The sequence below is a fragment of the Pleurodeles waltl genome, chromosome 11 (assembly GCF_031143425.1).
Source record: "Pleurodeles waltl isolate 20211129_DDA chromosome 11, aPleWal1.hap1.20221129, whole genome shotgun sequence".
Taxonomy (NCBI): domain Eukaryota; kingdom Metazoa; phylum Chordata; class Amphibia; order Caudata; family Salamandridae; genus Pleurodeles; species Pleurodeles waltl.
In genome coordinates, this window is record NC_090450.1 from 316722502 (window position 1) to 317299217 (window position 576716).

General features: G+C 46.2%; 1 protein-coding gene across 2 annotated transcripts; it reads left to right on the plus strand.

Annotated features, from left to right (window-relative positions):
• Nucleotides 1-30812: 30812 nt before the first annotated feature.
• On the plus strand, nt 30813-392688 carry LOC138265662 (kyphoscoliosis peptidase-like). 2 transcript variants are annotated; one of them, XM_069213572.1, is made up of 11 exons: nt 30813-31163; nt 97847-97912; nt 106903-106968; nt 165160-165300; nt 166682-166759; nt 169967-170049; nt 195605-195713; nt 263780-263897; nt 301320-301508; nt 302807-302997; nt 389370-392687. In XM_069213572.1, exons 1-11 carry the CDS (start codon nt 31028-31030, stop codon nt 391796-391798), a joined length of 3606 nt encoding a protein of 1201 aa, XP_069069673.1. In that variant the 5' UTR covers nt 30813-31027; the 3' UTR covers nt 391799-392687. The 2 variants fall into 2 exon arrangements, with proteins under 2 accessions (XP_069069673.1, XP_069069674.1); XM_069213573.1 differs by lacking the exon at nt 106903-106968 and having other exon boundaries at nt 389370-392688.
• The last annotated feature ends 184028 nt before the right edge of the window (nt 392689-576716 follow it).

Here is a 576716-nt window from a genome sequence, read left to right on the forward strand (position 1 = left end):
ACCCATTCTGGCGCCAATAATGCAGGTATTCATTAAAGGACTGGACACAATAATATGAATCACAAACAATCAGCATAGCCTGTGCAGGATCCGTGTGCACTAGTGCCATCAGCAGAGCCTTTAGCTCTGCCAACTGTGCTGTGCAATCCCCTAAGGTTTGCGTAAAGGTATGTAGAGGACAAAATGTATCGCCCTCCATATAGCCACTTAGGACTGCGCAAGCAGCAGAATATTGGTGTTTTCTGCCAATCGCGGGTTGTGCTGAGCCATCGCTGTACATGACTCTATGATATTGTTCAATAGGCAATGTATTTGCTGGAACTGGGTACTCTATTTCGTACTGTAAAAATTCTTGAGTTTGTAATTTTGGGTAAAAAATGTAGTCTACATCAGTGGCTGTCGAAGACGTAGCCCATTGTATCCAACGTGGATGTAATGCTTTTGAGTCCCGAACGCTGGCTTGTGTGACAGCCTCTAGGGCTGGGATGAGAGAAACGACAATGATGCTTTTTCCTTGGGAAAGAGGTCTTTCTTTAATGACCGCCATCTGTACAGCAGTGAGAATTTTCTCAGTAGGAGCAAAGAGTTGTTCTGCCGCTGAATATAATGATGTGATTTGTATGCAATCAGGACTGTCTCACCCTCATTAAATTTCACATAGGTGAAACTGATGGCACCAGCTATTACTCTGATGATCAAATGTATTTTTTTGTCCCTCGTATGTAAGTGTTGTGCTGCAAGCATGTCTGTTTGCAAATCTCAAAGAATTTGTGTGTGTTCAATTGTCCAGAATTTACTTGAAAAATCAGGACGTATCAGATCATATAAAGGTTTTATGCGTGTAGCATAATCTGGAATGTAAGTTCTGCCAAACATTTAGGAAACCCAATAGAGATTGGAGTTTTTTAATTGTATTTGGTGGTTGTAACTGTGCGCATTTTTCTACGAATTGTGGCGCTAGGCTCTTTTCTTCACTTGATAGCTCATATCCCAAAAACAGGACGTTAAGGAAGGCGATTATTTTTTTTTTAAATTGAATTTGTAGCCAAATTCAGCAAATCCTACCACAATGTGGGCTACCCGTCTTAGATGTTGTAGTAGTTCATCATCCGTAAAATAGATATCATCTACATAGGACAATGCTTCAGGGTCAATCTCATGCAAAATTGCAGTCACACGAGCTGCAAACAGTCCTGGACTGTTCTTATACCCAGAGGTAAACAACAGAATTTTTTCTGGGAGCCTAGTGCGCTGAAACTTGTTAAGTATCTACTCTCAGGTGCTATATTCTGCCAGAAAAAAACATTGGAAATGTCCAGTGTTGTTTCGTATTTTTTACGCGTTATATTGTTCATTAGTGCTGTGCTACATGAGTTTTGTATAGCATAAGTGCGTGTATGACTGTTTAAGTGTCTGTAGTCTAAGACTATTCTATATGAATGGTCTGGTTTAGCTACTGGGAATAATGAATTATTCATTGGGGAGACACAGGGTTAAATTACACCCTGGTACTCTAATTGTGTTAGTATTTCTCTCACAGCTGCTTTTGCTTTGTGTTTTATGGGATACTGAGGTTGGGGTTGAGGTTCATTTTTAATTGGAATTACACGGTAGGGGGATTCTTTATCCCATCCTACGTGATTCCGGTATAACGCAGGAACCTGTGCCAAAGCCCAATCAATGGCATAGGATTCAGCGAGTTCCTCTGGAACCACGGGCGAGAAGGAAGGTTTAATCACGTCTTCTCCATATGGGCAGGTACGGACAAATTCAGGTGGCTAATCTTGTTCGGCCAGTAAAACATCATATATGTTTACTACGCAATCCCAAAAGATTGCGTCTATTATGTGCTCAATGTCTCCTTCTAACTGTAGCGTTACTTTATACACCCTATCAGGCGTGGAGACATGCATCCTTGCAGTTTCCACTTGTATAAAGTCATCAGTTGCTTTCACCTCCAGATGCTCTCGAAGATTCCGGGGAACTATTGTGACCTCTGCTGTGCTGTCTAGCAGTGCTAGAGCCCACTTCTTGTTCTTCAGGAGGACCCTCTTCCTGAGTGGCATGTCGAACTGTGACTGCTGCCACTTTTTTTCTTTTAATTGTGGTTTTTGTTGGGCAGGTTTCTCTTCCTTTTTAACAGAAACCTCTGAAGAGCGTTGTGATTCCTGTCTCGGTTTCACATACTCTGTCCTTCACTCTGATCACCCACCTCTCTCATTTCGTTTTTCCGATGAGTCCTGAAAGGAACGAGATTGGCTTGTATCAGTATTTTGATATCTATCAGGCGTTTTTATATTATCTCTATTTCTGAGATTATATCTGTTCTGTGGGGTCTCCAACCGCGGAGATTCTCCCCTCTCTTTTTTAGGAGTTTGTTGTTTTTTATCCCAGCGTTTCTTATTACCCTCAGGAGCCTGCTTGGGAAAATATTTAGTTGATTTGCCCTGAAACTGTGATTTAGATGGTCTGGCCCCCAAACTGTCTTGACCTATGCTAGAATAAGTCTGTGCGGTTATTTTAGGCAGCACGCTTTCCTGATCCTGTGGCGGAATGTCACGGAGCTGCATGCGCACTGCAAGTGAGACTGCTTCCCCCTTAAGAATATTAAAAAGAATGAGGAATCTGTGGCAAAATTGCCAATCAATTGCATCCCCAAATCTAGGGCCAGGGCAGCCCCGTACTCATCTTGAATTTGTTTCAACACTTCTGGTAAGTTGGCAAGTGTTGGTGTACCGTACGCGGTTATATAGAGCGCAGCAAATACCGTGCCCCAGGTATTACAGTTACCTACTGTAGGGACCATCCAAAAAGGCAAGCACATCAGTAATATTCTATGTTTATGCTGAGGTCGCGTATGGGGAAATACTGCCTCCAGCGCATTCATTTTTTGTGCTAAGCAAAACTGAGTTTCCTCCCATTTGGCGGGTACTTTACCCATGATCGCATGTACAGTCGCAGGGTTTATACCTGGTGTTACTGCATGTGGATGTGCTGGAGCAGCACGTGCTGGGTTTGTATTTAATGTTTACAATGCAAATTGAATTAATCGTCTACCTATCGCTGTTAATTCTATATATGAGCAATGAACCTCAGCTACCGCTAAATTTGCAACTGCAGGATGTGGTGTATAGGTGGCCAATAAAGGCCAGGTAGGACCAACGTTACTTAAAGGACCTAACCTTACTGGTAAAATTGTGTGGGGTAGGGCACCATCAAACCAATTGTTATGTTCTTGATAAGATAAAGGTATTTCTAAGTATGTGTATGCTCTGTATTGTCCAGGCGCATTTGCAGGTGTATAATGATGAAATATATTTGTGTCCCATCAACTGCTGGAAAAGTGACCCAAGAATAAAAAAGTTCTGTTCTATAAGCTGCATGGGCATCCACCCCAAATGTGACTGGACCCCCCTGGGGCATTAAGCCATTTGCTAATAGATGTGTAGTTAGAGGTTGTCTCTTTTTAACCACTATCTGTACCTGCTGTGGATTCGCCATTATAGTCCAGCTGTAAGTTCAGAAAAGGCACACCAGATGGGTTTTCCCTTTTAAAGTTCAAGCTTGAACAACCTCCAGCTTCAGATAGGATAACATATGTAGCTGGGGTGGAAATCCTCAGTACCACGGACGTTTCCTTATACGGTATTGATGTGTCATTATATAGATTGAGACACAGATATCCTGGAGGACCCGAAAATTAGAGCCTGACCAAACGTTGGCGGTGCCATGTCGCGTAGGCTCTCATTATTATAATGAGACTGCTGGATTTTGAGTGGCAGGATCGCCCGTGGTGTGGGAGACTTAGTCTAACCGACTGCTGGTGACCCCTGTCGCTCCAATCCGGGTTTGCTCCGGCTAACTAGCAGTGTCTCATCTCTACCCAAGGATAGGGATGACAGGGCAGCCGAGCGCATGACATATTTGGCTTCTCAGGGAAGTCGTGGTCACTCAGGTCTCATCCGGTTCTCTCATTTACAATTCAGTCTCATATATAAATGACAAACAGAAGCAGTATATGTTTGAATAATGAGTTTAATAAAATGACTGCATCTTAGATAGCAAGGCGTGAGCTGCAATAACCAGGACGACACAATATGACAGTATTAAAATTGAGGCGAGAAGAGTGAAGCAGAAAAACAACACTATCATATTGTCACTATTGTCAATGGACTAATCCCTACCTAGTCTAGGATATAGCACAGCATGTTAAGCTCTAAGTCTGCCCTTCAGGTTCCCCTGGGAAGACATTAACCCCCATACCTGAGCAAAGTCCTGCAGTCCGCGTTAGCATCTGTAGCGAAGCATTCAGCAATCAGCATACAGTTGTGGTTCCCTGGCTGGAATCTTCCTCTAATGTGTAAGGGACAATGAAGTGTTTTTATAATAACACAGCTGATATTCTGAGAAAGTGTCCCTACGTAAAGATGTGTATTTTCCACGACTGTTGGAGACTAAACTTCTAACATGTTCACCGGCAATGTTCTGTGCTGTATGTGAGAAAGTAGCCTCTTTCTAGCCTTGTTACCCCCACTTTTGGCCTGTTTGTGAGTGTATGTCAGGGTGTTTTCACTGTCTCACTGGTATCCTGCTAGCCAGGGCCCAGTGCTCATAGTGAAAACCCTATGTTTTCAGTATGTTTGTTATGTGTCACTGGGACCCTGCTAGCCAGGACCCCAGTGCTCATAAGTTTGTGGCATATATGTATGTGTTCCCTGTGTGATGCCTAACTGTCTCACTAAGGCTCTGCTAACCAGAACCTCAGTGGTTATGCTCTCTCTGTACAAATTGTCACTAACAGGCTAGTGACCAATTTTACCAATTTACATTGGCTTACTGGAACACCCTTATAATTCCCTAGTATATGGTACTGAGGTACCCAGGGTATTGGGGTTCCAGGAGATCCCTATGGGCTGCAGCATTTCTTTTGCCACCCATAGGGAGCTCTGACAATTCTTACACAGGCCTGCCACTGCAGCCTGAGTGAAATAACGTCCACGTTATTTCACAGCCATTTTACACTGCACTTAAGTAACTTATAAGTCACCTATATGTCTAACCTTTACCTGGTAAAGGTTAGGTGCAAAGTTACTTAGTGTGAGGGCATCCTGGCACTAGCCAAGGTGCCCCCACATTGTTCAGGGCCAATTCCCCGGACTTTGTGAGTGCGGGGACACCATTACACGCGTGCACTACATATAGGTCACTACCTATATGTAGCTTCACAATGGTAACCCCGAATATGGCCATGTAATATGTCTATGATCATGGAATTGCCCCCTCTATACCATCCTGGCATAGTTGGCACAATCCCATGATCCCAGTGGTCTGTAGCACAGACCCTGGTACTGCCAAACTGCCTTTCCCGGGGTTTCACTGCAGCTGCTGCTGCTGCCAACCCCTCAGACAGGCTTCTGCCCTCCTGGGGTCCAGCCAGGCCTGGCCCAGGATGGCAGAACAAAGGACTTCCTCTGAGAGAGGGTGTTACACCCTCTCCCTCTGGAAAATGGTGTGAAGGCAGGGGAGGAGTAGCCTCCCACAGCCTCTGGAAATGCTTTCATGGGCCCATTTGGTGCCCATTTCTGCATAAGCCAGTCTACACCGGTTCAGGGACCCCTTAGCCCTGCTCTGGCACGAAACTGGACAAAGGAAAGGGGAGTGACCACTCCCCTGACCTGCACCTCCCCTGGGAGGTGTCCAGAGCTCCTCCAGTGTGCTCCAGACCTCTGCCATCTTGGAAACAGAGGTGCTGATGGCACACTGGACTGCTCTGAGTGGCCAGTGCCACCAGGTGACGTCAGAGACTCCTTCTGATAGGCTCCTTCAGGTGTTGCTAGCCTATCCTCTCTCCTAGGTAGCCAAACCCTCTTTTCTGGCTATTTAGGGTCTCTGTCTCTTGGGATTCCTTAAATAACGAATGCAAGAGCTCATCCGAGTTCCTCTGCATCTCTCTCTTCACCTTCTGCCAAGGAATCGACTGCTGACCGCGCTGGAAGCCTGCAAAACTGCAACATAGTAGCAAAGACGACTACTGCAACTCTGTAACGCTGATCCTGCCGCCTTCTCGACTGTTTTCCTGGTGGTGCATGCTTTGGGGGTAGTCTGCCTCCTCTCTGCACTAGAAGCTCCGAAGAAATCCCCCGTGGGTCGACGGAATCGCCCCCCTGCAACCGCAGGCACCAAAGAGCTGCATCATCGGTACCTTCGGTCTCCTCTCAGCACGATGAGCGAGGTCCCTTGAATCCAGCAACTCTGTCCAAGTGACTTTCACAGTCCAGTGACTCTTCAGTCCAAGTTTGGTGGAGGTAAGTCCTTGCCTCCCCACGCCAGACTGCATTGCTGGGAACCGCGACTTTTGCAGCTACTCCAGCCTCTGTGCACTTCCGGCGGAAATCCTTTGTGCACAGTCCAGCCTGGGTCCACGGCACTCTAACCTGCATTGCACGACCTCCTAAGTTGTTCTCCGGCGATGTGGGACTCCTTTGTGCGACTTCGGGTGAGCACCATTTCATGCATCCTCGTAGTGCCTGTTTCTGGCACTTCTGCGGGTGCTGCCTGCTGCTGAGAGGGCTTCTTGTCTTGCTCGACGCCCTCTCTGTCCCCTGACGCAATTGGCGACATCCTGGTCCCTCCCGGGCCACAGCAGCATCCAAAAACCCTTACCATACGATTTGCAGCTAGCAAGGCTTGTTGGTGGTATTTCGGCGGGAAAACACTTCTGCACTACTCTCCACGGCGTGAGGGATCCATCCTCCAAAGCGGAAGTCTCTAGCCCTTGTCGTTCCTGCAGAAACCTAAGCTTCTACTGTCCAGTAGCAGCTTCTTTGCACCCACAGCAGGCATATCCTGGGCATCTGCCCATCTCCGACTTGCTTGTGACTTTTGGACTTGGTCCCCTTGTTCCACAGGTACCCACGACTGGAAATCCATTGTTGTTGCATTGTTGGTTTGTGTCTTTCCTGCAGAATTCCCCTATCACAACTTCTATGTCCTTTGGGGAACTTTAGTGCACTGTGCACTCACTTTTCAGGGTCTTGGGGTGGGCTATTTTTCTAACCCTTACTATTTTCTAATAGTCCCAGCGACCCTCTACAAGGTCACATAGGTTTGGGGCCCATTCGTGGTTCGCATTCCACTTTTGGAGTATATGGTTTGGGTTGCCCCTATCCCTATGTGCCTCCATTGCATCCTATTGTAACTATACATTGTTTGCACTGTTTTCTAATACTATTACTGCATATTTTGGTATTGTGTACATATATCTTGTGTATATTTGCTATCCTCATACTGAGGGTACTCACTGAGATACTTTTGGCATATTGTCATAAAAATAAAGTACCTTTATTTTTAGTATATCTGTGTATTGTGTTTTCTTATGATATTGTGCATGACACTTGTGGTACTGTAGAAGCTTCACTCGTCTCCTAGTTCAGCCTAAGCTGCTCTGCTAAGCTACCATTATCTATCAGCCTATGCTGCTAGACACCCTATACACTAATAAGGGATAACTGGGCCTGGTGCAAGGTGCAAGTACCCCTAGGTACTCACTACAAGCCAGTCCAGCCTCCTACACTGTAGCCTTGGAGAAAGCACAGAGTGATCAAGAATGTCTTGTTTGAGAACAGACTGCTGGCCTAGGCAAAAACAGTTGGATAGACAGAAATGAAACAAGACCGTAAAAATGATTATTGTAACAATAGTAAGACGAAGTTGAATGAAATATATCTAGGTTAAAGTACACAGCGGGCCTAGTGTGTTAAAATAACGTGCATGGAGCTATTACTAAATAGGCTACACAACACTAGAACAAGGGATGACATTAGGAAGCGGTGGAATGACCTACGGGGGAAGGTGCGTTCCATAGCAGCAAGACACCAAATAGCTATACAGAGGACTGGCGGTGGACCCCCACCTCCTCCCCCACAACTAACAACATGGGAGGAGCAAGTCTTGGCAATCATGCATCCTGAGGGCCTGGCAGGAGTAGGAGGAGAATTGGACTCTGGTAAGTCAAATCTCTATTACTATCAACCCCCCTATCTGCATGCATCACACACCCGACCCGTACCCTCACTCCCATTACTTCACCACCTCTCACACACCCCACCATCACAACCCACCCATCCCAATACCAAGCCCTGCATGCAACACCAATGCGTGGACGCTCATCACAGACCTGCATGGACACCTATCACTAAAGCATGCACACTAGAGGCAAACAGCTAGCCACCCAAATAACAAATCACACAAGGCAAAGCTGCCAGGGCAATAACAACCACTGAGTGCAACACACCCATGCACAAGATGTCACACGCAGAAACAATAACACTGCATTTACATCCCCACAGGTCCCCCGGCCAACGTCACTGCAGAGGAGGTGCAAGCAACATCCAGTCCCCCCCCTCCCAGAAGAGGCCCACAATGATTACAGCAGCTCTGGACGCCTGGATCTGGATGACCAACCTGGCCCATCAGGGATCTCCGGACAGTCGGTTACCCAAGCACAGTCCCCCATACCACCACAGAGCCTCCCCCTCAGTGAACACCAGCACTGTACCCACCCAGCGGTCCCATACCTCTGTCCCCAGGACACGTCAATCAGCAGTGTGTCCACCACTACAGGGATCCCAGGCCACCCCACAAACACAGGATGATCAGGGACCTGGGGGTCAGTGACAGTGGGCAAACGGTTCAGGGGACAGAGCCACAGGACAACAGGGAAGCTGGGAGGACTGCTGTGCAAAAGAGGGAGGACAGGCCCAGGGAACTGACTCTCCAGGAGGCACTCACCGTGATCCAGGGAGCATATCAACATTCCCAGCAGAGGATTGGCCAGATACTGGACAAGATGCAGGAGAACCAGCGGCTGCAGGAGGGACAGTACCTGGGGATCAGGGAGGACTTGAAGGACATCAACACCACCCTGGTCACCATTGCAGGGGTGCTGCCAGACATGGCCAACACTATGAGGGAGGCAGTGGCACACCACCAGGCCCCTGACACTAACCAGAACACTGAACAGCCCTCCACCTCTGCTGTAGCTAGTGGACAGGAGGCCCTGCCACAGGACCAACAAGCCACCAGCACCCCTCCCCCTGCAGGATGAGAACCACCCCGCAAATATTCCCTGCGATCCAGGCAGAAGCCAGATACTAATGCCAAGACCCTCGCCAAGAAATAAGCCTCTCCTGAATGTCACCCTTATCTCCCACCCTGTCACCATGTCCACCTTGAACTTCATTGCTCCCCTTCCTGTGCCCCCTTGAACAATGCACCTGTGATCCACATAGACTGGACTCTATCCTGGACTTACCTCCACCATCAACCCAGCCCATTGCACATCCCCCTCTACTTACTAGCACTTACATAAACACCCTTTGAAAAACTACAAGTATGGAGTAAGCCAAATGGTTTAACTATGTATGTGTTTAACAAGGTTTAAACACTGCAATTCAACTGTACAGTAATGTGTACATTGGAATGACCTGTGGTTGGCTGCAGTCATCACACCAGTAGAGATAGTGGGGCACAAATATCTGCAAATAGAGATGCCAAAGGGTACAGTGAGTGGCAATAGAAGTGGGGGGAAAATCAGCCTGCCAGTGACAATGTCAAACACAAAACTGTCAATTAAAAGTAAAGTTACAATGTCTTACCTGTGTGTCATTGGAAGTATTGACAAATTATTGCACTTCTGTTGCCTCATCCTCATTCTCTGCCTCCTCATCTTCACTGTCCACAGGATCCACTGCTGCCACATGCCCATCTCCAGCCTTATCCTCCTGCAGAAAAGGCACCTGGCGACGTAAGGCAAGGTTGTGCAACATACAGCATGCCACAATGATCTGGCAGACCTTCTTGGGTGAGTAGCACAAGGAACCATCTGACTGATACCTTTTCCTATGTGTATTTCTCTGCAGGTCAGCACCCATCAGAAAAAGGGTATATGGTGTGCCAGCGCCAAGGACGTTCGGACCCTGGGGGTCTCCTGCAGGCGGAGCACCCACTGTCGCAAACGGTGGGAGGACCTGAGACGCTGGGCACGGAAGACAGCAGAGGCCCAGCTGGGGATGGCCTCCCAATGAGGAAGGGATGTCAGTCGAATCCTGACCCCTCTGATGGCCCACATACTGGCGGTGGCCTATCCGGAGATGGATGGGCGCTTGGGGGCATAACAGCAGCCACAAGGGGGTGAGTACAGTGCCCCAATATACTACTGGCGCATGGTGGGGTGATTTCCGGGTGGGGGATGTGGGCCTGTGGGTGCCCCTAGGCCAGGCCGGATATTGCAGGGTAGGTCCCATGTTGGGCAGGGTCTGATGTAACCTTCCTACAACCAAGCTAGTAGGCATCCACTCCTGGGCAGGGGTCTTTGGGACTCAGGTATGCTGCAATTGGTGCCAGGTGTCCCTGTCCATGGGCTGGTGACTAGCATTGTGACTGGCAATGCAGTGCCTAGTGCGTAGGGCTGTTCCCTGTGTGTGTGTGTGGTGTGTGTGTCTTGTATGCCAATGGTGGTGTTGTTGGCCCCATTAACCAAGTGTATCCTTTGTCTCTTTCCCCCCTTTTTGTTTTGTCACCCTGTCCTTCTGTGCATTAGCATCATCTGGCGGAGGAGCTGAGGCATCGGTGACGGAGGGAGCTGCATCCCACAGGACCCAGGAGGCCTAATCCACAGACGGTGAGGGCACCAGTGGAACGGAGGGCAAGGGGAGCACCACAGCGGAGACTGGAGGGGACAGTTCGGACAGTGATACCTCCTCCGATGGAAGCTTTTTGGTGGTGGCGGACACCGCTGTCCCCACCCCAACTACAGGTACAGCCACCACCGCCCCGTACCAGCACCGCCCTCCCAGCAGCCCCTCAGCGTGTTTCCCGTGCCCGCTCACCCAGGAGGGTGGGCATCTCCTTCGCATCAGGCACCTCAGGCCCTGCTCCAATTAGCCCTGCTGCCCTGAGTGAGGAGGCCATTGACCTCCTACAATCCATCTCTGTTGGGCAATCAACCATTGTGAATGCAGTCCAGGGGCTGGCAGCCCAAATGCAACAGGCAAATGCATTCCTGGAGGGCATTCACACTGGCATGGCGCCCCAACAGAGATCAATCCAGGCTCTGGCCTCCTCTCAGATGGCAGCCATTGTCCCTGGTTCTAGCCTCCCCCCTCCAACTTCCTCTACCCAGTTCCATTCTCCTCAACCCCAAATGATCCCAAGCACACAGGCAGACCCTATCATTACCTCCCCGTCCTTCACGTCGGGCCAGGGTGGTCAGAACCCAGGTGAGCACCTCAGCTACCCAATCCACGGTCACAGTAGTGTCAACAGCTACTCCAGGTGGGAGAGGATACTGGGCACCAGGCAGCCACACTGAAAGAGTGCCTGCACCAGGTGCTGCAAGGAAGGCCAAGGAGGCACCCCAAGCTGGCTCAAGGAAGGGCAAGGAGGTACCCCCAGCTGTCTCAAGGAAGGGCAAGGATGCACCCCCAGCTGCTTCAAGGAAGGGTAAGGAGGCACCCCCAGCTTCTACAGGGAAGGACAAGGAGCAATCCCCGGCTGCTGACAGGAAGGGCAAGGGGCCTGCACCAGCAGGCAGGAAGGACAGGAGGCCTGGTGCTGGGACTCATTCGGGCCCCCATCACCAACCATGGTGGTTCAACCGTCTGAGGCCGCAAGGGAAGGGCTGGCGCCACCCCCACCACTACCAGCACCGCCACCAGCAGCAACAGCCCCAGTGGGCAGCCGTCTGAGGCTGCAGGGGAAGGGTTGGAGCCTTCCCCACCACTGCCAGCACTGCCACCAGGGGCAGCTGCCCCAGTGGGCAGCCATCAGAGGCTGCAGGGGATGGGCTGGAGCCTCCCCCCACCACTGTCAGCACCGCCATCAGAGCCACTGCCACCACTGAGCAGCTGTCACTGCCGGCAGACAGTGTGTAGTCCTGCATCCATGGGCTGTTGTGCTGCCTGGCCCCTGCAAATCCTGTGGGTCTGACACCCAGGTGAAAGACTGTGACCTTGCACTCCCCAAGATCTGCATCACATGGCACAATGCCCCATCCAGAATCAGTGGAGAAGCCATCTGCTCACCCCATCCTTCACAGGATGAAGCACACTGGGCACAATGCCCCCTCTAGAACCAGTAGAGAAGCCATCCACTCACCCCATCCTTCCCAGGATGAAGTTCACTGGGCACAATGCCCCCTCCAGAACCAGTGGAGAAGCCATCCGCTAACCCCATCCTTCCCAAGATGAAGCACGCTAGACACAATGCCCCCTCCAGAACCAGTGGAGAAGCCATCCACTAAAGAGACAGTGGTCTTGCACTCCCCAGGACCAAGCAGTGGGCAAACCACCCACTTGAGAGACTGTGGCCTTGCACTCCCCAGGACCAAGCAGTGGGTAAACCACCCACTTGAGAGACTGTGGCCTTGCACTCCCCAGGACAGCTCACAGGGCATGTTGCCCCCTCCAGGACCAGTGGCGTTGTACCATCTTCCGGCTGAGGTGCCCCCGTTTACCGTCCCCCTGAGGCGCCTGGCTATTTTCGACCTGATGCCCCTGCAGTGTTCTCTCCGTGTTGTTGCAGGAATGAGGTGGGGCCTTGGCCTAGGTATTGTGGCCCTGTGGCCCACAGACATTGAGGACTGGGCAGTGTCCCTACATTTGTGAATATGTACATAGGTTTGGATTTTGATGCACTTATTCATAGTATTTTATCATATTACACTCACTTTCTTCAAATCATTTTGTCCTCGCATTATACCTGAAGGGTACGGGGTGTGCATGTTAAGTTGCTGCATCTGGTTATGTGTATGGTGTTGGGGGTGTGTGTGTTGTGTGTGTGTGGCACTCTCTTTTTCCTCCCCCCCTTGTGTGCTAGGCGGAAGTACTCACTGTGGCCGTCTTCCCCCTGGCTGTTGGCAGTTACCGCTGTGGTGCTTGTTTATTCCGCCCTGGCGGTCGGTGTGTTAAAGTGGCTGTCTGTCTAAGCAGTTTCCGCCGTCATCATGATTCTATTTTTGTTACCTCTGGCCTGTTGGCAGTATTACCGCCGCTTTCTCACCGACCGCCAGGGTTGTAATGAGGGCCCATATGCTGGAAGTGCTAATAAGTGATTACAAGATGGTGTATTACGAGAGACATTTGAACTTTTTGTAGCGATTTTGAACATTTGCAAGCAGAGAAAAGCTCGATGAAACTTCTAGAAGATCAAGAATGTTGTAAATAAGTGAAAAAGACTGTGAAAGAGACAATTTCTTATTTTGTTTTTGCTCACTTAAGGAAAAAAAGGTTTTTTTGAAAGCTGCTTTATATTTTTGATCTTTGTTTTTGATTTTTAATTCTTGAATTTAATATCTTGGTCTGACTCTAGACATGCCATGAGTCCTGATCAAGGTAAATGTAGTAAATGTAAGTATGTGTGTGTAGGATTAGCAATAGTATGTGTGATTGTGATAATTCTCTTGATTGCTGGTTTGAGTGTGTCTGTGGAAGACAAAGTTAAGAGCACAATTACACCCGTGTTGTAAGAGTCACATACAAAATGAGATCCCCTGTATGAAGATGAGAGATTGCTTCATCTTGACTCAAAAGGAGATTTGTCTTCATATGTATACTACAGGTTACTGTATGAATACATTGAAACTATGGATGTATGTGATTGTTGTGTGTGCACACAGATCCCTTCATCAGTGCAGGAAGGAATCATATCTCACAGCTACCCCTGAACGTATGGTAACACGTGCTGTCTTTTACTAATCCACTTGTATAACCAAGAGTATATACAATACGTCTACTCCAATGTAGACTTCAGGCCTCATTTTAGAGGCCCTAGTGGCACACTGTGCCACCGGAGAGTCATTTTTTTTTACAGCGTGCCAGCCCATATTTACAAGTCTACACAAAGCACTTTAAGTGGCTTTTCATGGCCTTGTAAATATGGACCCATGTCACACATAACTCTGCAAGTCTGGAAACACGTCAGATTCCTAAGCCACCTCAGAGGTGGCGCAAGAGTGACGCAATGGGGAGAAATATCTTTATTTTTCCCTTTTTTATCCTCTTTCTATGTGTGCTGCATTTTGCATTACACATAGAAAGAGGAAAACACCTCTTGTGATTGTTTTTGTGCAGGAAACTATCTCTTCCTGAACAAACACAATCATCCACACAACAGAGGCACCCTTGCACCATCTTATAGATATGGCGCATTTCTGCCTTTTCCCAGTGGCACAGGGTGGCGCAGCAAGGTACTTGCTGCGCCACCCTGCACCACGGACCTCGTAATTGAGGCCCTTAGTGTTCTCATTTGTGCCTATTAACCAGCATCTGAGTAGTATGGCTAAAGCGAAAAACAGAAACAGTATGAGAGGTTTCTTTGAACCCACCCTAACTTTTGGTACTGCATAGGTACACAAGAATAATTTATCCTGCGTTCTAACAGAAGTTGGGAAGGAGTTCATTAATCAAGTGGATGACTGGAGAAAAGCAATAAAAACAAAATAGAAAAAGGAGCACTTTTACCGAATTGGTAGAAGGAAGCTACCCACCTTGCAGGTAGTTATACACAAGGGTGCTTAGCTTTAGACTGGCAACATGTAGGGAACCTATGTACGTATAGGCCGCAGTCAAAAAACTGATACAAAATTTGTATGGACTAGTGAAGGTAGACATGTGTTTTTGTTTAGCAGTGTTTGCTGTACCAGGTGTTTATTTCATTTGTGGGAAAAATGCCTATTTCAAACTGCCAAAAGGCTGGTACTGTACATGTTATTTAGGGGTAGATTTTCCAAAAATCTACCATGTGGAAATTTTTGACAAACCAGTCTGGAAGGAGAGATCAAATTCCAGAACAAGGAGAGGAGCTACTGCAGCAGCGATTACAGGTGATATATTTGGCAGTATCATGTCATCATTTGGTGTGATCTTGAATGATATCAAGATTAAAAAGTTGTTAACAACAGTGGACAAGATGTTTTCTGATCATGCTGGAGCAATGTTGCTCATGGATACGGAAATGGTTGCTGTGAGATCAATGGTTTTGTGGAATCGTCTTGTGTTAGAAAAGGAAAGGAAAGGCGGACTCTATAAAGTTTTACAGGTGCAACATTATTGCACATATATACCGGACAATAGTAAAGAGATCAGAAAGTTTATCTCTAACATCACACATTTGAAAAATGACCTGAAAGATCTATCTTCATCAGTTGATGTAAAGAGTTCTTCTAGGAGAACATCTATGAGGGTCATTCTGACCCTGGCGGCCGGTGGCCGCCAGGACCACCGACCACGGGAGCACCGCCGACAGGCTGGCGGTGCTCCAATGAGCATTCTGACCGCGGCGGTTCAGCCGCGGTCAGAAGCGGAAAGTCAGCGGTCTCCCGCTGACTTTCCGCTGCTCATTGGAATCCTCCATGGCTGCGGAGCGCGCTCCGCAGCCATGAGGATTCTGACCCCCCCTACCGCCATCCAGTTCATGGCGGGAAAGCCGCCATGAACAGGATGGCGGTAGGGGGGGTCGCGGGGCCCCTGGGGGCCCCTGCCGTGCCCATGCCAATGGCATGGGCACGGCAGGGGCCCCCGTAAGAGGGCCCCAACATGTATTTCACTGTCTGCCTTGCAGACAGTGAAATACGCGACGGGTGCAGTAGCACCCGTCGCACCTTCCCACTCCGCCGGCTCGATTACGAGCCGGCATCCTCGTGGGAAGGTCGTTTTCCCCTGGGCTGGCGGGCGGTTTAACTGGAACCGCCCGCCAGCCCAGGGGAAAACTCGTAATACCCGCCGCGGTCTTTTGACCGTGGCGCGGTAATTTGGAGGGCGGGATCCTGGCGGGCGGCCTCCGCCGCCCGCCAGGGTCATAATGAGGCCCTATGTCTGTTAAAATGCAGGATTCTGTACTCGGATAAGTTACATTTTATTTGTAGGAATTTTTTTTTTTTTATTATAAGGGGAAGAAGTGTTCGTTTTAGCTAGTGTCTGTAAAGCTCATAACTTACGAAGTGTTGGAATGCAATGTATTGCCATGTAATGTGATTCTAAGAAGCATTGCTTGCCTACCAGTCATGTACATTTAAGTTTAATAAAGAAGATACACTTTCTCTACCTATGTTTTGATTGAGCTTCTTTTCAGAGGACCCACTTCATATCCCTGTGGTGGTGAAGTCTTTTTTTACTCTAGATAAATGAATCAAATGCACCCTAAATGTATCACAATACAGAGAGCTCCCTAGCAACTAGTTGTAAAGCTTATAGCTTTTAAGCCAATTTATTTGAAAACTGTTCAGTAAAATGCAAAATGAGGCACCATCTATTCTGGATTCTTCTGTGGAAGGGTGAGTAAAAGCACTACCACATGGTCATTCTTTAGACAGGATGCATTAGTCAGAGATCTTTAACTGGCATGTTTTGGTAGGATATCTGTGTAAAGAATACCATGACAAGAGCTCTTCATTATCCGAGATGTTGCCATCAAAAGATAAGTACACTCTTTTGCATGACGTGGATACACATAAAGAAGTACTCCTTTTATCGTGAGCGACTACTGTTTTTTTTTGTTTTTTTTGTTTATTCAGTCTAAGATTAGACCATTAAAAAGCATAAAATCGAACCATACATACAAAGAGAAACAGAGATCATAACCATCACGAAGGAGAAAAAAGAAAAAAAAAAGACAAATACAATTAATACACTCCTTGTCCAACAGACCAAATGTTAAATAATACTCCTTAGTTGATGGCTCCTAGCTTATTGGATACCATTTACCAAGACAGTTTAAAAGAGAAACAGATAGTATACTCAATCTTTTCTGATGTTACCTATAAAAACTGTTCTAATGCAAATTGTACATAAAAAGTGGTTCGTAATACTTCGTAAAATATTTCATGCTTGCAAGAATTAAAAATCAAACATTTAAAAGGGTACCATAGAATTGACTCCATTTCTTGAATAAATTATTCATGGGAATTGAATCTTGCCATTTGCAAAGTGCTATATGCTATGATACTATGAATCAGTTAAATGAGAAAACCCAATAAAAAACACAGACAAGGATAAAATCTAATGTCATAGGTAAACCAACACAAATAATCGTATTTGAGTTCCCTAATCATCTAAAATCCTCGTCCACTTGCTGCTGGACCTCTCTTCAGCCAGTAGACTAGGGTCTAAAATAGTCCTGCTACGAATTGTCCATGCTGCTGACAGATATTTGGAAACAGAGCTTACTATCAACGTGGAAGTATCATATTTGCATAATCTGTAGGCACTGATTCGATCATGCAATAGCAACACCTTGCACAAGGGGATAATCCACTTTCCTCTAGGACATTTATACAAGGGGCAGAAAAATAAAACATGCTCAGGAGTTTCCTTACATAAGTGGCAGTTTATGCATTTATCAGACATGGGACTGTTGGTCGACCAACGGGCCGTGTAGCTATTAACTGCTAATATTCCATATCTGAACTGAAGGAATAAGGCTCGGGCACGTGCTGGTATGGGGAGATCCAGGAAATTCTCGGGCCGGGGTTCGTGTTTGACCAGCAGGAATTCTGCTGTCAGCCGACCTGGCCCATTACAATGAAAATACTCATAGTAAATTTTTCCCCAATATGGCTCTTTGATCAACAATCTAGCGTTAGCAGGGATCATCTCAGGATTCTCCCAATAATGGGGGAAGCCCAGCTTAACCCAGGCTGATTTCATCTCCCTCAACCAACAAACTTTTTACCATCCCTGGGAAGGTGGTATAAGGTCTTTGATTGCTGTCCTGAAGGGCTCAAGTTCTTCCGTTTTCCATAATCGAACCCAATATAGAAGTGGCCTTAAGCTTGTTGTGTCTTTAATGCTATTTATACCCAGGTCTAATCTTAGGGGAATCATCGGTGTGCCCTTCCCTAGCCTAGATATGTATCTGAAAAAATTGTTTTCTTTGGTTTGGAGGGTATCCAATTGTCGGTATGAACCCCAGAGTTCCGCTCCGTACAGGGCAGCAGCACGGATTTGGACTTTCTAGATTTCGGAAATAGGGATCAGAGGGGGGCTTACTACGGTATTAGCCTTTCGTTCTAGCACTCCACCTCTTTGGCTGATAATAAGTGCCCCTTTTCTTATGGCTGCATCCCAGCTGCCCTTGTCCGATAATCTAATGCCCAGATAATCACACTCCGTAACCCTCTCCAAAAGGACTGAATCCATAACTATATTTGCTTTTATCTTCTTATTCGGGGTGCTATATATCATAAGTTTTGTTTTCTTGGCATTGATATCCAGCCCGTAATCTCTGTAAAATACACAAAACTGATTAACCAGATTTTGAATTCCCATGGATGTTTTGGCCAGCAGGATAGTTTCATCCGCATAAAGCAGGCATGGCACTTTATTCCCGGCCAACTTAGGGGAGTCATTGGTACGGTTTGCTAGATAATTAATGCAATTGTTTATATATAGGAGGAAAAGGGTAGGGGCTAGGACACAATCCTGTCTGACTCCTCTTTCAATGGCGACTGGATCTGTTAAATCGCCATCCTTGCCACTCCTGATTTGTGCGTAGGTGTTCTCGTGTAGTCGGACCATCATTTTCAGAAGACCATTGGGGATGCCCATATCGGCTAATGTCAGCCATAGCTGGTTCCTGGGGACCAGATCAAATGCGGCTCTGAGGTCAATGAAGACCACATACAGGTTACCCCCTCCTACTTCCACAGTCTTCCATTTGATTGTTAGGAATCTTAAGACTTGATCTATGGTACTAACTGCTGACCTGAACCCTGCTTGTAAGTTAGAGATGGCATTGGTTTCTAGAATCCATTCTTCGAGATGAAACAGGACTTGCTTTGCAAAAAAAATTTGAAAATTGTCAAGTAAGGAAATTGGGCGATAATTGGCAGGGTCAGAGGGGCTGCCTTTTTTAAAAATACGAACTATCTCCGCTCCCTTCCAGGACCTTGGGACAGGTGCTCCTGCAGCAACTACATTAGAAACCAAGTTCAGGTATGGGGCCCATATATCCGGACTTGTCTTGTACAGGTCACCTGGGATTTTATCAAGGCCCGGGGCCTTTCCCCATTTTAGTGAAACAATCGCAGCCTTGGTTTCTGCCAGGGTGAATTTGATTGGGGAGGCCTCAAAGGTCATAATATGGTTCAGTTTCCCAGTAGTAACATCTGTAAGCCCTGAATATAATCGGCCAAAGTGATCTGTCCACTCTACGGGGAGTATTGAGGCACCAGGCAGACGGCTAGGTTCCCCACTGGCGTCGGCCACCAGTTTCCAGAATCTCGAAGTATCATTAACTTTTGCAGACTCCAGAAGGGAAGCCCATCTAGACTCATCCCAACTCCTACGGGTCCTGCTAAGTTCTTGTTTATAATCTTTCCTTGCTTGCCTTATATACTCTGTCTGGCCCGCTCTTAGAGCTCTGAGTAGTTTGTGCTGTGCTGTGCTTCCCTGCATGCGGCACTAAACCACCTTGCATTACACTTCTTTTTTGCTTTACTAGCAATCTCTTTGGTGAAAAGGTGTTTTAAAGAATTAAATAATTGTGTATGGGCTGCTATAAGCCCTTCACCATCTTCTAAAAGCAGGGACATGCGCTCCATTTGGTCAGCCAACAGGCTATACAAAGATGTCATAGAACCTAAGTCAGTGTTCACAAATTCCCATTTGACATTTCGTCTATTATTTGTCAGTGCAAGCTGTTGTTCGTAAATCTTAGGACAAGAGGCTTCAAGTAGAGGTAATAGACCCCTAACCGATAAGATCAGTGGCTCATGATCACTTTCCTCATGTTCTAAAATCTTCATATCAGCCATATGACCCACAACCGAATGTCAAGCAGAATATAATCTATCTGGATCTTCTGGGCTCCACGCCTGAATGTAGGATGAAGATCAACATCCGAGCGGGAACGACCGTTACAGGCCCGAAGACCATGTGCCAGTGTAATGTCCACAACTTGGTGTGTTAATCTGTTCATTCTCGGTCTTTTGCTTGACACCAATTTAGGGATACCCCAATATGCGTCCTCTTCTTTATATAGTTCCTGGGCCAGCGAGTAGGGCTCAAAGGTAACATTAAAATCCCCTGCAATAAGAATAAAGTGGGAGGAGGTTTTGCAGGAAAGAAAACTGTCCAAAATAGTCAAAGCGTCTGACTCATATTTGCTGCCCAAACTCCTATTGTAGATGTTAATTATTAGGAGCGGTTTCTCCTTAAGGGATGGTATTGTTAAACCCGTCAGATCAGGACAGCCCATATCTCCTGCTTTAACCCGACATTTGAGGGAGCAGCTGAGCCATTTGAGCAGCCCACCTGAAGGTCTCCCGGAGGTCACCTTGAATGCTGGGACCCAATAGCTTTTGAAACCAATTCTATATTTGGGCTCCAATGCCCACGTTTCTTGAAAAAGGCATATTTTGTGTTCATCTATAAATTTGCCCCATTCAGGGATACCCATTTTGTTCTCCAGCCCTGCGATGTTCCAGCTAAGAACTGTGTCTAAACCGTCTGTTCTACCTTGGAAAGTTTTAGCCGTTAAGTACCCTCTAGCAGATGAAGTGCCATGGGGAGATTTGGTACCCCTTTTAATCATAGCTAGACTAGCCTCGGTTAGATTTTCCGCTACATTATCACCCGAAGTGTTACTCGCCCCACTTAGATCGGGCCTGGCATGGTCGGTTCAGGTACCCGGACAGGTGGGGTAGACCCACGATTGTTGGAACCTATTGATTCCGGGGCTGGGTTGCTCTCATGAGCCTCACCCTCCTTGCTAGCTCCCCAAGTACAGATCTCCCTACTCTGACCACAAAGGGAAGGAGGAAGGCTATTTTCCATCCTGGAGAATTCTGTCTGGGCTGGTGAAAGGATTAGTATGGGGCCTCTGATATCTACAATAAAAGTCTGATCAGCCTCAGGACTACCTATTCCTATTCCTTGTGTTCCAATAGTTCTGGTTACAAGATAATTCTTATCCCACTGTTCCTTTTACCATGCCATGAAAATACTACAAGTGGCAAAAGATAAATAGTTGTATGGCATGGGCATCTTGCCAGCATCATACACAGAAGACCGCATTCCAGCTCTCCATGTATAGATCCATATAGCATGTCAGGATTGGGCCCCTTGGCTCTCCTGATTGCTTGATTTTAACATTAGAGTGCTGGAATACATGCAATGTCTCTCCTGTGTGTAGCTTTAATCATTACATTTTCCTGCCTGAAACCCTGAACTGCTCTCCTTCCCCCCTCACTGAAAAAACATTGAAATGCTAAGTATGTTTGAATGGTTTTGAATTCACAGGCAGTATATGGCGTAGGAAGGATTCTTCAGGTTTACCTAACCTTGACCAAGACAGTTTCAACATCCAACATGTTAGCCTGTGACAAGAGAAAGGCAACATTACGAAGACTGTGGCCAGGGGTATGACCTAGTCTATACACCTACAACAAAGAGATGGTCTGTCGTCCCATCTCTTGCATCCTCCTTCCTGTTCTGCTTGGGAAGCAACTGTCTAGCAACACACCTAGGGCCAGATGTAGCAAACATTTGCGAGTCGCAAATGGCCCGAATCGCTATTTGCGACCTCGCAAATTCCGAAATGGGATGCAAAAATCCCATTTCCAAAGTGCAAATAGCGATGCGAGCCATTACCGACTCGCAAAATTTGTGACCTGATTTTGCGACCCGCAAATAGGAAGTCGCAAACCATATGCAAAAGCCAGTGGCAAATTGCGACTAGTCGCAAAAAGCCCATTTTGCACATCCAGATTACCACTGATTCAGAGCAGGTGGTAACCAGAACCAAAGTATAAAAGGAGACCCAGAAGGCATCTGGGTGACTCAAAATGGCTGAACTGTACGTGATAGCATGGAGGAGGAGAGTCCAGGCCACCCAGCAGAGGAGGAGGAGGCAGAGACAGGAGAGGATATACCGAACCAGGCAGACACTATTTCAACAAACTGAGGAGGAGATATATGACAAATATAGTCTGAGCAGTGCAGCAATTTTAGAATTAATTGAACTACTTAATCCTCAACTTGAACGACAGACAATGCGTGGCAGCGCCATCCCTACACATGTGCAAGTGCTATGCTCACTTCACCTCTTGGACTCGGGTAGCTATCAGGGGGTGATTGCTGTGGCAGGTGGAGTATCCCAAAGTTCACTCTCACGATTCTTCAGATCATTCCTAGATGCCATACTCACACACATGTCCAGATATATATACCTACCCACCCAGGAATGAGGCAGAAATTAACAGCACCAAGTTGGACTTCTACAGAATTGCCAACTTCCCCCATGTTATAGGGTGTGTGGACGGGACACATATACAAATCTGCCCTCCTGCAAATCTGGAATATGTGTTCTGCAATAGGAAATGTACTCACTCTCTCAACATCCAGGTGGTATGTGATGCACATAATGTCATTACTGACATTGTAGCTAAATTTCCAGGGAGTACACATGACTCATACATATTCAGGCACAGTGGGATACACCAATGTCTAGAACGTGGGGAGTTTGGAGACAGATATCTATTAGGTATCGCTGACTACACCCTGAAGCCTTACATACAGGTCACTGTGGAAACCATTCATGCCCTGCTAAAATTGCTTATTTTTGTCAAACAGGTGACAGTGCATATGCCCTGAGACCATGGATACTTACCCCGTACTTAACACCTGGCAATGGGAACGAGAGACGATATAACAGTGCACATCGGCGGACCAGAACTGTCATTGAGAGGACCTTTGGATTGTTAAAGGCAAGATTCAGGTGCCTCCACAAAAGTGGAGGTGCACTCCAGTATACCTCAGAAACAGCATGCAAGATTTTCACCGCCTGTGCAATCCTACACAACATTGCCACCAGACGTGGCCTACATCTCACCCCTGACAGCCTGGCGATAGAAGCATCGCAAATGAAGGCAGACAGAGACGGAACCACATTGCAACCCAATACTTTGCAAGGTACGTGGCAACTGTCACCACACTCACTAATGTCAGACACACATAGCCCAGTTGTGTAGTGAAACAAACAAAATCTTTTTATTACTAAACTATATGGAAAAAAATAGTGCTGTATATAACAGTCTGTAATTGTCCAATTGCTATGAAGACACATTATAAATCATGTGCCTCATGTACAGTGCTGTCTGGTGGCTCACACCCTCCTCCTAGAGCGGCCACCATGGCTCATCCCTGGGGAGTCCCCTGAACCCTGCCGTGCACTACCACTCCGTAGCACACAGGACTCACTGGCAGACACACTACTGATGGTTGACCCCTCCTCGCTGTCCTGAGGGGTCTCCCCTGTGCCACTTGCAGCCTGCCTACTTTCCAAAATGTCCACAGCATGGCTGATGCGGCCAAGTCCTCGCGCCACATCGCCAGCAAAGTGCCCAAGTTCCACCTGTAGGCTGACTGTCCGTCTTGAGAGGCCTGTAGTATTGGTGGCTAGACGCCCAATTGATGCAGGCAGGTGGTCAAAACGTGCCGCTGTGTTGCGCTCCCTGCACCTTGCATGTCCTCTGTCTGCCACTAGTTCCGTCACCAGATGTCTGATGGCCTGTGTCAAATCCCCCAAATGTTCATTCATTGTGTTGAACTGACTGTTCATATTCGCCAGCCCATGTGTTATGCTGCTCTGCATCCTATTGAGGGTTCTTGTGATGGTCCTTAATTGTCTATTTTGCAGGCGCTGACCATGGATGAGGGATGCCTCCAAGCCCGCGAAGACTGCTTCCCCTACCTCCTCCTGGGGTGCCGACTGAACTCTGCGCCGGCGTCTGTGCATTCTTCCAGCTGCTGGCTCTGATTGCCTCTCTGTGGGGCTGGGCCCTGGGGCTGTGTCAGCTGCCCCCATGTCCTGTGGTTGTTCCTCTATAGACCCTGGTGGTGTCCTGCTGGGCCCAGCAATTTCACCAGCAGCCTCCTGCAGTGTCTCTGGCCCATGTTCCCCTCCCTGCCTGTTGTCGCTGCTGGGGGTGTCTTTTGGGAGACACAGACACGGAGGATGAGGAGCAAGAGCCACCACACCGACAGCCTGGCGATAGAAGCATCGCAAATGAAGGCAGACAGAGACAGAACCACATTGCAACCCAATACTTTGCAAGGTACGTGGCAACTGTCACCACACTCACTAATGTCAGACACACATAGCCCAGTTGTGTAGTGAAACAAACAAAATCTTTTTATTACTAAACTAAATGGAAAAAAATAGTGCTGTATATAACAGTCTGTAATTGTCCAATTGCTATGAAGACACATTATAAATCATGTGCCTCATGTACAGTGCTGTCTGGTGGCTCACACCCTCCTCCTAGAGCGGCCACCATGGCTCATCCCTGGGGAGTCCCCTGAACCCTGCCGTGCACTACCACTCCGTAGCACACAGGACTCACTGGCAGACACACTACTGATGGTTGACCCCTCCTCGCTGTCCTGAGGGGTCTCCCCTGTGCCACTTGCAGCCTGCCTACTTTCCAAAATGTCCACAGCATGGCTGATGCGGCCAAGTCCTCGCGCCACATCGCCAGCAAAGTGCCCAAGTTCCACCTGTAGGCTGACTGTCCGTCTTGAGAGGCCTGTAGTATTGGTGGCTAGATGCCCAATTGTTGCAGGCAGGTGGTCAAAACGTGCCGCTGTGTTGCGCTCCCTGCACCTTGCATGTCCTCTGTCTGCCACTAGTTCCGTCACCAGATGTCTGATGGCCTGTGTCAAATCCCCCAAATGTTCATTCATTGTGTTGAACTGACTGTTCATATTCGCCAGCCCATGTGTTATGCTGCTCTGCATCCTATTGAGGGTTCTTGTGATGGTCCTTAATTGTCTATTTTGCAGGCGCTGACCATGGATGAGGGATGCCTCCAAGCCCGCAAAGACTGCTTCCCCTACCTCCTCCTGGGGTGCCGACTGAACTCTGCGCCGGCGTCTGTGCATTCTTCCAGCTGCTGGCTCTGATTTCCTCTCTGTGATGCTGGGTCCTGGGGTTGTGTCAGCTGCCCCCATGTCCTGTGGTTGTTCCTCTATGGACCCTCGTGGTGTCCTGCTGGGCCCAGCAATTTCACCAGTAGGCTCCAGCAGTGTCTCTGGCCCATGTTCCCCTCCCTGCCTGTTGTCGCTGCTGGGGGTGTCTTTTGGGAGACACAGACACGGAGGATGAGGAGCAAGAGCCACCACACCGACAGCCTGGCGATAGAAGCATCGCAAATGAAGGCAGACAGAGACGGAACCACATTGCAACCCAATACTTTGCAAGGTACGTGGCAACTGTCACCACACTCACTAATGTCAGACACACATAGCCCAGTTGTGTAGTGAAACAAACAAAATCTTTTTATTACTAAACTATATGGAAAAAAATAGTGCTGTATATAACAGTCTGTAATTGTCCAATTGCTATGAAGACACATTATAAATCATGTGCCTCATGTACAGTGCTGTCTGGTGGCTCACACCCTCCTCCTAGAGCGGCCACCATGGCTCATCCCTGGGGAGTCCCCTGCTGCCAACCCCTCAGACAGGTTTCTGCCCTCCTGGAGTCCAGGCAGCCCTGGCCCAGGAAGGCAGAACAAAGGATTTCCTCTGAGAGAGTAACACCCTCTCCCTTTGGAAATAGGTGTGAAGGCTGGGGAGGAGTAGCCTCCCCCAGCCTCTGGAAATGCTTTGATGGGCACAGATGCTGCCCATCTCTGCATAAGCCAGTCTACACCAGTCTAGGGATCCCCCAGCCCTGCTCTGGCGCGATACTGGAAAAAGGAAAGGGGAGTGACCACTCCCCTGACCTGCACCTCCCAGGGGAGGTGCCCAGAACTCCTCCAGTGTGCCCCAGACCTCTGCCATCTTGGAAACAGAGGTGTTGCTGGCACACTGGACTACTCTGAGTGGCCAGTGCCATCAGGTGACATCAGATACTCCTTCTGATAGGCTCTTACCTTTCTTACTAGCCTATCCTCCTTCCTAGGTAGCCAAACCTCCTTTTCTGGTTATTTAGGGTCTCTGCTTTGGGGAATTCTTCAGATACCGAATGCAAGAGCTCACCAGAGTTCCTCTGCATCTTCTGCTTCACCTTCTGCCAAAGGATCGACCGCTGACTGCTCAGGACGCCTGCAAAACCGCAACAAAGTAGCAAAGACAACTACTGCAACCTTGTATCGCTTCATCCTGCCGGCTTTCTCGCCTGTTTCCTGGTGGTGCATGCTCTGGGGTAGCCTGCCTCCTTTCTGCACCAGGAGCTCTGAAGACATCTCCAGTGGGTCGACGGAATCTTCCCCCTGCAACCGCAGGCAACAAAAGACTACAACACCGGTCCTCTGGGTCCCCTCTCAGCATGACGAGCGTGGTCCCTGGAACTCAGCAACTCTGTCCAAGTGACTCCCACAGTCCAGTGACTCTTCAGTCCAAGTTTGGTGGAAGTAAGTCCTTGCCTCCCCACGCTAGACTGCATTGCTGGGTACCGTGTGATTTGCAGCTGCTCCGGCTCCTGTGCACTCTTCCAGGATTTCCTTCGTGCACAGCCAAGCCTGGGTCCCCGACACTCTAACCTGCAGTGCACAACCTTCTGAGTTGTCCTCCGGCGTCGTGGGACTCCCTTTTGTGACTTTGCATGGACTCCGGTTCACTCCTCTTCTAAGTGCCTGTTCTGGTACTTCTGCGGGTGCTGCCTGCTTCTGTGAGGGCTCCCTGACTTGCTGGGAGCCCCTCTGTCTCCTCATCCAAGTGGTGACATCCTGGTCCCTCCTGGGCCACAGCAGCATCCAGAAACCCTAACTGTGACCCTTGCAGCTAACAAGGCTTGTTTGTGGTCTTTCTGTGTGGGAACACCTCTGCAAGCTTCTTCACGACGTGGGACATCCATCCTCCAAAGGGGAAGTTCATAGTCCTCTTCGTTCTTGCAAAACACCAAGCTTCTCCCATCCAGTGGCAGCTTCCTGGCACCCTCAGCTGGCATTTCCTGGGCATCTGCCCACTCTTGACACTGTCGCGACTCTTGGACTTGGTCCCCTTGTCTTACAGGTACTCAGGTCCAGAAATCCACTGTTGTTGCATTGCTGGTGTTGGTTTTCCTTGCAGAATCCCCCTATCACAACTTCTGTGCTCTCTGGGGGTTGTAGGTGCATTTTACACCTACCTTATAGGGTCTTGGGGTGGGCTATTTTTCTAACCCTCACTGTTTTCTTACAGTCCCAGCGACACTCTACAAGCTCACATAGGTTTGGGGTCCATTCGTGGTTCGCATTCCACTTTTGGAGTATATGGTTTATTTGCCCCTATACCTATGTGCTCCTATTGCAATCTATTGTAACTTTACATTGCTTGCATTACTTCCTTTTGCTATTACTGCATATTTTTGGTATTGTGTACATATATCTTGTGTATATTTGTCATCCTCATACTGAGGGTACTCACTGAGATACTTTTGGCATATTGTCATAAAAATAAAGTACCTTTATTTTTAGTATATCTGTGTATTGTGTTTTCTTATGATATTGTGCATATGACACCAGTGGTTTAGTAGGAGCTTTGCATGTCTCCTAGTTCAGCCTAAGCTGCTCTGCTATAGCTACCTTCTATCAGCCTAAGCTGCTAGAAACACCTCTTCTACACTAATAAGGGATAACTGGACCTGGCACAAGGTGTAAGTACCCCTGGTACCCACTACAAGCCAGGCCAGCCTCCTACAGTGCCCCCCCCAGAGGGGCTGAGGACAGGGCCAATAGTGCCTGCCTGATGTCTGGCAAGATGGTGCAGGGCCCCTGTGTATCCGCTGAAGGTCGTCCCTGCAGTTCGGCTGAGCACCCTACCAAGGGGGGTTGACATTGGTTTGAGTCGAAGGACCCCCTGAACACCCATTCCACGGGCGGGTGGTTGAGATATTTTAATAAGCACAGCGGAGCTAGGAGCATCAGACACACCAGGGGGAGTAGGTTGCTGTATAGACTCAATAACCTTCTCCACAGGAAGGTCATAGGGATGCTTCCGAGTCCTACTCCTGACTGGTGGGAAAGCAGAACGGGGAGGCACATGAGACCGTCTAGGGCTGTCAACTACGACCATGGCTTCTTCCCTTCCAGACTCTGAGCCAGAGATCTCGGAACTTCCCTCACCCAACTTAGCCAACACTAATTTCAGCAATTGGGACAATTCAGGGTCCTTGCCTTTTCTCTTGCCTACCTGGCTTTTTCCAAAAGCCATGACCCAACAAGCTGACTGTAATATCCTGAAAAAGTCTTGAATCAAAAAAAACCTGAGGTAAGCAAAATATGCATACACAACCAGAAAATAGCACAGGAACTGTCCCCCCAATGCCCACACTTACCCCGCAATTCCCTGATCCACATTTCTAGGACCCAGATGGAGTCAACATTGATAGAAGATGGTGGAAAAAAGGACCTGGATAGCCTCACCAAGGCCAGGACGGCGGTCAGGGATAGCGCTACCAGCGCTACAATGAGATGTGGAAGTACCAAGGCATTAACTAGAGAGAATTTAAAGTAGGGGAATGACTACAGACCAAACTGGAATAGACCAACGCTAATGGTGTGCTCCGGTATAAGAAAGCCCTTGAGGGGTGAATGTGACCCAGGATCATACTCCAAACCGGTTAGCTAGCATGACTCCGGGGTCCTCCCTACTGTATTAGGTGGCACCGCTTGCCTACTGCTAGCGGTGCATGATTAAAGGAGAAAAAACCTCGGGCCAAAACAAAGCTTATTCCCTTACCACAGGGCACCAGAGGGGAAACAATTGGTGGAGTGGCGCAAAGCCAAACCGCCAAATTAACATACCGGCCGCCATGGCGGTAATGAATGCCAGGCTGAAGACTACAGTATCCAGCCGTCACTAGGCCGCGCCTGCCATTTTGACGCCGCCCACGGCCATGGTTTCCGTGGGTTCTGTACCGCCACGAAAACCATGGTGGTAGGCACTATCAGTGCCAGGAATTCCTTCCCTGGCAATGATAGGGGTCTCCCCCGCCCCCTCCCCTTCCCTAGAATCCTCCGCTACCCTCCCCCTCCTGACCCCCAACATATACACACATACATGCACATACATTCACACCCATACACACACGCATTCCCACATTCATACACACTCACAGCAACACTCACTAACATACATCCAGGCACACACGCAATCACACTACACAACATGCATGTACACACACACCCATTCTTGCACACATGCATGCACGCATTCAAACACAGTCACACACACCCCCACACATACACAACACCCCCCACACCCCTCTCCTGTTAGAGAACCCAACTTACCTGCTTGCAGGGGGTCCTCCGGCAGGAGATGGGCCGCAGCGCTGCTGCCAGCAGCAGAGTCCACCAGCAAAACACCGCCAAGCTGTATCATGGCTCATGATACGGTCGGTGGCGTTTTGCTGGCGTGGCGCTGCTGCTGGCAGCAGCACCTCGCTGGCGGAATTCCGGCTACGGTCATAATTCGGTGGACTGTCTGTAGCCACGGCGACAGTATGTTGGCGGCCATCTCCGTGCCGTTAGGCGGCATTTTCTGCCAATCTTATAATGAGGGCCCAAATCTCTAATTGGCTAAAGCACTCCTATTCCATCAAAACTCATATAGTTGACGTCACTACCAGTAACTCTCTATGGCCTGCCCATGGTTGTGAATAGTAACTTATAATTAGACATTCATCTCTTGGTCCAAGCATCAGGGTGACCTTGGTTCACTCTCACATCCTAGGAATCCGGAGAGGAGTTTTCTTCACAACTACTCCTTAACATTTCCCATCCTTGGCAGGCTGTCTTCCCCTACCCCTTTATCTACAATACGTTTTTCATTAACTGGAGGCTTTTGCAGACGCTCCTGCAAATAAAAAATATGCTGCTAGAGCAAAACTTCCCCATTGAAGATTAAACACAGAAAAACATTTCAGGCCTTGACTCCAGCCAACCCAACACAGATACATGGTTATATGTGCATTTCATATAAGTACTATAAATGGGGACTAACTAAAGAAATGTCAATTAACTAGATTATCACACTATTCATACATTGAATTATGTGCATACATGTAGTTTGCATATGATCGTTCTACATTTCGGCTTATAAGTATACCTCATCTCACCACTTTTGACTCTTGTTATTTGCATGAACACATTTAAGCACACAATATTATGCATATCATTGAGTACATTTAATTTCCCCTTCTGGAACATAATGGCACAGCCAAGTTATGCTCTCTCAGTTAGAAATATTCAATATGGAACGTTTGTGTGGAACATTGAAGCTCAAACTTACAAAATCCACAGGCCATAGAAAAAAACACTTGTTAGAAAACAGAGATTTCAGAAATAGAAATGAACGCGATCAAACAGGGAGAATCTTAACAGAACATATCACATAATGCAAAGTTAGTGAGAGGATGAATAACTCGTGACTGCGCTGGAGTCCGGTCCACTCATAAATGTGTCAAAGTGTAAATTCCTTAAATCTCTGGCCTCAGGCAGGATAATAGAATTGATAACTACGTTCCAAGTACTTCAGACCCGGTATGAAACATTGCAATTTCCGTACAGGCACTCCACATTTGGGCTAACATTGGAAGAAAGGGAGAGAAACCTCAAAGTGAGCAGAGCCCGAAATAAGCTACTTATGGAACCATAAACTGCTTTCACTAGTAGGCATGTTTCCTCAGGGCTTCGTTTACATGGCTCTCGGCAGCCGCTTAAGCGATTTGCAGCGTAGAACAGGTGTGCCATCAGCATGCCTCGTGCTCTATGCCAAGCCCTTAAGATCCCTGAGAGGAAATCCCCACCGAGGCTTCACTTATCTCTGTAACTGAAATGCCAGCCGCCAGCACCCATCTTTCCGCAGGGAAGCCTGTGATCTGGCAGCCTGGGTCCAAACTGCTGCTCTTGGCTGTCAGCTCCCGAGAGGAGGGGTGCAGGGGCTCGACTTGGTAGTGAGCGAGGCAGACCCTCTGCAGACCTCTGCGATAGCCGTGCACTCTACAGTCTGCCTCGCAGCGCCAGTGTGACGGCCTTGAGGGAAGCATGGAGGTCACAGGCGAGGTTCAGGCATTAACCTTTGATTGGTACCTAACGGTTGGCGCCGATGGAAATAGGAAGGCGGGGCACGAGGTGCACACGGTTGGCATCACTGCAACCTCCACTTCACGCCAAGTCCATGGTAAGAAGCCTAGCAACACCTGTCGGTGCGCCGTGCTACTGTGTTCGAGGGTTGTTGGGCACAGGGCTTGAAGTGGGATGAAAAAAGGGGTTTCGTGGCCATAGTGGTCGGAATCGGAAGGGCACAACGGGCCCATACTGTTATGATTTATGAAACACCGTTCCACTATTTTTTTATAAGACAACCGCCCAGGTTAATTCCAACAGTTTAAATGTTTGAGCTCCAGTGTCATTCAGTGAGTCTCCTGTGCTGTGAAACCAAAGTGGACAGGGAAGTAAACAGGCCTTCCTGCCAGGGCGCCTGCTTGCCTGAAAGAAATGCAAATGTGCACTAGGAGTTAGTCAGCAAAAGTAAGGGAGGCTCTTAAGCTGGCACTGGGTTTCATTGACCCAATCACTCAAAGCTTAGTGATGACAAAGACTTATTCTTTTGGAACGATAGTGCAAAGAGTGGACAACCAAGCTGTGAAGTGCTAACTTGGTGACTTTGAAATAGCTCTGACATTGTGGGAGCATTATGTGCAGCCTAAAACGTTTTGCCACTTATTAATGTCTTTATCAGCACTGCATCACTTACATCAGAGTGTTAATTAAAGGTGGCAGTGGGACTGATCATGACCATGAACAGAGTAGATCTGAGTATTTGCAAAGTGAGCAGCAGTTTTATCATTGACCTGGCAATTAAATGTGGTTATTATCTATTGCTGTGATGGAGTCTGGACTTTATCCGTTATGTGATGTCACAGCATTCATAGATCTGGGCAATGAAGTGTGTGCTTTTAATTGTAATTGTATTATATCGCACTTACTACACCTGGAAATGTTGAAGGGATAGTCATGTAAAAAAATTGCACAATTTTATCTTAAATATTTTGCACATTTTGTAGCAGCTTATCTTATACTGTATGCAATGCACATCTACAATAATGAACTATATATTCACAGTGCTTTCTGTCACAGGCTGTGACCTTGTAGCACTAAAAATACACGTGCCTTTTTTCTCCACTGCACCAACCAAGACTTAATTTTGTGGCTCTCTGGTTACAAACAGACTTCTGCAGTGCATGAACTAATAGAGGTTTCATAACATACTATAGTGCATTTCCCAATTAGTAACAACTTTTTTTATTTTTTATTTAGCTGAATCTTATTTGATATGTAGCTACTTGACAATGAGAGACAAAAAAACGTACAGACTATTTTATTTTTTGAGCCACACTTTTGACCCCGCTCCCATTCTCACTGACCCCTCCCCCACTGCAGAATCACATTTCCCATACTTTTTTAGTGCACCTCGACCACTGAGTGGGATGTATAATTATGGATGTGACTGAAACATGTATACTAAAATCCCCATAGTGTACAACTCTAGCCGCACATTTATGTTGAATCGCACTGCCACCAACCACAACTCAGTTGTGGCCCATAATAAACACCTGGATGCAACTTACTTCAAAGCTTGTACTAATCAAAACCAATAGCGATACAAAAAAATTACAGAAGATTCTGGAAAAAGTAAACATTATCAGGGGAAGTAAAATGAAGGATAGCATGTGAAAGACAGACAGGAACGTCATGGATTAGTGTATTTAACACTAGATTTAAGAACATGAATATATGGTCCAAGAGGGACCCATTTCAATGTCTATTTTTGATTACTACCAGGTCTAAGACCCAGAGGGACCTGGCCTACTTCAAACCCTGGTTTGGCAGGATGCCTAGAATTGCATTTAATGCTGCTGCCTTTTCAACAGTGAAACATTGTGCTTTCGAAGAATTTATGACAGAACTGATACTGCTGCATATAAATAACTAGGGGCCATATGTACGAACACTTTTTCCCATTGACACAGAATGGGTAAAAACCTTTGCTACATCTGGCCCTAGGTGATTTAATTGTCTTTCCTTGTAACTAAAGTGACTTACTGATTCCATTTCCATTTCACCGCACAATAGGTCATCAGTCTTGCTGTTTTCTTTGACAACGTAATGTATTTTGGGCCCTGTAGTTTCGGTTAGCCTCTATTGTCCCAAAAAGCCTAACCCACTTCATAGCCATGGTTCGTAAGCGAAACCCCATGATTGTAATCACAGTGTCATGGTATGATTGTGAGGTGGCCAACTTGAACAAGAAATGTCAAGCTTACTGTAAGTTAGAAGATATAGTAAGAGTACAGTCTTTCATTAAGTAGCATATGTAATATATTGACTTTTTTCAGTTACTGGTTGTTATAATGTGTTGGTGCAGGTCTTTTTTAAGACCACGCCAGCTCTGAGTTTTCCTAGGGAACGAGACTCCTGCAATATTCCAGTGCGCCCTATTTGTTCTTCTAAATAAAGTCTGCAAAAACACCCCATGTTAAGAGGCAGCATACGAGGGCTCAGCAGTCTCCCATGCCCTGAACACTCCCCATTCAATTCTGTCTAGCAAACAATCATTAGATCTGGCTTGACAGTGCAGCTGCCAGTTACTTGTTGCTACCAATTGTTTAAAACAGGGCTCTACAACCTTTTGTGCAATAAGGGGATATTTATGCTCACTGGAAATCATCATAAGCTACTAATATGAATCCAACCAAGCAAAAGCTTTTAATTTAAGAAGCTGGGCAGAACACAGGCGATCTACTTACAAATAGCAGGAGAGTTACCAGTAGCCCACAAGCTACTTGTCGGGGAAGCCTGTTTTAAAATCTTCATAGAGTGGACTTTGGCATTGCCTGGAGGTGTATTTCTCTCAACTCACATTATTGACTGTGTGGTGTATCATGCCATTTCTTATGGAATGCTTCCAAAGTCTATGGGACAGTTTTCCACAGAATTATCACACAAATGCATTATCTGGTAGATACATAGTATGTGGAAAGTAGTCATTTTCTGTTTTTTGTTTCCTCTTTGCACCAAGCTTTAAAAAAAAGTTTTTTAGTCGGTATTAAATATAAATACAAGATAGGTAGGCTTCTTACTTGTGGCAAAGCTTGTTTTATCCTTCATGGGTAGTTCTCCAGCTGTTATTGCCTATATTCTTTTTCTTAGGTTGAGTGCAACTATACAGCGGATGTCAAGAAATTATTATGGGTGCATTTAATATATTTAGGGCTAGATGTATCAAAGCTTTTTGCATTCACAAACGGTGCGAATCTCAAAATTTGACCATTTGCGAATGCAAAAATGCCTTTCAAGATTTATGAAAGGCATTCGCAGTGCAATTTTAAAGAATTGCTAAAATAGCGATTCCCTAAAATTGCGACTCCATTTAGGGAATCGCCAATTGCGATTCTCTAAATAGGAAATCGCAAACAGGAAATTCCTATTTGCGATTTGCAAAGCACATGTATCATGCATTTCCTAAGTGCGAATTGGGCATTTAGGAAATTCAATTACCACCAAATCCAATTTGGTGGTAACTATGTGCAATTTTTAAAATGCATTAAAAATGCATTTTTAAACATGACATGTAGCACACACATGCCCCTATGGCATGTGTCTGCTTTATGTGTCCACTGATATTTATATGTGGTGCATCAAAGGTGGCCTCAGGCCCCCAGCACCCTGGGATTTGCATTACCTAATTTGCGAATTCCTAGAAGGAATTCGCAAATTCCGAAATGCAAAACCATTCATACCAATGGGCCCACAGGCCCATAGGGATGAATGGAGTCCCATTCCCTACTTGTGATTCGGTAATAGCGATTGCGACTTTTAAGAAATCGCTCTTACTGAATTGCAATTTTCATACATCCCATTTTGCATTTCTTAACTAGTGAGTTCTTGAAAATCGCTATTTAGGAAATGCAAACCAGGATAATGATACATCTAGCCCTAAAAGTACAAGTGTGAACTATAGGTGTAAGCTACACATTTAAGCTATTAAAAGCTGCAAATGGCAAATTCACCAGTGTCAGAGCATGTTACACCACTAATGATATAGAAATGGTAACATTTCACCATTGAGCAGCCTAGACCTAATACTGATCAGTATGTGGAACTGAATGAGCTATAAGTATCATTAGAACATTAGAATGTTGAGAAATCTGTTGCAGACAATGGAGTAGCTCCGGGCTTATAATGACTGGTATAAACTCCAGCATTCCAATTTATGATTTTCTGTTTTTTCCTTTTTCACAGAACACTGTACCCTCAGTGAGTGAAATGTTCTACTAGCATTTCATCTCTTCTGAGGCCCTATCCCTCGTTCTAAGCCCTGGCCTGCACCTCCAGCCTATAACTCAGGTTTTCGGCATTTAGCAATCAGTATGACTCTCAAGAGCAGGCTATAATTTTATATTAAGCTTTCTTAGAGCAAACATATAATCAGTATAACCAGTGGTGTGCAAACATTTGTTGGAAACAAGTGTGCTTCAGAAGTCTCAAACTCACACACATGTGATAGTGCTGCCAACCCAAGTGTAAATTTAAAGGTAACCTGTTAATAATGTTTTTTATTGGGACCAGTTGGGTTTGTGGGCATAGGAAAGCATGTACAGTAGTAGAATATAGACATTCTGCAGCATTGTAGCTTGCTGCTAAAGTCTATACTGATTTATAAAATCCCTGACCCTGAAATATAGGCCCAAGCTGCAGGCAAGAGGGTATAACAAGGAACTGAGCCTTTAAGAATATGTATAGACTGAGGCAGAAGGGCTATAATATTGTTAGAACATTCCACCCACTGAAGGTAAAGTGCTCTAAATTAAAAATGGAGAAACAGAAAAACAGCAAACAAGCTTTGGAATATGTTTGCAGAACACATCCCACCCATAATTGGCACGAACCACTCGATTGCCTTCCATGGTGCTCTCAATATTCTAATGTTCTAATTGTGGTTACACATAAATAGCAACTAAAACCGCTGGATACAAATACTAACTTCCAGGATGCATCTGGAAACAACTTACATTTTCTCTAGAGCTCCAATATTACTTTTCCTAAAACCGACATAGCTTTTATTTTTAATTATCACTGAACCCAACTCAAACCATTTGTTAATGGCCAACTCGAATATCACTTCAGTTTGTATGTCAGAAGGTGCTTTGACAAGCATAGTGATGTATGCTTTTTAGCGTAAGAGGTCTCACTTAGGTTGGAAGCTCATAATCAGAAAATGTATTTCCAGTGCTTAATTTGAGCCGGTGGTTGCCATTGAAGGCCATCAGCACTCATTTCCGGGGACTGGCGCTCATTTTTCCTGATCAGACATTTCCCAAAAGCAAGAAATGGAAGAACAAAAGTATAAGAAGGAGGAAAAGAAAGATGGAAAACCAATCTCAAAAGTAGAAAGAAGGGACCTGCAAAGTGTGAGGTAACAGGAAGTGGGCGTCTAGTAGTGGATTAAAGAGGCAAGAGGTGGACTGAAGACTATGCAGCCTTAGTATTTAACAGGAGCATTTAATAGTGCTGTCTGAAAGTTTCTGAGCACAGCACTGGGCACTGGCACACAATCTTTTACAAATTAATCATTGGGTATGTCCCTGTAATACAAGAGATATGACTGTGTGATAGTCATCACTTAGTAGATGTGTCTTTGGTGTCAAAGATGATTCATTGTAATAATGAGTTACAACAAGGCTCCAAGTGATGTGTTGATGTTTGTCTAAGATGTCATGTGACCTTGCCTGAAACATGCAGTTAGCAGATGGTGCTTGTGGTTTAATGTCACTGGGATGCCTAGGCCAAAATTTATGAAGCCTATGTATTGTCCTTCGGCCAAGCAAAGACAACACAGAGGCTTCATTAATAGGTACAAAACCATGCAAGGTCTGATTTACATGGCCTTTTCATGGCTTTGTGAAGAAATGTAACACAATGAAGCTGCTTGCACTGCATTACATTACATTTCACCTTTAGAGGCGTTCCATGGATGGAACATGGGCATTCCCATGCATTCACACTTGGATTTAGCTGTTTTCCCAGATTTACAAAAAATGTAAACCTGGGACTACTCAAAACGCTACTTATTTATTTAAAACGCTAGGTATTTATTTCTCCTTGTTATTTCCTCTTTCCATGTGTGCTGCATTTTGCAGCACACATAAAAAGAGGAAAATGCCCCTAAGGATTGATTTTCTTCAGGAAGATAGATGGCGCTTCCTGCTCAAAAACAATCCTGTGTTTAACACATGCACTCTTGTGATATGGTGCAAGGGTGATTACATTGGTTCTAGACTGCACACTGTGAGCCAGTACAAGGAAATTATCCATATCTTTGTAAAAATGGAGCATTTCTGCCCGCTCCCTTTCATAAAACACAACACAGAGGATCAGCTTTGCTTGTTGACCTGCGTTGCATAAAAGTTTAATAAATGTGTCCCCTTGTTTCTAATTCTGGGACATTCTGTAATTATTCATTTACTTAAATAGTTCACTAGTGTGATGTCACCACTGTAAACTAAATGCATTCTGGGAGCTACCGTCTTGCTTCACAATGAAACCAATAGAAGTGAATAACATTTGTTAGAAAAAGAAAAACTGATGTCCAAAGTCTCTGTACGAGGACCTGAACCCTTAGATCCTAGTTCCGAACAATGTCTGTTATTGTAAAAAAAAAAAAAAAAAAAAAAAAACACTTAATTTACATTTTAAAAGTGCAGCAATGGATAATTATTTGATGAGTGTCATTTAAAATCTGTTGTAAACCAGTTCTTCTCAATATTATAAGATAAAGGATGCAGAATGATTGTACAGATCTCCAACTTCAAGTTTTCATTCTCACTTAAGTATCCTAATAGTATTTAAATAAATAAAAAATTATAGGCGTTGTAGAAGTTGTCCTTTCCAGGGCCAGTACCAACTCTCAAGAATGGCTTAAGACATAAATATTTCATCAAACGTTAGTCAGTTTGAGTTCAAACTGTGCAGAGCAGTGTCTCGAACTGTATGCTGTGTAAGAAGGCCAGTAGAACAGCCATGCTTTGAAGTGCAGTGTAACTTATTATACTGTTTTTCATAGTACATCACCTATATTCTAAAATAAGTTAATTTACTCAGTTGTGTTCTAGGAATGGTTGGGTAATTTCCACCCAGGTCAGAAGGGAAGTTGTGCTGTGTAAAATTTGCATGTGTTAAAATACAACAAGTAAATACAACTGCCACTTTTTAGGTTCAAGCCTACCAGACAGCATAACTGTCTGGTTTGCTAATGACATCTTGGGGATATTTGGAAAGCTCCAAGGGGAATGCATTCTGACCATTGCTTACAATTGGCTTTGTGGTTTGTAACTCACATTTGCTTGCTTTCTAGTTGCTGGCTCTTTTTGTTTTAGGCTGTCTAGCTTGAGTTTGTTCCTTCTGTTGGCCAAACCCTAGTATTCTTCCACCAGTGCTCAGTTGTTGTAAATGGGCCTTTAAATCTTGTTCTTATCTTGTCACCTTTGCTGTGCATTTAAAGACAGAGGTCAAATGTCAGGCTCGTCTTCCAGTGAGCCAGGTGTTCACTTTTCTTGATCTGACTTCAAAAAGGATTTATGTGACAATCATGATGGCTATTGGGGGTGTGGTTGAGAAAGGTTGTACAATGTTATTTTTTTTGCTAGCACACAACAACATTTAAATGTCTGTAAATTAACTGTAAAGGTATTTCACAATATCAGAATTAGAAAAGCACAATTGAAGCACATTGGTAATTCTGAATTGTGGTGGAAATAAATATTTTAATACAATCAAACTGACTCAATGTACTATGTGATGACATTTCCACACATTATATTTTGTGCTCTGTATACGTTTATCAGTAAAATTGTGTATCTGTGCAAATATAATGGTCATTTCAAGGGGGAGGAGCCAAAATGGTGGCCAGGACGGACGTCTGAGCGAGTGCTCCATCCAGGGCCCACCTGTTAATATCCTTTCAGGGCGCCCCCCGGGCTCCTATAATCGCGCTGGGAGAGGCGGACCGCCCCCAGAGCGCCGGGGTGTCCAGCGGGGACTTAGCGCTGGTCGCGGGTAGGCGGCGGAACCGGCACCCGACCGCGAGCGCGAGGCAGTGGGGCGGGTGCCATTGTGCGGCCGTGGCCGCGAGGCTGCAGAGTGGCGGTGCCGAGCCGGCTGCATCGGACGCGCTGTAGCTGGGAGGCGCACCCCGGGCCTGTTGCATAGCCCCGTTGACTGGGGGCCTGGGCGCGCTGGGGGCTGGAGGCACGGGCTTCTGCCCGTGGATTGACGCCCGAGGAGGCCTGGATGCGGCGCTAGGCGCTCCTGTTTTAAATAAAGACGCCGGCACGCCAGGATTTCGTGGACGCTCCATAAAGATCCAAAGGAGCAATAAACAAGCCAGCAGCCAGACAGGGCTGCCTGAAGGTAGAAGACCCACGCTGAGGAGTTCGTCCGGTGGAGGAGCCCAGGCAAGGGGCTCAGACTACCACTCTGCACTAAAGAGGTGAGGGGGTGAGCCATCGGGCGAGTTATTGTTTAAGCGGGGGGGAGCCACTGTTAACTCCCCCCCAGCCCACCCCCCTTCTTCACACTCTTTCGGCTGCTGATGCGCGGCCGCAAAATGGCGCTGGAAGCCACCTGGAACAAGGGACTACCATAGGACCGACGACCATAGCTTAGGCACAACTGCCAACCCCCTATAAGGCTGACTTCCCCGGAGGAGGGTTCGCGCCAAGGACGGAGGTCACCCACCTGGGCCCACAAGTCATAACGCCACAAAGTGTGTACAGCGGCTATAAGAGCATCCTAGTGACCATAAAGGGGCACCCTGAACCCGCCCGGAAGTCAAACATTTGCTTTTTCCTTGGAGGATCGCCTGGCCCCGCCTCCCGTCTCCCCCCCCACACAACAATATTCCACTAGCCTACCCCTAATCAGTCACAATGGCTGGCAGGGCTAAGTCTTCCAGGAACTTGGACCGAAGCACTCTCGGAACAACACCCAATGACCAGCAGACAAATTTGTCCCTACAGTTCCTGGAGAACACCCTCACGACACACTCAGCGCAATTTGAGAAAGTCCTACAGGCGATCATGGACACTAAGGCCCTCATTACAACTTTGACGGGCGGCGGAGGCCGCCCGCCAAAGTTGCGCCGCAGGAATACCGCACCGCGGTCTGAAGACCGCGGCCGGCATTCTGAGTTTCCCGCTGGGCAGGCGGGCGGCCGCCTTAAGGCCGCCCGCCAGCCCAGCGGGAAACAACCTTCCCACGAGGACGCCGGCTCGGAATCGAGCCGGCGGAGTGGGAAGGTGCGACGGGTGCTACTGCACCCGTCGCGTATTTCACTGTCTGCTATGCAGACAGTGAAATACAAGCGGGGCCCTCTTACGGGGGCCCCTGCAGTGCCCATGCCATTGGCATGGGCACTGCAGGGGCCCCCAGGGGCCCCGCGACACCCCCTACCGCCATCCTGTTCCTGGCGGGCGAACCGCCAGGAACAGGATGGCGGTAGGGGGTGTCAGAATCCCCAAGGCGGCGCAGCATGCTGCGCCGCCTTGGAGGATTCTGACGGGCAGCGGAAAACCGGCAGGAGACCGCCGGTTTTCCTGCACTGACCGCGGCCAAAGCGCCGCGGTCAGAATGCCCTAAGGGGCACCGCCAGGCTGTCGGCGGTGCTCCCGCCAACCGCGAGCCTGGCGGTCACAGACCGCCAGGCTCGTAATGAGGGCCTAAGTCCTCATTGGAAAATAGGATAGACGCAGTCTCACAAGACTTGAATCTCCTATGAATGGACCATCGCAGCCTAGTGGAAAGAGTGAAAACCACTGAGGAAGGGCTGTCCGAGTTAACCCCCATGGCTCAAGAAAGCCGAAAGCAAATTCAGCGGATGGACGCAGAATTGAAAGTGCTCTGGAGGAGATCGGAGAATATGGAGGGCAGAGCGCGTCGCAATAATGTGCGTTTTCTAGGGTTCCCGGAAACCATGCGACAACCCAATGCGGAAATCGCTCTGGAACAATGGCTTATTAAAGAGGTACTAAATGGAACCCGATCCAAGTTTTTCTCTGTAGAGCGGGCGTATAGGGTACCGGGCAGACCCCCGGCCCCAGGCCAGCCACCAAGACCTTTAATTGCCAGATTTCTTAACTTCAGGGATCGAGACGCAATATTACAACAGTTCCACAACAAAGGCCCTTACAAATATGAGGATTCGACTATTAATGCCCACCCTGACTTCACATAGGAGGTGCAGAACCAACGAAACTCATTTGTCAAAATTAAAGTACGCCTGTGGGAACACAATATAAAGTACGCCTTGCTATTCCCTGCGAAACTAAGGGTGATATCGGAGAACCGCACACATATCTTCACCAGACCTGAGGACGCTTGGACCTGGCTTCATGCCAAGGGCCTTGCACGCCTAAGCGAGGACACGGAAGGGGATGCGGATTGGCAAACATCTACCTCGAGAAAGCGGACCAAGAGGCGCGCAAGAGGCCAACCTGACGTCCTTCAAGTAGCAGAAGGAAAAACAAGAGTACTGAAAGAGACTCCCTTACTCATGCAGAGCAATTTCGCGCTGGCTAGGAAGATACACGAGATGGACTCGGAATCGGACACAGCCAGCTCCGTATCTACAATAACGGGGGAGCTAGGGGGGCCGAAGATCACCCCCAGAGCAGCGGACGAACTTTAACCGAACTCTCTCACTCCTATGGTCCGATCCCACTAATATAAGCAGTTAAATGGAGATACAGGGGACTCCGAGGAGGTGACAGGGTCGGAGGCGAATACACCACCATCAGAGAGTATCCTTGGTGCAAATGCACAATTAATCATGGCTGGGCGGGTTGGGGGGGCGATGGGTGGGGGGCCGGGGGCGGCGTATGCAGCGCACGGAGCACCGGGGGCGCCCGAATAGCATTGGCGGACTCAGTCTGCGGAAAGATGTGTGCCCTGCAAAAGAGCCACATCTGGAAGTTATGATCAATCCGCCATCGAAATCCAACCGGATACGGGTCTGTTTGCACTTTTATAGTTTTGGTAGTTGCGCACTAGTTGGTAGGGGGGGTTGGGGTTCCAATTGGGGGGGCTGGGGTTAGTAGTTTAGTAAATTCACACACGCCGGAATCACTCAAACCACAGTAGAAAGTACTGTACATACCCCATCTAACACATAGCTATACCAATGGGGCAATGACCAAACGGGCAAAAATCAGGGACCGGGACTCAAGCGCAATAGGACCCCCTAAATACGCTACTGGCGACTCGCGGGAGGAATAATGTAGATCAGTTTACCATAGTGACATGGAATGTGAGGGGACTGGGGGCACCGAGTAAACGGTCTAGAGTACAGGCACGCCTCAGGCGTATGGGAGCACACATTGCCATCCTGCAAGAAACACACATAGTAGAGGTGGATCTAAGGGAGCTGCGCGCGAGATGGGGCGGCCAGATTATAGGCACTACATACTCGGCCTTCGCGAGGGGGGTGCTGATCTGGATCGCAGCTGGGGTCCCATTTTCCCTGTCAGCACACAAAATAGACCCAGGAGGAAGATACGTGATAGTAGAAGGCCGACTGGATGGCAGACAGCTGGCAGTAGTCGGAGTATACGCTCCAAACACCGGGATCGCAGGATTTCTGGGCTCTCTCACACCTACACTATTAACAAACCCTATGGCTCCGGCCCTCTGGGGTGGAAACTTCAATAGCACCCCAAGTGCAACGCAAGATAGATCTCACGCTCCAACGAGAGCGGGGGCAAATAGGAAAACCCCAACCCCACTGCAGGAATGGGCAGGCGCCATGAGACTACACGATCTATGGCGCCTTGGGCACCCGCACCAGAGGGAATACTCATTCTACTCAGTCCCACACAAAACTCACACTAGAATAGACATAATATGGGGCACTCGGAAGCTGGGAGCATTGCTTGGCGAGTCAGAGTACTTAGTGAAAACACTGTCCGATCATGCACCACTGAGAGTAACATTGAACTGGAGCAGGACGCGTCAGGTGGTACCTACTTGGCGCTTGCAGGTGGAAGCATTGCGTGACCAAGAATTTGCAGATACACTGAAATCCACACTAAATCAGTACTGGGAGGCAAATGCTATGTCAGCAACGACGCGTGCTATTGAGTGGGATGCACACAAGGTAGTGATTCGGGGTTTATGCTTATCCTCCACGTGGGGAGTAAGACGCACTCTACAGACGGAAATTAGCAAACTAGAAAAGGAGCTCAAGGCGGCGGAGACTGCGGTAGCACGAGGAGAAATCCCCCACGCAGTCCTAAAAGAAAGGCGCACAAAATACAACAACGTGGACAGCAGACTCTGCTACCATGACTATAATTACCATTTAATGCGCCTGCAGACAGAAGGAGACAGGTCGAGTAGAATGCTGGCATGGTTGTTGCGCGAGGATAGACAGCAGTCCCCAATAGGGGCCATCCGAACTGACGCACAAGGCATGGTCACCACACAGGTAGAGATAAATGGAACGTTTAAAGAATATTACTCAAATTTATACACCAAACGCACCTCATGCACACCCACGCAACTTAAGTCTTTTCTCAACGATTCCCTCCTACCACAGATCGCACAGACCGGGAAACAATAGAAGCCCCCCTAACAATGGGGGAAATAGAATTAGCTCTAGCACAGATGCCAAGGAATAAAGCACCTGGATTAGATGGCCTTCCAGTAGAGTATTACACTTCATACTTGGCCTGCCTAGGACCTCATCTCCTGAAGGTGTTCGAAGAAGCGTGGACTAATGAATGTCTACCCACATCACAGAGAGAAGCAATGATAGTGGTGCTCCCTAAACAGGGCCGCGACCCCACAGATGTTAAATCCTATAGACCACTGTCACTCCTAAACTTAGATTGCAGAATACTGGGCAAAATTCTGGCAAATAGACTAGCCCCTATCATGCACACCATAATACATGTCGATCAAAACGGCTTTATACCAGGGCGCAACACCTTTTTAAATATACGCAGATTACTGTGTATAATGGGTGACACCCCCCCAGACGCACACGAAGAAATGGTAATCTCGCTGGATATCGAAAAGGCGTTTGATACGTTAGAATGGGACTATCTGTTCTCCACAATTAACCGTTTAGGGTTAGGCCCCAACTACATACGCTGGGTCCGGACATTGTATTCTGGCCCAAAAGCCAGGCTGAAGATGGGGGGGTGATCTCCGACAGTTTCTCGATATCTAGGGGCACGAGACAGGGATGCCCGCTTTCCCCGCTACTGTTTGCAATAGCAATGGAGCCATTAGCGGCAAGATTGCACTCCATGGAACAAAGCTGGGGTATAGTCAGGGGAGGGGTCCATCATACAATCTCACTGTATGCAGACAATGCATTAATATATATCCGGAAAGGCCAAGTGCTTGTCCCATCAGTAATATCCCTCTTTGCTGAATTTGGTGCACTGTCGGGATTGGTGGTGAATTGGGAAAAGTCGTGTGCGTTCCCGCTTGTAAAGCGGACACTCGAAAGACAAGGTACTCTTTCACTGGGGCACCTGAAATGGTGCTTTGCAACGTTTAAGTACCTCAGAATAAACATATACCACAACACAGAGGATCTCAGAGATGGGAACCTGGGCAGAGCGCTGGCCCCTATAAAAGGCTTGCTGCAATTCTGGAATAAACTGCCGCTCTCTCCGCCGGGGAAGGTGGCAATCGCGAATATGCTGATCTTGCCCAGGCTGTTACACTACTTCGCGGCTTTGCGGATCACTCTCCCCAAAAGCTTCTTCGGCAACTTGAACACAGCGCTCCTGCACCTCATCTGGGGCGGAAGCAGAGCCCGGGTGGCACTGGCCATGCTGCAGCGACCGGTAGACATGGGCGGTTTGGGGGCTCCTAATTTTGAATGCTATTATGCAGCTGCACAGTTACAGTGGGTTCAGAATTGGATCCACAGACCGGCCCTGGCGGAAGCCGCGCAGCTGAGGACCTGGCTAAAAGGAACCCCCCTGTTAGCGTGGCTGTCATCTAGGCACTCTAAGGTAGATATTGCTGTCCCGTTGTTGGCAGTGGCGCATGCCTGCTGGATCAAATACGTGAAGGGCGGGAGCTTTAACCTCCCCTATACCCCATACATACCACTGAAACACCTAGCGGGCGTGAATGGGGTGCGCATGCAGGTAATGGCGGTGTGGACAGAAGCAGGGATGCAAACAGTGGGCGACTGTTTTGAGGACGGTAAGCTAATGTCATTCGAAGCCTTACAGGCTCTATCCGACATAAATCCTGGTCAATTCTTGACATATCACGCCATATGCCACGCAATTAAAGAAGCATGGGAGACGGGCACCACAGAACCAGAATCTTCTCCTGTAATTCACCACATATTACAATGCGATGCCCAATCAAAAATAATATCAAACCTATACAAAATCCTGAATAAAACCCCCGAGCCGCACGCAGAGAAAGCCAGGGAGAGATGGAACGCCGTTCTCCCTGTCCGGATCGCACTTACCGAGTGGCGGAGTGCTCTGCAACATGTCCGTGGAGTGTCAAGGAATCCCAGATTCAGGTACACCCAGTTTAATTACACGCATCAAACATACTCATCACCTGCTAGAATAAAATGCATGTTCCCAGATTCCGACCCGGTTTGCCCTAGATGTAAAGCGCCTTTAGCACACTTTTCTCACATGGTTTGGGAGTGTCCTAACATACAAAAAGCTTGGATGGAGGTGGTTCAGGAGATCTCTGAACTAACGGGGCTGGCACTGACGGCAGAACCCAAATCCTGCCTGCTGGGGCTCAGGTCAAGATCTAAAAAACAAAGACACTTGCACAAATTTGCAGATCTAGCCTGCTTAATGTACAAAAGATTAATAGCTATGCACTGGAAGGCATCCAGAGAACCCGTCCGGAAATCTTAGAGCACCCTAACATTACGCTGGGCCCGTACTGAATACCGGGTAATAAAGAAGCTGGCACGGGAGGGACAACAGCACACAGGGTGCACTGCCTGGGAAACACTGATAGCCAAACTCGAGGCAAAAAATTATGATAAACCCCCATGAACCGGGGAAGGTACGGTCCAAATAACCAGCTCACATTCCTTAGTACACCCAACTCAACGCGCAGTACTCCAGCATTGTTCGGGCTTACACACTTCATCACAAACACACTGCCAGTTCTCTGACCCGCTGGCATATGCACAATAATAATACATAGAGCCAACACCTATTCCCCGTTAGCATGTATGCTGGTAGGGCGCACAGATAGCTTATAATAGGTGATGGGCAAAACAGCTTTAACAGTAAGAGGGCCCGCTTCAATCATGCACGCGAAACCCCTTAGCAGCTACTGTGCAGACACTAAAGTATTCTGCTAATACAGTATATAAAGATACTGAAGGATAAATAGTGATCCGAGACGTGTTTTATGTGTGTGGTTTGGGGTTATTAGATGTTTTCTTTCAAGTAGTTAAGTGGTATCCTGTGGACGTTAAATGTAATGCATGTAATGTGTTCTGGATATATAAAATTAATTAAAAAAATTTTAAAAAAAAATTAAAAATGGTCATTTCAATTGAAGATATGTTTCTGTAATGGCAGTCCACTACCATAACATGCATACCTCATTTTATCCCACTCCACTCTAATCTGTGTCACTCCATGAAACTGCCATCTACTCGGAACCACTCCACCATGCTACTTCACTCTATGCTTCTCTACACTCTACACCAGTCTACTCTATGCTAATACACTCTACTGTGCACTACTCTACTACGCTGAATTATTCATCACTGCACTCTACACCACTCCACACCCCTCCACTCTATGCCACTCTACTCTGCAACCCTGCACGCTACGCCACTGCACTCTATGCCAATGTACTCTACTCTGCACCACTCCAGTCAACACCAATGCACTCTATGCCAATCCACTCTTTGCAACTCTAATCTACTCTGCTCTCTGCACCACCCTACTCTATGCCACTGTACTCTTCTATGCACCATTCCGTTCTACTTTGAAACATCCTACTCTATGCCACTGAACTCAGCGCCACTGCACTCTGCACCACTCCATGCTTCTCTGCGCCACTCCACTCTCCGTCACTTTACTGAACTATTCGACATTCTACTGTGCAAAACTGCACTCTCTGCCACTGAACTCTACACCAGTCTACTCTATGTAACTGCACTCTGTGCCACTGCACTCTACTCTGCACCACTCTACTACACACCACTCTACGCCAATGGACTATATCCCACTAGACTCTGTGTCGCTCCACTCTGTGCTACTGTACTCTGCCCTGCAATCCTCTACTCTTCTGTGCACCACTCCATTCCATGTCATTTCACCCTACACCACTCTACTCTGCAACACTGCACTCTCCGCCACTAAACTCTATGCTGCTCTTCACTGCACCACTGCACTTTATACCACTGGACTCTACTCTGTACAACTCTTCTCTAGGCCACTCCATGGCAAAATACTGTACACCACTACATTCTACGCCACTTAACTCTGCATCACTCCACTGTACACCACGGCACTCTATGCCAATCCTCTCTAAGCCACTCTAATCTAGCTGCACCATTGTACTCTACCACACTGCACTCCACGCCAATGCTCTCCATACCACTGTACTCTATGCCACTGTAATCTATTCTGAAACTAGCTACACTATGCCACTGCACTCTACGCCACTCTATTCCACTCTGCGGCATTCAACTCTTTGTCACTGAAATCTACCCAGCTGCACTCCACTCCACATCACTCTATTCTATGCCACTGGACTCTATGCCACAGCACTCAATACCTATGCATTCTACACCACTTTACCAAAAAAACAAAATACTCAATGCAACTTCAATCTATGCCAATCTACTCTGCACCACTGCACAATACACCAATATACTGTACTCTGCAACACGCTACACTACTCTACTCTACACCATTGCACTCTTAATCACTTTACGTTGCAGCACGCTACCCACTGCGCTATACATCAATGTACTCTACACCTCTCGACTCTGCACTACTGCACTCTACAACACTCTGCATAGCAGCACTGCACTCTCTGCCACTCTACTCTGCATCACTTTACTCTGCACCACTGCACTCTATGCCACTGCACTCTACGCCAATGTACTCTACTCTGTACCACTCCAGTCTACACCAGTGCACTCTATGCCAATCCACTCTTTGCAACTCTAATCTACTCTGTTCTCTGCACCACCCTACTCTATGTCACTGTATTCTTCTATGCACCATTCCATTCTACTCTGAAACATCCTATTTTATGCCACTGAACTCAGCGCCACTGCACTCTGCACCACTCCATGTTTCTCTGCGCCACTCCACTCTCCGTCACTTTACTGAACTATTCGAGATTCTACTGTGCAAAACTACACTCTCTGCCACTGAACTCTACACCAGTCTACTCTATGTAACTGCACTCTGTGCCACTGCACTCTACTCTGCACCACTCTACTACACACCACTCTATGCCAATAAACTCTATCCCACTAGACTCTGTGTCGCTCCACTCTATGCTACTGTACTCTGCCCTGCAATCCTCTACTCTTCTGTGCTCCACTCCATTCCATGTCATTTCACCCTACACCACTCTACTCTGCAACACTGCACTCTCCCCCACTGAACTCTGTGCTGCTCTTCTCTGCACCTCCGCACTTTATACCACTGCACTCTACTCTGTACAACTCTTCTCTAGGCCACTCCATGGCAAAATACTGTACACCACTACATTCTACGCCACTTAACTCTGCATCACTCCACTGTACACCACGGCACTCTATGCCAATCCTCTCTAAGCCACTCTAATCTAGCTGCACCATTGTACTCTACCACACTGCACTCCACGCAATGCTCTCCATACCACTGTACTCTATGCCACTGTAATCTATTCTGAAACAAGCTGCACTATGCCACTGCACTCTACGCCACTCTATTCAACTCTGCGGCATTCAACTCTTTGTCACTGAAATCTACCCAGCTGCACTCCACTCCACATCACTCTATTCTATGCCACTGGACTCTATGCCACAGCGCTCAATACCTATGCATTCTACACCACTTTACCAAAAAAACAAAATACTCAATGCAACTTCAATCTATGCCAATCTACTCTGCACCACTGCACAATACACCAATATACTGTGCTCTGCAACACGCTACACTACTCTACTCTACACCATTGCACTCTTAATCACTTTACATTGCAGCACGCTACCCACTGCGCTATACATCAATGTACTCTACACCTCTCAACTCTGCACTACTGCACTCTACAACACTCTGCATAGCAGCACTGCACTCTCTGCCACTCTACTCTGCATCACTTTACTCTGCACCACTGCACTCTATGCCAATGCACTCTACTCTGTACACTCTACTGCACTCTGTGCCAATGCACTCTACACCAATACACTTTACATCACTCTACTCTACACCATTGCACTCTAAATCACTTTACCCTGCAGCACGCTACCCACTGCTCTCTACATCAATGTACTCTACACCTCTCTACTCTGCACTACTGCACTCCCCACCACTCTACTCTGCATCACTTTACTCTGCATCACTGTACTCTATGCCACTGCACTCTACTCTGTACCATTCTACTGCACTCTGTGCCAATAAACTCTACACCAATACACTTCACCCCACTCCACTCTATGCAATTACACTTTATGTCACCACACTACACTATTCTAATCTACTGTTCACCACTGCACTCTATGATGCTACACTATGCCACTTCACTCTACCCTTCTCTTCTCTGCTCTGCACCACACTACTCTATAACAGTGCACTCTACTCTACTCTACTCTGCTCCACTCTACTCTATGCCACTCTACTCTTTGACACTGTTCTCTGTGACACTGCACTCTGCAACACTGCACTCTATGCCAATGCACTCTATGCCACTACTATATGCCACTTCACTCCACCCAGCACCACTTTACTCTACCTTGCACCACTCCACTCTGTGCTACTTCACTCTACTCTGAAACAATCTACTCTATGCCACTATGTTCCAGTGTGTGCACTTCACTCTATTTCACTCTACTCTACTCTGCACCACTCTACACCTCTGCTCTCTATGCCACTACTCTATACTACTACACTGTACCCTACATCAACCCACTATACCCTGCACCACTCTACTCTGAAACAACCTATCGAGGCCACTGCACTCTACACCACTCTAGTCCACTCTGCACCACTCTACTCTATGGCACTGTGCTCTACGCGACTCTACTCTAAACCATTGCACTCTACCCCAATGCACTCAACAACACTTTACCCGTAAACAATGCACTCTATGCCAACTGCTCTGTATCACTGCTCTCTATGCCACTTTACTCTATTCTGTTCTTCTCTACACCACCACACTCTAAGCCACTGCATGCTACACCATCCTACATCATTCTGCTCTACATCACTGCACTCTACACCACTATATTCTTTTCTGCACCACTGTACTCTACACCACTGCTCTTTGCACCATTCTACTCTGCACCACTCTGATTTCCACCACTGAACTCTACACCACTGCACTCTACTCTGCAAGACTGCACTCTGCACCACTGAACTCTACACCCCTCTACCCTGCACCACTGCACACAGTGCCACTGCATGCAACACCACTGCACTCTACACCATTGTGCTCTACATCACTGCACTCTTCACCACTTTATTCTTTGATTCCTCAGAACTGTACTCTGCACCACCCTACTCTATGCCACTGCACTCAATGCCACTGCATTCTATGCCTCTGCACTGTACTCTGCACCACTCAACTGCACACCACTCTGCTGCACGCTACATCAATGTGCTCTACACCACTACACTCTGCATCACTCTACTCCACTTTAATCTATTCTGCATCACTACACTCCATGCCAGTGCACATCACACCACTCTACTCTACACCATTGTACTCTGCTCCACTCTAAGTTACACCTTTGCACTCTATCCTGACAAATTCCACTTTACTCTGTACAACCCCACTCTACCCTGCACCACTCTACTCTACATCACTTCACTCTACTCTGAAACAATCTACTCTATGCCACTGCACTCTAGGCAACTGCAATCTACTCTGCACCACTCTGCTCTATGCAACTGCACTATACGCCACTCTACACCACATTTCTCAAAACCAATGCACTCTGCCCCACTGTATTCTATGCCAATTCACTCTGCACCACTGTCCTTTACGTCACGTCACTCTAAGCCACTGTACTCCACTTTACAACACTCCACTGTATGACACTTCACTCCACCATAGTCCACTCTATGATGCTCTACTCCATTAAACTCTGCTTCACTCTATGACACTCTATTCCACTCTATGCCACTCCACTCTACAACACTCTACTCCAGTCTATGCTACTCTGCAATAATACTCCACTCTATGGCGCTCTATGTAACTCCATCTATGCCACTTTACTCCACTCTATTCTACAACACACTACTCAAGTCAAGAATATCTTTATCTGCTACATTTCTGTAGCATAAAAGCAAGAAAAACACAGTGCAGACAAGCAAATAAATAACAATTCATCCAAACGATTATAAAAGAACAACTGCACAAAAATCATAAAACAAACTACAAGTGGATTCACATTATTGCACGTTTTCCTAATTTAACTGTTTGCCATATAAAAGAGGCCACAGAACAACATATGAAAGGACTATGTGGCTGTTGTAAAAACAACAGAACAGGTCTGCATTAGCTAAACTTAAAATATTTAAAAAGTGGCATTAAAAAATTCTTCTAGGTGTCTTCTAAAAAGAGCAGAGAAACATAATGTGCAGAGTGGACTGAATAGACTTCCATTGCATGGTCAGGGGTTCAAGTCCTTTAAAGTGCACCTTTTAGCTGGAAATCCCACCAAGATTGGTAATAAATTAAAACGGAATCTGCTGTCTGTTAAGGATAAACGAAAGGTAATGTTGAAGGCCCTCGTAGATGTGAGCCAGATCATATGTGCACACGGTTTGTTTGTGATGATCTAAGTGTGCTCTCTCCAGTCATTTCATTTACTGAGTTAAATAAAAATTGCATGGCATCTTTCACTGACTGCACTCCACATTTCAAGAACCATAGTTTTAACAAACTTCGACGGTTATTATACAATGCAGGGCACACAGAAAGGACATGTTCTGTTGTTTGTTCCAAAACCATACAGAGGTTACACAATCTGAATTCTGGGGCCACGTCCAACCATACACCTGTAATAACATTTAATGCAGAATGTTGAATCGAAACAATAAAAAAAGACGAATACCATGCTCCAGGTTCCACTTTAAGTATAGTTGGTGATACGCCCTTGAGCATGTAGAAACAATTACCTCCATCTTCCTTTTTTCCCCTACAGTTAAGCATATCTAGATCCCTTGAAGTAATTATAATGGTGTGTTTTAAAAAGACCTTTAGTGCTGGGTGAGACACTGCCATAAACTCACCTTATTTAAGTGAAAGTGCTGCAGTGTTTTATTAAAGGTCTTAAGAAAATAGTTAATAGCCCTACATTGGTCAAATGCTTCTAAACAAAGTAGAATTCTAAACGGATTCATAATACTAAGCAAAAGACTGCTGCCCCACTGAAGGACAGGACCTAGCCCATTAACATAGATAATTGGGGTCCCCATTTCGTAACAAAAGGCTTCAAGTGGTGCAAGGTTAATCATGTTACAAATTTCACTAAGTGTTTTCCCTTCTATTCTATGGAGAAAGCTCCAAAATGTAATGCCCATTATTTCAATAGCCCAAAGTAAGGTTGAGGGAATTTTTACATTAAACTCATACACAACAGTAAATGAATGAGGTGTCTTCGGCCTACCGTCCTATAATGTGTTAAAAGTGCGCTAATCTGTACCATTACTTTCTCAGAGAAATACAATGTGTGTTCTTTCACATAAAGGTTAGAAGAGAGTATTGTTCCCAAATATGGATGTGAGCCAACACATTCCAGGTCCTATGTGCCTAATAGCCACTTATATTTTTTCAAATTTCTTCTTCCCTCAGCACAAAAAAATCATCACTTTACTGTTATTGATATTCATTTTTAAATAATGACTATCAGCAGACTTCTGCAGGCAATCCACACGTCTGTGAAGTCCCCATGGAAGTTAGGTCCAAGATGACAATCTCATCCACAGAGAGCAATGAGGCTATATTTCAGTGACCCAACTTTGAGGCACACTCACCCGCTGCAGCCAGAGTCAATGGTAAATCAAAAATATAGAGGGGAAATTATAAAAAGGTTTACAGGCAGCCTTGTTTAAGACCGTTATTCGTCTGTGTTTTAGGAATCCACAGTCGCCCGCAAGCAGTATATGGCACCCTGTAAAGGAATAAAGTGCAATAATAAGGTTAAGCAGATGATCAGGAATTTTCACATTTCTAAGCTTTCGCCAGAGTAGGGCAGTTTATATGGTTGAAAGTCACAGAGAAATCAGTAAATGTGGCATAAACTGGCATATTCTGTGACACCACATATTTCTCCAATATCAATTGGAGGGATGTAATATTACATAGAGTAGAACTTTTAAATTTGAAACTAGCCTGGTCCAATCGTATGATGTAATCAGTGTTTGTCCACTCTTGGAGATGTACTAGTAGAGGTTTTAGCACGCATTATCCCTACTGCATAAAGGAGTGCTGGTTGCCTGTAACTATTAGGAAGGGCAGTAGAGGCCTTCTTATGTAGCGGTAAGATTATATTACCCCTCCAGGGCAATGGAATTGAATTAAACCAATAGCAGTAATTAAAAAAGGGCAGACAAATAATCTGACCTAAAATCTGCTTCAGTTTTATAAAGCTATCGGAATTTGGTCCTGGCCCCCAGCTCCTGAGGGTATTGTATTATGTATAATCTTTTATCTGGGCCGTAAAGGAATTTACTAACTCTCCTTCTTCAGAGGGGATACTCATAGGGGCACGGGTAGATCCTCATCAGCTGGATGGTTCACTGCGCAAAGATTCAAACTATACACAGACCACTCACTACTTGGGTTTGGGCTAATTTTGGGCCTAATGCTACTACCAATTGATGTGCTAACTACGTGCCAGAACCATCTGGCATCTTGAGTTGCATGGGCTTCTACTAAATCTATCCAGGAGCCCGTAGAGGGAGAACGTTTTCAGCCACCAAGACCTGTACGTACACCTTTCTCGAAGGAAAACACCTATATTGTGTCCTATTGCCATTAAGTTGTAAAGTATTTATGAAAATATCGTTTAGCTTTCCTTTTTTAGAAGTCCAATGTACATTCCCATTCACTGCGTTAAGGTGCTTTGTGTCGCCGTTCAAATTCCAGGGCAAAGACTCTTCCGGGGCTAACTTGATGTTATGAGAGATTATTTTATGACCGGTCCATGGAGAGTATAGTATCACAAGCTTAGTTAGCAACGTGAACATGAGGGAAGAAGTAGGATTGTAATCAATTGAATAGGTCTCCATACCACTCTAGTATGTGAAATGGGCAGGTATATCATTGGGCAATCTTCCGTTTACAATTATGCAACCATTATCTGTACATGCACTTAAGAGACGCTTACTTCTCTTATCAGCTATACACGAGAGGGGGAGAAGGAGACTCAGTATATTTAAAACTTCCTCCTAATCCGTATCTGCAAACAGGCTAACAGAATGATTGGTAATTTTAGCATTGAAGTCCCTCACAATTAGGAAATTACCAATATTTTCTTCTTCTACAATTTGAGAAATAAAAAGAACTAGGTACAGAATCATAGGTAGGGCGGGCTGGGAGATAAAGATAAACAAGTAAATTCTGTACTGATTTTGAGCCCTCCATTTCCCTAAAACTAAATACTGAAAATTGTAGAAGGCTCAACGTGTGACTAAAGGATTTGTATGACCAAGTATAATCTGTGCTAAGAAGAATAGCAATATATCCACTGGCATGGCGTTTCTTTACTGTTTCAACAGGACAACTAATAACATAGTGATTTGCAAAGTCAGAAGGCTTCACACAACAGGTCTCCTGAAGAGAGATAATATCTATGCACAGAGAAGCCAGAGAACTAAGCTTATGAGATTTGGTGGAGCATGCAGCTAAATTCCATGACAAAACTTTAAAACCCTTGCTAAAACAATTAGGACTGTCTGCGGCTAAATGTGTGTTTGTAATTGAGATCCCCGGCTAGCCAGTTCCACTTAGACATCTCATGCTTGGTGAAATCACCAGCACCCTGGAAGGTTACTATTCTCCCTTTTGGCCCAACTGTAATATGTGTTGATTTAGTGTTATTTAATAGAACCTCCATTTAGTCTTGCCAGAGGAGCACCAATCTCATTACCCTTAATTATATCAAGACTAGACAAACACTATCTGGATAGAAAGGGAAAACATCTATGCGTCCACTAAAGAGGCAATTCAATTTTTCTAAAATCAAATGTACAATTGCCTTGGAATTGAAAGACAGCCTACATCTCTTCTCATTTGCAAAGTTCAATAACTGCCCAGAAAAAAATATTGTTATTCCTTATCATCCTTAGAGGACCTATATCAGACAAACATTTTATTAACAGAGAACGATTCAAACAAACAATGTAAACATCAAATAAAACAATAAAGCCATGGGTCAGGTATCATGGGTGACTCCTCCATTTCTAAAACTCCACAAAATTAATTGAGGGAGTCTGGTCACTAAGATGATGGAGTGACATATTCAGACAGAAATAAGCAACCATTGGGTCCAAGGCCTTAATATCCTGCTTTCGCCCTGGTGAGAGAGTTCCTCCTTCCAACTGTGTGAAGTGGTAATCAGTGATGGATTGAAAAGGAGATAGAGAACTGCCCAGGGCCTTAGTAGCCTCTTCCTGTGTAGAGGTCTAAGGAGCCATCACCAATGGGGGAAGGATTGATATCAGCCAAAAGGACTTATGGGAACTACAGGATCATCTATGTGATCAACCTGTAGAGGTGCATCAAGATCAAATCTTACTTTCCTTGGTCACTTTTTACAGATCCTGCAACGTTTCCGCTTGACGCTTTTCTTATTACCTGTTGCTGTCAAACTATTTTCAGATATTGTATTAGTGTGGAAAGGTCCTGCTCTTTCTTCTGCTTAAAAACAGGAAAGGAAGCTCAGGGAGTACTTAGAGAGGGACTGCTGGAGATCCCAACAAAATTATCAGGGAGCTTGAATAAGTCTTTGAGAAAAACAGAGTCCTCCTCACTTTCACATGTGTGTACATAAGGAAGGGGAACCTTCCTTTGGAGCTTAAATAGTATCCGTCTGGGTATGCCGTCTGGGATGCCGATTTCTTTAAAGTTTCTTAAACATACTTCAGGGCTTTTCTCACCAGAGCGGTTGTGCACTCTAGTCGGAAAAAATATAAGAATTACAGAGAAAATATCATGTAAATTCTGAAGATCTAGATAAGTGTGGTGCTGAAGACGAGAGATTACTCACACTGCTACACAAGAGATTACTCACACTGCTACAGAATAAAGACATTTGCATTTTATTGTCTGGGAAACATGCAGTAGTCAAGGTTGGAGTCAACACCATGGGGACTGTGGGCAAAAGATTGTCCGGGGGTGGCAAAGCAGGAGGCATAATGTCTGACAAAGAATCATCCAGGACTATGGGAGCTATTGTGGTGGACAAATCCATTGTTTTTCTTACCAGAACGTCTTCCTTTAATATTTGCTAGATGGAAGACTGGGTGGAAATTTGTAAATTATAAGATTCTACTATGCTTGGAGCACTATTACTTTCAGGCGCAGCCTGGTAATGGACTGAGAGAGTTAAAAAAAATAAGCAGCGAGAGAGGAGAACCCCTTCAGTGCTCCAATGTGATTGGATTTATTCCTAAAGGGGTTTCGACATAGTGTTATGGCACGTTCGAATAGAGATTAGCCTCCGTCACCTCAATTCTTTTGCAATTATTCTCATTAGGGTTGGGGGAATCGCAGGCTCTACCGAAACCATAAAGGACTTGAAAATTAGTAAAAAAATATCGCTATCATATGTGCACTGAGTCACAAAGTGCCCCCTCCTTGATTGCAGAAATGAGGTTGATGTTGCCCTCCCCTACTAACCAACGACCCCTGAACTGCACCTACTAGGACATCTACCAACTTCAAAGCCACCAGGCTGAACGAGGCACAACTAGGTTGTCATGGGGATTGCTTTGTTACAGCCAACCACCCAGCCAACCTCCATCCAGGTGGGAGACCAACAGACGTGGTTTTGCACAAGCGCATCTCAACGTCAGCATTGAAGGAAACTACTAGGTGTAGGCAAAGAGAAAGAGAAAAAAATGTTAGATCATCTGGTGCAGCGGGCAGTCAAACACCTTAACAGGTGACAGCCCTCCACTGACAGAGGCCCACAGAGGCCAAAGGGGGCCAAATGCGACCAACCAAGAGAGAATACAGGCACTGGCACTAGTGCTTGCTTCGGCTGGCATACAGGCTCCTCAAACGAGCACAAGCCACACCAGCCTAATGCCGGCTGCCTTTGCACTACACAAGGAGCCTGCAGCCTATTGCTTATCGCCACACCTTGCCTTGTTTCGCCGTGCACACCTCCTGAAGGCTCCTATCTCCCTCTCCCTTGGTTGACTGTTATCAGGAGGAGGGAAGCAAAGCTTCGACTATGATCTCCCAGTGTTGCCTGTGCCACCCACAGCTCACTCAGCAGCTCTCTCTGCCCATTCCACTTCACGCAAAGCTTAATGCAAGCTCCTCTCCTCTTCCTCCTCTGGAAATGCTTCACTCATTACTCAGAACTCTCAAGCTACTCTACTTCCTGTGTTGGTGTTTTTCGGTCCAGTTTCTATGCCACACCACATCACTCCATAACGTTCAACTCTATGACACTCCACTCTGCTCTTCTTAACCCCACTAACTCTTAGCCATGCTGAACAGCAGCCACGCTGATAGTACATAATGACTAAAACATACTAACAAAGTCAATAGCTCTTGCTTTAGCAGGATCAGTTGGCTGTGCCAATGCTTGTTAGTCTTAGCCAACCTAGAAGAGGGCTCTTTTGTTAGATAGTTAATTTTTCTTCGACCAGTTAGGTAAGTGAAGCTCGACAGGCCCACTCTTTCCCAGCTTTGATGGCCTTTACTAAATTTTTACAGTTACAAAGAGGTATTTGTCAACTGGTACAGCCCGATCCCAGCTGTTACCAGTAAAATGAGCAGAACACTGTGCAAGTGTGTTTTCATCCTTCAGAGGAATCAAATGCTTCACAGAGGTCGACAGACCTTTTGACCTAGAAAGATGTGTAGTGAACCATAGACAATTACCTCAACACCACCCCAATATTTTAGAAATCATGACCAATGTGACCACGGAAGCAAAGCTCCAATCAGGAATATAGTTCAAAGCTTTATTACAAACACAAGCTTAGAGTTATGTAGTCTATGAGGAAAACCAAGTTGTAGAGATACATAATCACCAAGTGTTGGCAAAGGCGACAAAAAAGTTCAATGGAACCAACGTTAATAGAACTAAACAATTAAGAATAATAATACAGAAGTTGACAAAAATGTCTGAGACACAGAAATAACGCAATGATCAGATTTCACAATCATTTAGTCAATTCAAATTTAATAAAGTCAATAATCATTGGCTGGGCACATGTTAACCCTATGGCTCAACAAATTAGGGACATACATGTTTTTCAGCAACACATGAGGGCAAATTTGAAAATACAAAAAGGGACAAAAATAATCTGGAAAATAGAACAACTAGGGACACTAACTAAAATAAAAATAAAGTAAGCATCAGCATAGTTGAGAGTCTAACCTAAAAGGGCATTTCAAGGGGCTAACGGCAGAGAGGAAGATACCTCTCCAAGGGATACAGCATTCAGGGAATTCTCATCAGCAAAGAATTTGGATCAGCAGCAAAGTTCAGTCAGAAGTAACATCAGGAAAGATCAGAGAGAGAGAGAGACAGAGAGAGACTAAAACTTTTAAAGTCCATCCCTAATATAAAACACATAAATCAAATTGTTTTGTCAGTTCAATGTCATCATGTCACATAAAAGGAGTATAATCCAATCAAAATGTCAATACAACTTCAGTTTGCAACAATCCAACGATTTTCCAGGTCTGTCATAGAACATCTTTTTCTGTGTGACTCCAAACGATTTGATACAAAAGTATGCCTTTGCTACAGTTCACTTGGTTTCCAGGTTTTTACAGTGGGATCATCTCAGTTCTGTGTAAATGCAAAGAGTTTGAAACACAAGTATCTCAAGGACAACCCACACAGTTCTTCTACAGTTGAACAATGGGCATTTACAAATGGGACTTTGCTTCTCGTAAGAAAGAATCTGAAAGAAAACTTCATGTTAGGAAAAATAATTCTCACAAAACACATATCCGTGTGAAACTCATTTTCAATCAATTTAAATATTATACCAGAAGAATCTTGCTACTTGTTAACTCATACAAAAAATTCTCGAATGAAGACGGAAATCAGCTGTCTTGAATCTTTCAAAAAAGCTCCACTGAATCCAGTGCCAACACATTTGTGAAAAATGTGTTTTTAATGTTTTGGAAGCTGCATCAGCATATAATGGTGAATCATTTTTATAATAATACTTTAGGAAAATAAACAAAGAGTGACAGTTGAAAACAGTTATCCTCAAGTCAGAAAAGAGATGCAACACCATAAAGCAATAAGGAAATCACTTATAGTTCTGCGAACTTTGGTATATCTCACAAAGCCAGCCTCTTATTAAGTTATAACGTATGCTTGTCAATAAATTGATTGATAATTTAAAACATAATCAAAGAGGTCTTGTCTGATTAACGTGTCAACGGCGTTTTGACCCTCATGCTGGATACTAGGGTCTCATCAGGACAAATAAATGACCTTGGAACTGTCAAGGAAAAGACCATCAGTAAGGAGTGTGCTAAAATGTATAGAAACAAAAAGAGGTATATTATTTAAAATATAATATACATACCAGTGAAAAGTTGAATTATTAAAGCCTCAGCTTGATGTTGAAGATTGGTATCTGGAAAAAAGGGAAGCACAATCCAGTGAATAAGCTCATATTAAAAATATTATTTGTGGGAGCAAGTTATATTAAAGGGATAACTTATCACTATCTGACCCAGAATGGTGCTTTTGTCACCTAAAAAAAAAAAAGCATTCACAAGCCTGTGAAAAATAAATGAATGACAGCTTGAGGGATGAAAATAATCTTTTTTACCTTAATATAAGAGCTGGGTAAACTGGCAGCATCTTCCCACATTGGGAAACGCTGTATTTTCTCAATTCTGAAGTCTGGATAGAAGGGAAAGACAGACCTGACTCTCCTTCTATAAGTAGCCACAGACAAGGACGCCCATGTATGTATTCACTACCATTATGAGCTGCTCTGCCCATTGGTTAATATGGGGGAACGTTTTATAACTAATTCTGGTTGCAATAGTGGATTGCAGTAGAGCAGCCTCATAATGTTTATTTTCATTAGATCCAAAAGACAAACCCCTTCCATTGGTAAAGGTGGGTTTGTCTGTAATACCTTGAAAATGCCACTTCTAGAAAGTGGGCATTTCGTGTGTCTTTTTAATTCAAGCTTCATTCCATTGAGACATTGAGAGCTGGGTGAAAACACATCGGTGCCTTCCCCAGTGACAGCCAAAAAACATACGCAACTGGAATGACAAACCTCTGCCTGGCTGGATAGATTGGAGGGAGAGGTTCTGACACTTGGCTTCTCAGAGCCAAATCATGGCACCAATAAAGGGAATGATCTGCATTCCACTGCCCCATGGCAGACAGAAATTAGATTTAGGGGAGAATTCTGTGGATCAAAGAGGTTCCCTTTGAACCACCCCCAACCTCAAAGGCACACTTGAATATAACTAGAAGTACCCCACAGCAATTTAAAGATACACTTGCAGGAACGCAGGACTGAGTCCCCGAACTGCATGGTGTGCACTGTCAGAGGAATCTGTGGCGCTTAGGACTATTTACTGTCCTGTGAATGGATCGCACACCCTTCCTGCATTGTAGCTGGCCTGGGCACACTGCTTGCTGTTGTGTGACCCTCTGAAGGGAGCGTACCTGGAGCTGTGCCGCATTGTACCTTGTGCAGTACCACCGAACCGATGTCTGTTTGTGTGACCGGATTAGTCTAGTGCTGCTCAAGTCATTGCGCGCCATACGTTGTGCCTCATTCCAGGGAGGTACGGAACAAGAACTAATTGTGTGTTCAGAATTGCCTGGGGCAACTCAAGTCATTGCACACCAGGCATGGCGTCTCATTACCAGGAGGTCTGTAGTGGTACCTTTCGTGTGCAAGAAGGATTTTTCTCAAGTCTATGCACACAAGACATTGAGCCTCATTCCATGGAGCACCGGATTAGTAACTTTACGTGTGCAAGGAGGATTGTCTGGTGCAACTCAAGTTGACGCGCACCAGACGTTGTGCCTCATTCCAGAAAGGCACTCCATTGGTAACTTTTCATGTGCAAACAGGATATCTGATGCGACTCAAGTCATTGTGCACCAGACGTTGTGCCTTATTCCAGGGAGGTACAGCATTGGTGACCTTTCATGTACGAGTGGAATTGTCTGGTGCGACGCAAGTCATAACACACCAAATGTTCGTCCTCATCTCAGGGAGGCCACGCATTGAGCACTTGCAGCACGTGCATTCAGAAGTGTCTTCTGCAACTTAGCTCATCGCGCACTAGACCTTGTTTCCATACCGGGAGGGCATGGAATTTGCTAAACATGGGGTAGCCCGCCTCATTGTGCCTGAGACGTGCTGCCTCCTGTCCTGGGAGGTGCCAGATTTGTAGCTATCTGTGGAGTGTCTGGCTTGGCTGGGCACCACTGTGAACAGCGTGTCCTAAGGCGACTATCCCCCTGTGCTTTGCAGACCAGGGCCCATGCCGAAAGACCGGTATGGAGACCTCTGAGTGGACTTCCTGAGTGGGGACCAAACCTCTATGCCCACTGTTGCCTGATCCACCATTTTCTTTTTCTTCTCCTTTACCTTTGCCCCGGGATCCAGACTAAGGGGGTGATTCCGACCTTGGCGGTAAAAACTACCAGGGCCGGGGACCGCGGGAGCACCGCCAACAGGCTGGCGGTGCTCCTTTTGGCATTCTGACCGCGGCGGTACAGCCGCGGCCAGAAACGGAAAGTCGGCGGTGTACCGCCGACTTTCCGCTGCCCAGGGGAATCCTGCGCCGCCATGGGGATTCTGACCCCCTCACCGCCATCCTGTTCCTGGCGGTTTCGACCGCCAGGAACAGGATGGCGGTGAGGGGTGTCGTGAGCCCCTGGGGGCCCCTGCAGTGCCCATGCCAATGGCATGGGCACTGCAGGGGCCCCCGTAAGAGGGCCCCACTTTGAATTTCAGTGTCTGCTTAGCAGACACTGAAATTCGCGACGGGTGCTACTGCACCCGTCGCACCCCTTCCACTCCGCCGGCTCCATTCAGAGCCGGCTTCCTCGTGGAAGGGTGTTTCCCACTGGGCTGGCGGGCGGCCTTTTGGCGGTCGCCCGCCAGCCCAGTGGGAAACCCAGAATGACCGCCGCGGTCTTTTGACCGCGGTACGGTCTTCTGGCGGTTCCCGCTTGGCGGGCGGCGGACCACTGGCCACAAATGGCCTAATATCCAGGGAAAGGATGCTTCTCTTCCATCTCTGAAGGGGTAGGAATTGGTTGGAGGGTGGAAGAAGGTAAGGGTCCAAGAGGCTTCTGCAAACTCATTTACCCCTCACCTGCCAATTACTGCATTAGGGTGCTGGAAGCAAGTGTTTGCGAGTGCGTGTATGCTAGCGTGACTGATACCCGTGGCACCACGTAGCATTGAGTGTGGGAGCTGATGTCTTGGTTTGATTTAAATGCGCTACAGCATTTCAGTGCACATTGTTTACAATAGCTTTTGGCATTGATGTTTACTGGTGCGATCTAGACCACGGAGCTATTTCAAAAGTGCCATAGTTCTCTGTATGTAGACATTGCTGCTATCGTTGGGTACAGTAATGCCTCCTACGACTACTTCATATTGACTTGGGGTGATCGCCAGGATGGGTCTCTTGCTCCCAACACGGTGGTACCACATGTGGGTGCGGGAAGGGAAATAATTTTTTTTCTCATGTGTCCACACAGGGGAGGGGGGAGGGAAAAGAGAGTGACACACACGCAACACCCCCACCCCCACACTCACCCACGACAACACACACACTAATACAGCATGATACATTACAGTTACACCCCCAAACTCCCCACCCCGGGAAAAATGCAAGGACAAAAGGAAATGAGTGTAACCATTGTAATATATCAAAATCCAGGACGCAAAAATATATATATAAACACTATAAACAAAATATACACCAAGAATAGTAGTCCAGGTAGTGCTCCATTGAAGTCCGTGGAACACTGGACCCACACGGTATGGGCGAGGCCCACACTCAATCTCCGAAATGAAACAGAGAGAACACTGCAGGGGCATCAGGTAGCAATATAACAGGCACCTCAGGGGGAAGGGAACGGGGGGGCACCTCAGCCGGTTGAGTGCACAACGCCAAATCCACGAGGGGGCCACATGCCCACTGTTCCATCCTGGGGAGTGCAAAGCCACAGTCTCTCAAGTCTCTACAGTGGGTGGTTTGCCCACTGTTCAGTCCTGGGGAGTGCAAAGCCACAGTTTCTCAAGTCTCTACAGTGGGTGGATTGCCCACTGTTCCATCCTGGGGAGTGCAAAGCCACAGTCTCTCAAGTCTCTACAGTGGGTGGTTTGCCCACTGTTCCATCCTGGGGAGTGCAAAGCCACAGTCTCTCAAGTCTCTACAGTGGGTGGTTTGCACACTGTTCAATCCTGGGGAGTGCAAAGCCACAGTCTCTCAAGTCTCTACAGTGGGTGGTTTGCCCACTGTTTAATCCTGGGGAGTGCAAAGCCACATTCTCTCAAGTGGATAACAGTCTCCACTGGTTCTGGAGGGGGCTTTGTGCCCAGAGTGCTTCATCCTGCCAAGGACAGAGGTAGTGGATGTTTGTCTCCACTGGTTCTGGAGGGGGCATTGTGCCCAGAGTGCTTCATCCTGCCAAGGACAGAGGTGGTGGATGTAAATCTCCACTGGTTCTGGAGGGGGCTTTGTGACCAGAGTGCTTCATTCTGCCAAGGACAGAGGTAGTGGATGTTTGTCTCCACTGGTTCTGGAGGGGGCATTGTGCCCAGAGTGCTTCATCCTGCCAAGGACAGAGGTAGTGGATGTAAATCTCCACTGGTTCTGGAGGGGGCTTTGTGCCCAGAGTGCTTCATCCTGCTCATGATGGACTCAGTAGCGTCTGTGCCCTTGGCGCGCATGGGCCATCAGTGCTTGTTGCGGTGGTGTCATTGGCAGTGGTGCTTGTGGCGGCGGTGCCCTGTTCATCGGTGCTTGTGGGGGCGGTGGCCTGTTCAGCGGTGCTTGTGGCGGCGGTGCCCTATTCATCGGTGCTTGTGGCGGCGGTGCCCTGTTCAGCGGTGCTTGTTGCGGCGGTGCCCTGTTCAGCCATGCTTGTGGCGGCGGTGCCCTGTTCAGTGGTGCTTGTGGCGGAGGGGTCCTTTGCAGTGACTCAGCTGCTGGCGGTCCTGCCTGGCCCAGCAGGGCTGGTGCTGGCAGTCCTTCATGGCCGAGCGGGGCTGGTGCTGGCGGTCCTTCATGGCCCAGCGGGGCTGGTGCTGGGGGTCCCTAATGGCCCAGCGGGGCTGGTGCTGGCGGTCCTTCATGGCCCAGCAGGGCTGGTGCTGGCCTCCTGGGCAGCTGGGCGGGTGGCGGTGGCCTCCTGGGCAGCAGGGATGATGGCGGTGGCCTCCTGGGCAGCAGGGCTGGTGCTGGCGGTGGCCTCCTGGGCAGCGGGGATGATGGCGGTGGCCTCCTGGGCAGCGGGGATGATGGCGGTGGCCTCCTGGGCAGTTGGGCGGGTGGCGGTGGCCTCCTGGGCAGCGGGGATGTTGCCGGTGGCCTCCTGGGCAGCAGGGCTGGTGCTGGTGGTGGCCTCCTGGGCAGCTGGGCGGGTGGCGGTGGCCTCCTGGGCAGCGGGATGATGGCAGTGGCCTCCTGGGCAGCAGGGCTGGTGCTGGCGGTGGCCTCCTGGGCAGCGGGGATGATGGCGGTCTTCTCCACCGTGCTGCTCTTCCCAAACTTGCTGACTTTCTTGTGGGCCTTACCCCACCTTGGAAGGTGTCACAGCTGACTCCACACTCCCACCTGTACCCCTAGGAGCGGCTTTGGTGGCTGTAGTCTTCCCCCTCTCCCGCCGGGCACTGGCCAACTTTTGATGCTTGACAGGTGGGGGACTGTCCGTGCTGTGGATCCGTGCCACACTGGCTGCCCTGGTGGCCAGTGCACTCCAGATTCCGGTGACTACAGGCACCACTGGTCCCGGAGATGTTGTGGCAGAGGTGCTAGGTTGGGACCTGGAGAGTTGGGCCCTAGGAGACACACATGGTGGGGGAGGTGAGGGAAAGTGGTCAAGGTTGGACAAGAAAGGTTTCTTGGGAACACTGGGACAGGTAGCTGGAGGGGGTTTGGGAGTGGAGGAAGAGATTGTGGTTGTAGGAGGTGTTTGTTTGGTGACGTTGGGTGAAGGTGTATGCGCTGGAGGTTGTCGTGAGGTGGATGGCTGTTGGGTGGGTGTGTGCCTGCTTTGTGTATCTTGGGAGGTGGCGTCACAGACACACTGGGAGAGGACACAAGGGACGTGTGAATGGCAGTGGGGGTGGTGACTGCACGTGAGCGGGGTGTGGTGGTGTGTGTGCTGGTGATGGAAGTAGTGGCTGTAGATGTAGTGCATCCAAGTGTGAGTGGACACGAGACTGGGAGGGAGGAGGGAGACGAGGAGGAGGGGGACACAGTGGAGGCAGTGGATGTTGGTGTGTCTGCATGTGTGTGATGCTTGCGTGAGTGCCTGTGGGATGTGTGGTGCTTATGTTTGCCAGAGCTTCCCTTGTGTGTTGAGGTGTGTGCATGCTGGTCTGAATGTGTGCTTGGGATAGGCTGAGGTAGAGGGGATTGGGTCTGGGTGGAGGAAGTTGGAGGGGGGAGGCTAGAGACAGGGACAATGGCTGCCATCAGTGCTGAGGCCAGAGTCTGAAAAGCTCACTGAAGGGCCGCCTGACCAGAATGAATGCCCTCCAGGAATGCATTTGTTTGTTGCAACTGCCTTTCTACACCCTGAATGGCATTCAAAATGGTAGACTGCCAAACAGTGAGGGATCTGAGGAGGTCAATGGCCTCCTCACTGAGGGTAGCAGGGGTGACTGGGGCAGGGGCTGAGGTGCCTGGGGCGAAGGTGATGCCCACCCTCATGGGTGAGCGGGAACGTGGCAAAGGCTGAGGGGCTGCTGGGAGGGCGGTTCTGGTAGGGGGGTGGCGGCTGTACCTGTAGATGAGGGGGCACAGATGTTGCCGCCACCACAAGGGAGCTCCCATCATAGGACGAGTCCGTGTCACTGGTGTCAGCTCCTGTCCCCGCTGTGGAGCTCCCCTCGCCCTCCGTCCCACTGGTGAACTCCGAGTCCGTTGTCTCGCCCTCCAGGGCCATGTGGGATGCAGCTCCCTCCTGCTCCGGTGCCATTGCTCCTCCGCCTGTTGATGCTAATGCACACAAGAACAGGGAGACCCCAAAAAGGGGGGACAGAAGAAAGACATGTTGAGTGCATGCATTACCGCTACCGTTGGCGGACACGACAGACACAGAAGCCCCCTGCACTACACTGCGTACTTGGGCTCCACTGTTCAATCCCTGGGACATGGCCTACAAGGCTATGGCCGACATCTGCACACATGGATCACACAGGAGCCTGACTAGGTGAACTTGGCACTGTACACAGGTGGGGTGGGGTGGGGTGCCACAGGGTCTGCCTGTAAAAGGGGACTTAACTAGCACACTCGCCCTGGCCTAGGGAAACCCACAGCCCACCTCCCCCACCCAGACACCTCCTCTGCGCGCAAAATCAGCAGAATGAGAGTGTACTCACCCCCTTGTGGCTGCTGTGATGCCCTCAAGTGCCCATCCAACTCTGGGTACGCCACCGCCAGGATCCTGGACATCAGGGGGGTCATGGTGTGACGGGCACCCCTCCCACGTTGGGAGGCCATCCCCAGCTGGGCCTCCGCCGTCTTCGTGCTCCAGCGGCGAATGTCCTCCCATCTTTTACAGCAGTGGGTGCTCCGTCTGTGGTGGATCCCCACGGTCCAGACTTCCTTGGCGATGGCACGCCAAATTTCCTTTTTCTGGTGAGCGCTGACCTACATGAATTGTACAGGGGGAAAAGAAAAGTTATTACCAACTGCACCATCACAGTCATTGGCCCCCATCACTACCCTTGCCATGTGGCATAAGCATTCACCGTCGTTTCATGCATGCCTCAATCTCCCCCCCCCATCTTTCATCCACCCCACTCCACACAGGCATAGCCCATACAGCATGCTCCCAGTGTACTTACCTGTTTGTCTGGAGGACCGTAGAGTAGCGTTTACTGGGGGAGGACCCCATCCACGAGTTTCTCCAACTCCTCCGATGTGAAGGCAGGGGCCCTTTCCCCAGACGCATGAGCCATTGTGTCTTCCAGACCAAGATCACAGCAGCACTTGCAGTGTAGGTCCTCTCCTGTCGAAGATCGGGTATTGAGTGATTGAACAGATAGAAAATGGCAGTCACGTCCACGGCGGTGCGTACCGTCACCGCCGGCGTACATCGTCATTGGCTCCTGGGACCCATAGGGTCCAATGTTAACCAATGCAGAATTGCGCCACGGTCTTCGACCACCTACCGCGACGGTGTACAACGCCAGCGCATTTACATCACATCCCTTTGTCCCACTTTACAGGTCAGGCAGCCGCCATTTCAGGGGCCCACATGGCTTAATTTTTAACTGGGTCACACATACTTAGGCATTGCCTCAACACTCATACAGGCCAAATTTCGAATTATGATTTGTGTTCTGTGTAAGCTGTGGGTACGTACCTCTGAGTTGGTTGGCTCTGTGCTCGATATTGTCCTTCCTAGGCACCGTCCGCTGGGACATGTGAGGAGATGGCGGCATTCTTCCGGTGTACAGACCGCTGGTGGACCTGTCGACAATGGAGGAAAGACATGTGATAATCACCTACAGGCTTGATCGTGCCACAATCCAGGAACTGTCTGCCCAGTTGAAGCCAGACCTGATGTCAGCTATCTGCCATCCCACAGGAATTCCCCCTCAAGTGCAGGTGCTGTCATTACTCCATTTCCTTGCAAGTGTGTCATTTCAAACAACAGTGGCCATAGCATCAGGGATGTCCCAGCCTATATTTTCCAACTGGTTGTGTAGAGTGTTGTCTGCCCTGCTGAAACACATGCGGAGCTACATCGTTTTCCCTCAGGTGGAGGATTTGCCTACAGTGAAAGATGACTTCTATGCCATGGGACATATCCCCAACATCATAGGTGCCATTGATGGGACACATGTGGCTTTGGTACCCCCCGCAGGAGTGAACAGGTGTACAGAAACCAGAAGAGTTATCATTCCATGAATGTGCAGATGGTGTGTTTGGCCGACCAGTACATCTCGCAGGTGAATGCCAAATTCCCTGGCTCAGTGCATGACGCTTACATCCTGCGGAATAGCAGCATCCCTTATGTGATGGGTCAACTCCAGAGGCACCATGTGTGGCTATTAGGTGAGCACCTGGAAGCAAGTCAGTGGGAATGGTTGTCTGGGGATAGCCCTACAGGTTAGTGTGTGTCTAACAGTTGTCTATCACCATTTTTAGGTGACTCTGGTTACCCCAACCTGTCATGGCTACTGACCCCAGTGAGGAATCCCAGGACAAGGGCAGAGGAACGCTACAATGAGGCCCATGGGCGAACTCGGCAGATAATAGAGCAGACCTTCGGCCTCCTGAAGGCCAGGTTCAGGTGCCTCCATATGACAGGTGGTTCCCTATTCTACCCACCAAAGAAGGTGTGCCAGATCATCGTGGCCTGCTGTATGCTTCACAACTTAGCTTTGCGACAACAGGTGCCTTTTCTGCAGGAGGATGGTCCAGATGGCGGTGTTGTTGCAGCTGTGGAGACTATGGACAGTGAAGACGAGGAAGCAGAAGAAGTGGACATCGACAACAGGAACTCTGTGATCCTGCAATACTTCCCGTAAGACACAGGTAAGAATACAAACCAGCCTACTACATGTACTTTAACACTACTACCTCTCTACTGTCTGTCGTTTTCATCCAGTGTATGGTCACTGAGTTGTCACTTTCCCTTACGATTTCACAGATGTGTGTCCCACTGTGTGACATCTGCTGTGTTTCCTCATGGACTAAAGCTGTGTCACATAGGTATGTTGACATTACATTTGAAAGAGCATTTTGACACTGTAATTGCTAATACACTATTTTTAAATCACAGACTGACTCCAGATTGTTTTGTGCTTCAAGGGTGTTTATTTAAGTGCTCAATATTGGAGGGGGTTGTAAAATGGTGAGGGGTGATGGTGGAGGAATGTCCATGGCAGAGTCCAGTCTATTAGTCTCACAGGTGCATTGCCCAAATGAGCATAGGAAGTGGAGCTGGGGCAGTTTGAGGATGGACAGGGTGACAAAGTGGGACAGAAGGATGACATCCAGGGTGGTCTCATTTCTTGGCAGGGGTCTTGGCATCATTCTCTGTCTTTGTCCTGGATCTCAGGGACCGTTTGCGGGGTGGTTCTCCCTCTGCAGGGGGTGGGGTGCTGGTGTGGTGGTCCTGCAACGGGGCATCCTGTCCACTAGCGCCGGCGGAGGTGGTGGGCAGTTCATCGTACAGGCTAGTGTCAGGGGCCCCTTGTTGTGCCACAGCATCCCTCCTGGTGTTGAGTACTTCCTTCAGCACCCCTACAATGGTGACCAGGGTGGAATTGATGGATCTGAGTTCCTCCCTGAAGCCCAAATACTGTTCCTCCTGCAGGCGCTGGGTCTCCTGAAACTTGGCCAGTACCATTGCCATCGTCTCCTAGGAGTGGTGGTAGGCTCCCATGATGTTAGAGAGGGCCTTGTGGAGAGTGGGTTCCTTTGGCCTGTCCTCCCCCTGTCGCACAGCAGCCCTCAAAGTTCCCCTGTATCCCTGGGCCTCTGTCCCCTGAACCGTGTGCCCACTACCACTGCCCCCAGGTCCCTGTTGTTGTTGGGGTGGTGGGTTAGCCTGGGTTGCCTGTAGTGGTGGACACACTGATGATTGACGTGTCCTGGGGACAGAGGGATGGGCCCGCTGGGTGGGTGCTGTGCTGGTGTTTCCAGAGGGGGGAAGCTCTGTGGTGGCCTGTGACTGTGTTGGGGGAACCGACTGTCCTGAGGTCCCCGATGGGCCAAGCTGGTCATCTAGAACCAGTTGGACAGAGCTGCTGTCATCACTGTGGGCTTCTTCTGTTGGTGGTGTGGACATGTGTGGACCCTCCTGTCCGGTGACGTTGGGTAGGGGTCCTGAAGGGGTATAAACGGTTGTTTATTACATCTGTGCGTGCCATGGTGTGCAATAGGTGGCTGACCGTGTACCCCAGTGCTTGCATTCCTGTGTGGGGCCTTGTGTGATGGTGGTTTAGGGGGATCTATGGGTATGTGCAGTGGCCATGCATTGGTGATGGGTGTCCATGCTTTGTTGTTGCATGCAGGGCTTGGTGTTGGGATGTGTGGTTTGTGATATTGGGACATTTGTGAGGCGTGGAGTGATGGGGGTGAGGGCGAGGGTTGGGGTATGTGATAGCATGGGGATGTAATAGTTAAGATTTGACTTACCAGAGTCCATTCCTCCATCTACTCCTGTGAGGCCCTCAGGATGCAGAATCGCCAAGACTTGCTCCTCTCATGTTGTTAGTTGTGGGGGAGGAGGTGGGGCTCAGCCGCCAGTGCGCTGAACCGCAAGGTGGTGTCTTGACACCACGGAATGCACCTTCCCTCGTAGGTCGTTCCACCTCTTCCTGATGTCATCCTGATTTCTTGGGTGCCGTCCCACTGCGTTGACCCTGTCCACTATTCTTCACCATTGCTCCATCTTCCTAGCTATGGAGGTGTGCTGCACCTGTGATCCGAATAGCTGTGGCTCTACCCGGACGATTTCCTCCACCATGACCCTGAGCTCCTCCTCCGAGAACCTGGGTTGTCTTTGCTGTGCCATGGGGTGGTGTGGGTGATGTGTGGGGTGGGGTTTGTAGTGATAAGTGGGGTGATATTTAGTGGTGTGTTGTGTGAGGTGCGTGGAAGTTCTGTATGTGATGGTATTGTGTGCCTGTGGATGCTTGGTAGTTGTTTGTGGTGTCTCTCTCTGGCCTTCTCTCAGTGATTCTGATCATAGGGGTTTGTGGGTGATGTGGATGTGTGTTTTATATTGTAATGGGTGTGTGGGAGTGGTGTGTGTATGTGTATCAGGTGTGTGTATTTAGAATTGTCCAATGTTGTTGTGCTTTGTAAATGTGTGTGTATTTTGAGCGCGGCAGTGTGTACCGCCAATGGAATACCGCGGTTGAAAGACCGCCGCGTGGGTTCATGTGTCGTGATAGTGTGGGCGTATTTCTGTTGGCGTGACGGTGGAGGTTTTGTTTTCACCAGTTTATCACTGACCTTTGGTGTGGCGGACTTGTGTGGGTGTCTGAATTTTGGCGGATTCCGAGCCTTGGGTCATAATAGCTGTGGCGGATTTCTGCAGCCACAGCGGTGTGTTGGCGGTCTTCTGCACGGCGGTAAGCGGCTTTTACCGCCAATGTTGTAATGAGGGCCCAAGTCTTAAGTGCAGCCACAATAGCATACACACTGATATAAATGAGATAAATGAGATATAAATTCTTTGTTAGATATTTTTAAAACCAGCCCAGCAATAGTCCAAAAAATGATTGTAATATTGGAGACACTAAAGCTAAAGTCACAATGAAGCTGAGGTTGAAAGCACGCTAGAACAACATTGCTGTGGAAGTCAGCATGCAGGGAACCCGGCTGGGCCTGCTGTGGTATGGATTGTCAGACCTCTTCTGAAGAATTTCACAAAAAGTAAACTCTAATAAACAGGGGCACTAAATTACAGGTTGTGAATCATGAATCATGGAGGATAATAGTATGACAAACAGCTGGCTAAGAAGCAGGTGCTATGTAAAAGAAACCTAGAGGCAAAACATGAACACTTCTATTTCTCACTTCTGAGTTAAACTGGGTAGCAGGTAGAGTTCTAACAAAAGCAGCCTTGCTAAAATAAATAGCTACACAATCCCTTTAAAATGTTTTCCGTGAGGACCAAATCCACAAAACTATTCTCAGTGAGAGAATATATGATGATTTGTTGGTGTTAAAGTTAAAAAAAATTGATAGCCAATTAATTACTTTATTTTCTAACAGTGACCCCCTCCTCTCTCTTGTATGCTCAAAGTGGAAACATTGGCTAAAATAACAATGCGAGGACAGGCCGCCGGTGAAAGACTTAGGCCCTCATTATGACATTGACGGGAAATGCTACTTACCGCCATGCTGACGGCCGCCCACATACCACCACGGTGGCGGGTATCCATTCTCCATATTATGACACACACACACCAATCTGACAGAATACTGCCATACACACAAACCTGCCAGCCCAAAGGTCAGTGGTAAAGTGTTGCTACCAACACCCATACAGTTACGCCAACAAAACAATGCCTATCACATTATGACCCACGGATCACCATGGTGGACATTCAATGACAGTAAACAACTGGTGGTACATTCCACCGTGCTCAGAATGGACACCCACAAACAAAACAACACTACATTGGCCAATACTAAAAACACACACCTGACATTCATACACACACCACACCCACACCACTATAAAACACACACCCACATTACCCACAACCCTTTGCCAACACCAAAAGACTGCAAGCAATAGCCATTGACATCACAGAGACAACTACACACACAGCACTTACACCCATACATCCCTCACACACCCCACATCCCACACCCCACAACATTACTCAACATACTCTCACCAACACACAACATACAACACCCATGGCCCCACAAAGGCACCCCCATTTCACTGAGGAGCAGTTGAGGGTCATGGGGGAGTAAATTGTCAGCCACAGCAGTTTGGAGCACAGGCACAGCAGATTTCCATTGCCTGGAAGATGGAACTATGCCGGAGAATTATGGACAGGGTGAACACCCTGGGACAGCACCCAATAACACAGGACGATATCAGGAAGAGGTGGAATGACCTACGGGGAAGGTACGTTTCATAGCAGCATGCACCAGCTCGCCATACAGATGACTGGCGGTGAACCCCCACCTCCTCCCCCACAGCTCACAACATGGGAGGAGCAAGTCTTGGCATTACTGCATCCTGAGAGACTCGCTGGAGTAGCTGGAGGACTGGACTGGACTGGTAAGTCAACATTTACTACCTATCACCCCCCCATACCTGCATGCCATCTCACACCCTCAACCTCATTCCCATCACCCCACTCCATCCCACGCACTGCACCTACACATATGACTAATCCCAATGCCAACCCCTGCATGCTATACCAATGGATGGACAACCCTCCCAGTCCTGCGTGGACACCCATCGCCAAAGCATGCACAGCATAGGGAAACTAACTATCCCACAATACATCACCATATACAAACAAAAGGTGGCAGGGCAACAGCAACCATAGAGGGGAAGCCAGGGATATACAATATGTCATACACATGAAGCATAATACATCACTTACATCTAATCATGTACCCCAGCCAATGTCAGTAGAGAGGAGGTGCCACAACTACCCAGTCCCCCAACAGAAGATGCCCCCAGTGACGACAGTAACTCTGGACTTCAAGATCTGGATGACCTACCTGGCCCATCAGGGACCACTGGACAGCCGCCGGTCACCCAAGCCCACTCACAGACCACCACAGAGCCTCCCCCATCAGGATCTAACACCACAGCACCCACCCAGCGTCCCCACACCTCTGTCCCCAGACACGTCAATCAGCAGTGTGCCCACCTGTACAGGGACCCAAGGCCACACCTCACCCACAACAATCAGGCGCCTGGGGTCAGTGGCAGTGGGCACACCATTTAGGGGACAGAGGCACAGGCCAACATGGAATACTGGGAAGACTGCTGTGCACCAGGGGGAGGACAGGAGCAGGGAACTGACCCTCCAGGAGGTGCTCTCCAAGATCCTGGGAGCCTACCAACATTCCCAGGACACGATGGGCCAGATCCTAGACAACGTGCAGGAGAACAGGCGACTGCAGGAGGGACAGTGTCAGGGGATCATGGAGGAATTTCAGGCCAATAATACCACCCTGATCTCCATAGCAGGGGTGCTAGCAGACATGGCCACATCATGAGGAAGGCAACAGCACACTAGAGTGCCCCTACCACTAGCCACTCTATTGACCAGCCCTCCAGTTCTGCAGCCGCTAGTGGGCAGGAGGCCCTGCCACAGGACCCACAGGCCACCAGCACCTCACCCCCTGGAGAAGGTGAACCACCCTGCAAACATACCCTGCGACCCTGACAGAAGACAGAGACAGTTGCCAAGACCACAGCCAGGAAATGAGACTCTCCTGAATGTCTCCTTTGTGTCCCACACTGTCACCTTGTCCAATTTGAACTGCTGTTGCTCCCCTTCCTATGGCCCATTGGACACTGGACCTATGCTACACACAGACTGGAACAATACCCTGGACTTTCCTCCATCATCACCCCATTCCATTGCACTTTACCCTCAATTTCTTAGCACTACAATAAATACCCTTGGACACAACTCGACTACTTGTAAGTCATGTGTTGAAAATGTGTATTCATGGAAACAGTTTTATCCATTGCAAATGTACTGTACATTGTGAGAGCATATAAATAATGACCTGTAGCTGGCTGTAGTCATCACATCAGTACACAGCTGTTATATCACCAACATCTGCAAAATGACAAACCATAGGTGACAGTAAGTAGAGGTAAAAGGAAGTGAATGCCATCATGCCACAGCCACACAGAATACACCAATAGTCATAGAAATGTTAAGTTGCACTGTCTCACCTGTGTGTCATTGGAAGTACTGACGGATAACTGGTGTTCTGCTGTCTTCATCCTCATCCTCAGCCTCTTCATCCTCACTGTCATCAGGGTCTACTGCTGCCACAGGGGCATCTCCAGCCTCCTCCTCCAGCAGAAAAGGTACATGCTGTCTGAGGACCAAGTTGTGCAACATGCAGCATGCCACTACTATCTGGCAGACCTTCTCAGGTGAGTAGCACAGGGATCCACCTGTCAGATGGCAGCACCTGAACCTGGCCTGCAGGAGGCCGAAGGTCCTCTCGATCCATATGGTTCACCCATGTGCTTCATTATAACGTTCCTCAGCCCCTGTCCTGGCATTCCTCACAGGGGTCAGCAGCCACAAAAGGTTTGGGTAGCCAGAGTCACCTGCAAGTATTGAGGGACCACATTTAGCCTCACACAATCCTATGGGGTTAATACCACAAGGCAAACACTAAATATAGTGGGTGGGGATCAAGGCTCACCTATTAGCCACACCCTGTGCCTCTGTAGTTGGGCCATCACCTTTGGGATGCTGCTATTCCTCAGAACAAAGGCATCATGCACCGACCCAGGATACTTAGCATTGATGTGGGAGGTGTACTGGTCCGGTAGGCACATCACTTGCACATTAATTGAGTGGAAACTCTTACGACTCCTGAACAGCTGCTCATTCTGGCGGGGGGACAAACGCAATATGTGTCCCCTCAATCGCCTCAATAATACTTGGGATATGTCCCATTGCATAGAATCTGGCCTTCACAGTGGCCAAATCTTCCACCTGGGGAAAGCTATGTAGCTGCACATGTGTTTTACCAAGGCAGGCAAAACTCTTACCAGCAAGATTGAAAACATTGGCTGTGACATTCCTGCTGCCAAGCCCACCTTCCCTTGGAAAGAACCAGTTGCCAGGAAATGGAGCACTGATAGAACTTGCACAAGAGAGGGGATCCCAGTGGGATGACGGATAGCTGAAATCAGGTCAGGCTCCAACTGGGCACACAGATCTGTGATTGTGGCCCTGTCCAGTCTATAGGTGAGTATTATGTGCCTGTCCTCCAATGTCTGTACACAGGAGTATGTCTCCACCTCCTATTCATCTGCAGTGGTATATATCTACGGGACATAAGAGTGAGTAGGGTGTCACAATTGGAACAACAAAACCACAACTGCAGGCCACAGGGTGCACTTATGTATTGGGACAGTGTAAATGGCGAAGTATGTGCCAATCTAATCTGTGATGCAGTAATTATCGATAAGCCTGTTCCCCCCCTTAAATGGCGACCGCCTGTACTGTATGGAGGGACAGGTAGAAGTGAGGTAATTCCGATGACATTGGCCGTCATGGCGGAAAGCGGTCTTGCACCGCCATGCAATTCCTCATTGGATAATATGGGGCTCTATGTAGTACGGTGGCCAGTGGGGATCTACGCCGACAGTGACTGTGTACACCGCCACGGATGTGACCGCCATTTTCTATCCAATTCCCTACTTGTTTCCTGACCTTTAACAGAAGAATACGTACACTGCGTGTGCTGCTGTGACCTGTGTCTGGAACCTACCATGGCCGTGTGACCTAGGATAGGGCCCCAGCCTTCACTTCGGAGGAGTTGGAGTGACTGGTGAATGGGGTCCTACCCCATTAAGGACAGCTTTATGGGCCACCAGAACAGGTGAGTATATTTTGGGCACGATGCATGTGGGAAGGATGCATGGAGATGTGTGTGCAAGCATCGCGTAAGGGGGGTGGGGGCGGGGGGGATGTCTACTGGCGGTATACATGGTGTGCGCTGGGCTATGTCTATGCCAATGGTGATGGAAACGGGTATGGTGGACCATTTGTGTGACAGGCAAGACTGTTTGTCTAATGATATTTTCCTGTCTGCATTGCATCTGCAGGTCAGTGCCCATCATAAGAAGGGAATATGGTGTGCCATCGCCAATGGCGTGCGGACCCTGGGGGTCTATGGCAGGCAGAGCACCCACTGTCAGAAACGGTGGGAGGACCTGAAACGCGTGGCTCGGAAGACCACCAAGGCCCAGCAGGGCATGGCCTCCCAATGAGGAAGGAGTGCCCGTCAGACCCTGCCCCCCCGTGATGGCCCGTATACTGGTGGTGACCTACCCTGAGCTGGATGGGCGCTTGAGGGCATCACAGCAGCCACAAGGGGGTGAGTACAGTGGGTATCATTACATATTTTGGCTGGTGGGGTGGTAGCCAGGTGGTGGACGCATGTTAGTGGGTGCCCCTAAGGCCGTGCCAGACATTGCAGCATGGTTCAACTGAAGAGTAATGGGTGTATGGCAAATAAGGTAACCTAGCTTGTTAGCAATCCATTTCAGTCAGGGCATCGTGGGTCCGAGGAGTGCTGCAGTTGGCAGTGGGTGGTGCTCATCTTGCCTTAGTGACTAGCCATATCACTGGTAGTGCAATGCATAGTGCTTAGGCCTGTTCCCTGTGTGTGACGGTGATGTGCATGTCAACTGTGGTGTTGGTGCAGTCATTGACCCAGTGTATCCTTTGTCTGCCCCCCCTTTCTTGTTTTGTCATCCTTTCCTTGTGTGCATTAGCATCATCTGCATGATCCCCAGCATGCATCCCACAGGACCCAGGAGGCAGAGTCCACCAACGCCAAGGGAACCAGTGAGACAGAGGGCGAGGGGAGCACCATGGCGGAGACAGGAGGAGACAACACAGACTCAGATACCTCCTCCGATGGAAGCTCCCTGGTGGTGGTGGACACCTCTGTGACCACCCCAGCTACAGGTACAGCCGCCACCCCGTACTTGCACCGCCCTCCCAGTAGCCCCTCAGCGAGTTGCCCGTACCTGCTCACCCAGGAGGGTGGGCATCTCCTTCACCCCAGCCACCTCTGGCCCTGCCCCAGATAGCCCTGCTGCCCTGAGTGAGGAGGCTATTGACCTCCTGAGATCCATCTCTGTAGGGCAATCAACCACTGTGAATGCCATCCAGGGGCTGGCATCCCAGATGCAGCAATGCAATGTATTCCTGGAGGCATTCACAGTGGTTTGGCAGCCCAACAGAGATTGATTCAGGCTCTGGCCTCCTCTCTGATGGCAGCCATTGTCCCTGTTTCTACCGAACCCCCTTCAACTACCATTTCCCAGTCCCATTCCCCTCAACCCCAACCCATCCCAGGCACAGATACTGAGGAGCATGCACACAAGACAACACACAAGAGTGGCACAGGCAGACACAAGCACCACACTTCATCCCACAAACACTCACGCAAACAGCAGACACAACCACATCCACTGCCTCCACTGTCTCCCCCTCCTCCGCCTCCTCTACCTTCTTCCTTAGTCACGCCCACACTCACACCTGCATGCACTACATCAACATCCACCACCAGCATCACCCAACCAAGTAGCACACACCTCACTAGCAGACACCTCCACAACATCCATCCACTTGTCCCCTGTGTCCTCTCCCACCGTGTCTGTCCACCCCTCCTAAAGGACACAAACGCAAGCACTTAGACACCCGACAGCCTCCACCTCACACATGCACACTGCCCCTGCACCTGCACTCAAGTCTAGCAGACGTACACCTCCAACAACCACTCCCTCAACCTCCACTCCCATCCCTCCTCCTGTCCCACCGTCCCAAAGAAGCTTTTATTTGCACAACTTGACCTCTTCCCTCCCCTCCCCGTCCGTCCTGCCCATAGAACCAGGGTGCCAACCAGCCAGCACAGCACCTCAGCCAAACAGTCCAAGGGGATGTAGGAGGTACTTCCTAGTCATGGAGGCAGGACTGTGAGGGATTCCACTGCAACATCCAGTAAGGGGAAGGAGCCCACAATACCTACAGCCAGGAAGAGGAAGGAGCACACAACACAAACAGCAAGGAAGAGGAAGGAACCCACAACACAAACAGCCAGGAAGTGGAAGGTAGCCGCACCTCCTGCCATGGAGGGAATGAAGCCCTCAACTCCATCAGAGGCTGGGAGGGTGAAACCACTACTGCCACCACCACCACCTGTGGTCACAGAGCCCTCACAGCCAGCAAAGGTAGGCCAGGAGGCACCATCACCTGTTGCCCCAGAGCAGCCCTCCCCACCAACTGAGGCAGTGCAGCTATCACCGCCAGCAGAGGCAGGTCAGGAGGCACCATCACCTGTTGCCGCAGAGCAGCCATCCCCACCAGATGAGGCAGTGCAGCTATCACCGCCAGCGGAGACAATGCAGCCATCACCACCAGCGGAAGATATGTAGGCCACCCTCCAGGGACTGCTGCAAAAGGGGCCCCCTCCAGAACAACTGGGCATGTTCCGCAGCTCAGAGACTGTGACCTTGGACTCTCCAGCAATGGGACATGGGCATCGAGCCCCCTCCAGAGCCAGTGGGGAAGTTCCCATATTCAGCTGAGGGGCCTTCCCCATCCCCCTGAGGTGCTTGCTATGCTAATACATTTTATGTAATCCGTACTCCGGTCCTTCTGTTATTCTGCTGTGTGTTGTGTGCCATTGTTTTTCGTGTGCAGCTGGTTGTGTGTATGGTGTGTGTGTGTGTGTGTCAGGTATGTGTCCTGCGTGTGTGCGTCACTCTCATTTTCCTCCCTCCCTCCCTTGTGTGCTAGGCAGCTGTACTCACCGTCGTCGTCTACATCTGCGTTGGAGTTCCAGGTGGAGCATAACGTAGAAGATCATCGGGAAGACTTGCAGTTTGGGTCGCATGGCGGTGTTGTTCTTCCCTGTGTCTCTGATGGTGAGTCCTTTCTCTTCTGAGCTCAATTTCTGCCAGGCTTTTGATGGCGTTGGTACCGCCCCGGAAAAGGTGGCGGATTTGTGTGTTTTAATATGGTGGGCGGTACTTTGTCTTCCCCTGGCTGTTGATGGCTACCGCCAAGGTGAGTGTTGTTTCTGCCCTGTCGGTTGGTGTGGTACATTGGTCGTCTATGGGAGTTATCACCGCCATGGTCATAATTTGGCGGTACTTACCGCCAGCCTGTTGGCGGTATTACTGCCACTTTATCACTCATCGCCAGGGTCATAATGAAGATCTCAATGTTGAGAGCAGTCATGGATAAGATGTCACATCGACAACCAGGATTCATTTGCGTCCGGGCTCTGTGACTGTGGTTATGTGGCATGAGAAACAACTCCACTCGCCGAGTTGGACGAACCGATTTTAGCCAAAGAAGAGTGCTCCCCTCGAGACAAGTAGCATAAGGTGTCCGCTGAGTCTTTAGGTCAATGGACCACCCAAGGGAAAGTGGGGGATGTAGGTGATTGAGGATGGCAAGAGTCATTAATCGATCCCTTCATCTCTGGTTTTCAGTAACTCCGCAATACAGTCCAGCCAATCATGGAAGGCCTTTAAGTGTTAAGGAATCAAAAGGTCAAATTTCACAGAAAAAGATTCTTGGAAGATGGAATCTTGCCAAGAATGAGTAGATAAATCCTCTAATTTGCTAATTCCCTTATCACAGACTCTCCCTTTTTTTCAGTTGTGCTACAGACTCTGAGATAAGAGAATCAACAAATATGCTTGAGGTCAAATCCCTGACAAAACTGCTGCCCCCTCCCTGAGACACCTAGACTAGGCCTGCTAGAGGACAGGTGTCAGTGGATGATGCACAAACCAGAGGATCACCATCAAATGAAAGTCTTCTTTCAGCCTGAGTAGTTTCTTTACTGATAACCCCAACTTCACACAAATGAAAGCTACTCATGGTTGAAGTTTTGTACACTGTATTGTAGCCTGTTGCTTTCTTATTCCCAATCTTCCCAAATTGTAAGGTGACACAGAAAAGAGGGTAGATCCAGCATAGACTCTTCTGAGCTCTGATGGGTTCAGGCAGGCCAGCTTTTAACTTGGCTTCTTCCAGCACAGCCTTTTCTGTGTAGAGGCGAATTATGCAGTTCTATAAGCATGCTAGGGTCCACCTCCACCAGGGCTCCTCCTTCGTGCACAAAGGGACTCTTGATTTTATAGTCTTACCCAGATGAAGGAAATGGGGCTGAGCTAGGGCCATCCTCCACCAAAGCTCCTACTTTGTGCAGAAAGGGTCTCTGTAGCCCTGTCCAGACCCACTAGCAGCCATCTCGAATCCCAAAAATGGGGAATAATGCTGTACTACAAGCACGCTGGGGCCATTTCCACCACAACTCCTCCTTCATACAGAAAGGGTCTCTGGGCTCTCTAATCCTGCCCAGACCCACTAGCAGCTGCCTTGCCTCCCACCCCACAGGGAATTATGCTGTGCTATACGGGTGCTAGCATCCACCTCCACCAGGGCTCCTCCTTCATGCAGAAAGGGTCTTTTATGCCCACACTGAATCTCAGCTTTATTTTGTAGGTCCATAAGAAAGGAAGGTTATGGAATAAAGTTACCTAAACAAAAAATTAGTGGAGTAAGAGGGAAGAAAAAACTATTGGAAAAGAGGATATGAAGATAAAGGAGTACACAGCTATGTATCTGCCACAACCCATAGGAAGATTGTGGGACGAAGGTGGCCAAGGTTCCACAGTGGTCTCTCCTCCACAATAAACATCAACTCAAGGGCAAATGTACACAAGATATTTTCTTCTAGATCTATTATCACTCAAGACCATTTTGCAGTTCACTTAAGACAGCACAGGAGGTGACACCATCATACTTCCTCCACACTGGTATACATTCACTATCATTTGTCACAGTGGGCTTTGTCAAGTGAAGTATCTTCAGTTGTAAGCCCTTAGCTAATTCTTGTTGGAGTGGCTTTTCCAAAAAACAGCTCACGATCTGGCTGTTTTTGAATGGCAACATTATGCATAGAATTGTCTATCAATAACACCTGGATACCAAAGCACATGCAGATTTATTTGACTTTGACTTCACTCCTCTCTTACTTGAGAGAAGTCTCGGAAATAATAGACTAAGCTGGGGTCTAGGGCTTGCCTCTACTTCACTCTGCCTCCAGTATTCAATCACTATGTCTTCACACCCTGAGATAGGAATGGCAGTTGGAACCTGCTGGAGAAAATAATTTATCCAGCAAAATCAATCAGTTCCTGCAAGATGTTCTGTCAGAGGTATCTCAAACTCATCTTTCATCCAAGTGGGCAAGAAGTAGCCCAGACATAACCCTTCTTTGTCTACCAGGATTCCAAAAAACCTGAAGTCCCTGGCTCTGATAGCATTCTCTAAATTCTTAAGACGTTTATCCTAAAATCTTTACACCTCTAATTTGCATGTCTCTTCTTTCTCATAGAACTTCATTTATTTTGTCAAAGAGAGCTTACCTAGTCATCTCCAGTTGTGATACCCTGCCCTCCATTGTCAAGACAGACCTCATCAGGGCATAAAACCTGGAATTCAGGAATAAGATATCTCAGTCTGTATCTCGGCCTGTCCTCTGAAGCACTTCAGCCATGTTAGATATAAGTTTTAATAGACCCGGACTGTATCAAACACAGACTGAGTTCTGCACTTCACCTTCTCACTGCTTTCTGTGGGCCTCTTGAGTGTGATACTTTTTTCTCCCTGCTTTTGTTGTCTTTCAAAGCGCCGCTTGGGTTGCACCTCTTTGGAAGTTATTAGCCACTGAATTAAGTTTAGGAAGTGTAGCCTCAGCACCACTCCAAAGTGGCCACTATCTGTGTTTGTACAACCTGAGGTGCATGCTGGGAAGGTTTCCATCCCCACTCTGCACTTCACATTCCAGTCTGCAGGTAAAAGGTAATTACCATAGCAAAAACAGCCACACATTCCTACTGGGCCTTGAACTGGCATCGCACCAGTTGTGCCTCTGGGCCACTGTGCCCACTCTTCTGTTGAGGTGCCCTATACATGCAAATTGTCCTATCCTAGCTCACTTTTAGTAAAACCGCAGCACTGCTTGAAGTTGGAATGTTACCCAGTCAAATCTCAGACTATAATCATTAATCCTATCGTTTTCAGCCTAACACCGTTTGTACATGAGAAACTGGTGGAGAATTACAGTAGTAGGCAGTCGGCACACACAAAGGTAGAAACTTGTCCAAAACCTCCCGGGAGTCGATGTTCTATGTATAGCTATTGTAAACACTGCTGACCTGATTCACAAAGGTAAACTTAGACCAAAAGTGCACATTTACACAAAAAGTCTACATTTAGATCTAAAGTCTAACTTTACTAGTTGTAAAGTTAGACCTTTGGTCTAAACTTAGACTTTTGGTGTAAGTTTACATTGGTGAATGAGGTCCTGTGTATAGTGGTATTAGCTGTAGTCCTGCTCTCAGGGGCTCACATGTATCCACTATTCAGCATCTGGCTACAGCCAGCTCTACCATTCCATACCAAAGATAAAGAGTCCCAGCATATTGTAGATGTTTACATTGAGCTATAGAAAATATCATTTTGTGGGTGACACAGCTACAGACACTTTCTGCTTCACATTTGAGCATGAATGGAAAAATTGTGCCACCATGTGCCTGCTGTCTGTGTTGCAGGCAAGCCAGTGGTGCTGGCTTTGTCAGTGCTTGTTAAATTCATTAATATCAGACCTCTCATTGAGATACAAGCTTGCTTTCGAGAGATGTGCGCGAAATTGTCAATTTTTATGGCATCATTTGGTTTCCAACCAATAAGACCTGAGCTTTAATCCTGCACCTTATACCACTTGATAACATTACCGCACATGTACAGATAAACATATGCTATATTAACAAGCTTTGGCAAATCCAGTAGGTTTAGCTTTAATGTGCTAACACATGCAAACAAAGGGCTTGATTACGACCTTGATGGAGGGGATTACTCTGTCACAAAAGTAACAGACATCCCACCTGCCGTATTACAAGTTACATTATATCCTATGGAACTTGTAACATGGCGGATGGGACATCCGTCATGTTTGTGAAGGAGCAAACCCCTCCGCCAAGGTCGTAATCAGGCCCAAATGCTTGTAGAAGGCTATATGCATGCGGTAGTGCTTTAATGTCAGGCCTATTGGTTTTGAAAATGCTACGAATCCTGAGTGTCACAAAAGATTTAGGCCCTCATTCTGACCCTGGCGGTCTTTGACCGCCAGGGCGGAGGACCGCGGGAGCACCGCCGACAAGCCGGCGGTGCTTCAATGGGGATTCCGACCGCGGCGGTAAAGCCGCGGTCGGACCGGCACCACTGGCGGGGTCCCGCCAGTGTACCGCGGCCCCATTGAATCCTCCGCGGCGGCGCAGCTTGCTGCACCGCCGCGGGGATTCTGACCCCCCCTACCGCCATCCAGATCCCGGCGGTCGGACCGCCGAGATCCGGATGGCGGTAGGGGGGGTCGCGGGGCCCCTGGGGGCCCCTGCAGTGCCCATGCCACTGGCATGGGCATTGCAGGGGCCCCCGTAAGAGGGCCCCTACATGTATTTCACTGTGTGCTGCGCAGACAGTGAAATACGCGACGGGTGCAACTGCACCCGTCGCACAGCTTCCACTCCGCCGGCTCGATTCCGAGCCGGCTTCATCGTGGAAGCCTCTTTCCCGCTGGGCTGGCTGGCGGTCTGAAGGAGACCGCCCGCCAGCCCAGCGGAAAAGTCAGAATTACCGCCGCGGTCTTTCGACCGCGGAACGGTAACCTGACGGCGGGACTTTGGCGGGCGGCCTCCGCCGCCCGCCAAGGTCAGAATGAGGGCCTTAGTGTCAGAAGCGAAATGATCTTTTGCCATTTGATCATCCCCTATCCTTTTCACCTACAACGAGGCCTTTTAGGTCAATGTTTTGCAATTGAGAAAATATAGTAGCCATTCCTGATGGCTCCATTGGATGCCTTCCTATAATGTTCTTAATACACCAGTAACCCTGGCTGACTTTTTCAGAGAAAGTGTGGTGCAGGAGCATCCCTTCCTAAGAAAAAATTCCAAGGCTGAACTAGGAAACATGCAAAGCTCTTGCAATATCACTATAGTCACACAGTACATATACACAATAAAAGACAATACTTAGTGTTACCAAAAATAAAGATACTTTATTTTAGTGACACAAGGCCAAAAATATCTTAGAGGCAATACTCCTTCTGAAGGTAAGTATTATACACAATCTATACACTAGTAACCAAACTCAGGTAAGTAAACAGTCATAGAATAGTGCAAACAGTAGAAAATACAATAGAATGCAATGGGCCTAGGGGCAACACAAACCATATACTAAGAAAATGGGATGTGAATCACAAATTCCCCCCTAGGCAAGAGTAGTGTGTAGAGGGGCGCTGGGATTGTAAGAAAACACCAAAGGTAAGTAAAGTACCCCACCCCAGAGCACAGGAAAGTAGGAGTAAAGTACTGCAAGTTTTCTCAAGACACACTACAAGTCGTGATAAGAGATAGTGCAAGAACCAAGCAAGACTGCAATCAACAACCGGTAGATTCCTGGACCTGAAGACCTGTGAAGAGGGAAGACCAAGTCCAGAAGTTGCAGAAGATTCTAGGAAGGACAGGAGACCCTGCCAACATAGAAGATGGTGCAAAAGTGAATTCTCAGTTTAGAAGAAAAGTACAGAAGAGCTCCAGAGAAGATGGCTGCGGGTTCCTGCATGGTGCAGGAGATGTCCCACGTCGAGTTGTTGGATGCTGGCTGTTTGCTTTGCTGGATTCCGCCAACAAGCCTTGGTTCACGCAAGTTTGCGTCAAAGTGGCTCAGCCTGGACCCAGGAGGGACCTGGAGGACTCAACTTGGACTGAAAAGACAGAGGGGACTCTCAGAAATGTAGAGAGCCCAGAGAAGACCAGGCAGCACCCACGGGAGTCCCAGGACATGGGGACAAAGAAGATGCAAAGTGCAGTCATTGCAGCACAACAAAGGAAGGTCCCACACCGCCAGAGAACAACTCAGCGAGTTGTGCATCGCAGGATGGAGTGCTGGGGACCTTGGCTACACTGTGCATGAAGGATTTCTCGAAGAAGTGCACAGCATCCCAAGGAGCTGGAGATGACACGGTGCACAGAGATACTGTCACAGCACGGGGAGGCAAGGTCTTACCTCCACCAAATTTGGGCAGCTGGACCTTAGGAAAGTCTGGGTCACGTTGGGCCACCACCTGTGTTCCAGGGAGCATGCTCATCATCAGGAGAGGAGTCCCAGAGAACCGGTTTTCATTGCAGAAGGGTGCCGGCAGAAGCAGGGAAGTGACTCCGTCACTCCACGGGAGATTCCTTCAGCTCTTCTGGTGCGGGATGAAGAAGGCAGTCCTCAGAGCGTGCACACCTTGGAAACTGTTGCAAATGCTGACTGGAGCTGAAGTTGGAGGTCACAGGAGTCCTGGATACTTTGTTGCTGTTACATCGCTTACTGGAGCAGTCTGCGGTTGATCCGACGGTCAGAAGCTGAAGCAGAGGATGCAGAGGATTCCTGGAGGAGTCTTGCAAGCTGAATCTGCGGAAACACCCAGAGGAGAGACTCCAAATAGCCCTGAGAGGGGGATTGGTTACCTACCCAGGTATGCACCTATCAGAAAGGGTCTCTAACGTCACCTGCTGGCACTGGCCACTCACATGTCTCCAGAGTGTCCCCACACCTTGGAATCCAAGATGGCTAATGCCAGGGACACACTGGAGGAGTTCTGGGCACTACCCCTAGGATGGTGATGGACAGGGGAGTGGTCACTCCCCTTTCCTTTGTCCTGTGTCATGCCAGAGCAGGGACTGAGAGTCCCTGAACGGGTGTAGACTGGCTTATGCAAGGAGGACACCATCTGTGCCCTCCAAAGCATTTCCAGAGGCTCTGGGAGGCTACCCCTCCCAAGCCTGTAACACCTATGTCCAAAGAGAGAGGGTGTAACACCCTCCTCCCAAAGGAAATACATTGATCTGCCTTCCTGGGATTGAGCTGCTTAGTCCCCAGGAGGGCAGACACCTGTCTGTGAGGTGACAGCAGCTGGGGCTGCAGTGGAAACCTCAGAGAGCTGGTTTGGCAGTACTGGAGGTCCATGGTGGAGCCCACAGGATGCACGGGATTGCCCCCCCCCCCATTACCAAATTTGGAAATGGGGGACAATTCCTTAATATTAGACACCTCACAAGGCCATATTCGGAGTTACCATTGTGAAGCTACATATATGTATTGACATATATGTAGTGTACGCATGTAATGGTATCCCCACACTCACAAAGTCCAGGGAATTGGCCCTGGACAGCGTGAGGGCACCTTTGCTAGTGCAAGGGTGCCCTCACACTTAGTAACCTTGCACCTAGCCTTCAGTAAATGAAGGTTAGACATGTAGGTGTCTTATAAGTTACTTACTTGCAGTGAAAATGGATGTGAAATAGTGTTGTCACTATTTCACTCATGCTGCAGTGGCAGTCCTGAATAAAGGTTTGTCTGAGCTCCTTATGGGTGGCAATGGAAATGCTGCAGCCCATAAGGATCTCATGGAACCCCAATGCCCTGGGTACCTAGGTACCATATACTAGGGACGTATAAGGGGGGATCCAGTGTGCCAATCTGAATTGGAATATGGAGTCACTAAACTATAGTGACAAATTTGGTAACCAGAGAGAGCATAAGCACTGGAGTTCTGGTTAGCAGAACTCAGGTGACACAGTCAAGCATACTGACAACACATATAGGCCACAAACTATGAGCACTGGGGTCCTGACTAGCAGGATCCCAGTGAGACAGTAAAAACACACTGACGAACAGGGAGAAATTGGGGGTAGCATGCCAAGGAAGATGTTACTTTCCTACACCACTTAAATGTGGAGGCATATGCTTTGCATAACAAAACTAAACACAGCAGGGGTGTCCATCATGAAAAGGTATTGAAAATAGTCTGTGTTTCTCTTAAAGTTCAATCATAGCTGCCGCATGTAAAACCAACATATTGGCCATATTGAAATGGTAAAACAATGAAACACCATTGGCAACAGAATTCCATAATAGTTTCCTCATTTGCTGATTTAGAAGAAATGGCCACGTGGGATGCGGTGCACTTCAGATGAAATGAGTGGCAAGCAAGCGACCTGTTAGCATTGCTAGGAGAGTTGTAGAATATTCTTAAGAAACTTTAAAATAAAAAGACATGAACCAAAGAAATGAAAGGGGAGCTACTAAACGTGAAAATACAAAATGAAAGGACCGGCCAACCAACCCTGACACACACTCATTTTCAGGTGGATGTACACACCTGATCAGAAAAAGCCATCATTCAGAAGCCAAAAGGGCCAATGACTGAGCAGACTGAACCACTCCCATGCATTTCGCTGTCATAGATGGAGACTGTGAATAATGTTCAGACAGAACAATGGAAGAAGAGAGTGGACTCAAGGGCCTGCTATGTATTTATATGGATATGTATTTGTATGTGGATATATGTATTATTTAACGATTTATTTATTTCAAGATCCTAGCAGACACCTAAGAAGAGAATCTAGCAAGAATTATTAGAGTAGAAATCTTCTCCCTCTACAGCTTATCTGAGGCAGTAAGCAACACAAAAATCAATCCCTAGGAAGGTAACCTTCCCGTTAGTGTTAATACAGAGAAATAACAACCCACTTCTAAATGCCTATTGATTTTAACATATGCTATTTATAACCAATATGTCTGACTTAATGAGCTTATCATAACTTTTCCTAATAAATTAATCAGACTTATGGCAACTGAAATATGTTTTTCTATTGAACCAGTTAGGTCAGTAGTCTAAGAGGGCTTGACAAGGATTCTGGCATTGAACATCTTCTATACCAATGGCTTATCAGTGGGGGTAATCAGAACCAAAACCCTTGCCTGCAACAGTAATCGGTCAGATTGCATGTACCAAATACTCATACGCATACTGTAGGCTTTAGTACTAAGTAATAACAATCAACCCCTAAATGCCTATTGACTTTAACATATGCTTTCACAAAGAATAGGTCAGCCCTACTGTCTTTACGGTAGCATCTCATTGTAAACAATTAGTCCTAAATCCTTCATCTTTGGCTTGTCACTGTAACCAACTCAGACCTACTGTGTTGGCTCATAAACTTTCCAACCAGGTAACCATCAAGTATACTACATTACCGTTACAAATATGTAAAAATACACTTGTCAAATTAGTTTAAAATCCCTACTAATAAAGCCTAATAACGATTACCATAGTGCAAATTGTCTATCCCCATGGCATGTTTGGGTGGTTCACAAACAACAACAACCCTTGCATACTACAGTAATTGGCAACATTCCATGGAACAAAGTATTCACCTACAGGCTTTAGCTTACCGTAGTAACTGTCCACCCAAAAAGCCTATCGCCTTCAACACATGCTTTTCACAATAAGTAAGGCCTACGTGCTTTGATATAATATTTCATTAGAAATAGATCACACTTAAGGAATCTGAAGTAACTTTTCCCACTAAACTAATAAGGCTTTTAACCTTTAGCAATAGATCGACACTATACACAACCCAGGACTACTGAAGAGCAAGATCGCACAAGCTGACAAACTTCAGGCATACACTTAAACAGTTACAAATATGTTCACAATTACAGTTGGCAAAACAATATACAATCCGCAAGTTGTAAAGCAAAAAAGAAAAGCATATTGAGGAACATAAGGTCCTTGTATGATGTTTAATAAAGAAGGATAGTAAAGATAAAAAAAGACCGACTGTAGTTCAAGAACTATAGGAGCCAATGAGCTAAATTTGTATAAATTATCAGCAGTGCACTTCAGAATAGGATCCGTGACACCAGTAGTACTGAGTGATTGAAAAAGCATATGCTCATTTCAGTCTTAAAAATCTGCAACAAGGTCAATGAGTCATAGTTAGGCCATGATGGGATTATTTTCTTGTAAGGCATTTAGGGGCCACATGTATGAATATTAGATTTTGTGACTCGCAAATTGCGACTCGCAAAACCTGATGTACAACCGTGTCAATGCACTGTTTACGATTCCCAATGGGGTCGCAAATGACCTACTTCATAAATATTCATGAGGTATGTCGCAATTTGCGACCCCATTGGGAATGGCCACCCTCACAAGTATGGTGGCCTGCTGGGGACAGCATACCACCATGGCTGTGACTGCTTTTAAATAAAGCGTTTTTTTTTTTTTTTTTACTGCAGCCCGATTTCCTTTAAGGAAAACGGGATGCATTTAAAAAAAGAAAATTAAAAGTTTTCTATTCATTTTTCAGAGCAAGCAGTGGTCCATAGGTCCACTGCCTGCCTTGAAAAAATATTTTCGCTACCATTCACAAAGGGAAAGGGGTCCCATGGGACCCCTTCCCGTTTGCGAATGGGTTAGCACCAATTTCAAATTGGTGCTAACTGCAATTGTTTTGTGACTGCATTCACGGTCACAAAACAATGCTACACCGCCCCTTCCTAACTGCCACTTGCAAACCTATTTTGCGATTCGGTAAATAGATTAACGAATCGCAAAATAGGGACTCTACATACCAAAATGTTTTTTTCCTGTTGCAAACGGCCCGATCGATTCTGCTTAACAGAAAATGGTACGTATGTACATCTGGCCCTTAGTAATGGAGATGTGTGGCACAAATGAATTTCAGATTAAACAGGAGATAAAAAGTACAAATTAACAGTACGTGAGAGGTGGTATGTACCAATGCTTATTAAAAAAGGGAGAATGTCTTTCAACATTATGTGTAGAGATCAAAAATGTATTGCAAAATATATAAGTAGACCAAATGTTTCTATGCTGTTGGGACAGTATAATAGATTAATTATGTATGAATTAGTTGCAGGATTGGTTTATCACAGTTAAGAAGAAATGATGTCATGTCTACACTTGCAAATGTGTATTTTACCCAAGATGCTCTATTTAAAAATGTACAAGAGGAATTGAAGACCATAATTCATGGTCCATAGGTGCTTGATTAACCAACAATCCTACATCAGGATCCAGTTACTCATATGCATGTCCATATATAAATATTCCAAATATGCATGTTTTCACATTTTTCCCAGTAGTTGACCTGCAATCTAAAATTTTTAATCTCACACTGAGGCTATTCCATAGCATTATGGGGGTCATTATAACCTTGGCGGGCGGCTGAAGCTGCCCGCCAAGGTTGGACTGCCACGCACCCGCCAATGCGGCCGCACTCCCGCCGCGGCCATAATGGGATCCCCGCTGGGCCGGCGGGCGGAAATCTGGTTTCCGCCCACTGGCCCAGCGGGGACCTCGGCCGCAACACACGAGCCAGCTCCAAATGGAGCCGGCGGTGTTGTGGCTGTGCGTCGGGTGCACTTGCACCCGTCGCGCTTTTCACTGTCTGCGCAACAGACAGTGAAAAGCTGCACGTGGCAGGGGGCCCCTGCACTGCCCATGCCAGTGGCCCGCGACTCCCCTTTCCGCCAGCCTTTTCATGGCGGTTCAAACCGCCATGAAAACGCTGGCGGGAGGGGGACTCGTAATCCCCTGGGTGACTCCCGCCAGGACAAAGGTGGCGGAAAAACGCCGGTACCGGCAGCACGACCGCAGTGGAATCCCCTCTGGAAGCACTGCCAGCTTGTTGGCGGTGCTTCTTCCAAAACAGCCCTGGCAGTCAAAGACCGCCAGAGTTGTAATGACCCCCCTATGTCTTTTAACCAAGGAATCTGCCTCATAAAGTCCTTTTGTTTACCTTGTAATGTCATAAATAATGCTCTCACTTGGTCCTAAATCTCTACCCAGCCCCCCCTTTGCACCTTCCTTAGAACTGAGAGGATTGCCATAATCCTTACCCTTTACTGGACAATGTTAGAAATTAGGTTAGTTGTGCAGGATGTGAGGCCTGTGCAAGTAGTAGGTTCACAATTGTCTCCTTAATGGGAACATCTGCACACCATTGTAGCATTTAAGTCTCTTAGGGTAGCAAAGCAGAGCCAACTCATGGGATGTGGTTGGCTAGTAATCACCATTTGCTGGCATGCAACACTAGCACTCAATAAATCATTGTCCAGTCAGTACTTTTTCTTTGAAAAAGAAAAAGTACAGTCTTAGACCTGACAGCCTTAGGGTGGTTTTCTCTCAACTTTTTGCCAGCCTTCCTCCATTTTTCTTATCTAATTTGATCTGGTTTTAGGACTCTGTGCACTTTACCACTGCTGACCAGTGCTAAGGTTCTTGTGCTCTCGCCCCTAAATATGGTAACATTGGCTCATACCCAATTGACATATTTAATCTACCTATAAGTCCCTAGAAAAGTGCACTAGATGTGCCCAGGGCCTGTAAATCAAATTCTACTAGTGAGCCTGCAGCATTCATTGAGCCACTCACATAAGTAACCACTCGACCATGTCTCAGGTCTGCCATTGCCAGGCCTGTGTGTGCAGTTTCACTGCCACTTCAACTTGCCATTTACAACTATATGCCAAACCTTAAATTCCCTTTTCTTTACACATAAGCCACCTCTAAGGTAGGCCCTAGGTAACCCATAGGGCAGGGCACTATGTAAGTTAAAGGCAGGATATGTTCTTATATGTTTTACATGTCCTGATAGTGAAAAAAAGCCAAAAGCAGTTTTTAACTACTGTGTAGCATGTTCCTCTCATAGGCCAGCATTGGAAATTCCCTTCTATGCTTGTCATGAGTGGTATGTCAGGAATGGTAGTGAGGAATCCTACTACCTAGTGAAGTTGGATTCTACATTACTATTTCAGAAATGCCACTTTTAAAAAGTAGGCATTTCTCTGCACTTACTGCTATCTGTGCCCTACAGTCTGTCTCCCCATCTATTTCTGGTTTGTGCTGGTAGACAGATGTCCTTGTGCATTCCACCCAGACACCCAGACAGCCATAAACACAGGACACTCAGCTGCATCTGAATTGATCTGCATACTGATGGGTCCTCCTAAGCAGGAAGGGTGGAGGGGTTCTCTCTTACACTTCAAAGGCTAGCCGGCTGTCCTCACGCAAGGACTGATAACCTCTCACAAGGCTCCTGGCAGACACGGCTGGGGAACTTGTGCACTTCAAAACCACGCTTTGAAGTTTCCTCCACTTCAAAGACACTTTTGGGTATATATACTCGGTCTGTGATCCCACCAAATTGACACTTCTGGACCAACATCTGGACTTTCTCAGTGGGGCTGCCTGGTTGCCCAAACGACTCATCTGGACTGCTTTGCTGGAAGGTCTGCTGGCCTGCTTGTTGTCCTGCTGCCTGGTAACTGCTGACCCCTGACTTGCTGAAAGGACTCTGCCTTCCTCCTCAAGTGCTCTGAGGTCTCAGGGCTATCAAAGACTTCAACAAAGAGAAGAAAATCCAGTGTGTCATAAAATCGATGCAACGCCTGCAAAATTTGACGTAATGCCTGCCGAATCGACACATCATCTGCCTTGCGGCAAAAAAAAACACTGCATCACCTGCCGGATTGACGTAGCACCTGTTGCCTCTTCTCAGTGCGTTCTGGATTTTCCACGCATCGTCCCTGGGCCTCAAAATATCCCAACATCGCAGTGAGGAAGCAAGGCTACACTCCAGGAAACCAACACATTACCTTACAGCGTGGAAAGAAACAATGCATCGCCTTTGCCGCGCCAGAAAAACTGACTCATCGCTTTACTTTTTGACACATTTACGGCCCCTCTGCACCGGTATTTTCGACTCTTCCCAGGTACTGTGTGGTAAAAAGATACAATCACTGATTCTTAAGAATTGATGCTCATCTAAACCTTTAAAAATTGATATCTTGACTTGTGGAAATTATGGAGCAAGCCTATTGGCCTTGTCATAGGGTCACCCAATTTGAAGATCAATAATCACATGTTAAAAAAATCACAATGTCCATAGACTCAGGCAAAAAGTACTTAAAATACAAACGGTATTGTTTATACAACCATTTCAATATTTATCCAAAATTATCATAAGCAATATATTTTCAAAAAATCATGAAATAGAATAAAGCCATAGAACCCACTTCTACAGGTCCCTGCAGTCAAGAGCTAATGAGCAGAAGTTCAACTCAAGAGCGCTTGAAAATGAGTTGAGTTTGTATAGGTTAGGACAAGTTTTGCAAATACTTGTGGGAGTGGCATGCTGCACTCCCTGCACCTCCTCACAATCTGCAACTGTTTGGGGTATCTTTTCTCAGAGTGGGCCACCAGAAGCAGCAACAACACTTGTAAATTAGTCCCTGAAGTGCATTATAGGACTTTCCTTACTGAGAGCATGAATTTATCAGAGCGGTTCATTTTCATTCAAGGGCGTTGCACCACACCCTTTCCTTTTGTGTTTTTGTCTGGCTCTAGGTTCTAGGATTACAGTACAGTAGGGGTTTCAGGAGGAACCGCAAGCCCTCCATGACCCAGACTACTCCCCGCATACGGCTTGTGCTGAGCGGGACCCAGAGAACATCTCCTTTTCTGCTCCTGCCATGCAGGAGCTCTTCCCTTGGGCTTCTTTCATCTGGATCCCAGGAATGAGGTCCTGGGATCCTCCCTCTGTCTTCAGGGCCTGGTGATATGATTACTGGCCCACTCTAGACGTCCATTGGACCGAAGGATAGGCTAACCCGGGCACAGTCTGGGAAGGGGGCCTAATGCATGCCTCCTATGTGGGGAAAATGAACAATTTAAAGCAAAGTGTTAGACTGACACACAGGCTTTAGCCCATTTTGTGAGTGTTCGAGGGAAAGGTGCCAGAGCCCACACACTCCGTTTTCTGATTATAGCCAAAGATCACAATCTCTGAATTGGCATAACTTGTGCCTAGTTGGGCAGATTTAAACAATCCTGGGCTCACTTTACTCGTAGTGGCGTAGTGGAGTACTTTCAGCAGGCTACCTGGACTCAAAAAGGAGACACTATGTGAGGAGTTGGTTTTACTGGCTCCCTGTGTCAGTCTTGTGCTCTTCCTGCCCTCCTTAGGCCATCTTGCATGGCAACCTGGGTAGCAGTGAAGTCCAAGTCTTCCCACAACTGGTCCTCAGGGAATGTAAGCTGGTAACGTCATTGGCCCTAGAGAGACCCATCTGGGCCAGAAGTCAGCTGCGGGCACGGTCCTTATTCCAACTTTATAGGGCATCCAGGGGCTTCCTTCCAGTTCGAAAGTCTGACTCACCTTCATATTCTGGGATTCTACTTTTATGTCCAGTGCAAGCCTGTGGAAGGGGACACCCCTTTGTCCGTTCTCATCTGTTCCTCCTTTTCCCCTTGGGTTGGCTCCATCCTGGCTAGTGAAATAAAGCCATGGTGGTCTAGTGCCAGGTTCCTTTATGTGTGCTGGGGCAGGTTCTTTTGAAGTTTAATCAGGGCAGGGCATGTCTCCTCCCAAGATATCCTTTCAGGAAGTCCCCCTGCCCTCTACACCCAGGTCCTTTTGTTCATTGTCTGGTTCTACTACACCTTTCCCAGTGGAAGAACCATCACCAGCACAGGCAGCTGAGCTGTTACAGAAAGACCCCAGAAACTCTAAGCAAGGAAACATCAACTTTCTAAAGCGGCATTTCCAAAATATTAATTTACTATTTTTGAGGATTGTAAATTACAATTAAAATCAGTGAAAAAGTTTCTTTAGCTGCTACTGATCAGAAATTAGCATTTAATAAATATAACATTGTAGCCCAATGATCCCCTATAGCAGCAGCTAGCCTTGATACAGCAAACACTGTTTCTGGGGATATTTCACTGTAAGTACACTTTCAACATTAATTCCTACATGTCCTACTTTGACATATCATGCACTGTGTCTTTAAGGGCAATAAGGCCTACAGATGGGTGCCTGATTAAAATTTCAAAGGAACAACAATGGCCCTTATCCATCCTTCTTCTTACAGTAAGTATCAAGCATGGTGACGCCTATTCTTGAGCCTGCCAACAACAGTCATTTTTAGGAGGTATTGAAGGCCAACCAGCAAGCCGCCAATCACAAGTGAATGTTTTCCTAGATCCTGCCCATGTGAATTTACCCTAACATTATCACTCAGATGAAGTGTTTTGTCAGTATGCACTATAACCCCACCAACAAGCTAGTAGCAGATCACTTGTGGGTGGGTGGAGGGGGTTGACATTGATTTTAAAAAGCACCAGCGAGAAATGGAATCCCTTATGCACTCTACATCTAAATCTCACTGGGAAATTGTCATACCATCACTAATTACTTTGCCGTATAGCTCATGCAAAAGCTTTAAACCACCCCAGGCATACCTCAGATAAACACTGCATAGCAATGGGTATTTCAAGTAATACAAATAGCTATGTCCTGCTTGAGCCACCTACTACAGACCTAATTTTTGCAGTAAACCATTGCACATACTGTATTATCACTGTTTATATAATATGTGGGATATTTGGACTCTTTTAATTTTTTATTTCCCTTCATCTAATGCTGACGCCAGCGCAGCCATTGCTTTTTTGGATCATGGCACACTGAAACAGAAAGTTAAGTCAAGGAGAGGACAAAAATAGCATGTCATAAATGATAGGAAGCAGTTTGCCAAAAGGAGGATTCATATTTAAAGGTTTGATCTGAAACAGTTCCTGAAAAATAAATGTGTGCTTCCATTTGTCATGTCTCTTTTAATGAGAAGAATGTTTAAAAATCTTTGGATGCTTTTTCAAATGTGGCTATTTAGGAAGGCTCTGTTCGCTTGCCAAGATAAATGATTCTTTCTATTTAATCCATCTGTTCCACACAGTAAGACAAGTCTTCTTCCCAGCTCTGTACACGTTGCCTCACCTCTGTACATGACCTCCAAGAGGCCTAAATTGTTATATTGATCAATCATAAGCACAAATGAAAATGTCTTAAATTGACTAAATGTTTTTTAGCTTCTTAGAATTATGAACTGGAAATTACAGACTTATATCAACCCCTTCCTGTGTGTACCTAAAAAAAGATTTGATGCTCCACATTAAACCCAAACCTCTGACCTTCTTCCAGACTTGGGGGTTAAATCCTGTGAAATTAGAAATGCATTACTTCTTATTATGTTTCTGATGGTCTGAGTGTGCCAGCAAAATATGCCAGCCTTGGCATCAGGTCATTTCTGGATACTGACCTACTGGGCAGTAATGTCTGTTAGCTTGGCCTAACAACCCAACACATCCTCTATCTGTCTTAGACAGTAATCACCAGGATGCACTCTCATTCTTGTGAATACTAATCACACCTAGTGGCTTCATGCACATGCTGAACAACCGTTAAGACAATACAGTCACACATCACTCCATGGGACTATTAAGTGTAGAAAATGTTCAATCTCCCTATCCTCTCATGAAAAATATACATACCTTAGGAAAGTTGCAAAGATTCCAGTGGTTTGCTCCACCTTGTCCAATGTTGTTAAGATGCTACAATGGCCTAATCTCCATCATTAATCTGTTTTTTTCATTTGCCCTTATACAGCCTATAATCTCTTACATAGTTGTTGATTACCTAATGTCATCTGTGATCTCAAGCCCGCTCAGTGATTGAAAAGCTATGCCTTTAGAGACTGAATATAAGTGTGTCTCTTATATTCAATGTTTCTCAATCACTCATTTCTTTTAGCTTACATCTGCTGTTCTCACCTCTACCCATCTATGTCTAATATAAATAACCACCCAAAACAACTCTTCTGTCTAGGTATTGCTTAACACTATTGTCAATCTTTAGAGGGATTGCTATGATCAGCTTTGGACTCAGATATTTGATTAGCTTTCCCAACAATATTTTGAGGAATAAAAGTTTGTCATAAATATCCTGGCACTTGAGAAAAATATGGGATGATAGAACAGTATTTCAAAGTCAGGTAGTACTGACCCCAGTTTGTAGTGACGTAGTAGTTTAAAAGGAAAATGTGACATATTGGTCAGCATTTATTGACTGAGAAAAAAGAAAATACCCTCTCATCCCTCTCTTTTTCTCAACAGGTACAGTCATTCAATCCCTGCAATTATCTGGTTCACAAGAGATCACCAACTTCAACAACAACCATGGTATGTGTACTAGCCTTTTCAGTGGAATATCTAATGAGACAAGCACATATCAATGTAATAGGAATGAGGAGCTCCTTTGAATCTGAGAAGTGCAGTCTTTAAGTAGAAAAACCGGAGATGTCTTTCAAGCACTATTTACAGACCCATACGTTTGGATGGGAACAAGAATGGGAGGTAGGGGAGTGTGTGGCAGTTACTGATGGGAGTAGAAATGCTAAGACTGCACTTCTTGTGTTTCTGGGCCTTTTACACTACATTTGATAATATTAACCTTGACATATTCCTGGAAAGACTGATGTCTGTAGGGTGTTTAGATAGAAATACCTAATGATGGTTTGCATCCTTTTTAAAAAAAGAGGTTCTTGCAGGTCAAATTGGAAGATTTCTTGGCTTCTTATTTGAGGGATATGGGTCCCTAAGACTCAATGATTTTTCCTATCTTGTTCCTTGTAAATGTAAAACCTCCATCATGACATATTGAAGTTTCTTGGGTCAAGGCCCAAGTTACAACTATATGACGTTGGGAGATACACATATCAACATCTCCCAAAAAAGCCAAAAGTCTTGAAGTGTCTTTGAACCCTAGCTTATCTTGTAAGAACATGCCACCTGTATGACTAAGAACTGTGTTTTCTTTTTCTGTATTATGTAAAAATCACATTCATTTTGGAAGAAATAGAGAGACATCCTATTGTGATGCAAGTATTGACTCCCATTTAGACAATTGCAACTAACACTTTCTAGGGTGCATAACAAGATAATTGCCAGATAGTGCAACATCTAAAATTATGCAGTAAAAGGATTGGCTTGAGTTTCCGGCTATGCAAACACCCCCCTTATCTTGCAAACACTGAAGTCCCTTTGCTCAACTAATTGAATTCAGTACATTAACTATGAACTATTTAGCCTTGATTCAAGAGTTCCCAGATCACTGAAAGTGTTGCTTTTAGAGGCACTTCCCCACTCAGGAACTAAGATCAAATGATTTTCATATGTTTTCATATGCTTTTCATATATTTTCTTTACCTAAGTTTCAGAGCAGTAATTTGGAAGGAAATTATTTCAAATAGTGGTATGTTAAGTGGGGGCCCAACTTCTAGTAAAGGTGAAAAGTACCCAAGATAATAGATGCTTAAAACAAAAATAGAAAACTATTTTGTGAGGTTGTGAACAAATATGGTTAAAGGACCTGGATCTCGCTTACCATTCCCACAGCAAGGAGAGTACCTTAGACTTTCCCATACATTTTCTGCAGTGCTTAAGTTGCGGAGCTCAGTATCTGAAGACGTAGGTTCTAATTTGACATCTCTGAATTGCTAAACAAATGATGCATCTATAGGAAAAACACTTTAATTCCCTGTGCCGCAAATTGTAAACATGCATAAGAGAAGTATAGAAAGTGTAAAGCTAAACGTAAAGCATGGTGTTTAGTACTCTAAATTACACATTCACATGCTTGTTTCTGTAATCTGGTCTCATCTGGACCCAACTCACCATACTGTTCCTGCTACACTACAAAATCTTCTAGGTAGGGTGCTTTGCTATGTCTTGGAGATAGGTCTGTACTATGCCAATTATCTAATAAAACACAGGCATGATAAACTAATCTTGATCGTTTTGAAATATGATCCTCTTGATGTCTTTGAGATTTAGCCTAGCCCCTTTTACATTGAGAGGGCCATATTAGATCTCCAAAGTCCAGTACCACTAAATGAGTATTATTGTGGATAATTAGGTCTCTTTGTCATATTCCAACATACAATGTAATTCAGACCGCACATCCTATCCCTCTTGGAGCCTGCTGTATCATAAATGACATGACACCTCCTCTCTCCTCTACACAGCTGAATCATTCAAGTAAATGTCTTTAGTTTCATGCCGGTCTCTCCCGAATAAGGAGTGCATTATGCCTATATTTTTATTTATTGCTCAGTGGTGAGCCATGCTTCTCCTTTTATATACACACCTGGATCCACCATTGGTCTCCCTCCCCTATGTAAATCAACTACTAACCACTATTACAAGACTCTTACCAGGTGTGTACAAGACTTGCATACTGCACTTTGTGTTTGCCCTCATGCATAACCCAGTAGTGGCTAACTTTAGCTTTCCTCTTCTATTTATTTTGCTCAGGTGTGGCCTAGCAAGTAGCCACAATCTGCTGCCTATTTCCTGTATACAACAATAGGACTCTGACTAAGTAATTTATCTTTTTAACACCAGGAGAACCATCACTCTCTTCTATACCCTTTGAGGGTGCACAGTCATAATCCATATATTACCCAATGAGTACAACTTGTTTTATCACTCTCCTGGCAATGTACCCCCAATTGACTCTATGCTCAAGTGGAAAAATCTCTGTGTGGTCACAGATCTGAAATCCAGCAGGGTAATCTCACTGTTGAATCTTAAAAATGGGATAACAAAATGTAGGTACTAAAAATGATAATGACTGGATTGAAGAAAATTCAGTTTGGGGTGTGCAGTATGTAAACGATAAAATAATTAAATGAAACATCACCATTCATTTCTGAATGAAACAGATTGAATGTGCTGGGTGCATTCTCATCGCAGAAGGACCATCACAAATGTAATTGGGAAACAACGTTTCCTTGCTACCTCTTACTCTTCATCAGGCCCTCAGCATGGATCTTTCTTTAAAGTGCCTCTTAGGTATTAATAGAATGCGGCAAAAACATTCATAGGCTTCAAAAGTAATTATAGTCTTTAGTCTCTGAAATAAATCAAGAGGGTTTTAAGAATTTGAAATATATTTATTATAAGCATCAATTAGTAATAAAACTTTAATAATCAATAAAGTCCTACAGAAAGATGTATGAAGTGTGTCCAAAATCTGACCCTATTCTGCCCATCCCGACTTAAAGAGTGAATGGACATTTATCGAAGCAAACTACCATAGTCAGTTCAGTCTGGGAACGTTTCACAAATAGATTAGAAAGTATTCTCTTTCCTGCTCTAACACATTTTCCCACATTTACCAGCTCCAACTGCTGTCGTTCTACTCTGTAACATTTTATCAAGTCCTCTCAGTTCCAGTACAGTACTAAAGTCCACTCTGCAACGGCATGAATAACTCTCATACTCAAATAACTCAAGAGCCAGGCAGCTTACACAGTGAAGGCGGTAGCCGATATTGGTGTCTCAGGGGTCGGGGAACATCAGCTTTGTGGTGTCTGCTCTCATACTGTACTCTGGTAAAATCTCTTTTTTTTCTCTCTAATAATACTACCACACCACCAAATACCAATATTATTTCTAATTATCCCCAACTTTCCCTCCGACAGCTTTTATACATTCTCAGTTGTAACAATCATTAACATTTGTAGACATTTTCTTGAAAGTTTGCAGACTTGTACAATAAAGTCTGTGATAGAAGGAATGGTTTGATACATGCATCTCCTTTCCCATACGCTCTTAGGTTTTGCATGAACAATATTACATGCATAAGTATAATTTTATGTCAAGAACGGAGGCTCATATTATGCTTCTCTTACTTGCTTTAATTTTAATAGCAGCAGTCAAGAAACTACAACTCCCAAAAGGCTTAGAATAAAGAAGCCAATGGGAGCGAAAAACGTAAGTAAAACTGCACCAATCAGAACAATGGAAGCTACGTATCCACTAAGCTTGACTGCGACCAGCCCTCTTTCTTGATGCGAGAAGGCTAGTAATTAGGAGAAAACAACGGTAAAATGGCCAAGACTATGGCAACTGCTAGAGACAAAGAACAAAAGTCCTGGATCAGATCCAAACATAAACGAAGTGACGAAGATATCCGGTAGGGAGTAACGGAACTGCATCAGAGAGGATCCGGCCGTCCATACGATATGTTGCTGCTTGACAAAACCACCTTCTGATCAGGTAGAGGTTTGAGTTGGAGTGGAGATTGCTGCAGGGAGGGAAAAAACAAGAGAAAAATCAGAAGCATCTCCTTGTTGAGGCGGGATAATACTCGCCTCCGTGTCTTTAATAAAATTAAGACTTTCCGTCATAAATTACTAGGAAAATCTACATTTTATGTCAAGAACGGAGGCTCATATTATGCTATTTTAAAGCATATTAATCACTATTGATGTAGCAGTATGAACTGGTTTACAATAAAACGTCCTGAAAACATTATCATTGGACCAATCAGCAGATCTCAGAATGTCCTCTAGCCTGGATCCAACCCAAAAGGCCTTGGAAGCCATGGCCCCTCTAGCTGAGTGAGCTCGAAAAATGGAGGTATCAATACCCGCTAGGGACATTACCCAACGAACCCATCTGACTAGAGTCGCAGCAGACATGGGATTGTGTGGTTTTTGGAAAGAAATTAACAACTGGGAAACAGAGGACTTTCTGAGATTAGCTGTACGTTCTTCGTAACACTTGAGACATTGTCCTACACATAGCTTGGGTTGATCAGGAAAATATGGGTAAAAAACTGTGCGTAAATTAGTTTTAGTACGTTTCGTAATGGAAAATAGTACCCCCGTAGGGGCAAACTGTCGGGAAGTAATGTCAAGTGCTCTAACATCTGATAAACGCTTGATGGACACTAAACAAAGCAGCATAGTAAGTTTCGCTGAAAGCATTTTTAAAGATAGGTCAGAATTATCCTGCCAAGAGAGAAACAAATTCAAAACAACATTTACATCCCATAACTTTGAATATTTAGGTAGTGGAGGAATTGAAAATTTTACTCCCTTTAACAGCCGGCAAAGAAGAGGGTGTTCACCCACCGGTTTTCCGTTGACATCGGTGTGATGCATGGAAATAGCAGACCTATATAAATTAATTGTCCTATAAGACTTACCTTCGCTAGCTTGTGCAGCCAGAAAGTTAATTACAATTTATATCTGTTGAAACGGGATCGAGGTCCCTTGCCATGCACCAGCTAGACCAAAGAGACCAGGCGGAAGAATATGCTTTCCTGGAGCCGGGAGCCCAGGCTTTATTGATGAAGTCAGTAGCTTCGTCCGAAATTGGGATGGTAGATGGGGAAGGCCCGATACCTTCCAGCCTGAAAGGATGAGTGTCTTGTTGAGAACCAAGGGATGAGGATTCCCTAATGGGTCTAGGAGAAGGGAGGGAAAGGAGGGGAGCGGAAAGGGAAAATCGATTGCCAATTCCAAGAGAGGAGGAAACCAAATTTGAGATTGCCAAAATGGTACCACCAAGACCAGGGTTGCCTTCTTACGTCTGACCTGGGCCAGAACTCTGGAGATCATAATAAAAGGAGGGAAAGCATAGTTGACTGTCTGTGACCAATCCTGCAGAAACGCATCGGAGGCCAAAGCCGAAGGATCCGGACGCCAACTGAAAAAGTGGGGAAGTTGGGCGTTGAGGCGAGAGGCGAAAAGGTCGATACTGAAGGGGCCCCATTTGTGGAGGATAGACTGGAAGACTGAGGGGTGAAGTCTCCAATTGCTGTAATCTCTGAGGAAATGAGAATGCCAGTCCGCTGTTTGGTTGAGGGAGCCGGGGAGATATTCTGCTGTGAGGGAAATCCCGTTGTCTAAACAATATTCCCAGAGGCTTTTTGGCAGGTCTGCTAACGGCTTCGATCTGGTTCCTCCTAGATGGTTTATGTATCGGACAGCCGAAACATTGTCCATGCGGAGGAGGATGGTACACTGAACCCTGCCTTTTGCCGGACTCTTTATTGCAAAGGAACCTGCAAGCATCTCTAAATAGTTGATGTGCAATCTGGACTCCGTTAGTGACCATGTACCGCCAGTCGAGATTGGTCCACAACGGGCGCCCCAACCCGTCAGGCTTGCATCGGACTCTAACACAAGATCTGGGGCTGACGGAAAGATGGTTCTGCCATTCCAGGCGTCTAAATGGTCTATCCACCACTGGATCTCTGGGTGAGATTCTTGATCTAGAAAAATCAGGTTCGAATAGGCCAGACCTTTTCTGAGGTGACGGATTTTTAATCTTTGAAGGGCTCGATAGTGCAAAGGGCCGGGGAATATGGCCTGAATCGAAGAGGACAAGAGGCCCACAATCCTGGCCAGAGATCTCAGAGAGATTTGGGTTTTTCGAAGTGTTCTCAGGATTTCCAATTTGATGGAATTTACTTTTTGTAAGGGAAGGTGAAGGGAGGACGAAGAGGAGTCTATTTCGAATCCCAGGAACTGAATTCTTTGAGAAGGGACCATGCTTGATTTTTCTTCGTTGACAAGGAAACCCAATTGGGAGAGAAGAGAACAAGTTAATTGTAGATGGGAAAGAAGGGTCTCGCAATTCTGATGCAAGATAAGGATGTCGTCGAGATAAATCAGCAGTCTGATGCCCAAAGCTCTGAGATGCGCCGCTATTGGCTTCATCAGCTTTGTGAAGCACCATGGTGCTGACGACAGACCGAACGGAAGGGAAGAAAACTGGTAAGTTTGCCCGAGCCAATGAAACTGAAGATACTTTCGGTGGTCCCGATGAATGGGAACTGAAAGGTACGCATCCTGAAGGTCTAGACGTACCATGAAGTCTAGAGGGAGGAGTATATCCCGTAAATGGAGAATTGTTTCCATCTTGAAATGTCGGTATATGACAAACTGGTTGAAAAACTTTAAGTTTAAGACTGGCCTGAAATTTTTGTTTTTCTTTTGAACCAAGAATAGTGAACTGAGGAACCCGGAGGGATCTGGCGTCGAAATTTGAATGGCGTTCTTGGAAAGGAGAGAATTCACTTCTTCTGAGATGAGAAGAGACATTTCTTTTGAAAAGATCAGCGGCGGGGGAGGATAAACTTGGTGAGGTTGGGAATAGAATTCTATTTGGTATCCCTGAACGGTATTCAGAACCCATGGATCGGAAGTTAAAGAGCGCAATTTTTGAATGAAGTAACTTAGCCTTCCCCCCACTGGAGGAAGGCCAGAGGTAAGGCTTACCTTGAGTTTTGTTGGCTCTGAAACCGCGTTGTCCACGGCCCCTGTAGCCCCTGCCTCTCTGAGGGTAAAACTGGGGCTTGTAGGCTTGATATCCGTAATTTGAGTATGTGTATGAGGAGCCTCTGATTCCTTGAGGATGAGTGAAACGGCTGGTAGAGCGGCCCCTGGCGAAAACCCGTTGGTTAAACACCTTTTTAATATTCTGCTGTGCCTTGTCAATTGAGGAAAAAGTAGCTACGAACTTTCCAAGGTCTTTAACAAATGAGTCCCCGAAGAGATGACTCTCGGCTTTCACTCCAGGATCCATGGAAGCCAGATTGGATAGTTTGGGATCCAATTTAAGTTGCAGCCCCTTCCTTCTTTCATGAGTGATGGCCGCGTTGGCGTTGCCTAACAAGCAAAATGCCCTTTGGGTCCAGAGGGAAGGTTCGGAAGGGTCGATGTCGGTATCGTCTGTTTAGGCTGCTTCTGCCAAGTCCAAAATGCGAGCCAACGGACCCACTAAATCTAGTAGCTTATCCTGGCAATTTGACCAGGCCTTGTCTACCCCTTTGCGGGGGTCTTTGCCAAATTTAGAGAAAAAAGTCAAGAGAGATTCGTCAATCACAGGGGTTGTGGTAATGCTAGAAGAGAGGGAAGGTCTGGGGCATTCTGATCTCAGTTTAGCTCTCGTTTGCTTATCCAGGGGAAGCCTTAACCTGGACGCTATGTATTGACCCACATGGGCTGCGGGAGTCCGCTTCGTGGAGTTAGGATGATGGAGATAGGAAGGATCAAACATGTGGTTACCGTCTGAGTCTAGGACAATTTTTGCGGAAAAAGGGGTAGAAACTTCCAATTTAGGCTTTTTAGGAGGGGAAGCCTGAGAGAGCGAGCCCCACACATCGGAATCATCATCCAAATCATCCATATCGGCGACATCATCGTCGGTATCAGAAATATGTGAAATTACAACTTGTTTTGGCGCTGCCAAAGTATTTTTTGTTTTAGACTTACGTTTACCAGATACTTTATCAGAATTCCCCTCCTGAGAAGGAGGCCCGGGAGGCATTTCATCCTCAGTCATGGGTGAAGAGAGTTCACCAGTCAGCAAAGCGCCATCTTTTTGTCGTGACAAATCCTTGTTTTTTCTCTTTCTGCTATCCCCCGCAGAATGGGCCATGAAGGATTTGAAGACCATGTTCTGAACAGAACTCTCAATGTTCTTTGACATCTTAGTCATAGTGGCTGACACAGCCTTTGTCACAGCCTCATTAATAAAGGCTCCAAAATCTTTATTGCCTGAAATTTCAGAAAAGGGAATTTGACCTTCCATAATAGTTAATAACCACCAGGGGGCGAAAGGATAGGACAAAATATATAGCAGGCAAGGAAAAAACCTGAAAGGAAACAGTTAATACTGTAGGCAGGCTGAAAAAAATCAATAAACACGCTTCTTTATTCTAAGCCTTTTGGGAGTTGTAGTTTCTTGACTGCTGCTATTAAAATTAAAGCAAGTAAGAGAAGCATAATATGAGCCTCCGTGTCTTTAATAAAATTAAGACTTTCCGTCATAAATTACTAGGAAAATCTACATTTTTGATACCCTTCATAATGTGAGCTCATTCATACAAATCATTTGTAATTTCCAATGCATGTCAGTACATTCCAAGCAGGTTAGTAAGTGAAGAGGATATAATTAATACTATAGTTTAGTACCATGTTTCGTTGCATCTTAAAAGTCAAAGAAAGATTATGAAAGAAACATTAAACTTCAAGAATTTGCCAACCTAACCAGTTTGGCAATTCAAGGTACAAGGGATTTGTAAAGTTCAGAGCATGCTTTTAAACAGTGAAAGCTTTAGTAGTTTTCAACCTAACAACTCTGTCACTCTTTAGTAATAATTATTAGGTTTTAATTTTTCTCTTGGGAGCCTCAGCAAATGCAAATTATAGGTAAAAGTCTTTCTGGGTTAAGCCGTGTTCGCTTCCCGCAGAGAGTGGCAAACGAGAGGTGTATTAACAGCAGTTGTGAAATACCAGATTGGGCATGATTCCTCTTTATGGTAACCCATTTGTTTCCTTGATCTCTGTAAAACTCTCTTTTCTATCTAGTGAAAGCAACTGAACAACAGCTACCCTCAAGGCACCGAGTGATCCCTAACTACAACTACAATCGAGGTATGTCATGATGTACTTCCGACATTCTTTAAAACCTCTAACAATCTGTTGTCTGTTCCAGGATGTGATGCAATTGACTACTATCATAATACAAGCAGAAAGTATCTGAGGTACACTTTGGAATCAGTGTACATGTAGTGAATAAAGTATTTTAGAGCCTTGTTTTTTATATTTAGCACAATAAGTAGCCAGTAACTGTGCGCCTTCCCCTTCATGGACATGTAGCTCATAACCTTATGCCTTCCCTTTCGATGTCATGTACAGTCCAAAACATATCCGATACGGCAAAAAATAGTTTGAACTGGTAATGTTAAAGAGCTATCTTGTTTTTCTCCCCTTAGGTCCTGTTTCTAAACGGGGGCAAAGTGTGAGCTATTTATCATACCTGTTAAATACCAAAGCTGTATTCTTTTCTGAATGCAATAAACACCTATCCAGAGTTTTCCTCTGCAAATTGAGAAATTACATACAAAATTTGTTTTTCCCACAACATTCTGCATGTATCAGAATTTACAATATATTTTCGCCCTATTTAATTTTTGCTGGTTTGACAAGGAAGGTTTGTTGTGTGTGGTAAACTCACTGCATTACCAGAATTTACCCCCACCCCATAAACAGGGTGTTGAACCTGGCCCTTTTTACAGGATCGTCCCTAAACATTTTGCCTTCCTCCTCCTATTGTTTCTGACCCTTTTTATTGACACTGGGACTCTGGGCGCTCTACCACTGCTGATCACTGATAAAGTGTATGTGTTCTCCCTTCTGAACTTGGTATGATTGGCTTACACCTGATTGGCATATTTAATTTACATGTAAGTCCCTTGTACAGTGGTATCCTAACACCCAGGGCCTGTAAATGTAATGCTACTAGTGGGCCTGCAGCGCAGCTTGCACCCACAAAAGTAGCCTTTCAAACCTGTCTCAGGCCTCTTACCTTAGGGCCTGCGTGCGCAGTTTACTGCCACAGGGACCAGGCATCTAAATTGACTTGCCAGGCCTGGAACTCCGCTTTTATTATATATAAGTCACCCCTAAGGTAGACCTTAGATATCCCTATGCTGCTTACTGGTCTAAGTGGATTTTTTATTACTATTATAGAAATGCCACGTCTAGAAATTGGGCATTTCTCTGTTCTTATGACTCTGGTTTTTTGCAGCTTGAATCCAATCCACGTCTGGGGCAGAGTGACAGCTGGGCTTTGTGCATACCTTTCAGAGAGCCTGTACACAGGGAGGGTGGAGGTGTCACAGTGGTGCATCTGCATATTGAATGGTCTGACTAGACTGAGAAAGGTAGACGGGGCCACACCTGCTTTGTAAAGGATGTGCCCTGGCCTCACACAAAGGGCTTGTTTACCCCCCACTGATGTCTGGAGCCTGTGCTTTAGGAGAGAGGGGACACTCCTAGAACCAGTTGGGACTGGTTAGAACCTCTTCTACCCCTTTTGTGGAGGCTGTGCAAAATGATTATAAGTAGAAGGGGGTCTCACCCACATTTTTTAGCTCTTTTGGACCTGCGACTGAATCTCTGTCTGAGGAGCTACTGGACTGGGGAAGCATCCGGAACAACGAGTCCTGAACAACAAAGTCATGGAAAACGAAAGAGGAACAATGCTTTCGTTTTCCACGACTTCCTTGTTCAGGGCCTTAACCACGCATGTGCTGAACCACGTACATACGTGGTTAAAGCACAGAAGAAGGATGTCATCGCGGTCAAGGAGGAGGTAAGTTGTGCTGTGACTGGGGCTGTTTTTTGGGGGTGGAGTGGGTGGCTGGGGGTGATTAAAGTTTAGGGGTTTGGGTTCAGGTTTTTGGGGTGGGGGGTTGGGGTGCTTTAGGTATAAGGGGCGGGTGGGGAATCAGAGTATTTTTAGTTTTTGGGGGTGGGGGCTCGGGGTGATTAAGGTTCAGGGGTGGGGAGGGGGGTCAGGGTTTAGGTTTTAGGGGTGGGGTGGGGCGTTGGGGTGCTTTAGGTTTTAGGCGAGGGGGGTTGGGTTGCGGTAATTTTGGGGATTGGGGGTCGCGGTAATTTTTGGGGGTGGGGGGCCAAGGGGGACGCATGCTGGAACCATGCATGCCGTTCACTAATGCCTTTACCAGGAATTCTATTACAACGAAAAATTGTTGTTAAGGCATTCGTGGTAAAGGCATTAGTGGTAACAACAAGGTCGTTGTTCCGACCTCGTTGTTCAGGCATGGGTGGTTCAAGCACTCGTTGTTCCGAGATATAACCACTCGACTGCACCAAGGACTCATCTGGACTACCCTTCTGCTTGTTGCCCTCCTGCCTGGCCTCTGCTCAGTGACCCAAAGGACTCATCAGGATTGCTTTTCTTTTCGTGCCCTGCTACCAGTGCTCTCTGACCCGGACTTCCCTCTGGCTCGGCTGGATTGCCAGGAGCAACCGCCACCCCAGCCCTGCTGTGCTTCTTAACAGAGCCTGAAGAGCTCTCTGTGCCTCCCTGGCTGTGGACAGCATTTTAGGGGCTTCGGAGCATGAGTGGAGCGCTCCTCGCTTCATGTTCCTCAGCACATGAAGGGCGCTGTTATCGTCAGTGCAACCCGGAGGAGTACTGTAGTGTCCTGAGGTGAAGCACCTCCAACTTTGCTGGCATCCCACTCTGCCATTGGGATTGGGTCAGTTTCACCGCCCAGGCCCGGGTGAACAACCTGCAACTGTCCCCTCTGCCAGGGGAGCCTCTTTGCGTGGTGAATGACGCCGGAGCACCAGAAGGAGCCAAGCTCCTCTGAGCCTCTGCACCGCCCACCTGTGGCCAGCAGTCCCTTTTCCTTTTTGTGCCTGGGGAAGCCCAAGGAGGGCTTCCCCACCATCCCCCTGCACTAAGGCTGGTACAGCACTTGGGCTGTTCCATGGGGGTGTTTAGTGTGGGTGGCTGCTGGTGTTCTCCCACCCACGCGGGGAACCCAAAAAGATCTCCCTGCAGCATCAAGGGAAGTGGGTGCTCCCTTACCCCACCACCAGAGGAGTCACCTACCTTCGGGGGCATTTTGGCTGTATCAGTTAGATGCTGGAGGGGACGGAAACCTCGTCTGAGGCCCTCTTACTGCAAGTGGGGGATACCACAATTTCTCTACTAGAAGAGCAGGAGCTCCAGGATCGGGATGGGTGTGTCCCTGTCTGCCTCATAATATCAGCACAGTCGCACTACAACCTTCACTTAAAAGGTATTATATACGTGATGTACCAAGTTTAATAACACTGATTTGATTAGCCCTGCTGATGATGATATTGTGTGGGTTCCGTGCCTGACACATGCCGGAAGGGAATGTTTTATTGCATGTGCATACATGATAGTGTCTTGGCCCTCCTGCTAACATGTTAACCCTGACTGGTGCATTTCTAGTAATAATGGTGACTTGCCATTTTTGGGAATGTTATTCATGATTATGTCTTGCCGTCTCTGATAACCTGTTATGCTCTGGAAGTTGAGATCCTCCCAAGAATTTGAAATGTTAAAGATACATTCAGCGTTCAAGAAAACTGCTTCACCGCCAGTTGTCTGCAACCCAAAAGCGATTAGTGTGGTTTCCCAGCTCTAGCACCAATCATCACAAACTTCATCAGCACATCACTCTCTATTAGGCTAACCACACACAAAGTGGCACCTGTGAGTATCACATTCTTCTTAAGAAACAAAAGCAGATGCAGAGATATTATCTCATTTAAAATCCATATTGTATGTGGCAGTGGCTGTGTACAGAAATTCTCAAAGACCCTGTGTTCCACGAGTCATTGGAATCCATTATCCAAGACTATTTTTCAGAGAACAACCGGACCACCTCCTCGCCCCTAATGTAGTGTAATGCATTTAGGTGGTGCTCAGAAGCCATTGCTTGGCGGCCACGAAAGGGATTCAGGTGCCACTGCTGACAAAAATCTCTGTCCAGGAATACCTGCTTGACTAATTGGAGAGAGGGAGCCCTTGTAACCCTGCCGACGGTCAGCAGGTACTGGAGGCAAAGAAGAAGCTGTTGGAACTCCTGGAAAGTTGAGAGGATTTGATTAGCACCATTATCTCACAAAAGGCCACAGCATACAAGATAAGTTGGGCCAATTTTAGCTTGGCTTGCTGATCCTTCCAACGGCCACTAGAAAATGTTGTCTCTTGTTAGCGCCAATAGGACTTGGGTCTATACCCACGCAAACTTCAATGTAGAATTTCGGGACTACTATGCCCAACTCCACAAAGCCACTCCTGGACCTGAGCTCCTGGCATTGCATACGTATGTCATCAATGCTTACACAGCAAGAGTAGGGCAGGAGATAGCAACAGAAAGGGATGCCACTTATCCCTGGTGTTTTTGCCTTGGCGGTTGAACCACTTGCCCTCTCACTCTGGCAGGGCACCTCATTACGGAGTCTCATGAGAGATACTAGAGCACTTTCTGCCTCATCTACAAGGAAATGGCGCAGCGCGGTGCTGCAAGCAATCTGGCTGTGCTGAGCTGCATCATTTCCAAAACGCATGGATGCACCATATTTGAAAGAATACGGTGCATCCCTGTGTTTCCCCCTGCACCAGCGCTAAATTAGCTGCCTAGCACCAACGCAGCCACCCTTGCGCCATGGTGTAAGGATGGCTGCATAGCGGGGAAGATTATTTTTGTGCAGGAAGGGGCACCTTCCTGCACAAAAGTAATCTTTAATTACAATTTGCTCCTTCTGTGTGTGCTGCAGGATGCAGCACACCTAGAAAGAGCAAAGAATGAGTAGAAATTAAAGTATTCCTCCTGGTTGTGCCACTCTCATGCCTCCCCTGGGAAGGCGTACATTTTTGATGTTGCCTCAGGTTTACATTTTCTCATAAATCTGAGGCAGTGTCAAAAGCAATATGTGTTGTGTAGGTACATCCACAGCAACACCCATTGCACGCCCCTTAGCCGATATAAACTGCTTTGGGCGGCCCATATCTACAAGGCCGCGATAAGCCAGGAAAATGTTCTTAATTCCATTTTGTAGGTATGGTGCACTGCACAGCGCCACCGGAGCATCCAAAAAGTGACACTCCAGTGGCGCTAGGGCATCGTAAATGAGGCTCTTTATATGCATGCAGATGACATCCTGCTCTATTTTCAGGGAGAGCCCTTGTATATGGATGGTGCAATAGAAGTGCTCACAGAGGTCGACGCTATGTTAAGGCTGGTGGTAAATTTGGACCAAATCACATGTATACCCCATTCATGAGTCTGACAGTAAAACAGAACCACTAGACATAGCGGAAAGCTAACATTGGGTACCTCACACAGTTTCCGCTATTTAGGAGTGCGGCTATATTGTTTGGAAACTCAATCTTTAAAAGTTAATCTATGAGTGATGATTGCTTCACTCTACTATCAGTTATGGGTCGTGCCGCACTGGTCAAGATGGTGATGCTGTCCTGACTTTTGTATTTTTTCTCTCCTACCCGGTCTGGGTGCCCATCATATATTTCGGGAAATAAACAACTTGTTATTGTTCCTACTTTGTGGCATGCGGTGCCATAGAAAATCCCTGACCAATTTTTGACTCCCTACACCAGAGGATGGTCTGGTGGTCCACGATTGTGGGCTATATCATTTGGCTGCACAATTGATTTGGTGATGAAATGGAAAGTACCACTTTAAGGGTTCCTTCATGAGGACAATGCAGGCCTGCCTACACATGCCACATGGTTGCAGATAATTCTCAACTAGTCATGTAAAACACAGGGCGCTGTGTCCCATATTCTGATTCACATGCTGAAGTGTGTCTAGTTTAGAGCGTTATAGAGAGCACATGTTAAATGCACCTATAGTAGGGACCTTCTGTTATCCGCTGTATCTGTCATAAACTCTAAATGGAATTGGAGAGGACTGCAGGATTGGGAAGCGGCTGGTCTCGCAACCCTCAAAGACTTCTTCGAGAACAAGATGATTAGACCACTCCAGACTCTACTCGATGCATTTGAATCTCCCCCAACATTTGTAACCTATGGGGATACAAGGGCTAGGGTACAGGCATGTTGGTGTGTGGGGGCAGACAGCCCCCCCCCAACCCAGGCATCCTACAGATCATGTGCATCACATCTGTTACAATTAAAGCCATTCCCTTAGTGTATTAAGTGCTTCTCTGACAATCCAAATATAAATTGGGTCCCTCCGAGGCAGGTGGGTGACTGATAGCAATCTTCCAATTTCAGTCTGGGATTGGAACACTATTTTGGAGAAAAAAAACCTGCATGTTAAGGAATGCTAGGTTTAAGGTCAGCCAATATTATTTCCTTCACAGTGTGCACCTTACGCCTCAGCCAATAAATTTGATGTTCCCAGGGGCACAAGCATCTTCAAGTACTGGGAAACGAATGTTAGATACATTGCTAGGGCTACGGGCTATTACATTCTCAAAATGCCAGCCTATTGCTTGCTTAGCCTTTTCTCTGGGGCCAAAGCAAAAGCAATATCATCTACATTTATTGACCTGGCATAAACTTTCGGTCGTTACCTAGCTGCAATCACCTGGAAGGATCAGCCCTTCAACCGTGGAGCGCTGAAGTATTGAAGTGGGCAGACTGCGAGGAGTTGGCCCCTCCGAAGGGAGATGTTGCAGAACTTGGTGCCAGTAGAACATACACAGGCATGGAGTTCAATATTGTGGGTCTGACTCAGTGTTGATGGTATGGGGAGAATTGTCACATGTAAATGAAAGCACTTAGTACAACCTGTGTGTTGTGTGTATGTTTGAGTCAGGACTAAGTTGAACATGCTGCATTGTGTGAGGCGAATACACCAACTACTTGCCAACGGGACATGTGTGGATTGGAGCCAGAGACAAAGCTACACAGACAGAGCGAACATATTTGGTTAACACAATCTGTGTGTTGGCTAGCAAGCAGTTACTCAAGCTTGCAAGCATGAAGTGAAACAGGCATCATGCAGTCAATGTTAAAGGTTATTTGAGTCACATCACAGGTGGCTGGTCTAGCCATGGATAGTAGCAACACACAACATTGCTGTGACAAGCAAATAATGCAAATGTGAGTGCATAAGTGCAGGCATCATTGTGTGAGTTACAAATCCTTGAATTAGGAAGAATGCTTTAACAACAACATCCCTCCAATGCATGTTTCATGACCTACCCACACAGAGCAACTGTATGTGAATACCTGTGTTGAGCTGTGTATCCATTCATCTCCAAATTGCAATGTACACTGCTCAACGATGTTTGTAGATAGGTCATGTGATTCCATGGCCAACCTCAAAGGTTCCTGTCAATTGATAGATCACCTAGTCACACATGTTGCCAAACACGGCTATCAAAGCCAAAGGCATACACTTAATATTACCTGAGCATAAACGCTAACTCCTACAAATTAAATCATGTTGTAGACTTGTATGTAGAAAACAATGATATGTAGTGAAATCTTAAAACTTTCTCTGACTAAAGGTACTTAGCCTACAAAACCTTACTATTCTAATGTAATCTACACTACCCTATCCTAAATACTATCTAAAACTACCTTGACTTAATCTACCCTACTGTACACATATAACACAAAATGATAAACATCAACGTGCCACCACCCTTAAAACAGATATTCAGAGACAACAGAAGCTTTATCTATATATCAACTACATACACATATAGGCCCTCATTACAACATTGGTGGTAAATCCCGCGTACTGCCGTGCAGAAGACTGCCAACACACCGCTGCGGCGGCGGAATTCCGCTACAGCTATTACAACCCACAGCTCGGAATCTGCCAAAATCTAGGCATCCACACAAGTCTGCCACACCAAAGGTCAGTGATAAACTGGCGATAACAAAACCAACACCGTCACGCCAACAGGAATACGCCCACACTATCACGACCCACGAACCCACCCCGGCGGTCTTTCAACTGTGGTATTCCATTGGCGGTACATACCGCCGCGCTCAAAATACACACACATTTACAAAACACAACCACATTGGACAATTCAAACTACACACACCTGATACACATACACACACCACTCCCACACACCCAATACAATATAAAACACACACCCACATCACCCCAAACCCTTACGACCAGAATTGCGATAGAAGGCCAGAGAGAGACACCACCATCAACAAACCAGCATCCACAGACACACAACACCATCACTCACACAATATTCATGCACCTCACACAACACACACAAACATATCCCCTCACACATCACAACATTCACCACCTCACACATCACCCACACCACCCCATGGCACCGCAAAGACACCCCAGGTTCTCTGAGGAGGAGCTCAGGGTCATGGTGGAGGAAATAATCAGGGTAGAGCCACAGCTATTCGGATCACAGGTGCAGCACACCTCCATAGCTAGGAAGATGGAGCTATGGCACAGAATCGTAGACAGGGTCAACGCAGTGGGACAGCATCCAAGAACTAGGGATGACATCAGGAAGAGGTGGAACGACCTATGGAGGAAGGTGCGTTCCGTGGTCTCAGGACACCAGATTGCAGTTCAGAGGACTGGCGGCGGACCCCCACCTCTTCACCCACAACTAACAACATGAGAGGAGCAGGTCTTGGCTATACTGCATCCTGAGGGCCTCGCAGGAGTAGCAGGAAGAATGGACTCTGGTGAGTCAAATCTTTACTACCATGTCCCCCACCCTACCTGCATGCTATCACATACCCCCACCCTCACCCTCACCCCCATCACTCCAACATCTCACATGTGTCCCACTATCACAAACCACCCATCCCAACACCTAGCCCTGCATGCAACAACAAAGCATGGACACCCATCACCAAAGCATGTCCACTACAGATACCCACACAGACCCCAAAACAATTATCACACAAGGTCCTACACAAGAATGTAAGCACTGGGGTACAGGGTCACCCACCCATTGCACATGATGGCACACACAGATGCAATAATCATGCCTTTACACCCCTGTAGGACCCCTATCCAACGTCACCGGATAGGAGGTTCCAGACATGTCCACTCCCCCCACAGAAGAGGCCCATAGTGTTGACAGCAGCTCTGTCCAACTGGATCTAGATGCCCAGCCCGTCCCATCTGGGACCTCAGGAGAGTCAGTTCCCCACACACTGGCACAGGCCACCACAGAGCCTCCCCCCTTAGGAAACACCAGCACAGCACCCACCCAGCGGGCCCATACCTCTGTCCCAAGGACACGTCAAGCAGCAGTGTGTCCACCACTACAGGGAACCCAGGCAAACCCACAAACCCAAGAAAAGCAGGGACCTGGGGGCAGTGGCAGTGGGCACACGGTTCAGGGGACAGAGGAACAGGAAAACTGGGGAACTGGGAGGACTGTTGTGTGACAGGGGGAGGACAGGCCCAGGGGACCCACTCTCCACGAGGCCCTCTCCAACATCATGGGAGCGTACCATAATTCCCAGGAGACGATGGCAACGGTACTGGCCAAGTTTCAGGAGACCCAGCGGCTGCAGGAGGAACAGTATTTGGGGATCAGGGAGGAACTCAATTTCATCAACACCACCCTGGTCACCATTGTAGTGGTGCTGAAGGACCTTGTGAACACCAGGAGGGACACTGTGGCACAACAAGGGGCCCCTGACACTAGCCTGGACAATGAACTGCCCACCAAGTCCGCCGGCGCTAGTGGACAGGAGGCACCGCCACAGGACCACAACACCAGCACCCCACCCCCTGCAGATGGAGAACCACCCACAAACAGTCCCTGAGATCCAGGACAAAGACAGAGAACAATGCCAAGACCCGCACCAAGAAATGAGACCACCCTGAATGTCATCCTTCTGTCCCACGTCTTCACCCTGTCCATCCTTAAACTTCCCTAGCTCCACTTCCTATGCCCTTTTGTACAATGCACCTGTGAGACAAATAACTGGACTCTGCCATGGACATTCCTCCACCATCACCCCTGACCATTTTACAACCCCCTCCACTATTTTGCACTTAAATAAACACCCTTGAATCACAAAACAATCTGGAGTCAGTCTGTGCTCTCACAAATGTGTATTTGCAATAAATGAGGGAAATAGCAGTGTCCATTTATATTGCCAACATACCTATGTCACACAGCTCTATTCCATGAGGAAACATAGCAGAGGTCACACAGTGGGACCCACATCTGTGAAATCGAAAGGGAAAGTGACAAATCAGGGTCCATACACTGGGTTAAAGTGACAGATAGAAGAGAGGTAGAACAAGTGTATCAGATGTAGGAGGCAGTGATGTCTTCTTACCTGTGTCTCACTGGAAGTATTGATGGATCACGGTGTTTCCATTGTCTATGTCCTCTTCTTCTGCCTCCTCTTCTTCACTGTCCACAGGCTCCACAGCTGCCACAACACCTCCTTCAGGACCATCCTCCTGCAGAAAAGGCACCTGTCGTTGCAAAGCCAAATTGTGCAGCATACAGCAGGCCACGATGATCTGGCACACCTTCTTTGGTGAGTAGTACAGAGAACCACCTGTCATATGGAGGCACCGGAACATGGCCTTCAGGAGGCCGAAGGTTCTTTCTATAATCCTCCTAGTTCGCCCATGTGCCTCATTGTAGCGTTTCTCTGCCCTTGTCCTGGGGTTTCTCACTGGGGTCAGTAGCCATGACAGGTTGGGGTACCCAGAGTCACCCGCAAATGTCAAGGGACAACTGTTAGACACACACTAACCCTTAGGGAAAACCCCAGACCCAGACAACTATTCACAGGGTATAGGTTCCTTGTCCTCACCTATTAGCCACACACGGTGCCTCTGGAGTTGCCCCATCACATAAGGGATTCTGCTATTCCTCAGAATGTAAGCCTCATGCACTGAGACAGGAAACTTGGCGTTCACATGGGAGATGTACTGGTCGGCCAAACACACCATCTGCACATTCATTGAATGGTAGCTCTTCCGGTTTCTGTTCACTCCTGCGGGGAAGGGGTACCAAGGCCACATGTGTCCCATCAATGGCACCTATGATGTTAGGGATATGTCCCAGGGCATAGAAGTCACCTTTCACTGTAGGCAAATCCTCCACCTGAGGGAAAACGGTGTAGCTGCGCATGTGTTTCAGCAGGGCAGACAACACTCTGGACAACACGTTTGAGAACAGAGGCTGGGACATCCCTGATGCTATGACCACTGCAGTTTGAAAAGACCCACTTGCCAGGAAATAGAGTACTGACAGGACCTGCACTAGAGGGGGGATTCCTGTGGGATGGCGGATAGCTGACATCAGGCCTTTTCCTCCAACTGGGCACACAGTTCCTGGATTGTGGCACGATCAAGTCTGCAGGTGACTATTACAAGTCTCTCTTCCATTGTCGACAGGTCCACCAGCGGTCTGTACACCGGAGGATGCCGCCATCTCCTCACCTGCCCCAGGGGATGTGCCCTATGGACGAGAACAGCGAGCACAGAGTCAGCCAACAATGAGGTAGTAAAAAAAAAATGTATTGCACACATTTGTCAATCCGCTATGTGCCTGTCTCTGTGTGTATGCATCCCTAGATATGTGACGCATTGAAAAATAATGCCATGTGGCCCCCTGAAATGGCGGCTGCCTGACCTGTAATGTGGGACAAGGGGATATGAGGTAACTGCGCTGGCGTTGTACACTGTCGCGGTAGGCAGTCGAAGAACGCGGCGCAATCCGACATTGGTTAACATTGGGCCCTATGGGTCCCAGGAGCCAATGACGATGTACGCCGGCGGTGACGGTATGCACCACCACGGTCGTGACCGCCATTTTCACTCTGTTCACTCACTTGATACCTGACCTTCAACAGGAGAGGACCTACACTGCAAGTGCTGCTGAGACCTGAGTCTGGAAGCGACGATGGCTCATGTATCTGGGGAAAGGCCCCCTGCCTTCACTTCGGAGGAGTTGGAAAAGTTAGTGGATGGGGTCCTCCCCCAGTACACGCTACTCTACGGTCCTCCAGACAAACAGGTGAGTACACCGTGAGCATGCTGTATGTGCAATGCCTGTTTGGAGTGGTGTGGATGGAAGATATGGGGGGGAATGAGGTCTGCATGAGTGGACGGTGAGTGTATGTGCATCAGGGCAAGGGTGGGAACGTGGGCCAATGACTGTGACGGTCACTAACGGTTAAAGATTATCCTTTTCCCCTATACTATTCCTCTAGGTCAGCGCCCACCAGAAGAAGGATATTTGGGGGCCACCACAGATGGAGCACCTAGGAAAAGATGGGAGGACATTCGCTGCTGGAGCAAGAAGGCGGCAGAGGCACAGCTGGGGATGGCCTCCCAATGTGGGAGAGGTGCCCGTCGCACCATGACCCCCCTGATGTTCTGGATCCTGGCGGTGGCGTATCCGGAGTTGGATGGGCGCTTGAGGGCATCACAGCAGCCACAAGGGGGTGAGTACACTCTCATTCAGCTGACTCTGCGCGCATTAGGAGATGTCTGGTTGGGGGAGGTGGGCAGTGGGTTCCCCTAGGCCAGGGCGAGCTTTGTAGGCAAGGACCCTTTGTGAGGCAGGCTATGTGGCAACCCAACCCCGCCAGTGGTAAGAGCCATCTACACCTAGTCAGGCTCCTGTGACCTCCATGTGTGCAGCAATTGAGCATAGGCCTTGTACCCCATGTCCCTGTGATTAATTAGGGAACTCTAAGTGCATGGTGTAGTGCAGAGGGCTGCTGTGTCTGTAGTGTCCGCCAACGGTAGCGGTATTGCATGCACTGAACATGTCTTTCTTCTTTCTTTCCACCCCTTTTTGTGGTCTCCCTGTTCTTGTGTGCATTAGCATCATCACACGGAGGAGCAGTGCCACCGGAGCAGGAGGGAGCTGCATCCCACATGTGAAATCACCAGTGGGACGGAGGGCGAGGGGAGCTCCACGGCGGGGACAGGAGCAAAGACCAGCGACACCGACTCCCCCTGTGATGGGAGCTCCCTTGCGGTGGCCGGCCCCTCTGTGCCCACCGCATCAACAGGTACAGCCGCCACCCCCCTGACCAGCACCGCCCTCCCTGCAGCCCCTCAGCATGTATCCTTTGGCCGCTCACCAAGGAGAGTGGGCATCTCCTTCGCCCCAGGCACCTCAGGCCCTGTCCCAGTCAGCCCTGCTGCCCTCAGTGAGGAGGCCATTGACCTCCTGAGATCCCTCACTGTTGGGCAGTCTACCATACCATTCTGAATGCCTTCCAGGGTGGAGAGAGGCAGTTGCATCAAACAAATGCATACCTGGAGGGCATTCATTCTGGCCGGGCAGCCCAACAGAGAGCATTTCAGGCTCTGGCGTCAGCACTGATGGTAGCCATTGTCCCTGCATCCAGCCTCACCCCTCCAACTTCCTCCACCCAGACCCAATCCCCTGTACCTCAGCCTATCCCAAGCGCACCATCAAACCAGCAGGCACACACCTCAACACACAAGGGTGGCTCAGGCAAACACAAGCACCACACATCCCACAGGCACTCACACAAGCATCATACCCATGCACACATACCAACATCCACTGCCTCCACTGTGTCCCCCTCCTCCACGTTTCCCTCCTCCCTCCCAGTCTCATCTCCACTAACACCTGCATACACTACATCCTCAGCCACTACCTCCATCACCAGCACGCCCATCACCACACACCGCTCACATGCAATCACCACCCCCACTACCATTCATACATCCCCTGTGTCCTCTCCCAGTGTGTCTGTGAGCCCTCCTCCCAAAGTACACAAATGCAGCCACACACCCACCAAACAGCCATCCAACTCTCAACAGCCTCCAGCCCATGCACCTTCACCCAAAGTCACCAAACAAACACCTCCTACAACCACTACCTCTTCCTCCACTCCCATACCCTTCCATCCACCCATCTCAGTGTGTCTAAAAACTTTTCCTATCAAATGTTGACCTCTTCCCTACACCTCCCCCCCGTCCGTCCCCTAGGGCCCGCCTTTCCAGGTCCCAACCCAGCACCTCAGCCACCACATCACAGAGCACAGTGGTGCCAGCAATAACGGGATTTTGGAGTGCGCCAAGCAACAGGGCTGCCAGTGTCCCAAGGAGCGAGGGCAAGGACATTCTGCCACCTCAAAAACAGAAAAAGTTGCCCACATCCTGGAGGGAGAAGGCCAAAACACCTGCTACCAGGGCTCAGTCAAGACAAAAATTGAAAGTGGCAAGACAGTTGCGCCACATTCCACGGTGGGGAAGGGCCTGAAAATCAAAGGCAGGTCCACGTCGACGCCAACCTGCACGGCGGACAAGACCGCCACCGGCACCACCACCTGTACCGCCGCTACTGACAGCACCCCAGAAACTGAGCCCTTCACCAGCACCACCGTCAGTGAGCCTGCACCCAGCACCACCGCTACTGACACCGCCGCCAGCACCGCAGTCAGTGAGCCCGCCACCAGCACCGCCCCTACTGACACCGCCGCCAACACTGCTGTCAGTGAGCTCGCCACCAGCACCGCCGCTACTGACACCGCCGCAAGCACCGCCAGCGGCCCCGCAACATCCTGAGCCAGTGGCACCACCGCAAACATGGCTCCCATCACCAGCGGTCAGTCAGACGAGGCTGGTGGCCAGGAGCAAGGGCAGCTTGCATGTTGCACCACCGTCAGTGGAGTGTCACATCCACTACCGGAGTCCTTGGCAGGATGAAGCACTCTGGGCACAAAGCCCCCTCCAGAACCAGTGGAGAAAGGCATCCACTACCTCAGTCCTTGGCAGGGTGAAGCACTCTGGGCACAAAGCCCCCTCCAGAACCAGTGGGGAATCACATCCACTACCTCAGTCCTTGGCAGGATGAAGCACTCTGGGCACAAAGCCCCCTCCAGAACCAGTAGAGAAAGGCATTCACTACCTCAGTCCTTGGCAGGATGAAGCACTCTGGGCACAAAGACCCCTCCAGAACCAGTGGAGAAAGGCATCCACTACCTCAGTCCTTGGCAGGATGAAGCACTCTGGGCACAAAGCCCCCTCCAGAACCAGTGGAGAAAGGCATCCACTTGTGATACTGTGGCTTTGCAATCCCCAGGAGGAAGCAGTGGGCAACCCACCCACTGGAGAGACTTGAGAGACTGTGGCTTTGCACTCCCCAGGATAAAGCAGTGGGCAACCCACCCACTGGAGAGACTTGAGAGACTGTGGCTTTGCACTCCCCAGGATAAAGCAGTGGGCAACCCACCCGCTGGAGAGACTTGAGAGACTGTGGCTTTGCACTCCCCAGGATAAGGCAGTGGGCAACCCACCTACTGGAGAGACTTGTGAGACTGTGGCTTTGCACTCCCCAGGATACATCAATGGGCATGGAGCCCCCTCGTGGAGCTGGCGTTAGGCACTCATCCGGCTGAGGTGCCCTCCTTCCCTTCCCCCTGAGGTGCCTGTTTCATTTCAATCTGATGCCCCAGCAGTGTTCTCTCCGTTTCAAGTCTGGTATCTAGTGTGGGCTTCGCCCATGCATTTTGGGCCCAGTTGTCCACGGACTATGAATGGTGCACTACCCGGACTTGATTGGTTGGTTTACATAATTGTTTATACTGTATATAAAGTTTTTACTCATTTCCTTTAGTCCTTGCGTTCTTCCAGGGGGGTGGGGGGTGTAAATGTAATGTTGTAGCATGTATTGGTGTGTATGTTGTTGTGGGTGAGGGTGGCGGTGGGGGTGTTGCATGTTGCGTGTGTTTGTGTGACTCTCTTTTCCGTCCCCCTTCCCTGTGTTGTAGGTGCAGTACTCACCCTGGTCAACGCCGCCGTCGTTCGTGCTCCTGGTAGAGGAGCAGGAATTCTATTGCAGGGAGTATTTGGAGTTCAGGCTCCATGGCGTCCGGGTTCCTCGTGGGTTGTGTAGAGGTGAGTGTTTTCCCTTCCAAGTCCTGATTCCGCCATGTTTTTATTCGCGCTGAATCCGCACCGGAAAAGGTGGCGGATTGGCCTCTCATAATAGTGTGGGTGGTACATTGTCTTCCGCCTGTCTGTTGACGGTGACCGCCGCTGTGTTTGTTTGTACCGCCGTGGCGGTTGGAGTGTTAAAGTGGCTGTCTATGTTGGCGGTTTCCGCCATGGTCGTGATTCCATTTTTTTTTACCACCGGCCTATTGGCGGTCTTACCACCGCTTTAACACCGACCGCCAGGGTTGTAATGAGGCCCATAGTCCTAACCAAATATATATATTTTTATTAATGTTTTTAACATTACTACACATCAACCCTAACCCACAAAAAAGCAAAATACAGTAAACCCCTAACATTGTACCCACCTGTTCTAAAACCTATAAGCTACTGTACCTAAACTATTTTACAACAACTAACTTGAACTAAGCTGTAAAAACATCGCATATTAAAAAAAACTATATACAAGGGGAAGGGCAGAAAGTGTCCTTGTGGCTCATTGGGGGCGTGATTTTCTCTCTACAGCCTGCTTATTCTCATTGAGCAGCCAAATTACACTGTACATCTTATACTCAAGCCTTGCCACTCTGAATTTAAGGTCTGAGATGTCCCTCCACATATCCTGCTCATAGGTGCCCATCTGTTCTGTGTGCAGTGTTTGGTGTACGTGTGGTCATGTGTGGTTGCCGATGAATGTGCTGGCAACCGGTTCTGCAGAACCACCCTGATCTGCTCCACCTGCTTTGCCTTTGGTAGACCTGTCCACTGTAGGGGGGTTTCCTGCAGGAAGACTCCTGCCGGGTGTCTCCACCTCCTCATGTTTTTTACCCATTGCCCGATATGCTTTGCTGACAAGCCAGATGTGGTGGTATTTTCCTCATGGATAAGATGCTGCCTCTTCTGTTCTAGGGTCATGTTGTCTGTTTAATCAGGAAGTAAAACTGTCATACAAAGGGTAACTAGTAACTGGTACAATAATCATGATATGTTAATTCTATCTTTAAACATCACATGTTGCACTTCACATACCCCAAAATGATCTCAAAGGTCAAAGTGAGCATACATCTGCTTAATATCTGTCATCTCCTAATTTACTACGGCCAAAGCATCAAGGCTTAGCAAATGTTTCTCAATGCAAATGCACTATTTATACACATCTAGGTATGACCAGGTAATTCATGAGTATGCTTAAGAACAATGCTGTTTGCACTCATGGTTATGTATACATTTCATGCCTTAGTGATCATTAGTGTCACTTCTGCACCCTGCAATGGCCGTGATTCCATTGGTATTAGCCAAAGTAAGATGAGCACATCTGCAAAGTGCATGTATTGTGTCACAACATAGCGTGACTGATTTGGTAAGGACACATATCTGGACACATTGCTACCTAGACTGAACATGTGCCAGGTAGTAGATGTAAGAGTGGATAGCTCACTCACATCACACAGAGATGTGTGAAACATCTCCTATATGAACTCCTGTATGTCCATGGGACACCATGCCATGGCTCTTTACATACTCCCAATGTAATGACATGTGTCCCACTACACAGCTTAGTGTCTGTGCCTACGTGTCAAATATTAATGTCACCTTGCCGCACACTAGCACACAGCACATCCATTTGATGGGTGGGTGCATGCATGCCTTACATCTCATCTGCACAGGTATCTTGTGATGTAAATAGCTATTGCTGTCTAAAGTGTAATCCTGTTTTGATACATTTTGGAGACTATTGTGACCAGAACATTCTGAAGATGGATTGGGAACTGGCATGTTGATACTGTGCAGACATCCCTTCGTTCTAACACACCTTGTCACATCTGTGAAGAGGGCAGGGGATAGGAATGATGATGTATCCACCAAAGAGTATGGTGCATTACACAACATGAGTGAGCCCTTCCAATGGATTACTGTGTGTGGAATGTTTACATCTCTCCTTGCTACACTTAGGTGCTTCTTCACAAGCACCACAGTCCCGGCAAAACCTCACTTTTTGTGAGGGTCATGTGACTCCCACAGCAAGGCCATATTTCCAAGACCACATGAAGCCACCCTGCATGGCCTGTCATTACCTTGTAAGTATGGCACATATGCCCTCATTACAACCCTGGTAGTCGGTGATAAAATGGCGGTAATACCGCCAACAGGCTGGTGGTAACTACCGCCAAATTATGACCATGGTGGTGACAACTCTGATAGACAGCCACTTTACCACACCGACCACCAGGGCGGATACAACAGCCACCACGGAGGTAGCTGCCTACAGCCAGGCTGAAGACAATGTTCCGCCCACCACATTAAGACATATCAATCCGCCACCTTTTCCGGGGCGGTACCAACGACATCAAAAGCCTGGCGGAAGCACATCACAGAAGGGAAACGACTCACCTCTGGAGACACAGGGAAGAACCACACCGTCATGGAGCATGTACTTCAAATATTCCCTAGGATATTCTACGTCCTGCTCCACCACGACACCAACACCGGCGAAGACGACCACAGTGAGTACAGCCGCCTAACATACAAGGGAGGGGTGAGGAAAACAAGAGTAACACACACAACACACACGCAACACATACCTCCTACCCCCAACACCATACACACAATCAGCTGCAGTAATAAAACATATTTACCCCATACCCCTGAGGAATAATGCAAGGACTACAGGAATGTGATAAGGTGACTGAAATAATAACAACGCAGTAGAAATACGAAAAGTCAATCTCATGGTATATACATATGTACAGTTCAAGGGACACTGCCCAGTCCTCTTTGTGCGTAGGCCACCGGCCAAAGTCCAAGGCCCCACTTGTCACCTGCACCAACATGGAGAGAACACTGCAGGGTCATCAGTTGGAAAATAGCCAGGCACCTCACGGAGAAGGGGGATGGGGGCACCTCAGCTGGCAGATGAAACAAAACCACTGGTTCTGGAGGGGGCAATATGCCCTGTGCTTGGTCCTGGGGAGTGCAAGACCAGTCTCTCAACTGGGTGACTTGCCCACATGCTCTGGAGGGGGCAACATGCCCTGTGTTTGGTCCTGGGGAGTGCAAGGCCACAGTCTCTCAAGTTGGTGACTTGCCCACTGGTTCTGGAAGGGACATCATGCCCTGTGCTCTTGGTCCTGGGGAGGCTGGGGTTGGTGGGTGACAATGGCTACCATCAGAGAGGAGGCCAGAGCCTGGCTTGATCTCTGTTGGGCTGCCAAGCAAGTGTGAATGCCCTCCAGAAATGCATTTGTCTGTTGCATTTGGGCTTCCAGCCCCTGGATGGCCTTCACAATGGTTGACTGCCCAACAGACATGGATCTCAGGAGGTCAATAGCCTCCTCACTCAGGGCAGCAGAGCTAACTGGGGCAGGGCCTGAGGTGCCTGGGGCAAAGGAGATACCCACCCTCCTGGGTGGCAGGCACGAGAAACTCGATGAGGGGCTGCTGGGATGTACCAGAGAGCTTCCATCGGAGGAGGTATCTGTGTCAGACTGTCCCCTCCAATCTCCGCCGTGATGCTCCCCTTGCCCTCCGTCCCACTGGTGCCCTCAGCGTCATTGGACTCTTGGAACTGTGGGATGCAGCTCCCTCCATGGCCGGTGCCTCTGCTCCTCTGCCAGATGATGCTAATGCACATAAGGACAGGGCGACAAAACAAACAAGCATTTACAATGCAACTGGTCTCGCGTTTGCTCATGTTAGAGCTGATAGCGTTGTAAACTCCTAACCCGACTTTTCACCTATCGGCAAAAGTGCACTTATGTACGTAACCCGAAAAAGTGCAATTAACTATGTAAAGCGCTCGACTTCTGCCAAGCGAAATCGCGCTAGTAAATTAGAGCAAAAGTAGTCCACGACCCAGATGGGAAACAGCGAGCCGCGCATGTTTTCAGTACTTGGTCGCTGCGCTCGAGGAGGGCTCACCACCGGAAAAGGCATGACGTATGCATGCCTTCGACTAATGAAAGCAAGCAGATTCTAACAGGCAAGCCCACGATCCAATGGAAGACACTGACGTGACATCGACAGGGCTCCGAGCCCTTTTCTAAACACTAAAGCGTCTCGCTGCGATACGCATGCGCGAGCGCATGCAACGCAGGCTCGACCCTAAAAGGGGGGGAGACAAAGGATACACTTTGTCAATGGCTGCACCAACACCACCGTTGGCGTACACACCACCCTCACACACAGGGAACAGCTCTACACACTATGTAATGCACTACCTGTGATAATGCTAGCCACCAAGGCATGGGGAGAGGCACATGCCACCAAATGCAGCACACCTTGGACCCAGACAGCCCTGACCAGTTGTGGATTCCTACAAGCTAGGTAGCAGGATTATCACTTCAGAACCCTGCCCAACCTGGGACCTACTCTACAATGTCGGGCCTGGGCTAGGGGTATCCACTGACACATCCCCCACCCGGATACCCCCCTACCATGCGTAAGTAGTGATGATGGGCACTGTACTCACCCCCATGTGGCTGCTGTGATGCCCTGAAGCGCCCATCCAGCTCCGGATAGGCCACCGCCAGTATGCGGGCCATCACCGGGTCAGGGTTCGACGGACACCCCTTCCTCGTTGGGAGGCCATCCCCAGCTGGGCCTCCACCGTCTTCCGTGGCCAGCGTCTCAGGTCCTCCCACCGTTCCCGACAGTGGGTGCTCCACCTTCCGTAGACCCCCAGGGTCCGCACGTCCTTGGCGATGGCACCCCATATACCCTTCTTTTGATGGGCACTGACCTGCAGAGAAATACACACAGGAAATGGTATCAGTTAGACCGTCCTGCCTGTGACACTTATGGCCCACTATACCCCTTCACATCACAATTTGCACACACAGGGCCAAGTACACAAGCTGCATGCCGCCCAGGGCACATCCGCCCACCCCCCCTACACGAAGCCTTCACACACACCATTCCATGCATTCATGCCACATGCATCATGCTCACAGTGTACTCACCTGTTGGTCTGGAAGCCCATACAGCAGTCTGTACTAGGGTAGGACCCCATCCACCAGTCGCTTCAACTCTGCTGAGGTGAAGGCAGGGGCCCTTTCCCCAGTCACATGAGCCATGGTAGGTTCCAGACACAGGTCACAGCAGGACATGCAGTGTAGGTCCTCTCCTGTTGAAGGTCAGGTAGCAAGTAAGTGATCAGGTAGAAAATGGTGGTCACGTCCGCGGCAGTGTATACCATCACCGCCGACGTACATTACCATTGGCCACTGTACCCCACAGGGCCCAATGTTATCCAATGAGGAGTGGCACAGAGGTTCACAACCACCTCCCTCAACGGCGCAGAACATCAGCAGAATTACCTCACTTCCACCTGCCCCTCCACACAGGACAGGCGAACACCATTTTGGGGGTGGGGAGGCAGGCCCTGGTAATAACTGCGTCACAGTTATAAATAGGACATACAGGACAAATACCACTTACCCGTTACAAATTAACATCATGCATTGTACTGTTGTGGCTACAATTTTCAGTTTGTGACCGGCTCCTCACTCTTTTGCCCCATAGATTCCTATCACTGCGGATGAATAGGAAATGGAGACATACCCCTGTGTACAGACCCCTGGTGGACTTGACAACAATGGAGGACAGGCACATTATCCTCACCTATAGACTTAACAGGACCACAGTCACGGAGTTGTGTGCCCAACTGGAGCCTGACCTGATATCTGCTCTCCGTCACCCCACGGGGATCCCCCTCTTGTGCAAGTCCTATCTGTGCTCCATTTCTTGGCAACTGGTTCTTTCCAAGTGACAGTGCGCTTGGCAGCAGGAATGTCACAGCCAATGTTCTCTATAGTGCTGACAAGAGTGTTGTCTGCCCTGATTAAACACATGTGCAGCTACATTGTTTTCCCCCAGGTTGATGATTTGGCCACAGTGAAGGCTGCCTTCTATGCAATGGGACATATCCCCAACATAATTGGGGCAACTGATGGTACACATATTGCATTTGTCCCCCCCCCCCGGTAAAATGATCAGGTGTTCAGAAATCGAAAGAGTTTTCACTCCATGAATGTGCAGATGGTGTGCTTGGCGGACCAGTACATCTCCCAGGTCAATGCTAAGTATCCAGGGTCTGTGCATGGTGCCTTTATCCTGAGAAATAGCAGCATCCCAAATGTGATGGCCCAACTACAGAGGCACCGGGTGTGGCTAATAGGTGAGCCCTGGTTCCCACCCAGTAGATGTTTGTGTATGGGTATGGTTGGACCATATAGTAGGAGTGTGTGGTTAAATGTTGTCCCTCGATATTTGCAGGTGACTCAAGTTACCCCAATCTATCATGGCTACTGACCCCTGTGAGGAATGCCAGGACAAGGGCAGAAGAACATTACAATGAGGTACAAGGATGAACAAGGAGGATTAACGAACGTACCTTTGGCCTCCTGACTGCCAGGTTCCGGTGCCTCCATCTGACAGGTGGATCCCTGTGCTACTCACCCAAGGAGGTCTGCCAGATAATCATGGCATGCTGCATGTAGCACAACCTTGCCTTGAGATGCCATGTGCCTTTTCTGCAGGAAGAGGAGGCAGGAGATGGCTGTGTGGCAGCAGTGGACCCTGTGGACAGTGAGGATGAGGAGGCAGAGGATGAGGATGAGGACAACAAAACTGCAGTGATTCAACAATATTTTCAATGACACACAGGTAAGAAAGTGGTACTTGACATTTCATTGTCATGTTTTGAATTATCTATGGTACTGACATGCAGTTAAATCCAATTTCTATCCCCACTCACTGTACCCTTTGGCAACTCGTTTTGCAGATGTTGGTGCCCCACTATCGCTCCTGGTGTGATCACTGCAGCCAACTACAGGTCTTTACTATGTCAACAGTACTGTACAGTTGAATTGCAATGTTTGAACCTCATTAAACGAATACATACTTAAAACATTTGACATACTCCATACTTGTATTTTTTCAAAGTGTGTTTATTGAAGTGCTAAGAAGAAGAGGGGCAAGTGCAATGGGATGGGGTGATGATGGAGGAAAGTCCAGCGTATTGTTCCAGTCTATTTGCAGCACTGGTGCATTGTCTAAGTGGACATAGGATGGGGAGCAATGGCAGGTCAAGGTGAACAGGGTGACAGAGTGGGACACAAGGGTGACAATCAAGAGAGTCTCATTTCCTGGCGGGGTCTTGGCAATAGTCTCTGGCTTCTGCCTGGATCACAGGGAACGTTTGTGGGGTGCTTCTCCTTCTGCATGGGGAGGAGTGCTGGTGGCCTGTTGGTCCTGTGGCGGGGCCTCCTGCCCTCTAGCGGCAGCAGAGGTGGAAGGCAATTCAGCTGTCTGGCTGGTGGCAAGGGCCCGCTGGTGTGAGACTGCTTCCCTCATAATGTTGGCCATGTCTGCCAGCACCCCTGCTATGGAGACCAGGGTGGTGTTGATGGCCTGCAAGTCCTCCTGATCCCCTGGTACTGTCCCTCCTGCAATTGCCTGTTCTCCTGCATGTTGTTCAGGTTCTGGCCCAGCGTATCATGGGAATGCTGGTATGCTCCCAGTATCTCAGAGAGTGCCTCCTGGAGAGCTGGTTCCCTCGGCCTATCCTCCCCCTGGCGGACAGCACTCCTCCCAGTTTCCCTGTTGTCCTGTGCCTCTGTTCCCTAAACCGTGTGCCCACTGCCACTGACCCCAGGTCGCTGATTGTCTTGGGTATGAGGTGTGCCCTAGGGTCCCTGTAGTGGTGGACACACTGCTGATTGACATATCCTGGGGACAGAGGTATGGGTACGTTGGGTGGGTGCTGTGGTGGTGTTTCCAGATGGGGAGGCTCTGTGGTGGTGTGTGACTGGGCATGGGGAACCAGCTGTCCAGAGGTCCCTGATGGGCCAGGCTGGTCATCCACATCCAGGTGACCAGTGTTGCTGTCATCACTGTGGGCCTCTTCTGTGGGGGCACTGGATACTGCTGGCACCTCTTTGCCACTGACATTGGCTGGGGTACCTTTGGGGATGTACACGCAGTGTTATTGTTTCTGTGTGTGACATATTGTGCTCAGTGGCTTGCCCTCTTTTTTTGTATTTGCCCTGGCATCTTTCTCTTGTGTACATTGGTGTGTGTTGGGATGATTACTTCTCTCTAGTGTGCATGCTTTAGTGATGGGTGTCCATGCAAGTCTGTGAGTGGTGTCCATGCATTGGAATGGCTTGCAGGGCTTGAGATTGGGATGAGTGAGATGTGATGGTGGGGGGGGGTGTGAGGTGGTGGAGTGATGGGGGTGAGTATGAGGGTGGGGGGTATGTGATGGCATGCAGGTAGGGGGGGTGATATTAGTATAGAGTTCACTTACAGAGTCCAGTCCTCCTGCTACTCAGGCCATGCCCTTAGGTTTCATTATTGCCAAGCCTTGCTCCTCCCCTGTTGTTAGTTGTGGGGTAGGAGGTGGGGGTCCACCGCCAGTCCTCTGTACACCAAGATGGTGTATTGCTGCAATGGAACGTACCATCCCCCGTAGGTCGTTCCACCCCTTCCTGATGTTGTCCCTTGTTCTGGGGTGCTGTCCCATGGCGTTGACCGTGTCCATGATCCTCCGCCAAAGCTCCATCTTCCTAGCAATGGATATCTGCTGCACCTGTACTCCAAATAGCTGAGGCTCTACATGGATGATTTTCTCCACAGTGACCCTTAGGTCCTCCTCTGAGAATCTGGGGTGTCTTTGTGGTGTCATAGGTGTTATGTGAGTTGTGTAGGTGAGGGTGTGTAGGGTGATGTTTTGGGGTGTGTGATGTGGGGCGTGTGGGTGGTGTATAGGTGTAGGTGGTATGTGGCTCTACATTTGTCTGTAGACCTGGTGTCTGTCTCGCGCCAATGGTTTGTAATGGTAAAGAGTTGTGGGTAATGTGGGTGTGTGTTTAATAGTGGTGTGGCTGTTTGGGTGTGGTGTGCACATGGGTGTCAGGTGTGTGTAGTTTGAATTATCCAATGTGTTGTTGTTTGGTTTGAGTGTGTGTATTTTGAGCACAGTGGTATGTACCGCCAATGGTTCACCACCGTTGAATGTCCGCCATGGTGATTCGTGGGTCATAAAGTGGTGGGCGTTGTTCTGTTGGCGCAACGCTGTAGGTTTGGATACCGCCAGTTTATCACTGACTGTTGGTGTGACGGATATGTGTGTGTGGCTGAATAGTGACTGATTGGTGTGTATGTGTCATGTTACGGTGCACGGATATTCGCAGCAGTATGTTGGCGGCAGTCAGCATGGCAGTAAGTGGGTTTTACCGCCAATGTCATAATGAGGGCCATAGTCTTTCTGTCATTATTGTGGTGTGAATCCCCCCCTCCTGTGTGGAGTAGCCATACATATCAGACAGAGATTGGAATGTGAGCAACAACAGTAGATCTGTGCATCTGAAATGCATTTGTTAGGTTTCCATCCCCAGCTTGTTCAACTATGAATCTACTTCTCCATATGTTCACAGACTATGGCATTGTGGCCATTGCTCTTCGGTCAGACCATCGATCATGTGGTCCATCATTGATAGCAAATATATCCACCATGACATTAGTCAGAGGTGACTTCACATCCAACAATTAACATCTACATTTCCGTCCAAATCTTTATGTTACACATGTTTTTTGTGTTAGGGATGCACATTGAATGTGGCATTGAAGAACACATCCATCGTCGCACACAATGCTTGCACTACACAATACGCATTCAGGATGACACAAGACATGACATGATATATTGCACTGTGTTTGTAGATCACATAAAGTGTTTTCAAGTGTAGCACAGTACATATGAATATCATTGGCTATGTAACCCTGCTGGTTTTAACAAAAGAAATGGCTCACGTGACATACCTCAATAATACACATTGGTGAGGCAGACTGATGGGTACACATATATGATGAGCCAAAACATGCATCAGGTGGGCATATTGCAGAACCAATTAATATAACTCACTATTACAAAATTTCACAAGGGTAGCATACGTTCATGCTCTCTGCACCTAAATACCTCACAGACCACACTCAGCAAGGTATAGCAATACCCGTGCCTTACTCTTTTCTTGTACATGACTATGCTATATACATCACACATTAGCTATCCTTGTTCCTTCATTTAACCGAGATCAGTATCTGTCAGTGCTGCATAGTTCAACACATTGACCATGCATGTCCTGTGCATTCTTCAAAGGTTAATGTTTGGACATTGAGCACCAACATGAATGAGATATGTTCAGATGTGTAGAATTCCGCCTGTCAGACCTTTGGATAAAGTAACATGTGAGTGGGGTCTCCTGTAACATAAATCAGGCTTCATCCACATGAGACAAGAAAAACTGGAGTGTAATAAATAAGAACAGCTCCAGTGGCTCATCACTCTTAATCATTTATATGAGTCCATGCTAAGTCAGGATGTGTGATTTTGCATGCATTAAGAGGTATAGAGTCAGGAAAGCCAGTGCAAAGCACAGTGTGTCGATACTCTACATCAAGGAGGCATTCGTTTTCCATGGCAATTGATGTCCCAAACAAGATAAATGTGTTTTGACACCTTCCCCGAATAGCTAAAACATCTAAACCACAGTTCTCATTACTGCGTAGCTACCCAGAGGAGATATAACAGTGAGGGAAAACTTCACATATCTTTGTGTTTTACAGTATTGTATGTGTGCTGCATTCCACTGCACACAAAGAAATGAAGAACACCTACATGGAATCTCTTTGTGCAGGAAGCTGTTCTTTCAAAGTATAATAACAATCATGTTAACAATGTAGACACACCTGCACCATGAGGCAAAGGTACCTGTGTAATCTAAAGACACCAATTAGGGCACCTGTGAAGGCAAAACACAATTGAACGGTCCATTGTAAATTAATTCAGTCCAAGCCTGCAATTTGATTCTGATGCAGACCCAGCACAGCCAGAATCCTTATTGAACTACCTTGCACCTGAACTTGTGAATTGCACTCCCACATAGTTTTACTGAAATCTTTGTGTGTAACTTATGTCCTGTAATGGCTGGTTAGTACAGTGCAGGACCTCTGGAGCTGCCCTGCTCTTCCTGGTTCACTATCAGATATGTCGGACAGGGGTGTTACAGGCATGTGGGGATGTTCCATGCTTCTCTGGGGCACTTTAGTATTACCAAAACTACTACAGACACTTGTGCGGTGGTTTCTGGAATGCAGATACCACTGGCCCACATATAGTGTCAGCGCTCCCACATATAGTGTCAGGGCTATCGCCACAGCATGCTCCCTCATTTGCATGTGGGTGTCACCACATGAAAAAGAAGAAATCCCTGTGCCTCTGTGTTAGGGCTTTATGTTAGACGCAGACACTGATGCTAATAAGCTGGCAGGATGTGCAGTGATAGTGCATACCCTAATGGGGGTGCACTGTCAGTGTGCCCGTTAATGGCAGCCCTCTAGAAGGTTGTGGTGGGGTAATCAGGACTACCCTGACATCCCCTTGCAGGCGGGTGAACTAGCTCACTGAACCCATCCTACAAGGGGATCTCTAAACACCATTCAAAGTGCATGCGGCTTGGCCCATGCACAGTGAAACACAGTGGTGCTGATTTGAAAATGCTCTATCTCCTTCAGAAAGGGCACGTACTTCAGAGCAGTGCAAGTTAGCATATGCTCTGGGGGCAGGTCATGAAAAGGAAAGGTACACACTTTCTCATTCTGCGTACTGCACACCTGTTTACATGTGCACTGTGGTGCAAACAGCAAAAGTGTTCACCAGGTATGATAGGGTCACTGGTTAGTGTGACTCATGACAGCTCAGTCTTTGAATGCCTCTGTGGCATGCTTCATCTTTTAAACAATGTTTTGTGGGTGCATGCCACTTCTGTGAGCCACAGGCACTATGAGCACAAACCATCTATAGGAAAATGAGACCCATGGAAGAATTCACAAACTATGTGTACTTACCAACATTTCCACCAACTTGTATTCCAATGTAGTCTAGAAGGTCATGTTCATGGCTGATCATTTCTACCCAGCGATGTTTCAGTTGGTGGGTTGTCCGGTCTATGTCAAAGAGCCTCAGCATGTGCTGCCAGACCTTCTTCCACCTGAGCTTCTGCGCCTCGATCTTGGAGCCCTGGGTGACCCATCCACCACTGGCTAACATAATGGACAGGTAGTGTGTGATTAGTAAAAGTGTACCTCAATATATTGTATTTGACTGTTGGGAGTCTGTATACTGGACCGGCCAATACTCCCTCCACTGTTTGAAGTGTGTGATTCGCCGCAGGAATCCATCGAACTCCTGGGTATTCGTATAACGTGTCCTTCCCTTCCCCAACATGTCCCTCTCAATACAAAATCTGTGACAAAACAAACCTAAAACACCCAGAAAAACCCACAACTACTGCTAACAACAATGATACTCCTACACCTGACAAAACATAGCACAAAACAATACAATAGATAATTACAAAAGACAATTAAAACATGAGAGACACTACAAGGACAGCAGACGGTATAACAATCTCCAAAAAACATCACTTCCCTCTCCAGCACAACCAAAACACATCCTCTCACAAGAACAGACAAATAGACTGAGAGTAAAAGTGAAAATTAAAGTAACTTCACAGTTTCTGGTTGCAGCATGCTTGATCCATTGAATCACTTCCTGTGCTGATGCATCACACTTTCAGCTGATGTGTAGATTGCACACAAGTCCCATCAAGGTACCTTATGGTAATTCAGACGTGTTGGGTAGGAAACACCACTTCCAGCTGGCAAGGTTTCTGCAAAAAATGTGTTTTGGAGGATATGTGTTGTTCAATCACATTGCAACGGCTCCTTCTTTTTACCCACAAGCATAGCCTATAATTTTTGGATCATTGGGCCAGCTGGTCTACCCGCAACTAGTCAGGTATAGTCCAATCATAAAAATGTTTGCCATTAGCACCCATCACAGTACATATCAATAATGTGTGATTACTTGAAGATAGGTAGTGGGTATCCATTCAGACATAGGCCCTCGTTACAACATTGGCGGTAAATGCCGCTTACCGCCGTGCAGAAGACCGCCAACAAACCGCCGCTGAATTCCGCCACGGGTGTTACGACCCACAGCTTGGAATCCACCAAAATCTAGACACCCACACAAGTCCGCCACACCAAAAGTCAGCGATAAACTGGTGATAACAAAACGTCCACCATCACGCCAACAGGAATACGCCCACACTATCACGACCCACGAATCCACGCAGCGGTCTTTCAACCGCGGTATTCCATTGGCGGTACACACCGCAGCACTCAAAATACACACACTCTTACAAAACACTACCACATTGGACAAATCGAAATACACACACCTGATACACATACACACACCACTCCCACACACCCAATACAATATAAAACACACACCCACATTACCCACAAACCCTTACTACCAAGAATTTAGATGAAGGCCAGAGAGACAGCACAGCAAAGACAACACCAGCATACAGAGGCACACAACACCATCACACATACACATCCACGCACAAAACACCACACACCCCTAAACATCACCCCACACATCACAACACATACCACCTCACACATCACCCACACCACCCCATGGCACCGCAAAGACACCCCAGGTTTTATGAGGAGGAGCTCAGGGTCATGGTGGAGGAAATCATCCGGGTAGAGCCACAGCTATTTGGATCACAGGTGCAGCACACCACCATAGCTAGGAAGATGTAGCGATGGCGCAGAATCATGGACGGGGTCAACACAGTGGGACAGCACCCAAGAACACAGGATGACATCAGGAAGAGGTGGAACGACCTACGGGGGAAGGTGCGTTCCGTGGTCTCAAGACACCACATCGCGGTTCAGTGGACTGGCGGCGGACCCTCACCTCCTCCCCCACAACTAACAACATGGGAGGAGCAGGTCTTGGCTGTACTACATCCTGAGGGCCTCGCAGGAGTAGCTGGAGGAATGGACTCTGGTAAGTTAAATCTTTCACTACTTCATCCCCCACCCTACCTGCATGCTATCACATACCCCCACCCTCGCCCTCAAGCCCATCACTCCAACTCCTCACAGATGTCCCGCTATCACAAAGCACACATCCCAACACCAGGCCCTGCATGCAACAACAAAGCATGGACACCCATCACCAATGCATGGCCACTACACATACCCACACAGACCCCTAAACAATTATCACACAAGGTCCTACACATGAATGTAAGCACTGGGGTACAGGGTCACCCACCCATTGCACACCATAGCACGCACAGATGCAATAATCATGCCTTTACACCCCTGCAGGACCCCTACCCAACTTAACCAGACAGGACATGTCCACTCCCCCCACAGAAGAGGCCCACAGTGATGACAGCAGCTCTGTCCAACTGGATCTAGATGACCAGCCCGGCCCATCTGGGACCTCGGGACAGTCGGTTCCCCTCACACTGGCACAGGCCACCACAGAGCCTCCCCCCTCAGGAAACACCAGCACAGCACCCACCCAGCGGGCCCATACCTCTGCCCCCAGGACACGTCAAGCAGCAGTGTGTCCACCACTACAGGGAACCCAGGCTAACCCACCACCCCAAGAACAGCAGGGACCTGGGGGCAGTGGTAGTGGACACACGGCTCAGGGGACAGAGTGTTTCACTGGAAGTATTGATGGATCACGGTGTTTCCATTGTCTATGTCCTCTTCTTCTGCCTCCTCTTCTTCACTGTCCACAGGCTCCACAGCTGCCACAACACCTCCTTCAGGACCATCCTCCTGCAGAAAAGGCACCTGTCGTTGCAAAGCCAAGTTGTGCAGCATACAGCAGGCCACGATGATCTGGCACACCTTCTTTGGTGAGTAGTATAGGGAACCACCTGTCATATGGAGGCACCTGAACCTGGCCTTCAGGAGGCAGAAAGGTCCTCTCTATAACCCTCCTAGTTCGCCCATGTGCCTCATTCTAGCGTTCCTCTGCCCTTGTCCTGGGATTCCTCACTGGGGTCAGTAGCCATGACAGGTTGGGGTAGCCAGAGTCACCTGCAAATGTCGAGAGACAACTGTTGGACACACACTAATCCTTATGGAAAACCCCAGCCCCAGACAACTATTCACACTGTATAAGGTCCCTGTCCTCACCTAATAGCCACACATGGTGCCTCTGGAGTTGCCCCATCACATAAGGGATGATGCTATTCCTCAGAATGTAAGCGTCATGCACTGAGCCAGGAAACTTGGCGTTCACATGGGAGATGTACTTGTCGGCCAAACACACCATCTGCACATTCATTGAATGGTGACTCTTCTGGTTTCTGTACACCTGTTCTCTCCTGCGGGGGGGGGCACGGCCACATGTGTCCCATCAATGGCACCTATAATGTTGGGAATATCTCCCAGGGCATAGAAGTCACTTTTCACTGTAGGCAAATCCTCCATCTGAGGGAAAACGATGTAGCTGCGCATGTGTTTCAACAGTGCAGACAACACTCTGGACAACACGTTAGAGAAAATTGGCTGGGACATCCCTGATGCAATGGCCACTGTTGTTTGAAAGGACCCACTTGCTGGGAAATGGAGTACTGACAGGACCTGCACTAGAGGGGCGATTCTTGTGGGATGGCGGATAGCTGACATCAGGTCTGGCTCCAACTGAGCACACAGTTCCTGGATTGTTGCACGATCAAATCTGTAGGTGACAATTACATGTCGCTCTTCCATTGTCGACAGGTCCACCAGCAGTCTGTACACCGGAGGATGCCGCCATCTCCTCACCTGCCCCCGCGGACATGCCCTATGGACGAGAACAGCGAGCACAGAGTCAGCCAACACTGAGGTACGAAATAAACAAATCTATTGCACACATTTGTCAATCCGCTATGTGCCTGTCTTAGTGTGTATTCAAGGCCTTGAAATGTGTGACGCATTTTAAATTGATGCCATGTGGCACCCTGAAATGGCGGCTGCCTGACCTGTAAGGTGGGACAAGGGGATATGAGGTAACTGCGCTGGCGTTGTACACCGTCGTGGTAGGCGGTCGAAGACCGCGGCGCAATCCTGCACTGGTTAACATTGGACCCTATGGGTCCGAGGAGCCAATGACGATGTACGCCAGCGATGACGGTATGCACCGCCGCGGACATGACCGCCATTTTCTCTCTGTTCACTCACTTGATACCTGATCTTGGACAGGAGAGGACCTACACTGCAAGTGTTGCTGTGACCTCAGTCTGGAAGCGACGATGGCTCAGGTGTCTGGGGAAGGGGCCCCTGCCTTCACATCGGAGGAGTTAGAGAAACTAGTGGATGGGGTCCTCCCCCAGTACATGCTACTCTAGGGTCCTCCAGACAAACAAGTGAGTACACTGTGATCATGCTGTATAGGAAATGCCTGTTTGGAGTGGTGTGGATGGAGAAAGGGGGAGGGAGTGAGGCGTGCATGAAACAACGGTGAGTGGATGTGCATCAGGGCAAGGGTGGGAACGTGGGCCAATGACTGTGATGGTCCAGACGGTTGTATTTTTTCCTTTTCCCCTGTACTATTCCTGTAGGTCAGCGCCCACCAGAAGAAGGATATTTGGCGTGCCATCACCAAGGACATCCGGACCCTGGGGGTCCACCACAGACAGAGCACCCACTGCCTGAAAAGATGGGAGGACATTCGCCGCTGGAGCAGGAAAATGGTGGAGGCCCAGCTGGGGATGGCCTCCCAACGTGGGAGGGGTGCCCGTCGCACCATGACCCCCCTGATGTTCCGGATCCTGACGGTGGCCTATCCAGAGCTGGATGGGCGCTTGAGGACATCACAGCAGCCACAAGGGGGTGAGTACACTCACATCCATCTGATTCAGCGCGCATTGGAAGTGTCTGGGTGGGGGAAGGTGGGGTGTGCGTTCCCCTAGGCTAGGGCAAACTTTGTAGGCAAGGAACCTTTGTGAGGCAGGCTCAGTGGCACCCCATCCCCACCAGTGGTAAGAGCCATCTACACCTAGTCAGGTTCTTGTGACTTACATGTGTGCAGCAATCAGGCACAGGCCTTGTACCCCATGTCCCTGTAATCAAATAGGGAACTCTAAGTGCATGGCGTAGTGCATAAAGGCTACTGTGTCTGTAGTGTTCGCCAATGGTAGCTGTATTGCATGCACTGAACATGTCTTTCTACTTTCTCCCCCCCCCTCTTTGTCGTCTCCCTGTTCTTGTGTGCATTAGCATCATCAGACGGAGGAGCTGTGCCACTGGAGAAGGAGGGAGCTGCATCCCACATGGCCCTGGAGGGCGAGACTACGGACTCTGAATTCACCAGTGGGACGGAGGGCGAGGGGAGCTCCACGGCAGGGACAGGAGCTGAGACCAGCGACACTGACTCCTCCACTGATGGGAGCTCCCTTGCGGTGACGGGCCCCTCTGTGCCCCCGCATCTACAGGTACAGCCACCACCCCCCCTACCAGCACTGCCCTCCCAGCAGCCCCTCAGCGTGTGCTCCGTGGCCGCTCACCAAAGAGGGTGGGCATCTCCTTCGCCCCAGTCACCTCAGGCCCTGCCCCAGTCAGCCCTGCTGCCCTCAGTGAGGAGGCCATTGACCTCCTCAGATCCCTCACTGTTGGGCAGTCTACCATTCTGAATGCCATCTAGGGGGTGGAGCGGCAGTTGCAACAGACAAATGCATACCTGGAGGTCATTCATTCTGGTCACGCAGCCCAACAGCGAGCTTTTCAGACTCTGGCCTCAGCACTGATGGCAGCCATTTTTCCGTGTGTCCAACCTCCCCCCTCCAACTTCCTCCACCCAGGCCCAATCCCCAGTACCTCAGCCTATCACAAGCACACCATCAGACCAGCATGCACACACCTCCACACACAAGGGTAGCTCTGGCAAACATAAGCACCACACATCCCACAGGCACTCACACAAGCACCATCTGCATGCACACATACCAACATCCACTGCCTCCACTGTGTCCCCCTCCTCCACGTCTCCCTCCTCCCTCCCTGTCACGTCTCCACTCACACCTGCATGCACTGCATCTTCAGCCACTATCTCCATCACCAGCACGCCCATCACCACACACCGCTCACATGCACTCACCACCCCTCTACCATTCACACATCCCCTTTGTCCTCTCCCAGTGTGTCTATGAGCCCTCCTCCCAAACTACACAAATGCAGTCACACACCCACCCAACAGCCATCCACCTCACGACTGCCTCCAGCCCATGCACCTTCACCCAAAGTCAGCAAACGAACACCTCCTACAACCACTGCCTCTTCCTCCACTCCCAAACCCCCTCCATCTACCCATCCCAGTGTGTCTAAAAAAACTTTTCCTGTCAAACCTTGACCTCTTCCCTTCACCTCCCCCACCCTTTTCATCCCCTAGGGCCCACCTTTCCAGGTCCCAACCCAGCACCTCAGCCACCACATCCCCGGGAACAGTGGTGCCAGCATTAACCAGCTTCTGGAGTGCGCCAAGCAGCAGGGCAGCCAGTGTCCCAAGGAGCGAGGCCAAGGACATTCCCCCACCTCAAAAACAAAAGAAGTTGCCCACAGCCCGGAGGGGGAAGTCCAAAACACCTGCCACTAAGGGTTCAGCCAGGACTATAGTTGGGAGTGGCAAGACAGCTGCACACCATCCAAGGTGGGGAAGGGCCAGAGGAAGAAAGGGAAGTCGCCGCCAACCTGCACGGCGGAGAGACGGCCACCGGCACCGCCACATGTACGACCGCTCAGGACACCGCCGTCAGCAGCACGCTCACTGAGCCCCCCACCAGCACCGCCGCTCAGGACACCGCCGCCAGCAACATGCTCGCTGAGCCCCCCCCACCAGCACCGCTGCTCAGGACACCGCCACCAGCAGCACGCTCACTGAGCCCCCCCCCACCAGCACTGCTGCCCAATGACCGCCGCAAGCTCTGCCGCTACTGAGCCCGCCGCCAGCACCGCCAGCGGCCACCCCACATCCTGTGCCAGAGGCACCACCGCAGACATGGCTGCCATCCCCAGTGGTCATTCATATGAAGCTGGTGGTCAATTCCAGGGGCATGGTCAGCTTCCATGTTGCCCCACCGTCAGTGGAGTGTCAGATCCGCTACCTCTGTCCTTGGCAGGATGAAGCACTCTGGGCACAAAGCCCCCTCCAGAACCAGTGGAGAAAGACATCCACTACCTCTGTCCTTGGCAGGATGAAGCACTCTGGGCACAAAGCTCTCTCCAGAACCACTGGAGACTGTTATCCACTTGAGAGACTGTGGCTTTGAACTCCCCAGGATACCTCAATGGGCATGGAGCCCCTTCGTGGAGCTGGCGAGGTGCCCCCCTTTCCTTTCCCCCTGAGGTGCCTGTTTTATTTCAATCTGATGCCCCTGCAGTGTTCTCTCCATTTGGATTGGGTATTGAGTGTGGGCCTCGCCCATGCATTTTGGGCCCAGTGGTCCACAGACTATGTAGGTGCAGTACATGGACTTGAATTCTTGGTGTACATATTTGTTAATAGTGTATATATATTTTTGTCAAATGGATTTTACATGATTACATTTGTTCAAATAATTTCCTTTTGTCCTTGCATTCTTCCGGGGGGGTTGGGGTGGGAAATGTATTGTTTCAGCATGTATTAGTGTGTGTGTTGTTGGTGAGGGTGGGGGTGTTGTGTGTTGCGTGTGGGTGTCACTCTCTTTTCCCTCCCCCCTCCCCTGTGTCGTAGGTGCAGTACTCACCGTGGTCGTCGTCGCCGCCCTTCGTGCTCCTGGTAGAGGAGCAAGAAGACAAGGGCAGGTAGTATGTTGAGTTCCGGCTCCATGGCGTCTGGGTTACACGTGGGTTGTGTAGAGGTGAGAGTTTTACCTTGCAAGTCCAGTTTCCGCTGTGTTTTTGTTCGCGTTCAATCCGCCCCGAAAAAGGTGGCGGATTGGCCTCTCATAATGGTGTGGGCGGTACATTGTCTTCTGTGTGTCTGTTGCCGGTGACCGCCATGCTGTTTGTTTGTACCACTGTGGCGGTCAGAGTGTTAAAGTGGCTGTCTATGTTGGCAGTTTCTGCCACGGTCATAATTCCATTTCTTTTTTCCGCTGGCCTGTTGGTGGTTTTACTGCTGCTTTAACACCGACCGCCAGGGTTGTAATGAGGGCCAGAATGTTCACCTGCAAATTTCCAGCCACATTCCACCGCTATATCTACGGATGCATCGATGCTTAGCACCTTTGGTGGATAAACCTTGCTTTTTGTGATTTCTGAAGGACAAATGTTTCGTTCTCAGAATCTTGGTGCTGTGTCTTCACATTTGTGCTAAGACCATACTCATGGGATTGAAGCCATTTTTTTGTATCTGAGTGCAGCGCATGAACATGGTAAGCTACATCACACTGCTTTTTCCATTGCCATCTTGGCTTAGTGGGGAAAATGTGGGCACATTGTTACTATGTAGACACTGTTGCACTGGCAAAGTGTAGAATTTAGTATATGTATGTGTGATATGAGATCTCCGAATGGATACAATATGTGGTTGCAGATTTGTAAGTTGCATAGGTAGACTGTAAGGGTTGGACTGTGTTCTCATGCACATACTATGTAGATCACTTCACAGTTCTCATACTATGACTAAACTCTAATATCATCCACAAGTATGAGGCCATTCACATTGCTAGATGTACAAGAGACTCACAGTCATAGCACACTATCTACGTTAGTACACCATGTTAATTGTGGTGGCAATGGAGGACTATTCGGTACAGGTTGTTGCCATGTACGCTATTTTGGATGTACCAGATGTTGTTCAGTACTGTATGTCACACATAGCTACATACATTTTCTGCATGGAGATTACTAGCAGGTGTGATGTGAGTGTTCAGATGTTTACTGTGACTTTGAAGGTAAATTGCTAACACACTGCTAGTGCTCATATATTTATTTTCATATATGTACACCATTTCATTTGATCATAATTTTGTGACATCATGAAAGTCACTCACGCATTTGTGAAAAACATTTGGACTAAATGGTCCCTCCGACGCATTGCTGTTACTGATGGGACATTTTGAAGTTGCTCCCCATCTTCCTCATTGTCCAGAACCTCCTACTCTTCATTGGCATTGGCCCATGGTACATTTGTCTGTACACAAATATTCTGCAATATGCAGATCACAAGTATGATTTTTCATACCATTTGTGGGGAGTAGAGCAATCAGTCCCCAGACATATCCAGACTCCTGAAGCAGGACTTGAGGATTCCGAAAGTCCACTCTACTATTGACATGGTCCTGCTTAGGGATTAATTAAAGCTCCACTGGGCTTCTGTTGGGGGTGTTTATAAGGAGTCAGCACACAAGGCTGCAGACAATACCCTTGGTTGGGTGTACATAAAGGAGGGGTAAAATTAGTAAATAGTCATGACCGGTAATGGACCCAAATTCATATGCATTCTGTTATGTGTCCTGATTGACTCATACACTTTGTCAAAAGTATGAGATGTGCTATGACATTGTTTGGAAAACATGCAAGTTGAATTTAGATTTGACTGACATGTTACTACACATACAGGTGTACTGTGCTCTGTAATACACTTACTATTTGTCATACTTGTGAGTGCCAATGCCATGAAGGTGGTGATTTGTCACCAATAAGGAGAGTCAATTAGCCATTGAGGAGACAAATCTCTCACACTCATCTGTTGTCTCTGTTTATGACTACAATTGACATTTCTGGACTGATACATGTCAGAATTTTCTACCTGTAGCTGGGGCTGGCGATGTTGCGTACCTCATTCACACATAATTGGCAGTGAGAGTTGGAGTCACGGTTGTTCAATAGCTACTGCCAAGGAAGGTCACTGACTGAATGTCAATGTGGGGCATGATAGTGTACACATGGCAGTGCACTAAGTCCACTATGTTGACAGTACACAAGGGGTTTGAGATATGTGGAAGTCTTGTGCTGTACAGTGAACACTGCTTAGGTACAGTGTAGGACCTATTTTCCACATGATTCAGTGTCCCGGGTTTTTTGCTTGTGCTGGCGGACAATGTGCAGCATTGTTCCAAGACAGACAGATTATTCCCAAGGACACTCTGAGGCTGCCTGTTCTGTGAGATGTACTTAGTGCATGAGGCTATACCTTGCTGCACAGTCTGAAGCTTTGGAGGACTGATAGAGTGGTTTGTATGCTGCAAAATCAAACAGTCAATCAATGCATTTGTAGAGCGTGGCTATTAGCCCATTACTGTCTTAAGGCACTGGGAGGAGGGCAGTAAGTGAAGGCCAGACGGGATCAGGTGCAGAGCCAAGTTTTGAGGTCCTTTCTGAAATGTGATAGAGTGGGAGATCTTCTAAAGTGGATAGAAAGGGAGTTCCAGGTCTTGGCAGCATGGTGGGAGAAGGACTTTCCTCTGGCAGTGGCCTTCTGGATGCGTGGGACGGCGGCGAGGGCAAGGTAGAGTTGTCTGGTGGGCGTGTAGAAGTGGAGTCTTTGGTTGAGGTATTCTGGTCTGACGTTGTGGAGGGCTTTGTATGCGTGCGTGAGAAGTTTGAATGTGATTCTCTTGTCTATTGGGAGCCAGTGCAGGTCTCTCAGCAGGGCAGAGGTGTTGCTGTGTTTGGGGGCGTACTTGATGAGATGGGCGGAGGCGTTCTGGATGTGTTGTAGTCTTTTCTGTACCTTAGTGGTGGTTCCGGCGTAGAGTGCGTTGCCGTAGTCCAGGCGGAAGCTGGCGCATGGTGTTAAAACAGGTAAGGAGACTGTGCTGACTTGATGGTTCATCGAGAGTGCTGAGTCCAGGATGACACCGTACTTGCGAACGTGGTCGGTGGGGCTCCGGAACACTTCCGAGGGCAGTGGGCCACTAGGAGATGTCCCAGGCTGAGGGTTTGTTGCCAATGATGAAGACTTCAGTTTTTTCGGTATTTAGCTTGAGGCAGCTCTCCTTCATTCAGGCTGCGACTGTCTTCATTCTGATGTGGAAGTTGGCTTTGGCTGTGAGCGAGTCGTTGGTGAGGGAGATGATTAGCTGAGTGTCGTCAACGTATGAGACAATGTTGAGTGTGTGGTGTCTGGCGATGGTGGCTAGGGGAGCCATGTAGAGTTTGAAGAAAGTGGGGCTCAGAGAGGAGCATTGCGGGACGCTGCAGATTATCTTGGTGGCCTCTGAGTAGAAAGGGAGGAGACAGACTTTTTGAGTCATGTCAGAGTGGAAGGAAGTGATCCATTCTAGTGCCTCGTCTCGGATGCCAACATCGCGGAGAAGAGTCTGTAGAATGCGGTGGGAGATGGTGTTGAAGACAGCGGACAGTTCGAGGTGGATGAGAGCTGCAATCTCACCCCTGTCTAGGACGATGCGAATGTTGTCTGTGGCGGCGAGGAGGGTGGTCTCTGTGCTGTGGATGCTCCGGAAGCCTGCCTGAGAGGGGTCAAGGATGTTGTAGAGTTCTATGTGTTTGGTGAGTTCTCTGTTTACAGCTTTTTTGATGACCTTGGCTGGCAAGAGGAGTAGAGAGATGGGCCGGAAGTTCTTGAGGTCATTCAGGTCTGTGGTTGGTTTCTTCAGTAAGGGCTTGATTTCAGCGTGTTTTCCATTCCATTCCATTCCATTTATTTATTTGTTGTCAGCCTATCCGGCCACAACAATTGCACACAATAAATACCAATCCATCATACTCTGTAAAAAAAATCACATTAGATAAAACGTCTCAATTAAAAAACTGTACTTGAATCTTTGGTTTAACGTGTGCCAAAATGTACCCAATTTACCCTGCATTGTCATAAAAGGTGATCTATAACCATAATTTACATAGCACTCTTAACTTATTCTAAAAAGACATTATAAATCTACAATTTAGATATCTTATTCTGGCACTAATCATTTGGGACCTTACGGTGCCAACCACTAGTTTAATAGTAACCCAGGACCTGGCCCCATTTTACAGCAACCTGCACCGGCTTCCCAAGCTAATGGCAGCTATGGGACAACACAAGCAATTATACTTGTGCCAGCTGCAGGTGCCTTGATAGACGTAACTTACAAGCTGTAAGTTGAGACCTTTGTCACAATATGTTTTTCGTCTGATCGCATACATAACACTTCCGCCTCTTTGCACTTCCTGTGATCTAAAAAGTGGACATAAATACAATTTGCGGAGCTTGAGCGTGAAGTGACATAATAAAAGGAAGTGGGATAGTGTTTCCTGGCCACCATGAAGACATGGACAACATTCTAATCTACCCGGAGAGACGGGTTGCCATGTATTGGTCACCGCCATCACTGGTAGTGTGCCCATATGAAATCTAAAATAGAGAGCCCTTTTTTCGTCTGGATAAACACTATCTATGAAAAAAGCTGGTTTGAGCTCTTGATTAAACAAAATGTAACGCTTAAATAAAGGGCTAAGGCCCATATTTATACTTTTTTAGCGCCGCATTTGTGGCATTTTGTGACGCGAAATCGGCACAAACTTACAAAATACAATTGTATTTTGGAAGTTTGCGCCGATATTGCGTCAAAAAGCAGCGCAAATGCGGCGCTAAAAAAGTATAAATATGGGCCTAAGTGTCTCACACATGCTCTGAGTCTTTTGGTCCCACTATGCCTTTTTTATAACAGATAAACTAGGCCTTCTGATTTTTTCTGGATGGAGCCAGAGATCTTCCTGGCCTATAGCAGCCAGGATGGTTGAGATGTGTTTGAACCAGGGCAATTTCCGATGACTTTGTAGCTTCATGATGTCCATTAGTACATCTCTATATGGTTTGAGTTCCTCTTTTGCCCAAATACGGATCCAGTATCTTATTGGAGCCAATGCAATGTAGTCCTCAATCTTCCTCATTTGTAGATCAATTCTTGTTGTGTTCATTGGTGTGGCATTGCCTAAACAAAGTAATCGGTGTAAAAATGTATTCTCGGTTACTTGTATTGATGGAGTCTTTCTAAATCCCCTGATCTCTGCGCCATATAGTGCTGCGGCCCTTGCTTTTGTTTTATATGCAAGCAGTGCAGAACTCACAGAATGATTGCCTGTAGCTTTTGCGAATCTGAGTACCGCTCCAGCTTGTTGGACCAAGGAGATGTTGCTTTTATAAATTTGCGGTTTCCATGTCAGTTTTTCGTCCAGTCTGCAGCCCAGGTAGTCATAAGTAGCTACTTGGGACAAAGGCTTGTTGTTTACCCTAAAAGTCGATTGCATCTTCTGTTTTTGGTTAAGAATCATAAACTTTGTTTTCCCCTCATTAATTACCATACTCCTTGAGGTGCAAAATGATTCAAAACCCCCAAGTAGTCAATGCATTGCTATCTCCGTTCTTGCCAGTAATACAGCGTCATCAGCAAAAAGCAGGATAGGTATACTTTCAATGACTAGTTTTGGCACATCCAGATTTAATTTCCTCAGGTCTTGACTTACTTCGTTTATGTAGCAATTAAATAAGGTTGGAGCCAAAACGCAGCCTTGTTTTACGCCTCGCTGGATTGGAATCTCTGCCGTATAATCATTTCTCGTACTATATCTGACCCTGGCAGTGTTTCCTGTATGCAGTAGAATTAACAGCCTTAAAATTTGTCCCTGTATTCTCATTTCCGACAATAACTGCCATAATATTTGCCGATTTACGCTGTCAAAAGCTGTTTGAAGATCCACAAAGACCAGATATAATGGACAATCCTTTAGTGCGACGTATTTAGCGCAGATCATGTTGAACTTAAAAAGTTGATCTGTTGTGCTTTTGCCTCTCCTAAAACCAGCTTGATGTGTCTATAATAAATCTCCATCCTCTAGCCATTGGTCTAAGCGCGACTGAATCAATTTGGCAAAAAAAAATCCAACACTATCAAGCAATGAGATTGGCCTGTAATTACACACCATATCCCGAGGCCCTTTTTTGTGAATTGGAACAATTATTGATTTCTTCCAAGAAGTGGGGATTACCTTTGTGGTGCCAAACATTGTTGAATAGACGGGCTAGAGCAGGTAGCCATAACATTAGTTGATTACGATAACCGTCTGAAGGGATGCCATCTGGGCCTGCAGCCTTGTGCGGCTTTTGGAGGAGAATAGCATGTTTAATCTCTTTCTCACTAAATTCCAGTGTTAACTCCATTGCACATGGAATGGCATGGATTGCTTGCATAGAATTTATGCTAGGTAATTTGTTAGGGACTAATTCGTCCTGTGTTTCATATTTCGACATAACGGGCCATTCTGATGGTGCCACATAAGTCTCTTGAAGTGGAAATGCCTTACTTGATCTTTGGTTACTACCTTCCGGCCCTTGAGTAAAACTATTTGAGTTATTGGTACTCCCAGGTACCATCATGACCTCTTCCTGATACAGGGCGGTGAAGTGCTTTACCCAGAGTTGTGGGTTGATATTCAGCTCTAGGTTTTTCGGAGGGCCTTCGCATCCCCACCTAATTACCTCCCAGAACTTTTTGCAGTTTTCTGCTGAAATTGCATGCAGGAGAATTTTCCAGAGCTTATGTGGGAAAGTCTTCCTTTTGTGTCTCAGTAATTTCTTGTACTGTTGCCTGCATTCGTAAAAATGTTGCTCATTAAAGTAATTCAGATGCCGATTCTTAAGTGCTTGTGATAGCGTCCTTTTTAATTTTAAACACTCGTCATCAAACCAGCCCTTCATTATATTAGGATTAGTTTGAAGATGCTTGGTCCTTTCCTTTGTTGTTTGTAATAACAGATTATTAAAATTATGCAGGAGGGGTAAGGCCTCGTTACCTGGTAGATTTAGGAACGTGCTGACTGAAAACAACCAGGTTTGACTAGGTACACTCATGAAGGATTTGTCCACATTTGACCTTAACATGTTTTTCCTATTTGGTCTCATAGTTATTGTTAAGCTATTTCCGTTAAATGGAGACTCAGTCTTCCCTGAACTTGTGTCCGGATGGACCATCTCCATTAGCAATGGGTCATGGTCACTCTCGATCCTGTCCCTTATTTCCATGTCGATGACATAATGCGTATTTTCAGATTTCTGGGAAAGTGGCAGTTTCGAAGCAGAGATTGATGATGTGCTGGAGCTTGGATACAATGATGCTGCTTGCTTTGTTGAAGATGTGGTGAGGGCAGAAATCGGAGGGAGAGCTGGAGTGGATGAAGTTCATGATATTGAGGGTTTCCTCGTCAGAGATTTTAGAGTAGGTGGTGGAGGTTCGGTGGTGGCTATGACAAAGTTGGTTCTGGGATGATCCTGGGTTGGGAAGCTGTCTAGATGTCTACTATCTTGCAGTGGAAGTAGGTGGAGAGGTTGTTGCAGAGATTTTGTGAGGGGAGGATGTCCATGGAGTTCACTCTGGGGCTAGCCAGTTCACTGATGATCGCAAAGAGCTCTTTGCTGTTGTGTGTGTTGTTGATGATGCGTTCCTGAAAGGCATTTCTCTTGGTGGTCCTGATGAGTTGCTCATGTGTGTTTAAGGCTTTTTGAAGGCTTCGTGGTTGGTGGGGGTCTTGTTGGTGCACTGTTTCCTTCCGAGGTATCTGCAGTTTTGTTTGGACTCCTTGAGGCCTGGGGGAACCAACTGGCTTTCATTGATAAGAATCTGTTGGAGGGTTTGTTGATGGGGCCAAGGTGATTGCACAGTCTGAGATCCAGTTGATCAGGTCCCGGGCAGCTGTGTTAGTGTTGAGGTCATTTGGGGGGGTGAATTGTTGAGGCTGGTGATTAGCTGGTCCTTGGTGATCTTGTTCCAGCTCCTGTGGGGTGGTAGGTGAGCGAGGTGTCGGTCGGGTGATTTGCTGAAGGTAATGTGTATGCAGTGGTGGTCGGTCCATTGGAGTTTGTGATGTGGCTGATGGAGATGTGGTTACTGGCGGTGAAGATGGGGTCGAGAGGGTGTCCCGTGGAGTGGGTGGCGGAGGAGGTGATGAGTTTCTTGAGTCAGAGGTTGGCGAGGTTTTCGAGCAGCATTGCGGAGTTGTTGTCATTGGCATTCTCCAGGTGGAGGAGTATATAGTCCTTGGAAGTGAGCGCGTGGGTGATGGTGATGTCAGTGATGGTATCGGAGAATGGGGGGTGAGGGCCCAGCGGCCTATGGTTGACACTGCCTCGCAGAGTGATGGTAGGTTGGTTCCAATCTGGAAGTGGATGAGTTCCATGTTCATTGTGGAGTTTTCAGTACTGGTAGAGAGAAGCATAGGGACTCTTTGTGGACAATGGCGATGCCTCCCTGAGGTGGTTGGTGTGATCTTTGCAGAGGATCTTGCAGCCATCTGGGATGGCAATGTCTGGAGCAGAAGAGGTGAGAACATAGGATGGAATGTGTGTATATGATGGCCAATGTAATTTTACATGATACATGTGATATTGAGAGGTAACAATAGGACTATTTTTCTCAGTTTCATCGGTCTGGGATACATCACAGGCCTCATGACCATGGGATTTACCTGTAGACACACAGACAACAGCAAGGGAGTCCCTTCCTTCAACAAGGTGTTTGGACACACCGTTTCACATAGTGCAGCATTAGTGAGGATCTTTAAAGCCTTTGGATGCACACACAGGGTCTCATTTACCATTTGTTGCCATAGGGCAGCACTGGATGTCACTTGGCAGCTCTGCCCTGCATACAAAGGGAAGGGCTGGAATGTGCCATATTACTAACATACAGCACATCCATGATCCGTCTGTGTATGCACCATCACATATTGGTGACTATCGCTAACTGACACACCCTTGCACCATGGTGCATGTGTGTCAGCGCTGTGCCCTCATTAATTTTCACTTTAAGGGACAGATTCCTGCACCAAAAACTAACATGTTTTGCAATTTCCTCATTCTATGTGTCCTGCAGAATGTAGCATACACAGAAAATGGTAATGACAAGGAGACATGTTCTTATTTCTCCTCATTATACCTCCTCTTGGGAAGCACACTAATTGCAAACAGTCCCAGGGTCACAGATTCTTAGATCTGTTAAAATGTGTACGAACATCATTCGTGTTGTATGTGAAAACTCACTGTAAGTCCCATGGAACACTTTCTTGATGTAGGGTAAAGCAACGCTGCACTTTGGTCTGGCTTGCCTTACTCCATATCTTTGAGGCCATGCAAGGCCACACAGGCTGACTTTGCATTGGCTCATAGTTATAGTTTGGGGACCTGCTCCACCAGAGTGTAATGGACATTGCTGCTCCAGCAGCACCACCCACTTGTACATGTGGCTCACAGCGGCATAGTCAGTCTCAACATGTGTGACTTGTTGGGTTGTGTTGCATATGTGCATGTAGTATGGTGCAAGCATGTAGGCCCACACCTGCTACAAATGCACTGTCTCGGTCACCAAAAACATATGGCTATTTTGTTATACAATATTTATTGTTATTAGGTTAGTCATGTACTTCAAATCTACTTACCAGCCAGCAGACCACTCCCATATCTCCCATTCTGGAAGTGCACATTGATGATGGAATTTCAGATGATGAAGGAATCATGAGCACTCTCGGGTACTATGCAAGGACATCCATGAAGAGGCCCATATGGTCCACAATTTCCTGCACATTCATGGTATGAGTGTGCTTCCGATTGCTGTACAGGTGGGCTGTAGTATGTACCAGCTGCAAATAGGTGAAGTCCATTGCCCCCAGTGCATGTGAAAATCCTGCAATGGCATTAAAGCCTTGCTTGTTTTCCTGTTGTTTCTTTGATGTGTTGGGGAAGGTGAGGTACTGGGATGTGAGGCTCATGATGGCATACAGGACGGAGGGGAGGAATGCCGAGAAGGATGGCTAGGATACATATGCCACTCTGGCTGGGGTGGGTTGGAATGTTCCAGAAGCCAGCATGTGTAGTATAGCCAATAGCTTGGCCTGCGGAGCAATGCTGCTGCATCACTATAATGTTGTCTACAGCCTTGGTGCAATCTGGTGCAGGAGCTGGATAATGAACTCCCTCCCAAACCTGTAATGGGCAATGACCTCCTGCTCCCTGAGGACAATGAGAGTTAACCTCTGCGGGTATGTCCGCTACCTTCTCCTGTGCTGCCTTTCTGGTGAAGATGGTGGTGGTGATAGTGGAGGTGGTGGTGATGGTGGTGTTGGTCTTGTTGGTGGTCCAAGCTGCAGTAGGATTAGGTTGATGGGGCCCTAGAGCTTGCCAGAGTGATTTGAGTATGTTATCCTTATGTACCAGTGTAAATGCATCGTTTTTACTCCTGGTATGATGAAGAGTTAATTTTTTTATGCTTTTGAGACTCTGCACGTCTTTTGACAAAGAAGCGTCTTTTCACGATTTCCTTGTAGATACGTCTGCATCAATTCTGCATGTTTTTTAAGGCGGAACGCCTACCTTGCACATCATTGTCGTTATCTGATGCAGCCAGATCTGGCTCTAGGAAAAATTTACGCCGGAGTGAGAAAAGTGACACTACAGGCCTTTAGCATCACTTTTTAAATATGGAGCTCTGAATGTGCCTCTGCTGCATCAAAAAAATGAAACTGCTGGTGCAAGATCCTTGCAAATACCTGTCTGCCAAACCTTCACATGTAGGGTAAACATGCAAGTGTAGACTCTTGTGAGCTGATAACTTTGGTGTTATTATGAAACGTAGCATATAATATTCAGAGTGGGTGAGAAACATATCCTAAGTTGCCTGCTTTGACCAAGATGCCTGATTATTTCAAAGAAACATGAAAGGCAGTATAAGCAATAGTAATAACATGAAAGAGCAAGGGAAGGACAACCAAACATTTCACACTAGGAAACTGGTAGTAAGGGCAAGAGGAATAGGAAGGCAGCACATTAGGACCAAGGACCAAGAAAGCAGGGAAAGGATGGAGATAAAATCAAAAATGGTAATAACAGAAACTAATGAGTTACAAAAATAGGGTTGCTTTCAAAAATATGTTATCTCGTGAAACAGGGAGTCACTACTGAATAGTACTAGCTCTAGAAAAATGTATGCACTCCAAAGCAGTTCAGGTTTACAAAACAAAGATGCACTGTGAGACAATGCTAATTCAAGAAACAAGGATACATAGCTAGACTGTACAAATTCAGATAAAGGGTTGGACAGTGAAATAGTTAAGAAACGAGGATGCTCTGCTAAACAGTGCAAGCTCAGCAAACAATTAATTTATCGAGCATAGGAATCAGATATATTGAAAAACAAAGCATCAGCTAAACAGGAATACTGCATCAATAACCAAAGTAGGCTTTAAGTAAACTGAGGCTTTAAAAGTGTTCTTAATGATCATATACCTGAGGTGAGATGAAGCTAATCATAGATATATTGATCCCTTTTCACCTGTCAGAGTAGGGACAAAGCAGAGAGCAGAGATTCTATGAAGTTCTTTAGCAGGAAAATCATACTGGCTGCTACAAAACCATGTATGAATCTGTAAAGCAAGTCAGGAACTTAACTGGAAATTAATAATGGCATTTGCCACAAGGTCAGGGCTTCAGGGACATGTAGTCCTTGGGAGAAAATGTATTCTGGTAGTCACAAAGCCTGAAGCCATTATAATGTTAAATTATGCTGGGACAAAATTTATGTATGTAGAACTGATGGACAGTCATGATAGAGGGTGTCACAATTTACCTTTCGCTTACTGCCTTTGTCAAATGGAGCTAAAGTGCGACCTCAATTCTTGCAGGTCCTGCTCTGGCCGAGGTAAGGGTGACCATTTCCGGTAGCCATGGTGCTGCTGACAATGGTACGCCACAACAGTCTGTGCCCTCCAGAAGGAGACCCAGAGGAAAAAACCCTAAGAGACAAAAACCTCTTTGACAGGAACTCACTGGAACAGAAGAAAAAAGGACACGTGAAAAATCAGAACTCCAACGCCAAGAAAAGAATAACTGGAAAACCCGGAAAAAATAGGAAGAAAAACTGGAATCAAAGAAAAAACAGCCGGAGCGTGATCACCACCAAAGGAAGTGTTGCAACGCAAAGAGAACAAGAATCTGACCCCTTAAATACCCCTTAGCAGGAAGTGACATGCAGGAAGAAGCAAAAACGCCATTTTGGATTGGGAAAGAGGCTATAGAACAAAGCAGAAGAAGCCACCATATTAGAAAGGGAAACAGATGATTGCAGGAAAAGACAAGAAGAATGGCATGCTGGGAAGGAGAGAATATGGCCCCACTAGGAAAAATGAAAGAAGAAAAAAGGAAGAAAGAAAGAGCCCTAGAACAGGGCACCAGGTAAATGAAGGGCTGGGGGGGCGCTGACATCCTGTGGCAAATATCCGTTGAACGCGGCGAGGCCCAACGCCCAGCCCTGGGCCTCCGACTTCGCCATGGGCAATAATGTGGGCCGTTGCAGGGGCAAGCACTGCGGCCCGCAAAACAGAACGCAGCACCCACTGCAGCCCGAGCAGAGGGTGCTGCGGCAGCCCGCAGCATGACAATAGTTCTCCCCCGAAGCCCTGGTTTTGCCTGGAAAAAGAGGAAATAATTATGGACTAAGAGAGGAGAGTGAACAGAAGATGCGTCTACCCAGGAACATTCGCTGAGAGGTCAGCCCTTCCAGTGAATGAGAAACTGGAGGCGTCTTTGGAAAATCCGAGAGTCACATATTTCCTGGACCTCGTATTCGGGCACATCATCCACCAACTGAGGAGGGGGACAAGGAGAATTGTCTATGAAAAGGATCAGGCAAATAGGGCTTCAACTGAGACACATGAAACACCAGATATATCTTCCAAGTTCGAGGTAAACGAAGACAGAATAACACTGGGTTGACTTCTTTAAGAATCAGGAATGGTCCATAGTAATGGGATTTGAGCTTGTTTTGTGACAGACAGAGAGACGCAAAAATTTGGAAGAAACCCAGACCTTGTCTCTGACTTCAAAAGACGGGGTATCACGTCGTCTCTTATCAGCCATCTTTTTCATCTGTAGTTTGGTAGCTAGTAGATTGGAATGTATGTACGTTGGATACTACGTAGTCGTTGAGTAAATGATGAGATAGCAGGAAGTGTAGATGATTTCCTGATGGTAGCAGGAAAGGATTTAGGATGAAAACCATAAGATCCCAAAAAAAGTAGTTACCTTTGAAGCACTATGTACTGTGTTGTTATATGAGGATTCGGAGAGTGGTAAGGACATAGGCCAGTTGCTTTGTGTAGCACTGCAAAAACAGTGTAAATATAGTTAAAGTCTTTGGTTCAGATGTTCCGTTTGCCCATTAGTTTGTTGATGATAACCAGATGACATGACCACATTGATATGTAGTATTTTGCAAAAATGCCTCCAAAAGAGTAAAATGTATTGGGGCCGCGGTCTGAGACAATGAATTGAGGGAGACCATGAGGGCGAAGGATCTCCTGTATAAAGGTTTGACTCAATTCTCGTGCAGTGGGTAGTTTCTTTAATGCAGTAAAATGAGACATTTTAGTAAATGAGTCAACTGTCAACATTATAATTCAATTTCCTGCTGAGGGAGGTAAGGAACTCATGAAATCGGTTGATACAGTATGCCAAGGAGCTTGTGGAATGGGTAAAGGGCGAAGCAGTCCTGCTGGTTTGGTATGAGGTATCTTAGCTTGTGTACAGATAGGACAAGAAGCCACATAGCTTTCAGTGTCTGTGTTAAGCGTGGGCATAAAAAAGAGTGAAGGAGTAGTTCGTGGTTGGCTTTAATACCACGATGACTGGCAATAGGAGAATCGTGACACATCTGTAGTGCTTCTATTTGGACCATCTTAATAGGGAGGAACAATGCATCCTTATGATATAGTATCCTTTAACTTTATATAGATTTGGACGTATGGTATTCATTTAAATTCTAGAGAGGGTTGAATACTCAGACTTCACTTTATCAAGAAAAAATTGTACTAGTGCAAAATTTCCATCTGGTTCAACTAGGTTTTTTGTGGAAGGATCGATACCTTCAGGATAACGTTGTGACAAGGCGTCTACCAAAATATTTTGAGAACCACGGATGTAAGTTATGTAGAAGTTAAATTGACTAAAAATGAAGGCCCATCAGGCTTGGCGGCTGTTCCGGCATGGGAAATTACATAGACACTGTAAGTTTCGATGGTCTGTTCTAAACTCAAAGGTTTCCCTTGAAACCCATGTGGAATTGTCTCCATTCATTACAGGTTGTCTTTAAGGCAAGTAGTTCTCATTCCAAAACAGAATAATTATGATCTGAATCAGATAATATATGGGATAGATAAAAAAACAGTTGTTATAATCCATCATCGCTCTGCTTCTTTAGTAATGCGGCCCCTATTGCTATCTCTGAAGCATCAGTGACAATAATAAATTGCTTGGTGGTATCAGGGAGTCCTAGTATAGGAGCTTGCGTGAAGGCATGCTTTAGGCCTTGAAATGCGGTTTCTGCAACTTCTGTCCAACAAAAGCCGTTCCGTGGACTCTCTTTCTTAAGAGTTCGGTGATATGACTAGTTTGCTGGGCGAAATCTGCTATGAATTGACGATAGAAATTGGCCAATCCTAAAACACACTGGATTTCTTTGATAGAAGAGGGGGATGGCCAGTCTAGAATGGCTTGAACCTTGTCTGGATCCAGGGCAATACCAACTTGGTTGATATGGTACCCCAAATATTTCACCTCAGTCTTGTCAAATTCAAATTTTTCTGGTTTGCAAAATAGTTGGTGTTGCCGGAGTCTTTCTAAGACTTGAAGTACATGCATAGTATGATGTTCTGGATGAATATAATATATTAAGATATCATCTAGGTATATAACCACTGTTTGATTTAAAAGGTCAGAAAACAATGAGTCCATAAACCTTTGAAAAATAGAGGGAGCGTTGGTTAGGCCAAGGGCATTACACGATATTCTTAATGACCAAAAGAGGTGCGAAAAGTAGTTTTCCATTTGTCACCTTCTTTTATTCTTAGAAGATGGTAGACTCCCCTAAGATCTAACTTACTACATTTCTTTGCTCCTCTTACTGCTTCTAGAATATCTTTTATGAGGGGCAGAGGATACTGGTCCTTTATGGTGATCTTATTGAGCCCGCAAAAGTCTATACACGGATGTAGATCCATTGTCTTTTTTGGCACGAAAAAGAGGGGAACCTCATTAGGTGAATATCAGGGACAGTCAACCCGTTCTGTAAGTTTTCTTCCAGATATTTCTTGAGTATCTTCTTTTCGGACTCAGTAAGTGAATACATTCTCCCAAAGGGTACTAAAGTACCAGTTTCTAAGGGAATGGCACAATCAAATTCTCCATGTGGTGGCACTCCATGTGGTGGCAGCACTGGTCTTTTGGGTTTCTGAAACATGTCTGCATATTCCAGGTAATTACTGGGTACCCCTTGGATAGAGTTGATGGAACAACCTACTTCTTGTGGTGTCAAAAGCATTGTCCTTGGTAACCAGTATGATCCTGATAAAAAGCAATGATGTTGACAGAATTGGGAAGAAAGCGAAAGAGTTCTTCTTTCCCAATTGATATAGGGATTGTGTTGTGTTAACCAGGGCATCTCTAGAATTATTACGTGATTTGGTGAAGAAATCAGATCAAAGGAAACATATTCCTGATGCTTCCCGAAATGTAAATATAAGGGATGAGTAGTATTTGTGACAGGTCCAGAAGCTAGAAGAGATCCATCAACTGTATGAACCTTCTCCGGTATGTCCTCAGGTAGCCGAGGGATTTTCTTTTCCATAGCTCATGTCTCATCCAGGTATCTTGGATCCAGTCAGGCTTCTTTGCAAAACCTTTAACTCAACCCTGGGTAGCTGTGGCTTTGAGCAGCAAGACTTAAACAAGGGGACTAGTGTAAGGCATTTAGAAGTCCAAACAACAAAACAAGAAAAATCACACATCACAAAAGAAATCCAACACCAACTTATATAAATAGATTATATTTTGATTAATTTTTAGACACCAAGATAAGCAAAATCCACCAGAGGCATCCGGGGATATAGATTTTTAAGTAAAATGTAGATCTCAAATTTTAGTCTAAAGAGCAAACAAGCACTGTTATAAGTAAACTTTAGAAATTTTTAAAAAGTTTGAAAAAGTTGTGTCTGGCTACTCCCGCTCGAGTGGGATGACCAAAAGTGACAGGGAGAAGATCAGGGGGCCAGCAAGGAGTAATTGAACAGTGACCTGGCCACCAAAACAGTCCTAAGTCCCGTTCCACACATTAAGACTGCCATAGATTTCAATGGAGTGGTCCTGATGCTGGAAGTGCAGGATACTGAGTATTCTGAAAGATGTTCTAGATGTTGTGTGGTTGATGGGGGGGGGGGTATCTTGGTAGTTTTTCCTTCCTTCATGGATAAGGCAGGGTGAGTTTTGCTGCAGAGGTCACTGACCCTCAAAGTCCTGTTTGAGCCATTAGAACACCAGCTGCAGCTGGGCTACAGGTGTTCAGACAAAGCAGGTCCAGCGGTATCCTTTGGTAAGGGCTGGTGTCCTTCTTTGGGGAACAGTCTGGACTCAGGCAACACTCCTGTGTAGAGTAGACTCAGGTGCAACGTATGAGCATCAAAGGATCTGTCTCTTGGGTCACCCAGAAGCAGTCCCAAGAGGGCTACTGGCCCTCAAAGAAGGTGGCTACTGGCTTGCCGGAATGGGAATCTTCAGCTTTGATGGCCAAATTGCTGGTTTCAGGGGGTCAGCTGACTGTCCCCTTGAATCACTTCTTTGAACTGGAGATCAGAGCAACTTTTCCACAAGCTAAGAGCCGCAGGCACAGTTCTCTCTTTTCTAGCCCCAGGTGCGGCAGATGCAGTCCAGTCACTAGCCAATGAGCTACCAGTATCCCTCTCGTTCTGAGATGACTTCCAGCTATGTGTGGCATCTAGCAATCACACAGTGCACTATTCTACCCCCTCTCAATATGTCTGAAACATTGCTTGGATGTTAGGATCTTGGTAGCCCACCTTATAGGTATTATATGGTTTGTACTACGATAATAGGACTGCATATCTGGGACTGCAGAACTTTAGAATATTGGGGGCTGAGTCCTTCCACACCTTCAGAAACTGTCAGTCCGATTTCTGGCTTTTTCACACTGCCTCATCAGGACCCCTTAACTTTAGTGGGGTGGAAGATAATCATAGCAAACTAAACATGACACTCCGACTCCCCAGGGAAGTCATGGAAATAGATCTCACCCTTTCGCTGTATTACTCATGCATGCCCAGGCAAAAAACAAGAGAGATACTAGATAAGTTTTCAATACATGTATTGAAAGAATCGTAATTGTGCATTGAGAAAATGAGCTGTGATAATTAGGCACATGAAACATTGCAAATTTATCAGCATTATGAACACGGTAAAGATAATGAACAGTCCAACCATGGTGAGTGTGTTCCAGAAGTTGTAAAGGTTCCTACCTAACCCTAGGACTATACTGAGAGCAAAGCAGGTGCACATTTATACCTCTGCCCGATCTAAGGGATTAGCTTTAGCCACCATGCATATAAACTGCATCAGGAGTCAAACTGTAGTGTGGAAAGCAATCCTTTCTGGAAGTTGGACGATTAGTGCCAGCAGAACTGCATGTCAAATACAGCGTTCGTCCCAGGACGGTCACGGCTGGAATGTCCCTCTACGCCTTCTGGGTCTGTGCATTATTTATATAAGAAAACCACATTATGTTAGAAGCACAGCTCTGATGCAATGCTATGTCTAGGTTAGAACATGGATACTCTCAAGCGTTTTCCCAGGGCCCATAAACTTTGGTCTGCGATGTGACGGTAGGCCGCATTGATGCCAGCAGGGTAGCGGTCAAGGGTTGGAGGGGTTAGCAGTAAGGTGGGTGTAGGAGAAGTGAAGCATGTACGTCTGGTGTCTGAATTGCACAATGTAAAACCAAAAACTTGGGATTAATCCCAGCTACTCCACTTAACTAAATTGTGTGATCCTAGACAATTGCTTTATTTCTTTTTTCATTATTACATATGAAGATCTCAAAATCCATGAATCCATGATGTGTGCTGTACAAAACCTTCTCCTGTTTTTGGTTTAATAAACAATAATGCTGTTATGTATGATATAAACCCAGACTACCCTATAGATAACATAATAACTGATTTGCCTCTTACAGACTTTATCATGTTTGTACTTTTTTGCTGCAAGATTGTTTAGAAAATAAGGGTTTTTTCTAAATATAAGCTGTGGAGGGCACCCTAGTTACTTCCTTTCTTTAAATTAAATTAACCTTTAAATAGATACTTGTCTGTTTATTAAACATTGCTGTAATGTTCCTGCTGAGTCAAGTCCAGTGCTGCTATTGTCGAGGGGGGCGCATGTAAAGGTCAGGAAGGCAGCATGCAGCCCCCTGGGCCCTACTTTGAGTCACAATGGGTTAGAAGCTGTCTCCTGAACGAGCAATGCAAGCACTAGAAAATAGTGTACTGTGCTCCTAGCCTTTGAACAGAATGTTCTGATTACATCGTGAGAACAGGCTAACTAAAGCAAGCAACTCCTACATTACATTCCTAGAGTAAAATCATGCAAATAAAGTGTGAGAAATGTCATTGCTAAAAAGACATGCTAAATGCAATGCAGCAAAAACGTGTAAATGTAAAATTTAAAATGAAGCTAAAAATGAGAGCCAAAGTAGGTCCAAGGGGGCCTCACCACAGAGGTATGGCCACCTGTGGGCTCCATGCCCATAGGGAAACCGGTTTGGCCCTATCTGTTCCACAAAACCAAAGGGGCAAATCTTCAAGAGTGTAATTGCCATTTGTCCACCAAAAGTGGCTTTGCTTTTGAAGCTCGCCTTCTAGGCTAACACCCTGAGTGCCTTCCTGTGCGTAGGAGGTAACACCTCTACTTGTAGCAGGTGCCTATTGTTCTTAAACCTAGGAGTCATTTACCCTACTTCTCAGAAGTAAAGAAGGCAGTCTGGTGACCAGCAACTGTGCAAAGCCACAGGACACACTGGCCCACAGAGTGGTAACTTTCTAAACGTTGCCCTTCCTTAAAAGTGACTTGGGCCTCCAGTCAGGTTTAATGCCATAGTTAATTTGATACATTAAAATACAATTTTCCTAGTCCCATTGAGAAGTTAGCAGGACTGAAATGGTAGCCGGTAACTCTATGTTAAATATTGGGACTACTACAATTTGGAGGATTTGCTGTTAGGACATGTTAAAAGTATATATACCACTTACAAATATACAACTGCCTGCCTTAGGACTGCATAGACCTTCCTTAGGAGAGACTTATATATATTGCTAAAGGAATTGGAGGCTTTGCCATTGGATTAAATGCAATTTGAAACTGCCCTTCCAGGTTGCAGTGGCAAGCAGGGAGCCATCTTGTACTTTGTCAAACACAGGGTGGCACTACCAGTGCAGCAGTCCGTGGGGGACACTTTGGGCCTCATTATGACATTGGCGGTAAATGCCGGCTACCGCCACGGGGACGGCCACCAACATACTGTCGCCGTGGCTACCAGCCACCAACCGCATTATGACCGTAGACGGAATACCGCCAGAAGGCTGGCGGTATTCTGTTGACGTCATGGCGGCAGACGGCGGTAAGGTGGTGCTGCTGCCAGCAGCAGCGCCACACCAGAAAAATACCGCCTACCGTATCATAAGTCATGATACGGCCTGGCAGTGTTTTGCTGGTAGACGCTGCTGCTCTGCTGGTAGCAGCGCCATGTCCCGTCTCCTGCCCGGAGGACCCCCTGCAAGCAGGTAAGTCGGGTTCTCCGACAGGAGAGAGGGGTGGGGGTGTTGTGTGCGTGTGTGGGGGGGTTGTGTGGGGGGTGTGTGTCTGTTTTGTATACGTGCATGCGGGTGTGAATGAATGCATGTGAGTGTACGTGCATGTTGTGTGTTGTGAATGCGTGTGTGCTACAATGTATGTTAGTGTGTGTTGCGTGGTGTGGTATGTATGTGTGCATGTGTGTGTGGATGTGGGTATGTGTGTGTGTATGAGTGTGCATATGTGCACATGTGGGTGTGTTGATGTCGGGGGGTCAGGAGTGGGAGGGGGAAGATGGGGGAGGGCTCTGGAGAGGGGGAGGGGGCGGGGAGACCCCTCTCAGTGCCAGGAAAGTAATTCCCTGGCACTGATAGTGCCTAACGCCATGGTTTTCATGGCAGTAAGATTGCCACGAAAAGCATGGCGGCAGGCGGGGTCCTAATCCCGAGGGTGGGATTGTGACAGCCGCAGGGCTGGAGACTGAAATCTCCAGGCCTGCAGCTGTTACCACCCTGGCGGAGGGAGTGGTAAATTGCTGGTTTGGCTTGAGCCAAACCACCAATGTCATAATTTGGGAAAAGGTACCGCTAGCCTGTTGGCAGTACCTTTCTCCAAATTACCGCCGTCCACCAGGGTCGTAATGACCCCCTTTGTTTTACATGCCCTGGGTACTCTTAGTACCATACACTACTTATAAGTAAGTCCGCTCATACCACTGGAGATAAGCCATTTCAATACAAATCTTGTAGGGGGTCAGAACATTGGCACTGAGGTCTGCTTACCAGGCTGCTGTGCACTCTAAAAGTAAAAAAGCAGCAGCATCAGTCCAAAACTTTGGTGGTGATCATGCAAAAAGAGGCATTTCCTTACAGCACTGTTCAGTGGGACGATACTGTATCAGTGAAAAGAGATTCAATAGTAGGCTATGGTGATGAAAATATATGCCAAGGGAATTATCATGTCAGTGATGCTACTCAATTAGTTAATGTGATTTTAATTGGGTTCTGCTCTTCGGAGGAATGTGCTGCTGTGAGTTATGCCACTGCATTTTCATATATCATACCAATTTCACTCTTCATTTATGATGATGAAACTTGTTCTTTTGGTTTGAAACAAGCTATTCAGATTGTGATTTTATGCCTTTGGTCTAGCCTTGTAATGAAGGCACCGTGCTATGGGAATGCCACATGTTCTCGGCTTCCAATAACACTGCTGAAGAAGCTCCAAATTATGAAGGGCTTGCATACTCAGATACTGATACACATTGTTAATTCAAGCAAATCACTTAATTGCTGTGTAATCTGCATGAAATGGTAATAAGCCTGTATGGTTCTGAAGGAAAACAGGTCTCACCATCTGCTGATTAGGGTGTTAATTCTGAGTACTGGTGTATGTAAAGCTCTTCAGAATTAGACCGGGCTATGCTTTTTCTACAACCTAGTGCTTGGTGGTTACAACTTTTTAATTACTATGCAGAGTTTATATAAATTTTGTGTCAGATGCATCCACAGACGTAATTCTTTCTAAAGATGTACATTGTTCAGTCTTTTCAATCTTGACGTTTTCTTTAGTGCTACTGTTCTAACCTGTCTGCGTATTGTATATGTTTTCAGATTTGACAACAAATTTGATATTTCATTCTGCGGAAGTACTTTTACTACATAATTTAGTTGCAAGCTGTCAAAATGAAGTAGTGGCCATTTTGTATTAATTTGTGATTTTATATTGCATTTAGCACACCGGAGGAAATCAGACTTCTTTACAATGAAGCACTTGGACACACATGTGCATTCTATGAGTAGGTCACATATACTGCAAAAACAGAACAGTAAAAACGTAGTGATGCCCTTTCAACAGTGTACGTACTTCCATAAATGTTAGAGTTAACACACAAGAAAGGCATCAAATGGAGTAATTAGAGGTACCCCATGGGGAGGACTTGAGTAACGGAGATCTAATTCAAGGCTTAAGTACAGCTCATAAGAACTAGGAAGATAATGAATCTTCCCAACATATGTAACAAGCAATGGTAAAGCTAGTAGATCGGGTATTAGCTGACAGCCTTTTGGCTGGGGAAGCGCCTATGCCTAAATCAAACAAAACATTGTCTGAAAAACAAATATTGTCTCGAAAAGAAAAGCACACATTACCATGGTAGTGCTTGACACTTAAGGGAACTACTTTGTGGGTATGTGTGCTCCTTGTGAATAAACAGAATGCCATCACCCAGAGTGGAGTTAGCCAATGGCTGAACCATTAAGCCATGCTATTTTGTTTAGTAAGAGGACAAAATATGATTGGCACAACAATATTTCAATGGGTGATGTGGGCTGGTATAAAGCCAATAAGAGTAAGTATAATATACATATAATTGTAGAAAAATCAAACGGACGTGGCTAACACCAGATCTAAAAATGGTAGGGAACATACCTGTGGGTTCACCATGTTTGAGTAAGTGCATTATATTCTGTGCTTAAATGTATACTGTCCTATGGTAAGTCACATTGGTGTTTATTAATCCCAATAATACTCCATTAGGAAGTACCTTTGGACTCCACTAAGGTTTGCTTTATCTCCCTTCTTCTCAGTGGCTTCAGCATCACTTTAGATCTGCACACACTGGACTGCGCAAGTCAGACATCTCTACCATTTCTTGTTTTTATATGATAATTTTATTCAAGATGTTAATTTTATACTTTGGGCAACTCTGCTTATAGTACTCCTGAGTGGAAGCCACTTGGGATTAATTACTTTTTGTATTTATTTCACCTGAGCAATTGCAGTAACAGCATTTGTTTCATAACTAATGTTTCGTAACTACAATCTGATTTCCCCCAGTTTCGCCATCTACAGCCATAAATGTAACTCCAGAGGCAAATGTGACTACAGTGAGGCAACAGACTCCAGAGGGACATGTTGTGGTCGAAGTTCATCCAAACAACACAACCCCCAGCTTTTTCCAGAAGATCCTTGAGAAAGGTACGATACATGTACTGAACTCTCTTCTTACTTTTCACAAGGGTGATAGTGACCATCAAAGGACAAGAGTAAAAATATTTTTACTGAATGTGGGAAACACTCTCACTATTTTAAGTCTGTTTGCACTAAACCAAGTCATTAAAGACTAAAAAATACTCACTAAACTTCTCTTTTCAAAACACCGGACCACAAATCTACGTTTGCAGTGAAGAATATGTAAGAAAAAAGGGTGATTGGCTGTGGGGGTGAATTCACTAATAACTACTGGGAGAAACCCCTCTCCCTGATTCCTCAGGTCTCCTGAAATTATAGATCCGCCTTTCCCCCTCCAATATATTGTATAGAACAAATGTAAGATCATCGATGCTAGAATAGAAAACAAGCCAAGAAAGACAATAACAGCCATAAATGTAATCCTACAAGTGTCACGTTCTTTCCCTTAATTTGGGACTGAACGATTTTATTATCCTACTGGGGTACAATAGAAAATATGTACCTGGAACATATTCAAGTTGGTATAGAATTGTGACCCCAAAGATACCTTTTAGGGATTGATGTTAGCAGCACCAAATGTAACATGTGAGTATGTCTAGATCTAGTTCGAGATAAAATAATACTTCTGCAGCCATGTGTTCATCAACTTTTTCAATGCACTCTTAGTGGATTTGAAAAGATTTCAACCCAATAGTACATCATGAGTTTGGGCCTTCCTTGAAAAATATGATATTAGATAATGTGACATTTACTTTTCTGTTATGCCATCTGCCCAATAACCCTCAATCTAGGCTGTGGTAGGAGCATTGTTGATATTAAGCAGTCCTCATTCAATTGCCACCAAAACCACCATCACACTGTACCGTGGGTGTTGATGTAAACAACAGGGGGAAAAGAACAAGCTTGCACTTTGGTGCAGTGACTACTGGAAATGTTCTTTAGGCTGATGGTCAGCGAGGGATGGTAGCACAAGTTTGCTGTTCCTCTCTGTGCTGATGTGTTTGTCAGGAGCAGAAGTGTGGTTGGGGAAATGAATGGATGCATGTTAATGGCAAAAGCCATGACACATTCCACATTCAGTTAGTTTTAACAATTTCTATTGTGGGGCTCTATTACTTTATTTAAGGTATGCTGGTACACTACTCAATGGCTATTTCTTTAGCAGCTTAAATGTGATTTCATTATTTAAAATTGCATTTTACAATGCTAAGTAGAACATGGACATAAAATAAGAAGTTCATCCCATTTTTTGTGCAATATATACTTGTGTATTCTAATTGTGTGATTGTGGCTCTCCTGCTCTTTCTCAAGGAGGATTTATGGCACTGTCAGTTTGGAGCACATATGAAAAAGATTCCTCTTAATTCCTTTTCTTTTACTGTGTTAGGGATAGGCTGCAAAGATTTACAGCTGAAACCACATGAGCAGCCACAAACCCTGGCTCCTACTGCCAAGGATCTGTACAGTAAGTACATATAACTTTTTTATGCTTAATGCTGAATACACAGCAGTTTTCCAAGTGCTCACTTGGTCTATAATCATTTAGAGCAACCAGTATTTTTTTAGCAGAACATCCTCTCCCTATACTTGTAGTGGGCACAGCAGGTAATGTTCAGAGGGAGACTTCCTCACACTTTTAATATCACGAATGACATATTTATTTGAAAGTTACAAAAGTAGAGAAAGATGAAGAGAAAAGAAAAAGTAATATTGAGTAAAAGAAGGAAGCACAGAAAGCTATGAAATGTAAAGGGAGTCAGGAAATAAAGGAAAGAAGCCAAGATCATGTGGTCAAGGCAGAAATGAGGATATGAAAAGTGACAGTGCAAGCCAATATTCAAGAGGAAATTTTTGTATGAATTTTGTATGAATGATACAAGAGTATGTTAAAAACTTTTGGAGAACCATTGAAAATCACCATGTAAAACAACAGTGATGTATACAATAAATACTGAGTAGGCCAGTGTGTTTGACTACATTTCTACTTTACTGTGTACATCTATTGCAAAATGATCAGAAGTTCACAAGAAATAATCCATAAAAATAACGGCAAACATCAAGAGTTGTATTCTGTAAAAGTGCTGTGAGTTCAGTAAACAATTGCCGAAATGTTACAGATCCAAGCCAACATGCATGAAAAAACAACATGCAAGAGAAAAACCTAAAACTACAGCTTGGAAAACTAAGGAGTGTGTCCAGCACTTGGGGAAAGTCACAATTCTGCAAGAAAATGAAAAGCAACAAGCATGGTGTGAATAAATCACCAAGAAAGCCTTTGACTTATCAAAGTCAAAATGAGTTGATTACTCAATAGTCAGGGGCAGAGAACATTTAAACCATTTCTATCGACCCAGATGAATTGGCGATGTGAGATGTCATTGAGAGAAGATAATTTAATTATACAGAGGTGAGCATTAAATGATAATACTCAAGCAATAGGACAGTATTGAGTAAAATACTTACAATTGTACAATTCAAGAGACTCTCCATGGAAGATTGTTCAAGCGACAGGAACAGTAACATATCAAGGCATACCCTATCAACAACATATCAAGGCTCAAGGTGCAATGCATAACTGTCTCAAAAACAGACTTAAGGCATTAGACCTGCAGATAATAGTACTTAAAGTGAGCAGTAAGGTGAACATTTCTAATTGGATTAATCAGAGGTGGCTAAAAAAACAATAATTTATTTTGAAAGAAATGGGGCAACCCAGTACCCTGGGACCTGGGTAAGTGAATAACATAAAAAAAATGTTTTGGTCCTTCTGGGGGAAGGATATGAATTAACCTCCACAACAGTGGTTGTACCATAAAGAACTTTCTGTACCGATGAGGATTGTGAATAAAATTTCACATTTATTAGAAACTTAAATTCAACAATTTAAAGTAAAGTAATCGAGGTGCTCTAGTATAACGGCCCAGTGTGAGTGAATTATGTATTAGTATAAGTGTTGTAGTGCTATTTACATGAAAACTAAAACCAAACTGTGGTTAAAAGCATGAGGTCTCAAATAAGCATCTATAATCATAGGTACTGTGAGCCTGCTGAATTTCTCAAAAGTCAATCCACATTTTCTAATACAATGTCAACATTTCAACCCCAATCAAAGAAATTAATTCAGGTGGGTCATCATCCGGACAGAATGTTGAAATAGGAAGCACCTAGAATACAATACAGAAAGCATGTATCAGTACTTTGCCCTCCATCTGGTCAGCATCTATTAATTCAACAGTACAACATGTTGTATGGTTATATTATCAAATCCATATTTAGCATGAGGTCACTACTTCTTTATGTAATAGTTACACAACCTCTTAAGAGATAGAAACAAAACGTACGTAATTAATTTAGAAAATAAACCAATTTGAAGACGTACTCACCCCTATTTGATTGTACTCAGACACATCTTAGTCATGTTAACAATAAAACAATACCAATTCGCCTTCCAACTCATGTAGCCCTGGTGTGGTGTTAATAATACCACTTTTTTACTTTGCCATCTAGAGAAAAATTATATATATATAAAATTAATTGTCTTATTGTTGTTTCCATGCTCACAGCTACTGTATACGGTTTGAAAATAAACCTGAAAATTGCTTTATAGTTACTTAATGGCTTCAGGAAGGTCTTAGATCATTCCATAAAAATTAGGCAAGTGTTTAAAGTCCTTTTTAGGGTCGAGCCTGCATCGCATGCGTATCGATAGCGATACGCTGTAGTAGTTAGAAAAGGGCTTGGAGCCCCGTCCATGTCACGTCAATGTCTTTGATTGGTTGTGGGCTTGCCTTTTAAAATCTGCTTGCTTTCATTAGCGGAAGGCATACATACGTTATGCCTTTTCCGGTGGTTAGCCCTCCTCGGGCGCGGCGAGCAAGTACTGAAAACATATGAGGCTCGCTGTTTTTGGTCCAGTTTGTGGACTACTTTTTCTCTTTTTTCGCAGCTTGATCTCGCTGGGCAGAAGTCGAGCGCTTTGCATGATATCGACCCTGGTACATAGTTAATTGCAGTATTGCCAGTTACGTAGATAATTGCACTTTTGCCGATAGGTTTCATTACGAGTGAACTGTAGCAGCGTGATCGTGCTCTTTTTTTCCATTTAATGAGGCAAGAAAAGTCCGGTTGGGAGTTTACAATTGCTAATAGCTCTAACTCGGAGAAATGCAAGACCCGTTGCATCGCAAATGCTTGTTTCTCTTGCCTGTTGGTTTTTCATGTTGGCCTAGAACTGCAGCTTATCAATAACTGTTTGCTGACCTCGGCACCCCGAGTGACTTCTTGATTTGAGGTTCATGTATTTTGGTTACTTGGTCATATTTTACATAATGTCATAAAACGGGAATTGATTTGCAGACACTAGCCTGCTCTACTTGAGAAGTGTATCGTAAATTAATTAAATAAAAACATAAAGACTATAGTACGAGGAAACCAAGACGGAAAAAGCAAAAACCGAGATAGAAACAGTGAAATAACTTGAGTGGTAACTGACAGCAAGTTGTATTTATGTATCATGTGTATTTGTCTGTGTTAGTGTAGGATAACTTTTGACACCAGCTTGTTCTACACCATTCGTGGGTTCTCCCGTTAGAGATGTTGTGACCCTAACCGCACAGTATGTACGATATTGGTGTCAGAAATCTGAGGATAATACTATCATCTTTCCATCCAGCATACCCATGGGATAAGTCCAGCCTGAAATCTATGCCTATTAATCTACAGGACTTTCAGATGCTGGATGCCTACGCCTCAGTGGTAAGACCTAATTGGCAAAGCTTTAATAGCCTTTTGTAGAAACCACATGCATGCTAATTTATGCTTTTCTTAAGATGACAATTAGGCAGCACCTTATGAATTAAAACTGTACACTGGGATCTTATGGCACTGACAAACATTTTTTACGGCATGGCGCTGTACTTGGCAGGATTCCTTCAATAGCAGCATTTACCATTGAATTTCTCTTTCTATGTATCTCCTGTCATGGAATCCAATGATCAGCACATTGCATTTGACATAGTGTTGGACTGCCACTGTATTAAGCAGCATTAACTATTAATGTTGAAGACTTGGACTTTGAATTTTCTGATATATTATGACTATTAGTAATGTAGCCCCATCACCTCATTTCACTATCACTTTATTGTCATTATCCCTGCATCACACTGCTTTGTGCTTAAGATGGGCTCAGTCTGTCATTTAATATTACATTTTCTGTCACTATAATGGCTTCCATCACATGAGTCTTTATCACTGTATGTCACAGCATGTTACATATCATTCCATCCTCTTATCATAGTATGGCATAGTGTTGTATGGCACAATACCAACCCTTAAAATATTTATCTACAAGTGCATCGTCCTTGATCATAATCATGATTTGCTTTAATTAACTTCGCCTTGGTGATACTTTTTTGAGTTGATGTTATGGTCGATTTGTACGTCAATATGGTACACCACCACAGCACATATTATACAACTGCTGTAAATGAATTGTTTGTTCCACCTCTATTTGGACCTTGTTAACAAAACTGCTTAAACCTTTAGAGATCTGCTGCGCAACCACTGTCAATAAAAAAGTTGGAATTTGTTGGTCAAACTATATGCAATCTTCACTTGCTTCCATTTTGAGAGATTTGAAAAACAAACCCAACTGCAGTTACCTGAAGCTAGCTCTTTGAGGTGAGGTTCCCTGCCTCTCATTCACATGCTCCCTCCAGTGTACCCCAATTATTACTACAGTGGTGCTTCATTGTTGTTTATACCAATATTGTGTCGGTGTATATGGTTGTGTTGATTTTTGTTGGTATTGTTTAATGTCCCCTTTCAGGAGGTCACATAGCAGGCAGGGGCTACTTGGCCACAACCGTAGGGGTTGAGACTTCGTAATACTGGTGTTCCAGGAGCAGCCCCAATATCGCTCTGCAATTAGGCCACATACAACCCTTTCCACATTTGACTATCCGTAACAGCGCAAACAAGCAATTGCAGGCTTCTCAGAGAGGTTGGTGTGGGGTTACTCAGGCTCAAGAATCAATACCCCCAGAAGCCCAAAAACATTAATGTACAGTCAGTGCTGCTCTTTGTAGAAATGACAAGTACTTAATTACACACAATAAAATCATAGAAATCCAGTACAAATTCAATCATGAGCGAATACATGAGCCACAGGTGCACGTTTTTGTGCTCTAAGCCACTTCTCATGATTAGGCCTTCACCTGTCATTAGTGCCCCAACCCCCAGCCCTTACTGGGTCCCTCCCCGTCACAGGTTCAGGGTCTAAAGTAAAATTTTAAGTTAAATTATGGGTACAGCTCTTGCCCTTCCTAGCAATTTTAGCACTTAGGCCCTCATTATGTCATTGGCGGTAAAAAACACCTACCGCAGTGGCGACGGCCACCAAAAGACCGTCACCGCGGCTACTAGCCGTCCGCCTTATTATGACCACCGGATTTCCACCAGAAGGATGGTGGAGATCCGGCTGTGGTCATTCCGGTAGATGGCGGTAAGGTGGAGCTGCTTCCACCAGCACCGCCACACCAGTAGACCGCCGCTGGTCGTATTATGACCAATAATACCGCCTGGAGGTGTTCTGCTGGCAGACGCTGCTGGTGGCAACAGCCTCCCATCCTGTCTCATGCTGGAGGACCCCCTAAACACAGGTAAGTGGGAGATCTGACGGGGGTGTTGTGTGTGTGTGTGGGGGGGGTGTATGTTTGTGCGTGTGTGTATGCGGGTGTGTGTTGCGTGTTGAATGTGTGTGCATGTATGGAGGTGTGAGTGCATGTATGTTGTGTACTGTGAATGCGTGTCTGCGTGTATGTATGAAAGTGTGTGCGGATGTGTGGGTGAATGGATGTACGCATGAGTGGATGAATGTAGGAATGGGTGTGTGTATGCATGAGTGCGTGTGTGAAGGGGGCGTGAATGTCGGGGAGGTTTGGAAAGAAAGGGGGATTTGGACTCTGGGGAGGGTGGAGGGATGGGGAAGACCCCTATCAGTGACAGGGAAGGGATTCCCTGTCACTGATAGTGCCTACCACCATGGTTTTCATCATAATCCCGCAGGCAGTACAGTGACGGCCACCAGGCTGGAGATTGATATCTCCAGCCGGGCGGCTGTTACCGCTGTGGCGGTCAGTGTAGTTTATTGGCGGTTTGGCTTCAGCCAAACCGCCAATGTCATAATATGGTGGAAAGTAGCGCCAGCCTGTTGGCAGTACTTTTCACCATATTGCTGCCGACCGCCAAGGCCATAATGAGGGCTTTATTCTCCCAGGCCTGGGCCCTTTTAGTCTCTCATCAAGTTTGTATTATCACTGTGCAGCCCCGTTTGGCCACCCTATGTTATATTATGTTATGGTATGTATTTTCTAAAGCACAATAAATGCCCGGAGGTGTAGCTGAAGCTGAAACGGAGTAAAGCAGGGAAATTCAGGCAGATCTAAAAAGCCAGGTCTTCAGTTGCTTACGAAACTGTAGTAGATTCTGAGCATTCTTTTTATTCAGAGGCAGTGTGTTCCAAGCTTTGGCAACCCCAAGAAAGAAACTCCAGCCTCCCCTCCATGTGGCCCGCTTAAACTTAGGAACAACAACAAGTTTATCGTTCATTGACCTGCACGACTTACGTGGAGAATATAAAGCAAGTCCATCGCGTAGAAACTCCAGTCCCATACCATGAAGGGCTCTATAGGTGATGCAAAGGTCTTGAATGTGATTCTTTGGTGTATGGATTGCCATTGCAGCCTTTTAATATCCTATGTCACAGAGCACTGTTTAGGTAGTGTGAGAAACTGGGGCTGATTGCAGAGGCCCCCTAACTTTTTGCCCCCATTTTCCACTTTATGCTGGTGTTTTCCTGACTCTGATGGTGCCCTGGGTACTGCTAACCAGTCCCAGGGCCTGTGCTCTGTGTAAAATGGATATGCAAATTAGGCTAATTATAATTGGCTAAGTTAACCTACCTATAAGTCCCTAGTATATGGTAGGGCATGTAGGTTTAGGGACCACAGCATAGGTGGTGCACACCTAGGTGCATTGCTGAGGTGCCCAGTGTCATTTTAAAAGCAAGCCTGCCTTGCTGGCTGCTTTTAAATTAAAGTTATATGCAAATTCGACTTTGGAATTAAAGGTACTTCCAAAGTCTTAAACTACCTTATTTTTACATATAAATCACCCCTAAGGTGTGCCCTATGTGCCCCTAGGGCAGGGTGCCATGTAACTATAAGCAGGGATTTTATAAAAATAGATTTATAAGCCCTGGTGAGGTAAAAACAGCCAAATTCGTTTTTCCCTCATTGAAGTAAATGGCCTTCATAGGCTAGAATGGGCAGACTTTATTTTAAATTTTAAAGTCTCCTTAAATGTTACATACCAAGAATTTGGTATCAAATTGATTGTTATAATAAATCCCACAACTTCCAGTTGTTGGATTTAATATAACTAGTGCAGGTAAAAAGTTTAGACTTTACCTAAAAAGTTGCCAATTTCAGCTCTGCATTGTTTTTGCTGCTGTGCTCTGATTGGCCAGCCTGCAGCAGCTTCTGCCAGGCTACTTTAATGAGGTGTGAAGTGGCCTGACTTCACACAAAGGAATGTGCTTGGGGGAGAGAATCTCCCCTCAGCAGATGGTGAGGCAGGAAGGGGGAGGCCTGCCAAACTGGTCTTTAAAGGCAAAGAAGGACATCTGGAGCACCCAGCAACACCCCCACATCCTGCAACCCCAGACAGCTAGGTGCCCCCTTGATTAGATTAGGAGAGGGCAGGAGAGGGGTGTGTTTATGATTTTTAGCCACACCAGTGGGTGGGCTCAGCCAGATCTCTCCTCCAAAAATCAGATTCATCCATTTTGGATTTCTAGAGACTATTGCCTTCTGGGATGGATTTTTGCCACACTTCCCAGGAAGTGGTCATCACAGGGGGACGACCCTGTCCCTGATTGGAGGACCAGGGCCCCCCTGCTTTTCACCCAGGAGCAAGGATAAAACTGGCAGACCTGCACCCACGCCTCAGATCCCCACCAAATTTCAAGAAGAAAGAACTACAAGGAGAAGAAGGACTGCCCTGCTGGACCCCTGGCCTGCACCTGGACCCTGCACTCAGAAAGACTGCACCAGCTGCACACTTGGGCTTCACCACAAGAAGGACTTTGCCTGGCTTCCACTGGTTCAAGGAGGGACTCCCTGTTTGCTACAGGTGAAAAATTGCTAACCAGACTGCCCTGCACCAACTCCTGAAAAAGTGACCAGCTGACCACTGTCCAGTGGCCAAAAAGGAGTTTGCGCCAGGTGCATTCTGGGAGTTGAAGTCCGCACTTCCCAAGGACCATCACAGAACTTCTGGACCCTTGGGGTGAGCTGTGGACCCCAAAAGAACCTTAAAAGAACATCTGGGTGAAGCCCCAGAAGTTTGGAAAAGATTGGAGAATTTTTGAAAAAAAGCTCCATAAAGTGACCGACCCGACGCGGAAATTCTAGCCGGCTTGCCTCAACCGCGACCCGGCCTGACTTCGTGGTTCGTCCCGGTAAAGAAAAACATCCAAAAAAGAGACTAAGTCCGAACGTAAAAAGTTGACCGGGACCTTCCAGCCATCGTATCCGAGAAGGGCTCCACGGACGTCGGATCAAGATCCAGGTTTACCCCGGTCGAAGGATTTTCATCTCGAAAAAACGACTAAGTCCGAAGGTAAAAATCACCACCGAGGAAACCGACTTCGCGTATCCGGACAAGGGCTCCAGGAGGTCGGATCCAACTGGCAGGTTCGTCCCGGGGAAGAAAAACATCAAAAAAGAGACTAAGTCAGAAGGTAACTTTTTAACCGAGGCCTCCTGCGACTTGTAGCCGAGCAGGGCTCCATCGCGGTCGGCCTGAAAGTTTGACTTTGCCCCGGTCCTGGTGCAACCAGATGACCCGATTGGCGCTTTTTGTTTCTAAGCGCTAGAAAATAATAATACTTTAAAAATTCATATCTCCGGTTCCCCTGAACCGATTTTAATCGTTTTTGTGTCATTTTAAAGATAAAAATATAAGCTATTTTTATAAATTGGTTTTGGATTTTTAAACTGTTTCCTGTGTTTTATTTAATTACTGTTTTGTGATATTTGAATGCTTTACACTTTGTCTCCTAAGTTAAGCCTTGACGCTCGATGCCAAGCTACCAAGGGTAGAGCTGGGATTAATTTACTGAGACCTAACTGTACTTTTGTGGAGGTTTGTGGCTTGTTGCTAGGTGTAGGTACCTACCTGCCCTACCAATAACACATTTTCCAACAGGTAGCTTTAGAAGGGACCTAGCGACTGCATTCTGAAGCGTTTGAGTTTGTTCAGGATATATTGGTGAGCATTTAGATGGAGACTGTTACAATAATCCAAACTAGCCAGGCCTAATGCAGTGACCAGAGCGTCTGTAGGTAGAAGGGGTTGCAAGGAAAGATTTTTTCAGCAATTTCAGCATTAGGAACACAGAGGAGGCCATAGCACTAGCTTGATCCTGATAACTGAGCCTATCATCAATAAGAAAGCCTAGATTAAAGGACCTCTTCACCGGGTTGGGGAGCGGACGAATTGTAGAAGGCAAACAGGAAGGGGACCAAAAGGAAAGATGAGGGCCAAATAGAATTACCTCAGTTTTATCAGAATTCAGTTTCAAGCTATTACTTCCCATCCAATGATCAACCACCTTCATGCAATCACAAAGCCTGGGCCTAAGACTGTTGTCATCCTTTGCTAGAGAAACCACAATCTGGGTGTCGTCCACATAGGAAGTTAAAGAAAAGCCAAACTAGCGAACCAGATTAGCCAACGGGGTAACGTGAACATTAAATGGAGTCGGGTTCAACAAAGAGCCCTGTGGAACCCCATAAGGAGAAGAAAATGAAGAAGAAGATAGGGTACTCATTCTTACAATATTTTCATGCCCCTCAAGGAATTATTTAAACAGATTCAACGCTAAGACACTGACGCCAATGGTAGCCAGGAGGTGGATTATTTTGAGGAGGCAGACAGTGTTGAAAGCTGCAGAGAGATCTAATCGGAGGAGCACCACACTCTTCCCTTGGTCAGATATTGCTCACAGAACCTCTATGGCTTTGAGTGATGCTGTTTTGGTACAATGACAGCTGCAAAAACTGAATTGGGTTAGGACTAGGAGATCGTTATCCTGTACAAATTGCACAAGCTGAGTGTTCAACATTTTCTCCATTATCTTGGCTCGTAGACGAAGGTAAGAGATCGGGCTGTAGTTCTTGGAAATGGATGGATCAGGAGAACTCTTTTATAAAAGTGGGAGCACTGAGGCTTTCTTCCAGATGGAGGGAAAGTAGCCACTTTGGAACATCAGAGCAAAGATTGTGGTCAAGGGGCCAGCCACACTTTCTGGGAAAAGTTCTACAATTTTCAGAGGGCATGGATCGAAGGGTGAGCCCAATGAGGCAGCGCAGATAAGCCTAAAAACCTCTTCCAATGAAGGAGGTGAAAAGTGGGGAAAATTGTGCAAGGACTGCAGGGAAGGGATCTTATTCCAATCTTCCGACAGTGTTGAGAATGTAATAGAGGATAAGTTGTTATATATGTCTTTGACTTCACTCTTGAAGAAGACAGCTAAGGTGAACGATTGATTCCTGGGGCCTATGATTGAAGGCAAGCTCTTAGAGAGCATAGTGACTGTCTGAAAAAGCTCTATGGAAGAGTTTTTAGCTTCAGTAATTCTGTTCATAAAATAGGAGGTCTTTTCAGAGATAAAAAGCAATATGTATTTGGCTAGACATTGTTTGTAGTTGATTTTTTCCTCAGGGTCATACTCTAGCCTCCAACATCTCTCCTGTCTGCGACAACTTTGTTTCAGGGCTCTGAGTTCTGAGGAAAACCATGGGGCTGATTTATGAGTCCGATACCGGGATGGCCTTGCGGCTGGGACGGTCTGGTCAGCAGCAGCCAAAAGCAATGTAGTGTACTGCCCTAGAGCAAGCTCAGGGCTGGCATCAAGACACAGCAGGAAATTATTCAGGGCGGAGACAAAAGAATCGGTCTGGATCTTAGGCCAAGGACCGGAGGCAGAGGCCCACGCAACTTCCCTGCAGGGAAACCTGTCTCATTTAAGGGACATATTAAACTGGTCAGCATTGTGATCCGACTAGGCTAGGGGGGTTAACTGTGATGTTGTCTAGGAGAGAGTTACTGGAGAAAGTACAGTCAAGCATATGACCTGCCCAATGAGTGGTAAAGGAGACCTTTTCAAGAAGATCAAAGCACTTTAAGGTCTGGAAGAAACCTGTCATGGCCGGGTCCAGAATGCCCTCAAGATGAAAATTTAAGGGCCATATTTATACTTTTTGACGCAAAACTGCGCTAACGCAGTTTTGCGTCAAAAAAATTAGCGCCGGCTAACGCCATTCTGAAGCGCCATGCGGGCGCCGTATTTAATCAATGACGTTAGCCGGCGTTAGCCGCCGGCGCTGCCTGGTGTGCGTGGAAAAAAACGACGTACACCAGGCAGCGCCGGCGTAGGGGGATATGGGGCTTGGGCGTCAAAAAATGGGGCAAGTCAGGTTGAGGCAAATTTTTCGCCTCAACCCGATTTGCGCCATTTTTTTCGACTCCCAACTCCCATAGAAATGACTCCTGTCTTAGCAAAGACAGGAGTCATGCCCCCTTGCCCAATGGCCATGCCCAGGGGACTTCTGTCCCCTGGGCATGGTCATTGGGCATAGTGGCATGTAGGGGGGCACAAATCAGGCCCCCCTATGCCACAATTATTTTTTTTTTAAATGACTTACCTGAACTTACCTTAATGTCCCTGGGATGGGTCCCTCCAGCCTTGGGTGTCCTCCTGGGGTGGGCAAGGGTGACAGGGGGTGTCCCTGGGGGCATGGAAGGGCACCTCTGGGCTCCTTCAGAGCCCACAGGTCCCTTAACGCCTGCCTTTTCCAGGCGCTAAAAAACGGCGCAAAAGCGGCCGTACGTCATTTTTTTTGACCCACCCACTCCCGGGCGTGAATTTTGCACGGGAGTGTAAATACGGCGCACATGCCTCGGAGTCAATTTTTTAGACGGGAACGCCTACCTTGCATATCATTAACGCAAAGTAGGTGTCCACGCTAAAAAATGACGCAAACTCCATGGACTTTGGCGCTAGACGCGTCTAACGCCAAAGTATAAATATGGAGTTAGTTTTGAGTCGGAATTGCGTCAAAAAAAACGACGCAATTCCGGCGCAAACGGAGTATAAATATGCCCCTAAGTCCCCCAGTAAGCTGAAGTCTGAACTTAAAAGCTGGGATGCTAAGATTCCAACAATTTCCTTAATAAAGGGGTGTCTGGGGCCAGTCGGCAATAGACTAACATATCATTGAAGGATTGAGTGCTGGTAAGTAGAAGTGAGAAGAAAATGGCTTTTCATTGTTGGGCCTGCCCGGGACTGAATTTGGTCTTCATGTTAGCTCTAAAAATGATCTCTAAGCCACGCTTTGCTTACCTGCTCTGTCATGTCTCACAATAGAGTAGCCCTCTGGAATAGCAAAGGACAGGTCCAGGGTACTGGCTGCACCTGCCCAAGACTTAGTTATAAAGGCTAGATAAACTTTCTAAATATCCATTAACAAAAATAAAATTCAATATTATATTGACTGTGGTTCTAGCATTGATGAGAGCACAAAAAGTCAGGCACATATGGGAGCTACCAGACTTGTTGCGTGTGGCGGAGATAATGAGGCAACGTTTGTCATTTGCCCCAGAAGCCATCAAGAGCTATACAGCAATCAAGGTTGGAGCATTTAACAGCGTATTGGGGGTATCCCTGAGCATGATCCAAAAGTGGACACAAGATAGAATTACCCTTTTTAAGTGACAGTAGTTCTCGGTGCGATGCTGGACATAGGGCTGGATCCGGGCCACATCGTCCAGGGGGACTGGCACTAGCTAGGGTCGGTGCACAGACAAGCCCAGACGGGCTCGCCTTTGGCACGCCAGTGGCACATAAGTACGTTTGAACTCTGAAATAGCCCTCCATCTAAGAAGGGGGTATTATCGGGATGTGGTTTAGCATGCAGTGTAGTACATCAACGTGAAAGGATTGGGCAATACAAAACTAAACTGGATCCCATGGTGTCAAGATCTCACCAGCAGAAAGCAGGAGCCTCCAGGTGGCATGTGGCAGTTCAGTAGCAGTGAGGAGCAGCATTCAGTCATTCTGCAGCAGCAGAACCTCATTTGCAGCAGGCAAGAGCCTTGAGGTGGCACACTGCTGTACTCACACAGCTCCATGGCACCCGGCCACGATGCACATTATCCAAAGGTTCGCAGCATGAGCGGAGGCTTCTGTCAGTGGGCATCTTATGGGCTGCAGCAGATTGCTCCAGCTCTCCATTAGGGACGCCAGCCTCACAACTGCAGATGACTATTCCTTAGTGTGGCAGAATCCAAATGATATCTTCGGTATAGAGTTCTTCACAAGAAACTTTAGGGAACCTCTCGACTCACTTAGTCTTCAGGACAGGACCCAACCCACCAGCACACTTGGAAGTGCCGCAGTCACACAATACCATCTTCTTAGCAATTTTGTAGAGTATGTGTATTCCATGCCTGTTCCTTTGAACCAGTTTGGGTCGGTCACCCTTTCATGTGTCTTGGCCAGGCCACCTTCCAGGCCTGGCCTTTGTCAGCAAGGATGCTCTGTCCAGCAGGGTAGCCTCCAGATTAAGTTCCCACCACAAATGTACAAAGAGGTGAGAGCAGGCTGGGTCAAGCTATTTAGGACACCTTCTCACAGAGATTGGGATGAGAGGCAAGAAACGGTTCCCATTAAACAACTCCTTTCGCTATCAGCAGATACTGAAGGCCTCACTCTGCACCCACTAGCATCCACCAAGTAGCAGCTGCAGACAGACGTATTTACAGCCCAATGTATCAGGAAGGGAACTGTGGGAATCTGACTATCTACGTAGTGTACCAATTTAAGGATACACAATGCAGATAGTCCAGGTCAACCCGTACTGGGTGAGAGGGGTTAAAATAATAACCGTAAAAGCTCACTTTTATGGTAGCATAGGCAAGCAGCTAGGCTTGTTAGAGAACAGGGTTAAGCATTTATTGCACATAAAGAGGCAGTAAGTGAAACACACACTCAATAAAGAAATCCAACACTAATTTATAAAAATGACACTTATTTTTATATAAATTTAGATACCAAGTTCATCAGAATCAGGTAAGTACTTATTGAGATATTAATTTTTTTATGTTTCAAAAGTTGACAGTGCAATTTTGGAGCTGTAATGTTATCCTATGGGAAAAGACATAGGGCCTGATTTAGATCTCAGTGGAGGGGTTACGTCATTGCAACCATGAGGGATATCCATCTAACGAAATCTAATTACCATAGAAAACAATTGTATTTAGATTTCAGTGGCTGGGTTATCCATCACTGTTGCGACAGAGTAACCCCTAAATCAGGCCCATATACTGCATTCAGGCACTTAACAATGGCTTACAGGACTGTTCTTCTGGAGTTAATGTACGTAAGGGACAAGGTCCAAAGTAGCACCAACAGGTCACTTTGGGAGGAACTGAGGTGTCTGAGTGCAGAGGTGCTTTTCAGCCTTGGGTACCTTAACCTTATCTTATGGGAAAGAAACAGACACTGCACACAAGTACTTGGCAACAACTTAAAGGACTGTTCTTCTGGACATGGGGTGAGCATGGGGCAAGGTCCAAGGCCACACCAACAGGTCACCTCAAGGGGATCTGGGGCATCCAGGTGCAGGGGTGTGTTACAGCATTGGTTTTCGCGTTCACTTCAATAAAGATCAATACAATTAAAGAATGGTTGCAAGCAAGGACGGGGGACAGTTCGGGGGAATACACAGGGGGGCTCAGGTTTGTTTTCCTCAGGCTGGGTGCAGAGGTATCCTGTGGCATTGGTAAACAGAGGCACTTGTGGTAGAGGGGGCCTGCACAAAGAAGCTGCAGGCGAGGTTGGGAAGTAAATTGTTGGCTGACCCAAGTTGGGCTTTGGCTCTGGAGGGCCTGGGGACCATGCTGGCACCATTGGCTCACGTCAACTTGGGCAAGGGGGCACGGGTGCATTGTTGTGTTTTGAGAGTCTGGATTCCTCGTGAATCTTCTTTGGTGTCTGCAGGGTTCAGGGAAGCAGCTCTACTACTCCACTGTAGATTCTGGTTACTTCTCGAAGTGCTGGCAGCCCTTCCAGGCTTTTGGAGGCCGAACAGCTGCAGGACTCTTTCTCTTTGGCACAATTGTCAAGGACAGAAGGGAGGCCAGCGGGTTGGGGCCAAGTCAGTTGCTGCTCCTCAGTTCTTGCGGCTCTTTGAGTCCTTCTTCTTTTTCAGTCAAACAAATCTGTAGGCCTGGTATCAGGGGGTCCCCTAAATATAAGGGGAGTGAGGAGTAGTAGCGAATGGGCTACTTACCCTTGGGGTTTCTAACCATAAATATAAGGGGAGTAAAGAGTGGTGAAGAGTAATAGCCAATTGGCTACTTACCACTGGGTTTTCTACATTCCTTAGATGAACACTTCCTTTGGAGAGTGGGCATCACCCTGTCACAGAATTTCTATTTTGTCCACACACAAGGTGGTGGACTTCCTAACTTCATGTTAACTTCAGGCTGATCACCCTAGAGGTGTGTCCAGCCTGGTAGTGTAACACGCCTCCTGCATTTCTAATTTTCCCTTTTGTCCTGGTGCCAAATGGGCCTCAGGGCAGGAGTTTGCCTGTCCGAGGTCTGAGAGAAGCTGCTGGCCACATACCACAGGTGGCAGGGACTTTGAAGTCCCTGGCCTTGGCATGCAATTTACTAGCTGTTCTGTCAGCGGAGGTGATAACACCTCCTGCCAGACTAGGCATTGTTTCTGACCCCGGAGACCAAAGGCTCTCATCTCAAAAAGGTCAGAAACTCATCTGTGGTGGCAGGTTGGTTAAAACCAGTCAGCCAGGCAGCACACTAGAGGACAAGTAGGTTACAGGGTGCACCTCTAGGGTGCCCAATGGGCGCATGTCATAATAAATTCTGTACCGGCATTAGTATGGCTTTATTAAGATGAGGTTTTTGTGACCAAACACCACCATTTTCCTTACAGCAATCATGTAGCTGGGTCACTCCTGCTGACCGGTATTCAGTACATGCTTTAAGATGGCTCCCCGGTCATTTGCAATGTCTAGGACTGGAACCAGACTTCACAGGGTTATATCTTCTCTTGCAGATAGGTCCTTGTTAGACCAGACAGCTTTTGGGTGGTCCCCCCTAACTTTTTGCCTGCCTCCCTCCACTTTTTAGATACTGTTTTTGCTGGTTTTAAGATTTAAGACTCTGTGCACTTTACCACTGCTAACCAGTGCTAAAGTGCATATGCTCTCTCCCTTAAACATAATAACATTGGATCATACCTAATTGGACTATTTAATTTACTTATAAGTCCCTAGGAGAGTGCAATATATGTGTCCAGGGCCTGTATATTAAATGCTACTAGTGGGCCTGCAGCACTGATTGTGCCACACCATAGCTCCTTAACCATGTCTCAGGCCTGCCATTGCAAGGCCTGTGTGTGCAGTTTCACTGCCCAATTCGACTTGGCATTTAAAATTACTCCCCTTTTTCTACATATAAGACACCCCTAAGGTATGCCCTAGGTAACCCATAGGGCAGGGTGCTGTGTAGGCAAAAGGCGGGACATGTACCTGTGTAGTTTACATGTCCTAGTAGTGTAAAACTCCTAAATTCGTTTTTACACTGCTGTGAGGCCTGCTCCCTTCATAGGCTAACATTGGGGCTGCCCTCATACATTGTTTGAGTGGTAGCTGCTGATCTGAAAGGAGTAGGAAGCTCATATTTAGTATGGCCAGAATGGTGATACAAAATCCTGCTGACTGGTGAAGTTGGATTTAATATTACTATTTTAGAAATGCCACTTTTAGAAAGTGAGCATTTCTCTGCACTTAAATATTTCAGTGCCTTACAATCCACGTCTGGCTGGGTTTAGTTGACAGCTCCTTGTGCATTCACTCAGACACACCCCAAACACAAGATACTCAGCCTTACTTGCATACATCTGCATTTTGAATGGGTCTTCCTGGGCTGGGAGGGTGGAGGGCCTGCCTTCACACAAAGGACTGCCACACCCCTACTGGGATTCTGGCAGACAGGATTGAACTAAAAGGGGACCTAGTGCACTTCTAAGCCACTCTTTGAAGTCTCCCCCACTTCAAAAGCACATTTGGGTATTTAAATAGGGCCTCTGCCCCTACCAACTCAGACACTTACTGGAGAAGAAACCTGAACCAGAACCTGCATCGTACCAAGAAGAACTGCCTGGCTGCCCAAAGGACTCACCTGACTGCTTTCTGTGAAGGACTGCTGCCTTGCTGTTGCCCTGCTGCCTTGCTGCTCTCTGGCTGAGGTGAAGAAATGCTCTCCAAGGGCTTGGATAGAGCTTGCTTCCTGTTCCCTGAAGTCTCAGGACCAAAAAGACTTCACCTTTACAAGAAGGACTCCTTGTGCGGCGCAATTTGACGCACAGCGTGCCAGAAACGGCGCACAGCCTGCACCACAGTGAAAATTTCACTGCACGCCGAACCAGAGTGTCACAGCCCGACTTCGCAACGAGAAGATCGACTCAGCGCCAGCATAGCAACGGGAAATTAGACGCACCACCCACTGGATTGATGCACAGCCGAGATGGAACGACGCAGCCCGACTTCCAGAGAGGATATCGACGCAGCACCTGCCAGTGCAGGAAATCCATGCATCATCCCCGGGGCATACGAAAACCCCGCAACCCAAAGAGGATCCACGACCGAGCGCTGGAAATTGACGCACAGCCATCCCTGTGTGAAAACTAAACAACGCATTGCCACGTGCGGCCTGAGAAATCGATGCACACCCCTTTGTTTCCACGCTTCTCCTCCTCTGCGGTTCTTTGCGGGGATTTTTCACACAAACCCAGCACTTTGTGCTTGAAAGAGACTTTGCTTTTAAAAGACTTAAGACACTTTGGGCCTGATTCTAACTTTGGAGGACGGTGTTAAACCGTCCCAAAAGTGGCGGATATACCACCTACCGTATTACGAGTCCATTATATCCTATGGAACTCGTAATACGGTAGGTGGTATATCCGCCACTTTTGGGACGGTTTAACACCGTCCTCCAAAGTTAGAATCAGGCCCTTTATATCACTTTTCAGTGATATCTCAACATATCCTTATTGCATTTTAATCATTTTGACCTGCATCTTATTAGGTACATATTATATATTTTTCTGAACACTGTGTGGTGTATTTGTGTGGTGCTATATGGTGTTATAGTATGATTTATTGCACAACTACTTTACACAGTGCCTTCTAAGTTAAGCCTGACTGCTCAGTGTCAAGCTACCAGAGGGTGGACACAGGATAATTTGGATTGAGTGTGACTTACCCTGACTAGAGGGATGGTCCTTGCTTGGACGGGGGTAACCTGACTGCCAACCAAAGACCCCATTTCTAACATTGGTGACCAGCGGTGAGGAAAGGACTTGTATTTGTGCAGTGACATACAGTAGCTAAGTATTTTACTACCCACCCACAGTTGAAGGTCAACTTGATTTTTTATCTTTTTCTGCAATTTCGTTTTTCCTGACAATTTGTGACTAAAATCCTCATTCAACATGTCTCTGACTGGGTCTCAAGCAGGAGATGAAGATTTTGATCTGGCTATGCTGGAGACCTACACTGTTAAACAGAAGAGGGCGTTCTGTAGGGATATGGGTGTACCTACCCAGAAAGCCTCCAGGAGGGAGGAATTCCAAATGGCGCTGCGGGCCTGGGCAGAAGCCCTTTCAGAGGAGGATGTTGAGAAGGAGGATCCAGAGGATGGCACCTCAGAGGATTTTTTGCATCAGTGGATGATGTTACCACTGCAATTGTGCCCCCTGCCAAACCAGTGAGCAGTGTCTCTGATCAAGGCCTGACCGCAGAGGAAAGGAGAGAGGAGAGAGAGTTTCAATTGCAGATGGCAAGGTTGAAAATTGAGGCTCAACAGGAGGAAAGGAGAGCAGAGAGAGAAGCCAAACAAGCTGAGGCTGAAAGAGCAGCCAAGCAGATTGAAGCTAAGAGAGCTGAAGCTGCAGCTGAGAGAGCCTTGGCTGAGAAAAAAACTTTTGTTGGCTCATGAACTGAGTCTCAAGGAGCTAGAGATCAAGACAAGACAGTCTGAGTCCAGTAGTGATGGTGGCAGCATACATGCAGGACCTTTTGGGAAGAAAAAGGTTCATATACCCAAGAATGTGGTGCCAAGTTTTGTGGTGAGAGATGACATTGACAAGTGGTTGGCTGCCTATGAAGTTGCACTCAGGGTCCATGGGACCTCTGAGGAGCACTGGGGGTGGCCTTGTGGTTTTATGTACCAGCAGTGGGGAGGGACACACTTCTTACACTAGCTCCACTTGATAGGAATGTCTATGCAACCATGAAAGCTGCTTTACTGGCCACGTTTGGGCTGACCCCTGAGAAATACCATCAGAGGTTTAGGGACAGCACCAAACTTTCCACACAAATATGGGTAGATTGTTATGATTTCTCCAAAAAGGCACTGGATGGATGGGTGCGGGGGCAGCAAAGTAGATGATTACAAAGGGTTATAAGGCTTGATTCTGAGAGAGCATATGCTCAGTATTTCTTTTACAGAGTTGCACCAGCACTTAGTAGATAGCAAGCTGACTGATCCCAGGAAGCTTGCTGAGGAGGCGGACCTTTGGGTTAGCACCAGAGTGTCCAAGAAGGCATCTGGGGGGACACCCACAAAGGTGGTCAGGGTTCCCAACAGAAGAAAGAGGGGGGAGATAAACTTAAAGATAAGGAGTTCTCAAAAGTCCCCCAAAACAGTTCCAAAGGGGGAGGTGGTAACCATTCCTCTTCTAGATTTGGAAAGAAACCAGGGTTCTTTGACAGAAAGGTAGGGAAGTTCATCTCCAAATGCTTAGAGTGCTACCAGCATGGACACTCTAAGGGTGACTCCCAGAGTTCCAAGAGAGCACAGTCCACCACTGGACAGATACCTGGGATGGGTAGTGTAGCACTTGGGGGGGAGACAGTCCCAGTTAGCTTTGGGGGCAGACAGAGGTTTCCCTAGTGTCCCTGGGAGATAGCGAGATGGTGCCTAAAGCTCACATGCCTGCAAATACTTCAAAGTATACGCAGTGGGTCACCATTGATGGGCAACAGGTGGAGGCTCTGCGTGACACAGGAGCCAGTAGGACTACTGTCAAGAGTCAGCTGGTTTCAGCAGAGCAGATAGTCCCTTATACATTCCATCAGGTCATAGTCGCTGACAATTCTTGAGAGTCACCTACCAGTGGCTCTGGTCCCCTTTGAGTGGGGGGGGGGTCTCTGGTACTCTGAAAGTAGCTGTGAGTCCTTCCATGCCTGTAGATAGTCTGTTAGGCAACGATCTTGAGCAGTGGTTCCCAACCCTTTGACTTCTGTGGACCCCCACTTTATCATTATTGGAACCCGGGGACCCCCACTGAATCATTATTGGAATTTGGGGACCTCCCACTGAGACATTACTGTAAACTTGGGATCTAATCTGTTAATATTTAATTTTCTAAGCAGCTGCGGACCCCCTGAGGAGGCTTCGTGGACCCCCAGGGGTCCCCAGACCACAGGTTGGGAACCACTGATCTTGAGCATACTGCCTGGAAGGAGGTAGAGCTCAGATCCCACCTGGAGATGTTAGGTTTGCCTGAGTAGGTCTGCATGACCACAAGGTCCATGGCTGCCCGGGAAGGGAGTGAAGGGCGTCTGGAACAATGGCCCAGACAGCTGCAAAGAGGAAGGGCAAGAAGCGCGGGAATCCAGCCTCAGATGTACCCACGGTGATAGACGGGACTCCTGAGGAAGAGGAGGCCCCTGAGTCAACTGGAGAGGACATAGCTGACCTGGGCAACCTACCTGAACTTGCTGGTGGCAAGTAGAGGGTGGACCAACCAGGGCAGAATTCTGCAAGGCGCAGAAAGAATGCCCCGCCCTTGAGGGTCTGAGGCAACAGGCCCAGCCCAAGCAGCTGGCGAAGCCTCTGGCACTCACTATATCTACTGGGAGAATGATCTCCTTTACAGTGAGCCTAAGGTTCCGGGCCCTGGGGCAGCACGTGTGCTGGTGGTCCCCCAGTGTTACTGGGCCTTCCTACTGGGTCTGGCTCACGACATTCCCCTGGCAGGACATCTGGGCCAAGACAAGACCTTTGGCAGGCTTGTCACCCACATCCATTGGCCTAGAATGAGGGTAGCCTCAGATAATTTCTGCAGAGCCTCCCCCACCTGCCAGGCTAGTGGGAAGACAGTGAAAAAGTGTAAAGCCCCCCTGATACCACTCCCTTTGAAAGGGTGGGCATCAACATCGTTGGTCCCTTGGACCCCACCGCGGCTTTGGGCAACAGGTTTATCACGGTTTTGGTGGACCATGCCACTCGCTATTCAGGGGCCATCCGAACAGTGACTGCACCGTTGGTGAGCAGAGCCCTGCTGGGAATATTTACCCGTGTGGGATTCCCTAAGGACGTTGTGACTGACTGAGGCACAAACTTCATGTCTGCATACATAAGGTCCATGTGGGATGAGTATGGGGTGACCCACCAGTTTACCACCCCTTATCATCCTCAATCCAATGGGCTTGTTGAGAGATTCAACAAGACCCTTAAAGGCATGATCAATGGCCTAACTAAAGCCATGAGGCGTAAGTGGGACGTCATCTTGCCATGCCTACTGTTTAGCCATGCCTGCTGTTTGCTTATAGGGTGGTGCCCCAGAAAGGGGTGGGGTTCAGCCCCTTTGAGCTTCTCTATGGTCACCCTGTCAGGGGACCACTAAGCATAGTTAAAGAGTACTGGGAGAAAGCTCCCAAAACACCTCCCCAGGATGTGATCAGCTGCATGCTGGCCCTCCGCAACCAAACCCAGTGCTTCTGGACGTAGGCCAAGAGTAACCTTGAGGCCAGTCAAGAGGTAATGAAGGAGTGGTATGACCGGAAGGCCACTCTGGTTGATTTCTCACCTTGAGACAAGGTTTGGGTAATGGAGCCAGTAGAGCCTAGTGCTCTCCAGGACAGCTGGTCTGGCCCATTTGAGATTAAGGAGCGGAAGTTATTCATAGGCTAACATTGGGGCTGCCCTCATTCATTGTTTGAATGGTAGCTGCTGATCTGAAAGGAGCAGGACGCTCATATTTAGTATGGCCAGAATGGTGATACAAAATCCTGCTGACTGGTGAAGTTGGATTTAATATTACTATTTTAGAAATGCCACTTTTAGAAAGTGAGCATTTCTATGCACTTAAATCTTTCTGTGCCTTACAATCCACATCTGGCTGGGTTTAGTTGACAGCTCCTTGTGCATTCACTCAGACACACCCCAAACACAGGATACTCAGCCTTACTTGCATACATTTGCATTTTGAATGGGTCTTCCTGGGCTGGGAGGGTGGAGGGCCTGCCTTCACACAAAGGACTGCCACACCCCCTACTGGGACCCTGGCAGACAGGATTGAACTGAAAGCGGACCTGGTGCACTTCTAAGCCACTCTTTGAAGTCTCCCCCACTTCAAAGGCACATTTGGGTATATAAACAGGGCCTCTGCCCCTACTAACTCAGACACTTCCTGTAGAAAAAACTTGAACAAGAACCTGCCAAGAAGAACTGCCTGACTGCTTTCTGTGAAGGACTGCGGCCTTGCTGCTCTCTGGCTGAGGTGAAGAAGTGCTCTCCAAGGGCTTGGATAGAGCTTGCCTCCTTTTCCCTGAAGTCTCAGGACCAAAAAGACTTCGGGCCAGATGTAGGAAATTCTGGCTTTGCGACTCACCAAGCCGGATGCAGAATGGTGTCCCTGACACCATCTGCAAGTCGTAAGTGGGTCGCAAAGGCCCACCTCATTAATATTAATGAGGTGGGTCGGAATTTGGGACCCCTTTGCGAGTCGCATCACTCACAGGGATGGTGGCCTGCTGGAGACAGCAGACCACCATGTCTGTGACTGCTTTTAAATAAAGGAAAACGAGATGCATTACAAACGAAAAAATGAAACGTGTCAGTTTCATTTTTTCAGAGCAGGCAGTGGTCCACAGGTTACCGACTCGCAAAATGGAAATGGGCATCGCGATGTGGCTTTTGCGCCTCGCAAACAGCAATTTTCGCTGTTTCCGAAGTGCAAAATCCTTGCTACATCTGGCCCTTCTTCTCTACAAGAAGGACTCATTGTGCTGCGAAATTTGACAAACAACCTGCCACAGTGAAAATTTCATTGCACGCCGAACCGGAACAACGCAGCCCGACTTTGCAATGAGAAGATAAATGCAGTGCCAGCGTAACGACCGGAAATTCAATGCACGGCCCACTGGATCGACACACAGCCGAGCCGGAACGACGGAGCCCGACTTCCAGAGAGGAATCCATAAAGCGCCTACCGTATGGTAGAAAATGGTAGAAAATTCAACGCAACGCCTACCGGATCGACGCAGCTCCTGTTACTTCATCCTGCCAGCACAGGAAATCCATGCATCGTCCCTGGGGCATCTGAAAACCCCGCACCACGAAGAGGATCCACGTCCGAGCGCTGGAAATCGACGCACAGCCGTCCCTGTGTGAAAACTAAACAATGCATTGCTGTGTGCGGGCCGAGAATTCGACACACACCCCTTTGTTTCCACGCTTCTCCTCCTCTGCGTTTCTTTGAAAGAAATTTGTCAAGCAAACCAGGTACTTTGTGCTTGAAAGAGACTTTGTGCCGGATGTAGGAAGGTAAAAAATTGCGAATCGGAAATAGCAACTCCATGCAAATTGCTATTTTCGACTCACAAAACCAAATGCCTGAAAGACTCGCCATACCAAATTGCGAGTCGCAGATGTGTCACACCACATTTTGCGACCCCCGTTTTTGTGACCTTGCTAAAAGCGAGGTCACAATTTGCAAGAAGGGCGTGGTCCGATGTCGCAAATTGCGACTGCCTCGCAAATTGCCTGCAGGTGCAACATAACAGTTGGGAAACCCACTTCCTGGTTCTTGGTGATGACATCAGAACCAGGAAGTCCCCAAATAGAACTGGGAGGAGGGAGGAGCACACCCAGCCCAAACTGCTGAGCCACACCCAGGTGAGAGGAGCTGCAGCAACAATGGAGAAGGAGACAGGTAGTGCTGGTAGGAAGAGAAAACTAAAATTCCCAGACAAGGAGTTGGAGGTCCTCACGGAAGAGTGCTGCCTGCACCATGACCAACTCTTCATCAAGGCAGCAATGAGTGTCCCTGACGCTTAGAAGAAAAGAATTTGGCAAGGCATCCAAGAAAAAATTAATGCCATTGGGGTAAGCCACCGCACCCTAAATGAAATCAGGAAAAGGTGGTATGACCTTCGCTCCAGGACCAAGGAGAGGGTTGCTGACCGCATGAGGGAGATGAAGGGCACTGGAGGAGGCCCATCCACCGTTCCACCACCTACAGCCCTGGAAACCATGGTGGAGACAACACTGGAGCCGGAGGCTGTACTGGGCATAAGAAATGTGTGGACAGTTCAGTGCCAGGAACATCAAAAAGTGAGTACCATGATATATGCTTTGACACCCACAAATGCAGTAGACACACTATCCCAGTACACAGCAGCAGGCACCACCAAACTAGCTCCATTCCAGTCTAGCAACCTCTAGAATAGTGCATTATGGGCAATGTAGTACAGTGGTCCAAATATAGGCAAATGTTTATTATGAGGCAAAAAACAGATGTGCGAGACTGACAATGTATCCCCTATGTCCCACAGGTCTCCCACAAGGCACCCCCATCAGCGAACAAGTGCAGGGCGAGGAACATGGGCCAGACCCACAGGAGGAGGCTGCCAGTGACACAGCAGGGCACAGCAGGACACCACCATCCATTGAAATGCCACCAGAGTCCATGGAAGATCCTGCGCAGGACATGGAGGTAGCAGTGGTAGCACCAGGGCCCAGCCCCACAGAGAGGCACACACAGCCAGCAGCAGGAGCAATGCGCAGAGTGCAGTCTGTGCACATGGATGATGTCGCAGATGTTGAGTTTGCGGGACTCGAGGCATCACTGGGACAGGGTCAGCGACTGCAAAACAGACAGTTGCGGTCAATAAACAGGAACCTTACAACACTGCAGACCACTATGACCCATGGGATGGCTAATGTGGACAATTAGTTCCAACACATGAACACATATCTGGGGAACCTGACACGGGCCATCGAACATTTGGTCAGGGAACTGGTGGCTGACAGGGCACAGGCATGGTGCAGGGAGCGCAACACTGCAGCCCGGTTTGACAGACTTGCAGCATCCATTGGGTGCCTGGCTACAAACACCACCTGCCTGTCAAGGCTCACTGTCAGCCTGCAGGTCAAACTGGGTCATTTCATTGGGGATGTGGCATGGGGATGTGGCATGGGGACTTGGCCGCATCAGCCATGCGGTTGACATAATGGAGACCAGGCAGACTGCAAGGGGCACAGGGGATACACCGCAGGACAGCGAGGAGAGCTGTACCATCAGCAGTGGGTCTGCCGCTGATTTGCGTGTGTTGCGGAATAGCAGTGCACGCCAGGAGTGAGCCATGGTGGCCGCAGTAGGAGGAGGCTGTGAGCCACCAAAATGTACTATTACTGAGGCACATGCAATTCATGTGTCTGATTTGACTTTTCCACAATTCCAGACTGTTACTTACTGCACATTTCTAATGATCTCATAGTTTAGCAATAAAAAGGTTTTGTTTGTTTCACTACATAACTAGGCTATGTGTGTCTGACATTAGTGAGTGTGCTCATGGTTGCCATGTACCTGCCAAAGTATTGGGTTGCAATGTGGTTCTGTCTCTGTCTGCCCTCATTTGCGATGCTTCTATCCCCAGGCTGGCGATCTGGTAGCTCTTGCTCCTCATCCTCTGTGTCTGTGTCTTCAGGGGTGAGATGTAGCCCACGTCTGGTAGCAATGCTTTGTAGGATGGCACAGGAGGCAACTATCTTGCATGCTGTTTCTGGGGCATACTGGAGTGCACCTCCACTTTTGTGGAAGCATCTGAATCTTGCCTTTAACAAGCCAAAGGTCCTCTCAACTACATTTCTTTTCCGTCGATGTGCAATGTTATATCACCTCTCGTTCTGATTGCCAGGTGTTAGGTATGGGGTGAGTATCCATGGTCTCAGGGCATATGCACTGTCGCCTGTTTGTCAAAGAAGGCAAATTTAGCAGGGCATCACAGAGTTACACAGTGACCTGTATGTGTGGCTTCAGAGTGTAGTCACCAATACCTAATAGATATCCGTCTCCAAACTCCCCACGTTCAAGGTGTTGGTGTATCCCACTGTGCCTGAATATGTATGAGTCATGTGTACTCCCTGGATATTTAGCTACAATGTCAGTAATGACACTATGGGTGTCACATACCACCTGGATGTTTAGTGAGTGGGTACATTTCCTATTGCGGAACACATATTCCAAATTTGCAGGTGGGCAAATTTGTATATGTGTCCCGTCCACACACCCTATTACATGGGGGAAGTTGGCAATTCTGTAGAACTCCCACTTGGTGCTGTTAATTTCTGCCTCATTCCTGGGTAGGTATATATATCTGGACATGTGTACGAGTATGGCATCTAGAAAATGTCTGAAGAATCGTGAGAGTGCACTTTGGGATACCCTAACTGCCACAGCAATCACCCCCTGATAGCTACCCGAGGCCAAGAGGTGCAGTGAGCATAGCACTTGCACATGTGTAGGGATGGCGCTGCCACGCATTGTCTGTCGTTCAACCTGAGGATTAGGCAGTTCAATTATTTCTAAGATAACAGCACTGCTCAGTCTATATTTGTCATAAATCTCCTCCTCAGTTTGTTGGAATAGTGTCTGCCTGGTTCGGTATATCCTCTCCTGTCTCTGCCTCCTCCTCCTCTGCTGGGCAGCCTGGACTCTCCTCCTCCATGCTATCACGTACAGTTCTGCATTTTGAGTAGCTCAGATGCCTTCTGGGTCTCCTTTTATACTTTGGTTCTGGTTACCACCTGCTCTGAATCGGTGGTAATCTGGATCTGCAAAATGGGCTTTTTGTGACCAGTCGCTAATTGCGACTGGCTTTACCATATGGTTTGCGACTCGCAATTTGCAACTTCCTGATTGTGGGTTGCAAAATCAGGTTGCAATTTTTGCGAGTTGGTGCTGGGTCGCATCGCTATTTGCTAATTGGAAATGGGATTTCTGCATCCCATTTCGGATTTTGCGGGGTCGCAAATAGCGATTCGGGCCATTTGCGACTCGCAAAACTTTGCTACATCTCGCCCTTTGTTTGCTTTTAAAAGACTTAAGACACTTTGGGGGTTATTCTAACTTTGGAGGAGTGTTAATCCGTCCCAAAAGTGACGGTAAAGTGACGGATATACCACCAGCCGTATTACGAGTTCCATAGGATATAATGGACTCGTAATACGGCTGGTGGTAAATCCGTCACTTTTCCGTCACTTTTGGGACGGATTAACACCTCCTCCAAAGTTAGAATAACCCCCTTTATACCACTTTTCAGTGCTATCTCAACATATACTTAGTGCATTTTAATTGTTTTGACCTACATCTTTTCAGATAAATATTATATATTTTTCTAAACACTGTGTGGTGTATTTTTGTGGTGATATATGAGGTTATTGTATGATTTATTGCACAACTACTTTACACATTGTGCTCTAAGTTAAGCCTGAGTGCTCAGTGCCAATCGACCAGAGTATGGGCACAGGATAATTTGGATTGTGTGTGACTTACCCTGATTAGAGTGAGGGTCCTTGCTTGGACAGGGGGTAACCTGACTGCCAACCAAAGACCCCATTTCTAACAGTCCTCACATGTATCGCAATGCACCCTGCCTTAGTGCTCTTAAGGCCTGCTGTAGGAGTGACGTACATATAATGCATGTAGTGACTTTGGAATGGCACACAATGTGTATGCCATGTTGTGTTTTCACTCAGGGCTTGCACCCTGACATGAAGTCTGTGATGGCAGGCTGTGTGCAATTTGCGTGAAGGTCCCATAGGGTGGAGTAAATTATGCTGCAGCCCTTAGGGACCCTGTTTAGTACCCATGTCCTAGATACAAGGGGTAGAATTTACTAGGGACTTACAGGGGTGCCAAATTCCTGCGCCAATTGTAAACAATTAGACAACACATGTTTTTAAGGAAAGAGCAGTGGCACTGAGGTCTGTTTAGCAGGCTTCAGTGCACTATCAGAGTCGAAAATCAGCATTTAGGCATTCTAACAGGGAATAAAAAGTGGGGCCAGCTGCAAAGAATCCCAATCCCAATTTCCTGCAGGCACTGACAATTCTACAGAAACCCTGTCTCCTCTTTCCTTATAGCGGTTGGTGCTCCCCTCCCATCTAGGAGATGCCAGCAATACACATGCGCTGTCTGGACAAAGCAACTTGTCCTCCATCTCATACTGTGGTCCAGGCTGTGGGCTTCCAAAATGTAAACCATAGGCCTGCATAACTCGTACACAGGACACTATACTCTCAACACCTACACACATGTACAACACACTCAGTGTCACATTGAGGATTCCAAGTTCATCATGAGCGGCGGGAGTTTAAACGGATGAGCTTGTAAGCACATATTCCTGTCTCAGGCATAAGAAGGCATGTCACTAGACTTCACTAACATGGTTTGCTGCCACGACTGTGCTCCACACATGAAATACATATCATGGACAATATCCCCTATCACTCTGAGGGTCTGCTTGGTGCATCCCTTCAAATTCAGGGCTAGATCCAAAACCTATCATTGTTAAAGACAAGGCGTAGATCAAAGAAAACACACAGGATTATAGTGTGGCATGGCAAAAAAACAAAAATCATGAATCACAGGTATTCTATTCAGGCATGGACAGCAGGGAACATGACTATATGTCATGCGGATCATATTCCTGGCACACAACTGTGATTGTGTTCTCTCGTGTTCATTTGTTTGTTGGTATTGTGTTGTTGTTGGTTGTTCCATTATTTTCTTCCTACGGCTGTCTCATTGTGTTGTGTCTTAGTTGCTTTCATGTGTTATTGGGTTAAGGAATTGGGTTGTTACCAGTTAAGGGGAGCAGTATCACAGTGTTGACATATTAGAGAACAAGGTCTTTGCTGTTGGCCACTGGATTCAGGGGTAATGCCCATGTTTGACCACGTGTAAACTATCAAATATCTGAGTCTATGGCATCTGCAGTCAAATATTCAGTCAATATCAAACCAAAGCCTCACCTTCAGTGGATACATAACATGCAATTATTTTACTGTCACTGTGCAGGTGGGATCCAAGAGCAGTGTGGAGGATCTTGTGAGAGCTCTGTTGAGGAAAGCATACAGTGATCTAGAAAAAGTACGTGCCATCTGGATTTGGATCTGCCATCACATAGGTAAGTAAAATTGCTTTTAGTCATCTAGATGTGCTGCATTGGTATCTTTTATAAAAATCCGTTTTCATCCATTTGTCTAAGCCATTCTGGTTTACAGATTAAGCCGAAATCAGTGAAGCAAGGGTCCCTGGGCAGAATAGGATAATTCAGTTTTACAGGTACATTTCAAGGGCTTGCCAATGGCTCTGCTCTGCAACGAAAGTTGGTCACCTTATGTGGAGTGAATATATTTACATGCTGAGGAGGTGGTGTAATGTGACTGATCCAGATAGTGAATACACATTAGGTCAAAAAGGTGTTGGAAGAAAAGTTTTATTTTTTTAACTTAAATAAAAGCGTGCATGAAGTAAAAGGTATGATTCACAAATTTTTTAGTATGTTATTTAGTACTACAGTAGTGCCACAAAACGTAATACTAAGGGGCAGATGTAAGAGCTCTTAGCACCTCCTTGTGCCACATTAGCATCATGTTTTTACACTAAAGTGGCCCCAACAAGGCCAAAATCACATGCATTGCACCACTTTGTAACCCTTTGCACTACATTATGCCTGCGCCAGGCATAATGTTTGCAAAGGGGGCGTTCCCCCATTAGGGGGAACTCAGAAAATGGTGCAAAGAAATCTAAGAGATTTCTTTGCTTCATTTTTTTCAGCACTTTTTAACACCTGCTCAGAGCAGACTTTAAAAGGAGGCACACCATTGTTTACCATGGGCCTCAGTGAGCTCTGAACTAGCATCAAAAACTTTGATGCTAGTTTCCCTATCTACCACCATGGTGCGACGTATCTTAAATATGTCACAAACATGGTGGCGTTAGGGGGGCGCTAAGGCACACATGAAAAGTGGTGCTGCATATATTGAGTGCAGCACAACTTTCCTTAAATCTGGCCCTAAGTGCTAGTCACAAACTGCACTTTTATAGTAGCATATACTTTTGAGTAAGTTTGCTACTTTTCTGTATCCATAAAATGGGCTTTTGCAGAAACTTACACATTTGTAATAACTTATACATTTTGAAGTAAGTCCTTACCACTGTTATTTCTGAAGGGAGAGTGTTTCAGTACCAGTAGTTGGCACCAGTGGTGCTGGGCGTACCACAAAAGTGTAATACTACAAAAGTGTAAGTTACTACAAAAGTGCAGCTTGGGAATACCAAAAAGTTGTAAACTTACTCAAAAGTGTAAACTTACAAAAAAGTGTAAGTTATCTTTGTGAATTAGGCGCAGGATAACTATGGACATAACCTCTGTGCATGTCTACCTTAAATTAAACACACACTTACTTTTGGCCTCAGGAGACAGCCTAGACTAAATAATTTGTTTCTGGTATCTGATTCTGCTATGCATCATCCACATCTGGTTTCAATAACAGGGTGGAGTGGAGAACAGAAGGCACGATATTTGAAGTATCAATAAATTCTTTGAATCATAAAACAAAGAAGCCTCTAGGGGCCAGATTATCAATAAAATAAATAGATATTTACTCGTAAATCTACTTTCTTACTGGGATGCTGATATGTGAATGTTTTGAATTCACAAAGATTTTCAAGAGTGCTTCTAGAAACCAGTTATGGTCATAGGTTTCAGGAAGTACTCTAGGAAACATCTTATAAACTCCCAATTACGTGTATGCAAAGGCAGTTGTGCATTATTAAGTGCACATAGCTTAAAATAGTGCAGACAACATGTCTTTATATGATAACACTTAGACTTTTTCTTCATTTATATTTTACTTCCTAATGATTTGTTGCACCTTGGAGAAAACCTTTTCCCTTCATCGCGATCAATTTAGGTGGTTCCCTTCCCATTCTGCAGATAAAAACAGGTTTATTTCTGTCCTTAACTAGAGTAAATTTCCAGTTGCTTCCAAAAAAGGGATGGATTTTAGAGAAGCTCGTGAATACTCCTAAGATAATATTTACTAACGCAACATATTGCACCATACTAGGTTAAATGTATTTAGAAGTGCAAATTCATGCTTTAGGAATTACAGAAATATATTTGCACTTGTACAGTAGATCAAGCTGTTTCAACATGAAAGTTGGACTTGAACAAGAAAATTGATTTGTGAATCAGTTCCATTATGAAAAAGGACAACAATTAGGACTTTGAAGTCTTTTAGGCATGCATATGCTACTGTTAATGCATTTACTCATCCTTCACAGCAATCAAAACACTTCATCAAAGTCGACGGACCTTTGGACCCAATTAGGAATGTGGTTAACCATACACAATCTTTTCAAACCCACTCCAACAAATTGAAACACTATGACCAAAGTGACCACGGAAGGAAAACTCCAATCAGTAAAGTTTCAAGGCTATATTTCACATCAACAAAGCTAAAATCATGTAAAAACGTGCGCAGAATCAAATTGTAAAGATAAATCCATAACATTGGTTGCCCAAAACATGTTTAATCTACTTAGCATCAAAACCATTAAGCATTCAAGAAGAAGAATACATATCATTTCAGTTATAAAAATTCAGCATTAGAAACATATCTCAAATATGACAGTGTTGGCATTTGACGAATCAAAATAAACAGAGATTTACTAATCAGAGTTGGACATGAGTTATCCCTGCAACTAACCAAATTTGGACATGCACGTGTGGGAACAGACTAAAACATGTGTACAAAAGAAGGCAAAAAATAATTAGGAAACAATCTATCTAGGGCTAGCAGAAATTCACTAAAAAAAATGACAGGTGTCAGCATGGTAACTTCTATTAGAAAAAGGCAAATCAAGCATAAACAGCATTATCAGGGAGTTATACCTCACCTAGGGTGAGTATCATCAGCAAAATCCATCAATTGCACCATCAGGGTAAACACAGAACACAAGCTGCACAGAGAACAGTTCTCGGGGACAAATAGAAGACAACCTGAGAACAACTAGAGGCAACTAACTGAAACCTACAAAGTCCATCCCTGTAGTAAAGTACACAAATGTCTCCGATTCGACAGGTCAGTGGTTCCACATCACGCAAAAGGGGCAATGTCCAATCAGAGTCTAGGAACAAATCAAGGCCCATATTTAAACTTTTTGACGCAAACCTCCATTAGCGCAGGTTTGGATAAAAAAATATAGCGCTGGCTAGCGACATTCCAGGACGCCAGTAGGGTGCCATATTTAAGGAATGGCGCAAGCAGGCACTAAGGCCCGGTTAGCATCAAAATACATGGCGCTAACCGGGTAGGAGAGGCGTAGGGAAAACTGGAGGGTGTACATGAAAGAATGGCGCGAGTCAGGTTAGAGTAAAAAAAATGACTCCAGCCTGACTACCATCATTTTTTTGACGCACGACCCCCATGAACATGACTCCTGTCTTAGTAAAGACAGGAGTCATGCCCCCCAGCCCAAAGGCCATGCCCATGGACTTACGTCCCCTGGGTATAGTCATAGGGCACAGTGTCATGTAGGAGGGCCCAAGTTAGGCCCCCCTACTGCACTTTTAAAACAAATTAAAAATACTTACCTGAACTTACCTGGGTTGGGTCCCCCGTCCTTAGGTGTCCTCCAGGTGTGGGTGTGGGTGTGGGTGTGGGTGGGTGGGGGTGTCCCTTGGGGCAGGGAAGGGCACCTGTGGGCTGTTTCCATGATCTATGACCATGGAAAAAGGCCCACAGGTCCCATAATGCCTGCCCTGACCCAGGCATTAAATAATGGTGCTAAGGAGGCTTAGCGCCATTATTTAAGGCCCTCCTCTTCCTGTGAATGATGTTTGCACGGGAGGACAAATAAGGCACTAGGGCCTTTGAGTCATTTTTTGGCCGGGAATACCTACCTTGCATCTCATTGACTAAAGGTAGTTTTCCGCAGGCAAAAAAATGAAGTTAGCTCCATCACTGACATCTGTTTGTTGCAATCATTACAGGGTTTGAAACCTGTGAACTTTGGGGGAGACGTCCCTTGCACACTGGTAAAACATTCAAAAATGTGCAAAACCTTTGTCTGCCAGGCCAGACAGAAAGTGAGGAAGTGAGCCCAGATATGTGTTGGAAGATGGAGACACAAAGGAACTGACATTGAGGCGCAGAGGTAGTCACTTTTGGGGCTGCATGATGCCACAAACAAATTCACAAGGCAATTGCTGATAAAAAATGCTTGGTACCTGAGTGCTTTCACAAAGCGTAGAATCTATTGCTAGAAGTATCTATTGGAAATTGGGAATGGTTGAGTCCTGGAAGTCCATGAAGTGACGGATGTAGGATGGGTAATTGGTCACGTGATGGGGTGACCACAGTCCCATCCCTGTCAAATGGAACACAGACCCAGCAGCCATCACAACCCTCACTGAATGTCTGCTTTAGAGTATATACAGGCCTAATTCTAGAAGAGAGTCCTGGGCAGTGATAGCCAGTTCTCCTCTAAGGCACACACAGGAATGAAAACGTGATCAAGGGTATATTCAAAGAAAACCCACTGCCATTTGCTGCCTCTCCAATTTCATTAGAAAGAACAAGATGGCTTCTGGTTATGGTTTATAAACACTGTGAAAATGTCAGCATCACAGGCTAAAATTCCTTCTCCTTGCACCCAGACCACTTTCACCTACCAGACGCGGACTGGCAATGAGGCCGCACTAGTGCACTGCTTTACCGGTAAGTGACCGAACGCATTAACACCCACACCACAAAATTAGACTTTTTGCAGAGCCAACACACTCAAGATCCATAGAACTGCTGTACTGTCCTTTATGCATTTATTATTATCACTCTCCTGACACAGTGACTATTCAACCCCTAGTGCACTGCCCCATATTAGCATGTATGACGTTATTTGGTTTCTTATCATTAGTTTATAAGGGTACGAGTCAGAGGTTCGATTGACCTTTTCACTGTGCTTGGAGTAGTTTCCAGCATAAGACCCAGGCCCTCATTACAACCCTAGCGGTTGGTGATAAAGTGGAGGTAATGCCGCCAACAGGCTGGCGGTAAATACCGCAAAATGATGACCATGGCCGAAACAGCTCAGACAGACAGACACTTTAACACACCAACCGCCAGGGCAGAAGCAACAAGCACCACAGTGGTAACCGCCTACAGCCAGGCGGAAGACAATGTTGCGCCCACTGAATTAAGACAGTTCAATCCACCACCTTTTCCGGGGTGGTACCAATGACATCAAAAGCCTGGCGGAAACACTGCACAGAAGGGAAACAACTCACCAGTGGAGACTCTGGGAAGAACCACGCACCATGGAGCCCGAGCTGCATATCTTCCCAATGATCTTCTATGTGCTGCTCCACTCCGAACACCCACGACGGCGAAGACGACCACAGTGGGTACAACCACTTAGCACACTTGGGAGGGGATATGGGGGGAGAAAAAATAGAGTGACACACACACGCAACATGCAACACCCCAACACCATACACACACACACAGCTGCAGTAACATAACATATACAGCCCGTACCCCTCAGGAATAATGCAAGGACAACTACTATAGATTAAAAAGAGTGTAATAAGATAAAATAGTAGCAATACATGCATCCAAATCAAAACTTATATAAATATATACAAATGTAGGGACACTGCCCAGTCCTCAATGTTCGTCGGCCACAGGGCCACATCACAAAGTCCAAGGCACCACTTCACTCCTGCACCAACACGGAGAGAACACTGCAGGGGCATCATTTGGAAAATAGGCAGGCACCTCAGGGGGATGGGGAATGGGGGGACACCTCAGCCGGCAGATGGAACAACACCACTGGTCCTGGAGGGGGCAACATGCTCTGTGCTTTGTCCTGAGGAGTGCAAGTCCACAGTCTCTCAAGTGTGTGATTTGCCCACTGGCACTGGAGGGGGCATCGTGCCCTGTGCTTTGTTTTGGGGAGTGCAAGCCCACAGTCTCTCAAGTGGGTGACTTGCCCACTGGCACTGGAGGGGGCATCGTGCCCTGTGCTTTGTCCTTTGAAGTGCAAGGCCACAGTCTCTCAAGTGGGTGAATTGCCCACTGGCACTTGAGGGGGCATCTTGCCCTGTGATCTTCATCCTAGGGAGGATGGGGTGAGTGGATGGCATCTCCACTGATTCTGGAAGGGGCATCGTGCCCTGTGATCTTCATCCTGGGGAGGATGGGGTGAGTGGATGGCATCTCCACTGTTTCTGGAGGGGGCATCGTGCCCTTTGGTGCAGATCTTGGGGAGTGCAAGGTCACAGTCTCTCAGGTGGGTGTCATACCCACTGGATTTGCAGGGGGCAGGCCGCACTTAGTTCAAGTACTCTTCTCCCCTATAAGTATTTTGTGGACTATCAGCTTATCTAACCATTCAGTCAATTGTTGGACTGTCAAACCTTGTAGTGAAATGTTGTTGGGCTGAGTATTTGGCAACGGTTGTTCAGTTAGTTTTGGAGAGTGCAGTATCAGTAACTTCAGGCTAGGACTGATGTTTTGACATTGTTCCAGTATTCGGAGGAACTCCGAAGGGACTAATGTCTAGCAATGATCCTGTTCCATCATAGGTCTGTCCCACAGGAGAGACTACTCTGGTACTCTCATTGACCCCTCCTGTGATAGGAGTCTGACTCATGACTCCCTGTTCACTTGTGCTGTTATTTCCCTTTTACAATGGTATAACTGGACCAATGGTAATGGGTACAGTCTCTGCATCTATATCCAGTCTAACGTTCAGATTAGGTGGGTGCATGATTCCCGCATTCTGATTCATCAGTATGGACATGTCTGTCTGTGTTCCTGTTATAGGGGTGTACTTTGGCATTGTTTGTGTCTGCACTCGAGGCAGTAAGAGTGGAGTTGTCTCTGTCTGAACCAAAGTTAGTTTCGGGAAAACTTGTCCTGTTGGCACTAATAAGTTTGTTGCTGTTTCCAAAATGGGTACATCAGGGTAAATTCTACAGACATTCACCTATGGCAATGGGGTTTGAGCTGCCAACATAGTAGGCAGGTTAGGACTGCTCTGCAGAGGGGCTCTGTGTCATAATAGGATCAATCTGTACTGGACTCATCGTCATGTTAATTGGTGTCGGTGCAGAGGGTGTTTACACTAGTGCTCGGACCGCTCTCTTGTGCTGCATATGGTGGGGACGATTTCTCAGTAACTGTAAAATTAACTCATCATCATCTGACTCTTCATCGAGTGTTAAAGATCCCCTAGACTCTTTTGATCTCCGCTCCCTACTCTTGGAGGGACTCCTGTTTGACCTTCTGGTAGCTTTCCTTCTCTCTCTCACTGTCCTGTGTAATTGAAGGAAACAACTTAATTCCCTGCATAATCTCGGTTCTTCAAGATTTCTGATCATTGCCCCATCTAGCCTCAGCTAGTGTCTTTTCTGCATATCTCATTCTCCTCTCAAACTTCTGTTGCTCTTGCTGTGTGGCTACTACTTCCCACTCAGATTGCTAATGCCTCGAACTGTGTTGGTCTAGGAGGGGGTTTCAAATCATATAGCACCCTCCTCAAATTCTCTATGGTCCTCAAATTAAATGTTCCATGGGCAGGAAACCCTAAACGCCCATCCTTCTCTGTCACTTTGCACCATTGTTTCAGCCAAAGACATGGCGCAGCACCCTTCTCTTCGAATACAATGTAAGCAAGTGTACCTTCTGGCGGTGCAATGTCTCCTATACTCGCTGTAATATATGTCTCTCCCCTTAGGGCACTCTTTAAAGCTTTGAAAAATTTAATTTCTGTGACCTTTATGTTATTCTAAATCAAATCAGGAAGTGACTTTTAATCCCAGAATCCTTTTCACTGACTTTCTCAACCAATTGCGCTTCCCGGCTGTCCGCCAATCCCTTTTCACTACCCAACCTATCCCTGCATGGCTCCAATGACATCACATTCACAAGCAAGCATGTGACAAAGTCTTGCGGCCTGTCTTCCTAAACTCAGATTCACACCCAATTAATGCAAAATTGTTGCTAGCACTAAACGAAATCAAAACCCAATTTGTCCATTTGCTACAGGCAGGGTAACACAATCGCTTCAGAAACCTTCCTGATTTTTCACTGACGGCGTTTCGCTTTAGGAGCTACTCTTTCTTTCTCAGTTTCCCTGAGTCGCAAGTAAAATTCGACCTGCAAATGTTACTCTCAACTGATCAGTGGGTCTGTCCTGGTGCACAAAGGACTCGCCAGATCTCAGTTGAAAATTCTTTCACTCACTTTGACTCACACTCTGACTTGTCAACCACGCACGCTCGACCTATTAGACCAGGCAAATTACAACAAAAACCAAGTGTCTCATATACTTTTTAATATTCTCTGGAGTCTTAGACCTCACAGGGCCCGTATACCAACAACCACGTGGACAATTTGTGAGCACAAAGCGCCATACACATGTGAAGTTCGACGACTTTCCTGCTATCACACTTTGGAATACACAAACTCCTTCAACTGCTTAATTCAGAGTACGCAAACTCCTTCAACAACTTCATTTGGAGTACGCAGACTCCCTAAACCCTCACAAACATCACAATTCTCCTGCGATTTGCATAAATTGTGCAAGCGCCAAACCTATTCCATTCACACTAGAACGCTGAGAACATTTTCAAACAATCATTGGCAAGCTTCAAGGTTCTGGGAAAGTCATTCTAAGTTCTTAGGGACACATTTTCTCTCCACTTTGTATCACCGAATCTGAAAATCCAAACTTTCTGTGAATTGTTTCCTCTTTAGGGGACTAACCATGTACCCAACCCCAACCTCTGGGTACCTGTTGTTTCTCACTTACTTTCTCTGGGGCAAAATGCTTTCTGATGGGCTATTAAGGAGACTAACCATCTGTGATGGGTCACTCCGATCTGACCCACACTCTCCTCGGACTTGTGCTGACACTGCCCCTTCCACCCCGGAAGTAACCCAGCATGGCGGCGCTAGCATTGGTTACCTGCCACCACCGCAGGATTTGACGGGGATCAAAAGGAGGCTTCCTCTCCTTTCCGAGGAGAGCGACTGGAATAGGAGCTGGAAGGCCCCGGAGTATTCGGTTGCAGAAGAACTGACGACTCAAGAGGACGCCGACACCAAAGACGAAGAAGCTGCTCTCCGGAGGAGCAGAACAATGCCGGAGTCGGAGCCGAAGGAAATCCTTGGTGAAGACCGCTGACCCCGGGGAGCTTTGCGGAAGAGCCACCACGCTTCAGGAGAAGCGTGGCCACTCCAGGTACGGGGTGCGGAACGAGGGGAAGCGGGTGGGAGGAGGGAGGTAAAGAAAGGCGGGGAGGTGGAAAAAAGAAAGGGAGCACTGGGGGAAAAGGGGGAGAGAATGTGATGAGAGATCCAAGACATAAGAAGATGCAGAAAAGAAGAGAGAGAGAAAGACACAGACAGCGGAGAGATCCAGATTCGCATATCATAAACCAAACCAAAAGAGACGAAAGGGGAAAATAGGAGAGGAAGGAAGACTCTAGTAGCCGAACAACAGGAGAAGAGGGGATGATAAGAAAGAAAAGACAGCGAGGGAAGAAATAGAACAAACCCGAGAGAGAACCAGGGAAGAATAAGAGAGTGAAGAAGGAAAAGACAGGAGAAAGGAAAAGGCAGAGAGGAAAGGAAAAGCGAGAGAGAGAATAAAGAAAACCCAAACCACATTCCCACACTTACCAGATCTATTTTCTTCTCTTTCCACACGCTTCTCGCGAGGTCCTGGGAGGGAGAAAAGAAGAAGAAGACGAGAGTTAATATCCAGAAGGAGAAGACGTCGCAACCTACCATATCATAACAACTATCTCATGTCTGTTCTCTATATACTGTCTAACAGACCAATAAATCCAACCTACTTAAACAAAAACCCGCGCAGTCTGGTGTCCTCGAACAGCCATCCGCATACACCATCGTACCCTGCTACCATCACAGTTAGCCTGACCTTATTTGGTTTCTTATCATTAGTTTATAAGGGGATGAATTAGAGGTTTGATGGACTTTTTGACTGCGCTTAGAGTAGTTCCCACCATAAGACTCAGTCCCAGTAACAATCAATAACATCAATAATCTTGGGAGTCAGAAATTACCACAGCCCATGACCCCTTTGGCCATGAATAACCATGCCTTTATTTTTACATAGAGTTAAAATGTTTATTTCCCTATATTAACAATGGTAATATCACATAACTAAAAAATCAAATGATACACATACAGAAACAACACTGGTTGACCAAATCTTTGAAGAAATCTCAATTTAATCAAAGAGAGGATCACTACACACTCCAGAGTTACAGTACAAATCAAAAGCAAGAATAACTGTGCACTAGACATAGCATACATTTAGATTCGCCAAAGAAAAGACATCAACTGTAGTTAATATTTACCAAGCATCATCAATGAGTCTCCAATGGCATGTTTGGAGTTCATGCAAAACAATTTAGTCAGCACAAATTTGGAAAAACATCTAACTATGGCTGTATCAAAAGTACCTAAAGACAAAAGCAAATAGACATGGCAAGCAGTAATATAATATTACACCTTGCCTCAGTATGGTTCAGCAAGCTGCGACGGTCTTCATCAATTGGACATCGGTTCGGTCAGCATGGCACCGGGACTCAGCAATAAAGTTCAAGCTAGATATGTTTCAGGAACGGACGTAATATAATTTTTTTCCCAGCAACAAAGTTAGGAGAAGTTAAGCACTCCTCCTCTCGGGACGGCCAGGAAAAGTGTGGCGTCTCCTCTTGGTGCAATCTGGCTAAGTTAGATTCCCTAAAAACTTTTCCCACATTGCTATTGGTCAAAGAATCATATGTTTATGTTTAGTCCAATAAAAGTAGAACCTCAAATCTAAGATACAACTAATCTGTCTTTCACTTGTTGATAATTGGCTCCTCTTCTTCTGTTCCCATCGTTGGGCTCGTCAGGTAACAATTTTGTATCAGCTTATTCTCTAGTCAGTGCAACCATTGTTAGTTCCTGGGAACATCGCCTTTACATACACTAAGGTGGTCCTTCTGACTTTGGTGGTCTTTTCCAAAGACTGCTGTGTAAGCTGTGCTGAATGACTGCCAGTCATGGTGGTTTGAAGACTGCCATATTACGAGTCACCAGCACAACACCGCCATAAAATTACCAAAATAATTACACTGCCGGCCTAAATGACGGCATGAAGGAGGCTTCTGCACCACCAGCACTGCCACACAGAGAATATCCCGCCCGCCAAATCATGAATCACAAATCAGCACTGTGGTCTTAGCACAGTGCCATCCATTGGCGGTCCGAACCACTGCAGGAAAAAAGCACCTCCACCAGAACACTGCACCGAATTGGACAATGCCAATAATCCAAACCTGATACACATACACACGCCTGACCACAGCACCACAAAACACCCCACACACATACTCAGAACCCTTTGCACCTAGAAACTCTGAAAGAGAGAGGCAAGAGCACACTGAAAGAAGGCACTGCACCTAGATATCATAGGCACCATCACATTGAACACATCACACAACACACAAAATCAAGAGAAACACAACACGTACATCACTACTACACAAACACCACAAACCAGACTCACACCCTATCACCCAAATTCACACCAACAAACAGCACACCCAGCATCCCTGCATGACACAAACCCCACCACCCACAATACAACCACCATGGCACCCCAAAAAAAACCATGATTCACACATGATGAGCTAAAAGTCATGGTTGACAAAATCATCATTAGGAGCTGCAAATGTTTGGAGCACAGGTCCAGCAGACATCCATAGCCCAGAAAAACGACTTATGGTAGAGGATAGTCGTCAGAGTGAACACTGTGGGGAACCATCCATGCACAAGGGCGGACATTAGGAAGAGGTGGAACGACCTACGCGGGGAGGTACAGGCCATGGCTTCCAGGCACCAAATCGCCATCATGAGGACTGGTGGTGGGCATCACCCACCTCCTCCAGAACTATAATCGTGGGATGAGAAGGTCCTGGCCATCCTACACCCAGAGGGACTGACAGGAATACCTAGTGGACTGGACACTTGTAAGTCAACTACACTCCCCAGCCAACATGTCCCCATGCACAGCATCTACAAGTACCACCCTCTCACCCTGTCACACCACCCTAGCATGCACAAACCCACCAGAGACCCAATACCTACCCTCACATGCCACAGCTCCCTACTAACACCATTCCCTCACAGGCCCACCTAGTGCATGAATACCTCACACTGCAACAAGTACTACAATAACCGTTGCATGACTGCTACATCTACTTCACATCTCTGCACTTGCACGTTAAACCATGACACTCCCCTTCACCACCAAGTAATTGGAATGCACATCAGTACATGGCTATGACAGTAGCAAGACAAATACAAACTATTCCCCAAAATAGGACCATTGCAACATTCCACAGATGGAAACACAAGCAGTAGTCTAGTAACTGTCAATGCCACTACTGCCCTGCAAATCCAGTCAACAGTGGCATACAACCATGTGTATCACCTACACAATACCATCATGTGACACTATACCTCTCAATCCACAGGTCTCCCAAGTAGTGCCACACAACAGAGGATGCCAGTGGCAGAAAACCCAGGCCTGGAAGCAGGTCCAATATTGAAGGAATCCCGTGAATGTCTGGATATGGATGACAAACCTGGCCGATCAGGAATGAGTGATCAGTCTAACATCACCAGCCTCACCCTGCCCACAACTGGAACCACCTCCCTGTGGCATCCATTGCACAGCAGAGCCCACCTTCCCAAACATGTGTCCCAAGGTCATATCAAACATCAGTGTGCCCCACAGGACAGGGGCATGAGTCAACAGTGCAATCCCAAGACAATGTTGGTCCTGGTGTCATTGGGAGGAGGCACCCTGCTCCAGGGGCACAGGGGTCACGGGCCAGTGGGAGGGCAATCGTGGGCCATGCGATGAGGCAGCAACAGGACACGACTGGACAGGAGGCCGTCTCCAGAGTCCTGGGAGCCTACCAGCAATCCCTGGACAAGATGGGTCAGATACTCACCACCTTGCAGGAGACCCAGAGGCTGCAGGGGGAATACCATGCATCAGTGGCAGGTACTCAATGCAACCATGGTCTCCGTGTTAGGGGAGTTCAAGGAACTCAACAACATCCTGTGGACATCCTCCACCCAACAGCAGGCCCCATCCGGTAGTCAGACAACACCACTGCCCTCTACATCAGCACCTGCTACTGGAATGGGGGCCCAGCAGTAGGACCCACAGGCCACCAGCACCCCTACTCCTGCAGCTGAGGGACTCCCCGTGAAAGAGCTTGGCCATCCAGACATTCTGCAGAACCTAAGGCAAAGATCAATCCCCCACCTGGAAGTGATCCCTCTCCTGAACTGTCACTCTTGTGTGCCACTGTTACACCTTGCTGGCTGTCCAATGCCAAGTTCCCATCATTTCAAGTCTAATGGATACAGGACCTGAGAAACAAACAGCTGTACCACCCACTCCGATCTTCACCTAAACCATGTTCCCACTCCTCTGGACTGTGATGTAAAGCACTCAATAAACACCAATTTGCACTAGTCATGGTGCATGTGTCTTCGTTGTTTAAAGTGGTAATTCTGTTTACAAGCAACAATCATATACATATGTCGGCACCACAATAATGTCAAGGTTATAGATGAAGTAGGAATCTCCATCAAGTGTGTAAGTACATCCATATTGAGTAACATCCAGTGTCAAATATGCCAACAGGCAAATCAGTAAGCAGCTCGCAAACAGACATGTGACCTGAAGAGGGAAAATTATATGGAATTAGGCACAATGTTGTAAGGCATGTACTTCACAGTCATACCCCAACAGCAGTTGAATACAAACACAGGATGACTGCCCCAGCAGCTATGATACCACATATGGAAGGGCCTGCATTGTCACTCACACACATGTGTAGGGAAGTAAAGATATCACATAGGTAACGTCTACTGTTCACCTCCCTGAGTAGTCAGGAACAGGTAGTTGCCACAGAGCAGCTCGCAATGCAGCATGATATGCCTACACAGCAGGACAAGACTGATAAGTTCCCCATACATTTACCCAAATGGGCAGACTGAGGATTCAAAACCTTTGGTACTACCATAAGGATGTTCAATTATGGCACCAGAATTTCACTCATCATTAGCAGCAATACCTGTCCACTACCCCTCATGGTAAGTCAGCTACATTTCAGGGTCTGGAACCAAGATGGAAAGCAGTAGTCCCCACACACACCTTGATGCATGCAAAATCTGGGTACAGATTGACTTTAATAAAATATTGTCCAAGTGCAATGTACATGCAAATCACACATACCTGTTCACCATTGAAAGTATTAATGAACCAGGTCTGTCCTGTTGTCATGTGCCTCATCCCCGTCTGCTTCCTCCTCAGCATCAGAGTCACCGGCCCCAAACACTGCTCAAGCATCAATGTACCCCTCCTCCAATAGTGGGATGCGCCTTCTGAGGGCCAGATTATGGATCATGCAGCATGTAACAAAGATCTTGCAGACTTTGTCTGGTCGGTATTGTGGGGCACCACCGGACACATGGAGGCAACGAAATCTAGCTTTCAGGAGGCCGAAGTCCTCTCACTCACTTGCCTCGTCTGGCCATGTGTGTCATTGTACCTGTTCTCCCCTCCTGTAGTTGGATGTCTAGCAGGTGTCAGGAGCTAGGGCAGGTTGGGGTATCTGGAGTCACCTGTGTGGAAAAGGAGATATGACGATAGGTAACAATGCTAGGCATTGTGCAGACTGTGTAGTGAGGGGTATCAAACTTCTGACATGGAGAGTAGTACACATACCTATTAGGGAGACCCTTTCTACCTGTATTTGTAACATCAATGGAGGGACCTGCTGTTCCTCAGGACGTAGATATCATGTACTGATCCAGGGAAATTTGCGTTTACATGTGTGATATACTCATCTGCAAGACACACCACTTGTATATCGGGTGAAGATGTACTCTTCTTGTTTCTGTAGACCTGTTCATTGGCCCTCGAAGGTACCAAATGATGTGAGTCCCATCAATGGCCCCTATTAGATGTGGGACATGTGATATATTGTAGAAGGCTGCTTTAACAGTGGGCAATTCAGCACATTGTGGGAACCTAATGTACCTGTTCACATACTTCAGTATGGCATCCAGCACATCCTGTAACACCTTACTGAACTTGGGCTGTGACATCCCTGCAGCCAGTCCCACAGTCACCTGAAAAGAGTCACTCGCCAGAAAAATCTAGGGCTGCCAACACTTGGACTGTTGGAGGGATGGCATGGGGACTTCTCAAAGCCGGCAGGAGGTCTGGCTCCAACTGGGCGACCAGCTCCCTGACGGACAGACAGTTCAGTCGATAGTTCAGGATGATGTGGTGCTCTTCCATGGTTCCAAGTTCTACTAGTGGCCGGTAAACTGGTGCATTTCTCATGACTCAATTTTGGTGGTATCTAGGCAGGGAGACAAACAACAATCTGGGCACCTCTCACAACGTTGTGCACCACGTATGATATACGACAATCACGAAGTATGGGTCATGTAAGTTGGCTGTCATGTTGTGGGAATACACGTTACTCCACACTCCATTCCTAGCCAGACAATGCCACATAATCCCTTTGACAAGGGACATGTAAACATACACCTTTCATGTGTTCCACCATTCGGATTGTTAATACAGACATATGTAGTGACAAGTGTGGTGATGTCACCTGACACTCACTACATATGTGATTATCCACAAAATGTGACCTAAATGAATCAATTTGTGACAATATGCAGGTGTGAACCCAGGACAGTCATGTAACATACTAAAATGGCATCTGTGTCCTGCATGCATTGGACAGATGAAAGTGACCTTATTCAGCTGGTGGCGGTTGTCATGGAGGAAGGCGGTCAGAACCGCCATGGAACTCCTCATTGGATAACATTGATGTCTATGGGGAACTGGGACCCATTCCGATCATAGCCAACGCTGACAGTCACGACCACTGCAGTCGTGACCGCCATTTTGTATGGGAAAGCTCACTTGACTCCTTGCATTCGGGCAAGGAAGACCTCCACGTCTTGTGCTGCTGTTTCCTGAATCTTGAAGCTACGATGCCATGCACTGCAGGGGATAGGGCCTCAACTATCACAGCTGAGGAGCTGGAGAAGCAGGTGGAAGGGGTCCTACCCTTGTATGGGCAGTTATATGGGGCTCCTGGGCAACAGGTCAGTACAGCGTCGTTTGTCCCACATTTTAGGTGGTGTTTGACAATGAATCTGTGTGCACATTGACATGTGATAACTGATTTGGAGTTTTGCTTGCACGTGATGTGTGTGGTATATTGGCTGTGTGGATGGTCCGTAGATGTTTTGTGTCACCAAAGGTTGCAGCTGTATTGGTATCATTTACATCATGTCCCACATTTTTGGAATGTTTCCCATGCAGGTCAGTGCCCACCAATGTTCCCTCTAATTTTTTTCCACTGTGTGCGGCAGTGTGCGGTCTCTGTGCGCTGCAGCCAAGAATACGTGCGCCAAGAAATTGACCATTCACGCGCGCGCAGCGCATAACTAGCCAAGATCTTTGGCATTAGCCTCTCCATACCACTAAAGCAAAAAAGGGATATCATTGCTCCATGCAATAGGGCATCAAGGCAGTTTTGTGACCTGGTTGCACACCCCAAGGACATGACCTGTTAAGTGCCACCTACACCCCAGTTAGGGAAAACAGAGGAACATTGCCCGCGGCCTTTAAACGCTGTTTTCATTGACTTCAATCCAGATTAAAATATGAGCATTTTCTGCAATAGGAGAGCACGACTATCGCTCTAAAAGGCTTATTTGATCTGAGAAAGTGATAATGCATATAAACAACTATGAAGTATGACAATGATGGAAAAGTTGATAACAGCACATTTCCTACTGTTCTGAAGCATTTCCTAGCTCATTAACCATTAATTTTCAACATAAATATCACTTGCTCGCTTGTATGCTAAAGTACGTCAAATGATGTTTAAAACACTCCCCGCGGCATTTAAACGCTGTTTTCATTCACTTCAATCCAGATTCAAATATGAGCATTATCTGCCTTAGGGGAGCACGACTATATCTCTAAAAGGCTTATTTGAGCTGAGAAAGTGATAATGCATATAAACAACTATGAAGTATGACAATGATGGAAAAGTTGATAACAGCACATTTCCTACTGTTCTGAAGCATTTCCTAGCTCATTAACCATTAATTTTCAACATAAATATCACTTGCTCGCTTGTATGCTAAAGTACGCCAAATGATGTTTAAAACACTCCCCGCGGCATTTAAACGCTGTTTTCATTCACTTCAATCCAGATTCAAATATGAGCATTATCTGCCTTAGGGGAGCACGTATATCGCTCTAAAAGGCTTATTTATTAACGTGCGCGCTTGCCGAAGGGGCCTGCGCGATGGGGGAAGGAAAGGTGTGCGCGCGCTCGCACCTTACAGGGAACATTAGTGCCCACCATAAAAAAAGGTTGTCGAGAGCCATCGCCAAGGAAGTGCGGACCCTGGGCGTCCACAGCCGGTGGGGCACCCACTGTAGAAAGTGGTGGGAGGACCTGAGACGCTGGGCCCGGAAGACCGCAGAGGCCCAGCTGGGGATGGACTCCCAACATGGAAGGGGGGTCCATCGGACCCTGACCCCACTAAAGGCCTACATACTGGCGGTGGCCTACCCAGAGTTAGATGGGCGCTTTAGGGCAGCACAGCAGCCACAAGGGGGTAAGTGTAGAGTGTTAGGTAACTTCTGCATGGGTATGTACTGTGACCCTCACTGGACTTTGACTATATATAGGGTCAGATGAAATTTGGAGAGTGTACAGTCCTGGTTGTCACACCAATCATGTTGGAGTGTGACACATTAGCTATGTAGAGCCATGCAGGAACAGAAGTGGTGGTACTGTAACACACATTCTACTGTACATATAGGTTGCTCAAATGTTCTGGCATTTCACTGGCTGCATACTCCATCTCTGTCTATACTGTAGTTGTTCAAGGTGATCTTATTGGCACTGTATTTGGGTAATGACAGGTATGTTTCATTAACATTGCAATTGCTTCAATTGCAACATCACTGGACTGCTGTACCAAATGTACTCCACACATTTCTGTCATTTAGTTAGTGTGCACAGTTCCTCTGAGGTCAGATTTGTTTCATCCTGTCATGACTGACATGTGGTTGGGTATGTTAATGGGTTGAATTGTTGGATCAGTCATTCAGCCAGTTGACAGGCATGTAGGAATTTTCAATCAGGTGTCTAGGCTGCAGTGATGAGGTAATTGGTGATAAGTTTTGGTATGGCTTGCAGGACTCTATTGTTCATGACTGCAAAATGGTCTCTTGTTTTCCTGACAGGGGCAAAGGTATGTATTGTTTCTATGTGAAGTGGATGTATGGGTTATTATTATTTCCTCCCTTTTTTCCCCACCCTCCTTTTCTCCCTACCTTTGTCTATATGTGCATTAGCATAATCTGGTGAAGGAGGAAGGGCACCGGCAAGTGGGAATGCAGCAGCCCATGGGACCCAGGAGGCTGGCACCAGCGAAGCCGAGGGACTAGTGGGACAGAGGGCGAGGGGAGCAGCACTGGAGCTACCACCACATCTGATTCAGATTCCTCCTCCGATGGCTCTCTGGTGGTGGCAGACCCATCTGGGACACCCCAGCACCATCCTTGTCCACCACCCCCTTACCAGCACCACCCTCCCTGTAGCTCCCCACCCAGTTGCCCGTGCCCGCTCACTCAGGAGGGTGGGTATCTCCTTCACCACAGGCATGTATGCCCTGCCCCAGTCAGCCCTGCTGCCCTCAATGAGGAGGATATTGACCTCCTGAGGTCCATTTCTGTGGGCAGACAACCATTGTAAATGACATCCAGGGACTGGCATCCCAGAAGCAGCAGTCCAATGCCTACCTGCAAGGCATTCACGTTGCCTTGTCTGGCTTACAGAGATCATTTCAGGCTCTGGACTCCTCATTGTCCCTTCATCTTCTATCCTCCCTCCAGCTACCTGTTCCCAATCCACAACCCCTCTTCCTACACCCATCCAGGGCATACCTACAGACCAGTATACACCCACTACAACACACAAGGTACGCAAAGACAAACATAAGCACCACAAATGAACCCACATGCATGCACACATACAACACACATCTACATGCACTACAACAGACACTTCTCACACTGCCTCCCTTACAGTCACATCACCATTCACACCTGCCAGCACTGCTTCATCACACACTGGTCCTGCCAGCATTCCTGTCATACCCTCAATCATCACAACAGCAGGCTCACAGATACCCAGCCCGCACACATCCACGCTCACCACGACCACCTTCTCTGCCACCTGCAGCACATCCACCTCACTTGCACACACCACCCCAACATTCACTCACACGTCTTCCATTCCCTCTCCCTGCATCTCTACCCCCTCCTCCCAAGATATGCACACCAACCCACTCACCCACCGAGCATATACCCACCACAGACATGCACACATTGCACACACCAACATCCATGTACAGCACAACAATATATCACAGGAGCACTCCCTCTACTCCACTCCCATCTCTCATTCATGTGACCTCCCTGTGTACCTAAAAAAGCCTTCCTTGCTGCCCTTGACGTCTTCCCTACTCCTCTCCCACCCCGTGTGCACCCTGCCCCTCCCAGGCCCTTCCACCTTCCATTCCTCGGATGCCCCATCTGGTGTTTCCCCTGCTCCTCCACCCAGCAAAAAACCCACCTCTCCCAGAGCCAAAGTCACCCCTCCCAAGCCCAAACAGAAACATGTCTCTTCTAAATCCAAGAACCCCCACCACACCCAAACCCCTGAGGTGCCTGCATTACTAATTGATTCCCCTATGACGCTGAGGCCTATTTGCTGTCAGGAATCAAGTTGGGACCATGATGTCTGGACAATGTGTCCTGCTAATATGAACATTGGACTTGCCATTTGGCACATTTTATATATAGTTTATTTTGTTGTCTTGGTTACAAATACATCTGCCCACATTGTTGTGCTTGGCAAGTTGAGATGCTTGTCCTGGTTTCCTTCTACATGGTGTGAGTGGTCTGTGTGTGGTTTGTGTATGTGTTGTTGCATGCGTTGGGTACCTGGTTTGTGCCATGTGCATGTTGCTGACCACCTTCCTGGAAAACAACAACCTGCTCAACCCTTCACAAACCGGATTCCGAACCAACCACAGCATGGAAACTGCCCTCATCTCAGTCACAGACGACATCAGAACCCTGATGGACAATGGTGAAACAGTCGCCCTCATCCTCCTCGACCTCTCGGCTGCCTTCGACACCGTCTGTCACTGCACCCTAATCACCCGCCTCCGCTCCACCGGGATCCAAGGCCAGGCTCTGGACTGGATCGCCTCCTTCCTCTCAAACCGTTCCCAAAGAGTTTACCTCCCACCGTTTCGCTCAGACCCCACCGAGATCATCTGCGGCGTACCTCAAGGCTCATCGCTCAGCCCAATACTCTTCAATGTCTACATGAGCCCCCTCGCCGACATCGTACGCAAGCACGACATCATCATCACCTCCTACGCCGATGACACCCAACTTATACTCTCCCTCACCAAGGACCCCGCCAGCGCCAAGACCAACCTACAAGAGGGTATGAAGGACGTCGCAGACTGGATGAGGCTCAGCCGCCTAAAGCTGAACTCTGACAAAACGGAAGTCCTCATCCTCGGCAACACCCCATCCGCTTGGGATGACTCCTGGTGGCCCACGGCCCTCGGCACCTCACCGACCCCCGCAGGTCACGCCCGCAACCTCGGCTTCATCTTGGACCCTCTTCTCACCATGACCAAGCAAATCACCGCCGTGTCCTCCGCCTGCTTCCTCACCCTCCGCATGCTCCGCAAGATCTTCCGCTGGATCCCCGCAGACACTAGAAAAACCGTGACCCACGCCCTCGTCACGAGCCGCCTGGACTATGGGACCACCGCCAAACTCCAAAAATGCCTGCAATGCATTCAAAACGCCTCGGCCCGCCTCATCCTCGACGTACCCCCCAACAGCCACTTCTCCGCACACCTGAGACACCTGCATCGGCTCCCAGTCAGCAAAAGGATCACCTTTCGACTTCTCACCCACGCACACAAAGCCCTCCACAACAAGGGACCGGAATACCTCAACCGACGCCTCAGCTTCTACGTCCCCACCCGCCTCCTCCGTTCCTCTGGCCTCGCGCTCGCTGCCGTCCCTCGCATCTGCCGCTCCACGGCGGGTGGGAGGTCTTTCTCCTTCCTGGCAGCCAAGACCTGGAACTCCCTCCCCACCAGCCTCAGGACCACCCAGGACCACTCCGCATTCCGGAGACTCCTAAAAACCTGGCTTTTCGAGCAGCAGGAACCCCCCTTTCCCCTAGCGCCTTGAGACCCGCACGGGTGAGTAGTGCGCTTTATAAATGTTAATGATTGATTGATTGATTATGTGCTGGACTGCTTGCTTGGGGGATTGTATGGGGTGTTGTGTGCGTCCGTGTGTATGGTGCTGCATGTGTGGATTTCCTTCTATGTTGGTTGTTCGTGATGTGTCACCTGTATCATTGGTGGATGTGTGTTCACTTCTATTGATTGTGTGTCATTGCTACATACAGTTTTTTTGTGTGTGTATGTGCGGTGTTTCACGACGTGCCTGTCTATGGCTATGTTGAGGTGTTTGCCGTCTAGTTGTCACTGTGTGGTTATGGGGTGTTGTGTTTGGCTGTGTTGATGTTGTTTGAGTGCATTGTGCTGTATGTTGGTGATGTATCTGCTTGGCTTTGTGTGTGTATTGGGTACTTGGCATTTACGCATTTTGGGGCATATTTATACTTGTTTTGCACCAAATTTGCTTCATTCTTTTTAACGCAAATTTGGTGCAAAACTAACGCCATATTTATACTTTGGCCCTATAACTGTTTAGAGCCAAATTTATGGAGTTAAAGTCATTTTTTGGACGTGGAAACCAACTTTGCGTCTATGAGATGCAAAGTAGGTGTTCCTGTGCAAAAAATGACTCTATGGCCTTAGCGCCAATGCTAAAATCACACACAGGAGGGGAGGGGTCAAATAATGGTGCACAGCTTGCTTTGAACCATTATTTAATGCCTAGGTCAGGGCAGGTGTTAGGGGACCTGTGGGCCTATTTCCATGGTGGAACACCATGGAATAAGCCCACAACTGCCCTCCCCAGGGCCACCCCCACCCACACAAGAGGGACAGCAGAGGATAAGGGACCCTGTCCCAGGTACGTATAGGTAAGTACAGGTAAGTATTTTTTTTTTAAGTGCCATTGGGGTCCCTGAAATCGGCCCCCTACATGGCACTGGGCGCAATTGCCATGCGCAGGGGACCCTGGCCCCCTGTGCTGGCCATTGGCATGGTGGGCATGACTCCTGTATTTTTTAAGACAGGAGTCATGTGGTATGGATGGTTTGTGTGTCAGAAAATGACATTAGGCTGGTTAGAGTCATTTTTTTTACTCTAACCTGCCTAACGTCATTTTTTTGGTGCAAAACCCCCTTCTTCCATACTGCCAGCCCCACCCGGCTAACGTCATTTTTTTAATGCTAGCCTACCCTTTGCACCGGCTTGCACCATTCCATAAATATGGTGCCCGGCTGGTGCTCAGAAATAGTGCAAGCCGGTGCTAAAATTTATGGCGCAAAACTGCATTAGTTCAGTTTTGCACCAAAAATTATAAATCAGGGCCCTTGTGTGTGCGTGTGTGGATGTGTGTGCTGTTACGGTACGTTTGTGAGTGTGTGTGTGGCCTTCGCTGTCCATGCTGGGAATGGGTGTTATGTGTGGGTGTGCCATTTCCTCCACTCTGTGCTAGGTGCATTTACGGTTGTCGTCTTCACTTGTTGTCGCTGGCCCTGAAGGTGTATGGCGAGATACAACACTGGGAAGATTAGCAGTTTGTTTGCCATGGCGGCTGCGGATTCGTCTGTGTGCCTGGAGGTGGGTATCTCCTTTTGTACTTTCTGTTTCCACCAAGATTTTCATTGCGGCCAGGCTGCCCTGGATATCCTGGTGGTCTGGTGTCTTGGAACATAGTTGACGGGACATTGGTTCCCGCCAGCCTGAAGTTGGCTTCCGCCACTGGATAATGCTCATTGGTGGTGGCGGTACTGGCACTGAGTTGTCCGTCTTTCGTTGAGTTCACCGCCTTACTCGTTATGTGGTGGTCTGCACCACCACCCTGACGACGGTCACAACACCGCCACCGGCGTGGCGGTCAGGTTACAGCCAAACTCAGAATGACCACCTATGTTTTACAAAGTATCAATAATTAGTTCAACATATTCTGGCAAGCAGTTCTCATGGGAAAGAATTTTAGCTACTAGCATTCGGTCAATGCAATGGAAAATTTCAAATCTAATTCTCTAAGCAGCCATTTTATGATTTGTCTTAGCAATGCAACTTGACATGAGGACGTGCAACTAGGCCCAACACCTCGTTAATTAAGGCCTATGATTAATAAAGCAAATACATGATCATTAATATGACAGAGTACTACAATAATCAAAACATGAACACGACATTTTACATTAATAATCAGTTAATAAGGATACTTTGTGATTATTGATGGTCACTCGAGTAGGCACATTTTCAAAGATGTACCTATATTAACTCATTTTCTATGCAGATACAGGCCTAATCCTAGGAGAGAGTCCTGGGCAGTGATAGCCAGTTCTCCTCTAAGGCACACACAGGAATGGAAACATCATTGAAAGGGTGTTTAAAGAAATTCCACTGCCAATTGCTGCCTCTCCAATTTCATTAGACAGAGCAAGATGGATTCGGGTTCTGGTTCTTTTTAGTTTGTAAACACTGTGAAAATGTCAGCATCAGAGGCTAAAATTCCTTTTCCTTACACCAAGACCGCTATCACCTACTAGACGCTGACTGGCAACAAGGCAGCACCAGTGCACTGCTTTACCGATAAGTGACCGAGCGCATTAACACCCATACCATAAACGTAGACTTTTTGCAGAGCCAACGCACTCAAAATCCATAGAACTGCTGTACGGTCCTTTATGCATTTATTGTTATCACTCTCCTGACACAGTGACTATTCCAGCCCTGGTGCGCTGCCCTTTCTCCAAATTGACCAATATTAAGCCCACGTTTGCTGTTTTCATTTCACTCAAACCTTTAGTCAGGCCTACTTGCACTACACAGTTCATGTACGCAGATCCAAAACACTCACAGACCATTAGTTACACCTACTGCTTGTCCCAGCCTGCACAGACCCACCACACTTTCATGGACCCAGTTCTGTCAATGCCGACACATCACACTGATAAAGGACACAATTAGTCCTGCGGCACTGCCACCACAAACAGACACACTCCACTCACAGCATACGTTCGTGCCAATCACCAAGGCTACTGCCTGCCTATGAACAAAGTAGCCAGTGAAATGCCTTTTCATACTGTGCCCCTTTAACAGCTGCTTGCTCCTTTCTACTTCATCTCACCCCTCAAGTTTATAAACTGTAACACGGTGTGTTAACAGGATCTTCACACTCAGCGGTCCTTGCCTTCCACTATTTTACGTAACTTTCACGTTGTGAATGGTAGACACAAAAAAGATAGAAAAACAATTATCCTCAACAAACGGGGCTTATGTTTTTCTGGTAGAAATGTGTCTTCACTGTGATCAAACATGTTGTTCGGCAATCGTGTGTATTTGAGATGTCTAATGATGCCATCTTGGAATAGGGCATTTCACCACTCAGTGGACTGACATGCAGATCATACTGATACACTACAGTAGGTCAGTAAGCCGCCTGCACAGTGTCACTGCAATGCATATATTATTACAGCACTGAGATATCTTAGATGTTTGAAGATGTCTGTTGCAGAGAGCCTAACCTCCTAAACAATGAGGTCTCTCAACAATGTAATTTCTTTGATATTACACTCCATCGCTTTAAATATTGTGGGTTGGCATTGCCACTCTACCACTCCAGCAACACTACATAGACTCTTCCTTACTTCATTAAAATTCCAGTATTGCAGTGTCATAACAGCGTTTCATTCACATTTCTGATTAATAGCATTTCCAATAATGTAGTTGTCCCCTTCACCATAAAACCCTAAAATCCATATTGCAACCTGGTACCAACAGCAAAAGTTTATCTGTCACTTCGTGCCTAAAGTCATACTTTTCACTGCTTTGCATGTGAGCCTACAACACTTAGGCCCTCATTACAACCCTGGCGGTCGGTGTTAAAGCGGCGGTAATACAGCCAACAGGCCGGCGGTACCAAAAATGGAATCATGACCACGGCAGAAACCGTCAGCACAGACAGCCACTTGAACACTCCGAAGGCCAAGGCGGTAGCAACAAACACTGCGGCGGTAACCACCAACAGCCAGGCAGAAGACAATGTACCGCCCACTCCATTACAACCCGCCCACCCGCCAGCTTTTCTGGGGCGGTACCAAGGCCATAAAAAGCACGGCGGAAACTGTACTTTGAAGGGAAACCACTCACCTCTCGACACTCAAGGAAGAACCCGGACGCCATGGAGCCCGAGCTGCAGGTCTTCCCCATGCTGGTATTTCTGCTCATATACCAGGAGTACCAGTACTGCACATAGGGGAGGGGAGAGGAAAAAGAGAGTGACACACACACGCAACACCTCCAACCCCACCCTCACCCCCAACACCATACACACAAACACATGCAACAGCATTACATATAACCCCGTAACCCTCTGGAATAACGCAAGGACAAAAGTAATTGAGTCAAATGAGTGTTATCTTAGAAATAGTCAGAAATATGTTAATAATTCAAAAACAGTATTTACAAAATATACAATGGGCCTCATTATGACCCTGGCGGGCGGCGGAGGCCGCCCGCCAGGATCCCGCCCTCCATTATACCGCTCCGCGGTCAGAAGACCGCGGAGGGTATTATGAGTTTTTCCCTGGAAGCACAGATAGACCAAGGCACACAAAAAGGTAAAAGATTCTTCAATGTTTCTGGGACGTAAGTAAAGCCCAAGTATTGTAAATCCAGAGGTGAAGAGTAAAGGCGATGAATCCAAGTTGTTGATATGCTAGAGTCTTTATTCGCAGGTATAGGTTTGTGTCGTCTTTACAGGAAACAGCCAACACGTGTTTCGTCACGCAAGTGACTTTATCAAGGCTGTAAGGAAGTAATAGAAACATACCGGTATGTACAATTGGTCTGAAGGTATGTACTAATTCAGTGTTAAAGACATAGTGGTGAACCCATAATCCGCTAAGGAAGGATGCATGTGCGATTATAAACACGTGAGTAAGGTTTCATGCGGCATGGCACAGTATATGTTGTCGTAAAAGCTCAAGACCAAGTGCAAGTTACAACAATGACTATAATCAGTGATTTAAGTGTAAAGAACGTCTATTAGTGGATATTTGGTGAACCGAATATTGGTGAATTGAAGTGCCAAAGATATAGAGAAGCAGTGGTGACAGTGCTGGTAGAATAGGATTGGTAAAGCCAGGTGAGTAGGTATACACGAGGTATCCCTTAAAAAGTGGTAAAGAGATGTATAGAAAGTTGGGTACCAGATAGGAATACAGTAAAGATATGGGAGGAACGTGCTAGGGGGTAATGATGGAGCTTGTGCAAAGGTACTCAGTAGTGAGACCCTACCTGGGCCCGTCCGGCCAGGTGCAGAGGACAGCAGTGAGTTCAAAATGGCAAAAAATACGATGTCCAGTCCCGGGTGGGACTGCCGCGGGTGTGCGGTGATCACAGTAGTCAAAAGGCTGGTGCTATCAAGGCCCTGATAAGCCCGAAGTATTAATCCTGAATGGAGAAAACGTATTTATAATCGCACATGCATCCTTCCTTAGCGGATTATGGGTTCACCACTATGTCTTTAACACTGAATTAGTACATACCTTCAGACCAATTGTACATACCGGTATGTTTCTATTACTTCCTTACAGCCTTGATAAAGTCACTTGCGTGACGAAACACGTGTTGGCTGTTTCCTGTAAAGACGACACAAACCTATACCTGCGAATAAAGACTCTAGCATATCAACAACTTGGATTCATCGCCTTTACTCTTCACCTCTGGATTTACAATACTTGGGCTTTACTTACGTCCCAGAAACATTGAAGAATCTTTTACCTTTTTGTGTGCCTTGGTCTATCTGTGCTTACTGTCATTGTGTAGCCTGGTACACAACTCTTTGTGCCCAACAGGGTAGTGGGGCACCTGACCGAGTGGCACCTTCTTTCTCCTATCGGACTCACTGTGTTGCCTTAACAAGAACTGTAACGGAACGGAAGTGCGGCTTTCTTACCACGCACAACCCTTGAGTTTTTCCCTGGGCTGGCGGGCGGTCTCCAAAAGACCGCCCGCCAGCCCAGGGAAAAACTCCCTTCCCACGAGGATGCCGGCTCGTAATCGAGCCGGCGGAGTGGGAAGGTGCGACGGGTGCAGTGGCACCCGTCGCGTATTTCAGTGTCTGCAAGGCAGACACTGAAATACTTTGCGGGGCCCTCTTACGGGGGCCCCTGCCGTGCCCATGCCATTGGCATGGGCACGGCAGGGGCCCCCAGGGGCCCCGCGACCCCCCCCTACCGCCATCCTGTTCATGGCGGCTTTCCCGCCATGAACAGGATGGCGGTAGGGGGGGTCAGAATCCCCTCGGCGGCGCAGCGAGCTGCGCCGCCTTGGAGGATTCTAAGGTCAGTGGAAAACCGGCGGGAGACCGCCGGTTTTCCCGTTCTGACCGCGGCCAAAGCGCCGCGGTCAGAATGACCAAGGGAGCACCGCCGGCCTGTCGGCGGTGCTCCCGCCCCCGTTGGCCCTGGCGGTAGAGAACCGCCAGGGTCAGAATGAGGGCAAATATGTACAAAAGGCGGGACAATGTCCACTCAAAATATCCGTGGCCCACTGGGCCAAAACACATAGGCCAAGCCCACACTTGACTCCTGCCTCAATACGGAGAGAACACTGCAGGGGCATCAGGTCGAAAACAGACAGGCACCTCAGGGGGACGGGGAAGGGGAGCCACCTCATCCGGAAGATGGTACGCCGCTGCTCCTGGAGGTGACTACCTGCCCACAGTGATGACCTGGGGAATGCAAAGCCACAGTCTCTCCAATGGGTGGTTTGCCCACTGCTTGGTCCTGGGGAGTGAAATCCACAGTCTCTCAAGTGGGTGGTTTGCCCACTGCCTGGTCCTGGTGAGTGCAAAGCCACAGTCTCTCAAGTGGGTGGTTTGCCCACTGCTTGGTCCAGGGGAGTGCAAGGCCACAGTCTCTCATGTGGGTGGTTTGCCCACTGATTGGTCCTGGGGAGTGCAAAGCCACAGTCTCCCAAGTGGGTGGTTTGCCCACTGATTGGTCCTGGGGAGTGCAAAGCCACAGTCTCTCAAGTGGGTGGTTTCCCCACTGCTTGGTCCTGGGGAGTGCAAAGCCACGGTCTCTCAAGTGGGTGGTTTGCCCACTGCTTGGTCCTGGGGAGTGCAAGGCCACAGACTCTCTAGTGGGTGCTGGTTTTCCACTGGTTCTGGAGGGGGCTTGGTGCCCACTGTGCTTCATCCTGCCAAGGATAGGGTGAGTGGATGCCTTCTTCCACTGGTTCTGGAGGGGGCCTGGTGCCCAGTGTGCTTCATCCTGTCAAGGATACAGTGAGTGGATGCCTTCTTCCACTGGTTCTGGAGGGGGCTTGGTGCCCAGTTTGCTTCATCCTGCCAAGGATACGGTGAGTGGATGCCTTCTTCCACTGGTTCTGGAGGGGGCTTGGTGCCCAGTGTGCTTCATCCTGCCAAGGATACAGTGAGTGGATGCCTTATTCCACTGGTTCTGGTGGGAGCTTGGTTCCCAGTAATGCAGCACAAGGGATGTGCAAGGTCACAGTCACTCACCTGGGTGTCAGATCCACATGATTTTCTGTGGGCAGGATGCATGACACACCATGGATGCATGACTACAGTCCATCCGCCGACAGGGATGGCTGTACAGTGGTTGCAGTGCCGGTGCAGGTGGCGGTACAGCCAGTGGTGGGGGGAGGCTCCAGCCCTTCCCCTGCAGCCTCGGACGGCTGCCCACTGCGGCTGCTGGTGACGGTGCTGCTTGCGGCTGTGCTTGCGGCTGTGCTTGCGGCGGTGCAGGTGGCGGTGCTGGCAGCGGTCCAGCTGGTGGTGGTGGCCGCGGTGCAGCTGGCGGTGCTGCCAGTGGAGGGGGGACACTCCAGCCCTTCCCCTGCAGCCTCGGACGGCTGCCCACTGGGGCTGCTGCTGCTGGTGGTGGTGCAGGTGACGGTGCTGGCTGCGGGGCAGCTGGCGGTGGTGGCCACGGTGCAGGTGGCGGTGCTGCCCGAAGTGCAGGTGGCAGTGCAAGTGGTGGTTGTGCCAGTGGAGGGGGATTCTCCAGCCCTGCCCCTGCAGCCTCGGACGGCTGCCCACCTGGGCTGCTGCTGATGGTGGCGGTGCTGGCCGCAGTGCAGATGGGAGTGCAGGTGGCAGTGCTGCCAGTGGAGGGGGGATGCTCCAGCCCTCCCCTGCAGCCTCGGATGTCTGAAGTGCCCTGGATGGTGTTGTGTGCTCCTTCCTGCCCTTAGCAGATGGTGGTGCCTCCTTGCTTCTGCCAGCTGCAGTCTTTGCCTTGACCTTGCTGGTTGGTTGTGCCTCCTTCTCCTTGCTGGATGCTCTCCACTTTTTCCCCTCTCCTGGTGGCGGAACCTTCTTGTCCTTGGCAGGTGTTGGTGGCACACTGGGTGGGCTGACGGGTGTCTCCTTAGAGCCTCTCAGAGCTCCAGCAACCACAGCAGACGTGGACTTGGTGGCTGAGGTGCTGGGCTGGGTTCTGGCCATCCTAGCCTGAGCTGAATGATGGGGGGAGGGGTTGGGAATAGGTCAGGGGTGGCGAGGAAAAGCTTCTTAAGGAAATTGGAGCGGGAAGAGGGTGAAAGTTTGGGAGTGGAGGAAGAGGGAGTGGTTGTAGGAGGTGTAATTCTGCTGTGTTTGGGTGCAGGTGCATGAGATGGATGCTGTTGTGAGGTGGATGGCTGTTGGGTGTGTGTGTGTTTGCTTTTGTGTACTTTGGGAGGAGGGGTCACAGGCACAGTGGGAGAGGACACAGGGAACGTGGGGGTGGTGACTGCCAGTGAGGGGCGTATAGTGATAGGTGTGCTGGTAATGGAGGTAGTGGATGAGGATGTACTGCATGCAGGTGTGAGTGGAGATGCTACTGGGAGGGAGGTGGACAAGGAGGAGGAGGGAGACACTGTGGAGGCAGTAGATGTTGGAGTGTCTGCTTCTGGATGGTGCTGTCGTGAGTGCCTGTGGGATGATGTGTGGTGCTTGTGTTAGCCTGAGCCACTTCTGTGTGTTGATTTGGGTGATTGCTGGTCTGAAGGTGTGCTTGGGATAGGTTGGGGTTGAGGGGTTTGGGACTGGGTAGAGGAAGTTGGAGGGGGGAGGCTGAAGACAGGGACAATTTGTTGCCATCAGTGCAGAGGCCAGAGCCTGAAATGCTCTCTGTTGGGCCGCCACGCCAGAGTGAATGCCTTCCAGGTATGCATTTGTTTGTTGCAAATGCCTCTCGACACCCTGGATGGCATTCAGAATGGTTGACTGCCCAAAAGTGAGGGATCTAAGGAGGTCAATAGCCTCCTCACTCAGGGCAGCAGGGCTGACTCGGCCAGGGCCTGAGGTACCTGGGGCGAAGGAGATGCCCACCGTCCTGGGTTAGCGGGCACAGGAAACACGCTAAGGGGCTGCTGGGAGGGCGGTGCTGGTAGGGGGGTGGCAGCTGTACCTGTTGTTGGGGTGGATACAGAGGTGTCCACCACCGGCAGGGAGCTTCCATCGGAGGAGGAGTCGCTGTCTGTAGTGTCCCCTACTGTCTCCGTTGTGGTGCTCCCCTCACCCTCCGTCCCACTGGTGCCCTCACCGTCAGTGGATTCGGCCTCTAGGCCGATGTGGGATGCAGCTTCCTCCGTCGCCGATGACTCTGCTTCTCCACCAGATGAGGCTAATGCACACATGGGTGAAAAAACAAAAAGGGGGGGAGAGACAGAGGATACACTTGGTCAATGCCAGCAACAACACTATCGATGGCGTACACAACACACAGGGAGCTGCCCTATGCACTAGGCCATGCACTACCAGTTACACAGCAAGTCACCAGCCCATGGGGTACAATGCCTAACACCATGAGCTGTACACCTGAAACCCACAGGACTCTGCCCAGTAGTTGATGCCCACTAACACTATAGGGGTTGGAGTGCTTCAGAGACTACCCAACAAGGGACCTACCCTGACAGTTCATCCTGGCCTAGGGACACCCACAGCCTACATCCCCCACCCAGGTAAAACCTTAACACGTGCAAAGTCATGATTCTGAATCTGTACTCACCCCCTTGTGGCTGCTGTGATGCCTTCAAGAGCCCATCCAACTCCGGATAGGCCACTGCCAGGATGCAGAACATCAGGGGGGGGGGTCAGGGTACGACGAGCACCCCTTCCTTGTTGGGAGGCCAGCCCCAGCTGGGCCTCTGCCGTCTTCCTTGCCCAGCAGCGCAGGTCCTCCCACCATTTGCGGCAGTGGGTGCTCCGCCTGTCAAAGACCCCCAGGGTCCACACCTCCTTGGCGACGGCACACCAAATACCCTTTTTCTGATTGGCGCTGACCTACTGGGAAATATGCATAGAAAAAGGGATTAGTAATACCGTCCGGACTGTTACACTCAAGTTCCACAATATCCCTCCCATCCCCTTATGCACAGACATTGACCACCAGACATGCAGCACTCTACCCAGGACCCATCAGCCCCCCCCCACACGAGGCATACACACACAGCACTCCATACATTCATGGCCCATCGATCATGCTCACAGTGTATTCACCTGTTTGTCTGAAGGACCATAGAATGATGTATACTGAGGTAGGACCCCATCCTCCAGTCTCTCCAACTCCTCTGAAGTGAAGGCGGGGGCCTTTTCCCAGACACTCGATCCATTGTTGCTTCCAGACATAGGTCACAGCAGCACTTGCAGTATAGGTCGTCTCCTGTTGAAGGTCAGGTAGCAAGTGATTGAACAGTTAGAAAATGGCGGTCACGTCGCAGCGGGATGTACTGTCACCGCCGGCGTAGATCACCATTGGCTCCTGAAACCCATAGGACTCAATGATAACCAATGCGAAGTTGCGCAGCGGTCATCGACTGCTGACCGCAACGGCGCACAACCCCAGCGAAATTACCTCATTTCCACTTGTCTCTCCTCAGAGGTCAGGCAGCCGCCATTTCAGGGGGGCACAGGCCATGGCACCTAACTGCGTCACAGCAGACATTGGCACATCAACTGATTTTCAAATTCACATACTGTTTCTGTAAAGGAAAAAATGCATTTATATTGCAACATATGTGTGAATATGACCCTCTGCTCACTGTTTTCCAACCTAGAGTTTCACGGCTGAGGATGAATAGGAGATGGAGACTTCCCCCCGTGTACAGAGCCCTTGTGGACCTGACAACTATGGAGGACAGGCACATAATCATTGCCTACAGACTTGATCGGGCCCACAATCCAAGAAATGTGTGCCCAATTGGAGCCAGACCTGATTTCAGCTATGAGCCACCCCACAGGTATCCCCCCTCTAGTGCAGGTCCTGTCAGTGCTCCATTTCCTGGCAAGTGGTTCCTTCCAAACAACAGTGGCCATGGCATCCGGGATGTCTAAGCCAATGTTCTCCAACGTGCTGACCAGAGTGTTGTCTGCCCCACTGAAACACATGCGCAGCTATATCGTACTCCCCCAGGTGGAGGATTTGGCCACAGTGAAAGCTGACTTCTATGCCCTGGGACATATCCCCAACATCAATGGTATTATTGATGGTACACATGTAGCATTTGTCCCCCCCCCCGAAGAAATGAACAAGTGTTCAGGAATAGAAAAAGCTATCACTCTCTGAATGTGCAGATCATGTGTTTGACGGACCAGTACATCTCCCATGTGAATGCCAAGTATCCTGGCTGTGCATGACACCTTTATCATGAGGAATAGCAGAATCCAATATGTGATGGCTCAACTCCAGAGGCACCGGGTGTGACTAATAGGTGAGCTCAAGGTCCCCACCCAGTATATGTTGGTGTATGGGTATGGGTTTGTCCCTAAGGGTTAGTGTGTGTCTAACAGTGTCCTTCGATATTTGCAGGTGACTCTGGTTGCCCCAACGTCTCATGGCTACTGACCCCAGTGAGGAATGCCTGGACAAGGGCAGAGGAATGTTACAATAAGGCACATGGGCGAACAAGGAGGATCACTGAGAACCTTCGGCCTCCTGAAGGCCAGGTTCAGGTGCCTCCATCTGACAGGTGGATCCCTGTACTACTCACCCAAGAAGGTGTGCCAGATCATTGTTGCATGTTGCACAACCTGGCCTTGAGACACCAGGTGCCTTTTCTGCGGGAGGATGAGCCTGGAGATGGTCTTGTGGCAGCGGTTGAGCCTGTGGACCGTGAGGAAGAGGAGGCAGAGGATGAAGATGTGGACAACAGAAGTTCTCTCATACAGCAGTACTTCCAGTGACACACAGGTAAGACACTGTAACTTCACTTTACATTGCAGTTTTCTGTTGGACATTGGACATGGCAGCATGATTTCCCTATGTCTATGGCCACTTACTGTAGCCTGCATCTCTATTTTCAGATCTCTGTGCCCCACTCTGGCTCCTGGTGTGTTTACTACTGCCCACTATAGGTCATACCAATGAAGATATAACTGTACATATGAATTGCAATGTTTACAGATTGTTGGACTAATACATATTTCAATCAATTGACAGACTTCAGACTTGTATTTGTTCCAAGGGTGTTTATTTAAGTCCCAAGAGGTTGGGGGGGATGTGCAATGGGCTGGGGTGATGGTGGAGGAATGTCCAGTTAGAGTCCAGTCTCTTTGTATCACAGGTGCATTGTCCAATGGGGCACAGGAAGGGGAGCAATGGCGCTCAAGGTGGACAGGGTAAAAGAGTGGGACAGAAGGGTGACAATCAGGAGTCTTATTTCCTGGCGGGGGTCTTGGCAATGTTCTCTGGCTTCTGCCTGGATCGCAGGGACTGTTTACGGGGTGGTTCTCCTTCTGCAGGTGGCCTGTTGTTCCAGTGGAGGGGACTCCTGTCCACTAGCGCTGGCGGAGGTGGAGGGCTGTTCTTCAGTGTGGCTAGTGTCAGGGGCCCGTTGGTGTGCCACTGCCTCCCTCATGGTGTTTGCCATGTCAGCCAGCACCCCTGCAATGGTGACCAGGATGGTGTGGATGTGTTGGAGGTCCTTCCTGATCCCCAGTTGCTGTCCCTCCTGCCGCCGCTGGGTCTCCTGCAACTTTGCCAGTATCTGGCCCAAGGTCTCCTGGTAATGGTGGTATGCTCCCAGGATCCCTGCAAGTGCCTCATGGAGAGTGGGCTCCCTGGGCCTGTCCTCCCCTTGTCGCACAGCAGCCCTCCCAGCTTCCCTGTTGTCCTGTGCCTTTGTCCCCTGAACCATGTGCCCACTGCCACTGACCCCAGGTCTCTGACTGTCTTGGGTCTGTGGGGTTGCCTGAGGTCCCTGTAGTGGTGGACACACTGCTGATTGATGTGTCCTGTGGTATGGGCCCGCTGGGTGGGTGCTGTGCTGGTGTTTCCTGAGGGGGGAGGGTCTGTGGTGGTATGGGACTGTGGCAGGGTAACCGACTGTCCAGAGGTCCCTGGTGTGCCAGGTTGGTCATCGTGATCCAGGCGTGCAGAGCTGCTGTCATCACTAAGGGCCTCTTCTGTGGGGGGACTGGATGTTGGTGGCACCTCCTCTCCGGTGATGTTAAGTGGGGGTCCTGTGGGGATGTAAATGCAGTGTTATTGTATCTGTGTGTGCCATCTTGTGCATGGGTGTGTTTCTCTGTATGATTGTGATTTCCCTGTCAGCTTTGCCTTGTGTGTGTGGTGATTTTGTGGGCTAGGTGATTCTCTCTCATGGGCATGCTTTAGTGATGGTTGTCCATGCAGGCCTGTGATGGGTGTCCATGCATTGGTGTTGCATGCAGGGCTTGGTACTGGGATGGGTGGGTTGTGATAGTGGGGTATATGTGAGGTGGTGAAGTGATGGGGGTCAGGGTAGAGGTAGGAGTTTGTGATGGCATGCAGATAGGGTGGGAGATATAGTAGTAAAGATTTGACTTACCACAGTCCAGTCCTCCTGCTACTCCTGCGAGGCCCTCAGGATGTATTATTTCCAAGACTTGCTCCTCCCATGTTGTTAGTTGTGGGGAAGAAGGTGGGGGTCCACCGCCAGTCCTCTGTACAGCTACCTGATGTCTTGCAACCATGGAACGCACCTTCCCCATAGGTCGTTCCACCTCTTCCTGATGTCATCCCTAGTTCTGGGGTGCTCTCCCACGGCATTGACCCTGTCCCCTACTCTCTGCCATAGCTCCATCTTCCTTGCAATGGACGTCTGCTGCACCTGTGATCCGAATAGCTGTGTCTCTACCCGGATGATTTCCTCCACCATGACCCTTAGCTCCTCCTCTGAAAACCTGGGGTGTCTTTGGGGTGCCATTGATGTGGTGTGAGTGGTATGTGTGAGGATGTGTGGGGTGATGTGTTGTGGTGTGTGCTGTGAGGTGCGTGGATGGTGTATGGGTGATGGTGTTTTGTGGCTCAGATTGAGTGGGTGCACCTGGCTTGTCTCTCTCTCTGTTAGCAATCTTTTTTTTCATTGAAAGGGTTGTGAGTAATGTGGGTGGGTGTTTTATAGTGGTGTGGGTGTGTGGGTGTGGAGTGTGTATGTGTGTCAGGTGTGTGTAGTTTGAATTGTCCAATGTGGTGTAGTTCTGTAAGTGTGTGTGTATTTTGAGCGCATCTGTGTGTACTGCCAATGGTTTACCATGGTTGAAAGACCGCCACGGTGATTCGTGGGTCCTGATACTGTGGGCGTATTTCTGTTTGCGTAATGGTATGGGTTTTGGTACCGCCAGTTTATCACTGACCTTTGGGCTGGTGGACTTGTGTAGATGTCTGTATAGTGGCAGATTTCTCTGTGTGGGTCATAATACCAGTAGCGGTATACAAGCTTAACAGAGGTCAAGGTACATGTGAGTTAATAAGTAAGATCTGTAGTTCATAAGTCATACATCAACAAATCAATGATCAAGTCTGAATAGATGCGCAGGTTGGCAGAAATTCCAATTGAGTCCTTAAGGTATCAAGTTTGTCCTTTAATGGAACAGAAAACCAGCAAGAACAGCCGCTGGGGGACGCGTTACTAGTTAGCGTTAGCGGTATACCGCTGTGGTCACGGTATGTTGGCGGCCGTCAACACGACGGTATGCGACATTTACCACCAATGTTGTAAAGAGGGCCTTATTGTATTATGTTTACAACATCCAAATCTTACTTATTCACAATTTCCTTCTGATTCTTCATACACCTATACTCACTAAGATTTTTGTCAATGACAATCAGTTTAAAAATCTTAACATTTGTTGTGGTGTCTGATGTAATGTTATGTAGACAAAGTCATAAACTTCAGCTTTTGTATTTCACAAAACAAAAGACTATTGCATGCTTTTGCTAAAAGTCCTGTTAACTCTTTCAACCTGTCCATGTATTTGTGTAGTATAAAATCATGGTTTTCTTACCCAGATGTTTATAAAAATCGCTGCATCTATCTCATCATCCTTGCCCACACGCTGCAATTTATTAGTTTTTTATCAGCCAACTGTCTTGTAACCCACTCTATTTGCCATATGTACAAAATGTTTTTGAGGTGCAAACGGGTCGAATTACAGAATCAGCACATTTGTGACCACCAAAAAGTATTTTAAATATACAAATGCCTATTTGTGATTCAGTAACTTGGAAATGAACCGCAACTTGGTTTAGGAATACGGTATTTGAAAGCGGCGTGTTTAGGGTGTCTGTTCTAACTACCGAATAGCACTGGTCTGCATTAATTGTTTGTGACCCAATTATGGTCACAAAACATTAATTTTCAGAGACTACTAAAAGGTAGTGATAATCATTCTCAAAGTGGAAGGGGGCCCCAAGGGACCCGTTCCCCTTTGACAATGTAAAACAAAATGTTTTTAAGAGCACCTAGTGGGCGCGAGGACCACTGCCTGGTCTAAAAAAACTAAACTTAGACATTTCATTTTCTGTTTTTTAAATGCAGCTCATTTTTCTTTAGGGATTTCTTTATGAAAAAGCAATAGCAGGCCACCATCCCATTGATGGCGAGAATTCGTAATGGATCGAAAACTGTAACCTATCTCATTAATATTCATGGGGAGATTTGGGACCCACTAGGAACTGCATTTTTTGAACAGATGTTCGTTTTCTTACATTAGGAAATCTCAATTGCTACTTTTTGTACATAAGTCCCATAATGTCTAAAGATGGGATGGCACAGATACTGGAATCACCCCTGGGCATTCGTCATTATAAAAATTATTAATTGGTATTAGCTACAAAACACAATCCTGGCAACCTTAAAGAATAATATGTAATGACCACTGAAACCAGAACAGCTTTTATAACTTCCAAAATACTCCTACATTGTTAAACACTACAACTTGCACTTGACCACACTACTTGAGCCACAGTGTAATGTCCATCTTGAAGACCCTATCACAACAAATACATAATTTTCAAATCTGGACTTTAGTAGTCTTGCATTAATCTTTCAATTGGGCTACCATTTGTTTTGGTGTGTTCATATATAGTCTTCACCCTTCTGGAGTCATGTTTCCCCCTCTATAAAAAGGCAAAGACAGGACTGTTTCATTGGATTTACACTGTAGGACAGTACACTATTCCCATTAACGTTCCTTAGCCCAGGATGCAACACTAATTTAAGAACATACATCTATGGGCCTGCCTGACAATTGCATGTCTCTTGCAACACGATGGAGCCACATGGCACAGTTTCAATATATTTTTTTATTTTGAGAATTAAAAAAGCAATTACCCTTCACAATGGGAGTTTTCTCCCATGGCGTTTGGGGGGGGGGGGTCATTAAAATGTTTTCAGTTTCACTCACCATCACATTTTGAATAATGGTGTGTGAAAGTAAAGATGTACCATTGTTTCTCACTCTAAACAGGCGGATGACCAAATGGCAAAATGCTGACAGCCCATACTCCCACAGGCCGTTGCAGGTGTATGTCAGTGGCAGAGACAGAATAATCTCCGTCACCGACATACCAAAGGTCCATCCGACTATAAATGAGGCAGGCAGACCTTCAGTATGGTGGAAAGGGTACTCCATCAGCATTGCGATCTAAATCAGGCCTTATGTCCGGTACTACTGTAAATAACATAACACCATCATTTCAGGTACCATTAACACAATTTTATTAATCCATCTACCATACACTCACTCACACCTTATGTACACATATGAGATATATTATATTTTGCACTACAAAAACTGCATATTTCCATGGTGCAGTTTAGAATTATAAAGGGCTGGATAGACAAAGCTTTTAAATACATATCTAACAATTGGAATTCATTCTGAATCGCAAATTGTCAATCAGTATTCGGTATGTATCATACACCCACATATTTATTGTGTATTATGTTATGACTCGAATTCACAAGTTACCAATTCTCAAATACTAAATTAGTAAATTGTGACTACATTAACAAAATGTGAAAGTCTAATTTAGATAGTAGTTGATGACCTCACTATCAGGAATTGCTGATACACATGCTGCTTGGAGGTCTGGGGAACACAGAGGAAGGCAGCATTAGTGAATGTGCTAACACTTATTGGATTTCTCCCACTCATTTAACAATATTGACAACATGTCAAGAGATGAGGCAGAGAAGGATGTTGGAGAGAGTAATTGGAAACTAGATGTAGTGAGAAGGATTTGGAGGTACTCAATAAAGAGTGTGTTTCTCATAATGATGAGGGTTTTTTAAAAATCTATTTACAGTGCCTGAGTCCCAAAATAAAAAAATAAAAGATCATATAAGGCAAAATACATTCTGTTGGCATGACTAAACGTACCATTGAGGAGATTAGAAAAAAGGTGGTATTATTTGAAATAAAAAACCAAGGAACACATTACAAATTGTCTATCTGAGGCACATGATAACAGGTGAAGGAACCTCTACTCAGCCACCACCAACACCTCCTGAGGATTTAATTAAGTCCACCTTACGGACTGAGAGCATTGTTGGATTTACATATATTGATACTTCTAACCCGCACTTTACAGCTAAGCATAGGTGGAACAATAATAATATTCAAACTAGAACTTCACATCTACATCAGTTTTAGTTAGAAAATTACAACTATGCAACATTCACTCCTGACTTTGTGTTGCATCATGGGCGCTGTAGTACACACATATAAAAGTATCTAAACACATACATTCCAATTTTTTTAGAATGATATATGCATTAACAATTAACAACTGCCAAAGAAAATACTGAGGATGCTAAATAGTTAGGATTAGGAAATGTAATATTTGATTCTCAAAAATAAATTAACCTATTTCTTTAAATATCAGTAACAAAGATGTGCCATCACGGAGAGGTCAAAAGTCAGAATTAGAGGCACATGAAGACAATCAATCCTAGCATGAATGAAGATAAACACTACCTATGACTCCACATGTGCCTTCAAGTCACAGACACACCGTTTCCATATTCCCAGATTTTTCAGGACACTCCGAGGAACTTGTAATACCGAGGGAAAAACCACAACTTGCTTTAAGGGAAAGATGAGCGTGAAGAAGTATTTTACAGTGGCATTGTGGTGCTTTGACTCAAAGACCTTCTGGTTGCATAACATCTAGTGATGAGGCTGAAACTTCAGGTTTGTTCGGTGGTTTAGAGGTCTCCATGTTGTCAGTGCAGCACCTACCAAAAACCCCCTCCCCCACAGCAGGAGATGGTGCCCGGACCTCATCGACACCCTCAGGGCCCATTTCGGGGGTTCAAACACCCGGTTCTGGGGCCGCGCAGATCAGCAGAGTGTGACCAGGCCATGGAGGATGAAGCAAGCGCACAGCCGCCACGTCGGGTGAACGGGTGGGTGGTTGGCCCCACTGTGGAGAGATTGCGGACCTGCTGACTCTGTTAGGTGTGCACCTACGAGACATTGGCGAGCACGATCGCCGAGTTAGTGCAGCCCGGCGCCGGATGGCGCTCGCGCTTGTGCGCCTGCAGAGGGCCTTGGCTGGGCCTGCCTGTCGGCTCCGGTGGACGGCGAGGAGCGGGGGCCTTGTGACGAGCATTGAACCGGCTGCATGGGGGCAGTGGAGGAGCAGCCTAAAATGGCTGAATAGACTGTGGTGCAGCCCGGATGGGAAGGCTGCGCACCTCTATGCAGGGAACTGGCTGGCAGGTGTGGCGTCCGTGGGCCTATCCTGTAAGAAAGAGTTGGACTCGCTGCTTGGGACTTCAGGGGGAGAAAGACTTTACTGACCCCGCAGTGGGCAGCCCAGCAACAACTCCTGCTGCTCCGAGTGGTGTTGCACCTTTCAGATACATCTGCCCCCCATCTGGGTTACTCATGCTGCAAATACCATGTGGTCTTTTGCCGGCGGCGGGATGGAGCGGTACCGGCAGATGGTGGCATCGCAGGGGAATACCATTGAACAATACACCACGCCGGTGCCCCTGCCACAGCGCCAGACTTAATCTGGGGCTGCCCGACGAGGTTCTGAGCGTACTGGGGACTACTGAGGAGCCCTTGCGGGGAATATGTGATGGAACAACTAGGTCCTAAACAAGTACTTGCCTAAACCACTACTGCTAAACAACTAAAAAGTCTCTACAACAAAGTACTGAACAACTACTATCTAAACAATGATTTTGCCTGAATAATAATTGCCTGAACACCGAATTTTTTAAAGGTAAGTTTAGGGTAAGTAACACGCATGTTGGGGGTTCTGTGATGAGGGGGGCACTATTCAACTTTGAATTTACATATCTGTTTTACAATGGGGGGAACAAACTGTTTACCGATTCCTATTGGAAGGTACTCAAATACAAGAATATTGCATTTGGGATGGGGGGTGGTTACTCCACAGTTGTGGTATGACCTAGTAGCTGGGGAGTTGGGGATTAGGCTATTGTCCTGACAGTATTGACAAATATTGATCTACAGTTTGGTTGATGTGTTTGATTTAATGTTCATCCGGGGTGCGTAATGGGGAGTTGGGTTATTTGGTTGGTCAGGTTTGCAAATGTTTGCAGTTCACAATAGCAGTGCATGTGTGTGTGTGCAGGAGATGGATTGGGCTCTTACCCTGCTTTATCTCTTCGGTAGGGAGGAGAGGGATGCAGGGCAAGTGGGACGGAAGGTGATAAAGTTGTGGTATGGGTTGACAGATTCATATACTGACGTGGAACGTCAGGGGGATGAAGAATTACACTACACTGTACAGGGTGCATTCCTTTTTGAAGCGTCATAAGGTTCATATCGCCTGTCTCCAGGAAACGCATATGACTGAGGAAGAAACACAAAAGCTAGCAAAGAAATGGGGAGGTCAAATGTTCTCCTCATCCTTCTCCTCTTAAGCAAGAGGTGTGACGAAATGGATCCCCTGTGTGGTCCCCTTCACTCATGTATACAGTGAGGTAGATGTTGAGGGGAGATATGTGCTTGTTCATGGCACTTTAGACGGGGAGCCCCTCATTATACTGAACATTTATGTGCCTAATGTGGATGATTACTCCTTTTATGATGGTATACCTGAGATTATAGATGATTGGGTGGATCCGCCTTTTATATGAGTGGGCGATTACAACTGTATCTTGGATGGCAAGAAGGATCGTCTTCCACCTAGATTGGGGACTAAACCACTGATGACAAGATTACTTGCAGAGGTACTGCTCAATTTAGGGCTCTGCGATGCATGGAGGGAACTACATCCGGACAGCAGGGAGGACACCTGCCATTCTAAGATGCATAACGCATATAGGGCCTGATTACAACTTTGGCAGAGGGGGTTAATCCGTCCCAAATGTGACGGCTATCCTGACCGCCGTATTACGAGTCCATTATATCCTATGGAACTTGTAATATGGTGGGCGGGATATCCGTCACATTTGGGACAGATTAACCCCCTCCGCCAAAGTTGTAATCAGGCCCATAGTCTGCTGGATCGTTTTTTCTTGGGTGGGCTGAACTCCTCAAGATTCTGGACATTAGTCATCTGGGTAGGTTTCTATCTGATCATACAGCAGTGTTGATGCAGTTTCGGTGGGGACCCGATAATACAGGGTTATCACATAGTTGGAGGATGCCTGTGGGTTTTTTGGAAGATGCTGGGTGTCATGATAAGGTGGTAGTGGTGGCCATCAAAGTATTTGGACCTGAACTGGTCCACTATGGATTCTAGAGGTACGGCATGGGAGGCACTGAAGGCGGTTGTGAGAGGGGCTTGCATTGGTACCGCATGTGGGGTGTGTAAACAAATGGAGCAAGAACTTACTGAGTGGGAGGACAAGTTGGCGGCTTTGCTGTGTCAGACACCAATTACATGGGAGACTGGATCCCGATTGAGCTATATCAAGTGTTTCCCCTTCTCCTGCAGGAGAAATTGTTGGCGGTGTTTGAAGAAGCGCAACAGCGCGGCATCCTGCAAGAAACCATGCACAAAGGCATTGTCTGTTTGATGCTTAAACCTGGGGGGATCCTGGTGATCCCTTCTCTTATCGCCCACTCACTATGCTGAATAGAGATGTGAAGATCCTTTGCAAAATATTGGCCACTAGGCTTTGAGGAGTGATTCGGAGGTTAGTGCATGATGATCGATGTGGTTTTATTCCTGGTTGTAGCATGATTTATAATTTACGTTGCTTGGCACATGTGATGCAAGAAACTGTGGGCGAGAATGATGAACTGGTGCTAGTTTCATTGGACCTGGAGAAGGCCTTTGACACAATGGAATCATGTGGAATGGGGTTTGGCCCACAATTCTATGTGTGCTGAAATTGCTCTATACTTTACCCTCCGCGTGTGTTCGAGTTGGAGGAGAGCTCTCAGAATCATGGGAGATTGGCAGAGGAACTAGGCAGGGCTGTACGCTTTTGCCGCTCCTCTTTGCCTTGGTGGTGGAGCCTTTGGCGATCTGGATCCGAGAGAAGCTGGAACCTTGTGGTATCTGGGTGGGGCAGGCCATACATACTGCCTCCTGATATGCGGACGATGCGCTGGTGTATCTTTGTGAGCCCGGTGTTTCTGTGCCTGCGTTGTTGCAGCTGTTAGAGGCTTTTGGGGCTGTGTCGGATCTTCAAGTAAATAGGAAGAAGTCACTCCTGTTCCCGTTGGGTACTCTCTTTGGTGCCCACCAGGAGAGGTTACCGGTGGTGGGGCTCCGATGGGAGCTCGAAAGCTTTAGATATTTGGGTATTTGGGTAACTCACACTGTGGCAGCCCACGAAAAGCATAATGTGGAACGAGTAGTATCTGGCCTTGAGCGCTCAGTACTGTTTTGGAATAGACTACCTCTTTCGGTGATTGGGAGGCCGGCTGTAGCCAAGATGGTGTTCTTACCAAGCTGTCTTTACCTGGCTCAGAACTCACTGTTCCCGCTGTCTGCTTGAATCTTTAATCGCCTGTACAGCTTGTTGATTTCATTGGTGGGGGCTAGGCGGCATAGCAGGTTGGCATTGCCGATGCTGCAGCGGGAGATGGAAGAGGGAGGATTGGCAATCCCTAACAATAGATATTATTATTATGCGGCGCACTTACAACATGCTGAGAAGTGGATGACTGAGTCGGACAAATGGGAGAAGAGATTGTTTGTAGGAATGTTGGGTGGGAAGATGCTGGCGCATCTACTAATGTTGGGTGGCTGGTCTGAGTCAGATATACCATATCTGGTCAAAACTACTGTCTGGATATGGGAGCAGGCTGACAAGAAAGTTCTCCAGCGTGCCCCGTTTGATAGAGAATTAAAGATTTGGGACTTAGCCCCCTTTAAGGATATGGATACCTTAATGTCGGTGGAAGGCTGGAGGCCGGGAGGATGTGAAGTGATGGGGGACTTATACCCCAAGGGAGAGTTTATCTCATTCCCAGGTGCTCGGGATACATTTGGATTGGGCTCAGGTTAGATCTTGCAATATGCCAAAATGGAGAGTGTGTCTAGGGAGATCTGGTGTGGGTTTCTGCTGGCCCCTCAGGCATCGTTGGTGTTTAGTGGGCTATTGAATTGGGGTGAAGAGACCCATCTGATCACTTGGTTTTTATAAAGCCCTAGGGTCCTAAGGGTGTTACACTCAGGGCATGAGAGCGTGAATTAGGAGAACCTATAGAAGTTGTGGATTGGGCAATGGTGCTATTGCTGGTGCGTATGGTGTCCTGTAACAACAGGTTCAAAGTATTACACTTCAACTTTGTGCACAGAACATACATCACACCTCACTGTCTCAATAAGATTGGCCCAGCAAGGGGGGCGGGTTATCCTAGATGTGGCGTGTTAAATGCTTCCTTTCTACACTTGGCTTGGTCCTGTAAGATGGTACACCAATACTAGTGGGAGGTAGTTGGTAGAGTAGAGGAGGTAACGGGATTGGGGCTAGAAGTAACGCCTGTGACATGCCTTCTAGGAGTGGTGAGGAGGCCACTCGGCAGGAATATCCCATACAAACTCACACAATTTCCCTTGATACTGGCCAAACGTATGGGTGGCCATTGGTTGGATGAGCGCCCGGTGCCCTTCCATCCCTTGCTGGATCAGAGATTTGATAGAATGGTGTGCTGCTGAAGAACAATATATGCGTATGACACAAAGAGGGGAGGGGGTACTCACAGACATGATTGCATGGGGGACATTATTGGACTGGTTCACTGGTGTGGAAGAGTTCAGTACAGAGGGGAGTACGGATGAAGATGACTGATTAAGTGTACCTTGTTTTGATTAGATAAGTGACGACCAACTGTGGTGAGGTTTCATCTACGCAATTCGTAAGATATGTGAGAATTGGTCTCAGGTAGATTCTTCTTGGGTGGGTAGGTGGAGAGTAATTTCTGCTGCAGTGGGTGTTATAAATTCTTATTTCAGAGTGTGTGCTTGATCCGTCCTACAGGAATGTGATAAAATAAGCTCTGTTATCTTTTGCACTGATACGCACTGCACTGTCATGTTTTTGTTGGTTACATTTTCTAAACTCAATAAAGTTATAAAAAAATATATTGCAACCACAGAAAAGGGCAGTGATGGGAGAGGGAGAAGAGAGATACTAGAAAATGTTCTCCAGTTATTCCAAATCTGATTGCCATTTGCTAAAACGTTTGAATGTGATCAATGTAAAGTTTGTTAGCACATTGATGCACATATTGCTAAAAAATGAATTTATAATAATTACAAGCCTGAGTCAGTTATCAACAGTGGGGAGTCTCTTTCTAGTAGCTATATCATGCAACATAGCACGAGTTGCAGGTATTTTGAAGCATGCCTCAGTGCTATAATGCAGTGTTCTATTCCTCGTATGAAGAAAGTAAAGTCTTCCTTTCAAATGTCAAAATGTTCACTCTACTACAGAACGTTTGCTTTTGAGAGCAGTGTTGTATTGTATACTACTTTTGATGCTCTGGTGAGCTGTGGAGTTGAAATCCACTGTCACCTATAATAAAACAATTTTATATTACTACTTCTGATAAAGCACTCAGCCATACATGTGTAAAGTTTAAACAAACCACTTACCATGTAAATACCCATCATCAAACTCTCCTCTAGATGGATAACTGTAAATCCTACTCTGTGTAAACATGTAGGACTCATGTGTGCGACCTTTGACCCTGTCACCAGGCAGGTCGCTCCCCCCATCTGCCACGCAGCCCCCTGTGGGTTGAACCTCCGTTGCCACTTTTGCCGCCTGACTACTCGCTCCCTTTTTTCTATTCCCCTGAGCTTGTGCTTCTGTGCCACTTTTTTTTTCCATTCTGTGCCCCTGTGTTTTGCTTCTGTACCCCTGTGCTCTGTTGTCCCTCTCCCGCTGTCTTTTCCCGCCGTTTTTTCCCTGGGTTTTCCCCTGGGTTTTTCCCTTGCTGCTGAGCCCCTGCTGCCCCGCCCCTTGACTACCATTGGCCGCCCCGCTCCCACCTCCCAGCTGCTCCTCCCTCCCTCTGCCCTCATATGGGGGCCGCGAAGCGGGCGCGCCGTAGGCGCGCCAAAGGCGTGCCTAAGGCAAGCCCGTCTGCGCCCGTCCGCGCCTGGACCGCACCCAGCACCAGCACCAGAACCCCTGGAACCCGCACCCCCCGCAACGCCAGACTGCACTACGACGCAAGCACCCTCCACGCACTCAACACCAGACGAGACCAGCCCTGCTACCGGGCCACCCCGAAACGCACCCAGGGGCCTTTCACCTGCCGGAACTGCAGATTCTCCAGCATCCAACCCTCCACACCACCAGCCAGAGAACCCAACCACCTCCGCTGCATCCTCCTCAACACCCGCTCTGTTCGCAAGCACGCCATCGAACTTTGGGACCTCCTAGACTCCACTGCCCCTGACGTTGCCTTCCTGACGGAGACCTGGCTGAACGCCACCTCAGCACCAGACATTGCCATAGCCATCCCACAGGGCTACAAGATCTCCCGCAGAGACCGCACCAATGGAGTGGGAGGAGGAATCGCCATCATCCACAAAGACTCCATCAAAATCTCAACGAACACCGATGACACCCTCACCACCGCCGAGCACATGCACTTCCAGATCCACACCGACCCCAACACCACCCTCAGAGGAACTCTCATCTACAGACCTCCCGGACCCCGCCCACAGTTCAGTGACACCATCGCTGACCTCATCAGCACCCACGCCCTCGCTTCCACGGACTACATCCTCCTCGGGGACCTGAACTTCCACCTCGAGAACAACAACGACGCCAACTCCACCGCCCTGATCGACAACCTCACCAACCTCGGACTCAAACAGCTAGTAACGACACCCACTAACGCCACTGGACACACGCTTGACCCCATCTTCTCCGCAAGCCCCCACGTCTCCTTCAACCACACCACCGAACCACACTGGACCGACCACAGATGCGTCCACTTCACCTTCAGAAAACCCACCACACACCCCCGCACCCAACAGCTACCACGCCGCTGCTGGGGCAAGGTCACCGGGGACCAACTGACTACCGCCCTCGCCCTGAGACCACCCACCAACCCCACCGACCCAGACACTGCCGCGACCAACCTCACACAGTGGATCAACGACTGCGCCAACACCCTCGCCCCTCTCAAGACCTTTACAACCAACCACACCAACAAGAAAGCTGCCTGGTTCACCGAGGACCTCCGTATCTCCAAGCACACCTGTCGGAAGCTGGAGAAGAAATGGCTCCACGACCGAACACCAGACAACCACACAGCCCTCAAGAGTGCCACCCGCAGACATCACCAACTCATCAGGACTGCCAAGAAGACCGCCTTCAAGGACCGCCTAGACAACAACGCACACAACACCAAAGAGCTCTTCAGCATCGTGAAAGAACTCTCCAACCCCAGCTCCATCACCAACGACATCCCGCCATCTCAAGACCTGTGCGACTCACTGGCCACCTTCTTCCACCGCAAGATCACCGACATCCACGACAGCTTCAACCCCGACCCCCCCTCACCCACCACCGAGTCCACCACCCCTGCGACTAACACTCGCACCAGTCGCCTGACCGCCTGGTCCAGCATCAGCGACGAAGACACCATCAAAACCATGAACTCCATCCACTCCGGATCCCCATCGGACCCCTGCCCTCACCACGTCTTCAACAAAGCCAGCGCAGCCATCGCGCCCCACCTCCGGAAAACAATCAACTGTTCCTTCGAGACAGCAACCTTCCCAGAAAGCTGGAAGCACGCCGAGATCAACGCCCTTCTGAAGAAGCCCAAGGCGGACCCCAAGGACCTCAAGAACTTCCGTCCCATCTCCCTGCTCCCTTTCCCGGCAAAAGTGACCGAGAAGATTGTCAACAAACAGCTGACCCGCTACCTCGAAGTCAACAACATCCTGGACCCGTCCCAATCTGGTTTTCGCAGTAACCACAGCACCGAGACCGCCCTCATCGCCGCCACTGACGACATCCGGACCCTGATGGACAAAGGAGAAACAGCTGCCCTCATCCTCCTGGACCTATCAGCAGCCTTTGACACGGTCTGCCACCGCACCCTATCAGCACGCCTCCATGACGCCGGTATCCAAGAGAAGGCCCTGGCCTGGACCACATCCTTCCTCTCCGGCAGAACCCAGAGCGTCCGCCTCCCACCCTTCCGCTCCAAAACCACTGAGATCATCTGCGGCGTCCCACAGGGATCCTCCCTCAGCCCGACACTGTTCAATATCTACATGGCCCCCCTCGCCCACGTCGCACGACAACACAACCTCAACATCATCTCCTACGCCGACGACACCCAGCTGATCATATCCCTCACCGAAGATCCCGACACCGCCAAAGCTAACCTCCACCGAGGAATGAAGGCCATAGCCGACTGGATGAAGGACAGCAGACTGAAGCTGAACTCAGACAAGACGGAGGTCCTCATTCTCGGACCCACCCCATCAGCCTGGGACGACTCTTGGTGGCCCACGTCACTAGGCACAGCCCCGGAACCCACGGACCACGCACGCAACCTGGGGGTCATCCTCGACTCCACTCTCTCCATGACCAGGCAAGTCAACGCCATCTCCGCGTCCTGCTTCAACACCCTCCGTATGCTCCGCAGGATCTTCAAATGGATCCTCCTTGACACGAGAAAAACCGTTACCCAGGCCCTCATCACCAACAGACTCGACTACGGGAACGCCCTCTACTCAGGAACTACAAACAAGCTCCTGAGACGACTCCAACGCATCCAGAACGCCTCGGCCCGACTCATCCTCGATGTCCCCCGCCGCAGCCACATCACACTCCACCTAAGAGGCCTGCACTGGCTCCCCATCAACAAAAGGATCACCTTCAAGCTCCTGATCCACGCACACAAAGCACTGCACAACACCGGACCCACCTACCTCAACAACCGACTCAGCTTCCACACCCCCACCCGAAGCCTCCGCTCAGCCAATCTCGCCCTCGCCACAGTCCCCCGCATCCGAAAAACCACAGCCGGCGGCAGATCCTTCTCCTACCTCGCCGCCAAGACCTGGAACACTCTCCCCACCATCCTACGACAGACCCAGGACCTGCTGGCCTTCAGAAGACTCCTCAAGACCTGGCTCTTCGACCAGTAGCAACCCCCCTCCCCAGCGCCTTGAGACCCTTGCGGGTATGTAGCGCGCTTTACAAATGCAGTGATTGATTGATTGATTGATTGATTGTGCTGCCTGCGAAAAGTGCAACAAGGTCTGTGACGCATCACACAGACCCTGTATGTTTAAAAAGTAATTATTTTTATGATTATAAAAAAATACTCATTTGCAGACGGTGGGCATAGTGCTACTTGAGTCCATCAACAGAGTCAATTAAAAGGGGAAATTAGCAATATGATGGTATAGTAATTTTGTCTGCTTTACATCCTGTTGTGTGTTGGGAAAATATATATTTAATATTATTAATGTTTCCAAACATAACATCCAAAAATATCCAAAGGATCTAGACAAGGCTCTTTGAGAACCACCACCTGCCACTGCTGCAACACCCTGGTAACTACTAGAGGATAACAGGGGAGGTGAACAGAGTACTTGCACATTGGGTGGGTATGGTGTTACTTCTATCAGTATTTTTTTAAAGCTAGGGTATAAGCTTAGCAATTCGTTCTAAAATAACACAACTACTAAGTCTATACTTAGATATCACCTTCTATGTTTGTTCAAAAAGGGATACTTTGGACTGCTTTCTGGCTTCTCCTCTTCTGCAGAGCAGCCAGTATTCTCCTTGCCATAGCATACAGAGCTGCCATTGTGTAAGGCACTGATGCAATCTGGGGCTGTTTCTATAGGTTGCACCTGATCAGCACCTGCCTTCATTTGTTGCTAAACTGCATGTAGAAAATCATCATTCTGTGACTAGTCACAATTTGCAGATCTTTCATACATTCAAATAACAATTTACTATTAAGAAATCCTTATCGATGGATCACTATTTGGAGTCACCAAATCAGTGATTCGGTATTGATTCTGTATTTAGCTGTTATGCAGAAATTGTCTACCAAATGTACTTTCATACATACATACGAGAAGCCTATTTGCAACTGGGTATTGTATTGCTAAACCTTTGTACATCCAGCTGATAATCCATACACAAGACTCAAAATTAGGAGAACTTTTGTTCTTTCATACAGAAAGGCATGACTTACCCACATGTTATTATAATTTTGTAATCAAAGAGAAATTATGGCACATAGAATAATACACATTTGTTTTTAAAGTTTATCGCAACATTTTCTGTAGAATATGGATAGGTAATCCATTTAATTACATTGTGCACAGGTTAATTATAAAGAATGCTTCCAAACAACAGATAACATGTTCCAGAAGCAGTAGTTCCCATTAGCAAACTCAAGCGTCAATGGCAATGATGCCTAAGACCAAGACTGTGACACCCTCCAGAGTACTTTTATTAGTTTTTTTCTATTTACAATCTTTTAATTTACTAAGAATTTGATGGGAGAGACATTGTCTCATCTTTCTCATGATCTCTAACTTTCTATTCTTTTTGTTTTTTGCCAGTTTCTATTTCATATTGATCATGTGTCTTTTGAGCATTTTTTTATACAACTCTTATAAATAGAGTCTTTTCAAACATATCGTTATTGAAACAAATATGCTGTTTGATAACATCAGAGAAAACTATAGACCTGTAGTGGTTTAAAATAATATTTGAACACATTTTGAAATCCAACAATTATCTGGTTACTTATTCAGATATTTCTATCAAACTATTCTAACAATTGACTTATTTTTATTTCCTATTTGGGACCTCCAATTGTTTTCAGAATGTTGTGAAAAATGTAAATCCCAATGTTCTTGCTTCCTCATTTGTGGGACCAGTAACAATAATTAGTAGGTAGCCACAAATAGCCATCAGGTAGACATGTGGGATAGCACTATTGAGCTGAAACAGTTTTTATCCCTCATGATGCTGTCTGCACAACCAATTTTTATATGATCATTTTGCCAACAATGAATTTCCTTCTGGTTTTACAGACATACCTTGAAATTTGTATGTAACAAAATGAATGAGTTTTGCTTGCTGAAAAACATCTAAATCATTTAAAGGTTTAGGTATGTATTGCATACAATTTATCACCAATATGTTACTCTTTTGTGGATGTGTAGCTCAACATGGCCGAAAGTAAAGGGACCCTATTTGAGATAGCCTTAATTCATAGGTATTCCCTAGCCAACCTTTCACCAACCTCCTCAGTCAGTTACTGTAAGAAATGTCTCTCTTTGTACACCAACAAAATTAATGTCACAATATAAAAATCTCAAAAACGCAATCTCTCCCAGGCAAACTTACCCCTTAAGTAAGAACCAAATAGATAAGTTACTCTAATACATACATAGAAATTATTGTTCTCCACTTAACTCTTCACTATCATCTTTGGTTACTTAATATAACACAAGTCTCTCTTCAGTGACAAAAGTAACACCATAGTAGACAAAATCTTCTCAAAGCACTCTCAAGCTGAACAGATATTCCCAAGGACAATAACCACCTGGAGAAGTTTGACCCATCACCACTGATAGCCTTTCCTAGTTGTGAAAGCAGCACAAAATAACATAGTGTCATAACATCAAACCAGCTAAAAATATCAAGCCAAATACTTAACTTTTCAATAATACCTAGTTTCTTCTCAATAAAATTTTCCTCACCAAGGCTCCTTTTTCCAAGTTGATAAAAATAGGACAGATCGCACCAATCTTGAAAAAAGTTATATTTGAATCCCAGCATCTTAGTCAATTACAGACATGTCCACAACTTATCCTTGTAAGCCCTTGAATGCATTTTGCTAAACAGCTAATCAAGTGCATCAATGAAATTCACCTGCTCTTTGACTTTCAGTCAGGGTTCTGTTCTGGGTTCAATGTGGAGGTCTCCATCCTAATGTTGTTAAATTATGTAGATGCCATTTTGGAAGAGAAAGACACTGCTTGGCCTAACAGCAGGATTCTAGATTTTCAACCACCTCAAGGCTATTAGAATTTACAATGGCTTTTACTATGAAGTCCTAAAGCAATTCTCATCTTTAGTCTTTTACCAAGACCATCTGGTGAAGACCAAAGATCATACTTCAAGCAGGTCTCCAATAAGAAGTAGTGTTTCAAAAGGCCACATACTGCCCCTTACATTGTTCAGTAAATATCTTGAACATCTAATTTCTTTACTAGAGGGATCCAGCATCATTATGTGGGAGGATGTAGATGATATTAGCCTTTACTTAAATGCATTATCTATCGAAGACATTCCTACCCTTAGGGCCTGTCTCTTAAAAGTCCAGCTGTGGATGCCCAATAATTCCCACCTGTTGAACTTTCAATTTTAATAGTTCATCATCATCACACCCAAGTACAAACCGGAATTTGATCCTGCACTTCATGATGAACTTAAACTGGTTGGTGTCTTCCCATTGCTCTCACTGGCCTTAAAATACGTGGGCCTCACTGTTAGATAAGGGGTCTCTGTTTTTTGTACTCTGTCCAAATAGGGACCCTCAAATAGTCAGGGTAAGGGAGTCACACAATTATGATAACCCCTGCTTACTCCCTTGGTAGCTTGGCATGAGCAGTCAGGCTTATCTCAGAGGCAATGTGTAAAGTATTTGTACACACACACACAGTAACACAGTGAAAACACCACAAAACCAGTACAGAACAATAGCCAATATTTGTCAGAGTAAAACAAAAATAAAACGACGAACATCCAACATACACAAGCAAAGATGTGAATTTTCAAAGATTAAGGCCCTCAATATGACATTAGCGGTAAATCCCACTTACTGCCACGCTGAATGCTGCCAAATTACCGCCGCCGCAGCGGATATCTGTTCACAATATTATGACACACATACACCATTCTGCCAGTATTCAGCCACATACAAATCCGCCAGCCCAAAGGTCAGTGATAAACTGGTGGTATCAAAACCCCCACAGTTACGCCAACAGAACTACGCCCACCACAATATGACACAGGAATCACCACGGTGGACAATCAACGGTGGTAAACCATTGGCGGTACATACCACCGTGCTCAAAATGGGGACACACAAACAAAACAACACCACATTGGACAATTCAAACAACACACACCTGACACCATACACACACCACACCCACCCACTCACACCACTATATAACACACACCCACATTACCCACAACCCTTTACCATTACAAACAATTGCCAGCAGGGACACAGCAAGACCACTGACACAACCAGAGCCACACACTACTCACACCTATACATCACTCACACACCCCACATCACACACCCCAACACATTACCCAACATACCCTCACCTGCACACCTCACAACACCAATGGCACCACAAAGACACCACTGCTTCACAGAGGAGGAGCTAAGGGTCATGGTGGAGGAAATCATCAGGGTAGAGCCACAGCTATTTGGAGCACAGGTGCAGCAGATATTGATAGCTAGGAAGATGGAGCTATGGCGGAGAATAGTGGACAGGGTCAAATCCAAGGGACAGCACTCAAGAACTAGGGATGACATCAGGAAGAGGTGGAATGACCTACGGGGGAAGGTACATTCCATTGCAGCAAGACTCCAGCTCGCTGTACAGAGGACTGGCGGTGGACCCCCACCTCCTCCCCCACAACTAACAGCATGGGAGGAGCAAGTCTTGGCAATCCTGCATCCTGAGGGCCTGGCCGGAGTAGGAGGAGGACTGGACTCTGGTAAGTCAACTCTCTACTACTACTACCCCCCTACCTGCATGCCATCACATACCCCCACCCTCACTCCCATCATTCCACTCCATCCCACACACCCCACCATCACATCTCACTTATCCTAATGCCAAGCCTTGCATGCTCTACTAATGCATGGACACCTCTCACAGCCCTGCATGGGCACTCATCACTAAGGCATGCACACTATGGAGAACCAATCATCCCACCATACACCAACATACACAAGTGAAAGCTGCCAGGGAAAATACAACCAAAGAGGGCAAGCCACAGATGCACAATATGTCAGACACAAAAACCATAACACATCATTTACATCCCCACAGGTACCCCATCCAATGTCAGCGGAGAGGAGGTGCCAGCAATATCCAGTCCCCCAACAGAAGAGGCCCACAGTGATGACAGCAACTGTGGTCTTCAGGATCTGGATGACCAACATGGCCCATCAGGGACCTCTGGACAGCCGGTTACCCAGGCCCAGTCACACACCACCACAGAGCCACCCCCATCAGGAAACAACACCACAGCACTCACCCAGCGTACCCATGCCTCTGTCCCCAGAACACGTCAATCAGCAGTGTGTCCACCTCTACTGGGACCCCAAGGTACACCTCATACCCATGACAATCAGGGACCTGGGGTCAGTGGGCACAGGGTTCATGGGACAGAGACACAGGCCAACAGGGAACCTGGGAGGACTGCTGTGCGCCAGAGAGAGGGCAGGCCCAGGGAACCAACTCTCCAGGAGGCACTTGCAGAGATCCTGGGAGTATATAAACATTGCAAACACAACAAGTGATGGACAGAATGCTGAACATTGTCAAACATTCACCCCCAGTACAGTGATCTGGGCCTAAATCCATTGTTTTTTTGCTGCCCATGCCATTCCAGTTTGGACCCAGCCATATGCAAATCAGTCTTGACCCTGTTCCCCATGGGAACAGTCCAGCCCGAACTGCTAGGCCAGGTCTTCCCTGGACTGGAAACAAGCACCCTGGGACCGGTTTTGGGGTTTCACCCCTCATCAGCCAGGCTAGCTTGAATCCAGTGGCATGGGAAGCACGGGACCCACATTTGGGCATACCCTGTCCACTTAGGGCGACAAAGCAAACACAACAAGTGATGGACGGAATGCTGAACATTGTCAAACATTCACCCCCAGTACAGTGATCTGGGCCTAAATCCATCGTTTTTTTGCTGCCCATGCCATTCCAGTTTGGACCCAGCCATATGCAAATCAGTCTTGACCCTGTTCCCCATGGGAACAGTCCAGCCCGAACTGTTAGGCCAGGTCTTCCCTGGACTGGAAAAAAGCATCCTGGGACCGGTTTCGGGGTTTCACCCCTCATCAGCCAGGCTAGCTTGAATCCAGTGGCATGGGAAGCACGGGACCCACGTCTGGGCATACCCTTCCCACTTAGGGCGACAAAGCAAACACAACAAGTGATGGACGGAATGCTGAAAATTGTCAAACATTCACCCCCAGTACAGTGATCTGGGCCAAAATCCATAGTTTTTTTTGCTGCCCATGCCATTCCAGTTTGGACCCAGCCATATGCAAATCAGTCTTGACCCTGTTCCCCATGGGAACAGTCCAGCCCGAACTGCTAGGCCAGGTCTTCCCTGGACTGGAAACAAGCATCCTGGAACCGGTTTCGGGGTTTCACCCCTCATCAGCCAGGCTAGCTTGAATCCAGTGGCATGGGAAGCACGGACCCACGTCTGGGCATACCCTTCCCACTTAGGGCGACAAAGCAAACACAAGTGATGGACGGAATGCTGAACATTGTCAAACATTCACCCCCAGTACCGTGATCTAGGCCTAAATACATCGTTTTTTAGCTGCCCATGCCATTCCAGTTTGGACCCAGCCATATGCAAATCAGTCTTGACCCTGTTCCCCATGGGAACATTCCAACCCGAACTGCTAAGCCAGGTCTTCCCTGGACTGGAAACAAGCATCCTGGGACCGGTTTCGGGGTTTCACCCCTCATCAGCCAGGCTAGCTTGAATCCAGTGGCATGGGAAGCACGGGACCCACGTCTGGGCATACCCTTCCCACTTAGGGCGACAAAGCAAACACAACAAGTGATGGACGGAATGCTGAACATTGTCAAACATTCACCCCCAGTACAGTGATCTGTGCCTAAATCCATCGTTTTTTTGCTGCCCATGCCATTCCAGTTTGGACCCAGCCATATGCAAATCAGTCTTGACCCTGTTCCCCATGGGAACAGTCCAGCCCTAACTGCTAGGCCAGGTCTTCCCTGGACTGGAAACAAGCATCCTGGGACCGGTTTCGGGGTTTCACCCTTCATCAGCCAGGCTAGCTTGAATCCAGTGGCATGGGAAGCACAGGACCCACGTCTGGGCATACCCTTCCGACTTAGGGCGACAAAGCAAACACAACAAGTGATGGACGGAATGCTGAACATTGTCAAACATTCACCCCCAGTACAGTGATCTAGGCCTAAATCCATCGTTTTTTTGCTGCCCATGCCATTCCAGTTTGGACCCAGCCATATGCAAATCAGTCTTGACCCTGTTCCCCATGGGAACAGTCCAGCCCGAACTGCTAGCCCAGGTCTTCCCTGGACTGGAAACAAGCATCCTGGGACCGGTTTCGGGGTTTCACCCCTCATCAGCCAGGCTAGCTTGAATCCAGTGGCATGGGAAGCACGGGACCCACATCTGGGCATACCCTTCCCACTTAGGGCGACAAAGCAAACACAACAAGTGATGGACGGAATGCTGAACATTGTCAAACATTCACCCCCAGTACAGTGATCTGGGCCTAAATCCATCGTTTTGTTGCTGCCCATGCCATTCCAGTTTGGACCCAGCCATATGCAAATCAGTCTTGACCCTGTTCCCCATAGGAACAGTCCAGCCCGAACTGCTAGGCCAGGTCTTCCCTGTATATAAACATTCCCAGAACACAATGGGCCTGATCCTGGACAATGTGCAGGAGAACAGGCGGCTGCAGGAGGGGCAGTACCAGGGGATCAGGGAGTACTTGCAGGCCATCAACAACACCCTGATCGCCATAGCAGGGGTGCTGGCAGACATAGCCAATATTATGAGGGAGGCAGTCACACAACAGAGGGCCCCTGCCACTAGCCAGATGTCTAAACAGCCTTCCTCCTCCGCTGCCGCAAGTTGACAGGAGGCCCCACCACAGGATTCACAGGCCACCAGCTCCCCTCCTCCTCCTGCAGAAGGAGAACCAACCCGCAACCATTCCCTGCGATCCAGACAGAAGCCAGAGACACTTGCCAAGACCCCTGCGAGGAAATGAGACTCTCCTGATTGTCACCCTTGTATCCCACTCTGTCACCCTGTCCACCTTGAACTGCCATAGCTCCCCTTCCTATGTCCCCTTGGACAATGCACCTGTGCTACAAACAGACTGGAACAATACCCTGGACTTTCCCCCATCATCACCCCATCCCATTACACTTGCCCCTCTATATTTTAGCACTTCAATAAACACCCTTGGGAAAAACAGAAGGTTGGAGTATGTCACATTTTTCAAGTATGTATTCATTTAAACAGATGCAAACATTGCAATTCAACTGTACAGAAAATGAGCATAGATTAATGACCTGTAGCTGGCTGCATTGATCACACCAGGAGCATATGTGAGTTCATCAACATCTGCAAAACGAGTTGCCAAAGGCTACAGTAAGTGGGCTTAGAAGTGGGAAAAAACAGCATGGCAGTGCCACTGAAATTCAAACAAATGTCATTGAAAAGTGAAGTAACACTGTCTTACCTGTGTGTCATTGGAAGTATTGTCTGATCACTGATGTTCTGTTGTCATCATCCTCATCCTCTGCCTCCACATCCTCAATGTCCACAGGTTCCACTACTGGCACACAGGCATCTCCAGCCTCTTCCTCCTGCAGAAAAGGCACATGGCATCTCAGGGCAAGGTTGTGCAACATGCAGCATGCCACTACCATCTGGCAGACCTTCTTGGGTAAGTAGCACAGGGATCCACCTATTAGATGGAGCCACCGGAACCTGCCCTTCAGGAGGCCAAAGGTACTTTCAATGATCCTTCTTTGTTCGCCCATGTGCCTCATTATAACGTTCTTCTGCCCTTGTCCTGGCATTCCTCACAGGGGCCAGGAGCATGATGGGTTGGGGTAACTATAGCCATCTGCAAATTTTGAGGGATAACATTTAGCCACACACTATCCCATATGGCCTACACCATACTCATACTCCAACATATACTGGGTGGGAACCAGGGCTCACCTAGTAGCCACATTGTGTGCCTCTGTAGTTGGGCCATCCCATTTGGGATGCTGCTATTCCTCAGGACAAACGTATCATTCACCGACCCTGGATACTTAGCATTGGTCCACCAAGCACACCATCTGTACATTCATAGAGTGGAAACTCTTCCCATTTCTGAACACCTGTTCATTCTGACGGGGGGGACAAATGCAATATGTGTTCCATCAATCGCCCCAATTATGTTGGGGTTATGGCCCATTGCAAAGAACTCGGCCTTCACTGTGGCCAAATCTTCTACCTTGGGAAATACAATGTAGCTGCACATGTGTTTAATCAGAGAAGACAACACTCTTGTCAGCACTACTGAGAACTTTGGCTGTGACATTTCCTGCTGCCAAGCCCATTGTCACTTGAAAAGAACCAGTTGCCAAGAAATGGAGCACTGATAGAACTTGCACAAGAGGGGGAATCTCAGTGGGGTGACGGATAGCAGATATGACGCCAGGCTCCAATTGGGCACACAGCTCTGTGATTGTGGCCTGTCTGTCCTCCATTGTTGCCAAGTCCACCAGGGGTCTGTACACGCGGGTATATCTCTATCTCCTATTCATCCACAGTGGTAGCAATCTGTGGGACAAAATAGTGAGGAGCCGGTCACAAACTGAACAATGGCGCTACAACTGAACTTTGCATGCTGTTAACTTGTAATGGGTAAGTGTGATTTGTACAGTATGTCCTAATTTCACCAGCGATGCAGCAATTATCCAGGGCCTGTGCCACCCCTGAAATGGCGTCCGGCTGTCCTGTGTGACGTTGTGCGCCGTTGCGGGAGACGGTCGGGAACCGCCGTGCAACTCCTCATTGGTTAACATTGGGCCCTATGGGTTAAATTGGCCAATGGTGATCTACGCCGGCGGTGACAGTATGCACCGCCGCAGATGTGACTGCCATTTTCTATCCTATTCCTCACTTGCTACCTGATCTTCAACAGGAGAGGACCTATACTGCATGTCCTGCTGTGACCTGTGTCTGGAACATACCATGGTCCGTGTGACCCGGGAAAGGGCCCCAGTCTTCACTTCGGCAGAGTCGGAGAGACTGGTGGATGGGGTCCTACCCCAGTACGGATTGCTGTATGGGCCTCCAGACCAACAGGTCAGTACACTGTGGGCACGATGCATGTGGCAGGAATGCATGGAGGGGTGTATGTGAAGGCATCATGTAAGGGAGGGTGGGTGGATGTCCTCTGGGCGGCATATTAGTTGTGTGCTGGGCCATGTGTGTGGAAAGTGTGGTGATGTGAAGGGGTATGGTGGGCATAAGTGTAACAGGCAGGACTGTTAGACTAATTCCATTTTCCTGTGTGTATTTCCACTGCAGGTCAGCGCCCATCAAAAGAAGGGTATATGGCGTGCCATCGCCAAGGACGTGTGGACCCCTGGGGGTCTACGGCAGGCGGATCACCCACTGTCGGGACTGGTGGGAGGACCTGAGACCCTGGGCACGGAAGACGGCAGAGGCCCAGCTGGGGATGGCCTCCCAATGAGGAAGGGGTTCCTGTCGAACCCTGACCCCCCTGATGGCCCGCATACTGGCGGTGGCCTATCCTGAGCTGGATGGGCGCTTAGGGGCATCACAGCAGCCACACGGGGGTGAGTACAGTACCCACATTACAACTTATGCATGGTATGGTGGTATCCGGGTGGGGGATGTGTGTCAGTGGGTGCCCCCTGGCCAGGCCTGACATTGCAGCATAGGTCACCTGGTGGCTAGGGTTCAGAAGGGATAATCTAGGTTCCTAGCTCGTAGGCATCCACAGCTGCTCAGGGCTGGGTGGGTCCCAGGTGTGCTGCATTTTTACAGCGTGTGCCCCTCCCCATGGCTTGGCTGCTAACGATATCTCTGCTAGTGCTATGGCATATTGCGTAGGCCTGTTCCCTGTGTGTGAGGGTGCAGTGTACGCCAATGGTGGTGTTGGCCAAGTGTATCCTTTGTCTCTTCCCCCACCTTTTTGTTTGTCACCCTGTCCGTATGTGCATCAGCATCATCTGGCGAAGGAGCAGAGGCACCAGCGACGGAGGGAGCTACATCCCACAGGACCCAGGAGGCAGAGTCCACCAATGCTGAGGGCACCAGTGGGACAGAGGGTGAGGGGAGCACTATGGCAGGGACTGGAGGGGACAGTTCTGACACAGATACCTCCTCCGATGGAAGATCCCTGGTGGTGACAGACTCCTCTGTGACCACCCCAGCTACAGGTACCACCGCCACCCCTGTACCAGCACCGCCCTAGCCCCTCATCATGTTGCCCGTGCCCACTCACCCAGGAGGGTGGGCATCTCCTTCGCCCCAGGCACCTCAGTCCCTGCCCCAGTTAGCCCTGCTGCCCTGAGTGAGGAGGCTATTGACCTCCTGAGATCCATCTCTGTAGGACAGTCAACTATTGTGAATGCCATCCAGGGGCTGGCAGTCCAGATGCAACAGACTAATGCATTCCTGGAGGGGATCACACTGGCTGAGCGGCCAAACAGAGATCGATCCAGGCTCTGGCCTCCACTCTGATGGCAGCCATTGTTCCCATTTCTACCCTCCAACTTCCTCTTCCCTGTCCCATTCTCCTCAACCCCAACCCATTCCAAGCACACAGCCAGACGAGCATACACACAAGACAACACACAAGAGTGGTACAGGCAAACACAAGCACCACACTTCATCCCACTGGCACTCACACAAACACCACCCAGATGCAGACACACCAACATCCACTATTTCCACTGTCTCCCCCTCCTTCTCCTCCGCCCCCCCGGTTCCATCTACACCCACACTTGCATGCACTACATCATCATCCACTACCAGTTTCATCACCACATCAAGCAGAACACACACCTCACTGGCAGGCACCTCCACAACAGCCGCACATGTCCTCTGTGTCCTCTCCCATTGTGTCTGCCCCCTCCACCTAAGGTACACAAACGCAAGCACTCAGACACCCAACAGCCATCCACCTCACAACAGCATCCAGCGCATGCACCTGCACCCAAAGTCAGAAGACAAACACCTCCAAAAACCACTCCCTCTTCCTCCACTCCCATTCCTTCTCCCTCTTCCCGCCCCAATGTTCCAAAAAAACTTTTCCTATCCACCATTGACCTCATCCCTCCCCCTCCCCCCCATCCTACACGTATGGACAGGGTAGGAAGAACCCAGCCAAGCACCTCAGCCACCCAGTCCATGGGCCCAGTTGTCACCACACCCACTCGTGGTGGAAAAGGATCCAGGCCGCGTGTCCTGAAGCGGTCCAGGCAGCCTCAAGGGAAAGAAGCCTGCCCCAGCTGCCAGGAGGAGCAAGGAGCCTGCCCCAGCATCTGCTAGGAAGGTAAAAGAGCCTGCCCAAGCTGCCAGGAAGAGCAAGGAGCCTGCACCAGCGGCTGCTAAGAAGGTAAAGGAGCCTGCCGCAGCTGCCAGGAAGAGCAAGGAGCCTGCACCAGCTGCCAGAAAGAGCGAGGGGCCTGGGGCAGGATCTGCGACGGAGCCCCCACCAACAACCATGTTTGTGCAGCCAGTCCGAGGTTGCAGGAGAAGGGCAGGACACTCCCTCCCCAGCAGGACCACCACCGCCAGTGAACAGCCGTCCGAGGTTGCAGGGGATGGGCAGGAGCCTCCCCCCACCAGCAGCACCACCTCCTCCAGTGAGCAGCCGTCCGAGGTTACAGGGGATGGGCAGGAGCCTCCCCTCATCAGCAGCAGCACCACAACTGAGCAGCCATCACCGCTGGCGGACAGTATGTAATCCTGCCTCTATGGGCCGCCCCCTGCAAATCCAGTGGGTATTGCACCCACCTAAGAGACTGTGACCTTGCAATCCCCAGAATCAAGAGCACCAGGCACGTTGCCCCTCCTGAACAAGTGGGTAAGACACCCACATGCCCAAGACTCCCCACGATCAAGAGCACAGGGCACGAGGCCCCCCTCCTGAACCAGTGGGTAAGACACCCACATAGACAAGACTCCCCAGGATCAAGAGCACATGGCACGAGGCCCCCTCCAGAACCAGTGGGCAAGTCACCCACTCAAGAGACTGTGGCCTTGCACCCCCCAGGATCAAGCACAGGGCATGTTGCCCCCTCCAGAGCAAGTGGGAAAGTAACCCACCTGAGAGACTGTGGCCTTGCACTCCCCAGGACCAAGCACAGGGCATGTTGTCCCCTTCAGAGCAAGTGAGCAAGTCACCCACCTGAGAGACTGTGGCTTTGCACTCCCCAGGACCAAGCACAGGGCATGTTGACCCCTCCAGAACCACTGGTCTTGTTCCATCTCCCGGCTGTGGTGTCCCGCCGTCCCCTGTCCCCCTGAGGTGCCTGCCTATTTACCACTTGATGCCCCTGCAGTATTTTCTCCATGTTGACATGTGTGGCCCTGGACTTTGGCCTGTGGCCATTCGGCCTACAAACATTGTGGACAGGGCTGTGTCCCTTTTTGTGTACATATGTATATATCTATTATCTTGCCTAAGTTATTTATCTTGATGTGTTGCTCTCATTACATTCCCTTTTTCAAAATTGTTTTCTCCTTGCATTATTCATCATGTTACTGGGTAAAAATGTTTTTGTGATACAGCTGATTGTGTGTATGGTGTGTGTGTGTGGGGTGGTAGTGGTGCATGTGTATGTGTCCCTGTCGTTTTCCTCCCTCTCTCTCTTGTATGCTAGGCAGCTGTACTCACCGTTGTCGTCTTCGCTAGCGTTGATGTTTGTGGTGGAGCAGCACGTAAAAGATCATGGGGAAGACATGCAGCTCAGGCTCCATGGCGGCGTGATTGTTCCCTGAGGGCCAGATGTAGCAACGGTTTTAAAACCCACATCGCGATGCCCTATTCCCATTTTGCGAGTAACCTGGTTACTGACTCGCAAAATGGGACTGCGAGTCGCAAATAGGAAGGGGTGTTCCCCTTCCTATTTGCGAGTCGCAGTGCGAATCAGGATTACTTCGTGACCGCGAACACGGTCACAAATCAATCACAGTTACCACCAGTGTCACACTGGTGGTAACCCATTCGCAACCTTTAAGGAAAACGGGCTGCATTACAAAAAAAACAAACTGCTTTATTTAAAAGCAGTCACAGGCATGGTGGTCTGCTGTCTCCAGCAGGCCACCATCCCTGTGAGTGCCGCTCAGACTCGCAATTTGCAAGTCGCAATGCAGGATTTTCCTACATCTGGCCCTGTATCTCCAATGGTGAGTCCTTTCTCTTCTGAGGCCTTTTGATGTCGTTGGTACCCCCCCGGAAAAGGTGGCAGAATGTGGTGTCATAATATGGTGGGCGGAACATTAACTTCTGCCTGGCTGTAGGCGGCTACCGCTGTTATGCCTGTTGTTTCCTCCCTGGTGGTCGGTGTGGTACATTGGCTGTCTATCGGAGATCTTTTCGCAATGGTCATAATTTGGCAGTAATTACCACCGGCCTGTTGACGGTATTACCACCATTTTATCCCCAACCGCCAGAGTTGTAATGATGGCCTAAATCTTAGTATAGTGTTTAGAAACACAATAGCTCCACCTGGGGTATCACGACATCTTGATGGAGTCATTCCCAACAGTCCAACCCCACTCATGTGGGGGTGCGGGCCAGTCATGGAGTCGCACGGACCCCAGGTACAGTACCTTGGAAAATGAAGAAACAAAGATGTTGCCTGGAGTCCAGGAGGTGAGGCTTCATTGGACCCAGTGCGGCAATGGTTCCTTATTGCTACCGGGGAGGTGAGGCGCTAGGTTCCTTACTGCTAGGCAGGGGTGTTGAGACGCTGGTTCCTTACAGTAACATGGAAGGGGATGAGGCATCAGTAGCGAGGCATCGGATACTTATGACAAGGCATGGTTGAAGTCGAGTGTCACGGACAACAGTGCTGTGGTGGGACTTCGGAGGCACTGCAGCAGCATCAAGTCTGTAGCACTGGTCCCGGTTGTTGCACTCAGCAGGGACCATGGCTCCAGTACAGGCAGCGGCATGGAGTTAGACAGTGGCACCTGTTCCGAAGTTGCTCTGGAGTCGTTGTGCTTGTTTGTTCTCGGTTACACTACAACTCACTTCCAAGGGCCTGGGAACTGGATTTGGCACCACTTGGCAAGTCAGGACTCTCAGTAAGAGTACCCAGGTGCCGGCAGATGACGTCTTTGATGTCCTTGAGACTTCTTAATAGGAGGCAAGCTCAGTTCAAGCCCTAGGAGAACCTTTGGAAGCAGGAGATAGAAAGCAAAGTCCAGTCCTTTCACTCCTAGGACAGAAGCAACAAGCATCAGGTCAGCACAGCAAAGCAACAGGCAGAGTGGCAGCCCTCCTGCAGCATCCAGCACTTCTTCCTGGCAGAATGTCCTCAGCCCAGAAGGATTCTAACTTCAGAGGTCCAATAATTATACCCATGTATGACTTTGAAATAGCCAAACTTCAAAGAAAAACTTAGTGCACAAGTCCCTACCTTTCCTGCCCTGGCCCTAGACACACTCTAGGTCGGTTGGAGACTTCTTTGTGTAAGGACAGGCACAGCCCTATTCAGGTGCAAGTGTCAGCTCCTCCCACCACTCTAGCTGAAGAAGACTTATCAGGATATGTAGGTCACAATTCTGCTCTCTTTGTGTGACTGTTTAGTGTGAATACACAAACAGCCCAACTGTCAGCCTTCCCAGATGTGTATTCAGCAGACAGGCAGAGGCAAAGAATGTTTAAGCAAGTAAATGTCCACTATTTAAAAGGAAAGAAACAGTTGATGGACGGAATGTGGAACAAATCAAACATTCACCCCAGTCACAGATCTGGGTTTAATCCATCAGTTTTTTTGCTCACCATGCCATCCCAGTTTGGACCTAGCCATATGCAAATCAGTCTTAGCCCTGATCCCCGTGAGAGCAGTCCACCCTTAACTGCCAGGCCAGGTCCTCCCTGGACCAGAAACATGCATCCTGGGACCGGCTTCAGGGTATCACCCCTCTTCAGCCAAGCTAGCTTGAATCTGGTGGCATAGTGACCAAGGGTCCCACGTTTGGGCATACCCTTCCCACTTGGGGTGACAAATGCAAAAAGAACAGTTGATGGACGGAATGTAGACCAAATCAAACAATCACCCCCAGTCACAAATCTGGGTTTAATCCACCAGTTTTTTTGCTCACCATGCCATTCCAGTTTGGACCCAGTCATATGCAAATCAGTCTTGATCCTGTTCCCCATGGGGACAGTCCATCCCACACTGCCAGACCAGGTCCTCCCTGGACCAGAAACAAGCATCCTGTGACCGGTTTTGGGGTATCATTCCTCTTCAGCCAGGCTAGCTTGAATCATTGGCACTTGGGGTCACAAATGCAAAAAAGAACAGTTGATGGGCAAACAGGGTGAATGTTTTATTGGTTCTGCATGCCGTCTATCATTTGTGTTTCTTCACTTTCTAAAAGTGGCATTTTTTCCAAAAACAATAATTCATCTTACAATTCAAAAAACAGCTTCAATAAAAGATGTGTTTGGACCCCAAACTCAATTTCTCTAGCTGCTCCCAATGGGAAATCACACTTAAAAGATATTTCAAGCAATCCAGTGTTACGCTATAGAAGAGATAGTCCTTGCAATAGTTAGAAACAAATGTAGCTGTATTTCACTATCAGGACATGTAAAACACACCAGTGTATGAAACAGCAGTTTAAAACTACAAACAGAGACAATGCAGTGGCAGGCCTGAGCCCAGTTTGCAGGGCTACTCATGTGAGTTGCACAAACAGTGCTGCAGGCCCACCAGTAGCATTTGATTTACAGATCCTGGGTGCTCTTGTTGCACTATACCTGGGACTTACTGGTAAATCAAATATGCCAAACATGGATAAACCAATCACCAATATCATTTATACAGAGAGCACTTGCACTTTAGCACTGTCAGCAGTTATAAAGTGCCCAGAGTCCTAAAGCCAGCAAAATCAAAATTCAGCACAGGATCAAAAACAGGAGATCAGAAGCAAAACGTTTGAGGATAACCCTGCAAAAAGGGCCATTTCCAACACTCACCATTCCCAATTCCTTATTCTTATCACCTCACATTCACAGGATCCTCCAACGTGCATCTTTTTTCTTTATTAATTTCATACATTTTAAAATATACTCACTCATGAATAACCTAAGCCTGCAGCTCATGCACTGGTCGTTGTGTGACTAGGCTATGGTGATACCATTCTGGCTGGTGCTCCCCAGTCTTTGATTTACAATCAGGCTTTACTTCCATGACACGGCTGACTCCCATCTTCAAAAAGAGAAAAATTGACCAGATCTTTCCAGATCTGAAGGACTTACGCTTGCTTCACATCAAGTCAAAAATACATTTCACAATTTGTTGTCTGACAAGACCCTGCATCTAGCAAACCCACGCAATCTGACCAAGCTACTCACCATTTCCAGCAAACTGCATGGATTCTGGAGTAGACACTTTACAGCTGAATAACTCAAAAGTCAAAAAGTTGCTTGCACTGAAACAATCCATTGGTAGTGCTGCAACCATCCTTTGTATTTCTTTTCCTCCTCTAGGACAAATGCCACTAATACCCCTTAAAACACTGAGGGGGTCATTCTGACTCCCGCGGGCGGCGGAAGCCGCCCGCCTGGCGGGAACCACTAGAAGACCGTACCGCGGTCAAATGACCGCGGCGGTCATTCTGACTTTCTCGCTGGGCCGGCGGGCGACCGCCAGAAGGCCACCCGCCGGCTCAGCGGGAAAGCCCCTTCAACAATGAAGCCGGCTCCTAATGGACCTGGCGGAGTTGAAGGGGTGCGACGGGTGCAGTGGCACCTGTCGCGATTTTCAGTGTCTGCTTTGCAGGCACTGAAAATCTTTATGGGGCCCTGTTAGGGGGCCCCTGCAGTGCCCATGCCAGTGGCATGGGCACTGCAGGGGTCCCCAGGGGCCCCACGACACCCGTTCCCGCCATCCTGTTTCTGGCGGTGAAAACAGCCAGAAACAGGATGGCGGGAAGGGGGTCGGAATCCCCATGGCGGCGCTGCTTGCAACGCCGCCGTGGAGTATTCCCTGGGGCAGGAGAAAACCGGCGGGAAACCGCCGGTTTCCCTTTTCTGACCGCGGCTTTACCGCCGCGGTCAGAATGGCCCCTGAAGCACCGCCAGCCTGTTGGCGGTGCTTCCGCGGCACTCTGCCCTGGCGGTTTTCAACCGCCAGGGTCAGAATGACCGCCTGAATCTGAAATAATGCATAGTATGGTATCTCATTTGCCCCGTCCCCTAATCCGCAATTTGCAGTGTTTCCGAAATGTTTCACTCCGTAATCTTAACTGATTCAATTAAAATGCTTGGCTACTGAAAAATGTTGGGTAAAAATAATACATAAACTGATTATTGAGCATTGACGTTTTCCTACTAGTGCATATTAGACTGAGCAGAACAATGACAAGCGGTTATCAGTATCCCGAGCTCACTCTGTTGAGCCAACAACTGCATCAGCTTCGTGACCTAATCTTTCTTATAAGAGAATCAAATAAATGAAAGAGAGGCATCAATGTATTTGTAAAGTTGATTCTAATACTTTTAGTCAGCAGTCTCTCTTTAATGTATAATAGTTATATACATGCAACAAGTCAATACATTTTTTGAGATTCAGTCGTGAACTCAGAGCTCTGGAATTGTCAAACTCCAATACACATGTTTTTGCTTGATTGACTTTCTCAATCAGTATAAGCAATTTGTTTACCAGGAGTGCATTTTCCACATCTAATATGAGACCTAGAGAGGTTTTCTCATTTGTGTAGACTAAGGTTTTACTGTACACCATTTCATCTGAAACTTCCCCAGAAAGTGAAAACCCTCCTTTTTCACAAAACAGTCCAAGATACCCCCCTTCTGCATGACAATTACTTGTTCCAGTTAGTTTCAGAGCTCTTGTGAGATAAGTCCACTGTTCACTTCTGATGGTTGTAGAGGGGGCGGCAGGTTGGTCAGAATGGTAGAAACCACAGTATAAATTAGAGTTTCTAATGTTGCCTTTTCTTCTCATAGAGTATGACATGGAGGAGCTCCGTGATAAGAACCGGCGCTCAGCTGACCCAGAACACATCCTGAGGACCCGGAAGGGTGTATGTGCGGGATACGCCGGGCTCTTTGAAAGAATGTGCAGGTGCATTTAAAATCTCTCTATCCCTCATACCCACAGAAAAAAAATCTAAATGTATATCAATCCCTGTTCTCCGAGTCGAGGTGGGAGAGTTTGGGGGGAGTTCATACAATGCCAAGGTTTAGACGAGTGTGCTGTAGATGAAAAGTCACCCAGATATATCACAGTTATTCTTTCGTAATTACTTGTTTGCCTTTCAAATTACTTTCTTGACTTATTTCCCTTACACAGGTAGGCATGATGGCATAACGTTACTTACAGCTGGTACACATGCTACCAAATACTAAGGGGCGGCTCCTCCATTAGGGCGGAAGAGTATCATCCCCCCTCCAGCAGCGGCAGCTGTAAACCTTTTCCACAAAAACGATAATAAACTTTGTTTATAACCATTTTTGGGTTAAAGGTGCAGGGCCACGGGGTGACGAGCAATGAGGGGGAGAGCACATGTATGTTTGGCCGGCTGTTTCAGGCCGGCCAAACACGCATGTGCACAGGGCTCTCTCCAGCTCAGTAACACAGTTGCTGGAAGGAGAGAGCCAGTCTGCCTGGGAGCACCCTGGCTGGGTGCTCCCAGCCAATTCTGACGCTGCTCTGAGCAGCCTCAGGATTGGTGCAGGGCAGGCTGGAAGCCTGGGCCTGCAGGCTGTTGGCAGAGAAGAGGAGAGGAGCACTGCGGTTGTGAAGGCGGTGGCAGCAGCACAGGTAAATGTTTTTTTTAATTAAGTTTAATTTAAATCCCTGTTAACGCCTCCACTCTCCCCACGCGCCACAATGCCCCTTCAGCTTTGCGCGAGCCGTGACTGCAAATACTCTTACCTCCCACTCCTGTTATCTTGAACCCCCAAACATTGCATTCAAAAGTAACCAATTCACGCTATAAACACATACACATGAACTGCATATACTCCATCTATTTTGTCTGTGCACAGGCAAACATGCACAACTATGCATCCTGACCAAACACCAACACTGAATCACAGCACCACATATTCCCAGCATTTAACTTTCCTAGATTCACACAGCTTTGTATGATTCCCACACTAAGGGACTGATTTAGATATTAGCGGACAGGTTACTCTGTCAAAGCAGTGACGGATATTCCATTTGATGAAATCTAAATCCCATTAGATTTAATGGGATTTAGATTTCAACGGATGCAATATCCGTCACCGTCGTGATGGAGTAACCCATCTGCCAATATCTAAATACGGCCCTAAGTCAGGGAGTCTTCACTAGATACAAACATAGCTGTTTCAGATAAAAGAGCAAAACAATGTATTTAACAAAGTTATATACATTTAATTAGAACACTGGAATGTATGGAGCTCTTTGAAGGCAATGAAGGGGCTCAGGTTCAATAATGTCTGGTATGAACTTTCTGCTCCAACATTTGAATATATTTGTCTTTCTGTTTCTCCCTTTATTATTTAGAAGATTCCACGCTCAGTGGCTAGAATGGCTGGAATGTTCTGATTGCCTTATAGCCCTTCTGCCTCCGGCTGTACTCATTTTAAAAGCCCCCTCCCTCGTCATAGGCCACCACCTGAACCCAGGTCTATAGCTCAAGTTTAGGGCCTTTAACAACTGGTATAGCCCTGGACAGATGGCTCTAAACCTATAATATTTCAGCTAATTCTTTCAGCCAGTGAAACAATGGGCTTCAATATCTACCTCTGATGCCTTGTCATATTTATTTCATAAATATCCACGGAAATAATTCTGGTGTGAGTTCTGCCATCAAATGTGCATTTATTACCTATGAAACATTTGCACTATTTTGTCTTCGGCCCCTTCCGGACAGCCCTGCTGGAAACTGTTAGCCCTTTTATGCTTTCCAGCATGTGATGACTATATTTAAGAATCTATAAGTTCTGATCTAGTTTATTTCTACACGAAATGACAGAGAAGTTGAGCACAGTCTCTTCAAGCACTTTTAAAATCATATCTAAAGGAACATCTTCGAAAACTCTTGTGTACTGTACATTTACTGTTCCAATTTGCGGCAGATGTGGAGGACTTTGACATCTGCCAGATTATTTTCTCAAGAGCCGTTCCACCTTTAGAGGTAGGAAATGTTCGGTTCACCGTGTGCTTGCAAGTGCAAGGTACACACGCCACAGTCTCAGAAAAGGGATAAAGAACAAATGAAGGAGGAGGAAGAAAAAAGGAAACATGTAACTCAAAAAGACCGTGTAGGGTTTGAAAGGCAACCTCTTTCCATCCAGTCTGTCCTGGCTGTCACTGTTACTGATTGTGCAGGTCTAAAATCCTTACCCTCAATCTTCGACTGTCTCTTCTCACATAAAAGACACACATTAAGGGTGAAATCCTTCAGCTCAGATTCCTATGTTTTGCCTCCTTCATTGACCTTCCCATGACATCGGAGGTAAAAACCTCAGGGAATTTTGACCTCACCAGTAGAACATTTTTCAACTGACTTTCAAGTTTATCACATGTCTTTGGGTAGGTCGAAAACTCACTGTCTAGCTGTACACGTCTGACTTTGAAGTCAGATATTTTCGAATGTTTGGGATTGTCATCCTCTCTAATTAAATTCCTCAACATTGAGCTACATCACTCCATCGTTGCTGCAAAGTCTTGCACATCATTATTATAGACCTATAATTGCATCTTCATGTTTCAGCTACCAGGAGTAGGTTGCCCTGTCACATGTAATGAGATTCTGCCTGATGTTATTCTGGGAATATTTATGGGAGAACCCAAAAGTCGCTTCAACTTATAAAGGTGCTTGATTACATTATTGTCCCTATATGTTATGCCCCATATAACTTATTTGTGGAAGAGAAGCAAGAAAAGGAATCAGTATTCACCCAACTGCTGCACAATTTGAAGTGCATCACTACCGATAATGGGAAACACGTTCCATCTCAGCCTTACAAGCTGAACATGCCACTGAACATAATGTTTTATGCATATTGCAATACTCTAGCGAATTTACTACCACAAGTTAAACAAGCCTTTGCAATGCAATGGGTTTCGCGTTTGCTTGAGTTAGAGCTATTAGTGTTGTAAATTCCTAACTGGACTTTTTTTGCCACACAAACTGAAAATAAAAAGTAAAACAGTTGACATAAGCGAGCCAATTTAAAGCTCTGCAGTGAGTGTGAAGAAAGCCACAGAAGGAAAAAGAAGTTTGCTCGCCATCTAAGTTATCAGCAAAAGTGCAATTATCCTTGTAACAGGGTCTATGGCCAAGGCTGGAATTCCGTGTGCTTGCAAGTGCAAGGTACACACGCCACAGTCTCAGAAAAGGGATAAAACCACCCTAAGGAGGGACAAACATAAAGCAGTTACCAACAAGAACAAAGGATTTTTGAAAGGGAAGCCCATGAACGAGTGATAGTGATGGGAGTGGTTAAAAGCACAGATACATACCAACACATCGGAAAAGCAGCACTTGAGCTCTTCTATGCTCGACCTAAAAAATGGTGTATTGTCATTTCAACGCTTTGCTGTCTCAAATAAGTTCTTTCAGGACTTGTTTTGTAACTATCCCTTCTGTCTCTTTCTTTCAAGCAGATCCTAAATCTATGACAACCAAATAGAGGATTCCTTCTCTAGGTCAACTGTATCAGTTCCAGAACTTAGTGTTCGACTTTTGGATCCCTTGAGACTCTTCACTCCTGCTCCAGAGGAAGGAAAGTTATTGTGGAAAGAGTCCTATTTAAGGCCACTTTGTACATTGTAAGAGATAGTTCAAATATGTATCATGGCCTTCAGGACCTGGTAAAGCCCCTCCTAATGAAACTAATGTCCGACTATGTTTACTGTGCACAGCCTACAGATAAAAACTCAATCTACCTTCCAATTGCAAAACCTCAAAGCCTAAACAGCCATTTAATTTTTTTGACTTGATGGAAGAAATCCCTAAGAATCCTCATTCTGTTCCCATTCTGAGTAATGTGTGTAAAAAGCGTTTGCTGGTATCGCAAAGACATTTTTCTCATTTCCAGCCGTAGTGGAGAAATAACAGAGGAAACAGAAGGCCTAAATCCAGGCCAGATACATCACTGGTGGCAGATTAAAGAAAATGCTCGTCCTTTCCAAGATTGGTACCCTCTGCGCTCAGGGGGAGAGAAGTGGGACTCCTTTGACAAAAAAGTCTCTACCACAGAAGAAACCAATAGTGAACAAAAGAGGGCTCAACATCATTCCAGAAGTGACGGTTTGAAGAATCAAAAGTAAATTATGAAATTGCTTTAAAATCTAGATCTCGGGAAGTTATAGTAACATCTCAGAAAGCAAAGGTTCAAGATTTTCATTCAGCAAGGCATCATTCTACTACAGAAGGCCTTTAGAGTTCTGATTTCCTGAGACGACAAGACATTGCTTTGTGGTGCCTCTCTTCATCCATTTCCAGATGTTATGTTCGCCGCTGGGTCCCCGTGGTCATTGGCTCAAGGAATCGCCAAGAATACACTTAACATGCTGAGACTCCCATCAGAATAGTCCCGCAAGGTAAACTCGACAATAGTATGGTTAGACATGCTCCTCCCTCTGAGTGTATACCATGCGAATTAACACATTTTTTTCATAGTACAAGATTCAACACTAGTGCGCTCAGATATGCAGCTTCCTCTTAATTAAAACCACTTATTTATTGAGAGGTATAATGCAGGAAGTAAAATGTTATCCGTTCGTTGACGTGCCACTTAACATTTCTGCTATATATTACACAACAATTACCCCCTTGGCTGACCAGTCAGATGCAAAATAGCATCACTCATAGCCATTGTAATATGTAGTAGTTTATTAAGTATCTTCGGCTTATTAGCCTTTAGTATTACACTGTAATAAAATATATCACATACCCCAAAACATGATGAAGATTGTGATATAAAGGGCATAGAGTGTTGTTTGGGTATGACATGCTACTGACATAAAAAATAAGGAAATGAGTGACTTAGATAGAATGTGATAGATTGATTTATACATATATAGATATATGTGTGTTTTTGTCTGTGATAGTGAGAGGGTGTGTGGAGCTGGTGCTGGTTGAGGAGTGATGGTTTTGGAGAGTTTTGTGCTATGTCCTGTTCTGTGCTTTTTGTTTTTCTCCTTAGTCTTGTGTAGTGTTTTGGTCCTGTTATTGTTATTGTAATGTGGGGTGTTTGTCTTGGGGTAGCGTAGTCTGTTGGGGTATTTGGGGTTGGGCGGGGTAGTTTATTATAATGTTTGGGGCTCTTTTGTTGGCAGTTAAGTGAAACTGCAAAATGTATTGGGAAAGGGAGAGCAACTAGAATGAGTGGAGATGAACTGGGAGGGTTCATCTGGCTGGTGATACATCACCTCCCCATGATGTTAACTCTGGGTGGCCGGGTGACACAGGGCTACCCAACTGAGGCAAGGAAGCTGTGGTGGGGCAAGGTGTTCCACCACCTATGCAGGATTTTTGATGCTGTACGAACCGACCACTAGATTAAACACCGTTGGGCAGACCTCATTACAAAGGAGGAAGTTCTACTCGATTACCAGGGGAGTCAGATTGGTGGACCAGTTGGTAAGTACCTCATTTGCATTGCAACATCCTCATTTGCATGTGCATAATAGGTGGACATAAGGTTGACTGCGGCATGTCTTGTCAAGGTTCAGGACAGGAAGGTTTGGGGCTGATTTAAGTGCCCCTAGTGCCACCTTAGCGCTGCAATGCAGGAAAATAGTTTTTGATGCTAAGGCAGCGCTAAAGTGGCAATTTCCTTGCACCATATTTACAAAGTGGTGCAATACATACATAGTGCCAATTTGTTACCCCCTTGCGCAACATTATGTCTGCACCAGACATAATGTAACACAAGGGGGGCGCTCCCCCATTAGGGAAGCCAAAAAATGGGGCAGGAAAATCTTAAAGATTCCCTTGCGCCATTGTTTTCGGCACTTTTAAAGCCTACTCAGAGCAGGCATTAAAAGGGGGCATACCATTATATATAATGGGCCCCTATGTACACTGCAGGAGTTGTGCCAATATTCTGGTGCAACTCCTGCAGAGTATATCAATAGCGTCAAAATAAAATGACGCCATTGCCTCCTCCCTGCGTCAAGCTGTGCTGTATATTGAATATGGCGCACACATGGTGGGGCACTAAGGGGCACAAGGAAAGTAGCACTGCACTAGGTGCAGTGCCACTTTTCTTAAATCTGCCCCTTTGTGTGTCTTTAGGCAACAGCATTTGAGGGGGCTTTGCTATGCACTGGGACCAGACTACTTGCACATTCCTCTTTGTGTACATTGTGTATCACATTCACCCATAAAGTGTCAAATAGCGGGCACAAATGTGCTGATTTTGTACCACAGGCCTGCCTCGTATTACCAAGGGCAGGCCTGCACCTGCACCAGCACTGGCACATTACTCAGCAGCCTGCACCAACGCAGGCATACTTGGATCACAGTGCAAGTATGTCTGTGTTGAGGGGATTGTCTATGTGCAGGTTGGAATTCCCTTCCTGGACATAAACAGTCTATAATGGCGACAATGTCTGCCCACATAGTAGTGGCAAGACACCCGTAATGTAATTGTGTTATAGTGCAGGGTGGGACAACTACGTGCTCATAAGGAAACATCCATGGCATTTTAGCTCTACTGTGTGTGCCTTCAAATGGCGCAATCATATAAGAAGCAAGAAACAAGGATGTATCAATGCATTCCTCAACACGTTTCTATGCTCACACCACCTCTGGGCAGTTGTAAGTCTTTTGGTGCTGATAATGAGTAAGATGTTTTCAACATCTGGAGCAGCGTAAAAAGCAAAGGATGTTACAATGGGACAGCCACTGCAACAACCATTGCATGCCCCTCTGATGCAGAATACTGTGTCATGCTGCCTTATATGTACATGGAGGTATTCCGCTACAAAAACCTGCATAACAAATCCATGTACATATGGTGCAGTGAAATGCACAACAGGAGAGTCCGGTTGGTGTCAGGGCCTCCACTGTCAGGCCCTTCATTTACCAGACAGAATTTTAATGTTTGGCAGTTCTTCTGTCCTACCTCTAAGTTGACTTTGTTACTCAGCTTAGCAAGTTGAATGTGTAACAGTTGTCCATGCACAGAAATGTTCAAAAATCACTAAGCTGTGTGTTCCTGTCATGTCTTACCATACACCATTGGAGAAGTGTCCCTATTTGAAAACCCCGATGCAGCCAGTAAGTGCCACCTTGTGCGTCACATGTGTCATTCCAGGGTTTTGCGTGGGAAGGTATGATGTGTGCAATGCAATGGTAAAACATAATGTGTGACCAATGAGATTAAGTCATCTGAGTTAGGATATAGACATCATGCCTGATGCTATGTTGAGGACGGAGAATGAGTTGATTTTTGCACAGGTGCCAACGTGTGCTGCTATGGAATTGTAGGTGTTACGAAAAGGAAAGCATGCCCACATACAAAGTGATTATACACCAAAAGAGGGGCGGTCCCTGTAACCCGACTGGATTGGGGACAAAAGTAAAGCAGAAAAACAAAGGCCCTCATTCTGACCTTGGCGGTCGGCGGAGAGGCGGCGGTCGGACCGCGAACAGACCGGCGGTCAGAAAAATGGCATTCTGACCGCGGCGGTCACCGCCGCGATCGACCGCCACTTCCCCACTCCGACCGCCACGGCGGTCATGACCGCCGGGCTGGAGTTTGCGCACTCCGGCCCGGCGGTCGTCCCAAGACCGCCAACGGTATCATGACCCTGCCTACCGCCGCGGTTTCTTGCGGTCGGGAACCGCCATGCGAACCATGGCGGTAAGCACTATCGGGGCCAGGGAATTCCTTCCCTGGCACTGATAGGGGTCTCCCCCACCCCCCACTACCCACCCGAGTCCTCCCCCCACACCCTCCACCCCCCTGCCACCCCCCAGAGGTGGTACGAACCCCCTCCCCACCCCCACCCCGACATGCACATACATGCACCCCGACATGCACACACCCCCAACATGCACATATACACACCCCCTACACACACATACACAACGGGGACACATACCCGCACACATACATGCAGACATGCGCACCTGCCGAACAGCACACATTACCCATAGACACAGCAGCACCCCCCGCCCGCATACACGCACTCACACACCCCCTCTACACACTCACACGCACACCCCCATGCACGCCCACATCACACAACACCCCCCCTCCCCCTCCCCTCACGGACGGTCAACTTACCTTGTGCGTTGGTCCTCCGGGAGGCGACGGGAGCCATGGGGAGGTGACCGCCAACAGAACACCGCCAACAGAAGACCGCCACACAGATATGTGGGTCGTAATTCTGTGGGCGGTGTTCTGCTGGCGTGGCGGTGGAGGTTGACCAGTCTCCACTTTTCCGCCGACCGCCAGTGTGGCTGCTGGCGGTTTCCCGGCAGAACGCTCCCAGCGGTCGGAATGCGCACAGCGGCATACCGCCGCGGTCAGCGGTCTTCACCGCGGCGGTAACTCGGCGGTCTCGCGAAAAGACCGCCAAGGTCAGAATGAGGGCCAAAGTATCCAGCAAGGATAGATCTATATTAATGATCTAAGCAAAAACCTTAATTTTTTACTGAGAAATAATTTCTTTATTCCAAATAAATAGGTTAAGTCCTAAAGTCCAAATATTGCCTGTACATAACCATAACACATATAAAAACAAATACAAAAATAAAAACAGGAGCACCGTGATACATAAAAAGAAGAGCTGCTGAACCATCTAGTGACAAGCAGTCGTATTTCCAGGTGGTGACTGTTGTGGGAAGGAAATATCCTATATAGTGAAGACAATTATTCACTGAGATGAAAGTTCAATCCATTCCCCGAATTATTCAGTCCTATTCAAAGTTCCAAGAGCCACTCCTTCGTTTGATATAGTCGACGCGTTTCGGCCTTATCAAATACGGCCTCCTCAGGACAAGAGCAACAGTGCCTTGGTTAGAACAACTAAGTAGTCACAAAACGGGATTGTGGCTGAATCACTGCATTATAGCCCGATTTTGAAATAGCCGGCTTCGTCGCGGCTCGGATAACACAAAGTGATGTCAATCAAGATATGTGTCAGAGGTGCTGTTTATCTGAATAGCATGCCTGTTTCAAACGTATTTGTTACAGCACTTTTTACAGCACTGTGTGCCACTCCTAGCTTTCAGTTACTCAGGGAGTGGTGCAGAGGATGTACATGTGTTGGGGTCTCTAGGGGTATTATGTAGGATACACTTTCACCACTGGTGCCTCACTACTCTTCAGATTTTAAGTGAGGCAGTGGCTGTGCAAAGAACCCTATTGTGCTGGCCGACAGTCAGTTGAGTACACAATAAGAATACTACTCTGCTCCAGATGGAATTGGGGACATGTCTACAGATTGTAGCAAACTAGATGCGTGCAGATTTACCAACATGGTCTACCCATCATGATATTTGTGAGTGATCTTGGTCACATCACATTTGCATAGAATTTGAATGCTGAATGTATACCTAGTATTTAGGAGATGAATGACATGCATGTGCATAGGTAGTCCAATAAGTAGGAATACTGTAGCTGCAACCAGTGCACTGCTAATCTTCTTGTGACCCTTAGGGCACCCATACAGCAACCATGTGTGCACCACATTATACGTTTTGCACACCATACCACAGGGTAGGGGGCAATAGGTATAAAATCTGTAGACAATATAGATGTACAATATAGATGTACAGTATAGGGCAAACTATAAGGGCAAAAAGGGTGAACTGTAAATAGAGGCCCATTGTGAGCAATGATGTACCCCCTTGAACCGAGTGCTCTGAGCATGTGTTAACCCAAGGAAACATGAATTATGCATTGCCAACCTTTGAACTGCTGGTGCCAATTTTCCTGTCCTGTCCCCGTACGATGACCCCCATGATGCCAAGGTTTGATGTAGCAGTAGGGGTGGCAAAGTGGTGGATTGCATACATTGCGCCACTTATTAATTATGGCACAGGGATTTGGGACTTGTTGGGCCGCTTGATACTCACTAGTATGATGCCACAAATGTTGCACAAGGACGCAGTAGTCCACTTACCTCTGGTACCTGATGGTCAACAATGGATAGCCGTTAACCCAGTGACATGTACATGATACCGTAGATGGCTGGTAGGAGGTTTAGTCTTGATTTGGAGATTGACATTGTTGTGGAATGTGTGGTAGACAGCATGTGTCATCTGAGGATGCTGTGTACATTTCATGTTTATTCTACCTCTATCCAATGCTGTATTTGAAGCCATGTTCTCCTCGTGTTTGAGCTGCCACTATGACCACAGCACGGAAACGTACAGTTGAAAAGAGGGCAGACCATTATCTCCAATTCATGGGGTTCAGACCTGGTACCAAAGGATGGCCAAGAAGTATCAGCGAGAGAAATCCACTGGGGCTTGGTGTGCATTTCCACATGGGGACCTCCAGTACAGGCTACAACTCTGCAGGCCAGATCGGACACTACATCTGGGGTCAGGGGACCTCCCCTTGTCCTACCCCCTCCACATCATCTGCACCTCTACCCACACAGGCATCGCAACAGCCACCTGCAGCAGCCACATCCTCTATCTTTGAGGCGGACATGAGGAGGGACATGGCAGCCATGATGGCAAGGTTGAACTAATTGGAGAAGGACCATGCCAGGATCTTCAAGTTATTAAAGTAGTGCAAGAGAAAGCTAAAAACATCTTGTTGTTGCAGAGCCTCCCAGTTGCCTCCCTTCCAGTTTTCGATTGTTATCTGTTTTAGTGGGTTTTAAGTAGGTAGTGCTAGGTTAATTAAATAGTTTAGATTAGTTGTAGGTTAGTGTAAGTATATAATTGGGAGTTTGGCTTTTAATATTTTTTTATTTTGGGGTTTGGTGCAGGGTATGTATGGGTTTATATGTTTATTAAAACAAATCTATAAAAAAACATAAAAAATATCTATTTGTTTAGGGTTTAGCTAAGGTTAGTATATGTGGAGCCTTAGTTTATGTTTGCCTACTTGTATCTTGTCTCTTAAGAGGGGGGAACAATGTTTAGTGTGTGTCGTTAAATGTTTAAGATAAATTTAGATTAGGATAGATAGCTGTAGGGGTAAGTTAAGATTAGTTAGTATGGGTTAGTATAGTGCAGGGTAGTGCATATGTTACATTTTAATAAGGTGTTCTTTTAATGTATGAATAAATCCAGTTAGTTTTAGATAATTATGTCTCCATGTTGATTGAGGGTCTGGGTGTTCTCATGTGTGCACTGGCCAAGTTAAAGGAATGCCGTAGGCTATGCTTTCTGTATGGATTTACATGTATGACAGTGTGTATCCCCTATGACCAAGGAGCTGTCAGATTGGCTGCAATATGACATCGGCTACTCAAAACATTTGTCATCCCCAGTTTCTGACATTCACATTGTTTATGTATATAGAATCTTTGACATATAAGTATGGAACTTCAACTGTCATTGTAGAGGTCTGTCAGAAATAATGTTGGAAAGTGTGGTACATATTACATCAACTAACTTAGGGTATGTATCCTGGCACACTGACATCTGCCCGTCACTATTAAAATGTACCTCTTCTGTCCCACAATTATTAGTCGGACTGGTGTTGTCATCTGGGGAAATTCCTGACACTTGATTCTGACCTATACATGCCATATGTCAACTTGCATGGATATCTGTCCAATACATGTTTTGAAGGCTCTGTAAGTTGGTTGTAGTCCACAACACCAACCGTCGCCTTTTTCATGTTACATTCCTAGTGTGTGGCATTCAGTCTGACTGTGAGCCACACATGTAAATAGGTTCAGTTCTCATTGACATAGCTTCACATAATACATACATTTAGATATGTTAATGGATCACAGTACATGTTGACATGATACATAAGATTATGGTGATTTATTTAAATGTTCAGGTGTATATTCATATGGAATACAATGTCCAGTATACAGACCCCAGGAGAGTTTCTGAGCCATTAGTTGTACATTCAGAGTCCAAGGGTCAGGGACATGTCATGAGACATGGGTAGGAGAAGTGTGCATTAGGGAGGAGATGTCCACATTGGCAATAGGTAGGAATTGAGACAATGACAGTCCATAGCAGAAAAGTCAACAATGGTTGAGTGAAGAGGGCACATTGCCAGCTGTTACAACACTGGCATAATCTTAAGCACAGAACTAAGGAGATATTGTCCATGTGGCACCGGGTGGTTTTCGGTGTGAATGTTGTTCCTTCCACATCCATCTTGATCCTCTGATGTGTGCGGTGCTTCCTGTGCCATGGGTGGTGCTGTTGTTGAGGTTGAGGTGTTGTCATCTGGGGAAATTCCTGACACTTGATTCTGACCTATACATGCCATATGTCAACTTGCATGGATATCTGTCCAATACATGTTTTGAAGGCTCTGTAAGTTGGTTGTAGTCCACAACACTATCCGTCGCCTTTTTCATGTTACATTCCTAGTGTGTGGCATTCAGTCTGACTGTGAGCCACACATGTAAATAGGTTCAGTTCTCATTGACATAGCTTCACATAATACATACATTTAGATACGTTAATGGATCACAGTACATGTTGACATGATACATAAGATTATGGTGATTTATTTAAATGTTCAGGTGTATATTCATATGGAATACAATGTCCAGTATACAGACCCCAGGAGAGTTTCTGAGCCATTAGTTGTACATTCAGAGTCCAAGGGTCAGGGACATGTCATGAGACATGGGTAGGAGAAGTGTGCATTAGGGAGGAGATGTCCACATTGGCAATAGGTAGGAATTGAGACAATGACAGTCCATAGCAGAAAAGTCAACAATGGTTGAGTGAAGAGGGCACATTGCCAGCTGTTACAACACTGGCATAATCTTAAGCACAGAACTAAGGAGATATTGTCCATGTGGCACCGGGTGGTTTTCGGTGTGAATGTTGTTCCTTCCACATCCATCTTGATCCTCTGATGTGTGCGGTGCTTCCTGTGCCATGGGTGGTGCTGTTGTTGAGGTTGAGGTGTTGTCATCTGGGGAAATTCCTGACACTTGATTCTGACCTATACATGCCATATGTCAACTTGCATGGATATCTGTCCAATACATGTTTTGAAGGCTCTGTAAGTTGGTTGTAGTCCACAACACTATCCGTCGCCTTTTTCATGTTACATTCCTAGTGTGTGGCATTCAGTCTGACTGTGAGCCACACATGTAAATAGGTTCAGTTCTCATTGACATAGCTTCACATAATACATACATTTAGATACGTTAATGGATCACAGTACATGTTGACATGATACATAAGATTATGGTGATTTATTTAAATGTTCAGGTGTATATTCATATGCAATACAATGTCCAGTATACAGACCCCAGGAGAGTTTCTGAGCCATTAGTTGTACATTCAGAGTCCAAGGGTCAGGGACATGTCATGAGACATGGGTAGGAGAAGTGTGCATTAGGGAGGAGGTGTCCACATTGGCAATAGGTAGGAATTGAGACAATGACAGTCCATAGCAGAAAAGTCAACAATGGTTGAGTGAAGAGGGCACATTGCCAGCTGTTACAACACTGGCATAATCTTAAGCACAGAACTAAGGAGATATTGTCCATGTGGCACCGGGTGGTTTTCGGTGTGAATGTTGTTCCTTCCACATCCATCTTGATCCTCTGATGTGTGCGGTGCTTCCTGTGCCATGGGTGGTGCTGTTGTTGAGGTTGAGGTGGCCACACACACATCAGGGAATAGAGATGTAGGTCCCAGCAGCTGCCATTTGTCGGAACACATAAGGCATCACTGCAGCAAGGAAGAACTGCTGATTTCTCAACACAACAGCAACATCACAGTGGTAGGCAGTCATGGTTTCCCTGACGGAGGCCACTTTCCGGTGTATGGACCCCAGGGTATTCTTTTTAGCCCCCAGCCTGTTGTCTATCATGCTGCTGCCACTTTAGGAGGGCAATTGTAGAAGCCTCTGTCTCATGACAGCAGCTATGTAGGCCAGGGACCGCTTGAGTCCACGTAGCAGGGAGTGAGTGCCTCTGCTGGCAGCTGAGTTGTCCTTATTTGGACTGAGGCATCATTGCGCTCCCTCTAGGCTGCCTGCCATGGTCTCCATCCCCACCTGCACCTGCTTGCGTAGCTCCCACTGGACTCCTGCCACTGTACTTTGAAAGTTGATGCCTGAGTCCTCGGAGTACAGAGGTCCAGGGCTGTGGCAGGACTGGTTGGTGCTGTGTGGTGGTAGCTGGGTGGTTCATTTGGAGACCCCGCAACTTGTGTGTCCTCCCTGCAACTGGAGGTAGTGTCTGGAGGGAACCTAGGACATCTTGGACAGTCTCTTCATTGATGGTTGACAGCTGGTCATCCAGGCCCTCTGTAAAATGCAAGACAGGCAGGTGAGCAGGCGGTAAGGCATCATCCTCTGCAATGAGATAGTGAAATGTTAATCTTGGACTGCGGTGTCTGTTGACATGGCTCATCACTTGCTACTGGAGGCTCAGTGACATGTTACAGACCCCAGGTTGTAGTTGTAAATGATGTGTTGCATTGTGCATCACACATGGGGCAACCTTTCAAGGTTTTTTGTGCATTGGTCCCACACCACCAACTTCCCTGCAGGTTCCTTGCTCCTGCCACTAACACCGTGGTTGTACATCTTTTACCTTCATATTCACTGTGGTGAACATTCCCACAGTAGTGTAATGTGTGCTCTCACTTTTCTGGTGCTATAATGCACCATGAGTGATGGCACTAGTGCAGCAAAGTACTAGTAGATGAATTGCTTACAATGCTTGTGTTACATTGGCATCTGCCTATAGCAGGCCCCACATGTGCTAATTGGATGGGACAGTACAACCATTTTGGATTGTCTGCCCCATTAGTTTTTCCCTCCCTACATTTGAGACATTTCCTTGCATACAGCATATCTGCCACAGGAATATGTTGGTGGAAGGATGTAAAATGTGGATCAATGCATGCATTTTGAGACTTTGTTGATGTGGCACAAGGGGAATGTGCAGCTTGGATCCACATGGACAACTAGTTATATGATGGTACAGTTGCATTACCGTCTAGTGACATTGTGCAGGTAGTGCAATTTTGGTGGCACTTGTGCCAGTTCTTACACATTTATGTGTCCCATTATGCAGAACACCAACCATTCACACAAAACAGATAGCCTTGTTACATGGTGAGATTGAAGCTAATTGTAGAGCAGCACAAATGATGGTCACAGACATACCCTATGAGTTGTATGAGTTCACTTTTGTGCCTATTCCTAAATAATGCATGGGAGTGTGTGAGAGTTGTTGGTCCACCCTGTACAGTTTACATTCCACAGGCTGCACACTTAGGCCCTGATGTTACAGCAAGGTGCAGCAGCAATATAAGTTGCACGGTGCTGCACCATTTTTGAAATGCAGGAATGCGCCATGATCACTGGAATACGGCACACCCCTGTATTTCCCCTAGAGCCTGTGCAGATTTGTTCTCCTTGCACCAATGCAGGCATCCTCACACCATAGTGAAGGGGTGCCTGCGTTGAGGGGATAGATTGTTTGTATGCAGGAATGTTTCCCTTCCTGCACTTAAACAAACTAATATGGCATGGTAGCATTTCTATGTGTGCTGCATGATGCAGCACACATGAGAAGGGCAATGGCACAAGGAGGACAGAAGGTATTTTGCCTTGATGCGTCATCCTGACACCACCCCTGGGGTAGTGTTGACTTCAGTCACAGTCTCTGATGAACATGTTGTGTTGGATATGGGGCAACCGCAATACTCAATGGGTGTTGTGGCACAGCCACAGCGTCATAAATTGCACGTCCCTTCCAAACAATGTGCTGCATATTTACAAGGTGGTGCAAAGCCACAGTAAGTGGCTTAAGAACACGTTGTGTATATGTCGGAGTGCATTGCGCCAGCAGAGTGTCACTACAAGTGTGGCTTGGGTGGCGATGGGGCATTTTGATTCAGGGCCTATGTGTCCCAATGCAACCCTTGAGCATGCATTGAGTGTGTCCTATGTGACTCCCCCTTCTGCCATTTGTGAGATTCCAGTTAGTATCCCCCCATGCAACGTACCCTGTATTTGTGGTAGTTTGTGGTAGTCTACGCTGTCCTGAAATTACAATGCCCAGCTCCTCCAGGATGATGGCTGCCACTATCTCCTCGAGCTCATCCAGGTCCTCCTAGGGTGCAGGACTTCCACCTCCAGTCTGCAGTGCTGCTTTTCCGTTCCTGGCCAGTTTCTCCTTAGTTCTGCACTTACAGTCATGTCAGCACTTCTGTCAATTTGTGACAGTCCTATTCACCTCTGTCAGGTTGTTGACTTTCTCTACTATTGCCAGCCATATGGCCTCTATCCTACCTATTGGCAATTTGGAGGTGATGAAGAGCTGGTGTTGGTGCTCCTCCTCACTAAACCGACACTTCCGCTTCCTCTTCTCCTTCCCCTGGGACTTTTCTGGAGCCTCCCGGCTGGTACGTGGCTGATTTGGATCTCCCTGGGGTCTCTCCTGGCTAGCATTCTCAATCATGTCTTACCAAATGTTTTTTCTCACTCGTGCGTTATTTTCTTTTACGCTAATGTAGTTAAATATGGCGCTAACCCGTTTTGCACCAAAAAATGTGCACCTAAACAGTCTAACGCCACTTTACCAGCATTATCCTAATTTCTACGTACGGCATGTAGCAGTGGTTAGCATCATTTTCTTTTACGCTAACCATTACTTAGTACTATTGTGCGTCATTTTTTAAATGTAGTGCACAGATGGTGCTAGGGAATGGCTTTAGCTCGCTGTATATTGTTAGGCGCACAACTGCCCTAGCACAGTTGTGTGTCATTTTTGCTAAATCTGGGCCTAAATGTTTGTCATTGTTTTGTGAACGTGATGGTTGTGCACTTTCTGTTTCGACACAGTTACATGGGGGGATCAGCAGACCAGTGTCTTATTTTTTTCTGCTACACTGGATCCAGTAGCTGCTGCTATGCCCGTGCCATTTAAAAGCTGTGGCTGCCGTGGGTGTCAGCATTGGACAGTGTGAAGGTAATGTCATGGGTCACCCCTTGAACATTTACGTGCCTCACTCTGTTGAGGTCCTTGTGACCAGGAGCAAAAATCCAATATAGGACAAATGAACATTTAACCCGTTCTGAGTTAGCCATTCTGGGTTCACCAAATGTCATTATCAAAAGATGTACCACCCTAAATCCTGCAACACTCTTGCCCATGAATGTTGGCAATGTTAATGATAAGGATGAAGTGGAACATGACTGTCTAAATGTGACTGAACTATGCACCAAACCTGGACCTGATAATTAAGATACCCCATTGGTTGAAAATGACTATGTCATGATCGTTAATGGCTCTTGTTTGAGAGATTATGATGGAACTCTGAGAGCTGGTTATTCAATTTGCACAGTCTTAGGAGTGATAGAAGCTTCATGGCTTCAAGGAGTCATTTCACCCCGAGTACTTACTAGAGCATGCTGTGTTTCTGAACAGCTCAAAGTGACCATTTTCACTGATAGTCAGTATGGGTTTGGTGTGGTTCACGACTTCAGAAAGTTGTGGGCCCAGAGAGGCTTTATGACTTCTTTAGGATCACCAATCTGAAATGATGAAAGAATCTATCAGTTATTAAAGCATTACAATTATCTGTAAAAATCGCAGTTGTGAAATGTGCAGCACATCAAAAGTAAAATGATTATATCTCATTGGGAAATGCCTGTGCTGATCAAGTGGCCAGATACTGTGCACTCCATTGCACACCCTTTAATGAGGAGTGGAGTGATGGAAGTAGCACTAATGAAACAAATCAAAGCTTCTTGATGACAGTACTTGACACTTGGGAAGAGGCTATGATGTTGCAGGAGGAAGTTACTAAGGAGGAACACAGAGGTTGGAGTAGATCAGGTTGTGTTCAGAGAGATGAGGATGATGTTTGGGTTTCAAATGAAGGAAAACGAGTGTTGCCAAACAGTTTGTTGCCATCAATGGCGAGGTATTATCATGGTCAGGTACACCCTGGCAGGGACACTATGATCAGGACATTCAAACAGACATGATTCAACCAAAGAATCAGACTAGTTGTAGAAGCAGTGTGTCACAGAGGTGTAACATGCTAGCAGATGAATGTTGGGCAACTCACTGTGGTTAACCTGAGCCACATAGCAAGCTCAAAAGGTCCTTTCAATAGGATGCAACTAGATTTCACTGAGATGTCTGCATCCAATTGACTCGAAGAAAAGATAGTCTCACTGTTGAAAAGCTGCTATTAAGGGAGTTGATCCCAAGGTTTGGATTCCTGACTTCTTTGGAATCAGTGAAGATCTCATTTTAACCATGAGATCATAAAATTACTCTGAGCGGCCTTACAAATTGAACAGAAATTGTGCTGCAGTTACAGACCAGACGCATCTGGATTTTTTAGCATATCAATGGAACATTAAAGTCTTGATTGGCAAAGGTGTGTGCTTCTACAACATTGAAATGGCCTGATGCACTGCCACTTGTTCTGATGAGCATGCATGGCACTTCTAAAAGGTAGACAGGATTGTCCCCTCAGCAGATTCTCATAGGACTTGCCATGAGACTGCCAGCCCTGCCTGCAAATGCAGTTGTGAACATTACGGATGACTTAATGGTGGAGTATTGCAAAGGAATAGCTGATGTGGTTCACTCTTTGTCTCATCAGGTCAAAGAAGCAGCAGTTCAACCGTCACAGGAACAGTTTCATGACTTGAGTCCGGGTAAAAAAAGCACATTACAAAGACATGTTTAGAGTCGTGTTGGAAAGGGCCATATAAGATTGCTCTAGTGACAACAGCTGTGAAGTGTGCTGCTCTGCCAAAACTGAGTTCACACGAGCCATACACGCAAAATTGAAAGTTCTCTTCAAGATTCAGTGTCTTTTCCTCCTGGGTCGGAATTGGTGAGTGAAGAGGTCCAGGTTAAGACTGCTGGGGGTATGGAAGAGTCAAGTCAAAGTCAGTGGACTTCTGCTGGCTAGGCAAACATTGCAACACCAGATGTGTCTGAAAGGCAAACTGTGAACGGAGACGAGTAGCTTTCAAAAAGTCCAGATGTAGTTGCAGATATGCTTCAAACGATTGCTGAAGTAGCTGAAGAGACTGATCAAAGTGACAGTGAAAACAGTGCAGCAAGGACATCAAAGAGAAAAAGGGTCCCAAGCCACAGATACTCTGCACCTCAATGGACTTATTTTGCTACAAGTAATTGGAAGAAAGGATTTATTGCCTTTTGTTTTGACCGTGCGGTTTCAGCTGAACATTCTGGAACTTGATATTGAGCTTCAATTGAACTTTTAAATAACCTTGCCAATCGGTGAACAGAGACACTACATGCTAGAAGTGCTAATCAGTGATAGCCAAACAGAAATTTGTTGAAAATTTTTTTTTCCTTTTTGAACATTGAGAACTTGTTAGTGAAACTTGATGAACTTTCTAGAAGATCAAGAATTGTTGTAAATAAGTGCAAAAAGACTTTGAATTAATTTTGATTTTGTTTTTGCTTTGCTCACTTTACAAAAACATTTAAAAGCTGCTTTTTATTTTGATTTGTTTTTGATTTTTGAATTTGGTATCTGGATCAAGGTAAACAGAATAAATGCAAATATGTGTGTCTTGGTTTAGCAATAGTATGTGTGATTGTGAGCATATTGGTGTTTGCTGGTTTGGCTATGTCAGTGAAGGAAAATTTTGAGAGCACAGTTAGACCAGTGCATGAGGAGACACACAAAACAAAATGAATTGTATGAGCATGAGAGATTGCTTCATCTTGGTGACTCAAAGGGATATTTGTCATCTAATGTATATTACAGATTATTGCATGAATACAACTATGGATGTGCCTGAGTGTTATGTGTGTGCACAGATTCCTTCATCTGTACAGGATGGAATTACGTCTCATAGTCTGCCATTGACTTATGGTATTAGCTGTAGTCTGTTACTAGCACAATTATACAATTAACAGTATAGTCAGTATTTTTATTCAAATTTTGACCATTTCTTTCTTTTCGATCTATTAACCAGCATTTTAGCAGCATTCCCAAAGCCCCAAACACAGACATAGTAGGAGGGTTATTTGAACCAACACTAACCTTTGGCACTGCTTATGCACACAAGAATAACTTAACCTGCATTCTCACACTAGTGGAGAGAGATTATTAATCAAGTGGATGACAGGAGAAAGGCAATGAAAACCAAAATAAGCAAAGGACTAGTTTTACAGGATAGGCAGAAAGGTGTTTACACATCTTGCAGGTGGTGATACACAAGGGTGCTTAGCTTTAGATTGGCAGCATGTAGGGAAGCTATGTATATACAGGCCACAATAAAAGCCTGATAATAAGTTTGTAGGAACTAGTGAATGTAGGCATGTATTTTTGTTTAAGAGTGCCTGGACCTTTATGTTAAATGGACAGGATCCTGCCAACCAGGTGTTTTTTTCATTTGTGGGGAAAATGCCTATTACAAGCTGCTGAAAGGCGGTGTGGTACATGTTACTTAGGGGTAGTCTTTCTGAAAATATACCATGTGGCCAACTTCGACAATCCAGTCTGGAAAGAGAGATCTAAATTCAGAACAAGAAGAGGAGCTAATGCAGCAGAGATTACAGGTGACATTTTTGGTGTCACTATTTTGTCAGTTGGTGTAATTCTGAATGACATAAAGATCAGAAAGTTGTTAACCACTGTAGATAAAATGTCAACTGAATATGCAGGTACTATGTTTTTAGTGCCTATGGAAATGGTTGCTATGAGATCAGTGGTTTTACAAAATTGCCTTGCATTAGACATCTTACTGGGGAAGACAGGCAGGGTTTGCAAAGTTTTAAAGTTGCACAATGTTGTACATACATTTACGATAAAAGTACGGAAATAAGGAGATTTATATCAAACATGACAAATCTGAAAAATTACTTGAAGCAATAGGTAAAGTATTTTCGAATGCTGGATCATTGGGAAAGAGAATTGTGAGAATGATCCTGAGACCTTTGTTGATTGCAACTGTGTGTGTTATAGTCACACTTGAATTTCACAAGTTATACAATTACTGGAAGATATAAAGAGTTAAGAATAAACAGAGTAGGGAAGAAATTAAAATGGAGAAAATGAGGAGCAGTTATTACAAGAAACTGAAGAGAATTGAAAGTTTCAGTAGACCAAGGCCCTTCCGTTATCAAACAACTGGGCCTTGAGTTGTCTCAATGTATATGAGAATGTTCTTTTTGTGACGGCATAGATTGTCATCAGGGGAGGGATTGTTGCAGCTTAAAATTTTAGTAATGCTTTAGTGGCACCGAAGTAAGCACTAGGAGACTTTATATTCACATTTAAAAGCTCAATTTATATAGCTGCACTAACATGTATTTTAAGAGTGTTCATGTTTTGATTTATGATGGACATTGTGCCCACCATGACAAATGTTGTGCCTACCATAACCTCATAAAATGCTAACCTGATTCAATAATGTTGAAATATATTAATCATTAGAATGAATTAGTATGAGTAGAAATGAATATGATTTATGTTGATTTATGATGTATTAGTTTAAAGTTACATGTGTGCAGAATAAAAATGCACATCTTTGTCATATCTAACCTAATGAGTTAACCAAATCACAATTAATATTGAAATGTTTTTGGTTATTGTATGATATATTATTAATGATGAATTCATAAGTTTGGATATTATATGTGTTGTATTAAAAACAATATGGATGCATTTAATTTCTTGTGTCAGCATAACGAGGCCTAAAGTTGTCATAATGGCAACAGCAGTAAAACGCTGAATGATTTATTTCCCTTTATCCAGAATTTTTTCACTAGGTTGTTTTACATGAATAGTGAAGAGCTTTATTGTATTATGTGTAGGTTTTTTCCTCATTGACCTTAAATATGGTACATCAAGAGCTGGAGATTTAGAACTAAGAAACCCTATTGTTTAATTAGCCGGTCTCATGAGAACTACTGAAACAGTTATGAGTCATGGGAAGATGTTGCAATGTATCAATTAATGAAAAGGGGTGCTAGTTATTGCCGGTGTCACACGGAAGGAGAGGTGACTTCACCCAGACCTGGAAATCCTCATCATTATTGCAAATTTATCTCATGTTTTAATTTTCATTGGATATTTCTCTTTTTGCGCAAAGTGAGCCCATTGGACTAACCAATCAAACAGTTCAAAGTAATTTTAAGTAGGGAATGGATTTGTAAGTTAGGGAGCAGAGCCCCTTTGCATCTTCAACAGTTAACCTGTCCCCTGGGACTTTTCATGTTTCATATGTACAGCCCGTGTTCTGCACTTTCCCCCGATAGTGTATCTAATGGACTTTACCAAAGATTCACTGTTTTGTCTGCAAACTTGAATTGAATGCTGATCCTAGGAGAGGTATATTTGATTGCAATGTTAATTGTCCCCCATACCCTCTATTTATTGAGTTAGTATGTTGACACCTGTCTTTTTTTTTTTTAGTTAGACTAATTTAGACTGATATAGATGATTTTTCTAAATTACTTTTGTCTTCTTTTTCTTTTTGCCCGCATGTGTTAGCCGGTTCCCACGCATGCTTGTCCTAATTTGAAATAGCAATAGGTTGTCCTACATCTTCTCCCTCTAATTTGATATAGTGATGTGTAAAATTTGCTTGACTAATGTTCTCAACAAGCGATTTGAAATCTGTTTCTGTTACACAAATTGCTTCTTTGCTAGTATGTGTTATTCTTCTGGAATGCCAAATGGTGTTGATGTTGAGCAGATTACATTTCTTTCATAGATTTGGTCAGCCTGTGGTTTTCATTTATTTGTATAACCTGATTTTACGCACAATTTGTTACTTTGGCTTTGTGGTTGTAATAAAGCTTTGAAATGTTTCACAGATTGGAGTTTTGTTTCCTGGTCCACATTGGTCGTGGTGATTAAATTTGCTGTTGTTGTGATTGAGATTGGAATGATTGTATATGGTTAACCACACTCCTCACTGGGCCCAAACATCCCATCGACCTCAGAGTACAGCATTTTCTAATCCTGACTAGGAGGAGAAAATGCATTACCACCAGCATTCCTCCTCACTGCTGCAGCTGCTTTCAGTCAGGTTGGACCTGCCCTAGACTCGTCTCAGCAAGGAAAAATAAAATGATAATAATCTATTTTATTATGATTTTATTTTTCTTGTTTTCACTGCTGAGAAAGCAGTGGGGCAACACTCCTCCACCTTAACCCCTTCACTGCCAGGCCTTTTCCCCCTCAGGTGCCCAGCCTTTTTTTGGCTCTTTGGGGCAGTTCGCGCTTAGGCTCTCATAACTTTTTGTCAACATAAGCTACCCATGCCAAATTTGTGTCCTGTTTTTCCATATCTTAGGGATTCTAGAGCTACCTAGACTTTGTGGGATCCGCTGAAGGAAACTAAAAAATTTGCCAAAATACAGCCAAAATGTTGTTTTTTCAAAAAATGGGGGGAAAGGGATGGAGAAGAAGGCTTGTGTTTTTTTCCCTCAAGATGGCATCAACAAAGGGTTTGTGGTGCTAAAATCACCATCTTCCCAGCTTTCAGGAACAGGCAGACTTGAATCAGAAAACCCCATTTCTCAACACAATTTTGACATTTTACTAGGACATACCCTATGTTACTATTTTTTGTGCTTTCAGCCTCCTTCCAGTTAGGGACAGAAATTCGTGTGAAACCAATGCTGGATCCCAGAAAGCTAAACATATTTGGAAAGTAGACACAACTCTGAATTCAGCAAGGGGTAATTTGTGTAGATCCTACAAGGGTTTCCTACAGAAAATAACAGCTGAAATAAAAACAATATTGAAATTGAGGTACAAAAACAGCCATTTTTCTCAATGTATGCCTCTGTAACTTTTTCCTGCGATGTCAGATTTTTAAAAGCAATGTACCGTTATGTCTGCTGGACTCTTCTGGTTGCGTAGATGTATAGGGCTTGTAGGTTCATCAAGAACCCTAGGTATGAAAAGCCAATAAATGAGCTGCACCTTGCAAAGGGTTTTCATTCTATACCGGGTATACAGCAATTCATTTGCTGACATATAAAGAGTGAAAAATAGGTATCAAGAAAACCTTTGTATTTCCAAAATGGGCACAAGATAAGGTGCTGAAGAGCAGTAGTTATTAGCACATCTCTGAATTCCGGGGTGCCCATACTAGTAGGTGAATTACAGGGCATTTCTCAATTAGACATATTTTTTACACACTTTCTTACATTTGGAAGGAAAAAATGAAGAGAAAGACAAGGGGCAATAACACTTGTTTTGCTATTCTGTATTCCCCCAAGTCTCCCGATAAAAATAGTACCTCACTTGAGTGAGTAGGCCTAATGCTCGCGACAGGAAACGCAACATGGACACATCACATTTTTACATTGAAATCTGATTTTTTTTTTTGCCTAGAGCCTGTGACAGGAAATGCCCCAAAGCACAATGTGGACACATCACATTTTCCCAAAGAAATCAGAGCTGTTTTTTGCTAAGTGCCAAGCTTTGAATTCTGGCCTCTAACTCAGCAGGTACCAAGGGAAACCTACCAAACCTATACATTTAGGAAAACTAGAAACCTAGGGAAATCCAAGATGGGGTGACTTGTGGGGCTCTCACTAGCTTCTCTTACCCAGAATCCTTTACAAACCTCAAAATCTGTCTACAAAAACTATTTTTTTCTCACATTTCGGTGACATAAAAATCTGTAATCTGAGAGGAGCTACAAATTTCCTTCTACTTAGCGTTCCCCCAAGTCGCCCGATAAAAATTGTACCACACTTGTGTGGGTAGGCCTAGTGCCTGCGACAGGAAATGCCCAAAACACAATGTGGACACATCACATTTTCCCAAAGAAAACAAAGCTGTTTTTTGCTAAGTGCCTAGCTGTACATTTAGGCCTTTAGCTCTGTCGGCACCTAGGGAAACCTAACAAACCTGCACATTTATGAAAACTAGACACCTAGATGGGGTGACCTGTGGGGCTCTCACCAGGTTCTGTTACCCAGCATCCTTTGCAAACCTCAACATTTGGCATAAATCACTGTTTCCTCACATTTCGGTGACATAACAATCTGGAATCTGAGAGAAGCTACAAATTTCCTTCCACCCAGCGTTCCCCCAAGTCTCCCGATAAAAATGGTACCTCACTTGTGTGGGTAGGCCTAGTCCCCATAACAGCAAATGCCCCAAAACACAACGTGGACACATCTCATTTTCCTAAAGAAAACAGAGCTGTTTTTTGCTAAGTGCCAAGCTGTAAATTTTGGCCTCTAACTCATCCGGCACCTTGGAAAACCTACCAAACCTGTGCATTTTTAAAAACTAGAAACCTAGGGAATCTAAGATGGGGTGACTTGTGGGGCTCTCACCAGGTTCTGTTAACCAGAATCCTTTGCAAACCTCAACATTTGGCCAAAAAAACACTTTTTCCTCACATTTCGGTGACATAACATTCTGGAATCTGAGAGGAGCCACAAATTAACTTCCACCCAGCATTCCCCCACTTCTCTCGATAACAATGGTACCTCACTTGTGTGGGTAGGCCTGGTGCCTGCGACAGGAAATGCCCCAAAACACAATGTGGACATATCACATTTTCCCAAAGAAAACAGAGCTGTTTTTTGCTAAGTGCCAAGCTGTGAATTTTGTCCTCTAACTCATCAGGCACCAAGGGAAACCTACCAAACCTATGCATTTATGAAAACTAGAAACCTAGGGTAATCCAAGATGGGGTGACTTGTGGGGCTCTCACCAGGTTCTGTTACCCAGAATCCTTTGCAAACCTCAACATTTGGCATAAAAACTTTTTCCTCACATTTCAGTGACATATCAATCTGGAATCTGAGAGGAGCTACAGATTTCCTTCTACCCAGCGTTCCCACAAGTCTCCCGATAAAAATGGTACCACACTTGAGTGGGTAGGCCTAGTGCCTGCAACAGGAAATGCCCAAAACACAATGTGGACACATCACATTTTCCCAAGAAAAACAGAGCTGTTTTTTGCTAGGTGCCAAGCTGTGGATTTTGGCCTTTAACTCAGCCGGCACCTAGGGAAACCTACCAAACCTGCGCATTTTTATGCACACCACCAGCCCACACCCACCGCCAACCAAGCACCAGCCCACGCTTATGCCATCACTTTTTTTTTGTTTTTAAACAATAAAGAAACCTCTAAGTATAAATAAATACAATACTACAAACACAAAAGCTCGACCTGTCTACATGACAGTAATGCCAACCGTGAAACTGAACATATGAAAATAGAAAACAGCAGTTTACGCTCACGGTATTTCCCAAGAATTCTTCTGTGTGTGGTAGCTCCTGAAACAGCCACCCACACACAGCTCAGGCTTTGAAGGACAGTGAGAGCAGTACATCCTAGTCTCCTTCCTGATACCTCTTAGAGCACAGACTCTACATCTCTTAGCAGGAAAGTTTTTTTGGCCGTGGGATGAATGGGCTCAGCAAAGTGATGATCTTTCAATCTAGCCACATCCTCCTCCACTGCTTCTTTAGGAACTCTTGCCTGTTCCAGCACAACAAGGCTCGCTATGATAGACTCCTGAAATTTCACAAATGTCATCCCAACAAAAGTATTAAAAGTTGCCAAGTGGAACAGGTAAACCGCTCATTTCTTATACCAAGCATAAGCCTTTCGAGCAGCAGTGTAAGGTTCCAACCTCTGATCTACTCTATCAATACCACCCATGTGCTTCAGCCACGTGACCCCAAACAGCCACAGGTGAAGTACCCTCATCATGGATGGTAGTTAGCATGTACACATCCCTCCTGTCTATAAAGTTCAGAGCTAGCAGCTCATCATTCCACAAGGCACTGCACTGTCCCTTCTCAAGTTCTTTACAGACAAGTTCTCTTGGATAGCCTTTCCGATTAGAGAGGATTGTGCCACAAGCAACAGTGTCCACTCTGAACAACCCCTTGAACAACTGAACTCCAGTGTAGAAGTTATCTACATATAAATGGTGACCTTTGTTAAACAGTCGTCTACCAAGTTCCCACACAATTTTCTCACTAACTCCAAAAGTGGATGGACAACCAGGGGGATCAATACTGGAATCCCTACCAGTGTAGACCCGGAAATTATACACATATTCTGTACTGCTTTCTGACAGCATATACAATTTAATCCCATACAGTGCCCTCTTACTAGGAATGTACTGCTTAAAAACTAAACGCCCCTTGAAAAGGACCAAAGACTCATCCACACTTATCTCTTTGCCTGGAACATAGACCTCTGAAAACCGATCTACAAAATGATCAAGGACAGGCCTAATCTTAAAACGACAGTCACAATCAGGGTGATCTCGTGGCAAGGCTAAAGCATTATCCACAAAATGCAACATCTGAAGAAGAAGCTCATACCGGTTATGACTCATGATTGCAGGAAATATAGCAGGTGCTATCAAGGGACTAGTAGACCACTATGAAGACAGTGATGGCTTACTTATCAGCCCCATCAAAAAAGTTAAACCCAATAACTTTTTCAACTCTTCCAGATTTGTGGGAATCCACCAGCTAGCTCTAGAGTGTGGCCTAAGTCTGGCAGCATTGTCCTCCAAATACTGCTCTGCATACAAATTAGTCTACTCAACAATCTCTTCCAAAAATATATTTTCTATAAACAACTCAAAAAAGTTGACAGGCAAAAATGTTTCCATATTAACTCGACACCCTGGGAAACCAGTAAATGCAGGCAACTGTGGCTGCTCCATGTTTGGTGCAACCCACGTGTCAAGTCTTCCAATGGAAAGCCTTTCACCTCCTGGCTGCTGCACCACTGGCACATCAGTGTCCTCCTCTAAAACAGGCCCTCCATCAGCACTGAGAATGGCTTCATCATCAGATGATTCCTCTCTGACAGAAAATTCACTTCCAGAATCTTGCACTTCCTCCTCTGCCTCAGATGCAGAAGACGACTCAAAAAGCATACCAACAACCTGCTGAGCAGTCATCCTATGGCTAGCCATGATCCTTCCTACAACAAGTAACTGGACAAATGCACCATCAACAACCAGTACTGTGTAAGATAAGTAACAAACAAAGTGCAGCTTTATCACTAAGAGTTATAAACTCAAAAACGATACCGCTCACTTGCCTAAACAAGCTTGACTCACCAGCAACTACTCTGCACAGCCAGAGCAATCGCCAATGATATCCCACTAAAAAGGGGAAAAAAAGCAAATTAGACAAAGGACAACACAATAATCGAAGGACAATTTCACACACAATCCTGCATTCTGTACACCACCTACAAACATGTCATTCATGCATGGCAACAATACTCATTTGGAGTACATTTATTTACTTACCTAAAACATGCAACTACGCAAACCGCAGGACAACCAATGCCAAAACTGCAACAAGCCACAGCAAAGGAAGAAAAAGCTTTGAACTAGAACAAAAAGGAGAAATAAACTGTTATTATCATACATGCAAATACTTTGCCAGTTGACAAACACCCAACCATTTTTGCATTGTCCCTGGTGTCTAGTGTTCTCTGCTTGGGGACAGACGGGCCTAAAAAAAATAGGCCAATCTGCCCCCAAAGGGGCAGAAATGCCATAGAATATATTGCCCCCTTTGGGGGGGTGACCCTTGCCCAAGGGGCCACCCCCATACAAAGCACACACATGATCCCTTGCGCTAAGTGGATTCTGCCCCCCTGGGGGGCAGATGGGCCTAAAAAACGAATAGGCCGATCTGCCCCCAAGAGGGGCAGAACTGTCCAATAGTGCTTTTTGCCCCCTGGGGGCGACCCTTGCCCAAGAGGGCACCCCCCAACAAAACAAAATAAAAGAAAGAAAAAAAAGAAAAAATCCCTGTCGTTTTAGGCCAAGGGTAGAAATGTCAAAGATTATATTGCCCCTTTGGGGGGGGCGACCCTTGCCCTTGGGGCCACCTCCCACACACAGCACACACACACACACACATGATCCCTAGCACTAAATGGATTTTGCCCCCCTTTAGGGGCAGATGGGCCTAAAAAAAAATAGGCTGATCTTGCCCCTTGGGGGGCGACCCTTGCCCAAGGGGGCACCCCCAACACAAAAAAACAAAAGAAAGAAAAAAAAATCCCTGGCGTCTTCATGGTTTCTGCCCCCCCTGGGGAAGAAGAGCCTAAAACAAATAGGCCAATCTGCCCCAAGGGAGGCAGAAATGGCCTAGATTATATTGCTCCCATTGGGGGGCAACCTTTGCCCAAGGGGCCACCCCCCACACACACACGCACACACACATGATCCCTGGCACTAAGTGGATTCTGCCCCCCCTTGGGGGCAGATGGGCCTAAACAAAATAGCAGAACTTCCCAATAGTGCTTTTTGCCCCTTGGGGTTGACCCTTGCCCAAGAGGCCGCCCCAACACAAAAAACTAAAGAAAGAAAAAACAAATTCCTGGCGTCTTCATGGTTTCTGCATCCCCCCCCCCCCCTGGGCAGAAGGGCCTAAAACAAAATAGGCCAAACTGCCCCAAGAGGGGCAGAAATGGCCTAGATTATATTTCCCCCTTTGGGGGGGCAACCTTTGCCCAAGGGGCCACTCCCCTACACACAAAGCACACACACACACTAATTCCCTGATGTCTAGTGGCATTCCTGGTGCCTGATCATATCGCAATCGGGCAGCAGGAATGCTAAAAGAGACATTGAGGGAAAGGAAAACCGTTTCCTTTCCCGATGCCTTTTTTAGAGGGATCCCCCCGCCTGGAAGTAAAACTCACCTCCTTTCCTCTTGACGCGGTGGAAACAATTGACTTCCAGCTCCTCTTTGCAACCTTTTATGATGATTAACATGTAAACGTTGTGTGCATTCTGGGTCTAAATAAGGAAAAATCTGATGTCTACCATATTAGAAGAATTACTAGAACCACTTGTGACAGTGGTGGTAGACAATTTTTAGTACTAGGCACAAGAAGATTGCCTTAGTGCTCCATAAACAGGTAGGCAGCATAAAGAATCCGTATTATGACATGCTGTTCAGAGTGGCATCATTGGATCATCCTCATACTTGGCATTAAAAGTGCATTAGACTGCATTTTGGCTCACATCTCTTTCATTCAGTAGATTTAGGCCTGTACAGCAAATATGTAAAAATTCAATCCGAATTAGTATTAGTTCTTTAGGATTCATAAATTTGTGTCCATTTAATGTTAGATAAAGTTTAACTTAGCTCTGCTAGAAAACATAGTCATTGGTCTGGATGAATTGGTCATTAATCTGTTCCTGATATGGTAGGTATCCAACACTTGATCAAGCGCTGAAAGGACAATTTGAGTCTGATCAATCGTAATCGTATCAAAGCCATACATCACATAGAAGATACATCACATACTCACAGGGCTCATGAGTCCATAGGATAACGCCTTAAATGTATTCAATTCCATTAGTACGTACACAGTGAAAAAATTGATAACTTAGGTGACAAGCATATATTGTTTCAGACAAATGGAAGATACTTAGTAAATATATATATGTCTTGCCACCTCTTAAAGGTCTTAGAACAAAATGGCAGCCAACTCAGGTACGATGGCAGATGTAGACCAGGTTTTGAAAAGGAGGATCAATCATTGATAATTTGTTGTCACACAAAGTATTAGTAGAAGTCTGTGATATCCCTCAGTCCACATCTATATGTCTATTTCATAGACTAAAACGAAGCATTTGATTGTGTGAACAATACCTTCTTTGACTAAATTTGTAATATTTGGTGGCTCTGCAACTTTATTAAAGCTAATTGTGGCATGGCGTACCAACACCCTGATCCAAAATTCTCCTCCACTCTTTTGTCCAGGATCAAGTTTATAAAAATAATTTAGGCACCAATTTTCACTGTGATGTTGCTAGACTCAATATGTGAAAGTAACATCTCCGTTCATATTCAAACAAAAGCATAAGCTATAAGATCTAGTCGAACTAAATATATGCAGACCACATTAATGGCCATGCAGTTACACAAATACCACTTTAGATCACATTGAATTAAGAAAATGACCAAACGGCCATTACCAAAATCTCATTGAAAACTGCACTATGTCACACCCTGGGCAGTTAATGTTAAAGAAAGAATTCATTGAAGGTTAGTGTGTGCGGGCTTAATACTTCTGGTCACCTTCTGCTTAAACACTTTTTATTCAAATATGGTTTATGTCATGCTATTTTTTTGACTAAACAGATATTGAACCAGAATAAGCACAAAGATTGTTTTATCACAGCAGTGAGATAAAATATCACTAAAGTTCTATTGCTGCTATAAATTTGGAAATGAGCTACACTGAAAATGGGCATAATGTATTTAGGAGGGCACTGCTGAAATGTAAGTGAGAGCCTTTCACAGCATATATCCTACAAATGTTGCATGTATGCTAATTCAATGTCATTATGCTCTTGCTACAGAGGTTTGTGTGTAGCCTCGATGTTACAGGCTCTCACGCTACCCGGCTGACTAAGACTTCAATTTTTTTTAGGCTTTCCCCATTTGCATCCACCCACCAAATATGTAGCAGGTTTAGCAGTTTGACCGGAACACATTGCTCAGGAATTACTCCTTCTTATGCCGCTAATCTGTGCCAGTCTATGAACTACAAATTCGGGGTGTTCAGGGACAGTTTGGGAACTCATGTTGTGCTCATTTTACCATCAATGTAATGCTGGGACTAATTTTCAATTCACGTCTGTCCTACATCTACATGTAAACAAAATAGAAAACATGATTACTTTTTGTCTCTTGTTGGTCAAACAGAGTTGACTCCAAAATCCTTTACTTTCTCCACAAGCCTTTGTACCTGAGCACAGATCTAAGCTGGTGCTCCCCTACTACTCACCATACACATAAGGTAGGCTGCAGAGAATGATGATTCTTATAGGTTTAATGCATAAAGGATCGCAATTTTATAAAAGACAAGGAGGCTAGCATTATGCATTACTTTCTTTATTCACTCCTTCTGAGCAACACACATAAAAGTTCCAGAAGAGAATACAACTGCCTCATGTTAACAAGAACTTTCTAGTGCATATAACTCTTCTTGTCCTCTATATTCCTTCTCTTTTGTTTCTCTTTGTCACTTTCATCCTCCTTGAAACATATGAATCACCAACCTTCTACTGATCTGCAAAAGATAAACAATGAAATGCTTCCTGGCTCTCTTTCTCTCACTTTTTTTACGTGTCAGAATATATAAATATATACACAAATATAAAAACAATACCACTTACTCCCAAGAAAATCGGGGAAGGTGTGGTGGGATAATGTTAGCCTTCTTGTCTTTAATAGAATTGTGATTCTTTTTGCAGTAAACCTATAAGAATTATCATTTTATGTCAAGACAAGAGGCTAGCATTATGCATGTTCAAAGTTTCTCAAAGCACAGCATTAAACATGCTCTATAGGTTTAAAATAATATTTCCTAAATGTATCAGCATTAGACCAGTCTGCTGCCTTCATGTTCTCATTCAGACTTCCCCCAGACATAAACTTCTTACTTACCATTGCACTTCTTACCGTATGTTCAATAAACCATGTTAAATCAATCCCTGCTTCTCTCATTGCACACTTAACCCACCTTGCAATTGTTGCATTTTTTACTGCTTTAAATGGTTTCACATATGAAATTAATAACTAACCACAGCTGCGTTTCTCTTTTCCATCATTCTGCATTCATATTCTTTAATACATCTGAATACACACAAATTTGGAGAATTATACAAACTTGAATACAAAATTGAACTAAATCTGGTCTTTGTTCTTTGCTGTATCTTAAACAAAATTCCATTAGCTTGATATCTCCAAAGCCCCAACATCTGATACTCTTCAAAAATACATTAAAATTAATAGATTTGCCAACTTCCAAGATAGTTCCCTTAACCCAAAGTATTATTACTTGGTCATCCCTAAAACATTCTCAAAATAACATCAACATCCCAAAAGGATAGATATCTAGAGTTTGGACCGTTCTTTAGTTTTATCCCTTTCATTACTCTACAAATGAGCGGACTCCTTCCTATAGAGATTCCCTGAATCAATGAATGATGCTATCGCTGAGCGATAAGAGTTCACCATTCTGTATGAAAGCCCTTTATCAAAGAGTTCTGCCACAAAACCAGTCACCTCTACCTCATCAGCCTTCATGGGATCCAAATCCCTTTCCATGCACCAACAAAACCATAATCTCCAAGCATTCCTGTACCTCCTCTTAGTTCCTGGTGCCCAGGACTCATTGAGTAAACCTGAAGCTGAGTCCAAAAGTCTTGTGAATCTTCCAAGTTCACTGATACTTTCCAAACTAAAAGGTAGAGCAAACCTCACAGAACTAACGGGTATTCTTTCCCTTCTGCCCCGTCCAATACACCTCTCCTTGATTTTCTCAAATAAGGTGATTCTATCGCCATCTCCAAAGCTGTCGTAAGTCAAGCCTGTGTTTTCCAAAATGGTGTCACTAGCACTATCTGACATTTCTGTTTCCTGCAAACCAGTAAACCCCTCTGAATCATAGAAAAAGGAAGAACAGCACAGATATCCCTTTTCCTTGTATAATCCTGTAGAATCACATCTATTGCTCCTGCACCTGGATCCGGTCTCCAAATGTAGTACTTTGTCAATTGAAAAGTCATTCTGGACGCTAAGAGATCTACCTCAAAAGGGCCTAACAAAATTATTATTTTCCTTAAACAATTCTTGCCTAGCTTCCAATCTCTGAAATCTACCTGAATCGTGGAATTCCAGTCTGCCAATAAGATTGCATTGCCCTGGAAGATATTCAGCTTTCAACTAAATCTTGTGCTCCAGACAAAAATTCACATTTCTATTGCTAGCTCTGTCAATCTCTTTGATCTGCTTCCACCTAATTTGTTTATGTAAGCCACCGCAGTCATAATGTCCATCCTCAACAGAACTGACATTTCCTGTAACTGTTTGAAACTGCGATGAGCATATAATATTGCCTTCATCTCTAAGCAATTGATGTGATCTTTCTTCTTTAATAGATTTCATACCACTCCAGTCTCCTGAGTTGAACAAACTGCTCCCCATCCTGACAAACTGGCATCTGTCTCCAAGACAAAATCTGGCCTTTTACCAAAAATCGCACTACCATTCCACACTTCCAGGTTCTCCATCCACCAAAGCAACTCTTGTCTTGCTTTCCCATTCAACTGTATTTTGTCTGCAAACCATAATCCTTTTGTCAGAGCAGCTCTTTAATCTCTGTAATGCTCTGTAATGTAATGGTCCTGGGAAAAACGCCTGAATTGATGATGAAAGTAGACAAACTACATGTGCTAAGTCCCTCAAAATTATAAATTCTTCTTTTCAAAACTTTATTTATCTTCTCTCTTATCTTCTTTATTTTCCTTCTTGGAAGACTTAACTGGCATTTCAGCGTATATACGACAAATCCTAAAAACTCCAGCATCTGATGAGTGGTAAATACTGACTTCTACATATTCACTCTGAAACCCAGTGATTCCAATAGTCTCCTCACTGGAATCAAATCTTTCTTTAAATCTTCTGCACACTGATTAAGTATCAGGATATCGTTTATGAAAGTAATCAGTCTTTTACCTCTCTGTCTTAAATAACCCACTACTGGTTTCATCACCTTAGCAAAACACCTTGGGGCTGAAGACAAACCGAATGGAAGACATTGAAATTGGAACAGCTGAACTTTCCATCTGAATTGCAATAATCTTTATGGATAAACTGGAATAGTGAAATATGCATCCTTGAGATCCCATTTCACTAACCAATCTTCTTCTAATAACATGTCCCAAAGAAGATGGAGCTCATCCATGTTGAAATGTCTGTAAGTAAGAAAACAATTTAATTCCCTCAGATGTATTACTGGTTTCGACCCTTTATCTTTTTTCTCCACTTAACAAAGGGTACTGAAAAAACTGCCTTGCTGTCTTATAACCTTCCACATTTCTTTCTACTGATCTATTAACCATCTCAGCCTTCCTCCAACTCCTTTTTGGGTAGAACCAGAACATATCCTCATACTCTCTTTGGTTTGCGGAAGAATTGTGGCTTTGACCTCTTGCACTGGTACCGCTAGCTCTACCACTACTTCCTTTCTTGGAATAGAATTCTGAGATTGTTTTATAAAATCCACTTTGGAAGCCTCCTTGATATCCTGAATAATGGGACTTATAAAGCCCACAGCCGAGAGGTTGCCCTATCCTCCCAGCCCTTCAAGAAAAACTATTTCCGGAACATTGTATTTTCATGGAAAATTGTGCCTTATCCAGGCTTGTGAAAGTTTGGACATAGTTGCCAATACTCTTAACCATTCCTTCCCCAAATAAAATACCTATAGAATCATCAGAAGTCTCTTTGACCTCTAAATCCTCTAATTTAGGGTGTATTTGCATCAAGATGGTCTTCCATCTCTCGGCTAATAAACTAGCATTGGCATTCCCTATGAAAGAAATGGCTCTCTGTGACCAACCTCTTAATAATTCTAAGTTGACATCTCTTCCCTTTATATAAGCTTCCTCAATTAAATCAATCACTCTTGCCATCGGACCCAGAATGTCCAGAACTTTGTCCTGGCAAGACTTTAGGGATTTCTCTAAACCTTTTCTTGGATTTTTACTTAACTTAAACAAATAAGTTATCATCTCTGGATCTATATTAGTAGTTAAGATGACTTTATTTTCTATGACAGGGCGAGATCATTCTGCCCTCATTATGTTTTGTTCTTCTTTCTCTAATGGCCTTCTCAATCAGAATTTAATATAATCTGCCATATGATCAAGTGGTCATGACACCTTACTTCTAGGATGTTTCAATTCCATGGGATCCAATAACTTCTGACCCATTGGATCGAGAACCACATCCCTATTATTATCTTTTTGGCTTAAAGAATTGGATATATCATCCAAACCACCCATATAATTTAAGTCCAAAATGTATTTATCCTCATCATGTCTATCATCTGACCTCCCAAACCTGTATTGATTGTTTGTCTCCAGAGCAGTGCTAGACTGCCCATCCTGTGTGTCGCATAGGGCATCCAATCTTTTTGAGTTGGCAAGAACTCCTTTATCAGGTCCATCCATATGTTTTCTTTTCTTAATACATTTTCCTCCCGATCCTCTAAAAATGTCACCTTCCTCTTTTGAAATTGAAAAATATTCCTCATCCTCTTATGTCTTTTCTGGCCTTTTTGCCATCAAAACCTCCTTCAATGTCTCCTAAACTGCGAGTTGCAGTTCTTCTGACACTATTTTTCTAATTATGTCCTCTTGAGACATTTGCACTGGTTGATCTGTCCTTATCTGAAAATGTGGTCAGCTATTAAAACTGTCTTCAATCCATGTACTTTTATATAGTTAAATTTGGTGGAGGACCTATTCACAAAAGATTTAACATATAATATTAGGGCATGTATTATTGTCAAAATAGTATAAAATACTATTGTCAATATATCGTATACATTGCAAAATGTATACATGTCCGATTGCTGGTTGCTTAAAGCAAATGCCAGGTTGGCAGAATAAACGATTTTCTTTATAGCTGACTGAATGCCGAGACCGATATAACTGACTTGTGCTCAGAACAAGACTAACCACCTTGCATCCAAACGCAGCATGCCGAAGGGCCAAACATGCTGCCATTGGTTCACGCGTTTCATCGCATGTCACGCTCTAGATATTCAAGTGCATGTTAACTGTTTCTTTTTAGAAACGGAGTGTTCGGAGCTTTAGCCAAATTCGCTGAAACTAAAAAACAAGTCAAAACCTGAAATAAAGGCTGTAAACTCCTTACCTTTTGCTCGCAAACGTATATTATTCTCTATATTAAACAAAAATAAGCATGTAAACACTCACACCCTTGACTCCCTTAGCCCATAAATTGGGTTTGTACACCAAACTTTACATTATAAATACAATAAAACCTATATAAAGACATTCTTAAAATCGATATTCATTACAGAACAAAGTATACCTGCGAACAAAATAGGAAGATTTTGGAGGACAAGGAGAGTTATATGGACTAGAAAGTTCTTGTTATTATGATGCAGTTGTGTTCTGGATCTTTTCATGTGTGTGCTCAGGAGTAAATAAAAGAAGCAATGCTAGCCTCCTGTCTTTAAAACATCATTTTCTGTGGTTCCCAACAGGACAGGTCCAATTTGGGGAGAGGTCACCGCACCTCAAACTCCACACTATGGATCGCTCTGCCCCTGCTAATCTGATAGGAAACAGACTGTAGAAGACAGTGCAGATGCGCGAGACCCCTCATTTGGATAGGCTACAGCACTGTTTTATTGTAGGTGTGTGTACAGACAAAGCTGAGTACTACAATTGAACATTTTCCCAAGCTGAAGATAAAGACTAATTAAAGACTGGACTCTACAACAGGCCTATAATTGAGCACCAGCAAAGCACTAGCAGAAGCTCCAGGTATATCCCTAACACTGGTGTTTCGTTTTCTTCCAGGACTGCTGGGATACGGTGTGTGCAGCTAACGGGATTTGCTAAAGGATTCACTTATGAAATCGGACAGACATTTTCTGGAGAGAGTAACCATGCCTGGAATGCGGTATACCTTGCCGGAAGCTGGCACCTCGTCGACAGCACTTGGGGTGCTGGATTCGTGAATAACACCAGCAATAGGTTTACCTTTCAGTAAGCAAATGTTTATTTGTGTTACTGGTCTTTGCATATGTACAGAGAAACGTTGTCACTACGGTCTTTCAGCAGCTGCCTCATTGAAATGTAATGTTAATCAAACTAATAATGACATGTCTAAGTGAGAATTACCAGAGGAATAAGTTGATACCTTTGGAGTGAGGAAACTAGGGCCTGATGTATCACTCCCCTTTGCAGACCAGAGATGTGCAATTTGCACACAGACTGGTTTGGGTATGAGAATGTATTTTTTGATACAACCTATGTACTGATCGGTTGTATCGCAAACTGTCTGTTCGCAGGGGTCGCCAAACGATCGACTTAATGCCTATTAATTGGGCAGGTCCAGGTTGTGAACCCTGTGAATGGCTGCCAATGGAGGCAGGGAAAACTGCAAGAGACAACAGACCCAGTCCCTTCATTTGCTTTCAGAGACGTGTCCAGTATAGGAATCTGAACCCCTTTAAAACAAAACAAATCCTGTTTGGAAAGACATAGGGATAGCAGGAGAGCCTGATCCTCCCGAGGAATCTGTTATGATTCACAAAGGGGAAGGCGCTCTGAAGAATGAATGGAGAGCTGAATGAACCTTACGATGTCAATAACGTAGCAACGAGTGAAGCTCCCGTGTAGTTCATGTAGTAAGTGGCATGGTAATGAATTATACTCAATCGAGTATGGAGATAACTGACTGGAGCAATAATACGCTACATTGGCATATGTTAGACCCAAGCAATAGGAAATGAGAAATCTGTCACAGGAATGAGATTGTGGATGAATGAGAAATTAATTAAATTGATAGGGTCCTGTGATATTGAAACTGTTCGTTCGTCATTGCTAAGGTGAATGATGTTTTTAAAATGCCCGTGAACCATGTTTCAGTAAAGACTAGACCTTATTCAGAGGTTGGTGGCTGGGATGCTCCATCACAAACGTGATGGTTGTCCTGCTCGCCATATTAAATTCTTTATAGTCTATGTACTCATAATACAGCGGGCAGGATATCCTCCATGTTTTGAGAGTATATCCAGACAAACTCTAAACGAAACTCTCAGATTCCATTGAAATATATCAGGACAATGATTATGTGTGGGTGTAGAAAAAGTTATCTGAAACGTGCCTGAAGATGCTGGCACTGACTAAGATCGCTTTGATTTGCATACAACCAAATACGTTGAAATACACGAGATCCCTGGTCATCTGTGTTAGGATTTGCAGATCTCTGTGTCTGACACAGCAGATGGTGAGATTGTCTTTTCATGTTATATGAATGTCTTCTCTTGTGTCTTGTGCAGGTACAATGAGTTTTACTTCCTCACCCACCCAGCCCTCTTCGCTGATGGTCATTTCCCAGACAACCAGAACTGGCAGCTGTTAAAGCCACCACTGTCACTGAAACAGTTTGAGAACAACATCCGTTGCACGAGTTCCTTTTATACCGCAGGACTAGTTGCAGCAAACCCGGAAACAGTCATAATTGAAACAGGTATAGGAGACATGTATCTCTCTATGTTCTGCTGTGTGAAACCACACTCCACCCCACATTAAGAGCAGGTTCTGCATCTCCTGTATGTCCCACATCATTAGGGCAAAGGAGTATCAATGTGTAGGCCTCTAATGGCTGAACACTCTCCTTAATGCTGAGGGCTACACATTACTGCAACTTTGTAGGGCCCACTCTTCGATCCTTAGGACCCCGCAGTCACATGAATTCAGTATATAGGTGTAACCAGCACATACAGTCACGTCCATTCATACTGCCCCCAACCTATTATGTACTACTCTTTTTTAAGCAGGTTGAAAACATTACGACCTCCGTTTTCATAAAAAGTGGGGAATCAAGGTAATTTAAAAAGTGACCATGCTGGCATTGCCAAATAGAAGAAGACAACACCAGTCTTACCTTTTTAGTGCCTAAAGGCACTAGGAACATAAGTCATTGATTGAAGGTGACTGGGAAGTGAGACTAGGAAAAGGCTAGGCCAAGAAGCATGTTTGCTGTTACATATGCCTTGCCATTATGTGGTTTTAATGAACAAATTACTTGCCTTTGGTAATGTCTTATCTGTGGAGACGATCTAGCTACAGATTCCTTACCTTAGAATTATCCGTGAGTGTCAGACTGGATAGCAAATTTTTTGATGAGTAATGCTGGAAGGTGGCATCGTTCAGCTCCACAAGACGTTGTCAGCACTCCTCCACGTTGGAAGTGACGCGTGCGGTACCTATATAGGCACCTCCCCACTGTGCTGACATCAGCCTAGAGCGTGGAGCTATGAAGAACACTGACTACTGGTGTCGAAAACTAGGGTCCTCAAGGAGAAAAGCCCTCTTCCTAGAAATCCTTTCCCAGAGCAGGGAGGACAGGTGAGTTGGTGAAGAATATGCAGCTAGAAAGAGTCTCTAACTGATTGGGCATTACCGAAGGTAAGTCACTTGTTTATCTGATAGAGACTTCTAGCCGCAGATTCTTTATCATAAAATAGATAACCAAGCAATACTGGACCTCAGGACCAATTTCATATGAGGAAGTCCTGCAGGTCTGAATGGGCAAAGTGCCCATCCTGACGGACCTGACTATCCAGGCAGTAGTGCTTTCTAAACGTGTGTAAAGTATCCCATGTCACTACCTGGCAGATGTCCAGGACCAGAACTCTGTGTGGTAACGCAGTGGTTGCAGCTTTAGCTCTCGTGGAGTGAGCATGCAAACCCTCAGTGGGTTGCTTTTTGGTCAGTGCATAGCAGATTTCCATACAGAGCATGATTCATTGAGAGATGGTCCATTTCTTCATGGTCCATTCTTCCTTCGCTCCAACATACCCCATGAAGAGCTGGTCATCCACCGGAACTCTCATGTGTGGTCAGGGTAGAACAACAACGCTCTTTTTGGGTCCAGACAGGTGAAGTCGCTCCTGTTTCTCTAAGGGATATGACGGAGCATAAGAAGTAGGTAGTGATGGACTGGCCTACATGAAAGGGAGTGACCACTTTCGGTAGAAAAGAACCTCTCTTACAAAGTACCATTTTGTCTGGGTAGGTGTTCAACTATGGAGGCGTGGATGATAAAGCTTAAAGCTCACTGACCCTCCGAAGAGATGAAATAGCCACGAGAAAGGCCGTCTTGAGTGTAAGGACTCTTAGTGAACAATTGTGTAAAGTCTCTAATGGAGTACACATAAGGAAAGTGAGGACAAGATTAAGGTCCCTTTGAGGTACAATGAAAGGAGAAGGGTAAACAAATGTTGTAAACCTTTCAGAAATGTATTTACAATGGGGGTTTTGATGAGGAATGGATGGTCAGGGAACCTCAGAAAAGCTGACATGGCAGAAAAATAGCCCTTCAGAATGCCCAGAGGAGAGCCCTGATGGGCAAGACAAAGAATGAAGAGAATAACCTGAGAAAGGAGTGCAGAAAGGGAATCCATTTGTCTTTCTGTACATCATGTCACAAATTTTGCCCAACAGCAGGTCTACACCAACTTGGTGGAGGACAGCCTGGCTGCCAAAACAACATTGCAGACTTCAGGGGGAAGGTCAAAAGCTGTCAAATGCTGCCGCTCAATCTCCATGCAGGATGGCGAAGAGTTGACAGGTTTGGTAGAGGACCGTTCCTTGCTGCTGTAACAAAATATCCTCCCGAAGGGGCAACCTGATTGGAGGACTGATGGCCATGCTCAGATACCAGACTCTCTGTGCTCAGTCTGGAGCCACAAGAATGACTTGTGATGGGTCATTCCTGATCTTCTTGAGAACTCTGGGCTGGAATGGGCTGGACGGGAAGTCATATAGGAGGTCTGAGTTCCACAGGGAGTTGAAAAGCATCTCTGAGCAAAAGCCACCTTGGAAACTCCATCATGTAGAAGTGCTGACATGGCACATTCTCATCTGTGAGAAGCAGATCTAACCAAGGCTCTCCCCACTGCTGAAAGAGACCTTCCACCACCTCTGAATGTAGATGGCATTCACGATCTGCTAGACATCTATCTCTGTGTTCGTCTGACCTGGCCTTCAGAGAGCCCGCCAGGTGTTGAAACACCAGGGAAATGCCCTGATGTTCCAGCCATGTCCAGACACATAGGGCCTCCTGACAAAGGATCCACAGCCCCAATGTGCCCTACTTGTTGCAGTACCAAATGCCAGTGGTGTTGTCCATGAACACCTGTACTAGCCTTCCCTTGATGGAGGGTAGAAAGGCTTTCAATGCCAGCCGGGTCACACAGAGCTCCAAAAGGTTGATGTGGATTCCAGATTCCCCTTTAGAACAGAGACCTGTGATCTCTAATTCTCAAAGGTAGCATCCCCATCTGAAAAGTGACACATCTGTCACCACTGCCAGGTATAATAGGTAAAGGAGAGAGGTCTGCTGCTGGTCCAGTCACAGTACGTTAGCTAAACCTTCAGGTCTTTTGCAGTTACCTCCAAGATATCAACCATGACTGAGAGATTGACCTGATGTTGCACCCACTGGAACTTTAGGTCCCATTGCAAAGCCTGCATATGCTAGAGGACATGTGTTACCAACAGGATGCAGGAGGTCATGAGTCCCAGTAGCCTCAGAGTAAGTCCCACTGAAATCCAGGATAGAGGCTGAAACATCAGTGTCACAGCCAGAATATTCTGGACTCACTGTTCAGGAGGATAAGCACAAAACTGCACATGTTCAGAGAAGCTCTGATAAAAGGGAGTGTCTCAGAAGGAGGCACATGTGACTTCAGCACGTTGATAGTGAACTCCAGCAAGTACAGGACTTCCGCCGTAGTCTGGAGGTGGGAGACAACAGTCTGTGACGAGCCCGCCTTCAAAAGCCAGTCATTGAGATAGGCACCCCTGATCTGCACAGATGAGCTGCAACCAGCATCACACCTTGGTAAACAACCGAGGGTGATAGTAAGGCCAAAGGGCAGCATGGTGAACTAAAAGTGCTCGTGACCTACTGACCTACTGTGAACTGCAGGTAATGCATGTGGGCAGGCAGGGCAGATATGTGTAAGTATGCATCCTGCAAGTCCAACGCTACCATCCAGCCTGCTGAGTCCAGGGCAGACATGGCCTAATGGAGCATGAGCATTTAGAAATTCTACTTCTTGAGGAAGAAGTTGATAGGGCTCAGGTCTAGAATAGGACGAAGGCCTCAGTCCTTATGGGACGTAGAAGGAATAACACCTCAACCTACTTCTTGGATTGGGACCCTCTCTTTTTGGCTCCCTCGGCCAAGAGAGCCATCCCTTTCTGGCAGAGAAGGGATACATGGTCCTCCATCATCCTGTCGTAAGTAGGTGTCATGGAGGAAGCAGTAGTAATGAAGGGGAGGGAGTAGCCACTTTGGATGATCTGCAAAACCCACTGGTCCAATGTTATAGACTGGCAGTGGGGCAGGAGCTGGCCGATCCTGCCCTACAAAGGGTGCCCATGGTGGTAAGGGGGCAACCTACAAGGGTTTGGAGGCTGCAGTTGCTGGGATGTGGGTGGACTGGCCCAACCTTTGGCTACCCGACCCAAGAGGTCTGTGAGTACTGCATCCTTGGGCCTGGAGAGGTTAAGAAGATTGCACATCACAGCGACTGGGAGGGTATAGATGTGGCTAGAAACTCCTCCCATGGCCACAAAAGGAGAGAAAGATGGATTGGGAGTGATAAGGGGCCAGGAAAAGAACCACGGACCGGGCCGTAGCCCTGTCGCTCTTAAAGGGTTCTAACGCTCAATCAGCCTTATCTCAGAAGAGACGGGTGACATCAAAGGACATGTCTATGTGCAATGCTTGGACATCCCCAAAAAAGCCAGCTGTCCTCAACCAGGTGTAGCGCGTATGGCTATGGTTGATAAAACACCTCTGCCCAGAAAGTCAGTGGTGTCCAGTCCACATCGTATCATGAACTAAGCTGCATCCCCCCTGACAGCAACAGTCTGGGAGAGTATGGCCCGGGCCACTTTCAGGGCTGTTGGTAGTACCTGCACAACTGTATCCCACAGAGTGTGAAAACAGCAGCCCAAAAGGCACACAGTGTTCATGGACCGGAGTGCCAGCTAGTGGAAGAAAACATATTCTTTGCTAAATTGGCCAGTCTCTTGAATTCTTGATCCAGTGGTGTGGTTGGGAAGACGGCCCAGGAGATGGCTCAACCACGGAGTCAGTTCTTAAATACCAAAGCTCCCTTGTCTGTTCGGCCGGCAGAAGAGGTGAACTCAAAGATCTCTTCAGCAACTTCTTGCCTTGGGACTTCTCTGAGTGGACTGAAGAATTTGAGTGCAATGAGAATTTCAGACCCTCTGACCGTTCCTGGACCTTCCTCTCAACCGTGATCTTGATCATCCCTGCATTGCACATCGAGTGATCAGGAGCTTGAGGCCTCAAGGGCTTCAGGTTAATGGTGTGGCAATTGGAGAAGATTTTAAGATTGTGGTTGCGCTCGAGGTACCAAATGCATAGAAGATGTGGGTCTGTCACCAACATCGGGCAGTGACAGGCACCGGAGCTCTTAAAGTCAGTTTCAGAGAGGACATCCCTGCCACACTAGGAGGAAAAACTCAAAAAGACTTAAACAAAACTTGACAAATGTTAGCAAAAAATGATCAAGGGGTAGCTCCTCTCTGGATCTGCACTGATTGGTGCGGATAGAAAGGAACTGACGTCAGGATGCTATGATATTGCCAATATAGATACCACACACATCACTCTCAGTGTGGACAATGCCATGCAGAGCCAAACAATGCCATTTACCAGTGCTCAGGGGTACTGCTCACGAAAACGTTTCCGGATCCAGTCTAACGCCTGGGGATAATTCTAAGGTTACGGAATTTGCCGCTAGAAGTCTCTATCAGATAAACCAAATAGAAACATTGCTACCCACATTAACGATTACTTGCTGATCACAAAGTGTTTTTGACTCACACCCTTCAGTTCAAAACTTCTTGTGATCCACTAACACCCAGTTACAGAAACTAATGATGCACACAGTCAAGGAATACTTTCAGGGAAAGGTCTTTCCTGGTTCTCAAAGAAAGGAGACTATGGGCCCGATTTAGAGTTTGGCAGATGGGTTACTCCATCACAAACATGACAGATATCCCATCTGCCATATAACAAGTGCATTATATGCAATGGCACTACAAACACCGCCTGCGGGGAAACCAGCAATGCTTGTTATGGGGTAACCCATCTATTGAACTCTAAATCAAGCCCTACACAAGATACAGTCATCAATGGCTGGATGACAGATGGGCACTTTCTATATTGTTCACATAGAGTTGGTTCATTTGAGTGGTTGCTGGTGGTGGGCACACTCATTTTTTGGAGCCAGAATTTATTTTGTACTTTCAGGGCTACACAATCACATAGCATGTGAATCACAGATTGACATGCAGTCTGTCATCTTTATAGGTATCATAGATCAAAAGATTGTATTTAAATAATTTTTTGCAGTAGATGATTTTATGAAATACAGCGTTTTCATGACATATTGTACACTGATGGATTTCAAACTTGTTCACATAAGTGATTCATGGCTTTCTTGCACTATTTGATACATAATTCCCAACCTATTTCTTTACTCCATTTGTTCATGAGGAGTTCCTAATTTGTCAGTCTTTGAATTAAACTTAAGGGTATATTTATGAGAGGCTTGTGCCCCTGTTGTGCCAAAAAGTTTCACGCATTGGTGGCGCAAGCACTACTACAAATCCATGAGATGCCGCATTTGCCCAAATGCTTTGTTTTTTTCTGATTTGCAGCTTCTAAAAGCTGTGCTACAACCAGCTCTTGCGCAGAAATTAATACATGTAAGGTAGGCATTCCCTGCAAAAGTCACAGAAAACTGATGCAGTGATATTTATGGCTTTGGCAATGTATAGATGTGCTACGCAAATGCCAAATGCGCCAAAACTTCCTGTGCATCAGTAACTCAGGCTTAAGAAATCACACAGTGGCTGTGCTATATACACCTGAACATCCAAAAATACTTTGGAAAGCTCAACTATGCCATGAAGGTCGCCATCCTGCAACTAAGAGTAGGGAGGAGGCTACCACCATGAAGGCAGAGAAGGAGGAGGAAGCGTGAGTTCCACCAGTGAATCTCCCTTATCAACCTCAAAGAGGATGAGGTGATCAAGTTCTATAGACTCAGGAGGGAGTCCATTATAGTATTGCTGCATAAGATTGAGCCAATTCTGCTGTCACAAACAGTCAGGCCCCTCAGCATTCCTCTACACATGCTGGCCTCTGGGTCAATGCATGTCACAATGGCAAGAGTGGCAGAAATATCCTTGGCATCTTTTTCTGCCTTCTTGTCCACTGTCCTGTATGCCATCAGTACCTCCTCTTCCCCAAGATCCACAGCAGATGGAGAACAAGCAAGGCCTCTATGCCATTGCAGGGTTTCCACGTCTTGGAGGCTATGGACTGCACACATGTGCAATTGATTCCTCCAGCTAAAACAGCACATGTTCCGCAATTGGAAACGCACATATTCCATCAACGTCCAGGCAATCGTGGATCATCTTGGGAGATTCACCAATGTGCAGGCAGAATACCTGGAAAGCACACATGATGCATGTATCTTCAGGCACAGCATTATAAATGAGTGCTTCCAGAATGGGGAATGTGCAAATGACCTACTTGCTGGTAAGTAAATCTCAACTATACAATACACCAAGTAAAATGTAAAAATGAATGACAGAATAGCTATATCTGTGTCTGTTGACGGAGCAAGGGCCATCTGTACGAGGAGTGTGCTTCAAATTTGCACCATGCATCATGGTACATGCGTAATACAATTACATACCTCTGATATGTCAAGGCACACAAAGCAACTTTGGGTGGTTTTCTATGTCAAAGCTTGTAGGACAAATGCAACCCTGTGCCAAATGTTGTGGGACTTCACTCTGTGCAAGGGGGTTGTCCCATGTGTAGTGTTGGTGTTTCCAACAAGCTGTCCTAGTTGATGACATGTGTCACCTTCCAACATTTATGGCCCCTAGTGTCTTGTGCATAGTATGAACAACTTACAACAGTGTACTTGTTGATTTCACATACTGACATTGCTTCACTAATCTGCCTATGTCAGTAGCTACAGAACATCTGTGAGCAGTAATGTGTCACTCCACTCTGTGTGAATGAACAGAACCACGTCATCTGTATGCCAGAAAAGTCCATATGAGTGCAAAGGCTACGCAATAGATAATTGTGAGATGAGAATCCCCTCAATGGTGTACCTACTCTTGAGATATCCACATTTTGAATGGTGTGACAACAAATATTGTTGTAATGGATAAGCATTTCACACATGCAAGTATACTTGTATGTAGTCCAAAAAGTTTCAGGACCAACACTGGAAGTAGTCTATGTAAAGATCATGTGTGGCATGCAATATAAGTGTAGGCCCCAGAAAGGTTTGAAGTTCTTTATTGTGTATATTTATGACACCAACGGCACAAAATGGATACATGTCTCACCCATACTGACAGTGTAGGTACACACACATATGCATAGTAATTAAGCCACATTGACATATGTAAGCAGTGTGACAGCTCACCATTTTTGTGGTGTAATTCGCCAAATGAAAGGCATATCAATACTGCAATGTGAGTCCAACAGAATGCTGTGAGAAATTTCAGACATCAGTCATGAACCATGAACACAGATTAAAATTTATAATGTTAAAGGCATTAGAGTGTACTCAGGATATCAACGTCAACATTTAGTGGTCACAGCAATGATGACAGAGATAAGGCATAGAAGTGCAGATTTCCCTACAAGTTAGAGTCACTCACATACATGTTAAAAACGAAAGTATTGTGTCGAGGCTTCTAATTGGGCAGGTACTTTTTAATACATCAGTGAGCCCCACAGAAAGAAAGCCCACATTGTAAGACATATTTTTCAATCAAAGTGCACCAGGACAACTTCCCAGTCAAAAACAATAGCTGAAGCCTGAATATAATTCAATAACAAAACATTACATGTCAGTACTGCACCACATGTATGCAACAAAATTGCATGCGAAAGGAAGTGAACTATTAAACAGATGGGTCAATGTCGTGTAGGCCCCCACAATCTCAGTGGTCTTACACGAACATATGTATGTGTGAGTGTCTATGTCACTACCTACCTAGGCTGGACCAAATGTCTAAAACATCTGATCAATAATTTGTTACTAAACACATGTAGTGAGAACATATAAAATGGAGTGAACAAGGACTTCTCTAACTACCCATCACAGTAAGCTACTTGAGAAACATGAAAGTGAGGATGTAGATGTGTCCAAAGTATTCTCATGCTCATCATTTGCTAATACACAGAGAACAGGAATAGACATGTTTAAACATATGATCAACCTATATACGTAATATATAATGTGAAATACTGTAAGAAACATGTATGAGTTAATTAGTACACATAACACAAATGTTATGTTGCTGAAACAAAGAGCAAAATCATCTGCATATGTCATGTCTTTTTCACTTTCAGCTGACCAAAGATATGGGGCCAGATGTATCAAACGAATTTGCACTCGCAAACGGTGCGAATCGCAGAAATCGGCCATTTGCGAATGCAAAAACGTGGTCTGAGATGCATGAAAGGCATTTGCAGGCCAAAAACAAGGAATCGCAAACATTTTGATTTTAAGCGAAGCGACATGGTTTTGCATGTCGCATTTTGCGTCTCACAATTTGTGACATGAAATACCAAATCGCTATTAGCATTTTGCAAATTGCAAGCCTGAATAGCGACTCGCAAATACAGGTTCGGTATTTCACGTCGCAAATTGCGAGACGCAAAATGCGAGATGCAAAACCATGTCGCAATTCGATGCATCAAACATTTGCAATTTGCAAATTTTCGCAGAATGTCCTTTTGCACATGCAACTTACTACGGATTGAAACCAGGTGGTAACCAGGTGCAACCTATATAAAGAGGCCCAGAATGCCTCAGACCCTTTTCCACAGTGGCTGCACTCTACGTCATGGCGAGGAGAATGAGGATCTTGGTAGGTTTGAGGAGAGGGAGGAGGAGATAGGAGCGCATTTTCAGAGTGCGCATTACCATTTTTGACCAAACTGAGGATGACATTTTTGAGAAGTACAGGTTGAGCTCAGCCATGATACTTGACCTGACAGCTGAGGTACAACCCATACTGCAGCGCACAACACACAGGACTAATAGCATACCCACCCATGTGCAGGTATATGCTCCCTGCACCGACTTGCTTCAGGGAGCTATCAAGGGGTCATAGCAGCAGCTGGAGGGGTATCACAGAGTGCCCTCTCTAGATTTTTCAATGCATTTCTAAATGCCTTGCTGAGCAGGATACACCAGTACATCAGATTCCCCAACACTCCACAGGAAATACAGCAGACAAAAATAGATTTCTATCAGAGAGCACAGTTCCCCCACGTCCTAGATGCCATAGATGGGACACATGTTGCAATCTGTCCACCATCGGCCACAGAGTGTGTGTACCGCAACAGTAAATACCAACATTCCATGAATATACAGGTGATATGAAATGCCTCCTATATCATAACTGATCTCGTGGCCAGGTACCCAGGGAGCACACATGATTCGTACATCTTTCGCCACAGCGGGATTCACACAGGACTGCTAGCTGGGGAATTTGGTGAAGGATATCTACTAGGTATTTTCCCTCTTTACAATGGTGCATTGATGGCAGTGTGGCGTCAGATGGCTCAGCTACTCATTATGCCCTCTGTTCCTTCCAGGAGACTGTGCCTATGCAGTGCGCACCTACATGATGACGCCCTACCTAAATCCTGCAACACCAGTAGAGCGGAGATACAATTCAGCACACAGGGCAACCCGTAATGTAGTGGAGCGCACCTTTGGCCTGCTGAAGAGTCGCTTCCGGTGCATCCACAAAAGTGGAGGGGCACTACTGTACAGCCCGGACACGACCTGTAGAATAGTGGCCACATGTGCGATCTTGCACAATATAGCTACTACCAGGGGCATACCTGTGGAAATATCGGAGCCAGACTCAGATGAGGATGATGATCCCATACCACCCCTTCAGCCAGCAGACAGGACCAGTGCAGCAGAGGGCAGGCAAAGGCGTGCTGACATCACGCACAACCATTTCAGTTGTAAGTTATGACAACACAACCTCACTGACATGTATTCTGGTAGTTAGCGCCTTTATTACCTTGACTTCAGGTAACATACGTGTCACTAGGACAAAGCAATACACATGAGTCATACATGAGCCATTTACAGTGTTGCACTATTGTCATCACAGTTCACTGTAATTCTACATGTGAAGTTAGTCCCCTGTGGCCATCAATGTCACTTTTTACAGCCACGCATTCCACTTGAGTGCGCAGTGGCCTCGCCGGCACCTCTTGTATCAGGCTCAGTGGCAGTACTGTGCCTCGCACTTCGACACCTAGGATCCATCATGGGCACTGCAAGGCTGCTGAGACAGCACGCCGTGGTATGAAGGCAGTAGATGTAGCTAGGCGATTTACTTATCTACAAAAGCCACTGAACATCCCCATGAATCGCCTTTCATGCCTGCGGTGGCTAACTCGCTCATGCCTGATCTCAGTACAGAGTTCCTTTATGGCATTGGTCAGTTCCCTGGTGTTCTCTGCAGCTGTTTGCTGTCCCTCATGCAGCTTGCAGATGTTAGTATTCAGACACTCCAACTGCTTGTGCAGCCCCCCCATATTGGCATTGTGTGCCTGCATCTGCCTGTGCATTGCCCTCATGTTTTTGTTTTGCAGGCGCTGCACTTTGAGCATTGATGCTTCCAGGCCACCGAAGAATGATGGGCCCTCATCTCCATCTGTGTGCTGTGTGCCTGCAACGTGAGGCCTCCTGCGGGGAGTTGAGTGGCGCTGGGGCAGGGAATGCTGCCTTCCGGTGGATCTGGCTTCTGGGGATGGAGTGTGGCCTTCATCCCGCATGTCATCGGAGTCCAGTCTCACATCGGGGAGTGGTAACACCCTTGTCCTGCGTCTGATTGGCACAATACACAATGACTCGCTGGTGTTGGAGTCGGACAGAGGCTGTGTTTCTGCATCCCCCACAATGGCACATTCTGCTGCTGCTGGGCCTGGGCCATCTGCAACGACAATATGCAGCATGTCCTTTATGTATGTATCATCAAATGTTGCACAATGGTAATAAATGTACACTTACATCGTATCACTATGTACTGGGTGTTGTGTTCTTCTGGGTGTCGCTCTACTTAATTGCATTCTATGTGCTAATTTCAGCTCTGGGGTGTGGACTACCACTCCCATAAGGCATTGTTGTGCCGCATCTTAGATGTGGAATGTAGTACTTATCACAATGGTTTGCACTACTTGCTATTTCCTAAGGGGCATTTGTACATACACATATGGGGTTACATATCATTATTGGACTTACCTTTCTGGTGCTGGGTGTGCGGGACGTGTCAATGTCAGTGACCCCACTGACAGCTTTTGGAAGCAGTGTGGACTCCACCAGGTCTTCCATGGGGGTGGAGGGTGTGTGGGTGGATGGTCTGCCTCTTGTGCTCCTTGCCTCCTTTAGCCTGCTGGCCACCTTCTCCTTGGCACAGGAACGCAGGTCGTACCACCTCTTTCTTATCTCCTCCACTGAGCGCTGCGCAACCCCCACTGCGCAGATTTTGGTCTGGATGTCAGCCCAGAGTTTTCGCTTCTCACTCTCTGGGACCTGCGGTGAGCTCTTCCCAAATAGCCGGTCATGGTTCCTTCCTCACCACCTCCTCAGTGAGCACCTCCAATTCTTGCTCACTGAACTTGAGCTTCCTCTTCCTCTCTCCCTTCTCCTTCCCATTAGCAGCATTGGCCGTGTTGCTGTCAGGTCCTGGCTTGCTCACAAACTTGCTCCCTGGGGCTGGTCTGTGACTCTCTGCAGCTCCTGTGGGTGAGGTACCTGCAAACAGCCTGGGCTGACTCACTTCCTGCTTGTGATGTCATCAGGCTGTGCCAGATGTCCATTTTAGCAATTTGCGATTTTCAAATACCGAATCGCAAATATTTTTGTGATTCGGTATTTGGGCCTCGCAATTTGCATTAGCGATTTTTAAGAAATCGCTATTTCCGATTCGCAAATTTGTTACATTGCAATTTGCGACTCAGAAATAGCGACTTCTTAAAAACCGCTATTTGCAATTCGCTAATGTTTTTTTTCAGATCAAATCAAATCAAAAACATTTATAAAGCGCGCTACTCACCCGTGAGGGTCTCAAGGCGCTAGGGGGAAGGGGGTTACTGGTGCTCGAAGAGCCAGGTCTTGAGTTGCCTCCGGAATGCGAGGTGGTCCTGGGTGGTCCTGAGGTTGGTGGGGAGGGAATTCCATGTCTTGGCCGCCAGGTAGGAGAAGGATTTCCCACCTGCCGTGGTGCGGCGGATGCGAGGGATGGCCGCGAGTGCGAGGTTGGCGGAGCGAAGCTGACGGGTGGGCGTGTAGAAACTGAGGTGACGGTTGAGGTATTCGGGTCCCTTGTTGTGGAGGGCTTTGTGTGCGTGGGTGAGGAGCCGGAAGGTGATCCTTTTGTTGACGGGAAGCCAGTGCAGGTGTCTCAGGTGGGCAGAGATGTGGCTGTTGCGGGGTATGTTGAGGACGAGGCGGGCGGAGGCGTTTTGAATTCGCTGCTGGCGTTTCTGGAGTTTAGCCGTGGTTCCTGCGTATAGGGTGTTGCCGTAGTCCAGGCAGCTCGTGACGAGGGCATGGGTCACGGTCTTTCTGGTGTCGGCGGAAGATCTTTCGGAGCATGCGGAGTGTGAGGAAGCAGGAGGATGATACGGCGTTGACTTGTTTGGTCATGGTGAGAAGAGGGTCCAGGATGAATCCGAGGTTGCGTGCGTGGTCTGAGGGGGTTGGTGCGGTGCCAAGGGCCGTGGGCCACCAGGAGTCGTCCTAGGCGGACGGGGTTTTTTCCGAGGATGAGGACTTCCGTTTTGTCTGAGTTCAGTTTCAGACGGCTGAGTTTCATCCATTCTGCAACGTCTCTCATTCCATCTTGCAGGTTGGTCTTGGCGCTGGTGGGGTCCTTGGTGAGGGAAAGTATCAGCTGAGTGTCGTCGGCGTAGGAGGTGATGTTGATGTTGTGTTTGCGTACGATGTCGCCGAGGGGGCTCATGTAGACATTGCAGAGAGTCGGGCTGAGCGAGCAGCCTTGTGGGACGCCGCAGATGTTCTCGGTGGGGTCTGAGCGGAAAGGTGGGAGGTAGACTCTTTGGGAGTGGTTGGAGAGGAAGGAGGTGATCCAGTCCAGTGCCTGTCCTTGGATCCTCGTGGAGCGGAGGCGGGATATTAGGGTTCGGTGGCAGACGGTGTCGAAGGCAGCCGAGAGGTCGAGGAGGATGAGGGCGACTGTTCTCCGTTGTCCATCAGAGGTCTGATGTCGTCTGTGACTGAGATGAGGGCGGTTTGTGCTGTGATTGGCTCGGAATTCGGACTGAGAGGGTTCGAGTAGGTTTTTGTCTTCCAGGAAGTTGGTAAGTTGCTTGTTGACGGTCTTCTCTATGACTTTGGCGGGGAAGGGGAGGAGCGAGATGGGGGGGAAGTTCTTCAGGTAGCTGGGGTCCGCCGTAGGTTTCTTCAGTAGAGCGTTGACTTCTGCGTGTTTCCAGCTCTCTGGGAAGGTGGCAGAAGCAAACGAGCTGTTGATGATGGTCTGCGGATGCGGGGCGATGATGTCGTCGGCTTTGTTGAAGATAAAGTGTGGGCAGGGGTTCGAGGGGGCACCGGAGTGGATGGAGTTCATGGTGGCTTTGGTCTCTTTCGTGTTGATGTGAGTCCAGGTGTTGAGGGTGATGGCTGGGGTTGTAGGTTCTGTGGTGGTTGGCTGGGTCTGGTGTCCGAAGCTGTCGTGTAGATCGGTGATCTTACGATGGAAGAAGGTGGCGAGGGAGTTGTAGAGGTCTTGTGAGGGCGTGATGGCGTTGGCGTTAGGGTTGGAGAGCTCTTTGACAATGTTGAAGAGTTCTTTGCTGTTGTGAGTGTTCTTGTCCAGTCTGTCTGTGAAGGAATTTCTTTTGGTGGCGCGGATCAGTTGGTGGTGTTCGCGGGTGGCGTTCTTGAGGGCAGACATGTTACCTACCGTGTGGTCCTTGCGCCAGGCTTTCTCGAGGGTGCAGCAGTTTTTTTTAGATTCCTTGAGAGTGTCTGTGAACCAGAGAGGTTTCTTGGTGTTGGTCTGTCTTGGGAGGCGTCTGAGGGGAGCGAGGTTGTCTGCGTAGTTGGTGATCCAGTGCGTGAGGCTGAGGGCTGCGTCGTTGGGGTCGGTGGAGAAGGTGGGTTGGTTGTCGCTGAGAGTGGAGAGAAGCTGTTCAGCAGGGATTTTGTTCTAATGTCGGCGTGGGATGGATTGTGTGCAGAGGTGGCGCATCTCGCGTCGGAATGTGAAGTGGACACATCTGTGGTCGGTCCAGTGTATAACGGAGGAGTGGCTAAAGGATACGTGGTTGCTGGCGGAGAAGATGGGGTCGAGCGTGTGTCGGGCGATGTGGGTGGGGGTATTCACCAGTTGCTTGAGACCAAGGTTGGTGAGGTTGTCGAGCAGGGCGGTGGTGTTGGGGTCGTTGTTCTGTTCCAGGTGGAAGTTGAGGTCCCCGAGGAGGATGTAGTCCGGCGAGGCAAGGGCGTGCGGGGAGATGAAGTCAGTGATAGAGTCGCTGAAGAGGGCGCGAGGACCAGGGGGTCTGTAGATGAGAGTTCCTCTGAGGGTGGTCCTGGGGTCTGTGTGGATCTGGAAGTGTAGGTGTTCGGCGGCGAGGGGGGTGTCTTCTGTAGTGGCGGTGACGTTGATGGAGTCCTTGAAGACGATGGCGATTCCTCCACCGACTTGGTTGGTACGGTCTCTCCTGGAGATCTTGTAGCCGTCGGGGATGGCTATGGCGATGTCGGGGGCCGAAGAGGCGTTCATCCAGGTCTCAGTGATGAAGGCGACGTCCGGTGGAGTCCAGGAGGTCCCATAGTTCAATGGCGTGCTTGTGGACGGAGCGTGCGTTGATCAGGAGGCATTTGAGGTGGTTTTTGTCGCGTGGGCTGTCGCGTGGGCTGGCGCCCGGGGTGGTTTCGCAGTGGAAGGTGAGTTTGCAGGTGTGGCATGCGAAGGATCCGTGGGTACGTTTCGGGTTGGCTAGGAAGCAGGTGCTGGAGCTCCCCGGGTTGAGGGCGTGGAGGGTGTTGGGGTCGTAACGGTGCTGCAGGGTTTGGGAGTGCTGGGGGCCAGGGGTCGTGGCGCTGGGTGCGGTCCAGGCGCGGACGGGCGCAGACGGGCTTGCCTTTGGCGCGCCAGCGGCGCGGCCGTGCAGCGGCTGCCATAAGAGGGAGGAGGGGGGAGGAGGGGTCAGGAGCAGGGGCGGGAGGGGGGCGACGAATGGGAGTGGGGGGCGGGGCCGAGCAGGAGGTGGCGGCGGGAAATCGGAGGGTGGGGGGGTCAGGGAGAGGGGAGGGGAGAAAAGATAGGGGAGGGGGGTTACAGAGGTGGAGGGGAGTAAGGAAGAACAGAGGTGGAGGGGAGTATGGAAGAGCAGAAGAGGAGGGGGTAAGGAAGAACAGAAGAGGAGAGGAGAGAAGAGTGAAGAACAGAAGAGAGAAGAGTGAAGAACGGAAGAGAGAAGAGTCAAGACCAGAAGAGAGAAGAGTCAAGAAGAAGGGTAAAGAAGAAGAGGAGAGAAGAGTCAAGAGAGAAGGGAGAGGAGTCAAGAAGAGGAGGAGAAGGACACGCAGGACAGGGTGCAGAGAAGAAAGAAGAAACACAGATGAAGAACACAGATGAAGAAAGAAGAAGGAACACGCAGGTCGGTGTGCAGAGGAGAGAAAAGAAACACAGATGAAGAACACAGATGAAGAAAGAAGAAAGAACACGTAGGACGGGGTGCAGAGAAGAAAGAAGAACACAGATGAAGAACACAGAAGAAGGACACAGAAGAAGAGAGAACACACAGGTCGGGGTGTAGAGGAGAAAGAAGAGACACAGATGAAGAACACAGATGAAAAAAGAAGAAAGAACAAGCAGGACGGGGTGCAGAGAAGAAAAAAGAACACAGATGAAGAACACAGATGAAGAACACAGAAGAAGGACACAGAAGAAGAGAGAACACGCAGGACGGGGTGCAGAGGAGAAAGAAGAGCACAGATGAAGAAAGAAGCAGGAAGAGAACGCGGTAAGGAAGAGGAGCGGGCCGAGGAAGAGCAGAACACGCATCAAGAGGGCTGCAGAAGAGGAGGAGAGAGCGAAGGGAAGAAGGACAGCAGAGGTGCGGAGAGAGGTTGGAGGAGAGAGCGGAAGGCAGAGGACAGAGGTACAGGAAAAGAGAGGTGAGTAGCGCAGGGCCGGGCGAGGGGCTGGGCGGGGGGAGTACTTACTGTTTTTAGCAGGTCTTGCTGGGAGGTGTCAGGAGCCCAGGCTGGTGGAGATGCAGCGGCAGGGGGAGCGACCTACCCTCGGGTCAAGGGTCGCTCAGACATCTGGCCCATGGTCTTCAGCCTCGGGTCATGACCCCACTAGCACAGCCCCGAGTTACCCAGAATGACACTACAATCAGGCACTGGTGAAGACCTGTGATACTGTGGAGCACACTTTTGGTGTGCTCAAATTCCGGTTCAGATGCCTGGGCGTGTCAGGGGACAGACTGCTATTCTCGCCACCTATGGTCTGCAAAATCATACTAGTCTGTGCCATCCTCCACAACATCTGCATAAGGACAAATATCCCATTGGACTATGACCCAGATGAGCAGGACCCAATGGTCGAGGATGAGGAGGATGGAGGGGAGATTCAGCACATAGTAGCTGGTATTCGGTGACACAGCAACATAGTGCACCATTTTTTTAGTTATTAAACTTGAACTTTGATGGCCAAAGAAATGCTAAACAGTTAAATGTTCAACATGTAAATAATTTTTTGAATCCAATGTATGTGTATGTCTTAATGTCACAGACACAGTAAACATCAAGGCATCCACATCTTGTCAACTAGAATTAGGGCTCAACAGGTTACAATCATACCTTCAGACCCGTTGAGTCACACAGGGCCATGCCTCTCATTAATCAAGTCTGTCCAAACAGAAATCCAATATGATGTAGTGTGGTGCATTAAAGGGACAGGGCAGGCATTCCACATCACCCAAACTAAATTGAACAGAAGTTTCCACATGCACTTAAGCAGCTCTGAGCAGTCTTGCTATGCTTTGCATAGCCCAGTGAATAACACACAAGTTTATTAGTTAATTAAAACCATAAAACTTTTCCTTCCACATAAAAGTTTAACAGAGCAATATTAGTGCAATAAGGCCATTACAGATCTTAATGAAAAAATATATAAAATTTCATTCCACGTAAAATTAGTTTTTTTTTTGTTTTTTATAAAAAATAAAAAAACGTACTAATGCTATATGACATTAATATTGATAGGGCAACAAAACAAACTTAGTATGGATAAGGCAACTATAGCTTAAAAGGTCCTGTGTTTAAATGAAATTATATATGAACATTTTCTTCCACATTGAAATGTAGAAGAGAATAGAAATAGACCAATGAGACATTTTTTAAAAATTGGACAAATTGGGGAGAGATCTTCTGTTTATTATGTTTGCCCCTACTTAAGTCTAATTGTTAGTACCAGACTTTATTACCAACCTGCTCAGCAACCCGAATCAACTACCTCGAAGCCTTCCCTTCTTTTATATATTCCGAGTGGGCTATAGGGATTTTGCTATCGTTTCTACCCTCCCTCTGGCTTGGTTATTTGAGAGGCTGTGATTTTGAGAGAGAAAATTTCCAAAAATTGAACCAGCCTAATGTTAAAAATTGTGTTTCGAGGGTTAAAAGCTGCAATTAGTGCTTGTCTGCAGGATCTAATTCTTAAACTGTTTAGTTCTTTTTTCAACAAGAGTCTCCTTTCAACCGCCAACGCTGGACAAATGCAGACCACATGCACCAAGTTTTCTTACGCTAGATGACAGAGACGGCACTCCTGGGGACCTACTTGCCGCTCCTTTTTCCATTTTGGCAAGAGGTCTAACGTTGGGTCTTCACACAGCCTAAGTCTGAGAAAGGAATGCTTTATTTTCTGTGAGTAGGAGCCAGCCATAAGTAGTGATTCTTTAAACGTTTTGTAGGAGTGAAGGATCAACCAACTATGCTCCCTTTTGGTCAGCAAGTCCCTATCTCTAGCCAGCTCTGTAGTTTGCTCGCTTTATTCACGGCTTTATTGAACGCGGGGATGGGTAGAGACCGATCCCATACCTCATCTAAGTTCAAAAGACTCTTACTTTTTTCTAGATGCCTTATGTAGTTGCAGCTCCCTCTTTCTAGGATAATTTCCTGCCAGGCTAGATAGGCTAAGGACCCTTTTAATGCACGGCTCAGTTTGTAGCATCATTTAATGTATGCCGCGGGTGTTTGACCAGCATGAAGTCCAGTCTGATCTTTCCTGGCAAGGCCCGCCCAGGGAGCCGAAAAACGCGCTTATATGTTTTTACCAGAAGCTTATCCAGCAGCCCTACTTCCATCTCCCTCATTATTTCGGTCCCATAGGTGATAGTCGGAAGTAGTTTCACTCTCATTACAGCTGTTAATGTGTTCAGAGCCTGACCGCAGGTTGAATTTGCTATCTTACAAAAGGCGTAAGTGAGGGCCTGCGTCTTACTTTGTATTGCTTCTTTTTGTGGCGAGTAATTACCTCTGTCGTCCACCATAAATCCTATGTATCTATATGATGTTACTTCCTCTAGTGGTTTCCCATTCATACGCCATTTACCTCGGCTGGTTGGCCTGCGGTTTAAGATAATCATTCTAGACTTTTTATGATTAATTTCTAAATCATTAGATCCTGAGTATTTTTCTAATGCCTTTAATTTCTGCATGCCTATTCTGGAATTGCTGATTAGTAGTAGGTCGTCTGCATATAGCAGATTGGATATTTGTTGACCACCCAGTGAGGGAGAGTGTGAGGAATGACCATTTAACTTAGTGGGGAGATCTGCTATGTACAGGTTGAACAGTGTTGGGGCCAATACACAGCCTTGCTTCACACCCACTGTTGTTTTGACTGCACTGGATAGGTTAGAGCCTTCCCCCAATTTCACCTCCACCCAAGTGTCAGAGTATATCATTTTGATGGCGTTTAAAATAGAATGTGGCAGCCCCCACAGTAGTAATTTAGCCCACAATTTGTCGCGGGAGACACAGTCAAAAGCAGCTTTAAAGTCCACAAAACATAAATAGGTTGGAGTCCCTTTTGCTTTTGCTCTATTTATGATCAGACCTAGCCCCATAAGGTTTGTTAATGTTCCTTGGTGCATAGTGAAGCTGGTTTGGTTAAGGGGTAAAAAGTCGTTATTTGTGATACAGGCTTCTAGGTGAGTTAGCACACAGCAGGAAAAGTACTTGAGGTCAACTTCTAAAAGTCTGATTAGTCTGTAGTTACTTGGGGAGAGCACACTCCCACCCTTATATATCGGGTCGATTATTGAGCCTTTCCAAGATGCCGGGACGTTGCCTGTTGTGAGCACATCATGAACATTGCAGCAAGGAAACTGGCCCACCTTTCCGTTTCTTCTTTGAATAATGCTTGGGATAAGCCATTAGGGCCGGGGGCGCAGTCCGTTTGTGACTTTCCAATGATTTTTATCAGTTCTGGTGCCGAAATTTCAAAGGATCAGGGATGTTGGATTCCCAGCCAATCCTATGCCCCTGAATATGAGGGCCTTCTTCAATGGGCAGTTCTTTTAGATGGGACTTTAAATGGGATACCCATACTTCCTCTGCTATATTTGCATTATTGCCTGCTTTTGCGCCATTGTCTATTGTGTTGATGATTTTCCAAAATCTTTTGGAGTCAGATGTTTTGATCGCGAAATGTAGTTTGGCCCACAGGGCCTCCTGTTGTCCTTTTTTAAAGGTCCATAGATCCCTTTTGTACCATTTCCTTTGCTCTCTCAACGCGGTCAATATTGATTCATTATCTGGACTTTTACGCAGTGACCTTAACAGTTTACCTACCGCTGCTTTCCTTTTGCGCACTGACACCGTTAAGAGTGAACTTTAGAGGTGTTTCAATGGTGCTCCCTTTCTCGTGTTTTTTAAGGAATCTTTTTTTACGAGGTCGGTGGCAAAAGACTCCCAAACTGTTGTCAGCTTTGCCCCACTTGTGGCCATTGACTCTAGCTTTTGTGGGGCCTCATCTGCCTGCCTTTCAATGGTGTCAGAGGACCATTTGAGTCGCTTTAGGTTTTCGGTGCCCAATGCCCCGGTTAGGACTACTGCTTTTTCCGGATTTTGTGGTGATGCACAGATCCCGAATACCTGTGGCTTATGATCACTTTCCGTGTGGTCCATGATGGTAAAGGTGTTTACCAACTTATATAGTGCAGGGGACACCAGGGTGTACTCTAGATAGGAGACCGATTTCCCGGAGAATCTTGTCCATGCTGGTGGAATATCGGGGCACTGCCGTCCGTTTAGCACGAAGAGGCCTACTGATTCACAGGTGAGTGTAAAACTCTCCCCTATTTTATCTTTCCTGCATTTGTTTGGGAGGGCTTGTCTGGGCATTCTTGCCACTGTTTGAATGTGGTCCTCACTGGGGTTGTGGAATAAGCCAAGATTGAAGTCGCCCAACATTAGCCAGAATGTCGATTTTACTGTGCTTTTTATCCTTAACAGTTGTGTTAGCAATTTGTTTGCTTAAATGTTTTTATTTTTTGGATTGATGTGAATGTTAACCAGAATCAATGGTTCCTGTGTAGTTTTCCCCCAATTGTCCAGCCGGAGTAATTGAAAGGTTTGGTCTTCCTCCTTATGCTCAGAGATTTTTACCAAAAGGCTTGTACTAATGTAGGTGGCTAGGCCTCCCTTCTGCCTTCCGGGCCTATTGGTTTTTGTTGCTGGGCTAAGATATTCCAAGAATCCAATTATCGGTATTGATTCCATTGTCCAGGATTCCTGTAGGAGTAAAATGTCGAAGGTACTGAAAAAATTGATTACTCCAGGATCCTCCAGTTTTGCCCGTAGGCCACCGACGTTCCAAGAGCAAATGGATAATATGCCGTTTGCGGGTTGATCCTTACCTATTCAATTTTTGCCCATCAGTCTTGGTGGTAAGCTCGTCACTGCCTATTCCCTTTCTGCATACATTTGTTGACCCAAAACCACTCTTTCCCTCCCTTCTTCTCTCCATATTTGGACTGTCAGCGGGTGCTTAGGTGTGCATTTCTCACTGGACTTTTCTTCAATGGGCCTGCTGGCTTGATGTACTCCTTTCAAAACTGACCATGTACCTTTGGGATTTCCCAGGGATTGTGAGGCTAGCAGCGGAGTTGGATAGCGCTCTTCTTTGTAGATGGTCACCTCAATGTCCCAGGCTTTCAATAGGTCCTTTCTTTTCATGATCCGCTTTGGGATATCTGGTGAAGAGAAGATGGTGAGTGTTGGGTCCGTGTTTTGGTTGTCTCTTGCTTGGATTAATTTTATTCCTGCAAGACCCTCTGAGGCTACAGACTGAAGATCTGGTAGGGCTTTTATGATTCTTAGAATAGAAGAGCGATTGAGAATATCTGTGGGAGACCTGGAGGTGTATTCTGGAATCCACAATAACTGGTGAGTGAACTCCTGGGCATTCCGGGTGGAGCAGATTTCCTGGAGTATTCCCTCTAGGATTTGTGGTAGTTGGGATATCTTTTCTACTACCTCCTTACAGGAACAAATTGTAAAATCATTAGAGTGATTGACTTGCGCCCTTGTTATAAGTGCGTTTAATTTTTCCAATTTATTGTCAATCCCAGAGACAAATACTGCTAGGGTATTTAGCAAGTCGACTTGAATGTCCATTTTATTTGAGTGAAATTGAAGCGCCAAGACCGTTGCTTGCATTGAAAATTAGGATTGCGGCCCACATTTCTTCTGACCTGACTGCCACTTGGGCTGGTGTCTTTAAGTCGGGCTCTTGGTTACCACTTAATAATACTTTATTTGTTGTTATTTTGTGTGGGACTATCTGTACGGCTGTCCCTGTTTCTGCCTTTGCTGATCTGCTTGTGAGGACCTGTTCCTTGTCCCAGAGGTCCTGTTCTTCTTTTTCACCTTCGTACGTCAGAAATGAGTTGTGTTTCGGGCTTTGGCAGAATGGGTCACCTTCCTGAGGTTCTTGTTCTAAATGTTCTGCGACAGCTACCAGTTCTGAGTCCAGGATGGGTAGCTTGGCTGGACTAGAAGTCCATTGGTACTTAGAGGCATCTAGTGATTTGTTGCATATGATTGAGTTTCGCCTAAGATTGTAGTGGGGTCCTGGTGTGGGAGTGGGTGGTATTGCGTCTTCCTGGTCAGTACGTGATGCGGCTATTTTCATGGGGTGATTTTCTCTTATCACTACTGTTGGCGATAGGGGGAGGGGGGGAGGTGACTTCATTCTGAGTTTCTTTTCATTGGTTCCATGCTGTTGTCGGTCTTGGCTGGATGAGGTTATTTCCCCAAACCTTGTTTGGGTTTGAGCCAGGGAGTCGATCCCTTTTCTGGCGGTGTAGGCTCCAGCTGTAGTGAAGTAATCGGTTATCTTGCGATGCTTGGGGGAGACTGTGGGCTCTGGAGCCCCCTCCGGCAGGGTCACTGATTTCCAAAAGCCGGGCTCTTCCCAGATCATTTCTTCCTTACTGGAGTTATGGTCGCCTCCCCTGCATGTGCCAATTGTTAGATTATGCCTCCTGCGTGGGAGGGGGAGATCCTGTTCGCTGCTTGTTCTCCTTTTTGGGGTTGCTTCGTCCAGAGACAGGTCTCCTTTCCTTTTTCTTTTTCCTTGTTTTGCAGGACGGTTGATAGTACTGCTTCGTGTTTTGCCTGATCCCATGGTCGGTGGATTTTTGCTGCCTTACAGCGGGGTGATTTGGGCGGGCTGTCGAAGCGGGGGAGATAGGCCTTATTGTGCCTTTTTGTGCCTTTTACTGTTTTTACTTTTCCAAGAAGAAACATTAACGTCTTAGGGTGCAGTGGGAGTACCCCTGGGGAACTTGGAGCTTTTGAGGGCCTGCGCTGAGCCTGGAATCACCAGTCCTTGTTGGTCCTTTCCTGCTCCTGCCTGTGGAAGCCCAGGATGCAAGGGCGAAAGGTGGAGCAGGGGCGGGGGAGGGCGGGTGCTCCACGGGCTGGCAGCGGGACCGGGCAGCACCAGGACCTGGACTTCCTCCCTTCCCTTGTTGCCCTTCCTGCCCCCCTTTGACCCCTTGCCCCTTAGTCCTCTGCCCCTCACTTGCTCACCTGCTCACTTGCTGGTGCTGGTGCTGGTACTGGTGCTGGTACTGGTGCTGCTTGTTGGTGCTGGGGGTTTCTTCACGGCAACCTAGAAGGCCAATAGGTGATGGTCTAAGGCCAGACCTGATGTACCAGAGGAGTGTTTCTCCTTCCTTTCCTCTGCCTTCTCGCCTCCGTGATTTGTGCCACCAAAAATTGCCCCAAAGCCCCTAATACCCCAATGCCCCCCCGCAAGCCGCGGTCAGGCTGCTTCCGCAGGGGTCCTCGGGGGGGGCGCGGTTGTTGCGTGCACGCCGGGCTACTGTGTGCAAAAAACCTGCAAAACCTGTAAACCTCCAGCCCAAATTGCTGGGCAGGTCCCGCCGGTCCCGCCTGGTCACGAGTGGCGGGCAGGTGACCGCGGTATTGACCGCGGTATTGATGCTAGTGTTGGTAGTGAGCGGAGAGTGGAGATCTCTGCATAGGCAATATGAGGTACTGATGGCACCTAGTGAAGTTTGGAACACAGACCAAAAAGTACCATACCTTCGACAAACCTCATATTGTAGTATGTTTCACCAGTGTGGTCGCATGCAGAATGGCTGCATTTTGCCTGAACTGATGTCGCTGCAGATACCATCAGATATATTGAATGACAGTTGTCTTGGGCAAAAAAGGCTGGCCCTAAATCTGATTAACTGGGACAGCGCCTATGGTGAAAAGACAATTTGTTGTTTATTGTGGGGGTGTAGGTCGTTGCAGTGTGACGAAACAAGGTGTGAGGATGATGGGAGGATGGCAGGGGGTTGATGGAGTGCTAAAAATTAGGTTGAAGTACATTAAGGGATGATTACAAAGACTGTAACAGGATTGAGACCAAGTGGGATGAGTGAGCTGCTGTTAGCTTTACATTAATTCAGTCAGCTCCCTCAGAATATTGGTGCTCCAGGCCTGGGCCCAACCTTGTCCAAGGCCCGCCCCGTTGACAAAGGCTTAATGTAATCTGAACATTTAAAAACTTTCACTTGTAAAGAAAACATACATGTGTGTGGGACGTTCCTAAGAAAACGCACATGTGAGCCAATTCCTGGCTACATTGTCACATATAGCACGTCATGCTACAGTAGATAAATGACACAATTGGCATGCATTGCACAGCAATGCAATAAGGAACAAAGGCTTTTTAACAAACAACATGGACTGATTACAAAATACAGTGAAAAACTAGTCAGGGAAATATGAAATCGAAGATGTTTGAGGCTAGCATCTGATCATCTGAAGATACTGATACGTCAGTAGTTTGACATCATTGGAACCAAAGGTCAGACAAACTTGTATGTGCATACACACTAATAGATAGCAGATGGTCAGATTGAGTGCTCTGGATATGGAGTTGTTTACATCTGACCTGAGTGTACAAGTGCATAGTTGAGGGGATCAAAATTATTGTAGTATCCCAAAGGAGAAGTGTAAGTAGAGTGTGTGCCATTACATATGCCTGTGTCAGGGAATGGAGTACCCTTGGACCAGGAAGCACACATAAAGGCCTGCCCTCGGAGAAGATGTACTGCTACTAACTTTGACAGGAGTAAGACAGAGCTCATGTGTGTATGACAGTGTCATGTTAATTGAACATCACCAGTTAAACTAACTATTTAATCATGCTGAATAGTCACCTATTTCAAAGGTCTGTTTCTGTATGACACTCTCACCCCTAACCGACATTAAGTTTCCTGAAATATGTGTGCATGATAATTCCATGTGCAGAACATATGTGCATATGCAAGATATGCAGAACATAAAGTGTGAAATGTGTAACAGTGTGCACATGCTGAGGTTGTGTGTGCTGCTACAGTGTGCACAGGTTCAGACCCTCTGCCACAGTCCAAAGGGAGTCTAGTTCCAAACAGCGTGCAATGACTGGGTGTGTGTGCTACACCTCAAGATGTTTGTTTCCCTCTTGCAAGTGGATCACAGTATAGACTACATATTGCCCTGTAAGTTTAACCAGATGGCCATATAGTAGGCATGGCAACACAGAGCAGCACAGAGAGTCTCCCTCCGCAACAGCCATGTCTGCAGGCAAATTGCAACAAATTTACTGTCTCTTACAAAACACTTTAAAATCTTGCTTTTTGCCCTGCGTCGGGGATGCATTGGCTGCCTAGGACAAATGCAGACACACTTGCACCATGAGTCAAGGCTGCAACATGCAGGAATGTCTGGTAACCTGTATGTGCTGTTAGCCATGATGCTCCATCTATGCATCTATGTGGGCAGCTATATGTACTCCATGTGATATCACTGCTGGGAAGGTACTACTTACTCTCTCTCTCTGCCTTGCTCCTCATGTCTGCTGCTCAGCTGCAGCACAAAAGGCTACCGATTCGATCCAGCAATCCACCTGAACTGACTCACAACCTTGTGTAATTGCTGTAATTACTGTCACTGTAATTGTTTTTTGTGAAGTGTTTTTTGCAAAGTGTAATTATAGTCTCATTTTTGTGGACCCTTGGTTGCCCCGTTCTGTTTTGACGTCTTGTTGGCCAGCAGAGCTTAGACCCACCCCTACACCAAAAGATAGCACTCACAATCTCTTATCATTCTCAACATTGAACACTCCATGAAACCCAGGTCAACTCTGTTTCCTCAGCCTTCTTCAACGTGCCCTGCATGTTCTGCAAGATCTTTAAGTGGCGCCCTATTGGCATGAGGAAGACAGTGACCCAGGTCCTCATCACTAGCTGAATGAACTACGGCAATGAACTCTACACAGGCACCACCACCGAAGTCATGCAAAGACTCTAGACATTCCAGAACGTCAGACTGATCCTCAACCTGTCCAAGAGAAACAGCACCTGAGGATCTCCACTGGCTCCTGATCCAGAAAAGATTCTGCTTCAAGCTCTTGATCCATGCCTACAAAGCCCTCCATAACCAATGACCCACCTACCTGAACCACCACACTATATATTGGAAAACAAAATCTGCCTCCTCCACAGCCAGCTACATTAACCCAAGCATACTACAAACCACCAAATAAAAACTTAGAAATGTATCTACACAATGAAGTATTTATGTTATCCAAATAAATGTTTAGTCAATCAATATGTCAACACTAAGAAGGTAAAGATTCACACATAGGCACACTATAAGCTCTGATAAATCACATATGAGAAGAAACAACCTGTCAGGTAAGAAAAGAGGAGCAAGGAATGTAAGCTTCAGGTTTTTGTCTTGCATTGCACAATTTCCTACAGTGTATCCCAGACAACAGGCCAGTTGTGCGGGTGAGAACCCACGCATCAACCCATTTGCAAATAGCATTGCCCCCCTTGCTTGAGTTCTAATCCGTGCATGGACTCCAATGTGTTGAAAACAATGCATTGTGGCTAATGCATTGTGCATTAATCACGCATTGGCAATTTCCGTACCAATACATCAGAAAAAACTGTGTATTTGTAAAAAATGGACGCAATACACCCAGAAAGTGACGCAATGGGTGTGGCAGGCTGCAAACTAGGAAGTGTGAAGTAATTTTCACTTACTATTAGTCTCTGTTAGACTGCGCTTGGTGTTGGAAGTGTTGTGAGAGTGTGTGAGAGGAAAGCTGGTGTTTTGGTCTTGTCAGTGTCTGTTCTGTCCATATTTTGTCTCTATGTCTTATATGTTTGGTCATATGTCATTGTGTTGTTATACTATTTGTCTTTTTACTGCCAGGAGTTGGTCTTTTTGGTGTTTTCTTGCTGGGGTAGTTATGTTTTGTTGGGGCTTAGTATCTGGGTGTAGTGTATTGGTGGTGTAGAAAATATCTGGGAGGAGTAGGAAATTCAGTGAGGCTGAGTTGAAAGGGCTTATCTGGTTAATTGTGCATTATCTACCAAGGATGCTGGCAGCTGGTGGAAGGGTGAACCAGGGCTATCCTGCCAAGGAGAAGAAGGACAGATGGGAGCACTGGCACCATAAAAAAGCGTACCGTACTACCGTCCAGACGAAGCACTATGGGCAGATATTATATCCCGGGAGGCCTATGCAAATGACTGCTTTGGACTGGAGATCGGTGAACCCATAGTTATGTATGTATGTTTCATCTGCTTAATCTGATGTATCTTCATCAGTAATGGCAAACACAAACATGGAATGTACTTCATTTCTGTTTTGCTCCACAGCAACATGTAAAATGTATATTAGGATACACTTATATAAAGAGATGATGTAACGTAATGGAACTTAGTGGGCCTCAGTGTCTCTACAATCATCAATCATACAACAAGCATGGGTTAAATTGCACAATTCCCATACCCTGCTCCAAGGACCACTTCAATGTTTAGTGGGTTGTAATTATAACTGAAATACCAAGAATTAGGGGCCTTTCCTTAGATAACCTACAGAAATTGCAAAGGGATGCTAACCAATTCTCAGAACACACAATGTTGTTGGATAAGCTGCAGATCTATTTTGGTAATGCTTGTATGGGTACTTCTCAATGTGAGCTGCACATGTACCCCAAATGTTATGCCTCATGAATATCTACATGTACAGAACTGTGTGTTTTTCAGTCCAAACAACATTATACATGCTTAGAAGCCATGCAGCATTACAAAAAGTTAGAACATACAACAGCATATTACTATTCACCACTCTATACAGAAGAGCCAGTACAAAATTACATGGCTTCTATGATGTGATATAAGATGTATGCCTGTCTTTTATCATCATAACTATACTTAGGTACTCCTAGGGTCGAACATGTCACCTATGTTTGACAATACACTGGAGTCTGACATCATGCTGGCCAGCATTACTAAAAAGATCACACCCTTGAGTCATGCTTCAGGCATGTCATGGTGGGTACATCTAAATTTCTGCATCCAGCCAAGTCAGGCCTGCAAGTGGACAAGATGCGTTGAATAATCAGGTAATATTGACACGTTTGCCTAGGCTGTTGTGTACTTCTGAAATACTGGGATAGCATATATATTTTTTTTTAATGTAAACATTTGGGAAAGCATTATTTATAATGCTGTGTCCTCATTCATGTCTCCTAGGTAGACATCTTCCATTCACCAGAGGAGAGATGGATACATTCCAGGACCCCAGTGCTACCAGTAAGTGTTATAAGTACATGTATGTACCATTTTGATGTCTGTGTGTGATATTTGTGAAATATAACTTTGTGATTTGCGGTGGGAGGTAACACCAATTAGCTGTCAGCATGAGAATCAGAACATAACCTGCCCACAGATACTTTAGTGATGATTACTGTGTAAAACCTTTGAGATTATAAAGTGTATGTAAGCAGGCCCACAGGGACTAAACATCCAGACATTTTTGGGATAGTGGCACAACTATAGTCATGTTGCTTTGGGCACAGTGATCGTCATCTGGCTCAAACTTGGCATGTGTTCCACATAAACACATTATATTGTAAAACAAATGGCATAAATCCATTTTTTTCTGGAGTTAACGTATGTTGTAGCACAGTGATTTATGTTTTACTAAGCAGGTCTAGGCAGGGATCAGTTGCACATGTCCAATATTGTGCATGGCACTGGGGACAGATGATGTGCAATATTTCTACACAGGCACTGTTACCAAACATGGTGGAAGATAGATATCATGGGTTCAGATTTACACACTGCGTGATTATACAACTTATGTACCATCAACATGCAGCATAATGGCTTCAGTCATGCTGCATGCTTTCAAGCTCTAATAATAAGACATTTCAGTTTTACTGACCATAAGGGTGGGCAAACATACCTGCTAAGTTACACATAATATATATGTAGAAAACAGAACAGACCAATTAACAGTATGAAAAACTATAGCAGGAAATGTAAAAAGGTATGACAGTGACATTAGGGTTGCCATCACAATCCAAGCAAATTTGAATATGGCAGTTACAGCATATTTTTTGTGTTGGACCAACATATTCACAAGTAATGGCTTTGGACCATGACAGACAACAAATGACATGCCTACATGTGCATCTGTTAATGTTTTTGTTCATTATTGTAAGGACATATAGATCTTTGATCTGTTAGCCTATCCCCAAGGCATGTCTGTTGTAATCTAGCCTCAGAGAAACTTGAGCCTCCCTCATAGGCATGGTGCAAGGGTTCATGCATCATAGCAAACCTTTTTTTAGGCCAGTCCAGTGTTTCGGCAAGCATACACTCACTATTGAGATGCTATGTAGACTAAATGATATATACATCTGAATGTAGCCTTGGGATGATGTGTGTACATGAGCATGTTTAAGTATGACTCCTCATGATTTTCCATACAAGTCTGAAGCTGAAGTTACTTGTTACATTTTTGTACTATTGCCTGAAGTTAAATATTAGTGATGTTCCCCAATCATGGACTACAGGAGGTGTATAACAACTCCCTATCCATTCATTAAATATCTGACACAGAGTAGGTGAAGCCAACAATGTGATTGTTTCTGCCATTTCAGGAATGTTTCAAAGGCATACAGAAAGATGCACAAACTTTATGAATGTGGAAAGGCAGCGGGGTCCTGGGACATGCTTCGACCAACCACACCTGCAATACCTACATCTGCCAGTGCCCAGGACAAAGAGGGCCCGAGCCACCAACAGGCATCCCGCCAGCCATACCACCCCTGTAGCCACGCAGCAGAGACCCACATGGAGCAGGAAACCTCTAAGACAAGAATCGGTGTTCCACTACACCATAATTCGTGAACTCAGGAAGTTCAACCAAAAACTGGATGATATTCGGCAGAAGCAGGCCAGATTGCATGTGTAAATGACAAACGTTGAGGAGGCCCTGGAGCAGCTCTCCCAACTTGTTGGAACATTTTGAATTAACATGCTTTATTCTATTTTTATATTGTAGTATTTTAATTATCGAGATAATAGTTAGTTGATAAGGTAGGTTTTACATTTTTATGTTATTTTATATTTCTTCCTATATTTACAAGGTTTTAGTGGGTGGGGAAATAATGTTTAAGCTTTGTTTAAAAAACAAAACAATTAAAAAAATAAAAATATCAAAAATATATATTTGTTTAGATGTTAATGTGTAGTTATTTTTTGTAGAGTTGTAGCTTATGTTTGTATTGTGTCACTATGTGTGTTAAGGGGTTGGGGGTTGTTGTTTAACATGTCATTTGTGCTTAGTATTTAAGGTTAGGTTAAGTTAGTGTTAGGTAGTGTTAAGGATAGTTATTCTAAGATACATGTAAGTAGTTAGATAAGGATAAGTGTAGATATGTTTAGGTAGTATTTAAGTTAGGTAGTGTATGTTAGGTAGGTTTCATTTTTTGACATAGCTATATATATTTAGTATAACTTTTTCTACTTTCACAACCTCGTAATTATCTCATCATTGTGAGTTTCTAACATTGACTATGTTAATTTGAGTACATGATGCTGTTATTGCCCTGCTGTCTTTAAATGTGTATGTGATTAATCCAAATAAATCCAGTGGTCCTGCATATAACTAAAGCACTTCCATTTACCTTCTTCCTCTATCTGCAGTAAAGAATGAAAAGGTTGCCATTTAGCATGCTAATATAAATCTTCCATGCTAATTCCAATAGAATACCACTTTCATCACCCCACCATCAGAGTGGCTGACTGGCTAACACAATTCCCCAAAAAAGAAACAAAACAGCAACGGAGGAGTAATGAGAGAAATTAACTGTAAGGGTCACCCAAACATATCAAGATTGTTCACACACTCATAGTGTAATAAGGATGATAAATTGGCCTGAATTATGGTCATAATTGCAACAGAGAGAGTTTATTAAAAGGAATACAATTATCATATAAACCTTTAGCAAAAATAGACGTTTGGCATTAGTTATAAGCAAAAATGTTTTGTAAAAGTAATGCCCTGCAAAGCATTATGGGGCAAGTTTTCGTGCTGCAAATACATAAGAATATGTTGACTGCAATGCTCAGACCAGCCCCTAGAGAACCCCACAATAAAAAATAGCATTTGGAAGAAATATGGTAACCATGCAATCAGCCCTTGGAGAGCATGACCACATCTAAAAAGTATTTGAGAAAGTAATTCAGTGTAACTATATATTTAGCCCCTAGAAAGCATAGTGCATTACACATTTTCGTGGCTAGCAGAACTATTACAATGATATTACAAACAAGGCCCATAAAAAATAACTTCTCCCAGCTGTAAAACAAAAGTCCCAGCCATGAGAAAGCTGAAAAATATGATGAATGGTGGTAGGGGTTATTAATTTGTAGTTCCTTACTAGCATAGTGTGGGGACCCAGAGATGGTGTAGACAGAAGGAGCACATTGTGGTCAATGATTTAAAGGTGGTCCCATTGTCATAGGGCCACCACAGGCTGAGTTATGAGCAAAAATGTTTTGTAAACATCATGCCCTGCAAACCGTTTTTGGGGCAAGTTTCCGTGCCACAAATAATCTAATATGACTGTAATGCTTAGAACAGCCCCTAGAGGACCCCACAATAAAAGTAGCAATTATAAGAAACATGGGCCCTCATTTTGTCATGTGCGGTACAACCCGCCTACCGCTGTGGTGACGGCCGCCAAAATACCGTCACTGCAGCTACCATCCGTCTACCATATTATCATCTCTGCCGGACTTCCGCCACAAGAAGGGTGGAAATCCGGCAGTGATCATGCTGGCGGACGGTGGTAAGCTGGTGCTACTACCAACAGCAGCGCCAAGCCAGTTGAACGCCACCAGCCATATCATGACCTGTGATACAGCCTAGCAGTGTTCTTCTGGCGGGCGCTGCTGGCGGTAGCAGCACCCCTTCCTATTCCCTGCCGGAAGACCTCCTCGACAAAGGCAAGTTGGGCTTCCAACAGAGGCGGGGTGTTGTGTGTGTGTGTGTCTGGTTGTGTGCATGAATTTGTGTGCGTGTGTGTGAATGTGTCTGTTTGTGCTGTGTTGTTTGCATGGTTGTGTGCGTGTGAGTGAATGCGTGTAAGAATGGTGAAGTGAGTGCATGTCTTCATGTCAGTGTGATTGTGTGTAAGGATGTGTGCGAGCATGTCTGGAAGTATGCGTGTAGAATGCATGTATGCCAGTGTGAGTGAATGGTTGTATGTGTGGTGCGTGTCTGCGGGGGTGTGCATGTATGGGGGTTTGAGATGTTCGGAGGGGCTGGGGGTGTGTGTGATGATCGGAGGGGGTGGCGGGTGTGTGATGATCAGAGGAGGTGGGGGGGTGATGATCGAAGGGAGTAGGGGAGTTTGGAAGAAGGGGGGTCGGAGGTGTCAGGTGTGTGTTGGGGGGCCGCCTATCGATGACAGGGAAGGAATTCCATGTCACCAGTAGGGCCTACCACCATAGTTTCCGTGGCGTTGCTAACGCCACGTAAACCAGGGTGGTAGGCAGGCTCATAATGCTGCCGGCGGTACTATGCCGGCCGCCGGGATGGAGATTGACATCTCCGACCCGGCAGCTGATACCGCCATGGCGGCATGAGTGGAGAAGTGGCAGGTTGGCTGCAGCCAACCCGCCATTCTCGTAATGTGGCGGTATGTACCTCCAGCCTGATGGCGGTACTACCACCACATTTCCACTCACCACCGGGGTCTTAATGACCCCCTCAGTCATATAATAGCGGAAAACAAGATGTTCTTCAAAGCCCTCAAACTTTAGCAAATATGTGCGCAGCAAAGGCTTCACAATTAGAGGCATGACAAATGGTACTAATCAGGGCATGTGCTTAAAGAAAGAGAAGGAGAGGCTGTGAGTTATTGACTAACCATGGACAATCTAACGGCCGAAAACCAGATGGAAATGTGATTGGAGGTGCACCAGTGGGAGACACGGCTTACATGAAAAATAACCTTATTAATAAAACTAAAGCTGATCTGACAAATCGTTGTGAGTTAGTGAGAGCGTCAGTTTCAAGAAATTTACAAAAAAATAATCATGGGAGCCAAAGACTACCAGCTTGGCGCGGAAGCACTTCCAACATTGTATCTGCTGTTCCGTACAGAGATAGGAAACACAGGCCCTCGGTACAACCCTGGCGGTCGGTGATAAAGCGGCGGTAATACCGCCAACAGGCTGGCGGTAAAAAAAATTGAATCATGACCACGGCGGAAACCGCCAACACAGACAGCCACTGTAACACATCGACTGCCACGGCGGTAGCAACAAGCACCGCAGCAGTAACTGCCAACAGCCAGGCGGAAGACAAGGTTCCGCCCACTGTATTATAAGACACCAATCCACCACCTTTTCCGGGGAGGTACCAACGCCATCAAAAGCACGGCGGAAACAGTAGACAGAAGGGAAACGACTCACCTCTAGACAATGAGGGAACAACCACGACTCCATGGAGCCCGAACTACAGAAGTTACCCATGCTGGTCTACCTCCTCCTACACCAGGAATACCAATGCTGGCAAAGACGACCACGGTGAGTACCGCCCCTAGCACACAGGGGATGGGGGAGGAAAAAGAGAGTGACACACACACGTAACACGCAACACCTCCACCCCCACCCTCAGCACCATACACACAAACAGATGCAGTAACATTACATATACACCCCGTACCCCTCAGGAATAATGCAAGGACAAAAGGAATTGATTAAAGTGAGCGTAACAAGATAAAATAACAGGTATACATCCTAACAAATAAACACAGTATATACAGAAATACAAGTGGAGGGACACCGCCCAGTCCATAATGTCCATGGGCCACAGGACCATATCACATAGGCAAAGGCCCCACTTGACTCCTGCCTCAATACGAAGAGAACACTGCTGGGGCATCAGGTCAAAAATATACAGACACCTCATGGGGACGGGGAAGGGGGCCACCTCAGCCGGAAGATGGATACAGCACCACTGCTCCTGGAGGGGGCAACATGCCCACTGCTTAGTCCTGGGGAGTGCAAAGCCACAGTCTCTGTAGTGGGTGGTTTGCCCACGGCTTCGTCCTGGTGAGTTCAAAGCCACAGTCTCTCTAGTGGGTGGTCTGCCACTGCTTGGTCCTGGGGAGTGCAAAGCCACAGTCTCTCAAGTGGGTGGTTTGCCCACTGCTTGGTCCTGGGGAGTTCAAAGCCACAATCTCTCTAGTGGGTCGTCTGCCCACTGCTTTGTCCTGGGGTGTGCAAAGCCACAGTCTCTCAAGTGGGTGGTCTGCCCACTGCTTGGTCCTGGGGAGTGCAAAGCCACATCTCTCAAGTGGGTGGTCTTCCCACTGCTTGGTCCTGGGGAGTGCAAAGCCACAGTCTCTCTAGTGGGTGGTCTGCCCACTGCTTGGTCATGGGGAGTGCAAAGCCACAGTCTCTCTAGTGGGTGGTTTGCTCACTGCTTGGTCCTGGGGATTGCAAAGCCTCAGTCTCACTAGTGGGTGGGTTGCCACTGCTTGGTCCTGGGGAGTGCAAAACCACAGTCTCTCAAGTGGGTGGTCTGCCCACTGCCTGGTCCTGGGGAGTGCAAAGCCACAGTCTCTCAAGTGGGTGGTTTGCCCACTGCTTGGTCCTGGGAAGTGCAAGATCACAGTCTCCCTAGTGGATGGCTCCTCCGCTGGTTCTGGTGGGGGCTTTGTGCCCAGTGTGCTTCATCCTGGCAAGGAGGGGTGATTGGATGCCTTCTTCTACTGGTTCTGGAGGGGGCTTTGTGTCCAGTGTGCTTCACCCTGGCAAGGAGGGGGTGAGTGGATGTCTTCTTCCACTGGTTCTGGAGTGGGCTTTGTGCCCAGTGATGCAGCACTTGGGGAGTTCCAGGTCACAGTCCCTCACCTGGGTGTCAGACCCACAAGATTTGCAGTGGGCAGGATGCATGACACTCCATGGAGGCAGGACTACAGTCCATCTGCCGGCTGCAACGGCTGCACAGTGTTGGTAGTGCTGGTAGTGGTGCTGGCGGTGGTGAAGGGAAGCTCCAGCCCTACTCCTGCAGCCTCGGATGGCTGACCAATGGGGCTGCTGCTACTGGCAGTGGTGCTGACAGTGGTGCAGGTGGTGGTGCAGATGGTGGTGCTGGTGACTGTGCTGTTGGCAGTGCTGGTGGCGGTGCTGGCAGTGGTGGGGGAGGCTCCAGTCAGTCCCCTGCAGCCTCGGATGGCTGACCACTGGGGCTGATGCTGCTAGCAGTGGTGCTGACAGTGGTGCAGGCAGCAGTGCAGGTGGTGGTGCAGCTGGCGGTGCTAGTGGTGGTGCTGGTGGCGGTGCTGGTGGCGGTGCTGGCAGTGGTGGGGGAGGCTCCAGCCCATCCCCTGCAGCCTCAGACGGCTGAAGTGCCATGGTTGGTGTTGTGTGCTCAGATTCAGCTCCAGCACCAGGTCCCCTATCCATCCTGCCTGCAGTGGCTGGACCTTTGTCTTTGCCCTTGGCAGCTGATGGTCCCTTATTGCCCTTTCCAGCTGGTGGTGCTTTCTTGCCCTGGCCAACTGGTGGTGCCTCCTTGCCCTTGGTAGCTGGTGGTCCCTTCTTGCCCTTGCCAGCTGGTGGTGCCTCCTTGCCTTTGGGAGCTGGTGGTCCCTTCTTGCCCTTGCCAGCTGGTGCAGGGACACTGGCAGTGCTGACAGGTGTCTCCTTAGAGCCTCTCACACCTGCGTAGCTGCCGAAACTACAGTGGCCGTGGGCTGGGTGGTTGAGGTGCTGGCCTGGTTTCTGCCTATCCTGGCCCGAAGTGAAGGATGGGGGGGAGGGATAGGGAAGAGGTCAAGGGTGGAGAGGAAAAGCTTTTTAGAGACACTCGGGCTGGAAGAAGGTGAAGTGGAGGAAGAGGGAGTAGAGGTTGAAGGTGTCTGTCTGCTGAATTTGGGTGCAGGTGCATGGGCTGGATGCTGTTGTGAGGTGGATGGCTGTTGGGTGTCTGAGTGCCTGCGTTTGTGTACTTTGGGAAGAGGGGGCACAGACACAGTGGGAGAGGACCCAGGGGACGTGGGCATGGATGTAGGGGTGGTGACTGCCAGTAAGGGGTGTGTACTGATAAGGGTGCAGGTGATGGAGGTAGTGGATGAGGATGTAATGCATGCAGGTGTGAGTGGAGACGCTACTGGGAGGGAGGTGGATGATGAGGAGGAGGGGGACACAGAGGAGGCAGTGGATGTTGGCTTGTCTGATTCTGGATGGTGTTTGTGTGAGTGCCTGTGGGATGATGTGTGGTGCTTGTGTTTGCCTGAGCCACTCCTGTGTGTTGTCTTGGGTGCATGCTGGTCTGATGGTGTGCTTGGTATAGGTTGGGTTTGAGGGGAATGGGCCTGGGTAGAGGAAGCTGGAGGGGGGAGGCTAGAGACAGGGACAATAGCTGCAATCAGAGAGGAGGTCAGAGCCTGGAATGATCTCTGTTGGGCTGCCACGCCAGAGTTAATGCCCTCTAGGAATACATTTGTTTGTTGCAAATGCCCTGCCAGCCCCTGGATGGCATGCACAATGATTGACTGCCCAACAGAGATGGATCGTAGGAGGTCAATAGACTCCTCACTCAGGGCAGCAGGACTGACTGGGGCAGGGCCTGAGGTGCCTGGGGCGAAGTAGATGTCCACCCTCCTGGGTGAGCGGGCACGGGAAACATGCTGTGGGGCTGCTGGGAGGGCGGTGCTGATACGTGGGTGACAGCTGTACCTGTAGTTGGGGTGGCCACAGAGGTGTCCCCCACCACCAAGGAACTTCCATCGGAGGTGGTATTACTGTCCGAACTGTCCCCTCCAGACTCCGCCGTGGTGCTCCCCTCACCGTCCGTCCCATTGGTGCCCTCACGGTCGGTAGATTCGGCCTCCAGGCCCATGTGGGATGCAGCTCCCTCCGTCGCTGGTGCCTCTTCTCCTCTACCAGATGATGCTAATGCATATAAGGACAGGGTGATAAAACAAAAAGTGGGTGGAGAGACAGAGGAAACACTTGGTCAATGCCAGCAACAACACCACAGTTGGCATACACAACACACAGGGGACAGCCCTATGCACCAGGCGATGCACTACCAGTCACAATGCTAGTCACCAGGCCATGGAGAATAATGTCTACCGCCAGTAGCAGCATACCTGAGGCCCACAGAACCCTGCCCAGTAGTAGATGCCCACTAGCGTGTTTGGGGGTGGAATGCAACTCACCCTACCCAACATGGAACCTACCCTGCAATCTTCAACCTGGCCTAGGGGCACCCACAGGCCCACATCCCCCACCCATATGACACTCCACCTTGCACAATTTGCTGAATTGGAAACTGTGCTCACCCCCTTGTGGCTGCTGTGATGCCCTCAAGTGCCCATCCAACTCCGGATAGGCCACCACCAGTATGAGGAACATCAGAGGGGTCAGGGTTCGACAGGCACCCCTTCCTCGTTGGGAGGCCATCCCCAGCTGGGCCTCCTCCATCTTCCTTGCCCATCGTCTCAGATCCTCCCACCGTTTGCGACAGTGGGTGCTTCGCCTGTCATAGACCCCCAGGGTCCGCACATCCTTGGCGATGGCACGCCATATGCCCTTTTTCTGATGGGCGCTGGCCTGCAGACAAATAAACATAGAATAATGCTATCAGTAATACCGACCGGCCTGTTACACTCATGGACTACCATATCCTTCCCATCCCTTTATGCACATACATTGTCTACCATATATGCAGCACGCTGCCCAGGACCGCTCAACCACCCCCTCCTTACACAAGGCCTTCACACACAGCACTCTATGCATTCATGCCCCATGCATCGTGCACACAGTGTACTCATCTGTTGGTCTGGTGGCCCATAAAGCAATTGGTACTGGGGTAGGACCCCATCCACCAGTCTCTCCAACTCCTCTGAAGTGAAGCCTGGGGCCCTTTCCCCAGAGACTCGAACCATGGTCGCTTCCAGACACAGGTCACAGCAGCACTTGCAGTGTAGATCCTCTCCTGTTGAAGGTCAGGTAGCAAGTGAGTGAACTGATAGAAAATGGCGGTCACGTCCACGGAGGTGTGCGTCCCGTCACCGCCGGCATACATCACCATTAGCTACTGGAACCCATAGGGCCCAATGATAACCAATGAGAAGTTGAACGGCGGTTGCACCTAACTGCATCACAGCAGACATAAGCACATTTTGGGTATAAACATTAACATACTGTTTCTGACACATCATGCAATGCATTGTACAATGAGGAAATGTTGAAAACTGAGCAGATGCTGATTGTTTATTCCCCTAGAGTACAACTGCTGAGGATGAATAGGAGATGGAGACATCCCCCCATGTACAGGCCCCTGGTGGACTTGGCAACAATGGAGGACAGGTACATTATCCTCACCTACAGACTTGATAGGGCCACAATCCAAGAGCTGTGTGCTCAATTGGAGCCAGACCTGATCTCAGCTATCCGTCAGCCCACTGTGATCCGCCCTCTTGTGCAAGTCCTATCTGTGCTACATTTCTTGACAAGTGGCTCCTTCCAAGCGACAGTGGCCATGGCAGCAGGGATGTCACAGCCAATGTTCTCAAACGTTCTAACCAGAGTGTTGTCTGCCATGATGAAACACATGCGCAGCTACACCGTTTTCCCACAGGTGGAGTATTTGGTGACAGTGAAGGTTGACTTCTATGCAATGGGACATATCCCCAACGTCATTGGGACAATTGATGGTACACACATTGCCTTTGTCCCCCCCTCCGGAGAAATGAACAGGTGTTCCGAAATCGAAAGAGCTTTCATTCTATGAATGTGCAGATAGTGTGCCCTGCGGACCAGTACATCTCCCATGTGAATGCAAAGTATCCTGGGTCTGTGCAAGATGCCTTTATCCTGAGGAATAGCAGCATCCAATATGTGATGGCTCAACTCCAGAGACACCGGGTGTGGCTAATAGGTGAGCCCATGGTCCCCACCCAGTGTCTGTTGGTATATGGGCGTGGGGTTGGCCCTAAGGGTGAGTAGGTGGCTAACAGGTATCCCTCAATATTTGCAGGTGACTCTGGTTACCCCAACCTCTTATGGCTACTTACCCCAGTGAGGAATACTAGGACAAGGGCGGAGGAACGTTACAATGAGGCACATGGGCATACAAGAAGAAATATTGAGTACACCTTTGGCCTCCTGAAGGCCAGGTTCAGGTGCCTCCATCTTACAGGTGGATCCCTGAGCTACTCACCCAAGAAGGTGTGCCAGATCATCGTAGCATGCTGCATGTTGCACAACCTAGCCTTGAGATGCCAGGAGCTTTTTCTGCAGGAGGATGGGGCTGGAGATGGGATTGTGGTAGCTGTGGAGCCTGTGGACAGTAACAAAGAGGAGGCAGAGGATGAGGATGTGGACAACAGAACAACTATCATACGACAGTACTTCCAGTGACACACAGGTAAGACACTGTAACTTCACCTTCCATTGCAGTTTTGTGTAGTTAATTTTCTCTAGGCAGGCTGCTGTTCCCACTGCTCTGGCCACTTACTGTACCCTTTGACATGTCATAGATATTTTGCCCTACTATGGCTCCTGGTGTATTGACTGGAGAACACAACAGGTCATACCTATGTATACATAACTGTACAGTCTAATTGTAATGTCTACAGATTGTTAAACAAATACATCCTTAAATCATTTGACAAACTCCATACTTGTGTTTTTTAAGAGGGTGTTTATTTCAGTGCTGAGAAGTGAATGGGGATGAGTAATGGGCTGGAGTGATGATGGAAGAAAGTCCAGGATAGAGTTCAGTCTATTTGGATCACAGATGCATTGTCCAAGGGGGCATCGGAAGAGGAGCAATGGCAGTTCAAGGTGGACAGGATGCCAGAGTGGGACACAAGGGTGACAATCAGGAGAGTCTTATTTCCTGGCGGGGTTCTTGGCAATGTTCTTTGGCTTCTGCCTGGGTCGCAGGGACCATTTGCATGGTGGTTCTCCTTCTGCAAGGGGTGGGGTGCTGGTGGCCTGTTGTTTCTGTGGCGGGCCTCCTGTCCACTAGCGTTGGTAGAGGTGGAGGGCTGTTCATCGGTTTGGCTAGTGTCAGGGGCCCGTTGGTGTGCCACTGCCTCCCTCATGGTGTTGGCCATGTCAGCCAGCACCCCTGCAATAATGACCAGGGTGATGTGCATGTCCCTCAGGTCCTCCCTGATCCCCAGGTACTGTCCCTTCTGCAGCCGCTGGGCCTACTGCAACTTGGCCAGTATCTGGCCCATCGTCTCCTGTGAATGGTGGTATGCTCCCAGGATGTTGGTGAGTGCCTCCTGGAGAATAGGTTCCCTGGGCCTGTCCTCCCCCTGTCGCAGAGCAGTCCTCCCAGCTTCCCTGTTGTCCTGGGCCTCTGTCCCCTGAACCGTGTGCCCACTGCCACTGATCCCAGGTCCCTGATTGTCTTGGGTTTGTGGGGTTGCCTGGGGTACCTGTAGTGGAGACACTGCTGTTTGATGTGTCCTGGGGACAGAGGTATAGGCCCACTGGGTGGGTGTTGGGATGGTGTTTCCTGATGGGGGAGGCTCCTTGGTGGTGTGAGACTGTGTCTGGGTAACCGACTGTCCGGGGATCCCTGATGGGCCAGGTTGGTTATCCGGATCCAGGCGAGCAGAGCTGCTGTCATCACTGTGGGCCTCTTCTGTGGGGGGACTGGATGTTGCTGGCACCTCTTCGCCGGTGACATTGGGTGGGTTACCTGTGAGGATGAAATGCACTGCTATTGTTTTTGTGTGTGACATATTGTGCATGGGTGTGTTGCCCTCTATGGTTGGTATTGCCCTGGCAGCATTGCCTTGTGAGAGTTGTTATTTGGTGAGCTAGGTGATTCTCTCTAGTGTGCATGCTGTGGTGATAGGTGTCCATGCAGGTCTGAGAGTGGTGTCTAAGCATTGGTGTTGCATGCAGGGCTTGGTATTGGGTGATGGTGGGGTATGTAGGAGGTGGTGGAATGATGGGAGTGAGGGTAAGGGTGGGGGTATGTGATGGCATGCAGGTAGGGAGGGTGATAGTAATAGGGAGTTGACTTACCAGAGTCCAGTCCTCCTCCTACTCCGGCCAGGCCCTCAGGATGCATGATTGCCAAGACTTGCTCCTCCCATGTTCCAAGTTGTGGGGGAGGAGGTGGGGGTCCACCGTCAGTCCTCTGTACTGCTAGTGTCTTGCTGCAATGGAATGTACCTTCCCCCGTAGGTCGTTACACGTCTTCCTGATGTCATCCCTTGTTCTTGGGTGCTGTCCCACAGCGTTGACCATCTTCCTAGCAATGGATATCTGCTGCACCTGTGATTCAAATAGCTGTGGCTCTACCCAGATGATTTCCTCCACCATGACCCTTAGGTCCTCCTCAGAGAACTTTGGGTGTCGTTGTGGTGCCATGAGTGTGGTGTGGGTGGCATGGTGAGGGTGTGTAGGGTGATGTGTTGGGGTGTGTGTTGTGAGGTGCGTGTGTGGTGTATAGGTGATGGTGGTATGTGGCTCTGGTTGTGTGGATGCCCTTGCTGTCTCTCTCTCTGTTGGCAATGGTTTGTATTCATAAAGGGTTGTGGGTAATGTGGGTGGGTGTTTTATAGTGGTGTGGGTGTGGTGTGTGTATAGGTGTGTGTTATTTAAATTGTCCAATATGGTGTTGTTTTGTATGTGTGTGTGTATTTTAAGTGCGTCGGTATGTACTGCCAATGGTTTACCACCATTGAATGTCTGCCACGGTGATTCGTGGGTCATAATGTTGTGGGCATAGTTCTGTTGGCGTAACGGTGTGGGTTTTGCTACCGCTAGTTTATCACTGACCTTTGGGCTGGCAGACTTGTGTGTGTGGCTGTATAGTGACGGACTGGTATGTGTGTGTCATAATATGGTTGGCGGTTATCTGCCACAGCGGCATTATGTTGTCGGCAGTCGGCATGGCGGTAAGTGGGATTTATCATCAATGGCATTATGAGGGCCACTGTCAAGATCCCCTCCTCTATATTGTGTTTCTGCTACCACCAGGACTGTCCAATAGAAATCATTTTCAGGATAATTTTGATCAACAAAATGGTTGACTAAAGGAGCTATCATCGCTTTGCAACAAATTCTAGATTTGTGCTGTGTTTTCCTGACAGATCTCTTGATTCGTTTTGCCTATATAGAGCGCCTCACACTTTGATTTTTCTTCAAGGCAAGTAAAGGACGTTGGAATGAATGATGCAATTTTGATAGTAAGTGCCAGTTCTGTAGAATGATTTTTTTCTACACGGCGTGTCAGGGGTTGAATCTCGTGTCACAAATTAACTGTTCAGAAGATGTCTTATATTTTTTTGACATCAGGTGTTTCCTTGGGGTAGAATGGGCTCTCTTCAATTATATTTTGTTAAGTTTCTTCAGGTAACCATGTTTTGTCAATTTTTTCTGCAAGATCTCAGCATGATTGAAAAAATGAGTTTGATCTAAACAATCACGTATAAGAAATTCCGATAGGGCAAATAACCTAATAATCTCGTAACTATGTGGATGAGAACTGAAATAGTGGAGAGCATTTTTACGATCTGTGGGCTTGGTATGCAATGTAATTTGTAAATTGGCACATTTCGCCATAACTTTATCATACAAAAACATGGCCCCAGATTTAAGAGGGCCTAGTGCGTCAATGCGCCACAGTAGCATCATGTTTTATGATGGTGTGCTGTAGATTAAATATGGCACACACATGGTGGTGGTGGGGGGGAGGCTAAAGGGCTAAAAAAAAGTGGTGCTGCATTGGATGCAACGCCACTTTTCTTAAATTTGGTCCATAATGGTGACATTACTGCTGTACATACAGAGCTGGATATCAGGAGATCTGTTATTGAGCCACTCACCAAACCTTTGCAAAGATTCATCACTCCCTATCTAAATGCAAAAAATGTTGTCAATATATCTCAGCCACTTCGAAATAGGGTGCACAAAATAACTATTTTGATAACTGAATTGTTCTTCAAATTGAGCCACATACAACACAGCCAGCTATAGAGCAAAGGGACAACCCATGGCTGTCCCTTTAACTGGAATGTAAAAATATTCATCAAACTTGAAATATTTTTTCATGAGAGCAAACCGGGTAACTTGATGATAAACTCAGTAGGGACCTTATGTGCCTGGGTCTTTTCTCCAAATAGATTTGAATGGTTTCAAACCCATCTTCCTGGGCAATCTGGCTGTATAATGACACCACATCAAAAGTGACAAGTCTCTGGGATTCAGAACAGAAGTCTAAGTCTTCAATTCTATTGATAAAGTCTGTGGTGTCCCTGAGGTACGACGGAACAGACTGCAGGAAGGGTTAGAGAAACACATCTACTTATTTCGCAACGGGTTCAGGGGCAGAATCACAGACTGATACTATGGGGCATCTAGGAGGGAGCGTCTGACTCTTGTGAATTTTAGGGAGTAAATAAGGAACTGGTAGTCTTGGTTTTTCTTTTTTCAAATGCTCAAATTCTTTAGGGCCAATGTAGCCATACTCCAGCGCTTCTTTCAGAATCTGAGTAATTCCAGTTTGGATCTCTCTAGTTGGATCATTCTGAACCATGCAATAGAATTCCTGATTCTGAACCTGTATTAAACAGTCCTTTCTAAAATCATCAGCTGACCAGATGACAAATGCTCCACCTTTATTGCCTTGTTTGATCATGATAGAGGTACAATTCCATAGATTATTAGGAGCCATCCTCTAATCTTTTGTGACATTATTCTTCACAAACTCCTTTTTTCTTTTCAAGATCATCAATTGCAGGAAGAATAGTTTGAATGTAAGAACAGTATTTGGTGGTGGAAAAAAACTGGCCTTTTTTGCAATCCAGATGCTTCCTGCATCAGTGGTGTTTCATTTTCTAAAAAAAAGCTTTTAGCTGTATTTTCTACAGAACTCCAACAGCTCTGTTTTCAACTGGGCAAATTTAGTATGCCTTGTAGGAACAAACAACAACCCTTTGCAGAGGATACTTTCTTCTGCTTCTGTAAGAGGCCTGTGGGAGAGTTTGAAGACAGAAGATTTCATTGGATCTTGTAATGCTGCCAGGTGAGTGGTAATTTCCCATGCTGAATTATTGAACCAGACTCTGCCTTTACCTCTGGAGCAGTCTCTTCCTAAAAACGACTGCTGGTTCCGTGCTTCAACAGGGCAATCTGAAGGCCCTTCACCTGGATCTGAATCAGCCGTGGAGGATGAAAAGGTGTCGGAGAAAGAAAGAAATTGACAACAAGATCTTTCTTGATATTTTGGCAAGAACCTTTTCAATTCTGGATAAGTGTACAACTCATCTTTCAGATAGGGGTAGAATGTCTTCCAAATTGAATGGTTTCTTGTACTTTTCAAATTTGTTACTCTTTTGGTTAATAGTAAAATTCTTAAACTCAGCAATTCTTTTTCGTTCTTCTCAAGTAATGTTTTAGCATCCAACACTGTCTGGTTATCTTTTAGCTCCTCTTCCACGTGTTGGATTTATTCAATTTGTGCTGCTGACAATCTCTGGGTAGTCTCAATTGTCAGTACCATTAAATCCCTACCACATTTTGTATTAATGCAACTGAATCCTTTCCGAAATTCCGGATCTTCAGGAAACATCACAGGAATATTGCGTACCAGCAAGTCCCACAGAATGGAGCCGGCCTTCAAATATTCCAGTGAAAGTATCCATGTAGTTCGGTGCTTATTTGCTTTTTTTGAAGTTGAAGCAATGGCCTTGGAAACAACGTTACACTTTCTAAGCCATGTGTTGGCTATTTTAGGCATGTAGATGTTCTGATAGCCATGTTTTGAATCCACTGGAGTCTATTTAGAGGCCATTGTAGAAGTGAAGCATGGTTAGAACACAAGAAGATATTGCTTTAAAAAGCAGATATTTAGGAGAGAAGGGAAGAGCCTTCCTTGACATGCAAAAAGTTAGAACGCAAGTGAGATGGTACTGATTTGCTCATTTAGAAGATTAGATGATTTCATCAATCTAGGACTCCAAGGATTTAAGCTAGGAATATGGGCTTGGATGGGTCCCTAAAGAAGAGGGTCTGATGAAATTAAACCATTATTATTTGTGTATGCCAAGAAGAAGTTCAGCTTTGATGCCAGTGGGCCTTAAGAAATTCTCATCCGTCCATGTTACAATACCTGGCAAGGAAATGTTTAGGTAGGAGAAGTATTGAGAATATCTTTGTCCATCTAGGCAAGGAGATGGGTGTCATCAGCATGCATCGTCTTTTGAAGTCGTGGTGGTTGATAAGCTGGAGTAACACAGTCACACAGCCATTAAAAATAAAGGGAAAAGTGAGGATCCTTATGGCACGTGAGAAATAATCACCATGCTATTTGATCTGTTTGGGGATTGAGACAGGCTGTGGATGTAATTGGTTAGAAAAAAGGTATACCCCTTTCGAATTAGGAAGATGGTCTGGTTCTCTGTTCAAATATGAATGACAGATCTAACAAAACACGCCTACTAAGTTACCATTATATGAGGCTTTCTGAAGATTATCCATGACCGTCAGCAGTTACAGATGATGTACCTCTACATTGGTATGGCTCTCTCATTAGACCAAATATTTTTGTTGTAGCTAATGTTAACTTGTTCATAACTGTCTGCAAAGCAGTCTTTTCTTCAGCGGTTCTTAACCTTGTTGATAGACCTTATTGGTACCAGTATTTTAGAGAATACAATTTCTCGTGTGTACTTATCATAAAGAGCTGCTCCATTTAAAATCTTTAAATTTAGGTTAATCGATGAAAGGTTGATTTTCAAAGTCAGCAAAAATACCACACCAAATTGTTAAAAAGTGGCAGAAGTGTTGGTCCAACCAAAGGGCATCAGGTTGTAATTACGATGTCTCCTGGAATACAAAATGCCATTTCCCACTCTTCAGATTGTATTCACATGAGATCAAGTTTGGTGAAAAGTGTAGCAACTTTTAGAAAATCATGTCTATCAGACATGAGGGGCAAAACAATGCCTCTGTAATCTGTGTAAAGGTACCATTTAACAGTGATCTTAGGAACAAAGAGCAAGGATGGTCCAAGAAGGGGAGTGGATCTCTTATGAATGATGAGTTAATTACCAAGGTTTATGTTGGGATAATTTTGTAGATTCTCTTTTTTTAAGATACAGTCAATGGGACAATGACAACAGGTGTAAGTCTGTGGCGCAATCACAGATGTGGTTTGATAACAAGATTCAGGCTTGAGTTTCTGCAAACAAAGACGTTTCTTAGGCAGCACATTGAAAGTACTGCAAATAGTAAGCATTTCCAAAGACTTGAGGAGCATTTCATTTAAGCATAATTTGAGAAGCTTATCTGAATAGCGTTGTATACGATACTTTGAACTCAGAAGCATTGTCTTCGCTGTAAAAAAATGGACAAGTGGTGCAGTGTAAACAATGAGATTCTCAAGATCAAAGTTAAAGAGGGAACTGTAATGTCAGAGATTTTTTAAAATTAACAGTTTATGTTGGTTAATTCAAAAGACATGAACACATTTACAATAACCAGTTAAACATGACATCATCTACAGTAACAATAAGTTGTTAAAATGGTTCCAGTGTTTAAAGATTAATAATATATTAGTCCTATTATCAAAATTCATTAGACCTTTATATACATTGAGCTTATGTATACTGATGACATTTTCAAAGATGATCCTTTTGAACTATGCTACCATATTGACATACACTTGGGATGGCACCAAGTTTGCCTGTGTTGCTGTGATAGAGCAATCCATCTGTCAGTCCTTTCACACTCACTCAAAGGTCTAGGTGTCAATATAATATCAAATTATTTAGTGTCAGTTCCAGGACAAGCTTTATTGAAATGTAAGCAGGTACTCCAGCTTCTTTATGAACAATGAGGTAATGATAGATAATATGAGTAGGATCTCTTTATTGCAAGTTTTACAATATCAACTTATTTGCTTATTGACTATAACTCACATGTTAATAAAATTAGCTGATTCAACTGACATATCTGTTAGATAGGTGTCACGTTTTAAGAGAAATTAGACCACTATGAAAAGAAATGAAGGTGTTCATGTTTTTTTATACCCTTGGTGAATAATAACCTACTGTTTGCTTCTCATAAAATCAAAAGAAAGGCTGTCCCTTGCTGCCGCCTGTGGCAATACATCTGTTTAATGAATAGCATAGAGGCACCTGTAATAAAAAGAGAGATTCAAACAGATAGTCTAGAGCTGGGGAAGTCTGTGCCCTACGCACAGTAGCTTACCACACTACTAAAGGTAGGACTGGGAGTTTTCAGCTTAAGCCCTGCCACACTTAGTGTTGCGTCCTCCCCAGCCCTGGAGCGTACACAAGAACACGCCACACACAGAGCTCTTAGTTAAAGTCTTTATTTATCAGCGTATAGCATTCAACTGATTTCTCAATTTCTCATAACTTTTAAAGATCACACCTTAACACCTCCCACATTGACTGCGTAATACCTTAATTGAGACTGCCCCGGAATGCGGGGTTCTAGTGCTCACAGTCCTAAGACACTACACTTAGGGCTACCCATCAATAAGGTTTTCACTTTATCCTCTCCCGTCTCAACACAGGGCTAGGTGGTGGGGGCAGCCAGGAGCCTGTCTGACCCCACCTCACCTTTTGATAAGTTTGTAGACCACAAGTTAAAAAAGTCAGAAATGGAAAGCTGAGGGCAATTAATTGTGGCACTTACTCCAACTTCCAGTTTTCTACTTCATTCCAAGCTGGGAGTGCCCAAACAATACTAGCTGACCCAGCACTGTGACACATTGCTTGCTTGTGACTATCTATCCACTTGATACAAAGGGTAAAGCCTCTAACATATCAGGCATATTCCAAAGAGGCCTATAGTGATGCCTATCTGGTATGTTTCCAAACTTCTGATAAGGATTCCAAATAAAGCACACATCTTTTAAAATCCTTCAAGATTTTAAATCAGTTTTTTTTTTTTACTTGGTACGATTAACCTTGAGTACAGAATATCTATACTATCATAATCTGTAAATATTCTGTATTGTAGGCACCAGTAAACTGAGTTTCTAATGTTTGATGGAGATAGACAGCAGATGAAAGTAGAAATATGCTGTTTTTCATAGGACTTCATTCTCACAGCAATCAATGGCTCAGTAAAAATGGCAAAAAAAGATGAAAGTGGTCTTGATTTACTTATTACCCTCTGTTGTTATTCAAACCAGTCACTTCATGCTGATGGTCAGTTGTTCCTAAGGTCCTTCATAGAGATGTGCATGCAACCTAGTGAACTGGGATGTAAATCCCATTTAAATCACCCAAAATATCAATCCCCATTTTACAAGGATGGACCTGCCCAAAGGAAAACAATTCACTCATAGCTGACTGAGGCTTCTCACACTGAAGGAAGGACAGAGGAGCCCAAGATAGAGAAACGGTACACTCAGTTTCTTTCAATGTACCTGTTTTATAGGTCTGTGAATCATATACCCTAACATCATTGCACCTCTTTGAATTGATGCAGGGACCATTTCTTAAGTCTGTATATCGCACAAATAACTAGAATAAATTAATGAAATGGTTTTAATGTAACAGAAATGTTATTGATGCCACTGACATCACAGTGATCATCTATTTGTGCCAATCTATGCATTTTGTTAATCTTTATTAATGTTGAATTTATTATTCTGAATGTTATATGTAATTATTTTGCATAATTGAATGTGCATTTTAAATTCATTTTATTCAGCCTAAGGGAGGCCTGAACGGTCCTGTTTCCTGACTGTGCAGAAAAGGTTTACTTATTCTTGCTAACGTGAACTTTTCTTTCAGACTTTGTTCTCATGAAAATGCTAGCTTGGTAATAGATGCTCTATTATTTTACACATAGTGAGCCTGAGAAACTTACCTAGAGCACAGTACATTCAGGAACTCTGAAACGGACCATGTATGCATTTATTTCAACCCGCATAGATGAGCTAAGATGGATGCTTTCTACATGTCTATATTTGAAATCTTCACTAATGTTTCAGTCCATGTCACATGGCTGACTTTCATTAGACAATTACCCCTTCAGTGTCATATGGAGTGATGGTTGAAGGAATCATCTTGCACTATGAACTTTAATATATCATTCCCCTGTAGGACTTTCATAATAACTCTTGCAAAGCAACATGATGGCTAGATTTGGGGAGGGGGGGCAGCACCTCTGCATTGTAGGCGACTGAGTCACTCCCACACCAGTTGGCAGCTGTTGGTCTAACCCTCCTGGCTCACTAACAGCACCTCACCAAAATCCAACCGGTAAAGGTGATTTGTGGTAACCATACATGGTCTCTGAAAACCCCTCAGGGAAATCATAGTGGAACCAAGTCTTACCCTTTTCTCTCCACATACAAGTCTCTTATACACACATAGGCAAGAAAAGAGATGCAGGACAGTTTTCAATACATTTATTGAAAAGACTGCACTCTATGATAAAATGCATGAGCTGCAATGATAAGGGTAATGAGCAATAACAGAATCAGGATTGTGAAACTTAGAGATGTGAGTATAAAGAACCCCAACATATTGTCATAACATAAGTGTATAATTCCTGCCTAAAAGCCTAATATCCAGCCCCTAAGCGAGAGCATGGTGATTTAAGCAAAATCTGTCTGTACAGTGTCCAAGAGAAGCACACGCCACCCCTGTTACCTTGGCACAAGGTCAGCCCGCCAGTCTCCAGATCAGGATTCATGGAGACACAAAGCCTGAGGTCCCCTCAAATGCCCTTTGTCCTACTAGATGTTTTTATATGGGGCATGTTTATGTTCATGCACAGAAGCCTGACGCGGGTATGAACCTAAGCACTGGACTATTTACGCAGGTTTGGAGCCGGCAATACAAAATATTATTCTGTGTGCCTCACAATCCATTCTTTTGATTCCGAGGAAAAAAACATGATGCAAAGTATGTCATCCACAGCACTGATGATGCTTTTGCAGAATAGTAGTTGATGTTGGGTATCAAAAATAGCAGCACCAGAATTTCGCTTATTAATGCCACAGTTATAGGGAATCTGGCAAACACAGAAGAAAAGAGTAAGTGTATGGCAGCAGGTATTACTCCTAACTTGGCCGGAAGGTGCTAACAAATCCAGAACGGACCCCCTTAAAAAAGTGCACACTACCCACAGTATTCGATGTATTAAATATTCTTCTGACCAATTCTCCAAAATGCTTTTGGAAGTTGGTATTTAATAGGGATTGTATATCAGCAGACAATCTTGCAAACTGGATATCCTACGTCTCTCTGGCTGAGTCTGGGCCACATGTTATTGTAACAATAGTGCCTTTAGAAGTAGCAATGTGGGGCCACATGTCTGCTACTTTTTGTGTGGGGGGAATAAAACATGGTTGCAACAGGTTACCATTTGAGAACCTGAAATCATGTTAGCGATTCCTAGTTTCATTCTGCAGCAGCTCTGATCGTTGAGAACCACATAACTTCCATTAGAAAGTATCTGAAATACTGGACGAATCAAAGAGAGAGGAGTACCTTTTAGATAGCATACACAGGCCACGCAAGGACACCTGCTTACAACTCATAGAATGACTAGCAGTAGTCTTGCATTCGCTTCCGCTAAGAAAGTCCTCTATTTCGCCATTCATAAATTTGTAATTGAAAGGCAACTCCCACACCTCATGTTATGTGACTGTCTCCTAGCCACTCAAACTTGCCTACTACAAAATGCTTTGAGCATTTTGCGAATTGAAAGGTAGAAATGGGCAGATTTATTACTCCATATATTAGTCATACTGGCAAGGGGATTTCTGCTACAGTGAAAGGCAAAGTTTCTAATTTCTCAATGTTAAGCATGATAAAACGTGCTTCTTTCTTGGGCATTATCTGTTGTTGTTTGGACAATTTAAAAAGGGCAAACATTTGAGTAACGTTAATGTGCCTCCAGGGCACACAGCCACTGTTGAAAACCTGCAGTATCCAACTTAACTGCTTGATAGAACACAGCTGGGTTTGTCCATTTTGTAAAAAGGACACGTAATTTTGAATGATATCAATTTCAGATGATACAATATTATTTAGGGTGCAAATTCTGTTGGACAAAGTGTTCATGCCATTAGCGACAACAGCTAAATCCTTTTCCATGTTTTGTTTATCAATCTGCCTTAAATGTGCAGCAGCTTCCATCTGGGATAGTTTCCAGATCTTGTTATATATGGCATATAGGAAACCCTTTGAACTTGGCTTCCTGGGTCCTAACAGGAAGTCTTGTAGGTTGGCTTACTCATACAGGAAACTTTGGTGTTCTTTTTCAGATCTTAAGGTGAAGGAACAGAGCCATTGTTGGCACAGTTTACCTACACTGTATGTAGGAACAGTCCCTGAGTGTGGAGCCAAGACAAAGCAAGAATATGACTGGCTTGCTTTGAAACCCCAAGAGTAATTAACAAAAATGTGCCTGGCACTCATTTGTGTCCATTGGCCATAATAACCACCCACTGGGATACGAAAGTGAGAAAATAGAGGTACTATTCTGAACCCAAGCAGTTATTTGTTCTTCGATGAGTTTTAAAAATGTTTGCCAATTGTGAAGTTTAGTAGGTGAGGGGATACTGGGCGCATTCAATAATTTTATTTTGCTAACCCCAACAGGATGTTTGCTGGATGGTGTCATTTAATAATATCATTTGTAAAGGAATAAGGCATGCTCTTAACAAAACCTCCCTACCCTGTATTTGCCAAACTTTTGTTCCCCATACACTTTTCAATTCAATAGTGTTTTTCTAATCTTTATCGCCTTCCACAGGAAGACGGGAAACAAAGAAATCTCACTAGATTTTTGTGTCAGTTAGCAATAATGTCTTCATTTTGGAAAGCGGCAATTTGAATAATATTACACCGCATTGCTGATGTCATGCCCAGTAAAACGCGCAAACGTATCTACATATGAATTGAGACATCCCACTGGTTGTGTTGAACAATGCTCCCACTGTGTGTCATTGTAAACTAATCTTGGAGCACAGGTTCAGTGCCGGAAGGAATGTCCATAACGGCGATAACAAAACATTTTCCCATAATTCACTGTGTTCATATACACATCTTTACTTTCAAACACAGTGTAGTATACAATCTTAGATAGCATAGAATCAACTGTTTTAACATCCCAGTTATTGGAAACAGTACCAGGTGTAATGACATTACTCATTAAAACGTTAAACACATATGGAATTTTAATCACCTCAGTAGAACAATATATTTCAAATGGCACTTTATATCATATAATCCCATCTGGAATCAGAACTGCTAAAACGTTCACGAGGGACAAATCTCTTTGGACCTTATGGGAAGATAGGTTAGGTATCAAAACCTCATCCACTGGCTCAACGGCAGAGCATTCAGGAAGATAATGACCATTTATCAGAAGGAAGACAATAAAGAAATCAATCCAAAGCAGAAAGGCAAGCAATCTCAACAGTATCCACAGATAGTACCATGGGTAAATTAAGTAATTATTCATCAGCCAAATGCCAGCTTACGTGTCTTTGAAACAGTCTCAGTTGCAGAAGCAGCTGGGTCAGAAGAAAGGTCATCAATGTTGATTAAATAATCAGAAGCAGTCTGTGCAAACACAGAAGCCAGTGCAGAGCTGGTGGATTGGACCATTTGTAGTGGTTCATTGTAGACAATATCATCTGTCTGGGTCAAATTGGAATAATACATTTCCACATCACCGACAGTGTTTGCCAATGAAGTGGTGAGAGGAGTCAGCAGAAGCTCATACTGTGCCCTCCCCATGCTCGAGGAGGCAATTGCAGCATTGGTGCTGGCAGAAACATTGTTTACTGCTTGTAGAGGTGTATCCTGTCAGGTAGTGAGAAGGAAGCAGGTACTACCCGAAGAACCTCTGGGTCTCCTGTGGAGAATCAGCCACATGGTGCAATTGAACATTGTCAATAGAATCAATATAAACTAATCTGTTTTCTATGGAACCAAGCAGCGGTGGTATGATGACAGTTCTGCTACCGTATATTCGCAGGACTGGAACCGGTGCTCTGTCGGATGGGCCAAAATCTTTTTTCACAGCATTCTTTCCACACACTAGATCCCCTACTTTAGGAATGCAGCCTGTATATTTTGTTAGCAAATCCCTTTTTCCCCAAGGTGGTGGCACAGGTGGTTGAATTCTCATCACAAATCGACACGTTCATTTATGTCAAACGGTGTATCTGCCACCACTGCGCCAGAACCACCAAGATCAGGGACATACAGAGGTAACCCAAAAAGGACCTCTTTTGTGGTGCGAGCTCCCAAGGACCTTATGGGCAGATTATTTCATGCTCTCTGGACCCCATATAGGTAATGAAGCCAACTACAGTCTCAACTTATAACTTTTGCTGTTAAGGGCTGCTTTAAGCCTTGTTTCTTCCTCTCCACGTCACTGTTTCCCTCGGGATGAAAGGGGGGAGGAATAATGAAGTTGAACACCCCTCGTTCCCATGTTGTCCCTGAATGCCCTAGAGGCAAAGGCAGGGCCCTGGTCCGAGTGGAATGCTACAACCGCATATGTACTGATAGAGACTAACAAGTCTTTAATAACAGTCTGAGAGTCAGCCGACCATTTTGGCCATACTTAAAGGAAACTAGAACAAGAATCAACAGCAACTAAGATGTGTTTGTATGCAACATCAGGTTGTAAGGGACCAAAATGGTCCAGGTACACACATTGTAGTGGTTTGTTGGAAATTAGGAGGGATGTTTGTGGTGGGCATTTAATAGTTTACCTTTTAATTTGCTGGCAAATGTTACAACAAAGAACAAAATGCTAGGTCTGTTTGTAGAGACCTGCCCACCAGAAGCACTTTTGTAATGGTGTTATTGTAGCCACCACACTTGCGTGATCAGAGGCGGCACCCTCATGTGCTGCTTTCATGAGGTCTGTTCTCTGGTCTTGGTTGGGGATCACACGATCTCCCACCCCTGGAATGGTTGCAAATGCAATGTTCTGGGCACTGAGATGATAGGAATATTTAGCAGGGAATGGTTTTGGTAAAGGATTGTTGTTAGCCGAAGCTTTCATAGCAGCCAGCGTCTCATTATCCAACCTCTTCTGTGAGTGAGTTATTGCAGCAACAGAAGCCGCAGCTACTGCAGATTTGGCAGTTTCATTAGCCAAAGTGTTTCCTACAATGTGTACTCCTGCACGTGGATGGCCCAATGTATATCCTACATGAACTTTTATGCAGTCTGTCCCGTAGGTCAGCTACCCTCCTCCACAGGTTTCTGAGTTTGATGGTGTTCCCTTTGGAATCTCTGAAGCCATGATTCAGATATTCGTTATAGGACTGGACACAGTAATATGAATTGCATACCATCAGGGTTCGTTGGTCAGTATTGGTATGTTCCAGTGCCATGACAAGAGCCTTCAGCTCTGCCAAATGTGTATTGCAGTCCCCCAGGGTCTGCGTTTAGGTAAGTACCATTCCTCATCACTCCACTTACGACAGCACAAGCAGCTGAGAACTGATGTTTAGTACCTATGGGTGGTTGTGCTGAACCATCAGTAGAAATGACAGTTCGGTATTGGTCTTCTAGTAATATATTAGTAGGTGCGGGGCACTCCTGTTCATATTGGCGGATTTCCTGCATCTGAAGGTTTGGGTCAAAGATGTAATCAACATCAGTGGCAGTCATGGAGGTGGCTTATTGAAACCAACATGGATATAATGCTTTTGCATTTGGAACATTAGCTTTGGTGACAGCCTCGAGGGATGGCACTGGGATAACAACAGAAATGTGTTTCCCTTGGGCAAGTGGCCTCTTCTTGATGATAGTCATCTTTACAGCAGTGATTATTTTCTCTGTTAGTGTAAAACATTGTTCTGCATTGGAATACAGATGTGATTTGCATTCTATGGGCACCGTGTCACCTTCATCATCATCATCATCAAATACTTTATTCGGTTCACATAAAACCATAAAAGACATCAAATATATACATATATACAAATTACTCACATATATAATAAATAGCAATATTAATAAAAAATTCGGATACCAAAAGCAGCATATATATAATTTAACACAGCCTGTATTTTCTCTTCATCTCCCAGATTAAATAGATGAGAGAAAGCAAGATGGCTAAACCTAATGCCCATAGCTAAAAAAATAGGGCGTAAAAACATTTTTTCTTGGAGCAGCATACAAAGTGTAAAAGAGAACAAAGTGCAACGTGCTTTGAGATGTTTTTCCATCACAATCATATGGCGGAGTTCCTTAAACCAGGTACCACGAGTAGGGAATGCTACTAAATTATGTAATATGTTCAAACGTAACCTGGTAAGTAAAAACCTGTGCCGCTCGTACCTAATAGTAATCAAATATAGCATAGGGTGTGGTTTGAAGTACAGCGTGGGAGTCGAGACAGAGCCCAATCAGTGGCATAGGCTTCTTTACCGCGCCTGGAACCAGGACTGAGAAAGAAGGCAAAATGACATCTTCCTCATGAGGGAGCTTGCAGACAAATTCTGGTGGACAATCTTTTTCTGCCAATAGAGTATCACAGTTTAAATTTTCCCAGAATATTTATTCAATAGTGCATTCTATAACTCCCTCTGTTTGGATATTTAATTCATCATAAACCCTGTCGGGTAGGGAGACACGCCTGTCCGCTGTCTCTATGACGAGGAAGTCGTTAGCTGCTGTCCTATCTAGATGATCAATAGGATTCTGATGACAAATCATGACTTCTGCCACGCTGTCTAGCAGAGTCACTACCCATGTCCTGTTCTTCAGCAACGTTCTCAGAATGGCTGGCATTTTTGTCCGAAATTACAGCCACCTTTTTCTTTTTAAATTGGGATTTTTTTGATGTGATGTGTCCTCTTTTTAACGTAAACTTCTGAGGAACGTTGTAAGTCCTTCTTTGTGCTTCAGACCATCCCACTCTCACTCCGTTTGTCTGGTGTGTCCTGAAAGGAATCAGAAGGAGGTGTATCAATATATTGGTATCTATCAGGAGTCTTTAAAGTTTTTCTATTTTGGAGATCATCTCTTCTTTCTCCAGATGTGGAGATTCTCCTCTCCGACTTCTTCTGTCTTTATTTTGACTAGCATTTTTTTGAACGCTCTTGTGCTTGTTTGGTACCTTCCTTAGGGGTGGTACTTTGTAGCTGTGGTTTAGTTGGTCTGGCCCCAGACTATCCTGTGTTATACTAGTATAGGTTTCGGAAATAATCTTTGGCAGCTTGCGCTGCTGTTCCTTCAAAGGAACATCTCGGAGTAGTTGGCAAATGGCCAACGCTGCTGCTCCCCTATAATGTTACTTAAAATAATTGAGGACACTCTGTCAAAAATGTGCATCAATTTCATTCCCAGATCCGGGGTTGGGGTGACCCTGTGTTCTTTTTTAATTTGTCTTAATACTTCCAGTATATTGGCAAGTGTTCGGATACCTTGAGTGGTAGTGTAGTTTGTGGCAAATACTGAACCCCAAGTGTTACAGTCTTCTATTGAGGGGACCGAGCCAAACAGCAACACATGTTGTCATGGGGTCCATTAGTAGGAAAAAATAATTCATACTGATTCGTTTTTTGTGCAATCCAGAACATAATTTTGCCCCACTCTGTAGGTGCTTTTCACATTATGGAGTGGACTGTTTGTGGATTAATTACCGAAACAGTCAATTGATTAGCAGCTGGAGCAGCCTTTTCCAGGGCAGTTCACATTGTATTACTCATCTATATATTGCTACTAGCTCACTGTAAAGTGTGCATACATCAGCTACTTGCATAGCATGCACATTGAGATGTGGCATGGATGTGCCAAGTGTTGGCCACATTGATCCATCATTGCTTAAAGGACCTAATCTCACTGGTTGTACTACCTATGGAAAAGCGCCATTGAACAGATTTTGATGTTCTTGATAAGAGAGAGGTATCTCTAAGTATTGATATGCTTGGTAGTGTTGTGGTACGTTTGCTATTCTGTATGCATGAAATGTATGTGTATTTGCATATACTTCAGGAAAGTTGACCCAGGAATAGAATATTTCTGTCCAATATGCATCGTGGGCTTCAACAGCGAATGTGACATCCCCACCTCTTCTGTTAAACCATGGGCTAAATGAAACTGCATGAGCGGTTGTCTGTAGTCATCCCTAATGTTTTCAGGATTTTCGATATTAAAGAATAGGTGTTAGGGATGGGAACACCAAAGGGGGGAAAAAGTCCCTTTATGGTTCAAGCCTGAGCAACCTACAGCCTAGATAGGCGCTCTTTATTCGGGTGAGGATATTTCTCCCTAAGACCACAGACGTTTCCGTATAATGGTAGTTAGGGTACCTTTATCGTATGTGAGACAGAGATACTCAGGAGACTACACTATCGTTATTGGCGCCATGTCATAATGACTCTTGCAGAGCAACAATACTGCTGGATTTGAGACGGGCAGCACCTCTGCATTGTAGGTGACAAAGTCACTCCAACATCAGTTAGCAGCTATCGGCCATACACTCCCAGCTCAGTAGCAGTACCTCACTAAAACCCAATCAGAAAAGGTGATTTATGGCAGTCTTGCATGGACTCTGAAAAACCCTCAGGGAAATAATGGTGGAAACAGGTCTTACCCTTTTCTATCCACACAAGTCCCTTACACACACATAGGCAAGAAAAGAGATGCAGGACAGTTTTCAATACACATATTGAAAAGACTGCACTCTATGATAAAATGCATGAGCTTTAATGATTATGATAATGAGGAATAACAGAATCAGGATTGTGAAAATTAGAGCTGTTAATATAAACAACCCCAACATATTGTCATAAAGTGAGTATACAATTCCTTCCTAAAAGCCTTATCTCGAGCCCCTAAGTGAAAGCATGGTGATGTAAGCTGAATCTGTCTGTACAGTGTCTGGGAGAAGCGCACCCCACTCCTGTTACCTTGGTACAAGGACAAGCGCCAGTCTCCAGATCAGGATCAGTGGAGACACAAAGGCTGAGGTACGCCGAAAACTGGCAGACAACATAGATGGAAATTCTGGCTGGAACCCTCTCTAATACCCTTTGTCCTACAAGATGCTTTTATAGGGGACATGTTTATGTTCATGCACTGAAGCCTGATGCGGCTATGTACCTAAGCGCTGGACTGTTTATGCAGGCTTGGGGCTGGCAATACAAATTATTAATCTGTGTGCCCTTCATTCTGTTCTTGTGATTCAGAGGAAAAGAACATTAAGCAAAATATGTCATCCAAAGCACTGATAATGACGCTTTCGCAGAATAGCAGCTGATATTGAAATTAAAACAATGCCACTAAAGGTTTCAGAAAATTAAAATTAATAAAAACAACAGAGCATCATAACTGGGTAAAAGGGCACAGGCTGGAAGCCTAATCTGAGCTATCACTGTGCCGAAGCGACTAACTAAAATGGACCCACAACAGAACTTTGGTCAGTCTTCTCCACTTTTCGCTTTTTGCTGAACCCCTCGGATTCTGAGAGGTACAGTCCTCTCTAACCTTATCTCTTCTTTATAATGCTTTGCCATGACTTATAATTTTTTCCCTGTCCCCAAGAACACTATTGACCAAGCTTCTGACATGCTGACGTTTTCCCTTTTTACCTAGTTTTGCCAACCTGGTTTAGTCACCTTTTGTCCCAGATGTCATTTTTATTTTTACTTTTTGTCCACATGTGTATATGCCCAGCACATGGTATCTTTACATTGTTGATCTGTAGGGTTTTCCACTGCCTAGCTACCTAAGGTTAGATGACTTTGAACTATCTTAATGCTAAAAAGAACTGAACAGTGCTTGTTTTCTGTACATCAGGTTATTCTTCTCATGTTTTGTATTGCTTCTGTTGAATGCTTAGTTCTTATGACGTTAGTTCATTTGAACCTATTCCGTCAACTTGTTCAACCCTTGGTGATTCTGTACCTTTATAAATTTGTTTTGAGAACTGAGCTGCATGACTTTAAGTCTGAGCTTGTAATAAAACCCCTTATCCTTATTTCAGAATGGAGTTTTCTTTGTGTGGCCAAATGGGTCACACTTTCATTCTGATTGATTGACTTGTGAAATATTGATGCCTTATGTCTCCACACCCTTTTGTTGGGTGAAAAGATTTATTGACCTCATAATCGAGAGTAGGAAAATGCTTAAGGAAATCTGGAGCAGTGATGTGGCTTCACCCAGGAGAGGGGAGACAAAGTTAGGCATATTATTAGAGATCCCTAAACTTTTTGCCATGCAAATTGCCCACCCCGAAAGTCTTTGTCACATGATTTGTTCTAAAGATTGATGAAGTTCCAATATCATTCCTTTGCAGTGGATGCGTGAGTATTAAGAGGGTTGGGGCTTGCAATGCTTTTGCCCTGAGATTGCAGTGAAGTGTGGTGTTGTGAAGTGTTTTGCGGAGTTTCTTCATTTGTGTTGTTGTGGAACTTGGTGCTAAACATTCACAGTTGTTATTCAGCAGGTCTGCCGTGGTCTAAGATCCTGAGATAACGCATAAGTATATAAGACATTTAATTAATATATTGTCTGTAGTGTAAGGTGCTTGTTATGAGACGTCATCAACAGTGCCAATTGTATTCCCCAAATGAATGTGGGTTGGATGGTAGTAAGTGAATCCTGAGTGCACATGGAGGATCTGTATCAACCCAAGTGAGATTTGCTGATCAAGTCTCATTCGTTGTGTAATTGTGGAAGCATAGTCCAAAGTGAGGCTCCGTACTGCTTTGGGGTGTTTGGTTACCCTATCCTGTAGTGAGCAGACAGGTTTTTGTTTGCATTATTTGCATTAGGTTTGTGTGAAAAGCAATTGTATAAGAGACAATTGCAAAGGAAGATGAGCTGCTGCAAGGAGTGAGATTGAAGTCATTGTGTGTCCTGCTGGTATAGGTTGGTTGGTGTGAAGCAGCCCTGAAATTGGTGAACACTGTTGAGATAAATACGAGAGTAGAATGAAGAAAGCAATAATAACAGTTACAGAAGCAGGATGGGATAGTCAGCAAAAAGCTTGGAGAGCTGATATCGTTGAATGAGTTATGTTATATGTACCTTTTACTGGTGAAGAACGAGAAAGACCCAGACCAAAGACTAGAAAAAATGCAGAACAGACTACAGAAACAGAAAGGAAAAAGACTGAGGCTTATGAGGTGATTCTGAGGATGAATTTATAAATCAGCTATTGTTAAATTGTGGCTTAAAATTCTAAACATACAGGAGCTAAAAGTTAGGTACTGGGAAATGTGGCTTTTGATATGCCTTCTGCACCAGTTGAACAGACATCAAGTAATCAAAGGTTTCAGACTTCTAGTATAAATCAACCAGTTCAGAGTTTTACCTCAAATCAATTAGTGCAGAGTTCTAACATGAATCAGCCAGCATAGAATTTTAATTCAAATCAATCTGTGCCACATTTCAGTCTAAGTCAGTCTATGCACAGTTTCAGTTCACATCAGCCTGTGCAAAACTTCAGTCAAAATCAGCCTTTACATAATTTTACCCCAAATAAAACAGGACAAACTCCAGATAGCACTTTGACAGGAAAGAGTGTATGAATGGCAGTTACACAGAATCCTATGAATTACCTGAATTCAAAAGCATTAACAGTTCCAGTGACAATAGGTCCAGTTGTTCCTTTGTATGCTTCAGGCATGACTGGGAATAATCCACACATGTTAACTGTCACAAATACCCTATCAAAAATTGCTAAGGGATCAGGCATCTGTGAGCCAGAGTGGCTTAGAGAGGGAGAGAAAGAATACTTTGCCAAGACCATTGGCCCCTACATGGATTTTAGATTGAACTTCATTTACCCTGCTGCGTGAGTTTCCCAGAGATCCTCACCCTATTCTGTGCTCGATCAGAGCATACACTGAAATTTGGTTGCAGTACCTTGAATAAAAGGGTACCTCTTTAAACTCCAAAGGACACGTCTGTTGCAACTATCCCAAATCAATCAGCTTCAGGTCATGCAAGAATAGAAATGTTACAGAATAATCCAATAGGTTTGCAAGGCTTTACTGCCCAGCAATTGAATGAGTGGCTGAATAATTTGAGCCCTTAAGGTGCAATAGGAGGAATTAGTTGCAATACTAGAGCAGAAAACAACTCAGAGAGAGATAGGCTTTTGGGTATACCCAGATTAAAGTTAGAATTAAATAAAATGATACTGGGAAATGTGGACACGGTTAACTTAGAGATTTACGCTGAAGATGAATTGCAGTTCATGTGCAAAGATCTTTCAAAACATGCAGGACAAGCGTATGACAGACTAGGTGAATAAGCTGTGAGCTATGATGTTGATTTGGAGAAATCAAAAACCCTTGAATGGAACTTACAGAATAGACTTTATGACAAGGATATATTAAACATGAGACCTCCTGGAATGAAATTGCAGATTAGGGAACTGATTTCATACATTCAGAAATGGGGAGCTTTGGACAAGGGGGAAGGAAGGTGGGAAAAGAAATCAGAAGAAAACAAGAACAGATTTGCCTCTGGCAGGAGCAAATCAAGCTGTGAGAAATGTGAAGATACTTCCTGTGAAAGAAATTCCTGGAGGTGGATATATTTATGTATCTTGGAGCAGGAGTGATATTTTGTCATTCACAAATGATTTCCCGAAATTGAGTAATAAACCAGTAGAGTGGTAAAAGCAGACAGAAAAATGTGTGAAACTTTCAAAATGCATGTGGAAAGATTTGAATACATTGTTTGACATAGTGGTTCAGAGTGATTTATAAACAGAGTGTAAGGTTGCTGCAGATCGGCCTGATAGTGAACCTCCAAGAGATCCAGTGGCCAATGTGCCATCTGAATAAATGAACAAGTATCAGAAAGTAAATGGCTTTTTGAAAAACAAGGTATCCCCAAAAGACATTGATTGGCTGGGAATTGATGGAACGACTCAGGAATCTAAGGAGTCAATACATTCTTATTATGATAGATTGTTGTAGTCTTTTAAGCATTTCAGTGATACTGAAGCTGAGAAAGCTAAAGAGATGGGCCATTCTGTGTTCATATTGGTGCCGGTATTGAAACCAGACATAAGTAATATGATTTAGCAGCATTTGATTTGTTGGCAGAACAAACTGATTGATGAAATCCTGCAGAATGTCAAATTCTGCAAAGATGAATAGGGATTGAAGAAGAAAACTTTGAAGGAGAAGGTTATGGTAATACAATTGAAAGCTGTACAGAAAGCTAGTCAGATTCAACAGTTTGCAGGGAATAATGGTGGAATGTAGGGAACTCAGGTGATGCAAGGTAATGGTTATGAGCGGCAAAGGGAAGGACATGGTGTTCCTGTAGATCAGAGTGGAGTTGTTGATGTCCAAGCCTTGAAAATAACCAATCCGTGTCATGGTTGCCACCAGTTGGGCAATTGGAGAAGGGAGTGGCCCCCTTAATGGTATAAATAATCATGTACAGAATAATGGAATTGCACAAGCACAAAGCAATATCTAGGTTCAAATGCATAGAGTTCAGAGACCCTGAATGCAAAATGCAAAAGTGTCCCAGAGTCAGCATATGTAAGTTCCACAAGTTCTGATGTCACAGCAACAGACAAAGGTGTCCTGAAAGAATTTAAATCAGATTACAGATGTAGATGCGAATCATTTGGCATCACAGTTTCCTTTAATGGATTTGAGTGATGATGACTTTTCATACATTTTTCAGTTAGGTTGCCCCAAAGACAAACAGGAATGTATGCTAGGTGCGTTCTTAGAAGTGGATCAACATGGTCCATATGTGGATGGTGATGTAATGGGTCACCAAGTGTCAATTATAGTCAACAGAGAGGCATCACTTTCTACTGTCAGAACAGAAGACGTACCAAACTTACCCTTTTCTGGAAAGAGAAACCAAGTTGTAGGAGTCGCAAATAAACAACTGCCCAACCCTGTAAAAGAATCTGTTCCTGTAAAAACAGGTTCCTTTAAAAATGCACATCAATTCATGGTGTGAGACTCGAGTCCTGTAAGTCTGCTTAGACGCGACTTTCTATGCAAGTTGTATTGTTCCATCAGTTGTACCTTGTATATGTCATGCATTGAGATACACATGAATGATGAAGATGCAGTATTTTATGTTGGGAATCAAAGCCAGAGTTTCACATTGCACCCAAAGCTGACTTGCAATGATTTCCCTTAAGATTCAAAGGTTAGTGTACCCCCTGAAGTTTGAGGCTTTTCAGGAAAAGAGATAGGACTCATTAAAAGAGTTGAGTCTATCAAAATTACAGTGAAACTGAATGCTGTGTATACAAGAATGTCCCAATACAAAATGTCTCCTTAAACAACTGCAAGAATCACTGATATGATAGATTCACTGATAGAACAGGGAATTCTAAGAGAGCTAATGGGAAGTCCATGTAACTCTTCTACTGTAGGACTGTGGAAGCCCAATGAAAAATGTTACGTTGTCCAGGGCCTTAGAAAAGTGAATTAGATAGTTGTTCCATTTTGTCCCATGGTACAGAATCCAGCAGTGATATTATTCAAAATTCCAAGTGAAGTAGAGTGGTTCACGATAATTGATCTGTGGCAAGCATTCTTTTTTGGATCGCTGCATGAGGAGAGCCTGTTTCTTTTTGTGTTTCGGTTTGATAGTCATATTATGGCATGATGCAGAGTCCCGCAAGGGTATACCGAGAATCCATCAATTTTTAACCAGATCTTAAAAAAGAACCTTGACTCCCTTAAAGTGCCCTACCATTCAGTTTTGGTCCAGTAGATGGATGACCTATTAGTGGCATCAAACACTCACAAAGCCTTAGGAGGAATACCATTGCCCAGTTGAGCCACTTAGCTGAGAAAGCACATACAGTTTACCCTACCAAACTGCAGTACTGTGAGAAGGAAATTTTGTGCTTAAGTCATCACATTGAGAAAGATGCATAGAAGGTGTTGCAAGAAAGAATTTCAGCAATTTTGAAAATGAATCCCCCAAAGATATTAAAAGAAGTCAGAATGTTTCTGGGAATGGTTGACTACTGTCACCAGTGAATTCCAAACTTTTCCCTTTTGGCCAAGCCTTTACAGAGGCTGACACACAATGATGTGTCTGATCCGGTACCACTGGATGACAACTGCATACATGCCTTCACAGAGCTGAGAGGAAACCTTTGTTGTGCCCCTGATCTGGGAATGCCTGATTACAATGTGTTTTACTTTGTACTGCTGTGAGAGGGATGGAGGTGCTTTGCCATTTTTGATTCAGCTGCATGAAAGTACAAACAGACCTGTGGCCCCACTTCCACCACACTTGATCCTGTGACTTTGACGTTGCCTGGCTGTCTTAATGAAATTGCCGCTGTGTGTGTCAGCACAGAACAGTGCAAAAGTTATGTGTGATGCTTTGAAAGTTTGTGTATCCCATTCAGTGGCTTCTGTTAACATGGACCAAAACCCAACATCTTACAAGTGTGCGTCTGAACAGCTATGAGCATGCCATACTCACCGCACAGAGCGTTAATCTCAGACGTTGCAACACCTTGAATCCTGCTACTTTGATGGCTATACATGTGAATGATTAAGATATCAATGATGATTGTAAAGACAAAGTTGAGCATGACTGTCTCGATGTTACTGAACTGTGCACCAAGTCAAGACCTGACATTCAAGACATTTCCTTACCCGAAAATGATTATGTCATGTTCATTGATGGCTCCTGTTTAAGAGGCAATGATGGTACCCTGAGAGATTATTATGCAGTTTGCACAGTCTCAGGTGTAGTTGAAGCCTGCTAGATTCAAGGAGTTTTTTGCCCAAGTAGTTTGACCTGGTTGCTCTTGCTAGAGCATGCTGTGTTTCTGAACAACTGAAGCTGACAAATTTCACCATTAGTCAGTATGGTTTTGGTGTTGTTCATGACTTTTGTCAGTTGTGGTTGCAGAGGGGCTTTGTAACCTCTTCTGGTTCGCCAATTCTTATTGGGGATAAAGTTCACAACCTATAGAATGCATTACAGTTACGTGCCCAAATTGTGGTAGTAAAGTGTTCTGCACACTGCAGAGCTGCTGATAATGTAACTTTCGTAAACAACTACACCAATGAGGTGGCAAGATACTGTGCCCTAAATTGTGCAGCCTTTAATGACGAGTACACAAACGAGTCAAATGATGAGAAAAGTCACAATCTTCTGTTAACTACTACAGATGCCTGGTTGGAAGTTAGGAGGTTGCAGGAAGATGTATCAAAGGAAGAACAACAAGGTTAGGTTAGAGCAGGTTGTGTCAAGAGAGATGAAGATGTGTTGTGGATGGACTATTGCTCCATGCAAGACTGCTGGTTTAGGGATGACAGCACTTTTGTTTGTAGGTGACTTGGCCAATCCTACAACAAGTCACAACTGTCGGCCCAACCCTCCTGGCTCACAAGCAGTACCTCACCAAAAACCTGAATAGTAAAAGGTGATTTGTGGCAGCCTTTACGCGTGGACTCAAGAGTGCGACATCTCAGTAGAGTCATTGTTAAACGGAAATTACCCTTTGCTCACCACAGCAGCAAGTCTCAGTCACACACAGGCGATGAAGGAGATGCAGTAAAGGTTTCAAAAGGTTGTATTAACAAGACTGCAATCTACTGTAAAATGTATGGGCTGCAATGATTAGGATAATGAACAAATCAAGAAACAGAGAGACTCCTACCATCTTGCAATAACATGAGAAGTGAAATAGGCCCTAATACCCTAGCATGATGAACCTAATCTCTAATCTAAAGAGAGCAAGGTGAATAAAACTAATTTGCCAGTACCATGTCCATGAGAAAAGCCCGCCAGCCCTTGTTACCTTGGAATGAGGTCTCTAGATTAGACTTCGTGGGAACACAAAGGCTGGGTCTGCATCAAGGCTATGTGTAGCATAGACAGCATTGATGGCATCTGGTAGGAATCCCTCTGTCAACCTTGTCTGCGTGAGATGTATTTATACAGATCTTGTAGGAGCCCTGATGCAGATATGTTCCTACACAATAGATAAGAAGGCATGCTTGGGGCGGCAATTATATGATGAATTCCCTCCAGAAGTACATTATGTTCCTGTCACACGTAAGTGAGAAAGAACATGATGTGAATACCTACATATAGCACATGTCTTTGATGCTGATAGTGATGCCGTCACAGAGTGGCACTGATAACATGAAATCAAAACATCTTCCAAACTATGCACATAGCAGGCATCTTGGAAGAAATAATTAAATGAATGTGCTAAAACAGAGCACGCTAAGTAGGTTAAAAGTCACTAGGTGACGGGGCACAGGCCTACAAGCCAGAAGGCTAGGCTATCTCCTGATTCCCAATAAAACTTAATAGGTTCCACAACAGATGATTTAAGAGTTTCATGTGATGGATGAGTAGTGATGCCTAATAGTTTGTTACCACCCACGGCTAGGCATTACCATGGTTTGGCTCATGTTAGTAGTGATGCCATGATTAGAGCATTCAGGCAAACTTGGTTCAACCCTAGATTCAGATTGATGGCGGAGGCCCTATGTCACTGATGTGTCACATGTCAGCAGATTAATGTAGCTAATCGTACATCAGTAACACTGAGTCATATAGGCAGATCAAGAGGACCATTCAACAGGATGCAGCTTGATTTTTTTTAACTTTCTATGTGCAATGGACGGAGATACTTCTTGGTTATTGTGTGCGTTTTCTCGCATTGAGTTGAGGCTTCCCCGACCCGGAGAAATGATAGTCTTACAGTAGCAAAGCTAGAGTTGGATTTCCAGCTTCTCTAGAGTGAGAATGAGGTACACACTTCAACAGTGAGGTCTTGAACTTTTTGTGTGTGGCATTACAAGTTTAGCAAAGACAGCATAGCAGTTACAGACCTCAAGCTTCTGGATTGGTGGAGCAAGTTAACAGAACTTTGAAATCCAGAATGGCAAAATGTATGTGCCTCCACCTCATTGAAATGGCCTGACACATTGCCTCTTGTTTTGATGAGTTTGCACATTACTCCATTCAGAAAGACTGGCCTGTCCCCACATGAAATCATCATGGGGCACACTGCAAATGTGCATGTGAACATCACAAATGATTTGGTGCTTGATTATTGCAAAGGACTAGCTGATGTGGTTCATTCTGTGTCTCATCAGAAGTGATTAATAGTGATCACAAGCTGTGCATTTATTAGAAACAATTGAACTTTTAATAGAGGCTGTTTAAACATTTGCCAGAGAAAACTTGATAAACTTTGTAGAAGATCAAGAAGACTTTTGCAACTAATGTTTGAAATATTAAGAAATGTTGTTTTTGTTCTATTTTATTTTAAAATGTATTTCTTTATAATTTTTTTACAATAAAGCAAAACAGAACATCCGACAATGCACGCACCAGATTGATGATCAAAGTAGTACACATTTGGCACCAGTGGTATAAAATGGTCAATAGTCAAATGGAATTGAGCCAATCAGCACTTTCGCATCACAATTGTACCTTAGTCTCACCAGTGTTTGTTGCAGCTGCATTGTAGTCTAACACCCCTCACTCCAACCAGCCCCTACCCTATCCTCTTTTCCCACAGGACTTGACCATAATGCAGTAGCAATCTGGTATTTTCTTAGGGCATACATCAACACAATGCGGTAAGTACAGTACCCATCCTTAATTGATGTTCATGTAGTTTCTGTTAGACTGCTCACTGGATGGCTTAGCAAATACATTTCTAGTAGCCCCCAGATGTCTCTGGGTTTTCAGTTAGGCAGTAACAGTTTTCCAACTGATCCTTATAATATAATAAATCTCGTAGGCACTCTTTGAACTTGGGTGTGCACCCCCTGTCCCACCTGCACATGATTCATTGTTTGTCTGACAATAAACTGAGGGAAGCGTATGTGCGGTACCCCATGACTAGGTCCTCAGTATACCCCGACATGGCCATTAATGGAGTGTAAGCGGTGTTGAAATCATAAAGGACAAGGCAGCCTCAACCTCTCCCCAGAAAGCTAGTACCAAGGGGCAGTCTCATGCTAAATTTAAGAAGTTGGCGTGCTCTGCCCTGCATTAGGTGAATGATACGTAATCTACTGCTTGAGACAATTCTGCCAGTTTGTTGGCAGCAATACAGCCACTGTTTATCTGACAATGGCATCTGTAGTTCCTGGTCCCATCCCTCCCTAGCGCTGGACCCAAAGGTTGGCGGCTCACGCTGTGCAGGTTGGTATAATATAGATACCAAATGTCTTTGACTTTCCAACGTGAGCAGTAGGCGAAATGTGTTAAAGGTGGGTGGTTCCTGGGGAAACTCTGATGTGATGGTCCTGACGTCTTGTTTAAGATGAATAAATATAAAGCTATCTAATGGCGTACACTGCAAGTTGGGTAAGAGCTTATCTCGGTCTAGAAATTGACCGTCTCCATATAAGACTCCCCATGTACCACACCAGCTCTCACCAGTAGGTTTCTGCCTGCCACCTCGCATGCAACTGGGATCACAGTCTGATTGTGGAGAGGCATGGCCAGGCGAGTATAGCAGCTGTTTACCCTCTTGTCTGGTCAGCTTACGCCATGCCCCCTGTGTGCAGGCCACAGTGGAGTCTGGGGCTGCAATGCGACCCGACCCAGGTCCCAGGTAAGTTGAGGATGGGGTTGGATTCATATATCCCTGTTTGATGGCTAGGTGTGGCATGTATGGAGGGGGTGGTACCAGTAGATGGCAAAGTGCGCAGGTATGATAAAGCTCCAAGTCTGGGGCTTCAAAGCCCCCTTGAGCAACCGGCTGGATAAGCACCTCCCATTTTGCTGTTTACCTGCCTTTGCCAATTGGATCAACTGTGCTTTGAGCATGGTAAAGTAATGTCTACTCGGAGAGTATGGTATGTTAATGAATAGATAAAGCAGCTTAGGTAGAGTGACCATTTTCATAAGGGAAATGCGACCAGCGAGTGAAAGAGGTAGGGAAATTCACTGAGTCACACTGCAAATTATAATCTTCAGTGCCTTCCCATAGTTCGTTCTCATAAGTTCAGCTCTGTCTCGAGACACCTCAATGCACAGGTATCTTAGGCCAGAGGCGCACCATTGTAGGGTTTAGCCCGAGTGGAACATGTGCGTGTTCACCAGCAGCGGAAAGATATATCACTTCTCCCAATTAATTTGTTTACCAAAGAGGCGACCAAATCTAATAAATTCCTGGTGCACTGCGTTGAGACTGATCGCCGGATGTCTGAGATAAAGTGTGACATCATCCGCATTGAGCGAAATAAGAATGTGCCTACTGGGTGTCCTGATCGCAAATGTGCTGTGATGCTGGCATATCTTAGTGACTAGGGTCACCATTACAAGAGCGAAGAGAAGGGCGATAAGGAGGGCCCCTGCTTTGTCCAGCGGCTGATTGGAAGTGGTGCTGACCGCATGCCATTGACCAACACTGTTGCAGATGGATCTGTGTAGAGGAGTGCCACCCAGGTCACAAACCCAGGTGGGCAACCCATGCGCCTTAATATATCCATCAAATAATTCCACTCATGCAAGTCAAACACCTTTGTGGCATCTAAAAAGATAGCAGTCGCTGAGAGGTTGGGTTCAATGGGCTACTGTAGCACAAAAAAAGTCTGTGGATTACGCGAGGAGGCTCTGCCAGGGACTAATCCCTACTGGTCCAGCCTCCTTATGAAGGCATCAGGAAACCCAACCGATTAGCTAGGACCTTTGCCAAGATCTTTACATCACACTTTATTAATGACAGCAGTCTGTAGGATTCACAGCTGGAGGCTGCTTTGTTTGACTTAAGTAGTGTCATAATCATAGCCTACCTCATTGAGGGCGGTAGGATTCCACCCTGTTTGGCCTCTGAAATGATCTCCTTTCGAAGAGGCACAAGAGTGTCAGTGTAGGTCTTATAAAAGTCATCTGAAAGGCCGTCAGGTCTTTGGGTTTCCCCGACTGAGGTTGCATTATAACTTCTCAGATCTCGTCATATTCAATGCCCACTGCTAAATACTCGTGCTGTGAATCACTGAGCCAGCCATGGGCAGAATCATCTAGGTAGCCGTCAGCATCCAGTTGTGCCTCCTCAGGTTGAAGAACACATGGAGGATATTAGTGTATCCCGAAGGAGGAGGCCGGATTCATCCTGTAACTCCAGGATGGAGTTCAGTGGGAACACTGAGCGAATAGTGGTGGCTCAGACATGACCCAGTTGCTTGTCCCTCACCATAGGACCGCATTCGTGCATATTTGCCTTGAAAAAGGATTTCACGCTTGCCTGTCTCCTGATAGTTGGTGAGAGACGACCGGAGCCGGGAAGGCAGCGTTCGCAGCGGGGGAAGTCTCCATTGCAATTTCCAGGGATTTAATGTCCACCTCCAAGCAGCACAGCATGGCACGAATGTCCCGAAGTGCACTTCCGCTCTTTGCCATACAGATACCCTGCAATGTGACCTTAAAACCTTCACAGATCGTACACATTTTTGATACAGTTCCCCAATTAATATTAAAGAAATCTGTGATTTCCCTTCGCAATTCATCTCAAAAGGGGATAGCAAGAAGGAAGGCGGGAGAGAGGCTCCAACCAAAAAGAGGTGGAACCGCGGATGGAAGGGCGACTCGCAATATGATTGTGGAGTGGTCTGAGAACGTACGGGCAAGGTGGGCGATATCCCTCATCCAAATCGCAAGTGCACGGGAGATGAGCCAGTAGTCTAATCTTAACAAGCTAGTATGGACACTGGAGTAAAAGGTGCCCTCCCCACTGCATGGGTGGAGTCAGCACTAACCATCCAGTAGGTTGTACGCTGTCATTATGTTTAGCAGCTGCCCTATGGGACGTGGTTGTGTTGAACCGTTTGTCTAGGGCAGTGGTAAGTCCAGGATTGAAGTCTCCTCCCTACAATATATGTGTGGATCTGATATCTGTTATATGAGCCTATAAATTGTCAAAAAAAGAAGGGCCGACTGGATTTGTAACAGCTGACTGCAGTGATCAATTGTTGTGCCAGTCTGCCCCAGATCACAGTTTATCTCCCCTCTGGGTCATTTCTAGTGTTCTGGGGCACATATGCCATGTCCCTGCGGAACAATATGGAGGTATCTAGTGAGTAAGTGGCAAATTGGTGATATGAGACCCAGGGAGTAGCAAACGATGCCCGTGCTCCATGGGCGAAGTGGGTCTCTTGAATCAATGCCAGATGTATATTGTGCGTATCTCAATATGCAAGAATGTGTTGTCTTTTATGCAGATCGCCAAGACCTCTCACATTCCATGTGAGACAGTTGAAGGTGGAAATGGAGTTTGGGGGGCACTATCAGTTCTATTTGACAGTATTCAGTGTGGGCAGTGGTTTCACAGCAGCAGCTCATAGCACTGTTAGCGGAGTCAATCCAAATTTTTCAACTGCAGTCGGTGCATGAAGGCATTTAACATACAGTGAACGCAAACAACACGACTCCTCCCCCACCCACTCTGACAGCCCAAACCTGTCAGGCATTGCCCTGTCAATTAAATCCCTAAATAACCAAACTAATATAAAGAAAGGAATTTCCAATGATTTAGGGGTATCCTCCAGTGAAGCGGTTCCCTACCTGTGGTCCTCGGACCCCAGGGGTCCGTGACACATTCCCAGGGGGTCCGCAGGCATGGGACGACAGAAAAGTACTTCTCCAGCTGGGGCCTGACAGAAACATGTAGGTGTTTTTGTTTGTGCAGCAGCTGTAAAAGCACGTCAAAGTTCCTAGTACAACCAGAAGCTTTACGGTAAAAATAAAAGTGTCAAGATAACTCTGGTGATTAATGTTCGTGCTGGCGAGAGATGGCAGTTTTGTCTAGTGGCTGTTTTGGCTCATCTAAGGTAGGGCAGCTGGTTAATATGCCTGGTGCAGAGAATGTGTATCATGCAAAGAAAATATTTTATGTGCCCAGCACAGTGAGTTACTGCTTTTGTCACAGAGATTCTTTGTTACTGTGCAGTTCATAAGTTGCAATCCTAATCAAACACAGTGAGCTATGTACAGCCATCACAGAGCTGCAGGAAGGTAGGTAGGAAAGTGGTTTGAAAGTAAATACCTACAGATGGAATCACTAGGCATCAGTAGGTAGGACAGTGGTTTGAAAGGAAAGCTTAGGGAAAGGACTTCTTGGTACTATTCTGAGACCGGTATTGATAATAGCCCTGTTGCAGTTGGACTATAAGTTGTTCAAGAAGATGAAAGAAGTGAGAGTGAAGAGAGGAAGGAGAAAGGAAGAAATTGAGATGGAGAATATAAGGAACATGTACTATAGTAACATTAAGCAGTTAGAGGAGTCCAAAAGATCTTTCCTGAAATGACCTCAAAGATTTTGACCTGTCCCATTGAAAATTAGGGATTGAATTTTGATGTGATGGCTTGATTCTCCATCAGAGGAGGTATTGATGTAGCAGAAATGTTATTGCTGCCCCTGACATCACAACATCACAGGGATGATATATTTGTGCCAATCTATGCATTTTGTAACTCATAGTACTAATAGTTGTGTTGTAAAATGGTGCACTCAAGCCATATTGATGTGCATTTACCATAGGTCACTAGACTAAACTGTTGTGCTATAGCCTTAAATATCATGTGTAATCAAATAATGAATTTCTATGTTATATTTCATGGCGTCAGTGAATAGTTTGTACAACATTAAAGGATTTCGAGAGAGAGAAAGATTTTAAATGTTACATGTAAAAGTTGAAGAATGTATTTCTGCTCCACACTTCACGGAACGTATCAACAGTTATTTTTCAACATGAACGATGACAAAGATTATTAATGTTGAATTTATAATTCTGAATCTTATATGTAATTATTTTGCGTAATTGAATGTGCCGTTTTGATCCATTTTACTTAGCCTATTTGACGCCTGCAATGCCCTGTTTCATGACCGTGCAGAAAAAATTTAGGGGGTCATTATGAACACGGCGGTGTTTACCGCTGTGTTCATGCTGGCGGTCATTTAACTTACCGCCAGACCCCCTGGGACCCCGGCCGCATAAAGAACATTCTGCTGGGCCGGCGGAGCTGAAACATTGTTTCCGCCCGCCGGCCCAGCAGAATGCATGGCCTGGACATTGCCGGCAGCTCCACATGGAGCCGCCGTCAATGCCTCTGTGCAGCGGGTGCAGCTGCACCCGTCACGCAGATCACTGTCCGTAAATCGGGCAGTGACCTGCGCGATGGGGAACTGCACAGGGGCCCCTGCATTGCCCATGCCAAGTGGATGGGCAGTGCTGGGGCCCTGGAGCACCCCTTCGGCTAGCCTTTCCTTGGCGGGGGAACCCGCCAGGGAAAGGCTGGTTGCAGAAGGGATCATTATCCGGGAGGAAGCGCTGCTTGCAGTGCTGCCTGGTGGGAAAATGATTCCCTTCACCGTCTAGCTGCCTGGCGGCAGCAGCCTCGCAGTGGAGGAGGACCGCCTATGGCGGCCCACCCTGTGTTGTTTATATGGTGGTTCAGACCGCCATGCCAGTGGCAGTCTTTTCTGCCACCACCGGCATGGCGGTCTGAACCACCATGTACACAGTGAGGGCCTTAGTCATTCGTGATAACGTGACCTTTTCTTATAGACTTCGTTTCCATGAAAATGCTACCTTGGCAATAGATGATCCATTGTTTTACACATAGTGAGCCTGAGAAACTAACTTCGAGCACAGTACATTAGGGAACTGTGAAACCAGACTATGTATAAATTTGTTTCAACCTGCACAGATGAGCTAAGATTGATGCTTTCTACATGTCGGTAATATGAATCTTAACTGATGTTGCCATCCATGTCGCATGACTGACTTTCATTGGACAATACACCTTCTGCGTCATGTGGAGTAATGGATGGGATTCATTTTGCACTATGAACTTTAAAATTCTGCTCCCCAATTGGACCTTGGTCAGTCTTCCCTACTTTTCACTTCTTTCTGGATCCCCTGGACTCTGAGAGGTACAGCCCTTGTTTTCCTTACCCCTTCTTTAAAATGCTTTGATTAGACTTAGAATGCTTTCCCTGTCCCCAAGAAGAAGACTCTTGACTGAGATTCTGACATGCTGATGCTTTTCCTGTTACCTACTTTTTGCCAGTCTTGGTTAGTCACCTTTTGCCCCTTACCTAGCTAGCTAAGGTTAGATGACTTTGAACTGCCTTTTTGCTTAAAAGAACTGAACTGTGCTTGTTGTCTGTACATCAGGTTATTTTTCAGATGTTTTGTATTGCTTTCATTGAATGCTTAGTTTTTTTATGTTAGTTTGTTTGAACTTTCCTGTTGCCTTGGTCAATCCTTGGTGATTCTGTACCTTTATAATTTTGTTTTGAGAATTGTCTTCATGACTTTAAGTCTGTGTTTGTAATAAAACCCGTTAACCTTATTTCAGAGTGGAGTTTTGCTTTTGCGGCCAAATGGGTAACACAGTCATTCTGAATTGATTGATTTGTGAAATTGTGATGCCTTATGTCTCCCCACCCTTATGCTGGGTGAAAAGATTTATTGGCCTTGTTTAAAGCATAATCCTGAGTAGGAAAATGCTTAAGCAGTTTCTTTGAGAAAACTTGACAAATCCCAATAACCAACAATAATCACTGGCTAAACACTAGCCTGGAAGCACCATGGATGATTCAATCCACTTACCAGTGAGAGTCAAGTGCAGAAGGAGTATTACTTTGCCCTGTTACTCAGGATCGATTGTAGGTCAGGCCCAGAAACATTAGAAGCAAAAGGCCATAACCCCGCAGTTAGGCCCAGTAGCCCCTGTTTTTGCTCCATGACCCTCTTAATGAGGTTCTGAAAGCAGAAAATACAGAAAATGCAAAAGTTCTACAAGAATAAAAAGATCGAGGCAGTGCTTGAACAGCACCCCACAGCCATACAGCTTGTGGTGCAGCACCCAGAAGGCACACTTGGTGAGCCACACCTGAATGTAATAATAGTGATGCATGGGACAGGAAAGGTATAACTGACAGCTGAGGAGAGGAGTCAATGTAGAAGGATAAGAAATAGAGGTGGCTTGATCTACCTTAGATGTTGCACCTAAGATAGAGAATAGAAAATGTGGCATGTTAACTGCTTTGACCCTACGTCTGTCTCTTACTGTGTGTTATCTGCCATTGCAAGGGGGTCCCTCAAAATCAGAGGAGATAATGGCAAGTTACACAGCTATAAGATATATGGCATGACCATAGGACCTTTTGAAATGCTTGTGACTTTCTCCATAACATCATTATCCACTGAACACTCACTCTCCTAAATGTTTTGGAGCATGATACTACAATGCCAAGCAACTGATTAAACAAGCAAAGCAAGCAGGTGGTATTTCAGAGCCTTCACCTTTTACCCTTACATCATAGACAGCCAGACCCAGATCCCATGGATACCACAGGGCTAATATGAACCGTACAAGTTGTGGGTAACAAGAAGGACAGTAGAAGACATGAAAAAGATGTGTTAGCAAGCCCACACAAGATGCTAAAAAGAATTCACAGTAGGAAAGTAAAAAAGTGCAGGCAACCTAAGGGAGAAGACAAATCCAAGACAACACCATCTATGTGTTGGAAAAGGGTTCCAAATTCCACGCTTTGCATAACACCAAAGAATCTATATGCACAAGTGATCTTGCAGAATCAAGATTGGATGTGGACAAGCCTACTTATACAAACGACCATTACCTTAATGCCACTAAGAAGACAATCGGCCGGAGGGAGTTCCTATTCCTAAGCAAGGCCAGATCTGGACCTTAAACAAAAAGACCTACTTATACAATTTGATAAGAAGTTACGGCCATAAAAATTACAAACACAGAGACATGCCACTTTATTTAATCCTGCAAATGAAAAAAAGTTGATTTCCCTCAACTCAGTCCTCCCTTTGGTTGTTGCAGTGTCACATAATGGTTGTGTTGTCCATGAGAACTTTCACCCATTTTCCTTCAATAGTCAGAAGAAATGTCTTTAGTACCAAATGAATCACTAGCAACTTCATCAGGTTGACTTGCAGGCGAGCCTCTGCTGGTGACCAAAGTCCTGTGATCTCCACCTCTCCTAAATAACCTCTGCTGCCCAGCAATGATGCATTCATTGAGATCTTGAATTCAGTGTGGACTAGAGAAAGGGGTCTGCGCTAGTCCAACTGCAATGCAGCTATCACTTCAGGTCTTTCGCTGGCTCCTTCGACACCAGGATGGACTCTAAAAGGTCTGCAGAACCCACATTTGCCACTTAGTGTGGTCCACAATCAGGATACAGAAGGCCAAGAGGCTTAAAAGCCTCAAAGCTGCTCTCCCTGAGACCCAGGTCAAGGGTTGAAATACAAAGGTCATACCCCGAATGTCCTGGACTCTTTGAGGCTGAGGGTTGGCCCAGAAAAGCATTGTGTCCATAATGGCTCTGATGAAGGGGGGCATTGTGAAGGAGTCAGATGTGAATTTGACACTTTGATGGAAAAACCCAGCAATGTCAGTCTGTCTGGAGGTGGCTTATGACTGTCTAATGTGAACCTGCCTTTATGAGCCATTCACACTGGTATTCCCAACCTCCACAGTGGGGGTGCGACCACCACCATAACCTCTGTGAACACTGAGATGCTCTGGTAAGAGCAAACGGGGGAATGGTGTACTGAAAGTGCTCTTTGCCTGTCGGAAACCACAGATGATGTCTGCAGAACTGAAGGACGAGCATGACTGACTTTCATTGGACAATACACCTTCTGCGTCATGTGGAGTAATGGATGGGATTCATTTTGCACTATGAACTTTAAAATTCTGCTCCCCAATTGGACCTTGGTCAGTCTTCCCTACTTTTCACTTCTTTCTGGATCCCCTGGACTCTGAGAGGTACAGCCCTTGTTTTCCTTACCCCTTCTTTAAAATGCTTTGCTTAGACTTAGAATGCTTTCCCTGTCCCCAAGAAGAAGACTCTTGACTGAGATTCTGACATGCTGATGCTTTTCCTGTTACCTACTTTTTGCCAGTCTTGGTTAGTCACCTTTTGCCCCTTACCTAGCTAGCTAAGGTTAGATGACTTTGAACTGCCTTATTGCTTAAAAGAACTGAACTGTGCTTGTTGTCTGTACATCAGGTTATTTTTCTGATGTTTTGTATTGCTTCCATTGAATGCTTAGTTTTTTTATGTTAGTTTGTTTGAACTTTCCTGTTGCCTTGGTCAATCCTTGGTGATTCTGTACCTTTACAATTTTGTTTTGAGAATTGTCTTCATGACTTTAAGTCTGTGTTTGTAATAAAACCCGTTAACCTTATTTCAGAGTGGAGTTTTGCTTTTGCGGCCAAATGGGTAACACAGTCATTCTGAATTGATTGATTTGTGAAATTGTGATGCCTTATGTCTCCCCACCCTTATGCTGGGTGAAAAGATTTATTGGCCTTGCTTAAAGCATAATCCTGAGTAGGAAAATGCTTAAGCAGTTTCTTTGAGAAAACTTGACAAATCCCAATAACCAACAATAATCACTGTCTAAACACTAGCCTGGAAGCACCATGGATGATTCAATCCACTTACCAGTGAGAGTCAAGTGCAGAAGGAGTATTACTTTGCCCTGTTACTCAGGATCGATTGTAGGTCAGGCCCAGAAACATTAGAAGCAAAAGGCCATAACCCCGCAGTTAGGCCCAGTAGCCCCTGTTTTTGCTCCATGACCCTCTTAATGAGGTTCTGACAGCAGAAAATACAGAAAATGCAAAAGTTCTACAAGAATAAAAAGATCGAGGCAGTGCTTGAACAGCACCCCACAGCCATACAGCTTGTGGTGCAGCACCCAGAAGACACACTTGGTGAGCCACACCTGAATGTAATAATGGTGATGCATGGGACAGGAAAGGTATAACTGACAGCTGAGGAGAGGAGTCAATGTAGAAGGATAAGAAATAGAGGTGGCTTGATCTACCTTAGATGCTGCACCTAAGATAGAGAATAGAATTATGTGGCATGTTAACTGCTTTGACCCTACGTCTGTCTCTTACTGTGTGTTATCTGCCATTGCAAGGGGGTCCCTCAAAATCAGAGGAGATAATGGCAAGTTACACAGCTATAAGATATATGGCATGACCATAGGACCTTTTGAAAAGCTTGTGACTTTCTCCATAACATCATTATCCACTGAACACTCACTCTCCTAAATGTTTTGGAGCATGATACTACAATGCCAAGCAACTGATTAAACAAGCAAAGCAAGCAGGTGGTATTTCAGAGCCTTCACCTTTTACCCTTACATCATAGACAGCCAGACCCAGATCCCATGGATACCACCGCGCTAATATGAACCGTACAAGTTGTGGGTAACAAGAAGGACAGTAGAAGACATGAAAAAGATGTGTTAGCAAGCCCACACAAGATGCTAAAAAGAATTCACAGTAGGAAAGTAAAAAAGTGCAGGCAACCTAAGGGAGAAGACAAATCCAAGACAACACCATCTATGTGTTGGAAAAGGGTTCCAAATTCCAAGCTTTGCATAACACCAAAGAATCTATATGCACAAGTGATCTTGCAGAATCAAGATTGGATGTGGACAAGCCTACTTATACAAACGACCATTACCTTAATGCCACTAAGAAGACAATCGGCCGGAGGGAGTTCCTATTCCTAAGCAAGGCCAGATCTGGACCTTAAACAAAAAGACCTACCTATACAATTTGATAAGAAGTTACGGCCATAAAAATTACAAACACAGAGACATGCCACTTTATTTAATCCTGCAAATGAAAAAAAGTTGATTTCCCTCAACTCAGTCCTCCCTTTGGTTGTTGCAGTGTCACATAATGGTTGTGTTGTCCATGCGAACTTTCACCCATTTTCCTTCAATAGTCAGAAGAAATGTCTTTAGTACCAAATGAATCACTAGCAACTTCATCAGGTTGACTTGCAGGCGAGCCTCTGCTGGTGACCAAAGTCCTGTGATCTCCACCTCTCCTAAATAACCTCTGCTGCCCAGCAATGATGCATTCATTGAGATCTTGAATTCAGTGTGGACTAGAGAAAGGGGTCTGCGCTAGTCCAACTGCAATGCAGCTATCACTTCAGGTCTTTCGCTGGCTCCTTCGACACCAGGATGGACTCTAAAAGGTCTGCAGAACCCACATTTGCCACTTAGTGTGGTTCACAATCAGGATACAGAAGGCCAAGAGGCTTAAAAGCCTCAAAGCTGCTCTCCCTGAGACCCAGGTCAAGGGTTGAAATACAAAGGTCATACCCCGAATGTCCTGGACTCTTTGAGGCTGAGGGTTGGCCCAGAAAAGCATTGTGTCCATAATGGCTCTGATGAAAGGGGGGCATTGTGAAGGAGTCAGATGTGAATTTGACACTTTGATGGAAAAACCCAGCAATGTCAGTCTGTCAGCTGTCTGGAGGTGGCTTATGACTGTCTAATGTGAACCTGCCTTTATGAGTCATTCACACTGGTATTCCCAACCTCCACAGTGGGGGTGCAACCACCACCATAACCTCTGTGAACACTGAGATGCTCTGGTAAGAACAAAGAGGGGAATGGTGTACTGAAAGTGCTCTTTGCCTGTCGGAAACCACAGGTGATGTCTGCAGAACTGAAGGACGAGAAGATTAAAATATGCATCCTTCATGTGTAGCCTTCCTATCCAATTGCCTGGATCCAAGGCAGATAGAACTTAGACTAGAGTGAGCATTTTGAACTTGTCCTCCTGAAAAAAAGGGTTCATAGAGTGAAGATCTAAGATAGGATGAAGTCCTCAATCCTTCTTCAGCACCAGGAAATAATGAAAGTAACAGCCGGTCCCGTTCTCTGATGCCAGCACACTCTCTAATGCTTCCTTGGCCATGATAGCCTGAACTTCTCTGTGGATTAAGGACAAGAGGTCTCGGTGGAGTGTTGTGGCATGTGTGGCATGTCCAGAAGCAGAAGGGTAGGGACCATCCTTGTTCCACGATTTCGAGCACCCATCGATCTGATGCTCTTCCAACCGGGGAGGGGAAAGGTGACTTGACCTCCAAGCACGTGATCATGTGCCACCAAGGAGAAATTAAAGGGGTTTCAGATTGAGCATGTTGTCTATGTCTGGGCAGTTGGTATAGGTGCCTTAATCCATCAATACAATCAGCTCCTCTCCTGGAGCTGGTGATGACAGGATCGGTGCCAATATATGTGCTGGTGATGTTGAACATAGGACCGTTGATTGAATGGTACATAAATTCGGGTGAACTGAAGCCTCAAGACGAGGTCAAGGGGTGCAGTTGATGTTGAGGGTGGATCAGCTGATGGTAGACAAAATGACGGCTACCCATGGATCCGTGGGGCCCGAAGGCACTCCAAAGAGAGCCCGCACTGCACAAAAGAAATGGCCCATGGCAACCTCCAGCTGCTAATGCTGATGAAGTGTCACTGTCCGTTCAGGGTGGCTCTGACGTAAGTGTAGCATCTGGAGGTCCTAGGCAGTGGAAACAAGTCTGTAGCCTAGAGATGCCTAAGGAGACGCGCAACTCTGAGTCATGGGAGCGGCAGGAAAAAGGAGACCCATGCCTTGATTTTTAATGCTTCTTGTGGGACTTTCTTGAATTACCTGAACTCTGTGACTTCAATGATGATTGGCCATGGGAATGTCCTCTGGAGTGTGTCCCTGCCCTCAACATTAACTGGGACTACAGCACCTTCGAGTGATTGGGAGCGCTTTTTGGACCTCTAGTGTTCAGTGATGGAAAGTTTAGCCTCACAGATGCATTCTTACTCATTTTTGCACCGCACAGTCATGACTCTGACCCATACCTGCTACTGAGGGAGCATAAACAGACATTGCGGGTGTCTGTCACCGACATCTGTCAGTGATAGTCATAGCAAAGTTTAAACCCTGTAGTTTTAGGGGGTGACCTTGGCTGCACATGTTGAGAAGGTTTGAGGGAAAAATCCTTGCCTAGAATGACAGAATTCGTGTAGCTCTGGATACATGTCAGCAGGGGCAGAAAGAAAGGAGCTGATGTCAGTGTCTGGTAGTGGTTCAGACATAATAGACACTTTCAGGAACGCGGTCCGGGGTAGGTCCCCGGCTTTTCGACAGGCGACATGCGAAAATGTGCACCTGTTTGTGGGCATGTGTATCCCTAGGCAGCTGTTATCATACCTTGGGATGGGCGACCTTTTGATTAGAATAGCCAGACACGCAGTTGGTTGAAGTGACCAGAGCTTAGGATCCTGATTAATTTGAGAAACATGTCGACCCAGCATTAGAGGAGGTAGGATAATGTCATGCTCCCTTCGTTTTTGTTTTGCCGGATTTGGGAGCGCATATGAGCATTACCTCTTTCAGCACTCTCTTCACTTTTTTAATCTTGGCCTAAGCCCACTTCTGATCAAATAAATTTGACGTTGACTTATTTGGTTTAGAGCCAATTTTATTCCATCTCTTTTGCTCTCCTATTCTATCTCTGCCTATAAGTTATGCTTGCCCAAGGTCCAGCTGCATTGGGAAAAAGATCTCTGGCTAAGAGCCCCCCTTTAGGTGTGCCCGTCAGGCATTGCAGTGCCAGTCTGATGAGGAGCATGCCCAATGATGAAGCTTGACATCATTTTGGATGTGTGAGGGCTATTGCTTCTGAAAAAAGTATTTCCTTGTGATTTTTTTCTCTCTTCACTGGAACAGTGTACTTTATATGTATCATGATAGACCTGATGTCATGTCCGTAGTGGGATGCGCCTAACTTAGAGCTTCATAGTACCACCTTCCATTGCACAAGGGAATTGCTATGAAAGTTTCCAATTCCAGCCTGGTGAAATTCACATGGCGAAGAATAAAACATTTTCTAGCTGTCCCATCAAGAATATTCAATTCTATTAAGGACACTGAGGTGAGGATTATGCTATCTCTTTCTTTACTGTAAAACACAGCAGCCAATCAAAACTTTACAACATCAAAAGTACATTTCCCTTGCATCCGTGTTCTTAATAGAATTGAACGTTATTTACATGCCAGATAGAAAATGTGTTATTCTTTTGCAAGACCGGAGTCTTCGTATTATGCTAGTTTAAAGCTGATTAACCACTGCTGAAGCCACATTGACAATAGGCTTATCATAAAATATCTTAAAGGTAGAATCTGAAGAACACTCTGCTGCAGCCATGATGTCTTCTAAACAAGAGCCTATGCAAAAAGCTTTCAATGCCATGGCCCCCGAACAGAATGTGCACCAAATTTAGTAATATCAATCCCAGCTTCACAAGTTTTCAAGCATTGTACCACACATAATTTTGCTGGGTAAGAAATGCAATGTGAAGCCATTTTGGTACATCTAGAAATAGTAAAAGAGACTCCCGAATGAGTAAATACTGGTAAATCCAGAGCTTGGACATCAGACACACGCCTGCAGGATATGAGGCATAAAAGAAGGGTAAGCTTTTCTGATAACTGCTTACGAGACATGTCCTCATTACAAGGCCATGCCCATAAGAAACGTAAAACAACATCTACATCCCATGAATCTGAATATCTGGGTTCTGGAGGTGATTCATTCTTATACCTCTACAAAGCTTTCATACCAAAGGGTGTTCTCCTACCGGTTTGCTCTCCGAATGCATATGACCTGCCGAAATCACGGATCTGAAATTATTAATAGTTCTGTATGCTAATCCTTGTGACGCCAGTTCGAAAAGAAAATTAACAATCATGTTAATGCTTGCCCCAAGGGACCAACATACGGTTCTCCACACCAACCAGTGCATCTCTTCCATGTAGACTCATATCTCCTATGAGTGGAAGAGGCCCAGGATTAGGACAAGGAAAACATAGCGTCCTCCAAAACTCGAGGCATTTGCCAACGTCGCCAGAAAGGCTCCAAGCCATGAGGGACAAGTGTCTGGCTATTACCAATGGATGCGGCAGGCCCGACGGATCCAAGAGAAGAGATGGATAAAAACTGGAGCTGAACAAGTAGGGCATATGTCAAGGACATTGCCACTGGAAACCAAGGCTGAGCCCTTCAAAAAGGGGTCACCATGACCAATTCTGCCGACCTTCTCCGTACCTGAGAGGGTACTCTCTGAATCTAAGCAAAAGGAGGAAAGGCATAAATAAGATTGTCCGGCCATGTCTGCAGAAATGTATACGATCCTGCCGCTAGAGCATCTGGTCTCCAGCTATAGAATAGCAGGAGTTGCGAGTTCAGGCAAGATGCAAAGAGGTCGATCAGACAAAGACCCTACTGCTAATTGAGACTGAGAAACACTTTGCAATCCAGGATCCAATTGCTGCCATTCCTTCAGAAATCGGGAGTTCCAATCTGCTATTGTATTGGAACATGTTGGAATATATTCTGTCACTTCTATTTGATGTTGAAGGCAGAAGCTCAACAACTACTTGGCAATCTCTGCTAGTACTCGGGACCTGGTGCCCTCTAGCCGATTAATATAACGGACCGCTGAGATGTTGTCCATACAAAGCAGTATGCAATAGGTCGCTTTGCGGGCAACAATGACCAAATCCCAAAAGCCCCCACTAGAAGCTCAAGGCAATTGATTCCGTCGACCAGCAACCTCCTGTCTCTACTGATCTGCAACATGCACCCCAACCCCACCGGCTGGCATCTGATTCTATCACCAACTCCGGTGAGGGTGCAAAAATGGCCTTGTCATTCCACGTATCCACATGATTCAACCACCATGTTATCTCTGCTTGAGCTTCATTCGATAACACAATCTTCTCTGAGTACACTAGACCTCTGCGAAGATGCAAGATCTTGAGACACTGAAAGGCCCGATAATGCAAGGGGCCCAGCAATATTGCCTGAATTGAGGACACTAAAAGGCCGACTAAGTGAGGAGAGTTTAATTGCTTCTATTCAAGAAAAAAAAAAAAAAGACACCAGGAGGGAGTGTTCTGAGGGCTGCCGAGGAAAAAATGAGAAACAAATGTGCGGTCCACACGCTCATGCAGGCCGATCCGACACCAGGAGAGTGACGGAAGTGGTTCACGTGCACGCAATACTCTCGGACTAGCATCACTAGGAAAGGGTTAAACCCTTACACGTTTATCCTCGTTCCCACTCCACGCTGACAACAAGAATAAATATATATGGTAAATACACGCTTTAATTAGTGTAATGAAATGTCCACTTAAATGAGGCTGCGAGCAGCAAAGAAAGAGGACAGGCAGTGTTGGCAGGGATATATATATAGAGGGACTGCCATGGGATTGGTCAATGTATGGACTACTGTTGTTGATGAGAAATGTAGTTTTGATGTTGTACAGTTTTGATTGGCTGTTGTATTTTATAGTAAAGAAAGAGATGGCATAATCCGAAGCCTCGGGTCCTGCCAAAGAATCTAGGGTTAGAAGTCTCTCTCCGATCAAAATGTTACAACACACTAACTCATTGATTTGAATGGGCAATAAATAGTACATTCATTTGAAATTTTAATGTGAATACATTTCCAACAAAATTTAAAATAATACCCACCGTTGCAAACATTTTTATTTTTATATTAAGTACATTTAGTTAAATGTTGCTTTTTAAAATAAAAGTTTTACGTTTATTATTACAATTAATCAATAATTATATACTGACATTATTAATCAATAAGTATGTATGTTTTCTACCTTTAAAAGTATATTCATAGATTTGTGTAAACAAGGAATCAATTTAATTTACTTAACATGATTTTTATTTTATTTCCTTGTCTCCACTATGTTGTAAGGTAGTGTGTTGCAGTAGCAGTGGTTGGCTATGAGTGGTGCTTGACCTACACCAAGGCTGGACTGCAGTACATAGGACCCTGTTTGGACACGTTTAGGGTTGCAGTAACTTAGAAGTGAGGTTCGTGAGCAGATAGATTGTAGGTGTGTTTGCCTTTCCTTATCCCTCACTAAACCCTGTCATAAATGTACCTAAACTTTTCCCAGTTTTTAGTAAATAGACCCCATTTTCCCACCACTGTCCCTTTTCCATCCCACATTTACTTCTAAAACATATTCCTATGTGTGTGGAGATCTCTGCCACCCTGGTGGGTATCCCCGCACAGAAACATAGGAGATCCGGAGGTTTTCATCCCGAGGCTTGTCAATTGCATTTTGGGATATGTGAGTAGTACTCCTGTAGTACTGCCTTACGTACTACAAAATGTAGTTTGTGGGTTGGGTTCACGGACCGGAGGTACGTACTCAAAAACCATCCAGAGAAGTCCGGCCTAGAAACATATAAAACAATCTAGTTTACCTATGACTAAAGATGCTCACTTTTATCATGTCACAAAGCAAATCTAGATTTTGCGTGTTTTGTTTAGTCAATGAGCAAATAAATGTCTCTCATTACAGAATCTACACAAATATGACTGTGTCAGCCCAACAACTTACTATATTTATTATTTGTTGCAATGTGCTGTTCTGTAACTTAACACGTAAGGCTAAATATTAACTGTTTTTTACTTGTTTTCGTTGTATTCAACTTTTGTTTTTATTTCTAGCTGTTCGAGATATTAAGAAGGTAGTGGATGTGTTAAATTCACACTTTTGTTAGAAATTATATTTGTTTCAACTTAAACTACACCAGGCTCAAACATCCATCCCTTTACCCATATGAAACATTTCTGTTAGTGTAAAAGAGGAGGCAGCAGTGAGGCATGGGGAAATAGTATGAGACAAATTACACACGACTTTCTGACCTACAGCGTGTTCACCCAGGACCAATGGTCCTCGCGGTCAAATTGCCCCCCTCAAATATACATCACAGGTATTATTCGCCTATATGAGTTCTTGGCTTGATTAAGTGGACTGCAGTATTTATATGAGAAATGAATGAATGCTATTGTTTAAAAATTAATAAGAAGTTATACAAGATAACATTTTCTGGTCAGAAGGGAGAAGGGGATTGATTTCTGTTGTTCTAATTAACACCAAATTAAATGTATTTTTTACTCTCCACAGTGAATGGAAAGGCTACGGTGACTCTCGAGGGCCGTTCTCCGCTGCACTTCTCGTTTAGACTTAATGGCAAGGAAAGTTGTGGTCTCATGACACTGAAGAAGAATGGAATGAAACTAGATATCTTCCCACGAAAGACTGGGCACCACATGCTCTGCCTTTATGCTAAACCTGAAAACTCAGTCATGGACATCTACGAAAACGTGGTTGAGTACATCATAGAGTGTAGATCTGTAGACAAGAATATGCTGCTACCCAGAGAGCTAGAAAACCCTGTCGGTCCGAGCTGGGTGACAAAAAGCAAAGGGTTTCTGCAGCCCTCACACCTTGAGCCTGTCATCCATACTCTAGATGGGCGATGCACGGTCACCTTCATACTTGAGAAACAAATGGCTGTCATGGCCACGCTGCATTCCGATGAGATTCCAGTGACAGAGGAGATCCAGAGGCGGCACATATTCCAGGTCGAGGAGCAAAACAAGATTCAGTTTAGGGTTCAGATTCCAAAGGCAGGGCTGTACGTCCTCAAGATATTTGGAGAGAGCTCATTGGCTTCCGAACACTTTGAATATGTCTGCAACTATATCCTCTCCTGCAAGAACACAGATGTGCATTGGCCACCATTTCCTGAGGAGCTGCATAACCCGGTGGGACCATCTTTTCTGATGGAGGAGAAAGGGTTCCTGCAGCCTTCACACATGGACCCAATCATCTTTACAACAGATGGGCGCTGCTCTATGAGCTTCAGTCTGGAACAAGACATTGACATCTTGGCTCACCTGTATTATGATGATATTCCTTTGACCAAAGACATTGAGAGAAGGCACATCCTTCAGGCTCAGACAAAGAACAAAGTTGAGCTAAGGGTGCAGCTTCCGCAGGCTGGAATGTATGTTCTGAAGATCTACAGTGACAGCCATAGAAGTGGGGACTTTGAGTATGTTGGCAACTACCTCATCTGCTGTACAAATGAAAGAGTCAAATGGCCCCCATTTCCCTTGAAATTGCAGAACCCTGTCGGGCCTAGCAGCCTGATGGAGGAGAAAGGACTTTTGCAGCCATCCCAGCGAGAACCAATCATCTACACCGTGGATGGGCGCTGCTCAGTCAGCTTCACACTGGAAAAGGACATCAACTTTCTGGCCCTGCTACATGATGAGATGAACATAACTGAAGAGAATGAGAGGACACACATCCTGCAGGTCCAGTGTGAGAACCGGATTGAATTTAAAATCCAGCTCCCAAAAGCGAGTACTTATGTCCTCCGAATATATGCTGAGACAAAATCAAACACCGGTCATTTTGAATATATCTGCAACTATCTAGTCTGTTGTACAAATCTTGATGTGCACTGGCCTGCTTTTCCCAGCATGCTAGAGAATCCTGTGGGGCCTTGTAGACTGATGGAGAAATACGGATTATTTCAGCCTTCCCATTCTGAACCCATTATTTACACAACAGATGGACGCTGCTCAATCAGTTTCTCTCTAAGCAAAAAAGTACATTTGTTTGCTCGTCTCCACTCTGATGACATCACCATGTCAGAGGATTTTGGGAGAAGGCATGTTCTGCTGATTCAGAAGGAAAACAGCATTACCTTTGAGGTTCAGATTCCACAGACAGGGTCATATGTGCTTAAAATATATGCAGAACATGATAAAGGCCACGGAAAAACCTGCTTTGTCTGCAACTACCTACTCTGCTGCCCTAACACTGGAGTGCGATGGCCAGCCTTCCCGGAGGACCTCCGCAGCCCAGTAGGACCGAACTGGTCTATGGAGAACAGGGGAGTATTCAAGCCTTCTAACACTGAGCCAATCATCTACGCCGTTGATGGGAGCTGCTCCATAAATTTTACTCTGGCTGAAAATGTCACTATTATGGCCACTCTACATTCAGATGACATTACAACAGAGCGCATTAAGAGAAGGCACATTTTTCCAGTGTACAAAGAAAACAACGTAGAGTTTAAAATTCGATTGCCACAAGCTGGCCTTTATGTCCTTAAAGTGTATGCCAAGAAAAAGTCAGATCCAAACAACCTGTATGAATTTCTTTGCAACTACCTGGTGCGCTGCACCAACACACAGGTGAAGTGGCCAGCCTTCCCCCAGATATATTGTACTTGGGCATCCAACTACGAACTGGAGGAACCATTGGCAGGTGTGCTTCCCGCCAACAGCAACGTGTATTTCAAGCTCAGGGCCAAAGGGGCAGCAGGAGTGTCCATTAAAGGCAAATACCTATTCCCCTTGTCTCTAAATAACGAAGGCTTTTGGGTAGGAACCTTCAATACAACCGGGTCTCAAAATGTTTATGTCCAGGTGACAAAAAACCTGAACAAAAGTTACTCTTCTGTTCTGGGCTACCACGTGGAGAGTGAGGCAGAAATTCTGCCACTTTTCCATGACAAAACGAAAATGGATGACTAAAGTGATCCGAAATATGGCAGACGATCGTTTGAGTTAACTAACCAAGATGGCCCTGGCGATCAGGAGGGCCCACAATAAAGTATATTCAGTCTCCTTGATTAAAACATTAGGATGTTGTGTCTCACAATCCTTAATTTTGTTTATGTAAAATAGAGAAACAAACAAAATGGATACTTATTCTACTCTAGTCAGCTTGTGATTCTGGCCAAATAAAATGTTCACAGTCAACACAAAAATGCATTTGAGGTCACTTTGAGCGGTACTTAGGCAGCAAAAGACAGCCATGCAAGATAAGGATTTTTGTATCTAGAGGCCAAACTCCCACTGTACTGCTCCACTGTGAAGAAAAACATTTGCACATTTCCGTACCCCTGCTGCGCTTTCTTTCATGAACACTGGAATTGTGAGCGGAAGTTTGACAGATGTTCACTCTTTTGTTTGAGGACAGAAAAAGAGACTGTTATGGACCTCAACTAACCAAATATATTTTGAGCAAGGGGATTAAATCAATGATTGGTTTGGACACCACCACTTATCCCACAAATCTACCCTTTAGTTCTGCAGCCTCAAGCTTACATGTACTTGTACAAGTCTTCCTGGGAAACTCTTTGGAAGCATTTCAGACATTCAGTTTTTGGAATCTAGATTCCCCTCTGCATTTTTGTGAAAAGCTCACTGCCTCCAGTGTAGTCTGGTTTCCAGTTCCTTGCACTGAATGCCTCTGCAGGGCCTCTATGTGTTCAGCAATACCTTGTTTTTAAGTTAAAAAAAATATGCCCTTAACAAAATAAAAAGAACCATTGTTATTTTGGCACTAAATTTAGCAAAGCGCCAGCGTAATTAAAATACGGATTGACCGTGGACCATTCTAATAATGACTACTTATTATGTTGCTACTTTTGAAGGCGACCTTTCGATAGATTTTAAAATCAGTGATCATGTTTGTGGTTCCTGTGCCTTTTATTTCTATTTATTTAATTTAAGGAGTATTTTGATATTGCTGCAACATCGCTGCAGAGAGGTGGGTGATGGATTCTGTTTAACACTCATTTCAGACAAGAATTCTAGGTGAATACAGAGCTCACTTCCTGGTGAAGTGTCAAAGGTGCAAGGCCTTGGAAAGGTCCTGTTGATGTTTATCAATGCATGTTGGCTGAACAGGTATTCCATATGTAATCACCAGTTTATCGGTTTCCAATTGAACAGAAATTACAGATAATTTCCAGAGAAGTCTTTCTAATGGGCAGATAACCCTGTATCCACTCTTCCTGGGATTTGGACTAGGTTAAACCGCCCGCTGAACGATGAGGAATTGAAAGACTGGCCTTGCATTCCTATGTTAACCCCACTCAGTCGTTAGGTTCTTCGAGTTTACTGTGTTCACATTGCTCTCTCACTTGAGACAAACCAAGGGAAATCCTACAACTACATCTCAAGTCAATTGTCGCTGCTAGTTAACCTAAACAGGTGCTGGATTCCAGAATATTTTTAAAGGTTAAAACACTAAGGTGGTCGTTACGACCCTGGCGGTCAGAGACCGCCAGGGGTTATGTGGCGTCTGTACCACCAACAGGCTGGCGGTACGAATGCCCCTATTACAACCGCGGCGGTAGCGCCGCGGTCGCACCGCCGGGGCCAGCGGTTTCCCGCCGTTTTAGCCCCGGCGGTGATAATCCGCCAGGGCAGCGCTGCAAGCAGCGCTGCCCTGGGGATTATGACACCCCTACCGCCAGCCTGTTTCTGGCGGTTAGCACCGCCAGGAAGAGGCTGGTGGTAAGGGGTGTCCTGGGGCCCCCTAACAGGGGCCACCTAACAGGGCCCCGGCCAGCTTTTCACTGTCTGCATAGCAGACAGTGAAAAGCGCGATGGGTGCAACTGCACCCGTCGCACGGCCGCAACACCGCCGGCTCCATTAGGAGCCGGCTCCTATGTTGCGGCCTCATCCCCGCTGTGCCGGCGGGCACAAACTTGGTTTGCGCCCGCCGGCCCAGCGGGAATGTCATAATGGGGGCCGCGTGAGTGTGGCCGCATTGGCAGCCGCACGGCGGTTACCGCCTACCGTCGCCCGCCAAGGTCGTAATGACCCCCTAATTCATTTTCCTTGTGATAATATTACGGTTCGTTCGCAGCATGTTTAATGTGTACATATCATAATGAATGTTCCTAAAAATAGAAAGAAATGATCAAAAACCCGTTGGCTTCGCCCTTGAGAGCTCATACATTTTATGGAGGTACATATTAAGGGAGAGTTGCGAAAGTACCTCCTAAACACCATGAAAACTCTGTAGACTCAATGTTTTTTTCTTCAAATAATTTTCATACATGGGATATAAAAATGCAGGGTAAATATTTCACGCACACATCGGGAAGTATTTTCAAGAAGTCCAAAAGAATACATTCAACACATTTTTGTACAGACCACAAATCTTTAAACATAAACCCCTTCCCTTATAAACAATTCCCACATAAACACAATAGAATACCCCCGAATAAAACATTTAAAAATCTTCAGATCGTATCCATGCACCCCTTACATCTAACTTCCCACATCAGAATTATAATAATCACTATTCGGATGCACCTAAAACACTTTTTACAGCAATCAAAAACCTGCCAAAGGCGCATGCAACATCCAAGAATCGCACCTCCGTCAAGAGTGCAACCGCTTGAGTTTGATGTCTAATTACATATTTTATAAATATTGGACATAAAAATGTTCTCCGAGGGTGCAGGACTGACACAAAATCCATTAAAATGTGCAAAACATTGCATTTAGGGCCAGATGTAGGTAGGTTTCCTTTTGAGAGGTGCAAATTGCGAGTCCCAGCGACTCGCAATTTGCACCTCGCAAAAGGAAATGCAGAAAGGTGTCTCAGACACCTTCTGCGACTTGCTATGGGGTCGCAAAGACCCACCTCATAAATATTTATGAGGTGGGTCGCAGTTTGCGACCCCATAGCGAGTCTGGGCACTCACGGGGATGTTGGCCTGCTGGAGACAGCAGACCACCATGTCCGTGACTGCTTTTCTATAAAGCAGTTTTTTTTTTCTCTTTGCAGCACGTTTTCCTTAAAGGAAAACGAGCTGCAAATAGAAAAAATACCGAAACCTTTTGGGGCCAGATGTAGGTAGGCTTTTGCGCCTCGCAAACGGCGAAAAACGGCGTTTGCGAAGCGCAAAAGCCCTCACGCGATGCAGAAACACATTTTGCGAGTCGGAACCGACTCGCAAAATGTGTTTCCGACTCGCAAATAGGAAGGGGTGTTCCCTTCCTATTTGCGACTCGCACTGCAATGTAAGTTGATTTTGCAGTTATCATCCACTTGAAGTGGATGGTAGCTCATTCGCAAACGGGAAGGGGTCCCCATGGGACCCCTTCCCCTTTGTGAATGCTCACAAAATTATTTTTTCAGAGCAGGCAGTGGTCCGATGGACCACTGCCTACTCTGAAAAAAACGAAACAAAAGGTTTCGGTATTTTTTTCTATTTGCAGCTCGTTTTCCTTTAAGGAAAACGGGCTGCAAAGAGAAGAAAAAAAACTGCTTTATTTAAAAGCAGTCACGGACATGGTGGTCTGCTGTCTCCAGCAGGCCACCATCCCCGTGAGTGCCTAGACTCGCTATGGGGTCGCAAACTGCGACCCACCTCATAAATATTTATGAGGTGGGTCTTTGCGACCCCATAGCGAGTCGCAGAAGGTGTCTGAGACACCTTTTTGCATCGCGAATTGCGAGTTGCAATTTGCGAGTCGCTCTGACTCGCAAATTGCAAGTCGCAATTTGCCACCTACCTACATCTGTCCCTTGGTTTCGGTTTTTTCCCGAGTAGGCAGTGGTCCATAGGACCACTGCCTGCTCTGAATTTTTTTTATTGTGAGCATTCACAAAGGGGAAGGGGTCCCATGGGGACCCCTTCCCCTTTTGCGAATGAGTTACCATCCACTTCAAGTGGATGGTAACTGCGAGTTGATTTGCGACCGCTTTCGCGGTCACAAATCAACTCTACAACGCGGTGCGACTCGCAAATAGGAAGGGAACACCCCTTCCTATTTGCGAGTCTGAAACACATTTTGCGAGTCGGTACCGACTCGCAATATGTGTTTCTGCATCGCGTGAGGGCATTAGCGCCTAGCAAACGGCGTTTTTCGCCGTTTGCGAGGCACTAATGTCTTCCTACATCTGGCCCTTAGTTCGTAGGCCACAAGTGCATTTGCCTGCAGCATCCATCACAGCCAATTGTATCTCCATTGAACAGTAACCAGGGTTAATTCCAATTCTTGCCCTTACTAATTCATGTCTTATCCTGCGATCAGTAGGAAATCCAAATACGGGAACCAATCTTCATTTCCCCATGAATTTAACATAACCTGGACAAAGTTTTTACCCTCTAAATATTTACGATCATATTGTCTGGACAATTCCTTGCCATGTATTTTGATATCCTTTGTTGAAACCTCCAATTTAAAATTCTCCTGTCCCAGCTTTACCTTAATACTACTACAAATATCCACCAACCTTTCCCTTACACACTTAGCCCATTTCATTTCACTTTTCACAATCTCATACTTGCACCATAATGCAACCTTTCTTTTCCCACCCTCCACCAAATCCAAAATTTGATTAGAGCTCCTTGAGCTAATGTAGCCAAGACACCATTCCTCTTTCAAATCTCACAGCCTGATTCATTGCCGATACTGGTAGGAACATAATATTTTTCAAACATTTCCCCTCCTCCTTGTCCCATTCACTTTTACCTCTACACACAATAACGCTGCATCATACACACTTTGTGAGGATATCTTGGCCGCGTAGGCTTTTAGTATCGGCATATGGGACATCTCTCCATAGTCCTTCTTAAATGTCTTCAGGCGGCTTACCGAAGCAAGCGCTTTTCCTTTTGTTGCTTTGATATGTACATCCCACCTCAAGGTTTTTGTGAACCAAACCCCCAAATACTTGTATTTGTTCACCTGATCCAGCTTTGTGCCCCAAAGTACCAACTAAATCCAGAGGCTTTCCTCCCAATACACATCACTTTGATCTTCACCCGATTCACCACTAACTTTTTTGCTTGACAATAATCTGAAAATACGTCCAGCTTTCTTTGCAAGCCTATCACTGTCTGGTCAAATATCACTAAATCATCGGCATACAAAAGGCATGCCACATGATGCCTGTTCATTTTGGGGCTTATGTCCCTTTCCCCAACTAACGCAGCAGGCAGATTAGCAATGAACAGCAAGACCAATAGGCTGGCCAACACACATCTCTAACATAACCCATTATTAATTGGGATTTTCTGGGATAAGGTCCTCTCCTTATCTACAATAATTTGGGCCCAATTAGGCGTATGCAATTCCTGAATTAACAACAACAGGCTCTTTGGTATATCCTGCTTAATCAAGGTTTCACAAAGGCACTTATGATCCATTAAATCAAAAGCCGCACAGAAGTATACAAATCAGCAAAACAACCTACCCCCTTGCACCGTCGACCTCCGAGTGATGGACCATAATGCAAAACAGTGATCAATGGTGGAGTAGCCCTCTTTGAAACCGCCCTGCTCCGGAGGAATGATTTGGTTTGTAGCAGCCCATTCCTTAAGTCTTCCCAGTACAATTTTCAAAAACAGTTTTCCCCAACATCTAGTATGTTAATTAACCTATAATTCTTTGGGTCCTTTACATCCCCCTCCTTTTATGGATGGGCCTAACAATTGCACCTCTCCAACTTACAGGAAACTGGCCTAAATTCAATATATTGTTGAACATTCAGCAGAAAAAAATCAGCCCTCCAATCAGATCGGGTCTTTATCAAAGCAGCCAAAAGATTATCCAGGCCAGATGCTTGAGTCAATACTAATTCCGATATAGTGTGTTTAATATTTTCTACCAAGAATTGGGATCTAGTAACCTCATCTACCACCGCCCACTGGGTGATTGGTCCTGCCACCTGCTCCAACCCGGCTCTATAAAATTCTTTTGAGTGTTGGGCCCAGACATCTTCTTCGATCACACACTTAATGCCCCCCTGTGATTTTCCAGATCCATACTTCCAAAACAATTTTAAGTTATATTATCTTTTGCCTCCTATAAATATTCCTAGCACTTCTCCTTATATAACCTCTTCTGGTTATGGACCATAATTTTATATACTTTCTTCAAACCCTGAGGGCTATTATAACTCTCATAAGCAAACCTCAATCTAATGCTTTTCTCACGTTTTGTTACTAGGGTCCTTAATTTCCGACAGTCCTCATTAAACCAAGAGGTTCTTTCCCCCCATGAGCTCTAAACCCGATCCCCTTGTCCCTTTTTACCTTTCAAGACCACCTTTAAACAAGCAACTACTTGGTTGAACGTAGGAGGCTGGCCTGCTATGTATTGGGCAAAGCCAGGCACACTGTGCAGGGGGTCCAGACAACCATACATTGGTTTACAGGGTTAAAAACTGGATCACCTAGGGCCAGATGTATCAAACTTTTTTTTGCATTCGCAAATGGTGCGAATCGCAAAATTCGGCCATTTGTGAATGCAAAAATGCCTTTCAAGATGTATGAAAGGCATTTGCAGTGCAATTTTAAGGAATTGCAAAAATAACGATTCCTTAAAATTGCGACCCCATTTAGAGAATCGCAAATTGCAATTCTCTTAATAGGAAATTGCAAATAGGGAATTCCTAGTTGCAATTTCCAAAGCACATGTATCAAGCATTTCCTAAATGCGAATTGGGCATGTAGGAAATGCAAATACCACAAACTCAAGTTTGTGTGGTAAGCATGTGCAATTTTAAAAAATGCATTATAAATACATTTTTAAAAATGACATGTAGTGCACACATGCCCCTAGGGCATGTGTGTGCATCACATGTCCGCAAATATTTTTTTAGGGTGCATCAGAAGCACCCTGGGGTTTGCATTACCTAATTTGCGAATTTCTAACTGGAATTCGCAAATTGGGAAATGCAAAACCATTCGCACCTATGGGCCCACAGGCCCATAGGGATGAATGGAGTCGCATTCTCTAATTGAGATTCAGTAATAGCAACCACGAATTTTAAGAAATCGCTATTACCGAATCGCAAAGTTTATACATCCCATTTTGCATTTCTTAACTAAATAGAGATTTCTTAAGATTCGCTATTTAAGAAATGCAAAACGGATTTGTGATACATCTGGCCCCTTGTCCTTTAATTTTTAAGATAACTTGGTCGAGCAGTTAGACCAATCTTGTAGAAGTGCAAAGCATTTGTTGTACTCACAGTATTAATCTTTCAACTCACACACTCAAAGGAATAACTCGATACCAATTTATAAACATACTTCTGATTTTTATGTAATTTTTAAGACCACAATTATCAAAATTGGTTAAGTACTTTTTGAGACATGAATTTTCGAAGTTTAATAACAATAGTCTTTTTCTGCCTATTTACACACCATAGGAATCAATGGAAGATCATCTTTAAAAATACATGTAAAATCGTATGGTGGGTTTACCAGGTTCTTCTTTTGCAGTTCAGTCGGGGTCGTCAGTGGGTACACTGTCCCAGCTGGAAAAGTTCAGGTGGCTCACGGTACCGGCAGGAGCAGTGGGAGAAGGTCTCTGGAGCTGGTGCAGGGCCAATGCGAGGGACATTTTGAAAAAGCACTCCACAGGTACATTTAAAGATGGTTTCTTGGGGTTCCCTTGGAGTGTGGAGGTTGAAAGGGATGGGGGACCTTTAAGGCACAACAGGTTCTTCATTGCAGGGCAGAGTGCAGCCGGGTGCAGAGCGAATCAGTGAGCCAGGAGCTGTGCGCAAAGAGGCCCTCTGTAGCATGAGGTAAGTTGGTTCAAGGGTTGTTTGCAGGACAACAGGGGTACTCAGGTGGGAGTTCCAGTGTGTTCCTGAAGTCCCCCGACTGGGGCTACCTCCTGGTACTTTTTCAGACCCAGGCAGGCTGATTTACTTGGTGTCCGATGTTAGCTGACCAATACCCAGGGTATTGGTATGGTTTGACCATTTGAGGGCACAGTGCCACAAAACCCGGCACACTTGCTAAGTTTATCCTCGTGGTCATTACTGTGCCATTGGGTCCAGCTGTGACTTATGGTTTGGGAGTTAGTGGCTGGTCAGTGAAGAGACTTTCACTGGCTTGCTGGTTTCTTGCTGTTGTAGAGTGGTACCTCCACTATGGAGGGATATCTATGGTGATTTTTGAAGCCCTGAGGTCTTCTGGGGTTCATTAGAGTTTTCCAGTTGTCCAGCAGCTCCTCAGTGGTGAATTTTGGGTCCTTGGTGCAGCTGGCAGGGTTTGGTGCCTTTTCCTGGTTGCAGCCTGTCCACAGTTCTTGTGCCTTGGATCTTCTTGGTGCTGGTCTTCTTTTGTCCAAAGAATCTGAGTTCCTGGTCTAGGGGTGCCCACTAAATACTGAATTTAGTTGGCGTTTTAGGGGATACTATATAGTGACTAATGGGTCACCTACCTTTGGATGGCTACACCCACTACAATGACAACTTCCTGTGGGAAGGGTAATTTCCCTACCCTGATTGGCTATTTTCCTTCCATCCAAGATGGAGGAAAATGAAATGGAGTGTCCACCTCGCAGTCAACACCTTAGGGATGCCAGGTGGGGCCACTCCTCCTACACTTTGTTTGAGATTCCTGCCATTGCTCACGCCACAAGTGGGGTTTTACACAGGGGTTAACATCTGATGCTAGCAGCAGCCCGGGGGGGGGGTCGAGTTTCAAAGGTGGTTAGCCTTTTGAAGCCTGCTGCAGGGCCCTGCACATTTCGGAGGGAGGGGGTGTTAGCACCTCCACCCAGGAAGGGCTTTGTTCTTCAAACCAGAGAGACGGATCTCTCCCCCAAGGTTTGTAGAATGAGTATATGCCAGCGTAGTTAGCTTTTGCAGGGGGACCCCTGGGTGCATTTAGGGATAAACCCAATACTGGTACGAGTTTGAATTGATCATTCTGAGGTGTTTGATAGCAAACAACCCAGGGTTCAGAGTGACCATCATATAGCTGGGAAACTCATATTGACCAGTGTCCAGCACATATATTAAAATGGCTGCTCTGTTCACTCACTATGTCCCAGATTTGGCAGGGACACAGTGGGTACATATTGCTCATGCAGCTGTGCCCTCACATATGATATGATGCACCTTGCCTTAGGGATGGAAGGCCTGCCAGAGGGGTGTCTTACCAATTATACATACAGTATATGGTGGACAAGGCACACAGGCAGTGTGCCATGTTGAGTTTGTGTTTTAGGCTTGCACCTGGACACCAAGCCTGCAATGGCAGTGCTGGGGGCATCTGTATGCATGCCCTAGAGGGTGGGACAATCAGTGCTGCTGCCCTCAGGGGCCTACCCATAGTACCCCATGCCCTGGGTACCTAAGTACCTTTTACTACGGACTTATAGTGGTAGCTAAAGGTGTAACCAATTGTGCCAATGCATCACAACAGTTTTAGGGAAAGAGCTCTGGCCCAGGGAACATGGCTAGCAAGGACCCTCAGCCCTACAATTTCTAGTCTACATCATACATCAGGCAAAAAGTGGCGGCTAACCATGTCAAAAAGAGGCCTTTTCTCAAATTGAGAATGTTCTCAAGCCACCTTATATTGTTAGTCAGGGCTTTTCCCAACGTAATCTCTTGTTGGAAGGAGGCTAATGCTGCCAATGACTCCTCTGAGATACATGTTGTAAGGCGCTTTGGATATTCAATAGTTGTGGGAAGAGCCCTTTCTCTCCGTCTTCTTACCCCCTAATTAATTCCAATTTTAAGGGGTGATGATCGTTTCCTCCTTCTTCTTCTACACAAAACCAATTGATTTTATCAAAGTTCCATGCATGCATAAAAATATAATCAATTGGGCAAGACTGCACCCCGTACTTAAACATTTGATTTGCAGGCCCATCTGACTCAATCCGGCCATTAATGCAAAATAGGGCCTTTGAGGCCAGGAAGTTGTTAGGTTCTTCCTCCCTTGCCTCACATTTTGTAACTGGGAAGCTAGCAGCATTGATATTATGTGCAGTTAATATTTCTTTATACCATGGATCCATTCTACTCATGGTTAAGTTAAAATCCCCTGCAGTGATAAGTAAATCTTTATGGAACTTGCCACACAATGAGTCTACCTCATGTTGAATCTTCCCAGTTCAATTCTATATTGTACCCCACAAATGTCCTGCACATACACATTAACTATTATCACAGAGTCATATCCTGCATCCCAGTCTTGCAGGCTCACTCTATATGCCATCAGCCATTTTCAGTTCAAATCTACTGGAACAACCTTCTTAGGAATTTCTGTGGAGACCAAAATTATTAGTCCCCCAGAGGGTCGCTCTGATGGCTTTTCTTAGCAATCCAATTTAACTGAGCAAAACCATCAAACAATTGTGTTTCGACACACTGCCAGGTATCCTGCATACACATGATCTCATGCATCTTAATCACCTGCTCAAATCTATCTGATTTTAAGATGCTCACTAGGCCATTCATGTCACAAGTCAGTACCCCTAGACTGTGCAACGACCCAGAGGCGTAGTCAGTTTCACTCAACCACACCTCTTCCTCATAACATGGGGATGATAAGGCTGCATACCTATTCTTGTGACTCATATCCTCCCAGGCCACGGCTGTACCGGGGGTCTGTACAGACGATTCCAAGACATCCTTATCTCTGTACCCCTTGCCAATCAACCTAACTTGTAGAGAGCCAAGTCCTGCATGGTGTCTAATGAATGCTTTGTTGAGGGGGAGTAACTTACTTGTTCGTTTTCTTTTTTCTCCTTTTGGGCAGGTTCAAAATACAGCCATAGGTCGCTACCATTCCCTATAGCTATGGACACCAAACCACCCCTGCTGCTGCTCACACTACCCTTCCTTTCTCGCTCTTCCCCCTTTCAGTACCCCCTGATTATGCATGTCATTCTCAGCCTTTACTTGCTTATCGTGCTCCATATTCTCTCTACTAAGGATCTGAGGGTTCCTTCCTTTAAAATCCCTCAGAGTTCTCTTCCATCTCCTTTTTGACCACTCATTTTTCTCATTTCAGTAATGGCCTTTTTGAATGGTTTACTTTCATACCCTTTTCATACTTTCACACCCTTGTGTTAGGGAGTTTCTCCTGCTCCCTTGCATGGGCACCTTAGAATTCCTAGTGTTTATTTTCCCACCCTTTACTGATTTTACTCTTCTAGGCCTTGGTATATGCCACCTACAAGTAGATTCCCCTAGCCTCTTCACAAGCATAGGTTGCCTTGACACATACACACTTTGCACTGCTACCTCCTCTTTCCTTGGTAGTTTGGATTCTTGCTTATCCCCTTCCACGGATCTAATCATGGGCGGTATAAGAGCCTTTATCTGCTTCACTTTCCCCACAATTACCTGGAACTGCTCTTTCTGCGGTTTCAAAACATTGTGGCTCATTACTGAAACCTGTAGTAACCCTTGCAAAGTCTTCTGTAACATTAGCATAATATCTAGCAATAATGCAGAGGATAACTCTGTAAAATATTCAGAGTGGAATTTTGCCTTATATCATTTGATGCTTCTTTTACAGAGATTGACCTCTACCTCCTCACGCTCCCTCCCATAGCCAATATGACCCTCCCGACCGAACCCTGCCTCTGCATCCCCATTCCTTTCTTCATATTGCCTCCCTCCACTCTCAAAAAGTGAAAAGAGTCTTGGTGACGAGGACAGTCTTGGTTCAATTTTCAGTTCGTTCTGGCTTGATGATTCTGCCATATTTAATATCAGGAATCTTAAATTCAAAGATTGGCTGCCAGAGTCCCTTGGTAGTTCTCCTCTCTTAAATCCCAACTCAGCAAGTTGTTGAGGTATCTTTTGTTTGAAATGTTTAACCACAAAATCTTTTATAGGCCTACTTACTGATGCCCCCCTGAGTCATTCCTGGGAAGGCTACCATATTGGGTTTGTCTCCTTCTGCCTATAGTCTTTCCTTCACCTTCTGTATCAAGATTTTCTGGATCTTCTTGGTCCTCCACTGGCCTTGTTTCTAATCCCAATACAGGGTCCTCATGCTGCTGGCTAATAGGCATTTTCCGTAGCTTCCCTCTGCCAGGTGCAATCTCCCCTTGATACCTAGCTTGGCGCTTACTCTGAGGTCTCTGTGCCCTTATGCTTATGCAATTACTTCCAGTATTAGCTTTCCTTGGGCAAGGTGGCCTGGATTACTGGGACAAAGCATCCCATAGAAAATATCTCCCAAACACGAAAAGCTCAGGCACCAGTCCACGTTAAAATCCAAGCATTTAATAGCATTTCTGAGCAGCAAGACAAAAAAATCCTGACGCGTTTCAGCAACAGCATGCCTTGTTGACAGGCAAGTAAGAGCAGGTGTGCGTAAGCCAGTGCTTTTTAAATGCACAGTCATGTGACTCCAATTGACAGGTCCCGCTGTCAAAAATGGAATGTTGTGAATTGGCAGCAGCTTCAAAGCTATATAGCCAAGTCATAGCAAACAGCTATATCCCCGGGGGTGGGCACCCCAGTGCAAAAAAGGAGCTGGCGGTCCCCAGGTCCATCAGTAGCTCCATGAAAAGGTTGTGATCCAGGGGCTAAAGGGGTCCAAAACGGACCCTCGTAATCATTTTTAATACATCCCGGGGGAGGTGGTGGTCTCTGGGGTGCGGGGGGCCCAAAGAGCCCCATACACACAATTTCTCAAATGCCCCAGGGGGAGGTAGTCCCTGGGCTGTGGGGGCTGTGCCAGCTTCTCGGTCATATTTCAGTATAGCCCTGGGGAGGTGGTGGTCCCTGGGCTGTGGGGGAGGCCACCATACCTCCCCCACTTATTAAAAGCATTTTTGCCCAGGAGTGGTGGTCCCCAGGGCAAGGAGGGGCTTTGTGGCCTCCCCCCACTCATATTTTATAATTTGCCTCGGGCAGTGGTGGTCTCCAGGACTATGGTGGGCCAAGGGGCCCCCCTTAATAACAAGAAAAAAGTGCCCCCAGAACCTGGCCCACCCGGGGGCTTATTTAAAGACAAGCACGGGAGCCCGCAATTAAATATTTTTTTACCTCGGATTTACGCCCCGTTGTGAATTTTCTGTATTTTTTTTATTTCATGCTTTTAAGCCCTGGGGGTGGGGGTGGTCCCATTGGGACCCCAGCACCACAGCTTAGGGGTCAGGTTGGTCGTTCTCTGGCCCCTTTATAATCTTTTGTTCTGTTTTTTCTGGGTCTTGGCCCCAGCTGAGTTTCAAGATGGATGATAACATTTCAATGGCTTTGTTTGTTGATGTAGTGAATCCCATTTAGTTTTATTGGGAATCAGGAGTTGGCTTAGCATTCTGGCTTGCAAATCTGAGCCTCTGTCACCTAGTGACTTTTAACCTACTAAGCCTGCTCTGTTTTAGCGCATTAATTTAATTATTTCTCCCAGGATGGCTGCCATGTTTATAGATGTTTTGCTGTCATGTTATCAGTGCAATGATGTTTTGGACCTAATTTATGGATGCCCTTAATACTTCAGGTCTCACACACAACAGGTACCCTAAGTACCATAATATGGACCCGTCCGTGGTCTTTGGGATAAATCTCTTCAGCTGAACATTGAGCACCTAACTAGGCTGTAGGTTGTTTGAGCTCAACTCTTAAAAGGCCTTTATTCCCGTTTGGAGTTCTGTCTCTTTACCCATTTTTCAACACGGCTAATGCCATAGACATTCCCGAGAATGTCAAACATGCATTAACACTACATCTAATAGGTCATAGCTTAAGAAGTGAGGGCTGGGATGTTACACTCATTGTAGAAGCAAATGAAGCTCACCAAACAGAAACGTTCTATTTCTGGGTTAACTTTCTTGAGGAAGACACTACAACATACACATTCCACACATGCAGAATTGCAACCTACCACAGTGGTACCAACCATACCAGTATCTTGAAATACTGATTAGTTATCAATTAACATTAGAACTGGTTTAATGATGCCCTACCACACGTAATACAAACCGTGAGAGGTCCCTTAGGAAATGAAGGACCAACTTGACCAATGTTTGCCTCATATACACCACAGCCCGGTGCACGAAATATGCAGGCAGCTGACCTGCGCAACCTTTACAATGAGCTAGTAACATTGTATAGACGACTTGTTCAGTTCGTAATGCGAACTTTGAGCACACAACCAGCGCGTCCAGAACCATCAGCACTCGCTGGATACCAGTTGGCCATGACTAGGATTAACCCACAAACAGTACATTCCATCAGGGGCAAGGTGACCACGTAACAATAGAAAATCCCATTCTGAATAGCCCAAAAACTAATCAACTAGAAGCTGTGTTTCCCCATAAGGGACCACAGGAGAAAGATAGAATTTTCACAGTTTGCTTACCATTCGGAATGGTTCCCTCAGTGGTCGACTGCGCCACATGGGTTACAGTTTTTGCTGCAAATTATACTAACGCACATAGGGCCTGATTTATGAAAAGGTTGCGCCACCTTTCCATCAGTTTTTGACGCAAAAGCGGCACAAACTTACAAAATACAAATATATTTTGTAAATTTGTGCTGCTTTTGCGTAAAAAAATGACGCAAAGGCGGCACAAACGTTTCATAAATCAGGCCTATAGTATCCCGACACTTGGCAATTTATCAGAAGCATTAAAACAAATTCAGAACGAACATGGGGCTGCACCAGCTCTGGACTTGGGTATGAAACTGAAGAGTAACTTTGATGCAGTCTCCGCAATAATACTCAGTAGCATTAAAGGGGAAGTGATAGCATATGCCATATGCCAGCGGCTCCGTGAGATTCCACACCTGGAACAGGAGTGACAGCTACCGGAAATTATTTCCGGTACCTATACTAGTGCAGGATGGGATAGTTTGGGAGCCAAGCCGAAAAAGCCTGAAATTCAGAATACCACCCCTAAGGAAGGTACTAAACAAGCACAAGAGGTTTATAAAAAGTGCTGGGATAAAGAAAAACAAAATAAAGACAGGCGAAGAGCAGACTCTCTACACCTGGAGAACGCCGAAAGGAGATATAGGCCCTCATTATGACATTGGCAGTAAATCCCACTTAACGCCATGCCGACTGCCGCCAACATAACGCCGCTGCGGTGGATAACCGCCAACCATATTATGATACATAAATACCAATCCATAACTATACAGCCACATACACAAGTCCGCTAGCCCAAATGTCAGTGATAAACTGGCGGTAGCAAAACCACACCGTTACGTCAACAGAACAATGCTCATTACATTATGACCCACGAATCACCGCAGCAGACATTCAGTGTCGGTCAGCTATTAATGGTAGACACTGCCGTGCTCAAAATACACACACACATACAAAACAACACCACATTGGTCAATTCAAACTACACATAACTGACACCCATACACCCACCACAGCACTATAAAACACCCACCCACATTACCCACAACCCTTTACGACTACAAACAACTGCCAACAGAGAGATACAGCAAGAGCACCCACACAACCAGAGCGACATAACACCATCACGTGTACACCACCCACGCAGCTTACAACACCCACCCCAACACATCACCCCACACACCCTTACCCACACCACTCACACTACAGCCACGGCACCACAACGACACCCCAGGTTCTCAGAGGAGGAGCTAAGGATCATTGTGGAGGAAATCATCCGGGTAGAGCCACAGCTATTTGGATCACAGGTGCTGCAGACATCCATTGCTAAGAAGATGGAGCTATGGCGGAGAATCGTGGACAGGGTCAACGCCGTGGGACAGCACCCCAGACAAGGAATGACATCAGGAAGAGGTGGAACAACCTACGGGGGAAGGTGGGTTCTGTGGCAGCAAGACACCAGCTCGCAGTACAGAGGACTGGTGGTGGACCCCCAACTTCCCCCCATACAACTTACAACATGTGAGGAGCAAGTCTTGGCAATCATGCATCCTGAGGGCCTGGCAGGAGTAGGAGGAGGACTGGACTCTGGTAAGTTAAATCTCTATAACTATCACCCCCCTACCTGCATGCCATCACAAACCCCCACCCTTACTCTCACTCCCATCACTCCTCCACCTCCCACATACCCCACCATCACAACCCACTCATCCCAATACCAAGCCCTGCATGCAACACCAATGCATGGACACCCCTCACAGACCTGCATGGACACCTATCACCACTGCATGCATACTGGAGAGAATCACCTAGCCCACCAAATAACAATTCACACAAGGCAAATCTGCCAGGACAATAACAACCATAGAGGGCAACACACCCATGCACAATATGTCACACGCACAAACAATAACACTGCAATTACATCCCCACAGGTATCCCAGCCAATGTCACCGGAGAAGAGGTACCAGGAACATCCAGTCCCCCTACAGAAGAGGCCCACAGTGATGACAGCAGCTCTGGTCGTCTGGAACTGGATGACCAACCTGGCCCATCAGGAATCTCCGGACAGTTGGTTACCCAGGCACAGTCTTGCACCACCACAGAGCCTCCCCCTCAGGAAACACCACCACAGCACCCACCTAGTGGGCCCATACCTCTGTCCCCAGGACACGTCAATAAGCAGTGTGTCCACCACTACAGGGACCCCAGGGCACTCCACAAACACAGGATGATCAGGGACCTGGGGTCAGTGGCAGTGGGTACATGGTTCAGGGGACAGAGGCACAGGACAACAGGGAAGCTGGGAGGACTGCTGTGTGACAGGGGGAGGACAGGCCCAGAGAACTGGCTCTCCAGGAGGCACTCACCGCGATCCTGAGAGCATACCAACATTCCCAGGATACGCTGGGCCAGATACTGGACAAGTTTCAGGAGAACATGCAGCTGCATTATGGACAGCATCTCGGAATCAGGGAGGACTTGAAGGACATCAACATCACCCTGGTCTCCATTGCAGGGGTGCTGGCAGACATGGCCAACGCTATAAGGGAGGTAGTGGCACACCACCGGGCCCCTGACACTAGCCAAACAGACGAACAGCCCTCCACCTCCGCTGCAGCTAGTGGACAGGAGGCTCCGTCACAGGAACAACAGGCCACCACCAGCCCTCCCCCTTCAGAAGGAGAACCACCTTCAAACGTTTGCTGCGATCCAGGCAGAAGCCAGAGACTATTGCCAAAACCCCACCAGGAAAGAAGACTCTCCTGATTGTCACCCTTGTGTCCAACTCTGTCACCCTGTCAACCTTTAACTGCCATTGCTCCCCTTCCTATGCCCTCTTGAACAATGCGCCTGTGATACAAATAGACTGGACTCTATCCTGGAGTTTCTTCCATCATAACCTCAGCCCATTGTACTTCTCCCTCTACTTCTTAGCACTTAAGTAAACACCTTTTGAAAAAATACAAGTATGGAGTATGTCAAATGATTTAATTATGTATTCGTTTAACAAGGTTTAAACATTGCAATTCAACTGTACAGTGATGTAGATATAGGAAAGACCTGTAGTTGGCTGCAGCGAACACACCAGGAGTGATAGTGGGGCACCAACATCTGCAGAAAGAGTTGCCTAAGGGTACAGTGAGTGGCCATAGAAGTGGGAAATCACAGCCTACCTGCGACAATGTCAAACACAAAACTGTCAATTAAATGTGAAGTTACACTGTCTTACCTGTGTGTCATTGGAAGTGTTGACAAATAATTGCACTTCTGTTGTCCTCATCCTCATCCTCTGCCTCATCTTCACTGTCCGCAGGGTCCACTGCTGCCACACGGCCATCTCCAGCCTCCTCCTCCTGCAGAAAAGGCACCTGTCAACGCAAGGCAAGGTTGTGCAACATACAGCATGCCACGATGATCTGGCAGACCTTCTAGGGTAAGTAGTACAGGGATCCACTTGTTAGATGGAGGCAACAAAACCTGGCCTTCAGGAGGCCAAAGGTCTCCCCTATAATTCTTTTTTGCCCATGTGCCTCATTGTAACGTTCCTCTGCCCTTGTCCTGGGATTCCTCACAGGGGTCAGTAGCCATGAGAGGTTGGGGTAACCAGAGTCACCTGCAAATATCAAGGGACAACTGTTAGCCACACACTAATCCTTAGGGACCACACCATACCCATACACCAACATATACTGGGTGGGAACCAGGGCTCACCTATTAGCCACACCCTGTGCCTCTGGAGTTGAGCCATCACATTTGGGATGCTGCTATTCCTCAGGATAAAGACATCATGCACAGACCCAGGATTGTTTGCATTGACGTGAGAGATGTACTGGCCCGCCAAACACACCATCTACACATTCATGGAGTGAAAGCTCTTTCGATTTCTGAACACCTGTTCATTTTGCGGGGGGACAGATGCAATATGTATTCCACCAATAGCCCCAGTAATGTTGGGGATATGTCTTATTGCATATCAAATCAGCTTTCATTGTGGTCAAATCCTCCACCTGGGGGGAAAAGATGTAGGTGCACCTGTGTTTAATTAGGGCTGACAACACTCTGGTTAGCACTACTGAGAACACTGGCTGAGACATTTCTGCTGCCAAGCCCACTGTCACTTGTAAGGAGCCAGTTGCAAGGAAATGGAGCACTGGGATCCCAGTGGGGTGACGGATAGCAGAGATTAGGTCAGGTTCCAATTGGACTCACAGCTCCGTGATTGTGGCCCTGTCAAGTCTATAGGTGAGGATAATCTGCCTGTCCTCCATAGTTGCCAAGTCCACCAGGGGTCTGTACATGGGGGGATGTCTCCATCTCCTATTCATCCACAGCGGTTGCAAACTAGCGGATAAAATAGTGAGCAGCTGGTCATTATCTCTACATTCCAACCACTACAGTTCAATGTATGTTGTGATTGTTGGAGATGTACAAATGGTGCATTTGTGTACTGTGGCGCAGTTAGGATCCATGGCCTGCGCCCCCCCCCCATGAAATGGCGTCCACATGTCCTGTATGGAGGGACAGGTGTAAATAAGGTAATTATGCTGATGTTGTGCACCGTGCAGGAGGCTGTCAAGAACCACAGTGCAACTCCTCACTGGTTAACATTGGGCCCTATTGGGTATAGTGGCCAATGGTGATGTACGCCGGCAGTGACGGTATGCACCACCGCAGACGTCACCGTCATTTTCTATCTAATTCCTCACTTGCTACCTGACCTTCAACAGGAGAGGACCTTCACTGCATGTGCTTCTGTGACCTGTGTCCAGAACTGACCATGGCTCGTGTGACTGGGGAAAGCGCCCCTCCCTTCACCTTGGCAGAGTTGGAGCAACTGGTGGATGGGGTCCTACCCCAGTACAGAATGCTGTTTGGGCCTCCAGACCAACAGGTGAGTACACCGTGAGTTCAATGCATGGGGCGTGAATGTATGGAGTGATATGTGTAAAGGCCTTGTGTAGGGGGTGGGTGGTGGATGGGCCCTGGGCAGCGTGCAGCATGTATGGTCAGCCATGTCTGTGCTAATGGGGATGGGAAGGAGCATGGTGGGCCATGAGTGTAACAGGCAGGACGGTCGGAATAATACCTTTCACTGTGTCTATTTCCCTGCAGGTCAGCGCCCATCAAAAGAAGGGTATATGGCGTGCCATCGAAAGGAAGTGCAGACCCTGGGGGTCTACGGCAGGCGGAGCACCCACTGTCGGAAACTGAGACGCTGGGCACGGAAGACCGCGGAGGCCCAGCTGGGGATGGCCTCCCAATGAGGAAGAGGTGCCCGTCGAACCCTGACCCCCCCAGAGGCTGCAGGGGAAGGGCTGGAGCCTATCCCCACCCCTGCCAGCACTGCCACCTGCAACGCCACCAGCACAGCCACCAGCACCGCCACCAGCACCACTGCCAGCAGCAGTAGCCCCAGTGGGCAGCCATCCAAGGCTGCAGGGGAAAGGCTGGAGCTTCCCCCCACCACTGCCACCTGCACCGCCACCAGCACAGCCACCAGCACAGCCACAAGCACCACTGCAAGCAGCCCCAGTGGGCAGCCGTCCGAGGCTGCTGGGGATGGGCTGGAGCCTTCCCTCAGCACTGGCAGCCCCACCAGCAGCACCCCCACTGCCACCACTGAGCAACCGTCACCGCCAGCGGACAGTGTGTAGTCCTGCCTCCATGGTCTGTTGTGCGGCCTGGCCCCAGCAAATCCTGTGGGTCTGACACCCAGGTGAGAGATTGTGACATTCCACTCCCCAAGATCTGCATCACAGGGCCCAATGCAGTGGAGAAGCTAGCCACTCACGCCATCCTCCACAGGATGAAGCTCACTGGGCATAATGCCCCTCCAGAACCAGTGGAGAAGCCATCCACTCACCCCATCTTCCACAGGATGAAGCTCACTGGGCCAATGTTCCCTCAAGAACCAGAGGAAGAAGCCATCTACTTGAGAGACTGTGGCCTTGCACTTTCCAGGACCAAGCACAGGGCATGTTGCCCCCTCCAGAGCATGTGGGCAAGTCACCCACTTGAGAGACTGTGGCCCTGCACTCCCCAGGATCAAGCACAGGGCATGTTGTCCCCTCTAGAGCCAGTGTGCAAGTCACCCACTTGAGACACTGTGGCCTTGGACTCCCCAGGACAGAGTGATGTCAATGCTGGCCCCTCTAGGACCAGTGGCGTTGTACCATCTTCCAGCTGAGGTGCCCCCATCCACCTGAGGTGCCTGGCTATTTTTGACCTGATGCCTCTGCAGTGTTCTCTCCGTGTTGTTGCAGGAGTAAGGTGGGGCCTTGGACTATGTGATGTGGCCCTGTGGCCCACGGACATTGAGGACTGGGCAGTGTCCCTACATTTGTAAATATGTATATACTTGTTGATTTGGATGCACGTATTTAAGCTATTTTATCTTATTACACTCACTTTAATCAATTAATTTTGTTCTTGCATTATTTCTGAGGGGTACGGGGTGAATATGTAACGTTATTGCATCTGCTTGTGTGTATGGTGTTGGGGGTGGGGTGTTGCTTGTTGCACGTGTGTGTCACTCTCTTTTTTCTCCACCCCTCCCCTGTGTGCCAGGCTGCAGTACTCACCGTGGTCGTCTTTGCCGGCGTTAGTGTTCGTAGTGGAGCAGTAAGTAGAGGAGCATGGGGAACGCATGCAACTCGGGCTCCATGGCGGCGTGATTCTTCCTTGAGTCTCGAGAGGTGAGTAATTTCCCTTCTGTGCAGTGTTTCCGCCAGGCTTTTGATGTTGTTGGTACCTCCCCAGAAAAGGTGGCAGATTGGTGTGTCTTCATACAGTGGGCAGAACATTGTCTTCCATCTGGCTGTAGGCGGTGACTGCTGTGGTGCCTGTTGATTTCACCCTGGTGGTTGGTGTGTTAAAGTGGCTGTCTATCTGAGCGGTTTCCGCCGTGGTCTTAATTTCATATTTATTACCGCCGGCCTGTTGGTGGTAATACTGCTACTTTATCACCAACCGCCAGGGTTGTAATGAGGGTCATAATATCAGAAAGAGAGAAAACATAAAAGCTCCAGACAGAAATACTGATTCACGTCCCTCTTGTTCCTTTCAGGACGCACTGGATAGACCTAGCAAGAGAGTGGTCCAGTCAGAGCAACGTACTGACTACGTGAAACAGAAGGAAGACTCACAGCAGCCTTCAGACAAGAAAGAAGACAAGTCCCCACAACAAAAGTCACAATTTAAAAAGAAAAAGGTGGCAGCACTTTCAATTAAAAATGCCAGCAAACATGAGAACATTGCTGAAGAACAATACGTGGGCAGTGACACTGCTGGACAGTGCGGCCAAAGTCATGATATGTCACTAGAGTCTGAAAGATTATCTGGATGCAACAGCAACTAGTGACTTTATTGCAGTCAAGATTGCGGACAGGTGCGTTCTCCCACCCTCCAGGGTTTATGATTTAAATATCTAAATTGAGGGAGACATAGAGCGCCCCATATGAATAATATTCTGGGAGGAACTTAGTTGTGATAGCCTATTGGCCACCAGAGACTGGTCTCCTGAACACGTCCGTAAGCTCCCACTTGGGGAAGATGTAATTTTGCCTTCTTTTCTGATCTTGTTCCAGAGGTGGTAAAACAAGCCTACCCTGTGAACTGGGCTTTAGCACAAGCACCTGCGAAATACTGCAGTCATCCATGGGATAAGGATTCTCCTTACCATGTAATACTGATTAGGTCTACACACCAGCCTCAGCCCCAATATCCTGTTAAACACGAAGCCAAAGCTCCAGTGAGGAAGATGCTCACTCAGCTTGAGTACTAGGGCGTACTTGAGCCCTGTGTCTCTGCAATGAATAACCCATTATTCCCTGTTGCAAAACAATATAGAATTGTCTTAGACTACAGACACTTAAACAGTCACACAAGAACCAATTCAATACAAAATTCACACAGCACTGCACTAATTAACAACATAGTGCGTAAAAAATACAAAACAACCTTGGATATTTCCAACGGTTTCTTCTTTGAAAACTTAGCACATGAAAGTCGGGACCTGAGTTCATTCTCATTCGGCTCACAAAAAAGCTTCTGTTGTTTGCTCCAAGGCTACAAGAAGAGCCCAGGGCTGATCTCAGCCTGTGTAATATCAATATTGCATTATATTGACCAGGAGGTGTTGTTCTATGTGGATGACATCAATCTCACTGATGATGACCTCAACATTCATCTTGCCAGGGTTGATCGGATCATTCTAGGATTCGCAGCCCTCGGCTACAATTTCAATTTCAAGAAAACTAAAATAGTCTTTCTCATTGTATTGTTCCTGGGATATGAGCTATCAAACGAGGGCAAGAGCCTGCACCCGCACTTTCCAGAAAAACGTGCCCAACTTCAGCCACAAATACTATCAAGAAACTGCAGTCTTTACTCGGTTTCTTCAAATTTGGCAGAACATACATTCCTGACTATGGACAATGCATCAAGCCACTCTATCATTTAATACACCCAGATTTCTCAAACATACACTGGACAGTTGAACACATACGCATCCTTAGAGAATTGCAACAGGACAAGCTAGAAGCAAAATACTTAGATCCCTGTGACCACAAAACAAATTTGGTCATCAGAATAATTGCTTGTGCCAGGAGGTTCACTTATGTCACCTTTAACAAAGGCAACATGGTGCCCACAGCGTATAAATCACATTTATACTCCCATGAAGAACAGCGCTTTGCACCTTCAGAAAAAATTCTAACTGCAGTACAGATGGCTGTCATCAAGGAGAATCCACTTGCCCAGGGGAAACGCATTAATGTTGTTACCCCAGTGCCAACTTTAGAGGCTGTCACCAAAGCGAGCGTTCTTAATGTCAAAGCATTACATCCATGCTGAATTCATTGGGCAACCTCCCTGACTGACACTGATATTGATTACATCTTTGACCCAAAACTTCAAACACAAGAATTTCTCTAATACGAACAGGAGTACCCCGCACCTCTTAACATCTTGACATTGACAGATACCATACAGTCATTTAGACTGATGGTTTAGCACAACCAGCCATAGGTACAAAACATCAATATTCAGCCGCTTGCGCAGCATTGGGCGGAGTGATGAAGGATGGTGTATTCCACCCTCATGATACTACACGCAGAACGTAGGGGACTGCACAGCACAACTGGCTGAACTCAAAACCCTCATTCTGGCACTGAAATGTATGGCTCCAAGACATCTCACATTACTTGCGTGTGCTTCGTACTACTTTATCCAGTCCTACAATGATTATCTCAATCATCGGCAGTTGAATGGGTTCAGAGACTCCAAGGGGAACACCATAAAAGCCAAAGTTCAGTGAGGGAGGGTGGCTGATCGTAAGGATAAGCCACCTATTGCCACCTATTGCTGAAGTAAAGCATACATTGGGCCACCAACGTGTAGGTGTACACGTTATTGGCAACACCTTGGCTAATGAAGCAGCCAAATCTGCAGTAGCTAAGGCTTCTGTTGCTGCAGTGACTTGTTCCCAGATGAGATTGGATAATTACATTTGGCTGCCGTGAAAGCTTTTTCTGAGGGCAAGCCTCTCCGTAAAGTTTATCCTACGAAATACTCTTACCATATCAGTGCACAGATTGTTGCTTTTGCCACATTTGCTGGGGTGAGAGATCGAGTGATCCCCAACCAAGACCTGAGATTTGGTGTGACCAAATCAGCACATGAGAGTTTTGCATGTGTTCATGCTTTAGTTGTGGCCACAATATCACTCTTACAGAAACACTTCTGGTGGCCAGGTCTATACAAACAGACCAAGCAATATGCCCTTTGTTGTGAGATTTGCCAACAAATCAAAGGCTCAAACATCAAACACCCTCCGCAGACATCCCTCTTACTGTGCAATAGGCCACTACAATGTGTGTACCTGGACCATTGTGGTCCCTTACAACCTGAGGGCGCATACAAATATACCTGATTCTTGTTCTAGATTCCTGTGGGTATGCCCACAGCGGTCAGCTGATGCTAAAACTGTTATAAAAGACTTGCTAATCTTTATTGGTATGTATGCGGCTCCATCATTTCATTCAGACCAGGGCCCTGCTTTTACCTCTAAGGCATTCAGGGACACAATGAGGATGATGGGTGTTGAACTCCATTACTCCTCAACCTACCATTCAGAGGGTGATTCAGTCATGGAGAGGAGGAATAGAGATCTAAAGCAATCCTTAACAGCTAGAGTATTAGGTTCAGGTAGCATTTGGCTTCATCACCTATATGGGGTCAGAGAGCACTGAATAATCTGCCAAGACCGTCCTTGGGAGGACACACTCCTTATGAGGTCATCTTTGGGGTACCTATGTATGTCCCAGATCTAGGTGACCCATGTTTGGTGGCAGCAGACACACCTTATGACATAAATGAACGTCTCACCGTGTAACAGGAGATTCAGCAATTTTAGGTGATAAATCATCTGCCAGTGCTGCCACCTGAGGAATAAGGTATTTGCCAACAACTTCTACAGGCTGGATTCCTAAAGTCGGGGATCTGGTTAATGAGAAGATTGCTGGGAAGAAGGAATTTGGCCCATCCTACAGAGCACCGATCCAAGTCCTGGGATTTCAAGGCACCAGAACAGTCATCTTACCACCACTGCCAGGCTCTAAAGCACACAGATTTGTCTCCATCAACAACGTCAAACTACGCAATGTGGCCGATCCCACATAGTAGACCCCGAGGTGCTTAGGGTAGTCCCAGGTTCCCTCTCAGTACCCAACAGGATATACCTCTCCAAAGAAGAAGCAACAACTTTTCTGAATACACCGCAAAGTACAACACTGCAACAAATGCCTCCTCGAGTGTGGGGAGGGCAGAAAATTAACTTTTGCTGATTCCTGTCACAACCTCACCGACAAGAACTGTCCAAGATGTGGCTGTCTTGTACTCCAATTCAACTCAAATTGACAACACCGTCTACTATGGGCCCCCACATGAAGTGGATCCATCCATAAGTAATGCACCTGCTCCTGTGTTTGCAGAGTCTGCTTCTGGTTACTTCATCAACCTTGATGACTTCTCTTCAACTTCATCTACACCTGCAACTGAAACTGTTTCAAAGACACTTAAGCTGTACATATGGCTTAAAAATAATGATCTAATTTATCCATGGAATAATCTGTGTATATCTCTGACATTGGTAACTTTTCAATTATGGACTGGCTTCATGACTGTTTTCTTTCTCCATATAAATGGTCATTATCTTCCTGAACGCTCTTCTGTCAAGCCAGTTGATGAAGTTCTAACTCGCTATCTTTCCTCACATATGGTCCGAAAAGACTTGTCCCTTCTAAGCTATTCAGCAGTACCAATTCTAGATGGGATTGTGTGGGACAAAGCTCCACTTGATATATATGAGCCTAGTAAGGTCATTCAGCTGCAAGACTATACTGTATTTGAAAGTGATGATGTGTACACTAACACAAAGAATTATGGTGAAATGTTCTGTTATGCTCATTGGGACATTACTACCTGCACCAAGCAACTAGACATAGATCAATATTTAATTACACACATTGGGAGCACTGTTTTACACCTCCAGTGGGAAGTCCCAAAAAGTACACAGAAAAATGTGCATCTTTTTCCAGGCAGGACACTACACATGCAGTCATATTATTTTAAACTATCACCTTCAAAAGCAAGAAAGATTTTGCTAACTGACACTAAATTGATCTATTCACATTCCTTTGTTTCTTGACTTACAGTTGAAGGATACAAATACTGGAAGAACCCTATTGATGTAAAAAGTGTATGGGGAACACAAGATTGGCAAATTCAGGGTAGGGAAGTTTTCTTTAGAGCATGCCGTATTCCTGTCCAATTTTTTTTTAAAAATGATACAATTCAACAGACATCCTGCCTAGGGTTAGCAAAAGTAAAGGAACTCAATGCATCCAGTATCCCCACACCAGCCAAATTCAGCGATTGGCAATCCTTCCTAAATGTCACTGAGGAAGAATTAGATACTAAGGTTCGGGATGATACCTATAATTCTTCACTTTCCAGTCCTGGCGGGTGGTTATTGTGGCCACTAGACACAAATGGGTGTCAGGCACATTTTGTTAATTCCTCAGGGGGGGTTTCAAGATTAGCCGTTCGGATCCTCGCTTTGTGACAGGTCAACACTCGGATATAGTTACCACATACAGTATAGGGTAAACTGTGCCATAGATGGTTACAGACTAACACCTTAGCAGCAGTTAAAGAACATCTTAATATGCTATCTGAGGATATAGACTTACAAGATTTCTTGTTAGGTACAAAAAACCCATGCTCTAAACGATTCCTGTATGCCATATACAATGAGATCTGGAAGCTTTCTAAGATGGAAGTGACTGCGTGTTTAAGGCAGATAGGTAAGGAAAATTTGGAAAAGGCTTTAGCTGTTGTCAACAATGCCATGAATACTCTGTCCAGCAGAATATACTCCCTTAATAACATAGGGGGTTATTCTAACTTTGGAGGAGGTGTTAATCCATCCCAAAAGTGACGGAAAAGTGACGGATTTACCACCAGCCGTATTACGAGTCCATTATATCCTATGGAACTCGTAATACGGCTGGTGGTATATCCGTCACTTTACCGTCACTTTTGGGACGGATTAACACTCCTCCAAAGTTAGAATAACCCCCATAGTGTCATCTGTCATTGACATCATTCAGAATGGCATCCCTTTTACACCATGAACAAAGTCAACTGTGTTCCATCATGCAGTTAGGTTGGACACTACAGATTCTGAAAAATGGCTGTGTTCCATGGAAACATAATAAAAGTAATGACTTGTCTGCTACTTTTAATGTATCTAGGGAGCAACAGATAATGGCTATAAAGGAAGGAACTTATACCATGCTTAATAAAGTAAAGTTAGAAAAGCTGCCTTTCACATTTCCAGAAAATCCTTCACAGTATGGCTCATACATGGCGTTATAAATCTGACAATTTCCACCTTTCCTTTATGAAATATTTGAAACATTTTGCTGTGGGCAGAAATGAGCGGTTAGGAGATAGCTATATTAAAGAAGAGTGGGAGTTGCCTGTAATACAAATGTCTGAACGGTGAAACAGAGGTCTTTCTCTGAGGAAGCAAATGTGAGACTACTGTTAGTCATTCAATGATTTGCAAACAGGTGTCCTTCATGGCCTTTGCAATCTGGGGGTCGCTGACTTGGCCTGTTTTCTAAGGGGTACTCCTGTCCCTTTGATTCTTCCAGCATTTCATATACTTTCAAATGGAAGTTATGTGGTCCTAAAAGAACAGAGCTGTTGCGATATGATACCAGGAATTGCCTACGCAGTTTCAGTCTCTAAGATTGTAACTTGTTGTGGACATGTTCTATTCCCCCAACACAAGAGGTAACAGTAGCAGATATGTGGCTTTCCTTTGATACTGCTAATGTAAATTATAACAAGCTGAGCAGACTGAAGGAGCTACTGTCCCAGAAACAAGTTGTGTTGACATTGGCTAAAGATGTAGGCTCTCCAGATAGCAAGATCATTAGTAGAGATACATTTCCTATTGAACACAAAGTTCCCCAAGCACCTTGGAGAGCTGGTATCCAAAATATTCAACACTTCAAGCACTATGGGGATTGTGTACTTCTTAAGACTGTTGGGTCTGGAATTGTTTCCATATTCCGACTGTCTTTGGAGTCATTTCATCAGGCATTTATTCACTCGTTTCAAGTGTGTTTGGCGGCTTTCCGGTGACTTTGGCATTGATTGGCGGGATACTGCTGCTGCTGTTCCTGATTCCCAGTGAAAGTGCTTTCCCAGCTAAGCGGCGAGATGGAGCTACTACCACCAGCCCAGCTGTGCAGTGATCGTATGATGCAATTCATTGGTGCTCCATTGCAGGAAGAATTGGAGCATGATTAGTAACTGTCATTGCGACCAGTCTTATGGTGTGTGCAACCAGTCTTTCATTGCACCTGGTACCTCTTCGAGCATCTACGTTCGGTGTGCTTTGCTGTTCAGCCAGTGCCTCTTGTGCACCAAGAACTGCTGATGTTCCAGATGAGGGTTCATTCACAATTGTGCCCCATGAAACTGAGGCTGATTTGCGAGGCCACTATGAGCCACCCTTGGGGAACTATCTGGCTCCGTCAGGCACTTTGGATGGTGCTGCCCTTGCAGGTGATCCTGCGCTTGAGGCTGCTCTGCACTTCTGGTCTGTGAATCTGTCTGCCAATCCTGCCATCGATCTGACATCTGACAAGGTGGATTCATTCCTGGATGGCCTTCATTTTGATGACTTCAGAGACATTCTCCAGGAACACGAGTATTGTTCGATAAATTTGACCATTGGCTTTATTCTGAAATTTGAAAGTTATGCCAAAATTGCCTTTTTATCAAATTAGCTTTAGCCTGCTGTGCTTGTCATGATCAACATTTTATCTATTTGTATATTTTAGCAATTTTTATCTAGTTTTTAATTAGATTTTAATATTTTTTTAATAAGATTTTAGCTATTTTAGTCCAGAGCATTTTAGCTTGGTTTATGCACCTTCTCTGGCGTCATCATTACGGTGTCATACTTGTTCCAGCAATGGGGAGAGTGTAGTGGATCCTATTTAGTTCAGAATCAGGAATTCGCTTATCCTTCTGGCTTGCAGGCCTGTGCCCCCGTCACCTAGTGACTTTTAACCTACTTAGCCTTCTCTGTTTTAACACATTTATTTAATTATTACTTCCAAGATGGCTGCTATGTTTATAGTTAGGAAGATGTTTTGATTTCACATTACCAGTGCCACTTTGTGAAGGGTTCACTATCAGCGTCAAATACAAGGTATTCACATAATGTCCCTTTCCCACTTACAGGAACATAATGTACTTTTGGATGGAATTGTTTATATAGTTGCTGCCCGAAGCATGCCTTGTTATCTATTGTTTGGGAACATACCTGCGTCAGGGGTCCTATAAGATCTATATAAATAAAGCTCACGCAGACAAGGTTATCAGAGGGATTCCTACTAGATGCCATTAATGCTATCTATGGAACACGTGGCCTTGATGCAGATCCCGCCTTTGTGTCCCCACAGAGTCTGATCTCGAGGCTTAATTCCAAGGAAACAAGGGTTTGGGGGGCGCTTCTCATGGATACAGTACTGGCAGATTAGGTTTATCTCACCTAGCTCTCTTTAGGTTGGAGATTAGTTTGTCCATGCTAGGGTATTAGGGCCTATTTTACATCTCATGTTTATTGCAAGATCGTGGGGATCTTTGTAGTCATAACTCTCATTTTCACAATTATGCTTCTTGCACTGTGCATTATCCTACTCACTGCAGCTCAGGCCTTTTGCAATAGATTGCAGTCTTGTTAATAAAACCTATTAAAAACTTTACTGCATCTCTTTCATTGCCTGTGAGTGACTGAGACTTATTGCTCATGTGAGAAAAGGGTACTCTCCATTTATCCACAACTCCCCGGAGATGTCGCACTCTTGAGACAATGCCTAAAGGCTGCCAGAAATCACATTTTACTGTTAGGGTTTGTGGTGAGGCACTGCTTGTGAGCGGGAAGGGTTGGGCTGACAGTTGCAACTTATTGTAGGATTGACTTAGTTGCCTACAAGCAAAAGTGCTATCATCCCTAAACCAGAGCTACTCGGACTCATACACCCAGTTACAAACCCACTCAGAGACTGTTGCACTCACTCATAAACCCACTCAAATACTGACGCATTCACTTACACACACACACTGAGAGACTTACACACCGATTGACAGCCCCACTGAGAGACTTACACACCCAGCCACAGCTAAACAGACACTAATGCACCCAGTCACTGATCTATACACTCACACAACCACTCACACACCCATACAATCATGCACACACCCACTCACAGATGCATACAGCCAGTTACACACACATACATCCACTCACCCACCCACACTGAAAACCCATATAGTTACTCATATAGTCAATCAGCAACGTATACAGCCTTGCACACACCCACTGTCAACAGTTATAATTTACAGTTAGAAAATAGATTTTTTCTAAACTTAGAAATTCACTGAAACAAACAAACGTTTCAGGGATGTTATAGTTGGGAAATACAATTTAAAAAATCATAGGCAGGCACAGAAATAAAACATTGCAGGGGCATTATAGACAGGAAATAGCATTAAAAAAATAGAAATTCACTGAAAGAAACAAAGGTTATATGGACTTTATAGTTAGGTTGTGCATTTACTCGCACAAAACCATAGAAAGTCAGCAATAATAGTTACCTGAGCTAACTATAACTTGCACTCCCGTAATGCACTGCTTATGACCTCACATAATATATCACTCATGACAAGGTCAGTGTCATCACTGATGGCATCTCAAATGACATCACTGATGACTTCATCAACTGAACCACTCACACACCCAGTCAAACCATCATAGAAACTGTCACAGAACACCAGACGCTCAACTACTCACATACTCATTTACAGATCATTGAAACAACTGTCACACATGCATTCATGCACTTACACATTCACTGACATAACCATTCTCTCACCTACATATTACTAACTCAGCCATTCACACAGGCCTACAGTGACTCACACAAGTCAGAGACCATTTCAGTCACTTACACAGCCACTAGTACACCCGCACAACCACCCACATACTCACCCACACAGCCACTGACACACCCATCACTCTCCCATACAACCCTTCACACACACACACAGCTTGCCATTTACTCACTAACATACTACTCACTCGCTCGTCCATCTTCCACACACCCAGTCACTCACCAATACAGCTATTCAAACATCCACTTAGTTTCCGATACAGTTACTTACAAAGCCACCCACTTATGGATACTGCCACTTCCACAACCACTCACCCATACAGTCACTAACTCAGACACTCAGTCACCTACACTGTCACTAACACACCCAATTACTCATCCATACAGGCACTCATGCACCCACTCACTGACCTGTACAACCAGTCACATACCAACTAAGTCAACCAATCCAGCCATTCAAACAGCCACTTGGTCAGCAATAGCTACTTTTATATCCACTCACTGTCCCATGAAGTCACTGACACATACTCACACATGCACTAAGGCACTGATACACCCACTCACTGATACAGTTACAAAAACACTACGTAACTCAGCCATACAAGTAGTCACACACACTCACCTGTAAACCCAAGCACACACCCACTCACATAACCAATGCATCTACTCAGAAACACACACATTCACCCATACAGATGCTTACGCATCCACTTACTCTCCCATACAGTGAGTGACTCTACTATGTTACCACCCACAGACCCACTCACACATCCATACAACCGGTTACACTGACTGGATGATGTTATCAGTGATGTCATTTGAGATGTCATCACTGATGTCATAAGTGATGTAATATGTGGGGTCATAAGCAGTGCATTACGGGGGCTCAAGTTATAGTTAGCTCAGATAACTATAACTGCTGAATTTCTGTGGCTTTGTGTGAGTAAACTCAGACCCTAACTATAATGTCCCTGTAACTTTGATTTTTTTTCAGTGAAAAAGAGGAAAAAACGGTACCGCAATCAGACAAATTCTTTACCGGTGTTTTATTTTGCCAAACTCCAAGGACGAAAAAGTGGCTGATGCGTTTCGGCATATGCCTTCACTGGGCCACACAGTCCACCCATTACCACAATACCTTTAAAGTGTCATGAAAGTCCTCCCTCTGTCTTTTCTCCAAAAAAGACTACACTGTTAGTTTTTCTTCTATTGTATCACGATACAGACACCATTTTTGTTCAAACTAAATGCATTTTCTAATTAAAAATGGGAAATCGTTTTTTTTAACATCAACCTCTCTTACTATCCCAATCATTATTGTGAAGAAAGAATAGCTATAAAGTACATTTTGTAAAGACAGGGGAATTATGTTAAACAATTCCATATGACAGTTAAACAATCACTGTAATGGCAGATACAACTGCATTTGAGAATCATGAAATGTAAAACATGTCCTACACTTGCACATGACATTTAAATATGTTATTTGGCACCAATGTCGCACAATTAGATATCTAAAGTCCCAAACCTCTAAAATATACATTTCGAGGATATCTCCATATTGTCCAACACTATAGAAATAGTTACAATTTGCAACAACTCTGCCTTCAAGATCCTCACCTACGCACACAAAGCCCTCCAACGGACCAGCTTACCTGAACCAGTGACTCAACCTCCACGTACCTCACAGTGCCCTATGCTCAGCCCAGCTCTCTCTCGCAGAAGTATCCCTCATTAGGAAGACCAGAACAGGAGGACGCTCCTTCTCCTACCTCACAGCCACCGCCTGGAACACCCTTCCTCTCCACATCAGACCAACCATCTCCCTCCTCAGCTTCACGAAGGAACTGAACACATGGCTTTTCTAATAACCACCTCACCATTATGGCTACTTCTCCCCTCCCCTGGCAGTGCCTTGAGACCCTAACATGTGAGTAATTGCGCTATACAAGCACTAATTTATTGATTTATTGAATAAAGTGTTGCAAGCCACTTCTTGAGATTACGGAGTTGACGAAAGTGCATAGTGAAAAAATATGAACAGGGAAGTGTAAATAACCATTTTTAAAAACAGGATATTAACAGTATAGTGCAAGAACAAACATAAGTCATCTAGGTTTTTGAGGAGTCGTAAAGTTTATAAAGGGCTTCATAAGAAAATCCCATGGGACCCACGAATGGGCGTAGAAGTTTCTACTACAAATAACCCAACCTGAGATGTAAAGTACTTGATGTAATTAATGTGTATAACAAGAAAGCAAAGAAAGATAGAACATGCCTAACTTCTGATAGTGCATATCCCCAAATGAGCCAATTATGAAATTGCACTTTATAGTTTACAAAAAGTGCAACTATACAACTGTGCAGTATCCGTCATCACAGGTCATCACTTTTCAACTCACAATATGCCAAAGTATGGAGCAGTAAATTAGCACATAAAGAGCAAATGCAAGCCAAGATAAAAAAATCATCTCATCTGATTCTTATAGGAGAAAAATAAGGTAGAAAAAAGAGAAGAAAGAGTCACCTGAAGGGACCAACAAATGAGAGTGACAACTTCCCCAAGTAAATCGTCACTTAAATTACAGTTCAGAGTACAATTGCAATATCCCATAAACAAGGGTGGTTCCTTCAACACTTCACTAGGTTCTGATTCTTACTTTCAACATTGATATAAGTTCAGTTCAATCAATATATAAGATATACCTAAAACTGAAGTACACTGTGCAGAAAGCCCATTCAAAAATCATGGGACACCTTTCGTAAGATGGATTTTAACAGAACAATCCTAGAGGATTTTTTTTATATGCAAATAACATCGCTCCTATGTACGGAGGAGTGGAATGAAACAACCCCTAGACATACCAACATCAAAGATGTATGTGTAAGTCAGCATCAGAGTTATGACCCATTGGTATCTCTGTCTCCAACAGAATAATCATTCTGGATTCCATTCTTTGCAATAACTGTTCATGGTCTCCACTCATTTCATTTGGTTTGACATGTCTGATGGGATAATATTTGAGACCAATTATATCTCAACCATGATAATCACAAAAATGGTTAGCAATGGGGTAGAAGGAGTCTTGATTTTTAATTGCCCGTATATGTTGTAAAATACGGAATTTGGTTTTGTTGATTGTACTTCCCACATATAGTTTCTCACATGGGCACTGTAGGACTTACACCACAAATTTGGTTTCACAGGTGATGTGTTCCATGGTTTTCTGCTGTTTCCCATTATATAACTTATGAGTGGTCTTGTTGAGTCTATTAATACAGGCTTTATATTTTGCACATTTTCAAATCCCAGGTTTATTGAGCCAATTTGTCTTTTTTGTCATGGTCTATTCAGAAGGAAAGTGACCCTGTGCTAAGAGGTCACCTAATGTCTCAACTTTCTGAAAAGCTATGTTTGGATATTCTTGCAGGACAGTTCTTAGTTTGTCATCTGATCATACAACTTTCTAATTTCTACAAAATATGTGTTTTACTTTTCTATGTTTAAAGTTGAAATCCATAATCATACATGTAGGGTCTCCTCTATCTGCTGTTTTTTTTACAAATCATTAACAGTTAACCCCTTCACCATTGATTAACTCATCTTTGTGCATCTCTTAAAATATCCAAGGGATACCCTTTTTAAGGAATCTTTCCACAAGTGCAGTGATTTGCTCATCTAGATCCTCCAATTTAGAGCATTTCTGTTTTATCCAAAGCATCTCCCTTTAGAATTGCCACTATTAATATGAAGGATGCTATTATATGATGTTGCCTTGCGATGGGTTCTGGTGCAGATCTTTCCTTTTCTTACAAAGACTTCAATGTCTAGAACGGCAATATGGTAAGAGCTGATATTGTATGTTAAATTCAAAGTAAGATTTTTCTGCTTCAAAATATGGATGAAAGCTTCAAGTACACTCCTTCCCAGATTAAAAAGAAGTCATCAATTAACCTAGTCCAAAGTTTCACGTGGTGCAACATTGTCTGATTGCCTTCTGTCCACACTGACTCTACCTCCCAGTAACCCAGGAGGAGATTTGCATAAGTTGGGACAAATGAGATTCCCATGGCTGTACCCTGTTTTTGTAGATACATTTTCCTATTGAAGATGAAGATATTATGAGTGAGGCAGAATTGCATCATGTTAAGAAACATTCCAGAATGCTCCAGGTAACTTGCTGATCTTGCCCATAGAAAGTACTTGCAGACGGTGATGCCATCTACATGCCTGATTGATGTAGAAAGTGTTGTGACATCAATTGTGACAAGTAAATAATTATCCTGCTAGGGGATTTCCTGAATTTTGTTAAAAACACCCATGGAGTGCCGAATGTATGATGGAAGCGATGTTACATATTTAATTAGAAAAATATCAATAAATCTGGGTGTAGTCTCTAATAATGAACCAATGCAGCTCACTATAGGATGACTAGGAGGATTTTGCATAGCTTTATGTATCTTGGGGATAAGTAAATGGTGGGTATAATGGGATGATCTACTTTCAGATAGTTATATTCATTGTCATCAATTAAATTCAAATTCCACCATGTACGCAATTTTACACGATAATCTGAGATAACTGCCTTCATAGGATTTCCTTTAGTAATTCATGTTTTTTGTTTCTTAGTTGTCTCTCTGCTTCAGCTAAATATTTTTGATGATCCAGGATGACAATATTGCCCCCTTTATCAGAAGGCTTAATGATGAGCTGGTTCTCATCTCTCAATTCCTTGATAGCTTGGCGCTCACCCCAAGTCAAGATGTGTGTCTTCATTTGTTTGGGTTTGCTGGTGTCTGAAATTGCAAGAAGGTTAATGTTCTCCACCATAGGCTCTTGGAACACATCTATTGTGTTACCAGCTGGAAGTTGTGGAACAAAAGCTGATTAGGTTTGAGGCCACTATTGCCTCCTTGCCAGGTATGAATTCCTGCCATTTGACAAAGTTGGATATCTGTCATCTCGGGAGACCTAGGAAATAATTATCTGCCTGAAATGCCCTCCAAGTCAATGGGTGTCCTAAGAGTAGGGAGATATTTGTCAGTAATACATGAAGATCCATGATCATGGGAAGTTTCTTCCTGTGGGGCCGGTGGATTAATGATAAAATGCTTTTAAGTTTTAACTTCCTTACAAATTTGTACAAGTCAGTCCAGATGTTTGGTAAATCCAATTCTGTGTCCGGGCAGAATGAAAAGCCCTTGTTTAATAATTGTACTTGAGTTTCAGAAATAGCTGCAGAGGGCAAGATAATCACTAAATTCTCTTCTTTTACTAACTTTTTCGGTTGTTTTCCTTTCTCCTTCCATTTCTTTGTTTTTGCTTTCCATTGTCCTCTACTTGTCTGGATTAGCCTCTTCCTCTGTTAGGAGACTATAATATGCAACTGAGTTGTGAGGATGATTTTCGGCAAGAAGGAATCCAGTTTGCAGATCCCTGGGACAGATCAGGTCCGGTCCAGGTTGCAACAAAGAAAACAGGGGGAGCATTATATCTATTAGAAGACTTAATAAAAGCAATGGGGCTAAGAATAGTAAATGGAAACACGAAGTTGGATACTCCGGCGTTGCCTACATACAGAAAAGGTCCATATTCGAGCCGCCTAGACTATATTCTAGTAGATGATATACTCTGGAATTCTCTTATTGACATGGCTGTCTCTCCATGAGACAATAGTGACCACCAAGCTCTCTCTATATACTTCTTAACCTCCACATTCAATTGTAACACACTGACTAAGTGGGTGAAGGGTAACGCCTTAATCGCGACAAACGATTATAAAAATGTGAGATGGGAAATGGTGGCAGAAGATGTAAATTTCCAGATATCAATATATAAAGTAGTTATATCAGCGCTTCTCCCCCTGAAGTACATTGACTTTGTACTGGTTGACTTGATTAATTTGCATAGTATTTTGGTCAATCTGTTAAGACCATACTTCCAGGTAGTAAGGAGGCGGGTAGAAACTAGGGATAGACCATTGAGATGGTTCTCTAGCTCCTGCTGACAGGCCAAAACACAGCTATTGGGATCACTGAAGGTAGGGAGTCTCCGAGAGATAAGAGCAACCAGGACTGCATATAAAACAGCATTGAAAAATGCCAAAAAAGAGTGGGAAACTAAATATTGGAACACTCTGGTAGATGCTTTCCAGGAGAAGGATTCAAAACTGTTTTGGAAATTAGTGGCAGAGAAATGACATTCCCAAAACGTAGAGAGCTACCCAGCAATCCAGCCAGAAATCTGGGTGTTACATTTTGGAAATCTGTACAGAGCGGCTCAAACTAATAGTATTACTGTTCCCTTATCAACACCGAGAGGCCTTCTATTTCTTATACACCAACGTCTGGGTCAGTTATTTTATCTAATTTTGATCTGGACCTTTTTTTCTCTAAAAGAAACAACTTTGGCTCTCCAAACATTGCGCAAAGGAAAGGATCCTGGGCTAGATGGCATCCCAGGCGACTTGTATTTGTCTCGACCCAGAACTTGGTAACAAGATTCTGAGGGGTGGTGGGCTTCCCCCCACATGGCAAGGAGCAATCATAGTTCCTGTTTTTAAAAAGGGGTCAAAGGAATGACCAACTAACTACAGACCAATAAGTTTAATTGATGTGAGTCAAAAAGTATTCTGTAAGCAGGTCCTGAATAGACTGCAGACATGGATAGAGGACTCTCAGATACTTTCCGATTTTCAGGCAGGATTTAGGACAGGAGTGAGTACAATAGACCAGGCGTTTAGGTTTAATCTCCTTTGCTGGAAATACCTGACACTCAACAAGAGCCACTTGTATGTTGCCTTTATTGATCTAAAAGCCGCTTTTGATATGGTCCCACAGGACTTATTGTGGAATGTTCTGGAGACCTATCAACTTGATAAAGAACTGCTGAGATTGATCAAGTATCTCCATGAGGGTACTTACGCTCAGGTACGCTGGTCTCAAGGTGGAGATCTGACAGAAGCCATACCCATTGATAGGGGGGTCAGACAGGGGCGTGTTCTGGCTCCCACACTGTTTAACCTCTTTATCAACGGTGTGGTAGATCAGCTGATGTATTGTAATCACGATGCCCTGAAGCTAGCAGGAGTCCCTGTCCCCATTTGAATGTTTGCGGACGATACTTTGTTGATTTCGAAAACCCCAATGGGCCTTCAAAATGGACTTGATGCTTTTTCTAATTTCTGTGCCAAGAGGGGCCTAGAAATAAATCCAACTAAGACCAAATGAATGGCCTTTAATCCGTACAAGTCATTTAGGGGGAAAATGACCATAGCTGGACAATTGGGAGAGAGAGTTAGTCAATTTGACTATCTGGGGATCAGACTAGAGGACGACCAATAGTGGTTGGCACAGATTGGGAAGAGTTTGTCTGTCCTCCGGCAGAGGTCAGCAGTGATAGGGAGGAAAATTGCTAATATCTCGGAAGGGGAAATCTCACCTGCTATTACAGTATATAAGGCAGCGACAGTGGCTGCTTCAATTAATGGTGCCGAGTTATGGGGGTACTGTAATTCCAGAAGTTTGACAACAGTAGAAAATCGCTTTATGCGTAACTTTTTGTGGTTGCCGATGAGTACCCCTCTCACACCCCTCAGATTTGATTTAGCTCTAAACGAGATTCATAATGAAATTGCCCTAAGACCTCTTATGTACTGGGTCCGTCTTTGGACATCTGAATATCTGTCCACCTATCAAGCAGCAGCAGCTGAGCCTTTAGCGGATGGTGGTGCATTAAAAATTCCTTGGTTTAAATACATCAGAGATATGAGCCATTTCATCAAAATGGAGGAGGTGTGGAGAGAACCTTGCAATCTAACCAAGGAAGCAAAACTACGCATAAGGTGGTGCTACAGGGAGACTATTTTGGTGCAAACTTGGACCAAAAAGGCCCAAGGCAGTAGGACACTACAGTTTTTAGATCATAAATGTAGTCCCAGGATTGAGGCCTATATGGACAACATAAATCCCCCCTACACTAAAACCCTTTTTATCAAATTTAGGCTAGGGATTCTGCCACTCAAGACATTTACTGCAAGGTGGAGCAAGGAGGATTATAACTCAAGTTTTTGCCATTTTTGTCGTGAGCAACCAGAGACACTTGCACACTTTATGTTCTTTTGCCCCAGATATTTGGCTTCTAGGAAGAAGTGGATTATTCATTTATGTAGATCAATGGGGATAAGGAAATACAATATATCCTTACGAATTTTGGTAAGCGATACAAGCGACAAGGTAGTTCTTGCAGTCGCAAGGTATCTCCAAAGTGCATGGGCTATAAGAACTAGACAAAATTCTGCCGACTGATTGGCATAACCATAATTACTCCAGGCAAAAGTAGATTATCAAGTGAAATTAAGATAGTAAGGTTTTTAGTTTTTTAAAATTTGATGTCTGTCCCGTATTGCTCTCATAATTGTGTGCTTTGAAAACCTATTTTAGACCAAAATTACTCCAGGTAGAAGTAGATTACTAAGTGGAATTAAGATAGAAAGGTTTATAGGGTTCTAAAACTTGATGTCTGTCCTGTATTGTTTTTATAATTGTGTGTTTTAATAATTTATCTTACAAGACATTTTAGAGCTTTTTAATGTATGATGTGGCACCCTTCTTTTTTTATCTCTTAACTAATTTACTGTATGACTATGGTATGCTGCTTTATTGGATAATTTTATGGCTTTTAGCCGAAATAAAGTTATTTATTGGCCTCTTCCTCTGCCCCTTTCGGGGGGAGCTGATTTTCCTCTTCCTCTTTGTCATGTGATTGTTTGAATTAGCAGCAATTTCTCAGGAAAACCCAGACTGGTAAATGGTAATTCTCATCCACAGAGCTCACATCAGAGCTATCTCCTGTTTCCAGATTTTCCGCAGCTCCCACTGCTTTTTTCATAGTTGCTTTATTTCTCAGAGCATTGTATTTTCTGCCAAAAGTATATATCCAACCACTGGCATAGTCAATGCAGTCTCTGTTAACTTTTCTTGTCTTTTGTTTATCCATCTCAGTTTCATGCTTGTTCACTTTCTTTTCCATTTGATCTATGGCATCTTTGATGTTCTGATTCACAGGATGTTTATCCAATTCTTGTTCCAATTCCTTTATTTTAGATGATAATTTTTCTTGTTTCCTCTCTGCATGTGTAATTAAAGTGCACATCAATTTAAAGAAACATCCATTGGTGTCACTTTGCCGTGATTTAATAAAAATCCTCATGTTGATCACTCAATGTAAGCATGATTAAATATCTGATGTCCACTAGGTATTCTCTTCTGATCGATATATTTCTGAAGAGTTGTCATTTCCCACCATTTAATTGCTTCAGCAAGGTGAGCATACTCCAGAGAATAATGGTATGGGGTGTCCTTTTACTTTCTTTCTCTTTTACCACATCCCTTCTGTCATGCTGTTCCCACATTTTTATCATTCAAAAGCTCAGTCGCTTTCTGTGTACATTTCATATATACATCTGCGTGACCGTATAATTGTCAACAGGATGATTTCACTTGTCAAATACTCTACTTTCTGTTATTAGATGAATGGCACATTTAATTGTTAACTTGGATGTACAGATTGCCCATCCAATTATGTGTATATAATCAGAATGTCCAAGAGAATGCCACAACTTTTTCTGTTGACTGCAGTACAAGGATATTTGATTGCTTCTACAAGCATGCAATGCCAAGTAACGACTGCTGGTGTAGATATATATATATATATATATATATATATATATATATATATATATTGTTCTCAGTTGGAAATGGCCCTTTCAGCAGGCTTATCCTCTATTTTTTTGCCTTTCTCCTCCTATTTCTCTGACCCTCTTTTTGTCGGCTTTAGAACTCTGGGCATTTTATCACTTCTAATCAGTGCTAAAGTGCATGTGCTCTCTCCCCTAAAACTTGGTATAATTGGCTTACACCTGTTTGACTTATTTAATTTACCTGTAAGTCTCTCGTAAAGTGGTATACCATTTACCCATGGTCTGTATATTAAAAGCTACTAGTGGGCCTGCAGCACTGATTGCATCACCCTCAGAAGTAGCCTTTCAAACTTGTCTTAGGCCTGACATTGCAGTGCTACATGCGTAGTTTACACCTAAGCCACCCCTAAGAGAGGCCCTAGATAGCCCTATGTGCAGGGTGCTATCTATGCGAAAGGTAAGACATATATTTTTATGTGTTACATGTCTTAGTAGTGACAAACCCGCTATTATGTTACTACTATGAGTGCTGCTTCTCTCATAGATTTTCATTGGGAAGTCCCCTAAATATGCCTAAGTGGTAATTTCTGATCTGTAAAGAGTAGTGTGGGCTTGTTTGGTATGGTAGTGAGAAATCCTGCATATTGGTGTAGGTGAATTTTACATTACTATTTTGGAAAAGCCACTTTAAGAAAGTGGGCACTTCTCTATGCTTATAACTACTGCTTTGAAGCCTGACTCCAATCCACATCTGGGGCACAGTGACAGCTCCACTTGGTGCATTCTTTCCATAACACAAGAAGGGTTGGGTGTGACAGGAGAGGCATCTGCATACTGATAGTCGTTCTGGGCTGGGGAGGGGGGGTCGTTCAGACCTTACATGTGAATAGGCTGTGTCCTGTCCTCATACAATGGGCTGATTACCCCCCACTGATGTCTGGGGACAGGGCTGGGATGAAAGGGTGTTGTGCTTCACTTGAAAGGGTACTTTTGAAGTTACCTCCTGATGAGAGGCATTTTTGGAGTATAAGTACTGGAGCACTTTTGGAACTGGGACTGAACCTCTGCCAGAAGGACTGCTAGACTGCATAAAGGGACCCATCTGGACTGCTCTTTTGCTGTTGGCCTGCTACCTGCTGCTGCTGGGTGAAATAAAAGATTCACTGGATGGTTTTTCTACTTGTTGCCCTTCTGCCAGTTGCTCTCTGACGTTGGACAACCAAGGCACTACAAGGACTGCCAGGGGGAACTGCTACCTATCCAGCTGAGCTGGCCTGACTGCCCCTGTTGTGCTACTAGAGTGGCCTGGCCAATTATTAAAAGGGGAGGGGCCGTGTGCCCCCCTCCTCCGTGGGAAGAATTTGGCTTGGGGGCCTGATCCCCTGGGGCCCAGCCGATCCAGCCCGACTGATGATTTTCAGCCATTCCCTGCCCATAATCATGGTGAACTTTGTGACCGTCTGGGGTGGGACTACATTCCCCAGACAGCAGTGCGGGCCCAGTGAGCAGTGAGCGCTGTGCTATAAAAGCACCTAAGGACTCCCCTAAGGTAGGGAGATTTTCATTCACTCCCTGCCTGTAATCCTGGTGAACTTTGTGTCAGTCTGAGGTGGGACCATGTCCTTCCAACATCAGTGCAGGCCCGTTGAGTAGGGAGCACTGTGCTATAAAAGCACCTAAGAGCTCCAGCAGCAGAGGTAATTTTCAGTGGTTCTCAACCTGTATTCCTAGTGAACTGGGTGTCAGTCTGGGTTGGGACTACATACCCCAGACAGCAGTGCAGGCCCAGTGAGCAGTGAGCCCTTTGCTAAAAATGTGCCTATGGACTTCTGCAGCACGGGATGCATGTGGTTGGGCACCTGGGCAAGGCCGGGGCCAAGGGCAGGCCCATCTGCACCCACCAGAGACTGTAAGAGGCTGGGCCGGGTCTCCCCACCATTGGCTCTGTAATCCAGCACTTGGCTGGGGTCAGTCTTTGGTGTTTCACAAACCTTTTTCATCCTTTCACCTTCAGATAAGTGGCTTTGTCTTCCTTGAGGGGTCCAGCAGGAGCCTCCACACCTTTCTTCATCAGTGAGTTGCCGTCTATTGGCAGGAGGCTTTGATTTCTTTCCCCCTTCCTGTTACGACTCTGACGTTCCGTCTCTGAAGGGCACTATATACGGACTATTTTCAGCCTGGGAATCACCATTAACACTCACCCAGAGTCCCTTTGCTTCCCATTTCAATATTGTTTGATACTAAAAGCCTACATTTATTTCCATGGACTTCAAGATCCATAATGCATTGCCTAGAAGTCAGTAAAATCTGAAATCTGCTGTCCATTGCTTCCTATGGGATTAGTCCTCCTGTCCCTCTCCTCTGTACTGGATTGTCTTCCCCAGGACTTGTGAGAGACTGGAATTGCACACACCTGTGACCACTCTTGTTCAGCCCAGCTATGCGACTCCGCCCTGGGCTTACTGCTGCCTGGAACTGCTTATAAGCTGCCATTTCCTGAAGCTCCCTGTTCATGCAATGGAGTTTGTTTCCTTTGTGTATGGGACCTCCTGTTGGCTTGTTTTCCAGTCCTGTTCCTGCTTTGCTTCAGCCAGAACCTGTGCCCTGTTTTCCAGTCCTGTTCTTGCTTTGCTTCAGCCAGAGCCTGTGTCCTGTTTTCCAGTCTGGTTCTGGTTTTGCTTCCTAGTTTGCACCTTCTGTTCATGGAATTATTTTTCCTTTACATATTTTTTCGCTTCTACCCTAGCACCTGTAATTTCTGATCTGTGTCTTAGACTTGGCTCTTAATTTCTGTTCTCTTCTCTGTGATTCTTGCAGTCTCTATTTCTCTTGTAGTTAGTCTCTTGCTTGTTACAGATTCATAGAATTCCTGTGTATATTTGCCTGTTCTCTAGTTTGTTTGCATAGCCTGCTCCTGACTATTGGCTTCAGTTCTTAGACTCCTTTCTAGCTCTTGCTCTGTATTTTCCTATTGGGCTATTGTGTCTGGTAAGTGTACTATTAGTCCTTACCTGTGTATAAGTGTTTTTCTTTGTACAGGGGTTGGCTCCTGGTTTCCAGGCCATTCCTGCCCCATCCTTTGTCTTGTGTTGTATGTAGTCTTAAGTGTTTTATTTGTGAAAGTGTGCCATTGCTCTTTTACAGGAATTGTCACTGTCTCTCCAGCTGGACCCACCACAGAATCACTTCTGCTGCCTCCTTTCTATGAGGCTTGCAGGGTGACTATCTGTAAGAGTAATCTTCACAGAGGCATTGACGTTCCCTGTTGCTGTGGGAATTTCTGAGCCTTACCTGTGTACAACTGTAATGGTAGCGCAGTGTGTTTGTCCATTATTGGTCCGTACCCTGTTTGTTCACACTAAGGTTGCTCTGCCTTCACTATCCTGTTCTTGTGCTTTTCTCTATAGCTATTCATTCTTGGTGTATGGCTTTATCTGCTCCTCTGCTTCAGTACACTACATCCATAGGGTGATATTCTGTGACCTCGAGGGGTGCTCCTCCCAGACTCCTGACATTTCTTACCTGGCACCTCTGTGGGGTGTCGGGATCAGTAAAGCGACTCCCTTATATTAATCTCAGTCGAAATTGGTGTCATGGGAGAAGACTATTATTTCCTTGTCACAGTAGAGGGCTTGGTTTGTTTTTTAGTGGCAGAAGGTACCACTTTGTTTCTTCTCACTGTTTTCGCTGCCCAGATTCCTTGTTATCGATCCTTTGAGTATCGTTCTAACAAATTACTTAGGCCGGTCTGATTAGCCTTGGATGTTCTAAACTTTAGTAGGCTTAATCAATGTCAAGTTGCAATGGAAATTAAGAAAGTTGGTGGTTGTGATCCCATTTCTATCCCCACCCCCATAAAAGCCACTTCCATCGACTGTACACGAGTGTGCTGTGACTCTTATTAATACAGAGATCACTACTACGGGGAGGAGACTTTCTTTAAACTTGGGCTGTGGCTCTTGACCTGTAAATTTGAACTCTTCTTCTGTGGACTTAACCTCGATACCTAATGTAGCTGCTTTAGACAATCTATCTAGCCAAGTTCCAATCCCCATTATAAATACTAATTTGCCTAGCCCCACACTTGTGCAGAGCTGTGCTTCCCACCTCAGCACCATCCATGAAATCTAAATGTGCCACCTGGGCAAAGCAACCAAATAGCAGCAATGCTATATTACAGGTGGATGTGGCAGTTTGTAAGCCCCTGAACCCTATGTTATCAGCAGGAACAGAGGAAACGACTTATAACCTGAACCAGGATAGTCTGAAATACTTAATAGAGAGTCATCTTGAGAGGTTTTATTAAGTATTATGGATGAAAGTCACTCCCCTTTTACAACGGTTTGACGTCATTGAAGTCAAAATAATGTCATTTTCAGGCCTGCTTGCATCCGCCTAGTCCATCAACTGGTAGTAACGCCTCACAGATAGAAGGGCCTATAAAGTCAGTAACCAATCAGATAGCCCCGCCTATTCAAATAATTTCACGCACAAATGTAACACCTCTGGGACGTACACAATCAGTGGAACATCCTCATCTAGTTCAACATTCTTTTTGCACACAAGGAGCCATTCCACAAACTGTCAGCCATGATGAAGGCCCTATTTCGGTGGGTTTGAGCAGGAAGGAGCCACTATCTGATGTAAAACATGTACAAACGATTGTTCATCTTCCACCAGCTGAATGTCCATGTGTGACTGTTTTGACTAGGGTGCCATCACTATGAAAGGGACAAAATGACTCTTATGACGAACTATTTAATAAAACTCTGGACTGGTTAGTGTGACATAAAAAGCTGCCAATCTATCACCCCAAAGACATTTTGTTAGTACGAAGGTGTGCATGGATTGGGCCAGGCCCTGTTGATGCTATGGGTGACTGCATAATTGTGAATTTTAGATTCCCTTTGTTGGCTGCCAATCTGTTGTTTGGTGTTAACCATCAAAAAGTCTTATGGAGTACTCTTCATCTGGTCCCTCTAGAGTATTTTTTATGAACCTTCTGGCTTTCAAACTCAGAGGCACACGTACCCATTGGGACTGCCAACTGCTTGTCCGCATGTAGGAAAGTACCATCTTCCTTGGCAGGTTACCCCCATTTTTACCTGTATGTCAGTATGTTTTTGCCTGTCTCACTGGGATCCTGCTGGTCAGGGCCCCAGTGCTGATAGTGTATGACCTACTGTGTGTGTCTGTATAGTGCTTGACTGTGTCACTGAGGCTCTGCTAATCAGAACCTCAGTGCGTATGCTCTCTCTGCTTTTAAATTTGTCGCTGTAGGCTAGTGACTTCATTTACCAATTTCAATTGGCACACTGGACCCCCCCTTATAAGTCCCTAGTATATGGTACATAGGTACCCAGGGCATTGGGGTTCCAGGAGATCCATATGGGCTGCAGCATTTCTTTGGCCATCCATAGGGAGCTCAGACAAACCCTTGCACAGGCATGCCATTGCAGCTTGCGTGAAATAACGCACACGTTATTTCACAGCCATTTTCACTGCACTTAAGTAACTTATGAGTCACCTATATGTCTAACCTTCACTTGCTGAAGGTTATGTGCAAAGTTACTAAGTGTGAGGGCACCCTTGCACTAGCAAAGGTGCCCCCACATAGTTCAGGGTCAGTTCCCGGGACTTTGTGAGTGTGGGGACGCCATTACACGTGTGCACTACATATAGGTCAATACCTATATGTAGCTTCACAATGGTAACTTCGAATATGGCCATGTAACATGTCTAAGATCATGGAATTGTACCCCCAAAATCTGGTATTGGGGAGCCAAATCCATGCACCCTGGGGGCTCCACCATGGACCCCCAGTACTGACAAACCAGCTTTCTGAGGCTTGCACTGCAGTTACAGCTGCTGCCACATCACAGACATGGTTCTGCCCTCCTGGGGTCTGAGCAGTTCAGTCCCAGGAAGGAAGAACAAAGCATTTCCTCTGAGAGCAGGGTGTTACACCCTCTCCTTTTGGAAATAGGTGTTATAGGCTGGGGAGGGTTAGCTTCCCCCAGCCTCTGGAAATGCTTTGAAGGGCACAGATGGTGCCCTCCTTGCATAAGCCAGTCTACACCGGTTCAGGGACCCCTTGTCCCCTGCTCTGGTGCAAAACCGGACAAGGAAAGGGGGTGACCACTCCCCTGTCCATCACCACCTTAGGGGTGGTGCCCAGTGCTCCTCCAGTGTGTCCCAGACTTCAGCCATCTTGCTTTGAAAGGTGTGGGGAGACTCTGGAGGGCTCTGAGTGGCCAGTGCCAGCAGGTGACATCAGAGACCCCTCCTGATAAGGTAGCCAATCCCCCTCTCAGGGCTATTTAGGGTCTCTCCTGTGGGTTCCCTTCAGATTCTGCTTGCAAGTTTCCTTCAGGAATCCTTTGCAACTACTACTTCATCCTCTGACCTCGGATCAACCGCAGCCTGCCCCAGGAACCGCTGTAACAGCAACAAAGTATCCACAAGGGATTCTTTTCCTCTGCAACTTCAGCTCCAGCCAGCAACCTCAACAGTTTCCATGGTATGCACACTCTGGGGATTCCCTGTCTTCGTCCTGCACCAGAAGGACCAAAGAAATCTCCCGTGGGGTGACGGAGTCACTCCCCTGCTCACGCAGGCACCTTCCAAGACGACAACTGGTACCTTCGGACTCCTCTCACAGCAATGCGCGTGCTCCTAAGGACACAGAGGTTGGACCCCATTGGCATAGACTGTCCTGAGGTCCTGCTGATGCAATTTGGAGGAGGTAAGACCTTGCAGTCCCTGAAAGTGACAGTACCCCTATGTACTGCATCTTCTTTGCCCCCAGAGGCCTCTGTGCACTATTTGCAAAATTCCTTTATGCACAGCCTGGCTCAGGTCCCCAGCACTCCATCCTGCGATGCTCAACTTACTGAGTTGTTCTTTGGCGGCCTGGGACCTTCCTTTGTTGTGCTGCACCAACCAAGTTTTGCACATCCTTTGTCCCTGTGTTCTGGGACTCCTGTGTGTGCTGTCTGGCATCCTGGGAGCTTTCTAAAGTGCTGAGATCTCCCTTTTCCTCCTCACACAGAGTTGAGGCCCCTGGTCCCTCCTGGGTCCAGCCAGTGCCATTTTGACATAAAACATACTTTTGTCATAACCAGGGCTTGTTGGTGACTTCCAACACAAAATCATGCCCGCATCCATCTTCACATCATGGGACATCCTTTGCATCACACAGGCATCTTCCTAGGGTGCATTCCTGCAGTCTTTGACTAACCAGGGACTCTTCTTTTGCACCCTCTTCTGGGTTGGCAGGGGCTCCTGTCCTTCCTAGAACTTCTTTCGACTTCTGGACTAGGTCCCCTTCTTTTGCAGGTCTTCAGGTCCAGGAATCCAGAAGTTGTTGTTTGCAGACTTGGTTGCTTACTGCAATATCCCAATCACAGGGTGTAGTGTGTCCTAAGGAAACTTGCAGTACTTTACTCCTGCTTTTCTGGGCTCTGGGGTGGGGTACTTTACTTACCTTTACTGTAGTCTTACTCCCCCAGCGATTCTGCACAAACTACACTTGCCTAGGGGGGAATTTGTGATTCACATTCCACTTTCTTAGTATATGGTTTGTGTTGCCCCTAGACCTATTTTCTCCCATTGCATTCTATAGCATTTCCTATTGTTTGCACTGTTCTATGACTAATTACTTGTCTAATTTTGGTGTCTAGGGTTTATATTGTGTATAATACTTACCTCCAGAAGGAGTATTGTCTGTAAGATATTTTTGGTAGCAATGAGTATTGTCTTTACTTGTGTATAAGTATTGTGTAACTGTAAGTGGTTTTGCATGAGCTTTGCATGTCTCCTAGTTCAGCCTAAGCTGCTCTGCTATAGCTACCTCTATCAGCCTAAGCTGCTAGAACACTACTTCTTTTCACTAATAAGGGATAACTGGACCTGGTATAAGGTGGCTTGTTCTCCAAGAATACCAGTTAGGGAGCCTACCCAAGGATTATTAGCTCCCACAGCAAGCCCAACTGTTCCCTTTTCTGTTTCCACCACCAATTGATTTGATGTCATTTCAGACTTGGATTGACTTCCAGTAGTGGTAAATCAAACCTCTGTTCGGTGAATGAGTTGGGATCTCCTGCCTGTTAAGGCCGAATCCCAAGGCCCTAATCAAGCGAGGCCCTTTTCTATTCTAAGTTGGAATGTTGCTGGCCTTAAAGGGAAAATTGATAATCCTGATTGGTGAGTTTTTGTCACCAAGTATGATATTATAGCCCTGCAGGAAACTTTGTCTACTACCCATATCCTAAGATGGTTACACCTGTTACTCTAGCTGAGCTATTCCCTCAGTTCATGGTAGAGACGCAGGAGGACTCTCGATCTGTATTATTTTGAGACTTCTTGTAGAAGTTATATGAAGTCATATTATTAATAAAAATGTAACTTTTATAAATTTACCCTTTGCCTACCTGGACTGTCAGATGGTTAAAATTGTGTTCCTAACGTTATGAACAACTATGTTCTAAAACAAAAATACCACATTTTAAAAAAAAACGTGTATGTTCTTGTGCTTAACAAAACCCGGCCCGAATCAGGGATTAACACCCCCTTGAATCATAACACCGCCATGATGTATATTTTGCACTTCTCCTCTTATTCCACGTAACAAAATGTGAACCAGCATAATGCTCCGTGTTGACATGCTGTTCGTGACAACTGAGAAGGAGGCCCTTTGCTAGATTTAAGATTTTTCCTGCTTGTGTTACCATATGTTGGTCTAATCATTAAAAAAAACAAAAACAACGACATTGTTGTTGAATAACTAAATTTGAACTGACAAATCCAGTGACATTAGCTCAAAAGGGGTGGTTGTGATAGTCATATAAGAAATGGACTTGGGACAGTATTAGATGGTGAGGCATTATATTTTGTACTTTTATTTGACAATTTGTGTAATGATCAATCATCTTATGCAGACAATGCAATTTTCACTGTGTAGTTAAGAGTCATTGACAGTGAATAAATGGTCTGGTTTGCCATGACTAAGAGAGCAGACCGTTGTCAGTCTGGCCTTATTTAGGACTTAGAATAATTTTGCTCTGAGGCATGACTACATGTCATTCTCCTTGCAGTACCTGTTTGACCCTTATGCTAGTTCACTATAATTTACCATGCATTTCGACTATCTTTATATTTTGCCTTCTGTATCACACTTTAATAAATTAATAAAACTTCATGGGTTCAAACCTTTAGAAGGCTTGAGTATCCTTTTGATTTGGAGCTTATTTAATTGACCTAGCTGATTTGTTTGCTGTTAAACTGAGTTCTGTAGCGACTCATTGCCTCATATGTGACTGTCTCCGACCCTGCATATGCGCTTCATCTGAGATTATCTGATTTGATAGCATCAACATCAGCATAAACCTATGCCACCTCCCAGGTTTCCTCAGAACATAGCTGGATTCGCGAAAGGATACAGGTGGACTGAACCTGCTGCACGTGGCATCTGTGAGAAGGACGTGAGGAGATTAGACCCCCCTCCACTGGAAATCCAAGGACCGCAAGATATGCACGAATCCTAAGACTGATCCCTTGGTGGCTCCAGGTACATAAAAAAAGATGAAGAGGGCATTCCTGTGGAGAATCCTCACTGGCCCGTGGCAACTGGATGTAGAATTATTTTTTTCTGTTGCCCTCTGTCTGAAACCCATGAGACTCTAAGTCCACCCCCCCCCCACCGAGATCCTAGGGGCCTTGGAAATATACTCCTTGGGTTGCACCAAAAGAAGTTGGAGACTGATTGTGAAAAGTATTTGACTGGCAGTTCCATGGAGTCAGGTTTACTTTCAGGTTGGTCCTACATGGAGGAGAGCTATATCCTCAGAAAAACAACAAAGTCCCTTTACAGCTTTGGACTTGATGTATCCAGTCAATGCTCCGATGTGGTCAGCTTCAAATCCCACCTAGGTTACTGGTGTAAAAATAACCCCCACAACCTCAGCACAGTAATTAGGCACGGGCAGCAGGCCTTCAGTCTGGGAGCTACTGACTGGGTAGGGGAGGGAGCCCCTCCATGTACTTTGCAGGGGTGCTTCCTGAAGTTTTGTTAATACACTGAACTACATATGACTCATTTTAAAGTGCCGAAAACGTGCATACCTATCAGGAATGAGCACAAAACTTTGATAAAACATAACAAGTGTTTTTTATCAACATTTTATTAAATGCACTTATGGTTCCATAATAAACAATTAGGCAATGAGATTTTAATAATCTCTTCACATTAGTTTTGTACAAATAATCTTCGTTTCATTAAAAAAAGCAGAACATATACGTTGGTACATTTCGAATACAGTAAGGTTAAGACATCATAATCATTGACAATGTATACCACATACAAGAAATTATGCAAAGGAACATAATGTAAAGGAATTCAATCTACAACTCAACAGTACTGCTGGGTATGTACATTTCCAATATGAAAACCAGCACAATGATTATGCTGTCTAGTCTGAAATTTAGCATTTCCTGGGTGTGTAGGGCAGGACGTTAAGGCCCTGACCAGCTCAGTTTTGGCCCAAAATGTTTAGCACTGACTTGCACCATTTCTGTGCACCAGCCTGGCACCATATTAATGGAATGGTGCAAGCCGGTGCAAAGGGTAGGCTAGCGTCAAAATAAATTATGTTAGCCGGGTGGGGCTGGCGGTATGGAAGAAGGGGGTTTTAATCCAAAAAATGACATTAGGCAGGTTAGAGTAAAGAAAAATGGCTCTAACCTGCCTAGCGTCATTTTCTGACGCAAAACCATTCATACCACATGACTCTTGCCTTAGAAAAGACAGGAATTATGCCCACCACCCCAATGGCCAGCATAAGGGACCAGGGTCCCCTGGGCATGGCTATTGCACCCAGTGGCTTGTAGGGGGTCCCATTTCAGGGCCCCCAATGGCACTTAAAAAATGTTTTTAATACTTACCCGTACTTACCTATACTTACCTGAGATGGGGTCCCCCATCCTCCGCTGTCCCTCTGGTGTGGGTCCCTTGGGAGGGCACCTGTGGGCTTATTCCATGGTGTTTACCATGGAATTTGGTGCTATACTGGTCTAGTAACAAAGTATAAATATGGAGTTAGTTTTGCACCGAATTAGAGTTTTAAAAAAAAGACTCAAATTCGGTGCAAATAGAATATAAATATGTCCCTAAGTATCTTAAAGATTGAATAAATAAAATTAGAAGTATATTTCCTGAAGTTCATCCCATCACTGCGAGAGGCACATGATGGCCCGTAACCTCTCGCTTCGGCAGCATCCACCTAAATCACCTTGCCGGAACCATGGATTTTTTGCATGCTGCAAGGATAGCTCCCCTACCTTGGGCTATATTGTGCAAAATAATGTCCCCTCTGACTGCTTTTCATATGCACTTTTTTCACATTCTGTCCACTTTTAACTTTGTATGATTTCAAGCTATTAGGGACATTTGCGCTCTTCCAGCTCATAGATGTAGCTCTTTTGGCTAGAATCAGCTCCACGTCAACAAATCTGCGTGTCACTCTATTTATTAGCAGTGGTCCTTGTGAACAGATACAGCCGACATGCCTCTGGAGTGTTCGGAACACCTCTATCCCTAACCTTCTTAATCCTTTTCATCACAACAGAAGAGGTATAACAATCTGGAAAGCATAACTGTTTTCTAAAAGATTATGGGGGTCATTCCAACCTTGGCGGTCGGTGTTAAAGCAGCGGCTAAACCGCCAACAGTCTGGCGGTAAAAAAAATGGAATTCCGACCCTGGCGGAAACCGCCAACAGAGACCGCCACTTCAACACACCGCCCGCCACGACAAACAAACAGCGCGGCGGTCACCGCCAACAGACAGGCGAGAGTCAATGTACCGCCCACCCCATCACAACCTACCAATCCACCACCTTTTCCGGGGCGGTAGCCCCGCCGATAAAAACACGGCGGAAACAGCCATTTCGAATGGAAAACGCTCACCTCCATACACCCCACGAGGAATCTGGACAGCATGGAACCCGAACTCCACATCCTCCCAGCGATTGTCTTCCTGCTCCTCTACCAGGAGCACGAACGCCGGCGCAGAAGACAACGGTGAGTACTGCACCTACGACACAGGGGAGGGGGTAGGGAAAAAATTACGGGGACACACATACGCGACACACCCACCCCCACCCTCACCCACTACAACACACACATCAATGCATGGCAACAACTCAGAGTTACACCCCCAAACCCCCCAGAAGAATGCAAAGACAAAAGGAAATTATTCTAAACATTGGAATATATTGTATCACTGGTTTAAAAATATATCACACATCTAAAACCTTTATATACATAAATTTTAAAGTCCGATCATTGTAGCAGGCATTGTCCGTGGACCACTGGGCCCAAATCACATGGGCAAAGCCCACACAGGATACCTGACTCCAACGGAGAGAACAATGCAGGGGCATCAGATAGCAAAACTACAGGCACCTCAGGGGGAAGGGAAGGGGGGGGGCACCTCAGCCAGATGAGTCCACGACGCCAGATCCACGAGGGGCCTCCATGGCCACTGTTCCATCCTGGGGAGTGCAAAGCCACAGCCTCTCAAGTCTCTACATTGGGTGGGTTGCCAACTGTTACATCCTGGGGAGTGCAAAGCCACAGTCTCACAAGTGGATAACAGTCTCCACTGGTTCTGGAGGGGGACTGGTGCCCAGAGTGCTTCGTGCAGCCCTGCCCGACACGGAGGCGGGCCTGCCCCTTCCGCCAATGGGCCAGCGGGGCTTGAGACGGCGGTGCCCTGTTCAGCAGTGCTTGAGACGGCGGTGCCCTGTTCAGCGGTGCTTGAGATGAAGGGCCCAGTTCAGCGGTGCTTGAGACGGCGGTGCCCTGTTCAGCGGTGCTTGAGACGGCGGTGCCCAGTTCAGCGGTGCTTGAGACGGCAGTGCCCTGTTCAGCGGTGCTTGAGATGAAGGGCCCAGTTCAGCGGTGCTTGAGACGGCGGTGCCCTGTTCAGCGGTGCTTGAGACGGCGGTGCCCAGTTCAGCGGTGCTTGAGACGGCGGGGCCCTGTTCAGCGGTGCTTGAGACGGCGGTGCCCAGTTCAGCGGTGCTTGAGACGGCGGTGCCCTGTTCAGCGGTGCTTGAGATGAAGGGCCCAGTTCAGCGGTGCTTGAGATGGCCTTGCCCTGTTCAGCGGTGCTTGAGACGGCGGTGCCCTGTTCAGCGGTGCTTGAGACGGCGGTGCCCAGTTCAGCGGTGCTTGAGACGGTGGGGCCCTGTTCAGCGGTGCTTGAGATGAAGGGCCCAGTTCAGCGGTGCTTGAGACGGCGGTGCCCTGTTCAGCGGTGCTTGAGATGAAGGGCCCAGTTCAGCGGTGCTTGAGACGGCGGTGCCCTGTTCAGCGGTGCTTGAGACGGCGGTGCCCTGTTCAGCGGTGCTTGAGACGGCGGGGCCCTGTTCAGCGGTGCTTGAGATGAAGGGCCCAGTTCAGCGGTGCTTGAGACGGCGGTGCCCTGTTCACCGGTGCTTGAGACGGCGGTGCCCTGTTCACCGGTGCTTGAGATGAAGGGCCCAGTTCAGCGGTGCTTGAGACGGCGGGGCACTGTTCAGCGGTGCTTGAGATGAAGGGCCCAGTTCACCGGTGCTTGAGACGGCGGTTCCCTGTTTAGCGGTGCTTGAGATGAAGGGCCCAGTTCAGCGGTGCTTGAGACGGCGGTGCCCTGTTCAGCGGTGCTTGAGACGGCGGTGCCCTGTTCAGCGGTGCTTGAGACGGCGGTGCCCTGTTCAGCGGTGCTTGAGATGAAGGGCCCAGTTCAGCGGTGCCTGAGACGGCGGTGCCCTGTTCAGCGGTGCTTGAGACGGCGGGGCCCTGTTCAGCGGTGCTTGAGATGAAGGGCCCAGTTCAGCGGTTCTTGAGACGGCGGTGCCCTGTTCAGCGGTGCTTGAGATGGCGGTGCCCAGTGCAGCAGTGCATCGGATGAGTGTCCAGCTCAGTGGATCCGGCCATGGCATGGAGGTCATTCGCCACCTGACCTGTGGCTGGCGGTGCCTTCCTGCCCATCTGTCGTGTGGCTGGCGGGGCCCTCCTGGGCTGCAGTACCGGGCCTGTGGGTGTCCTCCTGCCCACCTGGGATGGGGCTTGCGGGGCCCTCCTGGGCTGCAGTACCGGGCCTGTGGGTGTCCTCCTGCCCACCTAGGATGGGGCTGGCGGGGCCCTCCTGGCCAGCTGGGCTGCTGGCGGACTTGTCGGGCGTGCTGCCCTTCCCAGCCTTCCCTGTTTGCCTGTGGCACTTCCCCACCTTTGGCGGTGTGCCAGGTGGCACCACACTTCCTGCCGGAGCAATGGTAGGGATTTTGGTCCCTGGTGTCTTCGGCCTCTCGCGCCGGCCACTGACAATCTTCGGATGTTTTACCGGGGGTGGGCTGGCCGTGCCTTGGCTCCTTACTGAACTGGCTGCCCTTGAGGGTGGTGGACTCCACAGTCCATGGCACACTGTCATTACAGGTCCCGCTTTTGTGGTGGCTGAGGTGCTGACTGGAGTCCTATGAGATGGACGGGGTGGGGGAGTTGTTGGAAAGAGGTCAAGTTTGGAAAGGAAAAGAAATTTAGGAACAGAGGGACGGGTAGGTGTAGTGGGTATGGGAGTGGAGGAAGAGGTTGTGGTTGTAGGAGTTTTCAGTCTGGTGTCTTTGGGTGCAGGTGCTTGGGCTGGATGCTGTCGTGAGGTGGATGGCTGTTGGGTGGGTGGCTGCCTGCGTTTGTGTAGCTTGGAAGAGGGGGTCACAGACACAGTGGGAGAGGACACAGGGGACTTGTAAATGGTAGTAGGGGTGGTGACTGCACGTGTGCGGGGGTTCTGGTGGGTGTGCTGGTGATGGACGTAGTGGCTGAAGATGTTGTGCATGCAGGTGTGAGTGGAGACGTGACAGGGAGGGAGGAGGGAGACGAGGAGGAGGGGGACACAGTGGAGGCAGTGGGTGTTGGTATGTCTGTATGTGGATGTTGCTTGTGTGAATGCTTGTGTGATGTGTGGTGCTTATGTCTGGATGAGCTTCCCTTGGGTGTTGAGGTGTGTGCAGGCTGGTCTGATGGTGTGTCTGGGATAGGCAGAGGTACAGGTGATAGGGTATGGGTGGAGGAAGTTGGAGGGGGGAGGCTAGAGACAGGGACAATTGCTGCCATCAGCGCTGAGGCCAGAGTGTTGAACGATCGCTGATGGGCAGCCTGACCAGAATGAATGCCCTCCAGGTATGCATTACTCTGGTGCACCTCCCTTTCTACACCCTGGATGGCATTCAAAAGGGTAGACTGCCCAACAATGAGCGTCCTCAGGAGGTCAATGACCTCCTCACTGAGAGCAGCAGGGGTGACAGGGGCAGGGCCTGAGGTGCCTGGGGTGAAGGAGATGCCCACCTTTCTGGGTGAGCGGGCACGGGCCAAACGCTGAGGGGCTGCTGGGAGGGCGGTGCTGGTGCGCTTGGTGGCGGCTGTACCTGTTTGTGCGGGGGGCACGGATGTTGCCGCCACCACAAGGGAGCTCCCTTCAGAGGACGAGTCCGTGTCACTAATGTCTGCACGAGTCCCCGCTGTGGAGCCCCACTGGTGTATTCGGAATCCGTTGCATGGCCCTCCAGGGCCATGTGGGATGCAGCTCCCTCGTGCTCCGATGCCACTTCTCCTCCGCCTGATGATGCTAATGCACACATGAACAGAAAGACCACAAAAAAGGTGGGCGGGGGGAAATAAAGACATGTTGAGTCCATGCATTGGCGACACCGTTGGCGGAGAGGACAGACACACAAGCCCCCTGCACTACGCCGCACACTTGGGGTCCACTACTCAATCCGTGGGACATGGCCTACAAGCCTATGGACGACAACTGCACACATAGATGACACAGGGCCATGGATAACTGTACTTGGCACCCTACAGAGGTGGGGGGCGGGGGCACAGGGCCATGCCTTACGGAGGGGCCTAGCCTACAGAAATCGCCCTGGCCTAGGGATACCCACAGCCCTCCTCCCCCACACAAACACCTCCACTGCGCGCAAAGTCAGTAGAATGAGGTTGTACTCACCCCCTTGTGTCTGCTGTGATGTCCTCACGCGCCCATCCAAATCGGGGTAGGCCACCGCCAGGATCCGGGACATCAGGGGGGTCAAAGTACGACTGGCACCCCTCCCATGTTGGGAGGCCATCCCCAGCTGAGCCTCCACCGTCTTCCTGCTCCAGCGTCGGATGTCCTCCCATCTCTTCCGGCAGTGGGTGCCCCGTCTGTGGTGGACCCCCAGGGCCCAGACGTCCTTGGCGATGGCACGCCAAATGTCTATCTTCTGGTGGGCGCTGACCTATGTGAAATGTACAGGGGGAGAAAAAGAGTCATCACCTCCTGCACCCTCAATGTGAGTGGCCCCCCATCCCTACCCTTGCCATGTGGCACATCCTGTCATCCGTCGTCTGATGCATGTCTCATTCGCTCCCCTCCCCACCATCTTTCATCCACCCGACTCAACACAGGCATTGGCCACAAAGCATGGTCCCAGTGTACTTACCTGTTGGTCTGGAGGACCGTAGAGTAGCGCATACTGGGGGAGGACCCCATCCACGAGTTTCTCCAATTCCTGAGCAGTGAAGGCAGGGGCCCTTTCCCCAGTCGCATGAGCCATTGTCTCTTCCAGACCGAGGTCACAGCAGCACTTGCAGTGTAGGTCCTCTCCTGTCGAAGATCAGGTATCGAGTGATTAAGCAGATAGAAAATGGCGGTCACGCCCGCGGCGGTGCGTACCGCGACCGCCGCCGCACATCGTCATTGGCTCCTGAGACCCATAGGGTTCAATGTTAACCAATGCTGCTTTGCGCCACGGTCTTCGACCGCCTACCGCCACGGTGTGCCACGCCAGCGCATTGACCTCACATCCCATTGTCACACTTCACAGGTCAGGCAGCCGCCATTTCAAGGGCCCACATGGCTTACTTTTAACTGCGTCACACATACCTAGGCCTTGCATCAACACTCCTACAAACCATTCAATGCATTGGGAATTGTGTTTTGTGCAAACTGTGGTTACGTACCTGTGGGCTGATTGACTCTGTGCTCGCTGTTGTCCTTCATAGGCACCGTCCTCTGGGACATGCGAGGAGATGGAGGAATCTTCCAGTGTACAGACCGCTGGTAGACCTGTTGACAATGGAGGAAAGACATGTCATACTGACATACAGGCTTGACCGAGCCACTATTCAGGAACTGTGTGCCCAGCTGGAGCCAGACCTGATGTCACCCATCCGCCAATCCACAGGGATCCCACCTCTAGTGCAGGTGCTGTCAGTACTCCATTTCTTTGCAAGTGGGTCATTTCAAACAACAGTGGCCATATCATCAGGGATGTCCCAGCCTATGTTTTCCAAGGTGTTGTCCAGAGTGTTGTCTGCCCTTCTGAAATACATGCGGAGCTACATTGTTTTCCCTGAGGTGGAGGATTTGCCTACAGTGAAAGGTGATTTCTATGCCCTTGGACATATCCCCAACATCATAGGTGCCATTGATGGGACACATGTTGCTTTAGTACCCCCCAGCAGGAGTGAACAAGTGTACAGAAACAGAAAGAGTTATCATTCCATGAATGTACAGATGGTGTGTTTGGCAGACCAGTACATCTCCCATGTTAATGCCAAGTTCCCTGGCTCTGTGCATGACGCCTACATCATGCGGAATAGCAGCATCCCTTACGTGATGGGTCAACTCCAGAGGCACCGTGTGTGGCTAATTGGTGACTCTGGTTACCCCAACCTGTCATGGCTACTGACCCCAGTGAGGAATCCCCGGACAAGGGCAGAGGAACGGTACAATGAGGCCCATGGGCGAACTAGGAGGGTGATCGAGCGGACCTTCAGCCTTCTGAAGGCCAGGTTCCTCTGCCTCCATATGACAGGTGGATCCCTATTGTACTCACCAAAGAAGGTGTGCCAGATCATCGTGGCCTGCTGTATGCTTCACAACCTGGCTTTGCGACGCCAGGTGCCTTTTCTGCAGGAGGATGGTCCAGATGGTGGTGTTGTAGCAGCTGTGGAGCCTGTGGAGAGTGAAGAAGAGGAAGCCGAAAAGGACGACATAGACAACAGCAACACAGTAATACAGCAATATTTTCAATGACACACAGGTAAGAGTCCAACCCGTCATATTACATATACTTAACCCCTACTACCTCTCTACTGTCTGACCTTTTCCCCCTGTGTATGGTAACTGAGTTGTGACTTTCCCTTCCAATTTCAGAGATGTGGGCCATACTGTGTGACATCTGCTTTGTTTCCCCATGGACTACAGCTGTGTGACAGTGGTACGTTGGCATCACAATGTAAATATGCATTTTGGGACAGTAATGTCTAATACATTAGTACAAAATCACAGCCAGACTCCTGATTGTTTTGTCGAATAACTGTTTATTTCAGTGTCCTATATTGGTGGGTGGTTGCAAGTCGGTGAGGGGTGATGGTGGAGGATTGTCCATGGCAGAGTCCAGACTATTAGTCTCACAGGTGCAATGTCCAAATGCCTGTGGAAAGTGGAGCATGGGCAGTATAAGAATGGACAGGGTGCCAATGTGGGACAGTGGGATGACAATCAGGGAGGTATCCTTTCCTGGCGGGGGTCTTGGCATCTTACTCTGTCTTCTTCCTGGATCTCAGGGCCCGCTTGCGGGGTGGTTCTCCTTCTGCAGGGGGTGGGGTGCTGGTGGCCTGTTGGTCCTGTGGCGGGGCCTCCTGTCCACTAGCGCCGGCGGAGGTGGTTGGCAGTACTTGGTCCATGCTAGTGTCAGGGGCCCTTTGTCCTGCCACAGTGTCCTGCAATGTGGTGACTACCTGATTCAGAGCCCCTACAATGGTGGCCAGGGCGGAACTGATGTTTCGTAGTTCCTCCCTGAACCCCAAATACTGTTCCTCCTGCAGAAGCTGGATCTCCAGAAACCTGGCCAGGACCGTCGCCATCGTCTCCTGGGAGTGGTGGTAGGCTCCCATGATGGAGGAGAGGGCCTCGTGGAGAGTGGGTTCCGTGGGCCTGTCCCCCCCCTGTCGCACAGCAGCCCTCCCAGTTCCCCTGTTTCCCTGTGCCTCTGTCCCCTGGACCGTGTGCCGACTACCACTGCCCCCAGGTCCCTGTTGTTGTTGGGGTGGGGGGTTAACCTGGGTGCCCTGTAGTGGTGGACACACCGCTGATTGACATGTCCTGGGGACTGAGGGATGGGCCCACTGGGTGGGTGCTGTGCTGGTCTTGCCAGAGGGGGAAAGGTCTGCTATGGGCTGTGGCTGTCTGAGGGGAACCGACTGTCCCGAGGTCCCCGATGGGCCGGGCTGGTCATCTGGATCCAGGTCGACAGAGGTGCTGTCCTCACTGTGGGCCTCTTCTGGGGGTGGAGTGGACATTTGTGGACCCTCCTGCACGGTGACGTGGCGTTCGGGTCCTGCAGGGGTATAAAAGTATGGTTATTGCATTTGTGTGTGCCATAGCGTGTAATGGGTGGGTGCCCTTGTACCCCAGTGCTGGCATTCCCGTGTGGGGGCTTTTGTGACGGTGATTTGGTGGGGGATGGGTATGTGCAGTGGGCATGCTTTGGTGATGGGTGTCCATGCTTTGTGGTCGCATGCAGGGCTTGGTGTTGGGATGGGTGGGCTGTGATGTGGAGACATGTGCAAGGAGCAGGATGTGATGGGGGTGAGGGTGGGGGTATGAGTTGGCATGCTGGTGGGGTGGGTGGATGAAGTAGTGAAGATGAGACTTACCAGAGTCCATTCCTCCAGATACTCCTGCGAGGCCCTCAGGACGCAGGATCGCCAAGACTTGCTCCTCCCATGTTGTAAATTCTGGGGGAGGAGGTGGTGGTCGGCCGCCAGTCCGCTGCACCGCGATGTTGTGCCTGGATACCATTGAACGCACCTTCCCCTGTAGGTCGTTCCACCGCTTCCTGATGTCGTCCCTATTTCTTGGGTGCTGTCCCACAGCGTTGACCCTATCGAATATTCTGCTCCATAGCTCCATCTTCCTGGCAATGGTGGTGTGCTGCACCTGTGTCCCGAAGAGCTGTGGCTCTACCCGTACAATTTCCTCCACCATGACCCTGAGTTCATCCTCGGACAACCTGGGGTGTCTTTGCGGTGCCATGGGGTGGTGTGGGTGATGTGTGGAGTGGATTGTGTGGTGATGTGTATTGGTGTGTTGTGTGAAGTGCGTGGAAATATTGCTGGGTGAAAGTAAAATGCGCGTCTGGGTGCTCAGTTCTCTTTTTCTTAGTGCGTGTTCCCGATTCTGTAGAAGTGGGGGTTTGTGGGTGATGTGGGTGTTTGTTTTATATTGTGTTGGGTGTGTGGGAGTGGTGTGTGTATGTGTATCAGGTGTGTGTTTTTCGATTTGTCCAATGTGGATGTGTTTTGTAAATGTGTGTGTATTTTGAGCGCGGCGGTGTGTGCCACCTACGGATTACCGCGGTTGAAAGACCGCGGCGTGGATTCGTGGGTCGTGATAGTGTGGGCGTATTTCTGTTGGCGTGAAGGTGGAGGTTTGGTCATTGCCAGTTTCTCGCTGGCCTTTGGTGTGGCGGACTTTTGTGGATGTCTGCATTTTGGCGGTTTGCCTGTTGTGGGTCAGAATGACCGTGGCGGTTTACCGCGGCCGCTGCGGTATGTTGGCGGTCTTCTGACAGCGGTAAGCGGCTTTTACCGCCAAGGTTGGAATGACCCCCTATATGCCCTATGACCAAAATAGAGAAGAATTTGCCAAAATGTATTGAATTGCCTAAGGGACGTTAGTATGGCCATTACATTATGACTAAATCTTGAAAGCTGGTAATATTATTACTTTGATGGACTACCATCAGGCTCCAATTAGTAGTACACTTTTTAGGTTGAGCGTAAGCGTACAACCTCTTGTATACTTTTAAGTATACTTCTTCTATGGGCTTCCAGCTATTTCATTTGTTAGATTCAGTGTCATTTAAAAATCCTTGCTTGCTAGTGATCAGTCATGCCTCTTTGTCGTTCCTTCTTCCGTGTGAGAGCAGGGACCAACTACTGTATATTTACGCTTTGTCTTGTTTATCTGGTCTGTAGGAGACTTTTCTTTTACTTTGTTTCCTGCTCCTGTCCAGAGAAGCTTCCTTTTTATTTGCAGAGCATTCTTTCTCTGAGCTTAGCTGTAAACAAGGCTTTAAATCAGTTTGTTATCTTGGTCACATTTGGTCTTTGTGGGCTCTCTGCAACCTCTCTCAGCTGCCAGGCTCCAGCACTTCCTTTCCTTGCATTTTCTTTACCAATTGTGCCTGCCTGTGTGCTGAGAGCAAGGGCAGAGGATTGTTTGTAATTGCTTATAGCCTAGGCACCCAGCTCTACCAGAGCTCTGCAAACCTTAGAGAGAGTGCCAACTTCTGCTCCATACTGGGATCCACTTGCAGCTCCATCAGTGCACCTCAATTCACACACTCCAAGCCCTCGGTCATGCCAGTGCCAGGAACCCCACACACACTGTCTGCAAGAGCACCTCAGTTCTTGCAGTTAATACACTCTGCTGCTCCAGTACTGCGACCTCAGGCCCAGCTCCATCAGTGCACCGCAGTTCACACACTCCAAGCCCTCAGCTGTGCTAGTGTCAGGAACACCACACATGCTGTCTGCCAGAGCACCTCAGTTCTTGCAGTCAGTTCACTCTGCTGCTCCAGGACTGGGACCTCAGGCGCAGCTCCATCAGTGCACCTCAGTTCACACACTGCAAGCCCTCAGTCGTACCCATGCCAGAACCCCACACACGCTGTCTGCCAGATCACCTCAGTTCTTACAGTCAGTACACTGCTGTTCCAGTACTGGGACCTCGGGAGCAGCTCTGTCAGTGCACCTAAGTTCTACCTTGGCGAGGTCACTTCCTTTCCTGTACTGAGACCCCGCTCACATACAGTTCCATTACAGCAGCTCAATTCTAATATTCAGTCCCACTGCCATGCCAACACTGGACTCAAAAGAGCAAAACACACCTCAGCCAGTGCACCAGAAGTCTAACATTCAACGCCACTGTTCATGAGAACCACCACAGCTCCACCAGAATCCATCAGTTCTAGCATTCAGTCCACATTTCTTCTAAGTACTAAGGCTTACACACATGCCCTTCAGGATTCCCATTCCTCGCTTATATGATTCAGAGGCAATGCCACTCCCACTCGGCAACACTGGCACGCCAATACTATGTTCCACACATAGCTCCATGAACATACCTCACTTCTGACCTTGTTTGCCCGTTACTATTCCAGTACTGCAACCCACATAAAACTCTGTCAGTTGACCTCAACTCTAACCTGTAGCACCCCTGTATTCCAATACCAGGAATTACACAGCACTCTGATTCTCATTCCTCACCCGCTGCCTTTTTGTTATTCCAGCACTGGGCTGAGACACAGCTATGTCTATACCCCCAATCCTGATTGGAAGCGCCCTAATGTTGCTGTACTGGGGTTCACATACAACTCTGCTAATGCGACTCCTGCTGTTCTCCAGTGCCCCCTGCTGATCCACACTCTGATTTCTGTTTGAGAACGTGGGGGAGCCAATTAAATCTATTCTTAGCTGCCACCTTTATTTCGGGGGGTCTGTTTCACCTATCTCATCCGTTCTTTCCTTTACTCTGTTTACTGTCAATGTTTTATTTCTCCCTCGCTTTTCTCATAAAATCCACACATTAACAGTTTTGCTCTTTCTTTCAACTGTTTATTTCTACTCCTCTTCCTTTTTTTATTTCCTTCTTCCTCTTGCTACCTCCACCTTCAAACTCACAAAAAACTTGGTAATTTCTTTCCTTATTTCATTCCTCTTTTTTTCTTCATCAGGCATTCATTCTTTCACTATTTTTTCTCTTCCTTTCATTCTTTCTATGTCTTTTTTATTTGCTCCTTCCTTTGACTCCATATGAGACCTTTCACTTTTTTTTGGGATCTTTATTCCTTCCTTTCTCTGATGTTTTTCTTATCTTTATCTGCCAATTCAGGTTTTACTATAACTCCCTCTTTCTCCCATCTGTATGTGGAAGCCACAGTTACTTGTTGGGACCCGAAGTGTCAAAGTGGTTTTCCCATTCTGTGTCTGTGGTAAATGTGTCAGTACATACATGCCCTGGTTCTTTTGCTGCTTGCTTCTTTGACCATCTTTCTTTTTTTTCTAATGTTCATTTTTGTCTTTATTTTCACACTTCGTTCATTATTTTTGCCTCTTTTTCTTTCATTGGCTAGCTTCTTTCCCTTTTTTTGACTCACTCATTTGCTCTATTCCTTCTCTAAGTTGTGTTTTCATTTTCTCATTCTTTCTTTCCCTTCTTTCTTTTATTTCTTTGTGATCCCTTCTCTTTCTTCCTTTTGTCTATTGTATGCCTTTCGCTTCTCTTTTTCTGCCCGATCCGCTTTCTCTCCTGAGGCCTAGTTATCAGTGGAGCAAGAGGTGCAGTGGCAACGGGCATAAAGACCTATGGGCCTCACTCAACTCTAATTTCTGCTGTACTTTCCTACCGAAAATGCAGTCAACCATTTTCCTTTCTTACTACAGGACCATTGACACCGTTGCTATGAAATTGTCCTCTCCATCTTTACTCCTGACTCCCTCTTTCATTTCACCCTCTAATCCATCCCAAATTATAATTTTGTTATGATGTTTGAGCATTATACTCTAATGCCAAAAGGTTATTTCTGATAAAGGTTTATATGATAATTCTACATGTTTTAAGATAGAGGAAGAAGGTAAATGGAAGTGCTTTAGTTAAATGCTGGGCTACTAGAATTATATGGCAGGAAAAGATGAACTTATGAGGCAGGGTTGACCGATTTGTGTAGCAAGAAAAGTCCTGTTATGAATTTACAATGACAATAGCTCTAACTCAAGACAATGCAAGACGTATTGCATTGCAAATGCTTGTTTAATAGAGTTCTTGTTTCTGTGTCTGCACTCAGACTGATCTGAACACTCGCCACGGGGATAAAAAGGGACACTATGATGGTAATTGGAGCTATGCTTACTCAGCTCTCCAAGTGTTGTTAAACTGAGTACTAATAGGTGGGATAAGAGTAACATCTCTTATTTACATCACTTAGAAATGCAAGAAGTGCATCATGAAGTACAAGTTATCGTCATCCTGACTTGACATGGACAGTCTCACTGGTTACTTTTTGTGCCCTTGGAAAACCTTTCAGTAGTGTCCATGCATGATGGCAGGAAAAGTCACGCAGCTCCACACCGATGTTATCCCGCTTCGGAAATCCCACGAGGGGCTGCATATAATTGCCATTTACGCATGCAGAAGTCTGTTTAGTACTTTCTAGGCTGTCCACCCCTCCAGACATATCCCAGCAGTAAGATGGCTTAATCAGTGTACAAGTCTCTAAACTTGGCACCTTTTTTAATTGGAAAAAGTCCAGTTCATAGAATGGGAGGTGGAAGTCTTGGTAAGGAGTATGCAGTTAGATAGAGTATCTACCAGAAAGAGAATTATGGAAGGGAAGTAAATTGTTCTTCTGATGAGTATTTCTGGGTGGGTAAGTGAACTGGCTCAAACCAGAGCACAATGTAGTGTCTCCTGGCACAGAGCCAAAGCCTCACTGTGCCCTTCAGCTTGCAATACCACATGGTGGTGGTGTGTCAGAGATCATCTGCATCAGCCTACCTATGGTCACAGGTGGGAAGGTTTTAAATGCCAAGTGAATGTCACACAACTCTAGTAGATTAATGGGGAGCCAAGCTGACCAGATTCCTCTGACCTCAAGACTGCAAGGGGGGCCACAAGTCCCATTGAGACTGCTGACCCTCAAGGCCAAGACGAGGAGGGACACCTGGTGCTGCGCTATAAAGCACCTGCACTCTTCCCATTGTACAGGACATCAAAAGACTGACACAGATTAGCTCACAGCCGGAAGGAGGAGGGGTACCTGATACTGGGCTACAATGTGCCTGCAAGTTTCCCCTAACCGCGGGTGAATAATGGGCCAAGACTGGGTCCATCTGCACCCATCAGCAGCAGGAAAAGGCCTGCCCCCCTGAGGTCTCAACACAGTAAATCCTCCCCTCGAGTACTGGTTTTCCAGCCAATGTAGGGTTACTTATTGAAGTGCTAGGTGTTCAGTCATGCGCAAAAGAAGAGCCAACTCATTAAAGGGCAATCAACGGCTGGGCACCATTGTATCCTACCTCACAAATGTTATTGTGCCCTTGGGCAAGAAATAGGCTCTGCTGAGGAACAGTTGTGCTCTTTAACAAAAACTGCACAGGGCAAATGCAATGGAAAAGAGCCTCACTAGGGGTGAGACAGATTTCTAGCTCCTCCTCATGACAGAATGGGCCAAGGTGGCAAACCATTCGTATCGATTGTTCCTAATGTAATAGTTGCCCTATAGGTTGTATCTGCAATTCCCACTGGCCTTGAATCATATTGCTCCTCGTCTCCGGCTAAGAAGAAGTGGCCCCAATTAAGGGAAAAGGAAAACCTGCTATGTTTTCCAACCCAACAGCAGCTATATCCACTGGGGCGGGGACACTGCCTATGAACTGGAAATATTTTATCAGCTTGTTTGCCTGGACAATAAATTATAAGACTTTGTCGCAACTGTGACCAGCACGCTAGGTTCTCTTGAGACCCTTGTTAGGGGCTCTAGACAAATTGGACAGCTCTCCAGACCTTTAATCAGGGATGTCTACACGGAAACTAGCATGGATCTGTGGGCTGTCACTGGTCCTACTGATTCTGCTGTTCTTTCCCATACTCCCCTGCGAACTAAGCCAGCACCCTAACCTATGCAACCTTCTGATCTATTTGTGGAGAATCATGTCCCATGGGGTAGCCTTGATGTGGAAGCAGGGGGCCCATGTATATTAAATGGAAAGTGAAGGCCATTGCGATATGCCCTGTCATTCGGATCTTCCAACTCTCCAGCTGTGCCCCCAGGCTACTCCCTTTGTCCTGGTTCTCAAAGGAGTAACCCCCCTGGAGGCTAGACACACCAGAAAGTCATGACCAACTACTAAACAAGGTGATGCACTGATTAAATAAGGGGATGGGTGACTCAGGGCAACTTCATACCCAGATCAATCTAGTGCAAAGAGTCTCTTGGGTTAGCCTTCATCCTAAACCCAACAGCACTAACTGCCTAGTTGTTAATTTTAAGAACAGAGTTGTTGTCAAATACATCCTGGAGAAACTAAACTGTTCGCTTTCAAACTTGGCTGATTCACACGGAGACGGAAAACGGACGTCAGATGCAGGGTGTCAGAGGGCTGGGTGGCTCGCGGAGAGGTGTGTGTGCAAGGACGCGAGGACACGAGTCGGCTGAGCGGAGACGAGAGGAGAGGCGCTTGTGCAGGGACGGCTGGAAGGCGCCTCGACAGGCGCATTTGCTTGTTGTCCTTAGCACTCAATCCCTGCTCGTAGGACACTTTGACTGCCTGGCAAAATTACAGCATCCAACAGCCCAGAGGTAGGTGTGCCTCCCGTCGGCTGTGTGGCATAGGAGAGACTTTGGTGTGACTGAGAATGGTTTTGAATCCAGTGACCTGTGCAGCGAGGGGAGGCCCCCCTGCGTAGCCAGCGGGCGCTCAGAAGGACTGTAATCTGCGGAGAGGGCGAAGAGGGGGGTGAGGCAAGCCCGACCCCCTGAGGTTCGGAGTGCCCTCTATAAGGCACCCTGGCACCCAGAGACCTCCCTTATGCCCGGTAGCAAGGTATTAAGCTCCGGGCTTGGGGCGCAGCATCCTGCGGCGTGGAGGACTGGGGAGCGTCCCCTTGGTCCCCCAGTGCTGCGCACCCCTGTTCCCCCGCCCGTCGCTTGGAGCCCCTGCTGCCTCACTTGGCACCAAATCTCTCCCCTGTCGCGAGGGGAGGAGAGAGGGAGTATCCCCGCCGAGGAGCGAGAGAGACAGAGCTAAGGAGCCAGGACACGCAAGGATACTGACAGGAAGTATATATATCAAATAACAGTGAAGTGCTGTTCTCCACCTCAAACACCTGGGGCGGAGAACAGAGGAAGCACAGTTTTAGATCGCAGGGTGCAGCAGTCAAGCAGAACTGAACTCGTACTGGATTTGAACTATAACTAGAACCACGGTAGAAGGCATTGGTTTAGGTGGGAGTGAGAGTGAGAGTGGGGGAGAGTGTATAAGTGTGTACGGTGCATTTGGCGTAAGCTACCCCCGTGTTACCCTCAAGCAGAGGCCGGGGGCAGCTTGTGTTCAAGGAAAGCTGCCAGTCTCTTCCTCACTCATCCTGTGTCTCACCCTTCTACTCCTCGGCTGGACAGACTTTACGATCTCACGAGCTGCTGAAGTTGTCACAAGGAGTAAAGTGGAAGAGAAAGTGGAACTTTTTGTTATTATAGTGTGGAATAGTGTGGTGAATTTTGGATCATTGTGGAAATTTATTTATTTACTATCTTCTGGACACAGAGTATAGTACCTAGCGTTCAGTGCTCAGAATGCCGGTGAGTAAAACCCAAGTACATGGCACAAAGAAGGGGCCAAAGTTAGGTTTTAAAACAAAGGAAATATTTGGGGAACACCAGCATTCGGAGGCACCATATGGAAATTGTGAAGAAGGCTCTGGAGGCAGCGGGGGAAATATGCCACAGTTGCTGGACCGAGTGGACCATTTTAGAGACAATGGGGACAGTGGTGAAAAACCCTCAGGGACCCCTCTGGGGGTATCAATCAGAGAGTTTGTTGGGAAGTACTTAAAAAAAACGCACCATATGTCACAAGCGTCAGAGGGTAATATCATGTTGGATTCCAATCAGAGTGAAATAGACTGTCCTATGAGAAATGATTTTCAAGCTTCAGACTCATCGCAGATAGAGGACTTGTTCCTAGGGGAGGGGTTTGAAGAGGTAGATGGACCTAAGGTCTCACTGGAGCACAGGCAATCCTCGTCCCCATGCCCCCCGCCGCTTGTTATGGATAGTATAAGATTAGAAGAGGGACCCCCGTCCAGCACTAGCACCAGCATTGGCTTTGAGAGAAAGGATGAGAGGGAGGATCACTTAAGAGGTGGGGGGGGCCTGTCGGAGAGGGGAGTAAATTGGATGTAATTTTGCCGTCTTCACCACTGGGTAGACAGTCTGTATTTGCATTAGATACCACCGCCGTACCCGCTGAGTCAATATTAGATGTAATGTTCCTATTGCAAAAGACCCTGCAAGCGATACTAGAGGTACTGACGGCAAACAATTGTTTGGGGAAATCTCATAAGAGTCAATTACAAGGGATTACTGAGGAGTTGAAATGTATTAATGGTAGTATGCCTGCTTTAGTATGACCTATTTTGGAAAAGAGGGACAAAGAAACAGATACCCTTGATACCCCCGAACAAAATAACGAAGGAGGGGAAATAGCCACAGCTCAGACATTACAGGCATGAAATGTCCCTCTAGTATATGTTTCCAAGCACCCACTGTTAGTGATAAAGAGGAATAGTAGATGGAGGAGAAAGGGTAATGGTCTGTATAGGCTACCGTATCAACCGAAATATAGGAATCAAAGTAAGCAAGGTAATGCTGGGTGTAAAACAGCAGGAAGGAGGAAGGGGCAGTTAGTGCAGGTAGATCAGGACAACTTCTTAAGGCCAGGCCTGGTCAGGCCAAGCCGCGATTAAGGTAGGGAAGCCGCATTCCCAAACCAAGGGTTACAAATAGTGCCTAGTATATCCAACAAAGAAGTTAGCTGGCGAGGGGAAAGAAAGAAGGGCAGACAAGGAGTGTAAGTGGATATGGAAGTAGTAGAAGAATCAAGAGAGCAAAGTAGTGGTTCTGGGGGAGAGAATATTATTAAGAGCTCAGAAAGAAGGAGGGGGTGTAGAGAAGTAGTTAACACAACCTGCCCAGTGAAGAGCGGGTCTTATTTTCATGTATAGGCACCGTGAACAAGAAAGAGCAGGAAAGTTTTGGTGGGAGTAAAGGAAGGTGGATATATTTGGCACCTTGGAGAAGAGAAACTGGGAGGAAACGCCTAATGAAGTTAAAACCATTAAATCGTTCCCGTCTGTTAGAAGTTATGTCCTTGTGCCCAAGCCTATGTGAGATTGAGTCAGATGATATAAAACAAATAGGATTTATATTAAGTGCGGAGGGGGAAGAGGTGACTAAAGCACTTTTTTATTCTGACTACATCAGGCGAGTGGTATTACAAGCAGAGGCGGAGCTGATGAAAGAGGGTATAATAGTAGTGCAGAGAAACGCGACAAAAGACGTGATACACGATAGATGTTCCCTTAGGTGCCATGCAGGTATGCTCCCAAATCAAGTTCAATGTAATCTGTCTTATACTAAAAATCACAGTAGGCGTGTGGATGGAAACAATGGTAGTTTAAGTGTAACCGTAGTTTCAGAATGTAACGACCCACAATGGATGAATTGCTTTGAACCCTTTGTAAATCCCCGTGATGAGTATAGTAGGGGTAAGTTGAGTGATGTGGACTAGGAATTAAGCCCCGCGCACAGCCATTTGGTTTTATCCTGGAATCTGGGAGGCTACAATAAACATTTAAAACAAGAGCGGTTTAAAGGAGAGCTTGAAGAGTATGATGTAATGTGTTTCCAAGAAACTTGGCTGTGCGATGATCCGGAACCAGTAGATGGTTTCATGGGGCTGTTTAGGGGAGCAATTCGGCAAAGGCCAGGACGCGCATCATGAGGACTAATAACCCTAGCCTCTACCAGAATTACGAATAAGTTCACAGAAATAAAAACTAAATGTCGTTGGCTATTGGCAGGCCAGGTTGATCTCTACAATGTAATAGATGGCGCTAAACAGCTTCTGATACTCAATGTTTATACAACCGGGGAACGTGTTTGATTATAATATACAGTGTGGGCTGTTTGAGGAAGATCTGGAACTATTATGCAATGGTAATGCTGATTGTCTGACTTTATTGGTGGGAGACTTTAATCATAAACTTGACCCTAATGGCAGTGACAATTTATATAAGGAGCTACTGGCAGCAGCACAAATCCCTAGAAGTATCTTTCCAAACGTAGAATGTTACGCTCGTGATTTGTCCTTAGCAAGAACATTAGGATCCTTGGGTATGTTTTGCCTAAATGGGTGTATGAAGAACGACCGTCCGGCCAAAAAGACCTTTAGAACAGGTCATCAGGAATGCCCTATTGACTATGCTTTTGTAAAAACCTGGTTCTTTGGAGAAGCGCAAAATTTTGAGGTTGGGCATACAGAGGACAGTGATCATTGGCCGCTCCAAATAACAATACGCTCAGCCGATAAAATTAAAAAAGAAAGAGAAAAGGCACTGATAGCGTTGGTTGAGTACCCCTGTAGGGTAACGACCCGACTAACAGATAGCAGTTTGGAAGTACCTAATAATTTGATTGTAAACTATCCCACCCTTAATATGGAAGAAGACCCAAATGACATATTCAAAGGCTATAATAAGGGTATTGCGTTAATGGTCAATTGCCTTAAAAGTAAACTAAAAATACCTCAAGAGGGAAAGAGGAAGGGAGAACCATATATGATGAATAATAGTAAAATATGGTTTAATCAGGAATGTAGACGTAGAAAGCAAATAATGCGAAGATTACTAAGGGATTATAAGAAAAGACCCTCCGTTGTTAAAGAAGAGAAGCTTTGTCAAGCAAAACAGGTTTATAAGATGCTGGTAAGACAGAGGAAACAAGAATATGTTAATAACAATTGGGATGTAATGATGGAGGTGATAAAAACACGGAATATTAGGTTTTTTTGGCAGTTGGTAAGGGAGGGAAAAAAGATAGGAGCTCTGCGGTGTTTGGTTGGTGAAGAAGACTGGTATACATTTTTGTCTTCTGTATATAAAGGTACCGAGGATGAAAAAGGCTATGGTATTTCCAGGAAGCTTGGTGAGAAGATAAGATTAGTTTTTGTCCCACAGAAAATAAAATAAATTATTGCAGCTTTGAAATTAACTAAAGCAGCAGGCCCAAACAACCTCCCAGCAATAATAATAAAAAAGAATATTGATTGGTGGACAAAATTCTTCTATGTTACGTTTTGTAAAATCCTTGATCATGGACATTTTCCAGAGAGTTGGAAGGGTGCCATGATAAGACCGATTTACAAAAAGAAGGATCCAACTCATCCAAGTTATCGGCTGATAAGTTCATTAGACGTAGGGGAAAAGGTTTTCACAAAGCTATTGCTGGGGTCAATCAAAGAATGGGCAGATGATAAAGATTTGATACCAGCAGAGCAAGGTGGTTTCAATGAAGGGTAATCGACAATTGAAAACTGCTTCAGTCTGTGGGCCTTAGCAAAAAACTCAGTTGAACTGCGAGGAAGTCTATTTTGCTGTTTTGTCGACTTTCGTGCTGCATTTGATCTGGTAGACAGGAAATTGCAATGGGATATGTTAAAACAGCTAGGAATTTATTTGGATATATTATTTCTTCTCCAGGGCCTGCACTCACAAAATTGGGCCCAAGTAATTTTAGAGAGGAGTGGCTCACTTTCAAAAAGGATCCCCATAATGAATGGTCTTCGTCAAGGTTGTGTGTTGGCCCCAGTTTTATTCTTATTGTTCTTGGCAGATCTGCCAGGGTTGTTAAGGTAAGCTAATGGGCTAAGCCCAAAAATGGATGGTGTGCATGTTTCTTGCCTACTATATGCTGTTGATTTAGTGATAATGCATATGACAGAGTTAGGGCTACAAAGGAAGTTAGAGATGTTTTATTCCTACTGTCAAAGGAAAAAATTGGTAGTAAATATGGAGAAAACGAAAATAATGTCAATAGGGAAAGAGAAAAGCGCATTTGATTACACTCTAGGGGGAGAAAAAATAGATAAGGTAAAAGAGTATAAATATCTGGGCATATGGTTCAACTCACATTTAAGATGGAAAGTTCATACTGAAACCTTAAAAAACAAAGCCTTATCTTCAGTCTGCAGATTAAAACAATTTAATAGTAAATATGGAGGTCCTTCTCTCCAGCCGGTTATCTCTGATTTTAATGCTATGGTTCGCCCCCAATTTCAATATGGGATGGAAGTTCTAACTTTCTCGGGGAAGCTAAATTGGGAAATAGAAGAAAGCATTTGCGTAAACCGCATGCTTTCACTGCCCCCCTCGAGTATGTTACAAGCCATAAGAGCAGAAGGTCAAATGACAGCATGGACTTATCTGGGCCTGCGAGCTGCACTGAAGATCTGGTTAAGCATAACAGATGAAGGGTTCTGTAAGATCGCGAGACTGTGTAAGAAAGAAATAATAATAAGAGAGTTACATTGGGCATCACAAGTGAGAGGACGGTTAAAAAAGATCTGCGCCCTCCTAGGTTTACCTGATAACCAATGGTGTGGTGCACAAATCTCGAAGTACAATTTAAGAATAATAGTGAAGGAAAGAGCTAGAGAATTGGACCTGAAGTACTTAGAAAGTAAAATATCAACCCAGGCTATGATAGCTGGATGGAGGAATCCGGAAAACTTCCCGTATATAGAGGCACTACCTAATTCAAGATTAAGAAATTTAGTGTTACAGTTCCGAATTGGGTGGAACCCTGGATATATGGATCCCAAAGCAAAAGCCTTTCTGAAGGATATCCAGGGTCTATGCACATGTGGCTTACAACAGAAATATACCATGCAACACTTACGTGTGGATTGTCAATGGTTTTTAGGAGTGCGCAGGAAGTTTTAAAAACCATTTTTTAAGGAATATAATATTACTAATCAGGACCAAGCGCTTAGGCTACTTATTGATATGAGATTTTTAAATGTAACTTGTGCATTGGGCCTATTTCTAAATGACTTAAGAAGGGAAATATTCAGATTTATAGGGGTTGTATAGGGTATAATGCGAAATGTAGAGTTTTAAATACTATAATTGATTATTATTATATTGGTTGATGGTATTTTAGAAAATTTGCCATGGTAGGTGAAGGCAAGAAATAAAATGGAGAGCACTTTATATTGAAAAAAAGCACTTTATGAGAAAGTAAGAAATGGAGCTCTTTTAGAGCTGTATAGGGAATAAATTGTTTGGCATGCTGCACTTTATGAAACTATAAGAACTTGAATTATGGAGGCAGTAAATGGAAAGAAGAGCTTGATTATTCTAAAATTGCATTGGTAGATGGTATTCTAGATAACCTCGCTACGCATAACAAGGCAAGAAATAAAACGTGGAGCATTCCAAATTGGGAAATTGCACATAGGAGATCGCAAGGACCAGAGTCTAATCAGAACTGTATGTGGGATAATTTAAGTTGGCACGCTGCACTTTCAGGAATTGTAAGAACTTGAATTTTAATCAAATGAATTATGCAACTAGAGTTGGTTATACGAATTAGAATGGTCTAAGAACTTTGGGGGTCATTCTGACTCCCGCCGGCGGCGGTAACCGCACGCCCGGCGGGAGCCGCCAGAAGACCGTACCGCGGTCAAAAGACCGCGGCGGTCATTCTGAGTTTCCCACTGGGCTGGCGGGTGACTGCCAGAAGGCCGCCCGCCCGCCCAGCGGGAAACCCCCTTCCACGAGGATGCCGGCTCCGAATGGAGCCGGCGGAGTGGAAAGGGTGCGACGGGTGCAGTTGCCCCCGTCGCGATTTTCAGTGTCTGCTATGCAGACACTGAAAATCTTTGTGGGGCCTGCTAGGGGGCCCCTGCAGTGCCCATGCCAGTGTCATGGGCACTGCAGGGGCCCCCAGGGGCCCCACGACACCCGTTACCGCCAGCCTCTTCCTGGCGGTGTAAACCGCCAGGAACAGGCTGGCGGTAAGGGGATCGGAATCCCCATGGCGGCGCTGCCTGCAGCGCCGCCATGGAGGATTCTTCAGGCCAGGGGAAAACCGGCGGGAAACCGCCGGTTTCCCTTTTCTGACCGCGGCTTTACCGCCGCGGTCAGAATTGGCCTGGATGCACCGCCAGCCTGTTGGCGGTGCATCCGCGGTCCCCGGCCCTGGCGGTCTATGACCGCCAGGGTCGGAATGACCCCCTTTGTGTGTTAATGTAATATGTAATTGCAATTTTATTGTTTTTAGACTTTTGAGGCTTATGCCAAATAAAATACATTTTTTGACTGACTGACTGAAACTAAACTGCTGAACTCAAAGCCCTTGGTGATCAAGGCCCTCCCTATGGGATATTTATACAGACCAGCAAGTAACCAGCCCGATCCATTTCCATTGAGTCAATCCCTCCTATGAAGTGCTCTGGAAATAATGGAGATGAACCATTAAGCCTCACATCATGGAACATGGCAGGTTTTGCTGAAAAGCTGACAATTTCAGATTGGTTACTTTTTCTAAAACCTTATGCAGTACTTTGGTATAAAAAAAACATGCTGCTAAAAACAGTTTTTAATGAAGCGTTTGTGACCTATTTCTCTCCTGCCATTTCGGTGCCCATAGGCTGGGCGAGGGGAGGCCTACTTATATTAGTCTCCCTGACATTTCTGGGTCAAGTTGTGTGGACAAACTTGGACTCTCCTTATTATCAAATGCTACTTATAAAGTGCCAAACAGATTACATGTTATTGGCCGAGTTTTATAATATTGTTTTCCAAGCTAGTAATTCTGCAGCAGCTAAAGCATTGTATGGGAAGAATAAACAAACTCTGGGCAGCTTAAATGGCAGCTATGTGATTGCATGGATTTTGGACTTTAACACAAAACACTGCCACCTTTCATTTGCAGTATCTTGTTGCTTGCTGAGTATTGATGAGGATCCAATCACACACTTTGAACATAGTCCGTATGGTAATTAACTCAATCTGCTTTTGATGAGATATGAGCTGGTGTTTGCTTTTGTCGCCCTAACCAGCATTCCAGTTGTCACCCCTACTTTTGTGGGGCATGGCTGCTCTAGTTAATCTAATTCATCTTATTCTTATAAAACTTGAGGACATGGATTGGAGAGTATGTGTTATTAGATTCTCCTCTGAGCAATCAAAGGCTTATTGTTGTTTCAGTCAGTAATTCTTTGTTACATGAGGTTAAAAGGGCGACCCATTCACTACCCCTTGCACATACAATCAACAAGGGGGTAATCATGAATTGGGCCAGAGTTGACAGTGACACTTTCCTATCAAAACTAATAGATCTAACACATTGTGACTTTTGGTTTGTCTCGAGGAGTTTCATGACTCCTAGACTCCTTAACTAGTAATAATTTTGACAGGATTTGTGGGAAAGCTAAGGAAATACCCACTATTACAAATAGTACACTACTAAACAAGCAAGATGATTTGACTTCAACTGTACAAAGGCCCACAGTCAGTTACTGCCAACACTTAAAGCAGTGTCAAGAGACCTTGAGAAGGTGTGCATCTGTAGAAAGCTGTACAAGAAGGTAGTAGTGGTGTGGAAAAAAGCATTGAGTGAGGGAGCTTATCATATTCTGCTTAAGGCCGCTGAGCTCAAGGACAGCCAATTAGTTTGGCATACAATAAACCGTAATTGTCTAGACACCTCACCAAACTGGGCATGACCCACTGATTACCCCAGAGGTTTGGGTTAGATATTTTACCCAATTGTATTCAGGGCCACCATAGCGGGAGGGCCCTGTCCAGATTGGGAAACAGATAACAACAGTTGCAGACCTTACTGCTTCTTTTGAGCCCTAGTGTAGCGCTGACATTGAGCTGAACGATGTATTAGAGGCCGCCAATTGATGCACCAAAGGGAAAGCTTCAGAGACAGATGGGATCCCAGTAGACTTCTTCAGGGCAAACATAACCCTCTGGGGCTCCTCTCCTGACCAATGTCCTCAATGCTTCTCTGTCCCTGGGCTCTCCAAAGGTCTTGTTACATGCAACTATAGTCCTCACTTTTAAAAAAAGACTCTGGGACGAAACCACAATGCTATTGTCCCAGCTCATTAATAAGTTCCACAACTAAAATCATTCATTCTGTTAGAACTGATGCAAGGATGGACGAGTGAAAACAAGGTGCTTTCTGACCTTCAGTTAGGTTTTTGTACTAGCCTTTGGACAGTGGAGCAGTGCCTACATTTATATTTCTTAACCAACAAGTATACAGTGGCCAAGGAAGGCAAGATTTATCTAGCTTTCATGGATTTGAGCTCAGCATTTGACTGTGTCAATAAGGTAAAACTTTGGACAATTATGACCGACTTAGGGGTAGAACCCAGCTTTGTCAATTTCTTGAAAGAGCTCCATCTAGAAGTGACCAGGAATGTGAGATTTCGGCCAGCTGGAGAAACAACTGACAAGTGTAGGCTTGATAGAGGTATAAAGCAGTGTTGTGTTCTGGCCCCTTTTCTCTTTACACTGTGTGTTAATGGGTTGGATAAACATCTGCTAGATTCTAATGTTGATTGCCCTAGGGCAGGTAACCGAAGTATAACTGCCTTGATATATGGAGATTATACGGTCTTATTGGTCAGAACTGCAATCGGCTTGCAGCAATTTCTAGAGCAGTTTTGTGCTTTTATGAGTAGCCTGGATCTAGTGGTAAATCAAGCTAAAACAAATTTAATGGTCTTTGAATCCATGGTTAAGGAAAGCAAGGTCCTTAAAATTATTAATACAAAAGTAGCAAGGTTCCCTCGTACCCATACTCAGCAATGCTTTTTGATGACAGACTTACCTGGGGGCTTATGGTCTGTGTATTTTAAATTATTTTTATATGCCTGTTTTATGATCTGTACATTTTGAAACATTTTTGCATACTGTGTAATTTATTATGTATGATTTTACTTTGTCTCTTGTATGGTCACTGGATGACCAAATAAACAGTATCTGTCAGGCCTATCCAACTCAAAAGTGATGAATCTGTCACACTGTCAGACCTAAGTTGGTTAAGGAGAGAGGCATACCATCTACTCAACAGCAGGTTAAGCAGCCACCACTGCAGGTCTTTTGGAGTCCTTGATGAAATCTAGATATGATCAGACAGATGCCCCTAGTGCTGGGTCCACTGGGACTTCAGATCACACTAAAGCCATGTATCCTGCTTTACCAGTAGGATGCAATAGGCCAGTAATCCCAGCAACTGCAGAGCCATCCTGACTTACATCCAAAACAGAGATGGAAACATTGGCATCAGAGCCTGAATGTCCTGACCTCTGCTTTGGGGGGAAAGCAAGAAAGAGTACAGTGTCCATAATACCTAAGAAAAATGGGAGCATTTACGAAGGATTTAGGTGTGACATTGGCACATTGATAGTGTGCCCCAATGACGTGAGGATGTCTGTCATCATCTAGAGAAGGGTAATGCCTGCCTGAGGTGAGCCCAGTTTCCACATCTAGTGGAAGGCTGGGACAGCGGATCACTAATGTACTGTCCCTTGTAATCACTTTCGAGAACACCTGAAAGGCTCTGGCTAGGTCCAAATGGACTGCAGCTACCTGAACATGCTCCTATCCCACCATGTACCAGAGATAAAGCTTTTGAGAATGCAGAAAGGAGAAGTGAAAATAAACTAGTGGTGATAGACAAGCCCAAGGAGTGAGCTTTGGCCCTGCTGTCCGATCAAAGAAGAAGCCCAGCATGGACTGGACCGGAGAAGCACATAGATCTCATTCAAGTATGGTGTTCGAGTGCCATACTGGTGCCGATTGCCTGGCCTAGGCGGTTGGTGGTGGCCAGCCCACAAAATACCACACATTTTGCTACATCACAGCTGTCTTGAATGGTCTGAGAGAGAGTGGCCGAAGGTTGTACCGGACGGCCAGTAAAGCGTGGTTTACTCTATCCCAAAGTGCCTGAGAGTAGCGGGCCAAGAAACAGATAGCATTGACAGAGAGCAATGCAAAGATGGTGGTGTAGAATATGCTCTTGATAAATGTGTCTATATATGGAGACTAGTGGTCCAGTGGAGTTCTCAGGAAGCCGTTTTGGTTAATCTTGCTGGTGGATGCTTGTACCACCATACTCTCATATTTCAGGTGTTGACTCAAAAACCCTGGCTCTTCCAGAGTAGGGTCGGTTTACTGGAGGTCCTGAACATGGTTTTGACCTAGCAAGATGTCTGTTAAGGCTCCAATACAAGATGAAAGATGTTCTGCCTGTGTTTGGCCTGGTTGAAAGATCTTATACAGGATGTTTGTGTTCACCTCCATAGATGGTAGTTGCAGGCCAAGTACTTTAGCTGCCCTCCATTACCACAGTGTTAGAAATTGGGTTTCTGGTTGGCAGAGGCATACACCCAGTCCAAGCAGGAACTACAACTAGTTAGGCTAAGTCGGGTACACACCACAAATTCACATATGCACACCCTCTGGTAGCTTGGCACAGAGCAGTCAGGATTAATTTAGCAGGAAATGTGTAAAGTATTTGTGCAACACTTCAAACAGGAAAATAGTGAAAATACCACACAAAAAGATACCACACCATGTAAGAAATTTAGATCTTAATTTAATAAACAAAACAAGACCAAAACAACAAAAATACAATGAGGAGAAGTTGAGATATTATTTTTTTAGAGAATAAACTTAGTTGTAGTGCTTAGAAGCATAAAGCGCCACCCAGGGCTACCTGGTCACACTATACTGGGTCAAATCTGAAAAGTCTGATTCACTGCGATGGAGCACCTGTCGGGTACAGGGACCAGCCTTAGCCCGCTGAAAACAGTACCTTAGTTCGGAGTTGCATCGACATCGAGGACAAGATGAGAGAAGCAAAGGAGGCGATATGTTGGCATCACTCCTGCAGATGTAGGTGATGTGTCGGCTCTGAGATGCACAAAGTCGGAGATGTGTTGGGAAAGCCACCGAAGCGTCACACAGTCAGCAATGAGGTGCTCCGGATCTTCACAGCAGTAATGATGCACCACCATCGACAGCAATGTAGTGTCCTCGATCCTCACAGCAGCGGGGATGTGTCGCCGTCGATGGAGATGCACCGGTTCTGATGTGTGCAACAGCGTTAATGCACATATTCTGGCACTACAACATTTTATACCCACTTCTAAGGGCCCAGAAATGAATTGGCACCAATTGGCAGGGCAAGATTGCAGCAAACAAAGTCCAGGTGCTGCTGCAGGGTGAAGGGAAGTCTTTTATATCCTGATATTGCAGAAGAACAGGAGGCAAGCCCCTGCAGTCACTTTGACTCTGGGTTGGAGAACAAGAGGCAAAGAGAGCAGCAGGTCAGCATAGAAGAGCAGGGGTCCAGCAAAGTGACAGTGCTTTCAGTAGTCCTTCTTCCTGGCAGAGTATCTACAGGTCCAAAAGTGTACTGAGCTGGTGGTGTCTGAGGTTCAGTTCTTATACCCAGTGGTGCCTTGAAGTGGGACAGACGTCAGAGTGAGCCCTTTTAAGTGCACATAGGGGGTGATTCCAAGTTTGGCTGGCGGCGGGCGCCGCCAGCCAAACGGGAACCGCCGGAATACCGCTGCACGGTCAAAAGACCGCCGCGGTTATTCTGAGTTTCCCGCTGGGCGGGCGGGCGACCGCCAGAAGGCCGCCCGCCCGCCCAGCGGGAAACCCCTTCCCACGAGGATGCCGGCTCCGAATGGAGCCGGCGGAGTGGGAAGGGTGCGACGGGTGCAGTTGCACCCGTCGCTATTTTCAGTGTCTGCTATGCAGACACTGAAAATCTTAGTGGGGCCCTGTTAGGGGGCCCCTGCAGTGCCCATGCCATTGGCATGGGCACTGCAGGGGCCCCCAGGGGCCCCACGACACCCGTTACCGCCAGCCAGGTTCTGGCGGTCAAAACCGCCAGAACCAGGCTGGCGGTAAGGGGTTCGGAATCCCCATGGCAGCGCTGCCTGCAGCGCCACCATGGAGGATTCCCCAGGGCAGCGGGAAACCGGCGGGACACCGCCGGTTTCCCGTTTCTGACCGCGGCTGTACCGCCGCGGTCAGAATGCCCATTGGAGCACCGCCAGCCTGTTGGCGGTGCTCCCGTCATTTTAGCCCTGGCGGTCGTCGACCGCCAGGGTTAGAATGACCCCCATAGTCTCTGCCTTTCTTTGCTTGGGCCCAGACTCACTTCAGTAGGGTATGCAGCCTTTTGTGTGGGATCAGGATCAAGTTCATTCAGGTGAAAGTGTCCGCTCCTCCCTCCGATCACGCCCAGGATTACCCATCAGGCTGTGGATCCCATCATTTACTTTTAAGCTCCTTTTGTGTGTGGTTGTCTGAGGGAATGTCCCAGGATGCCTAGGGCCTACCATAGGGGTGATTTATGTGTATTAAAAAAGAAGGTTTGCACCCAGCAAGATGGTTATCTTGCCAGGTCAAAATGGCAGTTTAAAACTGCACACACAGACTCTTCAATGACATGCCTGAGCCATGTTTGAATGGCTACTGGAGTGGGTTGCACAATCAGTGCTGCAGGCACACTAGTAGCATTTAATTTACAGGTGATGGGCACAGGTAGTGCACTTTACTAGGGACTCATAAGTAAATTAAATATGCCAATTGTGGATAAGTCAATGTTACCATGTTTTAAGCAGAGAGCAAATGCACTTTAGCACTGGTTATCAGTGGTAAACTGCCCAGAGTCCGAAAGCCAGCAGAATAGGAGTTGTGAAGGCAAAACCTTAGGGGAAACCAAACAAAGGATGACAGGTCTAACACACAATAAAGAAGGCACTATCCTCAGTAGCAGTCCAGTATCTGGAGAAGTAACAAGACCATTGGTATCCTGTAATTCCTCAAACCAATTGGCTTCTGTATATTGAGGGACAAACTCATCCCCATTATCGTATTGGTAGTTATCTGAATGCTTTACCAAAAGGTTGTGGATAACTTGCGCTCTTCCACAAAGCAAGGCATTGGTGCCTGAATATGATTGGTTACCAAATTCTGCTGCCCTGTTGGACTGTAGTACACCCAAGTTCACCTCAGAATCAGAGAGCATGATTAGCTGTGCCTCTTCCTCTGGTGTTGGTGCTCAAGGGCCTGGTGAGGGTCATGGCACTGAGGCCAAAGTTGGCACTGATGACACTGCAAAACCTTGTGTGTGGGTTCAGAGGTTCAAGCTGGCGCGAAGGGTGAGCCCACCACTGGAATTGTAGTTGGAGGTCCTCCCGATTCCTTGGTGCCAGAAGGTGACCCAGAGAGAGAGCCACTAAGGTGCCTAAAAGGCGCAGCATCGGTTTGTAGAATTCCTGTGTCTGTTGTGACGTGACCGATGGACCAAGAAAATTTAGTCACCTCGGGACAAGCCTCTGAATCGGCTCCAAAGGGAATCATACTTGGTAGCGAGACCAAGGGGCATATTGATGCCCTTGTACCATCTCTGGAGTTTGAGAGTAGCAGAAAGGGTCCGAGTCCTGCTTGGACTTCTTATCTTTTTTCTCTCACTTACTAGAAGACTTTGAAAGCATGAACGGGACCTCGAATTTGACCTCAACTGGTTACAGCGTGGAGTCTTTTGGTGTTTGGCAAAGTTCATGTCACAGTCCCATATACCCTTCTTGTTATCTGGACACAGTTGCTAAAGGCCCTTAGAGTTGTTTTGCGACCCTAAGCACCAAAGGCATACCTGATGGGGATCTGTTAGAGACATCTGTTTGTGACAGCCCCTATACACCTTGAACCCTGTAGTCATGCAAGGTGACATTTCTCTTGCACCCTAATATTTTGGTAACTTTTTTTGAGAACAAAATGTCTTGTCAGAGATGAAGGAGTAGCTCCAGGACCACACCTAGTGGCATGGAAAGAAAGGAACTACACATGGGTGGTGCTTAAGTGCCTTTGCACATCACTTATGGAGTGTAACAATGTAGACATAGAGTTGTTCAACTCCGACAGTTGCACGCAGGAATACTGCTGAAAAATGTCCATATCCAGTATAACACCTGGGGAATATTAAAAAGCTGAGGAATCGACAGTTAGAGTTATCCATCAGAAATACTAGTTCCATGTGTGTAAAAAAAGAAAAGGTTTCAGCAAGAAATATTTTTTTAATTAAAAGAAAAATAATTTGAAGGGCATACAATTAGAAGATGTTGAGGTATTATAGGATGTTACAGCTGATCAACCAGTTACACAGTTACACAGACTTATTCCAGAAACATTATAAGAGATACACACAAAGACTGTTCCTCCTTTAGGGCGGAAGAGCGTTGCCCCGCCTGCTGCGAACACAGCAGCTCCAGAAACATAAAATAGATAAAATGATCAATGGACAAGACTATTTTACAAGTGCACTGTATATCGTCTCAGGAGTGGGACCATTTGGTGATTGGCAGCAGGAATTACTTGCCTCAAGCCTAAAGTGTACATCAGATTGGCCAGCTGCCTAGCTTGGCAGGCCCGATATGCGCACTTCAGACCGCACCTATGTCAGCTGTTTGACAGCTGGGTGGACTGCAGGCACTGGCTCTTGGACTGAAAAGGGGCACTGTGTTAGCCTGCTTTGACCAATCATGGTGCTACTCTTATGCTGAAAGTAGTGTTAGAGTAGCTACAGGATTGGTTAGGTCGGTTGGTGCTTCACTTGGTTGTCTGCCTTGTGTGGGGAAGAGCTCAGGAGAGCTCCTGCAGTCCCAAGCAGCAGCCAAAGGCGAAATCAATACAACTTAGGTGAGTTACGCCCTGTTTTACTACCTAAAATTAGAAGCTAGTGATTCATCTGTTGAGAATATCCAAGTTAATAAACTAATTACGCTGTCAGGCACAGACCCTCCCAACGTAGTGGTTCCGCTCTCTTATCTCAATACCCGTTTCCCTGTTGGTGCTTGATTATATATAATTAGTGCTGCGTAATACACTTGAGCCTGACAGTTCCACTCGAGTAGACACTGTTTGCTCTCCTTAAGATAACAGCAGGTGGGCTAGAGTTGTTTACAGACCTCGGCCGCAAGGAGTGAAGAGAATGGGCAATTGTCACCAACACTAAGGCCTGTATTTATACTTTTTTTGTGCCGCATTTGAGTTACTTTTTGACGCAAAAGCGGCGCAAATTTACAAAATATAATTATATTTTGCAAGTTTATGCCGCTTTTGCATAAAAAAATTATGCAAAGGCGGCGCAGAAAAAGTAAAAATATGGGCCTAATTGCTATGCATGATAGTGTCAATGTGCTTGAGTGTGATTTTCACATGCCGGGGAATGAGAGGAGCTAGGAAAATGAAGTATTCCCCCGCACGCTGGGCTCTCCCCAGGTAAGCTGACTTTATTTCTTAAGGCCAGATCATGGTAGGATTTACACCACTTAGCAAAAGAAAGATGTGAAATATTTACAGTTAAGTGAAACAGCCTAAGAAATATTGGGCCAGATGTATCAAAGGGTTTTACCCATTCTGTGTCTATGGGAAAATGTGTTCGAACATATGGCCCTTTGTGACATTAGTTTGTGAAAGCCCTTTAAAAAACAGAAACCCTAGGGGGCATATTTATAGGCCCCTAGCACTACAGGAGCGTCACCTTTTGTGACGCTTCTGTGGCACTAACCACTGCGCCATATTTACAAGCTGGCATTAAGCCACTGTGGCTTAACGTCACCTTGTAAATACGGCCCTTCCCATGCAGCACTGTGCGTGGAAGGGGCGTGCAATGGTTGTTGCTGTGGTGGTGCCACAGCAACACCCATTGCATTTTGACGCTGCCTCAGATTTCTGAAATTTTGTAAACCTGAGGCAGTGCCAAAATCTAACGCCACCCCCAGGGGTGGCATTATCAGAGTGCAACGAGGAGGAATACCTTTATTCCTCCTTGTTTTTTGGTTTTTCTATGCGTGCTGCAGAAGGGCAAAATGCCAGAAATTATTGTTTTTCTGCGGGAAGGGATACCTTCCCGCACATAAATAATCACACCCCTGAATGTAGACATCCTTGCCCGATGGTGCAAGGACGCCTGCATTGGCACTGGCTGATAAATTTAGCGCCAGCGCAGGGGACAACACAGGGGTGCACCATATTCACTTAAATACGGCGCATCCCTGCATTTCTAAAGTGATGCTGCGCGGCGCTGCCAATTTTGGCGCAGCACCACACTGTGCCACTTTTCCATAAATCAGGTACTAGGGATGTTTCCCTCCTATGCGTGTGCAGATCGGTGTTCAGCAATGCTTGGTGGGTGCATGTACGAGTAAGTATCTGCTCCTGAGAAGTGCCGGAGTTTGCAAAGTGGGTCATGTTAACAAAGTTAGTTTTTAGATAAAAACATCGAAAGATAACCCTCATGTTCAGTCTAATTGTTTATAACACATAAAACGTGCAAAAGCGAAGTAACAATTACATATATACAGTGTTGAGGAACACCAGTGCACGTAATCAACATCATCAAATATAACTATCAAGGTCTAGGAAATTTCTGCATCACATCCTCTAGGTGTAGGTTCTGTCCAAATTGTGTCTTGCCACCTTCTTGTCCTACTCAACCCTCCCTCTGCAACCATTAGCATGGCGAGGCCTTGCAATGCTTGTTGGTGTACTGATGCCTCATGCACCCCACATAACAATCTGGCCCTGACCCAGTCTATTATATTTCACATACACCTATACGTTGCTGAGACCTATCACCATACCATGTATTGCATGTGCATGACACGATACAGGTGTCAACATCTGTAGTTTGTCATGTTGATGTTTGCGTATGGGTGCTACATTGCATTGCACTGATGGGCCTGGCAGAGTTCCATTTCCTCTTATGACTGTGTAGGTGTGTTTCACTAGCTACACACATAGGTCCTCCCCCTCAATGCTGTTGTCTTAGCAGTATGATAGTTGAGATGTTGCAAGGTGGCATTGCAGCTATTGCAACACAGGCACATGGTAGACCCTCGAATGGGCAGCATGAGTATGAGATTACTGCTGTGTACTTCATAATGTAAGTGACAGTGCCTGATGTTTATTGAGTCTATGGACATGAACAGTGGACAGGAGTTGCACTTGGATAGGAATTGCAGGGGATTGATCTCGTAGTCATCCTTAACCCTCATTTTGAGTGTTTGTGCCATGGGCACCTAACTGCCATTTCTCAACTGACCAGCACACACAGCACAGGTAGTAGTGGCAAGTGTTTTCAATGGTAAATGCCGCTTGAGGCAATGGCCGGGGACTGGGCATTGTCACCTAGTTCACATTCTGACAATACCAGCTATCCTGTAACAACAGCCCAGTTTTACGTTCTACCCTACCCTCCTGGACTGCTTTTGCCTTTCCAGCAGCCTTGGCATGGCAGTGTACCCCCATGCAAAAGTTGTTGGTGTGGTGTTGTGCATTGCCCCTGGATGCCCCTGCACATCCCATGCACTATGCCATGCCCCTTTTCCCTTTCGACTGCCTGATTTCCATGGCTGACATACATTGTGTGGTAGGTATGTACCTCCCCCTTATTGCACTTGACATTTAGGCATTTTTCCCCCATACAACTTACCCTGCGTATATGTGTTGTTTCCTGAAAGTCTGTACTGTCCTGTCCTGCAATTCCTGTGACGATCTCCTCCGGGATGACGGCTGCAACCATCTCCTCCATCTTGTCCAGGGCCTCCTGCGGTGCTGGACTCCCACCTCCAGTCTGCAGTACTGCCTTCTTGTTCCTTGCCGTTTTCTCTTTTGTCCTGCGCTTGCAGTCAGGCCAGCGTTCACTACACTCGGTGACAGTTCTCCTGACCTCTGACACACTTTTTATCTTGTCCACAATTTGTTGCCAAATTGTCTCTCTCTTCCCAATTGGCAATTTAGAGGTGATGAAGAGTTGATGCTAGTGCTCTGTCACCTCTCTGACCAGTATTTCATGCTCCTCTGCGCTGAAATAACACTTCCTTTTCTTCTTGTCTCTCCCCTGGGTCTTGTCTGTGTCCTCCTGGCTGGTTCCTGGTAGATTGAGGTCTCCCTGGGGTCTCTCCTGGCTACTGGGAACCATTTTGTGGCTCCTTGGCACTGTTTGCTGCGTTTGTGTCGCTTTTTGACGCTATTGCAGGGAAAAATCATGCAGATCCGGTTTGCAAACTGGATTAGAGTAATTTTTCCTGCGTTAACGTTTTTTTGCTTTACGACACGGCGCAATGGTGAGCGTAAAAAAAATAACTCTAACCTGTTCTTAGCACCACCGTGCTTCCAAGTATAAATTTGGCGCACGGATGGCGCTAAGAAATAGCGTTAGCCTGCGTTAAATTTTTTGTTGCATAACTGCGTTAGCACAGTTTTGCGCCAAAAAGTATAAATATGGCCCTTAGTTACTAAGTCAGTTAGTACTGCAGATTCTTCTCAATTCTCACTTCCAGCGGATAGGCCCCCAGCTTTTTTATCTCCTGAGTGAAACAGGAGTGCTATAATGCCACAAACTTGCCCCCTTTAGTTGTGATGGACCTTCCTCCAGTTTCCTGTCCTTGTGTCACAATCTTGGCAAACGTACCCCAATTGCCTTTGGGTTTAGTGGAATCGACAGAGTCTCTTAGAAATAAGGTCATGTTCTGGTTAAATCGCACTGATAATCGCTATTGGGACCTCAACAACAAGATTCCTTTTGTACTACGAATGGGTGACCCCTAGAAAGGAATTCTCCTGGTGATACCGTAGCTATAAACTTTCATAGACATAAGACTCCTTGGGGATGTTATGGCCCAAGGAAGAGGAGGTGCTGTAAATTTCAGTCCAATAAAAATACTGCCACTTGGCTTTTTTTATAGGCATTTAGCAGCAGTCACCCCTCCGGACAGTTGGGCTAGGAGTACAATTTATGCCTGTAATGGCTTGCATCCACACTCCTCCCTTTTATTGGGGAACTGGTTTTCTGTCTTGTCTGGGATGGAGGAAAATGATTGACTTTGTTCAGGGGAGCTAGACAGGGCGTTGTCCCATTCTAGATTAGGAGTAAAGGCTTATCAACCAAAATCCTCTTTTCAAAATGGGACAGGGCAAAATATCAAATAGTTAAAGACTAACGAGGATGGTCGGGGGTTGCATCTCCTTTCTTGGAATATTGTGGGGATTCGCAATAAGCTTCAAAATAAGGACTGATTGTCGACTGTTGGAAAATTCAATATAATTCGTTGCCAGGAAACATGGGCCTCAGACAGTGTAGCCATTAATGAGTTTAACCCCTACGTGCCTTGGACAAGGCTTTTCCTATTTTCAATGTCATTCTGAGCATTTCTGCTGCCCGATCACGATGCGATCAGGCAGCAGAAATGCCCACTAGACACCAGGGACTATACTTTTTTTTTAATTTACATGAGGGGATCGGCCCCTTAGGCAAGGGACGCTCCTTGTGGGGCCAAATTGTGTTTAGGCCATTTCTGCCCCCGGGGGGGCAGAGATGCCCACTAGACACCAGGGATTTTTTCTTGTGTTTTCTAATAAAGGGAGCGGCCTCTTGGGGAAGGTTCGCTCCCTAGGGGGCCATATTAATTTTAGGCCATTTCTGCCCCCCTTGCAGGCCGATCTGCCTCCATGGGGGACAGAAACCTCTAGACACCAGGGATATATATATATTTGTATTTACTTTATGTTTTTATGTATGGGCAGCGACCCCTTAGGCAAGGGTCACTCCCCGGGGGGCAAATTGTATTTAGGGCATTTCTGTCCCCCTTGGGGGCAGATTGGCCTATTTTTGTTAGGCCAATCTGCCCCCAAGGGGGGCAGAAACCACTAGACACCAGGGATTGGTGTGTGTGTATATGTGTGTTTTGTTTTGGGGGCAGCCCCTTGGGCAAGGGTCGCTCCCCATGGGGACACATTACTGTTGGCCATATCTGGCCCCGTTGGGGGCAGATTAGCCTATTTTTGGAAGGCCCTTTTGCCCCCAAGGGGGGCAGAAAGCTCACCAGAGACCGGGGAAGATTTTTTTTTTTCAAACTAAGAGGGTGTGGTTATGGCCATACCCCCACCCCAAATAAATGGGGCCAAAGTTGTTCTGCCCACCAGTGGGCAGATGGGGCAATTACCCCGATCTACACCCCGGGGGCAGAAAGTCTACTAGATGCCATGAAATAAAAAAAATAAAAAAATTGTGGGGTGGTGACTACCAACCAGTATGGGCCTGGTTATGCCCTCACCCGAACTGAAGGGGCTAACAGTCATTCAGCTGTCCACCGCACACTAAAACATCTTATGCCATGGCAAGCAAGAGGACATTTATTTTTTTTGGTTTTTGTTTTACATTTGGGCCATGAGAGCTTGGTAACTCTCGAAATCGTCCCACTTGAAATAGTGAGGGCTGCACTTTTTTTTACTTTGGGACGCTGTCATGAAGAAAAATCTACAAGACCTAGACACATCTGAAAACTAAACATCTAGTTGATTCCAGGGTGGTGTGCTTCACATGCACCCCGCACCATTTCCTTACCTATAATGCCATGCAAACCTGCAACTTTGCTGGAAAGCACACATTTTTCCTACATTTTTGTGATGGAACCTTCCGGAATTTGCAGGAATCCACAAAATTCCTACCACCCAGCATTGTCTCATCTATACGGATAAAATTTCTGCTGCACTTGTCAGCCTAAAAATTTTTTGGACCCACTTTGGTTCCCCTCAATTTCGACGTGTTTTTGGCTCTTCCCTGTCACAAACACTTGGCCCACCTACACAAGTGAGGTATGATTTTTACCGGGAGACTAAGGAGAACTTTGGGTGGTAGGAAATTTGTCCCGGTGCAGTGATCCCACACAGAAATGTGGGAAAAATGTGATTTTTTAAGTTAAATTTGAGGTTTACTGCGGATTCTGGGTAAGAAACCATTGGGGGATCCACACAAGTCACACCTCCCTTGAATCCCTCGGGTGTCTAGTTTTCAGAAATGTCTGGGTTTTGTAGGTTTCCCTAGATGGCTGCTGAGCCCAGGACCAAAAACGCAGGTGCCTTCCCCGCAAAAACAGGTAGTTTTCTATTTGATGATTTTGATGTGTCCAGATAGTGTTTGGGGGCATTTCCTGATGCGAATGGAAGGCCTACCCACACAAGTGAGGTACCATTTTTATCGGGAGACTTGGGGGAACACTGGGTGGAATGACATTTGTGGCTCCTCTCAGATTCCAGAACTTTCTGTCACCGAATAGTGAGGAAAAAGTGTTTTTTAGCCACATTTTGAGGTTTGCAAAGGATTCTGGGTAACATAACCTGGTGAGAGCCCCACAAGTCACCCCGTCTTGGATTCCCCTAGGTCTCTAGTTTTCAAAAATACACAGGTTTGGTAGGTTTCCCTAGAGTGGCGGCTGAGCTAGAGGCCAAAATCCACAGGTAGGCACTTTGCAAAAAACACCTCTGTTTTCTTTGAGAAAATGTGATGTATCCAGATAGTGTTTTGGGGCATTTCCTGTCGCGGGCAGTAGGCCTACCCACACAAGTGAGGTACCATTTTTATGGGGAGACTTGGGGGAATGCTGGGTGGAAGGCAATTTATGGCTTCTCTCAGATTCCAGAACTTTCTGTCACCGAAATGTGAGGAAAAAGTGTTTTTAGCCAACTTTTGAGATTTGCAAAGGATTCTGGGTAACAGAACCTGGTGAGAGCCCCACAAGTCACCCCATCTTGGACACCCCTAGGTCTCTAGTTTTCAGAAATGCACAGGTTTGGTAGGTTTCCCTAGGTGGCGGCTGAGCTAGAGGCCAAAATCCACAGGTAGGAACTTTGCAAAAACACCTGTTTTCTTTGGGAAAATATGATGTGTCCACTTTGTGTTTTGGGGTATTTCCTGTCGCGGGCACTAGGCCTACCCACACAAGTGAGATACCATTTTTATCAGGAGACTTGGGGGAACGCTGGGTGGAAGGTACTTTGTGGCTCCTTTCAGATTCCATAATTTTCTGTCACCGAAATGTGAAGAAAATGTGTTTTTTTAGCCACATTTTGAGGTTTGCAAAGGATTCTGGGTAACAGAACCTGGTGAGAGCCTCACAAGTCACCCCATCTTGAACTCCCCTAGGTCTCTAGTTTTCAGAAATGCACAGGTTTGGTAGGTTTCCCTAGGTGGCGGCTGAGCTAGAGGCCAAAATCCACAGGTAGGCACTTTGCAAAAAACACCTCTGTTTTCTTTGAGAAAATGTGATGTGTCCAGATAGTGTTTTGGGGCATTTCCTGTTACGGGCACTAGGCCTACCCACACAAGTGAGATACCATTTTTATCAGGAGACTTGGGGGAACGCTGGGTGGAAGGTACTTTGGGGCTCCTCTCAGATTCCAGAATTTTCTGTCACCGAAATGTGAAGAAAACTTGTTTTTTTAGCCACATTTTGAGGTTTGCAAAGAATTCTGGGTAACAGAACCTGGTGGGAGCCCCACAAGTCACCCTGTCTTGGATTCCCCTAGGTCTCTAGTTTTCAAAAATGCACAGGTTTGGTAGGTTTCCCTAAAGTGGCGGCTGAGCTAGAGGCCAAAATCCACAGGTAGGCACTTTGCAAAAAACACCTTTGTTTTCTTTGAGAAAATGTAATGTGTCCAGATAGTGTTTTGGGGCATTTCCTGTTGCGGGCACTAGGCCTACCCACACAAGTGAGGTACCATTTTTATTGGGAGACTTGGGGGAATGCTGGGTGGAAGGCAATTTGTGGCTTCTCTCAGATTCCAGAACTTTCTGTCACCGAAATGTGAGGGAAAAGTGTTTTTAGCCAACTTTTGAGATTTGCAAAGGATTCTGGGTAACAGAACCTGGTGAGAGCCCCACAAGTCACCCCATCTTTGACTCCCCTAGGTCTTTAGTTTTCAGAAATGCAGAGGTTTGGTAGGTTTCCCTGGGTGGCTGCTGAGCTACAGGCCAAAATCCACAGGTAGGCACTTTGCAAAAAACACCTCTGTTTTCTTTGAGAAAATGTGATGTGTCCACTTTGTGTTTTGGGGCATTTCCTGTCGTGGGCGCTAGGCCTACCCACACAAGTAAGATACCATTTTTATTGGGAGACTTGGGGGAACATGGAATATCAAAACAAGTGTTATTGCCCCTTGTCTTTCTCTACATTTTTTCCTTCCAAATATACGACAGTGTGTAAAAATGACGTCTTTTTGAGAAATATGTAATTCACATGCTAGTATGGGCACTCCAGAATTCAGAGATGTGCTAATAACTACTGCTCTTCAGCACCTTATCTTGTGCCCATTTTGGAAATACAAAGGTTTTCTTGATACCTATTTTTCACTCTTTATATTTCAGCAAATGAATTGCTGTATACCCGGTATAGAATGAAAACCCACTTTAAGGTGCAGCTCATTTATTTGCTCTGGGTACCTAGGGTTCCTGATGAACCTACAAGCCCTATATATCCCCGCAACCAGAAGAGTCCAGCAGACGTAACAGTATATTGCTTTCAAGAATCTGACATTGCAGGAAAAAGTTACAGAGTAAAACGTGGAGAAAAATGGCTGTTTTTTTCACCTCAATTTCAATTTTTTTTTTATTTCAGTTGTTATTTTCTGTAGGAAACCCTTGTAGGATCTACACAAATTACCCATTGCTGAATTCAAACTTTTGTCTACTTTTCAGAAATGTTTAGGTTTCTGGGATCCACCGTTGTTTTCACACCCATTTCTGTCACTGACTGGAAGGAGGCTGAAAGCACAAAAATTCGTAACAATGGAGTATGTCCCAGTAAAATGCCAAAATTGTGTTGAAAAATTGGGTTTTCTGATTCAAGTCTGCCTGTTCCTGAAAGCTGGGAAGCTGGCGATTTTAGCACTGCAGACCCTTTGTTGATGCCAATCTCAGGGAAAAAACCACAAGCCTTCTTCTGCAGCCCTTTTTTCCAATTCTTTAAAAAAAACGAACTTTTTACTGTATTTTGGCTAATTTCTTGGTCTCCTTCAGGGGAATCCCTAGGATGTTGGAAAAAAAGGACGCAAATTTGGCGTGGGTAGCTTATGTGGACAAAAAGTTATGAGGGCCTAAGCGCGCCCTGCCCCAAATAGCCAAAAAAAGGCCTGGCACCTGAGGGAGGAAAGGCCTGGCAGCGAAAGGGTTAAATCATTTTGTTTAAATGCAACCAAATCCACTGCTGTTAGAGGAAAAAGGGGTTTTGCTGTTGTTGTGGCATGTGCCATTAGGAAATGGACTGTTACACCAAAACTTTATTTGCATAATATTCTTTTAATTAATTTTTATTTTAACTTTTTTACGGCGCCCTCCCATATGTATTATTGAAGAGCTGGGAAAAGCTAGCTGAATGGGTTGATAAGGGGAAACTTTACTCATCGATCATTTGGGGAGATGATTTTAATATCTCCAAATGTATTAACGATGGGGATCATATATGTGGATTTACTAACACTCAAAGAGTCGATTTGGGCCATTTTGTTCATTCAGCTTATGGGAAGCCCTTCATCAACTGAATTCATCCTTCAATCTAACTTTCTTGTCTGACGCTCAGGGTGGCAATTAAGAAAATGTACCTACTTTTACAAGAAGGGGCAAGGGCTCTACAGAAGATTTTGGGGGTCAATACAACCCTGGCGGACGGTGTTAAAGGTGCGGTAATACCGCAAATAGGCCGGCGGACAAAAAAAGGGAATTATGACCCTGGTGGAAACCGCCAACAAAGACAGCCACTTTAACACACCGCCCGCCACGGCGGTACAGACAAGCAGCGCGGCGGTCACCGCCAACTGACAGGCGGAAGACAATGTACCGCCCACAGTATTACAACAGGCCAATCCGCCACCTTTTCCGGGGCAGATTCACCGTGGATAAAAACACGGCGGAAACAGTTACTGCAATGGGAAAACGCTCACCTGAACACATCCCACGAGGAACGAGGACTCCATGGAGCCCGAATTACACTTTCTACCGGCCCTTGTATTCCTACTCATCTACGAAGACCAACACCGGCGCGGCCGAAGACAACGGTGAGTACTGCACCTACGACATGGGGGAGGAGGGAGGCAAAAGTTAAGGGGACACACACGAAACACCCCCACCCCAACCCTCGCATATTACAACATACACACCAATGCATCCACAAAAATCACAGTAACAACCCACAATCCCCCCGTAAGAATGCAAAGACAAAGCAAAATCAGTTCAAACATTGTAATGTAGCAATATACATGTCTGTCAAAAATATACAGATATATAATAAAATCAGCCAGAAATATATACATTACGAGAAGTAGTGCAGATATGCACATATCAATGTCCGTGCACCACTAGTCCAAAAATGCATGGGCGAGGCCCACAGTAGATACCTGTCCACAATCGGAGAGAACACTGCCGGGGCATCAGATAGAAATACTACAGGCACCTCAGGGGGAAGGGAAGGGGGGCACCTCAGCCGGATGACTGCAAAGCCAGATCCACGACGGGGCTCCATGCCCATTGATGTATCCTGGGGAGTGCAAAGCCACAGTCTCTCAAGTCTATACAGTGGGTGGCTTGCCCACTGTTCCATCCTGGGGAGTGCAAAGCCACAGTCTCTCAAGTCTATACAGTGGGTGGCTTGCCCACTGGACCATCCTGGGGAGTGCAAAGCCACAATTTCGCAAGTAGATAACAGCCGCCACTGGCTCTGGAGGGGGACTGGTGCCCAGACTGGATTAGTCTCCCCGTGAAAGTTCCTGTCCCGTCACTGTCCCAGCTGCACATGGGATAATGATCCTTGATGTTGCGGTCTTATTATTCTTACCCGGTGCATGCCCTGTTCAGCGGTGCTATGCCATGGCGGTCTCTGGACTGTTCAGCGGTGCAATGCCATGGCGGTCTCTGGACTGTTCAGCGGTGCTTTGCCATGGCGGTCTCTGGACTGTTCAGTGGTGCTTTGCCATGGCGGTCTCTGGACTGTTCAGCGGTGCTATGCCATGGCGGTCTCTGGACTGTTCAGCAGTGCTTTGCCATGGCGGTCTCTGGACTGTTCAGCGGTGCTTTGCCATGGCGGTCTCTGGACTGTTCAGCAGTGCATGCCCTGTTCAGCGGTGCTTTGCCATGGCGGTCTCTGGACTGTTCAGCAGTGCTTTGCCATGGCGGTCTCTGGACTGTTCAGCAGTGCTTTGCCATGGCGGTTCTGGACTGTTCAGCGGTGCTTTGCCATGGCGGTCTCCGGACTGTTCAGCGGTGCTTTGCCATGGCGGTTCTGGAACGGGCATTGGTGTGTGGCATGACGTTCCCTAGACTGGGCATTGGTGTGTGGCATGACGTTCCCTCATAGCCCACCTGGGCTGTGGCAGACCAGTGATGATACTTGGGCCCTCCTGGGCAATGACTCCGGCAGTGGCGGTGGTCTCCTGACCAGTGACGATACTTGGGCCCCCCTGGGCAATGACTCCGGCGATGGTCTCCTGACCAGTGACGATACTTGGGCCCTCCTGGACAATGACTCCGGCGGTGGTCTCCTGACCAGTGATGACACTTGGGCCCTCCTGGGCACTGACTCCGGCGGTGGCGGTGGTCTCCTGACCAGTTACGATACTTGGGCCCTCCTGGGCAATGACTCCGGCGGTGGCGGTGGTCTCTTGACCAGTGACGATATTTGGGCCCTCCTGGGCACTGACTCCGGCGGTGGCGGTGGTCTCCTGACCAGTTACGATACTTGGGCCCTCCTGGGCAATGACTCCGGCGGTGGTCTCCTGACCAGTGACGATACTTGGGCCCTCCTGGGCAATGACTCTGGCGGTGGTCTCCTGACCAGTGAAGATACTTGGGCCCTCCTGGGCAATGACTCCGGCGGTGGTCTCCTGACCAGTGACGATACTTGGGCCCTCCTGGGCAATGACTCTGGCGGTGGTCTCCGGACCAGTCACGACAGTGCTGGCGGTGGCGTCTCGACCGCCGGGAAGGATGACGCCCTTCTCCGCTGTGATACTCACAACAGGCTGGACAGACTTCCTCTGGCCCTTGCCCACCTTTGGTGGAGTCACAGCTGACTCTCCAATCCCCTTGGGACCCCTGTGAGTTGTTTTCCCTCCAGGAGTCTTCACACAGTCCCGTCGTCCACTTTCCAATTTCAGAGCCTTTACAGGGGGTGGGCTGCCAGTGCCTTGGCTCCGGGTCATACTGCCTGCCCTGGTGGCCGGTGCACTCCACACACCTTGAACAGGCACCACTGGTATTGGAGGCTTTTTGGCTGAGGCGCTACGACGGGACTGATGAATTGGGGGGGGGGCAAAAAGGTCAACTTTACAGAGGGACAGTTTCTGACGAACACTGGGATGGGTAGTTGGAGGGGGCCTGGGAGTGGAGGAAGAGGAGGTGGTTGTAGGATATGTCACTTTAGGTGTTTTGGGTGCAGGTACTGGAGGCTGTCGTGAGCTGGATGGATGTTGGGTGTGTGGGGGCTCGCATTTGTGTACTTTTGGAGGGGGCGTCACAGACACACTGTGAGAGGACACAGGGGACGTGTAAATGGCAGTGGAGGTGGTGAGTTCAGGTGAGCGGGAAGTGGTGCTGGGTGTTCTATTGCGAGTCCTGGTGCCTGTAGATGTAGTGCATGCAGGTGTGTGTGTAAACAAGACTGGGAGGGAGGAGGGAGAAGAGGAGGAGGGGGACACAGTGGAGGCAGTGGATGTTGCTGTGTCTGTATGTGTGTGATGCTTGTGTGAGTGCCTGTGGGTTGTGTGGTGCCTATGTTTGCTTGAGCTACCTGTGTGTGTTGACTTGTGTGCATGCTGGTCTGTAGGTGTGCTTGGGATGGGCTGGGGTACAGGGGATTGGGTCTGGGTGGAGGAGGTTGGAGGGGGGAGGCTAGACACAGGGACAATGGATGCCATCAGTGCTGAGGCCAGAGATTGCAGGGTTCGCTGAAGGACACCCTGACCAGAATGAATGCCCTCCAGGAATGCATTACCGTGTTGCAACTCTCTTTCTACACCCTGGATGGCATTCACAATGGTAGACTGCCCAACAGTGAGGGACCTGTGGAGGTCAATGGCCTCCTCACTGAGGGCAGCAGGGGTGACTGGGGCAGGGCCTGAGGTGCCTGGGGCGAAGGTGATGCCTACCCTCCTGGGTGAGCGGGCACGGGGTGAACGCTGAGGGGCTGCTGGGAGGGCGGTGCTGGTAGGGGAGGTGGCGGCTGTACCTGTAGAAGTGGGGCGCACAGTGGTGCCGCCACCACAAGGGAGCTCCCATCGGCGGACGAGTCCGTGTCGCTGCTCGGTGATCCGGTGGCCGACGTGAAGCTCCCCTCGCCCTCCGTCCCACTGGTGCATTTTGAGTCCGTGGTGTGGCCCTCCATGGCCATGTGGGATGCAGCTCCCTCGTGCTCCGGTGCCACTGTACCTCCGCCTGATGATGCTGATGCACATAAGAACAGCGAAAGCACAAAAAGGGGGGGGGGAGACAGAAGAAGAACAGGTTGAGTGCATGGCATACCACTACCGTTGGCGGACAAGACAGACACAGCAGCCCCCTGCACTACGCCGTGCTCCTGGCCTCTGCATATGCAATTCCTGGGATATGGCCTACATGGCTATGGTGGACATCTGCACACATGGATGCCACAGGGGCATATATACCTGTACTTGGCACTCTACTGCGGTGGTGTAGAGTGCCACATGGGCTGCATTACAGAGGGGCCTAGTCTACGTATTTCTGGCTGGCCTAGGTACAACCACAGGCCTCCTCCCCCACCCAGACCTCTCCACTGCGCGCAAAGTCCGCAGAATGAGGTTGTACTCACCCCCTTGTGTCTGCTGTGATGCCCTCAAGCGCCCATCCAACTCAGGGTAGGCCACCGCCAGGATCTGGAACATCAGGGAGGTCATGGGGCGACGGGCACCCCTCCCAGGTTGGGGGGCCATCCCCAGCTGAGCCTCCGCCGTCTTCTTGCTGCAGCGGCGAATGTCCTCCCATCTTTTCCGGCAGTGGGTGCCCCGTCTCAGGTGGGCCCCCAGGATCCGGACGTCCTTGGCGATGGCACGCCAAATGTCCCTCTTCTGGTGGGCGCTGACCTACATGACATGCACAAGGGAAGACGAAAAGTCATTACCAACTGCACCGTCGATGTGAGTGGCACCCTCCCTACTCTAGCCATGTGGCCCATTCATTCACATGCATTAATGTTCCCTGAACTCTGCCCCCTTCCCTCTTACAACCAGCCCTCTCCACCCAGGCCTAGCCCATACAACGTGCTCCCTGTGTACTAACCTGTTGGTCTGGAGGACCGTAGAGTAGCGTGTCCTGGGGGAGGACCCCGTCTACCAGTTTCTCCAACTCCTGAGCAGTGAAGGTAGGGGCCCTTTCCCCAGAAGCAGCAGCCGCCGTCGCTTCCAGACAGAGGTCACAGCAGCACTTGCAGTGTAGGTCCTCTCCTGTCGAAGATCAGGTATCTAGTGATTGAACAGATAGAAAATGGCGGTGACGTCCGCGGCGGTGACGTCCGCGGAGGTGTGTATCATCACCGCCGGTGCACCTGTTCATTGGCTCCTGGGACCCATAGGGTCCTATGTTAACCAATGCAGCATTGCACTGCGGTCTACGACCGCCTACCGCGACGGTGTGCAACGCCAGCGCAGTTACCCCACAATCCCATTGTCCCAGTTTAGAGGTCAGGCAGCCGCCATTTCAGGGGCCCACATGGCTTCATTTACTTCTGCGTCACACATAGCTAGGCCTACACTCAACACACATACAGGAAGGGTTTTGTGTTTGGTGTAGTCTTCTGTGTAACTGTGGGTACATACCTGGAGGAAAATTGACTTTATCGTCGCTGTTGTCCTTCGTAGGCGCCGTCTGCTGGGACATGTGAGAAGATGGCGGAATCCTCCGGTGTACCGACCGCTGGTGGACCTGTTGACAATGGAAGAGCGACATGTAATCGTCACCTACAGGTTTGACCGTGCCACAATCCAGGAACTATGTACCTAGTTGGAGCCAGACCTGATTTCACCAATCCGCCATCCCACTGGAATTCCCCCTGACGTGCAGGTGCTGTCAGTGCTCCATTTCCTTGCAAGTGGGTCATTTCAGACAACAGTGGCCATGGCATCAGGGATGTCCCAGCCTATGTTTTCCAACGTGTTGTCCAGAGTGTTGTCTGCCCTGCTGAAACACATAAGGAGATACATCATTTTCCCTGAGGTGGAAGATTTGCCTACAGTTAAAGGTGACTTCTATGCCTTTGGACATATCCCCAACGTCATAGGTGGCATTTATGGGACCCATGTAGCTCTGGTGCCCCCCCCACAGGAGTGAACAGGTGTACAGGAACAGGAAGAGTTATCATTCCATGAATGTACAGATGGTCTGTTTGGCAGACCAGTACATCTCCCAGGTTAATGCTATGTTCCCTGGCTCAGTGCATGACGCCTACATCCTGCCGAATAGCAGCATCCCTGATATGATGGGTCAACTCCAGAGGCACCGTGTATGGCTATTAGGGGACTCTGGTTACCCCAACCTTTCCTGGCTATTGACCCCAGTGAGGAATCCCAGGACCAGGGCAGAGGAACGCTACAATGAGGCCCATGGGCGGACTAGGAGGGTTATCGAACGCACCTTCGGCCTCCTTAAGGCCAGGTTCAGGTGCCTCCATATGACAGGTGGTTCCCTATTCTACTCGCCGAAGAAGGTGTGCCAGATCATCATCGCCTGCTCGATGCTTCATAATTTGGCTTTGCGACACCACGTGCCTTTTCTGCAGGAGGATGGTCCAGATGACGGTGTTGTGGCAGCTGTGGAGCCTGTGGAGCCTGTGGACAGTGATGAGGAGGAAGCTGAGGAAGAAGACAACGACAACAGGGAGTCAGTCATACAGCAATATTTCCAGTGACACACAGGTGAGAACATTTTCATTTTTCCCATTACATTCATTGTCACACGTCTTCCTCTATCCTGTGTGTAATTTAAGGGGATTATTTGGTAATTCTTTCTATTACGGTTTCACAGGTGTGGTTACCAACGTGTGTCATCTACTTGCATCCTTCAAGGACTTGTGATGTGTGACATTGGTATGTTGCCTTTACATCTCCCAACGCATTTTGACACTGTAATAGATATTACATTTTAACAAATCATAGACTGACTCCAGATTGTTTTGTGTTTCAAGGGTGTTTATTGAAGTGCTCAGAAATGGGAGGGGATGGCAAAATGGTGATGGGTGATGGCGGAGGAATGTCCATGGCAGAATCCAGTCTATTAGTCTCACAGGTGCACTGCCCATATGGGCATAGGAAGTGGAGCTGGGGCAGTTCAAGTATGGACAGGGTAACAAAGTGGGACAGTGGGGGGACAATCAGGGTGGTCTCATTTCCTGGCGGGGTCTTGCCATCTTGCTCTGTCCTGTTCCTGGATCTCAGGGACCGCTTGTGTGGTGGTTGGACATCTGCAGGGGGTGGGGTGCTGGTGTGGTGATCATGTGGTGGGGAGTCCTGTCCACTAGCGCCGGCGGAGGTGGTGGGCAGTTCATCGTCCTGGCTAGTGTCAGGGGCCCCTTGGAGTGCCACGGTGTCCCTCAGGGTCTGCTGTATGTCCTTCAGCACCCCTATGATGGTGCCCAAGGCGGAGCTGATGGTCCTGAGCTCCTCCCTGAACCCCAAATACTGGTCCTCCTGCAGGCGCTGGGTCTCCTGAAACTTGACTAGGACCGTCGCCATCATCTCCTGGGAGTGGTGGCATGCTCCCATGATGGAGGCGAGGGCCTCGTGGAGAGTGGGTTCCCTTGGCCTGTCCGCCCCCTGTCGCACAGCAGCCCTCCCAGTTCCCCTGTGTTCCTGTGCCTCCATCCCCTGGACCGTATGCCCACTACCACTACCCCCAGGTCCCTGTTGTTGTTGGGGTGGTGGGTTATCCTGGGTTCCCTGTAGTGGTGGACACACCGCTGATTGACCTGTCCTGGGTACGGAGGTTTGGGCCCGCTGGGTGGGTGCTGTGCTGGTGTTACCAGAGGGTGGAAGGTCAGTGTTGGGCTGTGCCTGTGCAAGGGGAACCGACTGTCCGGAGGCCCACGATGGTCCGGGCTGGTCATCCGGATCCAGTAGGGCTGAGCTGCTATCGTCACTGTGGGCCTCTTCTGGGGGTGGAGTGGTGTTGTCTGGACCCTCTGGTGTGGTGACGATCCTCTGTGTTCCTGCAGGGGCATAAGAGCATGATTATTGCATGTGTGTGTGTGATGGTGTGCAATGGGTGGGTGTCTGTGTACACAAGTGCAAGCATTCCTGTGTGGGGGCTTGTGTGATGATGGTTAGGGGGTTGTTCTGGGTATGTGCAGTGGGCATGCTTAGGTGATAGGTGTCCATGCTTCGTTGTGTCATGCAGGGCTTGGTGTTGGGATGTGTAGTTTGTGTTATGAATACATTAGTGAGGAGTTGGGGTGATAGGGGAGGGTGTGAGGGTTGGGGGTGTGATAGCATGCAGGTAGGGTGGGGCATAGGATAGTTAAGATTTGACTTACCAGTGTCCCATCCTCCACCGACTCCTCCGAGGCCCTCTGGATGCATGATGGTCAAGACTTGCTCCTCCCATGTTGTTAGTTGTGGGGGAGGAGGTGGAGGTCCGCCGCCAGTCCGCTGAACCGCGATGTTGTGCCTGGAGACCGTTGAACGCACCTTTCCCCGTAGGTCGTTCCACCTCTTCCTGATGTCCTCCCTATTTCTTGGGTGCAGTCCCACAGCGTTGACCCTGTCGACTATTCTTCGCCATAGCTCCATCTTCCTGGTTATGGATGTGTGCTGCACCTGTGAGACAAATAGCTGTGGCTCTACCCGGACAATTTCCTCCACCATGACCGGGAGCTCCTCCTCGGAAAAGTGGGGGTGTCTTTGGCGTGCCATGGGGTGGTGTTTGTGATGTGTGGGTGTTCTGCCTTCCTTCTTATCTCGTATCAGAGCTTACAGAACATATCAAGAATGCACTTCTGAGTTCAAAGAAGACCTTTATTGTTGTTAATTCTTCCCCACCCACAAGTTCGTGAGAGACGAAATAATAGATTTCAAGCACACGTTCAAATGAGTAAAAGTATTGCAGCAATGAAAACAAAATATATCACAGTACTTCTCAGTTTCAATATACACAGCAGGTTATATTTATAAGATATTGATAAGATATTGAATGCAAAGCAAAACAAATACTTCACCGTGTGAGAAACTATTTACAGCTTCATCTTTCTGGGGTCTGCAAGTTGATGACTCCGGTCAACTGCGAGAAAGAGATTATCTACCCACACGAGAGACTGGCAACTGGCGCCAAGTTCCAGTCCGAAGTCCAGCAGATTTCAATCTAATTCTCTGTAGCCCGAGTCATCCCTACAACAGCGTGCCCCCTCCTCTCAGACTCGGGAAAACTACGCAAGCCTTTGGAGACTGGCCAGATCTCCTAGACTTCTCCTCTTCCCAAGCCTGAGCAGAAAGGAAAACACCAAATGTACTCTCTCTTATCAGGTCTAGTCTACTGTGCGAAGAAAAACATCTTGGTTCATCTTGTGCAAAAACATAGCTTGGAAAAATACAGCTTGGATTCTCAACTGCAATGTCTAACTCCACGTTAAAGGCAATAGGCAGCTAACCTAAATATCAAATGTAATGTCTAATGTCATGTCAAAGCCAATAGGCAGCTGAGCTGAATATCAAATGTAATGTCTAATATCATGTCAAAGCCAATAGGCAGCTGAGCTGAATACAAAATGTAATGTCTAATATCATGTCAAAGCCAATAGGCAGCTGAGCTGAATACAAAATGTAATGTCTAATATCATGTCAAAGCCAATAGGCAGCTAAACTGAATACAGCATGTCAAAGCCAATAGGCAGAATACAGAATGTAATGGATAATGCAATGTCAAAGCCAATAGGCAGCTAAATTGAATACCGAAAGTAATGGCTAATGCCATGTCAAAGCCAATAGGCGGCTAGGCTGAACAAAACATATAGGGGGTTATTCTAACTTTGGAGGAGGTGTTAATCCGTCCCAAAAGTGACGGAAAAGTGACGGATTTACCACCAGCCGTATTACGAGTCCATTATATCCTATGGAACTCGTAATACGGCTGGTGGTATATCCGTCACTTTACCGTCACTTTTGGGACGGATTAACACTCCTCCAAAGTTAGAATAACCCCCTTAATGTGCTACTGGTGAACATTGAGCAACTAATATGCGCAGTGGTGAAACACAAAGTCATTGGTCAAACTCCATTAATAGCATCACAGTGGGGCGGTGTGAGTGTTGATGTGTGTGGTGATGTGTAGTGGTGTGTGGTGTTTTGTGCGTGGATGTTGTGTGGGTGATGGTGTTGTGTGCCTCTGTGTGGTGGGGTTGTCTTTGCTGTGCTGTCTATCTGGCCTTCGTCCATGAATTGTGGTCATAGGGCTTTGTGGGTGATGTGGGTGTGTGTTTTATATTGTATTGGGTGTGTGGGAGTGTTGTTTGTATGTGTATCAGGTGTGTGTATTTTGAATTGTCCAATGTGGCGGTGTTTTGGAGATGTGTGTGTATTTTGAGCGCGACGGTGTGTACCGCCAATGGAATACCGCGGTTGAAAGACCGCCGCGTGGATTCGTGGGTCGTAATAGCATGGGCGTGCTTCTGTTGGCGTGGAGGTGGAGGATTTGTTATCGCCAGTTTATCACTGACCTTTGGTGTGGCGGACTTGTGTGGGTGTCTGAATTTCGGCGGATTCCGAGATGTGTGTCATAATAGCTGTGGCGGAATTTCGCAGCCGCGGCGGTGTATTGGCGGTCTTCTGCATGGCGGTAAGCGGCTTTTACCGCCAATGTTATAATGACCCCCTTTGTTTTGATCTCAAGAGACTTGGTGGAGCACACTTTAGGTTATGAAGTGTGTTCACTTCCTTTAAGTGATCATAACGCAGTAATTTAAAAAGTTTACACCCCTTTTCAGAATAGTTCGCCCAGCAAAACTATAGCACCAGTCAGCTACTCTATAAATAGCGGGGAGTCAGTTTAAAAGACCCAAAACGATTTTAGAAAAAATGGTTACAGCAAATTATAATGAGATCCTGGGTTGTCTCTCCAATAGGGATAATTTTGGTGATATTTTGGAGAGTTTTACGGGCCTTAGCAGAGCTATATTAAGTGGGATGGCCATTAATAAACCACTTAAAGAGCAAGTTGGCTGTTCATGGTTCTCACACAAGTGCACTGCATCACTGAAAGCCATTAAGCTAGCTAATAATACAATCCCACGTAATATGGAAATTATTAGAGTGGCAAGGCTTAGCTATAAGAAAGTGCTGTAACAAAGAAAACATGACATTAGAGTGAGGGCCTGTGGGGACTTTAATAGAGCAGCCCAGCTGAAAGATGCTACATTATTCTGGGACATAATTAATTGCCCTTTCTTTTCTGATAATTCCCCTATAGACATCATGGGCCACATTTCTGCACATGATTGGGTTGAGCATTTTTCATCTGTTTTTAACCCGAACAATAGAGAGGACGCTGAGGGTTAAGTTGGGCTTGATTACCTTCCAATCTATGACCAATGGATTGTGAATCTTCTTGATTAAGCTTCACTAACAGAGGCCATAATGTGTGCTTCTAACGGGAAGGCCTCTGGGCCCGATTTGTTTAAATCAAATGTTGATTTTTGGGCCCCTTTGGTAACAAATGTGCTGAGGGCTGCGGTGAGGGGGAGTGATCATCTCCTGGAGAGAATCCATTATTTGACCTATATAGAAAAAAGGTGACCACAAGTTACCATCATGTTACCATCCAATCTCAGTGATTGATTTAACAGCGAAGATTTTAGGATGTGGAAACTAGAGTCCTGGGCAGGGTCCAGCGCCTTCTTTAGTCCAGTCCAATACGGGCTTCGTTCAGGGCTCAGGACTGTAGAGCAGGCCCTTAACCTTACACTTCTTTTGGGAAAATATATCAAGACCAAGAGGGTGTATTCTATATGGCTTTTATGGAGCTCTCTTGTGCCTGTGACTTGGTAGATAGGGATTTTCTATGGGAACTAATGGGACAGGCATGTTTTGAGCCCCCTTTATTAGATCTTTTAAAGTGCCTAAATCAGGGCTCACCTACTAAAGTGCGCTAGTTGTGAAACAGGGTGTTTACAGCCCCGATAAGAGTTGTCAGCTGAGTTAGACAGGGCTGCATATTAGCTCCCTTCCTTTTTCTGCTCTACATCAACTCCTTAGATATAGCCTTAATCTCGTGCCGTGAAGACGTTCCCAGGATTGGCACCCAGGCAGCCCAAATTTTGCTATATGCAGATGACGTAGTGCTCTTAGCCTGGACAGCGAATGCCTACACAAAAACTTTTAAACAGTTTTAATGATTTTATGACCAGACTCAAACTTGAAGTGAATCAGCAGAAGTCTTTTGTTATGTCCTGCGGCCCAAAGAATATTAAATCAAAAACTTTATTTATAGGGGGAGACTCACTGAAAAAGTCTCCACTTTTAACTACTTAGGCATTGTGGCCCTCATTACGACCCTGGTGGTCCGAAGACCGCCAGGGCTGCAGTGGGGGTCTCACCGCCAATGGGCCAGTGGTGAAGACCCCCACATTATTAGTGAAAGTTTGGCCTCTGCCAAACTGCCACATCCTCGCTGGTACCACCAGGGCGTTTGGACAGCTGGGCTGGAGATCAGCATCTCCGACCCAGCAATCTACTGAAGACCACCTGCGGTATCACAAGTATCCTTTCTGCCATGAAAACCCTGGTGGAAAGGCTACCAGTGACAGAAAAATTATTTCCTGTCACCGGCAGATGACTCCCCCAGAACCCCCCTGCAAATACAATGTCCCCCAAACCCGCTTCCATAACAGCGCCCCCCTCCCTCCCACCCTTTCATAACAGCAGCACCCTTCCCACATACACGCACACCCACACACACCCCGCATACACCCATTTACCAACACTTACATACACCCATTCACTCACACACATAAATACATGCATTCTCTCACATGCATACCTACACTCATTTACTCAAACGCATACATTCACTCACATGCCTATATATACGCATTCAGACAAACATTCCAACACGCACTCACTTCAACAATCATACATGCATTCAAACACCCATACACACATGCGTACACACACGAATACACACTTATATTCACACACGCATACAACACCCACTCACACATGCACACACAACAGCCCCCACCCTCCCACCTCATCCCCTGTTGGACGATCAATTTACCTTGTCCGGCAAGGAGGTCGTCAGCAAGGGAACGGGAACAGACGCGTTCACCGTCGGCAGCGCCCCACCATATTACTGCTCACAATACAGCAGGTAGAGTCCTTTTAGGGTGGTGGTGACGGCAATGGAACCGCCTCTGCGCCTTCAATCACCATTATGACTACTGGAGGATTTCCCCCCAAATTGTGGCAGAAACCCTTCAGCACTTGTGATATGGCAGCCGGAAGTCCACCAGCACTGGCGGTCTTCTGGCGCCCGCAGCTTCGGTGGTCTTGAGAAAAGACCGCCAAAGTCATAACGAGGGCCTATATTTGATCCAAATGGGTGTTGGGGCAGGTTACTGACATAAAGAGCACACAAAATGGGGGCAGTGGCTGATGACATTTTTAGATTTGCCAAAAGCCGATTCTGGAGTTGATTCAGCTGTATAAAAGTAAATGTCTAGCCGTGGGTTCTCATGGAGCAGGTGTTTGGGAATACACCACACCAGGTAAACTCTAGGTAGCAGAAAATAGTTTTTTGTGCAGAATTTTGGCTATCCCTAAAGCTTCAACGAGATTCATCTCACACATGGAATTGAGCCTTGGTTTTATAAGAGGACCAGATTAGATTAGCTCCAGCTCTTTTATGGCTGAAGATTTGGAGTACTCCCAAAGTGCAATTTTCAAGAAGGTTGTTAGTGGACTGTGCAAGTATGGATAATATGTCTGTAATCCCGTGGTTGTCATATATTGAATTTACCTCCTACAACCTGGGACTCATGCATTTATTTGACAACCCTGACAACATCACTCCTAACTCTAAAACGATCCTTAAGGTGGCTTATGGATCCTAGACAGAGGAGTCCAGACTAGAGAATATGCTGGTTATGGCATCAGTTGTAATATATATGCACATTTTCACAGCCTCAAGCATGGAACCATACCTGTTGTGGATAACAAACCAGCAGCATAGATGTTACCTCACCAGATTAAGAATGAATATAGTCCATCTCCTACTGGCTTTTCCTTAAATATATCCTGGATATCTACTACTCCCATGCTACCCTTGTGATGATGTTACTACACAATTTACACTGCACTTTATGCTTTTTTGCACTTTGTGCAATACCCTTAGATTGTGCTTTCTGCACCCTTTGCTTGTGAATAACAAGTTTACATCATATAAAGAGGGCCTGATTCACCTGCAAAGTCTGTCCTCCATTCATTTGCACTGCTGTCCTCAGTTATATTGTTGCCGCTATTGCCTTTAGAAGAATCTATGCATTTTAATTGACTAGCAAATAATAGCAATAATAGTGCTTCAGTACATCCCCACTAATTAAAAGGAAGGGTTGACTACTTATCTAATGTCTCTTTTGTGGTGGTTAGCATTTTAGAACAAATGATTTTAATTGTACCTTTAATAGAGTTAGCAAAATAAACCCAAAATAATTTAGTGTTGAAGCGGACCACAAGATGTTTGTCTTTGCTATTATTGTAGAATTGCAGAAAAAAATTAATCGAAAAAAAGTGTTTATTGATATTTAAAGAATATCCAGAGATATCCACAAACTGTTGAATAATATCCAGAATAACAGGCACAGAAGTAATAGCTTTATTTACATATAACAGAACATAATCAACATAAGCTGAAACATTACAATAGTATTTTTTAAAACAATACCAGTATATTGTTGATTGATGCGAAAGAGCATGAGAGGCTCAATGGTAATGAGAAAGAACAGGGGGAATAGTGGGCAACCTTGGAGTGTACCTCTACATAGTTTGAATGTAGTAGAAAGGATACCATTAAAATAAATGGAAGCAAATGGTGACGAGTATAGTGCTTCAATCATTTTCAAGAATGTGGGGCTGAAATGAAAGATTTCTAGTGTTTTAAAACAAAAATTGCCAATTTACTCTATTAAACACCTTCTCCATATCTAAGGCCAATAGGCCTACTGGATATTTTAGGTCATTAGCAGAAGAAAGAACATCGCACAATAGACGATTGTTATGTGCTGCCAATCTAGCTTTCATAAATCCTTAGGTCTGGGTGCATAGTTCGGGTAAATAGAGTTGTAAGCATGTTTGCTAAACTTTTGCCATATGTTTTGCAATCTTAATTAGAGACAGATTCTGGACAATGACTGGGGATCAAAGTAGAGTTTTTGTTGGATTTTGGAAGGACAATGATGTTGGCTTCATTAAAAGATCCACCCATTGTGGAAGTATTTTGAAATTCTGTAAATAATGAAAGCAGAATAGGAGAGAGTTGGATTTGGAATCATTTGTAGAATTCAATCAGGATATGTTATGGACTTGGTGATTTATTGTAGTTTAGTGATTTGATGGCCGTAGATATTTCTTGAATATCAATAGGGTTTTCTAAAGTGAATCTATCTGTATCAGAAATGTCAGGTAACTTGCAGTTTCTAAGGAATGTATTAATGACATCCTGAAAGGCTTATGATACAAAGACAAAAATTCTTTTGATATCCCCTCTGTAGTAGTAAGCGAGGTACCATCATGCCTTCTAATGGGTGGTATTTGAGTTTTCTTTTTGATACATATGTATTTAGCTAAAAGTCAACCAGATTTGCTTAATTTCAAGAGAAAGTTAAATTTTTCTTTTGAGATAAGTAACTCAGCTTTTTTACTCAATAAATAGAGATATTAATATCTCAGCTTCAGAAGTTGAGATTTGTATTTACTATCTCATGAAGAGATGACGAGACTTTCAGGAACAGCTATCTGTTTCGCCGGTGTAGAAAGGTGAGAATGGAAGGCTTTATTTTCATGTGGCATAATAGATACTGTGGTTCCTCAAATAAATGCTTTAAATGCATCCCAATTAATAATTTTAGGAGTATCTTTAGGATCACTATTAAGAAAATAATAATTTATGGCAGATGCCAATTATTTGGGATAATTGGATTAAGAACTATATCAGAGTTCATTCTCCATCTATTTTTGGTCGAACGGGGTCAAAAGGAAGGATATTAAAGCATGGTCGGAAATTGTAATAGGTTGTATGGTGGAGTCAATAACAGTAATCATGTGGCATAAGCTACGTGAGGATGAGAGGTAGTCAGTCCTAGAGAAAAAAGAGTGTGCATTAGAAAAGAAGGCAAATTCCTTATCTGTAGGGTGTGGCAATCTCTAAAAATCATTTAGTTGAGTGTCAGAGAAAAATTATTTCAAAGGGTGATAAGATTTAGTAGGCCGGAATTTGCCTGTTGAGGAGTGCTCCAGTCATGGGTGACAAATTTGATTAAAATCACCCCCATGACAAGAGGAGCATTATCTAACTTTATTATTACAGTATTAAAGTGTTTCTAAAAAGATGTATCATCCAATGTAGGAACACAGATGGTAACAAAGTTTAAAATGTGTTTCCAGTTTAACTTGTGCATGAACATATCTACCTTCTGAATCATGATGGTGAGTTAATATCTGAGTATAGCCTCAACTTTTTTGTGTCCTGTGGTAGGAAATAAACTATATCTCCTACGCATCCGTTAGACATTGAATTTAAAATGTTATCATCAATATTGGTTTCTTGTAAAAAACAAATATAAGCATTACATTGTTTTTAGATATTCTAAGCTTTTTTTCGCCTTTTAACAGGATCTCTTAAACCCTTAACATTCAAAAAGACAACAATTAATTTTTGTTTATGAGACGTTGTTACAGAGAGAATGAAGAGAGAAATATAGAAAACCTGAGAGAGAAAAAGGATAGTGAAAAGGAAGTAGCCAATGTAAAATGAGACAAACATGACAAACAACATATATGGAGGTCTTCGACCAAGACATCATATCAATTGGAACAATAGAGATGGAGGTACAATGCAAGACTAGACACGACAGGTACCTACTATGTTAGAAATGTACCTGCAGAATCTGAATGTTTTTAATCCATTACAATAAGATCATGTTGGTCTAAAAATGATATCAAGGCTGAGGGTGAGGAGAAGGACTTAGAAACATCATTCTTCCATATACACATTGTTGACGGGTCAAAAAGGCCATATTTATACCCAGCATCCCTCAATCTAAGGTGCCAAATTTTCAATGTCTCTTTTACAAAATCCTGGTGGATAACGACTTTATTACTCCCAATAAGAAGGTTTGGGATTTCTCGTGCAGCCTGTCTGATAAGAAGAAGATGATGTCTCTGAATTTTAAATGCAATTTGTCTTGGTTCAGTTTGGTGAGGTTTGCGATGGAAGGGAGTATGGTGGGCTTTGTCAGTTTCAAATATTTCTGGAAATTTGATATTGGGTAGCTTCAGCAATGTAGATTCCAAGAAAAGTCGACAACTTTGACCTGGGACATTAAAGATGTGTAAATTGTATTATCAGTTTCTGTTTTCTAAATCAAGTAAGCCAGTTTGGAGAGGAACTATTTTATGGACTAGCAGAGTCCTAGTTGCAATCTTGTTGAATATTTTTAATGTCCGAGCAGATGGTGTCTGTGTTTACGTGAATAGCCTGAATTTCCTCCAAAATCTTGCTTAGTGGGTTTCTTGTTAATCAATAACCTTAGATTGAATGGGGCAGTGGTGAGGCAGCTTGCTTTTGTTTATTTGGGTGAGCTGACATCGGTTTGGATTCCATTTTCAGTGTGAGAAAAACTGCCAATTAAATATATTATGATCTTGAACCTGCTAAAATAACATGCAAAGTATTGCCCATACATGTGTCTAAAAATAACAATGCTGTTCTGACAGAAACTGTTGCTCTAGTGTCTGTCACGAAGAGAAAGCCACTTTAATTTTCCGGGGGAAAAAGTATCCACACAGTGATATTAATCCAGAAATCCCTTTAAGAGGGAGGTGAGCAAGCTGGAAAAAGGGAAGTGGCACAGCTGAAAAGCCTGCATCCTCACCACTCCTCTGAGGGAAGCAGGCTATGATGAAGAATAGGGAGAAAGAAGGCAGAGGACCTGTCTCTGCACCACAACTACCCCAAAAGTCCAAGAAACCTCACCCAAAGTCCACTGTCAATAAAGATGACAGCGCTGGGCCATAGAAAAATAAAAATTTCCCCCTAAGCAGTTTTGACTCGTCGTTTTGCAGGTATGTGAGAATGTTTAAAGTGCAGCAGCCGTCTTCGTGGTGTGCTGCTGCCTCTTCTTCTTGCAGCTGATAGAAAGAGTGAACAGAATTCTGCTGTGTTTGTTATTATTGTTCCACGTGTCAAAAACTAACACAACGGCTGGTCCTGAATGTGGTTGTTATCTGGGGATGGGAATGTCCCACTGCATCACATCAGCTTTAATGCTTGTGAAAGAATTTAAAAGGTATCTGACCCTTCACACGATTAAAGTATTGCCATTACATTAAAGGGGATAAGTCACGTGGAAATACACATTGAAAAATTGCGGCCACATTCATGACAGCCAGCAAAGTGTCAGTTACAATGGTATGGGAAATCCACTTTGATCAAGTGGCACAAATGCGGAAAATACTTGACATTATTTTTTTAAATATCACCACATACTTCTGGTGCATTTGTATTATTATGTCTTCAATCCATTGCAACTACAATAAATAATTGAGTAATTCACCACCTAATGGTGATTTAACTGAGGATGCAAGCCACAGACATACTTTTGCAATAATGTACTAAATGGAACACCTGGTTGCACTTCGGGCAAAACCCTTCTTGAGGGGAGAATCAAAGAACTGAAAATAATGCAAGGAGCACAAAAAATACTATGGACTACTAAACCTAGAGTCAATATCAGATGCATATTTGCTACACCCTTACTATGCCATAAAAAGTGTACTCACATCATTAAAAAAAAAAGTACCATTATCTATCCATTCATGTAATAACAAAGCCAAGAAATTGAGTAGGGGCTGAACTCACGGAGTTTCACTTCATGGAGTTACATGAAACCTTTGTGGGATTCTGCTGAGTTCTGTGAGCAGGTGGGAATCAGAATGCTGCGCTGATTTCTTAGTGCCGGGAGATTCACACTGTAAAAACAGTATGAACTGCAGCACGCCATAGGGTGCAGCTGCTCAAATTGCTTGTGCTGTCACTCAAGTAGATTTTGTGCTTGAGCGGCAGCTTTCCCATTGCGAACAGTTGTGACCACTTGCACAGCCCACTTTGGAAAAATCTCACCGGGTGCCCTCTTAGCACATAAAAATCACGCTAAGTGATGCCAATTCTCGCGTGCCAATTTATTGTTGGTGAGCCACGTGGAAGAAAAAACTCTGTCATGCAATGGTCGGCAGAATTTGGCCGGAACTCCTTGTTACATGTGTAACGCAGAATGGCCAAAACTCTGTTGGTGGAGAGAAATTTATCACCCACCCTTAAAATTCTGTGCTAATTAGCTATTATCAACACAGGTTATCTCCACAGACCCTTTCTTTCAAACCTATACATAATTTATAAAGATTCAAATACTCTCCCACCAGCATCAAGATTTTCCATTTTGTTTTATATATACTTCAGACATGAAAATAAGCATACGTTTCACATAATGTGTTTAACGTATAAAACAAATACGGTGCGATTAATCTCAACCTCTCTGCAGTTCAACTATTCATACATGTTGGTACATGCATATTTGCTTTTTCTATAGTGCAAACTTATCTAAATGGCAGTGGAGTGCTGTACATAGTCAAGATAAGCTTAAAGTCAGCAAGTAATAGGAGAGGAAGCTGGGTTGTGGATGGTTACTGCATTGTGATGTAGGTGAGTCTTTCCTTAACTGGAGCAGTGTTGAGTTGATCTTGATGGATACAGGAACCTTGTTCCAGATCATCGATGCATAGGTGGAAAAGGCCCCTTGCCTTGTTCTTTCTTTTCTACACTTCTCAGTCTATAGTCTGATTGTGCCCTGGCTGTGGGTGTGCTGAGAACCGCCAGAGATGGTGAGCTTGTCTGCAGCATACGTGATGGTGCTCTTTGTGATGGCTTTGTAAATGATGCAACATAAAAATGTCAATGTTGAAGAGTAAAATCTGTAACCAAAAGTTGCACTATCAATCCAACATTTTCTACATTTAATGTTAGTGAAATGAAAATTAGGTACTAGTCATGAAACAGTGCCAAAGCTTTTGAAGGAGTTATAAATCAACTCAAGATAACCCTTTGACTGAACAGATAAAACATTCCTATTTGATGATTCATTATGCAAACATTTTTTTCAAAGTGATACTTTAACCAAATCAAAGGGATATGCTGTGATGTTGAACTTCCTGAAATTAGGATTGCCGAAAAATTGGTCGGAAAAAGCTTGGTGTTAGAAACACAAACTCAGTTTGTATAGTGACGTCTTAAATTAATACTTACACGCTTGACAAATCTTTTCAATATATAGTTGGTGGTTACGCACTGTGCAGACAGTATAATGAGTTCAATGCACTACAGAAATGCAGTGCAACCAGAATAAGTAGCGCATTGATACCATCTGCAAAAAATGCTACTACCGCCACAGTGTTTAAAAAGCTGTGATTCAAAACGACCCCTCTATTCGTAAAAACAGATCAAGTACAATTAAGTGGACTGCAGACAATTATAAACCTACCGGTATTTCAGCCACAAATACTCCACATCAGCTGCTAAGCATTACATCTATATTCATTGAACAATTATGTCATTTCACCAAAGTGCTAGGGGTGGTGGAAGTGACAACGCACACCCCTTTACCTTCATGACATCTCAGGAAGTGACATCATATGACCCATGACCGGGAATGTACCCAGGAAATGGTGTGACCTGACAACCTTTAAGGGATCACAATAATTGACATCAATGAAGTTATGTAATAACTACATGTTTAGTATAATATATTATAGATGCCCATTTTAAAAAACACCTGCATTAGAGCGCTGACATGATCTTTGAAAGGGGTGGGATGTAATGCTTACCAATAATTGCAGTGAGCCCAATTACTTTTAGGGTGAAAAAAAACTGTCTCGGATTTGTGCGGTTTTCAGTTACATTTTCTGAAATATATAGGCTCTGAAAGAACCCTCGTTTATATTCAAGTCTTTTCATGGTATGCCAATCCAATGAAACATGATGCTAATTACCTAATTGTTTTCAGAATGTACCATAGATGCCACACATGTCACAATTTCACCACTGTTGTGTTACAGTCAGTATTTTCCCAAGGTTTCTCCTCACATGCTATGTGTGCCCCCTTATACCAAGTCCAAATATTACTTAAAATATTCCAGTGTCAGAATTTTAATTCCATTCCATTATCCAATTAATGCCATCATATACCTTGGTTACCCTTATGTCAAATGACCGCTACTACGTCAGGGCAACTATTATGTCGTGGTTGCCCCCCTCGCATATGCCATGAATTTCCTCCCTTATGCCACAAAGTATCATCAATGAGCTAGCACCAGCATTTTTTTCATGGGTGCCCTCAGGACTTTTCTCAACTCTGCCAGTGACAGCATTTTTCCATGGGTGCTGTAAGGAAATGCCTCTTTTTGCATGCTCACCCCCAAAGTTTTGGACTTCTACTGTTGATGTTTCGACTCTGAGAGTGTACTGAGGCCAGCTAACCAGACCAAAGTACCAGTGAACTAACGCATTACAAAATGTGTGTTAAATTGGCAACCCACCATTTGACATGACCTGACTTACTTATAAGTCCCTAGTATATGATACCAAGCTACAAGGACCATGTAAGTTAGAGTGCCTAGCCAGGGCTGCAGCACTGCTTGTGCTAACCTGCGAGTGACAAAGTACAACATTTCTCCAAGCCTGCCTCTGTAGCCTAGAACAGTGGTTCTAAAACTGCTAGTTTGACTTTGCCATTTAAAGCAATGGCAAAGCCCCCCTTCCCTTAACAATATATATATGTCTCCCCTAATGAAGGCCTATTGAGCCATAATTCAGGGACCTATATGTTATTAAGTGGGGCATATACTTTAATATTTCCTAGCAGCAAAGCTCTCAAATTGTTGTTCTTTGCTGTAAAAAAGTTAGTAGCCCCACTGGCTAGTACAGTGTTACTGGCTGACCTCTCAGTCCAGCTAACTTCTGAATGGGACTACTAAAATGGGCACTTCAAGGTATCCTATTAATCATGTTAATAAACCCACTTGCAGCCCAAGTCAAATTTATTGTCAGTTCTCCAGAAAGACAGGTCTTAGGAAGTTGCCACACTGTTGTCCAGTTTATCTGGTGGCCTTCACAGTTGCTGGCCACCAGACAGCCTTCTGCTGTCCTGGGGAGTAGGGTGAACAACCAGGCTCAGGAACAATAGAGGCATGCTACAGAGGGAGGTGTTCCTCCCCATCGCAAGAAGCCATGCAGGGTGTTGGCCTGAAAGGCAAGCTTCAAAGGAGAAGCCACTTTTGGTGGGCAAATGATGATCACACTCATGTAGGGCTTCTCCGTTGTTCAGATAGACGGGCTTGAATTGGGGACAGAGAAGTTCAAACAGTGGCAAAATTGGTTTTCCCATAGATGTGTAGCCCACAGGTAATCACACCTCTGGGATGGGCTAGCAAGCTCCTAAAATTCAAGGAAGGGTTCAGATAGTCTCAGAGTCAGCAGAATAGTGCACTATGGGATTTCTAGATGCCACACTAAGTCAGAAACTGGCTAGTGACTTTATCACCCACACATGGCACTTTCTCAGAATAAGTATGGCACCCCGGTACCTTGAACCTCCAGTCACAACTGAACTGGTGAAAGGACGAAGCAAAGAAGGACTGCCCTGCTACCACTTGGACCTGGCAAGAGAGGCTGCACAGACTGCTGGTCTGCACCAGTCGCAGCTTGGGCTAGAAAAGAGGGGACTGTATCTGTGGCCCTTGGCTCATGGAAAAGTTGTTCCTGAGCTTGTGAACAAATAAGTGACTCCAAGGGCCAGTCACCTGACACCCTGGAACAACCACCAGGGCCATCAAAGCTATAGTAGCCCATTCTGGCAAGTTAGTAGCCACATTACTTGAATCACTGCTGACTGCCAACGGGCAACCCAAGACACAGATCTTCGATGGCTAAAGGTTGCATCTGAGTTTTCAGGACACAGGAGTGTCATCTGTGTCCAAATTGGATGCCAAAGACAGACACCAGTCTACACCAAAGGAGATCTCTGGACCCACTGTGCACAGTGATAGGTAGCTCAGCCACAGCTGGCCTTACACTGGCACACAGAGGACTTTGAGATACACCGATCCTTGTGGCCAAAATAGCCCTACTATTAGAACTGGGGTTTCTGGTTGTCAGAGTATGTACCCTGTACAAGCAGAAACCACCAATTCCAGTCAGGGTAAGCTACATACACACTTGGAGATAACCTGTGCTCACTCTGTGGTAGCTTGGCAAGAGCAGCCAGGCTTACCTAAAGAGGCAATGTGTAAAGTATTTGTGCAACACACAGAGCAACACAATGAAAACTCCACAAAGAGTGCCTCACACAGATTCAGAAAAATAGATTATATTTTTGTGACTCAAACAAGATCAAAAGGACTCAAATCCAATAAGTAGGCCGAATTATGATTTTTTTAAAAACAAAAACAAAAATAGTGCTTAGAAGTCAATAGCGCCAAAAGATTATTTGAGGTTGTGCTAGACTGGGGTAAATCCAAAGTTCAGGCCGGCCACAATAGAGTGCGAGTTGGAAATTGAGACCACCCTTGTCCCACTGAATGCAGTACCTTTGGAGGAGTGGTGTCGACTTTGAGGACAAGCCGGGAGGTGAGGTGTCATTGATCCAAGGGAGTTGGCATGGTGTGTTATCGATGATCAGTGTATTCCTGAAAGCTTTGGCTTCGAGTAGCACTCAAGGAAAGAGTTGGTGTCTAACTCACTGCAGATGGTGAGGCATCGACGTCAAGTAGCTGCATCATCGTTGCACGGTCTGCGCTGGTTCCAATCAGCTCAACGGCAGTGAATCGTCAATGTTGGGCATTGCAGCACAGAGAAAATCCACTTCCAAGGGCTGAGGACAAAATGAGCACCACTGGGCAGGGCAGGACTCTCAGGATGACAGAGTCCGGGTGATAAAGGGATAGCCAAAAACTACAATGCCCCAAGGAAAAACAAAAAGTTATTTACATATATCCCAAAGCAGCATAGGTGAACCAATAAAGAAAGAAATCATTTTAATCATTTACATATCAACAATAAAAACACAGTTCTATACATTCTTCATAGGAACAACCCATCACAAAATGAAAAAACATGAAGGACAAACCAAAGTGATGAAAAAGTGCTTGTGGTGAAAAGTGAACAAATCATAATCAATATCCCAATTATAAAAAGAAAATGGGCAGCCGGTTGGTTCTATTTTAACTGCACTGAATCAATATCAAATCCTCAAAGAATCTGAATCTCTTTCTTAAGTCCTTCCTTAATCCTGTACGTAAAAACCAATCCAGACTGAAATATGTAAACGTGAACGTTTCGACCCCTCTACATCCTGGGCCAAATCATTGCTCCATAATGGGTCTTCTTCAGGACTAACAGATGGGAGTCCCTAAAAACAATATCGAAGACTCAATCATAAATTCGAAACACTCAACATTATCACCTATGTCTTGCCTCAATCTCCAGAAATACTTACCCTATCGTATCCTCTGACACTCTTACTTGTTAAGTGTTCTTATTTAACAGTAAAATCTACAAAAATCAAACATAACGGATCAAACAAATGTATGCCTATCCTAAATAGACAACTTATATTCTTAAAGATAAAAGGGAACTCACCTCCAATCAAAACTCCTACCTATTTATATTTTATTCCCAATATTTCCCATAGATGCCCTCTCAAACATTCATCCAATTCAATCTAAAAAATAACCACATACAACATTATCAACTCCTAATACATTCAATAAACCGGCTCATACTATATACTCCCAAACAGCCTTAGATCTAATCAATACACATTAGCCTAACAGTCAAAGGCATTGTAAAATGTTGAAGAACACAACCTTATTAATACACCACATGTGCCATTCTCCCTTACACCTATTAAAAACGACCCACAAGTCAGTCATTCACAGAAATATAAACAAATCGGTAAAACCAAACCAACCAACAAGGGCCTCCCTCCATGAGATTAAGAAAAACCTAATATACCTCTGGTTACATGGCCAAAGTTTCACTCTAAACTGTCCACTTCGTTCTTATGTTTATATACACCACACTGTTACTATTTATACCACAATAAACCGAGCAGTCTATTATAAACAAAGTGCAAGTCATAAATACCAAACCCCCACGTTCACGCACAAACACGAGAAACGTGTGCCTCCGGGGATGTCTCCGTCTTTTTTCAAACACGTCTCCTGATCGCTTCTGAACAAACCGAAGCATCTCAAAAGGCATGTTTATAAGGCCTCCCGGAGTGCGTGCCCAGCGTGACGTCTCGAGGCATCTAAAGAATGTTCCCGCCTCCCTTTAACAAAGTAGAAAAATGGCCCAAGTCCGTAGCTCTCTCTACCGCAGCCATTAATCAATTATATCACATAAACAACATAAAACCGTTCAATATAATAGCTTGTCTATTTTTCTAGTCACTTAGGGCCATATGTACGAACACTTTTTCCCATAAACACAGAATTGGTAAAAACCTTTGCTACATCTTGGCCTTAAAAGCATATCCAAGCAAACTCTCATCAAAGACATGCCTGTGTATATTATACAAGCAAAAAACAGACGACAGGCTCATCTTCTATCTCATCACATCCTCAAGTCCAAGATCCAACAGGCACACAGTTCCCCCTGCTGATTCCACAATCAACCACATACATATCCAAGTCGTTATCAAAACGAACCAAATATATTCATGTACCCACTTTTACCAGTACATACTTACAATGTGAATTTATTTACATATTTCCAACGTCCTTTCAAAAACCTATACATCCAACAGATACAATGTTAAAAACACTGTACCAGATCCATATTTTGGTAAGGCACTCCTCATCTATATCGTAATGCCCTGTTAATATTAGTGGATATTCCTCCCTATTTCTAGCTATCTGATATCATTTCCAACTATTGCATAAACCGTAAGGTCATTATGCATAACCAAGGCAAATCTCTTGTTAAGGATGACATCTCAATACATTATCCAAATCATCTATCTCAACCATTAGCCAACTTGGCCGTTTGTCTAGCAATTTCCTCGTATTCATTCAGGCCGTTCTCTACTGAGTTCAAAGAATGGATCCATTTACATTCCCTTAAATTCTAAGTCCTTGTCAAATCACCCCCACAAGGGTTATGACTGATCTTTTCAATTACCATCCATTGAAAAGAATCAGCAGAGTGATTCAATGCAGTGAAATGGTCCACCAACGGTGCTCCTGGTGTTTTACATCTTATACGGCTGCAATGTTGAAGGATCCTTGTCTTCACTTTCTGTTTAGTCTGACCCACATATAACAGTTCACAAGGACATTTAATAATATAAATTACATCACAGCTATTGCAGTTTGTATGTTCTTTTAAAGTTACAGACACATTTTGATATTTGAATATTTTCATCTCCGTACATTGTGAGCATGCCTTACAACATCCACATTTGAAATGACCCACAATTCTAGGTAAATTCAACATTGATATCAAAGAGGGTTTAGTAGGTTCAAATAACAAAGAGTTAACCACCCACTCCTTAATATTTTTACCCCTCTTAAAAGCATGCATCGGTGGGTCATTCAGCTCAAGATCATCTGAGATTAAATTCCAGTGTTGATTAATGATTTTCCTTATTTCTGTACTTCTGGTGCAATAAGTCGTAACACAAATTAATCTACCATTCTCATTTGTAGACCTTTCTTTAGGTACCAGAAGGTTGTCTCGATGGCAAAACCATGCTCTCTTACGTGCCTTTCTAACTAGACTTCTTGGATAACCACGTGTCACCAAACGATTTACCAGATCATCAGATTCCATAAAATAGTCCTGTTTGCGAGAGCAATTCCTTCGAACACGAAGGAATTGGCCATAAGGTAGATTGTCCCGCAGGTTTCGTGGATGGTGACTCGAGTATTGTAATAAAGAGTTTTTTTCACTTTGTTTCCTATACAGAGTAGTATATAGATGTTGCTCCTCTGCTCTAATAGTTAAATCCAGGAAATCAATTTCAGAAGAGCTATATTTAATAGTAAATTGAATATCACTCAATCTATTACTCAACCATCTATGGAAATCTATTAGATCTTTTTCAGAACCAGTCCAAATTATTAGCACATCATTGATGTACCATTTCCACATCGTTATATTGGCAAAATATGGTAAAGACTCATCAAAGATAAACCGCTGTTCTTTATTACAACACTCGAGTCACCATCCACCAAACATGCGGGACAATCTACCTTGTGGCCAATTCCTTCGTATTCAAAGGAATTGCTCTCACAAACAGGACTATTTTATGGAATCTGATGATCTGGTAAAACGTTTGGTGACACGTGGTTATCCAAGAAGTCTAGTTAGAAAGGCACGTAAGAGAGCATGGTTTTGCCATCGAGACAACCTTCTGGTACCTAAAGAAAGGTCTACAAATGAGAATGGTAGATTAATTTGTGTTACGACTTATTGCACCAGAAGTACAGAAATAAGGAAAATCATTAATCAACACTGGAACTTAATCTCAGATGATCTTGAGCTGAATGACCCACTGATGCATGCTTTTCAGATGGGTAAAAATATTAAAGAGTGGGTGGTTAGCTCTTTGTTATTTGAACCTACTAAACCCTCTGTGATATCAATGTTGAATTTACCTAGAATTGTGGGTCATTTCAAATGTGGATGTTGTAAGGCATGCTCACAATGTATGGAGATGAAAATATTCAAATATCAAAATGTGTCTGTAACTTTAAAAGAACATACAAACTGCAATAGCTGTGATGTAATTTATATTATTAAATGTCCTTGCAAACTGTTATATGCGGGTCAGACTAAACAGAAAGTGAAGACAAGGGGCCAGATGTAGCAAGGCATTAGCGCCTCGCAAATGGCGAAAAACGCCGTTTGCGAGGCGCTAATGCCTGTGCGCGATGCAGAAACACATTTTGCGAGTCGGAACCGACTCGCAAAATGTGTTTCCGACTTGCAAATAGGAAGGGGTGTTCCCTTCCTATTTGCAACTCGCACCGCGATGTAAGTTGATTTGTGACCGCAAAAGCGGTCACAAATCAACTCGCAGTTACCATCCACTTGAAGTGATGGTAACTCATTCGCAAACGGGAAGGGGTCCCCATGGGACCCCTTCCCCTTTGTGAATGATCACAAAAATAATTTTTCAGAGCAGGCAGTGGTCCAATGGACCACTACCTGCCCTGAAAAATACCGAAACAAAAGGTTTCGGTTTATTTTTCAAAGTGCAGCTCGTTTTCCTTTAAGGAAAACGGGTTGCACTTTGAAAAAAAAAACCTGCTTTATTGAAAAGCAGTCGCAAACATGGAGGTCTGCTGACGACAGCAGGCCTCCATGTTTGCGAGTGCCCATAGTCGGTATGGGGCCGCAATTTGCGACCCACCTCATTAATATTAATGAGGTGGGTCATTGCGACCCCATACCGACTCGCAGAAGGTGTCTGAGACACCTTTCTGCATGTGGTTTTGCGAGTTGCAATTTGCGAGTCTCTATGACTCGCAAATTGCAACTCGCAAAACCATACTTACCTACATCTGGCCCAAGGATCCTTCAACATTGCAGCCGTATAAGAAGTAAAACACCAGGAGCACCGTAGGTGGACCATTTGTAAAGAAATGGCTCCCTGTTGCAGTTACCCCCCACTTTTTGCCTGATACTGATGCTAACTTGACTGAGAAGTGTGCTGGGACCCTGCTAACCAGGCCCCAGCACCAGTGTTCTTTCACCTAAAATGTACCATTGTTTCCACAATTGGCACAACCCTGGCACCTAGGTAAGTCCCTTGTAACTGGTACGCCTGGTACCAAGGGCCCTGATGCCAGGGAAGGTCTCTAAGGGCTGCAGCATGTCTTATGCCACCCTAGGGACCCCTCACTCAGCACAGACACACTGCTTGCCAGCTTGTGTGTGCTGATGGGGAGAAAATGACTAAGTCGACATGGCACTCCCCTCAGGGTGCCATGCCAACCTCCCACTGCCTGTGGCATAGGTAAGTCACCCCTCTAGTAGGCCTTACAGCCCTAAGGCAGGGTGCACTATACCACAGGTGAGGGCATATGTGCATGAGCACTATGCCCCTACAGTGTCTAAGCAAAACCTTAGACATTGTAAGTGCAGGGTAGCCATAAGAGTATATGGGCTGGGAGTCTGTTAAAAACGAACTCCACAGCTCCATAATGGCTACACTGAATACTGGGAAGTTTAGTATCAAACTTCTCAGAATAATAAACCCACACTGATGCCAGTGTTGGATTTATTAAAAAATGCACACAGAGGGCATCTTAGGGATACCCCCTGTATTTTACCCAATTGTTCAGTGCAGGACTGACTGGTCTGTGCCAGCCTGCTGCTGAGAGACGAGTGTCTGACCTCATGCGGTGAGAGCCTTTGTGCTCTCTGAGGACAGAAACAAAGCCTGCTCTGGGTGGAGGTGCTTCACACCTCCCCCCTGCAAGAACTGTAACACCTAGCAGTGAGCTTCAAAGGCTCAAGCTTCGTGTTACAATGCCCCAGGGCACTCCAGCTAGTGGAGATGCCCGCCTCCTGGACCCAGCCCCCACTTTTGGCGGCAAGTCCAGGAGAGATAATGAGAAAAACAAGGAGGAGTCACTGGCCAGTCAGGACAGCCCCTAAGGTGTCCTGAGCTGAGGTGCTTCTGACTTTTAGAAATCCTCCATCTTGAAGAAGGAGGATTCCCCCAATAGGGATAGGAATGTGACCCCCTCCCCTTGGGAGGAGGCACAAAGAGGGTGTACCCACCCTCAGGGCTAGTAGCCATTGGCTACTAACCCCCCCGACCTAAACACGCCCTTAAATTTAGTATTTAAGGGCTTCCCTGAACCTAGAAATTAGATTCCTGCAACAACAACAAGAAGGACTGCCTAGCTGAAAACCCCTGCAGAGGAAGACCAGAAGACAACAACTGCCTTGGCTCCAGAAACTCACCGGCCTGTCTCCTGCCTTCCAAAGAACTCTGCTCCAGCGACGCCTTCCAAAGGGACCAGCGACCTCTGAATCCTCTGAGGACTGCCCTGCTTCGACGACGACAAGAAACTCCCGAGGACAGCGGACCTGCTCCAAAAAGACTGCAACTTTATCCAAAGGAGCAGCTTTAAAGACCCCTGCAATCTCCCCGCCAGAAGCGTGAGACTTGCAACACTGCACCCGGCGACCCCGACTCGGCTGGTGGAGAACCAACACCTCAGGGAGGACCCCCGGACTACTCTACGACTGTGAGTACCAAAACCTGTCCCCCCTGAGCCCCCACAGCGCCGCCTGCAGAGGGAATCCCGAGGCTTCCCCTGACCGCGACTCTCTGAAACCTAAGTCCCGACGCCTGGAAAAGACCCTGCACCCGCAGCCCCCAGGACCTGAAGGACCGGACTTTCACTGCAGAAGTGACCCCCAGGAGTCCCTCTCCCTTGCCCAAGTGGAGGTTTCCCCGAGGAAGCCCCCCCTTGCCTGCCTGCAGCGCTGAAGAGATCCCTTGATCTCTCATTGACTTCCATTGCGAACCCGACGCTTGTTCTAACACTGCACCCGGCCGCCCCCGCGCCGCTGAGGGTCAAATTTCTGTGTGGGCTTGTGTCCCCCCCGGTGCCCTACAAAACCCCCCTGGTCTGCCCTCCGAAGACGCGGGTACTTACCTGCTGGCAGACTGGAACCGGGGCACCCCCTTCTCTCCATTGAAGCCTATGCGTTTTGGGCACCACTTTGAACTCTGCACCTGACCGGCCCTGAGCTGCTGGTGTGGTAACTTTGGGGTTGTTCTGAACCCCCAACGGTGGGCTACCTTGGACCAAGACCTGAACCCTGTAAGTGTCTTACTTACCTGGTAAAACTAACAAAAACTTACCTCCCCCAGGAACTGTGAAAATTGCACTGTGTCCACTTTTAAAATAGCTATTTGTGAATAACTTGAAAAGTATACCTGCAATTGAAATGATTCAAAGTTCCTAATGTACTTACCTGCAATACCTTTCAAACAAGATATTACATGTTAAAATTGAACCTGTGGTTCTTAAAATAAACTAAGAAAAGATATTTTTCTATACAAAACCTATTGGCTGGATTTGTCTCTGAGTGTGTGTACCTCATTTATTGTCTATGTGTATGTACAACAAATGCTTAACACTACTCCTTGGATAAGCCTACTGCTCGACCACACTACCACAAAATAGAGCATTAGTATTATCTATTTTTACCACTATTTTACCTCTAAGGGGAACCCTTGGACTCTGTGCATGCTATTCCTTACTTTGAAATAGCACATACAGAGCCAACTTCCTACATTGGTGGATCAGCGGTGGGGTACAAGAATTTGCATTTGCTGGACTACTCAGCCAATACCTGATCACACGACAAATTCCAAAATTGTCATTAGAAATTGATTTTTGCAATTTGAAAAGTTTTCTAAATTCTTAAAAGTCCTGCTAGGGCCTTGTGTTAGTCCCTGTTAGCATTTCTTTTAGAGTTTAAAAGTTTGTTAAAAGTTTGAATTAGATTCTAGAACCAGTTTTAGTTTCTTAAAAAGTATTCCAACTTTTAGAAGCATAATGTCTAGTGCAGAGATGAATGTGGTGGAACTCGACACCACACCTTACCTCCATCTTAAGATGAGGGAGCTAAGGTCACTCTGTAAAATAAAGAAAATAGTAATGGGCCCCAGACCTTCCAAACTACAGCTCCAGGAGCTGTTGGCAGAGTTTGAAAAGGCCAACCCCTCTGAGGATGGCAACTGGCAACACAGAGGATGAAGATAGTGACTTGGAGGGTGATTCCCCCCCACCAGTCCTATCTAGGGAGAACAGGGCCTCTCAAGCCCTGACTCCACAAATAATAGTCAGAGATGCTGGTTCCCTCACAGGAGGGACCAACCTCTCTGAAATCACTGAGGATAACTCCAGTGAAGAGGACATCCAGTTAGCCAGGATGGCCAAAAGATTGGCTTTGGAAAGACAGATCCTAGCCATAGAAAGGGAAAGACAAGAGATGGGCCTAGGACCCATCAATGGTGGCAGCAACATAAATAGGGTCAGAGATTCTCCTGACATGTTGAAAATCCCTAAAGGGATTGTAACTAAATATGAAGATGGTGATGACATCACCAAATGGTTCACAGCTTTTGAGAGGGCTTGTGGAACCAGAAAAGTGAACAAATCTCACTGGGGTGCTCTCCTTTGGGAAATGTTCACAGGAAAGTGTAGGGATAGACTCCTCACACTCTCTAAAAAAGATGCAGAATCTTATGACCTCATGAAGGGTACCCTGATTGAGGGCTTTGGATTCTCCACTGAGGAGTATAGGATTAGATTCAGGGGGGCTCAAAAATCCTCGAGCCAGACCTGGGTTGATTATGTTGACTACTCAGTGAAAACACTGGATGGTTGGGTAACTGGAAATGAAGTGCATGACTATGTTGGGCTTTATAATTTGTTTATGAAAGAACACATTTTAAGTAACTGCTTCAATGAAAAGTTGCATCAGTATCTGGTAGACCTAGGTCCAATTTCTCCCCAAGAATTGGGAAAGAAGGCAGACCACTGGGTCAAGACTAGGGTAACCAAAACTTCCACTGGGGGTGACCAAAAGAAAGGGGTTACAAAGCCTCCCCAGGAGAAAGTGGGTGACACTAGAAACAAAGAAAAAGAGTCCTCTGTAGGCCCCCAAAAACCAGACCAGGTGGGTGGGCCCCGAGACACAACCCAAAACAAAGGTGGGTACCAGGGTAAGAGCTGGGATGCCACTAAGGCATGGTGCCATAACTGTAAACAGACAGGGCACCACACCAAGGACACTTCTTGTCCCAAAAACAAACCTCCTAGCAAAATCCCAGGGGTGACCAGTGTAGCCATTGGGGATGACTCCTCAGATGAGGAGGTCTTCATAGCCTTCAACTGGAAAAAGGGCCCAACAGGTGAGTTGGAGATTCCAGAGGGAAGTAGACACTTCCACCACCTACTGGTGAATGGAATCCCAGCCACTGCCCTGAGAGACACTTGTGCCAGTCACACTATTGTGCATGACGACAGGCTGGTGTTCTCAAACCAGTACATCCCAGGTGAGATGGCCAGAGTAAGAGTTAGCCCAGACAGGGTCACTGATAGGCCTGTGGCTTTTGTGCCCATAGAAGTGGGTGGGACTTTTAGCTGGAGAAGGGTGGTAGTCAGTACAGACCTCCCCCTTGATTGTCTCCTTGGAAATGACTACCCAGAGGTTAGTCAGAGCCCAAGAGAGGAACTGGTCCAGTGCCAGTCCTCTCCCAAGGATTCTGGAGTGCCTGCCTCTGCAGTAAATGCAAGTAGGCCCCAGAAGAAAAAGAAAAGGAAACAGAGTAGGAAAGGTGGACAACCTTTAGCCAAGGTTCCAGCAAGCCAAGGAGATTCTGCTCCAGTAGGGGAGAACTCCAAAAGTGGCTCTGATAAAGTCCAACCTGACCCACAAGAAGTCCTGGCTAGTCAGGCAACTGTTAAGCCTGAGTGGGTGGCTCCTCAGCTAACAGAAGAAAGAGTGGAAGAAGGGTGTTTACTACAAGATGTGGTAACCCCCCACTCTAATACAGCAGACAGGCACCCTGAACCCAAAGAAGCCTGTAACTTAGCCCCTTCCCTTGTAGGTGAAGAGCTAAAGGTGTGGTTCTGGGCACTGATAGCTGTCAGTGGCCTCTGCTGGGTGTTAGCCTTTATGGCTGCACTATCCTTGGCATGGTGGTCTGACCCCATGCCAAATAGCAAGTTAGGCCCCCTGACCCTGTTGGTCATGGTGGGGTTACTCCAGCTCTGGGTAACCTCTTTGGGTAAGCTAGGGGTGACCCTGGCTAAGATAAGATTAGCAGAGGTGGATACCTCTAACCCCAAAATAGAGAGAATGGGTGAAGACATAAAAAGCACAGACAAGAGGCAGTTCAGACTAGGTCCTATCACTGCGGAAGTGGGTCAGTTCCCCAGAGGGAATGACCTGAACAGGAGGATGTAAGGCAGAGTAGGCCCTGCAACAAACCAGCCTATTTCCTCTACTCTTCCTCGCCTGACAGACTAGGAAGACTCTCCCAGCTTTGGCTGAGTCTCCTGGCCTGTGGGCTGGGGGGGGCTTGTGTAAAGAAATGGCTCCCTGTTGCAGTTACCCCCCACTTTTTGCCTGATACTGATGCTGACTTGACTGAGAAGTGTGCTGGGACCCTGCTAACCAGGCCCCAGCACCAGTGTTCTTTCACCTAAAATGTACCATTGTTTCCACAATTGGCACAACCCTGGCACCTAGGTAAGTCCCTTGTAACTGGTACCCCTGGTACCAAGGGCCCTGATGCCAGGGAAGGTCTCTAAGGGCTGCAGCATGTCTTATGCCACCCTAGGGACCCCTCACTCAGCACAGACACACTGCTTGCCAGCTTGTGTGTGCTGATGGGGAGAAAATGACTAAGTCGACATGGCACTCCCCTCAGGGTGCCATGCCAACCTCCCACTGCCTGTGGCATAGGTAAGTCACCCCTCTAGTAGGCCTTACAGCCCTAAGGCAGGGTGCACTATACCACAGGTGAGGGCATATGTGCATGAGCACTATGCCCCTACAGTGTCTAAGCAAAACCTTAGACATTGTAAGTGCAGGGTAGCCATAAGAGTATATGGGCTGGGAGTCTGTTAAAAACGAACTCCACAGCTCCATAATGGCTACACTGAATACTGGGAAGTTTAGTATCAAACTTCTCAGAATAATAAACCCACACTGATGCCAGTGTTGGATTTATTAAAAAATGCACACAGAGGGCATCTTAGAGATACCCCCTGTATTTTACCCAATTGTTCAGTGCAGGACTGACTGGTCTGTGCCAGCCTGCTGCTGAGAGACGAGTGTCTGACCTCATGCGGTGAGAGCCTTTGTGCTCTCTGAGGACAGAAACAAAGCCTGCTCTGGGTGGAGGTGCTTCACACCTCCCCCCTGCAGGAACTGTAACACCTAGCAGTGAGCTTCAAAGGCTCAAGCTTCGTGTTACAATGCCCCAGGGCACTCCAGCTAGTGGAGATGCCCGCCTCCTGGACCCAGCCCCCACTTTTGGCGAAAAGTCCAGGAGAGATAATGAGAAAAACAAGGAGGAGTCACTGGCCAGTCAGGACAGCCCCTAAGGTGTCCTGAGCTGAGGTGCTTCTGACTTTTAGAAATCCTCCATCTTGAAGAAGGAGGATTCCCCCAATAGGGATAGGAATGTGACCCCCTCCCCTTGGGAGGAGGCACAAAGAGGGTGTACCCACCCTCAGGGCTAGTAGCCATTGGCTACTAACCCCCCCCGACCTAAACACGCCCTTAAATTTAGTATTTAAGGGCTTCCCTGAACCTAGAAATTAGATTGCTGCAACAACAACAAGAAGGACTGCCTAGCTGAAAACCCCTGCAGAGGAAGACCAGGAGACAACAACTGCCTTGGCTCCAGAAACTCACCGGCCTGTCTCCTGCCTTCCAAAGAACTCTGCTCCAGCGACGCCTTCCAAAGGGACCAGCGACCTCTGAATCCTCTGAGGACTGCCCTGCTTCGACGATGACAAGAAACTCCAGAGGACAGCGGACCTGCTCCAAAAAGACTGCAACTTTATCCAAAGGAGCAGCTTTAAAGACCCCTGCAATCTCCCCGCCAGAAGCGTGAGACTTGCAACACTGCACCCGGCGACCCCGACTCGGCTGGTGGAGAACCAACACCTCAGGGAGGACCCCCGGACTACTCTACGACTGTGAGTACCAAAACCTGTCCCCCCTGAGCCCCCACAGCGCCGCCTGCAGAGGGAATCCCGAGGCTTCCCCTGACCGCGACTCTCTGAAACCTAAGTCCCGACGCCTGGAAAAGACCCTGCACCCGCAGCCCCCAGGACCTGAAGGACCGGACTTTCACTGCAGAAGTGACCCCCAGGAGTCCCTCTCCCTTGCCCAAGTGGAGGTTTCCCCGAGGAAGCCCCCCCTTGCCTGCCTGCAGCGCTGAAGAGATCCCTTGATCTCTCATTGACTTCCATTGCGAACCCGACGCTTGTTCTAACACTGCACCCGGCCGCCCCCGCGCCGCTGAGGGTCAAATTTCTGTGTGGGCTTGTGTCCCCCCCGGTGCCCTACAAAACCCCCCTGGTCTGCCCTCCGAAGACGCGGGTACTTACCTGCTGGCAGACTGGAACCGGGGCACCCCCTTCTCTCCATTGAAGCCTATGCGTTTTGGGCACCACTTTGAACTCTGCACCTGACCGGCCCTGAGCTGCTGGTGTGGTAACTTTGGGGTTGTTCTGAACCCCCAACGGTGGGCTACCTTGGACCAAGACCTGAACCCTGTAAGTGTCTTACTTACCTGGTAAAACTAACAAAAACTTACCTCCCCCAGGAACTGTGAAAATTGCACTGTGTCCACTTTTAAAATAGCTATTTGTGAATAACTTGAAAAGTATACCTGCAATTGAAATGATTCAAAGTTCCTAATGTACTTACCTGCAATACCTTTCAAACAAGATATTACATGTTAAAATTGAACCTGTGGTTCTTAAAATAAACTAAGAAAAGATATTTTTCTATACAAAACCTATTGGCTGGATTTGTCTCTGAGTGTGTGTACCTCATTTATTGTCTATGTGTATGTACAACAAATGCTTAACACTACTCCTTGGATAAGCCTACTGCTCGACCACACTACCACAAAATAGAGCATTAGTATTATCTATTTTTACCACTATTTTACCTCTAAGGGGAACCCTTGGACTCTGTGCATGCTATTCCTTACTTTGAAATAGCACATACAGAGCCAACTTCCTACATTGGTGGATCAGCGGTGGGGTACAAGACTTTGCATTTGCTGGACTACTCAGCCAATACCTGATCACACGACAAATTCCAAAATTGTCATTAGAAATTGATTTTTGCAATTTGAAAAGTTTTCTAAATTCTTAAAAGTCCTGCTAGGGCCTTGTGTTAGTCCCTGTTAGCATTTCTTTTAGAGTTTAAAAGTTTGTTAAAAGTTTGAATTAGATTCTAGAACCAGTTTTAGTTTCTTAAAAAGTATTCCAACTTTTAGAAGCATAATGTCTAGTGCAGAGATGAATGTGGTGGAACTCGACACCACACCTTACCTCCATCTTAAGATGAGGGAGCTAAGGTCACTCTGTAAAATAAAGAAAATAGTAATGGGCCCCAGACCTTCCAAACTACAGCTCCAGGAGCTGTTGGCAGAGTTTGAAAAGGCCAACCCCTCTGAGGATGGCAACACAGAGGATGAAGATAGTGACTTGGAGGGTGATTCCCCCCCACCAGTCCTATCTAGGGAGAACAGGGCCTCTCAAGCCCTGACTCCACAAATAATAGTCAGAGATGCTGGTTCCCTCACAGGAGGGACCAACCTCTCTGAAATCACTGAGGATAACTCCAGTGAAGAGGACATCCAGTTAGCCAGGATGGCCAAAAGATTGGCTTTGGAAAGACAGATCCTAGCCATAGAAAGGGAAAGACAAGAGATGGGCCTAGGACCCATCAATGGTGGCAGCAACATAAATAGGGTCAGAGATTCTCCTGACATGTTGAAAATCCCTAAAGGGATTGTAACTAAATATGAAGATGGTGATGACATCACCAAATGGTTCACAGCTTTTGAGAGGGCTTGTGTAACCAGAAAAGTGAACAAATCTCACTGGGGTGCTCTCCTTTGGGAAATGTTCACAGGAAAGTGTAGGGATAGACTCCTCACACTCTCTAAAAAAGATGCAGAATCTTATGACCTCATGAAGGGTACCCTGATTGAGGGCTTTGGATTCTCCACTGAGGAGTATAGGATTAGATTCAGGGGGGCTCATAAATCCTCGAGACAGACCTGGGTTGATTATGTTGACTACTCAGTGAAAACACTGGATGGTTGGGTAACTGGAAATGAAGTGCATGACTATGTTGGGCTTTATAATTTGTTTATGAAAGAACACATTTTAAGTAACTGCTTCAATGAAAAGTTGCATCAGTATCTGGTAGACCTAGGTCCAATTTCTCCCCAAGAATTGGGAAAGAAGGCAGACCACTGGGTCAAGACTAGGGTAACCAAAACTTCCACTGGGGGTGACCAAAAGAAAGGGGTTACAAAGCCTCCCCAGGAGAAAGTGGGTGACACTAGAAACAAAGAAAAAGAGTCCTCTGTAGGCCCCCAAAAACCAGACCAGGTGGGTGGGCCCCGAGACACAACCCAAAACAAAGGTGGGTACCAGGGTAAGAGCTGGGATGCCACTAAGGCATGGTGCCATAACTGTAAACAGACAGGGCACCACACCAAGGACACTTCTTGTCCCAAAAACAAACCCCCTAGCAAAATCCCAGGGGTGACCAGTGTAGCCGTTGGGGATGACTCCTCAGATGAGGAGGTCTTCATAGCCTTCAACTGGAAAAAGGGCCCAACAGGTGAGTTGGAGATTCCAGAGGGAAGTAGACACTTCCACCACCTACTGGTGAATGGAATCCCAGCCACTGCCCTGAGAGACACTTGTGCCAGTCACACTATTGTGCATGACGACAGGCTGGTGTTCTCAAACCAGTACATCCCAGGTGAGATGGCCAGAGTAAGAGTTAGCCCAGACAGGGTCACTGATAGGCCTGTGGCTTTTGTGCCCATAGAAGTGGGTGGGACTTTTAGCTGGAGAAGGGTGGTAGTCAGTACAGACCTCCCCCTTGATTGTCTCCTTGGAAATGACTACCCAGAGGTTAGTCAGAGCCCAAGAGAGGAACTGGTCCAGTGCCAGTCCTCTCCCAAGGATTCTGGAGTGCCTGCCTCTGCAGTAAATGCAAGTAGGCCCCAGAAGAAAAAGAAAAGGAAACAGAGTAGGAAAGGTGGACAACCTTTAGCCAAGGTTCCAGCAAGCCAAGGAGATTCTGCTCCAGTAGGGGAGAACTCCAAAAGTGGCTCTGATAAAGTCCAACCTGACCCACAAGAAGTCCTGGCTAGTCAGGCAACTGTTAAGCCTGAGTGGGTGGCTCCTCAGCTAACAGAAGAAAGAGTGGAAGAAGGGTGTTTACTACAAGATGTGGTAACCCCCCACTCTAATACAGCAGACAGGCACCCTGAACCCAAAGAAGCCTGTAACTTAGCCCCTTCCCTTGTAGGTGAAGAGCTAAAGGTGTGGTTCTGGGCACTGATAGCTGTCAGTGGCCTCTGCTGGGTGTTAGCCTTTATGGCTGCACTATCCTTGGCATGGTGGTCTGACCCCATGCCAAATAGCAAGTTAGGCCCCCTGACCCTGTTGGTCATGGTGGGGTTACTCCAGCTCTGGGTAACCTCTTTGGGTAAGCTAGGGGTGACCCTGGCTAAGATAAGATTAGCAGAGGTGGATACCTCTAACCCCAAAATAGAGAGAATGGGTGAAGACATAAAAAGCACAGACAAGAGGCAGTTCAGACTAGGTCCTATCACTGTGGAAGTGGGTCAGTTCCCCAGAGGGAATGACCTGAACAGGAGGATGTAAGGCAGAGTAGGCCCTGCAACAAACCAGCCTATTTCCTCTACTCTTCCTCGCCTGACAGACTAGGAAGACTCTCCCAGCTTTGGCTGAGTCTCCTGGCCTGTGGGCTGGGGGGGGCTTGTGTAAAGAAATGGCTCCCTGTTGCAGTTACCCCCCACTTTTTGCCTGATACTGATGCTGACTTGACTGAGAAGTGTGCTGGGGCCCTGCTAACCAGGCCCCAGCACCAGTGTTCTTTCACCTAAAATGTACCATTGTTTCCACAATTGGCACAACCCTGGCACCTAGGTAAGTCCCTTGTAACTGGTACCCCTGGTACCAAGGGCCCTGATGCCAGGGAAGGTCTCTAAGGGCTGCAGCATGTCTTATGCCACCCTAGGGACCCCTCACTCAGCACAGACACACTGCTTGCCAGCTTGTGTGTGCTGATGGGGAGAAAATGACTAAGTCGACATGGCACTCCCCTCAGGGTGCCATGCCAACCTCCCACTGCCTGTGGCATAGGTAAGTCACCCCTCTAGTAGGCCTTACAGCCCTAAGGCAGGGTGCACTATACCACAGGTGAGGGCATATGTGCATGAGCACTATGCCCCTACAGTGTCTAAGCAAAACCTTAGACATTGTAAGTGCAGGGTAGCCATAAGAGTATATGGGCTGGGAGTCTGTTAAAAACGAACTCCACAGCTCCATAATGGCTACACTGAATACTGGGAAGTTTAGTATCAAACTTCTCAGAATAATAAACCCACACTGATGCCAGTGTTGGATTTATTAAAAAATGCACACAGAGGGCATCTTAGAGATACCCCCTGTATTTTACCCAATTGTTCAGTGCAGGACTGACTGGTCTGTGCCAGCCTGCTGCTGAGAGACGAGTGTCTGACCTCATGCGGTGAGAGCCTTTGTGCTCTCTGAGGACAGAAACAAAGCCTGCTCTGGGTGGAGGTGCTTCACACCTCCCCCCTGCAGGAACTGTAACACCTAGCAGTGAGCTTCAAAGGCTCAAGCTTCGTGTTACAATGCCCCAGGGCACTCCAGCTAGTGGAGATGCCCGCCTCCTGGACCCAGCCCCCACTTTTGGCGGCAAGTCCAGGAGAGATAATGAGAAAAACAAGGAGGAGTCACTGGCCAGTCAGGACAGCCCCTAAGGTGTCCTGAGCTGAGGTGCTTCTGACTTTTAGAAATCCTCCATCTTGAAGAAGGAGGATTCCCCCAATAGGGATAGGAATGTGACCCCCTCCCCTTGGGAGGAGGCACAAAGAGGGTGTACCCACCCTCAGGGCTAGTAGCCATTGGCTACTAACCCCCCCGACCTAAACACGCCCTTAAATTTAGTATTTAAGGGCTTCCCTGAACCTAGAAATTTGATTGCTGCAACAACAACAAGAAGGACTGCCTAGCTGAAAACCCCTGCAGAGGAAGACCAGAAGACAACAACTGCCTTGGCTCCAGAAACTCACCGGCCTGTCTCCTGCCTTCCAAAGAACTCTGCTCCAGCGACGCCTTCCAAAGGGACCAGCGACCTCTGAATCCTCTGAGGACTGCCCTGCTTCGACGATGACAAGAAACTCCCGAGGACAGCGGACCTGCTCCAAAAAGACTGCAACTTTATCCAAAGGAGCAGCTTTAAAGACCCCTGCAATCTCCCCGCCAGAAGCGTGAGACTTGCAACACTGCACCCGGCGACCCCGACTCGGCTGGTGGAGAACCAACACCTCAGGGAGGACCCCCGGACTACTCTACGACTGTGAGTACCAAAACCTGTCCCCCCTGAGCCCCCACAGGGCCGCCTGCAGAGGGAATCCCGAGGCTTCCCCTGACCGCGACTCTCTGAAACCTAAGTCCCGACGCCTGGAAAAGACCCTGCACCCGCAGCCCCCAGGACCTGAAGGACCGGACTTTCACTGCAGAAGTGACCCCCAGGAGTCCCTCTCCCTTGCCCAAGTGGAGGTTTCCCCGAGGAAGCCCCCCCTTGCCTGCCTGCAGCGCTGAAGAGATCCCTTGATCTCTCATTGACTTCCATTGCGAACCCGACGCTTGTTCTAACACTGCACCCGGCCGCCCCCGCGCCGCTGAGGGTGAAATTTCTGTGTGGGCTTGTGTCCCCCCCGGTGCCCTACAAAACCCCCCTGGTCTGCCCTCCGAAGACGCGGGTACTTACCTGTTGGCAGACTGGAACCGGGGCACCCCCTTCTCTCCATTGAAGCCTATGCGTTTTGGGCACCACTTTGAACTCTGCACCTGACCGGCCCTGAGCTGCTGGTGTGGTAACTTTGGGGTTGTTCTGAACCCCCAACGGTGGGCTACCTTGGACCAAGACCTGAACCCTGTAAGTGTCTTACTTACCCGGTAAAACTAACAAAAACTTACCTCCCCCAGGAACTGTGAAAATTGCACTGTGTCCACTTTTAAAATAGCTATTTGTGAATAACTTGAAAAGTATACCTGCAATTGAAATGATTCAAAGTTCCTAATGTACTTACCTGCAATACCTTTCAAACAAGATATTACATGTTAAAATTGAACCTGTGGTTCTTAAAATAAACTAAGAAAAGATATTTTTCTATACAAAACCTATTGGCTGGATTTGTCTCTGAGTGTGTGTACCTCATTTATTGTCTATGTGTATGTACAAAAAATGCTTAACACTACTCCTTGGATAAGCCTACTGCTCGACCACACTACCACAAAATAGAGCATTAGTATTATCTATTTTTACCACTATTTTACCTCTAAGGGGAACCCTTGGACTCTGTGCATGCTATTCCTTAGTTTGAAATAGCACATACAGAGCCAACTTCCTACACCATTTCACTGCATTGAATCACTCTGCTGAATCTTTACAATGGGTGGTAATTGAAAAGATCAGTCATAACCCTTGTGGGGGGTGATTTGACAAGGACTTTGAATTTAAGGGAATGTAAATGGATCCATTCTCTGAACTCAGTAGAGAACGGCCTGAATGAATACGAGGAAATTGCTAGACAAACTGACAATTTGGCTAATGTTTGAGATAGATGATTTGGATAATATATTGAGACGTCATCCTTAACTAGAGATTTACCTTGGTTATGCATAATGACCTTACGGTTTATGCAATAGTTGGAAATGATATCAGATAGCTAGAAATAGGGAGGAATATCAACTAATATTAACAGGGCATTACGATATAGATGAGGAGTGCCTTACCAAAATATGGATCTGGTAGTGTTTTTAACAATGTATCTGTTGGATGTATAGGTTTTTGAAAGGACGTTGGAAATATGTAAATAAATTCACATTGTAAGTATGTACTTGTAAACGTGGGTACATGAATATATTTGGTTCGTTTTGATAACGACTTGGATATGTATGTGGTTGATTGTGGAATCAGCAGGGGGGACTGTGTTCCCGTTGGATCTTGGACTTGAGGATGCGATGAGATAGAAGATGAGCCTGTCGTCTGTTGTTTGCTTGTATAATAAACACGGGCATGTCTTTGATGAGAGTTTGCTTGGATATGCTTTTAAGTGACTTAAAAAATAGACGAGCTATTATATTGAATGGTTTTAGAATGACCGTTTTATGTTGTTTATGTGATATAATTGATTAATGGCTGCGGTAGAGAGAGCTACGGACTTGGGACGTTTGTCTACTTTGTTAAAAGGAGGCGGGAACATTCTTTAGATGCCTCGAGACGTCACGCTGGGCACGCACTACGGGAGGCCTTATAAACGCGCCTTTTGAGACGCTTCGGTTTGTTAAGAAGCGATCAGAAGACGCGTTTGAAAAAAGACGGAGACATCCCCGGAGGTACACGTTTCTCGTGTTTGAGCGTGAACGTGGGGGTTTGGTATTTATGACTTGCACTTTGTTTAAAATAGACGGCTCGGTTTATTGTGGTATAAATAGTAACAGTGTGGTGTATATAAACATAAGAACGAAGTGGACAGTTTAGAGTGAAACTTTGGCCATGTAACCAGAGGTATGTTAGGTTTTTCTTAATCTCATAGAGGGAGGCCCTTGTTGGTTGGTTTGGTTTTACCGATTTGTTTATATTTCTGTGAATGACTGATTTGTGGGTCGTTTTAATAGGTGTAAGGGAGAATGGCACATGTGGTGTATTAATAAGGTTGTGTTCTTCAACATTTTACAATGTGTTTGTCTGTGAGGCTAATGTGTAATGATTAGATCTAAGGCTGTTTGGGAGTATATAGTATGAGCCGGTTTATTGCATGTAGTAGGAGTTCATAATGTATGTGGTTATTTTTTAGATTGAATTGGATGAATGTTTGAGACGGCATCTATGGGAAATATTGGGAATAAAATATAAATAGGTAGGTGTTTTGATTGGAGGTGAGTCCCCTTTTATCTTTAAGAATATAAGTTGTCTATTTAGGATAGGCATACATTTGTTTGATCCGTTATGTTTGATTTTTGTAGATTTTACTGTTAAATAAGAACACTCAACAAGTAAGAGTGTCAGAAAATACGATAGGGTAAGTGTTTCTGGAGATTGAGGGCAGACATAGGTGATAATGTTGTGTGTTTCAGATTTCTGATTGAGTCTTCGATATTGTTTTTAGGGACTCCCATCTGTTAGTCCTGAAGAAGACCCATTATGGAGCAGTGATTTGGCCCAGGATGTAGAGGGGTCGAAACGTCGACGTATACATATTTCAGTCTGGATTAGTTTTTACGTAGAGGATTGAGGAAGGACTTAAGAAAGAGATTCAGATTCTTTGAGGATTTGTTATTGATTCAGTGCAGTGAAAATAGAACCAACCGGCTGCCCATTTTCTTTTTATAATGGGATACTGATTATTCTTTGTTCACTTTTCACCACAAGCACTTTTTCATCACTTTGGTTTGTCCTTCTTGTTTTTTCATTTTGTGATGGGTTGTTCTTATGAAGAATGTAGAGAGCTGTGTTTTTATTGTTGATATGTAAATAATTAAAATTATTTCTTTCTTTATTGGTTCATCTATGCTGCTTTGGGCTATATGTAAATAATTTGTGTTTTCCCTTGGGGCATTGTAGTTTTTTGCTATCCAGTTTCTAATCAGCCCTTTGGGTTTATGGGTTACCCTCAGTGGTCTATAAGTGCTGGGGTGATAAAGGCAATCTTTGATGTCTCTGAGATTGCAGAACATGAAGCAAACCATCAAGACCTTGGGGTCACCCTGGGTTCAGGTGACAGGGGTCCAGTCTTTCCTCAGCAAGACAGAGATTAGCAGTCAGCAGGGTAACTCCTCAAAGCAGAGAGCAGTTCTTTTTTGAAAGCAGTCCAGCAGAGGGGAGGTCCTTGTAGAACAGCAGCCCTTAACCCTGGCAGAGGTCTTCACAGGTCCAGTGGTGTACTGATTTAATAGGATCAGAAACCCAGTTCTTATACCCAAATGTGGTTTTGAAGTGGTGTTGACTCCAAAGAAGGGTCACTGAAGTGCACAGAGGTCCTCCCTTCCTCAACCCTGGCTTCATACTATCAGTAGAGGGTAATATGCCCTTTGTGTGTGGACAGGCACTCCCTATTCAGGTGGGTCAGCTCCCTTCCACTCTTCCTGGCCATCAGAATGCAGATGAATGAAGATGAGTGCTCAGACACACCTAGCTTCCCTGTGTTTGTGGATGTCTAGAGGAAATGCTGTCACCCATCTCAGACATGTATTGCAGACGGGCTGCAGGCACAGAGGTGTAAGAGCAGAGAAATGCCCAGTTTCTAAAAGTGCCATTTCTAAACTAGCAATGTTACATCCGACTTTACCACTAAAGAGGATATATCATTACCATTCCAATGATATGAAACATGGTGCAGTTACTCCTTTCTGATTAGGAATTACAAATTAAAAGTATATTACAGAATTCTCAGTGCTGGTTTATGAGGAGAGTAGGCCTCACAGTAGTGAAAAACGACTTTGGGAGTTTTTCACTACCAGGACATGTAAAACTTAAAAGTACATGTCCTACTTTTTACTTACATAGCACCCTGCCCTATGGGCTACCAAGGGCCTAACTTAGGGGTGACATATAGAATGAAAGGTGAGTTAAAGGTTTGACAAGGGTGTAAGGATTTGGGGTGTACTATATGGTATGGCTGGTAGTCCTACCGTAAAGTGCACTCACAAATACCGTCTTAGGTCCAGTCAGGTATGTTTACTTAATCTTACTTTAGACCCTGGGTAGCTGTGGCTAGGAGCAGAAAGACTTAGCAAAGGAACAATGTGTAAAGCATTTAAAAACACCAAACAACAGAATATGAAAGTCACATGACACAAAAGAAACAAGACACCATGTTTGAAAAATAAATCATATTTTTATGAATACTTAGAGATCTTAATCATCAAAATCTACTATAGATTTTTAGATGAATAAATAACTTTAGTGTCATATGCAAACATGCACCGGTCAATAAAAACTGTGAAAACTTTTGAAAAGTTTGGAAAAGTTAGTTCAGGAACTCCAACCCGAGTTAGGTGACCAAGTCTGGCAGGTCAGTGGTCCAGGAGGCCAGAGGGGATACTTTGGACAGTTACCTAGCCAGCAGTGTGTTTTTAGAACAAGATCCAAACTTTACAGGATGACCGTCATATACAAAAATGGAGTCGTCCTGATGCTGAGAGATGCAGGCTCAAAGATGCTCAAGGATGCTCCAGATGCTGTGCGGGCCACAGTGGCGAAGTCTGGTCGAGTCCAGGGTCTACAGGTGAGTGGGGGAGACTATGTCCTTGGAGTTTGGGGTCCCACAGAGTCCTCTCGACAGGGTTCTAAGGGCAGCTGATGCTGACCTTGCGCTTTTGCAACACAGATGTCATTGTGCAAATCTTTGGATGAGGTGGTGTCCCTCTGGGGTGACAAATCTGGTCACAATAAACACTCACAAGTCCAGCAGACATGGGTGTGCCTTTTGGCTATCTCCAAATTGTCCTTGGGGGTGCCCAGCGTACAGAAGCGGCAATTATTCTACAGTGCAAGTCAAGGCGACTTTGGCTCCTGCAGCTTTAATGGCCCCGATGCTGTTCTAGAGGGCCAGGCAACTCATACTTGGAGACTCTACTTTGGTCTTGGGCCGGGGATCAGAGATTCCTCAAGCTAGGCATGCTCCTGTGTCGCACCCTCTCTTTGTGCACTCCCAACGGGTGCAGAGTGGTCTTTCACTCATCCTCTTTCCAGATCCAGTGAGTATTGAGGTGAGGGTCAATGTTCCAAGGCGCCATATCTTTCCCAGGAAATAACTCTGAGGGGACCATGTGGTCACTAGCCAATAGGCTACTGGGTCCCCTTCTAGCTTGTGAAGTACTTCCTATGATGTGTGGCATTTGGCTATCCTGTAATGCCACATTCTTGCATCCTTCAAGATGGCACAAACCTTCCTTGGTCGCACGCACTTTAGCACTGGTCAGCAGTGGTAACGTTCTAAGAGTCTTAAAGCCGACAAAAAGCTACAACAAAAATGTGAGACAAACAGGGAAAATGTTTGGGGGAAGACGACTCAAAGGCTTATGGTTCAACACCCACATTACTAGAGTAAAGAAGACTAACCAATAGAATATTCCTGTTGATCTCAAGGCCCCAGAGCATCCTTCAGCATCCTCACCATCCTGCATCCCCAGCATGAGGACTACTCAACAAAGTCTATGGCTGTCTTGATATAAAGTGTGGAACTGGACTGTAGGCTGATTTAGTGACCAAGTAACTGTCCAAATACTGCTTACTGGCCCCCCTGACCTTGTCCCTCTTGAAGTTGGTTCCCCAACTCAGGCTGGAGTAGCCAAACACAACTAGTTCAAACTTTTCAAAATTGTTTAATGTTTTCACAAGTTTCCAGACCTTACAATTACCAGTGCTTGTTTACACTTTGGACTAAAAAGCTGAGATTTACATTCTACTCAAATGTCGATATCTCCAGTGAATTTTGATCATTGTGGTGTCTAAAAATTCATAAAAATAAATCTATTTTTGGTCAAGTGCACACGCGCTTCCAACCTGGTGTAAGTATTGTGGACCTTTAACCATGCCCATCACTTTCAATCATTTGTGGGCTGGCATTTCAAAAATCGCTTGCAAAACATTGGTAAATGCTTTATGTTTGTCCTGCCTGGGGGAGGTTTTGGTACTGCCTTGTAGACTGTCCTTGTTACATGAATTACTGCACGAGTGCAGATATGTTTTACTGTGAGTGAACTACTTTTTTTTCTTATGTGTCTTTCCTTCGTGCTCATGGCGGCCATGGTGCTTCAAATTGGCTCACACTACCGACACCCAGCACCGCCCGCCCACCTCAATGTCATGTTCATGTTTGCCTGTCCCCAAAACCCCTCCCACATCGTTGCAAGTTGTTTGTTCCAGTGTCCATATAGCGTTAACGTAGCTCAAAGGCACAGTCCACTTCACACGAATTTCAGTACAAACCCAATCCCTTGCCACAGTCTAAGTTGCTCTGCAGTTCTACATCTTTATATGTTACCAATACACCTAAAACCATGTCACAAGCTAAGCGACTTATTAACTATTAACATACTTAAGAAACAAAGACCATTCTGACTCTGATTTAACATTGCAGACCAAAGATAGAAAATAGAAAATTGAAGAAACAAGTCCCATCTGATACAGAACCATATTTCTGTGCCTTTGACTTCTGGTTATACCGAATACTGTGGGAAGTTTGCGAGTTTGGCCGCTCAGTGTGTGTCCCATTCCCACCGTCCCCATCCTGACATCCGAGGTTAACAAGGACTTCTGTGGACCCACAATTGAGCTCGCCAATGGCCTCAGAATCCCCATGATAGGACTGGGTAAGTGTTGCAGGCAATTAATTTAGGTGGGCAGGGACCCACCTGTGATATTAAGACCCCCCCAACCCTTCCGTTGTTGCTGTGTTAATGTTAATTACAACAGAATTCTGTGCACTCACAGCCCTGTCAAGTTACCCAGATCTATGCGTGATTGCTGCTCAACTCCTGTTTTATTTTCTTTGAATTCTGGGACTTGTAGTCTTGTTTTATTCCATTATAAAGCAAGATTAAAAATGTTCTAGTATTCACAACAAGAATTTTGAATTCTATTAAGGACACAGAGGTGAGGATTATGGTTTCTCTTTCTTTACTGTCAAAAAACACAGCAGCCAGTAAAAACATTACTACATTTTCCATGAAACCCTAACAGTCGTGACCCACCAATCAGGGCCCACCATATATATACTCTATAGTCTTTAACAGACATAGGCCCTCATTACAACATTGGCGGTAAATGCCGCTTACCGCCGTGCAGAAGACCGCCAACACACCGCTGCAGTGGCGGACTTCCGCTACAGCTATTACGACCCACAGGCCGGAATCCGCCAAAATCCAGACACCCACACAAGTCCGCCACACCAAAGGTCAGTGATAAACTGGCAATAACAAAACCGACACCGTCACGCCAACAGGAATACGAATACACTATCACGACCCACGAATCCACGCAGGGTTCTTTCAACCGCGGTATTCCATTGGCGGTACACACTGCTGTGCTCAAAATACACACACATTTACAAAACACAACCACAATGGACAATTCAAAATACACACACCTGATACACATACACACACCACTCCCACACACCCAATACAATATAAAACACACACCCACATTACCCACAAACCCCTACGACAAAAATTGAGAAAGAAGCACAGAGAGAAACACCACTATCAACAATACTAGCATCCACAGGCACACACCATCATCACTCACACAACATCCACGCACCTCAGACAACACAAACAAACACATCCCGTCACACATCACAACACACACCACCCTACACATCACCCCCACCACATCATGGCACCGCAAACACACCCCAGGTTCTCTGAGGAGGAGCTCAGGGTCATGGTGGAGGAAATCGTCTGGGTAGAGCCACAGCTATTCGGATCACAGGTGCAGCACACCTCGATAGCTAGGAAGATGGAGCTATGGCACAGAATCATAGACAGGGTCAATGCAGTGCGACAACACCCAAGAACACGGGATGACATCAGGGAGAGGTGGAACGACCTACCGCGGAAGGTGCGTTCTGTGGTCTCAAGACACCAGATTGCAGTTCAGAGGACTGGCGGCCGACCCTCACCTCCTTCCCCACAACTAACAACATGGGAGGAGCAAGTCTTGGCTATACTGCATCCTGAGGGCCTCGCAGGAGTAGCAGGAGGAATGGACTCTGGTAAGTCAAATCTTAACTATTACATCCCCCACCCTACCTGCATGCTATCACATACCCCACCCTCACAATCACCCCATCACTTCAACACCTCACATATGGCCCACTATCACAACCCACACATCCCAATACCAAGCCCTGCATGCAACAACAAAGCATGGACACCCATCACCAAAGCATGTCCACTACAGATACCCACACAGACCACAAACCAAGTAGCACACAAGGTCCTAGACAAGAATGCAAGCACTGGAGTACAGGGTCACCCACCCATTGCATACGATGGCACACACAGTTGCAAAAATCATGCCTTTACACCCCTGAAGGACCCCTACCCAACGTCACCGGACAGGAGGTTCCAGACATGTCCACTGCCCCCACAGGAGAGGCCCACAGTGATGACAGCAGCTCTGTCCAAGTGGATCAAGATGACCAGCCCGGCCCATCTGGGACCTCGGGACAGTCGGTTCCCCTCACACTGGCACATGCCACCACAGAGCCTCCCCCCTCAGGAAACACCAGCACAGAACCCTCCTAGCGGGCCCATCCCTCTGTCCCCAGGACACGTCAAGCAGCAGTGTGTCCACCACTACAGGGAACCCAGGCAAACCCACCAACCCAAGAAAATCAGGGACCTGGGGGCAGTGGCAGTGGGCACACGGTTCAGGGGACGGAGGCACAGGATAACAGGGGAACTGGGGGGACAGCTGAGCGACAGGGGGAGGACAGGCCCAGGGAACCCACTCTCCATGAGGCCCTCTCCAACATCATGGGGGCGTTCCATCATTCCCAGGAGACAATGACAACGGTACTGGCCAAGTTTCGGGAGACCCAGCGGCTGCAGGAGGAACAGTATCTGGGGATCAGGGAGGAACTTAAGTCCATCAACACCACCCTGGTCACCATTGTAGGGGTGCTGAAGGACCTTGTGGACACCAGGAGGGACAATGTGGCACAACAAGGGGCCCCTGACACTAGCCTGGATGATGAACAGCTCACCACCTCCGCCGGTGCTAGTGGACAAGAGGCAACACCACAGGACCACAACTCCAGCACCCCACCCCCTGCAGATGGAGAACCATCCCGCTAACGGCCCCTGAGATCCAGGACAAAGACAGAGAACAATGCCAAGACCCCCGCCAGGAAATGAGACCATCCTGAATGTCATCCTTCTGTCCCACTTCGTCACCCTGTCCATCCATCAACTGCCCTATCTTCACTTCCTATGCCACTTTGGACAATGCACCTGTGAAACAAATAGACTGGACTCTGCCATGGACAATCCTCCACCATCACCACTGCCCATTTTAAAACCCCGTCTCCACTATTTTGCACTGAAATAAACACCCTTGAATCACAAAACAATCTAGAGTCAGTCTGTGCTTTCACAAATGTGTATTTGCAAAACTAAGGAAAATAGCAATGTTGATTGTATTGTCAACATACCTATGTCACACAGCTCTAGTCCATGAGGTAATATAGCAGAGGTCACACAGTGGGACCCACATCTGTGAAATGGAAAGGCAAAGTGACAAGTCAGGGTCCATACACTGTGTGAAAGTGAAACTTATGATAGGTCTAACAATTGTATGAGATGTGTGAGCCAGTGACATCTTCTTACCTGTGTCTCACTGGAAGTATTGTTGGATAACTTTGTTTCTGTTGTCGAAATCCTACTCTTCTGCCTCCTCTTCTTCACTGTCCACAGGCTCCACAGCTGCCACAAGACCTCCTTCTGGACCATCCTCCTGCAGAAAAGGCACCTGTCATCGCAAAGCCAGGTTGTGCAACATACAGCAGGCTGCAAAGATCTGGCACACCTTCTTTGGTGAGGAGTAGAGAGAACCACCTGTCATATGGAGGCACCGGAGCCTGGCCTTCAGGAGGCTGAAGGTCCTTTCTATCACTCTCCTAGTTCGTCCATGTGCCTCATTGTAGCGGTCCTCTGCCCTTGTCCTGGGATTTCTCACCGGGGTCGGTAGCCATGACAGGTTGGGGTAACCAGAGTCACCTGAAAATATCGAGGAACAACTGTTAGACACACACTAACCTTTAGAGACAACCCCAGACCCAGACAACTATTCACAGGGTATCGGGTCCTTGTCCTCACCTATTAGCCACACACGGTGCCTCTGGAGTTGCCCCATCACATAAGGGATGCTGCTATTCCTCAAAATGTAAGCATCATGCACTGAGCCTGGAAACTTGGCATTCACATGGGAGATGAACTGGTCGGCCAAACACACCATCTGCACATTCATTGAATGGTAGCTCTTCCGGTTTCTGTACACCTGTTCACTCCTGCAGGGGTTACCAAGGCCACATGTGTCCCATCAATGGCACCTATGATGTTAGGGATATATCCCAGGGCATAGAAGTCACCTTTCACTGTGGGCAAATCCTCCACCTGAGGGAAAAAATGTAGCTGTGCATGTGTTTCAGCAGGGCAGACTACTCTGGACAACACGTTTGAGAACATAGGCTGGGACATCCCTGATGCAATGGCCACTGTTGTTTGAAAAGACCCACTTGCCAGGAAATGGAGTACTGACAGTGCCTGCAGTAGAGGGGGATTCCTGTGGGATAGCGGATAGCTGACATCAGGTCTGGCTCCAACTGGGCACACAGTTCATGGATTGTTGCACAATCAAGTCTGTATGTGACTATTACGTGTCTCTCTTCCATTGTAGACAGGTCCACCAGCGGTCTCTACACCGGAGGATGCCGCCATCTCCTCACCTGCCCCAGCGGATGTGCTCTATGGACGAGAACAGCGAGCAGAGAGTCAGCCAACACTGAGGTATTAAAAAAATGTTTATTGCACACATTTGTCAATCCGCAATGTGCGTGTCACTGTGTGTATGCAAGGCCTAGATAGGTGTGACGCACTTAAAATTAATGCCATGTGGCCCCCTGAAATGGCGGCTGCCTGACCTGTAAGGTGGGACGAGGGGATATGAGGTAACTCCGCTGGCATTGTACACCGTCGCGGTAGGCGGTCGAAGACCGCAGCGCAATCCTGCTTTGGTTAACATTGGACCCTATGGGTCCCAGGAGCCAATGACGATGTACGCCGGCTGTGACGGTACGCACTGCAGCGGACCTGACTGCCATTTTCTGTCTGTTCACTCACTTGATACCTGACCTTCGACAGGAGAGGACCTACACTGCAAGTGCTGCTGTGACCTCAGTCTGGAAGCAACGATGGCTCATGTGTCTGGGGAAAGGGCACCTGCCTTCACTTCGGAGGAGTTGGAGAAGGTAGTGGATGGGGTCCTTCCCCAGTACACGCTACTCTACGGTCCTCCAGACAAACAGGTGAGTATACTGTGAGCATGCTGTATCAGCAATGCCTGTTTGGAGTGGTGTGGATGGAAGATACAGGGGGGGTGACTGAGGCCTGCATGAGCAGACGATGAGTGTATGTGCGTCAGGGCAAGTGTGGGAACTTGGGTCAGTGACTGTGACAGTCCGGACGGTCCTTTTTCCCCTGTACTATTCCTGTAGGTCCGTGCCCACCAGAGGAAGGATATTTGGCGTGCCATCACCAAGGACGTCCGGATCCTGGGGGTCCACCACAGACGGAGCACCCATTGCCGTAAAAGATGGGAGGACATTCGCCGCTGGAGCAAGAAGACGGCGGAGGCCCAGCTGGGGATGGCCTCCCAACGTGGGAGGGGTGCCCATCGCACCATGACCCCCCTGATGTACCGGATCCTGGCGGTGGCCTATCCGAAGTTGGATGGGCGCTTGAGGGCATCACAGCAGCCACAAGGGGGTGAGTACAGTCACATCCATCCGACATTGCGCAAATTAAGAGATGTCTGGGTGGGGGTGGTGGGCTGTGGGTTCCCCTAGGCCAGGGCGAGTTTTGTAGGCAAGGTCTCTTCGTGAGGCAGGCTATGTGGCACCCCAACCCCACCAGTGGTAAGAGCCAACTATACCTAGTCAGGCTCCTGTGACTTCTATGTGTGCAGCAATCGGACATAGGCCTTGTACCCCATGTCCCTTTGATCAATTAGGGAACTCTAAGTGCATGGCGTAGTGCACAGGGCTGCTGTGTCTGTAGTGTCTGCCGACGGTAGTGGTATTGTATGCACTGAACATGTCTTTCTTCTGTCTTTCCCCCACCCTTTTTGTGGTCTCCCTGTTCTTCTGTGCATTAGCATCATCAGGCGGAGGAGCAGTGGCACCGGAGCAGGAGGGAGCTGCATCCCACATGGAACTGGAGGGCGAGACAACAGAGTCCGAAGCCACCAGTGGGACGGACGGCGAGGGGAGCTCCACGGCGGGGACCAGCGGTGACATCAGCGACAGCGACTCTTCCTCTGATGGGAGCTTCCTTGCGGTGGCGGGCCCCTCTGTGCCCCCCGCATCAACAGGTACAGCCGCCACCCCCCCACCCACACCGCCCTCCCAGCAGCCCCTCAGCCTGTGTCCTGTGGCTGCTCACCCATGAGGGTGGGCATCTCCTTCACCCCAGGCACCTCAGGCCCTGCCCCAGTCAGCCCTGCTGCCCTCAGTGAGGTGGCTATTGACCTCCTTAGGTCCCTCACAGTTGGGCAGTCTTCCATTCTGATTGCCATCCAGGGTGTAGAGAGGCATTTGCAACAAACAAATGCATACCTGGAGGGCATTCATTCTTGCCAGGCAGCCCAACAGAGAGCATTTCAGGCTCTGGCCTCAGCACTGATGGCAGCCATTGTCCCTGTGTCCAGCCTCCCCCCTCCAACCTCCTCCACCCAGACCCAATCCCCTGTACTTCAGCCTATCCCAAGCACACAATCAGACCAGCATGCACACACCTCGACACACAAGAGTGGCACAGGCAAACATAAGCACCACACATCCCACAGGCACTTACACAAGCATCATACCATGCACACATACCAACATCCACTGCCTCCACTGTGTCCCCCTCCTCCACGTCTCCCTCCTCCTTCCCTGTCTTGTCTCCACTCACACCTGCATGCACTACATCTTCAGCCACTACCTCCATCACCTGCACACCCATCACCACACACCGCTCACTTGCACTCACCACCCCCACTACCATTCACACATCCACTGTGTCCTCTCCCAGTGTGTTTGTGAGCCTTCCTCCCAAAGTACACAAACGCAGCCACACACCCACCCAACAGCCATGCACCTCACAACAGCCTCCCGCCCATGCACCTTCACCCAAAGTCAGCAAACGTACACCTCCTACAACCACTACCTCTTCCTCCACTCCCAAACCCACTCCATCTACCTGTCCTAGTGTGTCTAAAAAGCTTTTCCAGTCTACTATTGACCTCTTCCCTACACCTCCCCCCCAGTATGTCCCCTAGGGCCTGCCTTTCCAGGTCCCAACCCAGCACCTCAGCCACCACATCACCGGGCACAGTGGTGCCAGCAACTGCGGCCTTTTGGAGTGCGCCAAGCATCAGGGCTGCCAGTGTTCCATGGAGAAAGGGCAAGGACATTCCGCCGCCTCCAAAAGTCAAAAAGTTGCCCACATCCCGGAGGGAGAAGGCGAAAACACCTGCCACCAAAGGCTCAGGCAAAACAAAAGTGGATAGTGGAAAGACAGCTGCACCACCATCCGAGGTGGGGAAGGGCCAGAAAATCAAGGGCAGGTCCACGTCGACGCCAACATGCACAGCGGACAAGACCGCCACCAGCACCGTCACCTGCACCGCAGTCACTGAGCCAGCCACCATCATCGCAGTCACTTAGCCCGCCACCAACACCGCAGTCACTGAGGCCACCACCAGCACCGCCGCCACAAAGACCGGCACCAGCACCGCCGCCACAAAGACAGCTGCCAAAACCGATGCCACAGAGCACGCCCCCAGCACCGATGCCACAGAGCCCGCCGCCAGCACTGATGCCACAGAGCCCGCTGACAGCACCGATGCCACAGAGCCCGTCACCCGCACAGAAGCCACTAAGACCGCCGCCAGCACCGATGCCACTGACACCGTCGCCAGCACCGCCAGCGGCCCCGTGACATCCTGAGCCAGTCACACCAACGCACACATGGCTGCCATCCCCAGTGGTCAGTCGTACAAGGCTGGTGGTTAGTTCCAGGAGTCTGGGCAGCTTACATGTTGCACCACCGTCAGTGGAGTATCACATCCACTACCTCAGCCCTTGGCAGGATGAACCACTCTGGGCACAAAGCCCACTCCAGAACCAGTGGAGTATCACATCCACTACCTCAGTCCTTGGCAGGATGAAGCACTCTGGGCACAAAGCCGCCTCCAGAACCAGTGGAGAAAGGCATCTACTTGAGAGACTGTGGCTTGGCACTCCCCAGGATAAAGCAGTGGGCAAACCACCCACTGTAAAGACTTGTGAGACCTTGGCTTTGCGCTTCCCAGGATAGAGCAGTGGGCAAACCACCCACTGTAAAGAATTGTGAGACTGTGGCTTTGCACTCCCCAGAATACAGCAGTGGGCATGGAGCCCCCCTCGTGGAGCTGGCATCGTGCACTCATCCGGCTGAGGTGCTCCCCCCTTCCCTTCCCCCTGAAGTGCCTGTTTCATTTCAATCTGATGCCCCTGCAGTGTTCTCTCCATTTGAAGTCTGGTATTGAGTGTGGACCTCGCCCATGCTTTTTAGGCCCAGTGGTCCACGGACTATGAATGGTGCACTATCCAGACTTGTGTAGTTGGTGTACATAATTGTATATACTGTATTTAAAGTTTTGACTAATGGATTTTTATTTATTACATTCGTTCAACTCATTTCCTTTTGTCCTTGCATTCTTCCAGGGGGGCTGTGGGGTTTAAATGTAATGTTGCAGCATGTATTTGTGTGTATGTTGTTGTGGGTTTTGCGTGTTGCGTGTGTGTGTCACTCTCTTTTCCCTCCCCCTCCCCTGTGTTGTAGATGCAGTACTCACCGAGGTCGTCGCCGCCGTCTTTCGTGCTCCTGGTAGAGGAGCAGGAATACCATTGCAGGGAGTATTTTGAGTTCTGGCTCCATGGTGTCCTGGTTCCTAGTGGGATATGGAGAGGTGAGTGTTTTCCCTTCCAAGTCCTGTTTCCGCTGTGTTTTTGTTTGTGTTAGTTCCGCCCCGGAAAAGGTGGCGGATTGGCCTCTCATAATATGTGGGCAGTACATTGTCTTCCGCCTGTCTGTTGGCGGTGACCGCCGCAGTGTTTGTTTCTACCGCTGTGGCGGTCAGAGTGTTAAAGTGGCTGTCTATGTTGGCGGTTTCCGCCATCGTCGTGATTCCATTTTTTTTACCGCTGGCCTGTTGGCGGTCTTACCGCCGCTTTAACACCGGTTGCCAGGGTTGTAATGAGGGCCATAGTCTGTACTCTTTCTTTGCTCATCACAGTCCAAAGATAACCCATGAAAACTAGAACCAATCCCACCAACCAAAGTAGCCGCTAGAACCATTCCGTGCTCTCCTCCTTGATGAGTGGCAACGAACCAGCACAGCTGGTGCAACTTAGAATCAAATCTTTTTCACTTCAGAACTTCCATAAGAATTCCACTGTGACTTCTTTATTTAGGTTTCTCATGTGCAAGAAAAATAATGTTGTAACATCTAAAACTAAAGCATAATGCATCTCGTTAAATTGGGAGGGAAACAATTTATCATAACACAATATCATAATGATAATAAATTTACCCATGTCTTGGGTGGGATAATCCTCACCTCCGTGTCCTTAATAGAATTGAAAATTCTTTTTGCTAATGCTTGAAAACTTTTGATTCTATGTCAGGACCGGAGGCTTTGGATTATGATAGTTTAAAGCTGAGCGATAACGCCAGAAGCAACATCCACAATGGGTTTGTGATAAAACAATTTAAAAGTAGAATCTGATGACCAATCTGCCACCATCAGAATATCTTCTAACTTTGACCCTGAGACAAAAGCTTTTGAAGCCATAGCTCCCTCACAGAATGAGGCCCAAATATGGAAATATCTACCCCTGCTTCTTGCAATAACCACCTGACTCATCTTGCTAGAGTCGCCGAAGAAACAGGACCAAACGGTTTCTGTAGTGAGATCAACAATTGGTTAGAATGATCTCTATGAAATTCAGGAGTAACATCTTTGTATACTCTTATGCAGTGCACCACACACAATTTAGTATTGTCTCTAGAACTCGGAAAACTAATACATTTAGAATTTGATTTAGTGCTTTTAGAAATATGAAAAGAAACCCCAGTTGGGGTAAAAATTGTACCTGCAATGTCCAGAGCTTTGACATCGGACACTCTCTGACACACTGTCAGGCAAAATAAAATCGTCAATTTAGCCGATAATTGTTTTCGTGAAAGATCTTCATTCGCTGGCCAGGCTAGTAAGAATTTTAAGACCACATTAACTTCCCAGAGAGATGAATATTTTGGGAGAGGCAACCTTACCATATGTATGCCGCGCAGGAGTTTACAGTTTAAAAGATGCTCTCCAATTGCCTTACCGTCAGTGTGAGGGTGTTTGCCAGAAATGGCCGACCTAAAGGTGTTGATTTTTCTGTAGGCTAAACCTTATGATATTGAGTGAGACAAAAAATTGGCAATCATTTGCACTGAGGCCCCCAAGGGATCCACACTTCTCTGACTGCACCAATCCAACCATTGTTTCCAGGCAGAGGCGTAACTCTTATGTGTACTAGGCACCAGGAATTGAGGGAGGATGAAACTAGTGTTATCCGAAATTTCTGAGATTTACTCTGGTTCCCTGAAATCCTCCACGCCATGAGCGACAATTGCTCCTCTAGAATTAGAGGATGTGGATGCCACATCGGACATAAAAATAGATCCTCCGACTGCAGGATTTACACTGGGAGAGCACAACACTGATTCAGTGCCACCGGAAACCATAATTTGGCTCTCCAGAATGGGGTTTCTAGAACCATCTCTGCCCTTTGACAAAGAGCCTAGGAGAGAACCCGGTGAATCATAGAAAAGGGAAAAAATGCATAGCTGAATTCCCCCATCTAGGATTGAAGAAAGGAATCCAAACTGACTGCTAGAGGTTCCGGACTCCAACTGTAAAACCATGGAAGGTAGGCATTCAGGCAAGACGCAAATAGGTCCACTGAGCATGGACCCCAAAAGTGATCCAGGAACTGGAATACTCTGGGATGCAATCGCCAGTCGCTGGGATCCCTGAGATATTGAGAGTTCCAGTTTGCCACTACATTCACCTTCACCGGAATATACTCTGCTGTTACTAAAATCTGATGTTCCAGACAGAAATGCCAAAAATCTTTTGCAATTTTCGCTAGAATCCAGGACTGTGTTCCCCCAAGTTTGTTGATATACCTTACTGCTGATATGTTGTCCATCCTCAAGAGGATACAACATTTTGTCTTGACCGGATATGGTGTCTTCATTGCAAGGCACCCCGCCAAAAGTTCGAGACACTTGATATGTAATTGAAGTTCCTCCGGGGACCAACGTCCTCCCTTCTCCAACTGACGACATCTGGCCCACGGGGCCATCTGTTGGCATATGACTCTATGACTATTTCAAGAATTGAGGCAAAAATCTCCTTACCATTCCAAGCAGCCATATGAGCCAACCACCATTGATGTTCCGTTCTGGCTTCCTGCGGCAAAAACAATCAGTTCCAGGTAGAAGAAATCTCTGCAGAGATGTAGAATCTTCAACCTCTGTAGAGCCTGATAATGTAAAGGACCCAGAAATATGGCTGGGATGGACAACTCTAGGAGGCCTACCAATCGGGCAAGTACCTTCAAAGAAATCAAAGGAGCAGACAAAGCTTTCATCAATTCCTTCTTGATAGCTAGTCTCTTGGTCAGAGGGAGTTTGAGTGGAGCTAAGACCGAATTTATGAAGCCCAGAAAGGATATATTCTGGGACAGATCTTACTGGGATTTCTCTATGTTGATAATGAACCCCAGGTCCTGAAGCAGCTGAATCCTCCAGGAAAGATGGAGAAGAAGAAGAAGATGTTTTTCTTGTGCCATGAGGAGGATATCGTCTAGACCAACTGGGTGCATAATCTTGGTGAAACACCAAGGGGCAGAAGATAGGCCGAATGGGAGGGCTGAGAATTCGTAACACCTGTCTCTGCAAAAGAACTGAAGAAATTGGCAATGAGGAGCAAAAATAATAATGGTCAGATAGGCGTCTTGGAGCTCCAGCTGCACCATCCAGTCCCCCCTCCTGTAATAGGTCTCGGAGAATGTGAATGCCCTCCATCTTGAAGTGCCGGTAGACAATCCAAGAGTTGAACTGTCGAAGATTGGGAACCAATCGAGAGCCCACTCCCTTCTTTTGAACCAGAAAAATCGCACTTATAAACCCCCTAGAAAGGTTTCTACTTCTTGATCTATAAAAACACTCTCTTGATGGGAAAAACTGAAAGGAGGCGGAAGCGATGTTTGGCAGGGAGTCAAATAAAATTCTAGATGGTAGCCTGTTATTGTGTCTATGACCCATACATCCTGCCTAATCAGTAACCAGTTTTGGTGCAAACAAACTCACTCTGCCCCCAAGTATAACTTCCCTGGAAGGAATAATTGTTACCTGCTTGAGAAGCGCTCTGGTTGTACTGTCCTACTCAGAGAGACCATCTGGAGTTACGGACTCTATAACCTCACGATGGGTAGAAGTTGGAATTACTTTGCTAACCAGAGACCCCTCGTCTCTGTGATATGGTCAAGAGGTCTGGGGGCTGTTATGGCCTGACGGCCAACCTCTGTAGAGTCTATCCCGGTGAAAAAGGACACTATTAAAAACTTTCTTTATTGAAGATTGGGCTTCATCCAAAGATGAAAAATTGGCCACATATATGGCTAGATCCTTAACAAACTTGTTGCCAAATAAAAGTCCATTAGCCCCTGGACCCGCATCAGAGGGAGCCATTTCTGCCAATTTGGGGTCAATGCGTAACAATAATGATTTTCGTTGCTCAGTGGAAATGGAACAATTGGTATTTCGTAAAAGGCACACTGACCTTTGGGCCCACTGCAACAGGATGTCAGGATCGACGGGTTCTTGTGTGTCGTTGGTTTGTACTGCTAAGTCTAGGATTTTTGTGAGGGGTCCTGATATGTCCAGTAACTTCTCCTGGTATTCGCACCAGACCCTATCTATGGCTCTTTTAGGATTCTTAGCATACTTCTTATGGAAAGTAACCATGTGTGGGTCTAACTATGGGGTCTCCGCTACCTTGTCTGAAAGAGCAGGGCGAGGGCATTCCGACCACATCGTATTGCGAATATCTTTTTTCAAAACTCTTCCTAAGGCATGACTGAGCAAACAATGCTACTTCTTGACATGGGTTCCACTCCGTTGCCTAGGGTGTACAATATTGTCTGGGTCAAATTGTAAATTCTTACTAGGAGGAGGGGTAGATTACCTCTCAGTTTGGCACGTTTTGCACATTCATTTGCCCTTTTGTTTCTCAGAGGCCAAATTCTCATCTGAAATAGAAGAGAAGGACTAGTCGGTCATATGTCGAGAGGGCTGAAAGGAGTAGGTGACCTTGTGACTCTGAGAGGAGCCATACCCATGAAGGACTGACTCAATGGTCTGCTCAAAAGGGTCTGAGTTTGACCGGCCAGGCTCATTTATATTGACCCCTCCGGGGGCAGGAGACCCCGAACCTGCGCCAAAGCGCCTGAATCCAAAGTTAAATATAGGTTGCGCAAAAGGGCACAAGGCTTTAACCAATGCCTTATTAACTGAATCTTGAAAATGGAAGTCTAAACCTTCAACTAGGCATTCTTCCATATGCTGATTATACTGTACTGCAGCATATTCCGCAAATTGTTCATCCTCTGAGAATTGTTGAGCCATTTTAAGGTGCAATACTTTCTTTCAGTTAAACAGAGGTTCAAAATTCTATTGCACTGCAATTTTCTAGTGGGGGGAGGCCACAAAGGTGATAACCGGTCAGTTGAAAGGCCCTTGCCGGTAACTATTAGCCAAAAGTAGGTGGAGGGGGCACCAGAATCTCGTATTGTTGCAGTCCCTTTGGGGGTAATGCAGTGGGCACACGGAGCACTAGGAATGCTTTTCTGCATGTGAACCGCATGCGCTCGGACAGCCAAAACTGGGGTTGTGCATATTGGAAGACCAGCGGAAGAAAGAGGACTGCTCAACGGAGTCCCGTGGCCTCCCCAATCTGCTCCTCAACAGCCCGAAATACGAAATACGATCAGCAGAATTAAGACAGCATGCTGTCAGGGAAAGCCGAAGCGATGCACGATGTGCACATCACTGAAGCATGTCAATTGCAGGATCTTGAAGACAATAAGCTGCAATGCATACTCTGCAACAGTATGTAAATAAGGACAATGTAATTAGTTGAAATGTACTTAGCTCTGCGTAAGCAGAAAAGAAAAAGGACAAACTATGGCCCTCATTCTCCGCCGCCAAAGTCCCGCCGTCAGGTTACCGTTCCGCGGTCGAAAGACCGCGGCGGTAATTCTGACTTTCCCGCTGGGCTGGCGGGCGGTCGCCTTCAGACCGCCAGCCAGCCCAGCGGGAAAGAGGCTTCCACGATGAAGCCGGCTCGGAATCGAGCCGGCGGAGTGGAAGCTGTGCGACGGGTGCAGTTGCACCCGTCGCGTATTTCACTGTCTGCGCAGCAGACAGTGAAATACATGTAGGAGCCCTCTTACGGGGGCCCCTGCAATGCCCATGCCAGTGGCATGGGCACTGCAGGGGCCCCCAGGGGCCCCGCGACCCCCCCTACCGCCATCCGGATCTCGGCGGTCCGACCGCCGGGATCTGGATGGCGGTAGGGGGGGTCGGAATCCCCGCGGCGGTGCAGCAAGCTGCGCCGCCGCGGAGGATTCAGTGGGGCCGCGGTACACTGGCGGGACCCCGCCAGTGGTGCCGGTCCGACCGCGGCTTTACCGCCGCGGTCGGAATCCCCATTGGAGCACCGCCGGCCTGTCGGCGGTGCTCCCGCGGTCCTCCGCCCTGGCGGTCAAAGACCGCCAGGGTCAGAATGACCACCTATGTCTGTTAAGGACTATGCAGTATATGGTGGGCCCTGATTGGTGGGTCACATCAAGGCTGTTAGGGTTTAATGGGAAACGTAGTCATGTTTTTACTGGATATTGTGTTTGACAGTAAAGGAAGAGACAGCATAATCTGAAGCCTCCCGTTCTGACATAGAATTACACGCTGAAGAATGCAGGGAAAAATCTTGGACTCGAGCAGCACATTTCCTGGACCTGGTAAACGTGGCATCTGTGTCTGCAGCATTCGCGCCATTGTAAACCTGAGAGGGGGAGAGAATGAATTTGTAAAAGCACTGAAAGGCTGTTTCTAAAATACCGCTGCTTCTGTACAGATGAAATGAAAAGCACAAAAAATCAAAGATTCCCTCTCACAGAGCTAAATAGAGAGCCCAACAATCTGAATAAATGATCACCTGGGAGTCTCGGGAGTAAACAACGTTCAACACAAGTTATTCATCCTGTACATAATGTACTGTGTTCCTTTTCAATGGGTGATCAGCCAGCACAGTTAATTTTAAGGACACTAGGCATTTATTTTCATAAAAACGGCATGAATGTATAGGCATTCAAAGGTGATGCGTAGTTATACTCAACACATTGAAAAGGCTTTACACATAGCTAATTCTAGGCCTATTAATCGAACAGAAATAGATCCAGTTTCCGATGTTATGGACGGAAACGCTTGTGCTGTTTAATATAAAGTTTTTTAAATCAGAGGCGGGTGAGCCTCTGAAAGATTGAGCCACATGCTTGGCTCTGGCTCAGCTCAAGGTCCTCTTAGAGTCTCGACCCCAAAACAGACCGACTATTCCTTGCAGGCTGTGTGGTTTAGTGATTAGGACAGTTGGGCGATCCAACGAGTTACCAAGGAGAGCCGAGCCAAGGGTCTGGCTTCTAAGAGCCCTTGCACAATCCGAGTGCTCATGCAACATCACGTAAAATATGCTAAAGACTCTTCAAAAATGAAAAAAGTGCATTTCTTTAATATGTAACATATCTTACATTAATCAGTTTCACTCTATATAAATTGAGAAATACTGACCAAAAAGCGAGATTGGTGAAACAAAATATTTTCCTAAGATCACACATACCAGCTTTTGAGTTTCATTTCGAATCAGCCAGTTAATGAGTACCCATTTCTGGGCGTGGCTTGGAGCCGTTTGAAGATGGCTGCCTTCCGTGGAGCTCCGTGACCATGGCGGGAGTCGGGAGAGCCGGCTGATGCCCGTGGGCACTTTTTATGTCCCTGCAGTAGAGAACAGTTGGGGAAATATGCTTGGAATGCAGTGTGCCCCTTAACAGGATTTCAGAGGTACTTTTAAGCCCTCTTTGTTGATTTTTATGGCGGTCATGTGTGGAATTTCACAATTTTCTTTTTCAAGTATGCTTTGCTGCTTGAAAGATTCCTTTTATATTTTTTGACCTACAAGTGTATGGTTTGATGCTCTCTGATCACCGTGCCTTGCCTTTTGGAGGATTTTGTCCAGCTTTATTTTGTTTTTTTGTCTACTCTCTTCTCTGAGGTGAACTCTTATTTTATAGAGTATATATTTTATGACTATTTGTTGAGAATGATATACTTTTGCTTATGGGCAGATCTAGGAACCTTCAATTGACTTACTAACAAAGTGCAGAGCAATAAAGGTTCTGACAATATTCCTTTGTCAAACTCTTTTGCTCCTTTATCAAACATGGAAACTACAGGAGCTACTTCTCTTGATGTTACACCTTCAACACCTGTTTCTCCTCCTGCTCTTATTAATAAAGTTTTGTCCAAGCTTCCGGTAACGGTCTTAACATCCACAAATAAGAGAACGAAAAAGGATCCTCCATCTCCTAATTAAAGTTGTAGATGCCCTTTCTATGGAGTTACTTCTTGTGGGAATAAGAGTGCTTAAACCTTATACCGAAGATACAAATAAACAACTACAAATCTTCGACGACAAATGGTCTCTTGTGGAGAACATAGTCTCTTGTGTGGAACGAAGAGTGGAAGCACTTGAGGATTCAGTTACATCGATTCAATCATTACAATCTGAAGTTGCTATGTTGAAAAAGCATGCAGAGGTTATAGAAAATTGAAACCACAGGAATAATCTAAGTATTTATGGTTTAGCTGAAGGAATTGAAGGTTCAGACTCTTTATCTTTTTTTCAAGCATTTCTGCCCAAGATTCTGGACCTGCCTACTTCTCCTGTTTTAAATATACAAAGAACGCATAGACTTGGTCATCCTTCACATTTGGCTTCGATGTCAAGGAAACAGAGAGGAATAATACTTAAATTTTTGGAATATACAGACTTGCTAAAGGTTCTCAGAGCAGCAAGAGATAAAGGTCGGATCACGTGGTCAGGTTTCAATCTCTTTTTTGCTCAGGACTCTGCTAAGTCGACGGCAGACAAACAGAAGAAATTTCTAGATATGCGACGGCATTGAAGTCACTTAATGCTCGGTATGGTCTTTTCCATCCGTGCTTGTTCAAGGTGAATCACAATAATAAAACTACAGCATATGAAGACCCTGTATTACTTCAACGGTATATTGATTCTTGTAGAGGTGAAATAATGAACACTTCCAAGATATCAGAGACTTGACTATTATATTAATTGTTTTGTTTTTTTCTTATCTTGCTCTTGTTTATTGGATGTGCCCTTTGTTGGTCCATTGTATTCTTAAATGTGTTCGATTATTTAAGGAATTAGAATTTTTCCTTTGTTTCTCTCCTTTTAGATCTTTATGCATTCAATGTGCCCGTTTTTTGTGGTTGCATTCTGTGTGGTCGGATCTCCTTTCCCTTCCGTGTCCGCGGTTATGGAGTGAAGGTTGCATCATCCTCCCTTACTGGTTTCACCACCCTCACGTTGTTTTTGTCTCATAGGTATGTTTTTATTTTATTTTTTTCTCCAGAGCATTCTTCCCAATCAAAGATTGATTGTTTATTTGTCTCACAGCATCTCGTACAACATTTTTTGAGTTCGGAAATTGGTTCCATATTAATATCGGATCATGCTCCAGTGAGTTTAGATATTGATATAATGCCATATAAACGGCCAAGTAACAGATGGAGGTTTAATAACTCATTGCTTCTTGTTGGACTTTTTGCCTTACGCAGGGTCATCCCCAGTCTTTTTGCCTCCTTCCTCCTGGTTTTTCTGACCTCTCGCTGTTGGCTCTAGGACCCTGAGCACTTTATCACTGCTGACCAGTGCTAAAGTGCAGGTGCTCTCCCATCAAAAATTGATATGATTGGCTTATACCTAATTGGCATATTTAATTTACCTATAAGTCCCTTGTACAGTGGTATCTCTATACCCAGGGCCTGTAAATTAAATACTACTAGTGGGCCTGCAGTGCTGCTTGCGCCACCCATTGAAGTAGACTTTCAAACCTGTCTCAGGCCTGCTGGCGCAGGGCCTGTGTGCGCAGTTTTCTGCCACAGGGACCTGGCATCTAAACTTACTTGTCAGGCCCAGAACTCCCCTTTTACTACATGTAAGTCACCCCTAAGGTACGCCCTAGCTAGCCCTATGGGCAGGGTGCCATGTATTTAGAAAGGCAGGACATGTGCCAAGTTGCGTGGCCTGTCCTGGTAGTGACAAACAGCCTAACTGGTGTCTCACTGCTGTGAGTGCTGCCTTCTCATAGGATTGCATTAGAAATGCCCTGCCTTATGTGTAAGGGGTATTGTCTAATTTATGAGGGGTAGCATAGGCGTGTTTGGTATGGTTGTGATGGCGATAATAAATGCTGCTTACTGGTGTGGGTGTATTTTTTATTACTATCACAGAAATGCCTCTTCTAGAAAGTGCGCATTTATCTGTGCTTATGACTCTGGTATTTTGCAGCTTGACTCCAATCCACGTCTGGGCAGAGTGACAGTTGGGGTTTTGTGCATACTTTTCAGACAGTCTGTACACAGGGAGGGTGGAGGTGTCACAGAGGTGCATCTGCATACTGAATAGTCTTCCTGGGCTAAGAGAAGGGAGAGGCGGGGCACACCTGCATTTGTAAAGTCTGTGCCCTGGCCTCACACAATAGGGTCGTTAACCCCCCACTGATGTTTGGAGCCTGTGCTGAAAGAAGAGAGGGGGCACTACCAGAACCAGTTGTAACTGGCTAGAACCTCCTCTCCCTACCATTGTAAAACACTGTAAGAACTGACTATAAGTACAGGGGAATTTCCCCCACAATTTGGAGACTCTTGGAATCATCTTGGAACTGGACACCAAAGGCTGAAAGGACTCACCAGGAACCGCCATGGACTGCTGCTGCTGTGCTGACCTGTGACCTGCCTGGTCACTGTGAAGGACTTGCCACTTGCTGCCTTTCCCTTGTGCTGGCCTGTAGCTGGGCCCTCCACCTGAGGACCTTGTCTTAAGATTCTGCTCCCCAGGGGCAGGGTGCTGTGGCCCCTGACCCCTGCATCCATTTCTTCACAAGGGGTGCTTCTCCGTGGTTGCGGCTGCCATAGCGCTGATTGCAGCGCGCTTATGGAGCCTTGGGAGCTCGTAGACTCCTTGCTGCATTGTGCCCCTTTAAATAAGATCACCTCAGCGGCCCGGGAAGCTGGAAGTACACTTGCTCACCGCATCGGGTGCAGGCGAGTGTCTGCTCGGGCCCCAGGAGGGGTCCAATCTTCTTGTGGCTTCAAGGCAGGACCAGGGGAAGGCGCGGGGAGTGCCCCCTTCCCCCTGGCCTCTGCGTTAGGAGCAGGACGCTCCTTTTCTGCTGTTAGGTAAAACGGGCATTATTGTGGCCCCCCCCCTTGGAGGAAGGGCCAGTGGAGGCCCGGGGGTGCCCCCAGAGATCGCAAGCTCCCGGGAGTGGCCTGTCATTAAACCGGAGGGGGTGCGTGGTGCCCCCCTCTTGCCCTAAGTTGTTTTTGCTGGCTTTGGAACCCCTCGTGAGGGCCGGTTGAGGCCTTGGGGGCCCCCAGTAATCACGGTCCCCGGAGGGGCCTGTCTATAAAAGAGAGGAGGTGCATGTCGCCCTCCTCTAACCCCAGAGTATAAGGGAGGCCCCCGTTTTGCGCATAGGAGCGCCGTGGGCCCCATTGTTCGCCTTCTAGGCACTGGAGGTGCCTTCATCCAACCAGGTACTGTTTAAAGGACCAATATAGTTGCAATCCAAAGTTCTTTCTACAGACTTTTGTTTGATTCATATATTACCTACCTGCGTTTGATGTTTTTACATATGTGTATGCAAATGTTCCTTTTATGGACATGCTTGCTAATATGTTTTTCTAACTTGCCATATGTTTTCTAATATTCCTACTATGGGCATTTTATGATATTCTTATGACAACTGCTGTGATGTAATAACGTGTTTTCCTGACTACTGCTTATGTTGCAGAATACTGAGTAACCTGTGTGTTATGTGTGACTACTGCTAGGTTGCAGAGTAACTAATGTGTAACGTTCTGACAACTGCTAAGGTAGCAGGATAGTACTGATATGTGATGTTTGGTCTGATAATTCCGTTGTGTACAATACAGTATATTTTCATATAATCTGGTGTTGTGTTTCCTTTGTGGTGGGGATATTGCGTCACGTGTGTGTTGTGCAAACGCTTTACACATTGCCTCCGGGTTAAACCTGACTGCTCGTGCCAAGCTACCAAGGGGGTGAGCAGGGGTTATCTTGGACGTGTAACTCCCTTGCCCTGACTAGAGTGGGTAAGTTCTGCCTGGCTGAGGTGCATACCCTAGCCAACCAGAAACCCCATTTCTAACACTTCTTGATACTAATTTTACTCAGCTTTTTTAGAAGTTTGCTACACAATTCTTTGTAGAAAATGATACCCTCCAGCTATCTGTTCAGATTATTTGGGATACATTCAAAGAGGCCTCTAGGGATTTTATTATTTCTTATGTTGCCAATAGAAGGAAAACGGCTAATAAAAAGTTATTTAACTTAATGGATCATATTAAAAAGCTAGAAAACCTGTATTACTCTTCCAAATCTGAAAATTGTCTTAAGGAATTACTTCAAGCTAAATTCACTTTTAATAAAAACTCGACTGATATTGCTAATTCTTAACTTCTTAAGTCTAGTGCTAAGTATTATTGGAACTAAAATAAATCAGGAAAACTTTTAGCAAATTATCTTAAAATTAAAGAAGATACAACAAAGATAGAATCTATTTATAACACTTTTCTCCTTTTATTACACAAGAATGAAGGTATCTTGGATGAATTTGTTCATTTCTTCACATAGTTATACACCCCTGATTCTGTTCCCACGCAGGAGCTTATTGGGGAATACTTGTCTACCATTAATTCACCTCTACTTCCCTCTTTTGAGTTTACTGCTCTTGATAATGATATTTCTCCTAAAGACATCCTAAGTGTACTAAATCTTATTAAAAGAGGTAAAGCTCCCAGCCCAGATGGCTTTACTATTGAATTCTATTTGCATTTTTCTCATTTATTAGTTCCAAAATTATTTAATCTTTTTACTTATTTTGTTAACGCAAAATCTTCTGGGGGGTCTTTTCAGGAGGCTTCAATTGTTCTTATACCAAAAGATAACAAAGATACATAGTTTTGTAAGAATTATAGACCCATATCCCTAGTGATCTTAGATTATAAAATGTTTGCTAAAAGTATTGCTATGCATTTGGAATTGATTCTCCCTAAGTTAATTGGTAAAGAACAGTCTGGCTGTATTAAAGGACGTTTATTATCAGATAACAAACACTCATTTTTTAACATTTTAAGTAAATCTGTGATGTATAAGGATTCACTTTCTGCAAATGCTCTTGATGCTGAAAAAGCTTTTGATCTTGTTGACTGGTCCTTTATTTTTTCAACGCTTTCATGGTTTGGCTTTGGAACTAAATTTATAAATCTTATGTTATTACTATATTCCTCTCCTAAGGCTGCTATTTATCTAAATGGTCTCATCTCTCCCTCATTCTCACTTCACAGAGGAGTTTGTCAGGGATGTCCGTTATCACTGCTTTTGTTTGTTTTTGCCTTGGAACCCTTTCTATTGAAACTTAAGGCTAATCCAAATTTACATGGTATCCGGTTTGGGGAAGGACAGATACAATTTTTGGCTTATGCTGATGGTATCTTACTTTTTATGTCAAATCCGAAATCTTCATTTCCTTCTTTTCTTTCTGAAGTAGAACATTTTGCTTCCATTGCAGGGTATAAATTAAATAAGGAAAAGTGCAAAAATCTTCCTTTACATAAATGTTGCCTTCCGGATGACTTTAAATCTTCAAATTTTCACTGGAACAATGATAAAATTAAATATCTTGGTCTTTGGTTTAAACCTTCATTTCAAGATACAATTTCTTGTAATTGTTTGCAATGCTTTTCAAGTCTTGATTCTCTTATATCTAAACAGAACCCTTTATTTTTATCCTGGTGAGGTAGATTAGATTCTCTAAAGATGATGTTACTTACTATCATTCTCTTTTATATATCAAATATTCCAAATAATATTCCAAATAATTACTTTAAGAGGTTGAACTCTATTCTAACTAAATTCTTATGGAATAATAAGAGATCCAGAATGTCTCTCCAAAAATTGATGAGACCTAAAATTCACAGAGGTGTTAATTTTCCGAATCTTCGTTCTTATCATATGGCTTTTTCTCTTAAGCAGACTTCCTGTTTATTGACTGAAGATGTTTCTGCTTTTTTACCTTTATGGGTTGAAGTTGAAAAATCTTTTGTTGTTCCTTTCACGTTTCCGGAAGTATTAACTTTGTCAAAACAAATAATCATATATCTCCCTCCCGATTTTGAAAAATTCATGCAGAATTCTGCAACCTATATTTGCTTCATACAATGGAGACAAGGTGCAATTTCTGAATTCATCAATCTGGTATAACAAACTCATCAAGTTAAATAATAAAACCATCTACTGGAAGCCGTGGCATTTGAAGCGGTTACAATGGGTTCATCAACTCTTTGACAATGATTCCCCTCTTTCTTTTGAACAAGCATGATTTCTTTTTTCGTTTCCATCCTCTTTTAACAAGAAATATGATGCTCTAATAAATGTTGTAAATACTTCTTATCAATCTTTTTCAGTTCAGCAAACACCATTGGTCCGTCCTTCTCCAATTAAGAACCTGTTATTACAGTCTGCATCAGCTTCTAGTATTTATCAAATAATTACAGCTCTTCCTGAAGATAGACCTAAATCACCAATAGAAATACAATGGGAGAAAGATTTGGCTATTTCACTTTCACCTTCTTTATGGAATAAAGTGTGGATTAAAATACTAAAGACCTCAAGAGCAGCCAATGCAATTCAAATTTGTTTTTTATATATAATAGGTTATTAATTATACCTTCATCTTTACATAAAATGAACTTTAAACTCTCGCCCTCTTGTTGGTCTTGTAGTAAACCGGTTTCAGATCTTAAACACATGCTCTTTGAGTGTCCATATACTTTTCAATTTTGGGTTAAAGTACTGAATCAAATTAATACTATTTTTAAAACTTAAATTTTCTTAACTTTTGCAAATATATTTTTAGGCAGCCTAGCCACTGACTGGTTACGTTTCCCAAAAAGTTCTAATGTAATTTTAGATTTATTGTTGGCCGTTGCTTTTTAACAAATTACGAAAACTTGGAAGGACTCTTCTCAACTATCCTTTCAGGCTTGGTGGTATGGTGTATGTTACAACCATTGGTTGGATAGAGCTTATGTTTACTCTATATCCTTGGGTATTAAAAGAGACATGTTATGGTTACCTATTACGAATTACCTAAACCCTTTGGCTTACTCTTCGTGTAATCATTTTCCTAGAAATGAGGAGGTTTCTAAACCCCCATGAATTGTTTCTCTTTACTTTTTTTATTGTACTAAATCCTACTGTTTATAACTCTTTCTACAAATATATTTATATTATGTATATATATTTGTGATTTTAAGTATTAATATATTTATTGTGTTTCTCATTACTGTACATCTTAGGAAATTGAACTGTTATTGTTCTATTTTTTTTCTTGCTATCAAATGTGTTTATATCTTTTGTATATTGTATGAATCTTCAATAAACTTTCTCCTTAAAACTTTAAAAAAAATGAGCACCTATTTCGCTCTCCTTTTTACCACAAATATTAATGCTTTATTTTAAATGTTGGGCTTGAGCATGATGGTGAGGCAGAAGCCACATGAAAACTCTGCAAATTTTGGGTTCAAGGTTCCAAGAGGACCTCGAACGGAGCCACAGCCCACCATCTGGCTCGCGCTTTGAATAAACCCCTCGCGACTAGTCTGAACGTGTAACATGGGGAAACAGGTTTGAATTCTGTTCATGGCTCCTCATCCTGGAAATAATTACAATCGAGGTAGCTTTTAAGAGGTTTAAAATGTCTGATTCTGCTGATTTGTAAGACTAATATTTGTTTTTTTGCTTCAGGGACTTGAACAGCATTGTCCAAGCACCTTATTAAGCTTCGGGCCATGGTTTTGTAGTAAGACTGTATGTCATTTAAAAGTTGTGTATTGGCGGAGTTATTGTCTCATACACTTCCCCTTTTATGACCTTGAGGGTATAAATCGATGTATTGTATTATTTATGCATTCTAAAATCAAGGGGTGACACCATCTTGAAGCAGGACTTAAGGTTACTTACTGCATTTCGGTTAAGTACCTGCAATAAGCACTTTAAGCTCTTTTTGTGGGAGCAGAGGGTGAATATTTCTGTACTGTACTTCAATACACTTTAATATCGTGTATATACAAGTACTGTTTTTGAATGCACTTAAAATATGTAGGTGTAGGAGTTTCCCAATGCTTCTTTTTTTGTTTATTGCTTTAGAGCACATTATTTGGTATACAGCGATGGTCATATCCTATTTGAGGAGTGGCTACATGGAATCAATTTCTCCAGCAGTATCAAAGCACTTTATTTCAGTGATTTTCTCACTGCCGTGCAGGCTGTGCATCATTTCTTGCAGGCTGTGCGGCAATATTCGCCCCACAGGGAGTTCTCTTGCAGGAATGAAGTCTTTTTTGTCCTGAGACTTCAGTGAACAGGAGGCAAACTCTATCCAAGCCCTTGGAGAGCATTTCTTAGCACAGCCAGAGAGCAGCAAGGCAGCAGGGCAACAGCAAGGTAGCAGCCCTTCTCAGAGAAAGCAGGAAGGTGAGTCCTTTGGGCAGCCTGTCAGTGAATAATAGTGTGTAATTCACTGTTAGTGCAATAAAAATGGGCAGAAAATGAAGGTGGAGGTCAATGAGCTGTCTCTGTCTTCTTGGCAGAGATTTTGCTACCTCTGAGGTCAGGGGATGCAAGGCGCAAGCTAGGGGTAACAGCTGCGACCCCTCAATGACGTCTGTGCCAGTGAATCTTTAACTTGTCGGGATAAAGGGCTGCACATCAAAATCATGCAAAATCTTTTTATTAGTTATTTTTCAAAACAAGCCCACTGCCATGTTCACATTTAACAACCAAGCCTCGCAACACAATTGGCAACACAGCCCAAGAAACAAATATTAACAACAGTTGTAGTCGCTCAGCTATCATTTCACCATCAGTGCCAGGTAGCTGAAATGGACCGAAACCTACCCCCAGTCCCACCCACTTCTACTCCTCCAGCAAGGGCTGCGTAATGTGCATCATTAGTCCATTATCATATATACATCCAGGCCCCAGTGTATTTGTTACAGAGGGCTCCTACCAACATGTTTCAGTACCTATCTCTATCCAGAATTTCACTCAGGTTGTATTATACCCCTCCACCTTCTGCTGGCTGCAGCTTCTGTGAATGATGATAGTGTTCAGTATTCTGTGATTGCAACCCCTGCCCACTCCCCCATCTGCATGGCCCTTAAACAGTGTTGTTCAAACCTCTAAATCATCCTGTAGTTTTCCTGTCTACGGTTTTCATATGCTCCTCCTCCCAAAGTGTCCACTCCATGACGTCTCTACATCACAATGAAATCAAAGGGGCTCTCGTACTTAGCCATACTATGGTCACCCTCCTCCCGGTCAACTCTAATACCAATTGAAGGAACTTCCAATTCATTTTTTCACCCTTTGGTTGTTTAACAATGCCTAGCAAGCACACGTGGGGTCATGTTCAACTGCTATTGCTGTCACTGTTTGCAGCTATGCGGCCACTTATGACTAGTATGCATGCACTCTAGGGCAGATCCATGCAGTATGTATGAAGGACTTGCACCCACCCCACATGTCAGGCAATCTGTGCTTCTGTCTCTTATACATTCGACTGAGTTTAACTGGTGTTAGACGTGCAGTGAACATAGTTGATATGCACCAGCTTAAACCTAGCATTGCCTAAGACCCTTTACCAACTCATAGGTCGCACTTCACTCTATATCAGTCAATGGTGCTTCCACTTCCTCCCCTCATGCCCGGCATGTCAAGGGCTCAGCCTTGACCCTGTCCATCTTAAGTGCTCCATACAGATGCGTCACCAGGTGTCTTGCTGTCCCAGCTGTCATCATCAATTGTAAAGTGTCCACCTGCTTGGGCACATTAGGGACATCTGTCCAGATTTCCCTTGCCGTGCTAGCTAACTTAGCATACTGTGGGAACTGTCCACTCCCCACTGCGAAGGTCTCGCATGTCTCTACAAAGGAAAGGAATTTCCCTCTCAGGTAGAGGTCACTGTGTCTCACAGCACCCCTCTTTCCAGCGAGCCACTAACATGTCTTCGGTAATATGGCTAAATGGCTGCAATGTCCAAATGCTAAGGTCCGGGCAAAGAGTGGTCCCTTCAAGACCCTGGTTACCACTCTCTCCCATACCTCTGTGACCTGTTGTATCAGATAGGGAACTTCCCACTGTGCCCATGAACCTTGCATTTGCAGCACCAGTAACAAGTGTGTGCCATAGGCGCCCTGCAGTAGTCTTTTCTCCCAGTTGTCCTCCTCTGCTGCCCAGTGTATTGGGCACTGTAGTTTAGAGGCATAATAATAGAGTTACAGATCCGGGAAGCCCCACAGAGGGTCTTGCTTGAGCAGTGGCAAAGGCACCTGGCTGTTTTTCCCGGCCCTCATCAAGGAAGTCAGGAGTCTGTCAAGAGTTTTAAAAAAGCTCCAAGGCAAGGTGTAGAGTGCATTCTGAATGATACAGAGACACCTGGAAAGGAACATTATTTTTGCCACTGCACTTCTTTCCGCCGTGGATGGTGTCAGTGTGTTCCAGAACTTGACGGAATTCGTCAGTCTACTAAACAGCCGATCAATACTATTCTGACGCCGTCTGTTCAACGAGTGTACAAACATAATTCCAAGGTATCTGAATGTTTTAGTCTCCCAGCACAGTTTCATCGAAGCCAGAGCCCCTGCTGGGGATCCACTTAGGTCCCCTAATGGAAAAGCAGCAACTTGCACCTGTTAGTCCGCAAACCTGCCATCACCCTGAACTCCTCCAACTGCAACAGTAGCCATGGAACTGCCTTAGTAGGATGCTGTAAAAAAAAAAAAAAATACATTGCCTGCATACTGGAAAATAAGGTGTGTCAAATCTCCCACCTAAATACTGAAGTCCCCATCTCACCACAAGGCCTCGCCACCAAGGGCGCCAGAGCAAAGAGGAGAGGGGACAGCAGGCAGCCCTCTCCTATGTATCTCTCCTTACTTCTCAAATTCGCTGACACCAATCGTCCACTCTGCACCTCTGTGAGATGTATACAGCAGCCTCACCCAGCTGCAAAAATTAGGCCCAAAACCAATCCTCTGGAGGAACCACATCAAGAACACCCACTCAAGCGTGTCAGAGGCTTTGGTGATATCCACAGATGCCAAGACCAAGTCTTCCTCACTTTGTTGCACAGAATGCATCACATGCGTGAGCCTCAATAATTTAAGGGACGTGCTGTACCCAGGCATAAAGCCACATTGAGCATCATGTACAAAAGACCCCTACAACACCTGCTGAAATGTATAATTGATTGCATTACATACATACTGGTCGAGTAAAGCCTAGTCTGGATCCAGGGGCCTCGTAGGTGGATTATAACTAGGTAAGCAAATAAACCTACATCTTGCTTAGTGCTTGTTAGAAGAAGGATCCCTAGTTGGCAGTCAGTTTAAACCCTGTCCAAGTAGGGACCTTCACTCTAGTCAGGGCAAGGGAGATACACAGCTCAGATAACCCCCTGCTCACCCGCTTGTTAGCTTGCCACAACAGTCGGGCTTATCTCAGAGGCAATGTGTAAAGTATTTGTACAAACACACACAGTAACACAGTGAACACACCACTAAAGGACCCCAAACCAGTTTAGAAAAATGGCTAATATTTATCGAAATCAAACAAGACCAAAATAAAAAATATACAACATACACTAGCAAGAATATGAATTTTTAAAGTAAAAAGTCTTAATCCATAGAAATCAATGGATGTGTTGTATTAGCACAAAGTACATAATTTGCGTCAAAAATAAAGCCGCACACGGGCAAGCATGCATTGGAAAAGCTAGCAATGCATTGATTCCTTACTCACAAGTGAGGCGGTGCATCGATTCTTTCTCCGCTGGGTAAGCAATGCATCGATTTCTTGACAAGCAGAGTCTGGTCCATGCTATGATGTTGAAGATTTTGATGCCCAGGGACAATGCGTGGAAAATCTGAATGCACTGTAGTGATGAGTCCATGCTGAGCTGGCGATGTGTCGATTTCACCGGTGCTGCATTGATTTTTCATTGGCGAGTCAGGCATTGCGTCGATTTTTCTGTTGCTAGGCTCAAGTGCCTGGATTTTCACTCTAGTTCTGCCATCTTCTCCTTCCAGGGGCTCAGGGACTGGATGTGGCACCACTAGGTAAGTCATGGGGTCTCATCAAGAGAGCCCAGGTGCTGGCAGATGAAGTCTGTGATGTCCCTGAGGCTTCTTAACAGGAGGCAAGCTCAGTTCAAGCCCTTGGCATAATCCGTGCTGCAGACCCACTAGGAGCAACAGATTTACAGGCCCTGGGCACCTCTAGTGCACTTTACTGGGGACTTACTAGTAAATCAAATATGCCAATCAGGGATAACCAATCATAATCACAACTTACACAAGAAGTACTTGCACTTTAGCACTGGTCAGCAGTGGTAAAGTGTCCAGAGTATCGAAAACCACCAAAAGCAAACTACAGCACACAGTCAAAAATACAGGAAGCAGGGCAAAAAGACAGGGGAAACCATGCCAAGGATGCCAGGTATAACAGTGCTGCAGTGTATTCAGTTCATAAAAATAGAGTAGGGGCCACTCTGTATAAAAAAAGCATGTTGTGGACTTTCAAGTCCTATCGGCATTTAAGGCCAAAACTACTCCATGCGAGTAAGCAAACACTACACCTATTTCAGGGAAACTACTGCCTGGCAGGAACAAATGGCTACACACCAATAAGTAAATAGTACATCACAATGTGCAAATTTTTAAATGATATACATATTAGATCAAGTAAAGTCTGGGCTCAATCTATGGGCCTTGTGGTGAATCAAAGTTAGTTAAATAAAAATAGCCCACATCTTACTTTCTGCTGAAGACTACTCATATCAGATTCCTAACCTAAGCTTATTTCATAGATCTCGAATTGGATAAAACAAACTTATCTTCACCATAATGGGATGCATACAGAGAATGTTTTGATTGCTAAATAACGAGAGTTTATTTATACTAACTAGTACCTTATGGCAGGCTCCTTTTAACCAAGAATATCTGTGGCACATCGAAAAGTACACCAGCAGAGGAAAAACCCTTAAAATGGTGCTGCCCTAGACTGCAAGTTAAAATGTCAAAACCTTCTTCAAAAATACTCAAAGCCGGACTGAGTTTATATTACCTATGGCCATAGAAGGGAGTGAGTGTTCTTATTAAAAAAAAGCCCAACACCAATAAATATCCAATTTTATGGAGAACAGATTTTTAGTATCAAGGCCTGCCTGAGGTAATAGGAGGTGTACACTGTTCATACTTAATTGCATTACTATCAGTTCAATGAAAGTGAATCATCATTCTTATATCATTGACAACCTTCAGATGTAAAGCGCATAGTCTCGCTATCAATTAAAACGTATTTAACTGTGAAGGTCAATAACATGGAATGTTAGGTTGAGAGTGGGGGCTCCAGTCAGTTTGAAGTGCTTTCATGGACACTTTCAAAGGGAAAGAAAGCTTACAGAGTCATAAACAAGAATTTGCAATGCAATGGGTCTCGCGTTTGCTAGAGTTAGAGTTATTAGCGTTGTAAATTCCTAACTGGACTTTTTGTTCCACATACATTGAAAAGGAAAAGGAAAAGAGTTGATATAAGCAAGTCAATTCAAAGCACCACAGCCGCCATGAACGCAAGAGTTGTTGGCTCCCTGCCTGAATGTCTGGAAAGGATCGCAGCTGGGATGAAAGGCAAACCAAAACCAGAGGAGGGGCCATCACACGCTGTAACAGGAGTAAGCGTGACATAGTGTGATGGCAAACAAAAGTGTTCACTTAGTAAAATCGCCTGCTAGGAAAGTCAGCACGCAAAGGAGGGACATTTCAAAAAATGAACAAATAAAAATTAAGCATTTAAGACAAGCACATCAAAGAATGAACAGCGGTAGTGGTCGTGGTTAAAAGCCCACAAAGAGATTACAACAGGCCAGAGCACTTGCGCGCTCGACCCTAAAAATGTGAGTATGTATTTTCCCCACCAGTGTTGAAGCATGGTCGGTTTTAGACTGTAGGTAGATAAAATAAAGCCATTTTTACTTTTAAAATCTGCAATCTCCAATCTGAATCGGTTCTGTTGGCATGTGTACTTATATTTTCATACGTTAGCCAGGGATGCATGCAACATCCAGCATTTTAGGCCCCTTATGCAGGAAACACGCATTCGCCTACCTACACTGAACTCTTTAAGGGTTGCTTAGGACAGTATGAAATTAACCTTATAATACAGGCACAGCTACTTTGACTTGCAATAAAATGTTACTCAAAGTGTCTCAGATTAGGCAATTAAATGTCACACATTTAAGTGGCACACCTAAACACACACCAACCAATGACATCATGCATATACACACAGGAAACTTGGCAGCTATGTAAATTACCTTCAATAAATAAATAAATAAATCAATCAGTACTTGTAAAATGCAGCTTATCACCCATAGGGTCTCATTCCAGCTTTCTTTATGCTTACATAGCAGGGGAAAAATGAAATGTCCTGGTGCACCAACTAGGGAATTACAGGGGTGTACCACATGTGCAGACCTGCCAAATTCCACGCATCTCATGTTAGAATACTGCATTATAGGTTATGCCACCGCACACCCACCAGACTTGAATGCGGTCACACAAATGTGTGGCCCTCGGCAGAGCTGCGATTAACTGAGCAAATAAAAAGGGCCTACAGGGTAGAGGTGCTGAGTGAGGGTAATGGAAATGAGTTCTCTTATGGGTTCACAGTAAAATGAACTGCATTTATTTATTGCAGAAGCATCTCTTGGCTTGCGACCTAAGAATTTGATCCATTTATTTTTCAATTCGTTTTTTGTCTTTTGTATTGATTGCACTGCAAATGTTTTAGACAAAAACGTCTAGAGTTGCAATATACGGCCTGCCCATGTCTCACCAGCTTAACCGTTGAATATCAGACAGCCTACTTTCACTTTCACAAAACAAGCATTTGGAATGAAATAGTCTTGTGTTTGCTTGAGTAAGAACTCATAGCACTGTAAATTACTGACTGGACTTTTATTGCCAGACATACTAAAAATAACAAAAGGAAGAGAGGGAGGGTGAGCTGGCCCTGGAAAAGCCCCCTCTGCTGTTTGTTTATGTTTACAGAGAGAGCTGGTGGGGAGGAGGGGCTGAACAAGCACCCACACTGTTGAGGTGAAACAGGCAAATGACAAAAAAAAGTCCCTTACAGAAAAGATGAACAGGACATAGCGTAATTACACAGTACCTTGTGCTGCACCAAAAGTGAAAAAAGGCAGGACAAAGAGGCAGAACTGACCACTAGCAAGCAAGGATTTTTGAAGGACACTGCAACTAACAAATCAGAACGCTGAAACTCACTCTATTGTATACTTTAGCATAAAGCAGGCCGAACGCTAACGCTCGACCTAAAAACAGCCCATCTCTGTTTTATCATTCTGACCTTTAGGATGAATTGCCAGATAGACTGAAAATTACAAAAGGAAGAGAGGGAGGGTGAGCTGGCCCTGGAAAAGCTCCCCTTTGCTGTTGGTTTATGTTTACAGAGAGAGCTGGTAGGGAGGAGGGGCTGAACAAGCACCCACACTGTTGAGTTGAAACTGGCAAATGACAAAAAAAATCCCTTACAGAAGAGATAAAAAGGACATAGTGTAATTACACAGTACTTGGTGCTGCTCCCAAAGTGAAAAAAGGCAGGACAAAGAGGCAAAACTGACCACTAGTGTTGGAGTGTAGTTATTATAATCAAAATTAACATGAAATGTTTGCAAATTAATGCGCTTTTAACATGTGTGTGAAATGTGCCCACGGGGGTGGCCACCAATGTATACGATGATTAATGAAATTGACTAATAATGAATTATTAATGTACTAATGTATGATTCTGTATTAGCATTTAGAGTTATACGTTAAGAGGTTGCTAAAATTAATTACTAGGCCTTAGATAGCATGAGTCGGGGCCTAGCTGCCGCTCTCATATTAAATGTGTTTTTCTAATGTGCAATGTGCTGACTTGCTGAAGGACATGTAGTTGTACTTTTCCAGAAGCTAAGAGATGTGTAAGATTCTTTCTCATGAGACCTGAGTTGCTCCAGGAGACATTCTTGCCGAATGCAACAGTGTAAACCTGCAACAGGTACAAGGTCGCCTGAACTGGTAAAGACAATGGAACTACTGACTGGCACCGTGAGAATAAAAGTTTGTACCTGACATTCTACCCGTTGGAGACGTCAATTACAGGAGCCAATAAACTATGTGAGAACTGTTCTAAAGTGACAATCCTAATGAGGTGACTACCTGATTATTGGTTGGAGATAATGATGCACCAAAGTTTGCCCAATTGGAAATTAGGAGACTGTACAACAAGATTGATATAATCCTGTGTCACAAGGAGAAAGCAGCCATTCCTAACCACTTTTGCCATTGCCATTACGTGCCATTCTTTGCTATTACCTAACCACTTTGTCATTCTGTCTTAAAATCTTTTGCTGTTTGATTCTTCAAACCGTCCTTACCCTTACCTTGCCTGTTTTAAACTTTTCCTCCTGATGAGGGAAGTATCCCATATTGCCTGTCTTGCTGAACTTTGCTGCGTTTCCTGGTTGACGGCGAATAATTTTATGTCCTGAGGTCGAAGACTACTCTGTATGCTGACCCATTGCGGAGGGTAACTATATAATAATGAAATTGTAATTGCCTGTTTGCCTTTCCTTTCTAGGTGCCACCTGCTTTCTTTTGATAGAGACCATATAGGTAGATGTTTTCTAAATTTGTGTTGCTAAATTGTTTTGCATGAACCCCAACATGCCAAATGCTAATTTGAGGTTAGTTAAGGGGTTCACTAAAACAAACGCAAATAGACAGATGACTGATTGTATGCTTTGTTGAATAATGCGCTAATGATACTCTGCTAAAGTCAATCCATGTTGACGTCGTGCTTTGTTCTAATGTTTATGATCTTTGCCTTGATAAAATCTTATTTGAGTTGCCATATTGTGACATTGTTGATGTGTTTCTGATTTTGAGACTAATAAACTTGCTAGTAGAGTGTAACCAATAGGGAATAAATATCATAAACCTTACAAAATTTTGTGTGGTTATTCATGACTGAAAGGTCATGGGGTGTTTTGGGTTTCTTAATGTCATTAACTAATTTGATTGATTTGTTATTGTGAGTATTGATGAGGTTATTGATCTCTTGATTGACATGTTGATTGGTTATCTCGTCTTAAGGTGTCTCCAATCAGGGTCAAAAGATTCATTGGGCTAAAACGAGTCACAAAGTAAGTAAATTACCTAGGAAGGGACGCGTTATCACTAGCAAGCAAGGATTTTTGAAGGACACTGTAAATAACAAATCAGAACGCTGAAACTCACTCTATTGTATACTTTAGTATAAAGCAGGCCGAACGCTAACGCTCGACCTAAAAACAGACCATCTCCGTTTTATCATTCTGACCTTTAGGATGAATGGTACTCGGCTTCTGTGTCCAAAATCTTTCTCTCCCTCTCTTTATGGGAGTCTCTTAGAGTTGTCTCCACCTTTTTACATTTCCAGAATACCTTCCAAAATGTGGCACCTTGACCGTGTCTTGCTTCAATTAAGTCTCTGGCCACATTAAGCGTTATCATTTCGCGTTACGATGCAGGTTTTTTGTTCTTCCTGTCCCATAATGGAATCTGCATTTCTGCTTTCTTAATGTCAAGTCTATCCCCCAGTGGAGCTCAGCTGGCCGCTCTAGATTCCTCAAAACGCTTTTCCCAGTCCAGTAAAATAATCCAGGTCATAGGCAATAGGCTGGAGGCATACTAAAAATTACCTAACTTGCTACATAAAATTAATTTTGAAAATTTAGGAATAACTTGAAAATACAAGGAGGTTCTTGTGTTTGTTGTCTGACGTGGCAAACTCTGTGCCAGACCGACGCACCCTCACTGCAGCAACTTGGAGAGGCTACCTTTTCTGAAGTGAACAGTGTCACGGGTAGCTGGAGTGCACAGCTCCCACTCACCTGTAGTGTGCACCCGCCAATGATGAATGCACAAAAAGAACCCCCCGGAGAAGACCAGACCCAGTAAGAAGGCCGGGTGCAGAGCAGCATCTCTGGCCTCAACAGCTGGAGTGCAGCCCTTATAAGGCCTGCTGTGGTACTGCATAGACCACTCTCTGGGTCACTCCCTGGGGTCCTCGCAGGAAGCAAAGAAATGGTGTTTTTGTTGATATTGGGACACAGCATGGCAAGCAATAAAGATTTCTGGTTGAATTTGCAAAGGTCAGCACGCACTAAGTATTACTGAATGATGATGCATATCGAAGTGAGGATTAACTAATGAGGGCGCATATCCTAAGATTCAAAAGTATTACTGTGTGATGGAGTGCATCTAAACATGCCCTATGGATTTCTGGGTGACAGTGCAAATATGGAAACGCCTAAGGATTCATAAGTGATCAGGCAAATCTGAAAATGCACTAGGGGTTGCTGAGTGATGGTGCAAAACTGCAGTGAGAATTCCTCAGTAAGGGTGCAAATCTGCGTGCGCATTCGAGAGATTTAAGTGTTGGGACAACTTTCAGCATACTGATTATTACTGAAGGATAGTGTAAATCTAGGTGTATACTAAGGACTTGTGAGTGATGGCGCAAATCTGAACATGCACTGATTATTGAGTGATAGGGCAAATCATGCATAAGGATTATTGAATAATGGTGTAGAGTGCACATGTCCCAAGTAATAATGAGTAATGTATAAATGTAATCATGCACATATTTAAATGATTGTTCAAATCTGGGCAGGGCACACTTTCTGACTGCAAGTGTGAACATGAATGCAAAACTATTGGATAAGGGTGAAACTCCAAATGTGGATTAATCAGTGATACGGAGAGTTTGTAGATACGCACAGGTTTGCTGGCTGATGAGGTACATCTGAACACGCATGAAAGTGGATATTATTGACATATTGTGGACATTCTTGGTCGACGATGCTTATTTCTGCATAACGCTTGCACTGGCATAATGGTGGTACTTTTGACATTTTATAGTAACACAATGACATAACACAATGGTGGTCCCCCTAGTGCAAGGCTTAAACTTGCGTAATAGTTTGTATGCTGTGAGCATTTTTCAGTGGTGCCCAGCCCTTTGCCACTGACATAATATTGCTTATGTTTTACATTTTTATCACATTATCACTACTGCAGTCATGAGCAATGAAGACTGAAGTAACCTGTCTACATCCAAACCCTCACCCACTTGTGCATTCATTCACCAATTATCCTTGCCCCCACTCTTCTGCCGATTCATTCTCTCATTCACCCAGTCACCCATCTACACAAACTAATTCACTAGTGAGTACAGAATCCCTTTCACATATATGGTAGGCATTTCATAATTATTACAACGTTTATTTTGTTCGTATTCAACGTTTTTGACTTAGATGTGCTAATGAATCAAAACTGAATATGTTTTGATGAATATGGAATGCACTTTTAGTATGTGTTATTTTGTTTTGCAATAATAATCACGTTTGCTTGCGCCTATATGCAGTATACCAAAGCTGACTCTTCCGTTTTAAATAATTGTTATGAAATAACAATGAACACAGTTTCTACAAGGATGATAACTGTGTAACTCCGGGGCTCATTTATTGATATTATTAAAAAGAACACAGTCTTGCAGAATAATAATAAGCAAAATATCATCCATTGATGTCAACTAACTAAAAAGGGGTAGCGGAAGTGACATCACACGCCCATTGACCTTTACTTTCAATCACACAAACGTTTACACGTACACACACATACACATTCTCTCTCACAAAAAACATACTCTCATTCACAAGCACACATTAAACCTACATTTTAAAAGATTTTTACTTACCTTAGCTGCCAGCGAAAGTGATATAGCAGCTAGTTGTACCATATTTTGGGCCACATGTATCAATCATTTTTGCATTCGCAAACGGTGCGAATGGCCGTTTGTGAATGCAAAAATGCCTTTCAGTATGCATGAAAGGCATTCGCTATGCAATTTTAAGGAAACGCTAAAATAGCGATTACTTAAAATTGTGAGCCCGTTTAGAGAATCACAAATTGCGATTCTCTAAATAAGAAATTGCAAATAAGGAATACTTATTTGCGATTTCGTAAGCACATGTATCAAGCTTTTCCTTAATGCGAATTGGGCATTAAGGAATCGCAATTACCGACAAGTTCAACTTGGTAGTAACCATGTGCAAATTTTAGATATGCATTAAAAATGCATTTTTTAAATTGACATGTAACGCACACATGCCCCTTTGGCATGTGTGCGCCTTACATGTCCTTAAATATTTTTTGGGGGTGCAGCAGAGGGGGCCTTAGGCCCCCAACTCCCTGGGGTTTTGCATTTCCCAAATTGCAAATTCCAGTTAGGAATTTGCAATTAGGGAAATGCAAAAAATTCACAAATATGGGCCTACAGGCCCATAGGTGTGAATTGGCTCAGAATCGCTATTTGCGATTCGGTAGTAGCATTTGCGATTTTTAAGAAATTGCTATTACCAATTCACAAAATGATACATACCATTTTGCGAATCAGAAACAGCAATTTCTTAAAAATCGCTATTAGAGAATCGCAAAGTGGATTCTTCATACATCTGGCCATTAGAGAATGATTGTTGTAATAAGTGCTCAACAGCATCCGATTCAAGTACTTTATTACACAAGGTACAGAGCATGGAAAGACACGGTTCGCATCCCAATCTCCTCCCTCCTACCAACCCACTCCCAACGTTTTTTACTAGAATGGTACAGATGGTTGCAAGACTCGGCACAAGCCCTTTGCAAGAAAAGGCATGAGCACAAAACACATCCTACTCCTTATAAAAAACAATAACACCCCCCCCCTCTTTATAAATAACAATATATCAGAGCTTAAAGACAAAGGCCCTCATTACGAGTCTGGCAGTCAGTGTACCGCCGAGGTGGAGTTGGCAGATGCACCGCCATAGGCCTAACGGTAAAGACCGCCATATCACAAGTACTGGGAAGGCACCTGCAGAACACAGCCAAGTCACCTTTTGGACAGCCACAGCAGAAGGGGCTGGTGCTCCAGGCAGAAGCCATCTTCAACCTGGCAGTCAGGCAGGTTGCCACAACCATATTACAAGGTTCCACACCGCCAGGATTTCCGGGGCTGTACCACCGCCACCAAAAGCCTGGCGGAAACTAACAATATAAAAGGGAACACCTACCTTCAGGAACATAGGCACGTCCGTAGGCGCCATGGCACGCGAATTGCAACTCCTCCCAATACTCTACCTGTCCTGCAAGTCCCGGACCAGCGACCACGACACCAACCGTAAGTACACCAGCCTACACACACTGGAGGGAACGATGTAAGTATTCACACACACACACACAACCCACACTAGACACGGGGAGCCACACCCACACACACACGCGAACACCTGTATTTCCACACACACACACACACACACATGCTAATACCCACAACCACCACACATTCATGTGGAAGGAAAGCCAGGACAAGGTAGGTACAACCAACACCTACAGTGTGGTGGCATGATTATATTAGACCATTAACAATACTGAATGAAACTATGAATACACAGGCCCATTGCCAGTCCAATAGTCCACAGTACCCCGAGCACACGGGGCACAATCTGACACCCCAACTTGACTCCTGACTGCAAAGTGCAACCCTCCACAGGGCAGGGGCATCCATGGGGTATGCAGGCACCTCAGGGGTGAGGTGGGGTGGCGGGGGGATTTGGGCTTGGATGGGGGTCCATATGGGTGGACTTGGATGGGGAGGTCCTTGGGTTTGCCCTTGGAGCAGAGGGAGCCAGGGGGGTGTTTGGGCTTGGAAGTGGAGGGAGTGCGCTTGGCCTTGGAAGTGGAAGGAGTGGGTTTGGCCTGGAAAGTGGAGGGAGTGGGCTTGGGCTTGGGTTTGGCAGCAGAAGCAGTCAACGTGATGGGGCGGAAGTGACAGGTAGAGGAGGTGCATGGGAAGGGGCAGTGGCACACTGGGAGGCAGAAGGCAAAGGCATTGGAAGGGTAGGAGGGCGCTTGGGGGGAACAGGGACTGGGTCAGTGGTGGGGAACAGGGAAAACTCATTGTAGGAGGCTGGCCTGGTTTGTAGTGGGTACCCAAGATACTTACACCTTATACCAGGTCCAGTTATCCCTTATTAGTGAAATGTAGTCAGTGTTCTAGCAGCTTATAGAGGTAGCTATAGCAGAGCAGCTTAGGCTGAACTAGGAGACATGCAAAGGTAATGCGCTACCACTTATAGATACATAGTACTTATACACAAGTATAGACAATACTCAGTGTTACCAAAAATAAAGGTATTTATTTGGGTGACACAGTGCCAAAAATATCTTAGAGACAAATCTCCTTCTGGAGGTAAGTATTATACACAATATATACAATAGACACCAAAATAAGGCAAGTAATTAGTCATAAGACAGTGCAAACAATAGGAAATGCTATAGAATGCAATGGGAGAAAATAGGTCTAGGGGCAACACAAACCATATACTAAGAAAGTGGAATGCGAATCACGAATTCCCCCCTAGACAAGTGCAGTGTGTGCAGAATCGCTGGGAAAGTAAGAATACAGTAAAGGTAAGTAAATTACCCCACCCCAGAGCCCAGAAAAGCAGGAGTACAGTACTGCAAGTTTCCTGAGGACACACTACACCTCGTGATTGGAATTATTGTAAAGAACCAAGACTGCAAACAACAAACAGTGGATTCCTGGATCCGAAGACCTGCAAAAGAAGGGGATCAAGTCCAGAAGTCTAAAGAAGTTGCAGGAAGGACAGGGGCCCCTGCCAACCCAGAAGAGGGTGCAAAAGAAGAGTCCCCGGTTGGATGAAGACTGCTGAAATGCACCCTAGGAAGTTGCCAGCAGGTTCCTGCATGATGCAAAGGATGTCCCACGTCATGAAGATGGATGCAGGAGAGTTTTGGTGCTGGAGTCCTCCAACAAGCCTTGGTTCCAGCAAAGTCGCGTTTTGCATCAACTAGGCGCTATCTTGACCCAGGAGGGACCTGGGAGCCTCAACTCTGTGTGAGGAGGAAGAGGGGGCGCTCAGCGCTCCAGAGAGCCACCAGATAGCACCCACGGGTGTCCCAGGACACGGGGACAAAGGAGGTGCAAAATGTGGTTGGTGCAGCACTGAAAAAGAAGGCCCCACGCTGCCGGAGATGAACTCAGTGAGTTGAGCGTCGCAGGATAGAGTGCTGGGGACCTGGGCCAGGCTGTACATGAAGGAATTTTGCAAATAGTGCACAGAGGCCTTAGGAGGTGAAGAAGGTGCGGTGCACAGGGGTACTGTCGTTCTTGGGGAAGGCAAGGTCTTACCTTCTCCAAATTGCAACAGCAGGACCGTCTCTGTCGATGGGTTCCACCCTCTGTGTTCCAAGGAGCATGCTCATCGCTCTGAGAGGAGTCCAAGAGAACCGGTCGTCGACTTAGAGAGTGCCTGCGTGAGCAGGGGAGTTACTCCGTCACCCCACGGGAGATTTCTTCGGTCCTTCTGGTGCAGGGTGAAGACAGGGAGCCCTCAGAGCGTGCACACCTTGGAAACTGTTGCAGTTGCTGGCTGGAGCTGAAGTTGCAGAGGAAAAGTATCCCTTGTGGATACTTTGTTGCTGTTCCAGTGGTTCCTGGAGCAGGCTGAGGTTGATCCGAGGTCAGAGGATGAAGCAGTAGTTGCAGAGGATTCCTTCTGGAAACTTGCAAGTAGAATTTGAAGAGAACCCACAGGAGAAACCCTAAATAGCCCTGAGAGGGGGATTGGCTACCTCGTCAGGTAAGGACCTATCAGGAGGGGTCCCTGACGTCACCTGCTGGCATTGGCCACTCAGAGCCCTCCAGAGTGCCCCCACACCTTGCAAAGCAAGATGGCTGAAGTCTGGGACACACTGGAGGAGCTCTGGGCACCACCCATAGGGTGGTGATGGACAGGGGAGTGGTCACCCCCCTTTCCTTTGTCCAGTTTCGTGCCAGAGCAGGGGATAAGGGGAACCTGAACCGGTGTAGACTGGCTGGCATCTGTGCCCTTCAAAGCATTTCCAGAAGCTGGGGGAGGCTACCCCTCCCCAGCCTGTAACACCTATTTCCAAAGGGAGCTGGTGCAACACCCTGCTCCCAAAGGTAATGCTTTGATCTGCCTTCCTGGGACTGAGCTCCTCAGACCCCATGAAGGCAGAACCCTGTCTGTGAGGTGGCAGCAGCTGTAGCTGCAGTGCAAGCCTCAGAGAGCTGATTTGGCAGCACTGGGTGTCTATAGTGGAGCCCCCGGATGCATGGAATTGGCTCCCCAATACTAGATTTGGAATGGGGGGACAATTCCATGATCTTAGACACCTTACATGGCCATATTCGGAGTTACCATTGTGAAGCTACATATAGTTATTGACCTATATGTAGTGGATGTGTTTAATGGCGTTCCCACACTCACAAAGTCCCGGTAAATGGCCCTGAACTATGTGGGGGCACCTTTGCTAGTGCTAGGGTGCCCTTACACTTAGTAACTTTGCACCTAACCTTCAGCAAGTGAAGGTTAGACATATAGGTGACTTATAAGTACTTAAGTGCAGTGAAAATGGCTGTGAAATAACATGTGTGTTATTTCACGCAGGCTGCAGTGGCAGTCCTGTGAAAGGGTTTGTCTGCGCTCCCTATGGGTGTCAAAAGAAATGCTGCAGCCCATAAGGATCTCCTGGAACCCCAATGCCCTTGGTACCTAGGTACCATATACTAGGGACTTATAAGGGGGTCCAGTGTGCCAATTGAAATTGGTAAATGAAGTCACGAGCCTATAGTGACAAATTTAAAAGCAGAGAGAGAATAAGCACTGAGGTTCTGGTTAGCAGAGCCTCAGTGACACAGTTAAGCAATACTGACAACACACACATTAGGTCACAAACTATAAGCAGTGGGGTCCTGGCTAACGGGATCCCAGTGAGACAGGCAAAACACACTGATATATAGGTTTTTATCTATGAGCACTGGAGTCCTGGCTAGCAGGATCTCAGTGACACAGTGAAAACACACTGACACACACTCACAAACAGGCCAAAAGTGGGGGTAACTATGCTAGAAAGAGAATACCTTCTCACACATGGGTAGGGGCGTCCGGTGTGTCCAGGGTCAGTGTGTCGTTGGTGGACTGTCTAGTGGCCCCAGATGGCCCAGGCAAGTCGTCCTCATCCAGACATCTATTGGGGTCTTCATCCTGAGGAAGGCTGTCTAAGCCTGGCATCCTCTGCAGAGTGTCAGTGGCAGGGGCACCTGTGGATGGATACGGTAGATGTTAGTTGTGTGACTGTAGTTGTTGTGTCCCTGTTGTAATGCATGCAGTGGCTCGACTTGCTTACCAGTGATGGAAATAACAGCTGCTGCACTGCAGACATTGATTTGGATTGGATTGTGGGAGCTGTGGTTCTTCACATTGTGGTTGACATCCGTGCATTAGGGGTGTGTGAGTAGGGATGGTGGGAGTGGGTTGCTGTGGCATGCAGAGGAGGGGCGTTGGATGTCTGGGACAGGATCAGTGGGGGGCAGTTTGCAGTGGGTTGGAGAGTGGTAGGAAGGCATGCTGGGCATGGGTGTTTGGTGCCTGGGGGTATTGCTGACTTACCAGAGTCGAGCCCTCCGCTAATGCCAGTCAGGCCCTTTGGATACATGATGTCCAAGACCTTCTCCTCCCAGGATGTCAACTATAGAGGAGGAAGTGGGGGCCCACCGATGGTCTTGTTACTGGCTATCCTCTGCCTGGATGCCATGGAATGGTCCTTCCCCCTGAGGTCGTTCCACCTCTTCCTGATGTCCTTCCTTGTGCGTGGGTATGTACCAACTGTGTTTACTCTGTCGACAATCCTCTGCCATAACTCCGACTTTTTGGCTATGGATGTTTGCTGTACCTGGACTCCCATGAGCTGTGGCTCTTCTCTGATGATCTCGTCCACTATGACCCGCAACTCATTGTTGATAAACTGTGGGTGCTTCTGGCATGACATGTTGTGGGCTGGGTATGTGGTGTGCATGTTGGGTGCAGTGCGGGGTGTGTGGTGTAGGGGTGTTTGGCTGTGTATGCTGGTGAGGTGTGGTGTTGATTTGTGCAATGTGTGCTGTGTGATATTTGTTTGCTGTGTTTGGGGTGTGCTTCGTCTCAAGTGAGGCTGTGGCTGCTCGTATTTGTCACAAGGGATTTTTGGTGGGGGATGCTATATGGTGGTGTGGTCAGGTGTGCGTGGTGTGTGTATTGTTATCAGGTGTGGGAAATTTGAACTAGCTAATGTGATGTTGGCCACTTTCAGTGGTGCCAACGGTATTCGCTGTGCATGTTCCGCTGTGCTGGAGGTTGCCTCATAATATGGCTGTCAGAATGGTGTCAGCGTAGCGGGCCGGCGGTTGATCAGTCACTCTTTTGACATGGGTTGGCCTGGCGGTGTTGGTTTTGTGTCTCTATTTGGGCGGTTTGTGTTTTGTGACTCGAAATCTGGCAGTCGCTATATCGCCACCACTGTCGGTATGGTGGCGCCATTTCACACGGTGGTCTTCCCCGAAAAACCACTAAACTCATAATGAGGGCCAACATTTTCCTTAAATATAAAACAAATAAAAGGGAAAAAAAACAGTACAAGTACTTATACAATTATATGAGAAATAAAAATAAAAAAATGCACCAAAAGTCATTTACTAAATTCATGTAAATAGTCCTTCAACCAGGTAGGTGGCTTCCTTATTCTACCATGTTCTTTAATATTTATATCAGCTGGTGCTTCGGTCTGCCGCTGAATTGTCTCATTACCCCTTAATGACTGTGTTTCTTGTTCCTCCAAAATTTGATTATCAGAACTCTCACTGATGGTCAAATCTGCTGTAGCACTCTTATCACACAATTTTTCATTCTCATCAAACCATTCAAATGATTCATTTTGACTGACATCTCTCCCTTCTTTAATATTACTCAAAGCAAGATGTTTAAGATTTCAAACCTTGCCATTGCGTAATCAAACCACATTGTGTAACACTTCCACAACTTCTTCTGGGTCATAGAATTTGTTGTCCCCTTTTGTTACGAAACAAGTTTCTTTATGCAGACCCAGTCCTCCACCTGAATGGACACAAGTTTAGTACTGTTTAGTATCAGAGTTATGTTTACTTTTCAAACGTCCTTCACTTATAATGTTCCTAACACCCTCAATAGACCATGGTTTCACATACGTGCCATTCAACCAGCTTGGACAGTACTTGGATCTCTGGTTTCTCCCCCTCATGATTAACAAGGGAGACAACCCCGTTGCTTCTTTCTTAGTAACCCTGTAAACCCAAACTGCCTTTAGTACCTGAACATCCTAGTCTTTGTTATTTATCCCTGCAGATTGTATCATTCTTTTAAGAACAAGGTTACATTTTCCACCATACCATTCCCACTAGGATTATGCAACGAGTTGTTTTTCAGTCTACACCCTACTTTTTTACAATATTGAATGAAGGTATGTGACCTAAATTGTACTCCATTATCACTTACTACAGTGGATGGAATGCCCTAAGAGCTGAAAACCTGATCTATGAAACTTAATAGTGAATTGGAATCTGCATTCTGTACAAATTTGACCTGAGGCCACCTTGAAAATAAGTCCATAATCACTATGATGTACTTCTGCAGAGGTCCTACTGCACTCATTACATCAATTGTTATGGAATCGCATGGATTCTTTGGTCCAACATTTCCACTCATTGGGGGCATGCAGTTCTGAAGAGACTTGTCCGCTCTCAAACATTCCATTCATTCTTTAATAGTACGTTCTGTCTCGGAATCTATACCAGGCCACCAAAACAGCATTTTAACTACAGCCTTGGTACGATTAATACCAAAATGACCTTCATGATACAGTGCCAAAATGTTATTGCGACGCCCTCAAGGAGAAATTATTCTCTCTCCCCTCAATAACATTCTTCCCTCAAAGGAAAGTTCGGAATGTATTTCCCAGAAAGGTCTGACTTTGTCTGTTAACATCCTTTTACTAGGCCACACCTCTTCAAAGTATTTCATTACTTCCTGTAATACAGTGTCATTTTTATACTCCTGCTCCCATTCCTCGTTATTTATTGCTGGAACTCCATTATC

Excerpts from the sequence above, each read along its gene's own strand:
- LOC138265662 (XM_069213572.1), top strand. The coding sequence starts at position 31,028 with ATGGAGGTCACAGGCGAGGTTCAGGCATTAACCTTTGATTGGTACCTA. Across the intron at positions 106,969-165,159 it reads TAACTACAACTACAATCGAG|TTTCGCCATCTACAGCCATA; the intron begins GTATGTCATGAT and ends GATTTCCCCCAG. Across the intron at positions 301,509-302,806 it reads AGCAATAGGTTTACCTTTCA|GTACAATGAGTTTTACTTCC; the intron begins GTAAGCAAATGT and ends TGTCTTGTGCAG.